Source organism: Taudactylus pleione, unplaced genomic scaffold, assembly GCF_031769625.1.
Source record: "Taudactylus pleione unplaced genomic scaffold, aTauple2 ptg000478l, whole genome shotgun sequence".
NCBI lineage: Eukaryota > Metazoa > Chordata > Amphibia > Anura > Myobatrachidae > Taudactylus > Taudactylus pleione.
The window spans coordinates 1628659-2162592 of record NW_028284880.1 but is presented as its reverse complement, the minus strand read 5'-3'; the positions used below and the strand labels follow the sequence as shown (position 1 = coordinate 2162592).

Below are 533934 nucleotides of genomic sequence, written 5' to 3'. Positions count from 1 at the left end.
AAACTCTCAATATACATTTATGTGACATTTCTCAATTTTTCTGATAGCTGTGATTGGTTGCAGTAACTGTCTGTCAGCCATTTTGTACCCTATTACTGTAGTCAGTGCTACACACTGGCAGCCAATGGCTGTGTATCTGCAATGGGTGTTTGAGGTATTGTCTTTTTAAGGGGGAGATATATCAAACCTTCAAGAGTGATAAAGTGGAGATGTTGCCCATAGCAACCAATAAGCTTCTAATTGTCATTTTATAGACTGCACTGTATAAATGACAGTTACATGCTGATTGGTTGCTATTGGCAACATCTTCACTTTATCTAACTCATACATCTCCCCTTAAGCTTCTGCTGCTGTGAGTTGCAGTCCAAGACTTTTTTTCTTTAATAATATGGGATGGGTTGGACCACAACACCCAGCATGCCCCATTGGTTAGCTTTATTAACTTCATATTTGTCATAATCACAAAGTATAGTAATTATTGTCTCTATAATAAAAGTGCTGTAATATGAATATGTTGAAATGGACCAAGGGCGTGAGTCAGAGGGATTAGGTACAGCACAGCCGCAGGTATATTCATGGCTGTACGTTTGGTCATTTGTGCAGATTTTTCTACCTAAACTGTTGGGATACAAATCTGGGATTCCTGTAATCTGAGTGTCACATCTGATGATTAACAAAATAAAAACTGCTTATACCGATGCACAGCGCAATGCTATTTGTCACAAAATAAATGTACTCTTCTCATTTATGTATAAAGCAGCACAAGGCTTCTGTAGCACCATACAAGGGGGAAATGGGCAACAAGATACATGAGTACAGATTTTTCGGGTAACCCCTGCACCCCCGAAAGAGAAGGCAGATCTCCCACATCCAGCCCATTTCCTAGTGAAGTGGGCAGGATATGGAGATTTTCAAAGTAATTTGCGGGTCCATAGGGAGGGGCTAAATGCAGTGAATTGTGTCAATAGCTCCGCCCCCTCCTCACAGACTGCGAATGGCAGGCTTTTACAGTAAAGGGGGCAGGGCCTACTGACAACTATAGTCTGGCCCCACCCCTCGAAGCTGAGAGCAGCAGCTCCTCTCCGGCTGCTCCCGGAAAGGAGTCCTGAAAGGTTGGTAAGTATGATATACATTCTATAGTTATGTAGAGAAGGGGAGAGGGTCCTAATCAATAGGGGAGCTTATAATCAATAGGGGATATGAGTGACAAATTATTATTACAAGTTATTTATAAAGTGCACACATAATGAGCAGCAGGTTACAGAGAATATTTCAGTCATTCACATCAGTCCCTGCCCAGAGGAGCTTACAATCTATGTTCCCCAGGGTCGTAACTAGGGGCATGTGAGTGGTGCCGCCACACAAAACACTCTGGGTGGCACCGCCGCTCACCCATGGACCCTGCATCTAGCTAGCAGGGTGCTTGGTATGATACCCTGCAGCCAAAAATTGCTGCTGCAGTGCTGCCCAGAGTGTCCTCAGACACTGCAGCTCGTACAGCCCCCCCCCTCCCCCGAGCCATACTGAGGATGCTCCGGTCAGTTATGTATATACTGGTGCTGCCAGCTCCACCCCCTCTGCATGACCTCAGAGCTGTGAGTAGGGGGTGTAGTTGCAGTGCCAGCTGTCAGGATGCCGGTGCTCAGAATGCTAGCATCCCGATGGTAAGTGGTGGGGTTAGGGGGAGGGTTAGAGTTAGGCACTAGGGGAGGAAGGTTAGGGTTAGGCACTAGGGGGAGGGCTAGAGTTAGGCACTAGGGGAGGAAGGTTAGGGTTAGGCACTAGGGGGAGGGCTAGAGTTAGCAACTAGGGGGAAGGTTAGGTTTAGGCACTATGGGGGATGTTAGGTTTAGGGTGAAAGGAGGGAGGGGTAGGGTTAGGATGGAATACATACGAATTACCGCCGGACTGAAGTCCAGCGGTTCAAATCTCAACAGCGGCAGGCCGACACGGCTGAAGATCCCGATTGTCCACAGGTAAGTATGTTATAACCTAACCTAACCCCCCTAACCCTCCTTAGGCTAACCCTAACCTTCCCCCCCAGTGCCTAACCCTAATCCCCCCTCTAAGTGCCTGAACCTAACCCCTCCTTCCCCACCGCCTAAACCTAAGTCCCCCGGGGGGGTGCCTAACCCTAAGTCCCCCACGGGGGTGCCTAACCCTAACCCTCTCTCCCCCTAGCCTAACCCTAACCTCCCGGGGGGGTGTCTAACCCTATGTCCCCCCCGGGAGCCCTAAACCTAACCCTCCCCCCCCGCGGCTGTCCGCAGTGGCGCCTGGCATCACTTCGATCGGGATGCCGGGTGCCGGTCTCCCGGCATCGGTAAAATGACAGGCATCTAGAATTAGATGCCTGTCATTTAACCCTCACCAGGATAAAGCAGTCGGGATGCCGGCTGTCTGGCTTACGTGCGTCGGCTTCCCGATTGCATAGCGGTTAGGATACTGACCAACAGGTGTCAATATCCTAACCTTATTGGGATGTCGGCATCGGGATTCTGAATGCTGAGAACCTCCGCCATCCAGTATCCAACACGTGAGTAGTAATACTAATTACTTTGCCCAATGGGGAGAAGCGGGCAGAGGAGTACAAATACTGGAGACATAATTAATGTTATTGGGGTTCATAATACTCTAGGAACAAAAAAAAGCCCAATTTATGTGATTTTAGCTTTTTTGTCAATTTTTGTAAAAAAATCCAAAGCCAGACGACGAATCAGAACCAAATCCAAATCTAGCAAAAATGGTCTAGTTTTCACCCCACTGCTTTGGTGCTTGCACCCCCGACATCCAGTGCTGCCCAGGATGTAAGGCACCGCACCGGGCTGCGCCTCAAGTACTCCATCCAAACCTTGGCTGCCACTGCTGCAGGGTCTGGTGAGCAGTTGTTCTACCAAGTGGCAGTCTCCTGACACAGGGCTCCCCTTGTAGAGTAAGGCAGACACTGCTCGACTCTCCAGCAGTGGGTCCTCTCACAGGGTGCTGGCTGGCTGGGGCTATCCCTCACTCTTCTGGGTCCTCTCCAGGGGACCTTTTTCTTGGTCCAGCAGCATGTCCTCTGGTCCCTGCAGTGGTCTTCTCCATTTTACACTAGTAGGCTGCAGCGGTGTATGCGGAGTCCTTCGGTCCCAGCAGCAGCTTCCCTTAGCACCGATGGGTCCTCCTGAGATCAGGCACTCCTCTGCCAGGGGTCTTCTTTCCATGCCCCTTAAGCGGCCACTTCTCCCCTCCTCCAGCAGTTCTCTGGTAAGTGGGGTCCCTAAGCAGAATCTACTCCACCCCGGTGGGCAACGGCACTTCCCACAGGCTACTCTTCAACCACGGTCCCGGCAGCAGGTGGTGTTTAGTGGTGATCCTCTCGGTGGTCAGCTCCTCTTCCACTTTGGAGAAACGATCCTCCCCTTCAGGCCAGCAGCGTTCCCCAGGGGTCTGGCTCTTAGACACTCTGCAGCAGTCCCCGTGGCAGCACTCCAGTGATGTGCGGTGAGGTGAGGCAGAGCCTCTCCTGTCATACTTCGGTATACTCCAGAGTTTTGACTATAAAAATGATAAGCTAAATTTAAAGAAAATATTATAAATATTATCTTTGTATAATTTTAGTCATTTTTATAGTCAAAACTCTGGAGTAAGAAGTGTATGGCACTTGAGGCACTGCCTCCCCTGTCTACCTTTTCCGCACATCCCTGATCAAAACTCACCACATTTCCAGCACTATATACTGCTGCACCTTTATATAATGCCCACATGTACCCTCGGGTTCATATATGTATCTGTAAATCTGGCTCTGATACTAGCCTGTGCCTCCCCAGTCATTTACCTCATCGCACGTCACTGCAGCACTTCTCGGTGGCAATTACCCTCTCCAGGCAGTGGTGAGTGAGGATCTCAGATGGGGCATGCAGTCCGGCTCACAGTGCTTCATCCCCCACAGTACCTATGCTGATCCCCGTAAGATAGAGCCCAGCAGCCCCTGTCCTCTTTGGGGAGCTGCTACTTATTCCTTTGCTCTCTCTCAGGACCGCCTCTCAAGGCCCGGATCGCACTAGAGAGTGGACAGGGGCCCCAGTAACAGCCTGCTCCCAGGGGCCAATGAACAGGCAGGTATTTTCCCTGGATTCAGCTGTTGCTGACCAGCCCCGGGGTCCCGCCAGCCAGTGCACATGTACAGTAGAAATGGGGTCATGCAAAGTTCAGCAGTGCCTTCCTTTGTTTTTTTTTAAACAATTTATTTTATTGAGACACTGCACATAAGCACAAACAGATACATCAGGATAACAATCACATTAATTATAAATATACTTAGAGTACTGTAGACATATAGATCATAATTGTTGTGAACATAATATATTAACAGTGTGGCTGCCATGGAAGAAAAGAAAAAACAAACAAATCAAAAACCACACAGACATATATATAGCACATGATAGCAGTACTCCGCCATATAAACACTGCATTTGTCCTAGTTATCAGAACATATTGTATATCAGATAATATTTAAAACTTTCAACATCTGACTAATACATCCGAAAACAAATAAACAATATTATAACACAAAAAAAAAAGCTCTCTCCCAATCTCCCCCCCCCACCCCCAGAGGATCTATAATCATCTGTATCTGATGAAAACACTTCAGGTCGTGGCAGAGTTGATGTCTATTGGTATATTATTACCAACAGTCTGAAGTAAAAACCAAGATGTATCCTTCACACTATAATATATTTGGCGCCGCACGTCAAGGGATAATGTAGATATATATGTTTCCCACATATCAAAAAATTTCTCCACTTTCTTTTCCTTCTCTAAGACTACCTCTACCCAATCCATTCGAAATATGTTATATAACTTTGTCTTGAATAACCCAAAAGATGGGGAGGAGGCCGAAATCCATTCCTGCAGTATTGTTTTACGAGCAGCCGCACTAATTGCCAATAACAGTTTTCTGCTTCCTTTGCTAGCTCTCGTATCTGTAGGAATAATGCCAAAAATAGCCCACTCTGGAATGAAAGGGACATAGTTGAGTAAAGCTGACTCCGCATATCGTTTGATCTGTAACCAAAATCCTCGGACTATAGGGCACGACCAAAAGCAATGATATAAGTCTGCATTATCTTCTCCGCACCTATAACAGGAATGAGAAGCCGAATGTCCCATTAAAAACTTCTATGCGGAGACAAATAAGCTCTATGAAAAATGTTTAGAAACATCTCCACATATATTGTTGATGTTAAAGATTTACAGGAATAATTAAGGGCAGTCAACAACTCTTCCACTGTATACAGAGGAAATTTTTGAATCCACTGCGAAAGTCCCCTAGCATTGGACGCGTGATCCAGAGATATTTTAAAATACTGATAATAATTAGAAATAGCTTTCTTGAGTATTGGAGGTTTGGAAAGAAGGTCATCTACTGGATTATTCCAATCTTCCGCCACAAACACCTGGATTACTGAGTTGATATAATGCTGTGCCTGCAGGAAGGCCATGGGGAACCCCAGCAAAGCATTATACTTTTCTGCAGCTTCGCTAAAAGATAAAACCCGACATGCTTCTTTATCTACCAAACTTCCTATTCTCTGAATGCCACCCACTCGCCATATTGTGAATGGATATGTCGCCTGCCCCGACTGAAAATGTGGATTTCTTACTAGAGGAAGAAATAATGATTTGTGTGAGTTAAGGCCCGCCTCTTGTCTTATCAAGTGCCATACTCGTTTTGTATTCCACAATAATGGATTATTTTTAATTGCGATTGGTAACTCCTGATCACGAGTGTGAAGAAACCTAATCAAATCACCCTGGTCTAAAAACTCTCGTTCAAGCGAGGTATTGGCATAATTCTCTGATCCATGTATCCAATCCGACAAATAACGGATCATAGCTGCTTTATTATATAATCTGATGTCTGGAAAGCTTATTCCACCATTTAATTTAGTTTGTTGCAATTTTAACAAACTAATCTTAGGCCGTTTGCCATTCCACATAAAGGACCTAAATATCTTATTTAAAAGACGCAGATCCTTAACTGTAATGAGCAAAGGTAGGATTTGAAGCGTGTACATTAACCTTGGAAATGAAATCATTTTGATTAAGCTCGCGCGTCCCATATATGACAGAGTGATATTCCTCCAGCCATCCAATTCATCCGAAATTTTTTTTATAATGGGTCTATAATTAAAAGGATATAAATTCGCCAAATTGCTAGGAAGTACAATCCCTAAGTATGCAATCCTGTCCTTGGCCCATTTAAGTGGAACATCACTAGGCAGACGTGGTAATGAATTGCACGAACCCAAATAAAGTGTCTCTGATTTACCTATGTTCACTGCGAACCCTGATATTTCCTCAAAACTTTTCAATAGTCCCAATATATGTGTTAAGCAGTTATGAGGATTTCCAATATAAAGCAGTATGTCGTCTGCAAATGCTGTTAATTTTATTGTTTTAGAACCAATCTTTATCCCCCTAAAAATGTCGTCCTTCTCCAGTATTCTAATCAGCGGGTCTATAGCTAGATCAAATAAGAGGGGTGAAAGAGGACACCCCTGTCTTGTACCTCTGAACATCTCTATAGGTGCACTAGTACAGCCATTTATCATTAGGGACGTCATTGGGGATAGATATAGATATTTGATCAATCCGATAAATGAAGAGTTGAACCCACGCATTTGTAATACTTTAAATAGATGGGGCCATAACACTGTGTCAAAAGCCTTTGTCGTATCTAAACTTAATAGAGTGTTAGTAGAAATTGAAGATGTCCCAGCTGACACTGCCACTGCAGCAATGGCCGCTCTAACTCCTCGAACTGAATGACGCCCTTTTACAAAACCCAGTTGATGAGGAGTTAGTAATTCTGGTAAAATAGTTTGTAAGCGACCTGCCATAATTTTAGCTAGTAACTTCGCGTCCGTATTTAATAAACTGATAGGTCTATATGATTCTAATTTTTGTACATCCTTTTGAGGTTTAGGGATCAATATTGTAGTTGTATTTGTAAAATATGGAAATGGAGAATTGTTGTCTATTATGTCATTAAACAAATCCACTAAAATCGGGGCCACCTGTTGCCTCAATAATTTATAATATTCGTTTGAAAAACCATCTGGGCCCGGTGATTTTCCGAGTTGTAACTGTGAAATAGCCAACAGCACTTCATCCAGTGTTATTTTCCCAGAAAGAGCCTCCTGTTGTTCTATAGTTAATAAAGGCAACAAGTCATCAGGGATCAAAGCTTCATGCCGAGATTGATCAAAAGGAAGATCTCTATACAAATCCTTATAGTACTCTTCAAACTTATTTGTTATCTCATTATTCGTAGTGAGTAGAGCATTAGTATGCGGGTCTTTAATGGCTGTGATATAGGTTCTTCTACGCCAGGGCTTTGACATGTTAGCAAGTAACTTTCCAGCTTTGTTCCCCCATCTATAAAATTTATGCTTATTGAACAGTACATCCTTTTTAGCTTGGGACAATAGGTGCGATTCTAAGAGTTGTTTCGCCTGAACATACGTTTCCCTAGAGACATCAGTAGGGTCTGCTATATAATTTTGTAACGCTAAAGTTAGGGCCTCTGACATTGATTTATACAGAGCAACTTCTGCCTTCCGTTGGGAAGAGACAAAAGCCATGATCTGTCCCCGCATTACAGCCTTCGATGCACCCCAAAAAATTGCTGGTGTATCCCATGCCTCTATATTATCGTCTTGATAATTCATCCACTGTACTAGTAAGTGATCTTTAAATTTAGTGGACTTGTACAAATAAGACGGAAATCTCCAATGTTTCAAGCCCCTTGTTGACTGCGTTAACCTCAAAGAAATTGTTATGGGCGCATGATCAGATATTAGAATTGAATGCAATCTGGAATCCTGTATGCCAGATACCAAGCTATCTGAGACCAGAAACAAATCGATTCGCGACCAAGATTTATGGACTGCTGAGTAAAAGGTGTATGATTTATCTGTAGGGTTCAATAGCCTCCAAACATCTGTAAGTTGATGATTTGCTTTAAAAGATTGGAATTGTCTCCATATTGCCATATTAGATGATTGGGGAGTCGGTTGTCTGTCTAATGAGGGATCCTCCACTGAATTGAAATCACCCGCCACTATCAATGCATAGTTAGTACGTTGTGCCAATATGTCCATCACCTTGCCTATAAATTCTTGAGGTGAAACATTCGGTGCATACAAATTTACCAGAGTATAACAGGTACCCTGAATCTCTACATCAATAATCAAAAATCTTCCATTAGGATCAGCAATGGTATTTATAATAGAATATTGCAGATTCCTTTGAAATATTGTGGCCACCCCCCTGATTTTTCTACTGCAGCTAGCCTTAATACATTCCCCTATCCATGGGGCCCTCAAAGTGGTAATGTCTCCCTCTGCCCAATGCATTTCCTGTAGGAACATTACGTCAGACTTAAATTTTTTTAAATGAGTTACTACTCTTTTGCGTTTAATAGTGGAGTTCAAACCCCCAATGTTCCAGGATAAAAATTTCAACTTATCAACTTGTGACCCAGTGTCACCAGTATTTATATCGTTAGACATGTCTTATCCAATACCTTGCTGTGGGACAAAACAGTCTAAGAACAAAATTAAGTTAAAACGTGGCACTCCGTCCCAGCAAGCGGAGACCAACTTTTTTGAAGAATGCAAGCCCTCAGGCCCCGAAGTCCCCCAGGGGGGGAGAGAGAAAGCGAGAGAGAGCCAACAAAATAGAAAATTTAAATGAAAATAATAAAAATGAAAAACAAACCATAGAAAAATAGATGCATTATACGTTTCTGTGCAATGTCCCTTACAACCTTTTCTTTTATTTTCTCTCCAACATTTCAATGTGGTGTTCATCACTTGCAACCTGTGATTCACACCTGAACTACTCACTATCACTTAGAAAATAACTAACAAATCGTATATCAATATACTAGAAAATCTTCACTGAAGCGAGGAATGCTCCTTCATGTCAATCAGACATTATGGCATTCAATATTAGTTTCTCGTTTAACAAAATATCATCAAATATAAATGCATAATCTACTCTCAGGGATGGTCGTGGTTACTTAGAAATTAGAGTCATACCCTAGTTTAATGTTATAACAGTTATCCAATCATCTGTTTGGTGATTGTTGCGGTGAGCGCTCTCTGTCTATACCCACACCAAAATGACGCTTAGCAATCTTAGGGTCTGAAAAATATAATGTTTGACCTCCATCCTCCACTCTCAGTCGGGCAGGGTACAATAAAGCAAATCTAGTGTTGCGCTCATATAATACTTTGCATACATCTGAAAACTCCCGTCTTTTCTGTGTTACCGCTGCTGAAAAATCCTGGAATATGAGCACCTTAAAACCATCTACCGTTAGTGTGGGTGTCTTCCTATATTCAGCAAGTATCCTTTCCTTCATTCGATAGTCTAGATACTTTGCAATCACCGGTCTGGATCGTGAATTAGGCGCTGGTCTTTCTGGACCTATTCTATGGACCCTCTCTACGTGAGGCAAAATGGAGTCCTCCGACAAATTTAGGGCTACAGGGATTTTGTGGGCTACCAGTTGAACCAGAGCCTGACCAGTTATTTGCTCAGGTACCCCAATAAACCTCAAATTGCTTCTTCGAAGTCGATTTTCCATATCATCAATTTTAACTAAAAGCGATTGAACGCTTTCTGCTTGCGTACCTACAGTTTGTTGCATATCATGGGATCGATCCTCTACATCGCTAACTCGCTGCTCTAAGGTAACGAGTCTGGAAGTATTTGAATCTATTTTGGCAAGTGCAGCGTCAAAAGATGACTGGAGGGAATCCAGTTTTTTATCTATTAGGGGCATTAGTATTTTAGAAATTTCCTGAGCAGTTTCAGCAACCGATGAGGGACCCTGAGAATGGTGACTGAAATTTGCAGCTTCCTCAGGTTCCACATCAGCAGTGTCACTACGTGATGGAGAAGGAGGAACAACTTTAGCTGGAGTCTTAGATACTTTGCCCATTTTGCTTGTCGACCCTTGTGAAGATGTAGCGGGAGTAGATTTACGGACGTATCTGTCCATAACCTGACGAGAGATCCCTTGAAAAGTCTACTCAAAGTAGATCTTTAGCAGTTAATAAGGTCAGATAAATTCCAAATTTCTCAACAGGATACTAAATTAGCAAGAGATAAAGCGAGGTGAGGGAGTAGATGTACACTAACCACCCCTAAGTTGTAGACAAGTTATGAAGATTCAAAAATATGCATCACTCTGCCGAATGCCCATGTCTTATAATCTGAACAATAGTAATTGAGCTACATTCCCTATATAATGAAGTTCTAATAAGGTTCCATGATATACCGTGTTCTTATAAAGTGAAACTAAGTAAATTTGCCTCCGTTACTGCTAGTATGTGGTAGCAATGTTATACAGATAGTTTATGAAATGTCTTTCAGCTTAAAGGCTAGAATTAGATACTACTGTCAGTCACTGCAACCAGTAGATGGCAGCGATGTGCTGATGTTTGATCAGATATAATACAGATAATAGCCAAAATTAGATCTTCACTGTTCACAGTACAATATACTAAAAGCTCACAAAAAGAAAAACAGCAAGTATATATATCTAGCTGTGTTACTTATCAGATTTTCAGTACGGTACAACAAAGTCCAGGATCAGCCGGATTATTAGCCAAGTGCAGCAGACCAAGCACCCCAGCCTCCACCCTCTCCCAGGACAGCAGAGATAGAAAGTCCGGTCATCAGCAGTCCAGGATCAGAATCTGCGAAACCTCTTCAGCATGCAGAGACAGCGGTATGGGGATAAGATTAACACCTTGGCTAGCAATCGGCGCTGGGGGAGAAGCAGAGGTGGTCGGATAGTTATTACGATAATGCCTAATGTGAGTCACCCCCAGCACAGCACCAAAGGGGGGGGCTGTGGGGAGTGTACGGGGATATGGGGGGGAACCCAAAGAGAACAATGTCAGGGGTCACAGACAGATGACAGGACTGATCACCTTTGATAAACCAGGCCAGGTTATTCGGGGATCTTTATCATTGGCTTCAGTCACTAGAATAGTCAGAGCACTAGCCTGCACATGAAATACCTGACCCCTGAGTTCGGTTGTAATCCTCTGATCGGCTCCCAGCAGCCCAGCAGGATGACAGAATAGCAGCGGTTTCACAGCACCTCACAACCCCCTGGACAAAGCGATTGGCCCGGATACCTGACCACCTTTCAGAGAAGAAGCCCCTTCTCCACCTCTGCAGCCAGTACAGCAGGTAAGGATAACCTGGTTAGGTCGTCTTCGGCGTCCGTGATCTCAGTCGGCTGATAGCAGCGTCACTCCCTCCGGGGATCATACACGGAGCAACCCAGCAAGTCCACAGCGGTCGCAGGAAGCGGGCACACCTGGCAGCAGGCAGTCGTCACGGCAGCAGTCAATGTAATCTCTCCGGCAGGTCATGGGCGATCCGTCTCAAGAATCCCGCCGGCGCCATGCAGCAATCGTCTGCGCGGCAGGCCTCGGCAGCTCCAGGAATGCCACGCCAGCCCCGTCCAGTCTCAGCAGCGCCGGTTCCACAGTAGGTCAGCGGGCGTCAGGTAAGAGCCTCCTCAGGCTTTGGAGTTCCGGTAAGTGAACCCCTCTAGTTGTCAGAGCGAATTCGCGCCAAACAGGCTTTTGACGGACTCGCAGAACTTTTGGCTCCCTGGAGATATACGTATCCCTGGATACCTCTGATGATAAGGGACACTTTAGTGAGCACAGTTAGGCTCTATTTTGTGATCCGTGCCCTGATGTTACAGGATTCAGTGTCCTTCTCAGGGATCCAGGATTAAAACGCGGCCATACTTGATGCCCCGCCCACCGGAAGTCAGAGCCTTCCTTTGTAATGATGGTCTGTGTTTTACATACACACCTAGCTATGGGGCCAGTCCTTTGTGTGTATATTTATATATAATATGTATACATATTAGGGAGCCCCCCTTTGTGTACCACACAATATGCGCTGCTGCAGCTATATTGCTGGACAATGGACACACTTTCATAGTAGCACTCTGTACCAGCCTGCGGTCCCCTTTAGCAGTCTGTACAAGCCTGCGGTCCCCTTTAGCACTCTGTACCAGCCTGCGGTCCCCTTTAGCACTCTGTACCAGCCTGTGGTCCCCTTTAGCACTCTGCACCAGCCTGTGGTCTCTGTTTATGCTCTGTACTAGCCTATGGCACCTTTTGCAGTCTGTACCAGTGTGCGGTCCCCTTTAGCACTCTGTACCAGCCTGTGGTCCCCTTTAGCAGTCTGTACCAACCTGCGGTCCCCTTTAGCACTCTGTACCAGCCTGTGGTCCCCTTTAGCACTCTGTACTAGCCTGTGGTCCCTTTTAGAACTCTGTACCAGCTTCTGGTCCCCTTTAACACTCTGTACCAGCTTCTGGTCCCCTTTAGCACTCTGTACCAATCTGTGGTCCCCTTTAGCACTCTGTACCAGCCTGTGGCCCCCTTTAGCACTCTGTACCAGCCTGTGGTCCCCTTTAGCACTCTGTACCAGCCTGTGGCCCCCTTTAGCACTTTGTACCAGCCTGTGGTCCCCTTTAGCACTCTGTACCAGCCTGCGGTCCCCTTTAGCAGTCTGTACCAGCCTGCGGTCCCCTTTAGCACTCTGTACCAGCCTGTGGCCCCCTTTAGCACTCTGTACCAGCCTGTGGTCCCCTTTAGCACTCTGCACCAGCCTGTGGTCTCTATGCTCTGTACTAGCCTATGGCACCTTTTGCAGTCTGTACCAGTGTGCGGTCCCCTTTAGCACTCTGTACCAGCCTGTGGTCCCCTTTAGCAGTCTGTACCAGCCTGCGGTCCCCTTTAGCACTCTGTACCAGCCTGTGGTCCCCTTTAGCACTCTGTACTAGCCTGTGGTCCCTTTTAGAACTCTGTACCAGCTTCTGGTCCCCTTTAGCACTCTGTACCAGCTTCTGGTCCCCTTTAGCACTCTGTACCAATTTGTGGTCCCCTTTAGCACTCTGTACCAGCCTGTGGCCCCCTTTAGCACTCTGTACCAGCCTGTGGTCCCCTTTAGCACTCTGCACCAGCCTGTGGTCCCCTTTAGCACTCTGCACCAGCCTGTGGCCCCCTTTAGCACTCTGTACCAGCCTGCGGTCCCCTTTAGCAGTCTGTACCAGCCTGCGGTCCCCTTTAGCACTCTGTACCAGCCTGTGGCCCCCTTTAGCACTCTGTACCAGCCTGTGGTCCCCTTTAGCAGTCTGTACCAGCCTGTGGTCCCCTTTAGCACTCTGTACCAGCCTGTGGTCCCCTTTAGCACTCTGTACTAGCCTGTGGTCCCCTTTAGCACTCTGTACCAGCCTGTGGTCCCCTTTAGCAGTCTGTACCAGCCTGTGGTCCCCTTTAGCAGTCTGTACCAGCCTGTGGCCCCCTTTAGCACTCTGTACCAGCCTGTGGTCCCCTTTAGCAGTCTGTACCAGCCTGTGATCCCCTTTAGCATTTTGTACCAGCCTGTGGTCCCCTTTAGCACTCTGTACTAGCCTGTGGTCCCCTTTAGCACTCTGTACCAGCCTGTGGCCCCCTTTAGCACTCTGTACCAGCCTGTGGCCCCCTTTAGCACTCTGTACGAGCCTGTGGTCCCCTTTAGCACTCAGTATCAGCCTGTGGTCCCCTTTAGCCCTCTGTACCAGTCTGTGGTCCCCTTTAGCAGTCTGTACCAGCATGTGGCCCCCTTTAGCACTCTGTACCAGTCTGTGGTCCCCTTTAGCACTCTGTACCAGCCTGTGGTCCCCTTTAGCACTCTGCACCAGCCTGTGGTCCCTGTTTATGCTCTGTACTAGCCTATGGCACCTTTTGCAGTCTGTACCAGCCTGTGGTCCCCTTTAGCACTCTGTACCAGCCTGTGGTCCCCTTTAGCACTCTGTACCAGCCTGTGGTCCCCTTTAGCACTCTGTACCAGCCTGTGGTCCCTTTTAGAACTCTGTACCAGCTTCTGGTCCCCTTTAGCACTCTGTACCAATCTGTGGTCCCCTTTAGCACTCTGTACCAGCCTGTGGCCCCCTTTAGCACTCTGTACCAGCCTGTGGTCCCCTTTAGCACTCTGTACCAGCCTGTGGTCCCCTTTAGCACTCTGTACCAGCCTGTGGTCCCCTTTAGCACTCTGCACCAGCCTGTGGCCCCCTTTAGCACTCTGTACCAGCCTGTGGTCCCCTTTAGCACTCTGCACCAGCCTGTGGCCCCCTTTAGCACTCTGTACCAGCCTGTGGCCCCCTTTAGCACTCTGTACCAGCCTGTGGTCCCCTTTAGCACTCTGTACCAGCCTGTGGTCCCCTTTAGCACTCTGTACCAGCCTGTGGTCCCCTTTAGCACTCTGTACCAGCCTGTGGTCCCTTTTAGCAGTCTGTACTAGCCTGTGGTCCCCTTTAGCAGTCTGTACCAGCCTGTGGCCCCCTTTAGCACTCTGTACCAGCCTGTGGTCCCCTTTAGCACTCTGTACTAGCCTGTGGTCCCCTTTAGCACTCTGTACCAGCCTGTGGCCCCCTTTAGCACTCTGTACCAGCCTGTGGTCCCCTTTAGCACTCAGTATCAGCCTGTGATCCCCATTAGCCCTCTGTACCAGTCTGTGGTCCCCTTTAGCAGTCTGTACCAGCATGTGGCCCCCTTTAGCAGTCTGTACCAGCCTGCAGTCCCCTTTAGCACTCTGTACCAGCCTGTGGTCCTCTTTAGCCCTCTGTACTAGCCTTTGGTCCCCTTTAGCAGTCTGTACCAGCATGTGGCCCCCTTTAGCAGTCTGTACCAGCCTGCGGTCCCCTTTAGTACTCTGTACCAGCCTGTGGTCCCCTTTAGCAGTCTGTACCAGCCTGTGGCCCCCTTTAGCACTCTGTACCAGTCTGTAGCCCCCTTTAGCACTTTATACCAATTTGTGGCCCCCTACAGCAACACATACCTGCCTCTCATTGCATGTTACACACATTTTTCATATCGCTGCAGCGTTCAAAGTCACAGCAGCAATGTGAACTGTGTCCATCTAGGCAAATACTGAAAAAAAAACAAATAATTAGCCTAGGCCAATTAGAAAGCAAGAAATTCCTTTGTGGGGCACACTTTTATATAATAGAAATGTTTAATATAAACCAAAATAAAATATAACTTTTATTATTTCTTCCTAATAAAAAAATGGGGTATATTGACTCTTATGGAACAAGAAATGACAGAGTCACCCCTAATACAGTACACCAAACATGTTATATACACATAAAAACAAATATAGAGTAATTGTTACGGTGGTGAAAATATAAACTTTATACAAATGTATCTCTTCAATGAGTACTTAGGCAGTTAGCAATATAGGATTTAAGCAATAATCACACATAAGTATTAATGGATATTCCAATATATAGCCAACCGTGCATATTATCATACTTTATTTGTCAGAAATTAGTTTGACTTATCTAGTATGTCATTATTATTGGTATTGATACTCCCTTATAAGTTTGTTCATACGGTAGGTATATTAATATGTTTCTAATATAGATGGAAAGTTTTATCAAAAGGGAAATAATTCCACAGGCTGCATTGATTGCAGACCCAGTGGAAACTTGTCTGCAATATTATCACAATCTCACTTCAATTGAAGGTTTTTTAGATGTATCTAATTTGTTGCAATAATTCCTACAAAGTCTCTATACACAAGTCAAAAGCAAGGATTGCCTAGTATGGTGGCTTTTTACTGTTCTGACATGTAAGGTAGTGATGATCTGGTTACCCTGGACATATCCACAGAGCCATCATACACAGAAAGAAAACATAAATTCAAGATTGTTTGCAGACAAATTTTGATAATTTCCCAATGCTTAATTATCTCCTCCTGCAAATGCGTATCGGAGTTGTTCAGGAGAATATATTAGAAGCATTAATAATAAGTTAGCCTCAGAGTAGAATTACACATATATAGTGTCCTGTAACAAAACACAATATATAAATTTATGCATAAGTGCAGTCTGAGATTTTTTGCTTACATATATTAGTTCGGACACATTTATATTATAAATAAGATGGATCTCTGGATAGATGGATAGAGAAGAATTTAGCTAAGTACGGTACCAGTGTCTCGAACCCTTCTGCTGTCTCTGGTCTTCATAGAGCGGACCAGAGATGAGAGAGGGTAACTTGAACAGTGCCGATAGAAATAAAAGTAAGTGTGGAGGACTCGGATCCCGTGTGCGGTGTTAGACGATCCCTGTTGCTGATAGCAGTGTGGTCACTGCACACCAGAGGGGAATACCTGACATACCAAGGTAAGAAGTATTTGCTGGCTGATGTAAGAATTTTTACAACTAATATATATCTTTTTTCTATTTGTCTATAACTTATGAGAGTCATAGGATATTTATTTTTACAATAGGATTCATTACCTATATCTACGCATTGGCAGCTTGTTTTGTGGGGGTCCAAACAAACCAATCATTTCATCCACAAGTGGCAGTCCCTGTAGCTGAAGTGATTGGTTTGTTAAACTGTGACTGTCCTGTTTCATATATACAACTTAATGGTGGGTTGGAGGGCCCAAGGACAATTCCATCTTGTACCTCTATTCTTTGCGTTATGTGCTATTTGGGGCATTGCTGCCTGACATTTTAATTTTATGATTTATGAATGTCCAGAAATTGTAATGGCCACAGACAGCATCTCCTGCATGCTCCTTTCATTTTTTTAAAGAAAATTCTGAACCACCAAGTTGATGGGGTGGGCAAATATGAGCAGAAGCACAGAGCATCTTCCTGCCAGAATGTGTGCAATACAGTGCAAATACATTTAATACAAAAATTTGTTGTGTATATTGGTCACATACACTCAGGCCCTGATTCAGAGCCGGACGCTCTGACAGAGCGCTCGCTCTGAATCATGGCCGTCCCTCTGTTTTTTTGAGCGGCCTCCTGGCCGCTCGCATAGCTGTGGGTGACCACCCACAGCTATAGCGAGCGGCCAAAAAGATGGTCGCGATGGTCAAGACCATCGCGACCATCGGGCTTGCGATGAGACCCTTGTGGTAGGGTCTTGTTGCCGCAAGCCCTGGAGTGCTTTCGGCTCTATCAGAGCCGAGAGCACTCCCACTGACATCCCATGGGAACGCCTCCGTCTGGGCAGCCATGCCCCCGGCACACCAACCAAAGGGGGCGTGCTGTCACTCACCATCGACAGCACGCCCCCTTTGTAGCGAGACCTGGAGCGACTGCTTGGCCGTCGCTATCCGGGTCTTGCGCATGACGGAGCAGGCTCCCTCGTGCGCATGCGCACTGGGTCAACATCGACCCGCTTGCGAGCGCTCAGCGCTCGTGAGCGGGTCTGAATCAGGCCCTCTGTGCCATGTTGGAAGCTGTACTGCCACATGTTAGTGCCGCCCACTGCTGTCGCTTAGCTTAGTCAGCCAGCTAGCTGGATGCAACCTTTTGGCCCTAAACTAGATTCATTTTTTTTTTTTTTATATTGTGAGCTGTGAGGTGGTCAAAACTGACTGGAAATGACTGGAAATAAATGTTATTGAGGTTAATAATACTGTAGGAACAAAAACAAGCCCAAATTATGTGATTTTAGCTGTTTTTATGATTTTCTTTTTAGAAAAAAATACAGATCCAAAACCAAAACACGCAAGGGATGATTTTGGCAAAACCAGATCCAGATCCAAAACACAAGGAGATACAGAGCCAAAACCAAAACATGGGGTTCGGTGCACATCTCTACTCTAAAATCAGGGGGCCCCCACATCGTTTTTCTCCCATGATTTTGGGGTAACTGTCTGAAGGCGCTAGCGCTAGATAGAAATTTCGGGGTATTCCTCTACTTTTATTTATTTGTTTAACACAGGAGGTGGCACTTGCTACTGATACACAGCGCAGTGTGTCGCAGTCGGTGGGCAATTATTTTTGTAGGAAAAAATATATTCTATTTTTTTCTTATAAATAAATTCAGGCTATGATACTGTGTCTGTCTGTGAGAGATAGCAGTCAGTAGGTCAAGGGCCACCATGCAGTGTGTGGCAGTCAGTGGGCACTTTTTTTTTGTAAATAAATATATTTGTTTTGTTTGTGAGAAATTCAGGATGTAATTACTATGTCTCTCTGTAATATATAATATTCAGTAATGGTCAGTAGGTCAAGGGCCAGCATGTAGCGTGTTGCAGTCAGTGGGCACATTTTTTTTGTAAAATAAAAAAATATATTTGGTTTGTTTTATGATAAATTCAAGCCATGATACTGTATCTGTCTGTAACAGTCAGTAGGTCAAGGGTCACCGCGCAGTGTGTCGCAGTCAGCGAGCACTTTTGTTTTGTAAAAAAATACATTTGTTTTGTTTTATGATAAATTCAGACCATGATACTGTGTCTGTCTGTAATATATAACAGTCAGTAATGGTCAGTAGGTCAAGGGCCAGCGTGTTGTGTGACGCAGTCTGTGGTGACTTTTTTTTGTAAAACAAAAATTGTTTGTTTTGTTGTGATAAATTCAGGCCATGATACTGTGTCTGTCTGTGATATATAGCAGTCTGTAGCTGTCAGTAGGTCAAGGGCCAGCACGTAGTGTGTCGCATTTGGTAGGCACATATTTTGTTGTAAAAAATATAAATACATTTTGTGAAAAAATAATTCAGGCATCGATCAATCAACAGAACAGCAGCAACCAAGCACTAGCACTGCAGCTGCTGCCAGCACCAGTCATCATGACGATACTGCTTCAAATTCATCTACTAAAGCCGATGCTCAAGGGTATAGAGGCTTTCAGTCAGAGCATTTGAAATAAAAAATCAATGTTTTACACTGGTAAAGAAAAATAACTTCTGATAAAGAGAAAGTTTAGTTCAGAAAAACATTAAATTACCAACATGCCATTTACCACATGCAGTGGCAAGGAAAGGTTCAGGCCTTGGCCTTTATTTATGAGTGGTGGTTCTGCAACTGCTGTCAGTGAGGCATCTTCTTCTGCTTCTCATGATGATGCAAGCCCTTCTGACTAGGGTAAATTACTAAAGTGTGAGTTTTTAGAAGTGGAGATGTTACCTATAGCAACCAATACGATTCTAGCTATTATCTTCTAGAAGGTGCTAGTTAAATGTTAAATAGAATCTGATTGGTTGCTATGGGCAACATCTTCACTTCTGAAAACTCTTGCTTTAGTAAAGTTACCCCCCAGAGTGTAGAAAAGGTGTCAAAAAAATGGAAAATCAGTGCTGAAAAAAAACACCAAATCAGTAGAAGAAGCTGTGTGTTGTTCAGAAAAGTAACAAATTCTTGAGGAGAGTCTAAGGACTTCATTCAGAGTCGATCACTTGCTGCAAGCAATCGCCCTGAATGAGGGCGGCCGCTTACTTTTTAAAGTGCCGCCTCCTGGTCGATCACTAGGCTGTGGGCTACCACCCACTGCTCTTGCAATCGACCAGGGTGATGGTCGTGATGGTCAAGACCATTGCGACCATCGGGGCTTACGGCGAGACCCTAAAGTTGGGTGTCATCACCCGCAAGCCCCAGGGAGCTTCCTGCTCTGATCGAGCAGGAAGCTCCCCACTGACATCATTGCTGATGTCAGTGGGGCTGCCCCCACATGGCAAGCGTTCTGTCGGGAATGCCTCCGTTTGGCCAGCCACACCCCCTGCCCGCCTCCCAAACGGGGCAAGCTGTCACTCACCATTGACAGCTCGTCCCGTTTGGTGCGAGGCCCGTAGCGACGGAGCGCTCGTCGCTAGCCGGGTCTCACGCATGCGCACGTTGGAGCCGGCTCCGACATGCGCATGCCCAGTGGGGAAACATCAACCCGGTTGCGAGTGCTCAGCGCTTGCGACCGGGTCTGAATGACCCCCTAAGTGTGTCCACAAGTGCTGCCGTGTTACCCCGATAATAAGACCTACCCCGAAAATAAGCCCTACCCTTACTTTTGTAACCCGGTCCTAAATAAGCCCTACCCCAAAAATAAGACCTACCAAAATATAATTTTGAGCTGGGAACGCTTCAGAGGCCAGTGCTCCCAGTCATGCAGTACGAGGGTGACGTCATGATGTCACCCGCGCATTGAGGATCCTGTGTGGCCGCGCCTGCTGGATCATGTTAGATCCAGTCAGCGTGCAAGTGAGAGTGACATCCCGGATGGCGGCGAGTCAGGTAAGTACCGTACTGTACTGGTGGGTGGGGGATCAATTACCGGGGGGCTTGCACTGCAATAAGGGAGGCTGCATAGGGGACACTGCTACAGGGGGGGGCCTGCATAAGAGGCACTTCTACAAGGGGGCCTGCATAAGGGACACTGCTACAGGGGGGGCCTGCATAAGGGGCACTTCTACAAGGGGGCCTGCATAAGGGGCACTGCTACAGGGGGGGCCTGCATAAGGGGCACTGCTGTCAATGTTAATTAAAATAAGACCTACCCCGAAAATAAGCCCTATGGTGTTTTTTTGAACAAAAAAAAAAAAGACAGTGTCTTATTATCGGGGAAACACGGTATGTGTGAGCCTGACCTTTGTTTACTCATAGAAAAGCCTCCTTCCTCCATTTCTGCACTTTCTGTCAATGTAGGCATTAACAGCATGGGTCAAGAAGTTGCTGACCTAGACATTGCGGATGCTAAGGTGGAAGTGCAACAGGATCAGGGGGTTATTTGTGTAGCTGACACAGGTGCTAATGAGGATGTTAATGATTGGGATGTTGATGATAAGGATCTTGTTTGTGTAAATGAGGCACCAGTGGAAGCAGTTCTTGCTCAAGATAAGAAGAAGGCCATTGTCATGCCTGGGCATAAGACAAAAAAATATAAATTTTTTTACACAAATTTGTACAATTCCTTGCCATCTGTAACATTTGTAAAGCCACAGTAAGTAGACATACAGTAGGGACTTTAACCATCTAGGAACCTCCTCCCTGTTATGTCATTTGCAGCATGTGCATGAAAAGTTTTTGGCAAAATCAGAAACTTTTGCTAAAAAATTAACAACAAGCAGTCCAACGCCAGCTAACTCCCTTCTCTCTGCTAGATCCAAGCACCGGCAATCTCCATCACTAACTTTGTCATCAATATCCTCAATCATGATTAGAAGTAGTCCTATATCCAATCTGATAAGGCTAAAGGCAGGATGTACTAAAGAGGAAAATGCAGTAAGACATCCAAAAATGCAGTTTTCGAGGGGTTTTACCACATTTTCTATTTGTACAAAGCAGCTTTGTCCTGGTGGGTAATGCCATCTTCAGGTGATGTTACCCAATAGACTATGGGCTTCTTTTCAGGATGCCTCTTCCGAGAGGGATCCAATTGGGTCCCTCCCATCTCCCCCCTGCACATGCGCAGAAGGCTGCCAGAGGGACTTGTGGGTGTTAAACCTGGAAGTCGCTCTATCCGGGGGAATCGCAAAGGACAGCTCTTATTGGGAGAGCTGTCCTTTCCGATATTCTAGATACATACCGTGACATGTACCCGAAAAGTGGCAGGATGTAACGTCGTATGTACGCGATGAGAGGCAGGATATACTGCATCGCGGATGCGATGCTTAGTACATCCCACCCTAAGTGAGTCCTTTTCTATCCAGGATTCCTCAGAAGAATCCTTGAGCGCTACGCCTACTGCTGCTGCTGGGAGTGGATCTTTATCCCAGGAGGGGACCAAGAAGACTACTACTAGTAGTAATTTAAAAATGAAGTTGGCTGTAAAACAATCCTTTGATAGAGAAAGCAAGTATGACAGCTGTCACCCAGGTGCACAGTGGATCACTGACACCATGACGGTTATGCTGGTACTAGATGTGCGTCCATTATCCGCCATTAATGCAGTGGGTTTTAGTCAGGTAACTGAGGTCCTCTGTCCTCGCTACCAAATCCCATCTAGATTCCACTTCGCTAGAAAAGCACTTCCATGCCTGTACATGGACATTAAATAACTTAATTAGTGCTCTCCAAAATGCCGTTGTATGCACTGTCCACTTAACTACAGATATGTGGACAAGTGGAACTAAAACTAAAGATTACATGACTGTGACAGCCCACTGGGTGAGTGCATTGCCTTTAGCAGCTGTAGTATCTTACATATATAGATAGTTTATGTGCATTGTCACATAATAGTAAGATGAGGTAGTGTATCTTTAAGAATCTTGCAGCACAGGATGACATGTGATCAGGAAGTGAAGATGGGGTAGAAATGGACATCGGAAGCCCACCATCTTCCACCATTGAATCTTTTGATGCAGTGGTAACTAACCATCGCATCAAAAGAATTCAATGGTAAAAACTATTCATATGAATAGTAAAGGGGTGGGGTTGGGGAGGGGCTCAGTTACAAAGCAACAAAAAAAAAAACAGCTGAGCCAGGCAGGCAGGCAGGCAGGCAGAGCAGGACAAGGAGGAGAATGAGAAACACTGTCACTGCCATGCTGCTGCTGGGGGAACTTAAAGCAACAAAAAACTGAAGTCTAAAACCATGTATTAAATATATTTAAAACCCAAAGAAAATGAACCTCTTACAGCACCAGCAGAGATTTCACTCTCCCATCTCTGCTGGTGTAAACATTGCTGTCACTCTGTGTTTGTCTGTGAGTGACTGTGCTGCTGCTGGGCCACGGCTGCACACTGATTGGCTTTCACTATCTCAGAGAGCCAATCAGAGCTAGCAGAGAGGGGAGGGGGGGAGGGACTGAGGGCTAGACCTGAGGCAGTGAGAGATGGCCTCCAATGATCCCAGCAGCATGAACCAGGAAGATTATTACAGGCAGAGACACAGCACACAGCAGCCAGGGGAGGCATAGCTTTTAGGAATTAAAGAAAAGAAGCCACCATCGGAACACCATCAAATGATTACCATTCGATGGCAACAAACATCGGAATGCTGCCATCGAATGAAAAAATATAAAAAATACAACTAACATCGGAAGAAAAACATTGATGAATGGCAAACATCGACTATCGATGTCCATCCCTAAGATGGGGGAAGGAAGGAGAAGAAGAACAGCAATGAGTAGATGATGTCTTTATTTACTATACTTACAATAATGCAAGTAAATAAACTACATAAACAGTATACTTGATGATTCATTGCTATAAATAAAGGTATATCAGGATATAACAGCAGCACCAACAGCAGCAGCAGCAGCAGCAGTATCTTACAAACAACGCCGACTCATTAAGAAGCAAGCTACTTTGTGTATCATCAAATTTACTAAGAGGCATACCGTGTCAACCTCTTAGAAAAACTTAGGGAAGACATTGCAAAATGGCTTACCACGCTTGGACTGTCCTCGGGATTTGTGATTTCTAAGAATGCCACAAATATTGTGAGAGCATTACAGCTGGGTGTTTTCATGTTTTGTTCACACAATCAATTTGGTGATGCAGATTTTTTTTTAAATGGCAGGGCTATCTGTGGCCTAAAAAATGTCATGACATTTCCCTGCATTAAGCACCTGCATGTAGAAAATTGCAGTACCTGCAAGAACAGTTTAATTTGCCCTGCCACCAGATGAAGCAAGAGGTAATAACAAAGTGGAATTCAACCCTTTATATGCTTCAGTGGATGGAAAAACAGCAAAAAGCCATCCAAAGCTACACAATAGGCCACGATATGGGGAAAATGTACCTTACTCCAGCGCAGTGGAGAATACTTTCTGTGTTGTGCAAGGTGCTCAAACCCTGCAAAATTGTTACCTTGAATCAGGTAATTCCCATTATTAAACTTTTGGAAAAGCAGCTCAAGAAACTGAAGGAGGAGCTGAAATTAAGCGATTTCGCTAAGTATGTTGGATTTGTAAATCAAGTCCTTTATTCGCTTCCCCAGGATCCAGGGGTTGTCAGCATGTTAAAATCGGAACAATACTTTTTGTCGACTGTGCTCAATCCTAGGTTTAAAACACAACATCTTTCTTTCCAATGGACACAGATCTGAAGAGCAAAGAGCTGTTGAAGAGCAAATTGTCAAATTGTCAGCTCAAGCAGCACATGACACGGCGATTTCTCCTTCAGTTTCTCTGACAACAGTTTCACATCTGGTCGGGTCTAAAAGAATTGCCTACAATTAGGGACAGCTCTACTGCACCTCTATTTGATATGGTTATCATTCAATGGTTGATGATTATTTTAATGATAGCATCCAAATAGTCATGCCAGACAATCCATTTGACTACTAGCAGAAAAAAAGGCAATTTGGAGGCCCTTGCACAAACTGGCTTTGTTTTACTTTACTTAAGCTGCCCACCCTTCAGTGTGTACTCAGAAAGAGCTTTCAGCACAACCGGGAACCTTGTTAAGAAATGGCATAGGAGGCTACTTCAAAATGTGGAAAAGATGATGTTCATCAGAATGAATTACAAGGTTCACGAGGAAGACCTTTACCATCAATTATATCAAAGTCCAGAGGCACCTGTAATGGTTGATTCCAGCCAGGACTAATTAATATTATTGAAAGATGATGTACACCAGTGGTACCAAACTCTGGCCCTTCAGCTTTTGTGGGACTGCATATCCCAGCATGTCCTGCCACAGTTTTAGCATGACCTAATAGAAAAACTGTGGCACTGCATGCTGGGATGTGTAGTTTCACTACAGCTGGAGGGCCCGAGTTTGACACCACTAATGTACACACTGATGAGGGTGAGGATTATAATGGCATTAACATCTGTTTGTCTCTATATAGCCAGTTTGTACATAGAGATCATTGCCAGCAATGTCAGCTGCCCATTAATAGCTTGTTCTGTGGGGGGGTCAAACAAACCAATCGCTTCAGTAATGACCATCCCTGTTGCTCTAATGATTGGTTTGTTAAACTGTGCATGTCCTGTTTAATATATACATATAACATAATGGTGGGTAGGAGGACCCAATGACAATTCCACCATGCACCTCTTTTATTTGCATTAAGCGCTGTTTTGGGCATTACTGGCTGTCTTTTTACTTAGACAACAAACATTTTTATAGTTTATTAAACTGCCATTCTATCTGCCACTGTAGTGCCACTATGTTTCCTAGATGTGCCATGTTGGAAGTTGAACTGCCACGGCCGCTGAAATCTTCAGCATGCATTGCTGAAAGACAAAAATGTCCAGAAATATTTATGGCAACAGACAGCGTCTCCTGCATGCCCTTTAATTTTTAAAAAAATCGGAACCAGGGATGTAGTTATGTGACCGGCGGTCACAATCCCGATGCCAGAATGCCGGCTAGGTCGGGATTTGAGCCGGAGGCTACACGGTCACCGGCATTTCAATCCCATTCCATTCACTCAGTTGTAATTATTAATTAATTTCTGCCCTGGCAGTCTAGTGTGTGCTCTCCTTCTGGCAGTCTTGTGTGAAATGGTGCCCGGATCACCGCAAGAGGGACTTATATAGAATCCTATACCTGTGAAATCCAACACTGAGGTCATGACGTTTTGCCTCGATTTTGAATCCAAGCCTGGCAGGAAAACCCCACAGGGACTCAGGTCGCGTCAGATCCCCCTCCTCCCTCGTACATTTTCTCCAGAATCAAAAAATTAAATAAAATTTACCAATGAATCAATCCTTCCTTTCCCTGCCTTACACTACATACATACTCTACCTCCCTTGGGCCACTGATCTAGTTCTTGATTAATATAAAGTTAAACATTGTTAGTGGTCAATCCTATTAGGTGCAAAGGGTGCAATATGCCATTGCAATGGCGTTAAAATGCTGGCAATGGCACCGCATCTCGCAACCTACGCTACCTGACCCGAGCCAGGATTCGCATAATTTTGCTCGGAGCCCTAAGGGGCTGCGAGCAATATTAGGTGAATCCGAGCTGCCGTAAAGTGCGGCCACTGCCGTGATGACTCGCACCGGCGAGATCATCGCGTGCAATAGGATTGACCCCTTGATTTCTAATATGGGGTTTTATAGTTTATGAAACTGCCATCTTGTCTGCCACTGCAGTGTTTCCTAGATGTGCCATGTTGGAAGTTGAACTGCCATGTATTTGTGCCGCCCACTGCTGCCACTTAGCTTAGTCAGCCAGCTAGCTCGGTGAAACGGTTTGGCCTCAACTGGATGAAAACAATATTGTGAGCTGTGATGTGGTCTAAATTGATTGGAAATGACTGGAAATTAATATTATTGAGGTTAATAATACTATAGGAATAGAAAACAGGCCCAAATTATTTGATTTTAGCTGTTTTAATCATTTTTTGAAAAAGATGAGGGTCGGCGCACATCCCTAATTCTGTGGGGCTTTACAGAGATTATTTCAGTCATTCACATCAGTCCCTAACACTGTGGAGCTTACAATCTATGGGCCTGATTGAGCAGCATACGCCAGTGGTTCCCAAACGTTGCCCTAGAGTACCAGCGTTGTTTTCACGGCATCCCTAAGCCAAAATTTTCTTATTGACAAATTCAGAAAAACATTTGGTAAAGTAGTAAAGTGAAGTAAATTGTGCTTACAGGTCATCCTTAGGGTCAATTATGTGGTGGACAGGCTGGTGCATCTGTTTGTCTACATATTTACATTACATTGACTATAAATAAATTGATGTGGTGCTGGACCACCAACCTGAGGCACCCCTGCAAGTGTCCCGAGGCACCCCAGGGTGCTGCAGCACACAGTTTGGGAACCACTGGCATACGCAATAGCGATTATAGATCATCACACTTTGTATTCCGTTTAGCTGTATTGGGCTCAACATTTAAATGTATTCTATATAACTTTAAGAACTGGCTGGTGTCTATGGCAAGTAACTGCATATGAATTAACCAGACCAACCAGACTCCCTGTTTCCTATCCAGTATAATTGGCCTTTAGTAAATGTCCTCATGATGAATTGCAATGACTAGCTTAGGGGCGGGACCCTTTGATCACAAAGTTGCATTCTGTCCAATGGCGTCAGATGACACGCCCACTTGAACATCTATGAGAGGGAATAAGTCAAGCTTAAAAGCACCACCAGTACGAGACGCAGCAATGGAGTAGTGTACAAGCCACAGACTAGGCAAAATGGGCGTCCACCGACGGAGGTCTGGTCAGTGTACGGACTGGACTCCAACACTGTGACCCTGATACATATGTGTACTAGCCCGGGCTGCCAAAAGCCACGCCGGGCCTGGGCGACAGGGGGGCATGTCCTAATTGTGGGAGGCATGGCCACGCCCCCTTAGAATTAAAAAAAAAAAAAAATTTTTAGCAGCGCCGCGCGCTAGGAGGGTAGTGCTGTGAGCCCCTCAGCCCCGCGCACAGCAATGGGGGGTGCAATGAGCAGGATCGCTCCCCCCATAGGCATAGGAGACAGTCTCCCACTGCAGCCCAGCACACAGCAGCGATGATTTCTGTAAGTGGATATATCGCTAGGAGGGTTTAATGCCCCATGTTCTATATTTACTATACGGAACTCTGGTCTATTAGAGATTATGGGCCTCATTTACTAACGAGTTTTATCCCCAAAACGAGTGATAATTGTCACTGTGTAGGATAATGGTGCTCCAGCCAATCAGCTCCCAACTGTCATTTTTCTAACAGTTGACAGTTGGGAGCTGATTGGCTGGAGCACCATTATCCTACACAGTGACAATTATCACTCGTTTTGGTGATAAAACTCGTTAGTAAATGGGGGCCTATATTCGGTGATATACTGATACGCATTATTAATATCATGCTGTGACCCATGCATATGTGTTTCCTGTGTGACCCCTGTGTTCATGTTGTAGGTCACACTAATGTGATTATTCCCAGGATAACTGTTATAAGGTTTCCATTAGCAATACTGGAACTTAAGTTACTTTTGAAACAGATTGAGATGTAAATATTACTATCACATTTGCCCTTATTACTACCTCACAGCGGACGCAACTGTTCTGAGATCATTGGCTGTACTAGGTGGGAACTTCACGAGGACTACTGATGTAATTATGATCATGCTTATTGCACTGTGGGCTGTGATATACCAGACTCAAACGAGGGCTATGTAAAGTTTATTCTCTGTATATAGTAATAATAATTATTGTCCTAACAATCGCTGACCCCCCCGGTCCTTGCAGGTCAAAGCACACAGGGGAAACACAACTATACAGCATACAGGTGGGTGGTGGTATTTGTTTTTTTATTGTGATATCCACATAACACAGCAACAGTGTGATACAGACAGACATACTGTACATTAGCGGATTTATTATCATTGATACCCTGAGGTATTTTTGCAGCATCATACAGAGTTTGTAACATGTCTTGTAAATATGAACTGCACAAATGTCAGATTGTACGTATGTGATATCTTGACCAAATTATGACTTACCTGTGATACAATTAAAGTACGCTCATGCAATACTTTCATTGAACTCTGTATTATTCATGTAAATAGAGCGGACTCCTCTTTTGAGATAGTCCTACAAACACTATTGCTGTGTGTACCCCAGGGCATCCAGACTCTCTCGAATAAATAATATACCTACAGCCCTAACCAACGAACAGCATCTACCAAGATAACCCATATAATACAAAGCTAATACTTTGGGCCTGATTCAGACCCGGTCGCTAGCAGCGGTCCTCTCGCTATTGCTGATGTTTGCTAATCTACGCATGCATCGCAGCGTGCGTGCACGAACTACTCATAGCGATCGGGATGCGCTCGCTCGCTCGCCTGGCAAAGCCAGCCCAGTATTATGAGTGACAGGAGAGGCTGTTTGTGGGTGTTAACAGGGGCAGTCCAGTAAAAACGGGGGAGTGGAGGTGCGAACGCAGGCGTGCCTGAGTGTTTCAACACCGTCTTTAAGGCGTGCATAATTAACAGGCAGCGTCATAGTCCACGTCACTTGGCTGTTTTTTTACACTGAAGTCCTCGCAGTGATTGCGGTAGGATAAGGCTACCGCAAGTGCTGTGTTAGCTTCCGATGGTGCTCAATGTACCAATGTTTTAATACACTTCCAGGAGATGACATGCGCTAGTGGGTGGCTCTGTATGCTATGATGGGCGGCTGCATAACACAGAGCGATCGCCCGTACAGCCAAAGTGGGTGTGCTTTTGTCTTGGCAAACGTTCGCATCCTATGACGTCAATTTTTAAAATTTGCATATGCAGGATGCGAGCGGCCGCAACATGCGAGCGGGTCTGAATCAGGCCCTTAATCTTAAGACATTTTAAAAAAAAAATTTAATTCTATTATTTATTTATTTTTAGCCACATTGTTATGAACTTGAAAGTGATGTATTATTTAAATAAACAAGCATTAATGTATATTAATGACTCAACAGACATGGATGTAATGTTATGTTAACAAAACAGTCACTATATATTTTTTTAAATAAAATAGAAAACAATTTATTAGATGTTACAAATGCAATTCAACTGATTATAATAAAACTTTTTGCAATTGTATTAAATCACTAAACATAATGTAATAAATATATGGCTTTTGGTAATTTTGGAGAAGCATTTTTGTTTCAATAGATTTTTTTTAATTAACTTGGTCCAAAGAATGGTGAGAGCTAACCAGGGTCAGAATATCCATCCGTAGAAGGGTCGATACAAGCCGAAGTCAGTGCCAGAATATCTGCCCATAGAATGGTCAATACTAGCCAAGGTCAAGATCTGAAGCAAACATGGGCCAGAGCGACACAGAAGCTGGTAACACTGGCACTCGAATGATAGTCCAAAGCCTGGATAAAGGGTCATTGTCCAATCAAAAGGCTGCAATAAACTGACTGGACGATCATCTGTGTCACTTTTAGGGTGTTTAGATCTGAGTCATGACCCATGCAATGGGCTGGTGGGTTGTAGCAGAATAGTGGTGGTAGGATCAAAGGTCTACACATGGTTGAGACCCATCTGGTAAATGCCTGGTGCCTTCGGAGAGGTCAGCGATACCTGCAAGGCTTCCAGTCTGCCCCATGGAACCAATTTAGTGGAACTCAACCCCTTACACTGAATGTAGGGAAAAGGAGCCGGAACCAGTGTTTGAGAAATGAGGGGATTCAGTATTCCCTGAGTATTTCCTCAGCAGCTCTCATTGGTTGTCCCCGCGTTGTGCTGTCATGCGCTGCAATAGCAACAGGACCAGGGCCGTAACTAGGGTAGTGCTACCTGTGCCATGGCACAGGGCACCGCAGGGCAGGGGGCACTGTTTGGGCCTGTCAAATTTTCCTGTTTATTATCATTCTAACTTGTAGCTTCCCCTTCTTTTATCCCCAGCATCTCCTGGCTTTCTTTATCTCTTCCCTGGTATTTCCCCCATGAAGCCATGGCCCTTTTTCAGGTGCACTATCTTATGTCCCTATTTAAAAAATGAGGGGGGGCACCAATGCTCTCTCTGGCACAGGGCACCAAAAGATCTAGTTACGGCTCTGAAAAGGACAGACAGATGTGGAGGTACCCTGACAGCAAATGCTGCTTCTATCTATTTCTGAGAGCCATTGTGCTTGCTCTCTCATTCTCTGTTCACTACTTTGTATAACAGGGAACAGCAGAGGCAGTGACTTGTAAGTGCTTAACTCTTTTATCTATAACACTACTTTGACACAAGGCTTCAGATGTTATCTGCTAAGCAATATTACACTATTAAATGTAATAAGTGTTACTATTAAATGTGATAAGTGTTCTATGTTTGATAGCAAATGTATGCATACTGATTAAGCATCACTGTATAAAAAATAAATCCAGATTATAAGATACTCTCCTGGTAGGCCAAAACCTAAGAAATACTGAAAACATGCATTATCTGCTACAGACAATCTTTTGTGAGCTAAACAGCATGCTCATACCTGGAATATACTCAGAGCTGGCCCTAGGCATTGGCAAACTAAGCAAATCCCGTCTAGAGCTGGTAGCCGACAGAGGTTTGGGGGCAGGCACTGAGGATCAGAGCACCTGCTGCCAGCTGGGGCAGCTGTTACTGCCGTTGCACAGCATCCACTGTTTGCTGCTGCTGGGCCCAATCTGAGCTGTCAGCTGAGCTCTGATCGGGCCCGGCAGCAGCTAACAGTGAGCAGGCAAGGTAGCAGTGGAACAGCCGGTGGCAGAACCAAGGCACCTGGACGGTGGGGCTCTGCTAGTGGTTAGGCGGCTGAGATGGGAGCTCTCAAATCTGAACGGGCAGCAGGCAGCTCACAGCCAGCAACAGTAGGCTGCCACTCCTGGACCTAGCAGGTCCAGGGAGGCTGGTGCAGAGTACCAGACTCTCACAGTGAGGGCAGTGGGCATCAACAAAAATGGCCACTGGTCTCTGGAGGAGGTCTGCTGTGCATGCCCAGCCACAGCTGCTCCTCCTCCCATGGGCCTTTGCAGAGTCTGCACTGACTCACTGCAGCTTGCCAGCGCCACTCTCACAAAGCGCAGTGAAGAGGATGCGCCGTGTGCTGTAACAAAGGAGGATGCCTGGATAGTTATATATTTTGTGCGTTTAGCAAGTGTTTATTAACAATAAAAAATAAGCCATAAACCAATGTGTTATTTTTGGTGACTGTGTATAAACACTAAGCTTGGTGGTTGGATTATCTGATAGGGGGCACCAACAAAATTCTTGCTTAGGGCATCAAATTGCTTAGTACCGGCTCTGAATATACTGAATATATGTTTGTGGTTTACCTGTGACTCACAATTGAAATATGGTATGCACAAACCAGTGATATACTGAACACATGCTTCATTTGCATACATTTGGTCCTATGTGTTTTAGAAGTACCTAATAAGAACTCTATTTAGATACAGACCCTAATCTTTGGTATGCTTAAACCTGGGATATACTGAATATATACTCTACCTACAACATATGGTTTTCTGTGATTCTTTTATAATTCACATGATATAATATGGTCCTGTATGCTTAGATCTAGGATATTCAGAATACATGCCTCATGATTTTCCTATGATTCACAGGACTAAATATGATATTCTCAAACCTGGGATATAGTGATTACATGCTCTATTTGGAACATATGGTTCTATGTGATTTACCTGTAAATGTATTGATGACCCCACACTGCTAATTAACGTTCTTATGTATATTAATTGAACAACCTAAACCTTATAGACTCTAAGGCAATGTGTAACGCAGATATTTTGTTTTTGTTTGTGCTCATTTGATACCTACATAGTTTCATTAATGTGTAAATGTATGGCACAATCATTGACCCTGAGAGACCGATTACTTGCTAATTTTGATATATATTGGTCAATTTGTGAGTAGGTGTCTTTTCTTTTAATCTGAGAGTTCTTTGACTTTCTATATATTCTTATTTCCGTCACATATATTTTCGCTGTCTCTCACATATCTCATATTGTCAGACTGCTCCGGCATTTAGAGAATCCTTCTGCTTTTACCAACAGGACAAGTAGCCCAGGGTTATGCTGAGATTACTGCCAATATATGGATTAATTGATGTTACTGAGTGACGTGTGGTGAGGTCAATGGCCAGGGAGACACACATGGAGTGCTGGGAGCCTCACTCTTCCCTCACTACACTAATGCTACCCACACACATAGCGATATTTTACCAGATTTGGCCGATTTCGACGAATCGTGAAGACAAATCGTGTAAAATATGGCCAAATCGTGAGTATCCACTCACGATCACGATGACAACGCGCGTCCCCGCTCGTCGTACATCACATCTTCAGATCTGCCATGCTGTAGGGCAGATTAGCCAATCTGGGACACAATGCATTGGCTGCAAGATAGATCTTAAGTCAGATTGGACATTTTTTACTCCAAATCGTGACCACGACTGCCGGGGAGCTGCCTGGGGAGAGTTCAGGGGAAATCGCACACATCGTGGGATCGTGTGCAGATCGCTGTGTGTGTGTGGGCACCTTTAGCTTCAGTATCCATTGATTCTCCTATATGCATCACTGTGCCTTCTCATGCTGCTGCTGACAGCTCTGATCTCTAAACACTGCAGTGCACTTCCTGGCCACATGACACATCCAAGGTGTCCAACAGTGCTCAAGGCACCCCCCCATACTCAGAGGCATGCCTCTATTAGCTCTCTTTCTGTGCAGTTTATTGCCCCTGGTGTGGCCCAGCCCCCAACTCTGCAAGTAGTGTCTGACTATACAGAAGCGAGGTTGAGCTGTTCCTGCAGTCCCAGGGAGCTCCACAAAGTTGATGAGTGTTAACTAGAAAAATGATTACAATAAACAAAGAAGATGTTTATAAGCTGTAAATATCTTCTTTGTATTATTCTAATCATTTTCTCTACCTCCTCTGCCTACCCTGATTGCACATCCCTGATAACCCACCAGAATGTTGGTCTTTCTTCTCTATGTTTGTCAGTTATAAGTGTACTGTAGGTCAAAACAATTATTGTAATGTATTGTATTGTAATGTTATATGCCCTGTAATATGCTGTGATGTCAGTGCCCTGCTTTAGAAGCACCGGCCACACCTCTGTATTTTTCTGTGTATGTATCTGTTTACTCTCTGGAATACCCAACACTCTAGGAGAGGACCAACAGAGGGACAACCACCATCAATAGATGGTATAGCGAGTAGTAAGCACCAAAGTAGGTCAGGAGATGCAGTTCTGATTATAATTGATGTAATGAATTACAGAAGTAAACTGAAGTACAGTGAGGATAAAGTCCAGTTGAACCTGCAATGAGCAGGAGAGATGTACTCAGGGGACTTGCTAGTAGATGAGGTCACTGTGGCAGAAGACTTGGCACTGGAAGCACTAGGAATGTCTTTGTAATGTCCAGGAGACTTCAGATTACCACAGGCTGGAATCACAGAATAACTCACAGACTTGGATGATGGATGAACTGGGTAACAACCGGAGGCTGCAGATGTTGAACCTGAATGGAGAAAATATATAGCGTGCCCAATTCAGAGAGAGCAGCAGCCTGGGTGGAGCCGCAGGCTTGAACCGGAGTGGGACCGGTCAGAATAACAGTAGTTGAGCCGGACTGGGACCGGTGCTTGAACACAGGCTGGTAGGTGCAGGGTGGCACCAGCATACAGCGCAGTACTGCAGAGCAGATGAAGTAGACTCAGAGGCAGCAGCTTGCAGGACTCCAGTAGCGCAGGTTCAGGCAGTGGATCAGAGGTAGCACTTACTAGTGAGTGAGATCACTGGAAGGTAAAGAAGCACATTGTCAGGGATAGGATGATATGGTCATGTGAGCGCAGGAGACAGATAGAGACTGGACACTGGTGCTCACCTGATCAGAGACAACATGGCTGTGCTCATGAACCTCAGGGAACGGATTGATAGCACACTGGGTGGTAAAGCACCGCCGGACAGGGTAAGAGTGACCACAACCACCAGAGGTGAGTGACCAGGACGTCTCTGGCTGATGGTAACACCCTTGTTCTTCATGGGCCCCTGCCACCAGCTGTTACACATCTGGCTTGGGCTGCCTATGGTCTTCCTTTGTCTCAGCATAGCAGAGCCCAGTATACAGAGCAGCTGCTACCTGGACTGTGGCGAAGATGATATATATGTAGGGTCCCAGCGAGCCCTGCGGGAAGAATAGTAATAATGAGAGTGGGGCTATGCTCTACACTACACGCATCACTTACTTACACTTGGGAATATACATGTATCTATAGAGAATAGGTTATATTATAGAGGTTCCATCTTTAGCAAGACACAACTGGCAGCTCTACAGGGAAATACTCAATTATAATACGTGACCAATGGCAGCAAAATTAGTCATATAGAAAGTTTTTATGCATAACATGTAATATGAAAGTTACAGATAAGGTAACCAGAATTAGATGCACAGTATTACAAATAAATCACGTAGGCATCAGACGGACTGTAGCCCCAGCGCGGCTTGGAAACAGCGTATATCTGGGCCTGCAGGTACGGAACAATGTAATTTCCGCTGGTTCTGCTCTTCCACCAGAAAGGAATATAATACAGAGCTTTACATGTAGAATCGGGGAGCTAATTGGTTTTACCCATATGTACATTTGTTATTACATATTTATACATTAAAGCTATTTTATAACTAATATCACTTCTCCCATTTTATTACTTATGTATTACTCTGGACGGCAGATCCGCACAGCTGTAGCCACGGTAACAGGTGACTATATAGCATGGAAAAGCCGGCATGTAATGGTCTATATGTAGCCACAGTAACAGGTGACTATACAGCATGGAAAAGCCGGTATGTAATGGTCTATCTGTAGCCACAGTAACAGGTGACTATACAGGATGGAAAAGCCGGTATGTAATGGTCTATCAGTAGGAGGACTCACTGCCGGAGACCTGAGAGTCTGACTCTCCATAGAACAAACATCTGTGACACAGGCTCACTTATACCCCTTTTCCACCAAACAAATAACCTGAGCTACTGCTGAGACAACCTGGGTTTATGTTTGGTGTAAAAGGGTCTAAGAAAAATAATCTGGGTCGAGTTACCTGGCAATCTGACCCTGGTAGCTACCAGGGAAGGAACCGGGGTAATGGCGCGGTGTGAATGGCATGGCGGATTGGCTGGCTTCAGCAGCACTTGGAGATTACATCAGCTCCAAGTGTCCACTGTAATGCCAGAAGACCTGGGTCTGGTATGAATGGCTGGACCCAGGAATAACCCGATCCAGCTGGTGTGAAAGGGGTAAAACCCGGCTCCGACCAGTGCTCAGTGTCCCAGGTTGGAGCTGGGTTTCTGGTGGAAAAGGGGTACTACTTACCATGAGGCTTTGGAAGCTGATGACTATAATGAACTTCATGAGCCAAGTCCAACTGCTGGTCACCGCCATAGCCATAGGGCGTACGGCTGGGATGAATAGTTCTGCTGCTATGTATGATGATATGGGCCCTGGTCCTATTTGATAGGCGAATACCATAAGGTACAATGCCACTAGCAGCAGGTATTTCATCCATCTTAGACTTGGCTGTGAGAGAAACAAAATCATTAAAATAAGTTATAACAACTACTCACTGTGTATCTTCATCTATTAATGATTTATTGTTTCTACAACATTTGAATTTAATCATATTCTACTGCTGAGGAACCCAGCTCCTTCCAGTATATAACTCTCAGTCTGTGGCTTCCTGTTGCCTCCATTCCCCTCCTCACATCATGTCACTGCCCCTGTCACATGCAGCCCTGACACTAACACATCAATCATCTCCTGATATACTCTGTGCTTCAGGGAGACCCTGTTCCTTCCACTATGTAACTTTCATGTGTCTTTTGCTCTCAGTCTGTGAAAGAGGGTGATTTAGTGGTAATTTGAGGCCAGTTTACATTTTGTTAAATAAATGTAAAAAATTATTTAAAAAAAGCTATTTATTTTTTATTTAAGAAAACACTTGAATAAAACTTTGGGTGCCTAAACTAATGAAAAAAGTTGATTTTGGGGTAATTTGAGGCAATTTTTGGTTTAACACCAAAAAATTACGTAGTTAATGGGCCAAATAAGCTAATCAAAAACTTCCAAATGCTTAAATATTTATTGGGGGGAAGGGGGAGGGGGGGTTTGTCCAAGGGGTTTTACACTGTTTCCCTGACTTTGTACCTTAAAATAAAGATTTTCCCTACCATTTTACACCCTCATGGTGGTGCACACAGAAAACAGAATTTCCTCTGGTACAGCAATTCGAGTTTGGAATTAAATTGCACTAGCAATTTGCAGTGCGAGTTTGCCAAGAAAACTGCACCTAATTGTACTGACCCCATAGTCTCTACCATGTAACCTCCTCCTGCAGTAATGTGACTCTTATAGCCCCTATTGTACTTTACTGTCCTCGGTCAGCAATATGTGATGTATTCTCCTCTATGACTCACCAATGTGGCTCCTGATACCACCAGCAGGATATTACAGGCAGCCAGGGTAACCTGCCCGATCATGAGCAGGGTCTTCCTTCCCGCCTTCTTCACCAGAAGAGCCTAAATAAAGACAACAGATATGTTTTGCATGTTCTGAGGAAATGTCCTTCTTGATGATGAAATACTGGTCACCCTAAGGTTATCCCTGTACCACAATCTGGCCCTGATCTGATTTATGTCATTCTGGTTTCCCCATGAATACAGCAAAAACAGAATCATGCCAACAGCTAGAGAGACAGAAGGACATGCATGTTCTACTGCAGGAAACATGGTTCCCTGTACCTGTGGCCCCCTTTAGCACTCTGTACCAGCCCATGGCCCCCTTCAGTACTCTGTACCAGCCGATGGCCCCTTTAGCACTCGTGTCAGCCTAAAATCCCTTTAGCACTCTTTTCCAGCCCATGGCCCCCTTTAGCACTCCCTACCAGCCTGTGGCCCCCTTTAGCAATCTGTACTAGCCTATGGTCCCCTTTAGCACTCTGTACGAGCCTGTGGTCCCCTTTAGCACTTTGTACCAGCCTGTGGTCCCCTTTAGCACTCTGTACTAGCCTGTGGCCCCCTGTAGCACTCTGTACTAGCCTGTGGCCCCCTTTAGCACTTTGTACCAGCCTGTGGTCCCTTTTAGCACTTTGTACCAGCATGTGGCCCCCTTTAGCACTCTGTACTAGCCTGTGGCCCCCTTTAGCACTTTGTACCAGCCTTTGGTCCCCTTTAGCACTTTGTACCAGCCTGTGGTCCCCTTTAGCACTCTGTACCAGCCTGTGGTCCCCTTTAGCACTTTGTACCAGCCTGTGGTCCCCCTTTAACACTCTCTACCAGCCTGTGGCTCCCTATAGCACTCTGTATGAGCCCATGGCCTCTTTAGCACTCTGTACCAGCCAAATTCAGTTAGGGTGTGTACAAGTGTTTGAGGCTAAATCAGAGGTGGACACAGCTGCAGGTATCAGAGTTGTCCAGGAATAGTAACAATCTGGTAATAAAATCAGATGTTCCCACAGTACAGGGTCTATCCCATATATGAGACATACAATGCGGCCAGGCACTTCCTCAGGACATGACCCCTGTGTGCCTATATAGAGGGATCAGGAGAACTGGTGCCCCAGCACTTACACATAAGATGATAGCAATAATGTTGATGAGACCCAATGACAGTGCGATCTCCTGGGCATGAGGGAGGCCAGCGCTGTGCAGCATCTTAGTGGAGTAGTAATTAATCTGAAAGAACAAGATGACAAGTAAAAGGATTAGGAGTACACAGACCTCCCAACATGAAGAACGGCCGAATGTGCAAGAACTGAGATGCCTACTCCTAGCGCCCGTGCACGCTGTAATACCGATTGGTGCATCCTTAGTCACCACCATCGCTCACACCATGGAAACTTGCAGCAGGCCTATGGCAGGTGCAGTGTCTCTGCCTATGGCCCCCTATGCCTGCGGATGTGCGTTTGGTATCGCAGCCGCTTGCACTGACACACCGGTGACACTCCCATAACGCACCCACTGACCGGACCATTGCTGTGCCCATTATTAGCCACCTCCCAGTCACCGCTCAGGGACGCCCGTCACTTTTGCGCCACATTTCTGATATTGTCTTTCCCAACCGTAACTGCGCATTTCTGTGTAACGCCTGCGCCATTGGGGTTTTCAAATCTTTTAGTACATGTGCAGCTGCAAAATATCGCTTGGCTATGTGAACATCGGCGCTGCGTGCAGACTGCGTGCTCATCTGAATCAGGGTCATAGGGAGCTTCCCGCTCATTTCTATTCTACATCTTCCTGTTATCAGTATGACAACAGCCAACTGATAGGTTCAACCAAGTACAGGTTACTACTGAAAGCTGCAATGTGATTGGCTGCTCTGGTTCACAAACTATTTCTGCTATAAGAAGTATAATGAAGCTTTATAGTGATTATTTATGATGCGATGGCTGCTCCAACAATGTCTCCCCAATGCTGTGCTCTGTGACTCCAAATAACAACTATCAATCAATTTCTCCAATCAAAATGGGCATTGGGTGACTATATCCTGCCAGTACCGTATCTAGGGGTCACAGCCCCTCCTGGCAAAGGGGAGACTAAGGGGCGTATGTAATAGCCTGGAGATTATAGGCATCGGCAAGTCCTGTATAAGACTATCCAATGTATAAAAGTAGCAGCCATTTACAAGGCAATATCAACCTGGTTTTGCCTTTTAAATGACGTCACTTTATAAAACATTGAGCAGTCTTACACAGGACTCAGCAATGCCGGCAGGCCACAGGCTATTACATATACGACTAAAACTCTACTCAGCTGCACTTCTGGGCCAACACATCATGGAGGTTCTGTGATGGAGCCTAGAGCCAGGTGCTTGGGGTGAAAAAAAAGAGACTGGGGTAATTTCTAGAAAGCCTTCCCCAGCATCAGGGGGCTGTTGGTGCTCAGTGGCTAAAATCTGTGGGTGACTGAGCAGTGTGGTTGCCCCATCTCAACAGTGCCCCAGCCTTACTGTGCCCCAACGAGTGCCATCCTGACCAGCCGTTACAGCCCAGCTTCCTGTTACCCCCATAATGACATATCCCATTTCTTTATCTATTCCTCATCCCCACTATAGCAATTCTTCTAGGGAAGCACTTACTCCACTACAGCCAGATAACTGTGTGCAGGCAGTGATGATGAAGGCCCTGGACACTGGCTTCTTGTACTGGGTGAACAGCTGGCACAAGGTCACTTCTTGTTTCCTCATTATCTGGGTCACCTCATTCCACAGATCTTCCACCTCCTCCCAGACGTCTGATGTCCCCCGGAGTCTCTGCAGCCCTGAGAGACAAGAACAGCTTCTGGTCACTGTGTCACAATGTTCCGGTACATAGGTTATCACACTAATAGCTGTATTACACCAACTGGCATGATGTACCACTACATAGCAATGTTCCACACACAATGTTCCACACACATATGTGTCATTGTACTATTATTATACACATTACATACAGTAGCTCTCTGACCCCCTGCATAATTATCTCCCATGCTGCATAGCTGGAGGCTGTGGTTACTACAGTATATATAGATGCAGACCGTCCCACATAGCGGGGTGCAGGTATGTATTATGGAGGACCCTTTGTCACTATCACACCACACAGCTATATGTCCCCGTATTACCCTACATGGACATATTTACTGACTAGTAGCTTCTGTATTACCCATTACTGCTTCTTCTTCTCTCTTGCAGTTGATGAATAGATAACGGGGACTCTCAGGACACAGGGGCAGGGTCACAATCTGCACAAGGCCAGGAACTGCTGACATGCTGAGCATTAAAGGCCACCACTTATCTGTGCCCAAAACGCTCTCCAGGCTTGTCACCTGCACGAGAAAGGAGAGTTCTCAGCCAATCAGACAACAAGGAACATAACACAAGATATGTGATGATCAGGAGATAATTATACATTGTATACAAAGATCAGTACAGAATGACAAACGTTCTTAGATGAGGTTCCACCGGCGTCACAGTATGTATATGATGTCAGTGCTTCCATTATATCACACCAGACGTGTACACAGACTACACAGTGTGACATAAAGTATCTTCCTCAGTTATTATAGAAGGTGCATTACCTGCCCAATGCAGATGCCAATGGTGAAGGCCAATGGATGGATGGTAGAGAAGGCCGCTCGGAGGTTAGTGGGTGACAACTCCTGAATGTATAGAGGTGTCAGGGTCATTGTTAGGCCACAGAAGAGGCCCATGAAGAAGCGACCCAGAATGAGCATCTCAATGGAGTTTGCTGCTTTGCAGGATCCCATCAGCAGCGCAGATGTCAGCGAGAACGCGTTGGTGACCACAATGGACGTCCGTCTAAATGCAGCCATAAAAGAAAGAATATAAGGAGAAATGAGAAGAGGCCGCTGCACCAGAAACAGGTTATTCCCTCACATTTACATATATACTACACGATTTACATATGTACTATATCACACAGACAGCACTGAGTAACATCACACTGACAGCACTGAGTAACATCACACAAACAGCACTGAGTAAGACCACATAGACAGCACTGAGTACCATCACACAAACAGCACTGAGTAACATCACATAGATAGCACTGAGTAACATCACATAGACAGCACTGAGTAACATCACACAGACAGCACTGAGTAACATCACACAGATAGCACTGAGTAACCTCACACAGACAGCACTGAGTAACCTCACACTGACAGCACTGAGTAACATCACACAGAGAGCACTGAGTAACATCACACAGATAGCACTGAGTAACCTCACACAGACAGCACTGAGTAACATCACACAGACAGCACTGAATAACATCACACAGACAGCACTGAATAACATCACACAGATAGCACTGAGTAAGATCCTGATAATGTAAAATATTAATGACTTAAAAGAGAGTAGAACTTACCTCCCATATTTATTTGCCATCCGAGAAGCAAAGTGAGCTGATATAAAGGCCCCAAAGTATAAAATGCTGACCGTCATGGACCACAGTATAGTCAGGGTTTGCGGTGAAATATGTTTCCCATAACGCGTCCAGCATGAGCCAATAAAGAATTGCTCAAATAGCTGGGGAGAAAGAGTCTATTATTCTGAGGAACTAAACAGCAATACATGCACATATCCCATTTATTACAGCTTGGTATCAATTCTATGTGGCTCCTCCCAACTACCTAGTAACAGATACCACCCAATGGCCCTGATTCAGAGCCGGACGCTCTGACCAGAGCGCTCGCTCTGAATCAGGGCCCACCTCCATTAATATGGAGCGTCCTCCTGGACGCTCGTATAGCTGTGGGTCACCACCCACAGCATATACGAGCGTGCTGGATGATGGTCGCGATGGTCATGACCATCGCGACCATCGAAACTGCGAGCAAAAGCCTGCAGTTGGGTTTTTCAACCGCAAGGCCAGGAGTGATTTTGGCTCTATCAGAGCCAAAATCACTCCCACTGACATCACTAGTGATGTCAGTGGGGCCGGCTTCAGACGGTAGGCGTTCCCTTGGGAATGCCTACGTCTGGCAGGCACGCCCCCGGCACGCCCACCAAAGGAGGCGTGCTGTCAGTCACCATCGACAGCACGCCCCCTTTGATGAGACACTCCGAGCGAAGGAAAGTCCTTCGCTCGTCGGGTCTCGTGCATGCGCACGACGGAGCTCCCTCCGTCGTGCGCATGTGCAGTGGGGACCATCGACCCACTTGCGAGTGGACAGCCGTTCGCGAGTGGGTCTGAATGAGGGCCAATGTGCCCTGCAGACAGAGGGAACATGTCTGTCTATGGCAAAGGTTCTCCTGTGTGAGATTAGAGACTAGAGACCCAGGAAGGATCCAATAGCAACAGTTACAATTAAACGTTATTTACATTAATTGTTCCAATCGGGGTTTTTCCTCTTTTTCTACTTTACAGAAGAATCATTTTTGGATTTTGTAAAGTCATGCCGGCTTTTACCTGTGTAACTGCAGTAACATCTATACTGTTCCCAGGAGCTGGCATCCCCTACTCATCTATACTAGTATCTTAGTAATTAGTATTTTAGGTTCTCAACAAGTTTTGTAATGTACTAACCATTCACATCTGGTACCCAGGGTCGTAGATGGGTATAATCCACCCTGTGCAGAGAAACCATCAATGGTTTTACCCACCGATGGTCATCCCTGCTTTATTACTCGTGGGCAGTGGCCAATCAGAGGTGGGGCCGGGGATTTGTGAGTTGTGTCAGGGGTGGAGCTAGGTTCCATGTCCTGTCGCCAAGCAGAAAGAAAAAACCCATTGGGGGCTCTGAGCCATCAATGGTGAAGAAACGTTGGTTCTCCACCATCAATGGCAAAACCATCTACCATCGGTGGTTAATCCTCAATGATTGATGGCCATCCCTATCCTAAGATCCTATACTGATCGCACACCCTTAGTTATGGCCTCGCTGATACCTACCCACAATCGTAACCCATATACAGTAATAATAATTTGTACACATGAACCCCATATGATTTGCTACATACTAAATCTTCCATATCCTGGCTCCAATTACATTTAGCATAATTCCTGCTGAAAATTACACAAGAAAGGCAGAAAGAACCAGTGATTGTGCTGTTTTCTCACCGAATGTGGGGAGTTGAGGTTTCCTGAGTGGTATCCAACCTGCAACGATCCCAATACTGCACAGACCACGGAACTGACCAGCATCCACGTGACTCTATGCTGAGGAGGAAAAGGACAATCGTCACAGCAGCCATGACAGGAGATATTACACAGGGAGAAAATCTGGTGCAACTATTCTACATTCATTGTATTTAGCAGCAATAATGCAATAAGATAAAATTGGTGTCCTGATGCTGCCATTATGGAATGCTACACTGGGAATTTCCATGAAATAATAATAAATTGGATTATGAAGATAAGATGAACTACAACCATTAATCTAACCCTATATATATATATTGTGACTCATGCAGAGAAAACAGCTAAGGAAGGAAACCTCAAATACAACTATTACACTGATATTGGTGGAAATCTGCATGGTGCCCCCTCCCACATGGGCTCCGGGAGGAAGGGGGAGTGGGTACTAATTACCAGTGTGCTGTCTATTATTTCCTGATGGGGAGTGTGACCACACCTCCTGGATTTGGCCACTCCCCTTTCTGTACCCAGGCCCTGTGGCTGTCTCAGTGGCCCTGCCCCTACATTCATATATATGGGCCCTGGCTAGTAATACTGTTACACGTCCTATTGGGTCTCCATAAGTCCTACTTCTATCTGGCTGCTGAGAGTGAGAGGTGACTAACACATTGCAGAACACAGGTACCTGTAAGCCTGGAGATTTCTCCTCCATCTCTCCGGGTAATTAGTGTCTCCTCCGCTCTTCTCCCTGTTACACAATGGAAATTTGTAGTCACATAAAGTCATCAGTTGTTACACTCAGAGCAAAGCTGCTTTACTGACATTTCCTACAGTGATCAGATGTCTGGCTAGCATGAGAGAAACGCTATGAGGGACATCACAGTAGGAGACACAATGACTAGGAAATCTACCAGTATAAAAAGAAGAATGGAAGGTGGACTGTGCCGTCCTTAGTGATATTTGGAATCATATTTATTTATTTATTTATTATCAGTTTCTTATATAGCGCAGCAAATTCCATCGCACTTTACAATTTGAATCAACATTAACATTTGGGTTGTAAAAGACATACATACATACATACATAAAAGACATACATAAGGGTAAAAGGGCCCTGCTTGCAAGCTTACAATCTAAGTATGGCTGCTGCCGCTGCTGACTGGGGAACAGAGAGGAAATAATATTACCCTCATTTATTCCTTCTCACTCACTCGTACAGATAAATCTGCATATAATATACTGTAAGGAGAACCAGTCTGCTACACAGAATGGAGGGGACTAATATTCATGCGTTACTGGTATAAAGGTCTCAGGGAACGTTTGCCGATGAGCAGCTGCATCTAAGTGCGTCACGCGCAATTCTGTCTCTAAGGAGCCTGGTGCACTACAATCGCCATCATGACAACGTCACTGACTATAGCATGCTCTAGGCCTTGTATACTGCTCTTCAATATTCACTTACTAATCCTAGTGAATAATACATGGTAAGGATCACATACAACAAGCAGATAAATGGGATTATATTGCGCTATTGGTCATTACTGAGAAGTAGGAGAATTTCCAGGGACAAAATGTTCTGTGACAATCCCTTAAATGTCGGGACTGTCCCTGGAAATTAGGGACAGTTAGAAACAATACAGACACCAAGTGCATTGCTCGGCCACAATCTGATGGATGCTGGCACTGCCCATATTCCATGCTGTATATGTAACAAGTGCCCCTAATGACACCGATGTATTTGTCTGTATCGGTGATAGATGATCATTAAATAACCAAATTCTTCCAAGGTTACCACATACAGAGAGATTTATATAAAAGCTGGTGAAAGATGAAATAATGATGGATTGGTTATATCAGGAAACGTAATATGACAATGTCTCAGGCTATAACCAAGACCCGTCCTCCCCTCCCCCCCTCAGCTACCACTCACCTTACTGAGCGCAGCAGCGATGCTGGATGTTGAGCTGATGCTGCCTGGATCAGTTTCTGCACCGGAGGAAATAAAATGTCGCCTTTTCCTTCTATATAATAATAGAGGACAAAGCTAAACGCCAATAGTAACGAATCTGGTGAGAGACAAATTAATGCCTCTAAACAGTCTGAGCAACTAGATCACCAGTGACTCTGGGTAATGTCAGACAATGTCTATGTTACAGACAGAGCCACTGTGATGTCATGCACATGACATCACAGGCCCTCACCTAAGCAGGGCTCCTGTCTCCTGTATAGAGAAGGGAAATATACAGAGCTTATAGGACCGGCGTGGTTTGGGTTTATATCTGTATATGATTTATATAATACATGTAGGAATAATTATACTCTGCAGAGAACCTCATGTCCTATATCTGTGCTTATTGCTGGGGGGACGCCCATCACAGCGACTGTTACATTTTAGAAGAATCATTTCATAGACACATCCATTATTATGTAGCAATAATATTTTAATCAAGTAAGTTTACTGATTTTTCACATTTCACAATAAAAAACAAAAAGAAAGTAAAATAAAACCACATAAACAAGAAACAACAAAAGAAAAAAATAGCATATAAGGGAGCACATGTGCACATAAACACCATAGAATGGCATGTGAGCAGTATATACATAATATAGACACTGATATCAGACAGAAAGAAATGACAGCATCAAACAATATCACTAAAAGTATATATAATATAATATAGCAATAATATTTAATTAATATATTAAGGGGATAAATTAATGAGTAATTAGATTAATAAGCCAATATTATGTATTAATTATATTAAGTTGCCCATATGAAATGATTGCTATTAGAGCCAGTAAGAATGTAGTTATGATGGGGGAGACAATTAATAATTTATGGGCCTGGTTCTGAGTCACACGTAATGCGGTCGCCATTCCAGCCGCACCCAATGATCTGACATCTATGAGAACATGTGACTGTATGCTGAATCAGCACCACGGTATCTATCATGGTGGCCTATCACACTGTCCATCCAGCCTGGAATACCCCTCACCTAGCAGTCCCTGTGTGCACTGTGAGGAAGCCTATTAGAGATTGTCTAGCTTGAATGTGATCAGCCCGGGACACGTGTGAAGAGAATAAGTAATTGTACTGCTGGGGCCCTTTTATATATCATTTGTAGCGAGAACAATCCACTCAATATTGGATTTATCTGACCAAATCTGCCGACCACACGATAGGATAAACCGCTCACTCAGATGCAATTCAGCATACACTTTGCTATGCTAGTGGGTCTTTTTGGATGGTGTCTCTCACTTGTTTCTGCACAAGCGCTGGCTGTCCGGCGCAAGGCAGGATGGGAGTTGTAGTGCCATTAGTGATTGTTCTCTTATTAGTTTCTCAAATATTACCATCTGCATTCTCTCTGTCTATATGTTATGACTGATGTATATGGGTTTATTTTGTTTTTGCAGTAACCCGTTTCTTGTATTGGGTGAAGCAAAAACGAGACCTTTTGCCATTTGAAAAATAGGCCTATATATACCTTTACCTTATACTCTTTTTTGTTGTTGACACTTTTGTTGATTGGGTATGACGGTACATTCCACTTATTTAAAAAAAAGTTTAAATATAGGCACAATTTATTGAAAAACTGCATTACTTGTCCCCCCCATGCCAGGAGAGTTATGTCACCAATGATAGCAGTGCAGTCATACTTACCTACCCACCCATAATGTCCGGGAAACTCCTGAATCTCGGTTAGTACTCCCAGACCCCAGGAAGGCTAGTGACACGATTTGCGCTGTATTTAGTTATTGTGGCCTCTCCCCCCTGCTCTTAAATCATGACTGTATAGCAGGGAAGGGGCTACAATACTGCACTGGTATCACTATGTTCCCGAGCCTCCCACCTGGTTGCCACCTCCTGGAAGGATCAGCCGAAATGTCAGCAGGTATGAGTGTAGTCACTGGCAGTAACTCTTTCATGTACATGGTGAAATAGAAATCAATCCCTTCCCTGGTAGGGCCAGATCTGTAGTCCGGATGCAGAGTTTGGAAGCTTACCCACAGCCTGCAAGAGGAATTTGGGCTTTGAATTCACAATACTATTCACACCTGGGACTCGTGCAATGCACCATTATTACATCTGGCAGACAAGAAGCATAATAATTCAGGCTTGCCTACCCTCCCGATTTGGTCGGGAGCCTCCCGAATATTGGGTGCCGCTCCCGACTCCCCGGAAAGGCAGGCAAGCCTCCCGGCTGCAGCCTGCCCCCCCGCACAACTACTAGAAACCCCCGCAGCGGGGATGCCCGATGACGTGATTCACGCTGAATCGCGTCATCATGGCTCCGCCCCCCGCTTTACAATGCCTTTATTATTGGCATTGTGAAGAGGGGGCGGGGCCACGATGACGCGTTCGTGCGGTCCCGCCCCCCGCCCCACCCCCAAAACGCCGTCATAGCCGGAAGGAGGGAGCTGAATGTCGGCAAGCATGTAATAATTATAACTGGGACTAAGCACAGTGTGGAAGAGTAACAGGACATACGGCTATAGCTAGAACACAGTATGTTGTGTCCAGGAAGCTCTTCCATGTTTGTGTTTAGCGAGAGATTACAGCGCCAACCGGGTATAGAGTGGACCCTCCTAGACTGTGTTACAGTTACGTGTTATTTACCTTACACACATATATACTTCAACCCGACCAAGATTTATAAATGGTTATCATGCACTACCCCAACAATATGGGTGTCAGCTCAACCTGTAAAAAACAATGTACCAGTGGTAATCTGCTACATATATAAAAATGGAGCTATTAGAACTGGAATAGAGCGCCTTAAGTGCTATGGTACTTTTATATATACACAATCGGTATTAAATTAATTAGTGAACTGTGTAAAAATGCTACAGTGCAAATTATAATATATTAAGGGATACCTCCCAAACAACGAGGTAACCAAAATAAATAGCAATCAAATACATAAAATTGTGCAACCGTGCCTCAGTTATAAAAGTGTTTAAAATATAAAGTGCAATTCAGACAATTTAAAAAAGTAAAAAAAATATTTTAATCAAAAACCAACAATAATATCCTTCCACATGAAGGATAAAATACATAAAAAAAACAATAGCACATCTGTATATATATATAAAATTACCATAAAAAATCAGATTTAATAGGGATTTAAAAAATATATATAAATATAGCTTATCTGATAAAAAGTGGCAAGTTCATGAATGGGTAGAGAACAGGAGCATCCAACGCGTTTCATCCGTATCCTGGACTTCTTCAAGGGAAGTTTGTATTTGTAAAATAACCATATTGTGTATAACAACACTGGCATTTTTTAGTACATTTTTAAAAAATATATCTCAGTTTTAAATAGAGATGGGCGATTCGGTTTTACTCAGATATGTTCGGATCTCAAAAACAGCAATTTATTGACTATCCGGTTATCACGGATAATGAGCTAATTTGACGAAAAGAACCAAATAAAACCGAACCCGCAAATCTCTAGTTTTAGTTATTGTTGTTGTTTTTATCTTTAAACCCCTCTGAGCCTCTGTAACACTATCCGGCCACAAATCATTCCCTGCTGTCTATTTTATTTCAAAAGGAACAATTGTATCTCTGCAGCCTCACATCAATATAATAAACTGACAGATACAATTTGTGTTCTGATCTTTTTACATCCGCTCGTCGCACCTGCCCGAATCTGAAGTTGGGAGATGAGGTCACTGAGGGGGTGGCAGCGACAAAGGTGGCAGTGGCATGGCCACATCATGTGGGCATTAAATCATCCCCTTAGGGAGAGTTTTTAACATTTTGAAATATAAAGAAACCCCCTGACATCCTCAAACAAAAAATAAGACACACACACAGATATATATATATATCAATAAAAATTATAACGGAGGGGCGCCGTTTTTATACAGAGGTATTTTTTTTGTTTCTTGATACCACATGGTTTGTATATTAAAACATCCACCAACAACCCCCATCTGCTCCTAAAAACATCCACCACCGGGAGCAATGTGCCGCCGTTGCCTGCTGGATACAGACCGTGCCGGATCACCACCACCGGATCACAGATGCAAAGTCTGTAATTTAGGTGAAAAAAGAGCAAAAGATTTCTGTGATGTGAGTTAAAAAAAAACAAACATATTGGATCAACACTTTGATAAACTGTAATTCCACATATGTAATATATATGCTCATATGTCCATGTGGACTAAAGTACATAGGTAAGACCAAAATAATGCTAAAACTCTGAGTTCTGGAACATATGCGGAATATAAATAATAAACTAACAAATCGCAGTGTACCACGCCACTTTTTTTATTTTCAGTGTCATAATAGCAACCCAGCTGGTCTTAGATGTAAAGGAATAGAACTAGTAAGTGCTGACAAAAGAGGTGGTGATAGGGATAAGTCCCTCCTAAAACGGGAAACCTATTGGATTGTAACCTCGGGAACGTTGGTGCCTAATGGGCTAAATGAAGGGGTGGAAATCTCGCCCTTTTTATCAATCACTCAGAAAGAGAACGATGAAGGAGGAGGTCACATGACATAGAAAATGTCCCCCCCAAGTCCTAGTGTGTAATTCTATTTCTAATTCTATGTCATGTGCAGGTCTGATTGCAGGTTATAACTATTAGCCCAATGCCCCGCGTTCATTTGAGGTAGAATGATGAGTAATATTAGGGGATATAACATAAGGATGTTATTTGTTGTCATATAAAAGATATCTGCACGTGATCCCATATAAGGTAGATATAAACATCCAAAACCAATAGGTAGAAGTACTAGAATTAGAATGACACAAATAATAGATGGGTCACTAGATATACTGGTAACATTACATCTGGGTTGGTGCATTAGAAACTGTCTGGTTTCAGCGGCTCATGATGGCCAAAAGGTTGAAGAATCCCCGAGCTAAGGAAGAGGTATAATAAATCCATATGGAAGAAAGAAATATGATTAATATTGTATAATATTGTGTATATGCACTCTATTGTGCTGATGCATCTGGTTGGTTCATCTGAGCTTAAACCTCAGGTGTGAATGTAGGTTTCAGAGAATAATTAACTAATAGATTTTGTAACATCTAATTTTTAAAGAGATTGTATCAGCAGTCTTTATACATATTATATATTTTTTATATTTCTTTATATTGTTTACATTGTTTATAAAGTGTTTTAACATTGTCTCTAAAGTGTCTGCAACATATAACTATCATATTTACAGTTGAAGTAATAAAAGATGTAACCGGTGCCCATATATATTGGGATTAAGATAAATTGAATGGCTGGTACATCTAAATACTAATATATGAGTCGTTTAGATAATAAATATGGGAGGATGGGTTCACCGATGGCCCTATAATGAGTATTCAACAGTAAACAGGCAGAGAGAAAAAAATCACTGTGAAAAACTGACTCCCGATGTATGGGATAAGGAATAATTGAACATATCGCCATACGGTATGTATGTAATTGTAGCTGATGAGCTATGGATACAAAATAGTTAAAAGGGTCCATTGACGTCACAGAGCCCATCCCTCTGACGAAGTCCTTGCTGAAACGCGTTAGAGCAGAGCCGTAACTAGACTTTTTGGTGGCCTGTGCCAGAGAGAGCATTGGCGCCCCCCCACAATTTTTAAAAAGGGCCAGAGAAGAGATAGGGGATAAAAGAAGAGGAAGCTACAAGTGAGAATGATAATAAACAGGAAAATAGACAGGCCCAAACAGTGCCCCCTGTCCTGCGGTGCCCTGTGCCATGGCACTGGTCGCACTACCCTAGTTACAGCCCTGCATTAGGGAGGGACTCTGTGACGTGCTGTACACCGACAGACCATCGCTTCCTGGTCCAGAGACGAATGGTGGTGATCCGGCATGGTCTGTATCCAGCAGGCAATGGCGGCACATTTCACCCGGTGGTGGATGCGGTAGGGGCAGATGGGGGTTGTCAGTGGACGTTTTAATATACAAACCATCTGGTATCAAGACCACACATTTGTGTTTTAGGTACGGGCAGAGCTGTGACGTGTGCACCATTGATTTTGTAAATAAATACTGTAAGCACTATGAGGCGCCCTCTCTTATCATTTTTATTGACAGATTATTGACTCGAGGAATATCCAGAGGTGAAGGGAGAAGCTGCGGTCTCAGAAGTTATTTTGGAGACCGAGGGGGGAGATGTACTCAGCTCTGAAAAGTGATAGTGATAAACGACCAGGCGCTCAGCTCCCAACCAGGGCCGTAACTAGGGTAGTGCGACCAGTGCCATGGTACAGGGCACCGCAGGGCAGGGGGCGCTGTTTGGGCCTGTCACTTTTCCTGTTTATCATTATTCTCACTTGTAGCTTCCTCTTCTTTTATTCCCAGCATCTCCTGGCCTCCCCTATCTCTTCCCTGGCCCTTCCCCATGAGGTCGTGGCCCTTTTTCAGGTGCACTATCTTAAGTCTATTTAAAATAAATAGGGGTGGGGGGGGCGCCATTGCTCTCTATGGCACAGGGCACCAAAAAGTCTAGCTACAGCTCTGGTCCCAACTGTCATGTTACAGGCTGTGTTTCAAAAATGACAGTCGGCAGCTGATTGGCTGCTGGTTTATCACTTTTCAGAGCTTAGTCAGTGCCGGTATTTGATCCGCCATTGGGGCGTGCAGGCAGGGAGTTGTAATTTCAGTGGGGGGTATTGAGCGGCCGTGGCAGCCGTGCTGTAATAGGAAAATATTTTTTTATTGTCTCCAGCAGCCCAGCAGATCCTGTGGGCCTATTCCAATAGAGGGCCTGGAGCTGCAGCTCCATCCGCCCCATTGTCAATCCGGCCCTGAGCTTAGTACATCCGGCCCCTAGTGCGTGCTGATTATTTCTTTTTGAGCCAAGTTTGGACACTTGTGACTATTTAACATGTGGCTACAAAAGTGATTTTACACCGGATATATATATATATATATATATATTCCCATTCCAACCAATAGCAGGTGATAGGGACATCATCCAACAGTCCCAGCAAATGGAACAGAGGCCCAGAGTGTCGGGACGATGGGGCAGTCCTGTGGAATTGGAAGATGGGCGGTAGAACTGCGCTCTCGTTGACCAGGGGATGGTGTGTTGTGGTTTCGGGGTGCTGCACCTTTGTGTGGGAGTACCTTTCCCGCACTGAATACGTATGGGGGTAGGGGTGGTAAGGTGCGCTCTTCCTGCTAGTAGTGGTGATGGTGATGACTTGTGTGTGTTTGTGAGTGGTGTTAATTAGAATGTTTCTTCTGGTGGTGGTGGTGTTTTGGGAGTGAGAAGGAGGGTGTGATTGGTGTTTTGGGAGTGAGAAGGAGGGTGTGATTGGGTATGGAGTGTAGTTTGGAGTAATGTGAAAAGGGGAATGAAATAGGATCAAAGTGAGGCCAGCGAGACACAGTAATTTGGGGCAAAATCTTTTATTTAGTCACAATGCTGCTCTGTTGAGATCCTGGGCAGGTGGGTGGGGTTCAGTGATGAGTGGTGATGAGACTTGGGAGGTAGGTGGACCCTTTCAGGGGGCTCCTTCCCGTGCGGTTCAGTGACCTTGCACGTCACCCCTGCTGGACCTATGGTCGACAGTCTAGGAAGTCTCGGGGGTGGGGGGATGTGCAAAGTGGGTTGGAACACCTGTGCGGCGTCCCGCGTGTTGGTGTGAGTCTTGGCAGTACTTACCTACCGGTAGGTTTTCATTGTGGCGATGTAGGTCGACGTTGCGGCCGTTGCAGATAGGTTGGAAGCTGCGGGTTTGTTGGAGAGCTGGATCAGTGTGTTGCTGCTGTGCTGCAAGTGCACGGCTGTTCTGATTGGTCTGCGGAGGTCAGCGACCGGAGTGTGCAGCTGAGGTTGGCTCTTGGTTGTGCCGCTGGTGGTGCGGAGCCAGAGGTGTGGATGGGTGAGCCGCTGGGAGGCTGGGTTACATTAATAGTTGTGGGTACACCTGCAAACATTCTTCAATAAATAGGCCGCTGAGTGAGCTCAGTGCCAATGATTAGGTCATATCACGTTTGTGTAAATCTGTCCTGCTGTCCATATTTATAGTATTGCACTTTACAGTGACAGTCTGCTGTCTGGTTCCATTGCTAACACTTCACACAATGTATACTATGGGCTCTATTTATTAACATTATTTTTACTAAAATAAAGTGAAAAAGGGTGTTTTCACACCCTTTTCACATTATTTTAGTATCACCTATAGTTATTACAGGGTAATTGGAGTAGAATTAATAAAATTCTACTCCAACCCCTAGTATCACTTATTTTTAGTAAAGCAGATTGCATTTCCCATAACTGTAATGGGAAATGTGATTCGACCAGAGTTACTAAAAATAAATTGTAAAAAAATATGGGGGAAGCCCTGTGATAATAACGCCACCTGGAGGTGGCGTTATCCAGGGTCTCCCCCGGTTACCAGGCTCCCACTCTGCTCTAACGGGGAGAGCAGAGGCGGGAGCCGGTACCAGTAATCAGCTGTGTGGTCTAAACAGACCGCAAGCTGATTGCTGTAAAAAAAAGAAAAAAAAAATGTAAACATTTTTTTTTTTACTTACCTGAATCCAGGGACCGGTGATCGGGCCTCCGGTGATGGCTCCTCTCCGGTCAGCTGGTCTCCCACAGTGCACTGCTGCCCGGTCATCAGGTGATCGGGTCCCAGTGCAGTATGGGAGATCACCTGATCGGGAAGCCCGGAGAAGATCATCGGAGGCCAGGAGGATGCAGGTAAGTGTAATGAAGGGAGTGGGGGTCGCAGGTAGGGGGGGTCGCGGGGGTCTGTGATCGCGGGGGGCGGGGCTTAGCGTCGGTGGGGGGTAGCAGCGACGGTGGATCGGCACATGCGCGGGCTCTTAGTCGCTGTATTTTTTCAGAAAATACCGCGACTAGAGTGCGGATGGGATCCGCAGGGACAGAGCTTTATCGCAAGCTCTGTCCCTGCAAGGGATTTATAGTAAATCCCTGTGATATTGCCTGAATTCGCAATGCGAATTCACTCGGTAATATCACACTACAATCCGCATTCAATATGCGGATTGTAGTAAATAGAGCCCTATGTGAGGAGACATAGGCAATCTGATCAGAGCTGCCTCAGAGGATTTCAGCAATGCCGTCTTACAGAGCTATGAAGTGTCACACAAGGGAGAATTGTATTCTACACCACTATTTTGTTTGCTGTAATTTAATGAGCAGTTGTGGACGCTCATACGGAGGGGTTTTATCTTTTATGGCATATAAGAAGAATGTGGCATGTGTGTGTGTGTGTATATACAGTCAGGTCCATAAATATTGGGACATTGACAGAATATTCATATTTTGTCCTCTATTCACCACCACAATGGCTTTGAAATGAAACAAACAAGATGTGCTTTAACTGCAGACTTTCAGATTTAATTTGAGGGTAATTACATCCAAATCGGGTGAACGGTGTAGGAATTACAACGGTTTCTATATGTGCCTCCCACTTTTTAAGGGGCCAAAAGTAATGGGACAAACTAAACAATCCTAAATCTAACTTCACTTTTTAATACTTTGTTGCAAATCCTTTGCAGACAATTACAGCCTGAAGTGTGGAACGCATAGACATCACCAGACGCTGGGTTTCATCCCTGGTGATGCTCTGCCAGGCCTCTGCTGCAAATGTCTTCAGTTCCTGTTTGTTCTTGGGGCATTTTCCCTTCAGTTTTGTCCTCATCAAGTGAAATGCATGCTCAATCGGATTCAGGTCAGGGGATTGACTTGGCCATTGCATAACATTCCACTTTTTAGCCTTACAAAACTCTTTGGTTGCTTTTGCAGTATGCTTCGGGTCATTGTCCATCTGCACCGTGAAGCGCTGTCCAATGAGTTCTGAAGCATTTGACTGAACATGAGCATATAATATTGCCCAAAACACTTCAGAATTCATTCTGCTGCTTTTGTCAGCAGTCACATCATCAATAAATACAAGGGAACCAGTTCCATTGGCAGCCATACATGCCCACGCCATGACACTACCACCACCATGCTTCACTGATGAGGTGGTATGTTTTGGATCATGAGCAGTTCCTTTCCTTCTCTTCTCTTCCCATCACTCTGGTACAAGTTGATCTTTGTCTCATCTGTCAATAGGATGTTGTTCCAGAACTGTAATGGCTTTTTTAGATGTTGTTTGGCAAACTCTAATCTGGTCTTCCTGTTTTTGTGGCTCACCAATGGTTTGCATCTTGTGGTGAACCCTCTATATTCACTCTTGTGAAGTCTTCTCTTGATTGTTGACTTTGACACATATACATCTACCTCCTGAAGAGTGTTCTTGATTTGGCCAACTGTTGTGAAGGGGTTTTTTTCTTCACCAGGGAAATAATTCTTTTGTCATCCACCACAGTTGTTTTCCGTGGTCTTCCGGGTCTTTTGGTGTTGCTGAGCTCTCCGGTGCGTTCTTTCTTTTTAAGAATGTTCCAAACAGTTGATTTGGCCACACCTAATGTTTTTGCTATCTCTCTGATGGGTTTGTTTTGATTTTTCAGCCTAATGATGGCTTGCTTCACTGATAGTGACAGCTCTTTGGATCTCATATTGAGAGTTGACAGCAACTGATTCCAAATGCAAATGTCACACCTAGAATCAACTCCAGACCTTTTACCTGCTTAATTGATAATGAAATAATGAGGGAATAGCCCACAACTGTCCATGAAATAGCTTTTGAGTTGATAGACCCATTACTTTTGGCCCCTTAAAAAGTGGGAGGCACATATTGAAACTGTTGTAATTCCTACACCGTTCACCCGATTTAAATGTAATTACCCTCAAATTAAATCTGAAAGTCTGCAGTTAAAGGACATCTTGTTTGTTTCATTTCAAAACCATTGTGGTGGTGAATAGAGGCCAAAATCTGAAAATTCTGTCAATGTTCCAATTTGTATGGACCTGACTGTATATATTATATATATGTATATAATATATATATATATAATCTATATAGGGCCGCAAACAAGGGGTGTGTGAGTGGTGCGACGCCCACACTCAAGCTCCTGCATCTGGCTAGCAGGGTGCCTGAAATGGCACCGAGCTGCCAGGATCTCTCTAGCAGTGCCGCATGGATTGTCCTTAGCACGCTCCAGATGGTCAAAATGCTGGACTCACAGCAATGCCCGAAGCATTGCTATGGCACTGTATGTATATATATACCACACCCCCGATGCAGACCACACCCCCCCACAGCACTGGTCATGCCGCCCCACATCACTAGTCACACTCCATTCGACAGTACACGATAGGTCCTTTGTAAATTTCAGCTGCAGGCCCTTGTGGACCTTAATCTGACCAACAATGTATGTGTTACAGTAATCCCCCCCCTGCCAGTTCCCCCCTGCCAAAGTGCACAGGCATATTACGGTGTGAAATGTATTTTATAGGAAACAAAGCTCACACATCATTTTTTTTCAGTTACATTTTTATTTATAAGATGCTGGAAAACTTGGAGCATCTAAAACATTTGCAAAGTTTATGTCACTTTTTATTTTATGTTAAGCAGAGAGGAAAAAAAAATGGCAAAATAGAACTCCTTTAGTGAAACTGTCAGTGAGTCATTGACAGAGGAATCTACTTCTGCAAATCTTCCTACAGACCATTAATTAGGCTGCTCATTTGCGTAGCATGTCACCGCATGGAGCGACTCTCACAGCAGCAGCTGCGCTGTCATTAAGAGGCTGAAATTCTGACTAAATCTCATGTCTGCTCCTTCTCATTACGGAGCAGGAGAAGCTGCTGGGGCGATAGCCCACCCATGGCAGCATATTCTGCAATCTGGGGAATTAGCTTTTAATAAATCCCACCAAGGTCAGAACTATAGGAGACAATGTAGGCGCCTGCCACCACCCGCCGGGCTCCAGCTAAGAAGGGGCACCTCCTCCATTGTCAACATATTCACCCCACTTACGGCTGTAACTATGTACCTGCATACCTCCCAACTGTCCCGCTTCCAGCGGGGCAGTCCCGTTTTATTTCTGGGACTGTCCCGCCCGCGGGCCGCAGTGTCCCGCGGTGGGGGGGAAGTTGGGGAGAGCACAAACCGCTGCCCTGCATAGCAGAGCAGCGGGTGTGCAGGAGGAGAACAGATGCCATGCGCATGGCATCTGTTCACTCGTGTAAGGAGAGCCTGGGGGCTGCCCAGCGTCTTGGCGAGTGCTGGGCATGCCCCCAAAGTGATGAACACGGGAAAGGCCACAAGGCTCCGCTCCGTTTTCAGTTGACTCTGCCCCTTTTCCCAGAAACCAGCCCCATACTCGGACGTGCACGCCCTGTCCCTCTTTTCATTCTTCAAATGTTGGGAGGTATGTACCTGGAGTGTACCATCACGGCCCCCAATACATGGCACCCCTAAGAAGCCACCAGACACTAGTGGAGAGCTCCATATCAGACCATCAGCTGCTGTCTTCGTCTATTTATAGCCTGTCTGCATGCGATTGCGAATTGCTACATTAGAGTCAGCGGCTGTGACGGGGGGGAGGGGGGGGGGCGGCACCAAATTATAACTTGCATCCGGGTGTCTGGGATGAACTTACTCTACTGAATCCTACAGCAAATGTGAGAAATTCCAGTGTGCCCCCATGTAGCTCTATGAATATGGAGGATCCTGGGAACATTACAGTCTGCTGATGGCCTGTATGCACAATCCTGCCAATGCAGCTCATTCAGTTGGTGCATGGAGGTGGCTGCTTGTTGCAGAGATGGTGACCCAAGTTGTTTGGACCGATACATAAGGAGACTTTTGCCTGCAATGCAGCTATAATGTACATTGAAGTGTGCCAAAAGTCATGGGATGTAAGTGTAATGGTAGATGACGCCACTGTACATTCACATCTTGAAAATGCCCAGACCTGCATCAATTGTAATCTAACATCTCGTAATGTAATCTAACATCTCTAACCCTATCCCTCCGGCCCGCAGCCTTACCCTGACCTCCTCCTAGTGTCTAATCCTATCCCTCCCACTCGCAGCCTTACCCTGACCTCCTCATAGTGCCTAACCCTATCCCTCCTACCCGCAGCCTATCCCTGACCTCCTCCTAGTGCCTAACCCTATTGCTCCTGCCCGCAGCCTCACCCTCACCTCCTCCTAGTGCCTAACTATAAGCCTCCTGCTCGCAGCCTTACCATGACCTCCTCCTAGTACCTAACCTAACCCTCCCACCTGCAGCCTAAACCTGACCTCCTTCTAGTGCCTAACCCAATCCTTCCAACCCACAGCCTAACCATGACCACCAACTAGTGCCTAACCCTATCCCTCCTACCCGCAGCCTCACCCTGACCTCCTCTTAGTGCATAACCCTATCACTCCCACTCGCAGTCTTACCCTGACCTCCTCCTAGTGCCTAACCCTATACCTCCCGCAGCCTTACCCTGACCTCCTAATAGTGCCTAACTTTATGCCTCCTGCCCACAGTCTCACCCTGACCTACTCCTAGTGCCTAACCCTATCCCTTCCACCTGCAGCCTAATCCTGACCTCCTCCTAGTGCCTAACCCTATCCATCCCACCTGCAGCCTAATCCTGACCTCCTCCTAGTGCCTAACCCTATCCCTCCCACCTGCAGCCTAATCCTGACCTCCTCCTAGTGCCTAATCCTATGCCTCCCACCTGCAGCCTAATCCTGACCTCCTCCTAGTGCCTAACCCTATCCCTCCCAGCGGCAGCCTAATCCTGACCTCCTCGTAGTGCCTAACCCTATCCCTCCCACCCGCAGCCTAATCCTGACCTCCGCCTAGTGCCTAACCCTATCCGTCCTGCCCGCAGCCTCACCATGACCTCCTCGTAGTGCCTAACCCTATCCCTCCTGCCCGAAGCCTCACCCTGACCTCCTCATAGTGCCTAACCCTATCTCTCCTGCCCGCAGCCTCACCCTGACCACCTCCTAGTGCCTAACCCTATCCATCCCACCTGCAGCCTAACCCTGACCTCCTCCTAGTGCCTAATCCTATCCCTCCCACCTGTAGCCTAATCCTGACCTCCTCCTAGTGCCTAACCCTATCCCTCCCACCAGCAGCCTAATCCTGACCTCCTCCTAGTGCCTAACCCTATCCGTCCCACCTGCAGTCTAATCCTGACCTCCTCGTAGTGCCTAACCCTATCCCTCCCACCTGCAGCCTAATCCTGACCTCCTCCTAGTGTCTAACCCTATCACTCCCACCTGCAGCCTAATCCTGACCTCCTCATAGTGCCTAACCCTATCCCTCCTGCCCGCAGCCTCACCCTGACTTCATCATAGTGCCTAACCCTATCCCTCCTGTATGCAGCCTTACCCTGACCTCCTTCTAGTGCCTAACCCTATCCCTCCAACCCGCAGCCTCACCCTGACCTCATCCTAGTGCCTAACCCTATCCCTCCCACCCGCAGCCTCACCCTGACCTCCTCCTAGTGCCTAACCCTATCCCTCCTGCCCACAGCCTCACCCTGACGTCCTCATAGTGCCTAACCCTATCCCTCTCACCCACTGCCTAACCCTGACCTCCTAGTGCCTAACCCTATCCCTCCCACCTGCAGCCTAACCCTGACCTCCTCCTAGTGCCTAACCCTATCCCTCCTGCCCGCAACCTTACCCTGACCTCCTCCTAGTGCCTATCCCTATCTCTCCCACCCGCAACCTTACCCTGACCTCCTCCTAGTGCCTAACCCTATCCCTCCTGTATGCAGCCTTACCCTAACCTCCTCCTAGTGCCTAACCCTATCCCTCCTGTATGCAGCCTTACCCTGACCTCCTCCTAGTGTTTAACCCTATCCCCCCTGCCCGCAGCCTTACCCTGACTTCCTCCGAGTGCCTAACCCTATCCCTCTGCAGCCTAACCCGGACTCCCTCCTAGTGCCTAACCCTATCCCTCTCACCCACAGCCTAACCCTGACCTCCTCCTAGTGTATCACCCTATCCCTCCCACCCGCACCCTGACCTCCTAGGGCATAACCCTATCCCTCCCAGCTGCAGCATAACTCTGACCTCTTCTTAGTTCTTAACCTTATCCCTCCCACCTGCAGCCTCACCCTAATCTCCTCCTAGTGCCTAACCCTATAGCTCCCACCCGCATCCTAAACCTGACCTCCTCCTAGTGCCTAACCCTATCCCTCCCACCCGCAGCCTAACTCTATCCCTCCCACCTGCAGCCTAACCCTGAGTTCCTCATAGTGTCTAACCCTATCCCTCCTACCCGCAGCCTAACCCTGACCTCCTCCTAGTGCCTAACCCTATCCCTCCTATCCACAGCCTCACCCTCACCTCCTCCTAGTGCCTAACCCTATCCCTCCCACCTGCAGCCTAATCCTGACCTCCTCCTAGTGCCTAACCCTATCCCTCCCACCTGCAGCCTAATCCTGACCTCCTCCTAGTGCCTAACCCTATCCCTCCCACCTGCAGCCTAATCCTGACCTCCTCGTAGTGCCTAACCCTATCCCTCCCACCTGCAGCATAATCCTGACCTCCTCCTAGTGCCTAACCCTATCCCTCCTGACCGCAGCCTCACCCTGACTTCCTCATAGTGCCTAACCCTATCCCTCTCACCCACAGCCTAACCCTGACCTACTAGTGCCTAACCCTATCTCTCCCACCTGCAGCCTTACCCTGACCTCCCCTACTGCCTATCCCTATCCCTCCTGCCCGCAACCTTACCCTGACCTCCTCCTAGTGCCTAACCCTATCTCTCCCACCCGCAACCTTACCCTGACCTCCTCCTAGTGCCTAACCCTATCCCTCCTGTATGCAGCCTTACCCTGACCTCCTCCTAGTGCCTAACCCTATCCCTCCTGTATGCAGCCTTACCCTGACCTCCTCCTAGTGTTTAACCCTATCCCTCCCACCCGCAGCCTAACTCTATCCCTCCCACCTGCAGCCTAACCCTGACTTCCTCATAGTGCCTAACCCTATCCCACCTACCCGCAGCCTAACCCTGACCTCCTCCTAGTGCCTAACCCTATCCCTCCTATCCACAGCCTCACCCTGACCTCCTCCTAGTGCCTAACCCTATCCCTCCCACCTGCAGCCTAATCCTGACCTCCTCCTAGTGCCTAACCCTATCCCTCCCACCTGCAGCCTAATCCTGACCTCCTCCTAGTGCCTAACCCTATCCCTCCCACCTGCAGCCTAATCCTGACCTCCTCGTAGTGCCTAACCCTATCCCTCCCACCTGCAGCCTAATCCTGACCTCCTCCTAGTGCCTAACCCTATCCCTCCTGACCGCAGCCTCACCCTGACTTCCTCATAGTGCCTAACCCTATCCCTCTCACCCACAGCCTAACCCTGACATCCTAGTGCCTAACCCTATCTCTCCCACCTGCAGCCTTACCCTGACCTCCCCTACTGCCTATCCCTATCCCTCCTGCCCGCAACCTTACCCTGACCTCCTCCTAGTGCCTAACCCTATCTCTCCCACCCGCAACCTTACCCTGACCTCCTCCTAGTGCCTAACCCTATCCCTCCTGTATGCAGCCTTACCCTGACCTCCTCCTAGTGTTTAACCCTATCCCTCCCACCCGCAGCCTAACCCTGTCCTCCTCCTAGTGCCTAACCCTATCCCTCCTGCCCGCAGCCTTACCCTGACCTCCTCCGAGTGCCTAACCCTATCCCTCTGCAGCCTAACCCGGACCCCCTCCTAGTGCCTAACCCTATCCCTCTCACCCACAGCCTAACCCTGACCTCCTCCTAGTGTATAACCCTATGCCTCCCACCCGCACCCTGACCTCCTAGGGCATAATCCTATCCCTCCCAGCCGCAGCCTAACTCTGACCTCTTCTTAGTTCTTAACCTTATCTCTCCCACCTGCAGCCTCACCCTAATCTCCTCCTAGTGCCTAACCCTATAGCTCCCACCCGCATCCTAACCCTGACCTGAATCCCTCCTGCCTGCAGCCTAACTCTGACTTCCTCTTAGTGCCTAACCCTATCCCTCCTGCCCGCAGCCTCACCCTGACCTCCTCGTAGTGCCTAACCCTATCCCTCCTGCCCGCAGCCTCACTCTGACCTCCTCGTAGTGCCTAACCCTATCCCTCCTGCCCGCAGCCTAACCCTGACCTCCTCCTAGTGCCTAACCCTATCCCTCCTGCCCGCAGCCTAACCCTGACCTCCTCCTAGTGCCTAACCCTATCCCTCCCACTCGCAGCCTCACCCTGACCTAGTTACTAAATCCCTATTTGGTATTTAGTGCTGGATTACATACGGTATATACATTTTAGGAAGTAGCTATTTTCATACATGTGGTTTAAATTTTTTTTTACCTGCATAGTAATAATAATTTATGTTTATAGCGCATTTTAAAGGTGCTTTACAGATACCATGACCATAATAGAGTAGGGGTGTGCACCGGCCACTTTTCGTGTTTTGTGTTTTGGTTTTGGATCTGGATCTTTCTTCGTGTTTTGGATCTGGATTGGTTTTGCCAAAACCACCCTTGCGTGTTTTGGGTTCTGGGTTTTGTGTTTTGGATCTGTATTTTTTTGAAAAAAAGCATAAAAACAGCTAAAATCACAGAATTTGTAGGTTTTTCTGCTCCTATGCTATTATTAACCTCAATAACCTTAATTTCCACTCATTTCCAGTCTATTCTGAATACCTCACACCTCACAATAGTGTTTTTATGTCCAAAAGGTTGCACCGAGGTAGCTGGATGACTATGCTAAGCGACACAAGTGGGCGGCACAAACACGTGACCCATCTAGGCGTGAAACTGCAGTGGCAGACAGGATGGCATTGAAAAACTAGGCCCCAAACTGTACATAATGCAAAGAAAAAAAAGAGGTGCAAGATGGAATTGTCCTTGGGCCCTCCCACCCACCCTTATGTTGTATAAACAGGACATGCACACTTTAACAAACCAATCATTTCAGCGCCAGGGTCTGCCACACAACTGTGGCTGAAATGATTGGTTCGTTTGGGCCCCCACAAAACAAGCTGGCAATTTATCTGTCCCTGCACAAACTGGCTCTACGGAGGCAAGATGTCATCCTCATCCTCCTCATCCACCGATTCCTCACCCTCTTCAGTGTGTACATCCTCATCCTCACAGAGTATTAATTCGTCCCTGCTGGAACCACAGGTCCCTCTGTACGTTCTGGAGGCTGGTCTCCCTGGAAGAGTTGATAATTCATTTTATGAACATCATCTTCTCCACATTTTGTGGAAGCAACCTCCTACGCCTTTCGCTGACAAGGTTCCCGGCTGCACTAAACACTCTTTCGGAGTACACACTGGAGGGGGGGCAACTCAGGTAAAATAGAGCCAGTTTGTACAGGGACCTCCAAATTGCTTCTTTTTCCTGCCAGTACAGGTACGGACTGTCTGACATGCCTACTTGGATGCTGTCACCGATGTAATCCTTTAACAGACAGACGCACGCTTGTCGCTGCTGCTTTGAGGATTCAAGTGCGGCTACAGCCCACACAATTCACAAAGACAGAAAAAAAAAAGAATATTTTTATTGTTTGTGGAGCACACTTTGAGGGTTACACCACCCTTTAACAGACAGACGCACGCTTGTCGCTGCTGCTTTGAGGATGCAAGTGCGGCTACAGCCCACACAATTCACAAAGACAGAAAAAAGAAGAAGAATATTTTAATTGTTTGTGTAGAACACTTTGAGGTGTCACCACCCTTTAACAGACAGACGCACGCTTGTCGCTGCTGCTTTAAGGATGCAGGTGCGGCTACAGCCCACACATTTCACAAAGACCAAAAAAAAAAGAACAATATTTTAATTGTTTGTGTAGAACACTTTGAGGTGTCACCACCCTTTAACAGACAGACGCACGCTTGTCGCTGCTGCTTTAAGGATGCAGGTGCGGCTACAGCCCACACATTTCACAAAGACCAAAAAAAAAAGAACAATATTTTAATTGTTTGTGTAGAACACTTTGAGGTGTCACCACCCTTTAACTGACAGACGCACGCTTGTCGCTGCTGCTTTAAGGATGCAGGTGCGGCTACAGCCCACACAATTCACATAGACAGAAAAAAAAAGAACAATATTTTAATTGTTTGTGTAGCACACTTTGAGGGTGTCACCACCCTTTAACAGACAGACGCACGCTTGTCGCTGCTGCTTTGAGGATGCAAGTGTGGCTACATCGCACACAAGTCACAAACACATTAAAAAATAGTTTTTTATTTTTTGGAACATTTTGAGAGTTACACCACGTTTAACAGACAGACGCACGCTTGTCGCTGCTGCTTTAAGGATGCAGGTGCGGCTACAGCCCACACATTTCACAAAGACCGAAAAAAAAAGAACAATATTTTAATTGTTTGTGTAGAACACTTTGAGGGTGTCACCACCCTTTAACAGACAGACGCACGCTTGTCGCTGCTGCTTTAAGGATGCAGGTGCGGCTACAGCCCACACAATTCACATAGACAGAAAAAAGAAGAATATTTTTATTGTTTGTGTAGCACACTTTGAGGGTGTCACCACCCTTTAACAGACAGACGCACGCTTGTCGCTGCTGCTTTAAGGATGCAGGTGCGGCTACATCGCACACAAGTCACAAACACATTAAAAAAATAGTTTTTTATTTTTTGGAGCACTTTGAGAGTTACACCACCCTTTAACAGACAGACGCACGCTTGTCGCTGCTGCTTTAAGGATGCAGGTGCGGCTACAGCCCACACATTTCACAAAGACCAAAAAAAAAAGAACAATATTTTAATTGTTAGTGTAGCACACTTTGAGGGTGTCACCACCCTTTAACAGACAGACGCACGCTTGTCGCTGCTGCTTTAAGGATGCAGGTGCGGCTACAGCCCACACAATTCACAAAGACAGAAAAAAAAAGAACAATATTTTAATTGTTTGTGTAGCACACTTTGAGGGTGTCACCACCCTTTAACAGACAGACGCACGCTTGTCGCTGCTGCTTTAAGGATGCAGGTGCGGCTACAGCCCACACATTTCACAAAGACCAAAAAAAAAAGAACAATATTTTAATTGTTTGTGTAGCACACTTTGAGGGTGTCACCACCCTTTAACAGACAGACGCACGCTTGTCGCTGCTGCTTTAAGGATGCAGGTGCGGCTACAGCCCACACAATTCACAAAGACAGAAAAAAAAAGAACAATATTTTAATTGTTTGTGTAGCACACTTTGAGGGTGTCACCACCCTTTAACAGACAGACGCACGCTTGTCGCTGCTGCTTTAAGGATGCAGGTGCGGCTACAGCCCACACAATTCACAAAGACAGAAAAAAAAAGAACAATATTTTAATTGTTTGTGTAGCACACTTTGAGGGTGTCACCACCCTTTAACAGACAGACGCACGCTTGTCGCTGCTGCTTTGAGGATGCAGGTGGAATCTAGACGGGATTTGGAACCGAGGACACACTACCTCCATCAATTGTCTAAATCCCACTGCACTAATGTCGGATACCGGACGCACGTCTAACACCAACATAGCAGTCAAGGCCTCAGTTATACGTTTTGCTTCAGGATGACTGCTGTCGTACTTCATCCTCATCGCTAGGGACTGTTGGAGGGTCAATTGTTTAGTAAAAGTAGTGATGTTCCTACTTCCTCTCTGGGATGATGAACAACTCCCAGCAGCAGCAACAGCACTAGGAGGAAGTGGTTCTTGATCTTTCCCTATTTTATTTTTATCGGAGAAAGTTTGGTCCTCCATTTATGTTATATTGATATATATACGTGCGGCTAAAGCGCACACAAACACAGAAAATATTATTTTATTTTTGCTGGAGAGTAGTGCACTTTGTGGGTTACACCACCCTTTAAGAAATGAGCCAGCCGGCTCTTTACTTATGGGACACAGGCGCACGCTTGGCGCTGCTCCTTTGTTGATGCACGTGCAGCCACAGTGCACACAATTCACAAACACAGAAAATAATTTTTTTTTTGGTTTGGACTGGAGTGTACTTTCGGGGGTTACAGCACCCTTAACGGTCAAGCCAGCCGGCCCTTTACTTATGACACAGGCGCACGCTTGGCACTACTTTGTTGATGCACGTGCGGCTACTGCGCACACAATTCACAAACACAGAAAATAATTTTTTTTTTGGTTTGGACTGGAGTGTACTTTCGGGGGTTACAGCACCCTTAACGGTCAAGCCAGCCGGCCCTTTACTTATGACACAGGCGCACGCTTGGCACTACTTTGTTGATGCACGTGCGGCTACTGCGCACACAATTCACAAACACAGAAAATAATTTTTTTTTTGGTTTGGACTGGAGTGTACTTTCGGGGGTTACAGCACCCTTAACGGTCAAGCCAGCCGGCCCTTTACTTATGACACAGGCGCACGCTTGGCACTACTTTGTTGATGCACGTGCGGCTACTGCGCACACAATTCACAAACACAGAAAATAATTTTTTTTTTGGTTTGGACTGGAGTGTACTTTCGGGGGTTACAGCACCCTTAACGGTCAAGCCAGCCGGCCCTTTACTTATGACACAGGCGCACGCTTGGCACTACTTTGTTGATGCACGTGCGGCTACTGCGCACACAATTCACAAACACAGAAAATAATTTTTTTTTTGGTTTGGACTGGAGTGTACTTTCGGGGGTTACAGCACCCTTAACGGTCAAGCCAGCCGGCCCTTTACTTATGACACAGGTGCACGCTTGGCACTACTTTGTTGATGCACGTGCGGCTACTGCGCACACAATTCACAAACACAGAAAATAATTTTTTTTTTGGTTTGGACTGGAGTGTACTTTCGGGGGTTACAGCACCCTTAACGGTCAAGCCAGCCGGCCCTTTACTTATGACACAGGCGCACGCTTGGCACTACTTTGTTGATGCACGTGCGGCTACTGCGCACACAATTCACAAACACAGAAAATAATTTTTTTTTTGGTTTGGACTGGAGTGTACTTTCGGGGGTTACAGCACCCTTAACGGTCAAGCCAGCCGGCCCTTTACTTATGACACAGGCGCACGCTTGGCACTACTTTGTTGATGCACGTGCGGCTACTGCGCACACAATTCACAAACACAGAAAATAATTTTTTTTTTGGTTTGGACTGGAGTGTACTTTCGGGGGTTACAGCACCCTTAACGGTCAAGCCAGCCGGCCCTTTACTTATGACACAGGCGCACGCTTGGCACTACTTTGTTGATGCACGTGCGGCTACTGCGCACACAATTCACAAACACAGAAAATAATTTTTTTTTTGGTTTGGACTGGAGTGTACTTTCGGGGGTTACAGCACCCTTAACGGTCAAGCCAGCCGGCCCTTTACTTATGACACAGGCGCACGCTTGGCACTACTTTGTTGATGCACGTGCGGCTACTGCGCACACAATTCACAAACACAGAAAATAATTTTTTTTTTGGTTTGGACTGGAGTGTACTTTCGGGGGTTACAGCACCCTTAACGGTCAAGCCAGCCGGCCCTTTACTTATGACACAGGCGCACGCTTGGCACTACTTTGTTGATGCACGTGCGGCTACTGCGCACACAATTCACAAACACAGAAAATAATTTTTTTTTTGGTTTGGACTGGAGTGTACTTTCGGGGGTTACAGCACCCTTAACGGTCAAGCCAGCCGGCCCTTTACTTATGACACAGGCGCACGCTTGGCACTACTTTGTTGATGCACGTGCGGCTACTGCGCACACAATTCACAAACACAGAAAATATATTATTTTTTTAGCACTTGGGGGGAGCACCCCTGATGGACAGAGCACCCCCTGGACAACACTACAGCACCTCTTTAGGACTGGGACACTGCACAGGACTTTGGAGTGGACACAGCCCCTATGGAGAACTGACTGCACAACACAGTCCAGCCAGCCCCTATGGACTTTGAAGTAGTGGACACAGCCCCTATTAACAACAGCAGCACAGCACAACACAGCCAGCCCCTATGGACTTTGAAGTAGTGGACAACAGCAGCACTACACTACACTACACTACACAGCCCTAACTCCCACCCTCCCTCTTCACTGTCCACAGCCGAGTGAGAAAATGGCGCCGACGTGGGTACCTTATATAGGATCCAAAACCCGCGAGACTCGGAAGGCGGGATGATGACGTTTTGCCTCGATTTCAGATCCGAGTCAGGCGGGAAAAGTCGAGCCTGATTCGGATCGGACTCGGATCGGGGGGGCTCGGGGGGGTTCGGATTTCAGAAATCCGAACCCGCTCACCCCTATAATAGAGAGATTAGCTTTGCATAAAATACAGAAACCGTGAATATAACACAAAGGGCCACCAATTCCAAATCATCCTACTCATGAAGGATCCAGGTTTGGCGGCCATTTTAGGTGCACTACATAAGATAACACTGGGCAGAATAGGCAATGCCTGGAAGAGTTCACACGAATGGAGGAAATAAATAATACTAAGGGCTCTATTTACTACAATCCGCATTGGGAATGCAGATTGTAGTTTGATATTACCGACTGAATTCGCACTGCGAATTCAGGCAATATCACAGGGATTTACTAAATATCCCTTGCAGGGACAGAACTTGCGATAAAGCTCTGTCCCTGCGAATCCCCTCCGCAGCCTTATCACGGTACTTTCGCAAAAAACACCGTGACAAGTGCCCGCACATGCGCCGACTGGCCGCCGCTGCTACCGCTCAGCGCTAAGCCCCGCACCCTGGCTGCTAAGCCCCATCCCCATGATCATGGACCCCCCTTAATTGCACTTACCTGCATGATCCGGGCTCCGGTGATGTCCTCCATGACTCTTGTCAGCTGACATCCCATACTGCACTGGGACCCAGTCACCTGATGACCGGGCCGCAGTGCAGTATGGGAGACCAGCTGACCAGAGGGAGGACATCACCCGGATCCCCGAACTCCAGTCCCTGGACTCAGGTAAGTTAATTTTTTTTTTACTGTTTTTTTTTGCAGTGTATCAGCTGATCACTGGGGCCGGCTCCGGGCTCTGCTCTGCCCGTTATAGCGGAGCAGGAGACCAGTAACCGGGGGAGACCCTGGATAACGCCACCTCCAGGTGGCGTTATTATCACAGGGTTTTCCCAGGTATTTTTTTCACAATTTATTTTTAGTATCTTGCACACAGATCGCATTTCCCATTACAATTATGGGAAATGCGATATGACTACTAAAAATAAGTGATACTTAGGGGTTGGAGTAGAATTTTACGAATTCTACTCCAATTGCCCTGTAGTAACTTTAGGTGAAACTAAAATAATGTGAAAAGGGTGTGAAAACAAAACACCCCTTTTCACCTTATTTTAGTAAAAATAATGATAATAAATAGAGCCCTAGGTGAGATCCTTGCAAAACTGTCAGAACCATGCATTGTTCATTGTCCATTGCTCATTCAAGAGAGATATAGGTTAGGCAGCCATGTTAGATGTGTGCGATAAGGAATACATGGAAAAAAACCATACAAGTATAAAATATCACTCACCTGTGGCATTCACCCTCTTCCTCTGCATCAAGGAATTCGCTGAACAAACTGAGCCTCAAGCGATGTACAGAACTGTCCCCCAATAATGATAATTATCAAGGAAATGTTATGCTAAAGTAACTACTAGTATACTAGTTTCCTTTCTTGTCATTATAGAACACAATAGGGCCCCTAATATATCACAGCGCAAAAAAATTTACTTGAATATCATAAAAATATAAAAGCTCATTGCTCTATTTGTTATCGAGTAAGATCCGTAACTGAGCTGTACACTAATGTGTTGAGTGTCTTCAATTCAATTTAAGTTTTCATTTAATTTTTATCTTTACTGATATCTTTTATATGTGATGAAGCTGCATATTAAATGGGGACAAAATAATTATCATTACTGAAACATAGGAATAGGAGCATACACTGAGACAGAAGCTAAGAGGGGCCTCCTCACTGCAGTGTACAGTCCAATGTGTCAGTATAATGTATTCCTACCTGATATAACAGGTGACCACTCTTTGCCTACATAATGCCTACCTCTGCATGGACAGAGCAGTAAAGCAGCCAGGGGTGTAACTAACAATAGGTAGCCCCTGTATACATGAAGCATATGATTTCTCACATCCCTTGGCTTACTGATGCTCCCTCTACTAATCTGTCCGTGAATGTCATATACAGTAGCCAGGAGAAAGCTCCCACCCCATGCTGGGTGCAAAGATCCGTCAGAAGCAGACGTCCCCATGTGAGTCTGCGCGCTACGATTGAGCATGGAAGTGGGCTTACACGCCTGCGGCACTCCCACAAGTTGGAACAGTTCTCTGCGCCTCCATGGCCAGCGCCCAGAAATGGCCATTTCACAGAAAGAGCGACCTGACGACGCTATCCCTATTCATGTGACCATGCCTGATCCGGCGCCTGAACAGACAACATTTTCTTTCCTTGCGCAATGTGCTGAAATCAGCTAGATCCATCTGCATTTCCACCTGATTTCGACTGAGAATGAGGCCCACGGGCTCTACGGCATCACAGACACGTTACTGCTCTGCGCCAAGCATTATGCTACATACATGCATAAACAATGACGCCACAAATAAATAATACACAGCAGCACACGACTGCGGCCAGTGAGCTTTGGTCACTCTCATTTGGGATGCCGGCTGTCGAAATCTCAGCATCGGAATCCCAACCTGTGGCCAGAATACCGCCGCTGGAATCCCGGTGAAGGGGACATGATACACTTACACAAACGTAATGTGAACATGAGACTTTGATAGATCCCTGTTCCTTTAAAAAGACAAGTTGTCCACTCACACCTGATTGTCATCCCATAGATTGAAAATACCTGACTTTAATTTCACCATCAAAATATCTGCTAAACCAGGGCCGCAACTGGGGGGGCTGGAGGTGCACGGGTACCGGGTGCACCGCTGCACTCGCCGTAAGTGACCTCCAGCCCGGCGCCACAGAGAGGCTCCAAGTCGGACGCCTGCTGAGATTTTATTACCAGCGAGCGACCGTCTCCATCCCTGCAGCGCTGCGGTAGCCGGGGGCTGGAGTTCTCTCCTGAACTCCAGCTTACGGCTCTCCCCAAGGCCCGGGCACTATGGGAGAGACGTCATGACGTCTTTCCCATATTCCCGAGAAGCAGCCACGTGGACCGGACACAGGAGCAGGATATAAGGTAAGTATTGTTTTGGGATTTTTTGTAAGCGGCACTACAGGGGCATTATTAAATGGGCACTACAAGGGCATTATCATATGGGCACTACAGGGGCATTACTATATGGGCACTACAGGGGCATTTCCATATGGGCACTATTACAGGGGTACTGCTGCAGGAGGCATTACTATGGGGGAATTACCAGGGGGGGCGCCAAATTACTGTCTTGCCCCGGGTGACAAAAATCCTAGTTTCGGCCCTGGCTAAACCGAAAGGTTCACATACTTTTGCCACTCACAGATATGTGATATTGGATCATTTTCCACAGTAAAAAATTTGCACCTCTAATTTTTTTTCTCTAATTTCATTCTCTTTCTCTACTTTTAGGACTTGTGTGAAAATTCTGAAGGGTTCATAAACTTAAAGCACCGCTGTAATTAGTATTTGCTTTGGTTAACTGCCAGGTACATCTGGATACATTTGAAATATTCTATACAGTATGCTAAGGGGGCGATTTGTTTATATGTTCCGGCTGTTTCGGAACGGCACATCGCACTCAGCAATATCGCTAATTTATCTTCGTATACCTATAGAGGTGTGCATGAAAACTAGCGATGTTGATGGTACCACATAAGGCGGATTTGTGCGCAGCTGAACCTCGCGCTGACGTTCGGCTGCACATCCCGCTGACTTGAATCTCTTCCTAAATGTCTTCCTGGCAATTCATTACATGTATGTTTCCTTCTTGCTCTTCTTAATATGTACACATGTAGCATGCACCTGCACCATTTGCATTTTGTATATCGTAGGTGCACATACATCAGGGGGAAAAAATATGGTAATAGATCTATTTGAAATAAAAAGTGAATTGGAAGATTCATAACCGTGAAGATGATGGCAAATGACCAGGAACATCCTCTGTAATGATTGATCTGGTTCCTCAGACCAGGTTCCTTCACTGAAATTATAGGAGGAGAACTGGGGATTGGGAAATATAACATATGAGCAATATGTCTAATAACAACCAGGAGTGAATGTGACAGGAATATGTTTCGTGCTATTACATTTCTGTTGCCGGGCTCTGTGTATTTTATAACTGGATATAAATGATCAAATCTAAATTTAGCTGTGTGCTATTTTTACAGGTGAGATTCCCTGCAAAACCCTACTGGAAATCAACGGAGCGTATCTATAGCACAGCTAATGTTGGACAAGGAATCAAGGAAGAAAAATAAAATTTGTGTATATACAGTATAGTAAGTCTATTAAATTATTGTATTTTATTTTTACTTTACTGTTTAAAAGTCCAAGTCAGTTTTATTTTTCTTCCTTGATTAAGTTTTCTTATTTGATCCCTATATTTAATTAATTTCCATAAATTAGACGAGTGGGGTTATATTATTGAACCAGAATTCTAATATGTGGAATGTGGACAAAATGCTATCTTCCAGCTGTACCTGGCGTGTCATCTCGCGCAAGTCCTCCTTTTCATTCTCCGAAATCCACTCTGTCTCTTCTACTAAAACCACCTCCGTGTCTCAGTCATCAACGTCCCCCCAGGCCCCACTTCCCAATTTCTTGATAATTTTGCAGCCTGGCTTCCTCCCTCTCTCTCCTCAGGCCTCCCCTCCATCATCCTAGGTGCCTTTACCATCCCCATTGACAACCCCACTAACCCAGCGTCCATCAAATTTTTTGTCCTTTCTTCCTCCTTTGGTCTTTCCCAATGGACCTCTTCCCCAACCCACTGTCTCGGTCACTCACTCAACCTTGTCTTCTTCCATCTATGTGCTTCTCCTCCACTCCCTTCCTACTCTCTTTCTACATCTCCTGGTCCCCTCCTCATGTCCAAATCTACCTTCAAACTCTCTACTCTCTTTTATCCATCATGGCCTGCCCAAACCAGGAGGCCTCCTTCTATAACCACAGCCTCACCACCGCTCTTGACTCTGCCGCCCCCATGAAAAGCAATTGGTCCATTGTTCTGGAGGCAAACTGCACACAACCCGTACTGTGAGGCATCAGCTGAGATCACCACTTGTAAGTGTACATTGAAGTATTGCAGAATAGGAGGGCTGGTGAGTATACATTTAAGTTTTGACACCGCGGCCTGGTGCTGTTCCAACCAACACCACTCCATATCTTGGTGCAGAAGTTTCCGCAAGGTTGTATTGATCACACTTTAAGTGGGGATGAATTTTAACAGGTAGTTAGTCATCCCTAAGAAGCGTTGGAGGCTAAGTTTGTCCACAGGCAAAGGCATGTGCTGGATGGCTGCCGTTTGTGAGGGTCGGGTTTAACACCATGGTTAGTGAGGAGGTGACCTACGTATGGGACTTCAGCCACTCGGAATCTGCACTTATCTGGGTTGAGCTTTAATTTGATAGCTCGTTTTCTGTCCAATACCTGGTGTAGGTGCTCGTCATGCTCTTGCATAGTACGGCCCCAGATGAGGATGTCGTCGACTATAATCTCACAGGGGTATCCAGCAAACAGTTGTTTCATACACCGTTGAAACACTTCACTGCCAGTAGTCAATCCGTATGGCGTGCGTAGAAAGACATATCTCCCAGCTGGTGTCATAAAAGCAGTGAGGAGTGACGATTCTTTGTCTAATGGGATTTGCCAAAACCCACATTTGGCATCTAATGTGCTGAAGATCTTGGCTTCTGACATGTCAGCAATGACTTGTTCTACTGTTCTCAACGGGTGGCGGGGTCGTAGCAGCGCTTTATTGAGGTGTACAGGGTCTATGCAAATTCTGACAGTCCCATCTTTTTTTTATAGCAGCAACCATTGCAGATACCCACTGGGTCGCTTCTTCAATAGGGGCTATGACACCAAGCGCAGTCATGCGCTCTTACTCAGCTAGGACCTTATCTTTCATGGCGATTGGAACCCTCTGGGGTGTACACACTGTAGGGATGACAGATTCATCTAAACGCATGTGGTATATGACGTGTAGTTTGCCGCTGGTGTCACTTGTGAATAAATCCTTGAAGTCGCGGAACTCTGGGGTGTCTTGTTGTATCATGTGTACTTCAGGCCCCAAATGTATCAATGCAAGGCGCACGCTGTCAGGCAGTCCAAGCAATGGCCTAACGTCACTATCTACTATGTGGAATAGCAACGGTGCACACGTATATTCGATGGCGGTGGTGCCCAGTCTTGATAATATGACCCCCATATGCAAGTAAGTTTACAGCGTCTGTGTGATCTATTGTTGCTTGCGGGCTGGTTTTGTGTAGCAGAGTTTTGGACATCACGTTGCATTTGGCACCAGTGTCAATTTTAATCTTCAATGTATTGCCACTCTTTTTATCACATAAGTTAGTGAAAATCTCTCCTTGGTTTGCAATTAGATCGACACTTTCACAATATACTGTCTCATCGGTATGCGCTGTTGACTCCGTGCCCACGTGGTTGACTTTATGCACCTGTCTGTCTACCTGTGTTACTTGTGGTTCACTGTGTGTCACGGTTTGTCTGGATCTGTAACACTTTGAAAAGTGGTTAAAGCTTATTGCAGCGTTTGTTAAAGGCAGGACACATCTCCCGCGCAAGTGCGTGGTGTCCCCCACAGTTGTAGCATGGCCTGTATTGCCTTTGTGTGTGCTGTACACTGCATATATCAGCCTCCCTCCGTAATTCTTTTGTGCCCTGTTCTGATTGCTCATGCAGATGTGAATGGAGGAGTTTAAAGTTAGATCCTTTTCTCGTAGTAAGTGTGCACGTACTGCGTCACTACGGGTACCACATATGATACGGTCTCTGATCAGCTCATCAGTTGTTGCTCCAATGTTACATTTGTTTGCCAGTAGTTTCAGGGTGGACACGTATGACTGTATATTTTCCCCAGTGTTCTGGTTTGTGGAGCTGAATGTGTGTCTGTCCATTATGACATTTTTTACAGGCATACAAATCTCATCAAACTTTGCAATTAATACATCTGGGTCTTCTTTGTTTCCCCCCTCTGCATATGTGAATGTGTCTGCTTTAGTGACTGCCTCTGCACCAGCCAGATTAAGCAATGTGTATGCTTGTACCTGCTTTGGTTTTTCGGACAGTCCAGCCATGCGGTACCCAGCCCATTCTCTCCTGAACTGCACCCATCTGTCAGCGATAGGTTCATCAAACACGAGGGGGTGGATGCGGCGGAGTCCTTGAGCCATGGTAGTCCCGCTTCTGTCACCATGTAGTTGTGTTGTATATCAGATAAGACTCATGAACTCAGGAGTGCAGCATAACACGTTTACTTAGAATAACATCAGTAACTGAACTGAGCACAACCAGGAACTCCCTCCCAGCATTCATAGCCCCATGGAAAGTCTCATCCTGCTGGGTCCTAGCAGGATACATATTTATTTATTATTTAATTATTACCAGTTATTTATATATCGCACACATACACCATTCACATCAGTCCCTGCCCCAGTGGAGCTTACACTCTATGGCCCTCATTCAGAGCCGCACGTTAACAACAGTACGCTCGTTGCGTTCCGATGTTGACTAACCGCGCATGCGTCGGTGTTACACTGCGCATGTGCGTACGGAAGATTGCGAGCTTTTTTTCTCTCGTTCCTAAAATAGCGTACAGGAAGTGACATGTCAAATGTGATTGACAGAACAGGGCGTTTTTGGGTGTTGACGGGGGTGGAGATGAAAAAACGCAGGCGTGGCGAGGCGTTTTTGGGGCGTACATACATTAGCAGATGCGAACGTCAAATGTGTTCGGACCGTCTCATACGTCACTGAAACATCCGCTTTCCCTTCAAAATGCTCGCACAGCTTAGGGTCAGGATTACTCGACCACATTGGCGATGGCCTTCTCCTCCGTCCCGGGACTCCACGATGGTGCAGCGATTAATCGCGGCTGGTCAGTAAAGTAATTAGTGTTGTATTGAAATCCGGCTTGGTATGTGTTTGGAAAGCAGTTTATTGGGATAGCACAAAAGCGTACGCAGGTGGAAATCATACCTGCTAATGTCAGGATTACACAATCAATTAGCGTACATTTTTGGGGTTTTATTTTGGCCACAATTTGTTGGTTATGGCCTATTGTAACAATAATGTCATCATCTTTTAATTAGCTCCCCTTTTTTTTGGTTTACTGTGGAATTTGCATCGCTATGTGATTTTTGAAACGTTCCTTAAAGAGGCCTTTTTTTTTTTTTAAGAGGGTCAGTTTTTGCCTTTAGGGCCAGGATTAAATGTAACCCATTTGTACAATAATGTCACAATACAATGTCAGTTTTTTGATTTTAATTTATTGTTTAAACACAAACAAATTGGCCTAATATTTGGTTGCCTTTTTTTGTGGCCAAGATATTTGATCCAAAAAAAAAAAAAACATAACTGCTAACATAAGCGTAAATACAAAATTTAAAAACATTTCACAAGAAAGGAGAGGGAAGTTTTGACCAGAAAGGAATATGAGCCAAGCACAGAAGGAGTGTGGGAAAAGTCGCCATTGCTGTCACCGTTTTCTCGCCCGTTTGGCTGGGTGAGGGTGGGCGCCAGACCGGGTCCGGGATGCCATCGGGCTGGCCTGTCCAGAGGCAGATGTTGTGGCCTCTGGACTAGGCACAGGGCTAGGCACATTTGGAGGATTGGCTGATGTAGTGCCAGAGGTGGAGGATCCGGATGTTCCGGCAGGAAGGGAGGTCGGCTCCACCATGTGCTGGCGAACGAGCTGCTCCAGGGCATCGGCGATGCGGATGTTGGCCCTAGTATTTTCCGCCAGGGCCTGAGCAATGGTCATGTTGGCCGCAGCATTTTGCTCCAGGGCCTCAGCCACCCGTATCAGACTGGCGTCCATCCTCTGCAGAATCTCCGTATGGCAATCCGATTTAAAATTGAGTTCTGTGAGGAGGCCCACTGCCTGCGAGGGGGCACGCCCTGGACTGGCTTCTGCAGGGTCCTCAGCCGGATGTACTGGTTCCTCCCCTGCAGAGCCAGCAGAAATTCTGCGGCCAAGGCTCCCCTCTGGAGCAGACTCATCCGCCTCTGTCTCTGTTAGGAAATTGTAGAAAAGACTCACATTAGAATCTACATATTGGCACAATAGCATTTCAGAGTTGGTGACATCACAAGACTTACCTTGGCCAACATGAGGAGCCGCAAAGTCTGGCATGTCCGTATCCATGTTGGACACGCCAAACACCTCCACAGCCTGCACACACCCCTGTGCCAGCTCTTCTAAGTCTGTCAACTCCAATGACACAGGGGTGGGACCCCCACCTGTCCCCCTTGCATGCCTAGCCCTGTCGGCAAGTTTTTGTTTGAGACGATATTTGAAGTCTGCCCATCTGTGGAATGAATTTGGAACCATTATCCTTTTTTTTACAATGGGGTTTGTTTATAGGATGGCAAAGTGTTTACTTACCGCCTTTTGACATCCCGGGCTAGACGGACATAATCACCCACCCTATTGACAGCAACGGCGACCTCCTCCCACATTCTCCACTTCTGGCTTTGGCTCATATTCCTGGCTGCCTGGGGCAGGATGTCAACGCACTTCTGGATCAAAACCTCCATCTCCTTGCTTGTGAAATGTGGCTGCCTTTTTTTTTTGGCAGCTTTGGCGGGTTGACTGGGGCCAGCAGTCTCTTCCATGTCATCCTCCTCACCTATTTGGGTAAATATTCAGATTTAGCCACTTCACAACTTGACCAATATATTTGTTTGAAAATAATCATGGAGACAAAATGCATGAAGGCCTTACCGGCGGATTTTTGGCCATTGTTTCCCTGGTCTGAAGCCATGTTTCTGCTTCCAGAATGAAAAAAAACAGAAATTCAATGTGATTTCGTGACGTATTTATACATGCGTCCTTTGTTTGCGGCCGCATCATTGATTGTGCGTCCCTATGATTCATCCTTAATTTGTGCGGGAAAATAAACACTATTTATGGCTTGGTGTGTGTGGAGTCGAGGTGGGGTTGTTGGAGTGTTGTCGGTTAAGTTGTTTGGATTTGGTTGTGTGCGGTTGGAGGATTTGGCAGAGTTGGTTTTTTGTTTGTTTTTGCTACAGTTCTTTTGTTTTTCCGTTCGCATTTTTTTCCTTTTTTCCACATCCTTTCCTGATTTGGTAAGTTTTGTGCAGTCAAATTTGTGGCCAATTGGTGTCTTCTTCTGTTTTGTGGTTAGTTATTTTTTTTAACACTCATTTCATCTTTTTTAGTTTTTTTTTGTTTTCGGACCCAAAGAAGTTTTTTTGGGAAATCTTATATATTCGAGTTGGGTAAGTCCATTTTTTGTCTTGCATTTGCGAATTAATTACCGCATTTTTGACTGTTGGTGTAGTGACTTGCATTTGCGAATTAATTACCGCATTTTTGACTGTTGGTGTAGTGACTTGCATTTGCGATTTAATTACGCATTTTTGACTGTTGGTGTAGTGACTTGCATTTGCGAATTAATTACCGCATTTTTGACTGTTGGTGTAGTGACTTGCATTTGCGAATTAATTACCGCATTTTTGACTGTTGGTGTAGTGACTTGCATTTGCGATTTAATTACGCATTTTTGACTGTTGGTGTAGTGACTTGCATTTGCGAATTAATTACCGCATTTTTGACTGTTGGTGTAGTGACTTGCATTTGCGATTTAATTACGCATTTTTGGCGGCTTATTCATCATGTAATCCAGTTTTGCTTTTCCCTTTTCCATTTTTTGGGTCCATTTGAACCCTATTTGACGTACGGTGTGCAATGTCGTTTTCATCGATGGCCAAATGTGTATTTCCGCTATTTTCTGTGTTGGCTTGCAACAATTTGAATTAAAAAAAAACACCCTCTAAATTTTTGAAGTCTCATTGTTGGCTTTTTTACAGTTTATACGTATCATGACAATACCCCGGCATGTAAGCAGCTATGGATGGTATCAGAAAGCTAAGTTGTTTTTTCTTACTTTTGGGGTGGGTCAAAAGCCTTACATAGTAAACTTTGAATTTCAGGTAGATCTGGGGCGAATTGTTCTGGCCCTGCTCCCGGAAGACGACCAACCTCAAACTCGTCCCAGGCGCAGGCATCGTAGGCATGCAAGGCCCCAGATATTTCGAACACGTGTCACCCTTTTTGGAATGCCCGATGATGAGGTTTTAAGATGCTACCGTCTACCTCCCAAAATCATCATAGACACTCTCTCATTAATAGAAAGTGATCTTGAGCGGCAAATTGACAGTCCAACAGCAATACCACCACTGACGCAATTTATGGCGGTGTTACATTTCTGTGCCTCAGGATCGTTTCAAACAACGGTGGGAATAGTGGCGGGCATCTCCCAATCCTCCTTTTCCCGGATCCTGAGGGCAGTGATGGAGGCACTTTTCAAGCACCTCCATCATTTTATTAAAATGTCTTTGGATATGGGTTCCCTTAGTGTGGCCAAGGCCAATTTTTACCAAATAGCTGGCTTCCCACACATCATAGGGGTTGTGGATGGTACTCACATACCACTTCAGCCTCCAGCACGGCTGGAGGCAATATTTAGAAACAGGAAACACTATCACTCCCTGAATGTAATGGTGGTATGTGATGCCTCCCTCCAGATCCTGTCCCTGAATGCTAAATTACCCGGAAGTGCTCATGACTCCTTCGTCATCCGGCAATCAGGGATATGGCAGAAATTAAACAACCTACAAGCTGGTGATGCGTGGCTTCTGGGTAAGTGGAGACCTTTAGTACATAACAATGTTAAGCTTGATACACAGTGTTCCTGATGTGGTCTATTTTTGTTCACAGGAGACAGTGGATACCCTTGCATGTCCTGGCTGCTCACTCCTTATTTGGCTCCCACACCAGGGCCACAAAGTGCGTATAATTCCGCACTTACAGCCACCAGGCAAGTGGTGGAGCGCTGTATCGGCCTTTTAAAAGGCCGATTCAGATGCCTCCACCGCTCTGGTGGCGAGCTCATGTATGTGCCGGATATGGTGTCGAAAATTGTGGTCCTGTGTGGGATATTTCACAACATTGCCATAAGGAGTGGTGTCCCAATGCAGCCAGAGGATGCCTTACCTGAGGATGGCCCCCCCGAGGTTGGTCGAAGGTCAGTATGTGGGGGGGCCATACGCGATGATGTGGTGGCCAGATTTTTTAGGTAAGTTTGAACAAAACTCCAGTGTTTATACCTAATGTGTTTGTGTTTTTTGGCGAACATCTAATTTATTTTTATTTTTCTCACCATCTTCTGTTTGTTCACATAATCTTTGGCACTCCAACGCTCACTACTTCCTGCTACCCTTACCAAACCTGGATCTGGTCCTTTTGGGCATATATTCTGGAACCCATATCGCAACGCCATGTTTGTGGAATCATGTTGGCATGGTCCTTCGTCAACCAGTTCTTGATTTTGTGTTTTTCTTTAATTATTTCTTCGTATGTGTTGTATTTGAATTTATCACTGTGTATTTTTTTTGGGAGTGACCACTTTGTTTTCTCTGTTATGTTGTGAATAAATGTTTGAAGAGTGAAATGGTCTGCCTTTTTTGGAACGTTAACAGCAAGTGTAACCAGGTTAACCCAAGTTACATTTGACTAAGGGGTAAACCAGTACTGACGCCAGTTGAGCTAAACTGAAATATGTTTTCAGCTTCCCAATCCACACCAAAAGGAAGCCTGGCCCAACCTTGGGATTTGTAAGATTGGCCTAAGCAGCTTGCGCACCAAGTAGGAACCTGGAAAATGTAGAAATATGTAATTGACACTACACCCAAAAAGGGAAATGACATTGTTACTGTTATGTGTTTCTTGTGTCTGTTTGACATACAAAGACAAAACACAATCTAACTTTTAAAAAAGGGAAATCCTTGCAGGAACAGTCTACTTATGTCAGGCTAAACTATCTTGGTTTTGGTTTTTAAAAATGAGCCACAACGTATATTTGTCTTAATAAATTTAATTGGAAAATAGAACAAAAATAAAAAAACTAATGCCGAAGGAGGCCAGACAGCCGGTCGAGGGCCACCAGAATGCCAATAACATGTTGGCGCATCTGCCCCACAACATCCGCCACCTCTTGCCGACGCCTCTGTTCCTCTGTGGGTGAGAAAAGTGTGTGGGTTAATACAACAATAGGGAATCCACAGAAAAAAAAAAAAAACCAACCAAATCACTCCTAAACCCAAAAACAAAAATAAAAAGGGTTGGCTGGCAAAAATACAAGGCCTAGGTACAAATTCCCACAGGTATGATATGTGTATGTTTAAACCACCAGGAAGAGGTAAAGGCAAACCTTCACAATCAACAAAAGTAAAGCCACAAAAACACGAAGAAAGGCACGACACATGATTACATACAAACAGTTTGTGCTTTAAAAAAAAAAAAAAAAAAACATACCGGGAGACACAACGGGAGCTCCGGGCAAACCTCCATGATCCTCCTCGGAGGATCCGTCATTACCCAAAGAATGGGGCGGAGTTATGATGGACTCCGGGGAGGGGGTAATTGGAAGAGGGGTGGGTGGAGGAGAGGGGGAAGTGGGACGGAGGGGAAGGAGGCCCGACATTTCCGGGGGAGAGGGTCTGGGAAGGATGGGGAGGAGTGGGGAATAGGGGAAAGATTTGGGGTGGAGTGTTGGCTGGGGGTTGGGGATAGTGGGCGGGAACGCCGTCTGGACGGACGGTGACGGCGGAGTCTTGGCTGTCCCCCTAAAATATGTCAAAGAAATTGCGTTTAGTTTATGGACAAATACGGGCAACCAAACTAAAAAAAAAAAAAAAAAAAAAAAATAGCAGTAGAATTAATAAATCTGAAATAGAGGGGAAACATGCACACGCAGATATGAGTACAAATAATAAATAGAACAGACAGGAAAACATGCCCACGCAGATATGAGTACAAATAATAAATAGAACAGACAGGAAAACATGCCCACGCAGATATGAGTACAAATAATAAATAGAACAGACAGGAAAACATGCCCACGCAGATATGAGTACAAATAATAAATAGAACAGACAGGAAAACATGCCCATGCAGATATGAGTACAAATAATAAATAGAACAGACAGGAAAACATGCACACGCAGATATGAGTACAAATAATAAATAGAACAGACAGGAAAACATGCACACGCAGATATGAGTACAAATAATAAATAGAACAGACAGGAAAACATGCACACGCAGTTTGCCCCACAAACACAAACATTAAAACCACAATACATAACACTTACTTGCCAGGATCTGCATGCGAAAGCATGCCAGCAAGCGGGGCGTTCGCCGTTGCAGGTCGGACCACCTGCGCTCCAGCTGCCCGATGTTGCGGCGTGAGCCGAAGGACCGCAGGCGGGACCGTACCTCCGCATACGCGGAGCGCTTCTGCCGGTTGGTCATGGGTTGAGGCTGGCTGGTGATCCGGCGATCCATGACCTCCGTAAGCACCAGCAGCTCGCGCCTGGTGAATGCGGAGGCTCTCATGATGGCAATGGTGTTTTTCTTAAAAATCATTTTTGATAAAGTGTGTAAAAATTTTCTGATTGGCTAATGTATTTTGGAAATTAACAGGAGCAATTTTATTGGTTAGTGTATGAGTCATGTGTTCGACAGGGCCAGAAATCTCTGGAGAGTTATGATAGACTTGATGCAGTGACATGCGTAAGCAAATTTAAATAAAGAAATGAACCCAGGGAAATATGCGGGGATCCACAGCAATAGTACAATTGTTTAATTGTGGGTCACATGTTTTTTGAACAATAAAAGCGAATGTTTCATCCGTACGTATTCTGCGGGTAAACACAAACACGGACAAGAGTAAAGTTTCTTGCATTGTGTTGAAAAAAACAAACAATTAAGCTAATTGATACATTGATTGGCATGATACGATTGATGGAGGTAGGCAGAATAAAGGAGCAGGTAATCGACATCTGACAAGGCCACTTCCTGTTTATACTTGTGCGTGCGTTCCTTTCAAGCCATTCCGGGGATGTACGCTCGCTATTTTGTACGCTCGTTAGTTAGAGGAGGGGTCGTCAGAGTTTTGGGAGGAATTTTAGATGCGAACGAAAATACGAGCGAGCCATTGAATTTAAATATTTTTGTACGTACGCCTAACGTACGTGCGCCCGCTTGCGAGTGGGTCTGAATCAGGGCCAATATTCCCTATCACATGCTCACACACTAGGGTTAATTTGTGTTGGGAGCCAATTAACCTCCCTCCTCTCTCTAGGTAGTCGGTTCTCTTCTCCCCCCTCAACTTGCCCCCTGGATCCCATCCCTTCTTGCCTCATTCGCTCCCTCTCCCCCACTGCCTGCATTTTCCCATTGTGGCACCACATAAATAAATTGTACTTTTGTCCTGGGAAAATGTATATTCATTCTGTGGTGTCAGTGAGTCAAGTAGAATAGAAATGATGCTAATGATTTATTCACATATGGGGTCTAATTCCCGAGTCGGGCTCATCCGTCGCCATTCTTCCGTTCATCCAGGGCAGCCTCCTTACCGAAAATCTGCATGATTTGACGTGGAAACCCATCCCGTCCGCAGTTATAGCCGTCATCATTATTATCAGCACTTGCTCCCACCCCATGCTGGGTGCAAAGATCCGTCACAAGCAGGCATCCCCATGTGAGTCTGCGCACTACGACTGAGCACGGAAGTGGGCTTACACGCCTGCGACACTCCCACAAGATGGAACAGTTCCGTGCGCCTCCATGGCCAGCGCCCAGAAATGAACATGTCACAGAAAGAGTGACCTGACGACGCTATCCCTATCCGTGTGCCCGTGCCTGATCCGGCGCCTGCACAGACGACATTTTCTCTCCTTGCGCAATGTGCAGAAATCAGCGAGATCCATCTGCATTTCCACCGGCATCACAGACACGTTACAGCTCTGCGCCAAGCAATATGCTACCTACATGAATAAACAATGACGCCACAAATAAATAATACACAACAGCACACGACTGCGGGCAGTGAGCTTAGGTCACTCTGCCAGTGCTCAGTCACACTATAAATAGATTCCCAGGTAATAGCCATGACCTATATGTACAGTATTACATAGTATGAGCGTTGAATGCCCCCCCAATATAGACCTTATATGTACAGTAATAATGTAATATTTAATCTAGCCATCAAAACCAATAACATTACATATATATATATATATATATATATATATATAGTACGAAGGGGGAGATTTATCAAAGCTTAGAGAAAGATAAGGAGGACAGAGATGGTGTTCCAACCTATCAGCTCCTAACTGTCATTTGTCAAAAACAGCCTGTAAAGTGACAGGAGCTGATTGATTGGTATTTTATCACTCTCCAAGCTTTGATCAATGAGCACATAGGGGCCTGATTCATCACGGATCGCAACTGCAACAGCGTACGCAGATCGGCCAATGGTGCGTACTGCACGTGTGTATGCACCGCAGTGCGTGTGCGTGAGTTGGCATTGCATTCGCACTGTGATCACGCAGACACAAAGCCATCGCAGATTGAGGGAAGGAACATCAGCATTTGTGGGTGGTGATGGGCGAGTGGTCGGAGAAACGCAAAAGTGCCTGTCCGGTTGAACGCCGTTGCATGGGCGTGCATTAATTAGCCACTGCAACGACATACGCAGCTTGTGTACTCACTGTGGGCTCTATTTATTAACATTATTTTTACTAAAATAAAGTGGAAAAGGGTGTTTTCACACCCTTTTCACATTATTTTAGTTTCACCAGTAGTTATTACAGGACAATTGGAGTAGAATTAGTGGTCTCCCATAGTGCACTGCGGCCCGGTCATAAGGTGATCGGGCCCCAGTGCAGTATGGGAGATCACCTGATCGGGAAGCCCGGAGAAGATCACCGGAGGCCAGGAGGATGCAGGTAAGTGTAATGAAGGGAGGGGGGGGGGGGTCGCGGGGGTCCGCGACCGCGAGGGGCGGGGCTTAACATCGTGGGGGGTACCAGTGACGGTGGGTCGGCACATGCGCGGGCTCTTAGTACGGTATTTTTTCCGAAAATACCACGACTAGAGTGCGGAAGGGATCCGCAGGGACAGAGCTTTATCACAAGCTCTGTCCCTGCAAGGGATTTATAGTAAATCCCTGTGATATTGCCTGAATTCGCAATGCGAATTCACTCGGTAATATCACACTACAATCCGCATTCAATATGCGGATTGTAGTAAATAGAGCCCTGTGTGTGACGAGGTTAGCAATTTCTGAGTCAGGTCAGACCTGCTTTAATTGTGCGTGAGGGACATATGTTACTCGCTGTTCCCGGTGTATAAGCAGGATTGCAAGGTATTACGGATGTGCGATAGCGGTAGTGGGCGTCTCTATGCTGGCTTTGTGATTGCAGTCATTAGCACTTTTTTGCAGCAGACCTGCGTGCATAATCGCAGCCGCAATAGCGATTCGTGATGAATCAGACTCATAGTTAGTGGGAGATGAAGCGAAGGCCATGAAGTGTTTCTGATTACAGAAGACAGGCCTGACAACCGTGTGTTACACTGCCGCTGTCTTGCAGTTATTGGATCTGTTTACACATATTCTTCCTGACTTTCTTTATATAACACCAGTGATTTTACTCTGTTTCATAGTATTCCCTGGCATTAAACCTGACAACAGAAAATTGTCGTGAACAATGGGTGGGTTACAAAACAACCCCTGTGCGCTGTATCCTTGTCACCATACTGTATATGTACTTTTTATTCTTTCTCTTATTTGCTTTTTTGCAGAAAGCAAATAGTTCTCCACCATCGATAGATGAGTGCAAGCTGATTATCAATTTTTTTTTTTTGGCGGGACGGAACTTAGCCTTGCCCTGGCGGCCGCTAAGCTCCCCCTGTGATTTTGATTGGCTCGCCGTGCCCCCAACAGCGGTGGCCATCAATGGTAATCACCGATGGACCCATCGATGGACAACCCACCGATGGCCTTCCCTAGGACATACTGTATATAGCAGTGACCTGGCTGCCCGTGATAGTATCAATACCTATTGATTTTGACATATTGGGGGAAAAAAATAATTTTGTTATTTTGAAGAAAGTTAATGCGGAGTGTACTAGGGACAGCCATCAACCATCGATGGTATATAACCATCAATGATGTGTGCCTGATGGCAAGCACTGATGCCACCACGTCAATGGTAGCACCAGATGTTAACAAAACTTTGGTGGTGCAGGCCCGATGGTCACACTCTGCCCATGTGCAAAACCCAACCATCGACAACTGCATCATCAATGGTTTTCTAATGATGTGTATAGGAAAGATTCCTGGACTGCAATAAAATTTTGCAATCAATAGAAGTTTTTAGCATAATCATGACCAAGGTTATGGGCCTACCCACCATATCCAGGTAACCTCTTTAGGGTAGGTCCCTAACATACTAGGGTTCAAATCCAGAGTGCAGGACACCCCTAAAATACAAATATAATCCCCTGGATTGCTTTGGTTGGTCTGCTTCAGGGCATCGCATTATAACACATTCTTTCTTTTTTGCACAATTTTAACACTTTACTGTTTGTTTTTATTATATTTACTCTTACCTTTCTTACTTTACACTTCACCTTTCTCATTAGAGTGATGCCCTGGGGTGGCTTGGCTGAGCTGGTTTGGGGGGGTCCTGCGCTCTGAATTTGAACCCTAGTATGTTAGGGACCTACCCTAAAGAGGTTACCTGGATATGGTGGGTAGGCCCATAACGTTGGCCAGGATTATGCTAAAAACCTCTATTTACTGCAAAATTTTATTGCATAATGTATTTATATATAATCAGTAATTTGGAGTTGTATAACTGTGATTTGTCGATTTTCTAATGATGGTTCAAAACCATCGGTCATTGATGGTAAATGCTTTGATGATTATCACTACAGTATACCATACAAAATTGCAATTTTTATGGCATACTGCCTTTAAAAAAAAATGAATACAATCGTGTTGGATAAGTTTTAAATAAATGTTTTTGACTCATTTCAAGCATAAAAAACCCAACAATTTTGGAGCGGTTTAAAAAAAAATAAAAAAATCAGCTAAGTGGTTAGCACATTAAAATGATACTAAAATATTATGAGAAGGGTGTAAAATCACACGTTTTCACATTATTTTAGTAAAAAAGAAATGATAATTATGGACCCTATGGATGTTCAATGCAAATGTAACACAATCAGACGTTGATAAATCACAATATATGATAGAAGTATCTTTTGCGGCTGGTGTAACAATACACAAAGGATGATGATGACATCAGTGGCAGTAGCGAGTTTGCTGCAGAAGACGCACAGTCAGTTTGCAATCCAAAGATACCCTTTTCTGGGCTGAGACTTGTAGTTCAGTGATGATTTTATACAGCGCCCTTGAAAACCAACTGCTCATCTCTGTGTGAGTGCCACACATCACTGGACACAGTGCCACAGTGACCGTCACTTAGTGATGTGTACTGATTAATGTCATGTTCAACATGCTCATAGCGGCACAGCAGCGCTGACATTGCTGCAAGTGTGCTGCAGAAAATGCACAGTCAGTTTGTAATCCAAATACACCTCTTTCTAGGCTGAGACTTGTTCTTCACTAATGGTTTCATACACCACTGTTCAAACCCCACTACTCATTTCTAAGGCATGTCATCACTGTGTGAGTGCTGCACACCACTGTCTTTAGTGCCGCAGTGACCGGCACTTAGTGATGTTTACTGATTAGTGACCTGTCCGACAAGCTCCTAGCAGTACAGTAGCGATGAAATTGCCACAGGTTTTCTGCAGAAGATGCACAGTTAGCGCGTAATTCAGAGACACCTCTTTCTTGGTTGAGACTTGTAGTTGAGTGATGGTTTTAAACAGTGCCCTTGAAACCCAACTGTTCATTTCTAAGGCATGTCATCACTGAGTGCCGCACATTACTGCAGAAAGTCACACGAACTGGCACTGACTTTTCTAGGTATAATCGTGAAGATACGTGTACTGTAATTATGATGGCAGAAAACAATTATAAATAGTTTTTCAAAAGTATGCCCAGTGTAAAGCTTGGTACACACCATACAATATATCATCTGATATATCCTCCCGACGCAGATCGAAATGATGTATCGTACACATCGTATAGTGTGTACGCCCGATCTGTCGTTCTCTGAATCCTCCCATTGTATGTGCTACACGTCCAGAGGGATGATTCAATGAACAATGTGGTGTTGTTACATGCAGCATGTAACAATGCATCGCACCATTGTATGGCGGATTGTGCAGTGTGTACAGTGCCTGCGATGAATCGTTGTATCACTCTCCGCATCGCTGGGTCGCACCATCGTAAGGTGTGTACCCAACTTAAGATTCAAATAGGATGCTGGTTTGAATCTGGCACCAATGTGATGTCCCATTAAAATCCAGAGAAAGCTGCGCGCCCGTCCTTACGGGAGGTGCCGCAACGGATGAATCAGACTTTGCCGCCAGAGAGGAGGTAGCCGTAAGCAGTCTGCCAGGCAGGGGTGCGGACCCAAGAGCTGAGCCGCCGGACCCGGTAAGACGGCACTTGGGCCCTGATTCAGAGCCGGACGTTCTGACCAGAGCGCTCGCTCTGAATCAGGGCCCACCTCCATAAATATGGAGCGTCCTCCTGGACGCTCGTATAGCTGTGGGTCACCACCCACAGCCTATACGAGGGTGCAGGATGATGGTCACGATGGTCTTGACCATCGTGACCATCGCCAGTGCGAGCAGAAGCCTGCGGTTGAGTTTCTCAACCGCAAGGCCAGGAGTCATTTTGGCTCTATCAGAGCCAAAATCACTCCCACTGACATCACTAGTGATGTCAGTGGGGCCGGCTTCTGACGGTAGGCGTTCCCTTGGGAACGCCTCCGTCTGGCAGGCACGCCCCCGGCACGCCCACCAAAGGGGGCGTGCTGTCAATCAACATCGACAGCACGCCCCCTTTGATCAGACACAACGAGCGAAGGAAAGTCCTTCGCTCGTCACGTCTCGCGCATGCGCACGACGGAGCTCCCTCCGTCGTACGCATGCGCAGTGCACACCATCGACCCACTTGCGAGCGGACAGCCGCTCGCGAGTGGGTCTGAATCAGGCCCTTGGTGTGAATCTATAACACATATGTTATGCTTGGCGCAGGTGATACTGTTCAGGACACACATTGAGATGCATCCAACTCAATATATGGCCATAACATATGTTTTGTTTACTTACATATTTTATTTTCCGACATACGTGCCAAGTGCAAATGCACCCACCTCTAAATGAGCCCCAGTGTACACCTGCAGAACCTGCACTGCTCTTGAGCACGCCCAATCATTTTAAAGAGTTGTCTCCTATGAAACGGGGCTCAGCCGGACATTGATTAACTCTTGCTGGCTTTTATACTTTGACAGTAAGCTTGGTAGGGCCCTCTGCGGACAGCACTCCTGACCGCCGCCGATGGAATCCATTGGAGCTAGCTATGACCCAAGCCTGAGGATTGCATCATAAACATACACTGCAGTGTCTCAGGCCGGTCAGACATCTGATGAATCTCTCTCTTTGCTCCTGATCTACTTTTCTTGTACCTGCCCATTATGGTTGCTGATTAGATCATCCCCACGCGAGTCAATGCTGTATGACGAGAAGACATTTAAAGCCATGTTTCCCTGGACTCTAAGAATGATGAATGCCAGCTGATGACTTGCATTAAGGTAAATGTGCTTTATGTAGCTTGAAATGTCAGACATTAAACTACAGAGCCTGAAATTCATAAATGCAGTTTTATCGAGCAGTCCCGCGCCTACGCTATGTATCACAGCTCACGGCTCTCTCTCGCTTCTCAGTGTAAATGTTCTAGCCTCATTATTCCCTATGAATTATTAAAATATTCACCCCTTTTAGGATAGTAGCGTGCCTGTCGTCGTGTTCTCCCGGGCGCGATTGCCTTTGTTTCCTAAGCAAAGGTCAAAGCTGGAACTGGGAAATATTTCAAAGTATCAAAGTATTATGTGACATTATATTTATCAAAGGAAACACAGGACAACAGCAAATGTGTATCTAAGCCAGTGTCTAACATACAGGGCATAAATATTCATCAACGCCATCGGGGAAGTGACTTATGTTGTCTCGTTTCTTCATTTCTTAGGACAAGTGTGTCGGACTCGGGTGCGGAGGATCCACAAGATCTTTCTCAAAAGGATCCAGAGATACAGTATGTCTAAGGTGCATTCTGCAGTAAAGGTTATTTAATAACGTGATGTACCTAGCACTCATAGGACCTTGACTAACGCACTCAGGAAGGTGACTTAGCAGGTGCACATAGATAACACCGGTCAACATGAATTTTGAGTCTGGGTTCTGCATTACTGATTTTTATTTCTTCCACATTACTAATTAAAGAAAAAATTGTTTTACCTGAAAAAGTTTGCTTTTGTAGCTATCAGAATGAAATGATGGATTTTAAGAAAATTTCCCTATTTTTATACCTTTATTGTGTGTAAAAATCAAACAAACTTTTGTTATAAATTTTAATTACTTTTATTTACAATTTAAAAAAAATAAAAATAAAATTACTGTAACAGAATATATAAAAACAAAAGTTTAGAAGTGAATATTTTTCGCATTTCTTCTGTGATTGTATGGACTTTCTCGTATTAGCCCCCAAATATAATCCCCCCATCGTACTTTCATTTTATTGCCCCTGGTAACGACGTTCACATCTTGATGAAAACGTTCACCTTGCTCTTACGAATAGGCACCTATGTTATTTTTAAATGGGTCCAAGTGAGCATGTAACATATGCACTTTAAGGGACATTCTGCAACCCATGAGTTTAAAGTTATCAAGCATATTTGAAATCAGCTCTTTGCAATTCTCAGCTCTGTTGTTTCCGAGAAAGCCATGAACCGCTGCTTTAAGGCTGTCCCAGGCTTGTCTTTCGTGAGTGTTGAGTAGCGGTGGAAATTCGTCACTGGCCATTATTTTCTTTATTTGTGGTCCGACAAAAATATCCGCTTTAACTTTGGCTTCGGATAACTTAGGAAAAATATTCTATAAATATTGAAAAGCTTCAGAATCTTGACGAAGAGCCTTTACAAATTGCTTCATAGGGCCTAATTTTATATGCAATGGAGGCATCAATGCATGTTTAGGCTCCACAATTGGTTCCCATTTGACATTGTTTTCCTATCTGGAACTCGGTCCGCTAAAGCTGGCCACACATCTAAAGATTATCTGTCCAACCAGCCAACTAGTTGATTGGTTGGAATGAAAATCTGGCAAGGAATGAAAGCAAATGACAATCAGCAATTTGCTCCCAAATGCCGGAAAATGGACAAAAACTATTGTTTGAACAAATTGTTTAGATCAAACATTTAACAAACTTGTCTGACCGACCATTTTCAACTGTTTTCTGGCATTTAGGAGCAAATTGCTGATCATCAGTTACTCCCATTCCTTACCAGATTTTCATTCCAACCAATCAACAAGTTGGCTGGTTGGATGTAAGTTGGTCTAGTGTGTGGCCAGCTTTAGGCCATGAGTGCTGTTGGTAATGCGCTGTGTCTGCTCTACTGTCCCATAAGCAAAGGTAGCAAGGATATTTAGTATAGCCGCCTTGCATTCCCATCAGAAAGCCAACCATCTTAAAAACCCCTATCACTGGCCAGGTGTACTCTTTATACTTTAAACTCTCAAGCGCCATTTTCACACTCTCATAATTTTCTTTGAGCATTACAGAATGAGCCAAAGGAAGAGATGGAAATGTATTTCCATTGTGAAGGACAGCTTTTAAGCTTTTTGTAGAACTGTCTATGAAAAGACCCCAGTCACAAGGAATGCATGGGATTCCGATTTCTTCAAACAAGCCCTTCACATCATTTCAATAGCAAAGTCCGTCTCTAGTGAAAAAGCAAGAAAATGCCATGACGCTTTCTTTGAGCACTTATTTTAACATTTATTTCAAGCAAATTTCACTGTTTCAACCGAGAAGCTAGGATTTCTGCTTTACTTTTGGGCAGGTTCAGATCTCTAACTAAGTCGTTTAGCTCTTTTGAGTTAATGAGGTGTGGTTCACAACTTACTGATTTGATCACGAAGTCTTCGCTGTCATAGCTACTACTAGAAGTTTGTGATGCAGGCACTTGGGAATCCTTCCGCTCTGGACGAGAAGGTACAGGAAAATGTTCACTATGGGGGCACTGGAGCAGACGTTGAAGGTAGATCTGGATAAAAAATCTTTTTGGCATTTTTGCCAACCCGACGCTTACTTGGGTTAACTATGCATAAATTGCAATCTTGAACATGATCAGTGGGTTCCCTCCATATTCTTGGCACTGCAAACCTCATTCATTTTTTTCTCCCCTATACCAGGCTAAAAATAAAAAAAAAGTAAGCAATGAAAAAATATTAAAAATATAGTTTAAATTGGCTTAAAAGATGTATTGTGTCTACTTACCTTCTAAATTGTGTTTGCAGTTATGAGGTGCCCAGTTTTTATCTCGACTTCGAATGGGTGGTTGAAAGTAAGCTTCATAGGCTTCACAAAGCTTTAAATTCGTAGTCAAAACACATTTTTTATCTCTTGTTTTAATAAATTTGGCACAAATATAGCAAAATGAGTCTACATCATGTTTACAACTTCTTGAGGCCATTTTTGGACCTAGCATCACACAAATTTCATATTATCTTGTCAGTGATCTCACGTGACAAGTAAATGTTCTGCACTCTGCTAGTTAAGTCTACTCTGTTCTGTGCAGATCTGCATTTGTTTGTCTATGCTTAGCTGCCTTTTGCCATGTGACAGGTCAAAGGGTTAGCTCCTCCTTTTTTGTTTCTACTCAGTTATCTGTGCATGAGTTGCTGACAGGCTGTGTTAAGTCTCCTCTACCCCAGAGACTTATATCTTCTTACTGTGCACTGTTTATTCTCTTATTTGTTACATGTACAGTGATCTGTTCTGCAGAACTACAGCTTTATTATATAGACAATGATTCCAGTCTGTATTAACAAAAGGTTTACAGTTCCAGAAATCTTATCGTCTGTGCATTGAGTGATGGACATGGTTTAGCTATCTGAATAGTTACACACTGCTTACGTGTAATAAGGGTCAGAATACCACTTGCTTTCCCCCCACTCGTCCCCTCCCTTACCTACTAAAACACGCTTCTCCTTATATGGTCATTCAAAAACTTTAATATTTATTGATCATTGTAAAAGGGACAAAAGCAAAGTTTTTCAAAAATAAACTAAGGTTTTGGATATTTTTGGATATAGAGAATCAGAAAATAGTAATTAAAATAAAGACTCAAAAAAAAAAAAATATTTTTTTTTGTTGACCGGTGTAATCCATCCTATGGGTGTGTTATGGGAATCTGGCATGTACTGCTGAACCAGACCCCTAGAGCATACTTGCCGGAGCCACTTGAAAGTCGGGTGCCACTCCCGGCCCCCCCGCAAGAGTAGCAAGTCTCCCAGAATGGCCGCCCCCCCACCACTTAGCAAGTGAAAGTGGGCGGTACGGTGGCGATGGTGCGATTCGCACTGCAATGCCAGTAATATTGCCATTGTAAAGTAGGTGGCTGGGTTGCGATGATGCAATCGCTTTGGCACACCCCCACACCTGCCCACATAAGCCACCCTTACTCCCCCTGCTGCACTGACCTGGCTGCCCCCTACCGATGGTAATTATGCCCTAGAGCGAATGAGACAACAAAAATTATCTTGCTGATGGCAAATACCATGAATGTGGCATATACAGTATATACATATATTATATTATATATATATATATATATATATATACAGTCAGGTCCATAAATATTGGGACATTGACAGAATTTTCAGATTTTGGCCTCTATTCACCACCACAATGGTTTTGAAATGAAACAAACAAGATGTGCTTTAACTGCAGACTTTCAGATTTCATTTGAGGGTAATTACATCCAAATTGGGTGAACGGTGTAGGAATTACAACAGTTTCAATATGTGCCTCCCACTTTTTAAGGGACCAAAAGTAATGGGACTATCAACTCAAAAGCTATTTCATGGACAGGTGTGAGCTATTCCCTCATTATTTAATTATCAATTAAGCAGGTAAAAGGTCTGGAGTTGATTCTAGGTGTGACATTTGCATTTGGAATCAGTTGCTGTCGACTCTCAATATGAGATCCAAAGAGCTGTCACTATCAGTGAAGCAAACCATCATTAGGCTGAAAAATCAAAACAAACCCATCAGAGAGATAGCAAAAACATTAGGTGTGGCCAAATCAACTGTTTGGAACATTCTTAAAAAGAAAGAATGCATCGGAGAGCTCAGCAACACCAAAAGACCCAGAAGACCACGGAAATCAACTGTGGTGGATGACAAAAGAATTATTTCCCTGGTGAAGAAAAACCTCTTCACAACAGTTGGCCAAATCAAGAACACTCTCCAGGAGGTAGATGTATATGTGTCAAGTCAACAATCAAGAGAAGACTTCACAAGAGTGAATATAGAGGGTTCACCACAAGATGCAAACCATTGGTGAGCCACAAAAACAGGAAGACCAGATTAGAGTTTGCCAAACAACATCTAAAAAGGCCATTACAGTTCTGGAACAACATCCTATGGACAGATGAGACAAAGATCAACTTGTACCAGAGTGATGGGAAGAGAAGAGAAAGAACTGCTCATGATCCAAAACATACCACCTCATCAGTGAAGCATGGTGGTGGTAGTGTCATGGCGTGGGCAGGTATGGCTGCCAATGGAACTGGTTCCCTTGTATTTATTGATGATGTGACTGCTGACAAAAGCAGCAGAATGAATTCTGAAGTGTTTCGGGCAATATTATATGCTCATATTCAGTCAAATACTTCAGAACTCATTGGACGGCGCTTCACAGTGCAGATGGACAATGACCCGAAGCATACTGCAAAAGCAAACAAAGAGTTTTTTAAGGCTAAAAAGTGGAATGTTATGCAATGGCCAAGTCAATCCCCTGACCTGAATCCGATTGAGCATGCATTTCACTTGATGAAGACAAAACTGAAGGGAAAATGCCCCAAGAACAAGCAGGAACTGAAGACATTTGCAGTAGAGGCCTGGCAGAGCATCACCAGGGATGAAACCCAGCGTCTGGTGATGTCTATGCATTCCAGACTTCAGGCTGTAATTGCCTGCAAAGGATTTGCAACAAAGTATTAAAAAGTGAAAGTTAGATTTAGGATTGTTTAGTTTGTCCCATTACGTTTGGCCCCTTAAAAAGTGGGAGGCATATATAGAAACCATTGTAATTTCTACACCGTTCACCTGATTTGGATGTAATTACCCTCAAATGAAATCTGAAAGTCTGCAGTTAAATCACATCTTGTTTGTTTCATTTTAAAGCCATTGTGGTGGTGAATAGAGGCCCAATATTTATGGACCTGACTGTATATATATATATATATATATAGTGGTGAGAGGGTAGTCACTGGGTAATTATTGTAAATATTTAAATGCACTTTGACATCAAAACATTGGATTGCTTACATTGTCTAATACCAGGGCAATCCTATGCTGGACATGGACATATGTTATCTCTCTGCGTAGATGACAGCATACAGTAGCTTACAATCACATCCAGGCACACAAGCATGTCACACGAGATACTGTCCCGGTGGATATTGTAGGACAATATCATCATCATGTCAAAAGGCCCCCATACATCTGCAATATACAGTATTGGGTCAATTCACCCATCCCGAAATGCCGAGGTCGGAGCATCGGGGATTTTCAACATTTTCAACAAGAATTTCTCAATTCCCCTGAAGGATTGGTGATTATCGACATTGGTGGTTCCGGTCCGATCGGAGAACGGCCGGCAGATGTATGAGGTCCAATATTTACTTATCTCGATATTAATTCAAACTTTTTTTTTTTTTTGGAGAATTCCTCCATAAGTATAACTAATAAGCCCTGATCTGAGTCGGACGCGGCGGCGGCCATGTGCGTGTCTTTTATCCCATTATGCCTATAGAATAAATCTTGATGGGAATAATGGCATCGGCCATGCAGAAAAAGATTTGTTGTACTCTGCAGTTGGACACTAATAAGAAACAACCGGACATTTCCAATGACAAGTGTTCCAGACCTGGAACGTCCCCTGGAAGTACTGTAACAGAAAGTCGCCCACTACGGGCCTAATGCAGGCTTAGGTGGAAATGATCATCCTCATCATCAGAGAGCGCTTCCACCAACCTATACCTGCAAACAGGTGTATTTTCTCTCGTCTCTCATCCGCAGAGCCCGCGGTTGCGTCAACACGTCCTTGCTGAAATGGCCGATGTTTTCAGACTGCGCAGGCGTCAGTCGCACTGCCATGCATCCCAATGGCTAACGATGGCTACCGCTGAGGGACGCAGCCCAAATTCAGTCGCAGAGAGAGGCAATTTCAGTGGGCGTTCCTGGGAAGTACCAGGGAGGTGGCTAGCCAGACGCGTCTTTATCCGCAGTTGTGCTGATTTTGGCACCCATGCTCAGAAGGTCATTCTGCGCCTCCACAGGGCTGGTACAATGTTCGATGCTGCGACCGATGTGCGCCCCATGGTGCAGGTGCTGTGACTTTTTACGGCAAGCGGCGGATTACCGCTGCAGCCGGTGGGTGTCTCTGCTTGAATTCCATCGGCTGCAGCATTTGCATAAAGTCGCAGTAGCGCTGGGTAGAAAGTCGCCATCATGTCGACATTAGCGTCCTCCCTTGAACCAGGCCCTATAGCTGGATACCGTCTCTCTGGGCCAATATTACCAGGAGATGTAGGTTTGTTTGTTTAAAATGAGTCTTTCCCCCAGGAAATCTCAAAAGTGGCGTCTGAGCCACAGCATGTACCTATATATGTGATAAATAATGCCCACAAGTACACCCGATACCTTCATGTACAAGCTCGTAGGGCATTGGGAGGAGAGAATGCCCGGAACTGGGATCTATGTCTTTGGTGCTACTATAGATTCAATGTTGATGGCACTGTAGAGGTTAAATGAGTAGGAACAGATATGTCAGCTATATCGGTTTAGTCGCTTAGAAAGACTCAATTAACAATTGTTCAACAACATTTCTCATTAATTGGTGAGAAAAGAAAGAGCCATAAAGTATCCGGGCACGTCCGTGGGCTGCCTTTGTCCTGCACATAGCGTTCACCCGCTGGTTTCTTACATAGATATAGGAAACGTGAATCTTTTATCTGCATAATGTGTGTGCTAGTAATATGCACTGAGCTGTTGCTGGGGGAACATTATATCTATGGATGAAGTGTTTCTAAATTAGATATCCTATGCAGTGTTGCCAACTCTGAAATGGAAAACAAGCAACCCGTAAGTAAAAAACAAGCCCAAACCAATCCTAAAAAGCCCAATGAAAAAGCCCAATTTATGGGGGTGTCTCTTTGTCCTCACTCTGTACCTGTCTAACTTCCTTTATTCCCCCTCTTCTCTAACCTAAATATGTTAGTGTATACACAGCCTTATCTGCCTATATAGCTTTTCTCCCTCTACACCAGCCTCCGTATTGTTACCTCCTCCCTCTTTTCATACCTCATTCCCTTGCCAGTCTTCAGCTGGGTACACACTTGCCGATGTGTGTACCCAGCGATGTGACGACCGACCACGCAATATATATCGGGCGGTGGATACATACTGCACGATGTGGAGACCAAACGTCCGATATGTCGGGCACCGGCTCCATCCACTGTGCCAGCATTGGCATCGGGGTCGTTCCATCGGCCCTACATGCAGGCCGACGGAACGACCCCGATGGACGACCAGCAGAAGTGCGCAGAGTCACGCATAGTGGGTACACACTGGCCGATTTGGACGATATGTCAGCCCAATCAGCAGGATCAGGCGACATATCATCTAGTGTGTGCCCACCTTTCCTGTACCTGACTCCCCATTTCTCTCACCCCTCTTCCTTACCTCCTTCATTCCTGTCACCTGTCTAATTCCATTATCCCCTCACTATAACAGCCTCAGTCATTTTATCTCACCCCATGTACCTGCCTCATTTCCATCATCTAGTTTACCTCTCCTTCTTGTCTGCCCCCTACAACTTCACCCTGTACTCCAGCTACTGCCCTCTATTCCCCAGACACAACCTTCCCCCCAGGGCCGGACTGGGACTAAAAATAGGCCCTGGCATTTAAAGCACACAGGCCCACCTCGCGTCAGCATCTGGCTACTGGCATAGACTTCTCCCCAGGAATCGGTACGTAATGCCGGCGGTTGTTTAGCCGCCAGATCAAATACCGACAGCGGCAGCACGGCGGGTCGAAATCTCGACAGCTGAAGGCAAGTACCCTAACCCCCCCCCCAGTGCCTAACCCTAACCTCCTCCCGTTAGTGCCCTAACCCCTAACCCCCCTTCCCCTACCTCCTGGGGGGTGCCTAACCCTAAGTCCCCCTGGGGATCCCTATACTTAACTCTCCCCCACCCCCGCGGCTACACGCTAAAACACCCAGCATACCTTGGTTCGGTATGCCGGGTGTCGGGATTCCGTAGTGAGGCTAATGATAGGCGCCGTGATTTCGACGCCTGTCTTTAGTCCCATGTCAGGATGTAAGTGTTGGAATTTTGGCGGGCGGCATAGTGCCCGCCAGTATCTGGACTGCATCCCTTCTCCCCTTACTATTCTTGACTTCCACTTTTAGTTTATGCTCTTACAAATATAACTAATATTAGAACAACATACAAGTGTATATCATTCTCTGCATTAAAATATACAGAACAGAGGGCCTGATTCAGAGCCGCTCGTAAGCGGCCGCTCATTCGCTCTGAGCGATGTTCGCACAGCTGCGCATGCATATGGGTAGTCATTGCGGTCGGAAATAGTGCGCTCGTAAAACAGCGAGGGGCTGCTAATTTTATTGACAGAATGTACCGTTTGTGGGTGGTAATAGGGGAAGGTGCTTTAAATCGGGGGAGTGGAGAGCCGAACGCAGGCGTACCTAACGGTCAAAAGGGCGTTTAATGGCAGTGCATAATTAGTAAAGGAGTGTCATCGACCACGTCACTTGGTTGTCTTTTTAGCCTGAACTGCTCGCAGTGATAGCGGTAAGAAAATTCTACCACAAGCACTGAGAGCAGTTCAGATGCCTTTCGATGTTCCCGATTAATCTAATAAATACCGGAGATGACGTGTGATGCGAACGGCAAAGGGGCGTCTTTACAAAATAGCGAGCGCATTTTTCGGACGCTCGCTCAGACATAGAGGCGTCAACACCGCAAAGAGCGAGTGCTCAATTCAAATATCCGGCCCCTTTTTTAGAACGAGCGTCCGCAAATAGCGTCCAGCTCTGAATCAGGCCCAGAGCTCATCCTGTAGGGAATATGTGCCATAGTCAAACATTGTGTATTTAGTTCTGTTACGTAAAGCTGGCCCTACAATGGTTTAGGTCACACACAAAGAAAACAGATGGCATTTTCCCAACCTAACCAAGCCCTAGCTTAGCAGTTGTAAAGGATTAGATAGCGTTCACCATAGAAATTTTTTAGGGCAGGGATTCTGAACACAGACTGTGCACACCAAAGCAGAGCCGACACAACAGTATTTGGTGCCCTGTGTACATAAAAAGCATTGGAACTGCCATCCACAATTGAAGTAGAGAAAGCGTGCACACACCAAAGGCATGCGCTACAAGAAACAAGTGTGGTCTCTCTGGGACGGGACGTGAACACACAGTTATACCTCCAATTTAAATTATGCCACACAGTAGTGTCCCTTAGTCATGTTACACCACACAGAGGCCCTCATTCAGAGGTGGTCGCAAGAAGCGACCGCTCGCTCTAAATGAGGGCGGCCGCTTGCTTTTTCTAGCGCGGCCTCCTGGTCGCTAGCTAAGCTGTGGGTTACCACCCACAGCTTAGTAACCGACCAGGTTGATGGTCGTGATGGTCAAGACCATCGTGGCTTGCGACGAGACCCTAAGGTTGGGCCTCGGCAACCGCAAGCCCCAGGTAGCTTTCTGCTCTGATCGATCAGGAAGCTCCCCACTGACATCACTGCTGATGTCAGTGCGGCCGCCCACAAAACGGTAGGCGTTCCTTAAAACAACAAAACAGGCCGACACTGGTCCCCGGGGGCAGCCCGCACCTCCGAGACCCCCCAAAGAGACTAAACCCGGGGTTTGGATGTGTGGCCCCGCTCCCAATCATGAGGTCCCACCCCCTTATCACGAGGCCACTGCCCTTTTCCCCTACACACAGCACACTGCTAAGCTGCCCACCCCTACCTTCACCAGGTGCATCAACAGTGCCACTGCCTCTCCTGTATTTACTGCATGTACAGTATATATGTATATGGGTTTCTATGGGGGCTGTGAAGCTACAGAATGAGAAGGATCTGGAGGTGGCGTTCGGCGCTGTTGCCTATGGGGTTCAGATCGCAGAAATCACAAGGGAGGCTTCCTCCTGAGCCCTGCCCGACAATGGCCGCTGCACACGCCTGGTCAGCAGACTGCCGATGTGCAGCACCCAGAAGGAGAAGTGACATGATGGCTTTTGCGATCATTTCCCCTCTTACACATGGCGGGGACGCTCTCATTTCGGTGCCGCTGTCCCTATATGCGATGAATAGTACGTTATATAATGTGTTATTGCCACATATATGGTGATAAGTATTATAATTATGGGACCGGAAGCCCCTTTTACTCTCATTATATACAATCAGATTTCTGTTGAATTTCTTAAAACAAAAAACTGTTCTTCATTTTTATAGTTTCCTCTTTATTATAAACAATATTTGAATATGACAAAGGGGCAAGTTTATCAGCTATCGGATTTTAGACCCAATAACTGTATTTTCTTATTGCCCGTTTTTCCTTGCAAAAAGAAATGAAGATTCACCCCGAATGTAACCATACACCCCCGACCCAGCCATGTGTAATAAGTGAGGTGATTGCATTATTGATCATTTCACTTCGTTTAGAGAACCACGGTCTGCTGAACGCGCATGTGTGGCGGCCATTGCCGGGCAGGGCTCGTACGGAACCCTCTCCCGGCATTATCTGCGGAGTGTAGCCCATAGACACTAGTTGCTAAAGCCATCTGAAAATGGCGTTAGCTGCGGGGACCAAGCTCCGGGGTTCAAAGACTGCTCAATCTGACAGATTAGCAGCAACCATAAAAACCTATAGGGGGTTGTGGCTGCTGTCGGATATGCAGGGAGATATCTTCTGCAGTCCCTCCAAGGTACATCCAGGGGATGCTTAATTATGCGGATATCCCGCAAATATTGTTTAATAAATCTGCCCCTAAGGCTTTCTTACGGCACAGAAATACAATACACGGTTACTGATTCAATTGGAAATTCCCAGGAGTCATTCCTGCTGAATAGAAGTGAGTTATACTTGCAAACACGGTAAAGCTACATAAGACACCTGTCACTCATCCACTGTACGGTGATAGAACATGGATTACATTAGGGCCTAGCAAATAGTGTCTGGAAGGAAACCACATTCTCCTCATTAGAGACTGAGGGGTCTATTTACTAAGCAGTGTTAGGAGACAGAGTGAAAAGTGATAAGGTGTCAGCCAATCAGCTCCCAACTGTCATTTTTCAAACACAGCCTGTGAGATGACAGTTGGGAGCTGATTGGCTGGCACCTTATCACTTTTCACTCTGTCTCCTAACACTGCTTAGTAAATAGACTCCTTACACAGTGACATCACACAGCCCGTAACATCTGACCTTTGTAACGTGGACCCTAGCCACTGAGACAGGGGCCTGGATAGTCCAAATATACCCACAGCAACAGCGGCGGCCATCAGGTTTGTTTGATAAAGAGATAAAACTAATGTTCTGTTCCACAGCGTCCCAGCCATAAACATTCAGAAATCACATTAACATTGACAGTGCATTCTCTAACTGTTTTGTAATTGAATGTAATCCAGACATGTGAGACAGAATGTAATGAATATTGTAGCTGTGCTTTGTATATGAATCGTACAATAGCGCACAGGCTGCTGAATTACTGTGTTCTGTTGTCATTTCTCAGAAGAACTGACGTATAATGAAGTATTCTGTATTTGCTGATGCTGAATATATTTAGTTTTAGGGGCCTATTTATTATACTTTAGTGGCCCGTTACACATATGAAATCGGAAATGCTGGATTCCGCACGTTTTTAGTAAGGGGCCCATTCGATATTAGGCGCCTAGTATTCAGCAAATTCCGGAAACTAGGTTCGCTTGCAGGAAACAATGGCATCTTCCGTTGGAGTTGGTTCCTGAAGCCCTGCACCTTCCTATGGGAAGGGGATCCGGGGTTACAAAGAGGACCAGACACTAACTGCCCTGCATTGATAAAAATATATATATATATATATATATATATATATATATAAATGTAGGTAAAACAGTGGCATGGTTTTTTAAATAAATAAACTTCAATTCAATAAAAGATCTTCATTGTAATTCTTTATTAATAAATGCAGCCTTCTTGTTGTAGTCCAATGCAAATGCTTTGATCAGGATAATCCAGAGGGAATAAAGGCCTCCTTACCATAAATCATTATTGAGTTGCTTAGTGCATGCTGCCATATATTTGTGACAGTCCAAAATGACTGTCACAAATATAAGAAGAAAAGAAAACCTACAAAGCACCGCTGCCTCCCCCTAACAAGTATTTTATTCCAGGATGTAATTAGCAGACCGGTGGAAGGGATGACGCCAGTCTAAATCCCGATGGTGCAAGCTCGGATCGCCCCAGATCCCCGAAAATATCTGAGATCCGAACCCGCTCATCTCTAATTATTACTAATGAAATGTACAAGAAAAGTATAAAAATCACACATAAACATTAATCACATAATACATACACATCGTTTCTACAGCCGAACAATTCACGCTAATCACTAAAGCCGAGTACACACTAGATGACATTTTAAACAAATTTTCTGATAACAACCATTCATTACAACAAATTCTGTAAGTCGTCCAGGCTGTACGCACTCCCGGGCGCCGTCAGTGACTTCGTCCGTCGGGGCTGCTGCCGGCTCCAGAGCTGCGAGCTGCACGCGGGGATCTCGCGATACTTGTGAGATCCCGCGCATGCTCAGTGGAGCCGGTGGGACAGAGACACAGGGCTGCTGTCTCTAGCAGGTAGCGCCGGAGGGGGGAGTTAACGCTCCCCCTCTCCGGCCGATGAGATATTCTTACATCTCATCGGTAGTGCGTCCTGCTTCGCCTCGGTAAAGAGTCTCTGCAGTGTGACCCCTGTAGCACAGTCCCTATAGCGTGGTCTCTGTAGTGTAACCCCTGTAGCTCTGTCCCTATAGCGTGGTCTCTGTAGTGTAACCCCTGTAGCACAGTCCCTATAGCGTGGTCTCTGCAGTGTGACCCCTGTAGCACAGTCCCTATAGCGTGGTGTCTGCAGTGTAACCCCTGTAGCACAGTCCCTATAGCGTGGTCTCTGCAGTGTGACCCCTGTAGCACAGTCCCTATAGCGTGGTCTCTGTAGAGTGACCCCTGTAGCACAGTCCCTATAGCGTGGTCTCTGCAGTGTGACCCCTGTAGCACAGTCCATATAGCGTGGTCTCTGTAGTGTGACCCCTGTAGCACAGTCCCTATAGCGTGGTCTCTGTAGTGTGACCCCTGTAGTACAGTCCCTATAGCGTGGTCTCTGCAGTGTGACCCCTGTAGCACAGTCCCTATAGCGTGGTCTCTGCAGTGTGACCCCTGTAGCACAGTCCCTATAGCGTGGTCTCTGCAGTGTAACCCCTGTAGCACAGTCCCTATAGCGTGGTCTCTGTAGTGTGACCCCTGTAGTACAGTCCCTATAGCGTGGTCTCTGTAGTGTGACCCCTGTAGCACAGTTCCTATAGCGTGGTCTCTGTAGCACAGTCCCTATAGCGTGGTCTCTGTAGAGTGACCCCTGTAGCACAGTCCCTATAGCGTGGTCTCTGTAGTGTGACCCCTGTAGTACAGTCCCTATAGCGTGGTCTCTGCAGTGTGACCCCTGTAGCACAGTCCCTATAGCTTGGTCTCTGCAGTGTGACCCCTGTAGCACAGTCCCTATAGTGTGGTCTCTGTAGTGTGACCCCTGTAGCACAGTCCCTATAGCTTGGTCTCTGCAGTGTGACCCCTGTAGCACAGTCCCTACAGCGTGGTCTCTGTAGCACAGTCCCTATAGCGTGGTCTCTGCAGTGTGACCCCTGTAGCACAGTCCCTATAGCTTGGTCTCTGCAGTGTGACCCCTGTAGCACAGTCCCTATAGTGTGGTCTCTGTAGTGTGACCCCTGTAGCACAGTCCCTACAGCGTGGTCTCTGTAGTGTGACCCCTGTAGCAGTCCCTATAGCGTGGTCTCTGCAGTGTGACTCCTGTAGCACAGTCCCTATAGCTTGGTCTCTGCAGTGTGACCCCTGTAGCACAGTCCATATAGCGTGGTCTCTGTAGTGTGACCCCTGTAGCACAGTCCATATAGCGTGGTCTCTGTAGTGTGACCCCTGTAGCACAGTCCCTATAGTGTGGTCTCTGTAGTGTGACCCCTGTAGCACAGTCCCTATAGCGTGGTGTCTGCAGTGTGACCCCTGTAGCAGTCCCTATAGTGTGGTCTCTGTAGTGTGACCCCTGTAGCACAGTCCCTATAGCGTGGTCTCTGCAGTGTAACCCCTGTAGCACAGTCCCTATAGCGTGGTCTCTGTTGTGACCCCTGTAGCACGGTCCCTATAGCGTGGTGTCTGCAGTGTAACCCCTGTAGCACAGTCCCTATAGCGTGGTCTCTGCAGTGTGACCCCCTGTAGCACAGTCCCTATAGCATGGTCGCTGTAGTGTGACCCCTGTAGCACAGTCCCTATAGCATGGTCTCTGCAGTGTGACCCCTGTAGCACAGTCCCTATAGCGTGGTCTCTGCAGTGTAACCCCTGTAGCACAGTCCCTATAGCGTGGTCTCTGCAGTGTGACCCCTGTAGCACAGTCCCTATAGCGTGGTCTCTGCAGTGTGACCCCTGTAGCACAGTCCCTATAGCATGGTCTCTGTAGTGTGACCCCTGTAGCACAGTCCCTATAGCGTGGTCTCTGCAGTGTGACCCCTGTAGCACAGTCCCTATAGCGTGGTCTCTGTAGTGTGACCCCTGTAGCACAGTCCCTATAGCGTGGTCTCTGTAGTGTGACCCCTGTAGCAGTCCCTATAGCGTGGTCTCTGCAGTGTGACCCCTGTAGCACAGTCCCTATAGCGTGGTCTCTGCAGTGTGACCCCTGTAGCACAGTCCCTATAGCGTGGTCTCTGCAGTGTAACCCCTGTAGCACAGTCCCTATAGCGTGGTCTCTGTAGTGTGACCCCTGTAGCACAGTCCCTATAGCGTGGTCTCTGTAGTGTGACCCCTGTAGCACAGTCCCTATAGCGTGGTCTCTGTTGCACAGTCCCTATAGCGTGGTCTCTGCAGTGTGACCCCTGTAGCACAGTCCCTATAGTGTGGTCTCTGTAGTGTGACCCCTGTAGCACAGTCCATATAGTGTGGTCTCTGTAGTGTGACCCCTGTAGCACAGTCCCTATAGCGTGGTGTCTGCAGTGTGACCCCTGTAGCAGTCCCTATAGCGTGGTCTCTGCAGTGTGACTCCTGTAGCACAGTCCCTATAGCTTGGTCTCTGCAGTGTGACCCCTGTAGCACAGTCCCTATAGTGTGGTCTCTGTAGTGTGACCCCTGTAGCACAGTCCCTATAGCGTGGTCTCTGCAGTGTGACCCCTGTAGCAGTCCCTATAGTGTGGTCTCTGTAGTGTGACCCCTGTAGCACTGTCCCTATAGCGTGGTGTCTGCAGTGTGACCCCTGTAACACAGTCCCTATAGCGTGGTCTCTGCAGTGTGACCCCTGTAGCACAGTCCCTATAGCATGGTCTCTGTAGTGTGACCCCTGTAGCACAGTCCCTATAGCGTGGTCTCTGCAGTGTGACCCCTGTAGCACTGTCCCTATAGCGTGGTCTCTGCAGTGTAACCCCTGTAGCACAGTCCCTATAGCGTGGTGTCTGCAGTGTGACCCCTGTAGCACAGTCCCTATAGCGTGGTGTCTGCAGTGTGACCCCTGTAGCAGTCCCTATAGCGTGGTGTCTGCATTGTAACCCCTGTAGCACAGTCCCTATAGCATGGTCTCTGCAGTGTGATCCCTGTAGCACAGTCCCTATAGCGTGGTCTCTGTAGTGTAACCCCTGTAGCACTGTCCCTATAGCGTGGTCTCTGCAGTGTAGCCCCTGTAGCACAGTCCCTATAGCGTGGTCTCTGCAGTGTAACCCCTGTAGCACAGTCCCTATAGCGTGGTGTCTGCAGTGTACATCTACATTGATCCCCAATGTTAGTGCATATTTTTCAGGGGGTCAGGCTGCTTTCCCGAATTCTGTCAGCACTTTCCAACTGTTCTGAATTCGCCGCTTGCCGTTTTTGCGTGTTTTGCAATTGAATACGGCGAATAGCGGGGATGCGCACGATCAGTTTCCACCTCCATAAGATGCAATGTTGGCAAAAAGTCCGGCATGCTAAACTTTTCTGCGGGTGTGAAACTAATTGAATACGGCCCTTTGTCAGTTGCAGCTTTCAGTATTTGTTTTTGTTCAATGCAGTTTATTAAAACTGTAGTGTCGTGCTAGCTGTAGTGTCGTGCTTTATGCACCATATGCATTGTGTTCCACATACTTGTGTACACCTGCCAACAATACAGTACAATTATTTTAGTCTGTAAATGACTTGCAGCAGAATGATTTATCAGTGTACATAGATCTCCACCTAGTGGATAAATGTGGATCTGCAGCATTTTGTAAAAATACCCCAAAACAAACAGGGATATGCGATTTGTTACCTCCTCCAAATGCTGGCAACCTGTCACTAGATTTGTGAAAGGGTTCTCTGTGTGTGAACGTAATCACATTGCTATTGTGCATGCGGGATTGCAAACAATAGTTTATTCTGCGAAAATATCGGCATTGCGCCAGTCTCTGAATCAGCCCCTCTATGCGTAGACGTAGGGATGGATATCGAGCATCTACAGTATGTCTGGCAATTATCGATGGTCAGGGGTCAAGGTGGTTTTTTTTTTTGCCATTGAGAGCAATGCTGTCCCAAAACGAGAGAGAAGGGCCGTGAGGGGAAGTGTAGCAAGTGACAGAGGTCTGGGGAAAGGAAGGAGGGAAAGAGCTGAGATGAGAGGAGCCATATAGAATCCTGTAAGAAAGAGATTATAGAGCGGATTCAGACTCGCCTTCTGCTGCGATTGCTTTAGTGTCTCCTGCCGCAGTTACTTCTGTAACGTTACGCTGATAAAAGCCCCTCCCGTGGCGTGCAGCCGTGCATCTGAATGCGCGAGGACTGGGGCACACACTTTGTGCATCTGCAGTCGCAGCCATCGGAAGCACCATCGGGACTTGCGCCAGCCCCCAGGCTAGGCGCAGAATCGCAGTCTGAGTATGGCCTCCTGTGTAAGCGACTAAGCGCCTGATTCAGCAGCAGACGCCATGCTGATATTTACGCAGATCAAGCGATTGTTTGCCGTCGCGCAGGATTATAAGCCGCCCTGCGCACGCACAGAGATTGCATTGCCATTGCGGACTCTCAGGGGAATCCATCGCAAAGTGACAGGTAACTATATGTTCAGTGGCATCTTTGCCGCATGTGCAGCAAGGATTGCACGGTGTGAACGCAGCGCGCAGCACGGCACATGCCGCCGCAGCAAATCGCATGGCGCGATGCGTGCGCACGTTTGCAGCGCAAGCTCCAAGGAAGCAATAGAACACATCTGTAGTCGGCGTTTGGGGGTGATAAAAGGGGGTTGATCAGATAGAACGCAGGCGTGTCTGACCGTTAGAACGCCGTTTCATGGGCGTGCATAAATTAGCCACTGCGATTGCATGAGCTGCATGAGAGCCCTCTGCGTGCGAGTGTCTGCGGCTGGTCAGACCTGCTGCGTGACAACCCGATGTGCATCGATAGTACCGATGTTTACGCAGGAGTGCGACATTGGACGGTTATGAGAAGGCAGCAGGGGGCGTATTTATGCCGGCAGAGCTTTGGCAGAATTGGCATATCTTCGCAGCTGCACCCAATACATTCCTTTTGGGACAGTGCATAATTGCCGGCTTATGCCGACATGCAGTGACTATAACATGTGTGCAATAACTTACAGGCCAATAAAATAGGTGCTCTCACCTATACTACTACTGTATCTGAATGGTTGCTAGGGGTACTGGCCTGTCACTCAGCAAGTACAGTATATATCAGTAAACAGGCAATACACACATACTGTACTACAACAGCATTTACATTTCATACTGTACATTGACGCTAGCTGTGTGTACATAAAATGGAACTAACTGGGGGGTGATGAAATGAAGCGGACCCTGGGCCAGATTCAAAGGTGAACACAATTTAGAGTTTTCACAAATGGACGATGTTTCATCTATTGCGCATACATCTGAGTCCCACTCCCGCGTTGGTCTTGCGACGGCGGTCAGTGTGGATGTAGAGTGATTGACAGACAGTGACCGGTTGGGGGGAGGTAACGGAGTGGAGACTAAAACACAGGTGTGTTGTGAACGTTTTTGGGATGTGTCGCCGCCTGCAACTTCGTACGTAAAACCTCCTCGATCTTAGCCTTGCTGTGCGCCCATAGTGCGGTTGTTGGTGCGACCTGCGTCCTATGTAAGAACGATGCCACCTCTTAGTGCACTAGTATCTGAGATGCCACTAGTGGGCGTCTCAGCACAAATCCCGGCAGCCGGCACATTTTCATAAAAGCGCTGCCAGCGGCATTTGCGTGCACCTCTGAATCAGGGGCCACTGCTCTTTAATCGATGAGTATAAATGTAATAATTATACTAACATTTACTTTTTGTAGGTTGATTTCTAAAGGTTATCTATCTTCTGATATGTCTGTGTTACGCTGGGTACACATCTAACAGATGGGATGTAGTTAGAATGCCAATGCCACTACCCCGATTATCATCAGGATACTGGCGTCGGCATTCCGGACACCGGTAAGTACGGCGCTGTCCGCGGGGATGGGGGAGTTAGGATTAGTCACCCCTAGAGCAAAAATAGGGTTTCTCATCCCCCAGGGGAGGGTTAGGCTACGGAGAGGAGGGTTAGGCACCCCCCGGGGGAGGGTTAGGCTATGGAGAGGGGTGGTGAGGCACCCCCGGAGGAGGGTTAAGTTGCATACACACAAGATGATACACACAAGCGATATGAACGATAACAATATAGTTCAACGATATCTCGTTCATATTGTTCCATGTGTATGCAATGAACGACCAACGATGTGCGCTACTGCTGGACAATACCGATATCTTTGGGCGTCCGTACATGCAGGCCAATTTAGACGATATTGTCAAGAATTGCCCGTTCAGAGATGTGTCAAGATGACTTCATTGAAAGATATCCATCACTGTGTAGACCCAATATCGCTTGTCCTGCACTACAGGTAAATCGTCCAGCGATATCGTTGGTTGTGCAGATTGTCCCATGTGTCCCCAGCATAAGGTTACGGGGAGAGGGGGGGGGGTTAGGCACTAGGAGGGGAGGTTAGGCATTAGGAGGGGAGGATAGGGTTAGGCACTAGGAGAGGAGGTTAGGGTTAGGCACTAGGAGGGGAGGTTAGGGTTAGGCACTAGGAGGGGAGGTTAGGGTTAGGCACTAGGAGGGGAGGTTAGGGTTAGGCACTAGGAGGGGAGGTTAGGGTTAGGCACTAGGAGGGGTGGTTAGGCACTAGGAGGGGAGGTTAGGGTTAGGCACTAGGAGGGGAGGTTAGGCACTAGGAGGGGAGGTTAGGCACTAGGAGGGGAGGATAGGGTTAAGCACCACTAAGAGAGGGTTAGGATCTGTAGTGATCGGAGCTCCAGCGCCGGTATTTCATACCACTCCCCTAACAGATATATCTGCAGATGATGGTTGTTCATACACACTGAACCATCATCTGGCCACGGGTCCCGCTGGCCGGGGGGTGCGTCGCCCCTCCTACTGCAGGTGTGATGCCCCCCAATTTAAATTTAAAGGAACCCAGCATATAACAGGCTACCTCAGTCTGCATCCCCACCCTGTCCCGCCACTCACTCTGCCGATCTGTCCATACTGGGACTTGCAGTTCACCAATCACAAAATATTTATTTTCTTACAAATTTTTCACTATTCCCATACTCGCTGGGTGCTGTAATAAGACGTTCCCTCCCAGAATTCCTGAAGTTGAGCACTTACGCAGCGCACGGCATTCAAGTTAGAGTCTGCGTCTTTAAACATGGCTAAGGCAGGAAACCGATGAGCCAATTTTCTACAGCGGAAGATGTTGTATTATACGTAGTATAGAATTACATGTATGTAGTGATGCCATTAATGCGCTATAAAACAAAAAAACACTATCTACCGAGTTTACAATACACTAGCTAAAAATTAGGTACTACCTAAGAAAATATATGGCACTCTAGACCTGGGCCCTCATTCATAGACGCTCACTCTGAATGAGGGCGGCTGCTTTTGTTTTGAAAGTCGGCCTCCTGGCTGCTCACTAAGCTTTAGCGAGTGACCAGGTGATGGCCGCGATGGTCGAGACCATCGCGGCTTGCGACGAGACCCTTGCGGTAGGTCTCGTCTACTGCAAGCTCCAGGTAGCTTCCTGCTCTAACAGAGCAGGAAGCTCCCTACTGACATCACTGGTGATGTCAGTAGGGCCGCCTACAAATGGCAGGCGTTCCTTCAGGAACGCCTCCGTTTGTCCAGCCACCCCACCTACAAAACGGGGCAAACTTTCGATCAACATCGACAGCCGCCCCGTTTGTAGCGAGCCCCGGAGCGAGTGAATTTGTCACTCGCTCCGGGGCTTGCGCACTCGCACTGCGAGCGTAGCACGTGCGCAGGCCCTCACCATCGACCCGGATGCTAAAAAGCGTTCGCCCGTAGCTGGGCAATGTTCACATTGTGCGCTTGCGTATGCATCGCAGTGCGTAAACCGCTGCGAAAGATCGGGAAGCGTACGCTCGCCCAGCATAGACAGCCCACCAGAGTGAGTGAGAGGAGAAGCCGTTTGTGGGTGGTGACAGGGGTTGGCCACTAGAAACGGGGGGGTGTAGATGTGAACGCAGGCGTGCCTGACCGAAATAACGCTGTTTCAGGGGCGTGCATAATTTACAGGCAGCGTCATAGTACACGTCACCTGGATGCATTTCACACAGAAGTGATCGCAGATCGCAGTGAGGAAGGGGATAGTCTACCCGAAGTACAGATGGCGTCTGCATACACAAAGCGATCGCACGGCCAGACATAGTGGGCGTGCTTATGGCTTGCTGTGCATTCGCCTGCCCTGCCGTCACTTAGCCGAATTTGCATACGTTGCGAAAGTGCGTTCGCATCTAGGGACCGGGTCTGAATCAGGCAGTAGCAGGACATTCCAAGCATCTAAAGAGTGGTGAGAATATTCTTTAAGTCAAAAGAAAGAAATTTCTTAGACGTACTCTTTGACCACGTGTTACAACAGTGGCATGCAGACCTTCTCTGGACACAGCACGTGGATGGGCTACAGCAGCAGAAGACCACTGATGGTTCCTCTCCTGTCAGCTAAGGATGGGAATCAGGCTACAGCGGGCACAGGCTACCCTAAATTGGACAGCTGAAGACAGCAAACACATTACCTAGTATAACGAATCTCGATTCACCTGTGAAATGCAGATGACAAGGTCAGAAGTTGCCCACCCTGCCTTGTGTCACCCTGGTGGCGGTGTCATGGTGTGGGGGGAATGTTCTCTAGGCACATAATAGGTCTCTTAATACCAAATGAAGAGCATTTAAATGTCACAGACAAGCTGAGCATTGCTGCTGGCCACGTACATCCCTTTATGGCCACAGTCAACCCATCTTCTAATGGCTACTTCTAGCAGGATAACAGAGCATGTGACAAAGCTCACGTCCTCTCCAGCTGGTTCCAGGAAACAGGGCCGTAACTAGGGGTGTGTAAGCGGCACCATTGCTTCCCCATGGCACCCGCATGTGGCTTGCATGGTGCCTGGAATGTGCCTGCAGGATCCCGGGGCATTCGGGACAGGGGCTGGCTGGCAACTTTTAGCCTGGGGGGCAAATGCATGCAGGCGGCCCTGGCAGAGGAGTAGCGTGTAGCCAGGGTGTCCGAAGAATATGCGTGCTACGCCCCCCCCCCCCTCAAGTGTTCCAGGGAGGAGGCAGGTCCATATGGGATTAATGTAAGGTAAAAATAAAGATTAGGGCAGCCCCGTCGTAGTGCCCATATGCAGTGCCCCCGTGTGCCACAGGAGAGAACACCCTTATGCAGGCCTCCAGTAGTGCCCCCAGTAGTAGTCCCCCCCTTGTAGTGCCCCCAGTAGTAGTAGCCCCCCCCTTTGTAGTGCCCCCAGTAGTAGTAGTCCCCCCCTTTGCAGTGCCCCCAGTAGTAGTAGTCCCCCCCTTTGTAGTGCCCCCATTAGTAGTAGTCCCCCCCCTTGGCAGTGCCCCCAGTAGTAGTCCCCCCCTTGTAGTGCCCCCAGTAGTAGTAGTCCCCCCCCTGTAGTGCCCCCAGTAGTAGTAGTCCCCCCCTTGTAGTGTCCCCAGTAGTATTAGTCCCCCCCCTTGTAGTGTCCCCGGTAGTAGTAGTCCCCGGTAGTAGTAGTCCCCTCCCCCTTGTAGTGCCCCCAGTAGTAGTAGTCCCCCACCCCCCTTGTAGTGCCCCCAGTAGTAGTAGTCCCCTTATAGTGCTCCCAGTAGTAGTAGTCCCCTTATAGTGCTCCCAGTAGTAGTAGTCCCCAGTAGTAGTAGTCCCCTCCCCCTTGTAGTGCCCCCAGTAGTAGTAGTCCCCCACCCCCCTTGTAGTGCCCCCAGTAGTAGTAGTCCCCCACCCCCCTTGTAGTGCCCCCAGTAGTAGTAGTCCCCCCCTTTGTAGTGCCCCCAGTAGTGTCAGAACCCCCCCCAGTAGACACACATAATATAAAAAACAAAATAAAAAAAACACTTACCTGAATCCCCGCTCCCGCCGCCATCTGCTCCTCCGTCTGTCCTCCCGGGCCGGGGCGCTCTGCATTATGGGAGAGACGTCATATGACATCATGACGTCTCTCCCATTGCCCACTGCGGGAGCCGGAAGATGGAGCGGCTCCCGCAGTGGGCGCAGCAGCAGCAGCTAATGAGAGTCTGACAGACTCTCATTGGCGGCTGCTTACAACAAACACACAGCTGCCGGAGCCGGCGGCTGTGTGTTTGTCAGTGTAGCGCTGACCGAACTCTGGCCCTGATTCAGAGCCGGTCGCTATTTGCGGTCGTTCGTTCCAAAACAAGGGGTGGCTATTCAAATGAACCGTTCGCTCATTGCGGTCTGTTCACACCTCTAAGTCTGAACGAGCGAGCAAAACTTGCGGTTGTAATTTTGAAAAAGACGCCCCCTGGCCGCTCGCATCCTACGTCATGTCCGCTATTTATTAGATTATTCAAGTACATCGAACAGCGTATGAACTGCTCGCTATTCTTGTGGCTGGTTTTTGCTACCACTATATTGCGAGCAGTTCTGACTATAAAATAACCCAGTGACGTGGGCAATGACGCTGCTGTTTTAATTATGCACACCCTTAAAACGCCCGTTTTGACCTTTAAGCACGCCTGCGTTCTGATCTCCACTCCCCGTTTTCAAGACCCTTCCCCTGTTACCACCCACATACGCCTCATCCTGTCACTCAAAGTAGCAGGCATTCGCTATATAGCGAACAAACGATTTTCGTCCGCACTGACTGGTTCGCGCATGCGTATTACAATCCGTACGCATGCGCAGATGAGCAAGCATCGGTCAGAACGAACAAGCGGCCGCTTACAAGCGGCTCTGAATCAGGCCCTCTGTCCGGTCAGCGCTACACACGCGGTGCAGTCTGTGTCACAGTGACACAGACTGCACCGTCCCGCGGCCTGCATGACGCTGCGGCCCGGGGGGCACATGGCACCCTACCCCCCGTCCAGCCCGCCACTGATTCGGGAAGTACTCTACTTCCTACAGCTGGTGGCCCTTCCTCCGAGATATGGCGATGAAGCTGGCATAGAGCCCTGTTCCAGGCCTGCCAGGGACATGACAACGAGCTCAGTGTACCCCAGTGGCCTCCACAGGCACCAGATCTTAATCCAACACAGCAACTTTGGGATGAGCTTTCTAGCATGAAGGTGCAGCATCTGTGTGATGCCATCAGATCACCATGGGGCAGAATCTCTAGAGAATGTTTCCAGCACAAAGACTGGGTCAGTGCCACAAATAATTCAGGCTGTTCATGGAGCAGAGGGGGTCCATCCCGGTACTAGAAAGGGGCCCCTAGAAAGTGGCTACTAAACGAATTACGCATAGATTAAAACGCTTTGGAATCCTTGTGAATTTAGGGCCTGACTCAGAGTCGTACGCTAATGCAAACACATTTGCGTATTTTGCCGCTTAGCAATTGCTAATATATGCTAACGCATCAGATGGTGGAATTTGCATTGAGACGCCCACCAGAGCCCTCGCAGCTGCCCGTATCTGTGTACAGAAACGCAACATTGGGCGCAGATCTTGAAAACATCGACTCCTGAAGTGAGTCTGTGGTCACTCAGAATGGGCGCAGTACCCGAGACGCTGGAGCTTTGTGCTCTGCGGGCACGATCGCAGGTGCTTGCTAGTACACGCCCAGGAGACTGCCCCAATATGCCCGCGTTTTGGCCGGCACTCCCAGTCACCACCCACATCACAGTCTCTTCCTGTCAATCAACTGCAAGTTAATCGTCACCGTGAGCTCAATAGCAATTAATTTGTTGCGTGTGCGCTATACGGCTGTGACACATGCACAGACCACCGATAATCGCTCAGTTGCGTGAAAATCGGCATAGCGATAAACTCGAAATCAGGCCCATTGATAGAGTCAGAGACTCCAGCTTGTCTCCAGATTTTGGAAAGTACTCTGTCATAGTTGTATACGACTTTGTTACATCATACTGAAAATACTCATCTTCTGTCATCTAGTATTTCTACCCTCTAGTATTAGCTGATGGAGGTCTAAAGTATGAAATTCAAGAGCTGGTGGACACCTGGTTACTGTGGAGCACCTTACAACACCTAACAGCCCAGAAGGGGTGCAGGATTAGTGACCAGGTGCTCACATGTAAGCCAGCACGGGCAAAGGCTGCACACGTACATAATCATAGTGTAGTATCGGGGGGGATTTATCAAACCTAGTACAGAGGACAAGTAGAGGTGTTACCCATGGTAACCAATGAGACACGGGCTATCATGTATCTAGTACATTCCATATAATGGTAGGTAGAATCTGATTGGTCACTACAAGGTTTGATAAATCTCCCTCATAGCATGTCCTGGTGCCCGTACCAAGGCTTGGCATTAGCAGACTGCCCTAGGGGGTACTGCTAATTTGTGACTTGGGTGTGAGTGTAGACTGACGTTCCCGTGTACCGATTCTGACCTTGACATGACTGGTGCACTTGTTCTATATGACTACAAGATATGTACTCCCCTATAAGTGCTCAAGAGGGTAAATCTCCCTGCTTTAAGGGAAAGGAGACGGTTATAGATGAAGGCAAGGCTGACCAATCCTAGCACGCACGTATATATTTTATTACCCTGATGCCGTAAAGTATATAAATGACCACAAAAAAAATCTACAGTATAATTTATTTTTTTCATGAAAGTTTTGAACTTTTTAATGTGTATCCGTATCTGTCTTAACACCGAGCAGCTAAATAATGGCCCATCTATGTGTCGGACGTGGACTACCAGGACTGAGACTTATGTATGCGAGTGTCTAGTGGGATTGCATACGGATAGTCTCCACCATTGCCTTTTACCCCAAGGGACAGTCACCTCCACCTTCCTAAGAATGTGCTCATTCTGAGCTAATTACTATGTTTTATCTGAGTTAATTATTGTATTTTGAGGTGATTTTGTAACTGCTTGCTCACCTGTGCATAGCACTGTTATATATCATTATCACTCCCAAGGGAGCAATTTTAGCTGTTATACTGAATAAATTAGTTATACTTTGGATCCGTTGAATTCTATATGGACATATCCCCAGCGCCCAGGTTTACCATGTATATGTTTATTTCTTCAGCCTAAATTGATTTGGGGTAAGGATACCCCTCAGTGGCTAACCCAGGCAGCCAAGGGATAGATGTATGAGGCTCTGGGAAGTGATATAGTGGAGAGTGATAAACGACCAACCACGCAGCTCCCAACTGTCATTTTTTAAACACAACTTGTAACATGGCAGTTGGGAGCTGATTGGCTGGTCGTTTATCACTCTGCACTTTATCACTTTCCAGAGCCTCATACATCTGCCCCATCATGTGCTTACTGGACTACATACTGTACCTAGATTTTGTACTAAGTAATGGGATGTAATTAGTTTTATTTTCAAACGCATATTAAAACATATAAAAGACCACAAACAGGTATCAAATGTATTTGTACTCGGATCATTTATTGACATTTTATACACATTTTTTATTCTTTCTTTTTTAGCAAGAATCTTTTTTTTCCTGCTGATTCTAGACCAAATTATTTTGGCCAAAGTATTGTAAGTTTATTATTAGTAAAAGTAATTGCAATCCACCAGATCATTTACCAAATGCAACATGTCTGTCATCAACCACAGTATGTTAGAGAAACAATAAGACCAACAATGAGATCGTACCAGGTATATAACTATGTATAAATATATAGTTATAAAAAACAAAACAAAAAGGAAAAAAAAAAACAGCCATAGAATTTCCCTGCAAAACAAATGTTGGTGTCATTTCCGTTTCCAAAACAAGAACAGTAAGAAGTGGCGTCGCTAACACAACTCCTGGGCCCTGGTGAACACGTCTGAAACGGGCAGTATCGCGTTTCGCCACCCTGAACAGCCGCTACCACAAAGAGGTTTTATTAGCACTGTCTATTATGAGGGGCCTGTGGGTTTCTCGCTGTCACAAGAAGTAGGAAAGGAATATACAATTCTGAGGCTCCTCCTACGGTTGCTTCTCCTATTGGTTCGCCACTCACAGTACGAGACACGTCATAATACAATGTAAACTAATATGTATCTAGATAGCAAACAGTGAAATTGGTGACCATGACATAAAAACATGTTCTGGCTACAAATGGAAATGATTAAACGCCGACAGTAATTATTATAAATCCAAAACTTTTTTTAAACAAATTAAGGTAAGGTCTTATATTTTTGTGACACAGATAAAATTCACCGAAACATATATATTAATTCTTCTGGTACATAAGTTATTCAACTAATCATTTTTATATTAATGAAATAATAATATGTCACAGCGATATCTAAAAAGAATTTCTCTTCTATACACGTTGGACCTCATTAGTCCCTGGACGCTGAGATACGGATACTAGATCAGATTAATGTAATGAACACATGGCGAACGGTTATAGGAACCCAGGGCCTCATTCATAGCTGTACACTATTTCTGCCGGGAGTTGTACCGAGGTGCCCACCGAAGCCATCGCAGCTATGTGCATCTGTTTACACAGCATCAGACTCAGGCCAGGCAAACATCGACTCCCTGGGGGCGATTCAATTCACCGCGCTGTTTGGTCCGACAGTTGGCAGTTAAGTCGGAGAATGCCGGTTCTCGTGACTTAACATGGGTGTTAAGTTGCGAGAACCGGCATTCTCCGTCTAAAATGCCAGCTGTGCGGCTGCTGTCGCTGCACTTAGCAGTAAAACAGCCGCACGGCCGGCACTTTTGTCGGGGGTGCGAGAAGACATCGTTTAGTCGGACCAAACAGCGCAGTGAATTGAAAAGCTCTGGTAACCCTCCCCGGGGCTATTCGGCATCACGCTGAATTGAATCCCCCCCCCCCCCCCGAGTGAGTCTATGGTTATTCAGAACGCCCGCCGTAACTAAGACACCACCGCCATGTCACCTGGGCACAGGATGGCAGACACAGCCGGAAACATGCCCTGAAAACGTCCAGAACACGCCTACGTGTCAGCCGTTTCTCGCACAAAACAGTCGCTCCCTGTCAGTCACTTGCAAATGAATCCTCACCGCAAACGTAATCGCAATTAAATCGCCGCGCATGTGCATTGTGGCTGTGATGCTTGAGAAACCACTGATGATCGCTCAATTGCGTGAACATTGGAATAGCGTACAACTCTGAATCAGGCCCAGTATGGAGGTTATTCAATTACATGAGAGGTGCCACCAGAGCGATTTTGTGGCACGTGTCTCTCCCGCTTATTTCTGCCCGCTGCCCCATAGAGGGGTGAGCAGAAATGAGCATAGACATCTTAATTGTATTTGCTGTTCTGTCGCAAATGTTCTTGCGTGAAATGAAATGGGCCCCTAAACATAAGAAACAAGGCTCAGTGCGCCTTTAACAAAACATCTCTAAAACTTTCCCAACCATGACGAAACATGAGAAGTTGGTGTCATCAGTCCAAGCTGTAGCCCCCTCTTGTAGCGTCCAACAGCAATGGTGGAGTGGCTGCAGTAAACTGGGCTGTGACAGCAGTGAACATGAGGTGTACTGGGAGGACTGGCCATGGCCAGTGCAGATAGGGCATGAACAATGCCGGCCCAATACAGTGATGAGAGCGCTATCAGCTATGGCAGATCTTCCAGCTATGAGGTTTGGTCATGGAGAGGATGAATGAGTATTACAGCAGGTGCTCATATCTCCCATTTCCAAGACATTAATAGATGGATAAATTATATCACAAATGCGTCTTCTACTTAGACTGCAAATACTCCCAATAACAATCCGAGCGCAGAACTTCTCTGATCATCCCTAAGGAGACACGAAAGGGTTGGGTTTTTCCTCCAGTAGAAAATCATAGGATCAAGCTGGTCTACAGCTCAGACTGTCATATAGTTTATTTGTACATTCAAAGTGGGCCCTGGAAATATCTTTTTTGCTTGGATTTACTGGAACACTGAAAATGAACCCAAACCCTCAAAAATAAGTTTAAGACAAAGGGGAATGACAATAATATAGTATTTAAAGGGTAAAGGTGCATATCCACTACACGATTAAAATGAACGATTACGACATAGTTATTGATAATTAATCGTGCAGTAATTATGCCGGCAACCACCAGCGATGCGCGCTCCTGCTGGTCGGCATTTGTCATCCCGTGAACATGCAGGCCAAAATTACGATATCGTCAGGTTGTGTATGTTCGGGGATGAGGGTGCCTGCACTGAATGACATATCGTACAGTGTGGGCACATTGGGTCTCATTCAGACCCGGTCGCAAGCGCCGATGCGCTCGCAACCGAGTCAATGGTTAGCCCTGCGCATCAACAGCCACCCCTACAAAAGGGGCGGCTGTTGATGTTGATCGGCAGCTCGCCCCGTTTTGTAGGCAGGCCGGGGGGGGGGGTGTGGTTTCAAAAACGGAGGCGTTCCTTACCTACCGTTTTGTGGGCGGCGGCAATTACATCATCAGTGATGTCAGTGTTGAGCTTCCTGCTCGATCAGAGCAGGAAGCTCCCTGGGGCTTGCGGTTGCCGAGACCCAACCTTAGGGTCTCGACGCAAGCCCTGATGGTCGCGATGGTGTTCACCATCGCGACCATCAACCTGGTCGGTCGCTAAGCTGTGGGTGGTAACCCACAGCTTAGCTAGCGACCAGGAGGCCGCACTAAAAAAAAAGAAAGCAGCTGCCCTCATTCAGAGAGAGCGATCGCTTCTTGCAACCGCCTCTGAATGAGGGCCATTGTCCACTGCACAGGATGATGAACGATTGAATGATTCAGATGTTGTCATCGTACAGTCGTTCTACACTCGGGTAATTTGTTCGGCAGAAATAACTGAATGTCGCATTTTTATGACCGATTTATTTAATGATTTTTATTTGTATATATTTACACATAGTATACTGTAATATGCAAAGTGAGATGGTGGTGGGGGGAGGAGTGAGGCGCAGGTTTAAGGTCAAATGGATGTCTTCAAGCAAGTCATTGCAAACATCTGCAGGTGGTAACAATTCTTCTGCTGCCTCCATACCCCTCCTCACATCATGTCACTGCCCCCGTCACATGCAGCCCAGTCCTCACTAACACATCAATCATCTCCTGATATACTCTGTGCTGCTAGGGACCCTGCTCCTTCCACTATATATCTCTGTCTGTGGCTTCCTGCTGCCTCCATTCCCGTCCTCACATCATGTCACTGTCCTGTCACATGCAGCCCTGTCCTCACTAACACATCAATCATCTCCTGATATACTCTGTGCTGCTAGGGACCCTGCTCCTTCCACTATATATCTCTGTCAGTGGCTTCCTGCTGCCTCCATTCCCCTCCTCACATCATGTCACTGCACGGTTACATGCAGTCTCGGCCCTAGGCATAGGGAAATGCCTAGGGCATCTGGAATCTCAATTCCCAAGCCTAGGGGCCAGTGGCATATCGACACGGTGCTGGCTACCGGCTACTGCAATAGGCGCTCAGCTCCATTTGGGCAGCGGTGCTGTGCTGGATGAGGGGTGCTGACTGTGCTGGAGTGCAATAATTAAAGAGGCCAGGGGTGCTGTGCTAGATGAGGGCTGCTGTGCTAGATGAGGGGTGCTGTGCTAGATGAGGGGTGTTGTGCTAGATGAGGGGTGCTGTGCTAGATGAGGGGTGTTGTGCTAGATGAGGGGTGCTGTGCTAGATGAGGGGTGTTGTGCTAGATGAGGGGTGCTGTGCTAGATGAGGGGTGCTGTGCTAGATGAGGGGTGCTGTGCTAGATGAGGGGTGTTATGCTAGACGAGGGGTGCTGTGCTAGATGAGGGGTGCTGTGCTATGGGAGAAGCCAGACGGAGCTCTTAGAACGTCATTGGAATGATAAAGCAGACTGTTGTGCAGTAACTCTTAAAGTTGCCAGCAACGGGAAGGGAAACGATTTCCGGGATTTATATTCTACAGACACCATCACAAATCCATAGAAGAAAGGTGATCTCTCAGTGATGCAGGATGATTGCCTAGTATTTAGACTGGCATGGGAGAAGGTTCCATCTGCAACCAGTACAGCAGTAGAGACCAAGTACAGAGTGTGCAATGGATCAGTCTACGACTATATTATGAAACGTAGGCACGGGGGATGGTTGGGGCTATCTGGCTCCTTTTAACAAAAGCCTGGAAGCCCAGACACAGCCCACTGGTACTCCCACACACTGCAGTCCTTCTGGCAAATGCCATATGCCAGCCCAAGCCTGCTGGGACTTTGACAGCATACAAGCAAGTTCCCCGTGATGTTTTCTGGCATTTGCAGAGAATATAATCATATTATAAAAATAATATAAAGGGTTTTGTTTTTTTTATTATAACTGACCGTTCTTCACTTAAAAAAAGAAAAGAAAAATCACTCACACACGGAAGCAACTTTGAGGCGTTAGATTCACTGACAGGGTTACCATGAAAACAGAAAATAAAGTTGGGAACATGCATTGTATTCCGAACGTTAACAGAAACTCAAAAAGTCATTACAGCTGACAATGGAATAGTGCATTCAGGCAAAGCTCCCGGAGACGAAACACAACACGTTGTACTGTGCAGTCACCTCCTCCAGTAGTGTTTAACAATATATGAACTGGAACCTCGAGTGCCAAGTGTTCTGGGAGCCACAAAACAGAACCTATAGTACACCGGACAAAATGACCCCAAAAATAAGTTTTGAGCTGACGTAGTCGATGTCAACAGAAGACAACTGCACTGAACATTTACACCAACGCGTTTCACATTTAATATTGCAAACTGCTTCTGAACAGTTATACCATCTTCATGGTACATATACATATTAATGTTCCTTCTTTGCGTCTCACAGAGAGCAGCCCAAGGTTGTTGACGTTCGACGCTGGCATCGGCCACAACGGTAGGAGCACAGCTCCGGCTCCTCTACGGGCTATTTCAGGGATGGTAGATGAAGTTCCCACCTTGCCCCCTGTCCTGTGCCTTCTCAGTATCTGACAGTAGCAACTGAAGGAGTAAGCAGTCCCCGATCTTCTCCGGTCACCACTATGTGAGGAACATAATGACAGCCCGAAGGATGAGAGATTGCATTGAGAAGGCAGCAAGAAGGGAGCATGGCTGAAACATAGAACAGCAATAACCCGTGGCTCCGCCTACCCAAAATGTATAACAGGTTTAGGTATGTATGCACGGGGCCACTTAGGTCCTAGGTGCTACCGTTTAAGTATCACATTTTATCCTGGGCCTGCCTAGTGATATTTATTTTCTACTAGGATTTTCTCTTTTAGCTCGCTAACATCTTTCTGCTCTAGTGAATTAATAACATGCACTGAACTGTGAGCTCATCTTCATAAAAGCAAAAAATAATGACAATGTCGTCACTAGCGATATGTACTTGCTTATTAATAATGCATTTTACATGTGCATGTACACGGTTGCGAAAATAAAAATCATAGTTCCATGGGCGTTGATGGCTCCTTGCCCTCGCTTTGCATTTAATTTGTGTTGGGCGCCTTCTTTTTACTGCTACTTGATCCATTTCTGTTGCCCATTGGATAACCACAAATTGCTCTCTGAAACGTCTGTTAGACTACATGGCGAACACCAGTGAGTGAGTTACAGAAAGGTATTATCAAAAAATAAAAAAATAACTAAAAAGAAACGGCCCTTTAATGTGTTTTTCAAATCTTTGTCATAGAAACTAAACCCAAATATGTCAAAACATGGAGTCCCAACGTAAAACACACTCAACATCAGCATTAAATGTCTGCATTGGTCCACAATACGGGGGCAGGCAGCCAATCGGGCACAAGATCCCTGCGCCTCACCGAGGGGTTTGCAAAACATCTCGGGGAATTTAAGACATTTAAATTGGTGTTAGTTTGTTTTAAATACAATCAATGATATGAGCTAGATATAATAATTTGTAGGCAATTATAAATGACCATTTGCAGCTGTTTGTCGGACTAAGAAAGGGACGATAGCAATAGGTCTGCGTCTCGGTTTTAAATCTATTTAGGGATCACCCATGAATCTATCGAACAGTTCACGTTCAACAAGAATTAACTTGTATTGATCAGCTAGAATTAGTTAATACTGAATAGCGGTTTACAAGCTCCCGCACACAGACCCTTCCTGGGACTGGTTCCAATTTGGGACGCTTGGATTTCACATTTTGTCATGGGAAGAGGAGAGAGGAGCTCAGGAGAACTGTATCGGTAAATCCGGCTTCACCGTTATGTATCTTGGATCCAGTTTGGGGATAAAGTTGTTGAAATTCTTGGAGGCTTCAGAACCAAAGACGTCCAGGACTTTCCGGTTCATCAACGCGAACCTGACAGCAGAGAGAACAGATCAGTAATGTCAGGATGTTTTTTTTTTTAGAAAGATTTTGTTTGTGACCTTTTCTCTGAATCTTTTATCAGTAATATGGGTAATATTGACCAGTAAATGTATTGCTCTTATTACTAGGACCTTATATATATACACTATTTGTAGCAACTTCTGTAAATCCCAGTAAAAGTTTTTTTTTGGCAATAAAAATGTTCAAAACACCTAATGGCATGGAGGTAGGGCGGCCTACCGTTACACCCCAGCGCTGTGTGCAATCTTTGTGTTAGAGCACTACATTTACCATCATGCACTGAAGGTCTCTCGCCAATATTACCCAGGTAACCAGGAACTGCCATACCATGTACACGTAAAGTTTAAGGTGCCATGTTTATTTGCAAATATTTATGTTTTTCCATTTAATAAAAAACCTCAGTATTTTAAAGTAGCAATGTTTTTGTTTTTCTCAACTAAAATAAAAAAATGTGTGGTTTGTCACTTGTCAATGCTGCCTACTGTACTTAGAGTAACACCAGTCACTTGATGGGTACACACAGTATTGTGGGCTGAATCCAATTAGGGCTCACTTCAAAATGCCTTCCTTCACTCTTTCATAGACCAATAAATTTTAAGAAATGATCTACTCGGGATTCTCCTATTTAGTTTCAGGTTGTGCTGGAAGGAAGCCCTTAGCCACAAGTTTTGTAATTCTACAGGGCCCTATATTGTTAGATGAATGAAACATGCAGGTAGCTCTTCCAAGCAAAATCATGTTGGTCCCCATTTAGAACCAGAGCAAAGCCAACTTAAAGGGTGCAAAATCTCACGGGGCAAACCAATGTCACCATGCAATGGGTATGGGTGCAAATGCAAGTGTTTTAGCTTGTTTACTGCCTGCTTCTGCTGCTTGTGTTAACACCACAATTTAAAGCTGAATCCCCCCTCCCCCAACTCTAAAACTGTCCTCACATTTTAAATGTGCCCCCCTGCTTAGCAATACGGTTTTGGAAAGGGTCTCCTAGTTGGGTCACTTTGATCTCCCAGGACCTCATTCTGAGTTGGATGCAGATATGACTATCCGCTTTTCTATGCCGTTCGGCCGCTAATATGACTATCCACTAGTCTATGCAGATTAACTCCGCGTCTTCATGTCAAAGGCTGGGGCCAGCCCCACTGTTTCCCCTTCTGCAGCTGCCATCATTAGTGTGGGGACTTAACCCCATGCTGGGTGCAACAGATCTGCCAGAAACAGGTATAACATCTCCACGCATACCACAAATTAGCACGCGACACTCACATGACATTCCAGTGAGAAGGTTCTGTTCCGAGTGCTTGCATGGTTACCGAGTGCTTGCATGGTTACCGAGTGCTTGCATGGTTACCGAGTGCTTGCATGGTTACCGAGTGCTTGCATGGTTACTGCCCAGAAATGCGTAGTGATGAGTTACTAGACGGACTTTCAAATTCCACTGGTGCGCGTTTGCGCGGTTCGGTACCTGGGCTGTCTGTGATTGCTTTCTGCGGCACATGTGCACTTTGCAGAGGTCCATACGCTTTTGGACTTGCCTACGATTCAGAATCAGGCCCCCAATGAGGACCTCTCTCTCTCTTGGAAAGGTCATACTTACAAACCATACTAACATATTTGGAAACTAATACATTTGCAATAGGATGATGAATTCTTCCATAAAATATCATTCTTACCGGCCCTTTGTTAGTCTCAAAAGAAATTTCCAGTAAGAGGGTCTTAAATTATGGACTTCCAAAACAGCCTAAGATACAAAACAAAATGAATACAGTATATGTTATCCCATGCCAATAAAAGTTGTATTTCAGCCAAAACCAACCCCCCCTCTCCCGACTAGGACGACTGTGAGGGCCCCATGCAGCTCCACAGTTCATCATCCCGCCGACAACGCCAACTATTCCGGTTCCCAGGTTAACAACTGAACAGTTTAACTTCAAAGTGCGTTATGTAAGTTTCCAACAAAGATGACAATTGGACGGAGTTGTGACTTTATACTTTCCGCGTGTCTGTGTTAGGAACAGTCATGGTATTGGAGTTATCTGCTGTAGTCTCCCGTTTTTGCTCGCAAAAGCAGTCGCTATAACTTTTTTGACAAATTTACCAAGCTCCGGACTGTATGGGGATTCCGAAATTTGGCTCCAGGAGCTAACAACAAGTACCGGAAAGGGATAACTACCCCACCTCCTACCCAAATATATATACTGGTCTCACCACTTACATAATAGTGACGCACTATAAGGTAACACAGCAAGGGGCATAGATTTATCAAGCCCGATAAGCAAAATTTCTTAGTGTGTCATATTGCAGCAATAATAAACTATTTATCAGGGCAAATGTACCCGTAGCATCCCCGAGTCAGGAAACGCATCATGGACAGATACTCCTGGTACACTGAGCTATAGTAAGTGGAGCTTTGCCTGTGGTAACCAATCAAATGTCTGCCTCCAGGTTATTAGCAGAACCAGGAAATGAGCTGGGATCTGATTGGTTGCTATGAGACCAACCAGCTTTCCCTTCACACCAGCTCTCATAAGTGTCCCCCACAGAGTCTGCGGTGAAATCGCATGACGGTACTTACTGCGTGGAAACAGACCGCGGTAGACACTGCATAGATGATGCTATCGGCGTGGGGGAAGTACGGGCACCGGCCTGCTTCTATGCCTTTGAAGTACATTGTCTGTAAGAACAGAGATAGATTGAGATCGCTAAGAACTATTCAGGTATCAGAATAGATTACAGTACAGGGCAGGATACAAAGGGCGGAACGGCTAAAGGATATAGAACAGGTCTCTGGGTGCCTGTGCTCTTACAGTGTACACAATAAAGAGGGCTATATATCAGTATTATGCACTGTAAAATAACCCATAAGAAGAATATAGAGATACAAGCCGTATAGCTGCCTTACTAAGTCACAATGTATACTATAATAATGTTATTATTAATGACATGAATGTATTTCAGAATTACACAATTACTGATAACACAGGGGACTATGGCCCTGATTCAGAGCCGTACGCTCTGAGCAGAGCGCACGCTCTGCATGAGGGCCGGGCTCCATTTTCATGGAGCGTCCTCCTGGACGCTCGTATAGCTGTGGGTCACCACCCACAGGCTATACGAGCGTGCATTTTGATGGCCGCGATGGTCGTGACCATCGCGACCATCGAAATTGCGAGCCGGAGCCTGCGGTTGAGGTTTTCAACCGCAAGCTCCGGAGTGATTTTGGCTCTATCAGAGCCAAAATCACTCCCACTGACATCACTAGTGATGTCAGTGGGCCGGCTTCTGACGGGAGGCGTTCCCGTGGGAACGCCCCCGTCAGGGAGGCACGCCCACCAAAGGGGGCGTGCTGTCAATCAACATTGACAGCACGCCCCCTTTGATCGGACACAACGAGCGAAGGAAAGTCCTTCGCTCGTCGTGTCTGGCGCATGCGCACGACGGAGCTCCCTCCGTCGTGCGCATGCTCAGTGCAGACCATCGACCCACTTGCGAGCGGACAGCCGCTCGCGAGTGGGTCTGAATCAGGCCCTATATCACTACTTAGTGCCTTTATAACAAATTAAATTATTGCTACTCAATCTATTATATTATCCTCAATGTTGTTCCGTTTCCATTATGCGCAGACGATTCCACAATGTATGGACCCTCCTGCCAATGGCTCCTACTGCTACGGCGGGACAACCTGAAGCCAAGGCTGCCCGCTGTCACGAGAGTTTGTGGCCTTGCTACTTACTACTGTATCACTTATCATATAACTACTCAATGCCTGCATCAGTTATCATATAACTACTCAATGCCTGCATCAGTTATCTTATAACTACTCAATGCCTGCATCAGTAATCATATAACTACTCAATGCCTGCATCAGTAGTCATATGATAACTGATGCAGGTATTGAGTAGTTATATGATAACTGATGCAGGCATTGAGTAGTTATATGATAACTGATGCAGGTATTGAGTAGTTATATAACTACTCAATGCCTGCATCAGTTATCATATAACTACTCAATGCCTGCATCAGTTATCATATGACTACTCAATGCCTGCATCAGTTATCATATAACTACTCAATGCCTGCATCAGTTATCATATAACTACTCAATGCCTGCATCAGTTATCATATAACTACTCAATGCCTGCATCAGTTATCATATCACTACTCAATGCCTGCATCAGTAATCATATAACTACTCAATACCTGCATCAGTTATCATATGACTACTCAATGCCTGCATCAGTTATCATATGACTACTCAATGCCTGCATCAGTTATCATATCACTACTCAATGCCTGCATCAGTTATCATATAACTACTCAATGCCTGCATCAGTTATCATATAACTACTCAATGCCTGCATCAGTTATCATATGACTACTCAATGCCTGCATCAGTTATCATATCACTACTCAATGCCTGCATCAGTTATCATATAACTACTCAATGCCTGCATCAGTTATCATATAACTACTCAATGCCTGCATCAGTTATCATATAACTACTCAATGCCTGCATCAGTTATCATATGACTACTCAATGCCTGCATCAGTTATCATATAACTACTCAATGCCTGCATCAGTTATCATATAACTACTCAATGCCTGCATCAGTTATCATATAACTACTCAATGCCTGTATCAGTTATCATATAACTACTCAATGCCTGCATCAGTTATCATATGACTACTCAATGCCTGCATCAGTTATCATATAACTACTCAATGCCTGCATCAGTTATCATATAACTACTCAATGCCTGCATCAGTTATCATATAACTACTCAATGCCTGCATCAGTTATCATATGACTACTCAATGCCTGCATCAGTTATCATATCACTACTCAATGCCTGCATCAGTTATCATATAACTACTCAATGCCTGCATCAGTTATCATATGACTACTCAATGCCTGTGGTCATTCACACCGATCCCCTTGCCACATACACACATACTGCACAGGTGTAAGAGACAAGAACTGGTATGCTACTGTTATGGCAACCAAGTGACTGGTAGCCAGTATGTAAATAATATGGGGTTAACATCCGGCAACCAAAACCCAGATTCTAGTGCATGCTTATATGATTCCAGGCATCAATCAAAAGATGAAAGCGGCTCTCTGGATGAACTACATCTTATGAAGAAAAGTGACCGGTGTTGTCTGAATACATAGACAAAAGTTGAGTATATACTCTGTTGTTTTGTTTGTTAATTATAATAAAGTGTAAGTTGATTTGCACTCACTCCATTGGTCACATGTATAACTGTCACTTCGATACTGAACAGAAAGCCCCACCTTATACCCCATTTCATGCATCTCAGGAATGTATTGGCTTATGCGGCATCTGCCTGACGCTGGGTGCTACTACTCAGATTATAGACTATTAGTATAGCCGAGCCTGTTCTATCTAATATCTCCCCCATTCTATACAATATCACTTGGTACAGGAAGATGAATTATTACCAAGGCCTGATTTAATTACCCTACATTTCTCTACAAGCGAATCTCGTCATAAACACATTGCACTCCCCGGGGTATGGAGCAGCACGTAACGCTGAGTAACAGGGTTACTCCCAGCTGCAGCAATGTTACACTCACCTCTACCAATTTGGACGCCAGGTACATGGAGATTGTGGTGCTTTTGTAAAACATCATGGAGATGCCGGCCAGAAAACCTAAACACAGACAAAGATGCAAAAAAAATAAAGTAATATTAAAAAAAGGTGTGGAGCGTTTAGTACTGTGCACAATGATATTAATAATTTCCTTAAGTACGTTAGTTACTAACAGTTCTCTTAAACAGGTATATTGTAAACATATATGTAATAAAGTCATTCAATGGAAATACAAAAAAAGCAGATTTTGACATTATGGACGGGGGGGGGGGATTCAATTATCGTTATACATCTAGTCGTTTATCTTTTGTTATCCTTATAACTTTGATACATAAGGATATAAACAAAGTTAAAAGGATGACAAAAAAAAATGTGAGCACCAAGGTAAGAAGAGAGAAGCAAATGTGCTCCCACTTCCATTTTCAGTATCTCTGCATCTCCCCAGATTCTAGTAATATTGTATTACATTAGTATTAGACTATTGTACTCTTTTCCATGATGATCACCTTTTCCTAGCCCAGCTCCATGGATTCCTCCTGTGCTGCTCCTATTCCCTGGAATGCCCTGCCAAGCTCCAGCAGACTCTCTCCCGAATTCCCAGCCTTCGATTGTGACCTCAAAACGCTCCTCTACTTCCCAGCCTACCACCCCTCCTCCTACCACGGCCATACCCAACTCTGCTTCCTAACCCCTTCCACTATGCATGGCGCCCTGGAACCCAAGGGGTGCCATACAAATAATAGATAACAACAACAACTGTAAGGCCCTCTAGATAAATCAAATTCCTCATTTGCACAGTACAGATTGCTGTAATTAATATCACTAGGTGGATGGGATGGAAAGATGAGTGATTGCTATATTCATACCCATGGACCACCCGCCATGGCTTACTGCAGCTGCAATATACTACGGTCATGCTCTTCTTTGATTGGCTGTTGGGTGAATCATATGATAAAGTGCAGTTATAATAAATTTAGCAGAAATAGGACAGAGACATGGAGCGGTAGGGGAAGGTGGTACGGGTAACCATACTAACATAACACAAAAATAACAAGGCGCCAGAATGCAGCACGGCTTACCCGCCACAAGAGCGTGCAGCTCGTCGTCCAGGTTGCGCACCCATCGTAAGAAGCAGCTGGTACCCTGAAATGATAAGTGTGAACATAAGTGGTTACTAACAAGGCAGCATCATTTATAACAGAAATAATGGGATGGAGCGCTGCTAATTATATATTTCACAAACAGTCTCATTGTTATTCTCCACTTTCGAACTTCCATGAAACGCTGCGGTCCTAAATACCACGCTGTAACTTAATGAGTGGAGGGATGGACTAGATTGGGCACACGCAGCTACTTATATGACCGATGACAAGGTCCTAGAAGTACTTAAGGAAGTTAATACTGTATATATAAAGGCTACAATTATTTATAACTTGTATAAAACGGATTATGAAGAATGCAAATAAGTAAAATGTATGAGTATCGGAAAGGGTAAATGAAAAGTGGAAAATCACTAAATAAGGATACCTATAATGAGGGATGCTCGTAAAACTTGCCGTAAGGCTTTTACAGCCTGATTCAGAGCTGTACACAAACCCGAAGTTGCCGATCGGTGCATGCGCGGGATCTGTACTGCACGTGTGTAGATTGGATGTCTGCAACGATGGTCACGGTGCCCCCTAAGCTGCAGAATGATTGACATGCTGCGGCCATTTGGGGAAGGGGCGGCGATGGGGGGCGTTTTCGTGGCATGTCACAAAGACACCTCCTGCGGCATTAGCCCGTTACTACACAGCCACCGCGTAGAAAGTCGCCATAGAGTACAACTCTAAATCAGGACCGTAGCGTGGTTAAATGTTTGCTTCATCTAGTGTTCAAACACACAGATACGCTATTGTACATATCCTAGCAAAAACTCAAATAATAATAAAAATATATATATATATATATATATATACATATTTAACAGTTTAAATTCTATTTTAAACATTTACTGCAGGCAATTCTGTCCACTTCCTGTCATTTGAAGTTCCATGAGAACATTCGCTGAGATTCAATGTCGTATCTATGCAACCGCACTGCCCTCAGCCTTCTGCTTGCTGGTCATTAGTATCTGCACATGCCCACTGCAGATTTATTCTATGTCCTAATGCCCTATTACCATCCCATGGGTACTCAGTAATGCCCATACAGCGAGAAGCGGCTGAGATACGCAACTTAAAGTACTTTATCGCGTGTGAATGTGCTAAATATTGCTTGGCGCGTTCACTTTGGGAATGGTGTGCACGACGTGTGCTGCCAGACCCTCACCTTATAAATACTGACAAACGAGCCCAGGAAAGCCCCCAGCTGGAAGTTCTCCTTGTTGTAAAACAGAGACAGTAATCGGGAAGGTTTTGTAAACAGATGTCTGAATGTAGACGGGATGCGGAGGCAGCACTGGATCAGGTACCCAACGCTGAACATTCGGATGAATCCCTGAAAAACAAACACATACAATAGTAAAGGTTTTGCAGTGTCTTTCATGTAACGTGTAAGCAACAGGCTAATGGAAGAAAGAACTATTTATTGACAAAGAGATGGATCAAGGCCAAGAGCCACAACTGAAACCGGTCAGTGCCCTTTTGGCAGTCAGTAATTCAGATACACGAAAAACTTCTTGTTTGGGGGGTATAAATCTACTTGTGGGACATAGATTTACACTGGCATGCATGTATGTGAGTTTGAGAAAATATTAGCTTGCACTTCCACTTGCTTTCAATGACACTAGATGGCAGTAGAGTGACACACACACACACACGCACGCACGCACGCACGCACGCACACACACACACACACACACACAATAATGTAGCCCATGCACTGTAAATACAGTCTGTTATTTACTTATTAACAGTTCATTATATAGTGCACATATATTCTTTAGAGCTTTAGACTAAAAATACTTGGCCATTCGCATCACTCCCTGCCCCGGTGGAGCTTACAATCTATATCTCCTGTCCACATGTACACACACACATACACACTAGGATTCATTTTTGTCAGACTATTAAAGCATGTTATTTGTTTGACCCGACCTTACACCATATAAGTCCTCATTGCTGATTAGAAATTCTGGACAGAATGGTCACAAAATAAGACCAGGCTTGTTTTTAAGCAGCCCACACCCATTTGACTGCTCAAAAAGCCCACTGAAGACACCACAGGCTGCTCTACAGTATCAAAGATTAAATGGTCCATCTGACAGATTTAGCACCAGTAATTATGGGAATAGGGGGACTTTATTTTTAGCTGGAAGCCCCTAACCTGTTGCCAAGTCGCTGAGCCTACAGTCGGGTTCCCTGGTGGGCTCTTCATGCTACTGCAATCTCTCTACCCCTTAATGTGGGATCAGCTTTACACTTCACCCACTTTGCTAATCATACAAACGCAAATCTTTGTCCATTCACGTTTTTCAATTGCTTTTTTAAGTAGAACTTCGTAAGTCAACAAATATAGTTTACAACTCATCCCCCTCCCCCCCCCAGCTAGATCAACCATGGGTCTAGGCCAGCAGCCACGGCAGTGTCACACTCCTCCTGGACAAGCCAATTAGACATCATATAAAGTGTGAGAACGCCCGCAGAGCCCTCTTACCTGTAAGGTGCTGCGGAGCATGCTGGCTTCATATAAGAAAGGTTACTCCTAATAATCCTACATCTGCAGAAGTACAGCACGCTTTGCAACTCCAGCCTGTCAGCCTTGAATGTCAGTCTTACCAGCTGCAAGTTTGAGGATTATGAACTCTCAGGAGCCACCAGGGGTGATCACCTCTCCCCATCCATGGTGCTATTTATGCCATGGTGATCGCCTTTAAAAAGTTTGCTATCTCTCACTAGATTTGTGCTTTCAAATTGAAACGCGTCGACACTGATTTTGAACACGGCTGAACATTTCCCAGTACGGCCCATAATTCCCATACCCGGCCATACGAGACCCGTGTACGTACTACAACTACTATAATTACGACATCTTTCTTTCAACGGAAATTTTATTTTCCGGCATTGTAAGATAACAATCATAGAGGTTGAAGCCCAGCCTGTTCCTCAGACTCCAGGAATTAGAATATCTGAATGTGGAATTGCAGAAAGCAGCGAGCGAGTTCACCAGTCTAGGTCGCGTCATTAACATTATGATTAAACATCTAATCCCAATTAGCAGTGATAATATTCATGTTGCTGGAACAGGTTTCTGGCCCAGGATTTGGGGACAACATGAAAGGCTGGCTCGCTTACTCCTAAGTGTATTTTTTCAATAAGGGTCTTCAAAGAAGCAGGCCTGCCATCCCTGGCCGCGTGCCCGCACATCAGGCTACAATTACTCGCTGCTTTCCAATCCCCGGATGTTTGGACATCGTCAGCTCACCTTAATGCAGTAAGAGATACAGTTATCTCCGTAGTGTTTGCAACATCTGTGCCTTGGCCCGTGTTTGCATCTATAGAGAGAGGCATAAATCAGGAACAAATATGCAAAGCGTAAATACAAATGTATGTGTGTATCAGACAAATAAACAGAAACCGTTTGACCAGGGCCACGAGAAATGCTGCTCTAGTTACAGAGGAGACACAAGATATATCGCTAGTATAAAAGCCGGAACAGGGGTTTGTGTGTGATCCACGTCCAGTTGTGTTATAAAGAGCCTGTCAATCGGCGCATACTGAGGCCGGCGGTACTTTGTCTTCTGCAGAGCAGACCGGGACATTGTGTATCAAGAAAGCAAAAAAAAAAACTTTGTACAACTGTCATTACTGCATTAACCCGGTACAGCACCATTAATCCCACCGCACTTATTACTAGCCCGCAAGCTGTCACTTTTTGCATAAACTGCACATTCTGTAGAGCTTAGATCATCTTCATATGTCCTGTAACCCATCCTTTTTCTTACATGTATATGAAAACAGTAGGGTTAAACCCAATTTTCCAAATTTCCCAGACTCGGGGCCTAATTTAGAGATGTAAGCATTTCGATGGTGTTTACGTGCATATCCGATGTTTATTGAATCGCGCATTTGCAGATCGGATCCTGCGTTGTCAGATGCAGGGCAATGTCCGGTACATCAGCTGCTGTGGAACTACACTTCCCAGGATGCCCTGCCGCAGTTTTAGTGTGTCCTAATAGCAAAACTGTGGCAGGCTATGCTGGGATGTGTAGTTCCACAGCAGCTGGAGTGCCGCACGTTGCCGATCTCTGTCCCAAGTTCAGATAATAAAGGAAAGGTAATACTGGGCAGGCCAACATGAGCTTACACTCTGGGTGGAGTGGGGGACAATACAGGCATACGGTAGCAGTAGAACAATGGTAGCTGCTGGTGGAGAAAGTGTGCCTGGCTATTGTATGGCAGATATATCATCATCGGTCACCGGGGAGAGGCGTTGCTGTGCCGCTATCAGAGCTGTCCTGCAGCTGGAATAAGGAGAGAATGCAGACGGTGGAGATAGGAATGATGAACCAGTCACTGTAGAAATATCTGGACAGTCAGCTGCTTTACCATTTATCTCCTCTGTCCCTCCCTTTATTTTCTGGCTATGGAGAAGCTTTCGCTTGTTTAGAACACTGGGCCTGATTCAGAGCCGCTCGTAAGCGGCCGCTTGTTCGCTCTGAGCGATGTTCGCACAACTGCGCATGCGTATGGGTCGTATTGCGCATGCGCAAACCAGTCATTGCGGTCGGAAATCGTGCGCTCGCAAAACAGCGAGGGGCTGCTAATGTGATTGACAGAATGTACCATTTGTGGGTGGTAACAGGGGAAGGTGCTTGAAAACGGGAGAGCGGAGATCCGAACACAGGCGTGCCAAATGGTCATAAGGTCTATAGATTGTAAGCTTGCAAGCAGGGCCCTCTTACCTCTATGTCTGTCAGTTATTACCCTGTTTTGTTCTATCAATGTTTCCAATTGTAAAGCGCAACGGAATATGCTGCGCTATATAAGAAACTGTTAATAAATAAATAAATAAGGGCGTTTAATGGCAGTGCATAATTAACAAAGCAGCGTCATCGACCACGTCACTTGGTTGTCTTTTAGCCTGAACTGCTCGCAGTGATAGCGGTAAGACAAACCTACCACAAGCACTGCGAGCAGTTCAGATGCCTTTCGATGTACCTGATTAATCTAATAAATACCGGAGATGACGTGTGATGCGAACGGCCAGGGGGCGTCTTTACAAAATAGCAAGCGCATTTTTCGTTCGCTCAGACATAGAGGCGTCAACAAACCGCAAAGAGAGAGCGCTCAATTTAAATAGCAGGCCCCTTTTTTGGAACGACCGTCCGCAAACAGCGTCTGGCTCTGAATCAGGCCCACTGTCCCGATGGTGTATGATAAAGGTCAAAAAGCTGAAACTCCGTAGCTCTGACATTACTGCCACGTGACTTTGTATGATCCTACCAATGTACGCTGTGCATTTGTAACTCCGCCTACAGTAGCTGTTAATCACTGTCTGATTCTTTAGGTAGAGAAGCACCACCATCCTAACATGGCAACCAGCTGAAGAGGATTGATAAGACACCATGGAGATATTTAGTTACATGTAAGGACTCTTGTCATTATCCAGCACAGAAATGCACAGCTATTAAATGGTAAATAGTGGCTTTAATTTATGACATTTATTTTGCGGTACTAAAAGAATTATAATTTTAGTGATAAACTTAATTGACTCATGAGTAAGAGATGAGCGGTTCGGTTCCTTGGACACAGATACTGTGCGAAAATATGTAAAAGCAGCACCAGATCATCTGCGTGAACATCGCTCATCAGAGTAACGCTCGGGTTTCTCAGTATGGCTGGGTATATTATGCTTCCGGGGCCAGTGAAGCTGTGCCCAAGGATGCCGCCACTGTCCTCCGCACGCCTCTGTTTTCTGTAATGCTGGCAGTCGCCGCCCCTTTCCCACCCCCAGACGGGCGCAGCATATCAATCATGATGCTGATTAGGGGGCACGGTGTCCATCGTCACAGTCAGTCATTTGCACACGCACAGTAAAGATCCTGCGTGGACGCGGAACCCCCAACATCGGAGCTGTACCTAAATCATTGGGTTTACCAACAACTCAATCAGGCTGTAAGACAGAAAGTTGAAATAAAAATACGGTATGCTTTTCGTCTCGGAACATCCCAGCTGTGCCGGGCGCCTCCCGCCTTATGGCGTAGAGACGGGATATGTTCGGTATCCTGGCGGTCCGGATGCCAACGCTTACATTACCGGTGCTGGAATCCCGATGGCCAGGATACCAAAGGTAAGTAGCGGGGTTGGGGGAGAGTTAGGTTTAGGGACTAGGGGGGAGGCTTAGGCACCAAGGTAGGAGGGTTAGGTTTAGGATGCGGGGAGGGGGAGGTTAGGGTTAGGCACCAGGGAGGGAGGGTTAGGTAGGGAGAGAAGGAGGGTTAGCATACTGACCAACAAGCGTCAGTATGTTAACCCTGACGGGATGTCGGTACCAGGATTCTGACCGAGCACCAGCATTCGGTACCCAACTTGTAGAGACACCCAGTGTGTAAGGACAAGTCTGTATACACTGGGATTTTCTCATGGTATTCTTTTTCTGTTGCCAAAATGGGAAAATACATACAAACAGCTCTTTGTGCCTTATTGCAGGTTACCTACAGAAGACATCATTGCTGTTATACAATAAGATTGTTAAACTCTGCAGCAAAACTACGATGAACAAAATTAAAAACATATTTAAGAGCATATGAAAGACATTTGCATATTGTATATTAGTTTATGAACATGTTGTGCGCTAGGAAAGATGACCTTGGAGAGAGAGTGTGGATTCCTGATACATTTACATGATTTATGGACATGACTTTGGCGGCTGTTTGGTATTTCCATTCCTACAATTGTTTTCTCATGATAAAAGGTAAATGGAAGAAAAGTGCCGCCGGTACTTACACTGAGTCCATAAGTTTCCTTATTAAGGAAAATATATTAAACCGCCGCGGTGTGTCCGTCCGCTCCTTGCTCTTCTTCCCGGTTCTGGCATAGACGGCCTCAGGCAATGAGGAGTGTGCTGGGATTTCCTCTTTACCCACAATGAATCTGGTCAGAGGAGGGAAAAGTATCAGCAAGATGTAAATATTCAGATTTCTTTTTTCAACATATTCATTTTTATAGTTAAATGGATATTCTATTATTCTATTAGCCATTCCAGTGCATTAGTAACTGCAGAACGTTTCCACCAAATTATACCCAATATACCCTACAATTCCATTTTAAAAATAGACAGTTTGTAACTTGTTTAGTAAGTCAGATGCAATTTGTAGCAGAGTATATCTAACAGAAGCTTAAGGAGAAGAATATGGTCACTTCAACGTGGCTTATGCAGTCCCCTGTATCTTCTCTCTTCAGGGGAGGGACTTATGCAGTCCCCTGCATCTTCTCTCTTCAGGGGAGGGACTTATGCAGTCCTCTGCATCTTCTCTCTTCAGGGGAGGGGCTTATGCAGTCCTCTGCATCTTCTCTCTTCAGGGGATGGGTTATGCAGTCCTAGGCACCTTATCTAAGTCTCTGGAGGAGGGGTTTATGCAGTCCTCTGCATCTTCGTTCTTCAGGGGAGGGGTGTATGTAGTGCATTGTCTCTCTCTGGGGGCGGGTACATGTTATCCTCTGCATTGTCTCCCTCGGTGGGAGGGGTGTATGTAGTCCTCTGCATTCTCTCTCTTTAGGGGAGGGGTGTATGTAGTCCTCTGCATTCTCTCTCTCTTTAGGGGAGGGGTGTATGTAGTCCTCTGCATTCTCTCTCTCTTTAGGGGAGGGGTGTATGTAGTCCTCTGCATTCTCTCTCTTTAGGGGAGGGGTGTATGTAGTCCTCTGCATTCTCTCTCTCTTTAGGGGAGGGGTGTATGTAGTCCTCTGCATTCTCTCTCTCTTTAGGGGAGGGGTGTATGTAGTCCTCTGCATTCTCTCTCTTTAGGGGAGGGTGTATGTAGTCCTCTGTATTGTCTCTCTTTAGGGGAGGAGTGTATGTAGTCCTCTGCATTGTCTCTCTCTCTTTAGGGGAGGGGGTGTATATAGTCCTCTACATTCTCTCTCTTTAGGGGAGGGTGTATGTAGTCCTCTGCATTCTCTCTCTTTAGGGGAGGGTGTATGTAGTCCTCTGCATTCTCTCTCTTTAGGGGAGGGTGTATGTAGTCCTCTGCATTCTCTCTCTTTAGGGGAGGGTGTATGTAGTCCTCTGTATTGTCTCTCTTTAGGAGAGGGTGTATGTAGTCCTCTGCATTCTCTCTCTTTAGGGGAGGGGTGTATGTAGTCCTCTGCATTGTCTCTCTTTAGGGGAGGGGTGTATGTAGTCCTCTGCATTGTCTCTCTTTAGGAGAGGGGTGTATGTAGTCCTCTGCATTGTCTCCCTCGGTGGGAGGAGTGTATGTAGTCCTCTGCATTGTCTCTCTTTAGCGGAGGGGTGTAATGCAGTCCTCTGTGCCATCTCATTGCTAGTCATGGTTCTTGAATAGCTGCAAGTCCTCCGAAAAGAATGTTACCTTATTTGAATGGATTGCATTTACTTATTTATCATATTCCATTGTGCTCTACACTTCGGATCAGTGTAGCAGTTGTACAAATAAGCAACCACCATTCCTTCTCCTAATAGAATAGCACATTGCAGTATATTGTCTAATAACCAACCACCAGACAATCACGTGACAACAGGGGCGATCTGTGACAGATTACCAGCTTAGAAGTTTCAAAATAGTTGATTTTATTCATTATGTTAAACCTTTTCTCTACTTGTATTCATACAGAAACAAATAGCATACAGATCATACAAAGCTTGGGTTACATGCCTGCATATGACCATGATAATGCGGGTCGAAGTCAACCAGTGATGACAAGGATAAGGTGTGTGTGTGTGTGTGTGTAGGGGGGGGGTTACAGGTAACAATTGGTGTTAAAGTAAGTTAAAGGAATAGTGGGAGATTTATCAAAGCTTCTAAAGCGAACAAGTTTTAGGTGTTGCCCATAGTAGCAACCAAACAGCCTCCGTCACTTATCCATATCTCCCAACTCTTGCTAACTGCAGATCGGCACTTTTGTGCGCATTGTCATGTGGAAAGGGGAGTGTCAAGGGGAAGCTGTGCCCGCAAGTCACGTCCCCACGTTTTCGTCCCCCTGGGGGCATGCCCAGCGCTCCTGGGAGTGGACATCTATACGCAGATATCGGTATTTGCGCCTCCTACACTGTCCTGCTATGGAATGTGCCACTTTGGTGGGGTGAGGTTCAGGGTGATTACCCCACTCTTTCATGTACGTCACATAGGTCGCACATGGCAGAAACAATGCTGTGATGCCCGCAACTTGCTAATTTCTAATTAAACTGCGCAGATATTGGTAGCGCGCTTGCCGAAAATATCCTGCACAGTGCGTGTCAATGTGACGCAGAATTTCACACTACGGAACTCGCGGCTAATTGAATCTGCCCCATAATGTGAGACTGGGTCCCTGTATCAGGGGATTCTCTGTATGGGTCCCATTTCTGAGATCACTTTTTTAAGTGCTTCTCCAAATCAGGCAGAGATACCCCTCCTATCAATATATAGGGGATACAAGAGATCAATTCAATTTAATTTTTTAAATAATATGAGATATGGTAAGAACTTACCCTTGTTATCTCTATTTCTACGAAGTCCATAGGGTTCCACAGGATACCTTGGGGTATAGGTGTGACGTCAGTCGCTGGGCACCATAGAGTTAAGCTTTTCAGCCTCCCAGGATGCACTAGGGTCCCCCTCCTATACCCCGCCCCCGAGCCAAGGCACCTCAGTTAGTTATCAAGCCATAGGCCGGAGGAGGAGAAGGAAGAGAGAGAAAAAAGATCTGGACACATAGAAGAATCACATTCTCACCAGAGGGAGACGGAAAACCGGTGACCAGAGCAAAGCACATCTGCAGCACAGGTGCGACAGGGCGGGAGTCCTGTGGAACCCTATGGACTTCGTAGAAATAGAGATAACAAGGGTAAGTTCTTACCATATCTCATATTTTCTACTTCAGGGTCCATAGGGTATCCACAGGATACCTTGGGGATGTCCCAAAGCAGTATCCTTTAAGGGTGGGGACGCTCCTGTGCAGAAAGGAGAATCCGCCGCCCGAAGGAAGTATCCTGAGAGGCGAAGGTGTCAAACCTGTAATACCTCACGAAGGTATGGACAGAGGACCACGTAGCAGCCTTGCAGATCTGAACTGCCGAGGCACCACGTCGAGCTGCCCACGAAGGACCCACAGACCTAGTGGAATGAGCCTTCAGAGAAGGTGGGACCGGTAGGCCTTCATGAAGATAAGCTTCAGAAATAGCCATACGGATCCAGGCTGCCAAAGTTTGCTTTGAAGCAGGCCAACCCTTTTTACGGAAGCCATAGAGGACAAACAAAGCGTCCGACTTCCTAAACGAAGAAGTGCGGTCAACATAAGTCCTTAAGGCCCGCACGACATCCAAAGAGGCCTCACCCACGGAAAGACCCGGTGAGTTAAAGGCCGGAACAACTATTTCCTCGTTAACATGAAACTGGGAAACAACTTTGGGAAGAAACTCGGGCCGAGTGCGGAGCACTGCCCTGTTCCCATGAAAAACCAAGAAAGGGGGTCTACAACAAAGAGCCCCTAACTCAGAAACACGTTTGGCCGAAGCAATGGCCAGAAGGAAAACAGTCTTAGCTGTTAGCCATTTAAGATCCACTGAGCCCAGTGGTTCAAACGGCGGTCCTTGGAGAGCCCTCAGGACCACAGCCAAATCCCAAGGCGCCACAGGTGGAACAAAGGGCGGCTGAATGCGGAGAACACCCTGCATAAAGGTGCGCACATCCGGGATTGTAGCAATCCTACGGTGAAACCAGACAGATAGGGCCGAAACCTGTACCTTCAAAGAAACAAGGCGAAGCCCATGATCTAGTCCCGCTTGCAGGAAGGCGAGAATCCGAGACAGACGAAACTCCCACGGTGCATAACCTCTCGGTCGACACCACTGGAAGAACGTATGCCACACGCGATGGTATATCCTCGCGGAAGACTGTTTCCGAGCTCGTAACATGGTACACACCACAGAGCTGGAAAACCCCCGGGACCTCAGCATGGCCGTCTCAACAGCCACGCCGTCAAAGACAGCCGAGTCAGGTCCGGGTGAAGGCAAGGACCCTGAGACAGAAGGTCCGGTCGTAGCGGCAACCGCAGAGGACTGCCAACGGACAGACCCTGAAGGTCTGAGAACCAGTGCCGTCTGGGCCACGCGGGAGCTATCAACAGGAGCGTCCCTTCTTCCTGTTTGAATTTCCGGATTACCCGTGGAAGAAGGGAGACCGGAGGGAACAGGTATGCGAACCGGAACGTCCACCGGACGGACAGAGCATCCACCAGAGACGCCCCTTCGTCTCTTGTGCGAGACCCGTACACCGGCAACTTGTTGTTGTGCCGGGACGCCATGAGGTCGATTTCTGGAAGACCCCACCTGTCCACCAGTAGTTGAAAAACGTCCGGGTGCAGGGACCATTCCCCCGGATGAACGTCTTGGCGACTTAGAAAGTCCGCCTCCCAATTTAGCACTCCCGGGATGAAGACCGCTGATATGGCCGGAAGATTGCGCTCCGCCCAAACCAGGATCCGAGAGACCTCTACGAGAGCCGCCCGACTGCGAGTTCCTCCTTGCCTGTTTATGTAGGCCACGGTGGTAGCGTTGTCCGACTGGACCTGCACCGGGCGACCCTGGAGAAACCGCTGTGCCTGCTGGAGAGCATTGAAGACCGCACGGAGTTCCAAGATATTTATTGGAAGCTCCGCTTCTGTCGGCGTCCACCTGCCCTGGAACAAGTGTGGACCCGAAACTGCTCCCCAGCCCCGAAGACTGGCGTCCGTTGTCAACAGGACCCAATTTGGAACCCAGAACGGACGTCCCTTGTTGAGGTGGGTCGTCTGTAACCACCACGCAAGGGACAGGCGAACCTCCGGGGTGAGCACAATCGTCTGGGACTTCAGAGACTGAGGCCGCCCGTTCCACTTGGACAGGATCAGGTGCTGCAGAGGTCTGGAGTGAAACTGGGCGTATTCCACCATGTCGAATACCGACACCATGGAGCCCAGTAACCTCATCGCCGAGTGTAAGGACACCCGGCGGCTGTGCAGGCAACTGCGCACCCTTGACTGTAAAGCAGAGATCTTGTCCTCCGTCACGAAGATCCTTTGCTGTCCCGAGTCCAATAAGGCTCCAAGATGCAGAATCCTCCGAGACGGGATTAGAGTGGACTTCTGCCAGTTGATAAGCCAGCCGTGCCGTTGCAGCAGTGCAATGGTCAGGTCCAAGTGGCGTAACAGGAGCTCTGGAGATCCTGCCACCAATAACAGGTCGTCCAAATACGGCAACATGCGGACTCCCTGCAGCCGCAGAGAAGCCGCCATGACCGCCATCACCTTGGTGAAAACAAGTGGTGCTGTTGCCAGGCCAAAAGGTAACACCCGAAACTGGAAGTGGTCGCTGCGGATTGCAAACCTGAGGAACTGTTGATGGCGCAAAAGAATAGGGACATGCAGGTAAGCGTCCTGTATGTCCAATGACACCATGTAGTCCCCAGGTTCCAGCGCCAGAATGATGGACCGTAGGGTCTCCATCCGAAACTTCGGGACCCGCAAAGACTTGTTGAGTGCTTTGAGGTTGAGAATCGGACGATATGACCCATTGGGTTTCTGTACCAAAAATAGATTTGAATAGAAACCCTGGCCCCTCTGGGAGAATGGAACAGGCACTATAACTCCAGCCTGGAGCATAGTGTGCAATACCTTCCGCAGCTCCGTAGCCTTGTTCCGGTCTGATGGTAGACCCGTGGTGAAGAAGCGAGCCGGGGGTCTGTGCCGGAAGGAGAGGGCGTATCCGTGGGAAACCACCTCCAGAACCCAAGTGTCTGTCGTAGTGGTCGACCAACACTGGGCGAACTGTAGCAGGCGGCCTCCCACCCTGGGATCCCCCAAAGGGAGGCCCGGACCGTCAGGCCGCAGGCTTGTCATCTGGCTTGGGGGCCGGACGTCTGGTACTCCATGCCTGCTTCCGGGGCTTGACCGATTTCTTAGGGCAAGCCTGTCGAGGAAACGACTGTGGTTTGGGCCTGCCCTGGGCCCTAGATGACCGAAAGGACGATGGTCCAGAACCAGAAGGAGCAGCGGCCGACGGGAGACAAGCAGATTTGGCTTCCGCCAGCGTGGCCACAATCTTATCCAGATCCGGACAGAAGAGAACTTCTCTGGTAAACGGCAACGCTTCCAGACCTTTCTTGGAATCTGCGTCCGCCTTCCAGGATCGCAGCCACAAGGTGCGACGACCAGCTACCGCTGCTGAAGAAATTCTAGACACCAGAGTACTAATGTCTAGAGCCGCCTCGTTGATGTAGGTGGCCGAATCACGGAGATTGCCAATCAACTCCGCCTGTTCGGCCGGACAGTCGGATTCAAAAGAAGCCTCTAATGAATCCGCCCAGCGCTCCATCGCTCTGGCAACCCAGCAAATGGCCATAGCCGGCCGTGCTGCCCCCCCTGCAAGGGAATAAGCGGACTTCAGGCAGATTTCTACCTTGCGGTCCGTAGCATCCTTAAGGGAGGACATGGATGGCATCGGCAATGTGGCACTACGGACAAGACGGGTCACGTGAGAATCCACCTGTGGAGGGGATTCCCACTTAGCAAAATAATTATCCGCGAACGGATAAGCCACCGCCAGGCGTCTCTGCGGCTGGTATCGCTTGCCAGGCTGTTTCCACGCCTCCTCTAAATGGTCCACCAACTGACCCGAAAGAGGAAAGACTGTGGCATCGCCCTTCACATCTTTGAAAAAGGCATACTTAGATTTAGCCGCTGGGGGAACTTCGTCCTCAATCACCAAGGCTGTGCGGACCGCCCGAATAAGTCCAGGAATACATACTTTGGACTTAGCATCAGCGTCCTTAGTATGGAGAGGTTCCTGATCGTAAGGATCCAGAATCTCCCCATCATCAGACGTCCCTTCGTCATCCTCATAAGGAGCGGACAGAGACGCCACCGGCCTTTTATGAGGCCGCATCACAGACTCCCCTTGCAACACATCCGACAAGTGCTGTACAGAACTCGTCAGGGAGTTAACCCACGCTGGCTCCTGAGAACCCGGGAGCGGGGAAATAGGGAGACTGTGGGGTACCACCAATTGTCGTGGGAACCCCTGCATGGGTGACGACACCACAGACTGCTGGGACAAACCCATCGGAGTAAACGCGGGCTGCGGAGCTAACTGGCCTACTAAAGCTGTTAACGCCTGAGCGAAACAAGCCCAGGGCGGCTCCTGTACCGGTGCTGTAACCGTAATAGGCCGCGCCATGGACAAACACTGCCGGCAAAGGCCCTCCGCGCTACCCTCCCCCTCCGCTAACGGTACTTTGCACGTGGTACACTGTAGCCGGAGGGGAAAATCACTTTCAGACATGATGGCACCACGTATGTGACCTCTCTCACCAATTAAGTATTAAATAGGCGAGAGACCACCCTGCAGCACCACACCGCAAGGGCTTTAGCAGAAAGAACAGGGACAGTAATAAAGCTGACAGTTTAGAGAAGAAAAGTTACAGGCAGCGCTAGCACAGTCACATACAATGCAGAGAAATAACAATTCCTGCACTAACAGCGCTGATCACTCAACTACACAGACACAGGGCCTGGTAGGACACAGCGCTGCATACACAGACCTGAGCCACAGCGGAGGAGAGGTATGCGGGGGGACCCAGACCACGATGCTTCCGTCCAGCGCTTCCAGCAGCGTTCACCATGCGTTCTGGAGAAGATGGCCGCCGAGGAGCAGAGAGGAGGCTGGCCTGGGGGAGGAGCGCTGCCACAGGACCAGTCGGCAGCATGCAGAGAGGGCTGTGTGCAGCGGGGGAGGCGCCGGCTGTGAGACAGGGAAGGCGCGCTCCCCTGGCATGCATTTAACCCCTGGGACGCCGCAGCGCTACCGCTCTGCTGCGATCCGCTGTCCCAGGGGGTAGTGGAAAGCGCAGGTTGGTCGCCTGGCTCCACGCTGCAGCCAGTCCCCAGGGAGCCCCCTGCCTGGGGACTTAGGACCATGTGACCTGCGGGGACCCACCGCGGGACCCCGCTGCTTACCTTTGTCCCCCTTGGATCCGGCCATGGTCCGGAACATCTGAGGTCACCGCTAGCTGTGACCCCAGATGCTCACCAGCATCCCCGGATCGGTACCGGCGTTCTGGTACCGGCGGGGGTGTAGGGAAGACAGCATGGACGTCAGGACTGACTGTCCATGCTGTACATCCAGATGTGCAGCCACAGCTGCACTGAAGAAAGCTTCAGGGGCTCTTCTAGCCCCCACTCCGACAGGTGCACCCGACGCCGGCCGGGCACCAAACTAAACTGAGGTGCCTTGGCTCGGGGGCGGGGTATAGGAGGGGGACCCTAGTGCATCCTGGGAGGCTGAAAAGCTTAACTCTATGGTGCCCAGCGACTGACGTCACACCTATACCCCAAGGTATCCTGTGGATACCCTATGGACCCTGAAGTAGAAATATATTTTTTAATAAAAACATAAAATCTAACTAGCCCAGACCCCGTGACTCAGTCCCCCTTACATACTGTGTACATATTTAATGTAAACTTCCAGACCTTGGGCAGGTCGGCACAGAGGGGACGTGGTGCACTGGCGGACGGAAAGGTGGGCTGTGCAGGGGGCGTGGCGGCATGACCTCATCATCGTGGCCCCACCCTCCTTATACAGTGGAGAGAAAGCAGGCATTGCATAGAGGCGTGGGGCTATGATGATGTGATTTAGCACATATCACATCATTCTTCCTCACCCACCCCCCCTCGGACCGCCCACTTGTGCTCTGTGAGTGGGCGGCCGCGAGGAGGGGTGCGGGTGGCTGGAGGAGGGTGTGGGACTGTAATGCCAATATGTACATCTCTTCACAGTACTTCCCTATCATATATCAACCCTAAACGTCTGTAAACTTATACAAGGTGATAATATGATTAACCTTTATTTGCATAGCACAAACATATTACACCATATGGGAATCGCTAGTGAGTGACGTGTTTACAGAACGCTGCATTAAACCTTAAGGACAGATAACTTATTTGGCAGTGCCACGGAAAACACCCACCAATCATATCTCTAAGAGCAGCACCTTCCTCTCCAACGCCAGAAACACGATGACTACTTGGGAAGTTGTTGAGTTTAAGGTCAAATTGCTTTTAAATCTTGGAAACTTCCTCAAAAGTAAGTACACAAACTCTGTCTATAGCTTAAACTTTAAAGCAATGGATGTTACGGTTTCTAAACGTTATTGTTGGTATTCATTTAAATATATCATACAGTATGGATGCATTCACTAAAGGGCTCTAATACCATTTAGCTTATCTATTTTTACACTGGGTGAATGCAGCCTGAAGACCGTGCTCTGAATAAACCGACGCGTTTCACCTGTTGGCCGTGAATAACGGGGTGTGTAAATTTTGTCCAATCAGCAAAGCTCATTGTGTAACCACGGTGATTTTTGCGATCTGACCTTGTTTGTTTTAAACACAGGAACATTAAACCGAAGGGGACTCATATTCAGCCGTGTACTGTACACCGACCTGTAGGTTAGTTTTGATCCCATATAATATCAACTTATCTTTTACGATTATTGTGACCAATACAAAACACCATTATTTGTTTTTCATTTAGTATTTTTCACTCAAAAAGGGATTTACTGTACATAGTTTTCATTCTAGCACCCTGCACCTGTCACAACCCGTGCAGTTCCTCTTTTCTGCCTGGGGTGTCGCTCTCTGCTCTGGTGCTTCTAGCACACTCTGGTCTGTATATCAGCAGTTTGTTGCATTAACTGAGTGTGCTAGAAGCACCAGAACAGATAGCGATACCCCAGGCAGTAAGGAGGAACTGCACGGCTTGTGACAGGTCCCTAATTTATTACAGTGTATCACTTATTATCAATTTTTTTTTTACATTTTACTATTTAAAATGCAAGACAATACTGTGTATAAGCTCAATGGATGCTCAGGCTCCCAGGAAAACGCTAACGTGCTGGCGATTCATGTCTGTGACATCATGGAACGTATCAGAGCCGTACTTACTTCAGGGCTGAAAAGGCGAATCCCTGGAGCCCGTCCTTGCACCTGCAACAACAGATAGGCGATTTATTTGGATCGCTGCTCTTGAACGGTTTTAGAATCGTCAGTAAAGTCACATGCCTTAAATTCTAAAACCAAAATACACATTGCCTAACATAAAAAGCTCTAACTGTAAATTGACCTAATTAAATCTAAAACTTAGCAGAACTGTAAATAATTCAGATTTCAGCATCTGAAATGGTTGATAACAGAGACCAGTAGCTTACACCCGGCGGCGTCAAGCGTGAAGACAGCATAAAACTCATAAATTATATCTGCATGTATTTTCAAGTGCTTTGTACATTTAGTGACGCTTTAACGTGTGCGTCCGCAGTACTATCTTCATCATGTAAAATAAAGATTTCTCTAATTTACCATGGGTTAAACCGAGACATAGATATCTTTTATGGCTGTGTCACACCAGCAGCGTTTTATAGGTCAGTATAAAGCTGCAGATGTCTGCTGCTAATTCAGAAGAGTGAAGGGATCCTCCCCGACACACTAGCGGTCTGCACAGCGCTAATGCTCACACAATCTACACGAAGAAGATACAAAACATAACCCAGCAGAAACACAGCCACATCGAGGTGAAGGTATGATGCTCTAGCCAGTCCGGAAATATGCCCTCATCCGTCCCCTCTACAAACATAATGAGACGCATGTAGCGAATCTGCATATAGATGTACGGAATCGGTATGATTTACCACCGGACGCATGTCCGGCGGTTGGAATCCCGACACCAGAATCCCGGCAGCAGTGGAAATCACAATCGTCCTCAGGTAAGTATTAGCTAACCTAATTCGACCCCCTAACCCTGACCCTCCCTTAGGGGTGCCTAATCCTAACCTCCCCCCCCAGTACCTAACCCTAATCCCCCATCTAAGTGCCTAAACCTAACCCCCCCTTCCCCGCTGCCTAAACCTAAGTTCCCCAGGGGGGTGCCTAACCCTAACCCCCTCTTCCCCTAGCATAAACCTAACCTCCCGGGGTGGTGCCTAACGCTAAGTCCCCCCGGGAACCCTACAACTAACCCCCCCTCGGCAGCTATCCGTGCCCGGCCTCCCTTTGATCGGGATACCGGGCGTCGGGCTCCCGGCGTATGTCTAATGATAGGCGTCGGCATATCGATGCCTGTCTTTAGACCGTAGCAGGGATATGACAGTCGGGAAGCCGGCTGTCAGGATTAGGTCCACCAGCTTCCCGACTGCATACCAGATGTACACTTTGAAAACACAAAAGTTGCCTCTACTACACATCTATATCCAGTCTAACCCTGCGCGATTCAGGGCCTGTAAGAGATTACCCGGGCAGGCGATTAGACGGGCAGGTGATTACACGGGCAGGTGCTAGAGGTAAATATGATCACAGCAGGAGAATGAATGGACGGTCTCACAGTACCTCTGTCAGGTACATTACACCAGTGCGTAAACAGTGTTGTGTATGTTACAGTCACCTCACTCAGCTCCCCAAATCCTACAGACACACAGTATGAGCGTTGGCCTCCTCTAGCCTACTGTGATCTCCTGTGGATTTGGCAGGCAACGCAAGGATTATAATACAAAGGCGCGGGTGCGTGTACAAATGCACACACACAATATACATATAAGCCCTGTTTGCAGATATCTAAACTTCTTAAACATTATTGCTGGAGGGTTAGGTAAGAGCAAGAGAGAGAGAGAGTGTGTCATAAAGACAAGTATTATATGACCAAGATAACCACTAAGCAAGCAGGTGGCTCCGAGCAGGGCCAAGACTACCCCCTGCTCCTTCCAAGGTTATCTAATTACTACTAGATACAGAGGGGTGTAATTATTATCAAACCTGGTTCCTTAGCTCCACATTTGGTCGCAACATATTGTAAACAGAATTTGGCCTGAAGCGTTCCTAGTCTATCGGGGACCGCCAATGTCCCTGACTCAAACGGGCTTGCTGTATGGACCTCTCCCCCCCAAGAGAACCCGGGGGTAGGGAGGGGGTACTCTGGGTACTACGGTGTCCTCCCACAATTCAAAAACATTCTGGTAGGCTACCTGCATTCTGAAAATAAACACTACAGATGTGTCCACATACTGTACATCTATCGTCCATGCGCTACAAGTTGCGTTACACATAAAGTGTGAGTGTTGTGCGTCTCGGTAGCGCAGAACATCTTTTCATGCAACTTTTTTCCTTAAAATATGTCTTATTCGCAAAGTGATGTGAATAGGAGGCACAAGCAGCTTCTGCTGATTAAAACGCTATGCAGCATGCCTGTATTCTGTGTGCGACTGCGACTCTATCTGCATGTGAAATGCTACGTTACAATGTCAGTGGCTGTGACACTGTAACATAGCATTTTGCATGCAGATATAACCCCAAACACACAATACAGGCATGCCGCATATCAATTTAAACAGCAGAAGCTGCCTGTGCGTCCTATTTGCTTTGCAAATAAGATGCATTTTAAGGGATAGCGTCACATGAAAAGATGCTCTGCACTACCGAGTCACTCCACGGCATGGTGCAACTAGAAGAGCTAATTAACGTGCAAGGAGGCTAGGTGTATGTGGACACATCTGCAATTTATGTGTGCATACGTGTTATAAGGAATACAGATTGTAAATTCCACTGGGGCAGGGACTGATGTGAATAAATAAATGCTCTCTGTAAAGCCCTGTTAAATCTGTGTGTGCTATATAAAAAACTGATAATAAATTTTTGGGTGCTGCAATAAATCCACCTGCCACTAGATGTCACCATACACCAGGCACACAGCGACCGTGACTCTACTTCTCATCCTGACTGTACATGTTCTGTCTCTAGCTGAGCGGTCATTTTACAGGAAACTAGAGCTAAGGAGTAGTAACATGCGATCACCTTTTTATACTTTGCTTGTGCCTGTCTGCAGCGGAGTCACACTGGGTCTGCACACAGTCACACAGGGCTCATGTTTCTCACCTGCCCACAAGTGTTGTTAACACTAGTCCTGGACTATTTTTTACAATATCTGGTTTCTGAAAAGCTGAAAGTGTCTGACACTGGAAATATGTGTAGACAGACTTCTCGTCTCACTGCGACTTCCCTGCTCTGTGTACAGTTCCGCTACATGACCTCATGTGTTCATCTGATATAAGTGATTCTGGGAACACCGATTATTAAGAAATACTGAGCCTGGGACCTTAGAGCGGCAGGGAAGACAGAAGAGTATTACGCGACTTTCTTGACTCTTACTAACCATTTCTAAGAACATTTACAAATATCTTTCCAGAACATCTCACATAACCAACCTCATCGTGCAGGTCACACATAACAAACCTGAGATTCCCCTGATGAAAGTTTCTTACTTCTACTGTACGTGTTAAAATAACCATCATCATAATAAGCGTTACTTGCACCGACCCTATCTTTGGTGCAAACGATGCATCGGAAATCAGTTATGCCCGTCCTCGGAATAGTCTGTAGAAGCATTACGCAGGGCTCTGAGGCACGCCCAGGGCTGAAAATCACAAGATCAGCCCGCGAAACGTACTTGCGCTCAATTTTGGATCGGCCTGTTTTGTCATATACAGTAGCACAACCCATAGAAGCTGTAATTTATACACACATTAGCACCGGTCACATAAGGTAGCATGTGGATGGCACACCGTGCGCTCACATAATAAGCGTAGCTAGGTGCATACCGCAGGCAAGTGCAGAGGGGATTTCAAATGCCACCTTCTAGATGGTAAAATATAAAGAGAAGCTGCTGCACCACCATTGGACAAGCACTGACGGTGACGCCTTTTCTACGGTAAGTGTGATCCTTAAGCTGGGTACACACTGTAACGACGGATGGATCAGCAAACCGATCTGCTGTCCGAGCGGCTGATTGGTAAATGCGTATAGCTTACCAATCGGCCACGCAATATGTCTGGCCAGGCAATACAATTGGGCGCCCAGTTGAGATGTCCGTGTCGGCGGCTCCTGCAGCCAGTGTACCGCCGGTCGGTGGGTCACCCGTCCACACATGCACCGGCATGCTGCCAACTTGATACGTCTGTGAACTACGTTGCTCATAGACATATCGGGTGTACAAACCTGCCGATGCGCTACCGAAATATCGTTTGTCAACCGTACGAACAATATATGAACAAGTGTGTACCCACCATTAGGCTTCTCCAGAGTGGGAAATATGGCATTTGGTTTATGACGCCCACGAAGGTGATACAGTAACGGTTGACGGTGGTGGGTTCCCATAGTTCAGCATTGGAGTGAGTGTGTAGGAACAGGAGTCTGGTTCAGGGAGCGGAAGGAGCGAGACATGTTCCGAGCTCTGTGAGATTAAGCCATGCTGAGATCGGAAGCATTCGTGCCCGAGCTTGGAGTGAGAGATTGAGGGGGAAAGTGTATCGAGCCTACTAAAGATTGAAGAAGTTGCCCATAGTAACCAATCAGCTCCTACCTAATTATTTATCAAGTACATTCTATAAAATTATAGCTAGAAGCGGATTGGCTGCTGTGCGCGATTTCTCCACTCTTTGGAAGGTTAGATTTATTTCCCCTTGAGAGGGACTAGAGACAGTGGATCTCCCAATACCTAGACCCCGGGCAGAGAGATGAAACCAAGGGGCTGATTCAGAGCCGCTCGCAAGCGGCTCGATGTTTATGAGCTGTGCATGCGCTGCGTCCAGCGTGCGCTCGCCCCGCCAAACGACTGACGTTCAGTCGCTACAGGGCTCGCTACAAGACGGGGCGGCTGTCGATGGTGAGTGACAGCTCGCCCCGTTTTGTGGGTGGGTAGGGGGGGGGTTGCTGGACAAACGTAGGCGTTCCCTTAGGAATGCCTGCCGTTTGTTGGGAGGTCTAACTGACATCACTAGTGATGTCAGTAGTGCACTTCCTGCTCTCTTAGAGCAGGAAGTCCACTCGGCCTTGCAGAAGCCTAGACCCTACCACAGGGTCTTGTCACAAGGCCGATGGTCGTGGTAATCGCGATGGTCTCCTGGCCGCTCGCACAAGCTGTGGGTGGGCTCCCACAGCTTTGCGAGCGGTGGAAAAAAAAATCCCCACATTCACAGCGAGCGGTCAGCCCTTGCGACCAGGTCTGAATCAGGCCCTAAGTGAGCAAGCAGAGCAGGGGCCAACCATGAGAGGAGGATCGCCCGTAATGACGCTACACTGATTGGTATAGAGGTCGGAGGCGGAGAGATAACGTGATGTCAGCGAGTGCGGAATCCATGCTGCCATAATATGCAGATCAGCCAGGTATAGTGCTAGTGAGGGCAGAGATCAGTTACCTTAAAGCTACAGGATAGTAGTAGAGCGGCCGTCCCACAAGGACCAAGTCATGCATTCTGCAAATAAACTCATTCATTCTACAAAGATAAAGGTATTGAACAAGTGATTTGTATTGAAATATGTTTCAAAAACAATGACAAAGGACGGTACATGCCAAGTCCTAAGGATGCTCCAAGCGGTGGCTTTCTAGGCTGCAGGGTGCCGTTCCTGCCACGGTGCGACCCCCTAACCCTGTGAGGTGGCACCACTCGTCCGTCACCAGTCACGACCTTGCATTTATAGATATAGTTTTATATATATATATATATATATATATATATATATATATGTTGAAATCCCCCTAGCAAAACACTTTGCTTGCCCCAGAGGTCTTCTACCATAAAAAGTGAAATCAAATGAGAGCTCCAGTCAGAAACTAATATTGCATGCAAAACCAAAGAGGCAGTAGAGTCATTGGGGGTCCCAGGATGTGGATATCTGATGTCCTGGAGACCCTCCTCCCTACCTGTGCACGGACGACTCTGAGCAACAACTGCGCAGTGCGGATTGGGTGTTCGCACTCTGCACCTACAGCAAACCATTTACAAACACCATGCAGCACAGCGGAACCACAAGATGTAATATTATGCACACAGAACGCTGTGAGATGGGAACACAAACACCATGCAGCACAGCGGAACCACAAGATGTAATATTATGCACACAGAACGCTGTGAGATGGGAACACAAACACCATGCAGCACAGCGGAACCACAAGATGTAATAATATGCACACAGCACACTGAGAATGGGGTCACAAACACCATGCAGCACAGCGGAACCACAAGATGTAATATTATGCACACAGCACACTGAGAGATGGGGTCACAAACACCATGCAGCACAGCGGAACCACAAGATGTAATATTATGCACACAGCACACTGAGAGATGGGGTCACAAACACCATGCAGCATAGCGGAACCACAAGATGTAATATTATGCACACAGCACACTGAGAGATGGGGTCACAAACACCATGCAGCACAGCGGAACCACAAGATGTAATATTATGCACACAGCACACTGAGAGATGGGGTCACAAACACCATGCAGCATAGCGGAACCACAAGATGTAATATTATGCACACAGCACACTGAGAGATGGGGTCACAAACACCATGCAGCACAGCGGAACCACAAGATGTAATACTATGCACACAGAACACTGAGAGATGGGAACACAAACACTATGCAGCACAGTGGAACCACAATATGTAATATTATGCACACAGCACACTGAGAGACGGGGTCACAAACACCATGCAGCACAGCGGAACCACAAGATGTAATACTATGCACACAGAACACTGAGAGATGGGAACACAAACACTATGCAGCACAGTGGAACCACAAGATGTAATAATAATATGCACACAGCACACTGAGAGATGGGGTCACAAACACCATGCAGCATAGCGGAACCACAAGATGTAATATTATGCACACAGCACACTGAGAGATGGGGTCACAAACACTATGCAGCACAGCGGAACCACAAGATGTAATATTATGCACACAGCACACTGAGAGATGGGGTCACAAACACCATGCAGCATAGCGGAACCACAAGATGTAATATTATGCACACAGCACACTGAGAGATGGGGTCACAAACACCATGCAGCACAGCGGAACCACAAGATGTAATATTATGCACACAGAACACTGAGAGATGGGAACACAAACACCATGCAGCACAGTGGAACCACAATATGTAATAATATGCACACAGCACACTGTGAGATGGGGTCACAAACACCATGCAGCATAGCGGAACCACAAGATGTAATAATATGCACACAGCACACTGTGAGATGGGGTCACAAACACAATAAAAACAAGTGCAAAGTATATGCAGCGCCATAATGTCATTATAAATGTGTGTACAAGTGTCATGTCGCGCGAACAGCAATAGAGATACTGTAGATGTACAAGGGAACGATTCTGGAGACAGCTGAGTGGGATGCAGCATAGGAAAGTGAGGACACCACATAAGAATCATCTACTGGTCAATAAACTGACAATAGCAACAAAAATACAAATTAGCGTGCACTGTACAGGAACGGAGAAATACTCATTTACATCAACAAAAACATTATCTGGGAGCAGCTTCAACATCTTATTTGCCTGAGAAACATTTGTGATGCAGGTGACCTACACATATATACATCCAGTACTGAGTAATGAATTCTCCCTCCCATACCGAGGCCTCCAACACGGCCATGCTGATATTACCGGCTGAATTATGGGGTCACATTTTAATTACTGGATAAAATGGTTATTCTTTATCTATACTGCATAGTGCCAGCACTTTACACAGCGCTTTAGAAAGTGTCTCACAGAGATTGTACAATGCTAATCACTGTGTCATCATACCACCCAGAAACAAGGGGCCTGATTCAGACCCACTCGCGAGCGGCTGTCCGCTCGCAAGTGGGTCGATGTTCTGCACTGAGCATGCGCACAACGGAGGGAGCTCCGTCGTGCGCATGCGCCAGACGCGACGAGCGAAGGACTTTCCTTCGCTCGTTGTGTCTGATCAAAGGGGGCGTGCTGTCGATGTTGATTGACAGCACGCCCCCTTTGGTGGGCGTGCCGGGGGCGTGCCTCCCTGACGGGGGCGTTCCTAAGGGAACGCCTACCGTCAGAAGCAGGCCCACTGACATCACTAGTGATGTCAGTGGGAGTGATTTTGGCTCTGATAAGAGCCAAAATCACTCCGGGCCTTGCGGTTGAAAACCTCAACCGCAGGCTCCGGCTCGCAGTTTCGATGGTCGCGATGGTCAAGACCATCGCGGCCATCAAACTGCACGCTCGTATAGGCTGTGGGTGGTGACCCACAGCTATACAAGCGTCAAGGAGGACGCTCCATAGTTATGGAGGACGGCCCTCATTCAGAGCGTGCGCTCTGCTCAGAGCGTACGGCTCTGAATGAGGGCCAAGGTTAGCTATGAAGGAGATATGGTGAGATGACTTTATTCCAGCAAATATCATTAGCACAGTAAGCCACAATACATAAATCAAGTAGCATTGGTGCAAGCAATAACGACCGTACGGAAAGTGCTGCTGAATCCCCAGGAACAGCCGCGGGTGAGAATATTATGTTGTGGCCGGCCGGGTCTGCAAATATCTACAGTGCAGACCTATCGCAGCACTATTGGGAGATACCATACTGCATTGCTTATACTATGGTGAGTTTTTATTATTTGTTTACTTTAAAAGGCGCAACAAGGAGTCTCCACTATCTGGACAAATGATATAGTGTTACCAATGGATTATTATGCATTTTTTTACCAGTTATTTATATAGCGCACACATATTACGCAGCACTTTACAGAGAATATTTGGCCATTCACATCAGTCCCTGCCCCAGCACAGCTTACACTCTATGTTACCTATCACATGTACACACACACACACTTACACACTAGGGTTTATTTTTGTCATTAGCCAATTAACCTACCAGAGTACCTGGAGGAAACCCAGGCAAACACGGGGAGTATATACAAACACCACACAGTTATGGTGGGAATCGAACCCAAGACCACAGTGAAGTGAGGCAGTGATATAAACCATTACACCATCCGTGCTGCCCCACAATTACATGGTTAATCATTATTGATCATGGCATCGCTAATGCCAATAGTCAGTCTTAGGCTAAAACAGCATGTACTACATATTAAACCTGCTTTCTTTCCCATATAACTCTTGTTTTGGCCAAAGTCTTTAAAAAATAAAATCACAGCAATAGCAACAGCTCCCCCTGAGGAGGGGATTTCAACTGCTCCCCAGACGAAGTAGAGTCTCAAAATATGAGACTACAGTGCTAAGTCGCTTTCACTACAAAGTAAAAATGTCCCCTGATGTTTAAAACCTAATAAAGCCACTGAAGCTGCTGGGCAGGGCAACAGCGGGTAAAGGGATTAGCTAAGCCAACAAACTAAAAGCTGGGGAGCAAGACCGTTTTTCTCTGTTTTACAGCAGAATCCAGTTGGGAAGGGTCTGCAGTGACAACAGAGGATGGTTAGGTCTAGAACGAGGTGCTTTAAAGAACCTCTGACGTCACAACCACGTGACTGGCGGCAAAAGAGGGAGGAGCAAGGTTCAGAACGGGGGCCAAAAGTGTCCGCTCGCCACAGGTTTATATTCCCCCTCTATGCCCACGTGGACAGTAACACTGGTAGCAGTCCGGCCCTGCTGCAGCGGTCACGTGGTTGTGACGTCAGAGGTCCATTGTCCAACTCGGATCTAGCAACAACCAACAGGGGACGGATACTGTAATCAGTGTCACGGTGTGCTTGTTACCTTCAATTGAACATTTTTTACTTTTTTATGGGAAGAGCCCCAGCCCTGCGACCTTTTTTAAAAGGCTATACCCCCAGTACGTTTATGGTGCTCTGTATTGAGATATACTACCTCTGCCTCTGTAAGACCAAGGTAGTTAGAGATATATTAGGAGTTCTCACTTACGGCGTGACACAAAGCTGCCATGATTTGTTATCGGGCTGACAGTACAGCACTTGGGCAGTGAAAGTGGAGTCCGGGAACAAATTCATGACGGCGGGAGGCAAAGGAAATGTGACACTTTCATCCAGGAGATTTACATGTTCAGTAAAGTAGTCGCTTCTTATAACAATCATAGGACCTGGAGCGGGACGGCTTCCAAAACTGTTTTAAACACGTTAAGGATTGTGTATTTTTTTGGAGGCATTAACCAATTCCATAAGTTCAATAAATTCCTGTGCCGTGTGTGTTTACCATGTAATGGCTTCAAGCTGCGAGTTGCTGAAAGTATGTATATGCACACTTATTACACAATGGCCTGGTTTGTTTTATTGCCGAAATACCGCTAATCTACAACGTATGAGCTCATGTGTTTGTTTTTATTTTGTCCCCTCAAATCAGGTGCCATAAACCGCTTAACCGTGATTTACAGACGGGGCTTTAGCGGTCATCTTCTGCGCCATGTGTTGCCCCCAGAAGACGTGTTGTCACGCAGAGGGGTACGAGTCGGGGAGCAGCCAGGCGTATGGGCGGCTAGGTGCGACCTAAGGACTCACCCACGAGCGCATCTCCAGGATGCAGGAGCCACTGGGGCAGCAATGGCGCCACCCCTTAAGCTTTGCGCTCTGGTCTGCGGCAACAATCACACGCCAATCCTTACTGATGGCACAGCAATAAACAATTGACTTTTGCAGCGAAACAGGAAATTTTTTAAGTGCGTTGTTTGCCATTGCACAGTGTGGCGCGATTGCACAGTTTGTCGCAAAAAGGGTTTAAATTCTTCAAAAAAAACAAAAAAACTGCATGCAAAAGAAGTCTATGTTTGTGCATATGCAGAACTCGAGACGCTTTCAGCAACAGTGGTCTATACATCTGCTTTATGTCAGGCACACGTCACAGACACTCGGGTCACACTTACACTGTAAATCATTTATTTTATGTGCAACAAACACATTCATTATTAGGTATCAGTGAATAAATTCTCTCTAAGGGGTATTTACTAAAGTGCGGGTTTTTAGAAGTGGAGATGTTGCCCATAGCAACCAATCAGGTTCTAGCTATTATCTTCTAGAAGGTGCTGGATAAATAAGTAGAATCTGATTGGTTGCTATGGGGAACATCTCCACTTCTAAAAACCCGCATTTTATTAAATATACCCCTAAAACAGCAGAAACAAGTCCCCGCGTCGTGTACGAACGAAAAAGAATTGCTTAAATGCCCTTGAAAAATAATATATAATCCCAAAGCGCTGGTAAACGCACTGGTCAGCGTCAGCAGAGATTTCGCAAACAGCCAATCACAAGTGATTCATTAGTGACGGTCACAGTCATAATTATCTGTTATTTTCACCTGTCCATGACTACCTGCAAAAAACATGGCTTTCCCAGGTGTATATGCATTCTTTTGGGTCAGCAACAGTCAATTCATCTGCTACGTTATATGGCTGGCAGGGAGAAGGGGGGGGGGGCAGGGGACTGGGAACACTTAAGGCCAAATTCTGCTGGTGAAACGTGCAAATTATTGCGTCTACATGTGGGACAAGGCAAATGCTTTGTGGGACCGGCCAGGATTAGTGAATGTCCACAGGTTGCCACTTTATTTATCTGACATGTGCCAGCCAACATGCCATGGTACAATACCATCCAGTAGCAAAGGGATTGTCCGCCCTGTGCTGCCTCTCTCTCTCCAACAAGTGATGTCATGGCGTCACGTAGAGGGGGCAGGGCCCGAAACATCCTAAGGACGTTCCACAAATACTACTGTTCTGTAGTAATGGGTATGTAATGCCGGCTGTCTGAATGCCTCCTGTCAGAATACCGACAGCGGCATCCCAATGGTTGGTATCCCGACAGGGGTCGGGCAAGTATACTTACCCTCCTCCTTCCACCCCTAACTCTCCCTTTTTGTAGCCTAACCCTAACCCTCCCTGCTAGTGCCGAAACCTAATCCTCCCCCCTTAGTGCCTAACCATCCCTCCTAGGGCTGCCTAACTCTAACCCCCCCCCAAAACCTTACCCTGCTACGCTCCCTAAACCTAACCCTCCCCCCCCCGCCGGCTAACGCTAAGGACGCCCCGGACTTGCCTTGTTCGGCTGGCGTCCTTCGGCATAGTGGTGTCGCGATTAAGAGAGGTGTCGGTATTTCGACGTCTATCTTAGGTCCCTTGTCGGGATTCCGATGTCGGTATTGAGACCGTCATAACTACATCCCGTTCTGTAGCCCACAGGCACTGCCTAGGTACTGTAACAGTGCCAGCATTGCCCAGTATAATGCCATGAAAGGTCTGTTGGGTTTTATGAGTTATATCTGTCGATTGCTTCATGTTAAAGGACTTAAGAAATTGTTCCTACTGTACATCCTTCACGACCATGCCAGAACGTCCCCTTAAAGACTATAATAAGGCGTTTTATTAAGGCCATAAATGACCCCTATAAATACAGCACATGTTGGAAATAATGACCTATGTATGGTCACAGCACTTGCTGATAAGCACAGCTATGCCCTCATACGGCACAAGACGTCTGATGTGGCTGAGACGCTCCGAGAGAAGTAGCGTACCTTACTTTTCTTTACATTTAGCATCTTATACACATCGCAGACGCAGCGAAACATCCACCACGGTGTACTACACAGAAAAAGTTGCAGATTAAGCATAACAGAACTTGGCGTGAGAAAAAGTCGCACCCGCTGTACTTCTTGCACAGTCAGAATCATTCGCACACAGATGTCCAAAAGTCGCACATACAAATTGATCATTGTACGCTAGAAATGTAGTTGTCGCTCCCAGTTATTTTCTTTATGTGATTAAGATGCACGTTTAAAGCGAGAAAGATGATCGGCGCGGCCGAGTCGACCAGGACCTGCTGCGCCGAGAGGAGTTTTTGTTTGGCGCGACTGAAGCCATAAGAAATAAGAGGAAAGTCTGATAATAGTCTATTAGTTATTTACTGATTATACGGAATGTTGAGAAATTCATTTGGGAGATGCTCATTGGGATCCTGTGAGTTTTGTCATCTACCAACCAAAAACCAGGCTCCATCGCTATTTGCCCACGTGTCAAACATCATTACCTAAACCAACTTCGCCACCCACCCAAGCAGGAACCGGCCTGCGTCTTACCACCATAACGCTCAGCATTACAGACCATGTTACTCCTGCCTACAAATACTATTAACGTTCTCTTCTAAGAACGAAGAAATTGTAGCCTTGCAAAAGTTCCACCCTGAAGGGCTGCATTCTGCTGTTCAGTGCAACCCTTTATAACGTATTTTTCATTACAAGGTCAGATTTTAACAGTATAATGCCCGGATTGATCAGCTAAAAGGCGAACAGTAAATATCACTGGATTTTATAACACCGAATATATTCTTGATATTGCAATGATAAAATGGAGTGCCGATAATACAAAACACTGGAGAACGTACTCAATGTGGAAGAGATCATTCTTCATTATACCATATGCCAAAGTGCTAAACCATGACGAGCTTTATAATTCAGCCAGAATTAAGATGTTAAACCATCTGTACAAAGGAGGGCTGTGTGTTTGTATCAAACTAAACAATGATTTTCTGACTGTACGGCAGTAACATAAATCATCGCCCAGGTCCTGGCAACTTGACACTCTTAAAGGCTTAATTAGTATCTAGAATTAGATGGGGTAACACTGCCAGATGAGAATCAAAGTGTGTTTTCAATAATGAGGTCATTCAGCAGACAGGAAAAACTCTGCACCAATAAACCTGGTTAATAGCGGCTGTTATATAATAATAAACTATTTAACAGGCGGATTGGCCGGTGTACTGCGTACCTGAAATGCGCAGAAAATACCTGCAGGGTCTATTCACACCTTTGTGGTTTTCATCCATTCCTTAGGAGTCTGACGCATGAGTGAATTAGAAAAGAGAGTCATGGCTGGTGACAGTGTCGCATTAACAGTCGGGGCTTTTCAACTGCACACGTCAATGCTGCATGAGCTTAGATGAGCACGAGACGTGCTTGCCACTTTTCATACCTCCTCTCCGAGGGAAGTCGGGGAAGGGTATGAAGAGATGACTGGATCACATCATTCAGTAGGTGGAAAAAATGTGATGGGGATAAAAAAAAAAAAAGACAGCAGGCCCATGTTCTCTCAGTGCCCATGGAAGCGGGCATGGCTTGATGAATTTGCAGGATCCCACTCACTATGCACCTCCTCCACCATCTGAGCATCGATACTCCTTCCCCTAGGTCTCTCATTGTTTAACGGTCTGCAACGCCCCCAGTGTGTATTTCCCCCCCTTTGTATGTGTGCAGATGTGCCTCTTAATTGGAGTTTTGTAATGTGCCTTTTTTTTTTTCTCACCCTCGTTGTGTGTCTGTCTTTAATTTTGTATGTGCCCCCTCTGTTTCTGGTTGTCCTCTGCTTTGTATGTGCCCCCTCTGTTTCTGGTTGTCCTCTGCTTTGTATGTGCACATCTCTGTCTCTGCATTGTAGGGTTTGTCCTATCTGCCTTCCTTTTTTGGCCTTCCTCTATCCCCCCTCTTTCTTCTACCATCTGACCCCACAATCTATTTTTTTTCTTGTCCTACTTCATCGCCTGCCTCCCCCTGCTTCTTCCACTTCTGCCATCTTCACCCTTTACCTTCGTCGGCCTCTTCTGATAAGGCTGCCGATCAGAAGTGATGTGGATGAACCCCAGGATGGCAGCTAAACTCTTTTCAATAATAGTTTTGACCTATAACTCTGCAGGTGTGGTATGTTAGACCGACAGTTCTCATGTTGACTTGCATCTGGATGACATGATAGAATGTTGACATAATGTCCCTGGTAGCCCAGCGTAGGACCTTCCAGGTCCAAGCGACCATGTGACCCGTGTTCCTTCAAAGACGTCTGACAGAGCAGGTGAGTATTTCAGCCCTATCCCTAATCCAGTAGAGCCTAAACATGCCGCCCCCCCCCCCCGCACCATAGTTTAACCCTAACTTTTCCACGCAGCCTATCTCTAACAGTCAGCATTCAGATATCGACATTGCAAACATGTCAACAGTCTGATGGTGTAGACATGCCAAACCATGTTGACATTCTAATGTCGTCTTTGTGGTGTCGACACTATGCATGTCGTCATGGTAATTGTCGATCTTGTGACCGGATTCCAACTCTGCTATCACTGGCTATAACAATGGTAAGATTCCCCATGTAAACTGCACAAGCATTATGGCGATACTTCTACCACACCAATACCTATTATATTGAGGTAAAACTGAATAAGAAATGATTTATTCCTCCAATAAATATTTTGTTTCTCTACAAAGGTCATTAATATATTTTTTATTTGTTTAAATACATTTTATTACTTTAATCATTTTTTTTTTAATATGCACTTCAGTAGAAATTAAAGCTCAAATCTAGCAAGCCGTCTGAAAGACTGGCCCGCTTTGACGCCAAAGTGGTACACCCTTAAACTCTAAAGGAAGAGAAGAGTGGGGCCTTAAAGCTAACAGCCCTCTGAACTTGTCCAAAATATCCACTTTTGGTTACGGGATGCGGTCAATATCCCGACCACTGGGACTCCTGACCGGCAGAATCCTGAAGGTAAGTAGGGGGGGTTGGGGGGAGGGTAGCATTAGGTTTAGGCACTAGGGGGAAGGTTATGGTTAAGCACTAAGGGGGGAGGGTTTGGTTTAGGGTGCGGAGCGGGGGAAGTTAGGTTTAGGCACTAGGGGTGGAGGGTTAGGGGTAGGAAGAGAGGGAGTGTTAGAATACTGACCAACAAGTGTCAGTATTTTAACCCTGTTGGGATGCTGGCGTCGTGGTTCTGACCACCAGGATCCTGTGCGCCAGCATTCCGTACCCATCCCTTGGCTAGTTAAAGGTACCATTTATGTATTAACATTATTCCTTTGCGCTTCCTATTGCATTCTGACGAGTTTGAATCTCTGAAAAGTGGGACTCCAGTCCTAAGGCTGGGTACACACCTAAACGACCGGCAATTGTGCCGATGTCCAGGGCGATTTGCCTTCACCCTGGACATGGCATGATTGCCGGTACACACTGCACAATTTAATGAACGACGGAACGATTACTTGTTCCTTCCTTCATTAATATGTATTGCGCCGCATGCGATATCGTGTGATTGACTGTGCAGCACAGCCAATCCCATGATAACGCATGCGACCAGCGGGAGCGCGCAATTGTGCATACACACAAGCGATATACACGATTTGTTGTGCCGATATGCCAAATCGTGCCGATAGTGTCCTGGGGTGTATGCACCCTAAGCCTTAGTGAAAGGGAGGAGTATGGACCCTTAATGGTCCAAAGCTTTGGATAAAAGGTCATTTTCCTTCTAGGAGTTGTCTGAAGATCGCACTCCGTAATGTAACAAAGCGCATACACTTCATGATTTAAAACACTTTATCCGTGCAAGGTAAGTTCCCGTCAGCCAAGTGTAAAAATAACCCCTGTCTATGTCTCTCTGCATGTACCACCGATGTGTGAAGATAGAGCTGGTGTGGTAATTGTCAATATTGGAGTGTTTTGACACACGTGATAGTACATGGCTAATGGCTAATGTCTCACTCACATTCTATAAATCATCTGCTTCCACCTCAGTGACAGACACACTTCTCTGCAGATTGCAAGGCTTTTTTTGGGAAGTAAAGTACTTGAAAACTTTAGAGTGTAAGCAGACAGTTCAAGTACTATGGAATGGAAGGAGAGAGTTTACATATAGACTAAATATACAGGGAACGCAGCTTTTACTATTATGTATCATAGTTACATAGTTTCATCACATTAGAAGGTAATGAAATGTATTGCAACAGCCTGGACATGTAACATGCCCACTGCGAGGTTATCCAGACACAGTATCCAGACACCAGAGAGTCTATTGACATTGATAACACTTTTAAAGCCAGGAATATTAACACTGGCAGTGAAAGCTTTGCAGGAGATAGCAGGATAGAGAGTGCTGCTACTTCTGTCCTGTAAAAACAAGTTAGCGGATTCTACTAAATCTCAGCTACTTAAAACAAAGGGCAGCTGGAGTTTAATATACAATTGCTCAAAGCAATGGTCCGTATCAGGAGCATGAATCCATCGCGGCCACCAGCCATAATCCCCACAGCGGAATGCCGGCTAGGGAGTTAAGATCGGCGTCGAATACCGACACCTATCATAATCCCGACACCGGAACGCCGAGGACAGCATTCCGAATGAAGGCAAGTCCGGGGTGCCCTTAGCATTAGCCGCGGGGGGGGGGGAGGTTTAGGATTAACGAGGCTAGCGGGGTTAGGCACCCCTAGAGGGGAAGGTAAGGGTTAGGCACCCCCCCGGCAGGGTTAGGTTTAGGAAGCGGTGAGGGCAAGTTAGGGTTAGGCACCACTAAGGGAGGGTTAGGGGGGGGGGGGGGGACAGACAGGGGAGGTTAGGGTACTTACCTGCCTCTGTCGGGATCTTGATCGTGTCTGGCAGCCGTTGTAAGGATTTGAATCGGAGGCTAAACAGCCGCCGGCATTTTAATCCATATATAGGGGTCATTTGTGAACCAGAAGATATCCAGTCCATATTTGTGCGCTAATGCACCTATTTTAATGCTTTCTGCATATATACTACAGAGATACACGTCCACTTGCCTCTGTGCACACATTTTGGGTGACCGTTTGTGGGATTGCGATCCCAGACTGGGCTGCTCATTGCCAAACGTGAAAACGTCACTTCGAAATCCTGTTCTGTCTTTAGTATAACAAAATTATGAAGGTCGCAGTACTGCAGGAGGAATTTAGCATTTGGGACATCTCTTCCCTAATATTTGGACATCCTCAAGTGCGTTGGGTATGATCCTGTACAGCGGAATGGAGAAGGGCATATGGGCAGCCCTAGCTACATAATTTTGAGCGTCAAGCCACGAAAACCTGTTGCACATTAATGTCAGTGGCGGACTCATGCAGCAAGGGTGGCCTGTTAAAGCAAAACGCATCATGAAGACTCCACGCGTTTCACAAGTCGGAGAAGTGGAATCTGCGAGTGTGGCCCTATTCTACCGGAAGGCTCCTCGAAATGTAGGAGTCTCCTGGATATTTCAGGTTATTACACAAGTGTGATGTGGCTCCTTCTTTAAAATAACCTACATGGGGAAAAAACCAAAAACACTATTCCAAATTAACCATTTGAAATATTTACAGATTTGAACATGTCAAATGGATTTTATTTGAATTTTTTTTATTTTATTTAATCGCAGGCAATACAATTTTATGTAACGGTCAGTACATAACCATAAAATAACATTATTTAGCTATTTCTGAAATGCCTGACCTTTGACTTAATTCTACAATTCACATGATGGCAAAAGGTAAAGTCCACAGAATTACAGCAACACGATCTTTTCTTATCGCTGTAAAGAGCAGACTAAAACGTAGTTATGAACATCTGTCTTATCCCTAGAATTTAAGAACAAGGCAATGATTCATATCGGGCAGGCAGAGGGTGATAAATCACAATTCAGCAGATGAATGGCCGTCTATTTCCCTGCGCGCATTCAGCTCCCATCTTTGGCAGCAAATGGTGTTCAGGAAGTGGGACATTCTTCTGGTGACAGATGTCATAGCGACCGGGAGGAACAATTGAATTAAATGCACTAATTGTTAATGTGTGTAATTACTCAGACAATATGTAACCGCAGAAGTCATTCTGTATGCCAAAATAATATTCAATACATCAAACCTTTACACTGTTTTGGACCAAATTAAAGGTGTAAGATGCAAAAGCCCAATTAACATCATGATCATTATCATTAAAAAGAAGATATATACATACATACGATAGCTGTTGCCAGCGGCTTTGCCCACAATAAATTAGCTTCTGCCAACATTTCTAGTTCTAGTTGTGTTGCTTTGCATAGGGGACCTGTGGCGGGAGTGGTCCACGTGACCAGCAGTGCTATACACAGACTGGTGGCAGCAGCGCCTTCACCCACCACTCCCACCAATGTCACTGTGTGCCCTGTGCACAGACTGCTATGTAACCTGTCCTATTCCCCCACCACTCACACCAATGTCACTGTGTTCCCTGTGCACAGACTGCTATGTAACCTATCCTATTCACCCACCACTCCCACCAATGTCACTGTGTGCCCTGTGCACAGACTGCTATGTAACCTATCCTATTCACCCACCACTCACACCAATGTCACTGTGTTCCCTGTGCACAGACTGCTATGTAACCTATCCTATTCACCCACCACTCCCACCAATGTCACTGTGTGCCCTGTGCACAGACTGCTATGTAACCTATCCTATTCACCCACCACTCACACCAATGTCACTGTGTGGCCTGTGCACAGACTGCTATGTAACCTCTCCTATTCACCCACCACTCACACCAATGTCACTGTGTTCCCTGTGCACAGACTGCTATGTAACCTATTCTATTCACCCACCACTCACACCAATGTCACTGTGTGCCCTGTGCACAGACAGCTATGTAACCTATCCTATTCACCCACCACTCACACCAATGTCACTGTGTTCCCTGTGCACAGACTGCTATGTAACCTATCCTATTCACCCACCACTCACACCAATGTCACTGTGTGCCCTGTGCACAGACTGCTATGTAACCTATTCTATTCACCCACCACTCACACCAATGTCACTGTGTGCCCTGTGCACAGACTGCTATGTAACCTGTCCTATTCACCCACCACTCACACCAATGTCACTGTGTGCCCTTTGCACAGATTGCTATGTAACCTATTCTATTCACCCACCACTCACACCAATGTCACTGTGTGCCCTGTACACAGACTGCTATGTAGCCTATCCTATTCACCCACAACTCACACCAATGTCACTGTGTTCCCTGTCCACAGACTGCTATGTAACCTATCCTATTCACCCACCACTCACACCAATGTCACTGTGTGCCCTGTGCACAGACTGCTATGTAACCTATTCTATTCACCCACCACTCACACCAATGTCACTGTGTGCCCTGTGCACAGACTGCTATGTAACCTCTCCTATTCATCCACCACTCACACCAATGTCACTGTGTGCCCTGTGCACAGACTGCTATGTAACCTATCCTATTCACCCACCACTCAAACCAATGTCACTGTGTGGCCTGTGCACAGACTGCTATGTAACCTGTCCTATTCACCCACCACTCACACCAATGTCACTGTGTGCCCTGTGCACAGACTGCTATGTAGCCTATCCTATTCCCCCACCACTCACACCAATGTCACTGTGTGCCCTGTGCACAGACTGCTATGTAACCTCTCCTATTCACCCACCACTCACACCAATGTCACTGTGTGCCCTGTACACAGACTGCTATGTAACCTCTCCTATTCACCCACCACTCACACCAATGTCACTGTGTGCCCTGTGCACAGACTGCTATGTAACCTATCCTATTCACCCACCACTCACACCAATGTCACTGTGTGCCCTGTGCATAGACTGCTATGTAGCCTATCCTATTCACACACACCAATATCACTGTGTGCCCTGTGCACAGACTGCTATGTAGCCTATCCTATTCACCCACCACTCACACCAATGTCACTGTGTGCCCTGTGCAGAGACTGATATGTAACCTATCCTATTCACACACACACCAATGTCACTGTGTGCCCTGTGCATAGACTGCTATGTAGCCTATCCTATTCACACACACCAATATCACTGTGTGCCCTGTGCATAGACTGCTATGTAGCCTATCCTATTCACCCACCACTCACACCAGTGTCACTGTGTGCCCTGTGCACACTGCTAGTAGCCTATCCTATTCACCCACCACTCACACCAATGTCACTGTGTGCCCTGTGCACAGACTGCTATGTAACCTCACCTATTTACCCACCACTCACACCAATGTCACTGTGTGCCCTGTGCACAGACTGCTATGTAACCTATCCTATTCACCCACCACTCACACCAATGTCACTGTGTGCCCTGTGCACAGACTGCTATGTAGCCTATCCTATTCAAGTAACTGCCAGCACAAAGCATCTCAAACCCTCCCCCCACCCCTTACCACCCGCGCAGTGTGCCACACCTATGTCCTGCATTGATTATGTCAATACATTTTGTGTTTATTATTGCTCAGCTTTAATTTGACAGATTGAGATGAAAGTTAAGTTGTAAAATGGCAGTTCTCGCGACTCAACCCGGGTGTTGAGTCGCGAGAAACGTCATTCTCTGACTAATGTGCCGGCCTCGCAGCTGTCATCGCCACGCAAAGCAGTAAAATAGCCGCGTGGCCAGCACTTTCGTCGGATTTCTCCTCGCATTCCCAGGTTGTGCAAGAAGAGAACCTTAAGTCCAACCAAAAAGAGCGGTAAATTAAATAGCCATGGGAGCTCTCTCCTGGGGCTATTCAGCACCGCGCTGATTTGAATCGCCCCCAATGATGCAGTTTTCATGAAAATCGGTTCCGTAGTTGTTGCACCTACTTGGAACAAACAGACAGACACAACATTCTTAATTATATCTACATATATATATATTTTATATACAGTCAGGTGCATAAATATTGGGACATTGACAGAATTTTCATATTTTGGCCTCTATTCACCACCACAATGTATTTGAAATGAAACAAACAAGATGTGCTTTAACTGCAGACTTTCAGATTTAATTTGAGGGTAATTACATCCAAATCAGGTGAACGGTGTAGGAATTACAACGGTTTCTATATGTGCCTCCCACTTTTTAAGGGGCCAAAAGTAATGGGACTATCAACTCAAAAGCTATTTCATGGACAGGTGTGGGCTATTCCCTCGCTATTTCATTATCAATTAATCAGGTAAAAGGTCTGGAATTGATTCTAGGTGTGACATTTGCATTTGGAATCAGTTGCTGTCGACTCTCAATATGAGATCCAAAGAGCTGTCACTATCAGTGAAGCAAGCCATCATTAGGCTGAAAAATCAAAACAAACCAATCAGAGAGATAGCAAAAACATTAGGTGTGGCCAAATCAACTGTTTGGAACATTCTTAAACAGAAATAACGCACCGGAGAGCTCAGCAATACCAAAAGACCCAGAAGACCACGGAAAACAAAAGTGGTGGATGACAGAAGAATTATTTCCCTGGTGAAGAAAAACCCCTTCACAACAGTTGGCCAAATCAAGAACACTCTCCAGGAGGTAGGTGTATATGTGTCAAAGTCAACAATCAAGAGAAGACTTCACAAGGGTGAATATAAAGGGTTCACCACAAGATGTAAAACATTGGTGAGCCACAAAAACAGGAAGACCAGATTAGTTTGCCAAACATCATCTAAAAAAGCCATTACAGTTCTGGAACAACATCCTATGGACAGATGAGACAAAGATCAACTTGTACCAGAGTGATGGGAAGAGAAGAGAAGGAAAGGAACTGCTCATGATCCAAAACATACCACCTCATCAGTGAAGCATGGTGGTGGTAGTGTCATGGCGTGGGCATGTATGGCTGCCAATGGAACTGGTTCCCTTGTATTTATTGATGATGTGACTGCTGACAAAAGCAGCAGAATTAAGTGTTTCGGGCAATATTATATACTCATATTCAGTCAAATACATCAGAACTCATTGGACAGCGCTTCACAGTGCAGATTGACAATGACCCGAAGCATACTGCAAAAGCAACCAAAGAGTTTTTAAGGCTAAAAAGTGGAATGTAATGCAATGGCCAAGTCAATCCCCTGACCTGAAGCATGCATTTCACTTGATGAAGACAAAACTGAAGGGAAAATGCACCAAGAACAAGCAGGACCTGAAGACATTTGCAGTAGAGGCCTGGCAGAGCATCACCAGGGATGAAACCCAGCGTCTGGTGATGTCTATGCGTTCCAGACTTCAGGCTGTAATTGCCTGCAAAGGATTTGCAACAAAGAATTAAAAAGTGAAAGTTAGATTTAGGATTGTTTAGTTTGTCCCATTACTTTTGGCCCCTTAAAAAGTGGGGGGCACATATAGAAACCGTTGTAATTCCTACACCGTTCACCTGATTTGGATGTAATTACCCTCAAATTAAATCTTAAAGTCTGCAGTTAAAGCACATCTTGTTTGTTTCATTTCAAAGCCATTGTGGTGGTGAATAGAGGCCACAATATTTATGCACCTGACTGTGTGTGTGTGTGTGTGTATATATATATATATATATATATATATATATATATATACATACATACATATACATTAGTGTGCAAAAGTTTTAGGCAGGTGCCGAAAAATACTGCAAAGTAAGAATGCTTTCAAAAATAGAAGTGTTATTAGTTTATTGTTATCAATTAACAAAATGCAAAGTGAATGAACAGAAGAGAAATCTAATTCAAATCAATATTTGGTGTGACCACCCTTTGCCTTCAAAACAGCATCAATTCTTCTAGGTACACTTGCACACAGTTTTTGAAGGAACTCGGCAGGGAGGTTGTTCCAAACATCTTGGGAGAACGAACCACAGATCTGTCGATGTAGACTTGCTCATATCCTTCTGTCTCTTCATGTAATTCCAGACAGAGACTATGATGCTGAGATCAATAACGAGTGTCTGCAGGCAACAGTGAAGCATGGTGAAGGGTCCTTGCTAGTTTGGGGCTGCATTTCAGCAAAGTGAGTTGGGGATTAGGTCAGGATTAATGTGTCCTCAATGCAGAGAAATACAGGCAGGTACTTATCCATCATGTAATAACATCACGGAGCCTTCTGATTGCCTCCAAATTTATTCTGCAGCAGGACAACGACCCCAAACATACAGCCAATGTCATTAAGAACTATCTTCAGCGTAAAGAAGAACTAGGAGTCTTGGAGGTGATGATATGAAGAATTGATGCTGTTTTGAAGGCAAAGGGTGGTCACACCAAATATTGGTCTGATTTAAATTTCTCTTCTGTTCATTTCTTTTAGGGTTATCAATTAACACCTCTATTATTGAAAGCATTCCTACTTTGCAGAATTTTCTCCACACCTGCCTAAAACTTTTGCACAGTAATGTGTGTGTGTGTGTATATATATATATATATATATATATATATATATACACACACACGAAGCACAGGGGTGCTGCACTCAAGGCATAATGGTGCATACACACGATCAGATTTTTTCTTCAGATATGGACGATAACGATTTAAAAATCGTTCAGTCGTTCATATCTGATGGAAAATCGTTCATATCTGACATGCCTGAACGATGGACGATCAACGATGCGCGTTCCCGTTTGTCAGATAACGATATCTGACATCTGATGGGTTTGCAGTCAGACTTGGACGATTCCATTCATTTTAATGCAGTCAAAAATCGTTCAATCGTTCAAATCGTTCAAAACTTTGGTCAAATCGTCCAAATCGTTCAAATCGTTTAATCGTTCAGTCGTTCATCTGACAAATCTGACAAGTCTGACAAATCTGACCGTGTGTACGCTCCATAAGACTTAAACGCTACTTGTCATTGTTTTTATTGAATTTATGCCTTGAGTGCAGCACCTCTGTGCTGCGTATCCTGAATTTCTGTGAGGGCACCGGCAGCAGCTACCTACAGTGTGTTATTAAGAGTGCCAGGCCCATTGTGATATATATATATATATATATATATTACAAGGTTTGGAGCGGTCGCTTTATTCTTAAAATCCTAGGATAGATATTAAACTGAAAAATGGTTATAGATTTTAACCAATTACTTGCTCACTTGTCTGGATCAAAAGCCCATACTCTTATTAAAAGTATATTATTATAGACACCCTTAAAGAATTAAAAAACTTTTTATGACCACAATTTATTAGAAAAGTACTTTTGGCAATTTGTCATACAATCTTTCACTTTTGCATAAGTGAAATTCACCCTCTTAGAGACATGATTTCTCCAATTGTTTGCACCAAAATGGATCTTAAAAAAACATAACTCTACATACACACTATTTACAAAATAAATAAAATGGCTGAGTCGGCTGTGCAGTCAGACCCGCACGTAGCCTGCCGATGTTTGCAATCTGCGCATGCATCGCAGAGCGCGTACGCGAACTAGTCCATGCGATCGGGAAGCGCTCGCTGCGCATAGACAGCTCGCCAGAATGAGTGACAGGACGAGCCGTTTATGGGAGGTGACAGGGGTTGGTCGTTGAAAACGGAGGTGTGGTGGTGCGAACGCAGGCGTGTCTGAGCGTATTAACGCCGTTTCAGAGGCGTGCAGAATTATTACAGAGCGTCACAGTACACGTCACTTGGTTGTATTTCACACTGAAGCACTCGCAGTGCTTGCGGTAGGGTATGGTCAGCCACAAGTGCTGCGATCGCATCCGATGGTACTCGATATTACATACACTTCCTGGAGATTACGTGGGAAAGTGGGCGTCTTAAGATAGGTCGGTGGGCGTCTAAATAGACACCAAAATCACACGCCAAGACATAGTGGGCGTGCTAATGCCTTGCCGTGCGATTGCGGATTTGCACTGCGTGCGAACGCATCTAGCGAGTGGGTCTGAATTGAGCCCTGAAAGCCAAGATTTTAGCTAAAAAAAGATTTACAAAAAAAGGTTTTAGATAAATGTAACAGACGATGTAATACATACAAATGTGTCCTCAAAGTCTTGGCGCCATATGAAGCAAGATTCTTGCCGTGACTCAGACGCCGCACTACATCTATAGCATGATTCATACTGACATTTTAGCATCTTTTCCGCAACGCAGTTGTTGGGTGGGTTTAAGCCCCAGTTAATTTTATTAGTCTGCACTTAAGAAAAAAAAATAATAATTATCTAATAAATATTTATATTTCCGTTCTGTCGTTACGAACACGATAATGTTTGTCGCAAAAATATTTATCGAGGCAAAAAGAAAAGATGTTTTCGCCTCCACACATCAATAACTGAAAGTCAGAGTTTCCCCCCCCTCTCAGTGAGGGCAGCCATTTTTGTTATTAGTATATATTATATTATGCTAGTGAATGGTACATAGTGGATGGCCATTTGCCATTTTCAGGCTCAGCCTAGAAAATAGTTGGCACCACTGTGTGTAGGTGACATGTGCACTAAATATACTCCTCACCTGAAGCTTATTATAATTTATATGCAACGTTAGAACTTTGCATAGATAAGGCAGAGTGACAGAACTGTGGCCCTCGGGGCAGTATTGCTTTGTGTGTGTCTGTGGCTTATTATAATTATTATTTATGTAACTAGCTTTGCATTTCCTCACTCTGATCCTTCCTCTCAGAGGCGTGAATGGATTCCAGCCATAGAGCATGTAATCCAGCAGTGCTGCTGAGGGAACAGGAGTGCGCCCACTGGTGGCGACCAGTCAGAAGCCACCACCAGCTGTTACGCAGGCTGTAGAATGTTTCTCTAGGTGCCAATACCGGATAGTGACCCAATATTGAGTCCTTATAAACGTCTATTTAACATCATCATGAGCAGCTTTCCAATGAACTCTATTGGGTCCCCATGAAGCCTGAGTTGAGGCTTAGGGTCTTCAGCCTCTTGCTATCTACCATTCTATGTGGATACCCTACATTGATAATGGGCATTTGGCTATGAATGTGTTATTATTCTAAGCGTTTCCACTTATACGTGTATGTATTATTTTTTAAGTCCCCAAAAGAGAAAATGTCTACTTTTTCAATTTATTGGCCTTAAAAACTATTAATATTTATTAATGACCTATTTGTAGTGTTTTGCTTGTACTTCATTAGGGTGATTTTTTATTGTACGGACTTCCTTGGGTTTCTTTTTTGTCGTTGCTATTACACAGTACTACGTTCTGCATAACTGTTGTTGCACATATAGTACAGATGAAGGAGACTATATTGTACATTCAGAGGCTCATTTAATAACAGTTACAAAATCATTTTCATTGCCCTTAGAAAACCAATAGAAAGGAACATCTTTCAAATACAGCCATGGTCAAAAGTTTTGAGAATGACAAAAGTATTAGTTTTCACAAAGTTTGCTGCTTCAGTGTTTTTAGACCTTGTTGTCAGCTGTTACTATGGTATACTGAAGTAACATTACAAGCATTTCATAAGCGTCAAAGGTTTTTATCGACAATTACATTAAGTTTATGCCAAGAGTCAATATTTGCAGTGTTGACCCTTCTTTTTCAAGACCTCTGCAATTCGCCCTGGCAATGCTGTCAATCAACTTCTGGGCCACATACTGACTGATGGCCGCCCATTCTTGCCTAATCAATGCTTGGAGTTTGTCAGAATTTTTACCTGGAGAGAAGTTGCTTCTTTGCTGCCCTTCTTGACACCAGGCCATCCTCCAAAAGTCTGTGCGTGAAGATGCACTCACACCTGCCTGCTACCATTCCTGAGCAAGCTCTTCACTGGTGGTGCCCTGATCCCGCAGCTGAATCAACTTTAGGAGAAGGTACTGGCGCTTGCTGGACATTCTTGGGCACCCTGAAGCTTTCTTCACAACTACTGAACCTCTCTCCTTGAAGTTCTTGATGATCCGATAAATGGTTGATTTAGGTGCAATCTTACTGGCAGCAATATCCTTGCCTGTGAAGCCCTTTTTGTGCAAAGCAATGATGACTGCACATGTTTCCTTGCAGATAACCATGGTTAACAGATGAAGAACAGTGATTTCAAGCTCCATCCTAGTTTTAAAGTTTCCAGTCTGTTATTCTAACTCAATCAGCATGACAGAGTGATCTCCAGCCTTGTCCTCATCAACACTCTCACCTGTGTGAACGAGAGAATGACTGACATGATGTCAGCTGGTCCTTTTGTGGCAGGGCTGAAAAGTAGTGGAAAAGTTGTTTTTGGAATGAAGTTCACTGTCATGGCAAAGAGGGACAATACAATTGCAATTCATCTGATCACTCTTCATGACATTCTGGAGTATATGCAAATTGCTATCATAAAAACAGAAGCAGCAGACTTTGTGAAAACCAATACTTGTATCAGTCTCAAAACTTTTGGCCATGGCTGTATACAAAGTATTGCCTAAAAGACATAATGGAAATTCTAACTTTACTGTTCTCAGCCATAATTCACGTATCGTTTATTTATTTTATCATCACTAGGTCGCACAAAGAGCGCCAATCTATGTAAATGTTGACTGTCTAAAGGTAAAGGTGTTGAAAGTTACCTTGTAACATAAACTGCTGATAAAACAGTAATCTATTGATCATAATCAGTGACTTCGGGGCGTGGGACAGAGTTTCATAGAAACATGGCATTGTGCCATGAGCAACATCTGAATGATTGTCTTAGGAAACATAACTGTCCTGTCATAATGGGAACTTCCTTGTATGTTGACTTTTCCATGTTCTATTGCTCACTTATTGCTTCAATAAAAATATTTCCAAAAATTTTTTCAAATTATAGCTAGAATCTGATTGGTTGATCTGGGAAACACACCCACTTATCCTCTTTAGAAGGTTTGATAATATACTGAAGAGCTGAGCACACACAAAACAACGGCACAACATATCGTTACACTGTCTTTACACGCTGGGTACCACGCATGAGATAACTTCACTATGTAGGCCGTAGACGTCGTGCCCGACCGCCAGATATGCCGGTCAGCCGCATCGCCCGATTGGACTGCATGTACAATAGGTCAGGTGATGCGGCTGACGACCCCACGGCAGTGCGCACTACACGATGTAGTACATACACACTGGACGATTTTAACGATTTGTCGTTCTGATGCGTCGGAATCGGCCAAATCGTTAATAAAATCGTCTAGTGAGTAGGGGCCTTAAAGGAGGTGCTACCACGCATGAGATAACTTCACTATGTAGGCCGTAGACGTCATGCCCAAAACATAAGTCTGTAAATAAGATCTTTACATTTTAACAGGACGGGTTGCACATTTCGCAGGGCCTTGCAACGCAATGTGCGCGCAGTGTTGTTATTCCACTTTATTCCCCTGTCCGCGCATAGAGCTTTTGCAGATGAGGTATGTAGTGAAGTCTTGTCGGGGCAGGCAGCATAAAAATCACACGCTAGCTGGATTAAGCTTGTGTCAACACAGCAAAGCACACAAACCAAAACACTTCACCAAGCACCGGGCTGTTTTCACAAAGAATGACAATTATTGTCAACGGGACCCGCTGCGATTTGGAAAAAATACGTCCTATTCACATTCCGAGCAAACACAATAAACCTGTCTATACCATAGAAACATCCTGAGCCGCGGCCTGATGCTGTGTATGCGCTGCTGGAATGCATGGGAGGTGTAAGGGATTCTGGGCCTGATACAGAGATAGTCACAATGTCAGGTGCAGTGGAGAGGGGGGGGGGAATTTGCCACTGGGTATGCGTCACAGCTGCACTGCGCATGTGTGGCGGTTGATTAGCGATGGCAGATGCAGTGAGAATTTATCCCAAGAAGCGACAGGTAGAAGGTAACGGGGGACGGCTGCAAAAACGTAGTCGTGTCGCCACCATTTTCTGGGTGTGTCCTAGTCAGCCATTGTGAATTCGCTCTCAGTTGGACTGGCTCCGGGATCGTAGCTGCCACGGACATTCTGAGACAAATAGGGTTGCTCAGAAGTTCAATGGGGCGACCGATGTTTCGTCTTTTGTACGAAAGCGGCGGATCTGAGATGCCGGAGGTGGGCTACTCTGCATACAAACAGCGGCTGAGTCATTAGCATATTTTTGCAAGTCCGCTGCGTCCAAAATCATGGTTCAGAGTCCACCTCTGAATAACAGGCGTGCCAGTGCGTATCAACGCCGTTACAGGAACGTGCATAAATTAGACGCAGCGTCGGCATACGCAGCCTGAGCTCTAGCTGCGTACAGGAAGTTTAGCAATTTCTGGGTAAGGTCTGACCTGCCTTAATTGTGTGTGAGGCTCCGATGGTACTCGATGATACCGATGTTTTCGCAGACTTGCAAGGTATTATGGATGTGAGTAAAGGGAAGTGGGCGTCTTTATGTTGTGCTGTGGCGGCATTGCGATCGCAGTTGATTGCATAATTTCGCAGCAGAACTGCGTATAGCACTTGCAGCCACGATCGAATCAGCGATCTTTGCTGAATCAGGCCCTAAGTACTTAGGATTAGTGTTTTGGCGCGGCTAAGTCGTAAAGTCTGTGGCGCGGTAAACGGCCATTTGGCGCAATTTGGGGATAGGTTTATATGGACACATCTGTACATTTTTCTATTTTTTTACAAAACCAAAGCCACATCTGTCAGAAAAATACAATACAGAATGGTATTTTGGTGGCCTAACAAATTTTTTTTAAAAAGTTATCCCAAAAAAGTGAAATTCGGTACAGTCGCACAATTCCTCCAGTCATGTAGCAGTTAAAGGATTTAGTATCAGGACTGTGCAGACTGTAACCAGTTTTCCATTAAAGAGCAGACCCTGCCAATGTTTATGCTTCTTGCTGGGAGCTGGTCTCCACCAGCTGTACCCGCAGCTATAACATTATTACACTCCATAATTCTATCTGCACAGAATGTCTGCTTCTTCTTACTTGGGGATCAAAAACATACAAGAGATTAAAAGTGGAATGAAATCACGGTGCTGATCTCCCCTAAGATTGCTTTTGGAAAACAATAAAAATCTTGGAGTGTTTTAAAATATCTCTTTTATGTTCTTCTATTTCATAATAGCAGATATTTTAATCCTATGCATGGAAAGGTCTATATTTTATGCCAATGGAAATTTACGACGAAATAACCCGCTGCTTTCCCCAATATCCTTTTCACTAGCTGCGTAATATGAAGAATGTTGGAGATATATTTGAGAAAGTGAGATAAACAAAGGGAAGCTTAATGAAATAAAAAAAATATATGGACTGGGATTGCATCGCGTCCCCCACTGTGGGGAGTACAGTACTTGCAGAAAAACATTTTGCAAGACACGAAAAACCCCCACCGGCCATTCCAACAAAGGGAAGTCTAACCAGGTCAGGTCATGTCCATCTCAATGACTGATTTTGTTGATTAGACCTGTGCCTGGGATCTGGCCAATAAGAGAACAGCCTGCTTATGCAGAGATCCAATAAAGAGGAATCTCTGCCATTTCATCCAATGAAATTGCGGGATTTCAGTCAAATAAAAATCCCAGGTTGGATTCAACCAATAACACACATTTCTTTCTGTGGCTCATGTTACTGTTTAAGTAGTACAGATAATCTCCAACCAAGTACATAGGACGTCTAACATTCTATGAGACACTCAGCCTGTGATGAATCACTTTGGATATGGACCCCTTGGATAATCGTCACTAGAGCGGATTCGTTAATTTCTTAATGCTTCTGCTGTTTTTGGAACATTTATACGTATTATGGGTGTACTTTGGCATGAATGTATAAATGAGTGAGTGAAAATTTGTCCCAAGTGGATTAGTATGATTTGTCCTAAGATGGCATAGAAGTGTCCAGGCAATGATGTATCTTCAATTTAATGAAAGCAACTGGAAAAAGTAGGTTTCTAGAGTACCAGTGGTTACCTCTATCCAGGCTTCAGTCTTGGGGTGGTGACAGGTCCCCTTTAGGAATACTGAAAATAACTGTGCTTGGACCAATTTTAACCATCTACAATAAATCATTTTCATAAAACATCCAATTTGGTTGCTCTCCAGGAAACTCAGATGGACTCCCTAACCTCTCCCTAATGGTGCCTAACCCCAACCTCTCCGTAGTGGTGCCTAACCCTTACCTCTCCCTAGTGGTGCCTAACCCTAACCTCTCCCTAGTGGTGCCTAACCCTAACCTCTCCCTAGTGGTGGCTAACCCTTACCTCTCCCTAGTGGTGCCTAACCCTAACCTCTCCCTAGTGATGCCTAACCCTAACCTCTCCCTAGTGGTGCCCGACCCTAGCCTCTTCCTAGTAGTGCCCGACCCTAACTCTCCCTTTCCCCAGCATAACCCTCCGGGGGGGTTTGTAAACCTACAACCACCCCCAGGCCACCAGACCCCCCCAACCCCTGGTGCTCCAACCTAAGACGCTCGGCTCACCGTGGTTCGGCATGCCGGGCATCGGGATTTCATTGTTGAGCTAATGATAGGCATCAGGATTTCAACACCTATCTTTAGTCCCATGTTGGGCTTTCAGTGTCAGTATCCTGACTACATCCCTGTACCATGTATATCTCGTTAAGCATTTGAGATGAGGTTTCGGGACATGGTAACATTGCATTCACAAACAATTTATCTGTGTTATTAAAATGTGTTGGAAAAGAGCACAAAAAAGGCTTTAAAAATGCTTCATCAATCTGCGTCTAAAGCACAAGGTTGTTTTCCTGCGTTTTACTTACTTGATGTATTTGTGAATGAGCCCTAATGTCTAGATACAATACATTCATGGATCCAGCATTAGTACAGATAAAAGAGGTTTCTGCCGGCTCCCTGTGTACACAAGTCTTGATTTTGTCATAAGAAATATGTAAACAGATTTGCAGACAGATGCCTGACTGACACACTGTTTGCACTAGCCACAGATATGTTTATCCAAGATTTTAAGGTGATTGGTAAATGGCAGTGAAAGAATAGTTTGAAATGTATCACTCCCGCCTGTCAGCTCCCACCTGGTGTATAAGTGTATGCTGTAACAGTATAACAGAAACATGTGCTACAGTATCGCCCTGGAGCTTAGCAATCCCCAATCTAACATTCCACGCCAGGGTCCTTCCAGATCTATATGGTAACTTTCTATATTACCACACATACAGCTGCGATCGCTCATAGTGGTGTTTCACTAAAAACAATGTATCAAAGGGACAGTACCACCCCCACATTAAGTCTAATTATTTTATTAGAGATTTCAAATTTTAATAATAATTTTAAAAACTTGCGGAATTCATTTATTTCATGCTGGCCAAACTTCAGGTAGCTATCCCGAGAGCAGACAGCATCACATCCGCTTCTATTGCGAATCTCGTCATGCCGCTGCAAAATGCAATGCTCCCAGGAGTTGTTCCCGAGTTCTCTCCCGCCAGGAACTGGAGGGGAGTCACAAAGTCAGCAGGGAATCAGTATGTAATACCGACAGACGGGAACACGCCTGGATCCCACTTGGTTGTCGGTATGCTAACCCTCCCCCTCTCCCTACCCTAACCCTCCCTGGTGCCTGAACCTAACCTCCCCCCTAGTGCCTAATCCTAACCTCCCAGCACCCTAACCCGCCCCCCCAGTGCCTAAACCTAACCCTCTCCATCTAGTGCCTAAACCTAACCCTCCCCCCTAGTGCCTAATCCTATCCTCCCTGCACCCTAACTCGCCCCCCCCAGTGCTTAAACCTAACCCTCCCCATCTAGTGCCTAAACCTAACCCTCCCCCTAGTGCCTAATCCTAACCTCCCTGCACCCTAACCCGCCCCCCCAGTGCCTAAACCTAACCTCCCCACACCCTAAACCTAACCCTCCCCCCCTAGTGCCTAAACCTAACCCTCCCCCCTAGTGCCTAATCCTAACCTCCCTGCACCTTAACCGGCCCCCACAGTGCCTAAACCTAACCTCCCCGCACCCTAAACCTAACCCTCCCCCTAGTGCCTATCCCTAACCCTCCCCCTAATGCCTAACCTCTAAACTTAACTCTCCCCCCCACCCCACTACTTACATTCGGATTCTGACCGGCGTCGCTATTGTGGAGCCGGTAAACTTAAGCGTCGGCATCCAGACTGCCGAGATGCTGAATGCATACCGTCAGCAGCTATGGTTTATTTTCAACATTTAGGCGCTGATGCAGAGTTAAGCGGTACCCGGATGGTTGGTCTACACTAAAAAGGTAGACAGTCAATAGGTAGATACCAGAAGGTCGACAGGGTAAAAGGTCAAAATTCAAATAGTCGACACAAAAAAGGGCAGAAGCATGTTGTTTTATTTTATGATTTTTAGGGTTAGCGTAAATTTTGTGATCAGGTTTAGGCTAACGTAAAAAAAAAAAAATCATGCGTCAACCTTTTTTATGTCAACCACTTGAATGTCGAACTTTCAACCCTGTCGACTGAAGCCACTGCCGACCAATTACCTGTCGACCTTTTGTCTATAGCATCTTAATGTGTAGACCATCAATCCACACCCGAGTTGAACGCACGCCTCTTTGTGCAGTGTATCGTATGTAAGCACATGTTAAGAAAATGAGCGCACACGCATAGGAAAATGTAATCACGCGCACTCTCATCCCATCTACAGTTAAGAGTAAAGAGGCGTGAAGTAGCCTCATCACATAGCTCAGTAAGGGCGTGTTCCCGAAAGTGCATCTTATTCAATCCAGCAGGTAAGCATATATAGGGCCTGATTCAGACCCGGACGCTATGCTGCGCTCGCTCGCATTGAGCGAGTTTTCGCAATCTGCGCATGCGTATGCGTCGCAATGTGCGTGCGCGAACCAGTCATTGCGATGGGAAAGTGCTCGCCCGTAGCCTGCAGTTGGGCTGCTATTTTGAGTGACAGAATGAGTCGTTTGTGGGTGGTAACAGGGGAAGGTGCTTGTAAACGGGAGTGTGGGTGTGCGAACGCAGGCTTCAGAACGCAGTTTAATGGGTGTGCATAATTAGCAAAGTAGCGTCATTACACACGTGACTGGGTTGTATTTTAGCCAGAACTGCTCGCAATGTTGTGGTGGGAAAAGGCTACCACAAGCGCTGCGAGCAGCTCCGATGGCTCTCGATGTTTCCGATTAATCCTACAACTGCCGGAGATGACGTGTGTTGCGAGTGGCAAAGGGGCGTCTTTATACTGGTGCGGGCGCTCACTATTGCTTAGTGGGCGGCTTTAGGTGACGCAGTGCGAGCACATGATTTAAATAGCCGGACCCTTTTAGCCAGCAAGCGGACGCAAGTAGCGTCCAGGTCTGAATCAGGCCCATAGACTGTTAGGAGCTGTGTCTTCGGCACCTAGTATAGAGCAGGTGCAAGTATATGGTGATGGCGCATATGATATCCACGCCGAGGTAGGTGCGTCGCAGCATACGTACAACTACATATGTGCAAATATGCTCAATTTCTTTAGAACAAAGGACCTGTTTCAGATGTGGACGTTAATGCATTAGCAGCTGCAATTTTCTACGCAGCAGCTGTGCGAATATACCCTAATGCTGTAGCTCCTGTCTGTGTACGGGATTGCAGATGTAAGCCTGAAAACGGTCACAATAGGCCCCTGTTTTTTTGCCGCCACTCCCCACAAAACGGCCTCTGTCAATCACTTTTGAATTCAATTGCCGCAGGTGCACATAGCTGCCAAGACACGCGCGCAGTCGGTCAATAATCGCTATACTGCGTAAACATCGTCATTTGAATCAGGACCAAAGTACGCCCCAACTCTACATTGGGAGTATATAGAGTACAGGACGCTGTGAAGTCTGCAGGAGTGGGGCTGGGTGGTCCGAAAACACATCTGGACCTGATCACAATGATTAAGTCACATGACATATTTATGACTAATTCTATTCTGCTCTATTACATAGGGCGGAATTTCATTGCTGGCGTTGTGCTCCTGAGAATTGTCGCAATGCCTGGCTGCGCACATATCGGCCAGGGAATACATACGAATTACCGATAGCGGCAGGCCGACACGGCTGGAAATCCCGATCGTCCTCAGGTAAGTATGAACTAACCTCCCTAACCCTCCTTACGGGTACCTAACCCTAACCTTCCCCCCAGTACCTAACCCTAATCCCCCTCTAAGTGCCTAAACCTAACCCCCCCTTCCCAGCCGCCTAAACCTAAGTCCCCCGGGGGGGTGCCTAACCCCAAGTCCCCCCCGGGAGCCCTAAACCTAACCCTCTCCCCCTGCGGCTGTCCGCAGCGGTGCCCGGCATCACTTTGATCGGGATGCTGGGTGCCGGTCTCCCGGCGTCGGTAAAATGACAGGCGTCTAGAATTAGACGCCTGTCATTTAACCCTCGCCGGGATAAAGCAGTCGGGAAGCCGGCTGTCGGGCTTATGTCTGCCGGCTTCCCGATAGCATACCATCGGCCAGTTATGGTACCGCCAGGCTATGTGGCTGTATGCGATGTACCGTTACAAAATGGCATATCGTGTCCATCACATGGAATTGAATCCCCCCCCCCTAAGGGGCCCATTTATCAAAGGGAATTTGAGGTAAAACACTTGTTTTCGGGGGTTTACCTCAAATACTAAGTATCCCCCAGATGTATGAAGGAGGGACCGCAGCAGGTATCTCTGACTTTTCGGTGTGTAAAGGAGGACAGCTCCTGATGTCTATGTGAGTGAGCATGGGGCATGTCAGGCCAACAGATTTCAGGCTTTTGTGAGAAAAATGTCAAATATGTGAAGCGTAATTTCATATGTAACATAAGGAAAATGACTCTTGATTTACTGCTCCGGCACAGCCGTCACAATCCGTCACTGTCAGGAGAATAGCGGCTGACATTACGGATCAGGTTCCGGGGCGCGCTGAACAAACCTGAGAGCTATGTATTCTTCTCCATACTTCCTGCCATGCAATGTTATGAATGTGCACACAGCGTCGATTTGACAGAAACATCCGTCTTACTCTAGTTCAGCTTTCCCCGAGACAAACATGCTGTACGGAAACTCTTCTCATATTCATTTACAGTGTACCTGTGTCCTGAGGGCAGTGGCGGCCATTTTGTGGAATTAATTAATATTCTTGGGAAAGCAGATTATACATTCACTAAGAACTAGAGGCATCGCTCAGCAGTATCTCTAGTTACTAGTGTATTGAGAAGTTAATTCGCTGGGCCTCCACTTTATATCAGGAAACTAAACAGTAGATATTTTACATTCAGAGATGTGTCCTCCTACACCTAGTCTTAATACGCCATGAGGAGAGTGTGCAGCGTATAGCATAACGGAACTATAGAGGGAAAAAAGCTGCGGCCACTGCAGGGTAACACTTTGTATACAGAGTCAGACTCAATAGCACACAGATGTTAGTGTTCCTGCTATGCTGGTTTGGTGGGGATACTATATCCCCAGACCCTCCGTGCCTTGCCCAATCCGCTGGATAGCGGGAACACCAGATGTACCAATGTCGCATATCAAATTATTCAGCACAGTCTCGTGAAGCGGTATGGTTGCATCGCGACTGAGAGGCACTTTTTGGGTGAAAGAGATGCTCGGCACTAGCCGAGTTGCATGGGACCTGGCGCTCCAAGAAGTGCTGTTGGGCACGACTGCAGTAATAGTGTATGAGGACACATCTGTAAAGTGTTTCCCCTTAAGAAGGCTTCAAGTTATTGGCTTACACGTCCATAGACTACATATACTCATGTGCCAGGAAAACAGAGACACATGTGTAATTAGGCATAGGACCGCCTTTCGATCGGATTACAGTAGCAACACGACAGGGTATGGACTCCACAGTACTGTGTCTATAGTGTACACCCCATGCCTCCTGAATAATGGTCCACAATTCCCTAATATATGGGGGAACCCTGGCATTGATGGCACATTGAACTGCATCCCTCATGTGTTCTATTGGGCTCAAATCCAACTCTTGATGCCAAACTCAGGGGAATGCTCCTGTAGCCATAATCTGGTGGCTATGGACCAGTGCGGTGCGCATTCTTGTGCTGAAAGAGCTCACTACCATCTGAGTGAATGCATGTCATGATCAAATCATCCACAAGGATGGTTAATTAGCGTCCACTGGTCAGTGATGTCTGCAGGCGTATCACCAAACAACATAACTGAGCTAACACCACCCTGGACTATCCTTTGTTGGCATGAGGGGATCTATTGTCTCAAGGGGTTTTCTCCACATGTGTTATCATCCAAAACAGTTGGAACCTTGACTCGTTGGACCAGGCTACACATTTCCGGTCATCTTGCATCCAAAGGTGGTTTTCAAAAATTCAGGCAATGTGCAGAGCCTTGTGCACTGAGGTCAGCCAGGGCCATCTTAATGTATCAGCACACTGGGCAGCTGCTCAAAGCCCCACAAATCTAGGGGCCTTCAAGCAGGGGCGGGCTGGCCGTGGAGTGTGCGGCCACTCGCTCCGTGCATAGGGCAGCCGGCTGAGGGTGAAAGGCGCTCACCGGCCTCTCTGATTGTGAATTACACATAATCAGAGCGGCCAAACAGCATTCTCTACCAGTCTCCCAGCCTGAAGTCACAGAGCTGGATTTAAGGGGTGGGGGCACAGGGAACGCGATCCCCCAGGGTCTCCTCTCTCAGGGAGCCTCCATACATTAATCACAGCTGCAGCGAAGAGCAGGAACTGCACTGCAAGCTGGAGAAGAGGGATGCGGAATCTGTAATCCTCACTTTACATCATGTTTTTCATGTTTAAACATTGATTTTTTTTTGAAAGTAGCAATAAATCTAAAGTTTAAATTTTATTGACTGTTTACATTTGCATTTGCATGAATGGGTGGGTAGGGGCCCCAGTGTATTACTTTGCCCTTGGCTTACAATGCTGATAAGACAGCCCAGGGGTCCACAAAGGGACCCGAGTGGGCAGTCGGCTTCTGCACCACTAAGAAGAAAGGGAATGCTGCACTGTTTGAAAGCGGATGTTACTTGTGTGGCCCAGTATTAAATTTGTCTGTTATCTGCGGCAATGTCGCATGCAAGTCGGATGCTTCAATGCGTGCCAGACAATGCTGTCCACAATCGTTCACAGCGGTGACGCACGCTGGAAGTCTCCCCGATGTTGTGTAGCCACGCTACACCCTTGAAGCTGTTGCACGTGAAAATACAAACTTTGTGTTGATCTTGGAGATGGAGTGGCCCATATTTCTAGCATCTACTATGAATCCTTGTTCGCTTAAATCATGATACGCTGTCATCTTTATTGTGAATTATACGGATTGCAGAAATAGCTGCCTAAACATAGTGCTTGCAGGAACATACTAATTAATGCGGGGGTGGCATATACTGGGAATGGGTTCTGCTGTATCAGCTACACAAGTGTTGCACAGCAAATGAATCAGTGCATCCACAAAGCGGTTTGTTGCATTCGATTGCGACTAAGACGCATTTTCAGGTGAAAAGGACGCAAAAAAAAAAAAACAGCTTGGCACAAGCCAAATCGCATGGACCTGGCAGATTACTTGCGTCAGACGTCTCATTGAGGCCTGCTGCATGAGGAAATATCTGTATACTGTATATTGCTGTGGGATACAGTTACAGATACGTCCACATACATCTTACTTCCTTGCGCGTTACTTCTAGCCGCGCCATGCCGTGGTGTGACTCAGTAGTGCTGAGCGTGTTTTAGTGCTACTTTTTTTCCTTCAAATGCATCTTATTCACAATGGGAATAGGACGCACAAGCAGCTTCTGCTGATTAAAATGATATGCGGCATGCCTATACTCTGTGTGCAACTGCGGGGGTATCTGCATGCGGAATGTTGCGTTTCAGTGTCACAGCAGCTGTATCTGCATGCGGAATGCTACGTTACAGTGTCACAGCGGCTGACGTAGCATTTCGCCTGAAGATACAGCCGCAGTTGCACACAGAATATAGGCATGCCGCATATCATTTTAATCAGCAGAAGCGACTTGTGCATCCTATTCATGTTGCGAATAAGACGTAATTTGAAGGTAAAAAGACACACAAAAATACGCTCAACGCTACTGAGTTGCACGGCACCCACGTGCTATGTTTAACGCGACACGGAAGTTAGATGTATGTGGACACATCTGTATATGCTTTTCACCTGTGCTGACTACTAGCAGGAAGTATGGGGTTATATTATTTATCATCTCTGCCTCTCCCATCATATTTTCTAACGTTTGAGAACCTGCCCCTGCCCTGAAAAATACCATACAGTTCCCTTACCACCAGATCACTAGATATTGTATGGTGGGAAGATTACTCAATAAGATAAACAGGAGGGTACTGAGAGGAAATGAAAGATTTCAGGAAATACAAAAATAAACAATCCCTTCTGAATGGTGGATGCTACAAGCATGCTCGCTAATAACTACGCAAAAGCTGGGTACAACAATATTTTTATATATTAAAACATATAGAGGGGTATGCAATATGAAACGTAAACTTCGCTGTCGAAGTTTACGTTTCATATCGGAGCTTTTACCTGGGATAAAGTATCGGGCGCGCGCCCGCTTATCCCCGTATTCAATATGAAACCTACGAAAACGGGAGCCTGCGAAGTGGGATTTGCATTAAATTACGAAATTTTCCTTAAAAAAAATTGAAGGACCCCCCTAAAGCTGTAAAAACATGGGGGATCACTATGGGTACCCCCCCGTTTTAGCCTGCAAATGAAAATCGGGGATTTAAATAGCCGCAGCAGGTGTTTTTTTCCCGACATTGAAGAAGTGATGCAGAAGAGCACTTAGGTTATTTTTTTTGTTTTTTTAAGTGGTCCCATCAAATTTGGGGTACATGAAAATGGGTACTAGCATATTTTTAAGTCCCTAAAGTAAGTTTTTAAAAATTCTGCAACTATGCACCTGTCGCTAATAGCCTATGCTAGAATACACCTGCCGCATACTTACAGAATAGCCCTGAACCTATTTCCCTATTTTTAAACACTTTTTTCCCATTTTTTTTTCTCACCCCAATTTTTAAATTAATTTTTTGGGGTGTCCCTATTTTTATTTTACATTTTTTTTGACACACTTCTTTTTAAAATGTCATTCCCAGGGGTGCAGGATATTTTTTTTAAGCCTGCACCCCTAAACCCCAATTTTGCACTTTTTTAACCACCTATTCAGTGGTCTTTGAAATTGAATACAGTGTAAAACTAAAACCTGCGATAATGACGTCATGACGTGCGATATTAACGCAAAAACTGAGTTTTCGCTCCATATTGAATTCCCCTAAAAGTAGCTTTATAAAGCAAAATATTACCCAGAGCTGTACACTGATGATAAACGATAATCGTTCCAGTGCTGAAACTGACATAAAAATCGCGATCGTATGATTTGAATTATTGAACATATTTGATCATCCCGACCGTCCTTCAGCCGATTCCATGCAGTAAGAATCATTCAGCGTATTGTAGGCACAGCTATCAGGCCATCGCATAAGTCCCTCTACCATTTTGGATTCTCTATACTGTTGTAAATCTATGGCTGGCTTTAGTGTAATATATCAAAGGATCACATCTAGAATTAGCGTGCATAATCCCAGGTTACCCCGGCCACATTCAGCCTGGGAACTCATTCTATCCCTCCAGAGGGATAGGCTATAAAAAAAATGAACAGAAATTTGTTGGGATTGTCAACATAATCAAAAAGGTTTGACCTTGGTACAGTCAGACGATGGTGGTGCGCGGGTAGGCCGTGATACGCGCCCACAGCACGCCACGGTTGTTAAGTGATCAAGGATCCTCGCGATTTATTTATGTTGTAACATTGGAGGATTTATGTCTAATAAAAGACTTGAGAGACGGGTGGCAGGTATTTCAGGAGAAATAGAGTCTTTTGTTTTTAATTCTTATAGATTAAAAGTGACTTAATTTGCAAATAGACCATGGACATTACATGACGGCAGACACAATGAGATGCTGGAGAAATTAGATTTTCCCAGGTACTGAAAAAAGCTGCTCATACACGGTGTGATAGGCACCTTGCGCTGCGACGGACGATCCGACGGGCGACATATCGGGTGGTCCCCACACACGGAGCGATTCTCTGCCCGACATGCCGTCACCCCCTCCTCTCCCCCCCCGCATAGCGCTGCATGGCATCGTACATCGCATCCCCAGATCAACTGAACATGCAGAAAGATCTGGAAGTGCAATGTACGATCCCACGGGAGCGCGCACTGGCCGATATCACGCCCATACACGGTACGATATAGCAGAGATATCGTACCAATCCGTCGGATCGGCTGCTTTTTTTAAAGTTAACAGCCTAATGGGGCATGTTTAAGATTAGCTGTTCTTGTTATTTCTCATATATTGGAGAAAAAGTTAGGTGTGGGGGGGAGGGTTGTTCTGCTAAAGTCAAACCGGCCCTCAGGTGTTAAACTGTTGTACATCCGGATTTAGGGCCTGATTCAGAGGCGCTCGCAAAAAGCAAGCGCTCGTTCTGAATCAGGGCTGTTTTTTTTAGTTGCGGCCTCCTGGCCGCTCGCATAGCTGTGGGTGACCACTCACAGCTATTGCGAGCAGCCCGGATGATGGCAACGACGAGACCCTTGTGGTAGGGTCTCTAATAGAGCCGGAAGCTCTCTCACTGACATCACTGTTGATGTCAGTGGGGCCGCCCACAAACGGCAGGCGTTCGCTTGGGAACGCCTCCGTTTGTGAAGCCACCTCCGGCCACGCCTACAAAACGGGGCGAGCTGTCGATCAACATCGACAGCCGCCCCTTTTGTAGTGAGCCACGGAGCGAGTGCTTTTTGGGCTCGCGCGTCCGCACTGGGCCACCATCAACCCGCTTGCGAGCGGGTCTGAATCAGGCCCTTAGAACAATAGAGGCATTAACCAGTTCAGTTTGGGCAGGGTGTATATCTCCCAATGCTGTAGTTAGCCATCAATAGTACTGTATGTATACCTGCCGTGTCCTACTGTACTACAAACGCTTTACAGAACAATAAACCAAAATGATGCATAGTTCTGGGAAAAAAATACTACATTTGTTTGAAATTAAAAAAAAATAAATCGTATATGTAGCTTCACAGTAAAACACAAGACATCTATGACTGGATCTATTAACGCAGTATGAAACAGACAGTAGGCGGCCGTCACCTGTAACATGTCACCAGACACCGTTTGGTGCACCGAAGGCTCCAGATGGAAACATACAAATCCTATAGATTAGTGAGGGTGCGCTCAGGAGTCTGTTTAAAATCCGAAATCATAACCTGAGCACAAAGAAGCAACTGTGGAAACCCAGAGGATACGACCATACAGCCCAGCACCCATGTCTCACACAGTGGCTGTGTTCTGCACCTCTCGTCCACCTTTCCTCACACTACGTAATAATATTAGGCTTTTAAAAATGTGTTTTAGCTGCTAACATCACATATAATCCAATGGCGGAGTGCTAGAGAATGCGCCTGGCTTTTGAAAATGATGACAAAGGATTGAGCGCAAAATGAAATAATATCACTTAAATTTGCAGAACACACAGATATTAACAGTACAGCATATCCAGCCTAGGTCATGCGCACACAGTGACGGAAGCCATTTTGTGGCTTGAACCAATGTCCACCTTAGTATTACCACTGAGGCATGAGGCACTAAGCACACTTGCCTCCTCTCCCAGAATGTCATTGTGTTCCCCAGGGGGAGTAACTTACCCTCGAGGTAAATGGGCGAGGATATGAGTAAAAATGTTTTTCACGCTGCATTGCGTCTTTAGGCCCCCGCCTCTCTGCATGATGGTACGGGAATATCAGCATTTTGCAGGAGGAGCCATGATGACGCAAATTGTGTCACTGCGCCTCCTGGACCTCCCACTCCGAGAACGGAAATAGCAAAAAGTAGGTAAAGGTGCACTAAGGGGTCTATGGGCCTGATTCAGAGCCGGACGCTATTTGCGCTCGCTCGTCCAGAAAAAGGGGCTGGCTATTTAAATTAACCGTTCGCTCTTTGCGGTCTGTTCACGCCTCTATGTCTGAACGAGCGAACGAAACAAGCGAACGTAATTTTGAAAAAAACGCCCCCTGGCCGCTCGCATCATACGTCATGTCCGCTATTTATTAGATTAATCGAGTACATTGGACGGCGTATGAACTGCTCGCTATTCTTGTGGTTGGTTTTTCCTACCACAATCATGCGAGCAGTTCTAACTATAAAACAACCAAGTGACGTGGTCAATGACGCTGCTTTGTTAATTATGCACACCCTTAAAATGCCCGTTTTGACCTTTTGGCACGCCTGCGTTCGGATCTCCACTCCCCGTTTTCAAGCACCTTCCCCTGTTACCACCCACAAATGCCTCATTCTGTCACTCAAAATAGCAGGCATTGGCTATTTAGCGAGCACACGATTTTCGGCCGCACTGACTGGTTCGCGCAAGCGTATTAAAATCCGTACGCATGCGCAGTTGTGCGAACATCGGTCGGAACGAATGAGCGGCCGCTTACGTGCGGCTCTGAATCAGAGTTATTTGCGCCATATGGCGCAACTTAGATGCTCCACCACAGGTAGAGATTCCTTGGCTTTCAGACCTTTTCCTAAATTTAGAATCTTACTCGCATTGCAGTCACATCCAAACCCCCTTATAGTGTGCTAGGCAGTTAGGATCAGTGATTTTCTGTCGCAGAGGAATTGGTATAGTGTCGCAGATTAATTTCAATGGAGCGGCTCAATAGTATCAGACCTCCGTCCTTTGCCTTCTTGCTGCATGAATCGCCAGTGTCCAGGGTACCCGTGCATTGTAATTTTGTTTGATTAGCGATGTCACTAAGTGTCATAATCTCTGATAAAAATCTGTGATCAGATGCATGGCGCGGTTTAAGTTGGGTACACACTAGAGCGATGAGTACCAGGGACAATATGGTGGCCAACATGCCGAATATGCATTACATCAGAACGATGTATCGAAGGCCAGAACGATCCCTCGTTTCGTCCTTCGTTTCCTTGCCCCGACGCCGCTTTTAATATCGTCCGGTTGGCCGTGCAGCACATCTGTCTGGAAGATATCACTAACGACCGCGGGAGCGCGCAGATTTGCTGTACGCTCCAGTGTGTACCCAGCTTTAGTCACAAGGTCCATCGGGCTTGATTCAGACCCGCTCGCTAGATGCGTTCGCAGGCAGCCAGCATATGCAAATTCAGCAAACCCACTGCAAGGCAGGCAATCACACGCCAAGGCATTAGCACGCCCACTATGTCTTGGCGTGTGCGATCGCGGTGTGTATTTAGACGCCCACCAGCCTGTCTTAAGACGCCCACATATGCACATCATCTCCAGGAAGTATGTAACCATCGGTAACATCGAGTACCATCGGAAGCGAACGCAGCACTCCTGGTTGACCATATCCTACTGCAAGCACTGCGAGTGCTTCAGTGTGAAATTCTGCCATGTGAGGTGTACTATGACGCTCCGTCTTAATTATGCACGCCTCTGAAACGGCGCTGAGACGCTCAGGCACGCCTGCGATTGCACCATCACTCCCCCGTTTTCATCGACCAACCCGTCACTACTCACAAACGGCACTTGTCCTGTCACTCATTCTGCCGGGCTGTCTATGCGCTGAGAGCGAACACTTCCCGATTGCCTGGACTAGTTCTCGAAGGCGCACTACGATGCGTGCGCATGCGCACAATGCAAACATCGGCAGTCTGCGTGCCAATGCTTCCTAGCGAGTGGGTCTGAATCGGGCCCATAGTGCGCTAAAAAGGGCTATTTGGCGCAATTTAAGTATAGGTGTATGTGGACACAGCTGTATCTTAGATGTAAGCAGGTACTTTAGGGCTTGGCTACATTCTATCAATGAACCGGAAAAGTTCCTAGTGAAGCGATAGGTTACATTCTAAACGATGTTGGATCAGCCCTTAAAATAGCTGCATCCACTGACTGAGATCAGGTGACATGTGCCCGTGAGTAACGTCACCTGTACAAACTCTGCGTAATGTATGAATGAATCCTCCCTACAAATTTATAGGGGAAAAAGTGTATTATATAACAGTAAAGTTTTTGGACGTGGCACGGTTCAAGAAAAACTCTGCGCTGACATCTCCAGCCTTTGTTTGGAGATCAATAGCAGAAACCAAATCAGTGAGGCTCAGTAGCTTTCCCTGCATCTGACCTGTAATATCAGCCGTATTATGTCAGAGTACAGAGTGGGTGCATGTAATACTCTGCATTGTTACGGACGGAGAGAGGGCGCGGAGCGCTTCCCAGGGCAGCTGGGAGACACAGCCCCCCTCACAATGCCACCAGCTACGTATTCTCTCAGGCCTGAGAACGAGAAGCTGCTTCCCGGCTATTATTCGGCTTTCCAGGATGACAGGGGTGTGATAAATGGCCAGGCACATCAATACCGTGTTGGGACAAAGAGGCTTTGTGATTGACAGGAGGAAACGACACAAAGGGAGGAGATTCGCTTTTCCTTCCTATGGGGATGGCTTCTGAGAGAGGCACCTGAAATTTTAGACTTTAAAAGCATCTCTCAAACTCACCTTCCAGGTAAACGCTTTCCTGCTTGGCTGCTTTCTGAGGCACGCATGTGAAACTAAAACCTGCTGGAAGCTGGGAATGGGGGAACGAAATGTCACTTGACCGCCAGCCTTGCAATCCCTGTCCTGTATCAGTGTACGTGCTGCCCTCATCAGCCTGCACGTTCCATCATATCACATCTACCATCATAAGGGTCATGTATAAAGACTTCTCTTCTAACTTTCTCTCTAGAAACAACTTTCCCCTGCACGGAATATGACACTGGCTGTTTGCAGGTAGCAGGCGTCCGATATAATACTCAGATAGTCTACAGGCTGCATAAAATAAAACCTATTCTACATGTGGGCCTTTTTGTTATAGCTTTTTTTTGTAAAAATATTCAGCAACATTTTTTGGACATTTATACAGACGTGTTTGGCATAATTGAGTTTCTCTGTAGGGCTGGGAATGACCTTGTTCTGCCAAAATCTTATGGTAATCCTTCCTAACTGCAGTTATCAAAGTGATTTTGAATTTGGGGAGTTTTTGTGTCTGCTTATACGGCCTCGGGTTACCTCCCCGAAATGTCCCTAATATGGCCGGATGTCAATATTTATGTGCAGGTTAACTAGAATCATTTTATGTCACTCGTAACAAGACGTGTGCATTATCTAAAGGTCCACTTACATTTTATACATCTAGGATTGAAACATTTAAGGGGAAAATTTATGTACAGTCAAATAAAAGTTTTGTAAAAGATTAAGGCCCTCATTCAGAGCCGTACGCTCTGAGCAGAGCGCACGCTCTGAATGAGGGCCGGGCTCCATGAAAATGGAGCGTCCTCCTGGACGCTCGTATAGCTGTGGGTCACCACCCACAGGCTATACGAGCGTGCATTTTGATGGCCGCGATGGTCGTGACCATCGCGACCATCGAAATTGCGAGCCGGAGCCTGCGGTTGAGGTTTTCAACCGCAAGCTCCGAGTGATTTTGGCTCTATCAGAGCCAAAATCACTCCCACTGACATCACTAGTGATGTCAGTGGGCCGGCTTTTGACGGGAGGTGTTCCCGTGGGAACGCCCCCGTCAGGGAGGCACGCCCCCGGCACGCCTACCAAAGGGGGCGTGCTGTCAATCAACATTGACAGCACGCCCCCTTTGGTCGGACACAACGAGCGAAGGACTTTCCTTCGCTCGTCGCGTCTGGCGCATGCGCACAACGGAGCTCCCTCCGTCGTGCGCATGCTCAGTCCATAACATCGACCCACTTGCGAGCGGACAGCCGCTCGCGAGTGGGTCTGAATCAGGCCCTAAATTTTCAGACCAATTTCTCAATACTCTCCTACCAGCAGAGGCTGTCCCGGCAATGGGGCCGATTTTGAGTTGGGAATATAGCAAAGGTAACTTATGCACCTGGACAAACCATGTTGCAAACTTGCAATGCAAGAGGTGCAAATACATACATTTTATTTAGAATGTAAGCTCTCACGAGCAGGGCCCTCGTCCCTCACGTGCTTTGCCTCCCCTACTTATACTATCATGTACTGCTAACTCCCCAATTGGCTCCTAACACTTGGTAGCCGACGCCCTGCTGCTTGTGTTATGCAGCAATGTTTATAAACCATGTCCTTGTCCTGCATTTTGTATTACTATTACTGTTTTTCTAGTGTGCTCATTTAAGTACTGTGTAAGGCGCTGCGGAACCTTTGTGGCACCATATAAATAAAGGCTAATAATAACAATAATAATTGTATTTGCATGCATGGTAAACACTGGCTGTTGTTGCATGTAGTCCTCAAATGCTGGACAGCTCTATATTTACACTGCAATTTAGCATACCTCCCAACATTTGATAATCCTAAGTCAGTACATCCGCACGTGCTCCCGAAAAGGGGTGTGGCCCATACATAAAAGGGGCGTGACCTAGCGGCTCGCCTTGTTTACATCACTAAGGGGTGTGCCCAGCATCTCAGAGATGCTGGGCTGCCCCCCCCTGTACGGTGAATAGATGCTGTGCGTATAGCATCTATTCTTGCTCTGCATACACGCTGCTCTGCTATGGTCCGGCCAATGGTGTGCGCCACTGATAGCGCATCTGTACACACAGTCCCTGTTGCAACGCAGTAGGTGGGCATCTCAGAAGGACGCCCATCGCCCACAACTTTATCATAAAGACATAGTAGCGGCTGGCCACTGATAGACACAATATATTGGGCACTGATAGGTATAATATGCTGCCCACTGATAGATACAATATATTGGGCACTGATAGGTATAATATGCTGGTCACTGATAGATACAATATATTGGGCACTGATAGGTATAATATGCTGGTCACTGATAGATACAATATATTGGGCACTGATGGATACAATATATTGGGCACTGTATGCTGGGCACTGATAGGTATAATATATTGGGTACTGCCTATCAGTGCCCAGCATATTATACCATTCCATGCCCAATATATTATACCTATCAGTGCCCAGCATATTATACCATTCCATGCCCAATATATTATACCTATCAGTGCCCAGCATATTATACCAATACGTACCCAGCATACTATACCCATCAGTGCCCAATATATTGTAACCATCAGTGCCCAATATACTGTATCTATCAGTGACCAGCATATTGTACCTATCACTGATAGGTATAATATGCTGGCCACTGATAGATACAATATATTGGGCACTGATAGGTATAATATCCTGGGCACTGATAGGTATAATATGCTGGCCACTAATAGGCTATCAGTGCCCAGCATATTATACCTATCAGGGCCCAATATATTGTATATATCAGTGCCCAGCATATTTTTCCTATCAGTGCCCAATATATTGTATATATCAGTGCCCAGCATATTATACCTATCAGTGCCCAATATATTGTATATATCAGTGCCCAGCATATTTTTCCTATCAGTGCCCAATATATTGTATATATCAGTGCCCAGCATATTTTTCCTATCAGTGCCCAGCATATTATACCTATAGTACCCAACATATTACAACAATCAGTGCCCAGCATATTATACCAATCAGTTCCCTGTATATCATCCCAGTTAGTGTCCAGCATATATAACCAATCCGTTCCCTGTATATCATACCAATGCGGGTCCAGCAAATTATAGCCCAGAACATATTATACTCACAGAATTTATTTAAAAGAATTGTCCCAGATATTATCAACATTGATAATCACATCACACTAATCACAAATTCCCAGTGCTCTACAGCCTAGGACTATACTTTATTGAGGTGCACTCTCCCCTTAGTAGGAGCCTGTTTGTGCAGCTGCTATGCCGGTACTCATCCGAAAACAGGGGGCCCGGGAAAGTGAGTTGGGGGATCAATCACAAGCCACAGTTAAGACACTGTGATTGGGTCCCTCCCCATAGAAACTCTTTAAAGGTTGTTTCACAAAATGAATTTACCAGCTCACTGTAGAACTGACAAAGCCCCGGTTCTGTCTAGGAGGACAGGGCACCTTAGGAAAATATTTTCCTATGAGGTAGTGCAGCTTAAAGTAATTGCTTATATCCTGCAATCGTAAGTTAACCTTCCCCAGATGTCTCTTGTCCCACAGAAGCTGATATCAGCACATTATAATGTGGCTGTTCTCAGTTACTAATTACAATTCCAGGTCTCTGCCCAACATGTCGTGCCACATGCAGGTATGTAAGCAGGTGGAGTAGAGCTTGTTGTAATGAAAGAATTACAATTAATGATAGGATGATTTGAAAATTTTATTTTTATTAACTTTTGGATAAAAGATCTTCATCAGAAACCAGATGGACTATCCAGAATGTAATACTGGCTATATAGAAAACCAGAAGTACATTTGGAGAAGAAGGTAACTGAGTGATGCTTACAGTAGTTGCCTCTACGATAGTGGGCCAAAACGGTAAAGGTTAACTTACGGCTTTGTTGTGCCAATTTCAGAGTATATGCGCCCATGTGACCTGGCTAAAATGGTTTGCACATGAAAACGGGAACTGAAAGTCCAGATGTAGAGTAATAATAATAATACTGTAACATTAATAATAAATGTAAATAAAATAGTTACATTTTAAAAAAATATATGAAAAATATTTTTGATTATTGCCAAAAGATAAAAATAATCACATAATAATAAAAAAAAATTCTCTCTGAAACTGATCAGCTAACGTAACCCTCTTTATTTGGGACACACGGGCAGAGGTTTAACCTCAGACACTACATGGCAAGGGACGGCATATCTGCACTTTTCAACTGAACTGATCGCCAATCAGCTTGCTCCTTCCGATCCAGCATGCACTGCTCAAATATAAACATACCTCAAATAATATAAATTTAAAATCGTTGATAGGACTGGGCATTTGCATCAATTTATTTTAACGTGAGTTACTTTAGACTCTTGACAGCAGCCGTGGGCCATTCCACTGCATTAGATTAGGGGTTTTTAACTGGAGGCAATGTAGAATACTTGAGTGGCAATGATGTAGAACGCTGACCTTGGCTGTCAGGAAACCAGCAGTAAATGAGAGCAGCAAAACCTCTGTATATGTGGGAGGCTCAGAGGGGGAATCTATGGAAAAAGCTGTTCTTGAATATCGGGTTAGGTTTGAATAGCAGAGGTGGTAGCAGCTTCTGCGTCTCATAAGGAATCTAAAACTACTTGGGGAACACAGATGGATATTCCAAGAATGAGAGAAATGTAGATGGGATAAACAGTACGAGGGGGGAAAACTCAGAAAGGGACAATCGGTATATTCTGTGATTGTACGCTGGCTGATTTGAGGCTTACGGTCATATTAGAAAGGGCCGGTGTAGGGTATTTAAAATAAGACACTCAATACTTTTGGGTGGCCATCACCGCACAGGAAAGATCGGGTCAAATAAACGACTGATGCCGGGTGAGATAGGGAGCTCCTCTGTAGGCATGTGAGATAAAGGTGCAGGTTAATTGGTCCTCTATGTGTAATATTAGTAGCGCTAGGCTGTGGTTCCGACCAACTGGATCCAGCGCTTGGGCCTAATGAAAAATTGGAATTCACTCTCTCATCAGATGTTGCAGACTTCACGGGACCGGCACTGATGACCAGAGGAACAGAAGGAGTCGTCTCTGGTCAGGGACAATGAGGAACTGTGTGTATGAAAGTGACATGGAGGTACTTAATGCGTGTGGCATTACTGTGGGGACAATCGCAATGGTGCGATAATCACAAAGAACAGACCCACAATTCTAAACGCACACAGAGTCGAGAACCCATGTGAGGAATCCCCTCTCTCTGCGCAAGGGACATAACCGTGGAGAACATTTCCTGAAAAATACATTTCTGTCGCAAGAGAGTAAAAGAAAACATTATTTTATTTATTTACATTTAAATGTTTACTTAATGATCAGAGAGTTTCCTCCCTCATGGCAAGACCAAGGGGTCTATGTACTAAGCCTTGGCGAGAGATAAAGTGGACGGAAAAAAAAGAGTACCAACCAAACCAGCTACTAATTGCCACTTTCCAGGCTGTGGGGTCTATTTACTAAGCCTTGGATGGAGATCAAAGACCAACCAACCAGCTCCTGTCATTTTTCAAACACAGCCTGTGACATTGCAATTAGGAGCTGATTGGTTGGTACTTTATCTCTGTTCACTTTACCTCAAACCAAGGCTTAGTAAACAGACCCCTTAGTTTGAAAAATGACAGGAGATGATTGGTTGGTAATTTCTCTCTCTCCAAGGCTTAGTACGTAGACCACTAAAATTTGTAAGTTTTGGAGATGCGTCCGACTTACCGATAATTAACTATTAGAGTTACTTACTAATCACCCATAATGCCAGAACTTTTGTGGAAGACAGAATAAATGTGTGTAAACTTGTAAAGCTGCCTCCTGTTATCACATTAAGAACAGGTTGCCGCGATAACCAGGCTGCCTTTACTGTGTCTTAGGAAACGGGTATACTGTAGTATAAAACAGTACGCACTTATTTACTATACTGCTGTCCCTGCCAATGAATGAAAAAGATGCATGTTCCTCTCCACCTTATTAACATTGTGCATCAACTTTCAATTTCCTGAACAATATTGTACTAATTGAAAACATTGGGCCTGATTCAGAGCCGGACGCTATTTGCGCTCGCTCGTCCAGAAAATAGGGGTGGCTATTCAAAAGAACCGTTCGCTGTTTGCGGTCTGTTCACGCCTCTAGGTCTGAACGAGCGTACAAAACTTGCGGTCGTTTTTTTGGAAACTACGCCCCCTGGCCGCTCGCATCCTACGTCATGTCCGCTATTTAATAAATTAATCGAGTACATCGAACAGGGTATGAGCTGCTCGCTATTCTTGTGGTTGGTTTTTGCTACCACAATTTTGCGAGCAGTTCTGGCTATAAAATAACCCAGTGACGTGGTCAATGACGCTGCTGTTTTAAATATGCACACCCATAAAACGCCCGTTTTGACCTTTAAGCACGCCTGCGATCGGATCTCCACTCCCCGTTTTCAAGCACCTTCCCCTGTTACCACCCACATACGCCTCCTGCTGTCACTCAAATTATCAGGCATTCGCTATTTTGCGAGCACATGAATTTCGGCCGCACTGACTGGTTCGCGCATGCGTATAACGATCCGTACGCATGCGCAGTTGGGCAAATATCGCTCGGAGCGAACGAGCTGCCACTTACGAGCGGCTCTGAATCAGGCCCATTGTTTTCATGATTAAAATGCAATTTGCCTGACATTAACGTGCTGAAAGCAGAGACGGGAATTCTGCAAAGCGAAGCAAAAAGATGAACTGAACCTACCTGAAAAAGAACATGTAGAGAGCAGCGGTGATGCAAAACAAAAGGACCTACAAGAAGCAAATACATCAATAAAAAAAAACACACATAAATAATATACACAGACACACATTTGTTAAAATGATCCTAACATGCTCTATAAAGATGTTAGTATACACGTACATGCATATATAAAACAAGAGACATCTGACACCTGCAGAATATCAGCAAGAAGAGATGCCCAGAACATTTGCAGGACTTTACCACCAGATTAGTGCATGAATAGGCTCCACTGACAAGGACCCACTATGTCAGTGTTGGCTAACCTTGACACTCCAGCTGTTGTGGAACTATATATCCCAGCATGCCCTGCCACAGTTTTAGCATGCCCTAATAGCAAAACTGTAGCAGTGCATGCTGGGTTATGTAGTTCCATAACAGCTGGAGTGTCAAGGTTAGCCAACACTGCACTATGTCTTTGAAGTTCCCTTTACTATACTGAGGACTTCTGGGGAAGGGGGTCTGATTCCTATCTGATTTGATGGCCTCAGGAACCAGTCATGTTAGTCTGGTGCATACGATCCTCCACACCTTTGTCAATACTACAGTGTTATACTCTGTCTATAGAGAGTCATTGCTACTGAGTACTGGAGACAGGCGCACCTCAAAAACATCCCAGGGAAGTAGTGCCGGCTGAAAATTATTACTCCGGGTTAACCCTGAAGGTGGAAAATCCATTGTTGCACACAGTCAAGGCAGCCATTTTGAAAGCCAATCTGCTAACGATCAGCTGCTGCCATTTTCATTCATGTTCTTGGGCCCTTGGTGCACAGGGAAGTTCAGATGGATTCTCAAAATGGCTGCTTCCACAAACTGTGTGCAACACCCTGACTACAGGTGATAAGGCTAACGGGTTACAGACAGATAAAATAATTGCTGGCAAATTACTGGCAGGGTTATGGGACATACACTGAGTTATTAGTACACATTTGATTGCATGATAACCATTCTTAGTTTGCGAGTTATAATTCTTAATACACAAATAATAATATAATTATAATAATAATAAACACTCATCTAAAATAAGGTTATAATCTGTACATAGCACTGAAATAAAGTTCGTAAACAACATAGATCAAAAATGATTACCAAATAGTATTTAAAGAACATAAACATGTATCTGTGTTACCATGGTTTATCAAACTCTCAATATAGGAAAAGAGAAGGGCGTTGCCAATGGCAACAGATCAGATTATAGCCATAATTATCTAGAATGTACTAGATAAATTATAGCTAGTGTCCGATTGGTTGCTATGGGTAACACCCACACCTCTGCTTTCCAGATGGTTTGATAAATCTCCCCCTTAAACTACATTACTCAAGTCCTAGTTTTCCTCTCACACGACTGTAAAGTCTGCTCCGTCTGCCTCTTTCCTGACCTTGCATGGTTGCTGATGCTCCGATTAAAGCCATCGGAGCAAAACTGGCTTGAAAGTGAGAAGCATACTCTCAGCAGACACTTCATTTCTCCAGTATCAATACACAACCTGAACTTTCACATACATGAGAGGCCTAATGACAGTGTACTCAGGGCAGGCATAGCAGCCATTTTTGCGGAGGAATAGGGCCCAGTGCATAGCGGGGATAAGATAACAAGTATGTCTTGAAAGGAATGGGCTAGAGCCATAAAGGTTAGGAGGCTGGAAGGAGCTGAGGTGGCAGAGAGTCTCCTTTTATCTGCAAGGCATGTGAAATATAAGACAATGAGCTCTCTCAGCTCCTGCAAGCGAGAGATAACTATGATTCACGGCTTCAGGAGAGGAAATCCGTGGCAGCTAGGAAAATAGATATCCAGAGGAGACATTTCTACTTTATTATTATTATACATAGCAGCAACATTTTCCATGCCATGGTATCATTTACAATAAGCTATGTACAGTATTGATATCAGAACATGCTGGTGCTAAAGGTATAGGGATCATATATCCTGTACGCTAGGGCAAAGGCTCTAAATCTATGCGTCTACACTCAAACATGTGCCACCTACTGCTGGTGGGATAGATCACCCATACGCCCCTATAAAGTGCCCCCTGTTGCTTAGACTCAATGGGTGCCCTTGTTTTGTTTTGTGAGCAGAACCAATATAGAGGCTACTAATTTGTTAATAACTGGAAATTAAACAGTGAGGCATGAGGCACAATAGGCCTGGGTGACATCACTATTTCCAAACACATTAAGGGGTCTATTTACAAAGCAGTGTTAGGAGACAGAGTGAAAAGTGATAAGAAAGTGATAAGGTGCCAGCCAATCAGCTCCTAACTGTCATCTCACAGGCTGTGTTTGAAAAATGACAGTTGGGAGCTGATTGGCTGGCACCTTATCACTTTCTTATCACTTTTCACTCTGTCTCCTAACATTGCTTAGTAACTAGACCCCTAAGAGGCTGAGTATTGGTGCCTCCCACAAAATGGCTGCATCCATTGTGGAAGACACAGAATTTTTTTTTTTTTTCTTTTAATTAAATTTCAGGGACATTTTTGTTGCAAAGCTCTTCAGGTACCCAATTCACTAAACATTTTATTTTATTAATAACAAATGCACTTGAATGAGAAAGTCTAGGTGATTCGCCCACATACCATACTTGCCCACTCTTCCAGAACATTTAGAAAACAAATACATTTTGAGGAGAGTCTCCCTGCTCTCTGAAAAGTGGGCGGCTCCCTCATATCTCTTAACATCTCGGATGAACAGATGAAGTAGGTGGGGGAGGGCAGAGGGTCGTACGGCCTGATTCGCTATGGATTAGGTCATTACGGCTCCACCCACACAACGTAACACCGGGAATCCCCTAGCAATGCCATTTGGGACAAGACCACTCGGACGAGATCCGCTATGCAACACCCTCACTTCCCAGAGCTCAGCCCTTCATAGTTGGCAAGCATGCGTAGTGTAAGTGAGTAGCAGTCCCTTCCTTTTACATATTTCCCATTGGACACCTCTCAGTTTCTCTTAGCGCCCCCTCCTGGCTGCTTCTAGCACTGCAGCAGTGAATGTAACAGGACAGGGGTGCATTATTTAAAAAAATAAAAATAATGCCTAATGCTGCACTTCCCCTTTAATTTGCTCATAACCATTTATGTCTATCTGCGAAATAGTATTTATATTGTAAAGCTAATTCATTACACCAGCTGCACTTAGTGAAGCCTGGAATATGTATTTTTAAATATTACATTATACAGCTTAGGGTTTGATTCTGACATGGTCGCAATTACGTTATTTACGTAGTCAACAGATTATCGGTAATCGCACTGCAGACGCATCAAGATACATTTACGTCATTGCTTACAGCGACTTGTTACTCACAGTGTCAAGGAGCATCTGGGCGAGTTATGCGATCTGCGTACGCAATAAACCTGGTTCTGGCATCTCATTACATGCGGCCATTCTGCTTGACCAGAATGGGAGCACGTAGACAGCTCTGTACACAGCCACTTGAATATGCAATGTCGCTGGTGGGCGTCAATACAAATCCTGGCGCCTGCGACACTTGCATTTTCGTACAGCAGCTGCGTACAAATCCGCGACTGCGTTAGCATTACCGTACATCTCTCAATCAGGCCCAAAGTCATTTTTAATTAATGAATTGCTGGAGTCAATGAAAACCATACAAACTTAAAGGTGCGGATCATCCACTACCCGACTATGGAAACACAGTACAATTATGACATTGTAATCATACAGTCCTTCCTGATCCCTTGTAGTGCCTACACTGAACGATGTCATTCAGTGCAGGCGCCCTCCCTCATCATGGTCAATCTGTCGTTATCGGCAGATTGGCCGGCATGTTCAGGCGATGATTGATGTCGGAAACGACCATCGGGAGCGCGCATCGCTGGTCATTTCCGACATTATAGTGCACGATTAATGAGCGAGTGAACGATTACGATGTCGTAATTGTTCAATCGCTCATTAAAATCGCCTAATGAATACGCAGCTTAAGACGTTAAAATGAATGAAATTTCATTAGCGGTGTTTGTGTTTTGCCACAGAAATATAAGGAACTGAGGGTCTCATTCAGACCCGCTCGAGAGCGCAGGATGCTCGCAAACGGGTCGATGGTACCCAAATGCGCATGCGCACGACGGAGGGAGCTCCGTCGTGCACATGCGAAAGACCCGACGAGCAACGGGGTAGCCGTCGCTCGGGGTCTCGCACCAAAGGGGGCGTGCTGTCGATGGTGAGTGACAGCACGCCCCCTTTGGTGGGCGTGCTGGGGGCGTGGCTGCCAGACGGAGGCGTTCTCATGGGAACGTCTACCGTCTGGGTCTGGCCCCACTGAGATCACTAGTGATGTCAGTGGGAGTGATTTTGGCTCTGATAGAGCCAAAATCACTCCAGGGCTAGCGGCAGCGAGACCCTACCGCAGGGTCTCGTCGCAAGCCCGATGGTCGTGATGGTCTTGACCATCGCGACCATCATCATGGACGCTCACATAAGCTGTGGGTGGTAACCCACAGCTATGCGAGCGTCCAAGAGGCCGCTCCAAGTTTAGGTAGGAGGGCCCTGATTCAGAGCGAGCGCTCTGGTCAGAGCGTCCGGCTCTGAATCAGGCCCTGAAAAAACAGAGAATATCAAGATTAAATAATAATAATAAAAAAATCATTAACACAGATAAACAAGGTTGTGCAAAGTAACACTTGGCTCTAAGCAGGACTAGAACCTGATCTTTCTTCTGCAATGTCAACACTGATGCCAGGGCACATTTGTTTAGAATACAGGAAAGGACATGGAGACAGGGGAATGTAGCAGCCGAGCGCCCATATCTCACGCTGGGCTGGGCGTCTTCTGCAGAATATAAGACGTTCTAAGCACTTTAATTTGGTCACTATCGTCAACATCTCAACACTGTTGTGTGGCAATGGTAAGTGTGAGGCACATTTCGTAAAGTCATCCTGCTCTCTGATCTACTGGATACTCTTGAAGTTGTAAGAGATACAAGAGGGAGAGATTTACGGGATGCTATTATTATTTTGTACCCTCTTGAGAAATCTTAGACTAGCATGTACCCCCTCGCAAAATTGCCAAAGCTCCCTGTACTCTGTCAGTTACTCACACATTACACAATTATTACTTATATTTTCTAGTATATAAAAACAGTAGGGGAATACAGTATTTTAAATGTTCACAATTTATTATCTTAAATCTGTACCTTTGCAAGTATTCAAATTGCTTTGATGTGTTATAATGGAGCACTGTGTTGTTTAACTTCGCTGTAAACGTCAAAATAGTTCTATTTCATTACAAATTGCTCACTGTACCCTGCCATATTTCTGTAAAAATCTGTACAAATCGCTCAAAGTATAACTATACCCAAACGTTGGTCATAGCCTGAGACAGCGCGGAGGTTTCATGTGAAATGCGTAGGGCATTCGGTGTCTTGCTCAGCTAAACGATAATTCTGAACTAACTATCGTTAGAATTCATACAAATCTATCTACATACAGTAGTTTACCAGTGGTCCTTATCTACACAGCTGGGACAGCTATACCGATTATACAAGAGGACATACATTTTACACTTGTGATTGTATACAGTACTTTATTTCTTTTGGTACAGCACACAGATTGCTTTATTGTTTCCAGACTTGAGAACCGGGAAGCTTCATTCTTTTTCACAATGTTCTCAAAGAAACACTTTACCCTCAAATAGAAATGATAAAAGAGGATTATTTTAAAGTAACGTGGGGCCCATATATAAAGTATATATCCTTTAAGGGGGGTTATCCACTTAGCGATCTAACCAAGCGATTGCACGATAACGACGTCGTTATCGTGCAATCGCTTGCAAATCGTGCATGTTTTGGTCGGAAGCGACCAGCGATGCGCGTGCCCGCTCGTCGCTTCCGACATCGCCCGTACATGCTGGTCAACCTGACGATCTCGTCAAGTTCAGCATGTGCGGGGATGAGGGATGTGCCTGGACTGAACGAGTGAACGTTCAGTCTAGGCACATCACTAGACATACAAACGAGAGCACGACAGCAATGTCGTAATCGTGCTCTCGTTTGTATATCTATAAGTGTATACCCGCCTTTACTTGCACCAAAATGTACAATTTCAAAATATATTGTAGGATCTGGGACTACCAAGCTAGTAAATATACTTCAGTGGCTACTTTATCAATACACCTGCACGTTAATGTAAATAGTCATTTAATATTGTGGCAGCAATTTACTGTATAAAACCATGGAGTAATTTTGAAGAGGATCAGTTCTTGTTCAGACCAAGCACCAGTAGAAATGTGAAATGAAGAAATGTGATCTAAGTGACTTTGGTGGGAGCTCTGTGGGATAAAAATGCCTATTTAATAAGAGAGTTAGGAGGAGGATGGCCAGACTCGGTTTAAGCTGACAAGGCGGCACTGAGGCACAAGGGCATGTGATATGCCCCGGTGCACACGGAACAGCTCGGTCGGAAGCTCCGCCTCCCCGTGCTCCTTTCCATAGGACTTGTGTAGCACGTGCACGATTGTGGCGTCATTACGATATGTCAGGCTGTACGCCGCTGCCACAGCACAGCGGAGTCGGTCGGCTCTGTACAGCCACTAGGAGGACGCTGTCACCGACCAGTAGACGAGACCTAAGCAAAGCAGGTAAGTTTGCTGGAGCTGAAGGAGGAGGTGTGGTGGTGTTAGGTGGGCAGTGAAATGGGTAAATGTGTAGTACTGTGAGGAGTGAAGGGTGCAGTGAAGGGAAGTATGTGTTGTGAAGGAGGCAGTATGTGGTGCTATGAAGTGGTCAGTATATGCTGTGAGGAAGACAATATGTGATGCTGTGAGGTGATCAGTGAAGGGTGCAGTGAAGGAGGCAGTATGTAGTGCTATGAAGTGGTCAGTATGTGCTGTGAGGAAGACAATACAGTCAGGTGCATAAATATTGGGACATTGACAGAATTTTAATATTTTGGCCTCTATTCACCACCACAATGGCTTTGAAATGAAACAAACAAGATGTGCTTTAACTGCAGACTTTCAGATTTCATTTGAGGGTAATTACATCCAAATCGGGTGAACGGTGTAGGAATTACAACGGTTTCTATATGTGCCTCCCACTTTTTAAGGGGCCAAAAGTATTGGGACAAACTAAACAATCCTAAATCTAACTTTCACTTTTTAATACTTTGTTGCAAATCCTTTGCAGGCAATTACAGCCTGAAGTCGGGAACGCATAGACATCACCAGACCCTGGGTTTCATCCCTGGTGATGCTCTGCCAGGCCTCTACTGCAAATGTCTTCAGTTCCTGCTTGTTCTTGGGGCATTTTCGCTTCAGTTTTGTCTTCATCAAGTGAAATGCATGCTCAATCGGATTCAGGTCAGGGGATTGACTTGGCCATTGCATAACATTCCACTTTTTAGCCTTAAAAAACTCTTTGGTTGCTTTTGCAGTATGCTTTGGGTCATTGTCCATCTGCACTGTGAAGCGCTGTCCAATGAGTTCTGAAGCATTTGACTGAGTATGAGCATATAATATTGCCCGAAACACTTCATTCATTCTGCTGCTTTTGTCAGCAGTCACATCATCAATAAATACAAGGGAACCAGTTCCATTGGCAGCCATACATGCCCACGCCATGACACTACCACCACCATGCTTCACTGATGAGGTGGTATGTTTTGGATCATGAGCAGTTCCTTTCCTTCTCCATACTCTTCTCTTCCCATCACTCTGGTACAAGTTGATCTATGTCTCATCTGTCCATAGGATGTTGTTCCAGAAATGTAATGGCTTTTTTAGATGTTGTTTGGCAAACTCTAATCTGGTCTTCCTGTTTTTGTGGCTCACCAATGGTTTACATCTTGTGGTGAACCCTCTATATTCACTCTTGTGAAGTCTTCTCTTGATTGTTGACTTTGACACATATACACCTACCTCCTGGAGAGTGTTCTTGATTTGGCCAACTGTTGTGAAGGGGTTTTTCTTCACCAGGGAAATAATTATTCTGTCATCCACCACAGTTGTTTTCCGTGGTCTTCCGGGGTCTTTTGGTGTTGCTGAGCTCTCCGGTGAGTTCTTTCTTTTTAAGAATGTTTCAAACAGTTGATTTGGCCACACCTAATGTTTTTGCTATCTCTCTGATGGGTTTGTTTTGATTTTTCAGCCTAATGATGACTTGCTTCACTGATAGTGACAGCTCTTTGGATCTCATATTGAGAGTTGACAGCAACTGATTTCAAATGCAAATGTCACACTACAATCAACTCCAGACCTTTTACCTGCTTAATTGATAATGAAATAACGAGGGAATAGCCCACACCTGTCCATGAAATAGCTTTTGAGTTGATAGTCCCATTACTTTTGGCCCCTTAAAAAGTGGGAGGCACATATAGAAACCGTTGTAATTCCTACACCGTTCACCTGATTTGGATGTAATTACCCTCAAATTAAATCTGAAAGTCTGCAGTTAAAGCACATCTTGTTTGTTTCATTTCAAAGCCATTGTGGTGGTGAATAGAGGCCAAAATACGAAAATTCTGTCAATGTCCCAATATTTATGCACCTGACTGTATGTGATGCTGTGAGGTGAACAGTGAAGGGGGAAGTATGCGCTGTGAGGTGGGCATAATGTCTTATGAAGGGACAGTGAAGGGGCAGTATGTGCTGCGAGAGGGGCAGTATGTGGTGGAAATTAATATGTGCTGTAAAGGGGGCAAAATGTGGCGCTATGAAGTGATCAGTATGTGCTGAGAGAGTGGCAGTACTGTATGCGATGGTGTGAGGAGAGCAGTGGGGGAGGGCAGTATGTGCTGTGAAGGGGGCAGTACTGTATGCGATGGTGTGAGGAGGGCAGTGGGGGAGGTCAGTATGTGCTGTGAAGAGGGCAGTACTCTATGTGATGGTGTGAGGAGGGCAGTGGGGGAGTCAGTATGTGCTGTGAAGGGGGCAGTACTCTATGTGATGGTGTGAGGAGGGCAGTATGTGCTGTGAAGGGGCAGTACTCTATGTGATGGTGTGAGGAGGGCAGTATGTGCTGTGAAGGGGGCAGTACTCTATGTGATGGTGTGAGGAGGGCAGTGGGGGAGTCAGTAGGTGCTGTGAAGGGGGCAGTACTCTATGTGATGGTGTGAGGAGGGCAGTATGTGCTGTGAAGGGGCAGTACTCTATGTGATGGTGTGTGGAGGGCAGTATGTGCTGTGAAGGGGGCAGTAACGGGTCAGTGTGTGTGCTGTGAGGAGCTCAGAGTGCTGTGGGGGGGACAAAGAGTAAGCTGGGAAGTGCTCACTGGGTGCTGTGAGAGGATCAGTGAGGGGATCAGTGCAATATGGAAGTAACTGTCAGTGAGCTCTAGAGGAGGCAGCAATGAAACCGCTATGGAGGGGGCAATTAGGGAGATATGCAGGGAGGGCTCAATGAGACAGCTATGGAGGGGGCAATCAAAAAGCTATGCATGTGCAATTAGACAGCTATGGAGGGTGCAAAGAGAGATACTGTATGGAGGGAAGGGGCAATGAGACAGCTGTGGAGGGAGCGGTAAAATAGATATGGGCAGTGAGAGACATATGAAGAGGCAGTGAGAGAAACTGAGGTAGGGGGCAATGAGCGAGATCCATGTATTCTAACGCTGTACATGGGCTGGTAATTTCAGGTATTTATTACCTATCTCTTTCCCAGACAAGCCTGAAACATTCCCAGATGTAGACCAGCACTGTGGTGCTTAGGACACCAGCTGGCAGCTGCAGCACGTGGTCACGGCTGCAAGTGCAGGTCAGGCATAACTGGTCTTGGCCTTGGTTGTAGTGTGTATTTTTGTTGTTGCATGTTTATTCTGGTGTTATATATTTTAATGTTGGGGGCTGATGGGGAAAGAATATGACTTTCATCCAGCAACGTGAAAAGCCACCAAGGACCCTTACTCCTTCGCGGTGGCCTATACTCACAGCGGGGACATGGCCAAACCCTATTTTCTATTCTCTAAAGTGCCAAGTACCATGTCACAGAGCACAGGTTATCACATACTGGTCCCACAAGCCTGATCATTATTTTAGTGTACTTCAATGGTCTCCACAGTCACCACACACCTCAATCCAATAGGGGACCATTGGTATGTGGTGGAACGAGAGATTCTCTAAGGCTACTACATCCTTTACTCTCCCTGCAGCTCATCCTTCTGTACATATTGCTGCCTCATTAATGTTCTCTCCTCTTACAAACACACATGAGCTATTATCTTATCTATACACATTGACAATGACATCCACAACCTGTCGCCATAAACATCTATCATACAAATCCCACCAATATATTTATATTTCTCTCCTTCTGCTTCTATTAGCTGGTGACATATCACCAAATCCAGGCCCAGCACACATGCCACACCCACAACGAGCTATAAATCCAGCTAACCTCAAACATTGCATGCCTCCCCTCACCCTCCAAGCCACTAAAATGTGCCTTATGGAATGCACGCTCTGTCTGCAACAAACTAACATCCATCCATGACCTCTTTATTTTAACTAACCTCAACCTTCTGGCAATAACAGAAACATGGCTCACACAATCAGACACTGTCTCCCCTGCTGCACTTTCATATGGTAACCTACACTTCTCACACACCTCCAGGCCTGGTAATTGTAATGGAGGTGGAGTAGGAATATTACTCTTCCAATCTTTTACATACACAGTTCTCCCACAGGTACCTTCACTCACATTTACATAATTTGAAGTACATTCTATCAGGACTTTCACCCCTTTCTCTCTGCGAGTTGCTGTTATCTATCGCCCACCTGGGCCACCTCAACAATTTCTGGAACATGTTTCTGCCTGGCACCCTCACTTCCTATCCTCTGACATCTCCACCATCATTATGGGTGATTTCAATATCCCCATTGACAGTCCACAATCTCCTCATGCCTCCAAACTACTCTCTCTAACCTCCTCTCTTGGCCTCTCCCAATGGACTGACTCCGCTACTCATAAGGAGGGCCACTGCCTTGATCTTGCATTCACCCGACTATGCTCAGTCTCTGATTTCACTAATGCTCCTCTCCCTCTCTCAGATCACAACCTTATCACCTGCACACGCTCCTCCATTACATCAACCTCAACGTCAGTGAAATCAACCAAACCACCTAAAACCCGCAGAAATATTAATGCTATTAACTTTCATCAACTATCTACCTCTCTACAACAACAACTCTCACCAATTTCTACATTCACTTCTCCTGAGACTGCTGCATCACACTTAAACCAGATTCTAGAAAAAGCCCTTTATGAAGTAGCTCCAGCTACCCATCACACACCACGTAGACTTAGACGTCAACCGTGGCATTCTAACTTTACAAGGCATCTACAAAAACTCTCACGTAAAGTAGAACGTCAGTGGCGAAAGTCTCATACTCCAAGTGACTTCCTCACATATAAGACTATCTACAACTCTTATCGTACTGCTCTGGACACTGCCAAACAAACATATTTCCAATCTCTTATCTCTGCTCAAGCCTCTAACCCCAAGCGACTTTTTAATATATTTAAACTGCTTCTTACCCCCTCCCTCACTCAAACCACCTGCTACTATCTGTGCACAAGATTTTGCTTCCTATTTTAGGGACAAGATTGATGAAATCTGAAATGAAATGGAATGCTTTTCCTCAGCTAGTGACCTGCTCAATTTGCTACCTGTGTCCTCTGGCACATTCTCTTCATTTGATCTCACAAACAAAGATAAAGTATCTTCCCTCTTCTCATCCTCCTACTCTATTACCTCTCCTCTAGATCCTATACCCTCACAAATCAGTAAAGCTCTGTCTCCTGTGCTTATCCCAACCCGAACTAAAATCTGTAATCTCTCTCTCTCTACTGGCAACTTTCCATCACTGTTCAAGCATGCAGTGATTACTCCTATTCTGAAAAAACAAAACTCTGACCCCAACACTCTCTCAAATTACCGTCCTATCTCCCAGCTCCCACGCCCCTCCAAGCTACTTGAGAGACTTGTCTACACCCACCTCACACACTTTCTTAACTCGCACAACTTATTGGACCCACTTCAGTCCGGCTACCGTTCCCAACACTCCACAGAGACAGCACTGACTAAGGTAGTAAATGATCTGGTCACTGCTAAGGCTAAAGGCCATTACTCCTAATTCTTCTAGATCACTCTGCTGCTTTTGACACTGTTGACCACTCTCTTCTCATACAAACACTACAATCCCTAGGTTTTAAGGACACTGCTCTTTCTTGGTTCTCTTCCTACCTATCTGATCACTCTTTCACTGTTCGTTTTTCTGATTCTGCCTGCTCTTCGCTACCTCTATCAGTTGGAGTACCGCAAGGCTCTGTCTTAGGTCCTCTGCTATTCTCAATCTATACCTCCTCTCTTGGCAAACTAATCAGCTCTTTTGGATTTCAGTACCATCTGTATGTGGATGATACTCAAATCTACCCATCTTCCCCAGATTTATCACCAACTGTACTGGTCCGTGTCACTGAATGTCTTTCTGCAATTTCATCTTGGATGTCATCTCGCCACCTGAAACTTAATATTTCTAAACCAGAATTAATTATATTTCCACCAGCCAATAACAGTTACCAACCTGATCTCTCTATCACTGTTGATAAGTTGACAATCCACCCTGCCCCACAAGCTCGCTGCCTTGGTGTCATCCTTGACTCTGAACTGTCCTTTGTTCCCCACATTCAATCTGTCTCAAAATCATGTTACATACATCTAAAAAACATATCCAAAATTCGACCATATCTCACACAAGACACTGCAAAAACTCTAATCCATGCACTTATTATTTCCCGCATTGACTATTGCAATAGTCTCCTTACTGGTCTTCCCAAAAACAGGCTATCGCCATTACAATCAATTATGAATGCAGCTGCAAGGCTCATCTTCCTTGCCAAACGTTCATCGTCTGCTGCCCCGTTCTGTCAGTCCCTCCATTGGTTGCCGGTTTTCTACCGTATTCAATACAAAATACTCTTACTTACACATAAGGCTATTAACCAAACCACACCAACATACACCTCTTCACTCATTTCAAAATATCTCCCTACCCGACATCTCCGCTCAGCACAATATCTGCGTCTCTCATCCCCATGCATTACTTGCTCCCACTCACGGTTACAGGACTTTCTTCGGGCTGCACCCACTCTATGGAATGCCTTACCACGCACAATACGACTTTCCTCTAGTCTCCAATCCTTCAAGTGATCCCTGAAAACTCACCTCTTCAGGCAAGCTTATCAGATCCCAGAACCGCCCACATAACCTTCATAGCTTCCATATCTAATTACATCCCCTTTCACAGTCCACACACAACCTCACACATCGTCTTTCTCTTTCTCTCACATCCTCATGACATTTGGCCGACTTTCCGGTGTGAATGGATCATGCAGCCCACCAAGAAACTGTGCATTCTGGCTGGACCAAAATGCAATATATAGCACCTATCCTCATGTATTACCGCCTATTTCCCTATAGATTGTAAGTTTGTGAGCAGGGACTTCCTACCTATATATCTGTCTGTTGTTACCCAGTTTTGTTCTATTAATGTTGACAATTGTAAAGCGCAACAGAATATGCTGAGCTATATAAGAAACTGTCAATAAATAAAATAATGTGTCTCTAGCGCCTTCCATTCCATGAAAAATTTAGGCCGTTATTGGGGTAAAGGCTCCCTGCCTAGCACTAGACTCGACAAATCCTGGGCACCTGGCGACCCAATTTGCAGAGACCCCTGCCCATCAGTGAGGACAGCGAGGCTTGTTTAGGTGTCTCAGATCCCAGCCCAGGCAGAAGATGCAGGGACAGCAGCCTTGCCTCCCTGTACACTTTCATATAAATTTTACACATTTCGTATGCACTATTGTGTGGCATACTATGTATTGGGGGCACTGTGGTATGACATACCATATATTGGGGGCACTGTGGTGTGGCATACTATGTATTGGGGGCACTGTGGTGTTGCATACTATGTATTGGGGGAATTGTGGTGCAACATACTATGTATTGGGGACACTGTGGTGTGATACTATGTATTGGGTGCATTGTGGTGTGATATACCATGTATTGGGTACATTGTGGTGTGATATACCATGTATTGGGGGCAGTGTGGTGTAATATACTATGTATTGGGGCACTGTGGTGGGGCATACTATGTTTTGGGGCAGTGTGGTGAGGCATACTATGCATTGGGAGCACTGTGGTGGGGTATACCATGTATTGGGTGCACTTTGGTGTGACATACCATGTATTAGTTGCACTGTGATGTGACATACCAAGTATTGGGAGCACTGTGGTGTAGTATACTATGTATTAGTGGCACTGTAGTGTGGTATACTAAGTATTGGGTGTACTGTGGTGTGACATACCATGTATTGGGGGCACTGTGCTGTGGTATACTATATATTGGGGGCACTACGTGGTGACATACTATGCATTGGGGGCACTATGGTGTGGCATACCATGTATTGGGAGCATTATGGTGTGGCATACTATGTATTGGGGGCACTGTGATGTAGCAAGTGGGAAGCCTAGAGGGCATTGATATTCTATAGAAGTTTTCGTATATTTTGGTTGCAAACGATCCTCTGGCTCTTTAACTTTTAGCCTGGCTCCTAGATTTAAAAAAAAAGAAAAAAAAATTGTCAAGCCCTGTACTAAAGACAGGTGTACTTAATAATCAGAATATATTTTTTTTCCTTCTACACATAGAACCCTTTAGTTTATTTGCCTTCCAGTCACAAGGCTACAAGCCAGGGAATACATTCCCTACTGTCACTATAAATAAACACACCAAAGACTCATCTATAGATACTCCCCCGCATTTTACTTTGACATGTTTTAGGAAAGGAAAAAAACTAAAAAAAAAACAAAAAAACCCTATTTGTCAGGTACTAGGCGGCACCACACCTTTGCCTAAGCAGCTGTAGGCAGCTCCAGCTGCCCTGCCAAGATAATAAAAGCTTAAGCAATCTGTAGGCAGGTGGGATAAAAAGGAAGATTAGCGTGTGATATTAAACAAGAGATTATCGGGATCCTTGCTCAGTTAGTGCTGTTTTGTCCTAAGGAAATGACTGGAAGTGGCATGTGCTGTACGCAATCACGCTTAGACATATCACACCTGTCAGCAAAAGACAAGGGGGTAATTCTGAGACTGACACTTTCCACATTTAGAAACCCTAAAGAGATCTCCGTGGGATGCGCCTGCCGTTCTCAGAACCAATTAATTACATTATTATCGTCATCCAGTCTCAGTGCATCCACTAACTGATGGGCAAAATTAAGTCTTGCAGGTGCAAATGAGAGGAATTAAGGGCTTATGCCAAGAATGTCTTTCTGCACATTCATTATATATATTTATATATATATATATATATATATATATATATATATACTGTATATAAGCAATGGAAAAACACTTCTGTTCTTCTTAATACGATGCGTTAAAGCGAAAATCAGGTTGTGTGAGCTCAATAACAATCCGTTGCCTAATAATAATAATAAAAAAAAGATAAAAATAAAACTTATATAGCTGTGAGCCTGTGATGCTAGAACCGACAACAAAAGAATTTAGGGGTCCTGAGTCTAACCAAGTCCGAGTTCTGAATCACTTTGTGTTACCGAGTCCCGGGTTAGGATCTTCCCGCCGTTCGGAACTCGGGTTTTGGATTGCATGCGAACAAATCAAAATTACTTTATTTTAGCTGGGTTTTTTTAAAATGTATTTTGTTTTTAAAAAATACAGACTCAAAACCAAAACATACGAGGGATGTTTTACAAAACCAAAACATGAAGATGAATCCCGGATCCAAAACCAAAAACACGAGGGTCGGCGCACATCTCTAATTAGAAGAGTGACAGCTTTTGTCCTTCTATAGGACTCTCTATAATATTAAATGTAGTCAGAGAAAATTAAAGAACAGCTGTCTAAGGCCCTGATTCAGAGCCAGATGCTCTGACCAGAGCGCTCGCTCTGAATCAGGGCCCACCTCCATAATTATGGAGCGTCCTCCTGGACGGTCGTATAGCTGTGGGTCACCACCCACAGCATATACGAGCGTGCAGGTTGATGGTCGCGATGGTCTTGACCATCGCCACTGCGAACCGAAGCCTGCTGTTGAGTTTCTCAACCGCAAGGCCCGGAGTGATTTTGGCTCTATCAGAGCCAAAATCACTCCCACTGACATCACTAGTGATGTCAGTGGGGCCGGCTTCTGACGGTAGGCGTTCCCTTGGGAACGCCCCCGTCTGGGAGGCACGCCCCTGGCACGCCCACCAAAGGGGGCGTGCTGTCAATCAACATCGACAGCACGCCCCCTTTGATCAGACACAACGAGCGAAGGAAAGTCCTTTGCTCGTCGCGTCTCGCGCATGCACACGACGGAGCTCCCTCCGTCGTGCGCATGCGCAGTGCACACCATCGACCCACTTGCGAGCGGACAGCCGCTCGCGAGTGGGTCTGAATCAGGCCCTAAGTTTGAAAATAGCACTTTTATTTGCTTACTGAGAAAAATTAGCATATTCCTACATAAGTAATGAAATTAATCAGAATATATCGCCGAACTGCTTCCTACACACGGCAGATTTGTGGGCTGCACTAACACTCACTCTAAGCGAGTTGTCCAAAATCGCCAATATGCACCTAGACCGCCCCCTAAGAAAATGCGTGAAACCAGGTGTAACAAACTCTGCACATTACATGGGAAAGCAGTGTAACAGCACAGTTATGCCACTCTTAGTTGGAAACGTAGATACGACTGAACTGTGTACAACTCTGCATCAAACTACATCAGAGATCCCAAAGGAGCGATTCAAGTACGCAGTGAGGTAGGCGCGGTGAAGCAATTTGCGTCATTATGGCCCCATTCCCACCCGTGGGTGTAAAGCTGCAATGTAGCATCACGTCATATGGTTTGGGGCTATGACCAAGCTATTCACAGCTAATTGCACCATAAAGTCCATTTTTTTTACCCACGCGTTTCACTAGGGAAAAAGGGTGGGATCCAGAAGGGATCTCTTCTCTCCCAGGAGTCAGGGAGAGTCTCCTGGACATTCTGGGAGAGTAGGAAGTGTGCTACAAAATGTGACTGTTGCGAAGTATGCAAGTGCCTGAATGTTTTCACAGGTTCCCAGTGTACCAATAACCGCATTTTCAAATATATTATAATGAATGCTGGTTGACTAATACAATTAAATAATTATTGCCACTCTTTGCAGGCGCTTGGTACAATTTAACGGCAACAAAAGGTTCTACTTGTTTTATTATTTCCTATGTATTTATTAATTTTATAGCACATTGGCATAGGAAGCAGTAGAGAGCTTATACTCATAAATAAATGCAGATACGAGAACCGCCTATAATGTTCTATTGACCACATACAGAAAGAAAATGAAATAAAATACCAGTTATAACAGGGTATGTTTTCAGTTAAGCAAAGCCTTGCTTGGAATCCTACCCTGGTGATTTTATAGATGTATGTATTTACTTACGTGACATAGTGAGGAGTGGAACATGCATTTTATAACCATCTCAGCGGCTACATCTATGTCATAATACATGTGAAGATCATGACCTTTAGACCTCAGATTACGGCTGTTTTCAACCTCGCTTTTCTAATGCTGAAAGTTCATTGCCAAGGAGGCCAGTGCTTCCTGGGGCATTTCCAAAACACTTCTAAATCAAAGTAAAGGTCATTCTGGTCACGTTTAAATACCAGTGTAGCCCCGTAGCCCCCACCCACTGTGGAGAACAAGAAGGCTCCCAGCAGGGTTAGCCAGCATGGTCACGTTGCACAGATGATTACTAGTGGAGCCCCACTGTCACATGTAATCCCTTACAATGGCCTGGCACTCGCAGAGGAGATACTTGCCCTTTCCTTATATATAAGATGTAATTAGTCATGGCCTCGCCGAAAACTGGCCTAATTGTCCTGGGACTCCTAAAAGGAATCTACGGCGTTAACCCAAAGCTGACAACTCATTTCCACAGACCCACAATTGGTATGTAAATGAAGAATACGGGTACACAAACGTGGTGAGATTGATGGTCAGTAGTTATGCTCTATGTATGTTATTTCTCTCATGGTATGGAGAAAAGATGTGCAGCCTACCCTACCCTATATACAGATGTGTCCACCTTACCTCCATGCGCTACAAGTCATAAAAAACAATGAGCGCAGAGTGTTTTTTCGTGCGACTTTTTACCTTCAAATGCGTCTTATTCGCAAAGTGGATGTGACACTGTAACATAGCATTTGGCATGCAGATACAGCCAGGATGGGTATGTAATGCCGACAGTCGGGACCCCCAGCGGTCAGAATCCCATCGCCGAGATTCTGACAGGGTTAACATACCGACACTTGTTGGTCGGTATGCTAACCCTCTCCCTAACCTAACCCTCCCTCTTTGCCTAATCCTAACCTCCCCCCCCCTAGTTCCTGAACCTAACCTCCCCCTCACTGGTGCTTAACTCTCACCCTAGTGCCTGACCCTAAACCCCCCCAACCCCCGATACTTTTTTTTCGGCATGCCGGCAGTAGGTATTCAGGAGCCGGGATCCCAACTACTGTCGGGATTCCGGCTCCGGGATAGAGTCCGTCACGGCATGCCGACTACATTCCGATACAGCCGCACACAGAATATAGGCATGCCGACTACACTCCGATACAGCCGCACACAGAATATAGGCATGCCGACTACACCCCGATACAGCCGCACACAGAATATAGGCATGCCGACTACACCCCGATACAGCCGCAGCCGCACACAGAATATAGGCATGCCGACTACACCCCGATACAGCCGCAGCCGCACACAGAATATAGGCATGCCGACTACACCCGGATACAGCCGCACACAGAATATAGGCATGCCGACTACACCCCGATACAGCCGCAGCCGCACACAGAATATAGGCATGCCGACTACACCCCGATACAGCCGCACACAGAATATAGGCATGCCGACTACACCCCGATACAGCCGCAGCCGCACACAGAATATAGGCATGCCACATGTCACTTTAATCCGCAGAAGCTGCTCGTGTGCCTTGTTCGCATCACTTTTGCAGGGAGCTGGGCAGACAGAACAGAACGGCTTGCAGCAAGGACTCTGTCGCAGTGTTGTCCACCAAGGAAAAAGGTCAGAGATTAATAGTAGTAAGTACAAAATGCACATTGTAAAGATTATTTACTGACACTTCCACAAAACATTACTGAACAGCTATTTTTTGCTGACATTACTATGTGATATATATATATATATATATATATATATATATACACACACACACAGATATAGCAGTTTTTATAACATATATAGCCTCAGAGGTTGTAAGTGAGGAGCCCGCAATACCCAGTGCTTGGTTTGATGTTGTGTATGCATTTTTGCTGTATTGGCAAAATATAACAATTTGAATTACACTTTGCAGCTTTTTTTGGCGTATTTAATGTGCTTTTTCTTATAATGACTATGAGGCTGGGGCAGGTCATAAATAAAATGCATAGTTTAAGTCAGAACCCCTCCCAGAATTGCGGATGGGACTTCTCTTACTTTACAGAACAGGTGAAGGGTTTACTTGGAACTGAATAGAGAGATGCTGGAACCAGTCGCACGTCAAATCTCACACTGGCACAAAATGGCAAAACCATTACATGAAATATTATTGCCGTTTTAAATCCCCCCGGACAAAACTGCTGAAAATTGTTGGTTATAAAAAAAGGATATTTAAGACAAGGGGATTTTATGTAATTTGGGGGACCAAACCTAAAAATATACAAAAAAAATTTTTTTAAATCCCTGATTTACCAAAAATTGCCCTCAGCATTCCCCATAGTCACCTACAGAGGTTGCGGGAGGCTCCCGAATTTTCAGGTAGCCCCCCCCACACCCCCAGAAGAGTGTCCAGATCTCCCAAATCCCACAGATCCCCTAGTGAAGTGGGCAGGATGGGGACATAAATGCCGAAAATCGCGTATCCATATGGAGGGGGCGGGGCTAAATGATATAGGAGCCCGGCCCCGCCCCCGAGGTGGCCAGCTACACCTCTTCTCTAGGCTTCTCCCGGTGAGGATATTTAAAAAGTTGGCAAGTACGACATTCCCAATCATGTTTAGCAGTGCTCCCTACAGTAAATGTAAGAGAAAACACTTTGGCGATCACGCGTCTGGATCTGAGTCGGGCGGATCTCTGTGCACGGACGCAAATGGCGAGTTTCGGCATACAGCACAGATGCGAATTTCTACATTTTTGCGCATGTCCGTTCTATTCTGGGTTGAATGGAACTTGGCCGGATATTTTTTCTCTGTGACATAGGACATTTTTGGGGTGGTAACTACTGACAAAGCGATTGCACGCAATCACACTGACTTGTTGGGAGTGTCGTGGGCATGTATCAAACACTCTGTGCCGCGCGTACGGGGAAGGGCAGCCTGACGGATCTCTTGCACCTAGTATGGGGCTGGTGCATGTGCCGATCCTATTAATGACCAGTGCTGAGGTTGGTGTAACATCAGTAGGTGGCGCGGCTTCCCGCTTGCAGACGTACGGACAGTAAAGCTGGTTTTCGCTGTTGCCCGCATTTATAGCCACTTTGCCTGTGACACAATATCAGCCCCCATGTGTGTTACAAAGGCTTAAATCAACAGCAATAACTTAAACATTGTTTCTTTCTAGTTTGTGAAACTTACAGTACCTGGGCTTCCTGGCTGCAGCTCCCACACTTATTGTACACTGTGGATTGTGCATTTGGCACTAGGGGAAAACTTTGCCCTTTCTAGCGAGCCCAGTACTAGGAAAGGAACATAAGATTCTGCGCCTTCCTGAGGAATTATCAGCATTGGATGTTCTGGATTCCATACTCTGCATCACACAGGCAGGCTTATATAACATGAAGGGCAAGTCTGATGCTTAACTATTTATACTCAACAGCTTTAATTATCAAAGGGTGCAAAATGCTAATTGCAAAAAAATATTCCATTCAGCGTAATTGCAGAATTAAGGACGAGCACTTTACACCTAACTGCAAATATGTCCCAGCTGTTGTTTTGCACTAGATAAGTTGTAAGGACGCCCTGATGCCGGGGTGTTGTGCCAACATGAGGTGTAAAATATGATAACACTTTTGGCTAGTAACTCAGGATAGTTTAATATCATAATAAATAATCAGGAATTTATCAATAACTATTATAATAATGTAAGTTAAGCTGGCCACACACATAGCGATATTTTACCCGATCTGGCCGATCCCGACGCATTGGAACGACAGATAGTGTAAAATATGGCCAAATCCTGAGTAAATCGTGAGTCCCCACTCATGATCACGATGCGATGCGCGTCCCCGCTGGTCGCACATCGCATCTTCAGATCTGCCGTGCAGTAGGGCAGATCTGACAATCTAGGACGCGATGCACTGTGATAGTCTGACTGCAGGAGAGATCGTTTGAAGATTGGACACCAAATCGTGTGCAGATCGTGTGCTGAGCTGCCGGGGAGAGTTTCAAGGGAAATCGAACACAAATCGTACACATCGGCTGATCGTGTGCAGATCACCATGTGTGTGTCCAGCATAACACATGATATTAACTGACATATTAAACTCTGTAGTTTGATGTTCGCTTTCTGTTTAATACAACTGTGCAACAGAATGAAAATGCCCTACGGACCTTACTATGGTACATATTTAGCGGAGTTGGCGATTTATTATTATTAATATAGGAGAAGGAAGGTTATACTATTACAGGAAGTTGTTAATATACTTCAAACAGTGACGTTACAAGCGGGGTGAGGGCCGCACCCAGGTGTCACCCGCCGAGTGGTGACACCAAGGTTTCAGACACCCCCACAGTGACATGACCCAGGTGCTCCACTGTAGCCCCCCCCCAGTAATAAGCACGGAACCACGGGGGTCCGCGTGGACATGCCCCTTCCCATATGGCCACGCCCCCCACACAGAGGCCACACCTGCTTTTCACCACTGACTTCAAACATAATTGAGAATTAAGTTTCTCACTATTAAAATAAATGTAACCCCCTCACCCCCACCGTGCCCACGCAATGTTAGAGGAACATAGAGCTTAGGTCTCAATTCAGACCCGCTCGCAAGATGCGTTCGCACGCAGCCAAAGTATGCAAATCCCGCGGTCGCACGGCAAGGCATTAACCCACCCACTATGTCTTGGCATGCAATCACGGTGTGTATTTAGACGCCCACTTTTCCTTAGTGATACACGTCATCTCCAGTAAGTGCATGCAACAATCGGTAACATCGGAGCCATACGCAGCACTTGTGGCTGACCATACCCTACCGCAGGCACTGCGAGTGCTGCTGTGTGTAATTCAGCCATGTGACAGGTATTATGACGCTGCGTCTTAATTGCACTCCTGTGAAACGGCATTAAGACGCACAGACACGCCTGTTTCCATCGACCAAACTATGTCATCACCCACAAACGGCTTGACCTGTCACTCATTCGAGGCGTCTATGTGCAGGATGCGAACGCTTCCCAGTCGCATGGACTAGTTCGCGCACTGTCTTCTACGCATGCGCACATTGCAAACATCGGCAGACTACGTGCGAACGCAGGCTAGCGAGCGGGTCTGAATCGGGCCCTTAGATTGCTGATAATAAATAAGTGTATGCTGAAATTTTTTTTACATATGGGGTATTGTGTGTAGAGGACAAAAATGAATTTATTCCATTTTGGAATAAGGCTGTAACATAACATGTGGAAAGTGTGAAGCGTTGTGAATACTTTCCGGATGCACTGTATTTGCCCCTATGCATCATTGGGACCACACTGGGTTTGCTTACTTGAACATAGTCTATAGTAGGTGCAAAAGATGCGCCATTAAAAAGGCATTTTTTAGCTTATGTCTAGCTCTACTATACAGTAAAATAAGGTTGTGCTTACACGCCCTTACTGACCATTGCTTACGCTAGAAAGTCCTTCCCATACCAGTTTCCTTGTTTCAGTCTTAAAACATGGAAGTCGGCCTACATGCACATGACACTTCCACGAGACGGATGAGTTCTGTGCACTCGCACGATTGACGCCCCGGTAATGCGTATTCATGCAAACAGTCATCCATCTGACCTCACTTTTAAACTCCATTCACGTGCTTATGCCTGCGCAGTCTGCAATTTCTTTCTACAGCACACGGGTAGTTTGCCAATATCTGTCCACATGTATTAGCGTCTGATGTATATAAAGATTACTGAAACCACTTTTTCATATTTAACATATTGCGGCAATATCAGGTTAAGGGTGCCGTCTCCTGGGATAAACGGTTGCACTTGTCATGCAGCAGCCAAGCAGTAGTACACGAGTCCAGGACCTTGATAAAAGTACCTGCAGCAGGTTTTATTAGCAGCACAAAAACATACAAAGCATAAAAGTAAATCCTGGCCTGTCCGACTCTAAAATGATTCCCTCTGTCAGAGCAAAAGGACCCAACGTCCCTCTCACAAAACCGAAGTCTTTAGTACATAACTCACATTCAGTAATCACAGTACCTCTCAACAGGCCTGTGACCTGCTCCCCAGGCAGTAAGAGACTGACTATACCCTTTATCAGCCTCTCACAGGTGGTCTCGTAATCAAGGCTGCTACTCCTAATTAGCTTCAAACAAGCTGGCGTGTATATTTTAGTGAAGGGCAAGTGTAAAAACTTGGAGTAGGAACGATCAGTTGAGGTTAATTCGATTTGTGAGAAGACAAGAAAAAGGGGAAGAGAAATAGAAGTGAGCGAAGAGAAATAAGTGAGAATGAAAAAATTAAAAGAAAAGAAAAGAAAGAAAGAAAGCTTTAAGTTTCTGTATTATACCAAAAGCTTGCTAATGTGAGGACATTTAATGACTACTTTTACCAAGACATAGTTTGGTAAATACACACTTTGTAAAGAAACCAATGTCAGATTCAGTAACATTCAACACTCTAAAAAAGAAAAAAAAAAAAATAGATGGTCTATTGCTATACTTCATTATTACGCAATATTTAAGCTGCAGGAAAAAGTCCCTGTATTACAATGGTGCACGTTGCATCCATCATGGGAAGAAATAATAGAGCAATCAATAGTATTGTATATAATTCACCATGGCCAAGAGTGAAGGAAAAATGGGGGATTTTTCCTTCACTCTTGGCCATGGTGAATTATATACAATACTATTGATTGCTCCATTATTGACAGAGGGGGGCTCTGTCAATGCCTGCTGTCCTATAATGTTCCATGTTCACAGTCTAGATGATGATAACCACCATCTGCATCAGTAATATGAATATGAGGGTGTGTGCACAGGCTTCGGATGAGACTGGCTGCCTCATAGAGAAACGCGTCAAGAAAATAACTGCTCAATATTTACATCTGTGAATTATATGAGGATTTGTAGCCTATTTTCATATACACAGACACTTTGAAGTCCTATAATTTGGAGGACATTGTACTACTGCAAAAGGAGTATAAACCATTGGCAGTGAGAGGACTGATTCAGTGCAGGCAAAGCACAAAAAGGTGATCCAAAGCCTCTCTGCTCACTACATTATGTGTCATGGCAGTCAAAAGACAAAACAAAAAAAAAGGTAGAACTATCCTTCTTATACCTTTGCCACAGTGATTTATGTTAAAAACACAGTATTAATATTTATTCCATGGGATTACTGGTTAGAGTTCCTGCCATGTAACTTTAGGGAAAAGCTCCATGGATTACCTTCTCTCTCCCTGACTAACTCCAGGAACAGTACGTTCAGTAAATTTACCTTTCTTTTACCACCGCGCTCGAAATGTAGACGCTACATAAAAGTTTTGTTGGCAGACATTAAATAGCTAAAAGGTTTCATTATCAATTGTTTAAAGATTCATTCTTGGCTCAGAACCAAATGGAAATGTTAATAGGACCTTTCAGTGGCAAGTCACAGGACTGATAGCGAACGTGGTATAACATCTATGTTGGGCTAATTTATAGGCTTTGTTCCTGCGGCCAGTAATAGATTTGCAAAGAATGGCTTAACTGTTTCACTGCCAGGCCGTTGAACAAAACCTCGGTCCGTGTCCTTTGAAGATCACCTTACCTCTGTGTTAACTTAATGGCGATTTGCTGGGGGCTCTAAAGGTGCTTTTGATAGATCTGTGAAATGAAAAGCCTCTGTCTTTAAAGGTTCTTAACACTTCAAAAATATAATTACAGTGCACTCTCGTAATACCACCAGGTAAATTCTCTGCACAAAAGTGCACTATAATACATTGATTTCATGCTACCCTTTCCCTGGTAACGCAGCCCTTACCATAACGTCAGCAATGACCTGTGTTTTAAGAGGACGTTATAGAGAGGGAGAACTCTCCTACATGAATGTCTTTGACAGGAGTCGTACAGCTAAGAAGAAAAAGTTGATTCAACAAATGTTCAAACATGGCTTTTCCAGCAACTACCGATATAACCGGATCAGATTTCATTTGATGTGTTTACTGAAAAGAAGAGATAACTGTGACATTTAATTTCTGGTGAAACTACCTGTCGCCTGCACAGATTTTTGGCAGGTATTTCGTTGACTGAACCAAAATGTATCGGTATCGGTTCACTAAGGACCGGTGTCTACATTAAGACACTTTTGGACGGAATATTCAAGAAGCACAGGTTCCTATTGAGCGGAATGCTGCCGAATACTGGTTGGGATCCTCACTTTTGTCAAGGCAAAAGGCACACTAGAAGCAGAACCCAGGGATTTTGATGGCTTCTTGGATCATGTTGCTCATAACTAGAAAAGAAAAAAATCTCCAGCATTATTTAATGGGACATAATATATTGAGTTGTGTGTTAAGCTGGGTACATGTGACGGACGACCACACCGACGATGGCACGATGTATCGGGCGGCCAGTACACATTACGTGATCCAGTTGCCGACCGCATGATATGCCGGCACCAGCCGCATCCCGCTGATTGGGGTCGTCAGTCGGATTGTCAGATTGAGCTGCATGGAGGGGTAACCTGATGATGTGACTGAAGAACCAAACGGGAGCGTGCTTGGCCTAAAGTAGTGTGTAAACACTGGCCGATGTTGATGATGTTGACACACTGCATGATGTTGATGATGTGTCGGGCAGATCAGCCGGACTGGACGACTTATTGTCTAGATATCGGCTAATGTGTATCCAGCATTAAAGTGAGGAGACTTTTTGATATTTATATGATGATTTTGCTGAAGTAACTGAAAAGTCAGGTGTGTTTATGGCTGCTAACAGTGGGGTGGTGGGGTATGTGGTGGGGGGGTGGGGGGATTGACAAACAGAAAAGATACTCTTTTGTCCTTTGTGTAACCAGAGACAAATGTGTCAAAATAGATACCACCAACCACCCACCCCTCCAAAACCGATGTATTATACCTGTTTTAGAACAACTGCCATTGCAAGCTATAGGTGGTGGAAATAAAACCATCAAGGATAGAACACCAGCCACATTTAGCTTTAAATCCCAGCAAACACAGCTGAATATAGCTTAAGTGAATGCGACAATTGCTGCCGATTTAATACCCAGTTACCAAATCGTCTCTTCCGACAAAAATATTTCAGCATCTGATAGAAAATGTACATAATGCCAAAGTACCATCATAGTATTTGTTAATAAAAAAGGCTAAGGGGGAGGCAAGAAGGAAGGGGGAAGACCCTCAATCCTGAAAATAGTATACGCAATAAGCTCTAAAGAGCTTAGCACCTATCAGAAAGGAGCATTATGCCTAGGTCTGCCAAGGGCCACAGAGGGCTGACTCCAGATGGTATTGTTGGATTTGGAGTATATTAGCCATGGGAGTCAAACTTTCTCCACTGTCTGATTATTAAAATAACTTGTAATGCGTTCAAGCTTATAAATATGCCACACTTTATTCATACCAGCTGCATGTGCAGAGAGGGGTCATGGGATCTCCAAACAACTGGGAGAAATCTCCCTCTACTGTTCCCATTTAGTTTGGGAAGAGCTATCATCCATGTATACACTGTGGAGATGAGATCCTAAGCTGTGCTGTAAAGTAAGCATCAAGGGCTGCTAAGTAGTGGAAAGACCGTGAGGGTATTTACAGCTGTTGAAATAACAGATCTATAGATATTGGCAAAATGCTTATTGGTCGAGGGGTTAATCTAGATTGCAAATCTGAATATTCAGTTACAGTATATAGAAGTGCTTCTTCATTGGAATCTAAATATACATTGCAGCCATAGCAGCAAAGCAGACTGGCACTTCCCAGGTGGAAATTGTGGAGTTCAACTTTGAGAGAATGTACTGGCCAGACATAGCTCGGGATCGGTATGATTGACCGCCAGTTCAAATCCCGACAGTAGAAGACCGGCAGGCATCCAAATCCCGATCGGTAAGTAGACTATCTAACCCTAATCTCCCCCCCCCCTAACCCTCCCTTAGGGGTGCCTAACCCTAAACTCCCCCCCCCATTGCTTAACCCCAACCCCCCCGTTCCTGCAGCCTAAACCTAACTCTTCCGCTGGGGGGGGGTTGCCAGCCCTAACCCTCCCCCCATGGGTGGCTAACCCTAACCCCCCCTTTCCCTAGCCTAACCCTCTCAGGGGGGTGCCTCACCCCAAGTACCCCCCAGGGTGCCCTAAGACTATCCCTCCCCCCTGCGGCTGTCCGCGCCCGCCGCCCGGCTTACCTTCGTTCGGTATGCCGGGCATCGGCCTCCCGGCGTAGGTAAAATGACAGGTGTCGGGATTTCGACGCCTGTCATTAGACCCCTTCCGGGATTAAACAGTCGGGATGATGGCGATCGGCATTTTCGACCGTCGGCATTCTGACTGCATCCCCATAGCTCAATCCCACAGTTCACAGGATAAGAGCATAGTAGGGAGATCTTAAAGTATGGCCATCCTAAGAGCTTGGGGGAAGTCATAGACAGGTCGCACATGCAACCATATGGAGCAGATCCGATTCTATGACTACCTATTAGTTTACTCTAAGAGCAGGTCTGCCTTTGAATGCATTGAGAGAGTTGTGCAACCAAATAATACTATATTAGGTCATGAACACCAAAGCTGGCATGAATAATATGGAAATATAGGATCCTCATCCGCAGTCGCTTCCAAGCCCATATGATCTGGAGATTAATGTGTGCAAGACCATATAAAACTTTGACCGCTAAAGTAAGGAATAAGTAAAAGAGCTGAGAAACACAATTAAATTTGATGGTGGTGTCGAAACTAGATTATTGGCTGAGACAAGATCAGTTTAAAATTGAATCGCAGCGACATCATCTTGCGACTGGCCGCAAGACAAAATGGCCGCCTAAGCGCCGGTTTAGATAAACTCACACTTTAGTACATGTGGCGATAATACTATTAGCATCATGCGAATGCATCTGTGACCATCGCCATAAGTTACGGCGATTCACCAGAAGTCCATTTCATTACTTTACGTATTATAAAGGATATATATTTCAGAAATGGCATTACAGTATGCCAAAATTGCATTAGTTGAATAGAGCAAGTGGCCAAGTGACAACTAGCTTGTGTAGGTAAGCTTCCTGGACAGTGTCTGCTCTCACTACAGGTGGTCCGGCTAGAATACACACCTTACGTTAGCAGGCTTCCTGCAATGACATGATTTCAAAGACTAGAGTGTCATCTTAGGCCTGTCTCTTGTAGCTGGGCTAATTGCATTTCACACAAGAGACTGGGAGAATAAAGAGTTTTTCTTTTGAAGCCTGGGACAGGTGGGGGGGACTGCTGACAGAGTGGGCATGTGGAACTATCTGGCTCAGCATGTCACACTGCTAAGATGTTCACTTAGTGAGAGTTAAGTGCACCCTTCCTCATACACACATTAATACGTCTTTATATCAAACCCCGAATACTCACACATTACATATTCACACATAAGGTTTAATAAGCTTTAAAGTATATGATTTAAGTTGGTTCAGTTAGTTTAAATGCTGAGAAATAAAGATATTTGATATCTAAGTTTCTATACATGTTAAGACAGCCGTGTTTGGTTTCGAACTAATGCGTACTCTTTCAACAGAATTCCGGTACTATCGGTGTGGAGATCGCATCATGCATTCCCAACTTATGGACCGCAGAGACTACAAGCAACAAAATTTATATTTTAGGAATCACTGTTAGGATGCAGCATGGGGAGGCGGGAGGGAAAAGACCCTCAGTTGTTAGAGGCTGGGCGAGTCTATTTGAACCAGCCTGTTAAATGCACTGTAACATATGCTTCTCCCCTGGGAACCAAAGGCTTAAGCAAGAAACTTCTCTATTGTCCTGTCTATTCTGGGGGGGGGGGGTATAGACATGTGTGCTCAAACACTGGGTCTTTAGTCTTCTTGCTGAATGCTGATTGACGGAGGTTTTCTTTCTGAAGGCCGGGATCTGGTCCAGAGGCGCTGCGTATGTATACTGTACTTGGGTCTGTATAATTCATTTGTGCTAAATTGTACACAGATCATAGCGTGTAACTGACTGTACTTTTACTTGAATAATACTTTGTGCTTCGGAACCACATGTTCTGAGTCTGGAGTCTCTATTTATTGCATGACTGCGTACGCAAATTAGCGTCATCCTTAGAGGTTTATAGGAAGGATTTTAGAAGGTACAGGCAGGGGTATTTACAGGTTCATTTTAATATCGTCAGAGGTCACACTACACAGCCAAGAGATGAACAGAAGGTGCCATCTGGCCAAATCTCTATGTCATTAGTAGTAGTGGCAGGAAATAAACACAATACAAAAGATAATAATGTTTTTTTTTTAGCTGAATGCCAAGTTGTCTGATTTGGGCAGAGAGCCATTTAAATAAAATTTATTTTCTAGGAGCTTCTTAATGAATAAGATGGTGGGAGGGGCTGGCAATGATTAGATTGTAAACTTCTGATTTGGTGTTGAGTTTTATCTGTAGCCGGCAACAAATGGGCTGGTGACACTGATATTTTTGCTGCACGAGGTTCCAATGGCAGATTTAGTCCTGCCCCCTCCAGCACTCTATGATCCTCACCAGCTGGCCACATACTGCAAAGCTGTATTTTAGAAACACAACTAGAGCGGACGGGGCAAGACCCTCTGTTTGACTCTCGGCCTCCATGTGGTCTGCAGTCAAAAGCTGCCCGTGCTTGACCAGGGGGCCCAAGTGTCCTACAGGTTCCGCCGCTGAGAGGATCTACGCCAGCCATTACCCACAAAGGCACCGCCGCTCCTCTGGCTGTCAGTGCAGGTTGCTAAGTGACTGGTTAAGCATTGTTACTCCCTGCTCTTCTCAGGATTTGCTGCACGTTACAATCTCGCTCCTGGTAAGCATTTTGTTGTGCTTTCTATTGGTACTCCTGGCTTTATAAAGGTTTTGCTCCTAGCTTACTTGTGCTGGTGCTCATTTAGTCTGGCTCAGTGTGCTGTGACTACATCTTTGTTGTGATCCAGGTTCACCGGATTTTGCTTCTGGCTCCTGCCCGTACTTTAGTCTGTTACTAACCCTTTCTTTTGACCACCTGTCTCTGACATCAGCCTGTTTTCTCTTGTCTGATACCTGCCCTGACCATGGCCGGTTAACTGGACTTTGATCTCGTAAATTGTCTGCTATTGATCTCAGCCAGCTTCCGGACATCACTCAGTACCACTGCCATGTCATGTACCTTGTCCATCTGAATACAGCACCTTGCACATTCTCACAGATACCAAGTGAGCTACCTTACTCTATGGTCTACCTCCATCAGTGTTCTGTCCTCCTCGTTCGCACTGAAAACCCAGAGATAATAAGTCCCTACAAACTACAGCATTAAGACCTTGTGGCATCCAAGTACCTGTGAGCATATAGCGCTCTACAGGATAGGTAGAATGATATAGATGAAGACCTTGTTAAATGCTTCTAGGGATCTAATTATCTCAGTAGCTATTGCCCTAACATGAGTACCAGGAAGGGACAAAAACTTCTTCACTTAAAAAAATGTTATCATGCAAAATGAGTGCTTCCTGTAGCATGTGGAGGTATACATAAGCGTATTAATCCTACTAATAATCCATGTACATCAAGGAAGGTTCATCCATCAGAAAACACAATGAATGGTAAAACCACAGCTCCACCATGTCTTTACCCACAAATCGATACACTTCCCCGTAAAAACAGATGCATCTGCGTAAAAAGAAGCCTGACAACATACGATACTGTTTTAGTAAAGGTGTCCATTAATATCTTTCTGTAAACCATTCATTAAATGTTTGTATGCGTTTCTAATTGAAACTGTATTCGGTCAATTAATCAAGAAAAATAGACCAGTATAGGACAAAGAAGTAACGAAGGCTGGGCCTTCAATGCCCAGCACACCTGGTTTTTACAAAAGAGGGTATGGAATTACCATCCCAACACTCAATTAATGAAAACAGTTTTGTGGTTTGTTGTCTAGTTCACTGAGGAGGTTACCAGGTGGATCTGGAGGGACTCAACACCTGCCTTAAATTTAGCAATACTCACTAATACCATATATATATATATATATATATATATATATAAAAATAGAAAAATAATAATAATAAGCAACACATGCTCCCGCTAGCTAAGAACTATACATTACTCTGTGTAAGAAGGTCTGGCTTTCCCTATATTTCCTTTTAACAGCACGATTAATTGATTTGCATGACATGGCTTTCCTTTTGCCTTCAGATTAGCCCAGTGAGACTTTTCCTGTTGACTATATGGGATATCCTCTGACTGCCTGATGTCAAACCATTGTATCCTCCATGCCAGGTGCTCTATGGAAGTAGTTGGCCAAAAAGCAGGACGTGTCTTACACAAGGTATAAGATGGGCAACGAAGCCTTTTTTCTGATTTTTTTTCCCCCCAAAAGAAAACATAGAATGTAAGAAGGAATTGCATAGTGTATATTAGAAAAATAGATTAAAGTCTGCAGCAGGGTTACCCAATAGTTTAGGTCCATGGGCCACATTGAGATAATTAATTTAAAACTTCAAAATAAACAAACAAGAAAACAATAACAACTTTGCAGTAGTACAGGGACAGTTTGGCAGCGAATCAGAGTAAAGCTCGTTTCCTCTGATTCGCTGCCAGGCTGACCTCGCTTTGCAGTAGTAAACTATATATAATTTATACTGAACATTTTAGTACAAACTAAAACATAAAAACAGTATTTATAAGGTGTAAATGTAATATATAACAAAAAGTATAGTGTACAGGAATTCTGTCCAGTTTATTCTACTTTGCATAATTAATATACTGTACTGTTTGAACTTCAAACCCATGATGCTCACCTCCTGCATTGGCCTCTTCCAATAGACACCATGTCCCACCCATTGCGAAGGATTCTCCCTGGAGCTCGTGCTCTCCCATTTTGCGACATGCCCATCTTCTGCAAATCAGTCTTCCCTATGACCACAATCTCCTTCCCTACTACCTCCCCTTACATCATGCTAATACACCTGCACACAACGACACCTTAACGGCCTTGACCGCATCCTCTTCTCGGCTTCCAGGGAACTATTCCTCTCTATTTATTCCCAGTCCAGCTCTTAACAATGCTTTCTCTCTCTCCAAAATACCACACTCGCCAAAGACTCTGATGATGGCATGAAAAAACTGGGGGTCAATCCTATTAGGTGCGAATTGCAAGTTGCTATTTTCACTTCGAATTCGCATAGCGAATTCATTTTGCAATCCAATTAGCAACTCGCACTGAATCAGTCAGACTGAATTTGCAACTTTCCACTCGCACCTCCCGGAGGGTGAGAGATGAAAAGGAAAATCTTTATTTTAAGGTTAAAGTGTCGGGATGCTGGGCTGAACCCCTTGGACACCCCCCCCCCCAATGACTAATCAGGCATTGGAAGTTTCCAATTAGCTTAATTAGTCCAATAATTAATGTAATTTTGGGGGTTAAAATTACCCCAAAATCAACTTTTTCATTACTGTAGGCACCCCAAATTTAATTATAATAATTTTTTAGTTGAAAAATAATTGGTTTTAGAATTTTTTTTAAATTTTTCAAGGTGCCCTCAAAGTACCCGAAAATCACCCTTTTTCCTACTATTTTTTTCATTTTTCATTTAATTAGTTTGAGATTGAAAAAAAAAAGTTAGTTTTACTATCATTTTCTTGCATTTAAAAAAAAACACAAATCAGCTATTTGACACCATTTAAAAAACGACAGTACCTACCTAATGCCCACAAACAGCCTTCTATATGGTCCTCCAAACGCAATTATCCATTTTGGGGGGCTCCAGGATGGTCTCCCCACATTTTCATGCATTTCTCACAAATCTCATTGACAGACAATTCGCACCCCTCTGCTGTGAGCAGTGCAAATAGGCATTTATAATTGGATTGGAGAATTCTCGGGAACGCGCTTCGCTGCGAAGTGTGTGAGTTTCAAGAAACAAACTCGCTACTCGTCATTCGCACATAATTGGATTGAGCCCTACTTGTCTTACTTTTGCTTTTTAAAACAAAGTACGCATACCTCTTAACTGAGACTGCTGGGAGTGCGGGAGGGTGTTGGTAGGCACAGCAGAGAGGTGGTGAACAGGTGCCAGAACAATGAAGAGCTGACCGCCCCTATGCACAGCACGATGCCCCAATATATCTGCAGATATATTGGGGCATCAGCTGTGCAGCACAGCCGACGCAATAGGTCTGTGAGCGACGTCTTTCACATACATATTGCTGGTACACACTGGCCAATTGCACGGCCAATATGTCGGCCAGTGTGTACCCAGCTTTAATCCCGATAACTTGTTGCTATAGGTTAGTGGTTCACTGAAACAGGATTATAGTAAGAGGCAACAATTCTCTACCGGAACCTTATATTGATCTTGAACCTACAGAAATGCCAAATAAAAGTACATACACTGCACAGCTGCAAACATAGGGCCTGATTCAGAGTCGCTCATAAGCGGCCGCTCGTTCGTTCCGAGCGATGTTTGCACAACTGCGCATGCGTACGGATCGTAATAGGCATGCGCGAACCAGTCAGTGCGGCCGAAAATCGTTTGTTCGCTAAATAGCGAATGCCTGCTATTTTGAGTGACATGAGGAGGCGTATGTGGGTGGTAACAGGGGAAGGTGCTTGAAAACGGGGAGTGGAGATCCAAACGCAGGCGTGCTTTAAGGTCAAAACGGGCGTTTTAAGGGTGTGCATAATTAATACAGCAGCGTCATTGACCACGTCACTGAGTTATTTTATAGTCAGAACTGCTCGCATGATTGCGGTAGGAAAAACCAACCACAAGAATAGCGAGCAGTTCATACGCTGGTCGATGTACTCGATTAATCTAATAAATAGCGGACATGACGTCGGATGCGAGCGGCCAGGGGGCGTAGTTTCCCAAAAAAACGACCGCAAGTTTTGTTCGCTCGTGAACAGACCGCAAAGTGCGAACGGTTCATTTGAATAGCCACCCCTTTTTTCTGAACGAGCGAGCGCAAATAGCGTCCGGCTCTGAATCAGGCCCATAATTCCTAAATACTGCAAGATCTTCAGCCAAAACTTACCATTTATTTCAGTTCTTGCAGAGGTTAACTCAATGCCTATAACAGCATGGAGCTGACCTCTATGTTCTATAGGACAAACAGGCTGTGGTGTTGTCATACCCATTACAGGGGAAGCACACCAAGCACAACACTGCATGCTGGGAGCGGGGAAAACCTTTAACACCACAGATGAGGTGCTGGATTGGAAAATAGCAACACTGCTGGGAATACTATTTCTGAGGAACAAGCTGGCTTCAGGTGTTAGGCGGAGAGCTCCTTTAGTGACACTTGAAGTTAAAGAAACTAGTTGAACATAACATCTGCTAAAGTAGCCACTAGAACCCAATATGGTTTCAGAAGTCAGTGTTCTGCTGCGAATAAACCAGAGTAAGATCCACATATTATTATATATCTCATCAACCAACTGAAGTACTCCATATTCCTGTAAGAGTCCATTTGTGCTGGGCTTGAGTAAACTCATTAGGAGTCGATGTGTCAAGATTAAGGGATTCTGCACAATTGCTAGACCACATCTGATGCAGCAATATCGCAGTGGCTTTTGCTTTGAAATATCCATTATTATAAAGCCATGGTATAAAGTTCAGTAAAGCCTTCAGACCAAGCCTCCTGTATATATACAGTACCTGGGCTGCTAAATTGCCAAATGGGCCATGTCACCCTATGTATCACAGCCAAATGGTCCATGTCACCCCATGTATCACAGCCAAATGGTCCTTGTCACCCCATGTATCACAGCCAAATGGGCCATGTCACCCCATGTATCACAGCCAAATGGTCCTTGTCACCCCATGTATCACAGCCAAATGGGCCATGTCACCCCATGTATCACAGCCAAATGGGCCATGTCACCCCATGTATCACAGCCAAATGGTCCATGTCACCCAATGTATCACAGCCAAATGGGCCATGTCACCCCATGTATCACAGCCAAATGGTCCATGTCACCCAATGTATCACAGCCAAATGGGCCATGTCACCCCATGTATCACAGCCAAATGGGCCATGTCACCCTATGTATCACAGCCAAATGGGCCATGTCACCCTATGTATCACAGCCAAATGGGCCATGTCACCCTATGTATCACAGCCAAATGGGCCATGTCACCCTATGTATCACAGCCAAATGGGCCATGTCACCCTATGTATCACAGCCAAATGGGCCATGTCACCCTATGTATCACAGCCAAATGGGCCATGTCACCCTATGTATCACAGCCAAATGGGCCATGTCACCCTATGTATCACAGCCAAATGGGCCATGTCACCCTATGTATCACAGCCAAATGGGCCATGTCACCCTATGTATCACAGCCAAATGGGCCATGTCACCCTATGTATCACAGCCAAATGGGCCATGTCACCCTATGTATCACAGCCAAATGGTCCTTGTCACCCCATGTATCACAGCCAAATGGTACTTGTCACCCTATGTATCACAGCCAAATGGTCCTTGTCACCCCATGTATCACAGCCAAATGGTCCTTGTCACCCTATGTATCACAGCCAAATGGTCCTTGTCACCCCATGTATCACAGCCAAATGGTACTTGTCACCCCATGTATCACAGCCAAATGGGCCATGTCACCCTATGTATCACAGCCAAATGGTCCATGTCACCCTATGTATCACAGCCAAATGGTCCTTGTCACCCCATGTATCACAGCCAAATGGGCCATGTAACCCCATGAATCAGGGACAAATGGGCCATGTCACCCTATGTATCATAGCCAAATGGGTCATGTCACCCTATAATATTGGGCAGAGCCATCTGTTACATATTGATATTTCCTTGTCCTCTACACGAGCTTATCATATTTAATTGTGTACACAATTGCACAACTTTATAATAGAGGTTATATATGTGTTTTATCACTACCTAATAATTTTCACATTTATGGTAGGGGAATTCTTTTATTGACACTTTATAAACCTTGTGAATGCATTAAACTGTGTACTCTATATATAAGATGTGATATAGCAATACAATAGGCTATTTTAGGAATAGGGTATTGTTATCAATATGTGACTGATGATGTTGTACATTTTCATTGTTCTTTTGTGCACTGAATTTTGAAGAGAATTGGTGGAGGAGGCACCAAGGTTTAAATTACCTAATCAGGGTTTAATTATAAGGCTACATGGGGTAATTAAAATAGATGTGATATTATGCAGCAAAATAACCTTTCCCGAATGTATTTATGAGATTGAGACAGAAAGTAATATTATATCTTGTCTTGACTACAGGAGAATTATGAGTCCAATAATTAGGGTAATGGTTATTCAAATTCACTTTTTTTTTTGTTCTAAATAAACCTTGAATGAATACAATACAATCTAGATATATGGAAGTATTTTACTTAAACTGATAGGTTTATATATAATACAGAGTTTTTATTGAATATAGAGGATAACATTATTAGTTTGTCCCTATTCAGATTAATACCGCAACAACATGCTTATAAGCTGGTTGCGCGAGTATTTTTATGTTTAAGGAATTTTGTATGTCCTTCTTTCTTTTTTTGTGTGTATTATGGAGTCCATCTATTGTTCATTTACTTATTTAATTATTAAAAGTTAAGTTTTAGACAAATTTCTGACAGTCAATGAGTGCACCTAAAAGGGAAATCTTCTGCTTTATAATCATTTTTTGATTCTACACACAATATAACTATATATTGACCTTTTTCCCGTGGTGCACCACCAGCCACAAGGTAATTTAATACAAGGTCTATGATAGGACAATAAATATATTGATAATAGGCTGGGTATATTAACAAATTCATTTTCTATTTATTCCTGTGCGGATTCAAAAAAACTTTACCCCTTGTTTTGTGATATACCCTATGTATCAGAGCTGATTGCAAAGGTCCATGTATCAGAGCTGATTGGAATGGTCCATGTGACCCTATGTATCAGAGCTAATTAGAATGGTCCATATCACCCTACATTTTAGGGTGGAAAAGAATGGTCCATGTTACAATATGCATTTGATGCATAGTAGAGTTTATAACATTCGATCCAGATGACTGAGACAATCTCTTTATCCAGACGCTGATACAGGACAGGTTTTATATTCTAGACAGTCAACGCAAAAGAAAACAGAACAAATCATTTTAGAAAATGCAAATAAACATATTACAGCAAACCCTATTTATATCATTGTGCGATAAGAAACAATGGGGCAGGGAAGAGATAAAGCTCAGTATTATCACACTTTGTAGCTTTTAGGGGGAAGGGGCGTAACAGCCCAGGATTTTGTAAAAATATCTGTTTTCCAGCATATTTCCAGAAAGTTGCAAATCGCTTTATGTATTGGGTAATTACCAAAATATCACCAGACAACAGCTGTTTTCAAACTTGAGTCACTGTCCTGATTTTGATGTTCTGACAGCATAATAAGCACCTATCTCACAGCTAACCGCCAAACACGCCGGAAGGAAAATCACAAAGCAACACAACAGAGTGCCTGGCCAACAAGGTAGCTGCAATCTATTTGGCTTGTGATACTGAAGGGGAAAACAACGTTATGTATCCCCCTCCCCTCCTACCTTTCTACAATGAGCCCGTCCTATTCACCATAAGGTTTTGTTCTTCCGAACAAATGTGCACCACCACCCCCTTAGTGATAATTGTCCCAATACCATTGGGCCCTTCCTGGTACCCTTGGACTAATGATTATGCAAATTTTTCCTCCTTTTTACATTAGAAATATATATATACAGTATAATATCCTCTGGTGCCATTCTAAGGATTCTAATAATAATTTATCGATCCTATCTAGACAATAAAAGTACTGAAAGATTGTTGAGGTGCAGGGACGTGCAGTCATGGTAGGCAGGGGAGGCTGAGCCTCCCCTGTCATACTCCCTCCCCTATCATACTCCCTGTCATGCTCCAGAGTTTTGATATAAAAACTGTGTTTTTATACATGTGTGCCTCCCCAGCCGTTTCTCTCACCGCACGTCACCGCTGAGGTGACTTTTTAAATGCGCCATGTCAGGCCAATCACATACACACTACACTTGCAGCACGTTTTTGGCTGAACCAGACCGACAAATGTTGTGCAGCTCTCCTGATATCAAGAGCAGATCTGACAGGTTTTGGAACGGCCATCGGCCCCGGATGCCCTGAGCACTTCCTGCAATAATCTGACCGGAGGGCCGGGCTTATTGGCCCAAATATTGCACATTGCAAACCCAGCTTTAGCGACATTGCATGCCCATATTAAGTTGTGGGGGTGGTCATGTCATACTGGGGAATTACCAAGTGCAGTGGTTCCCAAACTCGGTCCTCAGGACCCCACACAGTTCGCATTTTCCAGGTCACCCAGCAGGGGCAGAGGTGTATTTATTACTCACTGACACATTTTGAAAGATCCACAGGTGAAGCTAATTATTTCACTTGTGATTCGCGAGGAGACCTGGAAAACATGTACTGTCTGGGCTACTGAGGACCGAGTTTGAGAACCTGTGTTCTAGTGATACTGAAGGAGCTATGCCACCCCATACCACCCTCCCCTTCTATAATTACACCCTCTGCACTCGCACCAGTGGCAGAAATGCACGGCGCACATACTTCCCAGCATTCCCGGCAGTTTGGACAACAGTCGAGATGGTGGGACATTCCATTAAAATCGTAAATGTGAGTCCAAAACTCGAGTGTATATATTATTCTGCATTCAGTGCTTAAAGCGGGCTACTGCATTTTAGTATGACTGACCATTTTACCGGTCATCACTGAGACAGCCAATCCGGGAACTGAAGCAAAACTCCAAGCTCAGTGATCTCCATTGGCTCCTAGTCAAGTGAGTTTCCTGTGTGGAGCAGACATGATGCCCTTAAGCCTAGTTTTTGTATTTTTCAATAATATTATTTTTGTGTCTTGTCATAGAGGGAGAAAATACCACGGCCAATGACGCCATTACACAACCGAGACCCAGGGAACAGGTCTGCGAGGCGCTCACAGCAGAGCTGTCACCATGAAATATCTCAGCAGCGTAATTAAAGTTAAACTCTTCATCTCTCATCCGCCAGCAGGAGACCCTTAATAACTGAAGGGGTTGTGCATAATTATATTTCAGATCTGGTTCCTGTGAATTCTTTCAGAGCCTTCCTGTAGGAGAAGAAAAAAAAAAAAACCTACGGTTCCTTTCTACCCGGCCAAGTTTTCAAGCCATGTAGAAATAAACATTTTGGGGCATGTTCATTTTGCAGCAGTCTGTCCTGTCGCAGAGATAATGTCAAAAAGTGAACAAAGAACAGGAAATGTGCTCAGTTCAACGTGGACTCTGCTGCCCTGAATGGATAAGATCAGGCTTTATTTATGCTAGGAGAGAAAAATGGGTTGTTGTTTTTTTTTAACTCTCCGTAAAGTTAAGGAAATAGAACTTTTTTAGGTGACAAAATAAAATTACTGAAGGTAACAACAACAACAATAATAATTGACCAGGTAAGCTATTTTAGATGCAATTGACAACAAAATGTGTATACTGTAGCTGACCTGAAGCCACCTGATGTCGATCAGGTCTCCCAACAAATACCGTAGATTGATGACCACAATCTGACACAATCTGGTCATTCCCAAATAGTATAGTATATTGGTATCCGGACTATAGATAGACAGTTAAAAGGTTGATGATGTCTAGATAGACCCCAGGAGCTAAATGTAACAGAGTGCGAATTTGTAAAAAATGCACGTTTAACGTTAAACTCGCATTTTTTACTCACACACAAATTTAGTATAGTAAAACAAGCATTTTTCAGGCTTTACTATAACTCGCAAAAAAGCATCTCACATACAGATGTTTTCCCATTCTCTAGATAGAACTACAGGTACCAGCAGGCCCGTAATGCCATGCATGTTGGTACATGTGGTTCTCCAAGTACCAGCATTGCGGTGGAGGCTTGCTGGGACCTGTAGTTCTATTGCAAAAGACAATATTTTCACTTCTAATTTTTACACCACATTTACACCATCAACCCCGGCACCCACCGGCCAGGGGTGCAGGGGATATCAGCCCAGGCCTGGGGTGCCCTGGAGAGGGGACCCCTTCATTGGGGGGTCCCCACCTTCCCAGGGATCCCTGGCCTGGGCTGACTAGCGGTCAGGGATAATGCTATGGCCGGGGGACCGGGTGAAAGGGTTCCCCTGGCTGTGGCATTACTCCTCCGCTAAAAAGAATCCAGTGCTGGTTAAGGAAAATAAAGGGGACCCCTACTTGTTTTGTCCCCTGCATTTCCACAACCAGGACCAGCTCAGAAAGCCCTGTGCTGCCACTTAAAATACAGGGGATCCATACGCATTTTGTCCCCTGTATTTTTAGAACCAGCACAGGCTGTACTGAGCCCGGGGCTGGATATGCTTCTGGGGGAGGGGGGCATGTCATTTTTTTAATAAAAATTTTAGAGTCTCTTGAAGGCTATTACATTTGCGAGTCCCAGCACCAACTCGCACCTTCAAACAATGTGAGGTGGTGTGAGTTGGATTTTTAACTAAAACTCGCACCCTATAACATTTGGCCCCAGATGTTAGAAAGGGAATAAGTTGATAGGAACACAAGGTCGACACAGTAAAGTCTGGCATGGAAGAAGGATGGTAGGTATGGATGGTTGACACGTAAATTTTTAACACACAAATAGTTAACCCCTTTTTTTTCTGTTGGTGTTTCTATGGTTAGGTTTAGGCACTTACCAGAGGGTTAGTCACTAGAAGGGACGGTTAGGGTTAAAGTAGCAGGAGGGAGGGTTAGGGTGAAGATTAGGGTTAAAAAAAAAATTGTCAACATTTTGACCCTGTCGTGTTAACCTTTTCCATGTCGACTTTATCTGTTTCGACCTTTTGTACCTGTCGACTTATTACCTGTCTAACATCTGGTGTCTATATAGTCGACCTTTTAACTATCTTTTATAAAAGTCACAATATCAACGTAGCATTTTTTGCACTATTTAAGACCATCCTAACCTGACCCTAAATGAAGCAGTAAAATGCACTGTCGACATGCACAACAACAACATAATGACCATGTCGACATTGTGTATGTCAACATGTCGACATTCACAAGTGGTCGACATTATGACTATAGGTATTATGACTGGATAGCCGTTAGTATATTTCATCTAAAGCTTCCCAAATAAAAGCATGTTAAACACAGGGGGGTAGCTATACCCCCATAAATGTACATTTTCAGCAGCACAGAGAGAAACGTGGCAGTGGGTCTCCCATGTCTCTAGGCAGCCACATAACCACTGACCGTGATGTCTTAATGGATTGTACACGGCCTCTGTCTTCTACCTGCAACAATGTGACAAGTTCTGAACCTGTCAGTCGGAGAGAGAAGGGGGAGGAAGGGGGGAGACTTTGTTACCATACAGTATACAATGTGGACAGGGTGAAATCGGATCTTCTCGCTCTCAGGCATCCTTTTCTAATCTCTGTTAGGTTAAATCTGAGCCCTACAGAGACTGAAGTTTCCAATTCAAGTAGCTGGGAGTAGAAAGAGGACAATTGACAGGAACTGGGGAATTGAAAAAGGATCTCCCTGCGGTGTCAGAGCACAGATTTCCTAGCTATCCCATCTCACTACAGAGAGAGCAGGAGACGATGGCGAACATGATACGGCCGGGAATCCGGTTACACATCAATTAATATTATCCCTTGATGGATGTCACCTGTCTCTACCTGATAACGCTGAACAAAACCAAAGTGTAATCTAGTATTTGGATGGGATGACACGGTAACAACGGTCTGTTATCATTGTGATCGCTCACAGTCTTTTGCTAATAAAGATGCCAGTTTGCAGAGGTTTTCCTGATCCTGTTCTGTTAGTTTATTTAGTTATGTAGCAGTGATGTCAGGCAGACACACACACACTACTACTGTACAGCTTGTGTAAGCAGCACTGGAGCACTTGCTTAGATCCACAAGCACGAGTATACGTATATACACACACAGGAGACAGTAAGATGGTTATAGTCTGTATCTTATATCATTGCCTTATATGCGCCAGTTCATTGCTGAAGGGAGAGTTTTGTAATGTAAACAGAGGCAAACAATCATTTTACAGAAGGTTCTGAATCCTGAGTGTTACTAACATTAGATACACCCTGTACATATTAAAATTAAGCAGAAATAATATTGGGCCTGATAACCAGTTGAAAACAAGTCGGCCGTGCATGCTCGAGCACTGTGTGGATGTATATTTGTAGTTGTACACATCTTTGCAAAATATCCCCCCCCTATTTATATGCTTAACTTTATACTCATCATCAGCACAGACTTGCACCAGCCTATGGACGGGATGTACTAAGCAGTGCTTCACCGATGCGGTACATTCCCCCGTCTTCGGTTCATTACCGCGGTATGACCAAGAATATCGCAAAGGTCAGCTCTCCCGATAAGGGCTGTCCTTTGCGATGGCCCTGGACAGGGGGACTTACGGTTTTAACACCCAGAAGTCACTCTGGTGGACTCGGGGGTTGATGGAAGCTTCCCGATAAGAAGCCCATAACCTCCTATTGGGTAACGCCACCTCAAAGCACCGAAAACTGCTGAAGAAGCCGCTGACTGACTTGAAGGCGGAGAAACGCGTAGAAGGCTGTACGGCGGCAAGCCGCCCGTGTGATCACACCATTTGTGTCGGCTATTGTCCCGGACACCAGTGAAGCAGGGGAGAAAGGTCCGATTTCAAAAATGTGAGTGCACCACGTATTGATAACAGTAACCAACTTTTAATTGGATCGATACTCCAGTCTCCATATCAATCTGGAGGAGCTCCTTTATATATTGGAACTCTGCCTATTTATTGGATCTCAGTGCTAATAGAGCTCCCAACATTGCTAAGCAATTTTTCATCTGACATTTTACAAGACTATCCAGTCTGCTATAACAAAGAGAGCTGGAAAAACGGGTAATATCAAATCACAAATACCCTGGATCCAGAACTATCTTGGAATGAATATATATATATATATATATATATATATATACACACACATACATACTTTTTTATTAATTGAATATATTTTTTCTTTTTTAATGTGTCAGAATGTTTGTATGGTCCATTGTCTTGCGGCAAGGTCCTACTGATACAATTGTATCTTAATGCTACTGGCACAGATATATTGGATACTATTACTCTATGATCTGTCACATTGCCATTGCTCATCTGTATATTCTTTAGATTGATTTGTCTGTTATTTGGTATTTTTAACTGTGGTAATATATATATTTATATACATTTATATATTGATTTATTTTAGATATTGAGACAGCGCTTCATTGTTCTAAAATATTTTATTGTTATAGCTTTATTCTTACACTGCAATTTAGATTAGTTTGGACATGCCCCTCCCGAATCTAAATCTCCCCCCCCTGCAGTGCAGCATGGCTTTACTAAGGTGCACAGTAAACTTGCTCTTATGATATCTTATATGATATCTTATATCAGTGAAGTCATGTCTTTACAGGCAAATCTCGACAAAATTGTCCAAGTTGTCCAGCATGTACGGTCGACCACAGATATCGTTAATGCGGGAACGCGCATCATTGGTCGATCGTTCACTGCATAAAAATAAACGATATGAGCGTTTTATCGTTGAATGTTATCGTTCAGGAAAATCGTCCCGTGTGTATGCAGCATAACCCTATTACCAACTCATAATCAGGTCAGAAAGCCAAGGGAGAGACGTAATACAGATGAGTCCTCATACACCAAACCTCAATTCACTATACGGTGCGAGTGAGCCACAACGAGAGGTGCAGCACAACCACTTTTCCTTTACATTTTAATCTCATTCGCACTGCAGCCGCAGCAAAACGCCACTCAGTGCTGCGACTTTTACCGCACATGAATTAGTTCTAAACATGTACAAGTTCGTAGATGAAGCACAGTGGAACTTGGCATAGCAGCACTTGGTATACAGATTCAGACTCGTTCGTACACAGATGTACAAGTGAAGCAAATCAAACTAATCACTGCAGTCTCGTTAAGTGGTTTGTGATACAGATAGAGAACGCAATGAATTGTGACTAAATGCACATTTTAGCAAAAAAAGAAGCTTGGCGCAAGCCCAGTCGTACAGTGATGGGGTGCTTGGCGTGACAATGGCAATAGTGTAGGAGGACACATCTGCAGGTTTAGGGAAGAGAACTCAGGTGGAGAGGGTCTCGGAGAAGGAGAGTGGGTTCCAGGAGGAGGGTAAAATAAATGTATTATCAATGATGCTCTAGCATTGGTGTTTCCCACCTTCAATCTGTCCCCGTCTCACTAACTGGTCTCATTACTTCTCCATGCTGGATCTGTTTCTTCTCCCTCCAATCCCCATGAGTAGCAGCTCAGCTTAGAAACATAACCCCGCTGCTTTCCATGTAAGTACAGCTGCGCGGTGTGGGAAGTTGCTGTGCTGATCGGCCACGCACGGCACTGATGAGGAATCAGATAGCTGGCTTAGTTTGGTTAAAACAAATACACCTGGGATTCTGGATTTTTTTCAGCTAAAAACAGAGATTCCCAATTATAACCCCTAATTATAACCATAAAGTATCTCCCCAAAATCCTCTCTCCTTTTAAATGACATCTGCCTATTCTCTTTGTTCCCCAAATGACAACACTTTGGGGATTTATTTACTTAGATGGATAAATTCCTCTATTGGCTATTAATTGCTAAGCATTTACGTGGCTCCTCAACCCTATACTGACCAAAATCTGTTCTAATCAGAAATGAATGGGCAGAGAGATCTTTGGACAATCTCCCACCTGGAATGAGACAGTCTTCATCCCCAGTCTGGACGCTGGACCAGACGTGCACAACCAGCTTTGCCCAATTTGGCCCTTTTTGTTTGTGGCCACAGAAATTAGGACAAACTGTGCTTGGACCGACTGGCCAATGTAACCGCCCCAGCTGCCCTATACATACAGGACCCTGCCAGCATTATAGTAATGCCACGGAGGCCCTATAATACCCCTTTAGGCATCACAGACATGACATAAGTAGCCTGCCGTTCAGAGGAGCAGAGGTTAGATCAGCCCTTGTCTGTAGTGTAAGAAATCTTAAAGTTTCTTTCTATCTTAGAATAGAAGTGCAGGGTAAAGGGGTGAGATAGAGAAACGGGATGGGGGTGCAAACATGGGTAAGTGAGGGAAGGGGGAAGAGATTGGTGTACTGGTTTCCGTGTGTGTGTGTGTGTGTGCGTAGGGGGTTGTATGTGTAAAAACTCTCACTTTAGTAAATTTACTCCTCAGTGTTTTAACGTTAGTGTGTAGTAAATGAATAAGCTGTTCGGTATTAGTTTGGGCGCCAATGGTATATATACACTGTGCCAGCATAAGATTTCAGACTGGCAATCAGACATAAAGCCATCTATAGTATATGCCAGCAGGCCTGATTCCCGCAGTAACGATGGCCTGGTACTGTGTGAGGCATGTGACAGAAAACTATTTGCACAAGTGAGAGATTGGAGAGAGAAGTAAAACTTGCAGTGCTACAGGCAACGACCTCTGTGTCAAAAAGATTACATGAAGAACAATGAAAAGAGAAGGAAGTATCGGGTGTTGTGGAGGGAAAACGCAGAGCGCTGCAGGAAATAATGTGTTAGAAGGTCTACAACGTGTGACAGGGCTACAGGGGAGGATGGTAATAGAGAGGTCCTAGAGACATGAAATCTAGATGACGTAAAACAGAAAAAATAAAGAGTAAATTCCAGTGAGAAAATCTATCACAGTAATTTCCCTCAGCTGGTGTTCTTATTATTAAACTTTATTTATGGTTTAATGGTAACTTATTAACACCAAGTAAGTTAGGGGTAGTACACATCATATTACTGCAGAGTGACTCTGGAGAAGTCCCGTTCCGGCGCCAACTTTGTCCACTTCAAATTCACTGTCTTGTTATTATGCTGCCTTCTCTCTTGTCAAACAGTCCTACTTCAGAGCACTTATCTCCTCCCAGTCCAACAACCCAAGCCTTCATTGTTTCACCATCAACTCCCTGTTTTATACCACACCTCATCCCCCAATGCCCAGGACTTCTTACTTCAAGAGGAAAATCTACTGTACTCTATTTGTCACATCATCTCCTCCTTATGGCTCCCCCTCCCCCCACACACACACATTCTGACAAAAATGCCAGACCCTCCCCTTCTACGGATTCCAAGTTGCTCCCATTCAACCCTACTCCTTCCCGCCTTCTCCACTATCTGACACTTGCCATCACCTTGCCCATCTCTTCACCCTGACCTTCTCTGCTGGCATTTTCTCTTGCACCTTCAAACGTGCGATGATCACTGCCACTGTCAAGAAACCATCTCTCTACTCTGCTTCTCACTCTAACTACAGCCCCTGTATCCTTACTGCTATACCTTTGCAAACTTAGTTTACAACCATTTAACACCCTCTCACCATTCACTCTCTCGACTCCTTACAATCAGGTGTTTGGTGACTAATGATCTATTTTTGGCTCAGTTGAAGGGCCACTTCTTCCTTCTCCTTGACATCACAGTCACGTTTGACCAAGTTGCCACCCTCTCCTCCGTGACAGCCTTCAATCTCTTGGGCTTCATGCACCAACTTTGCCCGGTTTATCTTCAAACTCTTTAGTTGCTCCTTCAACATATTTACAGCTGCGGCCTGCTCTCCTCCTCTCCATCTATCTGTCAAAGTCCACCAAGGACCTGTCTTTGGTCAAATATTTCTTCTTTTCCTGGCAATCCTCTTCCATTCTGCCTCTCCACAAAACGCTCTTATTGCCGAATATGAAGCCCAATGCACAAGCTTCACTAAATTAAAGACTGAAAGACATAAAATCTTCAGTGCTAAATATATAAAAAAAAAGAATGAATTGTACTGAAATCCATATAACTGTTCAGAGTTATGGCCCTTAAACAGCCCCGGATTGTGTGTGTTTGTTTAGGTGTTCGGAATTCATACTGTACAGTATAAGTGAATTCCTTTCAAATAAAAGCCAATTGAGACACGGTTAGAAATAGCTCAGTGAGTGCATTGATATAATACAGTAATGTTTTTTTCTGCATCATTATTTTTTTAATTTACTAAATGATGCTATTGTTAAATATGAATAATACACCAAATACAACAAAAACCACACCTACAGTCTCTTAGCTATGCCTATAGAAGAGTGATTGTTGTCAAAACTCTTCCACAACATATTCACCTCATTGTGGATTTAGCCATTGAATTTAGCTCATTTGGCCTTTAATGCTCACAGTCCTACCCCAACCAGACCACCAAGTGGAATAAATGTACCGCTCCTCCCTTGAGCTCTATTTATTGTCTATAAACTCTGCAAAAAATGTTATAAAGACGGAATAGAAAAAGAAAAAGCAGAGCTTAAAAGTTGTATTACCGGAAATTTGCACCTTTGCAAAACGGACCCACCCCAAAACTCAATTGGGTGACACTTACATGAGGTTTCCCCTTCGTTTGAACCAGTGAACAGATAGCCTACCGGCACATAACAGGTGCACTCTGGTTATTTAGGAAGTCGTCAGACGGCTAACTTTCTTGCACATCAAGGAAGGCGGTATTCCTAAAGCAACATCTCCATCTACATCAGAAGCCCAGTAATAAGGAGCTTGGACTACTGTCAGTACACTTTTTAATGGCAGTGAACAGGTATCAACTGAAATACCAGCAAACCCATTTTCCTAGGTGATCTATCCCACAACAGGCACTTGAGCCCGAGGCAGAGTTATATGCAAGACTGTTCCGCAGATGGTTCTGCACGTTGCGTGCTTCAAAGGTGTTTTCAAGCTGTACACATTTCAGACGCATCTCTACTTCGGGCTGAATGGGATAAAATTGGTGTCAACTGGGCGTTCTTCGTGAGGGCATGTAAATGGAACTGCTGGCTGTGCAAAGTTGTTTTCAGAAGCATCTCCTGCACCAAGGACGAGAGTGGTGCGAGTGCTCACTGGTTGACGGCTATGAAACCAAGCAGATTGATAGGGGTGATGCTTACAACTCTGCATGCGCGAATATCCACATCTGCCGATGGATCCTCATACACTCTCACACGCCAGGTCCTGGGCGATGCGGCCGTGCTGAGCATCTTTCTTGTCAAAATAGGCATCTTATTCACATAAATAAAACAACTAGCAGCAAGTAGTGCACACATATTCCGCAGCGCTTTACAGAGAATATTTGGCCATTCACATCAGTCCGTGCCCCCAGCGAAGCTTACACTCTATTATTCCCTACCACATGCACACACACATACAAAATAGGGTTCATTTTTGTTGGGAGCCAAGTAACCTACCAGTATATTTTTGGAGTGTAGGAGGAAACCGGAGAACCCAGGAGGAAACCCACGCAAATACATGGCGAATATACAAACGCCACACAATTAGGGCCGTAGTGGGAATCGAACCCAGGACCTCAGTGCTGCGAGGCAGTAGTGCCAACCATTACACCGTCTGTGCTGCTCATATTACACTGATCACTTGGTATGTGACATTTGTACACCTGTTTGCGACTGGGTCTGAATTTGTGTAAGAAGTGCTATGACGCAGCGGCAGCAAGTTTTGTGCCGTATCGCGTGTAGACGCTAGGTGTACGAGAACACATCTGTACTTCCATGCAGATGGAAGTGTAATTGCAGCTGACCTTGCGTTAAACTCTGAATAAGCCCCTTGACGTATAGATACAACAACCGGGGTATGAACATAAACCACCTATCCCTAAGGACTTATTTTACCAGCAGTGACATTATCTTACTCTTCCAAGCTGCAAAAGAAAGCAAATGCTAGGATCCCGGTGCTACCAGATAAAGTCTACGAGCCGTATGCTGTAACAGAGAAGGACGGAGCAATATTACAACACATCTGCAGGTGGACTGTGCAATAACGTCAAAATGCAATTATTGTCATGCCTCTGGAACATGTCGATGGATAGGAAGCCAACATTAGATTTTGGTTTTATGAGGAACGCAGAAACTTATATTCTTGTTTTAGTGTATGTCCTGGGAGCGGGGCCAGGGAATTCGAGACGGGAGTGGCGGTGAACACTTCCAAGACAATATTTGGAAAATATTTTAGCACAGATAAACTGAAACGGGGAATAAAGAAACAGCGCTGTAATTCCAATAGAAACAAACAGACTGCACAATGAAAGCAGGAACAGATCGTCTTCTGTCCGGGGCATGGCACATGCAGGTGCTTTTATATCCTACGATTAAAAGGGGGACAGTAAGAGAAAAATAAAATACTGCCTCAAAAAAAAAAAGCCTTGGATTTAAAGGGGAAATTAATTATAAAATGTAGAATTTTAGAACATTTATCAATTTCCTAAGCATCTTCCCCATAGGTCCATGTTGTTTCTGTTAAGAGGACCTGACCGTGGTGCTTACCATGGAACTGATGTTAATAAAGACACAGGGGTCTATTTACTAAGCAGTGTTAGGAGACAGAGTGAAAAGTGATAAGAAAGTGATAAGGTGCCAGCCAATCAGCTCCCAACTGCCCTCTCACAGGCTGTGTTTGAAAAATGACAGATGGGAGATGATTGGCTGGCACCTTATCACTTTCTTATCACTTTTCACTCTGTCTCCTAACACTACTTAGTAAATAGACCCCACAGGGAGCTGTCAGCCAGTGGAGGTCATCTGCGGTCTTTAGTTTCCTAGAAATCCTCCAAAGGGCGACAATGGATGATGCAGAAGAAAACGTGATTTGCTATTATCGGTACTTGTAGAAAGTAAAAGATCTTCTCGATGCAGTTTATAGATAAAAGAGGCACACAGGGCTCCCACTCTGTAAATCCCAGGGAGGTTGATTGTACAACCATTTCAGTAATGAATAGAGGGGACGATTATGGATTTGTAGGAGGGTGGGCTTTAACGAGATGTTTCTTCTGCTTACACCATGTCCATTACCCAGAGCATCTACAACCCGCAAAATAAGGTCTTGAATTATTTTATTTGGGACTTTCCAAAAGCCATCATGAGGGTATGTGGCTTGAAATGTTTTTGGTGTATACCTAGGGGCATTTGCACACATAAAGAGTTGCGGGTCCACAGATACTGCGGTTACCCCGTTTCATAGATGCCTCAGGAATTATTAAAGTCTGCCGCTGGTGAAGGCAGATCTTCCTGTGACAGGCTGGTGGTCTCTGGAAAAATAGGCTGATACTGGTTCCCCTAAAATAGGGGTACCTCATGCTATGGATTTCTCTTTTACAGTGTAAACAGTATAACCTGGTGCAAACGCGTGTATATTGCATGTGACTCTCTTCTCAAACAAATTAGCCGGGATTTCACATGAGGTGTATAGGAATGTTTCCTGACACAAGCACAGCGCGCCATTCATTTTTTTTTTATAAATTTAAATAACCAATATCCTGGGAAGGTGTTAACAGATTCATTGTCACTTAAGCAGCTGCAAAAGGTTTTTTTTTTTTTCTTTAAAATAATATAAAAAAATATTCTAAAATATACATTAATTATGGATCATTTGTGAATATTTCAGTCATCATCTAAAGTGCAGAAAGTAGATTTTATTTCATAGTAAATTCACGTAATTGAAAATACTACACAAAGAGATTTGAATAGGACCTGCCCTAAACTTTCACTGGATAAACATAGGCGAGAAAATTGGCAACAATAGTGCAAAAAGTTGAACAACAGAGCGGCTTGAAGCCAAATAAAGAGGAAAATGTACAAAAATGTAACAATCACATGTGAAAACATGGAAATGAAAAGTCCCCTATGAATTAAATGTTCAGCTCAAATAAGGACAATATCAAATATTGTATAAAACTCGAATCTTTCAGGAAGAGGGCACAGAAAATGACACGTGCCAAGAATAACATTATACAATTGGTGGGAACACTTTCCCACACTAAAATGGGAGAAGACAAAAATATAAATGTAATGGGTGAAATACGTCCTGGTCTGCATCTCGTACAAAATAAAACTATGGTGGGTCTAAAATAACTATTATTTAAAAAATAAAATGGCTAAGGTACTACACTGCAGTAGGATGCGGTTAAGATACCGGTCAATTTATCGACTAGTGTGTACGCGGCTTTAGAATTTATTTTGAAAAAGCAAAAAAATCTAGGTGGAGTTTGTAAAATACCCCGTGTTTTTGAGGGTATCCTCAGGTTATTCCAGTTTCCACATAAACCCCAAAAACATACTGGGATGTTAATGGGTTGCAAAAAACTACATTAACACTAGTGTATATGTGTAGCCATATGGTGGGGTAGTTAGATTGTAAGCTCTACTGGGGCAGGGACTGATGTACATGACAAAAATATTCTCTGCAAAGCACTGCGTAATATATGTGTGCGCTATATAAATAACTGCTAATAAACACATAACTAGACACCTGGCTATATACCAAAGGTTCACAAACGTCGCCATTACAGTTAATGTTTTAAGGATATCCATGTTTGAGCACAGTACATTTGATTTAAACCATCTGGACTGAAGGATGGATATCTTTAAATCCTGGACTGTAATGGCAGAATTTAGGATCCTCTGCTACATACTATGCTGGGCCTGGCCAACCTGTGGCGCTCCAGCTGTTGTGAAACTACAAGTCTCAGCATACCCTCTCACCGATCAGTTGGTAAAGCATGCTGGTACATGTAGTTTAACAACAGCTGGAGAGCCACAGGATGGCCATGCCTATACTAATAAGGATACATGTGGCAAAATCGGGTAGAGGTGCTGGATGACATTGAGGCAGTCAGGATCCTCAAAATTATAAATATAAAACGATGGGGTGTCTGCATAAACCCTATTACTTTAAATATAAATTTTACAAGGCACAAATTTGAGTGTTGTACACTTACTGAATACAGTGTAAGCTTCTGGTTAATTATAGTGTGCTACTGCCCTACAGCCTATATACAGTGTAAGTTCTTGGTTATTTATATTGTGCTACTGCCCCATAGCCTATATATAGTGTAAGTTCTTGGTTATTGCCCCATAGCAATATACAGTGTACGTTCTTGATTATTTATAGTGTGGTACTGCCCCATAGCCTATATACAGTGTAAGTTCTTAGTTATTTATATTGTGCTACTGCCCCATAGCCTATATACAGTGTAAGTTCTTGGTTATTTATAGTGTGCTACTGTCTCAGCCTATATACAGTGTAAGTTCCTGGTAAATAGTGTGCTACTGTCCCATAGCCTATATACAGTTCTTGGTTCTTTATAGTGAGCTACTGCCCCATAGCCTATATACAGTGTAAGTTCCTGGTTATTTATAGTGAGCTACTGCCCCATAGCCTATATACAGTGTAAGTTCTTGGTTATGTATAGTGTGCTACTGCCCCATAGCCTATATACAGTGTAAGTTCTTAGTTATTTATATTGTGCTACTGCCCCATAGCCTATATACAGTGTAAGTTCTTGGTTATGTATAGTGTGCTACTGCCCCATAGCCTATATACAGTGTAAGTTCTTGTTTATTTATAGTGTGCTACTGTCCTATAGCCTATATACAGTGTAAGTTCCTGGTTATTTATAGTGTGCTACTGTCTCATAGCCTATATACAGTGTAAGTTCTTAGTTATTTATAGTGTGCTACTGCCCCATAGCCTATATACAGTGTAAGTTCTTGGTTATGTATAGTGTGCTACTGTCTCATAGCCTATATATAGTGTAAGTTCTTGGTTATTTATAGTGTGCTACTTTCCTATAGCATATATACAGTGTAAGTTCTTGGTTATTTATAGTGTGCTACTGTCCCATAGCCTATATACAGTGTAAGTTCCTGGTTATTTATAGTGTGCTACTGTCCCATAGCCTATATACAGTGTAAGTTCCTGGTTATTTATAGTGTGCTACTGTCTCATAGCCTATATATAGTGTAAGTTCCTGGTTATTTATAGTGTGCTACTGCCTCATAGCCTATATATAGTGTAAGTTCTTGGTTATTTATAGTGTGCTACTGTCCCATAGCCTATATACAGTGTAAGTTCCTGGTTATTTATAGTGTGCTACTGTCCCATAGCCTATATACAGTGTAAGTTCCTGGTTATTTATAGTGTGCTACTGTCTCATAGCCTATATATAGTGTAAGTTCCTGGTTATTTATAGTGTGCTACTGCCTCATAGCCTATATATAGTGTACGTTCTTGATTATTTATAGTGTGGTACTGCCCCATAGCCTATATACAGTGTAAGTTCTTAGTTATTTATATTGTGCTACTGCCCCATAGCCTATATACAGTGTAAGTTCTTGGTTATTTATAGTGTGCTACTGTCTCAGCCTATATACAGTGTAAGTTCCTGGTAAATAGTGTGCTACTGTCCCATAGCCTATATACAGTTCTTGGTTCTTTATAGTGAGCTACTGCCCCATAGCCTATATACAGTGTAAGTTCCTGGTTATTTATAGTGAGCTACTGCCCCATAGCCTATATACAGTGTAAGTTCTTGGTTATGTATAGTGTGCTACTGCCCCATAGCCTATATACAGTGTAAGTTCTTAGTTATTTATATTGTGCTACTGCCCCATAGCCTATATACAGTGTAAGTTCTTGGTTATGTATAGTGTGCTACTGCCCCATAGCCTATATACAGTGTAAGTTCTTGTTTATTTATAGTGTGCTACTGTCCTATAGCCTATATACAGTGTAAGTTCCTGGTTATTTATAGTGTGCTACTGCCCCATAGCCTATATACAGTGTAAGTTCTTAGTTATTTATATTGTGCTACTGCCCCATAGCCTATATACAGTGTAAGTTCTTGGTTATGTATAGTGTGCTACTGCCCCATAGCCTATATACAGTGTAAGTTCTTGTTTATTTATAGTGTGCTACTGTCCTATAGCCTATATACAGTGTAAGTTCCTGGTTATTTATAGTGTGCTACTGTCTCATAGCCTATATACAGTGTAAGTTCTTAGTTATTTATAGTGTGCTACTGCCCCATAGCCTATATACAGTGTAAGTTCTTGGTTATGTATAGTGTGCTACTGTCTCATAGCCTATATATAGTGTAAGTTCTTGGTTATTTATAGTGTGCTACTTTCCTATAGCATATATACAGTGTAAGTTCTTGGTTATTTATAGTGTGCTACTGTCCCATAGCCTATATACAGTGTAAGTTCCTGGTTATTTATAGTGTGCTACTGTCCCATAGCCTATATACAGTGTAAGTTCCTGGTTATTTATAGTGTGCTACTGTCTCATAGCCTATATATAGTGTAAGTTCCTGGTTATTTATAGTGTGCTACTGCCTCATAGCCTATATATAGTGTAAGTTCTTGGTTATTTATAGTGTGCTACTGTCCCATAGCCTATATACAGTGTAAGTTCCTGGTTATTTATAGTGTGCTACTGTCCCATAGCCTATATACAGTGTAAGTTCCTGGTTATTTATAGTGTGCTACTGTCTCATAGCCTATATATAGTGTAAGTTCCTGGTTATTTATAGTGTGCTACTGCCTCATAGCCTATATATAGTGTAAGTTCTTGGTTATTTATAGTGTGCTACTGTCCCATAGCCTATATACAGTGTAAGTTCCTGGTTATTTATAGTGTGCTACTGTCCCATAGCCTATATACAGTGTAAGTTCTTGGTTATTTATAGTGTGCTACTGTCCTATAGCCTATATATAGTGTAAGTTCCTGGTTATTTATAGTGTGCTACTGTCTCATAGCCTATATATAGTGTAAGTTCCTGGTTATTTATAGTGTGCTACTGTCTCATAGCCTATATACAGTGTAAGTTCCTGGTTATTTATAGTGTGCTACTGTCCCATAGCCTATATACAGTGTAAGTTCCTGGTTATTTATAGTGTGCTACTGTCCCATAGCCTATATATAGTGTAAGTTCTTGGTTATAGTGTGCTACTGCCTCATAGCCTATATACAGTGTAAGTTCTTGGTTATTTATAGTGTGCTACTGTCCCATAGCCTATATATAGTGTAAGTTCCTGGTTATTTATAGTGTGCTACTGTCCCATAGCCTATATACAGTGTAAGTTCTTGGTTATTTATAGTGTGCTACTGTCCTATAGCCTATATATAGTGTAAGTTCCTGGTTATTTATAGTGTGCTACTGTCTCATAGCCTATATATAGTGTAAGTTCCTGGTTATTTATAGTGTGCTACTGTCTCATAGCCTATATACAGTGTAAGTTCCTGGTTATTTATAGTGTGCTACTGTCCCATAGCCTATATACAGTGTAAGTTCCTGGTTATTTATAGTGTGCTACTGTCCCATAGCCTATATATAGTGTAAGTTCTTGGTTATAGTGTGCTACTGCCTCATAGCCTATATACAGTGTAAGTTCTTGGTTATTTATAGTGTGCTACTGTCCCATAGCCTATATACAGTGTAAGTTCTTGGTTATTTATAGTGTGCTACTGTCTCATCCCTCGGAACATAGGGACTGTAAGGTATAGTTACCTACACTCTTGGAATCATACCTCCAAACTGCCCAACATATGCGAATGGTGTAGTGAAGTGGGTGGGGCTTGCTAATATAGTTGCCCCACCCACACCGCAGCACAACTTGCACAATAATAACAGGCAGCACTTACCTCACGTCACCTACCCTGCAGTAGAAAGGTAGGAAAAATAGACAAGCACGCTATAATGAGTATGTACATTTTATTGAAAGTGCAAAGCAATATGCTGGTGCATTAAAAATAGTTAAATGTTAATAAATATCTTTAGGAGGGACAACAGAAACATATTTCTCATTCTCCTGTATACTATGACATCTCATCTATTGCATTCACCTTGCACAATCAGCATTGTTTGACTTCTCTTCCCCACTGACGCTTAATCTGCTCTCAGAGCTCTCCTGTCCGTTCCGTTCCCAAAGCAATAGCTTGGGGTCATGGTGATGTCTGCGTGTGAAGTAACTGAGAGGCGTTGCCTCACATTATTGGTATCAAGGGCCCGATTCAGACCTGCTCGCTAGGCTGCGCTCGCACGTAGCCTGCCGATGTTTGCAACCTGCGCATGTGTATAAGACGCAGTGCGCGTGTGCGTGAACCAGTCCATGCAATCGCGAAGCGATCGCTACTTGTACATAGACGCCCGCTAGAAAGAGTGACAGGATGAACCATTTGTGGGTGGTGACAGGGGGTGGTCGATGGAAACGGGGTTATGGTGGTGCGAACGCAGGAGTGTCTGTACGCCATTTCAGGGACGTGTATAATTAAGATGCAGCGCCAGCATACATGGCAGTGCTTGCGGTAGGGTCAGCCACAAGTGCTGCGTATGGGTCCGATGTTACCGATTGTTTCATACACTTCCTGGAGATGACATATGTTACTAAGGGAAAGTTGGCGTCTTATAACAGGCTGGTGGGCGTCTAAATACATACCGCGATTGCACGCCAAGACATAGTGGGCGTGCTAATGTCTTGCCATGCTTTGGCAGCTGACGGCTGCGTGCGAAAGCATCTAGCGAGCGGGTCTGAATCGGGTACCAAGACAAAAAAGAACCAAAATACACTATATACATTCCACTCTGACAGGTATAAGCAAAGGCAATTTTTGAGGTTGAAATACTATACTGAAGAAAACAGCTGCTATTAGTGAATACTGGGCAGGAGCAATGGTCTATCTCAGGCCTGGATCTATGGTATGCTCATAGTCTCTGGCCTAGTGAGAGAGAAGTATAGGGGCTACATGCTGCCACATTTTTCATCATCTCCCTACGTTTCTTTACTTATATAATATCTATGCGCTTCTGCGGAGTGTGAAGGAACAGATGTCTGGCTCATAAATAAAAAACCTTTAGCAAATCAATAGTATAAAATCATGATTTATTTTATACAGATGGAATACGGAGGAGGGGTTAGTTAACGAAAGCGAAGGGGCGGAATAGCACATTTTAGCCTAAGTGGCTACAGGGTGAAAAATCATACAGTTAAGCTGGGTACACACTGGAGCGATGTCAGGCCTATTGGCCGTTTCGTAACAACAAATCGCCGACATCGCTCCAGTGTGTACCCAGTTTAAGACTACGGTACTGAGACTCTAAGCAAGCTGGCAAAATACACTTCCATTCCCAAACACCCCTCAATTAAAGCACCGGCATGGAGAAATGTACTAATTGATAACAGGACCGTGTTAAAAAAGCACGGCATCCTAAAGTAATAGCGCCAACAGAAATCTTGCTCTGGCACGAATCTCTCGGGCTATTTCACCGGCTTCTCTCATGTTTTATGTGCCTAATTTCAAGGTCCGCGCTTCGGAGCGACTTTATACTCATTACGTGAGCTAATAAGCATTTCTGAAATAGTTTAACAACTCCCGCACATAAAGGAACACGTTTGGAAATGGAAATCAGTGACTGCAGTGTTTTACACGAAACGCTGAACAGCAGGGGTTTTAATCTCATTTTCCTGTGAAACTAAAGCGCTGTGGTGTCAGTTTGTGAGCTAAACTCTTTTACAGACCTGAAAATCTGTCTATTTACTCAAGCTTAATTCTGGTTTCCTTCCGCATAGTCGTTACCCCAGGGGGGCCTGTAAACCACCACCAAGATGCTATGCTACTCCCGGGGCTTTGTTTTGGGACATATGGGAGACCTATGACACAGTTTTCCCAGGGTGATGCACAGTATTGTAGTTTTCCTGTAATTAAAAAAGCTAGTGAACAGGACAAGTGTAGACTGTTTCCTATAACTGATTTACCTTATTTGGGACCTAAAAGGAAGTATGGAATGGATTTTATTGCATGAGCAAACGTCAGGTCATATGGATGTCCTGGTTTTACATTTCCAGATTATGGGAGCTCTAGTTGTGGGTATTGTTATTACCCTCTATACCAGAATGTGGTATATCCACAACAACCTATATACAAGGTAAAATGTCCACAATATTCTCTACAGAGGAGAAAGGCACACAACAACCTCTATAGAAGAAGGAATGTCCAAAACAACCTCTATAGGAGGAATGTTCTCAAGAACCTCTTTATTAGGAATGTCCTCAAGAACCTCTATAGGAGGAATGTCCTCAAGAACCTCTATAGGAGCAATGTCCTCAAGAAACTTCTATAAGAGGAATGTCCTCAAGAAACTCTATAGGAGGAATGTCCTCAAGAAACTCTATAGGAGGAATGTCCTCAAGAAACTCTATAGGAGGAATGTCCTCAAGAAACTCTATAGGAGAAATGTCCTCAAAAAACTCTATAGGAAGAATGTCCTCAAAAAACTCTATAGGAGGAATGTCCTCAAAAAACTCTATAGGAGGAATGTCCTCAAGAAACTTCTATAAGAGGAATGTCCTCAAGAAACTCTATAGGAGGAATGTCCTCAAGAAACTCTATAGAAGGAATGTCCTCAAGAAACTCTATAGGAGGAATGTCCTCAAAAAACTCTATAGGAGGAATGTCCTCAAGACACTCTATAGGAGGAATGTCCTCAAGACACTCTATAGGAGGAATGTCCTCAAGACACTCTATAGGAGGAATGTCCTCAAGACACTCTATAGGAGGAATGTCCTCAAGACACTCTATAGGAGGAATGTCCTCAAGACACTCTATAGGAGGAATGTCCTCAAGACACTCTATAGGAGGAATGTCCTCAAGACACTCTATAGGAGGAATGTCCTCAAGACACTCTATAGGAGGAATGTCCTCAAGACACTCTATAGGAGAAATGTCCTCAAGACACTCTATAGGAGGAATGTCCTCAAGACACACTATAGGAGGAATGTCATCAAGAAACTCTATAGGAGGAATGTCAAAACGGCATTTAATGGGCGTCCATAATTAGCAAAGGTGCGTCATGGGTGTGTCATATGACGAGGCAGCAGGTCTAATTTTACTTGAAGTACTCGCATTGCTTACGGTAGGGTAGAGCTCCCACAAGTACTGCTAATGCTTCCCATGGCTCTCGATGTTCCCGATGGTTTCAACACTTCCAGGAGATGAAGTTAGCTGCAGGCGGCAAGAAAGTGGCATTACACTACTTTGCGATCGCACAGCCGCCGCTCACTAAGACATTGAGGGTGTCCCTATGCCTTGCCGCACGATATTGCTATTAGAATACCCGGCCCCTTTTTGATGCGAGCGAGTGCAGCTTAACGTCTGGGTCTGAATCAGGTCCAATGTCCACAACAACCTCTATAGAAGGAGCAATGTCCACAACAACCTCTATAGAAGGAGCAATGGACCTCATTCAGAGGCGGTCTTTAGATGCAAGCGGTCGCTCTGAATGAGGGTGGTCGCTTGCATCTTGTAGTGCCGCCTCTTGGTCGATCGCTAAGCTGTGGGTTACCACAGACAGCTCTAGCGACCGACCAGGGTGATGGTCAACCATCGGGGCTTGCAACGAGACCGTAAGGTTGGGTCTCGGCACTGGCAAGCCCTCTGATCGAGCAGGAAGCTCCCCACTGATATCACTGCTGATGTCAGTGGGGCTGCCCCCAAATGGCAAGCGGTCCTTCGGGAATGCCTTATTTTGGCCGGCCACGCCCCCTGCCCGCCTCCCAAATGGAGCAAGCTGTCACTCACCATCGACAGCTCGCCCCCTTTGGTGCGAGACCCCTAGCGATGGAGCGCCCGTCGCTAGCCGGGTCTCGCGCATGCGCACGTCGGAGCCGGCTCCGACATGCGCATGCCCAGTGGGGGAACATCGACCTGGTTGCGAGCGCTCAGACCTGGCTCAGACCCAGAACATCGACCTGGTTGCGACCGGGTCTGAATGACCCCCAATGTCCACAACAACCTCTATAGAAGGAGCAATGGGCCTGATTCAAGTTGGTTTGCAAGGCTGCGTTTGCACGTACCCTGCTCGCTGCGAAATGAATGCAATCGCACGACCATCACTGTATAAAGCCGCCCACTTCCCATGACATGCATCCGCAAGTCAGCGAAAACATCGGTATCATCGAGTAACAACGGACCCATTTGCACAGTTGTGGTTGACCTGACCCTACCGCAGAAACTGCTAAACTTTGTCGCCATCTAGACCTCTGCCAGCGTATGCAATCGCAGAGGCTTAATTATGCACGCGCCTGTAATGGCGTTTAAACGCACAGGCATGCCTGAGTTTCTCTGACCACCCCCCGTCACCACCCTCAAACGGTTACTTCCTGTCAATCACTGTGTGAGGACTGAGCGTGCTCACTGAGATCGCTTCCTGATTGCAGTGGCCAGTTCTCACACGTGCTCTGCGTCTTATACACATGTGCAAAATGCAAACAACGGTTGCGATCCAACCTGAATCTGGCCCAATGTCCTCAACAACCTCAACAGAAGGTGCAATGTCCACAACAACCTCTATAGAAGTAGCAAAGGGCCTGATTCAGACCAGCTCGCGAGCGCATAGCGCTCGCAAGCGGGTTGATGTTCCCCCCCTGTGCATGCGCCGCCTCCGGCGTGCGCATGCGCGAGCCCCAGCGAGCGACGGCAGCTCCGGGCTCACTAAAAGACGGGGAGGCGGTCGATGTTGATTGACAGCTCGCCCTGTTTTGTAGGAGGAGAGGGGGTGGTGACTGCACAAACGCAGGTGTTCCCTTAGGAACTCCTGCCGATTGTGGGCGGCCCTACTGACATCACTTGTGATGTCAGTAGTGGACTTCCTGCTCTATTAGAGCTCTATTAGAGCAGGAAGTCCACTCGGGCTTGCGTGAGCCGAGACCCTACCACAGGGTCTCGCCGCAAGCCCGATGGTCGCGATAATCTCGACCATCGCCAGGCCGCTCGCACAAGCTGTGGGTGGTCATCCACAGCTATGCGAGCGGCCTGGTGGCGGAAAATTGAAAACAAAAAATCTGCCCTGATTCAGAGCCACAAGGGCCTCTGGGCCTGATTCAGAGCCGCTCGGGCCGGGCTTTTTTTTTTTGGAGCGGCCTCTTGGCCACTCCCACAGCTATAGCGAGCGGCCATGATGATGGTCGCCATGGTCAAGACCATCTCGACCATCGGGCTTGCGACGAGACCCTTGTGGTAGGGTCTCGTTCATCGCAAACCCCAGAGAGCTTTTGGCTCTAACATAGCCGGAAGCTCTCTACTGACATCACTTGTGATGTCAGTGGGGCCGTCCCCAAACGGCAGGCGTTCTCATGGGAACGCCTCAGTTTGGGCAGCCATCCCCTCTGGCCCGCTCACCAAACGGAGCGAGCTGTCACTCAACATCGACAGCTCGCCCCCTTTGGTGCGAGACCTGGAGCGACGGCGTGCCCATCGCTAGCCGGGTCTCGAGCATGCGCACAATGGAGCTGGCTCCGTCATGCGCATGCGCTGTGGGCCATCACTGACCCGGTTGCGAGCGCTCAGCGCTTGCGACCGGGCCTGAATCAGGCCCTCTGTCCGATTACTTTAAAGACCCTACATAACAGTTCTATTTCTGTACTCACAAGGTCACGCAACTTATAACTCTTCTCTTTCTAAATACAAACAGAGGAAACATCACTTCACAACATACCCATCTGCCTCACACTAGCGTTTGCTGTCATGGGTGTGATATGTATTACCGCTGGCCGCATCGTCCTAAAGGTAAGTATTTACTAACCTAACCCCCCTAACCGTCCTTAGGGGTGCCTAACCCTAACCTCCATCCCTGTGCCTAACCCTAACCCCCCCTTTAAGTAACTAAACCTAACCCCCCCTTCCTCGCTGCCTAAACCTAAGTCCCCCGGTGGGGGTGCCTAACCCTAACCTCCCCCCGGGGTGCATAACCCTAACCCTCCCTCCCTCCCCCTAGCCTAACCCTAACCTCCCGGGGGGGTGCCTAACCCTTAGTCCCCCCCGGGAGCCCTAAACCTAACCCTCCCCCCTCGCGGCTGTCTGCTGCAACACCCGGCAACCGCTCGATTGAGATGCCGGGCGCCGGTCTCCCGACGTCGGGCAAATTACAGGCGTCTACATTTAGACGCCTGTCATTCGGCCCTAGTCGGGATAAAGCAGTCTGGAAGCTGGCGGTCGGCATTTAGACCGTCGGGTTCCAGACTACATCCCACTGTCACTGATGGACGATGTGTGTTTCTAGCATAAAGATAAAAAAAAAATAATAAAAAAAAAAAATAATCAACAAAGAACTTACAAAAAGTATTCTCTAGGGTAGGAGACTTAAGGCCCCTACACGGTGCGATTCAAAGTTGGTAAGATCAGTTGTACGATTGCCCTTGAAATTCTTCCCTTGAAATTTTTCATAAGATGTGGTCAAATGGTGTAAGATTGATCGTTACGATCATAGGAGAAGATACATAGAAGTGTATCACATTGTACTCAAAATCCTAGATCTCTCTGCAAAACCATCTGATCTGCGATCCAACTAGACGACAGCGGGGACGCGCATCGGGTCGCAGAACACACAAAATACACCTATTTTCACACGATTGGTCTGTCCAACCTGTCGTAACTGGCCATATCGTGTAAAAAATCGTCCCGTGTATGGGCACCTTTAGTAAAAGGCTGCCAACTGCTTAGAGTAACAGGTCTTCTACTGATAACCCCAATACATAAAGGTGCTTACGATACAGTAATCCTGATTTTCCTATAAGAATCGCTCATAACTAGATGTTAAAGGGACAGTGGCTTGTTGAAAAAAAAGGCCATGGGTTCACCTTAAAAAAAAGTGTGGTATAATTGGACTGAGAACCACAGCCTAAATTGTTTCGATTTCAAGATTTTCCTTTTCCATACAACTTACAGAAATAAAACAAAAATAGAGAGGTTTATTCCATTGAACATTCCTATGGAAGTCATGTGACAATACACTGAAAATCGCACCCAATAATGGGCCTGCTTCAGTAAGGATCGCTTTTGCGATCGCCATAGCAATCAAGCACGCAGTCTCACTGCGAATATAGGCTAACGATTGCAATCGCAATGCCATACGCAGCCTAACATAAGGATGCCCACTTTACACACATCCGTAATACTTAGCAAGACTGCGAAACCATCGAGTGCAAGCACAGCCTCACGCACACTTGCACAAGCTCTGACCTTGCTCAGGAATTGCTAACCTCATCGCACGCAATGAAAGCCCAAGCAGTGTATTGCATTGCAATGGCTAATTTATGCACACCCTTGTAATGGCGTTGAAACGCACTGGCACGCCTGCATTTTGCCGGACAACCCCATCACCATCCCAAAATGGTACTTCATGTCACTCTGTGATGGGTCTGCGTGGTCACTGCGATCGCAGTCCCGATCAACAATCGGACGATTGCATGCGTAATCGCAGTTGCAATCGGTAATGAATTAGGCCCGATGTGGCTACATATCAGTAAAATTATAAAATCAAGCTAAATATTTCAACAACATGCACACAACATGCAGACAACAACACGGGTCATCAGGTTTTATCAGCAACAAAATATGCAAGACCTAAGTACAGCCAATCTGTCTCATAGTATATAACCGTCGCACTGCAAACGAACGAAGAGTACACACGTAGAGATTTTCTGTCCAACCATCCAACTAGTTGATTGGTTGAAATGAAAATCTGGTAAGGGATGAAAGCAAATGACAATCGGCAATTTGCTCCCAAATTCCCGGAAAATGGACAAAAACTGTTTGAACAAATTGTTTAGATCAAACATTTAACAAACTTGTCCGACGACCATTTTCATCTGTTTTCTGGCATTTAGGAGCAAATTGCTGATCATCAGTTACTCCCATACCTTACCAGATTTTCATTCCAACCAATCAACTAGATGGATGGTTGGACAGAAAATCTTTAGGTGTGTACCCAGCCTTACAGAGCCAGAAGATGCACGGGGTAAGTGTACTGGAATTCCCCGTCTGCACAGCTGTTAAATGTAAGATTATCTATAATTCATTTTTTCATTCAACCCAACCCATAGGACATAGGAGGTAGTTCTGTGGCTGCTCGAGGGCTCCCAATGCTTATAGCTCCCACTAATCATGTATATGGCATCTCGTTTTATCCTCACGTGGGGGAGTGGGGATGGGGAGGTGTAGTGAGAGCACACAAGACCACTCTCCTATGTAGGCTGTGAAGAGTTTTAATTTCAGTGCAAGTTCTTGGTAGAGACAAAAGTGCTCAGTGAAGGCCGGGAACACATCTAACGAGGGCATGTTTCAAACTACATTGGGAATTTAGGAAGGAATAATACATTGGACGTAGCAGTTCCCCGCCATCTGCCTATACGTGGGAAAGGAGTCTATTTCCAGTAACTATGTAGCTGTGTAAATAAGCGAATGTCTGCGGAAGGTGCAGACAGGGAAAGAGGGGAAAGTTATCACATAAGCCAAAGCAGCTGATTATTACACGCAATGAGCTAAATACTTTTACTTTCTAAAATGCTCCAAAGACACAAGAAATAATCTTGTTGACATTTAAAATGGTCATAACAACAAGGGGGTTTCCAAGCAACGAAAACAAATAATGAAACATTGTCCACGATCCAATATATTACTCCTTGCTCTGGACGGACGCCAATTTCCTATATAAAGCATAGGTTACTCCTTATATCAGGCAGCAAATAGCAACATCTGTGTGTCTAGTAATTACTGTATAGATCAAACAGGCAACATAGGACTCTCCACCTGTAGCAGCATACTCTGAGAGTCAAGAGTGAGATAAGTAATAAGCCCCATTAAATCAGCGACAGATTTCCGCCATGCTGCGATCCCTAGATGCTGGGACCGAGGATCAGTGAAATCCAACATGTTGGAATTCACAGATTTGCCTATCACGATCAAAATTTGTTCGCGATTTGCAAATCTGTTACATTTAACATGTATAATTTCACTGATCCTCTGATGGATCGGAGAACATCGATGGGCGCAGTCATCATTTCTGATGCCATCGCAGGATCGGACAATACGTTGCCTGAGTAGTGTATATGGGTCAGTTGTTTAACTCTTTAGAAAGCTACATGTAATTGCTTGCAATCTTCAGCCGCATATGGGGAGACTCGCATAAATCCCAGCAGCGGATGAGGATCACAAGCTAATACATTTAGCCCCGTACCCCTCCTATTTTGTGTTCTGTAGAAAGTTAGGTTTTAAAACTCTTTCCTCGCAATTTGTAAATGGGAAGATTTTACGGGATGTAGTTAGGAAGCCGGTGGATGAAATGCCGACCGCCTGGTTCCCGACTGTGAAATCCCGGAATGGGACTAATAATTGGCATCTAAATACCGACGCCTATCATCAGCCCCACGCCGAAATCCTGACGCCCAGCATACAAGTCGGCCATCGGGAGCGCTTAGCCGCCGAGGAAGGGGGGGGGGTTAGGGACTCCCGGGGGGATTTAGGGTTAGGCATCCCCCTGGGGAGGGTTAGGTTTAGGCTAGGGGAAGGGGGGGTTAGGGTCAGGCACCACCGGGGGGAGGATAGGTATAGATGCCCCCCCAGGAGGGTTAGGTTTAGGGTTCGGGGAGGGGGAGTTAGGTTTAGGAACCCCTAGGGGGAGGTTAAGGTTAGGCACTAGGGAGGGGGGGATTAGAGTTAGGGGGGGAGGGGGAGGGATAGCCTACTTACCTCCCCTGTTGGGTTCTTCAGCTGCCGGCGTCTGTATTTCATCCGCCGGTCTTCGTTCCGGCGGTGATTCATACCAATTCCGATTTTACAATGGGATTTGTACAAAACACATAGAAGCAGCATGTAAGAGGAACCCAGCAAAACATTTTTAAAGGGTCTGCATTCACAATATTAACAATGGGCCTGATTCATTACGGATCGCTAGTAATGAATTACGCACGCAAGTCTGCTGCGAAAATATGCTAATGACTGCAAAGATATTATAGAGAGGCCCAAAGCCAGCATAGAGACGCCCACTACGGCTTTCACACATCCGTAATACCTTGCCATCCTGGTTCACATCAGTAACATCGAGTAACATTGGCCCATCACGCACAATTACAATGGGTCTGACCTTACTTAGAGATTGCTAATCTCGTCACACGCAGTGAGTACACAAGCAGCTTATGCCGTCGCAGTGGTTAATTTATGCACGCCCAAGTAACGGCGTTCAAACGGACTGGCGCGCCTGCATTTCTCCAACCACTCCCCCGTCATGACCCCCAAACGCTTTGTATCTGCATAGGTGAACGCAGAGTGATCGCAAAGCTAACTTGCGCACGAGCACTGCGATACGCATGCGCAGCACGCAACAATCGCCCATCTGCGTACGCTATCGTAATAGCGATCCATTCTGAATCAAGCCCAATGACATTGTGAAAGATGCCAGATTTTAGGGTTAGATTAGGGTTTGGCTGCAGTTAGGGTCAATATTAGGCCGACATTCAAAGAGGATGCCGACATTCTGAACAATACGTCAACTGTTTATACCACACCTTTTATAAATGCATAATAATAAAAATAATAATACATCACATAAATACACTTTTTCAATAAGATACATTACTAAATCTTTGAAATTGTGTTGCGTATAATATAGAACACATAAACAGCCTGTGTATAGTGTGCCCGTAAACACAGAACAAATCAAAATGCATTGTTTAAACATACTGTACATGGGAACTCTGAAATTGCAAAAAGTCATTTCCCCTTTTTTTTGCATGCTGGGAACGTAAAGCTCTAAATCAGGCCAATAGTGGGAATGAGTCCTGGGGGGGTGAAATGCTTCACAATAAAATGTAATCAGCGCTATCTCCCATATTATCTCATTCTCCAAAACATCTAGAGGGCTATTCAATATGAAACGTTAACTTCACTGCCGAAGTTAACGTTTCATATCGGAGTTTTTTTTCTGCGTTACGTCTGGTGCGCGCTCCCGCTTATCCCCGTATTCAATATCAAATTAACGAAAACGGGAAACTCCGAAGTTGGATTTGCGTAAAGTTACAAATTTTTCCTTAAAATAATTGTAAGACCCCCCTAAAGTTGTAAAAACATGGGGGATCACTATGGGTACCCCCGTTTTAGCCTTTAATTGAAAGTCGGGGATTTAAATAGCCGCAGCAGGTGCTTTTTTCCCGACGTTGAAGAAGTGATGCAGAAGAGCACTTAGGTTATTTTTTTCGTTTTTTTAAGTGGTCCCATCAAATTTGGGGTACATGAAAATGGGTACTAGCATATTTTGGTGTCCCTAAAGTAAGTTTTTAAAAATTCTGCATTTGTGCACCTGCCGCTATAATTCTGTTCTAGAAAACATCTGCCGCATACTTGCAGAATAGCCCTGAACCTATTTCCCTATTGTTAAACAATTTTTTCCCATTTTTTTTTTGCACCCCAATTTTTAAATTAATTTTTTGGGGTGTCCCTATTATTTTTTTAAACATTTTTGACACAGTTCTTTTTTAAATGTCAATCTCAGGGGTGCAGGCTATTTTTTTTAAGCCTGCATCCCTAAACCCCAATTCTGCACTTTTTTTCAACACCTATTCAATGGTGAAAAGTTATCACCGTTTTTTATCAAAGACTTTTCAAAACTGCGATAAGTATTTGATATTGAATACGGTGTAAAACTAAAACCAGTGATTTTAACGCAAAAACGATAAAAAGTGCGATATTAACGCAAAAAACACCCATATTGAATACCCCTGCTAGTGTGTAACATTTGTGGAGAGCTGCCGTAAATGAATCAGCGGCCATTGAGGAGAGTCATCACACCAAAAACAAGGAGGTTTCAAGGATCTATTTCTACTCAGCTGTTGGCAACTATGAGTTCAACGGTCACTGGTATTGCCGCTTCTGCTGGATCTATTGAATCTCATTGGTTGCTATTGGGAACATCTCCACCTGTCCTCTTTGGAAGGTTTGATAAGTCTGTCCTAGCGGAGCAACAAAGGAACATCCACTTTCTCTACTGCTCTGTGCTACCGGGCTCAATTGATGGTCACCACTCTCCTGCAGTACCTACATCATCTAATACACATTCGCCCACAACTCTTATATCACCGCATCAGGGATGTAGTTATTATCCCAGCTGTCAGGATGCAGTCACTCAGAATGTCGGCGCCGGAATCTCGACAGTAAGTATTGGGATTTTGGGGAGAGTTAGGGTTAGGATGTCGGGGGGGGGGTGATTAGGTTTAGGCTGCAGGGGGGAGTGGAGTTAGGGCAGGGGTGGGGAACCTTTTTTCTGCAGAGGGCCATTTTGATATATAACATTATTTGCAGGCCACGCCCCCTCCGTGTGATGTCACACGGGGACGGGGCCACAACCGCCAGTTATTACAGCAATGCCTGGAGCATCCTGAGGATGCTCAGGGGAGCTGCAAGGGTAGCGGTGTGACCGTCTGAAGTGTCCTAAGGACTCTCCAGGCGGCACTGCTGCACAGATTCTGGCCACAGGGTGTCATTATAGGCATCTGAGCGCCGGCATCTTGTATCCAACCCCTGCATCATGCACCTACTCTATCTACCCTCTCGCTTTCTCCTACTAACTTTCATTTCAATTCTCTCACATTTCCCCATTTTCTCGCTCAGCATCCTGCTTTCCTATCCAGTCATTTCCTCTCACAACCTATTTGCTTGCCAAGATGAGATAGATCGGTAGATCGATACAATGTAGCTGGAGTGAACAGCAAGTAAAATATTTTACTGTAACTAAAATAAAAATATAAAGAATGATGCTGAATATACAAGAAGTAACAAGGATGTAAGGTAATCTAATGCACTAATTGGGCCCCTTTCGTTCATGGCTGCAAGGATGTAAGGCAGTGTTGGCTAACCTTGACACTCCAGCTGTTATGGAACTACATAACCCAGCATGCACTGCTACAGTTTTGCTATTAGGGCATGCTAAAACTGTGGCAGGGCATGCTGGGATATATAGTTCCACAACAGCTGGAGTGTCAAGGTTAGCCAACACTGATGTAAGGGGTTATAATGGTAGAGTGATCTGGCTGAAAAGGTTAGAGGCCTTGTCATTCATAATGAATGGGATGCAGTCATGTCGGCAGTGTAAAATCAACATGCTAGGAGTGTCGACATTCAGAATGTCATCATACATGTCAACACTGACATACTTTTGACAATACATAATGTTGACATTGTGAATGTCAACAGCCAGAATTTTGACACAGGAATTAAGGGTTAGGTTTACATTAAAAATCCCATTGTCTACAGCCATGGCCAAAAGTTTTGAGAATGACACAAGTATTGGTTTTCACAAAGTTTGCTGCTTCAGTGTTTTTAGACCTTTTTGTCAGATGTTACCACGGTATACTGAAGTAACATTACAAGCATTTCATAAGTGTCAAAGGCTTTTATTGACAATTACATTAAGTTTATGCAGAGTCAATATTTGCAGTGTTGACCCTTCTTTTTCAAGACCTCTGCAATTCACCCTGGCATGCTGTCAGTCAACTTCTGGGCTACATACTGACTGATGGCCGCCCATTCTTGCCTAATCAATGCTTGGAGTTTGGCTGAATTTGTGGGTTTTTGTTTATCCACCCGCCTCTTGAGGATTGACCACAAGTTCTCAATGGGATTAAGGTCTGGAGAGTTTACTGGCCATGGACCCAAAATTTTGATGTTTTGTTCCCCGAGCCACTTAGGTATCACTTTTGCCTTATGGCAAGGTGCTCCGTCATGCTGGAAAAGGCATTGTTCGTCACCAAACTGTTCTTGGATGGTTGGGAGAAGTTGCTCTTGGAGGATGTTTTGGTACCATTCTTTATTCACGGCTGTGTTCTAAATTATGAGTGAGCCCACTCCCTTATCTGAGAAGCAACCCCACACATGAATGGTCTCAGGATGCTTTACTGTTGGCATGACACAGGATTGATGGTAGCGCTCACCTTTCTTTCTCCGGACAAGTGGTTTTCCAGATGCCCCAAACAATCTGAAAGGGGATTCATCAGCGAAAATAACTTTTACCCCAGTCCTCAGCAGTCCAATCCCTGTACATTTTGCAGAATATCAGTCTGTCCCTGATGTTTTTCCTGGAGAGAAGTGGCTTCTTTGCTGCCCTTCTTGACACCAGGCCATCCTCCAAAAGTCTTTGCATCACTGTGTGTGAAGATGCACTCACACCTGCCTGCTGCCATTCCTGAGCAAGATCTGCACTGGTGGTGCCCCGATCCTGCAACTGAATCAACTTTAGGAGACAGTCCTGACGCTTGCTGGACATTCTTGGGCACCCTGAAGCCTTCTTCACAACTATTGAACCTCTCTCCTTGAAGTTCTTGATGATCCAATAAATGGTTGATTTAGGTGCAATCTTAGGTGCAATCTTACTAGCAACAATATCCTTGCCTGTGAAGCCCTATTTGTGCAAAGCAATGATGACTGCACCTTGCAGGTAACCATGGTTAGCCGAAGAAGAACAATGATTTCAAGCTCCATGCTCCTTTTAAAGCTTCCAGTTTGTTATTCTAGCTCAATCAGCATGACAGTGTGATCTCCAGCCTTGTCCTCATCAACACTCTCACCTGTGTTAACGAGAGAATTACTGACATGATGTCAGCTGGTCCTTTTATGACAGGGCTGGAATGTAATGGAAATTATGTTTTTGGGATTAAGGGGGTCATTCAGACCCAGTAGTTAGCGCAGATGCGCTCGGACCGGGTCGATGGCCCCCCACAGAGCATGCGCACGACGGCGCCGGCGCCGTCATGCGCATGCGTGAGACCCGCTACGACCGACAGCGCCGGTTGTAACGGGTCTCGATCCAAAGGGGGCGAGCTGTCGATGTTGATTGACAGCTCGCCCCGTTTGGAAGGCGGACCGGGGGGGTGGCAGCCCAAACGGAGGCGTTCCCATGGGATGTCAGTTCCCACTAGTGATGTCAGTGGATAGCTTCCGGCTCACAGAGCCAGAAGCTCTCCGAGGCTCGTCGTAAGCCCCGATGGTCGCGATGGTCTCTGACCATCGCGACCATCACCGGAGCGGTCGTTAGAGCTGTGGGTGTTAACCCACAGCCTAACGACCGCAACAGAGGCGGGCGGTCAGGATGCAAGCGGCCGCCCAGTTTCTGAGCGACCGCTTGCATCCGCCGACCGCCTCTGAATGAGGCCCTAAGTTCATAGTCATGGCAAAGAGGGACTTTGCAATTAATTGCAATTCATCTGATCACTCTTCATAACATTCTGGAGTATATGCAAATTGCCATCATAAAAACTGAAGCAGCAGACTTTTTGAAAACCAATACTTGTGTCATTCTCAAACCTTTTGGTCATGGCTGAATATTCTAACTGTCGACATTCTGAACATGTCGACTTAAAATATCACACCTGCCCAGAATGCTTACTGACATATTATTAGTGGTTTTACTCTCTAACCTACTATACAGTGAACTGCAGCTGACCTTGTATTGTAGCAGTACCAGCTGCCATGAGAACAAAATCATATTTATATAAAAGACGGCAATTTAATCTTTGTGATTCTGGGTGGCACTATTCCAACGGTGAACTGGGTGCTGAAGCTTAATAAGCAGAGTTCAATGCCACTATTGGAACATTAAGTGGACCTAGCACTACTGTACTAAACAGAATTACTGTATAAAGAATCTCAGTTGTGAAATTGGAGAAAATGACATTTGGGGTTTCATTAAAAAGAGGCATTGTATAGTCAAATCCCTGTTAAATTTGTTCTGCAATTAACATTATAATGTGAATAATAATCTGCTAAACTGAATGATAGCCAGAACAATTACCCAGCTCACGTTGTAATCCTAGATTTATTAACACCATGGCAGATTTTGCATGACATCATTCTAATTTAAAGGGCTTTGCAAAACGGTTTTGGAGAACAATATAAAAATCGCTAACACCAGTTTTGCATTCTTGAAAGCTTTGTGATACTAAAGTTACTTTGGGAACTAACTCATACGACAAACTGTAAAACAAAACTCAGACGAAGAAATAATATATATCTGCACGCAAGTACCTGTGACCTGTAAGCCTATGCTGATTACTCATAATAAAACGGCATCCTGAACGGATTTAATGTGTGTTTTTCTAGAGCTGGCCAAGGCCAAGTAACCTTTCACTAGAGAGGTTCTCCTTCCACAAATAACATTGTGGTCTTAGGCCTCCATGCTTTACGGAACTTTCTGGTTTTTCTCACAGAAAACATATATACACTGGAAGTCCTAGGGCCAAGCTAAACACAGACATCAGATTCCAACAGGGTAAAAAGGCAGGGATGTCTACACTGTAATACTTGAAGATGCAAATTACCACTTTAGACGCAGACTCTAAGGAGTAAATTTACTAAGCTGAGAGTTTGGGAGAGTTTGCAAACTCTGGAGAGTTTAGTAAATTTGAGAGTGGGAAAAAATGGCCAATGTCAAACTCGGGAGAGAGATCTCCTTTGCTACGGGAAAATACTGGAGAGTTAGCAAACTCTCTTCAATTCACCATCGGCAAAACTCGAGAGCCTTTTCACTGGTGAAGATAGGATTCTGGAATTTACCAAGCAGAGAGTTTCGAAACTCTCATGAGATGGGAAACCTCTCCTGTAAAAACTTGTGAAAAAAATACACCTGCCTGTGATCTGCGAGTTTGGCAGAAACATACACAGATCGCTGTGATCCATGTATGTTTCTGCCTGTAAATCTAGAAAATAAATTTAAATATGAGACAAAAAATGACCAGCCCCAGGCTTGCCAGCCTGTCCTGGTTTCTAAGATTACGGGGAACAAAATGTGTAGGGATCCCCCGTAATTTAGAAACCTAAACCAGGCTGCAGGGCCAGTCCTGATTTTTAAATATAGGGGGGGAAAATATGCGTAGGGTCCCCCCTATATTTAAAACCAGCACCAGACCCACGTGGGAACTGTCAGTAGCCGGAGCCAATCAGCGGCCGTTCTACAGACAGCGCGGCCGCTGATTGGCTGGCTGGACTTGCAAAGCCCGTGCAGTCCCATCACCTGGCATTCGGGAGGTATCAGTATGTGTGGCAACACGCATACTGATACCCGATGCGTGGTGCGGTAAGTTTGTTTTTTTGTTTTACAAAGGCCATGGATTACTGCGGAGACCAGCGCCAGAATATAGGTGAGTATGAAATCTTTTTTGCAGGGCCAGTCAACACGGATTCTACTGGACAAGGGGACAGACACATCTGGTATAGGTAAGTACTGTATGTGTGAATGGGTAGGTGTGTGTAATAAAGTTATACTTTGCACAGTGTGTGTTTTAGGTTTAACTATTTATTTTACAGTGAGGGTACAGGTGCCGCCCGTCTGCTGGCACTTGCAGTTCCACAAGTGCCAAAGGGCAGGCATGTTGGCACCTGTAGTCCCACTGTAAAACACAATAGTTTACTTAAATATCCCCACTTTATTAACCCCGTACCCAATGCTTCAGGGGTGCGGGGAAGAGCCCCAGGCTTCAGACCAGGCCCGGGGTTAAAGGAGAGGGGTACCCCTTTTTTGGGGTGGTCCCCACCTCCCCTGAGATCCCCGGCTTGGCCTGACCGGCTTGGGCTGCTAATGTTTTGGACCCGGAGCCCCGGGTCTCTGGTGCTGGTTTTAAATATAGGGGGGACTCTACGCAATTTTTTCCCACCTATATTTAAAATCAGGACTAGCCCTGCAGCCTGATGTTGGTTTCTAAATACTCTTAGAAACCAGGACAGGCTGGCAAGCCTGGGACTGGTTAAGCTTTAAGGGGGGGGGGCTATGTCATTTTTTTTTTAACCACTTTAACCCATTTTTTTAAAGGTACAACACAAGCAGCTTACACATATCTCACTGATATGTGCAGGCTGCTTGCTCGGAAGAGTTTTGCAGAGAGAAGACACTGCAATCTCGAGTGAGTCATCTCCTGCAAAACCTGCTACTCGGGGTAGAAATCTCCTGCAAAACCTGCTGGTCGGCAGAGAAATCTCATTCAGCTTCACCATCGGCCATCTCACTCTCAGTTAAACACCCTTCTTTGTAAATTTAAGAGTCTCAGGAGCTTCAAATCACCAGAGTTTAGGTGACGCTAATCGAGTTGAAAAAAAGCAAACTCTCCCAGACTCTATTCTTAGTAAATTTACCCCTAAGTTATTAGGCACAGTCCCCACAAAATGTTGCAAATTGCGGCTCCATGGGTAGTGGGCGAGGTCGAAAACCATGCGATTCGTGTATTTTAGCCCCACATCCTCCCTATGGAGCCGCAATTCCCGGGAATTATCTCCCCATTTCACTAGGTAAGATCCACCCACTCTCTCCATTGTGGCAGCGGGTCTTGGAGATGGGTCCTAGCTCCAGGGTACTGCCATCCATAGTTTTAAGTGTCCCTCTTTGACCATTACAAATATTGGCATAAATTATAATATACTAGCGTATGCCTGCAGCTTCGGTTGTGTGGATGTCTGTTATTGCTCAGCGGCACTAATTTTACAAAGACAGTAGTGGCATCTAACATAGTGATGTACATTTTATATTGATCACAAAATGTCTTTGTAAACAATATTTGCAGTTTTTCCTTCAGGGATTAACACAAAAAGATGCTTGGGGCTACTAAGTCGTGAGCAAGCCACTTAACCTACAGTAACAATGAAAGGTTGCAAGTAACATGAGCAGCGACTCCATGATATGTAGTATTTGCCTTGGTGCGCCATCTACTGGATTGACATGTATACTACAACTTCATGAGTCAAGATAAGCTGCCTGATGTAATACACTAGTGACTCTTACATATGTAAGATGCCACCCATGCCATTGTCGCAGAAGTAGATAACGGTTTCCACTATGCTGTTGAGGGGTGCAGTCGATCAATCCCTCTGCTAAGGATTTTAGCCAATTTATACAATTGGAGAAGCCAATATGATCAATTATCCAACCCGTACTGAGGGCCTGATTCAGCTTGGATCGCTATTTCAATTACTTCTGCGATTACGCACGCAGTTCAACTGCGATAGTAAGCTAATTCACTGCGATCACTATGCCGCTGCAGCACTATATAAGGATGCCCACTTTACCATACACACATCTGTAATGTTTAGCAAGACTGCGAAACCATCAGTACAATCAAGTACCATCGCACCCTCCCGCACACTTGCACAAGCTCTGACCTTACTCAAGAATTGCTAACTTCAGGCACGCTATCAGGTCTCAGGCTGCGTAGGGCATCGCAGGGGATAATTTATGCACGTCCATGCAACGGCATTCAAACGCCCTGGCACGCCTGCGTTTCGCCGACCACCACCCCCTTGTCACCACCCACCAACGGCACTTCCTGTCAATCACTCTGGGATGGGTCTGCGTAGCCACTGCAATGGCAGTCCTGATCGCAGTGGCCGGCTTGCGCACGCACACTGACATACATATGTGTGTGCAGAATGCAACAATCAGCCGATTGCATGCTTATTAGTACTGCGATCCAAGCTGAATCAGCCATAATAAAACGCCTACGATATCTAAATGCTCTTCTGCACCGTTCTGACCAGCAGTAATGTGCTCATATACCTATTGGGAGTCGTATCTTATGCACTTGCTACAAGGTAGGAACAATACATGGCGATGATGATGACTTGGGGCAAATTAGGTGTACATGCTGCCGATGAGGTGTATGGATCTCGAAATGTGTACGGCTCGGCGGAAATACGCTAATTTTGCATGCCCTTATTTTTCTTTTAAAAATGTGCCATTTTGCTACCTTGTCTGCACAAGTCCCTTAGGGTAGAGATGTCATGTTAGTCCTTCTAATTCGGTAATTTAACAAAACAGATCAGAGAAAATGTACCTGTTCCTAGATTTAATAGGTATATTCTTCTCAGGAAGAGTAAATCCCCAGAGTCTTTAAAATTCCTGAAATGTCACATGCCGTTATTAAAGACTATCATTTCACCGTCTGATACAATAATTAGGTCTCCAACAGAAAACGCAGCTCAAGTGGCACTGTACTTGTAACACTAAACACTGTCTCTTTCATGTGAATCCTGCAGCGACCATCAAACAATCCCGGCTTCACGATGCTCCGCATAATCCTCTCTTTGTGGTTACAGAGGAAACCATACTAGAGGCTTTGCCAACCTGGCTGATATAATTGATTCTTGGCACAGTCTTTATGTACTCCAATGTCAGAACCTCAGCCACAATAGAGATTACACTATGTGTAAACAGCGAGATAAGATCACATCGCCAGTGGGAAGCAGCTTATTGGTTTCCACTAATATTATGTACACTGAATGTAGTGGGATCAAAGGCAGACTGTCTTAGAAAAAAAAAATAAAAGACAGCAACACTGTAATACAAAGGCACTGACAGGGCTGATTTTACTGTATTAGGAAATTTAGCAGCAAATAAGGGAATACATACGATTTACCGCCGTTCAAAACCCGACAGCGTGAGCCCAGCAGGGCTGAAAATCCCGATCGTCCAAGGTAAGTATTTCCTAACCTAATTTTACCCCCTAACTCTGCCTTAGGGGTGCCCAACCCTAACCTCCCCCCAAGTGCCTAACCCTAACACCCCCTCTAAGTGCCTAAACCTAAACCCCCTTCCCCACCGTCTAAACCTAAGTCCCCCGGGGGGGCCTAACCCCCCCGGAGGTGCCTAACCCTAACCCCCCCTTCCCCTAGCCTAAACCTAAACTCCCGGGGGGGTGCCTAACCCTAAGTCCCCCCCGGGAACCCTAAACCTAACCCTCCCCCCCCACCATGGCTGTCGGCGCCCGGCTTACCTTCGATCAGTAAGCCGGGGGTCGGGCTACCGGCGTAGGTCTAATGACACTTGCCGGGATGCCGACGGTCGGCATTTAGACCATCGGCATCCCGACTGCATTCCCGAATAAGCTGCCTACAATTGTTGTCAGCATTAATAAATGAGCAGGTGTCGAAGTTATTCTTGATGGTTACCTTTCCACAAAAGATCATATAAATTACCTAACATGGTTCCCCAGCATGCATGGCCCCCTTCCCAGCACTGTAGCATGCTTACTAAGTCGCGCTGTAGTGTTTCAGGTGCTCCTGCAATTCTTCTGTTTAAGACAACTGTTCTCAACCATCCTTGACTGACCAAGGTATTTGTACTGAGTATTAGCTGTGAGGACTGACTTGTCTGTTATTACTCTGTTGCTGAACTTTTGCCAACCTGACCCACTCTTGTTTTCTCCAATTCATGACCTTGTGTAGTGACCTCCACCATTCAGCTCTTTCCAAGCCTGACCTTTGTCATTGATATTGACTATTTTGCTCTCTCCAATTATGACCTCTGTTAGTGACCTCAAGTCGCCTACCTTCTCCAGCTCCTGTCCTCGAATTGTGACCTTGACTGTCCTACCTCTCCCAGTTTCTGGTCACTACTAGAGATATTGATTATCCTACCTTCTCCAGTTCCTGGCTTCAATTAGTGACCTTGATTGTTCTACATGTTACAGTTCCTGGTCTCGACTAGTGACTTTAATAATTCTATCTTCTCCAGTTCCTGGCCTCGACTAGTGACCTTGATTATCCTACCTTCTCCAGTTCATGGCCTTAGCTAGTGATCTTGATTGTTCTATCTCTTTCAGTTATGGGCCTCCACTAGTGACCTTGATTATCCTACCACTTCCAGCTCCTGTCCCCAGGGTTGCCATGAGGGTGGTGGAGCGGGTACTAATTATCTGTGACTGGGCTTTTTGAAGGGGCCTGTATCAGCTGTTAAGAGCAGAGCTGCTGAGGGGGACAAATGTCCCCCTGTGCGGCAACAGGTGCCCCCTGTTCAATCGCCAATGCAGCAAACAGTTTTAATATTTTTTTAGGAGTCGTGGCCACACTTCTCAGGCTTTGACCACGCCCCCTCAGTACCTAGGCCCATTACCGCTCTCGGTGGCCCTGCTTACCCCTGGCTAGTCTCTAAGATTGTAAAAATCTATTTCATGGATATCCAGACTCGACACAGTTTCCAAGTACAGTATTTTAGTTCCTGCCTTTGTCTGGCAAAGTCTATACCTCTCTGATGTGAGTAGCATTATATGAACAGTCTAAATAGTCTCTATTTAATTATCCAAGTATATTACAGTTATCATTGAAAATATGAACGTGATACAGTTGTTATATGATTAAAACTACTGATAAGGGTCCATTGCTGAAATGGGTAAGTTTGATCTTGAGTTAGTCTGTTCAATTTAATGAAATATTTGCAAAAGCTAGCCCCAATATTTGTGTTACCTCAGTCAAGAACCATGTCTGTACATGGTATTTTTAATATGGGGCTGGGGTAACACAAGCACATTAAATCATTTTAAAGACCTGGCTGCCATGAGGGCAAGTGTCCTGCAGGCTGGGTAACAAAGACCTTAGTTGGAGTGCAAGTACATTCATTCTACATATATTATAGTCTGACGTGAAATGTTTTATTGGGGTCATGTGACTTATGAGATATACTTTCTATAATAAGCCACCACTTTTGGGTCCTGAGAATATGGTTGCAATGATAATTGGGAAACTAAAACTATGGTTGTAGCTTAATAAACAAAAAGGGCACATAATGTTAAAAACCTCAAAGTCAAAGTTTACATATTTATTTGTGAATTAGAAACCAGTCTTAAATAATACAATAATATGGAAATAATATATAAATAATTTAAATAAAATTTTAAATGCAACATCTTTATAATGCTTACTTCTCCATGTCTAATGGGTTTCAAATAACCTCTGGTCACCCCCATGCGGAATAATGTCTCCGAAGCCTGCAATAAAAAAAATAAACACAATAAGAAATATACCAGGAAAATAAATTCATGAGAAAACCAGGTGACAAAAATATTGATATTGTGAGATTGTATTTGTACGTTTTATAAAACTCGGACTTCCAGCACCGGATAATTTTGTGGTGCCCTACATACAATATAAAGGGTAACGATGATGATTATGATAATATTAAGTCATGTGGCAGAGACTCTGGACTCAAAACACTTAATTTTTCTTAAAATGATTATATTTATCTTCAATATTGCAAAAGGCAGCAAAGCTTAATCAAAAGGGATGTTCTGCGTCCAAAAAAAATAATAATAATAATTCCAGGATTTTGACAACCTGTGGATTGAAATGGTGGCACAATTAAAATAAATTGCCACCAGTAATCAAAAATCAGCCCCTAATGTATTTGTCTAGGTACCTAACGTATTGGTAAAAAAAATGCACTTAAAAGAAGTGGAAAAAAGGAGGAAGATTAAAATAATAACCAGACATTACAAGATTTATCTGACCAGATGATAGACAATCGATGATAACATAAGTCAGCTACATAGCAAAATAGTGCAATATTTCTATATAAATCATAAATAAAACCTTAATGAGGCTTGCAGGGTCTTTTTTATTTCTGATTGTATTTTATTTATTTTTATTGTAATAAGGAACCTGGAAATAGCCTAATGTTGGTTTTATAGAACTGTAACAAAATGTCTCCATCTTACAACTCCTATTTTTTTTTTTTTTAAGATTAATTTTAATGTTTCCTCTCTCTTAAAAATGATTGGCCTGATTCAGAGATGGACGCAAATCTGATGGTTTGCGTACATGTCTGATGGTTACGGTACTGCGCATGTGTCAACCAGTGTCTGCGAGATTGCTCGCAGTGCCCCCAAGCCACAGCTTGATTGACATGCTGCGGCTATTGTAGGTGGCAATGTGGCTCGAGTTAGGTGTGCCAAGACTAGGTAGGGTCTATAGGCGTGTCGAGGCCAGGGTCTGCGTCTTCCCACGCAGATTTCCCGGTCCTGGCAGAGGAGCTCCGGCAGCCAGTCTGAGTAGGCTTGGGCTTAACTCAGAAGGCCTATGGCTATGACCATTGTGATCGATGGTTGCAAGGGTGATCAGATGCTGCGTTTTCGGGCGTAGCACTCTGATCTATGATGCCGGCAAAAGGCGACTTTTGTTTTTAGATGCCTCCTGCAGCATTAGCATATTAGCTTACGGTACTGCACAGCCGATGTGTACGAAGACTCAGCGGCAGTGCAATACTGTACAACTATGAATCAGTTTTCATAACGGCTTCCCTTTTACATAATGTCAGGCAGTTAACCCAAGTACACACTAGATGACATGGCACCGGCCAGTGTGAACCCAATAAGTCACTGATGATGCGCGCTCCTGCGCGTTGTCAGCGACATCACCCGATATCGTCATGCAGGTCTGTCGGGAAATATCGTCAGCAGCATCGGAATGTGCATACACACTGATTATGACTGCCACTGATGACGTGCAGATCCCGCCACTCACGAAACCGTGCTGGGTACACATCGTTTAGTGTGTACCCAGGTTTACTCACAGATTCAATTACGGAAAATAGAGCGTATTGAAAAGTTTATTTTGTAATATTTTCAGTAGATTTTAGAAGGGCAAAATGCGCCATGCCCTTTTAGTGGCAACCCGCTAAAACAGCCTGCCCAGAGCGGATGGGAAAAGTTGCGGTTACCGTTCACCACCGGGTGAAAAGGCACGACATCTAATCACCGTGAGGGGAGAGCTTGGGGCAAGCCCAGCAGTTCTATATTTGCTGGGCACACCCCCAACAGTGACGAATTGGGGGCGTATCACAAGGACACGAACCCCTCCCTGATCAGCCATGCCCCCTTTCCGAGAGCGCAAGCACCGATGCCTTGGCTGCAAGTCTGCGCTGCCTGCATTCTAGTAGGAACATTATGTGTGCACAGAATAGAATAGAATATAGAATAAAGTAATAGGCTGCAATAGAACAGTTCTATTTACCCTTTCATCCCTTTAAGTCATTTCAATCATTTCCCACTATAAAAGGAAAACTCTTTACTATGCAGCTCTGCAAAGCTCAACTGTCGTCCTACTCTGTACATTGAAACAATGGCCCTCATTCAGAGCCGTACGCTCTGAGCAGAGCGCACGCTCTGCATGAGGGCCGGGCTCCATTTTCATGGAGCGTCCTCCTGGACGCTCGTATAGCTGTGGGTCACCACCCACAGGCTATACGAGCGTGCATTTTGATGGCCGCGATGGTCGTGACCATCGCGACCATCGAAATTGCGAGCCGGAGCCTGCGGTTGAGGTTTTCAACCGCAAGCTCCGGAGTGATTTTGGCTCTATCAGAGCCAAAATCACTCCCACTGACATCACTAGTGATGTCAGTGGGCCGGCTTCTGACGGGAGGCGTTCCCGTGGGAACGCCCCCGTCAGGGAGGCACGCCCCCGGCACGCCCACCAAAGGGGGCGTGCTGTCAATCAACATTGACAGCACGCCCCCTTTGATCGGACACAACGAGCGAAGGAAAGTCCTTCGCTCGTCGTGTCTGGCGCATGCGCACGACGGAGCTCCCTCCGTCGTGCGCATGCTCAGTGCAGACCATCGACCCACTTGCGAGCGGACAGCCGCTCGCGAGTGGGTCTGAATCAGGCCCAATGTCTTCTCTTCACCCAAATCCTCGTCTCAGCCTGTGCAATGGTCTGCCCCCATCCCTCTAGGCTCTGCCTTTGGCGCCTTCTCTTCTCTCTTTATACCTCTTCCGTTGCTGAGCTCATCAGCTCCTTTGGTCTCCAATATCATCACTAAGCTAGAGGCTTGCTGAAACAACATTTCTATAACACAGAAGTAATTATGTGTCCACCCTCCCATCTTACGCTCCCCAAGTCTGCTGTCTGGGAATCATCATGGACTCTGCCCACTACTACACACCCCAACCCACCCCCTTCACAGGGGAGCGGTATGAAGCCCTAGCGGCTAATTAGCTGACGGTTTATATCCTGACGCCGGCAGTCCAAAGAGAGAAGATCCCACCAGGGTAGGTAAGTACTCCATCCCTACCCCTTCCCCCCCCTAACCCTCCCTAAGTGGTGTGTAACCCTAATCTCCACCCGGGGTTGCCTAACGCTAACCTACCCCCAAAACCTAACCCTTGTATGGTCCCTAAACCTTCCCCCCCGGCGCTAAAGCTTAGGGCGCCCCTGACTTACCTCGTTCGGTCTGGCGTCCTTCGGCGTTGGGATTAAGATAGGCATTGGTATTTCCCTTGTTGGGATTCAACTTGTCATTTTTAGCTCTGCAATATTTCCAGAATCAGGCCCTCTTTCAGCCTGGCAGCTACTGTATAACAACTCTCATCCCTGCCCTGATCATCACCAGTGTATAAGCTACTCCTATCTGGCCTTCCAAACTACTACCTCAACCCTCTTCAGTCATACCTGAACATTGCTGCCCGACTCATTTCCCTCTCTCGTAGCTCTACCGCAGCTGCCCCCTCTGCCAGTCACTACATCTTATTTTCTATCACACACTCTCCCTGCCTCGCCAACTACTGACTCCTCCACGATTGCTTCCTACTCACCTTAAACATTTCACCCAGGCAGCTCTGACCCACCAGATTTCCCTCGCATGGTCAATTAGACTTTCACCTAGCATTCAAACGTGTCCTTAAACCTCCCTTTTTCATACTAGCTTAGCACCCCTCTACAACCTTTCCATCCTCTCCCCTCTTCTGTCCGTTTATACCAAAGACCGACAGTGAAGATCCCGACGGGTAAGTACTTAAGCTATTACTAACCTAACCCCCCCCCACCCCTAACCCTCCCTTAGGGGTGCCTAACCCTAACCTCCCCCCAAGTGCACAACCCTTACACCCCCTGTAAGTGCCTAAACCTAACCCCCCTTCCCCGTAGCCTAAACCCAAGTCTCCCGGGGGAGTGCCTAACCCTAACTTCCCCCCTTCCCCTAGTCTAACCCTAACCCCTCCCGGGGTGGTGCCTAACCCTAAGTCCCCCAGGGGAGCCCCTAACCTATCCCGTCCGTGCCCGGCTTACCTTCGGTCGGTATGCCGGGCGTCGGGCTCCCGGCATAGGTAAAATGACAGGCGTGGTGATTTCAACGCCTGTCTTTAGACCCCAGTCAGGATTAGACAGTCGGGAAGCAGACGGTCAGAATTTCGACCGTTGTCATCCCGACTGCATACAGTTTACACCCGGGATGGGGAACTTCAGGCCCGAGGGCCGTATAAGGCCCCCGGAATCATTTAGTCTGACCCTCAGAGCTTTTTTTTCTAGCTTTATCTGGCTAGAAGGGTGCCTAGAATGGCACACTGTAGCCAGAATCTATGCGGCAGTGCCGTCTGGAGCTTCCTTAGGACGCTTCAGACAGTCACACCGCTGCCCTTACAGCTCCTCAGAGCATCCTCAGGATGCTCCGGGTATTGCTGTAATCACCGGTGATTGTGGCCCCGCTCCCATGTCACATCACATGGATTTGGCGGGGCCTCCATCAGGCCAGCTAATAATATTATATATCAAAATGGCCCTTGGCAGAAAAAAGGTTCCCCACCCCTGGTTTAGCTCTCCCCATTGCTTTCTCTACATAATTATGCTAACTGTATTTTGTCATCCTGTATACTGCAGTTAGTTGTGAAACGGTCTGTATCAGTTTGTATTTATACTACGTTCTTGCTTACTCTTTCCCCTCTGTACGGCTCTCGTGGCACCATATACATAATAAAATAAAATAATCTTGATCCACAAACCCAGGTACCCTGCCGAAATGATAGATACACTTGAGCAAGCTGCTGGTGCTAGCTATTCGCATCACTGTGTGAGTAAGACGCAGTTGAAGGTAAAAAGTCGCACAGAAAGACGCTCAGCGCTACAGAGTCACGCCACGGCATTGTGTGATTAGAAGGGTTATTTAATGCGCAAGGAGACTAGATGTAGGAGGACACATCTGTAGATGTAAATGCTTAATTTAACTTCTCAGGAATAACCCTATTACACAATAACATTATAACATGACCACAAGGTTGGTTTTGATAATTACAGTAGTAGAGATGGTCTCAATGTCAGTAAAGGCCGCTAGAAACCCCTCTCCGATGCCTTGTCTAAATGGGTCTTGGTAATCAGAACAATTGACCGCAATCTATGCAGCTATTAGTCCAGTCTGGCCAGCAGAGTTGCAATAAGCATTGAGGCGTCTGTCTCTCTGTCAGCCACGAAGGCGTGATTCTATTACATGGCCTCTGAACACAAAAGTGGATCTGGGAGTGCTTCATGCAACCTTTCATGTTTATAACAACTGGTTTCCTTTATCAACACTTCCCACCAACATTTTAAGGATGTTTCACTCCTATAGAGTGCTCCGTCAATACAGCTCGGCTCTCTTTGTGCCTATAGAGACCCACTGGGGTGTACAAAGCTCTTTTCACCTTGACTAGTTAGAGATCGCTTTTAATTCCCTATCCTGCACCAGTGTTACCGCCAGATGTCAAATCCATTCATGATATAAAAGCAAATTGCGAGCACTTGTAAACCTAGCTCCAAAGATTTCTTCATAGGACCTGCACTCTTCATGTGTGGAGTGTCACTAAGAAGATTAAACCTACAGGACTGGCTTTACAATGGCCGGGAGGGAGAACATGGCTAGAGGCAGCCACCTGGAGCTATTCACTAATTGACAATCTTAAGCTTCCAAGTGACCGCTTTGCTGGTATGCAAACAAAAGGAGATGCGGACAAAGCAGCTGGGCTGCCGTGTAACGAGTCGCCGAAAATAAAATAAAGTTCTTTGCTGTCCAACAGAGGCTCCTATAGACAGACATCTTATTGGTTTTACAATACAGAGGCGTAAAATATACATCATTATACCATTATCGGTAATGCTTTCTAACTAGTTAATGAATGCGTGCTATGAGCCAGTAACTTGTGTGCATGTAGGCAGGTGTTCATTTTAGGATCTCCATATAAAGATGGATTTAATAGGAAAGGTAAGCCTGGGTCAGCATCCCGCTCCTTTCTGATATAGATGGTAGATGAATATACATTAGGATGTAAACTCACACATACAGGGCCACCCATCCTGCCTGTACAACCTGTGCATACTTGTGTGGTGCCTCTTGATATCCTGTAAGACACATCTTTGTTATATACCCTTCCCTACCACATCTTATGTACAGTATTATGCATAATTATTTGCTATTATTGCATTTGTGATTCTTATATGGCCTAGATTCTGGTTTTGCATGTTGGTCCTCTATGTCTTTGTACTACAACATTTTTCTCCACTGTATGAAATAATAATAATAATAATAATAATAATAATAAATAATAATAATAATGTGTGTCCAGACTCCAGCATGCATGGGTGTTGAAGAGCTGCTAAAATATGTATCAATACAATCCTTTATTAGAGAAAACCTCTAACAACCAGAAATGAAGCTATTGAGCATAGTAATATAAAATAATGTGTTATTGAGCCTAATAATATAAAATAATGTGTTATTGAGCATAAAGATATAAAATAATGAAGCTATTGAGCATAATAATATAAAAGAATGTGTTATTGGGCATAATATAAAAGAATGTGTTATTGAGCATAATAATATAAAAGAATGTGTTATTGGGCATAATATAAAAGAATGTGTTATTGAGCATAATAATATAAAAGAATGTGTTATTGGGCATAATATAAAATAATGTGTTATTGAGCATAAATATATAAAATAATGAAGCTATTGAGCATAATATTATAAAATAATGTGTTATTGAGCATAAATATATAAAATAATGAAGCTATTGAGCATAATATTATAAAAGAATGTGTTATTGAGCCTAATAATATAAAATAATGTGTTATTGAGCATAATTATATAAAATAATGTGTTATTGGGCATAATATAAAAGAATGTGTTATTGAGCATAATAATATAAAAGAATGTGTTATTGGGCATAATATAAAAGAATGTGTTATTGGGCATAATATAAAAGAATGTGTTATTGGGCATAATATAAAATAATGTGTTATTGAGCATAATAATATAAAAGAATGTGTTATTGGGCATAATATAAAATAATGTGTTATTGAGCATAAATATATAAAATAATGTGTTATTGAGCATAATTATATAAAATAATGTGTTATTGAGCATAATTATATAAAATAATGTGTTATTGAGCATAATTATATAAAATAATGTGTTATTGAGCAGAAATATATAAAATAATGAAGCTATTGAGCATAATATTATAAAAGAATGTGTTATTGAGCATAATTATATAAAATAATGTGTTATTGAGCATAATTATATAAAATAATGTGTTATTGAGCATAATTATATAAAATAATGTGTTATTGAGCATAATTATATAAAATAATGTGTTATTGAGCAGAAATATATAAAATAATGTGTTATTGAGCATAATATTATAAAATAATGTGTTATTGAGCAGAAATATATAAAATAATGTGTTATTGAGCATAATAATATAAAATAATGTGTTATTGAGCATAATTATATAAAATAATGTGTTGCATGTTAACGTTTGGGACATCTCTGACTGTGTTCTGGGTAATCCTAAAGATGGATACACAGCGATATTTTGAACAATTTGCCCAACTCCGAAGGATCGGAATGACAAATCGCTCAAATCGTCAAGTGTGTACCCACTATGCCGGGCGGTGCCGTGCTCCCGTGGGGTCGTCAGCCGCATCGTCATGTCGCCCCTACATGCAGCCCAATCTGACAATGCGGCTGACGACCCCATGAAGTGCGATGCAGCAGTGGCCGATGTATCTGGCGGTCAGGCACCGTATCGTCTATTGTGTACTGGCCACCCAATATGTCAGCCAATCAAGGGGGGGGGGATGCGTCATTCACATTGCTGGGTACATATGTCGTTTAGTGTGTATCCACCTTTACAGCAGTAAATTCCTCGAGGTCAATAAACGAGTGTTCCGAGACTTACCTCATAGCAACCAGCGCTGAAGGCAAGGAGCAGGAACTAAGGAATAACATTTGTGGAGACTGGGAGAGGGTGGGTGAATAAATCTGCATGATGAAAAACACTATTGGCTGGATAGATATGTAAGTGTTATACACATGCAGTTAGAACAATAATTAAAAAGAAATAATATATTTTGGAGAAGGGTATTTAAAGATAGTGTCAAAGCAAGCAGTTTAGAACACCGCAATGTTCTGACCAGGAAGCCGTTCGATTGTAAAGATGATGTAACGCGTGGTGCGCGCATAACATTAAAGCACAGCGTTTCATCAGCGGTACCACATAGGAGTGGCCGGGGATCCGTGTTCGCCATTGAATTCCATTTTCACTAAAGCTTTCACATAATCTCCATTTAGTGTTTTATGCGCCCTTCTGGTGCTGCCCTTATACTGTGTAAACGGGTTACGTTGTAGGGTTAATTAATATATTTCAAATAGTTTTAAGTCTACAAAATACAAATGCAAGCCATGCCTGCTGTTTTATAGTAAGTTAGATGCATCAATCTACTTAATTGATGAAACATTACAAACATGAATAAATAAATGTTAGCGAATACTGTAGAAAAGACATGTATATTGAAAACAGCAGTGTTCTGGAAACATTGAGCTTTATACACAACACAGATGTCCCCACAAGCTACTGGTCACAAGTTTTGAGTAATTAGAGGAAAACATAGTTGGAATTTTATTTTCAATCGCATTGTTCTCGGAGACTCTGAAACTGATTTATGACGTGCTTAGTGGCCCACATAACACCACTCAGTAGCAACAATTAAAAAACAAGGTTCCAGGGAGTGTCATAATAAAATCACAATCAGAACAAGCTGGGCATATGCTACTAATTATGAAGAATTTATTAAAATGTAAACAGTGCACCATTCTCAAAGCTCACGGGAGGTGTGCGCCGCATTCCTGATCTAAACTCATTAGGGACATCGCTGAGTGCCGCTTTAAAGGAAAAGGCTGCGTTAGACAGAATATGAGCTGCAAGTGTGTGACTGGTTTGGGTAAGTGCTTCTGTAAACAAACTAACAAATACTTTCCAATCATAGTCAGTTGTTAGAACTGCACATATTGCCAACGTGAGACTGGAGCCACAGAAATCAGTTATTTCATTAACTTTTCATCACTCTTCTTTCACTTTAAATCATTCCAACAGCCTGTGCAATACGGTTACTGAGATTCCCAATTATTTCCCCTTGCAACAAGATGGGCCCTGAGTGGGATCCGGTCTAAAGATCTACAGTAAAAAGGGAGAAAATGTCTAGATAGACACCAAATGTTAGGTGGCCTATCCACTAGGCGACCTGAAAGACTGAACGACTAGTCTTCAGACCTTCAGGTCGCCGAGGTGCGGTGCCCGCACTGAACGTCATTCAGTGTAGGAGCCCGACCTCCTATCTCTGAACATGCCGAACCTGACGAGCGTCGTCAGGTTGGCGGGCATGTTCAGTAGACAGTCGGGGACGGCAAGGAACCAGCGTGCACGCGCATCACTGGTCCTTGCCGGCTATGCATTTTCTGTACGATGCAACCAAAACCTCCTGGTTTTGGTCGGATCGTGCAAAAAGTCGTGTAATGGATAGGCCCCTTTAGACAGTCAATAGGTCGACAGAGAAAAGATTAGACGCACTAAAGGTCAACATGTAAGAAGGTCGACAGGTACAAATGGTCAACAGAGACAACAGGTCGACATGATAATGGTCGACATGATTTAAAAAAAAATTAGGGTTAGAGTTAGGGTCTTACCGGATGGTTAGGCACTTACCCCAACAGTTAGGCACTTACCCCAAAGGCTAGGGTTAGGCACCAGGAGGGAGGATTAGAGTTAGGCACCAGGAGGGACAGTTAGGGTAAGGCACCTACCCCAACGGTCAGGGTTAGGCACCAAGGGAAGTGTTAGGGTGAAGATTACGGTTAGAAAGAAAAAAAAACATGTGTCGATCATTTTTGTGTCAACCTTTTGACCCTGTCGGCCATTTGTCCCTGCTGACCTTCTTACATGTCGACCTTTAGTGTGTCGACCTTTTGTCCCTGTCGACCTATTTACTGTCTAACATCTGGTGTCTATCTAGACATTGTCTTACTTTTTACTGTAGATCTTTCAATCCACATGCGGTCAAAAATAAATGTTTTCTTTTGGCTGTTATGCGTACTAGGAAGTTGGGTACAAAGTACCCAGGCCAAGGCTACTGCAACTGGAAAATAAGTGGGAAAAGCAGACATCAAGGGGTCTACATTTGTACACCTAAAAACTGAGGCCCAATTCAGATGTGTATGCTAAACCGATGGCGTGGGATCTGTGCATGCGCATCTGAGGGTTACTCAGATGACCGATGTTCCCACAGGAGGCATCTATTTAGGTAAGATGCCTCCTGCGGCATTAGTATATGATCACAAAGACGCAGCGGCTGTATGATTAGTGTACATCTCTCAATCAGGCCCTGAGTTCGGTAGATCTGGTGGAGAAACTGAAAAAAACTAGGGGGTCTATTTACTAAGCCTTGGATGGAGGTAAAGCGAACGGAGACAAAGCAACAGCCAACCAGCTCCTAACTGTCATTTTTCAAACACAGCCTGTGACATGGCAGTTAGGAGCTGATTGGCTGGTACTTTATCTCAGTCTAAGGCTTAGTAAATAGACCCCCTAGAAGTCTTAGCGGTCACAGGATGTAAATTGTGGATATATGTAAACAATGGGATAGGGAAGGTGATTTGAGAGAATGTGAAAGTGATGGCAGTGGTGTTGGTTCTACAGATGTGTCCTCATACATCTAGCCTCAATACGCCACGCAGCGCGACTTGCCCGGCGTGAGGGAGCTGCCGGGTCCAGTAACACTCTGCTAGCGTCGGGCGTCTTTTTATGTTGGAAATGTCGCAATGTTGGGGCCTGTCGGGATGCTGATCACCGTTATCCCGAGTGCCGGCATCCCGTACCCAACCCGTGCCAGACATTTTACAATGAATCAAATGCAAGGAGCTGTTTTAGGAACCAGGTTTTGGCATCGAAAAGTAGGGATACACTGGCTACAAAATTACAGATTGTTTCCACCCTGTCAGCCTATCTAAATATATCTATGTCATTAATGTACTCTGCTGCTACGCAAATGTTTATGTAAACACGAGAAATGCGCCATCCTTGGCTGCCGAAGCGGTTTTATTATGTACGCCAAGCTATGAAACAGTTTGAAAAGTGATGAATGCATTAATACATTGCCTATAGATACAAATTGTAAATCTGTTCACATCAGATGTTTATAATAACATGTAATATACAGTAATGTGTTCTTCAGCTGCAGCCTAGAATGCAAATCTTGGATACATATGTTGCAAACGGACTATGGCCCTCATTCAGAGCCGTACGCTCTGAGCAGAGCGCACGCTCTGAATGAGGGCCGGGCTCCATTTTCATGGAGCGTCCTCCTGGACGCTCGTATAGCTGTGGGTCACCACCCACAGGCTATACGAGCGTGCTTTGTGATGGCCGCGATGGTCGAGACCATCGCGACCATCAAAATTGCGAGCCGGAGCCTGCGGTTGAGGTTTTCAACCGCAAGCTCCGGAGTGATTTTGGCTCTATCAGAGCCAAAATCACTCCCACTGACATCACTAGTGATGTCAGTGGGCCGGCTTCTGACGGGAGGCGTTCCCGTGGGAACGCCCCCGTCAGGGAGGCACGCCCCCGGCACGCCCACCAAAGGGGGCGTGCTGTCAATCAACATTGACAGCACGCCCCCTTTGATCGGACACAACGAGCGAAGGACTTTCCTTCGCTCGTCGCGTCTGGCGCATGCGCACGACGGAGCTCCCTCCATCGTGCGCATGCTCAGTGCATAACATCGACCCACTTGCGAGCGGACAGCCGCTCGCGAGTGGGTCTGAATCAGGCCCTATGTAAGCCGTGTAAGGTTTCCACACAGGGACAAAGCCAAGGTCTCTCTATGGTGTCATCTTGTGTCTTTACCAGCTGATGGGTTTGGATAATGGGTGGTTTGAGGCATTCCATATACTTATTACTAACGACCTATGAGAACATGGGCCTGTCTCAGAGCAGATAAAGAAAATAGATTGTACACGTGATATTTCCATGAGAAAGAGATGAGGTAAACTAGAACACTGTATTAAATGCTTTTTGTCTCTTTTACAATGAATTGCTGTGGAGTTCATCAATGTCTTATTACTGAAGATGCTGAGAATATGCCTGTCTGTAACTTGGTGCAAAACAAGCCCTTGTAATTTAAAATACAGGGGTAGAGAAGTGGAGACAAGTTGTCTTTAGGAACCAATCAGCTGCTTATTATTATTATTTATTTATATGGCACCACAAGTGTTCCGCAGCACCTTACATAGTACATAAACAAATAGGTGACCAATGACTTACAGTACAATACAATACAGGACGAGGACAAGGATAATACACATTGCTACATTAGCGACCATAACACCCACATAAGCAGCAGAGCATAAGCAACCAAGTGTTAGGTGCCCTAATGGGGAGTAAGAAGTAGATGAAAGTAAAGCAAGGAGAAGCACAAGAGGGTACAAGGGCCCTGCTCGTAAGAGCTTACATTCTAAAGGTAGGTACATTCATAAGCTTATAGCTAGCATTCTATAAAATGATAGTTACAGGTATGTCCTCATACACTGAAGAGTAAATTTACTAAAGTGAGAGTTTTTAGAAGTGGAGATGTTGCCCATAGCAACCAATCAGATTCTAGCTATTATCTTCTAAGGGGAATCGGTATGAAATCCTGGCACTCGGGACGCCTGCTGTAAATATACCGACAGCAGCATACCGATGCTCAAGATCCCGACAAGGGTCCTCGTTAGTGCCTAAACCTAACCCTCGTCCCTTGGTGCCTAAACCTAACCCTTACCCCCAGTGGTGCCTAACCCTAACCCACCCCCCAGGGATACCTAACACTAGCCTAATCCTAACCACCATTCCCAACCCTCTGTGACGCCTAAACCTAATAAATTCATGGTATGAGCGTTCCACATCTACATCTACCCTGCTCACTACATCATACCATGGGACTGTGGCTGCCATAGTAACTGCATGATACTTAGCATTCTGATAGTAATGGCAAAGCAAATTACAACCCTAAAGAAAATTAAACTCCTCCATGTGTCATCTCAAAGGCAAACAAGTGATTTAGACTATAAAAAAAAAAAACAACTCACAACCCTATAGTAGTCTGGGCATATGCAGTATGCATAATAATATGAGATATGGTAAGAACTTACCCTTGTTATCTCTATTTCTACGAAGTCCATAGGGTTCCACAGGATACCTTGGGGTATAGGCGATGGCGGCAGACATCCAGGCACCACAGAGTTAAATCTTCAGCCTCCCAGGATGCACTGGGGTCCCTCTCCTACACCCAGCCCCCGAGCCTCAGGCCACTCAGTTTCGTAACAAGCCATAGGCCGGAGCAGGAGCAAAAAAGAGAGAGAAGACAGTCTGGAACACACAAGAATCACATTCTCACCAGAAGGAGACGGAAAAACCGGTGACCAGATCAAAGCCCATCTGCAGTACAGGTGCGACAGGGCGGGAGTCTTGTGGAACCCTATGGACTTCGTAGAAATAGAGATAACAAGGGTAAGTTCTTACCATATCTCATATTTTCTACTTCAGGGTCCATAGGGTATCCACAGGATACCTTGGGGATGTCCCAAAGCAGTATCCTTTAAGGGTAGGGACGCTCCTGTGCTGTAAGGAGAATCTGCCGCCGAAAGGAAGCATCCTGAGAGGCGAAGGTATCAAGAGCATAATACCTTACAAAAATATGGACAGATGACCACGTGGCTGCCAATCACCGCTGAGGCGCCACGTCGAGCTGCCCACGAAATACCCACAGACCTAGTGGAAGAGATTTAATAGAGGATGGAACAGGAAGACCTGTGAATCCATCCTGCCAAAGTTAGCGTAGTGGCAGGCCAACCGTTTTTATGGAAACCAGAAAGGACAAAACCGAGAGTCTGATTTCCTAAATGGACTGGTACGGTCAACTTAAATTCTTAGCGCCCGTACCACAGCCAAATAGGCCTCACCAGCAGACAGGACTGGGGAAGTAAAGGCAAGCACTGCCCTGTTCCTAGGAAAGATGAGAAAAAGGGAGGTCTACATGACAAAGCCTCCCATTCTGAGATCCTACTGGCTAAATTAAGAGCCAGAAGGAATACAGTCCTAGCCGTAAGCCATTTGAAATCCACTGAGCCCAGTGGACCAAATGGCGGTCCTCAGAGAGCCCTAAGGACCACAGCCAAATCCCAAGGAGCCACAGGTGGAACAAAGGGATGCTGAATACAACGTACACCCTGCACAAAGGTGCGGACATCAGGAAGAGTAGCAATCCTACACTGAAACCATACTAACAGGGCAGAAACCTGCACCTTGAGGTAAGCAAGGCGAAGACCGTTATCTAAGCCCACCTGTAGGAAAGCCAACCTCTGGATATCCGGAATACCCGAGGAGCCTAGCCTCTAGGGCGACACCTGAAAGAAAGTATACCATACCTAATGGTAAATTCTTGCAGATAAAAACTTCCGAGCTCTTAGCATGGACAGAGCCCCTGTTAACTATAGAGCTGGAAAAACTCCTAGACCTTAAGAGGGCAGTCTCCACCGCCACACCGTCAAGGACAGACAACCCAGGTCTGGGTATCAGCCAGGATCCTGAGACAACAGGTCCGGGCGTAGAGGCAACAGCTTCGGAGTGTTAACTGAGAGGCTCCGAAGATCTGAGTAATAGTGCCATCTGGCCTACGCTGGAGCTATCAGCAGGAGCGTGCCTCCTTCTTGCTATTACTGGAGGAAGAAGGGATAACGGAGGGATGAGGTACACAACTTGGAAGGTTCACTGGACCTACCTACATCTATCAGAAGAGTCTCATCTCTGAAAGGCTCCACTTGTTCACCAGAAGATTGAACACCTCCTGATAAAGAGGATATTTCCCTGAATGCACGTCTTGACGGCTGAGAAAGCCTGCTTTCCATCTGAGGATTCCTGAATGAACACTGCCGATGACGGCAGGGATATAGCCTTTCACCCAAGCCAGAATTCGGGACAGCGCTGTTAGTGTCGCCTGACTTCGGAAACCTCCTAGGTGGTTTACATAATCCATCATGATGGCGTTGTCAGACTGTACCTGCACGGTATTTCCTTGGAGGACCTGTCCTGCATGCTGGAGAACCCTGAATACTGCTCAGAGTTCTCAGATGTTTATGGGAAGTGCAGAAACTACTGGTGTCCACCTGCCCTGGAACAAGTGTGGACCCGCCACTGCTTCCCAGCCACGGATACTGGCGTCCGTCGTCAGAAGGACCCTGTCCGCAATGCCAAAGGGGGTGCCCCTTGTTTAGGTGAGCTTTCTGCAGCCACCAGGCCAGAGAGACAAACCTCCGGGGAAAGCCTACTGACTTTATCCTATGGGGCAACCCATCCCATCCGGAGAGGATCAAGTTCTTTAGAGTGAAGCTGGGTACTCTCCACCATGTCGAACAGCGACATCCTGGAACCCAGGAACCACATTGCCAAGTGAATAGACACTCGGCAACTCTGCAGGCAACTGCGTACGTTTGCCTGTAATGCAGAGATCTTTTCCTCAATCACAAAGATCCTCAGATGTTGGGATATGGAGCATCCTCTGTGAAGAATCAGAGAGGACCATTTCCAGTTTATCAGTCAGCCCTAACGTAGCAACACAGATATTGTCCGTTGCATATGGCACTGAAGTATCTCTGGAGACCGTGGTAACAACAGGAGGTCACTCGGATAGGGTAACAAGCCGACCCCCTGCATCCGCAGGTGGGCTGCCATAACTACCATGACCCTGGTAAACCGTGAGGCGCGGAGGCCAGACCAAGGGGCAATGCCAGAAACTGGAAATGCTTATCGACCACTGCAAACCTGAGGAAAAACACTGGTGTGCTAAGAAAAGAGGGATATTCAGGTAGTCACCCTGAATATATCCAACGACACCACAAAATTCCCAGGCTCCATTGAATGATGGAATGCAGGGTCCCCCTCCTGAACCGAGGAACCCTTAAGAATTTGTTGAAGGATTCGAGGTTGAGAATGTCCTGGTAAGACCCATTGGGTGTCTGTACCAGAAAGAGGATGGAGTAATACCTCGTTCCCCTTTGGGGCAACGGAATAGGTACTATAACTCCTGCCTGGAGCATAGAGTGTAACACCCTAAAAAATTACAGGGCCTTGTCCTGAATTGACAGAAGACCTGTAACGAAAAACCGACTGGGAGGCTTTTACCGGGAGGAAAGGACATACCTTCAAGAAAATACTTCTCTTACCCCAGTGTCCGTGGTGGTCAGACACCAGCACTGGGCGAACTGGAGAAGCCGGCCTCCAACTCTGGGGGCTCCCGAGAGGAGGCCCGTCCCGTGAGGCTGAAGGCTTATAGTCCAACTTGGGAGTAGGACGTCTTGTACTCCAAGCCTGTTCTTATGGCTGAGCAGATTTCCTGGCTACTGACTGTCTTGGAAAGCTGTATTTTAGACTTACCCTGGCCTCACAGGGCCGAAAAGACAAAGTCCCAGACCCTGATGGGACTGTAGCCGATGGCAGACACGCAGACGTAGCTGCTGCCTGCAGGGCCACAATTGCGTCCAGACGAGGGCCAAACAGGACTTGTCCCGTAAAAGGCAAAGCATTCCAAATGGAATCTGCGTCCGCTTTCCAAGAGCGCAACCACAGGGAGCGGCAAGCCGCTACTGCTGCCGAGGAGATTCTGGAAAGGAGTAGGCTATATGTAAGACCGTCTCATTATGAACGTGGCAAAGTCTCTGAGAATCTGCCACTATCCACCTGCTCTGCTAGAGAGTCAGTGTGCAGAGATCCAGTTACCTACTCAGTGTTCCATGGCTCTGGCCCCCCAGCACACGGCCATAGCCGGCCTGGAAGCCCCTCCAGCAAGGGAATATTGGATTTTAGATATATTTGCACCTTGCAATCTGGAACCTCCTTCAAAGAGGACGTGGAGGGCATGGGCAACGTAGCACTCCTCACTAGGCGTGTAACATGAGAATCTCCCCGTAAAGGTAACTCCCATTCGGAAATTTAATTATCCGCAAAAGGGGTATGCAAAAGGTCAACCGTTTTTGAGGCTGGAACCGCTTACCCGGATTTTCCACGCCTCCTCTAAATGATCCACCTGACCAGATAGAGGAATTACAGTGGCAACACCCTTATCCTTAAAGAAGGCATATTTGGATTTAGCCACGGGGGATATTAATAACCAAAGCCGCATGGACTGCCTGTAGAAGGCCAGGTATATAGACTTTAGACCCAGACTACGCCTCCTTTGCACTAAGGGGCTCGTGTCTGAAAAAGTCAATAATGTCACTGTCATCAGACGTCATGTCTTTACCCGTCTGAGACCCGAAAGACCGTTTAGAAGGCCGAAATGGTGACTCCCCCTGTAGAACGTCCATCAGGTGCTATACCATTTGGACAATAAATTCACCCACACAGGCTCCTGCGAGACCTGGGGGGGCGAAAAACAGGATACACTGGGGTACCATCAACTGTCCAGGGACCCCTGCATGTGATGAGACCACCACAGGCTGCGATAACCCCTATGGGGAAACGCAGGGGGCGTTGCCCACAAAGGCTGTAAGCATCTTAGCCAGCCGAGGGCGGTCCCCTTTTTTGCGCAGGCACAGTGACAGAAATGGGGCGTGATATATAATACAACATGCCCTCCATAAACCTTCAGCGTCTACATATCCCTCCGCTAACTGCACATGATATCAGTACATTATAGCTGGAAGAGGATATCCTCGTTCACTTTCCGACATGAGGAGTGTGAACGGAGCGTATGTGACCTCCCACACAGAAAAACCACGTTTACTGTGAGGTAATAAACACCCTGCGACACCGCACCGCAAGGGCTGTAGCAGAAGAACAGGGATAGGAAAAGGCTGACAGTCAGAAATGAAAGTACAGGCAAACAGCGCTAGCATTTAAGTCACATACAATGCACAGATAACATCCTGCATTACAAGCACTGCGATCAACTACACAGACCAGAGCCTGGTAGGAAACAGTGCTGCATACACTGACCTTAATTGAAGGAGAGGTATGCGGGGGACCCGGACCGCAATGGCATCTGTATCAGCTTCCAGCAGCGTTTGCCATCCCCAGCACATGTAGTGAGAAAATGGCCACCGAGGAGCAGAGAGAAGGCAGGGCCCGAGGGAGGAGCGCTGACACAGCCCGCTCAGACCGCTGTGGAATGGCACTGTGCAGCGGGGGAGACGCCGGCTGTGAGACAGGGAAGGCGTTCTCCCCTGGCGTGCTATCAACCCCTGGGACGCCGCGCTGTACCGCACATGCTGCGGCCCGCTGTCCCTGGTAGTCTAGTGGAAGGCGCAGGATCAGTACCTGGCCCCACGCGCAGCCGGTCCCCAGGGAGCCCCCTGCCTGGGGACCAAACAGGACTGTGTTACCGGCGGGTGCCCAACGCGGGACCCCGCCGCTTACCTTGTTCCCCGTGCATCCGGCCACAGTCCAGGTAGCCGGGGATCACCGCTAGCTGTGACCCCAGCTACCTACCAGCATCCCCGGATCGGTACCGGCGTTCTGGTACCAGCGGGGTGTAGGAGTGACAGCATGGACGTCAATACTGACTGTCCTATGCTGGAGCACTCTAGTTGTGCAGCCACAGCTGCAAAGAAATATTCAGGGGCCTTAAAAAGACCCCCCTCTGTACGGTGCGACTGGTCTGGCCAGGCACCTACGAAAACTGAGTGGCCTGAGGCTCGGGGGCCGGGTATAGGAGAGGGACCCCAGTGCATCCTGGGAGGCTGAAGATTTAACTCTGTGGTGCCTGGATGTCTGCCGCCATCGCCTATACACCAAGGTATCCTGTGGATACCCTATGGACCCTGAAGTAGAAAGAGAAGTGTAAGTATGGCCCATGCATGAGCAACCCTTAATTAGTAATAGGGTATCGCCATTAAAGTCTAATTTTATATACTAGGCACAGTGGTTAGCATTGCTTCCACACAGCGCCAGCACCAAGGAGTTGCGTTTAATTCTAACCAATAAAATAACTGTATAGAAACTGTATGCACCCCTTTGCTCTCATGGGTATCCTCCCGCGGCCCTCCAACATACACACAGCCTAATGTTATGTTACATGGATTCTAAATACAATTGATCCTTGGGTGTGTGTGTACAGTGTGCATATCTGTAACTGGAAAATTACATTGTAAGCTCCAATGGGGCAAAGTGAAGATGATAACATGTCCTAATTATAGGGTGCTGCAAAATATATTAAATATATTAATACACAATATGTGCTCTTATTTCCTCACTAATATAATTAATTGCAGAATGACAGAAAATTAAAGTACAGTAATACATGAAAAAGCAACGCTTTAAAAAAAAAAAAAAAAAAAACAGCAGCAGCAGCAGCAATCCCCAGCATTAATAGGCTGATTTTAAGTTGGGGATAAAGCAAGAAAAAGCAAGTAAGTTGCATCTGGGCAAAACCATACTGCACTGCTGATGGGGCAGATGTAAAATGTGCAGGGCCGGATTAAAGGCAAGGCGACAGGGGCGGTCGTCCAGGGGCCACCACACATAGGGGGCCCCCACACCCTGTCCCCTGCCACTACTGTCCTTCCCCTACTAAGACCGGTGGAGTACAGCATTTAGCTGTCTCCGCTGCGGTCCTCCTCGGCAGTCACCGGTGACTGCAGGCGGGCAGCGCACGCTGGGCACTATAGCTCAGACTCAGAGCACAGCGCTGCCTCAGAAAGCAGACAGGCTGCGCGGTGGGGCTGTACGGCACTGCAGGCGTGACGTCAAAGGTCGCGCTGCGCAGCCCCACGCCAGCCCACTTCCTCGATGGCCGCATCTGAAGACCTCGGAGGTGAATATACAGGAGCTGCAGCTGCTGCCCCGGGTCTGCTGCTGTGTGCTTGCCTTCCCCTGGAGCCTGGAAGGTGAGTGAAATAATGTTTTGTTTTTTTTTTATATGTGTGTGGTGGTGCTACTGGTTGTGGGGTTGGGCGGGCACAATATTAAATTAAATATATAAATATATATATATATATATTATACACACACTGTGCATGTGTAGTGTGTGTATATATATATATATATATATATGTATATATGTATGTATTTGGATCACTGATGGGGGCCCCTGTCAAGTTTGTTGCCCAGGGACCCCCACAGACCTTAATCCGGCCCTGAACATGTGCAGAGAGAGGTAAAGCCAAGAATGCATTATGCCATCTGATCTGATCATCGGCCAGCCGCATCTATCAATGTATGCCTGATATTTCCCCTGTTCCTTTACAGGCGAGGAAAGCCAGTTACAAACACGTGAACAATATATATCGTGCGATCGAGCAACGAACGATATATCGATGGTGCATCAGCAGGTGTGTACACCCAATACATCTGTGAATTACGTGGTTCATATGCATATCTGACCGGCCACTGCAGTACAGCCGATGATGTTACATCTAGCAGATACAGTCAGGTGCATAAATATTGGGACATTGACAGAATTTTAATATTTTGGCCTCTATTCACCACCACAATGGCTTTGAAATGAAACAAACAAGATGTGCTTTAACTGTAGACTTTCAGATTTAATTTGAGGGTAATTACATCCAAATGAGGTGAACGGTGTGGGAATTACAACGGTTTCTATATGTGCCTCCCACTTTTTAAGGGGCCAAAAGTAATGGGACAAACTAAACAATCCTAAATCTAACTTTCACTTTTTAATACTTTGTTGCAAATCCTTTGCAGGCAATTACAGCCTGAAGTCTGGAACGCATAGACATCACCAGACGCTGGGTTTCATCCCTGGTGATGCTCTGCCAGGCCTCTACTGCAAATGTCTTCAGTTCCTGCTTGTTCTTGGGGCATTTTCCCTTCAGTTTTGTCTTCATCAAGTGAAATGCATGCTCAATCGGATTCAGGTCAGGGGATTGACTTGGCCATTATAACATTCCACTTTTTAGCCTTAAAAAACTCTTTGGTTGCTTTTGCATTGTCCATCTGCACTGTGAAGCGCCGTCCAATGAGTTCTGAAGCATTTGACTGAATATGAGCATATAATATTGCCCGAAACACTTCAGAATTTATTCTGCTGCTTTTGTCAGCAGTCACATCATCAATAAATACAAGGGAACCAGTTCCATTGGCAGCCATACATGCCCACACCATGACACTACCACCACCATGCTTCAATGATGAGGTGGTATGTTTTGGATCATGAGCAGTTCCTTTCCTTCTCCATACTATTCTCTTCCCATCACTCTGGTACCAGTTGATCTTTGTCTCATCTGTCCATAGGATGTTGTTCCAGAACTGTAATGGCTTTTTAAGCTGTTGTTTGGCAAACTCTAATCTGGTCTTCCTGTTTTTGAGGCTCACCAATGGTTTACATCTTGTGGTAAACCCTCTATGGCCCTCATTCAGAGCCACTCGCTAGCGGCAGTACGCTCGTTCCGAGCGATGTTCGCACATCTGCGCATGCGTACGGTTTTTAGTACGCATGCGCGAACCAGTCAGTGCGGCCGAAAATCGTTGGTACGCAATATAGCGAGGGCCTTCTATTTTGAGTGACAGAATGAGGCGTATGTGGGTGGTAACAGAGGAAGGTGCTTGAAAACGGGGAGTGGAGATCCGAACGCAGGCGTGCTTAAAGGTCAAAACGGGCGTTTTAAGGGAGTGCATAATTAATACAGCAGCGTCATTGACCACGTCACTTGGTTTTTTTTAACTCAGAACTGCTCGCAAAGTAGCGGTTGAAAACACCAACCACAAGAATAGCGAGCAGTTCATACGCTGTACGATGTACTCGATTAATCTAATAAATAGCGGACATGACGTATGGTGCGTGCGGCCAGGGGGCGTTTTTATCAAATAAACGAGCGTATGTTTTGCTCGCTCGTTCAGACTTAGAGGTGGGAACAGACTGCAATTTGCGAACGGATCATTTGAATAGCCACCCCTTGTTTTTGAACGAACGACCACAAATAGCGAACGGCTCTGAATCAGGCCCTATATTCACTCTTGTGAAGTCTTCTCTTGATTGTTGACTTTGACACATATACACCTACCTCCTGGAGAGTGTTCTTGATTTGACCAACTGTTGTGAAGGGGTTTTTCTTCACCAGGGAAATAATTATTCTGTCATCCACCACAGTTGTTTTCCGTGGTCTTCCGGGTTTTTTGGTGTTGCTGATCTCTCCGGTGCGTTCTTTCTTTTTAAGAATGTTCCAAACAGTTGATTTGGCCACACCTAATGTTTTTGCTATCTCTCTGATGGGTTTGTTTTGATTTTTCAGCCTAATGATGACTTGCTTCACTGATAGTGACAGCTCTTTGGATCTCATATTGAGAGTCGACAGCAACTGATTCCAAATGCAACTGTCACACCTAGAATCAACTCCAGACCTTTTACCTGCTTAATTGATAATGAAATAATGAGGGAATAGCCCACACCTGTCCATGAAATAGCTTTTGAGTTGATAGTCCATTACTTTTGGCCCCTTAAAAAGTGGGAGGCACATATAGAAACCGTTGTAATTCCTACACCGTTCACCTGATTTGGATGTAATTACCCTCAAATTAAATCTGAAAGTCTGCAGTTAAAGCACATCCTGTTTGTTTCATTTCAAAGCCATTGTTGTGGTGAATAGAGGCCAAAATATGAAAATTCTGTCAATGTCCAAATATTTATGCACCTGACTGTATATCGTCTCATCAGGCTGTGTACGGCTGACCGCGTGATATGTCGGCCGAAGCAGCCATTGAATATGATGTCACAAGTGGACGGGCGTATTCAAATGGCTCTGCTGGCCACGCACATCGGGTAGACGACTGGTAAGTGTGTATGCACTTACCAATTGTTAGATAGGTCAGCGGGTGTACCCAGCAGAACGGGAAAATGTCTTCACTCCTGGGCAGGAAAGCAGAAATTGTGTGGTCATACACTGTGATATATACCTCCTAGTGTATGGCCATGATATTTGATGGGTTCAGGCCCGTCAGATAAAATGCTGGTCAGTCTGACAATGTACACCCAAGCATTAGATGTGGGAGGGGCGTGTTCAAACTTAAATCTAAATTGCAGTGTACTGTAAGAATAAAGCTGTCCAGCATTTGTGAGTTAAATGCAAAAGCAGCCAGTATTTACTCTGCATGCCCAAAAAAAAAATGTATTTGCCACCTTTGAATTGCAACATGGTTTGTCCAGGTGCAAAGTTACTTTTCTCTTTGCTTTGCTCCCACCTCAGAATCAGCCCTTTTAAGTGTTCAAAGAAAATAATTTCCTCAAATATTGCCACACTTCTCATAGAGAACAGGTGTATATATAACATACAATGACTTCATCAATAACAGCACAACCCACTGTTTTTTTTTTTATTTTAGAAAAATCAATATTTAAGTTATGACCATTAAAAGTCTTACATCCCCTTATGCAAATAATGGCTGGATCCCTCGCATACAACTCGCATACCAGGGATTACTCATTACCTATAGGCTATACAAAGCAGACATGCCCAAATATTAGCAATTACAGCATATCTGCTACAGGAAGGCGCAGGCAGGAAATGAGGAACGCTTGTCCAAAACCAAACACAACTGGGCAGCCCCATTACTGCTGGCTGACAGTTTCCTCCTCTTGTTTTTGATTACTGACTGATGTTTTTTTTACATCCGTGTTGACTCCTTCCATGTCGCGCACGTATAAGGAATCCGCATTTGGGAGATTACCGGTACATGATCTCTTGCTGAGATTACCTTTATACATAGTGTCGCTTGAGGACTTCAGAGAAGATTATTCTGTCTTTCCCACATGCTACAGGTCCCATGGTGGATTACCCCCCCCCCCCATTCACATGTCTTTTCCCTTATTGTGCATACAGGGTTCCTCCCTGGGAAATGATTGTGTTTCTCTCTGGTACGGTAGAAGTGGCTCTTGCTCAGTAAGACACTACTCCACATCTCACTTGGGCATAATCTGGGTATTGTCTAATACAGAATAGTGGACTTCGGGGAATTGTTCAACCTTTTGATCTACATGAAATGTACAAGAAGGATTAAGAGATATATGCACCAAGGGTTTGTTATTTAAAGATTTAAGAAACCCCGTGAAGGGGACAACTTTACACTTCATCAATGTCCTAATGCAGATCAGAGTAAGGGATTGTACATTTAATTCAGGAGGGTGAAACGTCACAGAGTTGCGGTCTAAGTCACACTAGGCATCGGCTTTTGAAGAACAGATCACTGGGCAAGTCAGTAAGTATTGAAATAAGGAGCAAACTGAGGTTACAGCCACACACAGGGGGATTATGACTGTTGCAGCTACCACACTATAAGCAAATGGGCCCAACCTTGCATGGTGTCTATGACATGGGTCTACTCCAGCCATGTATTTGGCCAGTGAGGAAAAAGCAGTGGACAACAGCTGGTGATAGCTACATTAAACACCTGGGGGACTTTACCCTTGAAGCAGCGATTCTTGGCCTCAAAAATTATTCCATGGTTTGTTCCTTCAGGCTACTATTAATAATCTATAGTCATGTAAAGTTTCCTCAGTGTCATGAGACTACAATGGCAACCACAGTCACAAGATGTAGTGAGCAGAGAGGCTTTTGAACATCCCTATGAGCTCAGTTTGCACTGTAAATTCTTATCCCTACTGGTCACTCTTCTGCCATGACAGGCTGAAAGTATGTGTCAGTCGTTCTGGTCTGCCCTTTAGAGATTTTGAAAAGGAAATAATGATTTGTAGTCGCAGCCCGAACCCCCGTAACAACTGGGGAGCTCCGGTGGAGGGGAGGTCCCGGAGTTGCGGACTGTGCCAGCTCCCTCACTTTGTCAGGAGCCGTGTGCTGTACGTAATGTTACAGTGCAGCACCCGTCTCTTTTCACTGAGGGGGAGTAGGCACTTTGGTGTCACCCCTCGGCAGGTGACACCCAGGTGCGGCCCGCACCCCCCATTGTGACACCACTGTGTATAATCACTGAACCACTATGAGATTACTACAAAATCTGATTTATAAAGGGAGTGGGAAGTCCAACAGCTCCCCCTAACAACCATCAGGATAGAAGACCAAAAGGTGGTAAGAGAAGGCGGTCAGGTAGGAGGACTATGATAGTCCTAGTATTTCCATTAAGAGGGTTTTATTCTTCTTCTTCTATATGTTAGCGTAAATAGTATTGAATAATTAATATCATACAGCAAACACTATGGAGCTTTAAGGAGATACAGAAATGCTTTGCAGGGTCACAGCTGACATGCAGGCTGCAAGTTGGACAGTCCTCAATTGTGGAAGGGCCGAGAGGGGAACAGAGAGATGGGGTGGGGGTTGGGGTGGTTCCTGGAGAAAACAATTAAAGATCTCAAGCATAAGTGACTGTAAAACAAGGAATTATTTTGATCTGTGGAGTTGGAATGAATTTATATTTTACCGAAAGCGAGGAACAGAAAACTGAGCGAGTTGCTGGATTGCAATTGCACTATTATAAATCAATTATATTATAGTGCCAAAAATGAGGAAATAAAAACATAAGTATTAAATAAAATGAAGTCAGCCAGAACACAAAGCAAGATCTGTTTTTCTTTGCCAAGGGTGGACGAAGCAGTCAGCCATACTTACTAGGAACCACAAATCAAGCACAAGACATAAAAGACCATAGTAACTCAAGTGAGAGACCAACCAAAATACTTCTTTAATTGCAAACTATATATAAAAGAAAGCGCTGTAAGGGACTGCTGTTTACACAGTTCACAGAGCGTGTAAACGTCTCTCTCTCTGAAATGTGACAAACAGCATACACGCTGCAGCTACGGTTACCTTGTCTGCAGAAATCCGCTGGGAAAAGGCCAGCTTGGCCTTTGGCTCTCAAGGTGCCAAGTCATTTATATATTGTGTTCCACTTCCTTGCATAGGAAACAAATGAGCCACAAGGCCATTATTCTGCTCAGCGTTCATACTAAAAGTAGTTAGCAGCTTTGTTTGATACAATACCGATAACTAATTTAATTTTACTCATTAACAGAAACGGTAAGAAAAATCCATAAAGTTACACACGAGAATGAAACGTTTATACTTTACTTGCATGTCAATGGGCTGTGTGACAAGATCAGGGTAAGGGTACCATCTCCTGGGGTAAACGGTTGTCATTCAGCAGCCAAGTAGTAGGACACCAGTCCAGGGCCTTGATACAAGTATCCGCAGCTAGTTTTATTAGTAGCACAAACGTAAACAAAACATAAAAGTAAATCTTGGCTGTCCGGCTCTAACTAAACAAAATGATTCCCTCTATCAGAGTGGAGGGATCTAACTTCCCTCTTGCAAAACAGAAGTCTTTAGCACAGTACTTACATTCAGTGTCTCTCAACAGGACTCTGACCTGTTCCTCAGGTAGTGAGAGACTGACTACAGAGACTGACGCACCCTTTCTCATCCTCTCAACAAGTGGTTTGGTAATCAGAGCTGCTAATCAGCTTCTGAGGCATATATATTATATATAGTCAATCCTATAGATTGTAAGCTTGCGAACAGGGCCTTCCTGCCTATATATCGGTCTGTTATTACCCAGTTTTGTTCTATTAATGTTTCCAATTGTAAAGCGCAAAGGAATATGCTGCACTATATAAGAAACTGTAAATAAAATTATATATATATATGTATATATATATATATATATATAGACAACCTATCCAGTGTTTTTGTCACAACTGATTAATTTATTAAATACATAGGATGTAAGAATATACACACTTCCGCACCATAAGTTATTATTATGTCAAGAATGTTGATTCAAGTGGGTGTCACGGGAGGCCAGGTGTGTTGCGGGTGTGTCCGGAAGTTGTCGCGCGGGTGTTGCGATGGGTGCTACAGGTGTCGCAAAGGGTGCTGCGGGTGTCACGAGGGGTCCGGCGAGTGACGCAGAAGGGTCCGGCGAATGCAGCAGGGGGGGTGGTCCGGCATGTGAACCACGCCCACACCGCTAGTCATTGGCCACTGATGCCCCGAAATATTCCGGTTTTTGGAATAACGGATATAAGAGACTCAACCTGTAAAATGATGGCTTCAGCAACACAGCATTCAATAGGATCTGGAATCTGCTGAATGCGACAGGAACACGAGAGGCGGTTTTCATCTTTTCCGTGAAATGAGAACATACATTTTTCTACTTCTAGAGGAGATTGCATTGCGGACACATTTATAATGACATTTACAAAAACAAATCAATATAATTGAATCTGAGTGTGTAAGCTCTTCTAAATAAAGAACTTAATAGTTATACTGCTGCAGACAGTTTTTATTGTACACTGCGGTAAAGTCACGGTGCCAGGTGACTGCAGTCTCCCCCAGTGCAGGTGCAGATCTATCTGAGCAGCACTCAGTGTGAGGGGAGGTGGCGAGTTGTATGCATTTCTGCAACTGCACCAGCCCTACCCGCAAACTTGGTTTCATACAGTAGCTGTCACTATTACCAATATGCACTTGCACCTTATACCTGGTGCAAGAGATCAGTATCTCTGAATAGCCCGCATTTCCGTCACCTCACCCTTGACACATCCACAGTAAAGTTAGCCTATGTGCGAACACCCCATTGTCACCCAGGTACGTCTATTCAGCTGCAAGGCGTGATGGGACTGAACTGCCTACAAAACCGCCAGGTCAACACAGGGGGGGGGGGGTTGTTACACGGCATAGGTGGGTTGTGTGAGGGTCATGCTGGTATGATCGCGTCACCTTGAAATGCCCCCCGTTATAAAATGCTACTTGGGGTAGTGGGCGGTGCAGGACAGACTGTGGGATACTTGTATGCCTTTCCAGGCGGCCGGAAGCAGCACTCGATTTCATGAACCTCCTGGCTTTTTTTTTAATAAACATTTAATACAAATGTTAATACTCAATGTAATTTTCCAATCATAACTAATTTGCTAATTGTTTAGAACCAATAAGATGCTACATTTGTATACAACAAAAGGAAAATGCACAACTAAGTTCTAATCCAAAAGTTGGATACAATTCTTAAGGTGCGTACACACGGTATGATATCTATGAACGATAACTGTATCGTTCACCGATATATCGTTCCTTTTTATGCAGTGAACGACAAACGATGCGCGTTCCCGCATGAACGAGAATGATTTCTATGATCGTCCGTACATGTAGGCCAACTTGCACTATATTGTCAACCAGAGATGTGGCAGGATGACTTCACTGAAAGATATCTTTCAAGTCCTTGGTGGTACAGATCGTACCATGTGCATGTAGCTTTACGCTGCATACACACGTAAAGATTTTCTGTCCAACCATCCAACTAGTTGATTGGTTGGAATGAAAATCTGGTAAGGTATGGGAGTAACTGATGATAAGCAATTTGCTCCTAAATGCCAGAAAACAGATGAAAATGGTCGGTCAGACAAGTTTGTTAAATGTTTGATCTAAACAATTTGTTCAAACAACAGCTTCTGTCCATTTTGCCGCGTTTGGGAGCAAATTGCTGATTGTCATTTACTTTCATACCTTACCAAATTTTCATTCCAACCAATCAACTAGTTGGATGGTTGGACAGAATATCTGCATGTGTGTATGCAGCTTTAGTGTGATCCTGGATCTGGACCAAACAAAAGTTTACATATAACTAGTCTATAGACGGGAAGGAGGGTGGAGAATAATGGAAGATGGACCCTTTCTCCTTCATTGAATAACACGTGACAGTTATACAGATGACGAACAGTCTGTCCCAATGAATCAGAATAACTGACATTAGCTGGGGAGATTCAAGTTAAACAGTTTTTGTTTTTTTTGCCACGGTTCACTACCACTTAATTCAACCCTGCACAACAGAGAGAATGTCACCGCATTGCTGATATATACGCAGACACGTTAGTGTAATCCGCCAGAGTCTATCTGAGCATTTCAGATAATAGATATTTTACGAGAACAAGTCCTCTGACTTGGGAAAGTACGCAAGAGCCAGAAACGATTCCCAAATGGTGTCTAGTGAGCCGTACACTGTAGTATTTACAGTGTAACACATTTGGAACACATAGTGCTGACCTATAGACGACTAAGAATAGGTCTTGTGTATTACAAAAGTTGGGCCCCTAGATAATAATTTCACTCTAAATCCAACACAGATGGGTTACATTTCTTCATCCTAGTTTTCCATCAGCTAAGTCAGAGAATAAATATGTTCTTGTGGGGACGGCCAACGTAAATGGATGTGCTTAGCGCCGAGAGGTCCCACAGCCCTCGTCCTCGGTGACTATTACAGGAATAGGTCTGCTATAGAAACATTAACCTGAACTGCTCAGACAGCGAGGTTTGGTAATCTGCTCGGAAAACAGGGTTTACAAGTTACAAATGCAAGCATTACTCAATTAGCAGACAACAATATAACGTATTCACCTAATGCTCAAGAGCAATGTTACCCTTTGGGTCTTATAGTAGTTTATATCCAAGTAGAAGGTACTGCACACACCTGTACAGGTAAACTTGTGCGCTGACTTCATGATATTATTATCTCGAAATTCTATGTTGATTTAAGAGGCAACTTCAGGTTAAGAAATGTTATCAAAACCTTTCCTCCTTCCAATTAGGACTTTCTTCTCCAATGTCCATTAATTCCCACAACAGATCCCCATTTTGATGTGTCCTCCTGGCACCTGAGCCTGAAGATTGTTCAAAGCGAGTGGGGCTTGTATTCCAGCTGACCAAGGCTTGTCCAATCAGCTACCACCAGATATATAGTTGGGTCTTACATGCTAAGATCTGGTACAGAGAGCCCACCCAGTCCCTTGGACCATAGAGCAGACTCAGAAGACGGCCATCAGGGATGACGATGAGACAGGAAATGATGGGAATACTGACATTCTTACATACGCATAGGAGTTATTCTGTATTCTCCAACTGTATGTTATAACCAGCTAGAACGATGCAGGGAACACTGGCTAAGGGTCACAGCGCTAGATCTAGAAAGAAACATATCACTTTATTCAATCAATTCCAAAAGGGCCACAAAGATGGAGATTAAAGAGCCAATTCTAAAACAGAGGCAGGAGCTGCCGAGGCTTTTGTTGCAGTTGTGCAACAAATATCTTTATGCTAGTGTCACTATGAGCCCTTCCCTGGTGTTCAGCCGTGCGAATGTACAAGGACCGAGACACCCAGTGTCAGCCTCTGTAGATGCCGAAATACCACCTGGTGCATCTTTAGACACCACCATCAGTCGCACCGCTGAAACGTGCACCAGCACTATGGCAGATGCAATTTCTCTGTCCGACTATGGCATCCTATGTGAACGGTTCAGCGTCCGTGTTTGCAACCGCATTCAGCAACGCTGAGGCAACATCTCTAGGTGTCTTTTTATCCCCTCAGCCCCCACGTTAACTCCCAGTCACTAACCAGGAACTCCCCGTACATTTTGGATACCATGTGTCTAAATTTGATCCGTGACTCTGTACAAACAAAATCGGGATGGATGAGAAGTGATATCGAAACAGTGACACAAACGCATGCGCAGAAAAACAAACATCTGCAGTTTGCACAAATATCGGCATAGCGTGCGACTGAATTAGGCCCTAACAGTCCAAACAAACAATTAATCCCAAAAGCTCTATAATATCCTCCAAATGAACATGGGAACAACAGTAAGGACAAGGTAAATATGGAATAGTATAGCAGACCAAGCGAAGGTGCGTATCCACTACACGAGAGTGAAACGACTGTACGATTGCAACATCGTAATCGTTCATCATCCTGTGCAGTGGACAATGTGCCCACACTGTACGATATGTCGTTCAGTGCAGGCATCCTCCCTCATCCCCGAACATGCACAACCTATCGATCTCGTCAGGTGGGCCTGCATGTTCAGACGATGACAAATGCCAGCAACCACCAGCAGGAAAGCGCATCGGCATTTTACTTCACGATTAATGAACGACTGAACAATAACGATATCGTAATCGTTCAATCGCTCATTTTTCTCGTGTAGTGGATACGCGCCTTTAGTTTGCTGTGTGTTTTAAGTTTGTTTATTGCCAAAAAGTGATGGAAAAAAAAAGAAACAAGATTTAAAATAAATAATATACACAGAGTCGCGTTTGTTTTCAGTTTTGTGGCTTGTAAAGGGTTACGTAATCTATAGATCGTAAACCGGCGAGCAGGGCCCTTATCACCTCTCTGTATGTCTGTTAACACACAGCACTACTGTGTTTCGAATTGTAAAGTGCAATCTAATATTCTGGCGCTTTATAAATAAATGTTACTAATAATAATAACAATGTACAGACTGAGGCTAGTTTAACAACAGTTACATCTAGAGAGAACTGATCTGGCTAAAGACAATAGGAATATTCATAGCTGATTCAGCTAAGCAGTTACTACAAACCACATAACAAGCTGCTCACGTGCCCTGAACGATACATGCATTACTAACATGATGCCCCCGGGTGATTTAGCACCTTGAAGCCAGCTCAGGGAAGTTCCAGAATACAGGAGATAACATCTTACTGCACACAAGGAAGCCAGGGGAGAGCAGATGAAGACAGACAAGTAGCACAAAGGAATCTATTACACAAACCTGAAGTGTAATGTTCCTAAAGATCGGATAGATAAATATAAGGAAATCAGGCTACACCGCAATAAGCAGACCTCAGTCTGTAATGAGCCATTTACTGTAGGTCAGGTTTATGGGCGTAGCTAATGGGTCATTCCCACTTCCCTATGAGGATTTCAACCCACCCATTAGCTCCAGACCACCATGTCAGCCAATATGTGGAGGTTCTCCTCTATATATAATGTACATGTAACATATGGCTTAGAGAACCATCAACAGAAGCAGCTGTCTGCAGAGACAGCTGACAAGTAGAGTTTCGGGACCAGAGACCCAATGTTACTGGGACACACAGCTCAGACTGACCATCAGATATAGCTTTGCATATTACACGGAGCACCAGGTATGGCTCTGCCTGTAAGACTTGGCGCCAGACATGGCTCTGCACACAAAACATGGCACCAGATATGGCTCTGCAGACAAGACTTGGCGCCAGATATGGCTCTAACTATAAGACTTGGCACCAGTTATGGCTCTGAATATAAAGGTATGGCATCAGAAATGGTTCTGCCTACAAGATTTGGTGCCAGATATGGCTCTGCATACAAGACGTAGCTAGATATGGCTCTGCATATAAGACTTGAAACCAGAGATGGCTCTGCATATAACAGCTGGCGCTGGATATGGCTCTGCCTAAAAGGCTTGTTGCCAGATATGACTCTGCATACAAGTTGACGCCATATATGGCTCTGCATACAAGACTTGCAGCTAGATATGGCTCTGCATATAAGACTTGGCACCAGATATGGCTCTGCATATTACACTATGTACCAGTCATGGCTCTGCATATAAGACTTGGCGCCAGATATGGCTCTGCATATTACACTATGGACCAGTCATGGCTCTGCATATAAGACTTGGCGCCAGATATGGTTCTGAATATTGCACTATGGACCAGTCATGGCTCTGCATGTAAGACTTGGCGTCAGATATGGTTCTGCATATTACACTATGGACCAGTCATGGCTCTGCATGTAAGACTTGGCGTCAGATATGGCTTGTTTCAGAAGTGCTGACAGATATCATGCAGATAATTGATACCGTGTCACATGCATCGACAAGTTGCACAACCAATGGAATGAGCCAGCCTCACTGCTAATGAACTAGACATCTAATAAGACCCAATTTCTATTAGCGAACAGAATCAAACAAGTGTCGGGGATAGTCCCGGGCTATCAGCCCAGGCCTGGGGTGCCATGGAGAGGGACCCCCGGCTTGGGCTGACTAGTGGTAAGTGGTAATGCTTTGGCCGGGGGACCCAATGAAAGGGTTCCCCTGGCTGTGGCATTACTCCCCCTCTAAAAAGAGCTCGGTGCTGGTTATGGAAAATACTCATTTTGTCCCCTGTATTTCCACAACCTGGATTGGCTCTGCAAAGCCCTGTGCCGAGGACAGGCTGTACAGAGGCCCTGATTCAGAGCCGGACGCTCTGACAGAGCGCTCGCTCTGAATCGGGGCCATCGTCCTCTTTTTTTTTTAGAGCGGCCAGGAAGATGGCCGCGGTGGTCAAGACCATCGCGATCATCGGACTTGCGACAAGACCCTTGTGGTAGGGTTTCATTGCCGCAAGCCCTGGAGTGCTTTTGGCTCTATCAGAGCCGAAAGCACTCCCACTGACATCACTTGAGAAATTCACTCGCTCCGGGGCTCGCTACAAGCGGGGCGGCTGTCGATGTTGATCGACAGCTCGTCCCGTTTTGTAGGCGGGGAGGGGGGTGGCTGGCCAAACGGAGGCGTTCCAGGTCTCAGGTAGGTACCTACTCTACCTTAGATCTCTAGGAGTATACAAAACAGCAAAAACAGTAGCCTGATATATATGACCCATAGGAAATAACAAAAAAGGAGAGAGGCCGAGGTCCCACCTGCTCTATTATTAAATGGCTCAGGCTGGGGCATTACTCAGCTAAACAGTCCGGAGCCCCTAATGATTTTCTGAGTGAGCACAATGCCCAACATTGTACTCACATAATAAACCCGGCATTTTAACAACGCCAGGCCCATGTGCAGAATGTCCCGTATTGTAGGTCGCATTATTGAGCATAAAATAAGAACCAGCTTCCTCTAGTTAAAGCAACAAAGGCAGAGGTTGAGGTGACTCCACCAATTGAGAAGTTAGTGGATTTATTAGCTTTAGACTGGTTATTAAAGCCGTGCTAATTAACTGTGTTCCTAATACTAATGAGTGCACTGCTATTCTTCCAGCATCCTATAGAACGTACATTTCAATAAACTAAAGACGTCTTTTGTTTAATTAGCGGTTTTCATGGTATGACATGGTTTTACTGCATGCATTTTAGAATACAATGATTTCATTAAAGAATAATAATTTAAAAAAAAATCAGAATTAGGTGAGACATTGGGAGTGATGGGCTAAACAGGACCATAGAAAGAGTTCCTTAATCCATTCACCACAAATGTGGAGTGAAACTCCAGGAATTGAATATGGGTTTTTCCAGACTTCCAAGGAACAGGCAATGTCATGCAGAAGAGATACTCAGAATTTAGGACATCATCAACTTCTAAATATTAACCGGGGTCGCGCAGAGCACTGACGACATGGGGGGTGTATCTCATAGGCGGCACTGACACCTACACTAAAGGTTGCCTTCTTACCAGAATCCTCTTTTGCACTCCACATTGTTGAACCACCCAATGGGATATTCGACACTGGATACCCCGGAGCTACATTTTGTGTCATCGCTCTCTTTGATCAAGGAGATGTGGCAACACATAAGAGAGAGAGGCTCTTGGCAGGGGAACCACCTCTGCTTCAATCTTCTCGGCATTGCCAACCATGAGTTACAAATCAAATGTCCTTGGCAACATGCTGTTGTTATTATTAATAATAATAATATTTCTAAAGCTGGGTACACACTAGGTCTCCGACCTGTCATCCTATCTGACGATTGGTAAGTGCAAACACACATACCAATCATGTTCCAATGTGCCGGGCTTGACGTCACAACTGGGTGGGCTTTTAAATTTGCCCGCCCAGTTGAGCTGTCACTCATCGGCGGGTCCCTGCAGCTTGTGTACGGGCGATCGGTGGGCCGCCTGTACACATCAGCAGATGACCGATATATCTTTCAAATATAATCGCCCATACGCTGTGCTGCAGGGCCGATCCGATATGTCTGTGACCTAAGTCATTCCCAGCACATATCCACTATACACAGCCACCGATGTACTATAGTTATCAGTGTGTACACAGCTTAACTGTCATTTATCTAGTACAGTCTATGAAATGAAAAGCGGATTGCTTGATTTGGGCAACTTCTCCACTTTCTCTCTCTCCCCAAGGCTTGAACATCTTCCCTTTAGTGAGATGTATAATAAGGATTGCCTATGAGCCCGATTCGGAGAAGAATGCTATTTTTGCTGCTGCGATTTTGAACGCAGAGGATCTGTCGCAGACGTAGAGATTTGTATTCAGACGCCCCCAGGAGCCAGCCCAAATCCTAGCAACTCCATACTAATACGTAGATTCTTCGATAACCTGCCTCCAGGGAAACCCAATGGTTGCGACTCGGGCAGAATAGCCACCTGAACTCAGACACCATATTTTGACCGAAAATGATCGCGACATGACTGTGCTTTTGGTCAGCACACCCCCCCCCCCATTAGCTCCCCCAAGTGGCCCTTAACCGTCAAACACTCTGCGTACAAAAAGTCGCTACTTGTGATTATAATGAAATGACGCCGTGCGACTCAAAGTCATGCGCATTTAGCCGATAATCGCTCAACTGTAAAAATATGGGAATAGCGTACTTCTTGTACATATGTCGTGTCATTGCATGAAATTCATAACATTATTATTTAATCACTAACTCTGATCAACTCTAGGAGAGTGCGGTGTCTTTGCTAGATGGACATCACGTAACTTATTAATGTCATTTCATAATTTTGGCTGACGTTCAACATATTTAGGCTGTATCAGGGTTCTAGTTACTAAGCAGTGTTAGGAGACAGAGTGAAAAGTGATAAGGTGACAGCCAATCAGCTCCTAACTGCCATCTCACAGGCTGTGTTTGAAAAATGACAGTTAGGAGCTGATTGGCTGGTACCTTATCACTTTTCACTCTGTCTCCTAACACTGCTTAGTAAATAGAGCCCTCAGTGTTGTCTCAGGGCTCTTTCATAGGGTTAGGAACAATTTTATACTATGTAATTGGGGACAAACACATCTAGAAGCGCATCGATTCATACACGTACATCTTTGTATCCCTGCATCACTTCTCCAGTAGACGTTAAAGGATCCTATGTATTACGAATCAATTAATGGAGTTACTTGAGACATTGCTCGTCTTCCTAGGTTGAAATACATAAGTCTAAGCACATCTGTGGTAAATTCCAGAGATAGCGAGTAATAAACAGCCCATTCATTGATTCCGTCTGAGAATTGCTCCATTAGTAATGACTTACAGAGACCTCTAAGCTTTTTTTTTTTTGGTTTAAACCTATGTGACCTTAAACAGCAGAATGCGTGCACAGGAAATACAATACAAATTACCGGCTGCACTCTATACAGAGAACTTGGGGCGAGGAGTTTGCTCCAATGACTAGCTGGCTTTGTGATACGGAGGAATGGGTTGGATCTGGAAATAGAAGGATAATCTCTTCTTCAGTCAGCTGGCCATTTATGGTCCCCGTGGCTAAAGGGTGTCTGCATATTAAACCGCACTTTAATGTCATATATCACTGAAATACCTGTGTCCGCTCACTCCAGAACTGAGCCACGTCTAGGAGAAGGGAGTCGAGTGACTGAGTGGACCCTGGTGCTGTACCGAGCACTTGCCGCATCAAGAGAGTGAATGCTGATTGAGTTGTATGACACTGGAATGCACTGTATACTATTCCTATTGGTGGATGCAGTGTTAGACTTGGCATAATGGAAGCTGTATAACATAACCGTGATAGATGGAGGGTAGTACGTTATACTGTTGGGTTGATAGGAGCTATACTATTTACTATCGGCATGATAGAAGCTGTACAGTACTGTGGGCCTGATACAGAAGCGGATGCATTGCTGATGTTTAAGCAGTTTGAGCAATTGTTTACCTTTGTGCACAAGTCGCACTACGCACGCCCCGCTGCCAACAACGTAACGTAGCGTTCCGCATGCAGATAGACCCGTCGTTGCACACAGAATATAGGCATGCGCGCATGTCATATTAATCAGCAGAAGCGGGCGAGTCACAGAGCACTCACGTTATGTGTAACGTGACTTGTAGCGCAGGGAGGATAGATGGTATGTGGACACATCTGTATGCAGCACGAGAACCTCTCTGCGTGTCGGGAAAACCGCTGCTTTTCAGACAGGTCAGACATGCCGCAACGGCAAGATGGCCGCTCGATGCGCGCTGAAGGGACCAATGTTTACACTGGTCTGCGACACTGGACGGATAGGAGAAGGCAGTAGTGGGCGTCTTTATACTGGCTGTGCTTTGGCAGGTGTAAGCATATTTTAGCAACTGCAATATGTTAGCATCCGCTGCTGAATCAGGTCCTGTATACTGTTGGCATAACGGGGTTCATACTGTGCATTGCTGTCATGATGGGGGAACTCAGAGGTGTAACTAACAGGGGGTCCGTAGAGGAGCTATTTTGCTCCAAACGCTTTTACTCTTCCATAGTAAATACTTATGATTTGCCGCAAAGTTTTGTATTATAGGACGAGCACTGCGGCACAATAGTCTGGACATTGCAGAGCATTACGTGTTAAAGGTTTGTATGCTACGCGATGATTGGAAATGTGTGTAGAGGAGCAGCTACAAATACCAGTCTGCTATTTATAACAACATGCCCACTTTTAAAGTGTACTATAGCTTTATGTGTATATGGCAGCTATTATTATTGTTATCACCACATATTCCGCAGCGCTTTACAGAGAATAGTTGGCCATTCACATCAGTCCCTGCCCCAGTGGAGCTTACAATCTATTGGCCTGAGTCAGACCCGCTCACGAGCGCTGAGCGCTCACAAGCGGGTCGATGTTGCCCTAGTGCGCATGCGCACGACGGAGGCTGCTCCGTCATGCGCAAGACCCGAATAACGACGGCCAAGCCGTCGTTATGGGTCTCGCACCAAAGGGAGCGTGCTGTCGATGGTGATTGACAGGACGCCCCCTTTGGTGGGCTTGCAGGGGGCGTGCCTGCCAGACGGAGGCGTTCCCATGGGAACGCCTACCGTCTCAAGCCGGCCCCACTGACATCACTAGTGATGTCAGTGGGAGTGATTTTTGCTCTGATAGAGCCAAAATCACTCCAGGGCTTGCGGCAGCGAGACCCTACCGCAGGGTCTCCGTCGCAAGCCCGATGGTCAAGACTATGGGAACGCCTACCGTCTGGGGCCGGCCCCACTGACATCACTAGTGATGTCAGTGGGAGTGTTTTTGGCTTTGATAGAGCCAAAAACACTCCAGGGCTTGCGGCAGCGAGACCCTACCGCAGGGTCTCGTCGCAAGCCCGATGGTCGCGATGGTCTTGACCATCGCGAGCATCATTTTGGCCGCTCGCTATAGCTGTGGGTGGTCACCCACAGCTATGCGAGCGGCCAGGAGGCCGCTCCAAAATGAAGGAGGGACGGCCCTGATTCAGAGCAAGCGCTCTGTCAGAGCGTCCGGCTCTGAATCAGGGCCTATGTTCCCTATCACATGCTCACACACTAGGGTTAACTATGTTTTTGGAGCCAACCTACCAGTATATTTTTTTGGAGTGTGGGAGGTACCCGGAGGAAACCCACGCAAGCACAGGGAGAATATACAAACTCCACACAGTTAGGGCCGTGGTGGGAATCGAACCCACAACCTCAGTGCTGTGAGGCAGTAACGCTAACCATTACACCGTCTGTGCTGCCCCTTGTTATTTACATTCCATTATTATAATTCAAAAGTGAACATGGAACCTCGCCCATGACCCCATTAAGACCCAAACTGGGTGAAGCCAGGCAGGAAGGGGGTGGGCAGGGGACAAGCAACGTAGCTTAAAGTCACTATTCTCAAATGATTAATCTCACAATGTGAAATCGGATCAACTTGCGTTACTGGGGTCAGGTCCAACTCTGAATGGACGCTTCGAGGCAAAATGACACCACGTAGTCAGGACAAGGAACCTTCTTAGGCACGGGGCTCTTTTCAGAAAGACCACCCAGATACAAACACGGAATCATTTGCGTCTGTCTTGTTTGTGATAATTTCTCATTGCTACTTCAGTTTCAGATGTCAGACTAATCACTTCCATATTCCGATTAAAATATGAATTGGAAACACATGGGGAAGAGCCGTAGGAATCAATAACAATTTCTCTCTCGTAAATTGCTTATAGTCTCAATTTACCAAGTACGTGGTTTTTTTTTTAGCACAGACTCTGATCCCTTTTCCCTTCATTCAATACTTTGGGTTCTTTTCAAAATAAACACAGAAGAAATGAAGTCGCCTTTGGTAATAATAGTTCTGCCATTCAATATCATTGTCTTAAGAGCCCCAATCAACGTAATGTAATTAGCATGAACTCAAACTGTTCTTTGCTAGGAAAGCCTCTGGGTAGGATGAGAGGAAGAGCTAATTCCCAGTGAAGCAGGCATGTCGAAAGCTTCAGGTATTCTCATTTGTAATCGTACCTTTCGGATTTTAAAGAAAGCTCCTGGAAAGGTCCATATTTCATTTTAATTGACATAAATACACCTTAAATCAACAAACTATGAGAACTGATGTCTCCTAGATGAGGCCGTGAACTATCCCGGTAATAAATGATCCTGGCACCTATAGCATGAATCACGCAGAACTGCTCTATTAAATGAAGCCAAACACGAATGTTAAGTGTAAAATATGAATTTTCTTAATCCCTGGAGTGCCCGTACATTGTTGCTGTAGAACATTTAGACAGCTGCCTAGTGTTTTCAGTGCTGGGGGAAGTGAATTTTTTAGTTAAGAGATGTTGTAACAGTATTCAGAAATTCCCAAAAACTTATCAGGCTTTAGCAGAAGACAAATGAGCTGCATCAAAGCTTCATCCGAATGAACATAGAGGACACAGACGCATTGTAAGTACCGAGTAGGCTGCTGATCCTTTGTATACGTAGGGCCGTATTCAATTAGAAACGAAAAGTCCGTTTCGGCGATACTTTTTCGCCGATGTCATTTTCGCCGGTTTCAACTTATCCGGTATTCAATTTCAGCGTCTTTTCGGCGGCGCGATAACGCAATGCAATGTAAAAGGCGATAAAGTTTTGCCTATGAACACCCGGCGGGAAAAAAGTGCAGAATTGGGGTTTTGGGGTGCAATGTTTCGGGAACCACCCTGCTCCCTTTGGACACCCCCCTTGACGCAAACAGCGTCAAAAAATGCAAAAAAAACCCCACAAAGGACACCGACAAAAAAGCACTTTGAAAAAGTGGGCGGGAAAAAAATCAAAGTGGGGGTACAAATTCAAAAACTAGCGAAATAGCCTTTGGGGGGGCTCTGTAAGTATGGGGGAGGAGTATTTTTGATTGCAGGTGATCGCTGAAGGTGCGTTTTTGGCACTTTTTAATGCTTGACTTTAGACATTTTAAAATATGCTTGCTCCCATATTCATGTACCCCAAATTTGATGGGACTACTTATTTTCCCCCCAAAAAGTAGTAAAATGCTATTCTTCACCACTTGCTGAAAGACACTAAATAGCACGTATTGAGACCATTTAAAAACCCAAAATACCTTTAGCAGGGCTATTTGGGGGTAACCATAGTGAACCCCCATATCAGAGCATCTTTAGGGGGGTGTCAGCCTAATTTCCCCAAAACTGACTAAACTTTTCGCCGATTCCAGTTTCGCCGGGTCCCGTTCTCGCACATTTGCAATTGAATACGGGGATACGCAGGGACACGCACGGTAACTTTTTGCCGGCAAAACCTCCGATGATGCTCCTAATTGAATACAGCCCATAGTCAGGTTTGGTGTAAGGAGGGAGAGACAGAAAAGCACAGGAAAACTTTTAAATGGGAGCTGTGTGTGCCCTAGATTCCTGGCTTGGGCCAGAAGCTAATTGGCAATGATGATTGTGAGAGCACCTGCGAGAAGCTGATATAAGGTGTTTCAGTTGCTAGTCTCAGTCTCTCACTACTTGGGTAACAGGCAGCAGGCCTGTTGAGAGACACTAGGGTTAATGAATATAAGTACTGTGCTAATACTAATGTTATGCGAGCGTGACATTCGGTCCCTCCACACAGAGAGGGAATCATTTGTTTAGTAAGAGCCGGGCAGGCTAGGTTTTTCTTTTGTTTTATTTTTATGCTGCAAAATAGAACTAGTTGTGATACTTGTACCAAGGATCTAGGCTGGCGTGCTACCAACTGGCTGCTGTGTGAACGTGCACACCCCGACCCCAGGAGACGACTTGTTACCCTGATTTTGCCACATATAATGGATAATGCGAACACATGAACTTACATTGCAGCCATAAAAATCCTAGTGAAAAATATAAAAGGACAGACGCTCGATTATTTTTGCTATTGGAAAAGACTGTTCTATTGTGAAATCCATGGTGATGCTTGGGAAAGCCAGATTCTGCTTCACTCCTGCACCCAGAGCTAATGTGGAGGGTATAGTTAAGGCCTTGCAACAGGCTACATCAGTGCAGCAGGACGCCAGCAGGGCTCTGCAGAAAGCCACCAGGGTGCAGCAATTTGCCATTGAGGAGGCTTGGAAACAACAACAAATGGATATTGAGGAGATCCGGAGGCAACAGCAGCACCCGGCCTGTGAGGTTTTAAAAAAAGGTGGTACAGTGTCTAGCAGCACTGTCTGGAAATGCTTCCACAGATGTCCCAACTGGCTGTAGCTCTATAAGGTCCAGTCATTTTCTGAAAAAGATGACAAAAAGTGATGATGTTGAAGCCTATTTAACAAATTTCAAAGGAAATGCTGCGAAGGACAGTTGGCCTAAGAGTTAGTGGGCAGGCCTCTTAGCACCCCCTTCCTGTCAATGATAAACTAAAAATCTAACTCGTTTGGGTGTCACAATGTCTGTTCGAGCATAATGAGTTCATCGCTGGGTATGCCAAGTGGATAAACCTCTCTTCCGCTCTCAAATGCATGACCTTATCCATCTCACCAAGAAATAGCTACAGCTCGACGGTCGCAGATCATGGAAAGGGTTGTTATGGATCGATATCTACGGTCCCTGCTTGCAGTTGTGTGCAAGTGGGTGAACCATGGGGACCCTAAAAACAGCAGACCAACTGGTGAAAATGGCAGAGAGGTATGTGGCGGCTGAGGAACTGTTGAGTGTACCCCAACAGCCTCTAGTCCCGCAACCGCGATCTCCAGTGACAATTGGTAAGACTGTTAAAGGGGAAAAAGGGGGCTGGGGGTGGAGTGAACATAAACATCCTGAGACTGCAGGCTTGGGACCTGTTAGACTGGCCAGATGTGTCGGGAAGGTTCCCGCCTTGTATAAGACTTGATAAAAATGTGATCGATGTTTAGAATGTGGTGGATTAGGCCACGCTGCTGCTAACTGACCACTTACTTCTGAACCTATCCACTATGTTACAGCTTATATAAGTCGCAGAGTATCTTTCTTTTCTCAACTAGCCTGCACTGCAGGTCGTCTGGCTGAGCCAGATAAATAAATGTGTATAATCACTGTAGAAGGCTCTGTTAAATTCTGGTAGCCAGGTCACTTTTGTAAAAGCCTAGAGGGTGAACACCTAAGAACGTCAGGGGAAAACGGCTGGTGTAACCTGCATCCATGGGGATATTTTGTATTATGATACCGCTGAAGTGATTATATAAACACAGTGTTCTGCAGTCACTGTGGGATTGGATCCTTATTTGATGCTATATTGGGGAGAGATGTTTCCCACTTCTGGAAGCGTTGTAAACCCAACTTATTACAGAAGTAAATAACCCAGACCCGTTTGATAATGTTATTGATACAGTGGCAATGGGTGTGCTCCCTGAGTCTGAAGTGTTCCCTTTTGCAAGCATGGTCTAGGAGTCAGAGAGGGGCGAGAGCAGCAATGGGGCACATAATGATGTACCTCCTGCTAAAGTAGAAATGATTATTGAACCAGTTAACGGGATGCCTGATCTTCAAGTAAGAAAATAGATCTTTTGCCCCAGAGCAGTTAAACAACCCTACTCTGGTAAAGGCTAGAGAAAGTGTAGAAGTGGCTGACGGAAGCCCAGGAGAACCTAGTAGTAGGTTGTCATTACGGTACCCTCACATGGCAGGGCCTCAAGATTTGTTGTACCAAGTGTCCAAGAAAGGAGAAGATACTGTAGAACAATTAGTAGTTCCAAAAGCTAGACCTAGGCTCACGGTCATATAACTGTATGAATGACATCTTGGGGTAGAAAATAACTTCTGAAAGAATTTTGCAATGGTTTTTTCTCTGGCTAGAGGTTGCCCAGTTTTAAATCTCTAAGTTAAGTTATCAATGAGTTGGATGTAATGGCCAATATTTTAAAAATAATTAACAGCAGAGCAGCTCTGCCAACACACCCATGAGTAAAGTTCTGCCTGGCGCACTCTGCCGTGAGGTCCGACCAGGACCCCAAGCACTCCATTAGGCAACCCAGACCAATTGCCACCCCTAAGTGAAGTTTTCATCAAAATCCATCCAGTGAAAGGCCCACTTCAAAGTTCTGCCCAGCGTAAACCAACGGGAGGTCCAACCGGGACCTCGACCCCATAGTATGTCTTCTGGGATCCAATGTTACCACTCTGTGAAGTTGTCATCCAAACCCATCCAGTAGAGGGCTCAGAACAGGCTCCCTGGGTCAAACTTCTGTCCAGCGTACACCAACGGGAGGTCCGACCAGGACCCTAACCACCCTACAACCTGGCCAGGATCCAACTAGACCACCTTGCATTGGTTTCATCCTAATCGGTGCAGGGGTGTCTGAATGCAACACCAGGAATATAAACAAAGTTTGGAATAAGTTTTATATAGGAGATAGAAACAGAACATCAGTGAGAAGTTGACGTTTCGGTCACGAACAGTGACCTTCCTCAGGACATGATCCATACCAAAGAGAAGAACAGAGACACATATACACATACAGGTTTGGATTAGGGTGCAACTACTGAAGTACAGTATTAGATGGGTAGCAGAAACAGTTTGTATAACAGTTCATAGTAAACACCACTCGAAACAGAAATATAATGCATAAACCCATTGTTTTATTTGAGATATATATTTGCAAGATCAGGTTAAGGTGTGCAGTTTCCTTGGGTAAACGGTAGCATTTCGCATGCAGCAGCCAATTAGTAGCACGGTCACTTAGTAGACGGGTGTCTGTCACTTTAAACTTTCCACAAAACTTTTTATGACTGCAATTTAAGTACAATGCTGGCATTCTCCACCATGTGTGACAAGATCAGGGTAAGGGTACAGTCTCCTGGAGTAAATGTCTGCACTTGTCACGCAGCAGCCTAGTAGTCTACCAGTCCAAGACCTTGGTACAAGCAGCCACAGCTGGTTTTATTTGTTAGCACAAAATAACTTAAAATAAATCCTAGCCTGTCCAGCTCTAACATAGAATTCCCTCTCTCGGGGTGGAAGGACCTAATGTCCACCTCACAAACAGAACAGCATTTGCACAGACCTTACAATCACTAGCAATGGTTTCTCTCTCTCTCTGCAGGCCTCAACCTGCTTTCCCCAGGTAGTGAGTGAGAGCCTGGAATAACTGCCACACCTTTAGTCTCCTCTCACAGGAGATCAGATAATCAAGGCTGCTCGTTACCTGGATGATTACCACCCAGAAGTTGAGAATCAGGTACATACACACCTCTCATCAGCAACTTCCTCAGTTTTTCCGTCATTTGCAACCAATCTTCTGCCTGTATTTTCGACTGTGTATAAAAATCTTTCCCTTTTGCAATCGATTGTGGCAATTCTGCAATCTGCAATCGATTGTGGCAATTCTGCAATCGATTGTGGCAATTCTGCAATCGATTGAAAAAGGGAAAGATTTTTATACACAATCGATTGCTGCAATCAATTGCTGATGTATGGGGGCCTTTACAGACTAATTGGTTGCTATGGGTAACTTTTCCACTTGTCCTCTGGTGAAGGTTTGATATATCTCCCCCATGGTCTGTTACACATTACTGAATCACACCTAAAACTTGGAAGTAAAACTCAGGGCCTGATTCAGACCCGCTCGCAAGCAGGTCGATAGTGGCCCAGTGTGCATGTGCACGACGGAGCCGGCTCCGTCGTGCGCATGAGCGAGACCCGGATAGCGACGTACCAAAGGGGCCGTGCTGTCGATGTTGAGTGACAGCACGCCCCCTTTGGTGGGCAGGCCGGGAGAGTGGCTGCCCAAACGGAGGCGTTCCCATGTGAACGCCTCCATTTGGGGGCGGCCCCACTGACATCACAAGTGATGTCAGTGGGAGAGATCTCGGCTCTGTGAGAGCTGAAATCTCTCTGGGGCTTGCAGCAACGAGACCCTACCACAAGGGTCTCGTCGCAAGCCCGATGGTCGCGATGGTCTTGACCATCGCGACCATCTTCCTGGCCGCTCGCTATAGCTGTTGGTGGTCACCCACAGCTATGCGAGCGGCCAGGAGGCCGCTCTAAAAAACAAGAAAGTCGGCCCTGATTCAGAGCGAGCGCTCCGTCAGAGCGTCCGGCTCTGAATCAGGGCCTCAGTTACGTATATTCTCACTGTATAATGAAGTTTAAGTTATTTCGAGAAAAAAAAATCCAGCTTATATAAAAACAGTCACCGTAGAGTCAAGGATCTGAAGTCACAAATACGAATTGAACATAAAGATTTTAACCACTTGAGAAGACAAATATTATAAGCAGGATTTATGTGCTGTATATGGATATAAATCATTACATTAAACATTTATTTTTATAGTTTAATTTTAAAGTGCGGACATATGACTTATTTGTCCATTTGGCGTTGCTTCAATATTATCCTCGATTGCTTTAAAGCAGGCCCGGCCAACCTGTGGCTCTCCAGCTGTTGAGAAACTACAAGTCCCAGCATGCCTTGCAACAGTTTTGCTGTTAGGAAATGCTAAAACAGCAGCAGGGAATGATGGGACTTGTAGTTTTCACAACAGCTGGAGAGCCACAGGTTGGCCAGGCCTGCTTTAAAGGATTTATGAAATAACAGGAAGGTGACTCGTGCCCTGAAGAGCTTGCAATCTATGCAAAATAATAGCTTGAAATATAAATAGTGTCTTCAAGGCAGGAGGAAGGAAAGACTAACCGCCCTCAAAATGTGCTTTAGCATTCAACATATTTATATGTTTGTAAGTGGCTGTTATGGTTTCATCTTCCTTACAGAAGATACTCATAACCTACATACGATTTTAGGCAAGACTACAGCAATAATAAAAGGCACGCTGCCCAGAATGGAAACGACAAGTTGCAAAATAATGTTTCCAAATGGAGCCATAAAATTGTAAGCTACATTAAGGATGACCTAAGTGACAGTGTGCCGTGTGATGGCACTGTGCGGAGAGCAACATGTGCTTTCCGAGCACAGCCAAAGACTCTCCGTGTCCCGAGGTGTTGACACAGTCAATGATGTCATTGGGAATGGACTCCACAGGGAGACGGGTGATTTATGGCTGCAGAAAACGGAGGAAAGCTCCCAGAAAATGAGGAGAGTGATTCACACTTTTAAACAATAACATTTGTCTGACCTCATCTTAAAGGACCACAGGATATAAAACGCAATATGATTTATAAAAAATAAAAAAAAAACTATTAAAAGAATCCAGAGATCTTTATTTAATTGTTTAGTACTTATCAGAACAAATAATTATAGAGGCAGAACTTTGATGATCGGGGGGGAGTAGAGTAGGAGAAATAAGGGGGGGGGTGAGAGATTTAGGGTTCTAGTTACTAAGCAGTGTTAGGAGACAGAGTGAAAAGTGATAAGGTGCCAGCCAATCAGCTCCCAAATGAAAAATGACAGTTGGGAGCTGATTGGCTGGCACCTTATCACTTTCTTATGACTCTGGGCCTGATTCAGAGCCGCTCGTAAGCGGCCGCTCGTTCGCTCCGAGCGATGTTCGCACAACTGCGCATGCGTATGGGTCGTAATGCGTATGCACCAACCAGTCACTGCGGTCGGAAATCGAGCGCTCGCAAAATAGAGTACCTGCTAATTTGAGTGACAGGATGAGGCGTTTGTGGGTGGTAACAGGGGAAGGTGCTTGAAAACGGGGAGTGGAGATCCGAACGCAGGCGTGCCAAACGGTCAAAACGGGCGTTTTAAGGGTGTGCATAATTAACAAAGCAGCGTCATCGGCCACGTCACTTGGTTGTTTCTTAGCCTGAACTGTTCGCATGATTGCGGTAGGATAAACCAACCACAAGCACTACGAGCAGTTCAGACGCCTTTCGATGTACTCGATTAATCAAATAAATAGCGGAGATGACGTAGGATGCGAGCGGCCAGGAGGCGTCTTTACAAAATAGCGGGCGCATGTTTCGTTCGCTCGCTCAGACATAGCGGCGTCAACAGACCGAAAAAAGCGAGCGCTCAATTTAAATAGCCGGCCCCTTTTTCTGACCGACCGTTCGCAAATAGTGTCCGGCTCTGAATCAGGCCCTCTGTCTCCTAACACTGCTTAGTAAATAGACTCCTGAGTCTTTCTGTCCTTGTGCGCATTTCATGGAAGTCATACAATATGAGGGTAATTACTGCCGGACAACTAAATACAAATGCATTGTGCTTTCATTTCATCTGATGACTAGGTGATGGTGCAACATACAAAAGTGCTAAATAATGAGCACAGACCAAAAGGTCTTAAGACAACAAACGGCAACAATTGCGCTAGGCAACCAGAGTGCCGCTTCAGGTCCTCACACACACCAATCACTATGTACAGAGGCAAGTCGTATTCTGAGTCAGACGCAAGTGGAAATGCAAAGGATCCCATGGACATCTGCAAACAGCGAGTGTCCCGTTGAAAAGAAATCGCCAACTGCGCATGCTCTGCACCATGCACACGGACGAAGTATGTGAGGATGTATTGACCAGCCCAATGAAGGACAACTCCTTTCTAAACGGGCGGTGACCATACGATCGCACAGAACTAATCCGGGACGTTGGAGGGTCACGGACGTGTAAGCCGACTCCTGAGCTCGCTCGTAGTGTCCGCAGACGGAGATAGGACGTTTTCTTCCTGGCAGATCTCTTGCACCCAGCATAGAATGGGTGCTTGTATTGATACCAACGATGAAGGTTGCGGAAGGAAAACCGGTGGGCGGCCCGGCCTCCCGCATGCAGGGGCACGGACACTCGTTATACGCGGACGGAAACTTGAATTCGCAAAAGGCTGCCGTAAGCGCATCCGAATCGGAGTCAGGCCCTTCTAGTCTAAATATTTTAAGCACGTAACATTGACCTATTTTCTGAAGATATTCACATATAAGCCTCAGAGGTAACTTACAGATTACACCCAGGGCTCGATATTCGCGCAAATAGTTTATGTCTTTCAACTACGCATGGATATAAGTCTCTAAAAAGTTGCGCAGTTTGTGTGCACAGAGGTGCAATAGCGATTGAGACACACTGAGGTGGCGATTCAGATGCGCAGGAATGCATCTTATGGGCGTGTTATAGACGTGTTATAGGACCGTCACGGGTGTGTTGCATAATTGGTTGCAAACTCTGAGATTGATGCAATGATGGACAACATTGCAGAACCGCAGACATGCTGTGGCTTGTGGGTGTCTGTGAGTGTAAATCGCAGGATCCGTTCTGTACATGCGCAGAACGGTTCCTGCGCAGGCCCCAAACCTTCGGAGATGTGCGTTAATCATCGGATGAACATACATCTCTGAATCAGGCCCTCAAATGCTTACTCGCTTGCAATGGAGGCCATTGTCTGATGGAGAATTTGGACCTAGTATGGCGCAGGTGTAAGGTTTGATGGTGCGACCCACGGCAGCGTTTAAAGATGCGCCAAGCACGATTATTGCGTCTAAAGATGCACAAAGTGGGCATCTCAGTCCCCGTACACTGTGTTAATGCTTATACCAAACGCGACTACTAAAACGTCAGAATCAGTGAACTTGTCTCTGCTGGGACGGAAGGTCTACCTAGTCCTTTTTGAGAATGGAATTAGCCGTTCACCGCTCTGCACAGTTAGAACCACCCATTAAAATGTGTCATCTCCACCCTTCTATCTAATTTCAGCAATCCCCTTCTATTTCTTGTTTGCTCTTCAAAACTGATGCACCAAATCAGCATTTGGCAAGGGAGATCCTCACTCTTTCCATTGGCCAAATTTTGTTCACCACCATCTTGTTCCATAAACGTATGATTTTGGTGAAAATATAGGTACACAACACTCCCAAAGAGGACGTTTTGTGCTTCGTAAATCACCTATACTGGTTCACTAAGTAACTTTTTTGTAGCTTTCAGGTTGATAAATGGACTCAACTTTACAGTTCAATTTCCGGCTATCATGGAGTGTATAGGTTTGTGTGTATACATATATGTGTGCGTGTTTATTACTTTCCTGATCTATATCCTGTTTGCGCACAAAAATAATATTTACAAAACAAAATTTCAGAGAAATTGGTTTCAAAACATCCGTGAAAGGTTCGTGAGAGATCATGTTTGTCCACCAAGGGGATATTGCAAGTTACAAACACTATGTCAATCAATGCTTGAACTTCAAAGCTTCTAATACTGACACCAATCCAAACAGAAGAAGAGGAAAATGGATTATATTCCGTCCCCACTGGAAGAATGTCCATGAAAATCATCAGATGAATGCAATTAAGGCGTGCAGTGCTCCAGGCCCCGAGTTGCATTGTACGCGATGGGGAACAACAGGGGAAAATAAAAATATTAAGTTCAAAGTCTCACTGTAAGGATCCTGGGCATTGTTTTTCACCATCAGGACGCACAATAACAAACTGTTGTGGTCTTCAAGATGCCACAGAAAGTGTGGTCTGCATGAATTGAAGCAATTATCTGCATGGGGGCAGTTTTATCATATCATGTCTCTGGCTGATAAGCAATAAGCATATATACCTGTGATGGCTATTTGTACCTAATTCAAAGAATGTCTTTGCATTGAGACTTATGCCAGGTACACACTAGACGATATGTCGTCCCATCTGGCAGATTTGATGTCATATCGGCCAGTATGCAGGTCCTACGGGCGATATAGTCAGCGGGGGCCATGTTGCCGAATGCAGCATGGCCCCCATGCCGTCGCTCCCGGCATCGGCAACTGTGTATGCCAGGTCCCGTCACTAACGATGACGGGACACACTAGACATCGTCTAGTGTGTACTGGCCTTAAGAGGTCCTCTCAGTAAGAACCTGAGCACAATATAGCGTAGCCGGCATGATCTGATTAAGTCACTACTTTCTAGGGGTCACTTAAGTGATTGGCATTGCATGTGAGATCTAGCCTGTGCGGGAATGCCTTTGGCTTCTGACTATAAACTTGATTAAACCACTTTAGGCACAGCACTCAGAAGCCATAGCACTAGACACAAGTTACTTTATAAATGCCCACTCTCCCGAAATATCTGGGGAGCTTTCCCGGGATAGACCTGGATACTGGCCGCCTCCACAGTTAAGTGGGTGGGCGGGGGGGGGGGGCTGTGATGACGCAATTTTCTGCAATCTGCAGAATTCGGTCATTCATGACAACATGTTTTGCATCGCCCGCCATTCCGCAGTTGCCCCATGGACCCCCCTCCTCATCCGGGATCTCCTGGAGAAATATCCAAAATCGTCAGCTGCTTGCTTGCATAATGTGTACACAGTATATGGTGTAATTCCAATAAACGCTGCAGGACATCATTCGAACAAATGGCTGCAATATCCCAGTGGAACACAAGCACACTCGCCTAAACTCCTGATACTGTCCTAATTTTTTAAAAAATAATTCTGTGCCTGCAAACAATGATTTAAAACATATCCAGCCACAAGACCAAAAGTTACTGTAATGTTAGAGGATTATCACACAGGGGATAGAAATATTCCCTAAATTTACTAGTGTCAATTTAGGAACCATTAAAGTGTTTAGCATGGTACACGATCACTAAAAAACATACATACATAACGTATTGGGGCACAGCACTGTGCAGCAAAAAGCGGAATACTTCAAGGCTGATGCAACTGTTGAACGGATGTTGGACAAATTTGCACTCGCTTTGTATCCATGGAACTACATATGTTCTCATACATCTAGCCTTAATACGCAGCGCAACTTGCCTGGTGTGAGTGAGCCGCCAGGTCCCGTGCAACTCTGCTAGCATTGAAAGGCAGCAGATCATGCTGATTACAGTAATTTGATATACAACACGTATATCTGTATAGTTGAATACATGAGGCTCTGACTCCTCGGATCAATGTCAGAGCAATCCAAGGAGACGTCAGACAGCCCTACAACCACGCGCTCAGAGATAAGATGGGTGCACTTCCTGTTTCAGCAGCACAGGGGCGCTCAGAGGAGCATCACCGGAAGCCTGTTATACAGCAAAAAGATAGAGGACAATGAGGGGGCGATGAGAGGGAAGGGGGAGTGAAAGCTATGGAGGGAGCAATGAGAGAGCTATGGAGGGAGGTGGCAGTGAGAGAGGGGGTAGTGAGAGAGATATGGAGGGAGGGGGCAATAAGAGAGCTATGGAAGGAGGAGAAGAGATATGGAGGGGGCAATGAGAGAGATGTGAGGGGGGTAGAGAGATATAGAGGGGATATGGAGGGAGCAATGAGAGCTAAGGAGGGGGCAATGAGATATACAGAGGAGGCAATTAAAGAGATATTATGGGAGGGGGCAATGAGAGAGAAAAGGAGAGAATTGGTCAGTGAGAGAGATATGGAAGGGAAGGCGCAATGAGGGTAGCAATGAGAGAGATGTGAGGGGACACAGTAGGAGCAATGAGGTATGGAGAGAGCAATGAGAGATATATTTAGGCAAAGAGAGAGATATGCAGGGAGGGGGTAATGAGAGAGAAATGGAGAGAGTGTGGCAGAGAGAGATATATACGGGAAATGGCACTGAGAGAGATGTGAGGGGGCAGTTAGAGACATATGGAGGAGACATGGAGGGAGCAATGAGAGATATACGGAGGGAGCAATGAGAGGTATATACGGAGGGGGCAATGAGAGGTATATACGGAGGGGGCAATGAGAGATGCTTGTACATACTAAATTCTATTCCCCACAAATGGACAATATGGCCAATTTTAATCAGTAGACAAATAACCTTTCTGTACATAGTGGAAAGAGTTGAGACACTCATTGACAAAACCTGCACAATGCTAACCACTGTGGCATAGTACTGATATAATCGATATAGTCTAGTATGAGTCTTGAAAAATAGGATTGTACTACCTAAGGATTACAAATTGCAGCCTGAACACTGACAAACAGTAGTAAACACTAGACCATTATAAATATATATGCTAGCACAATATAAATTACTGTTAATAAATACATAAAATAATAATATGTGCACTATGCATTTGGTCTGCATATGAACGATTATGTAAAAATACAGTTTTTCTACCACCTTTCCAGTGGTGGATCTGCCTTTCATCAAGCTGGCGTTTACAAGCTGTGCACCAGGCTGTCTTCCCTCAGTTTATAACCATATTAGACACACAGGAGCCAAGTCACAAGCTTCGTTCCAAGAGTTCCCACTAAATACCGATAGGATGATCTGCAGTCGTTGGTTTCTTTGGTTTTAGTTTTTTGCTCCATCACTTACAAGTGCAAAGTGAGAGTGTGGGAGGAAAGGACTGTAAAGCTTTCAGAGCCCGATAAGAAGTCACTGCTATCTACAGAATGGCAAACTTAATCACTTGAGCTGGCCACACATGGTGAGGTTCCTTGGGCCAGTTAAATAACTTCCAACCCAACTGGACAGAAAGTATACTGTATGTGGCTTCCTAAAGCCATCCATACCCCGAACGATAATCGTTCCAATCCGGCCAATGCACAACAGTTCTGAGCGATAGTCGTTCAGTCTATGTACATGAACGATAACCCCTCAACGCTGGAGGAAGAAGAAAACGCTGCCATCGTTTGATTTGATGTCACTCACTGATATTAATATCGTGCCCATACATCATTTAATGGGTCTGATTCAGAGGTGGATGCAAATGGCGCCGCCTCTGCGTCTTTGTAAACAGCGGCTGTGCTAAAATAAGCAAAAACAGTCTTGTGTAGTAAGACGCCCATTACCGACTTCTGTTTTCGCTGGCTGCATCTAAAGACGCAGCATAGGATACACAGCATGAGCATCAGACAGCCATCGGACATCTGCATAACCCTCTGCCGGGGCCAGTGACACTGCATCCAAGGACGCAGCCACTGGCTGATTCATTAAGGATCACTATTGCGATTGCAACTCCGTAATCGCAGGTAGGACTGCTGCAAACACATGCTAATGAATGCTATCGCAATTCCATCACTCTGCTAGCATAGAGACGCCCACTGCCTCCCACTACCGCTCTCTCACATCCTAATACCTTGCACACCTCCATAAACATCGGTAACATCGAGTACCATCGGCCCCTCACACAGAATTACAGCAGCCTTGACCTTACTTAGAAATTGCTAACCTCATTGTCACGCAGTAAGTACACAAGCTGCGTATGCCATCGCAATGGCTAATTTATGCACACCCATGCAACGCGTTCAAACGGACAGTCACGCCTGCATTTCTCCAATCACCGCCCCCAAATCCTTAATGAATTAGGCCCTGAGTCCCACTTCATAGTCGTATCGGAGGGTTATTAGCTGCAAGTGGTAAAAGATACCAGGACGGGTTCTGTAAGCTATGGTGGATTTGGGAACGCATAGGGGTAGAAAGTGTATCTATATAACTTTCCCACATAAGGAAGAATTTTCCCGTTTTAAGATCCTTGTCCAAGGTGACCTCAACCCAATGCATTCTGAACAAATAATGTAGCTTAGCTTTAAAAAGTGAAAGTAAGGGTGGGAAGGGGTGTATCCAGGTTTTCAGGAAAGCCTTGCAAGCCTCAGAATTTATTGCCTATGCTGATTAATTTGTATGCAACTGAATCTGAATCTGCATACAAAGTGCTACAATGTAGCGACCGCAGCTTTTTGCATTCCATGTTCCATCGTGCTTCATATACAGACTCAGGTGCACACAGATATACAATTGTCACATATCAAATAAATCAGCACAGTCTGCTGGTGCGTCCTAGTCGCATCGCTTTTTGCCCAACGCTAGTAGCACGAGACCTGGTGGCTCACTCGCGCCAAGCAAGTCGCGCTGCGTATCGAGGCTAGATGTATGAGGACACATCTGTAGGAGTGCTATATTCAATTGGGTGAAGTCAGTTTTGATAAACACATATAACAAGCAATAATTAATGTTAACATAAACAATATATCCAATGCCAGCAGTCACTGAATTTAATTAATAGTGTAGAATGATCTAAAATACACGCAGAGAGACCAGAGATCAGATTGCATATATGTAAATAATGAACGCCAAGATAATACAGCTCAAGTACATCTCCCGGAATTTACTTTGGAACTTAGGGCCTGATTCAGAGCCGCTCGTAAGCGGCCGCTCGTTCGCTCCGAGCGATGTTTTCCCAACTGCGCATGCGTACGGATCGTAATACGCATGCGCGAACCAGTCAGTGCGGCCGAAAATCGTGTGCTCGCAAAATAGCGAATGCCTGCTATTTTGAGTGACAGAATGAGGCGTATGTGGGTGGTAACAGGGGAAGGTGCTTGAAAACGGGGTGTGGAGATCCGAAACGCAGGCGTGCTTAAAGTCCAAACGGGTGTTTTAAGGGTGTGCATTGACCACGTCACTGGGTTATTTTATAGCCAGAACTGCTTGCAAAATTGTGGTAGCAAAAACCAACCACAAGAATAGCGAGCAGTTCATACCCTGGTCGATGTACTCGATTAATCTAATAAATAGCGGACATGACGTAGGATGCGAGCGGCCAGGGGGCGTATTTTTTCAAAAAACGACCGCAAGTTTTGTTCGCTCGTTCAGACATAGAGGCGTGAACAGACCGCAAAGAGCGAACGGTTCATTTGAATAGCCACCCCTATTTTCTGAACGAGCGAGCGCAAATAGCGTCCGGCTCTGAATCAGGCACTTAAGCTGTCTAATTATGGACAAACACACACTAGGGTTCATTCTTTTTCTGTCAGAAGCCAATTAACCTTCCAGTATGTTTTAGGATTGTTAAGAGAAAACCATCAGAAACAAGGGGAAAATGTACAAACTCCACACAGATGGGTCCCTGGTGGTAATTGAAACCGAATGATCTCAGGTCAGACAGCAAAGCTAATCACTACTCGCCCCCCCCCCCCCCCCATACTGCCCACTTTAGTAGAAAGTAATTTATCAGTTTCCCCTAACCATGGCAAGAAGATCTTCGATCCAGTTTAGAAATCCAGGACAATTTTAAGTTAAAACGTCCTCTAAGTGTAAGCAGAGCAACAGCTGGTTGGCAGGACCACGGGCGGACCCCATGCACTCCCCTCTAACATCTGCAATTACAAATTAAGAAGCCATCACTGTGAAAACATTAGATGTAATCCAAACGTAGCCAGATATCCTATTTGATTAGCATTTCGGGCTAATTGAGTAATGAGCGTGAGTGCAGATTTATTGCTTCTTTAAATAGGAGCATTGTAATTCATTCTTGGCTGTGAAATTGCTAACAGACACAAACATAATCTAAGCCAGCAAAGGATTCAGCAGAGGGTCAAGAAGGCAAGAGAGAGAACATAGAGAGAATCCATGGACTGTGTATATAAATAAGGTAAAAATGACAAACTGTATATATAATACGTTACGCAATATAAAGCATTATATTACTTACATTTCATGAGTAACGGAGATGCTTGCAGACTCTAACGGAATGTCTACGAGACTTCCAAAATAATGAGTTAACCCCCCGAGAACCCTTGGCAATGTCCCTGAAGTGGGGCAAGACTGTGACACAGTGGGCAGAACCCAGATTGATGCCTTGATTTGGGTCATTGCCCTGCGGTGGGCACGGCCTTATGCTAACCACGTCATTAAGTAAAACCTGCCCCCAGATTTTGTAGAACAAATGAATATTGAAAAGTCCTCGACTATGAGTATTAATTACAAATGGGAAAAACTCCCACCTATAACTTCTGAAACCTATACTGCTTTTATACCGAAATTCCGGGTCTGACCCAAAGGTTGGAACAGGGTTCCAATCCGGATCAGACCCGGAATTTCCCCAGCATTGACCAAGGATGTTCCTAAGTTGGCACTGTTCACACCGCAGCAAGATCTTCAGAGACCCGGCTTTTCCGGCGTTGAAGTGGATGCTTGGTGATAACGTCTTCTCCAAGCACCACTGAAGCCGGCCAATGGGTAGGCATGTGGCATGATCCAGGTCACTGTGACCCGGATCGCGCCGTCTACACTGCAGGGTTTCACGGGTTATACCCTGCAAGTTACCTGGGCTGGATTGCCGGGTCACTCAACCTGGCAATCCAACCCTTTTCCCTTTCACACCAAGGAGCTACCCGGGTTAACCCTGTAATAACCCGGGTTTTAGCTCTGGTGTAAAAGGGGTATAATAAATGCACATGCAAAGAAATGGGGGGGGGGGGATTAAATTTTTAGAATGTTCTAATTTCAAAAGGGTCTGTCTGGTTAGGTGCGTGTCCTGGTTATTCTGTTGCCTGGGGTAGTAACTCACAGGGTACATCCCCCACACACACCTTATACAATGCCGTGCAAGCCTTTGTGCAACATGCAACGGAAACTACAAATATCGCCACTTTAAACATTGCTACATTTCCACAAAATGCAAATTAGGGACAAATTTATTAAACTGCCCCTGGTCGCAGCAAAAAGGCTGATCATTTTTTTTTTATTCAGTGAAAAAAAAAGAATAAAATGACATCAATGCATATTCTAAACTAATAAAAAAATAAAAACACCCTAAAGCAGCAGCTGAGTAATACTGTGATGTTATCTTACCACTTTGACAGACCAGCCTCTAGAATTATGTTCCATTATTAACAGTTATTTACATAGTGGAGTGCCTACAATGTGTACTGTGTTATATAAAGAATACTTTTTCATTCACATAAGACCCTGACCCAATGGAACTTGCAATCTATATTACCAAGTACAAGGATACACAAGGTTCTCATGCGCGAGCTGGCGATGCTGTAGACGGAAGTAAGCCCAATAGCGTACTGGGGCTAAGCTGGCACTAGGGATTTTCATCCTGTCATCAATGTGCTTCATAGAGACCATCAGTAAGATAAACAGCCCCTATACTTTGCTGCCCCAGTTTACATAGACACTCGTCCGGCACATGTCTTGCTATAATAAAGTGTGGCATGTTATTTTGGACCTCCTTTATTGCTAAATTATTGGCATGTACACTACGTACCCTTTTTTTTTTTTACGGATATGTGTTTGCAATACAATAGATGTGTGTGTGTGTGTGTGTGTGTGTGTAGTATTATTATGGATAATTGTTTATATAAAGAATCCTTAATGTTGGTGCCTCATCTTGGGATATTTTCCTCCTTTTGGAATCAATTTTATTTCTCCTAAAATTACACCCATGCACCAAAAAAAGGCTAACAAACCACTCACTGTGTAGGTAAATTGATGTTTAATAATGATAAAACAATGGATTGAGCACGAGCTCCTGGTAGATGCTGGGAATTCTCTTCACACAATAGCTAACAATCGCAGACAAGATCAATCCCGCACCAGTATTTGGGTATTTCAATATTTATCCTTTGGGCTCGTACTCTTATTATTCCGTACTGTATGACCGTCCGGAATTTTTCCAGAGTGAGAGTCAGTTTTTTAGTAAGAGGTGCTACCACTGAGATTGAGAATGAACATTCCAAATTTGCACAAGAGAGGAAACATAGAATTTGGCGGGAGATAAGAACCACTTGGCCCATCTAGTTTGTCCTTTTTTACATTTTGGTAACCTCGACCCTATGTGATCCTCAGTTCTTTGAAGAAGGAAGAGCAGTTTCTGGAGTGCGCCTTGACGGCCGTTCCACCACTAGCTTTTTTAAGGCATCAACCCGATGTCTCACTTCCGCTTGTCTTTAGAGGGTACTCTCCACCCTGATTGGTCACAATATTCAAATCCTTATGACGTCACTCCTACTAGAGCCGTTGGACTTATGTTATTTATTATAGTAGACTTAATTTATGTCCTGCATCATCCACTAGAATACATTTTTGTTAACCAAAAATGACTATCCGTTTCTTTCCTGACCTTATTTTAAACCAATCTCGGGTATATTTATTTTTTACCACCATTTTTAACAGAAGTGTTCAACATGTAGATTACTAAACTATCTTAATATGTACCTTATTCACATTAATTCTTCCCATATGGTCTGCCTTATTTACCATCATCTTAATCTCCAATTAACCTTTCACCCCAGAAACTGCTCTTCTTTCTCTTTTGTGCAAATTTGGAATCTCCGCACAATGTCCAGTGACTCAATCAGCACCCAACACGTTTTGCTTGTGACCGAAGGGATTTCAGATGTCAACACCAGAATGAAGACATGGCCTGAATGTCGACAGTGAAATTTCAGCAGTCACAGTGTCGCGACAGTACATGTCAGTGTTAGGTTTAGGGTTAGAGTTAGGGCTCAGTATCTGATCTGGAAAAGACACTGTGAACAGCCCATGGGGCATACGAGTCTCCATCAACAGCAGGGGGTGGCTGAGATTAATCTGTTAAAAAAATATTTAAATAAATACAGTACTTTTTTATATTAACTGAACCTCGGTGTGTCTACAGAGCGGTTATTTTGCCCTGAACAAATGATTTATTAGCACAATTAATGAAAGCACCTAGCTATTGTTGTAAGATAACCCTAGATAAGGTAAACCACCAAACAAAGCAAACGTCTTTGTGAGGACACAGTGAAAATGAGCCGTAAACAAAAAAAAAAAAAAATCTCATTTATCATCACTGCCTGACAAATGGTGTTTTGCCTGCTTCTCATTAAGCTGAAAGGTAGAGAGGTTTTAGTACTTAATCATCTGGAAACCATCCTTCAACCCGGAGCATAAGGATACATTGCTCCAGTGAAATGAAGCAAAAAGTGCATCTACTGGGAAAGAAACGTCTTTCAGGGCCAGAATTTTGCAATATTTCTTCGTCAGGTTATAGTACCGATAGGCCATATGGGGGCAATCGATGTCATGGAATACAAGATCTATTAGTTCATGTCATTTCACCAAGGGTGAATCTGTAGAAACAACATGGAGCAACAGCATTCATGGCCTAGGTCTTTAATAGAAAGAAACATATGATTATTTTTTTAACAATTATTTATTAAGCTAATTATATAGCGCACACATATTCCGCAGCTCTTTACAGGGAATATTTCTGTTATTCACAACAATCCCTGCCGCAGAGGAGCAGGGCTCACTGCTATATTCTACTGGCCCCATCCCCCAAATCCCTGTCGGAGCTGGGGGGGGGCAGGCTCCATTGTGCAAGGGGAAATTATATATAAAACTTGCTGCTGGGGGGATTTATTGACTATTTGAAGCAGTGTCATAAAAAAACATGTTTACGTAACAAATCCAGGCATTTTGTGTTTTCTGTCATCATTAATTGCTATATTTGCTTTGAATATCGCTAGACAGTTTTTTTTAAAACAGGTTTTCTCAAGATATTCTGTAATGGTCACCAATACAGTAGGCGTATAAACTTCCACATAACGTAGCGTTAAATACTTAAATTAAATTAAGCAGCGGGCGCAGTGCTGCAAGACAGAAACACCTTTGTCACGTGAGATGAATAGTGTTGAATGAGCCATTTACGATGAGGCCGCATCTTCCAAGAGCTTGACCCTCGGTGCGATTAGTTTGTATTGGGTAAACAGTCATATATAAAGGAAAATGTAAGGGTTATAACACTAACATTAGCATCCGCCTGACTGGAGCTATTATTTATCGGCAATCAGCCATGTCAAACTGAGTGGTCTCTCAACAATTCTTGAAAACAAGTAGTGGCTGGGTTATTATGATTTACACTGTATTTTTTTATTGATTTATTTTAATATTTATACCTCCTTTTTTTTTTTTACATCATAACATTGTGCTGTAGTCTTCCCAAAATTTCAGTGAATATCAAGCAAAAGTATGAAGTTCTGATTCTTGTACTGTCCACTTTACATTAATTTGTAATACCCAGTGTTAATCTGAGTATTTATTAAAAAAAACTAGCTGGATAAAAAGCTACAGGACACCCAAACTGATTTTTGTATTTAGCTGTATATGAATCATATAAATAATATGAATTAATTATTCAGGCCCTAAATATACATCACACCTTTATCAAAACACCTAATTAAGAATATCCATCCCCATTACTAACAGGCACGTCCACAAATCTTATCCAGTGTACAGAGGGGACCTGATATAAGGTGTCAAAGAACTCAAACCATAAAGCACAGCATGTCAATTATGGTTTCTGTGACATCACTAACCCTGGTCCTGTAGAACACCAGCCATAAAGGGATCTGTCACTACACAGGGAGGAGGCTTTCATTTTATTGTCACAAATTGTTACTATCTTTTAATTTGCTAGAAACCAGTGAAATCAGAAGCATATTAATTGACATGACTTTTACTAATAAGCAGGGAGTGCTGATTTAAATCAACTTGATTTAAATCACATGAAATATTTTTTTTTTAATCGTTGATTAAAAATCACATTTATTTATTTTTTAATCAAAAATTAAGGTGTTTGATATATTGTTAAAATTGGTAGAAAATGCACATTGGTTCAGAAGCTGTAGCTGGTAATGAAAATATCATGATAGCAGTAGAGCGATTGTTAACAGCTACAGCATCATCAGCTTCAGTAGAAAGAATACTTTCAACCTTTGGTTTGGTGCAGTCAAATCTGGGAAACCACTCGGGTACTGACAAAGCTACAAAACTTGTATTTCTTTTAAAGGCGTTCAATAAACTTAAATGTGTAGGCTTATTCAGATTTACAAATCAGGCAAGGCACTTGCCAACTATTGTAACTTTAACATCATTGCTGTTTCTTTCCTTTTGCAGTTTGTGTGTAGTGTGCTGTGCCATGCCATGATTCATGGTGACACTGTCAAGTAATTTAAATGAAATGCATTAAAGTTACAAAGTTACAAAGAACTTTGCATTATTGTTTTTACTTGGTTTATGTTTACTTGATAATTTTTCTAAAAATCAAATTTAAATTAAAAAAAAATTTAAAATGTAAAAATATCAGATTTAAATAAATTTAAAAAAAAAGTTGTTTTTTTTTCTAATTTATTTTTTAAAAATGATGAATTTTTCACACCCTGCGAATAAAATACTGAATCAGCATGCTCATAAATATTAGTCAAGGCCAAGTACTTGCTGCCTACATTGTGTCTAGGTGACAGGTCCAGTATGGTTATAATTGGGAAATAAAGATAATAACAAACTGCAACTTTACACTGGCCCAATGATGTCGGGTAGAGAAGCACCCTTGCCGAAGCCATGACTGTAACAAATGAACAGAACATATTAACGTAGTTTGCTGTTGACTTGCAGAAATTATAATAACCGAATCGTGCACGCTGATTTTGTACAGCTTAACAAGAACAAGACATAGATGGCAATCAATAAAAATGTTTAATTGCTGAAAGGACCTCAACGAAAATCATTTAATGTGATTTGAAAACTTGTGGGTGTCGAGAACACGGGACTCTCTCCAACAATGACAAAGGTTTGGATCAAATGTCCAAACATGGGAAGGCAGTTTACACTGGCCAATTAATCTTTACATATTGTCGGTATCATAATCTGATATTAGTCCAATGTAGACTATAGAAAGGACCCTTACTATCCACAATAAACAGGTAGGTAGGTTTTATAGTTTACTCATGTACCTTAAACAATCAAAGAGCTGAAGCGAACTGGTGAATCAACAGTGAGATCTCTATACACGTCGGCAATGTTCAACAATCTAATGGATATTAAATGAATTGGGCAATTGTAATACCTGATGTCCCCGGGGCAGACCACCCACCCAATCAATCAGAGAGCTAAATTCTCAGAAGTGGTCAGTGTAGAAATAAAGGAAGGTTTGTTGCAATCCCATGCAGGATCAATTGAAAAGGCTCATAACATCCCCATTCTACTCCGTATACAATAGTGGCTTTGTGTACATATGGAATCCCAATGATCCGCATTGAGGGCCAGGGCACACTAAACGTATAGGGGTGCAGCTATCCTTTGTGGCTATGTCATACAAACAGCAGCTAAGGAACGGGACAAGTGTCTGGCAATAACTCATGGATTCTGAATCGCTGCTCTGTGCGAGCGGGTCTTTCCCTCAAAATATTAATGTTAATGGAGGATTATTTAGGAGCAATCTAATATTAATGTGTATTTTGGGACTGTAAAAACAAGATGTCTGGGAGGACAGGCAGGAGGAGACAGAGGGTGAGGTCTACCCCCCTGGGGGCAGCTGCTTGTCACAATAGACAAAGCCGGGCTTACTAGCAAATGCTTATTCTAAAATAAGGGAAAAAAGAGCCAAGCGAAAATGAAGGGTCCAACTTCTTGCAGAATATCTGTAACTAAGCGAATATTTGGGCCAAAAATAAGTATTGTAAACCCCTCCAGAAATACCTCATAAGGGATCTTCAGCGAATTACTTTTGGAGTGTTTAATTACTTCTATTCTTCACATATATGTTTAAAAAGTATCAACCTTACAACCACAGTGTCTAGCACATCTCTTTTATCTGTACAAATGAAGCTAACGACCTCTCTGTGTACGGAACAGTCAATCATATAGCCACTGCAATTAAATGATAATAATAAGTATTATTTATAGAGTGATTTTCTTACAGTAGAATCAAAGGGATGGATTCAATCCTATGTGATGTCACAACACGCACATCACCTCTACATACAGTATGGTGAACCAACATCACATTTTCCTGCAGACTCTGAAGAGGAAGTGAGCGAAACGCGTGATGTTGGGGCGATGTTGTGCCGTCCTTATAGGTGTTCGTTCACATGTCGTTCCGAAAGCACATCACGTGCAGCACCATCATGTGGAATTGGATCTCCCACTAAGGGCCCGATTCGTAGTTGGACGCAATGTTTATGTCAGACGCAGATGAGAGATTGTTTTCTTCTGCGCAAGCATGCAAGTCGCACGCTTCGCAGTCAGAGCTGCAAAAGCTAAAAGTGATCATTAATACATTATTTTAAAACATTCTCTATAAGGGAATTTTCTATAAAGGGAATACAGTTGAAGTTTCTCATTTAATTACAAAGAACGTGTCATTTTCTTGTATCTCATACTTACCTGCCTCCGGTCTCTTGCGATTGGGATGCCGGCTGTAGGGATTCCGATGCCGGTATCCTGATTCGTGCAGAGATAGCGGCATCAGTATTTTGCCCAGCAGCGGGATGCCGGCGTCGGTATATTGACGGCCGGCGCTATGTGAATCAATGCTACAAAAGTCATAACCGTATTATATCGCAAATCAGCTCATTGATAGAACAAGAAGATCTTAGCTGGACCGACCAATATTGAGTTATGGTAATCATATCTCCATCTCGCAGATTTTAACTTTAATTTTTGAACCACTTGCCTGGCGTGGTCGCATCTGGCTTTCCCTGACATGGTCGCATATGATGCGACCAGTCAGGAAACGCCCAGTAGTCAGCTGCTGGAAAATTATCTTCTGTTTGCCCCTCTGCACCCGCGGCTCTGCCCCCACTTTGTGCCGATCAATGCAGTGATTGGGCAGCTGGGGGTAACAAGTACGGCTGCAGAGAGGAGCAGGAAATGTCACTTCCAGCTCTGCCTGCTATTGTATACCCTGTGAATGCAGAAAGGACCAGCCGCCGGGGAAACGTAACCTCCATCTCTGCCTCCACTGATCTAACATTTCCTCTGGCGTCTCCTCCTCACTGCAGCAGCCGGGGACATGTAAGGTCAGCGCTGTCCCTCAGTTGCAAAGAGGAGTAGCCGCCAGGGACATATAAAAGAACCTCGGCCCCCCCAGTGTGCCCTGATATGAGGTGTATATCGATATTCCAATATATCAATGTAAATTGATGTTTTTGGACATCGATAATGACAGTGACTATAAAAATTGCTATTTTTTTTATGGTATACTTTGTTTAATTTTTATTTTATTTTTTACAAAAAAAAAATAATTTTAATAAAATCATGTTCGAGACGTTTTAAACAGATGCTCAGGATATAGGGCCTGATTCAGACCCGCTCGAGAGCGCATAGCGCTCGCAAGCGGGTCGATGTTTGGCCCCTGCGCATATGCTGCCTCCGGCGTAAGCATGCACGAGCCCCAGCGAGCGACGGCAGCTCTGTTGCTCACTACAAGACGGGGCGGCTGTCGATGTTGATTGGCAGCTTGCCCCATTTTGTAGGCGGGGAGGGGGGGGGTGGCTGCCCTAACGCAGGTGTTCCCTTAGGAACGCCTGCCGTTTGTGGGCAGCCTTACTGACATCACTCGTGATGTCAGTAGTGGACTTCCTGCTCTATTGGAGCAGGAAGTCTACTCGGGCTTGCGGGAGCCGAGACTCTCAAGCAGGGTCTCGCCGCAAGCCCGATGGTCGCGATAATCGTGACCATCAGCAGGCCGCTCGCACAAGCTGTGGGTGGAGGCCGCAAAAAAAAGAAACGCCCTGATTCAGAGCGAGCGCACGCAAATAGCGTGCTCCTCTGAATCAGGCCCATAGTTCAAAAAAAAAAAAAAAAAGGACAATTTCTCAGTGGCTTTTGGAAATATTAGACAATTAAGTGGTTAAAGGAGCATCTACCTTGTAGAAGAACAGTAATGGCAAGGCATGCCTGATAAGGACATAAGGAGATAAGAAAAGAAAAGCAATACATTTAGTGGAAGGTGCAGGAAGGAAGTACAAGACAACAAATTAAAGTTATCTAAGGGTGGACAGGAATTTTAGCGAAGCAGTCAGATTTTGTGGTGTAGATCAGAGAGAGCCAGGAAGAGGCCTAAGTTACAGCCTGAGATGCCCGGGTACTGCCAACAGCGCTGAGTGGGTCACGTAAACCTAGAGGGGACTTATTACCTCTCAGAGGGCTTAATGGCAAAGCAGTATAGTATAACAGACAGAAACAAAGTACTGAATGTTTCCCTTGATTTCTGCCAAACTTCCTGTTCTAAAGTGATGGATGAGGTTTACTGGGGCGAGAATGCCAAAACCAATTAGCCATGTCAGGCCGCAAAATGTGGCCGCCAGGATCCCCCCCCCCCCCTCTTCATTGTTATATTAGTTACAAGGAAGGACTTTAGCAACAGTCCCCACTATAACATGATCTCCAACTGGAAAATCTGCCATTTCAGCCATTTATTATTGCATTGGTAATGACCATGGCCTAAAGACTTGCACTCTCTTGTGCATATATACGGCTTGCTCTCTGAGCGGTGCAGAACTTATAGGTTGAATAAAAATAAAATAATATTTTAAAAGAACAACTATGTATATGGATAAGGTTAGATAAGAAGATCTGCTGGACACTGGTCTCTTCGTAAAACAAAAAGTTCATGTGAAATCATCTCTCTGCGTTGAAAGCATCATGTACCATAAATATTCTATATATTTGACAGTCCTGGCATTTTGTTAATTACCTTCGGAATAATACACTTTATGCACTTGGTTTATTTTCTTACATTTATCCCGACTGATGTAGTGTGTACAGCTCTGCATGCAGTCTGCAATCAGATTATAGGGTCACCCACCTGCCTGTCTCCCATCCTTATGTGTTGTCAGGCAGTCTTAATTAAGAGTTCACCCATGATTTCTTATTTTTTAAAAGATGTACAAAAGTGACCCAGAGTGTCTACTTGGCCAATATCACCCTAATGATGCATACACACAGTACAACCTGCACAACCAACGATATATCGCTGATAGATTTCCCTTCAACTTTCTGTAGTGCGGGGCAAATGATTTTGGCTGTACACACTATTAGCTATCTATGATAGACATTGGCAGTGGCGGACTGAAGGGCCCACGGGGGAATGCAGTGGTAGGGGCCCATGCTTAAAGGTTGTGGTGATCCACCAGAGGGGGTGTGGTGAGCCATCATAGATGCTTGGCTAACCAATGGGCAAATCTTGGTGTACTTTCTATAGAAGGGAACCAAGCCCCCATGCTGATCAATGTTCCTGGTAACTGACCATCTAATGAGTAAAAATCTGTAATTTGAGGTCTGGAACCTGACACCTAGAGAAGGGAGGTAGGCCCACAGGCATTGGGGCCCACCGGTCCCATTATGCAGTGGTTCCCAAACAGGTGCCGCAGGACAATTGCAGGGGTGTCATGGGTTGGTCGTCCGGGAACAAATCAAATTATATTATGCTCAACGTGAGAGGCAAAACCAGTGCTAGTAGCCGCCATTTATAACATATGTGGACAAACAGAAGCGCAACCCTGTCTATCACCACAACTGAACCCAAGGATGACAGATAATCATTTTTGCTGAATTTCTCAATAATAAACTTTTGTCCTAGGGGGTGCCGTGAAAGAATTGCTGATAATCTAGAGTGTCTGGACTCAAGAAAGTTTGGTAACCACCAGGGATGTAACTGGGCTTTTCTGCTCCGGCGCATGACATCATGCGGAAAGGGGTGGGCAGCGCCGGGGATTAAAGCACTGACCGGAAGATCCTCAGGATGCTTCGGGTGGCACTGCAGCAGTGATTCTGGCTGGAGGGTGCCGTTGAAGGCACCCTGCCAGTCAGATATAGGGGCCCTGGGTGAGCAGCGGTAGACACCCCTAGTTACGGCCCTGGGAACCACTACCCTAATGTATTGTACCATCTGCTTCTTCCATCTTGGTGTGATGGAGAATAGATGCTGTCATCTTTCAGTCAGCCCCCACCACTGAGTCACAAACCCAGCATCATTGAGGTTCAATAAAGGGTAAGAGTAGTTCAAGTTACTCAGATGAATCTGGTAATGTTGACGCAATGACGCGGTGGGGGCAGATGGACAGAAGATGGAAGCTGTAGTGGTACAAACTGCTAAAGAATTTTGCGGATGTAACAGTCATACAAAACCCAAAAAAAAAAAATCACAAAAATCTACTTTAACTTTATGAGGCCGATTTAATTAGCCATGATCAGACTGCGGCAAACTCTCTGCGATCCAGGTTCAGAAGAATAGGTTCAATTAAATTAGAAATGTCAAATTGCAGCTGTCCAGCAGGTATTAGGCGTGTTACCTCTATAGTAAGCGATCTATGTGAAGTGCATGAAAGACTGGGGAAATCATCCTGAACCCCAAAAATCTGTCAAAATAAGAAAGTAAGTGGCTATAAGGAAAGAGCAGGAGACTGTTAGTGGCCATAAGGAAAGTGCAGGAGGCTTTTATTGGCCATAAGGAAAGTGCAGGAGGCTGTTATTGGCCATAAGGAAAGTGCAGGAGGCTGTTATTGGCCATAAGGAAAGTGCAGGAGACTGTTATTGGCCATAAGGAAAGTGAAGGAGGCTGTTAGTGGCCATAAGGAAAGTGAAGGAGGCTGTTAGTGGCCATAAGGAAAGTGCAGGAGGCTATTGGTCATCAGGAACCATAAGGAAAGTGCTGGAGACTGTTATTGGCCAAAAAGAAGGTGCAGGAAGCTGTAATTGGCCAAAAGAAAAGTGCAGGAAGTGGTTTTCGGCCATAAGGAAAGTGCATGAGACCTAGTGGCCATAAGGAAAGTGCAGGAGGCTGTTATTGGCCATAAGGAAAGTGCAAGAGGCTGTTATTGGCCATAAGGAAAGTGCAAGAGGCTGTTATTGGCCATAAGGAAAGTGCAAGAGGCTGTTATTGGCCATAAGGAAAGTGCAAGAGGCTGTTATTGGCCATCAGGAAAGTGCAAGAGGCTGTTAGTGGGCCTTAAGGAATTTCCGTGTTTTGTTCCCCGAGCCACTTAGTTATCACTTTTGCCTCATGGCAAGGTGCTCCATCATGCTGGAAAAGACATTGTTCGTCACCAAACTGTTCTTGGATGGTTGGGAAAAGTTGCTCTTGGAGGATGTTTTGGTACCATTCTTTATTCATGGCTGTGTTCTTAGGTAAAATTGTGAGAGAGCTCACTCTCTGAGAAGCAACCCCACACATGCATGGTCTCAGGATGCTTTACTTCTGGCATGACACAGGACTGATGGTAGCGCTCACCTTTCCTTCTCTGGACAAGCGTTTTTCCAGATGCCCAAAACAATCAGAAAGGGGATTCAGAGAAAATAACTTTACCCCAGTCCTCAGCAGTCCAATCCCTGTACCTTTTGAAGAAAATCAGTCTCCCTGATGTTTTTCCTGGAGAGAATTGGCTTCTTTGCTGCCCTTTTTGACACCAGGCCATCCTCCAAAAGTCTTTGTCCTGTGTCATGCTAACAGGTAAGCATTCTAAGACCATTCATGTGTGGGGTTGCTTCTCAGCCAAGGGCAAACTCCAAGCATTGATTAGGCAAGAATGGGCGGCCATCAGTCAGTATGTGGCCCAGAAGTTGATTGACAGCATGCCAGGGCGAATTGCAGAGGTCTTGAAAAAGAAGGGTCAACACTGCAAATATTGACTCTCTGCATAAACTTAATACAATTGTCAATAAAAGCCTTTGACACTTATGAAATGCTTGTAATATTACTTCAGTATACCATAGTAACATCTGACAAAAAGGTCTAAAAACACTGAAGCAGCAAACATTGTGAAAACCAATACTTGTGTCATTGTCAAAACTGTTGGCCATGGCTGTACATGTCCCACATCATTACACCTCAACATGCATGTCACATTATTACACCTCAACATACATGTCCCACATCATTACACCTCAACATACATGTCCCACATCATTACACCTCAACATACATGTCCCACATCATTACACCTCAACATACATGTCCCACATCATTACACCTCAACATACATATCCCACATCATTACACCTCAACATACATGTCCCACATCATTACACCTTAATATACATGTCACATTATTACACCTCAACATATATGTCCCACATCATTACACCTCAACATACATGTCACACATCATTACACCTTAATATACATGTCACATTATTACATCTCAACATACATGTCACATCATTACACCTCAATATACAGTACGTCACATCATTACATCTCAACATACATGTCACATCATTACACCTCAATATACATGTCAAATCATTACACCTCAACATACATGGCAACACATCATTACGCCTCAACATACATTTCTCATCATTACACCTCAATATACAGTACGTCACATCATTACATCTCAACATACATGTCACATCATTACATCTCAACATACATGTCACATCATTACATCTCAACATACATGTCACATCATTACATCTCAACATACATGTCACATCATTACACCTCAATATACATGTGACGTTATTACACCTCGTTATACATGTCCACAATTATTACATCTCAACATACATGTCCACAATTATTACATCTCAACATACATGTCCACAATTATTACACCCAACTCTGCTTATCAGAGAAAGTGGTACAAAAATTGTCTTTATTGGACATATTGTAAAATGCAAACACCTTTAGCACATTATTCATTAGGGGGGTGCACTAGAGGTACCACACTGTGTTCTTACATTAAAGTAAGAACTTTTCAAAAGTTATCAGCAACTTTGGATTAGCAAACTAAAAGCAGTGATTTCTCCCTTTCCAAGCTGTGATATTCTAACATGTTTTTCTAATTGAATAGCAGAAAGTCGCAGCCGCAGGAACTAATTGAACGGCCCCTATGCCTAAGCAAATATAATAAGTGCCTGCTAAAGGCATGGAAAAAAACTTTGAAATATGCATGAGGTAATATTAATGCTGTTCCCTGTAGGAACTGGGTGTACTTTTATTTCCTTTCATTTGCTTTGTTTTTTGTCACTCAGTGTTCTGCCATATACTAAACGATTGGTTTACAGTTATGGGACCTTTTATCCGGAGACCTATTGTCTGGAACCTTAGACCCATTGTCTGGAATGTTACGTAAACTACAGAAGAACATTATGTTGTGCAGACACAGGTAATCACTAACTGCCTCATATCACAGTCACCATGACTAGCTCTGCTATATAAGATAATAAAGAGCACAATGCCAGCTGCAGTGTGGGGACTCAGAGCAATGACACACCAACATTCAGGGGCACTGAGCAAGGACAAACCAACACTCAGGGGCACAGAGCAATGGCATACCAACATTCAAGGGCACAGAGCAACGACACACCAACACTCAGGGGTACAGAGCAATGGCACACCAACACTCAGGGGCACAGAGCAATGGCACACCAACACTCAGGGGCACAGAGCAAGGACACACCAACACTCAGGGGTACAGAGCAATGGCACGCCAAAACTCAGGGGCACAGAGTAAGGACAAACCAACACTCAGGGGTACAGAGCAATGGCACACCAACACTCACGGGCACAGAGCAATGACACACCAACACTCAGGGGTACAGAGCAAGGACACACCAACACTCAGGGGCACAGAGCAATGACATACCGATACTCAGGGGCACAGAGCAATGGCACACCAACACTCAGGGGCACAGAGTAAGGACAATCGAACACTCAGGGGCACAGAGCAGTGGCACACCAATATTCAGGGGCACAGAGCAACCACACACCAACACTCAGGGGCACAGAGTAATGGCACACCAACACTCAGGGGCACAGAGCAATGGAACACCAATACTCAGGGGCACAGAGCAACCACACACCAACACTCAGGGGCACAGAGTAATGGCACACCAACACTCAGGGGCACAGAGTAATGGCACACCAACACTAAGGGGCACAGAGCAATGGCACACCAATACTCAGGGGCACAGAGCAAGGACAAACCAACACTCAGGGGCACAGAGCAATGGCACACCAACATTCAAGGGCACAGAGCAATGGCACACCAACACTCACGGGCACAGAGCAATGGCACACCAACACTCAGGGGCACAGAGCAAGGACAAACCAACACTCAGGGACTCAGAGCAATGGCACACCAACACTCTGGGGCACAGAGCAACGGCACACCAACACTCAGGGGCATAGAGTAAGGACAATCGAACACTCAGGGGCACAGAGCAATGGCACACCAATACTCAGGGGCACAGAGTAACCACACACCAACACTCAGGGGCACAGAGTAATGGCACCCCAATACTCAGGGGCACAGAGCAACCACACACCAACACTCAGGGGCACAGAGTAATGGCACACCAACACTCAGGGGCACAGAGTAATGGCACACCAACACTCAGGGGCACAGAGTAATGGCACACCAACACTAAGGGGCACAGAGCAATGACACACCAATACTCAGAGGCACAGAGCAAGGACAAACCAACACTCAGGGGCACAGAGCAATGGCACACCAATATTAAGGGGTACAGAGCAATGGCTCACCAATATTAAGGGGCACAGAGCAATGGCACACCAACACTCAGGGGCACAGAGCAATGGCACACCAACACTCAGGGGCACAGAGCAATGGCACACCAACACTGAGGGGACTCAGAGCAACGGCACACCAACACTCAGGGGCACAAAGTAATGGCCCCCTGACAGACGGGGGTCACAGAGCAATGAGCACCACTGATAGAGTACAGCAGGTTTGTCCCGGGAAAATTATGCAGACAGGTTTTGAAGAATCTAGTAACCACCTGGAAACCCTTTAGGGCCGCACTGTGTTGGCTGCAATTTCCCCTCTACATACTTTTCTGTGAACACTCACAGGTAGGATCTTGATACAGGAACGTGAATGACATAATACAGAAAAGTTATATGAATAACACACAGGAAGAGACTCACCGTTGCCTAGGGAAGAAACAGGAAACAGAGGCAAGTGGAGGAGTGAAAGGAAACTTGATTTAATTTGGACTCAATTGTTATATAAAGGAGAAAACATAAATTGTATAATGTCGTCATGACCCATGGCCATTTGTTAAGACATTTTAAGAACATTTTCATAGCTGTCTTTCACTGCTTGTGAATTAACCTCTTGAGTGAGACTCATCCTCAGCATATTAATCAAAAGTAAAATTGAGTAGTCCCACCTGGCCTCAGCATTGCAGTAGTTCTAACTGGGAATCCTCATATTATGTGTCTCCCATTGGTAATTACTGCTGGTGAGGGATGGAGGAGGAGGAGGAGGAGCAGACGAGGCAATGATGAAATCATCACACGAAAACGCAATAATGTCACCGAGTGCCGACGCTTATCCATACCTATAGACAAAACCCTCAAGAGCCAAGTGATGGGGGAAGAGAAGTTAAAGTGCCCAATCCGTCCCATCCTGGCACTCTGAGACTTGCGTGGAACCCTTAGAAGTTACCGTTTGGTAATAACTGCGAAAGTATAGGGATGATCTTGGTTTTCCACAAATGTTTAACTTTTTTATACAGTTAACAAGCTTCAACTCCTGCATAAATAATGGATACGGCCTCCCTAAATGGGTCTTCTCCACCCCTGCCCATTTATCTTAAACCAATCAAAATGTCAAGGAAGGACCTGAAGCAAGCAGTTCATGGGAGCAAACCCACCAACAGAACAGAGTTGAAGAGGTTTTGTACGGCGGAATGGGGTAAAATCCTCCAAGCCGATGCTCAGGACTAATCAACAATTACCAAAACTGTTTAGAAGCAGTTACTCCTGCACAAGGGGGTCAAACCAGATACTGAAAGCAAAGGTTCACATACTTTTGCCACTCACAGATATGTGATACAATATTGGATTATTTTCCTCAAAAAAACAAACAAAAAGAGCATGTCTAATTTTTTTGGTTCTCTTTATCTACTTTTAGGACTTGTGTAAAACACCCGCTTTAGGGGGATATCCGCAAATACAAATGCTCCTCACTTAACGACCAAGTTCCTTACCTACGAATCTGTCGCTAAGGGGGGAATTCAATTCAACACGAATTTAATAGCGCCAGGAGCGAGCTCCCGGAGCTATTCAATTCAGTGCGCTGTGTGGTCGGAGAATGCCGGTTCTCACACCTTAATAAGGGTGTTAAGGTGTGGTAACCGCCATTCTCTGACCAAAGTGCCGGGTGCGCGGCTGTTAGCGCCGTGCTATGCAGAAAAACAGCTGCGCTCCCAGCACTTTAGTCGGATTTCTCCACGCATCCCCTGGGGGGTGCAAGAAAAAATCCTTAGCGTGCCCAAACAGCGCGGTGTATTGAATAGCTCCGGGAGCTCCCTACCGCCGCTATTCAACATCGCACTGAATTGAATTCCCCGCCAAGAGAGGACGTATAGAGTGGCCGGGAAGCAGCAAAACCCGGGAAGAGGGTGACGCGCGCCTGTGTGTGCCTCACCTTCTCCCAGAGCGCGGCGATCCCCGTCCGTCCTTTCCAGACCAAAGGCATGCCTCCTCCCTCAGGGCAGGCAGGGTCTTCTGTGTGTCCCGCACTACAGCCATGACCCCTTTCGCGGCAGGGTCTGTCATCTTAGGTTTTTTGTATCCTGCAACTATTCTGGAACTGCAGTGAAAGCCACAGTTATCTGGTCTGAGTTCAGGTCGTGAGTCCAAGCAGTCGCTAAACAGGTAGGTCGTTACGTGAGGAGTATCTGTATTTTGTATCCCCCCCCAGATTAATTATGGAGGGACAGCAGCAGATCTCTCTGATATTTGCTGCCGTCCCTCCATTTCCGACAGAAGCCGCAACCCCCATAGGTTTCAATGCGGTCACATTTGGGAGCTTGGCACCCCCATAGCCAACGTAGTGCTGCTGTAACATATGGGCTACACATCGCAAAACTAACCGGAAGTGGTTTACGGAGGAGCCTGTCCCGGTGGGCAGGTCGCATTCAGTATGTAATCCAGGGATGGGGAACCTACTGCCCAGGGGCCGTATAAGGCCCCGGAATCATTTGGTGTGGCCCTCAGAGCTTTTTCCTGCTAGCCTCATCTGGCTAGCAGGGTGCCTAGAATGGCAATTTGCAGCCAGAATCCATGCAGCAGTGCTGCTCGGAGCGTCCTTAGGACGCTTCAGACGGTCACACCGCTGCCCTTACAGCTCTCCGAAGCATCCTCAGAATGTTCCGGGCATTGCTGTAATCATCAGCGATTGTGGGCCCGCCCATGTGTGACATCACACGGAGGGGTGTGGCCTGCACCAGGCCCGCGAATAATGTTATATATATCAAAATGGCCCTCGGCAGAAAAAAGGTTCCCCACCCCTGATGTAATCAATGATGAATGGGCCCCTATATGAGAACTATCCAAATACAATGAGAACGCCCGGCATGCATTAAGTTATTGAAGCGGCAAAGAAACAGATGTGACTAATGATCACTGTACTTTGTCAAACGAAGGCCCGTATTCAATTAGTTTCGCATACACGATAAAGTTTTGCCTGCCGTATTTTTCGCCTACATCGCAGATTTTAGCCGGGGAAACTTATCGTGTGCGCGTATCCGCGATTCGCCCTATTCAATTCCAAAAGACGCGAAAACGTAGACAAGCTAAGTCAGAACAGGCGGAAAGTGGTGTCAGAATCGGGGAAATCAGCCTGAAGCCCCCAAAAAGATGCAGAAACATTGGGGATCAAGGCAGTAGTGCCGGTTAGTCCTAATGAAACAGTTTGGGGTACTTAAGTTGGTACAATTGCCTCTAATTAGCGTCTTTGCACAAGTGGTGAAGAATGGCATTTAGCAGTTTTTTTGGCTGAAAATAAGTAGTCCTGGCAAATTTGGGGTACTTGAAAATGGGTGCAAACATATTTAAAAGTCGCTAAAGTGAAGTTTTAAAAAACACACCTTAAGCAAGCTCCTGCAATCAAAAAAACACCTCCCCCATACTTGCAGACCCCCCAAAAGTCTATTTCGCTGGTTTTAAGTTTGTACCCCCACTTTGCACATCCGTCCCATTTTCCAAGGTTTTATCGGGGTGTTCCTCACTTTTTTTTAGGGTTTTTTTTTATGCGGTTATCCATTTGGGGGGCTGTCCCAAGGGTGTCAAGTGGTTTCCCCACCTTTGCACCCCAAAATAGCGATTTTGCACTTTTTTTCTCCACCTATTCAGAGGCGAATCTTTTTCGCCTATTACATTGCATTATGTTTCCGCGTAGGCGAAAAGTGTTTGCAATTGAATACAAAGATGAGTTTCCGCCTGGCGAGAAATGGCAAACGGCGATACATTTTCGCGGATTCCGACTTTGCGTAGCTGATTGAACACGGGCCTAAATTGTCTGAGTGTCTCATGATGAATGTAGGTTTACTTTCCATTTATTATTTAAATGCAACGTAAACCATACGTTTGTATTAATACAAAATGGAGAAAAGCGATTATAATCAAACTATTTGCCATCCCTGTGACGTTTAACTTTTACATTGATCGGTCAATAAACCAGAGACCTGGCCGGTCGCATCGGAGATTTCAGAAGTAACATAACAATAGCAGACTGTTTCCCAGGGCAACCCGGGTAAGCCATAGGAAAGACACAAGTGTGGTTACAGCTAGCAAAAGTAAGGTGCAGCTCTGGAAATAAAAGTATATACATAAGATTTATTTAGCTTGCAAAGTGGACAATAATTTCAGAAAGATGTAAATCTCCTTTAATTCACATCTACAGAGAATCATACATGGGAAACAGGTTTTGTTTTACAATGTGTACAGTACATGTTATTTTAATAAGATGAGTGATGAGTATGACTCCCTGAACACTGGGGGTAAGAAGCACACACAACATTGCAATTTTGTTTCTCGGGTTATGATTGCTTATTCCTATAATTACAATTACGCTGCTGCAGGCATCACTGAAAAAACAGTTTTTACACATGTAATGTCTGTGTATCTGACAGAGGGATTCAAATCCCGGCAGCGCCAGCCCGACATGGAAGGAAATCCCGATCGTCTAGAAGGTAAGTATAAACTAACCTAACTCTACCCCCTAACCCTAACCCTCCTTTAGGGTGCCTATCCCTAACCTCCCCCCTGTGCCTAACCCTAATCCCCCCTCTAAGTGCCTAAACCTAACCCCCCCTTTCCCCGCCGCCTAAACCTAAGTCCCCCGGGGCGGTGCGTAACCCTAACCTTCCCCCGGGAACCCTAAATCTACTGACCCCCGCGGCTGTCCGCGCTCGGCATCCCTTCGATCGGGATACCAGGCGCCGGTCTCCCGGCGTAGGTTAGTTAACCCTGTAGTCTAGATGCCGGGGGTCGGCAATGTGACCGCCGGCATCATAAACGTATACCCGACAGAGACATTCACACTCACATCTACCTGCACCTCAGAACCTTAAACCTGGTTTGTTACTCTCATTACCCATTTCCATTATACTAAGGGCAAGACTTAAGCTGGGTACACCCTGGCAGATATATTGGGCGATCAATTGATCGGCCAATATATCTGGTGCCCGTCGGCCGGTGTGTACCAGCGATATGTCTGTGAACGACGTCATTCACAGACATATCACGTTGGTTGTGCTGCTACACAGCCGGTGGCAGATAAATCTCTCCATCGTCAGGTGTGTAGCAGCAGCCACGGGGACGGGGGGGCAGACCCGCCCGCCCCCCCCCCCACCTGTTCAGTTAACGGGGCTAATTGAATCCCGCCCTATATATCGAATTTATGATTGGATACTATATAAATGACCGGTGTATTCATTCCGCTGGGATTGCATTATCGTTTTAGAATTGCACTAAAAACATATGTCGAAATGCAATTACATATGACGACATGCATTTGTTACGAGCGTCTGGAGCTCACCGCCGGCATGGTCATTGTGCGTTCTGAGAACAGAACGTGACCGCCATGTCGGCAACCACTACCAACAGCGACAGTGCAGTCGGTGACATTAATGTCAGATGCTGATACATTAATTTTATGAGCACTTAAAACGCTGGTAAAATGCATGTAACAAACACCCACATGTTTGTAACATTCACAGACATTTACATGCATTGGACCCAAATCCTTGTCCTGCTGTTTGCCAGTCCACACACTTAAATTCCCCCCCATAACTGTATCCATCATGCGGAACAGCCCAGTGCATCAGCAATTGGTGCCAGGATTTATCCCAGTGCAATACAATGAACTGCAATAGTCTATCCACAAATTAATCCTAATGCCTGACTGAGAAAAAGATGAAGGAGATCATTTTTTTTTATATTTTTTTCCCCAGTTTAACCAGGTCGGTGTCCTGACGTTAACTGTAAATGACTTATCCCTTTTATAGCTGATTTTCCCCATTCCTCCGGTCAGCAACACCTTCAGTATGAGATCTGTTACATGTGAGACGCGGTCACTTCTATACTTATTCCAAGCAGGTCTTTTCTCGCCTGTAGAGTGTCATAACTAGAGTACACCCTGCCGCCCATTCAGTGCCCAGGAGGCAGCAACATTTCCAGCCAGTTCTCCCAGTACATTGCAAGTGATATAAGACAACTTTAATCCTTGGTACTATTTGATTTTGTCTATAGAACTTGTACTGCACGTGGGTGAAAGAAAGAAAAAACATGTGGAATTATAGATATCGTTTAAATATTGTCGTTTGAGTTTCCTCCCATCCGCTTTAGCATAATTATGTGTTTCAATGTCTTATGGGCGCTGCTCGGCGTTGGGAGCGGAAGGCAGAGCAGCCCTGTACCTTTAAAGCTCACAGGCGGAGGCCGGTTAACAGCATCACAGGACCAACTCTTATGGGGTGTTTATTTATTTATTTTTTTATTTATGTTTTTTTTTTCCAAACCCGCACATTGCAATATATACACGGAATGCCAAAAATAACAATTTATAGTTCTTTCTTACCTGATTAGCCATGTAAATTGTCAGTAGCCCCCTCCTAAAAGACAATAGCAGAAATTAAAACCTTTAGACAAGACACAGAAGACAATGGCTGCAGCACACATTGGGAAGATACAGAGAGACCACTGCGTTAGATGAAAACCAAGTTTATTCAGTAAAAGTAGCACAAATAAATTGTACATACATGTTCCAGGCCAGGATCCAAGTCAGAAAGTGATGGATCTGTGCCAGTTATACTTCCGATCTCCTGTGTTGTGCTAATAATGCTGAGATTAATACTCAGTACAGTATAACGAGCTTCTATGATAGCAGCCATTGTGCAGGTGTCGGACTCTGCACATGTGACTTACGCCGAACGCACTCGAGACGATATGTCGTCCGATACGGTGGATCGGACGACATATAGTCCACATCGGGCCGTGTGTACCCGCTATGTCGCTGACGATGCGCGTCATCGGCGATATCACCAGCGGGGTCCATGCTGCCGAACACAGCATTGCCCCCCTCTGTCGTGCCGTTGGCACCCCGCTGCATCCAGTCGTTATCGAGGTCGGTACACACTAGAACAGTAATGTGCCATTCTCAGTCAGATCTCCACATTATTATTACTATTATCATCGTTTATTTATATGGCTCCACAAGTGTTACGCAGCGCCTTACAAAGTACATAACCAACAAAAGTGACTTACAGTACAATACAATACAATGCAGGACAAGGACAAGGATAATATACATTGATACATTGGTGGCCATAACACCCAATTAAGCAACAGAGGATAAGCAGCCAAGTGTTAGGTGTCCTAGTGGGGAGCAAGAAGTAGATGAAAACAAAGTGAGGAGAAGCACAAGTAGTTATCACTGTGTGGCTACGGGGCATTAGCAGGTAGGATAAGTGACACGAGGGCATGTCACGGGCAAGCTGACGGAATTGCGAGCTACGCAGAGTAGAGCGTAAGCAGCGGCCCGGTCGCTTTCAGTCGGAGCTCCTGCACCAAGAATAGGGTTGGAGCACATGCATTTGAATGATAATGGTGATTGATTCCACCAGCCAAGGAATGGGGGCAGGGCGGTCACATAGAAAAGGCCGACTCGAAAATTGCTTTTTGTCTCATTTGAAGATCCAGATTTGACAGGAAGAAAATGAGTCTAATCTGAAGGTCTCATCTGTTCAACAAATGAGCTTGTGAGTACTCTTATTCATCAAAGGGAATGCAAATGCATTCAACGAGGCATGTAATAACACTTCTATCCATATCACTTCTAACATCAATTCATTTTTTTTACTATTCATAATTAGAACTTATAATCAATATGTTGTAGACTAAAGGCCCCCATACACGGGGCGATAAAGCAGGCCATCCGACTGATTGGTGCGATTTGCCTGCTATATCGCAACGTGTATGGCCCTGATGTCGGGCCGAGTGCGCTCCCGTGGGGTCATACATCGTACGATCTTTCGGAAGGACCAATCGATCCGGGGATGCGATGCTGCGATCCCATGGATTGTTATGCGGGAGAGGAGAGCCATCATATCAGGCGGTCGGCCACCCGATCGCACCGTGTGTGCGGACCGCCCGATATGTGGGACGACGGATCCCCTGTCGCCTTGCACGGTGCCATCGCACCATGTATGGGGGCCTTAAGAGAAATGTGGTATTTATTAGTTAATTCTATAGTGCCAGCATATTCCATTGTACTTGGTATTAAGAATCCCCTACTGTAAATTATAAAGGGATTAATAAGACACTGAGGAGTTCCATAGCCATATAAAGGCATGAGGCTGCAGACGGTGCTTTTATACGGGATGCAGTCAGGAAGCAGACGGTTGAAATACCGACCGCTGGCTTCCCGACTGTCTAATCCCGGCAGGGGTCTAATGATAGGCAGCAAAATCCCGACCCCTATCATTATCCCTACGTCGGGAGACCGACACCCGGCATACCGAACAAAGGTAAGCCGGGTGGCGAGCGCGGACAGCCGCGGGGGGGAGGGTTAGGTTGGGGGGCTCCGGGGGGGACTTAGGGTTAGGCACCCCCCCGGGAGCGTTAGGGTTAGGCTAGGGGAAGGGGGGGGGTTAGGGATAGGCATCCCCGGGGGGAGGCTAGGGTTAGACACCCCCCAGGAAAGGCACTTAGGGGGGGTTAGGGTTAGGCACCCCTACTTACCTGAATCCCCTGTCGGCCGGTGGTAATACATACTGATTCCCTTTTATACAGGTCATGGATCTATGGGGAGTCTTCTAATATCAGTCATTTGTAATAAATGTACAGTAGGGAGGTGCGTAATTCCTTATAATAAACTGAAATGATGACAGCTGAACACACTGATGATAAAAACTGCTGACATCAGTGCTCACTGCTTATACAGTTCTAGCTTAGCCTTTCACAGCTTGTCTCTGATAGCTAATACAATCTGGAGATGGCGCTAGCAGCTATTTGCCATGTAAAGAGCCATCAGATAGCGTAGAGGGACCCCTTCAGGATGCTCCCTTTCATCCCAGCCACCACCGGAGCCTGTGCTAACTCATGGTCACATGTGCTCCGAGTATAGAGCCAGGACAGGACACGGAGGTGGAAAGAGTAGCTCTTACTATTCAGAACAGGACGGGTAACGTGATACATGGCTCCATTACTTCTTCCCCTGTTTCTGCAAATAGCGGCGGTAAGGGCCAAAATTCCAAAGGTTCTGAAAAAGTACTTTTTGGGCAAAATTTACTAAGCGGCGGGTTCTAAACCACGACGGTTTGACGGTGGTTTTGCTATCCGCAGATTTACTAAGGTCAAAACCGCCACAAAACAAATTTTACAATATAATAGAACAGGGCTGTCATTTAGAAACCGCCGCCAAACCCCCAGGGTTTAGAACCCGCCATCAAACCGCCATTAAACCCCCAGGGTTTAGAAGCCGCCGCTTGGTAAATTTTGCCCTTTGTCTCTAAAAAGCAAATGATCCAGCCCTGCCCGCCCCCAGGTATCAAAACAACTGGGGTCCCAAGCATCCATTCCCTTGACACAAGAGATCCTCTGACGCCAGGGTTCTGGCGATCTGATCCTTAGGAGTAAATTTACTACAGTGAGAATTTTAGAAGAGATGTTGCCCATAGCAACCAATCAGATTCTACTTAACATTTAACTAGCACCATCTAGACAATAATAGCTAGAATCTGATTGGTAGCTATAATTTTACAGAATGTATTAGATACATGATAGCTAGAATTTGATTGGTTGCTATGGGTAATGTCTCCACTTATTCTCTTTATTAGGTTAAAATCTCCTCCTTAGCCAACTACTGCTAAAAATTTAATAAATAGAGAACTTGTACAAATTAATATTAAACACGTGATTATTGATAAGTTTATTTGCGAATAGAACACAAATGGAGGATCATGGGGAACCGACCATAGATGCTGCGATGACCCATATTTTAGGCCTGACCCATAGATTGAGAGTTCAAAAATACTTGTGGTTTATATAATCATTTTCGCTCATACTTTGCTTATGTTATTAGAGGAACCATAGCATAGTGTCTGTTTATTGCTAAAATGCAGTGACAGTCTGTGATTTTCAAACATATGTTCCAGAGAGCGTCCACATTTTTCAACAAATGCATAACAGTAAAAACAAGATGCAAAAACAAAAATAATTTAGGACCATCTGCTTAGGGATATGCCCTACGTATGAAGAATTATTTAAATTATTAGACGTTATTCTGATTTTGGTATTTTCCTATATAATGCTATTTGTTTGATCACTATATTAACGAATTTCAATTTTTTTCTTGTTTTGACAACGATATAATGTAATGTTTATTTTTGTGTACTGTGGTGCCTTCCCTCTCTCTCCCCTCCGTTTTTTGTTGTATATTTTTCCCCTTGTTTTATTTTAATTTATGTTATTTTATTGCGATTATTACAATTATTAGTACAGGTTGAGTCTCCCATATCCAAATATTCCAAAATATGGAATATTCTTAAATATGGATTTTTTGTGGCTTGACTGAGATAATGAAACCTTTGATTTTTGATGGTTCAATGTACACAAACTTTGTCTAAGGCACAAATTATTAAAAATATTGTATAAAATTACCTTCAGGCTTTGTGTATAGGGTGCATATGATAAATAACTGAATTTTATGTATTTACACAAATGCTGTTTGAAACACACAAAATTATTGAAAATATTGTATAAAAATTACCTGCAGCCTGTGTGTATAAGGTGTCTATAACACAAACATGCATTTCTGTGTGTATATTTTGGTCCCATTCCCAAGATACTTCATTATGATATGCAAATATTCCAAAATACGGAATATTACGTTGTCCAAAATACCCCTGGTCCCAAGCATTTTGGATATCGGAGACTCAACCTGTATTGTGATTTTCTATATTTTGTTACTGTATTTGTGTTTTTCTTTTTAAAAATTCAATAAACATTTATTGGAAAATAATAATTTAGGACCAAATTCAGTAAACATAGCACAGGTGGGTATTGTACGTGCCCCAACATCCGCTGAGAACGCCCATAGCTTTAGGCTCCCCTACCTGGTAGCACAGTGTCCTCAGTAATCATTTTCAACTATAGGCAAGCACAACGTAAGGCACGTACAAAAAAAGATTCTTAAATCATTGCAGAACAAATTTGCAGATTACCCAGACTGCAGTGTTCATTTCATCTCCTGCGATCCCACCGTTCCGTCCACAGGCCCCGATCTCCAGCATTTAAGTAAATTCTTGGTTACACCGACCTCCCCCACACCATGTAATGCAAGGTTTGTAGAAATACATTCAATAGGTCAAAAGTAAACAGAGCTGTATGTTCTAGCATGAAAATTAAGCCAGGTTTCCGGAGCCCGAAGGGTAACAATTGCCAGGCCAGTCAAGGTAAACACGGCCTCAGACTTTATCAATGAGCATTGTTCGGTGTGACTGAGAAGGGTTAAGAAAAATGTGTGTTTCAAGCGCTTTTTACTGTTTGTTTCCCCGCAGATATTTCGGCAGAAAGTTGGCCGTCCGGGAGGATACAGCTGCAAGTCAGAGGCCAGCACAAAGGAAAAAGGTAGATGTGAAAAATTGTTCCCTTTATTTTTACCTTGTGACACGGCGGACAGGGAGGACACGCACTGCGCACACAATAGATGTTTTATGAATGCCGAGAAACAAAAGGCGGCAGTAATGAACGTCCGGTTCCATCAATCGCACATTAGCGGGGTAATAAGTGTGGAAGGAATTGAGGAATTAATCATATTTGTTTGGATAAGCGCTGATCAGCTTAAGAGATCCATCAAAAACCAAATTACTAAGTGATTCAATATGACAAAAAATATATAGAAATTCTGCAACATCCACAAATGCAGAGAAAGCATTCGGCTGGGGATGTAGTCTGGAAGCCGGCGGTCTAAATGCCGACCGCCGGCTTCCAGACTACTTAATCCCGGCGAGGGTTGAATGACAGACGTCTAAATCTAGACGCCTGTCATTTTACCGACTCCGGGGACCAGCGCCTGGCATCCCGATGGAAGTGATGCCCGGCGCCGCAGTGGACAGCCGCGGGGGGGGTAGGGTTAGGTTTAGGGCTCCCGGGGGAGACTTAGGGTTAGGCACCCCCCCCGGGAGGTTAGGGTTAGGCTAGGGGGAAGGAGGGTTAAGGTTAGGCACCCCCCGGGGGAGGTTAGGGTTAGGCACTCCCCCCGGGGGACTTAGGTTTAGGCAGAGGGGAAGGGGGGCTTAGGTTTAGGCCCTTAGAGGGGGGGGTTAGGGTTAGGCACAGGGGGGAGGTTAGGGTTAGGCACCCTAAAAGAGGGTTAGGGGGTAGAATTAGATTAGTGTACACTTACCTTTAGGACGATCAGGATTTCCTTCTTTGTCGGGCAACCGATGTCGGGATTTGAACCGCCGGCCATGCGGCCGCTGGTAATACATATCACACCCTTTGGCTGGTTTTATAGCAGATTTTTAGACATGGGGTCTACATGCACCTTACTGGGCCAAAACGGAACACGTCCTGTACAACATACATTGTACAGCCCCACACTGTGGTGAGGTAATTTAATTGTATGCTCAAGCACCTGCATTACATTCTCAATCTGCACTGATCTTGGCGCTATTTACTGCAAGTAAAGGAATTCGACCATCAATATCTATTTCCTACGTAGCTCCACTTTATTACCTCTTTAGCTTCTAAATCCGTATTTCCATCCAATCACCAGCCCAGGATTGGTCTCCACTGACCTCACCACTTTCAAAGGAATTCCTTACAAGCAAAGACGACCTGCCTATTGCCCGTTATACAGTATGTATTAAAGGACGATTTATTACAGGGTGAAAGCTGAACTGCCGGTGAAAATAGGGATTTTTAGCTGGCGATTGGTCTTTTTCTCACTTCGCCAAACACATCAAAGGTAACCGCCAATGATATCACTGCTAATGTACTACCGGTGGTAAGGCTCCGCATGAGGAAGGGTGTATTATGGAACCATGACAGGTAACCACGATTGGATGAGCTAAGTGACAACCACAAGATGCCCATGCCGCAGATAAGCAAAAGTTTCCTCCAGAACTGGAAGGGGACGGCCAGGTCAGAAGCAGCAGGGGGCATGGCGCGACACAGGACGGCGGTGCGTAAGGTGCGGTGGAGGGATTGCGTCATCTAGACCTTGCCCCGCTATAGAATGCCAAGAATACCAGTGTGGGATGTATGTGGGCAGGCCGGGATACTTGAATACTGTTCTGGGCAGTCGGGAGCACCACCCAAGATGCAGGAGCCTCCCAGGCCATTCCAGGAGAGTAGATAAGTATGAGATGAAGGCGGTTCAGGTTAATGTAAGTGGTGAAGGACAGTTATACGATGGCTGCAACTGATGATCTTTATGTTCATCTTTCATGTCTACATTTCCCAAGGTCGCTCTACACCTCCAGCAGTACCACACCATGGGCGGTCAACTAATGGTTGCTATATTTTTGGTGGCTGCTATTGCTTCTGCCTTACGATATTCTGCTGCGTTTCACAACTGGAAACAAGACAGTAAGAAAACGATATTGGGAAATAACGGACACAGAGGTATGAGGGCCCTGCTCACAAGCTTACACTTCTAAGGCTGTAAGCTCATTTGGTCAGGGCCATCTGTAACTTCTGTTTTATGTTGCTGTCTGTTAATTATTTTTTTTTATCATGGTCCCCTCATTGTACGGCTCTACAAAATACCATGACGTTTTATAAATAAAGAATACCAGTAACAACTGTATTTGGTGGTGGTGTGGTCTGTAATGTCGCATGAGTATCTGCATTGTGGAAAACGGAGTGCCTGTGTTCCCAAGCACCAGCAGGGCCGCAATAAGGGCCACATAGGGCCTGGAGCTGAAACTGATCAGGGGCCTATTGTGAGAAGCGGAAAAGTTGTGACCAGTGCTGTGTGGGTGTGGCCAGTGCTGTGTGGGTGTGGCCAGAGCCAGATGGACGTGTTTGCCCCCTAAGTTATCAGACCCAATGTCTTCCTGTATATGGAGAAGTAAAAAAATGGCACCATTTTCTGAAGACAATAGAAAGAGCCATAACTAGACTTTTTGGTGCCCTGTGCCAGAGAAAGCATTGGCAGATCTTTTTTAAATAGGAACATAAGATAGTGCACCTGAAAAAGGGCCATGGCCTCATGGGGAAGGGCCAGGGAAGAGATAGGGGAGGCCAGGAGATGCTGGGGATAAAAGAAGAGGAAGCTACTACAAGTGAGTGATAAATATATATATATATATATATATATATATACATATACATACACACACACACACACACACACACACACACACATATATATATATACATACACACGCACATATATACAAAAATACATACACACAAATATATTATACATACACACATCACGCATAATTACACACACGCACATATATACAAAAATACATACACACATCACGCATACATTACACACACACACGTATATGTCACACATATAACACTATAACACACACACTCTCTCACCTTACAGCAGCTGCAGAACAGGTAGCAGATGGGAAACGGACCGGACACCATGTAATTAGGCCCCTCCCCCTAGCAGCAAAATGCCATGATTCGCAGGTCAATCGCAAGGTGGTGGGGTCAAAATGACGCAAATCTAACGGAATCGTGTAATATTGACTCTGCCTTCTCCCCATCAACCCGCAAATCTGAGTGGAAGGAGCTTAATAAATATGATGTCCGCTCTCTTGTCTGTTGGGGAGGGGTCTCTGAGTTCTCAGAAACCCCCCCTGCGTGCACTACTGGTTCATGTGGCCAGCTGGGTGACTAATCGTCGTCACACTGTAGTGATGATAGGCCTATTTTTATGTGAAGATCTGGAGCTGTAGTCCAATCCATCCCCACTGCAGAGTGTGGGTATTAGCATTATGTGGAGTGACCAGACAGTGTTGGCGATAATACAGGGTGTCATATGCAAAAGGCAAAGATTTGTACAGGTTCTCCTACATCCCCCCCATGGGTATTTGGAACAAGACAATGGCGTTTCAGTGGAGCAGAGGCCTGTCCCATCTGCTGGGGGGTAGGGGGTGATCATATTTCTGTGTCTAAAAAATAGACATAAACCTGGCAGTATCTAAGCAGGAGAGCTGCGTATAGTGTATGAGTCGTACTGGAGTGGTAGGAGCTTGGGCAGAGAGTAAGCCCTGCAATGCACATTGCCGCTGAATGAGAGGGAGAAGCATTAGAAGAGGGGAACTAGGGGCAGGTAGCAGAAAAAACATGGGGCACCAGACTCAAAACCGGCACAAAATAGCACAAAGCTGAACACAGAGCTTGCTATTACATGTCACACCCCATTCACAGGAGGTCAAGGTGAGAAGGACACAACCGACCACAGAGTGAGGACACACAGATGTATTACAGCGACACCAAATACACATGGGAGGGCGGGCCGCACATGGAGCTAGAAGGTCACCACTGCCAACCAATGCCCCCAGGAACTCCCGATCACAAGGCTCATGACCATGAAAAGAGCTCATTCAGCCTGTTAGGGGATTTTGTGCACAATAATAGAACGAGACTGGGTAAAGACAGGCGGACAAAGAGTTACTTTCCCTTCCCTCTCTCCACTCGTCAGGTCTACACTCATCTAATCACTCCACTCACATATTATTATAGCAGCCACTACAGTATCACACGGAGAGGGCGCAGCACTGAGATTGTCAGCTTCAAAATACCTGCCTATAGGTATCTTAATGAATTAGTGTAACAATCAGGATGGATGGGTTTAACCAGACAGGATAAAATCTGCCTGGATCTGAGAGGTTGACAAATTTGTATGCTCTCAGATCCACACAGACGTTCCTGCTGGCTAAGTGTGGCGAGGGTCATTTCCATTAGATGATTATCCTGTCTTGTTACACCCATCCTGATCGTTACACCTATTTGTGTCTAATTAAAAATGCACCCACTCGAAGGCCTTATTGGATTTGTCTCTAGCAGAAAAGCAGATGTGACATGTTGTGTTACACACAATTGATCTTTTTTTTTGCTATTCTTGAGATAACCCCTGATGAAGTCCCGTAAGGAGACGAAACGCGTACGGTAAAGCTTTGGGATCCACTTAAAAGGGCACGCACTTGAAATCTGTACCCCTAAAATAGGGGTTGTTTGTTTTGTTTTTTCAACCTTGAGAGTGGAAAACCTTACAGGAAATTGTGTAAACTGTATTCTTAGAGATTGTATCTAAAAATGTATGTATGTAAATTAATTTGTTTCTATTTGATATTAATATGGTGGCCTAAGGCCTTCTTGTTGGCATTGAAGTGTAGTATTTAGGTATTTACCTAACACTTCTTACATCTTTGGCATCAATATATTATTGTGATTAGAGAATAATTTCACACTATAACCTTGCACCTTCCAGGTATTTTTTTTTTTTCTTTTTCTTTAAAGTCTTTTTATTGAATGTTTTTCGTGTCAGCGGAAAAACATATAGAACATTACAGTACAGATTAAGAATAGATTAAGAATCGTAAATGGAAATTATCAGACAAAAAGTGACAGTCAAGTGAATCTCAAAATATCATTACACATGTATATAATAAACAATTAAAAATATGATAAATTAGATAAATAAGGAAGAGCTCCAAACATTGGTTGGCTCAATGCCACGTCACTGTGCTGCTGTCTTGAAAAATAAAGGATACCCAACGAAATACTAATAGGACAGTAACATCATAAGTACACTGGGATTTTCACCCTAAGTGTTGTTTTCACTGCATAATTTCCCTTGTAATGCAAATATTTTACCTCTGTTTTTGTGTTGAATTCAGCATTAAATTTTCTTTCATTTGATATATGAATCATTGCACTGCATGAAGTGTAACAGTTTTTATAAGCATTACACACACACACATAATACATATATGCGCACACGTGTTTTTAGGGGACCATGGAAGTGAAATTGTTGTCCTAAATAATGTATGTAGATAGGTGGCAGAAAATTCTGCACCGACATAGTGCATTTGTGTGAATTTACTAGCTTACACAATTCGTCATGTCATCTAGATAAGGCATTTCCCTTTATATAATTTAAAGTTTACATACTGCTTCCTCTGTTTACATTACATCTCGTTTTATCAATTACTCCTTGTGTACAGTAGGATTAATGTGGACTCTGCTACATGCCTCTGCAAATTACCATGTATTCCAATACTCTCTAGAAAAAGAAAAGGAAATTGTAAACAGGTGTCATTAAGCACATAGAAGTGGGGCCTATTCAGCAGACCATGAGCCTTCAGATTACTGCAGAACAAAAAAAAAATGCCTGGAATCGGGTGAAGGTTGTTTTGTCTTGGACCAGTTGAAACCGAAGAGCTTGTGAAAACATTGTCACTGTGTAAATCCCATGATGTCTCGTGTGACACTGCATGACAAAACAAACTCTTCCTGCCCGGGTCTTTTGTTCTACAGCATGTAACAGCAGGTTTAAAATCACCAGTCACACCAAGCGCCTCTCTTCTGCCAGGTAATTGTTGTTTAAAAATATGATTACATGGGTATTTGCTCTTATAAAAAATAGTTTCAGATCCACAGTAAAAAAAAAATTAAAAAAAATGGAAATTTGTGTAGCAGAATCAGTCAACAAAAGTAAAAAAAATAAAAATAAATATAAATAAAGTAAGCGAGTCACCCACACTTGAGGCAGCCATTTTGCGGAGTTTAACCAATAACCAGGGGAGCTCATCGACTCCATACGAACCAGTGACGTTTGTGGGATATGAGTCACTTTGTGGTACATTAACCTGAACGCATTAGGGCTGACACACAGTTGGACAGAGGTCAATTTTGCCGATTGACTTACGCGTTTCGCACTGAGCATGCCCTGTAGCCGAGCGTACGGATATACTGGTGAGTTGCAGATTCCCGCTCAATTCGGACACATTTCCGGTTGCGCCTTCAAGTTTGTAACTGGGAGATAATAAGGTGATTACATGTAGGCTGAGTTTAGGGAGGGATGGGTCTGGGGCATCTCGGCGAAAATGTGGGCCAAGCGTACAAGACTTCAGATTAATGTGTTGCACCCAGGATTTGGCTGGTGCGGGGACGCATGGATGATGATGATGATGGGTATGGAACCAATCATACAAATTGAGGTGGAGCATAAAATATATACAACTCTACATACAGGCGAATATTCACATTTAATGCCGATTCTGAGTCAGATGTGAGTGGGGAAAGTGGACCGATCCCACAGATTTTAGTATAAGTCGCAGAGAGATATACAAGTGTTGCATCAAATTAATCAGCAATGTCTGCTGGTGCATCCTAGTCCTGCATTGCTGCAAAAAAAAAAAGCCTAGCGCTAGCAGAGTCTCACAGGACCTGGCGCACAGAGAGGACAGTATGCCATCATTTATGTAACTATGAGTTTTGATGTGTGCCAGCAGACTCTGCAGAGAAACGTCAGGATGTCTATACATGGACAGAATTGAAACTTAAGGTCGGACTCGAGGCAAGTCAACATCTGTATACAAAAAGTTTTCCTGCTATGACAAACAATTTGATCGTAGCAGGAAAAATTTGCATTTTGGTAAGATCGAGTCAAAGTCCAGACCCTAATCCAATAGAACTGGCAAGGCCTTAATTGAAGTGTACATGCAATGAAGCCCACCAGGATCTGTGGCGCGCACACACACCTAACGGTTCTTACCACAGTAAATGAGACATATTAGATCACCAAGAGATGACAGGAAGACGGGTAAATAAGGGAAGTGGCAGGGCTGAGGTGACAAGTCCATATTACTAGTGTTTTATATGCAGAAAACGTTTATCTCCCATTTTGCATAAGGTACGGTGCTCCGTTACTGGAAACTTGGCCCCTGGATCACTAACATCTTGAAGAAGCAGCTAGGGTTGCATAAAATTGGATTTAAAAAAAAAAATCAAAAATGGATTTATTTGCTTTAAATAGGATTTTTTATTAAATTTTTTTTTAAATAAACATTTAAAAATTTAGAACGTTTAGTTAAAAAAAAATTTTTATAAAAAATTCAATTTAAATCCCAAAAATCTGATTTAAATCAAATAAATCCGTTTTTGATTTTTGTATTTTTTTTTAAATACAATTTTATGCAAGCCTGATTGGCAGCCGATTCAGTTATGCCTGTTGTGCTAATCAGATGCCATTCATAGGTGATCAGTGCGGAAAAAAAAAGTGAGTTTTGTTTGCTGTGGTTTACATCTGAAATACTGTAGCCCCCATCGTGTTTTCATGTGTTGCATAAAAAACACATCTGCAGAATGTACTTTTCTATATTTAAATCAACAATTTACTATTTAAATCAAGTTAATGAGAACCCAAATTGTACTCGTTGGTGAGCAGGGCCCTCTTACATTTTTGTCTGCCTGTTATTACCCAGTCTCGCCTTATTACTGTTTTGTTCCCAACTGTAAAGCTCAATGGAATTCGCTGAAGCAAAGCAAGTGACCCCAGGTACATTCACCAACTTGATATAAGCGGTTGGATGATGATTGCGGGCATTCCGGAGACTGGTGGTGTATGTTAAAGCCTAGATCTAAGAGAACTCTTGTAATATATATTTGCCCCCCGGCCACTCGCTATCCACAATAGTTACAATTGCTTTTCAAGCTCCGAGGACAAATAAAAAAAAAAAAAGGGACCTTTAATGGAATTCTCTGTGGTAAAACTTCCCTTGTCCCCCTGTTTGCACAGTGCCGCTGTTGTTTTTAGCAATGTCCACACCCCAGGAAATCCTTATCAGAGGAGACTCTCCTTAGAGTATTCAATTTATGTCAGGCAACCAAACATAACCTTATGCTTTTTCCAGGAAAGGTTTCCCTATTTCAATGCAGAATTTTCAAAGGCTCTTTTTTTTTTTTCCCCCCCCCCCCAACCTCTTCATTTAACTCCTTCAGGAGCGTGCGGAGGAGGATAAATGACAATGACCGACTCTGGTGCTGCCGCTACATGATCAAGTATACATGAAAGGAGAGTGTGGAGCCCGGTTTTGTTCTGCTGCACTGAGAAACATGGCGGTGGCTTTTACTGAAGGAGAATTGCACATTGAAATCCTCCTTTTTTTGAATTATTCTCTTATTTATTTGATATATTAACATTTAGTGCCAGTATATCTTGTTGCGCTTCACACTTATGAAGGGGGTGGGGGGGTTAAGTGATAGCAGAGCTTGGGTAAGACCCTACAGGCAATATACTAATTTGGGACTCCCTTTCCAGTTGTCAAAAAAAAAAAAAAATGAAGGGTGATCTGTAACCGTCAGTGCAAGAGCCTGGGGGGCTGATGCTGGGTCCCATGCAACATGGCTGTATCTGCAGGCAGCCGCGGAAGCCTATGCTAATGCAAGAATCCCTGGGCATTTGTGTGCCCATTGATTTTTACACCAGTCACCGCAACCATCATTTAGTGTTCACTCTAAGTCTGGAGTGGGACAGGGCGGTGAAAAGGGGGCGTGGCCACTCGAAAAGGTGGCATGTTCCTAAGTCGCGCCCCCTTTTCATCACTGTAGATCCATTCATGCCATCTATTCACAAGATGGTGATTCTTTCACCGCAACGCCCCACCCCCCCGGTGGAATGCTGCTGCCAGCAGGAGGGGACAGCACCAGGCTGTCTGTTTCAGCGGGGCGCCACCATGAGGGCAGGGCGCAATTTTAGTGTTTTAAATCTAAAACAGCCTGATGGGAACACTACGTCATTTGTATCGGCACATGCACCAGCCCCATGCTACTGTACGTGCAAAAGATCCGTCAGAAACAGGCTTCCCTTCCCTGTGTGCCTGACCCAGGATCACTATAGATATACGTCCACGACGATACTCACCTAAAACAGGGTGGTTCCATGCGATCGCCCAGTTCCTGCCTCCAAACTCCTAAGTTCACGAAAAAACAGTTCAGGTCAAGTTCCGATCAACTCACAGAACGCAAAAATGCGTACGCATCTGCGCCATAAGCAAAAACCATTTGCACCCGTGCACAAAGATCCAGTTATGGGTTACGAGCTATGAACGGGAGAAAATGAATCAAAGTTATCGCTTAAAAAAGAAAAATATATATGTGCGTGTACAAGCAGCTGTAACGTAGGGGCGTTGCAGTAACTATGTGCAACTATCAGACTTGCATGCACCACGCTGATCAAAGCCAAACATCCGACTGGTTGCTACAGGTGTCAAACAAACTATTTACCCACTGTACAACCTCACAGTCAGTGTTAGCAAACGTTAATCTATCAATCCCCAATAGTAACAATCTTGTCTGTCTCAAAATGTCAGTGGAAGCTCAAGCAAGACAGCCATTAATGGTTCTTAACCATTCTGCGCTCTATTTGGCAGGACTGTCTGCCTCCAGTTTGATAAGGTAACATCTGACGGTCGCTGCCACTTTCCTTTGCTATAGGAACAGAAGAGATCTCTTTTATTTTTAAATGGATTTCGTTGTGCAGTAAATAAAATTTAAAAAAAAGATGTTTGTTGTTGAACCTACAAAACTACACTGAAGCCCAAACAAGAGTAATGAAAAAGCACAGTAATTATAGAGCTATAATGACATATCCTGCTGTACAAAGTTTAAATAAACAGGACACAGGAATGGGATAAATCACAAGGTCATTATTCCTCAAAGATATATAGGTATTTGGCACGCAATCTAGATAGTTAACCTGAAAAAAGAAACCTTTAGAATTACCTTAAAGGGAAAGATGTATAAAAAAAATAGCCAGTGTGACTTGCTCACTGCATAACGTGACATTTCCATGTAATTACGCTTGCATTTACAATGCTTTTTTTTGTATTCTGACAATGCATTATGCACGCTCAGGACAACTCCATCTGCATGTACAACCATGGCCAAATGTTTTGAGAATGACACAAGTATTGGTTTTCACAAAGTTTAATTGCTTCAGTGTTATTAGACCTTTTTGTTATATGTTACTATGGTATACTGAAGTAACATTACAAGCATTTCTTAAGTGTCAAAGGCTTTTATTGACAATTACATTAAGTTTATGCAGAGAGTCAATATTTACAGTATTGTCCCTTCTTTTTCAAGACCTCTGCAATTTGCCCTAGCCTGCTGTCAATCAACTTGTGGGCTACATACTGACTGATGGCCGCCCATTCTTGCCTAATCAATGCTTGGAGTTTGTCTGAATTTGTGGGTTTTTGTTTGTCCATCCACCTTTTGAGGATTGACCACAAGTTCTCAATGGGATTAAGATCTGGGGAGTTTCCAGGCCATGGACCCAAATTTTGATGTGTTCCCCGAGCCACTTAGTTATCACTTTTGCCTTATGACAAGGTACTCCATCATGCTGGAAAAGGCATTGTTCCTCACCAAACTGTTCTTGGATGGTTGGGAGAAGTTGCTTTTGGAGGATGTTTTGGTACCAATCTTCATTCATGGCTGTGTTCTTAGGTAAAATTGTGAGTGAGCCCACTCCCTTGGCTGAGAAGCAACCCCACACATGAATGGTCTCAGGATGCTTTATTTTTGGCATAACACAGGACTGATGGAAGCGCTCACCTTTCTTTCTCCGGACAAGTGGTTTTCCAGATGCCCCAAACAATCTGAAATGGGATTCATCAAAGAAAATAACTTACCCCAGTCCTCTGCAGTCCAATCCATGTACCTTTTGCAGAATATCAGTCTGTCCCTGATGTTTTTCCTGGAGAGAAGTGTCTTCTTTGCTGCCCTTCTTGACACCAGGCCATCCTCCAAAAGTCTTCGCCTGACTGTGCGTGAAGATGCACTCGCACCTGCCTGCTGCCATTCCTGAGCAAACTCTGCACTGGTGGTGCCCTGATCCCGCAGCTGAATCAACTTTAGGAGACGGTCCTGGCGAATGCTGGACGTTCTTGGCCACCCTGAAGCCTTTTTCACAACTATTGAACCTCTCCCCTTGAAGTTCTTGATGATCTGATAAATGGTTGATTTAGGTGCAATCTTACTAGCAGCAATATCCTTGCCTGTGAAGCCCTTTTTGTGCAAAGCAATGATGACTACACGTGTTTCCTTGCAGGTAACCATGGTAACAGAGGAAGAACAATGATTTCAAGCTCCACCCTACTTTTAAAGCTTCCAGTCTGTTATTCTAACTCAGTCAGCATGACAGAGTGATCTCCACCTTGTCCTCGTCAACACTCTCACCTGTGTTAATGAGAGAATCACTGGCTTGATGTCAGCTGGTCCTTTTGTGGCAGGGCTGAAATACAGTGGAAATGTTGTTTTTGGGATTAAGTTCAATGTCATGGCAGAGAGGGACTTTACAATTAATTGCAATTCATCTGATCACTCTTCATGACATTCTGGAGTATATGCAAATTGCCGTCATAAACACTGAAACAGCAGACTTTGTGAAAACCAATACTTGTGTCATTTTCAAAACGTTTGGCCATGGCTGTAGTGCATTTGGAAGTCCAGGCATGGTCATCATGATACACCGGTGGGGTACCGGGCTTTAATTGTTTCACTGATTTCCACATGGAGTATTTGCCTGTTATAAGAATTGCTTACATTTGAACACTTTCCTGGTGTGGCCGCATCAGACTACGTCAGGCTGGGTTTTCCCTGACAGTCACATCTGAGGCGACCAGTCAGAAATGCCCACTGTGCGCGTTGCCGGAAATGGATCTTCCAGCAGCCGTTAATCTCAGAGGGACCTCCCGGCCCCTCCGCACACATGGATCCTCCCCCAGTGTGTGCTGATTACTGATGGTCACAGTGATTGGGCAGTCCAGGTGCAGAGAGGGTGCAGTCCCCGGGGGCAACAAATACAGTGGTTCTGCTTCCCTTTCGGAGTGCCACACGGGCGCACAAAGCCCCAGAGTCCAGCAGAAGGGTTCAGACAGGAGCAGAGGGATCTGAAAGGATTCCTCTTCTCAACCCAGGACTGCGGAAGCAAACACTATCTGAAGATGGCCAATGCTCCTGCAGACAAGCTCCAAAAGTATTGTCATTTCGGATTTTGATGAATTTAGGTCCCAATCTAGTGTATGGGGACAGCGGGCCACATCGGGAGAGAGAGCCAAGCAGGTAATATCTGTGATATCTCCTGTGTTACCTTTATGATGAATGGCCCGGATACTTCATTTCTCCAAAAGTAGCGCCATGCGTAACAGTTATTACATACCAAGCAACTCTGCTCAAAAACAGGTGGCCTCTGTAGTGCCAGAGAATTTTGCTAAGCAGAGAAGGGGAGAGGATACTCGCCATATGGTAATGATTAATCTCATTACCATACATGTGTGCCCGAGCTCCACTTAGAATATATCTAAGGGCACTGCAAACTGGTCAAGATGAGGCACGTATGAGAAAAAGTGCAAATAAGACATATTCTTCCATATTTGAATAAAGCAGTAAAATCACATGAAATGTTTTTTTTTGTTTTGTTTTTTAGGTAAATAGCAAGTTAAGTACAGTATGAGTATGCTTGGATAGTATTTTCTCCCATAAATCATTATCTCTTTTTCAAAATTATGCTGGAGAGAACAGTATTATGGCTGCTAAACACAAGATGACAGCTATCAGCACATTTTGTGATGGAAAAGGGAGGCTAAAAGGGGGGGGGGGCAAGAGGTATCGCAATAAAACAGAGCTCAGAGGAGCATTCCCAAGCCTCTCTGCTCACTACATTTTGTGCCATGTGACTGTGGTTGCCATGATTGCTGCATGACAATGTGGAAGATTTAATGAATGATCAAATCATCAACAGCAGTCTGAAGAAATAAACCACATTTTTTCATATTTCAGCTTTAATACATAGACCCCTATGTATTATATCAGGCACACCAGAAGATTTCTAGTGCAAAATCACAAGAAAAAAAAAAAAAATGCACAGCAAGAATCATTTCAGTCATTTGCCCTTATATGCAGAAATACACACAGAAAGCCTAAGTACTGTAAGGTTTTTGAGCTGTACTGTAATAGCACCAAGCTGGCTACACTGATTAATGCATACCAAATGTCCCTCTTTTACAAGTAGTCCCTATGGCATTTACGGTTTAAAAAGAGAAACTGCGCTAAGTGCTGATGACTTCATTACTGGCGAGTTTTATGTGGCTACAGAATATTTATTGCAAAACTCGCCATTCAAAACATTAAACCAGCAAAGAAAAACAGAAGCCTCCTTCTACTGTAATGGACAACAGCGAGCAGCTAAACTAACACAAGCACAGTGTGCTGTGGTCAGTGCACGTACAATAATAAGCAACTGATTCGTCTTCATACAGTAAAAAATAAGGTGCAGAGATGGGAGATAGGAATCTGTAGTTGTGACTGTGAAATAACAAAGCCCCAACACTGATGTTTAAATCTTAGTTAATCTTTCCCACCCAGCAATTTCCTCCTGACAGTTGGTTTCCAGCTGGGAGACACTGGTGCAAAAGTTCACCTCATAGCAGTTAGGGCAGATTAGCTTTCATAGTGAGACGTGGGATAATCAGGCCGCAATTCACCGCTGGGTTTGTTTGTAGTTCAGTGTTATGTCTCACAACACGTATACTGCGCTCAGCTGGGCGTCCTTGTAGACAGCGGGGATGGGTTAAACTCTGACAAGTAACATTGAGCTCTATTATTATAGTGAACGTGCATTGGGTATACACTACGGTCTGTCTAATCACAACGTTGAGCTGGCCTACTACACCTATCATCAATTCCATACATGCACTGGGCTCAGCATGGTTGGAGCAGTAGTTGTAAAGTTTCCTACACTTGTTACGTTCAGTATCCCGTCAAAAAGGGATGCCGGCGGTCAGAATGCGCCGACGCTGGATTCCCAACACTTGTCAGAATCTCGGCATCGGCATCCCGAAGGTAAGTAGTGGGGTTAGTTGGAGGGTTAGGGTGCGGAGAGGGGAGGTTAGGTTTAGGCACTAGGGAGAGGGTGTCTGTATCCTAACCCTGTCGGGATGCCAGCGTCGGGATTTTGACCACCAGGATCCAGTACCCATCCCCAAAGAATTATTATGTGTTTGTCAGAGTAAAAAATAAAAAGTAGATGGTAAGAGAAATACTACTTCCACAAGGCACGTACATTGTTAAACAAGCAATAGACCTGAATACGCACATATTAGCTACACACCATGGAGGCAGCCATTTTGTATTCCAAACCAATACAGAGAAAGCAGACTATGGGGGAGGTTTAAATAGGCGCAGGGTTTACCCAGCAGCGAATTGCATGTGCTAAGCCGCAAGGGGCGGATCTTACCTCGCAGTCTCAGGGAGCTGCAAGGAAAAAATCTGTCTTATAATGCAGATTCGATTCCAGCACTTTGCGCTGAATTTATGAGAAAACTCGCGTTAACCCATGCTTTACCACACAGGGAAAAGGCTAAATAATTAATTAGCTCAGAATGTGAAAGCCGGAGCTATTTCCAGCACGCTAAACCCTGCGCCTAATCAAATTCCCCCCTGTATATTTAACTAGAACCAGTGGCCCGTGCTTATAGAAATATCCATGATAATGAATAATCATAATACTATATAAATTCAGTAGGAAATGGTGATATCACTGATCCTTACTCATCTGCCAGATTACATTTTCTTTAATTTTGCTATAAAATGAATATAGTGCCACAAAATGGATGCCTCAGCCCACATCCCCACATCATACTAAAAATGGCTACTAAGACAGCATGAGCATTAACCTCTTCAGTATGTAATACATTCAGAAACGCCTCATTATAGCTCCATGACAATCCTCAGGAGAACATGGCTGCCGGATAATCAGGAGCCCGTCCTCTAAAGTCCACTATTAATCATGTGCGGTAGTGCGGTTTTACCGTGAGCTAGGTACTAGTGTCTGCTTCTGTGGAGGAACTTGACAGCCTTCACTTAAATATATTGCAACCCTTGGAACTGTGAGGGAGAGTTATCAAAGCTTGGAGAGAGAGCAACTACCCACCAATCAACTCCTGTCATTTTTTCAAACACAGCCTTTAAAAATGACCATTAGAAGTTGATTGGTTAGTGCTTGATCTCTCTCTTAGCTTTGATCAATCTCCCCCTATAACTTTAATGAACTATGTGATGTTTGAAAATGCCTTTTGCCTCTGCGCTAAGAGACCTCTTGCATCACCACTTATCGCAGCGATGCCGGATGTCCTAATCCAGTCATGTATTAAAAATGAGGAGAGCTGTCCAGAGATCTGGGTCTCGCTGTCGAATTCAGCACCGTGCTGATGCGATACGGAAGGTTCCTCAGCTCTCCCATTGCGTATGCGTCAGACCTGGGTGAAAAAATTGCGAGATCTGATTGCGAGCAAACTGCGCATGCTCGAGGATCTCCGGAGGTGGCGATGGGAACTGTAAGCAGAGGACCCTTAGTGTTATTATATAAGGCACAAAAACCTCAGCTTTGTCGCTATGTAATTGGCCATTGTTGCATTATGAAAAGACACCGGAGACGCTGCTGGGAAAACTCCTTTTTATACATTTAATAGAAGCTGTAATAACCCTTTTTTTTTTCCCCTCGAAAATGCTCAAAGAAAAGGTTATCACAGCTTGACACACTTTCCCCCAAGTCTCTATTGAGGCACTAGATTACAAGTATATAATATGACATGTACATACATACAGAAGCATTTTGCCCAACAGGTACTAGGAGCGGACACCCCCCGCCCACCCACCACCCCACAGAGGAATTATCGCAGCGCTGCCAGACAGAAGAGAGACAATGGAAGTAAGAGCTATTGCCCAATTACAAGTCGTTATCCCTGTGATCTAGTGAAAGGCGCTTCCTGTGCTGCAGGCGTCGTGATATTAGCTTTTTTGACAAGTATTAATATGAGCTTCAAGACATACTTAATCTAGCTGCCAAACAATCCTTGTGCTTACGCTAAAAGATCCAAACTCCCCCCCCATGGGCTTACAAATGAGCTGTTTGTTACTGAGCATATAAATAATAGAACTAATTAATACCATTGTAATAATGCAGATGTCAGACTTGCTACATGGGAGAAATGAATGCACCTTATCCCTGGCTCCCTCGGGTACGGCTCTGACATTTCAGCCTTTAGCTTAGCATTACGTTTGCGTTTTGGGAACATTCCGGCTATTACTACGCTGTACTTTAGAGATTGTTTAGAAGTCTCTCCCTTCTGGTAACGGAGCCTGGAAGCTGGTGCTCTGCATGAAATAAGAGTCCACGTCTGCAATTCATATCAAAGGTTCTGGTCACAAAACTCCAAAACCGTATTTATTCTATGTTAAAGCCACATGATGTGAAAGGAGAAGACGCAGACACACCTGGTGCAAGTTTTGCGCGTCCCTCGTGCTTCCTACAGGACCCCGACTCTTACAATTATGTGATCCCTTAAGAAGCCAAATTATTACTACACTACTTTGTTTGCACCCTACTACTCTTTTTAATAAAGCCTTAGGGATGTACTAAAAGGGGAAAATGTAGTAAAACCCCAGAAAAAGTCATTTTGGGGGGTTTCACCACATACCTTATATGTACAAATCACAGGCTTCATCCGGTGGGTAACGCCATGTACAGGTGGCGTTACCTAATAGAAGCCTATGGGCTTCTTTCCAGGGTGCGCCTACTGAGAGGGTTACAATCGGATCCCTCCCATCACCCCCGTGGCCCTCGGAAGTCCCTCTGTCTGGGGGCATCGCAAAGGACAGCTCTCATCTGGATAGCTGTTCTCTGTGATGTGCACCACATTTCTAGGTACATACCGCGGTATGTAACCGAAGAGAAGCGGGATGTACAGCTTAGTACATCCCGTCCTTGCCATTATGGCAAAGTGTTGCATATTTGGAGCAGATCCTTAAAGTTATTGGTTTTAGCAAAATGATTTTCATGAGCATCCAAAGATTTTAGTAGCAGAACGCTTCAGACACTCAATAGAAAACTTAACCATTTGGGGTTTGTACAATAAACCTGCATAAAACTTAATAATAATAATAATAATAATAATAATAATAATAATAAATGTCATTTTCGCTTGGAGACTGCCCGGTAGACAGCAACCGCCAGGTACTGTAGGTAATCACTACACCTCCAAGTTATGTGATATTCAAAGTGTTTGTATTCAGTAGAGGATACCAAGGAAATCTGGCAAGAGATCCTTTAAAGCAGGATTTCCCAAACTCTGAATTTACAGTCCAGGGTTTAAGGATATCCATGCTTGAGTCCAGATCATTATTATTATTATATTTTATTTATAGGGCGCCACAAGTGTTCAGCAGCGCCGTACAGAGAGCAAAACAATGAGACAATACAGGGTACAACAGTACAGTATAACTAGCACTACAAATCTCCACACAGCCACTGAGGCAATGTGAGCAAGTTAAAAGTACAGCGTCAGCTGAAACCCGTAGCTGTCAGCGTGGGGCGCAAACGACAGGTCTAGGTCATGCAAAAAAACCAAACACAGATGATTGGGGTCAGGGGCAGAGAGCCCAAGGAGGATGTGTAGCAGGTGTGCAAGAGAAGTAGGTGATGACACCGGGAGGGTGAAGGGCCCTGCTCAGATGGTTAAATCAAATCGACTGAGGTACTATTAAGGTCACCTGTGCTCAAGCATGAATATCTTAAAATCCTGGATTGTATTGGCGGAGTTCGAGAACCTCTGCTTTAAAGGCTGGAATCAGTGAGATGATTTTTTTACTTGGAGCATTACAAGGCGTCGGCATATTGCCCAGTACAGATTGTCAGGGGTCCAATTTTATGCAGGGCTCTGTGGGCGGCTCCATTGTCACCCCGCGGCCCCTGCGTCTAGCTGCAGGATGCCTGGAATGGCACCCCGCAGCCAGCATCGCTACAGGCAGGCACCCTGCCATAATTAAAGCTGCCCGAAGCATCTTAAAGATGCTCCGGGCACTGCTACAGCTTCAGGTGCCGCCTACCCCACACCCTTATGTGCAACGTCATGATGTCACACACAAAGGGGGCGGGGCTGGCACAGGGCGCTCAGAGCCCTAGTTACGGCTCTCGATGCACGTAGGTACTAGTGAAGCAGAGTCGCACACACTTTAGTAATATCTACACCTATGACTGAAGAGGAGAAACTGGGATACAACGGGCCAATCTCACACAGGACACTAAGAGTATAAGTTCCTCTGGCACTACTGCTGTCACTGCCGATTTCTGAGTCTCTATGCTTCTTATCGGTGCCCTGTGCACCTCATTCAAAGTTGGACACAAACTTCATCGAAAAATGTGTCTGAAAAAATATGTTGTCTTTTCGTTCCCTATTCCAAATTCAGCAGCACAATGTCAGTGACTCAGGTGCCTCCGGGCAGACACGGTTACGTTTTTTTTCATCTTTCACATCACATCACACTTACTGCACTTAGGCCGCATTCAAGCACCCCCACCAGCCTACATCTTGGCCTTATTGTCGCAATAAGCTGCAAGTCCAACTTGTGTGTGTGAAAAATAGACCCCTTGCGATGGAAACGGTGAGGTTTATATAAGGCTATAACTCCTTATTGCTGCCCTATGTGCTGTATGTTTACACACATTTATCCACAAGTCCCCTGCACCAGGCTCCTCAGGGACAGGGGGAATTAGGGCATGCCTATACCTATTCCACCTAACTCTTTGCCAATAGCAGTCCTTTCCCCAGGAGGGCATCAGGAAAAGCATTGGGTAAATGGGCGTCCCTGAATGCGCGCATGGGAGAAGTGTATAGGAGGGACAGAGGCAAATGAACCTTGGGCCAGTTGCACTATATTCAGGGTAGGGTGCCTTTAATTTCTCCAGCACCAGTCTGACACCAACAGAAGTTAGAGTTCTCCTAGATCAGAGCACAGACTGGGCTCACGGCCGCTCTCTCCCTGATCCAGACCCAAGTGACTGGTTCCAAGATACCCCTTATGTGCTCCGTCCCCATTTACATTCATGAGGGTCCTTTAGAGGTTGTCCATGCAATAGTAGTAAACTACAGAATGTCAAAAAGACCCTTCAACTCAGACCAGGCAGATGGGGTCAGATTCTGCAAAATCACCACAGCTGCATAAAAGTGTCTAAGCCAAAGGTTTTGGGAGAACCAGTTGCTAAACAAGTGGAAACATTGTTAAAGTTCCTGGAATGGAATCGGTATGATTTACCACCGGACCCATGCCCAGCGGTTGGAATCCCGACAGCGGCATCCCGGCAGAGGAGGAAATCCTGATCGTGCAAGGTAAGTATTGTCTAACCCAATTCTATCCCCTAACCCTCCCTTAGGGGTGCCTAACCCTAACCTTCCCCCCCAGTGCCTAAACCTAACCCCCCCTTCCCTGCCGTCTAAACCCAAGTCCCCCGGGGGGGTGCCTAACCCTAAGTCCCCCACGGGGGTGCCTAACGCTAACCCTCCCTTCCCCTAGCCTAAACCTAACCTCCTGGGGGAGCCTAACCCTAAGCCCCCCCCCCGGGGTACTTAGGTTTAGGCAACGGGGAAGGGGGGGGGGTTAGGTTTAAGCACTTAGATGGGGGATTAGGGCTAGGCACCCCTAAAGGAGGGTTGGGTTGGGAGGGGGGATTAGGTTAGTTATACTTAACTTAAGGACGATCGGGATTTCCTCCTCTGTCGGGCTGCAGCTGTCGGGATTATACTAGTTCCTATATTAGCTATATTGTTGCAGTGTTTATACATGTGGCTTCATAACCATGATCTAATTCAGATTTGTTCGATATGCTTAAGGTACCCACACACTTGGCGATTGACTCACGATGTACGATTTCACTTGAACTCTCCCCAGGCAGCTCCCCAGCAGTCCTACACACGATTGGAGTAAAAAATGTCCAATCTGATTTAAGATCTATCGTGCATCGTGTCCCAGATTGGCAAATCTGCCCTACAGCACAGCACATCTGAAGATGCGATGTGCGACCAGCGGGGACGCGCATCGCATTGTGAATGGATACTCACGATTTGGGCATTTTTTACACAATCTGTCGTTCCAATGCGTCGGAATCGGCCAGATCATGTAAGAAAATCGCCAAGTGTGTAGGCACCATTACTTACACTTTAGATGAGGGTTATACAGCTTACAGTTTCAAAAGCCACTAATTAAATTCCAAATACCCCACGCTATATATACACAAGTGCTCATCTGCTATATTAACTTTCACTAATCTGTTACAATGCAAGACGTGAACACGGAGGAAGGCGACGTGAATTCCATCGGAATGCCTGTCCAGTTTGCAGTCGGTTCCACCAACTCTCCCAGAGGATCTTTTAACAAATTTGGTAGCTCTACTTTTGACCCCCTTCTCCATATCACTTACAACCCAATGAAGTTCCACACTAATCCCGATATTGCTTCAATGACAGCTGCGGTCTTGTAGGACATTCTCAAGATGAAGCAAGATACTCCACTGTCACTTGTGACCTGCATTAGCGAGTGCATTTGTTAGCACATCACCCTACTATCGACTTGAATATTTACTATAAACCTTGCCATGGTGATTTACCAACCTTGCTGTAAACTGGATGTGTGTCTTTCTGGATATATATCTATCCTCTCTCATGCTTCAGAGCTGCCTGTCTACACTAGTGATCATTAGGGATTCAGAGTAAGGCCAGAATTAAAGCATTTATAACTGATGGAGGAAATGCACATTTTGGGGGATTTCGCAGCAGGATTTAAAGAAGCAATTTTGTTAAAGACAAAACCAAATTCGTCTCAGGTTTTAAAAATTGCCACTTTTAATCCCGCTATACAATCGGCACTTTTGCAAACTCAGAAACTAACACTTCTCTGCCCTTATATTTATAAACCTTTAACAATTATTAAAAAAATGGTTTTATTATATATCAAGCATACTTGAATGAATAATAAACAGTGGGATTATCACTGAAGCACATGGGTATCCTGTTGCTTAGAGTCCTTGTGTCCTATACTATACAGAACAAGTAATTACACCGTTTGCAAGAATGTTTGGCTCAACAACTTGGAGCTCATATCGGAGTGGTCTCTACGCACCTATTTGCATCTAATACTATAAATGGGAGCTGCCAAATTAATCTGGTACTGCAATGCAGTTCCTGAGATCGAGCCCAATTAATTCCCTAAGGGGCAGGTTGATGATGCCTGGGGCACATTTCAAGTTAATGCACCCTGTTAATCGATGACCGCACACATAGGCCAATGCAGTGTTGGTTCGGCAGGAAAGTCTTTCCTAAAGGGATCAAATTCATTTAGATCAGAATTCAATCATGCAGAACAATAATTTTGGGGCCCACAAGATTGGCAGAAAATTGGGTCTGCTAATCTTTTGGGGAAAAAAAGCCAAGTTAGCCCACATCAAGGCAGTTTAAACGTGTTGGATGACATTAAACAATAGTGTATTGTGACAGGACACGAGTAACCGTGAGTAACAACCTCTGGATCATTTTCTAGCACACTAGACCAGATCTGACATTAATGGGGGCATTTCATTTGTGATGGTGGTAACAAGGTGAAGACATGTTGATAGCTTTTCCGGCACCTCTCGACCATTGCAGATTTTTAGCTTGCACCACAGAGTTGCAGAGAAAAATCTGCGAATTTGGGCTACAATATTAAGCGGTGATGTGCGCTTAATATCACTACTAGTTGAATATGTAGCAAAGGCTGCTTGCACGCTGGCATTGTATTAGATGGCATTGTATTAGTTTTAACAGGCGATGGTGACAAGTGCTTGCAACACTTGGGGCCTGGACTGGTGCAGACAATTACTGAAGGAAACTCCAATGAATGCAAACCATTCGCTTGATGGTAGGGTTCGGGTGTAGTGCAGTCCCCATGATGCCATGGACCCCAGTTAATGCACCGTGCAGGCTGGTGGTGGTTCCATAATGGTGTGGGTTGTGTGCACATGGCATGTGTTAGGTCCGCTGGTCTGCCTGAACACGTCATTGACCGGTAACCACTATGTTGCATTGATTGATGACCATTTGCAGGCCTTTATGGTCTTCATGTACCCCCACAACGATGGAATATTCCAGCAGGATAATGCACCATGTCATCTGTAACAAGTTGCCCAGAATTGGTTCGAGGATCATTCTGGAGGATTCCGACGAATGGTGTGGCCACATGCGCCTGACAATTGAGAATTTATGGGACGTGGTGAAGCACACAAAATCCTGCACCTACAAATATCAGGGAGCTGTGGGAAGCTGTCCAGACAACATGGGTCAACATCTCTCCAGAGGCCTTCCGTCCGCTTGTGTAACTGATGCCATGTCAAGTTGCTGCACTCCTCCCCCCGAGCTAAAGGAGGTCCTACACGATACTAGACATCTATCCCATGACTTTTGGCACCTCAGTGTAGTTTAACCTTTTCTACAACAAATAAAAGGATGTTCACTCATTTAATATGAGTAAAAGGTAAAATGTTATGCATTGTAATAATTCCACAACCTAATAAAAAAAAAAAAGAAAGAAACAGCCATTGATGGATCACTGCTGACCCTTGAATAGCACATTTATTGATCAAACAAAAAATTATACTACTACTAATTAGGTGATTGATTGCTAATGTAATATGTAAATCCAAAAAGGCTCTTACTGGCACAACTTGCCAACTCCAAGTCTGTCTTGTTATTAAATATCAGCCTACTGTAAGAAAACTAAGATAAACAGGATACACATTAGGATACAAAATGAGTTCCAGGTTAAAGCACGAGAACTTGTTCTTATCACATTTTGTAGAAACACAGGGGGTCATTCAGACCCGCTCGCGAGCGGCAGGACGCTCGCAAGCGGGTCGATGTTCCCCACTGCGCATTCGCACGACGGAGGGAGCTCCGTCGTGCGCATGCGCGAGACCCGACGAGCGACGGGCTCACCAACGCTCCGGGTCTCGCACCAAAGGGGGCGTGCTGTCGATGTTGATTGACAGCACGCCCCCTTTGGTGGGCATGCCGGGGGCGTGCCTGCCAGACGGAGGCGTTCCCATGGGAACGCCTACCGTCTCAAGCCGGCCCCCACTGACATCACTAGTGATGTCAGTGGGAGTGATTTTGGCTCTGATAGAGCCAAAATCACTCCAGGGCTTGCGGCAGCGAGACCCTACCGCAGGGTCTCAGTCGCAAGCCCGATGGTCAAGACCATCGCGACCATCATCATGGACGCTCGCTATAGCTGTGGGTGGTAACCCACAGCTATGCGAGCGTCCATGAGGACGCTCCAAAAAAAGGTAGGAGGGCCCTGATTCAGAGCGAGCGCTCTGGTCAGAGCGTTCAGCTCTGAATCAGGCCCTCAGTCAGCTCCCGACGCCTCCTGCCAAAATTGAGTTTCTTGGAAAAGTAAAACAAAGTGCATGAAATTTATTTCTTTTTTATGATTATTCTTCATTTCAGTGCTTGCATTAAAAAAAAAAACTCAACATGATAACATTTTGATGTCCTTTGTCAAAAGCATGAACCATCATCATCCGTACTGGTCTGATGGCTTATGCTCTTGCTTCGCAGCGTTCCGACCTTGTGTTTGGTTCCAGCCAACGGGTTCAACGACCCGGGTCAGGGACTGATGTCATGGAATAAAACTCTGATTCTGCAAGTTGCATCGTGTAGCTAAAGCTAGAAAGAGCCACCAATATATCTGTACAACTTTCAGGAGCTTATCACAACGGATTTAATTCCTTTTCCTATGTAATAAACTTTCTGTCCTTCAGTAGACTTAAAGGCAGAGAGAGGCTGTCTGCTTGTCTGAAATGAACGACATCAGAGAACAATAGCTTGCATTCGGACACGTAGCACATACTATATAAATAAAATAAAGAAAAAATTTTTAAATTGGCGCTTGGTGCTCAGAATTTGCATACTGCAAATGTCATGCAGCTCGGAGAAAGAGAGAGCCTACATCTATAAGGTTACATTTATAGGCTTGTAGTTGCGATTTCGACAGTCATAATGTGAAGAATGAGATGGGAACGGGAACACTGTTAGGTTGGACACGGCCAACATTCTAACAATACTATTTAAAGCATTTTAACAGTGTCTACTTTAAAACAAACATGACTGTATATATTTATATGTAATTATTAACAGCTGCCTATATAGGGATGTAGCGAGTATGCCAGGGGACGGGATGCTGGCCGTCGAAATCCTGAGCCGGGACTAAAGATAGGCATCGAAATCCCGGCGCCTATCTAAATCTTGACAGCCGCCATCCTGATCAAAGGTACACCGGGGCGTCTTAGCCGTTAGCCACGGGGAAGGGGTTAGGGGGTGGAGGGAAGAGTTAGGTTAGAGCACCACAGCGGGATTAGGGTCAGGCTGTGGGGGGGCATTAGGGTTATGGCGCCACTGGGGGGGGTAGGGATGGAGGGGGGACGGTTAGAGTGCCAAAAAGCAGGGTTAGTAATGTATACATACCCGGCCCCTGTTGGGATTCTGAGCATCGCGATGCCACCGTCTGCATTTTAACAGTAGGCATCCCAACTGCTGGTAAAAGAATTACTGTGCTGGATGTGAAGTGATAATACAGATATAAATATATAGGTGAATAAATAAGTAACTGCTCTCTACTATGTATACAAAAGGCTTGTTTGATAATCACAAATAGATATTTAATCATAAAACATCACAACACATAAAACATTTATACATACACAAAATTACAATAGTAAATTCTATTAGCCTAATGCAATTTACTTGTAGTGTGAACAATGCACAGAGACCTTTGAATAAATGAGTATAAATAAGAACTATTCATATAGTTCTTAAATGTTTGTTTCACACAGTATTTGATACTAAGTATCACTTGGTTCAGAATAGGTATCTGTTTTTTGAATTGTATCAGTTTATTTCCACTTTGATAGCCTCACAGTTAAGTCAACAAGTCTGTTTTACAGTTAGGAAGGAACATACAAACGTCGGCCATACAAGGGTTCATCCTGGTATTGAGAACATTTTGCAAAGTTGCAGATCTAGACACGTTTTCGAATCATCCAGATCCATCAGATTCCACACAGAACTTTCTAACCAACGAAGCCGAGGTGATGATGATGGCGCTGTGGCCTAATTCCTTTTCCTGATGTGGTTGTAGCAACAATAGAAAAAAACGGCAAATCCTGCTGGCACTCCACACAAAAATGATGCAGTGAAGTGTGTAACAAGGGAAACAGTTTCCTCAATTGTTTAGAAATTTCCACTCCTATCACCAGGCGACAGGATAGCTCTCCAGAATCCCAATGGTAAAGCGCTGAGTATATTGGCGCTATATAAATGCTACTAAAATAAAATATCCTATTGTGCAACAGACCTCCAGACCACACGTGGTCCCGATAGCGCAGTCAGAAGATGACCATGCGCATAGTCCAACCTTGGTCATCATCCATCCTTATTTGCGAACATGGCAGATAAATGTATCACTGAACGCCATTGTATTATCTCTGTGTGGTTTTCCATTTTTTGCAACACCAAGGCCCTCTACCCTCTTGTGCTTCTCCCTACTTTACTTTCATCTACTTCTTACTCCCCATTAGGGCACCTAACACTTGGTTTCTTATGATCTGCTGCTTATTTGGGTGTTGTGGTCGCTAATGTATATTATCCATGTCCTTGTCCTGCATTCTATTGTATTGTAAGTCTTTAATCAGGTAATTGTTTATATATTTTGTAAGGCGCTGCGGAACACTTGTGGCGCCATATAAATAAATGATAATAATAATAATTATCCAAGGGGATTTCACTTGTTAAGTGCCCACAAATGCAGAACCACATGGCTGCATGCGTGACCAGCTTCATGTGTAAGACAAACTTATTAAAGACAATAATATTCTGTGCCACCACTATCAATTACCCATAATGCTGCTGCCTGGGGGATGACCGTGCTCCGTTACTGATCCGCACAATTAACCCACAAAGTATGAAAACAAAACTGTCCGCGATCTATATGCATCGGGGGTTAACACGGGATTCTTATCGGGCATTAGCGGAAAAGTGCCCGTGTATTTAAGCGCTTACCGTGGATATCTGGCAATCTTGCTAGCATACACATTACTAAACTGTCATATGTGACAGGTTTGCTATTAATTCATGTAAATGTCTGTAATAAAAGCACTATATCACTGTAATTTAATTAGTACAAGACTATGTTACTTTTATCTGAGCCATTCCACTTACCTAAGTGGTTAGGTAAATATAACAGAGCCTGAAATGTAAATACTCTTATAACAAAGTCCATGATAAAAAGAACACAATCACAGCTCTGATAACAATGCACGCCTCCTACTCGCCTCCTACTCACTTTGGTAGGAGTTATCTTGGTTAAATAACATGATTTAATAAACAACTGTATATGGAGCTTATCTAATGATGGGTCACGTTGTCTGCTTGTAAAGCAAACCCAGGCTGGATCTATCATCTCACTATATCTTGGCTATAGAGTCCGACCATGACCTTGTCCTTTTGTTTTCACGTGGAGTGTAACAACTGTACACACTTTTATAATCCTGTTCACACAGGCTGGTCTAGGATATCATTTAAGGTCCTATTTCGTTGACTTTGCAAAAACAGGGCAAGTCTACTGATCCCTTCTGTTATTAAGGAGACTGACAGACATTTACCTCCATGGTAAAGAGTATGCAGGCGCTTTATAAATACAAACCTATCTATATATAAAATAAAGTCCCCGGTTCAGGGGTCTGCCTGTTCGTTCGGGCTAATATCTTAAACCACTGGACAGACTGTGATATGGTTTTCACTATTCTATACAGCATTGGTCATGGAAGCTTTGGGTGACCAATAATTTGTGATAAAACTGAATTACTGCGGCAATTTTCTCGCAGTCCCAAAGCAGATCTAAATCCTTATTAAAAGCTTAAAATGTCGGGTACACCCTACCCCAGGGCCGGACTGGCCATCTGGCACTTCTGGCAAATGCCAGAAGGGCTGATGGCCTGATGGGCTAGTCCGGATTGAAACCCTGGCCAACCAGCTCTGCCTGCTGGCGCACTGCTTGGCCGGGATACTGAAATGTGGCAAAGCCAGGTCCCATGCAGTCAAACCACACCCTTGCCCATTGAGGCCACACCCATATCCACGAGGCCATGCTCCTTTTTAGCGAATGTGCGCGTCTAGGGCACGCGCTTCACGGATTCATGCCAGGGCTGTTTTGCAGCACCAGTCCGTCCCTGCCCTACCCTACCTAATAACTAATTAGGAAATTGGAAGTTTTCATTTAGCCTAATTGGTCTAATACCATACCATTATTAGCTGTTAAAACAAATAGCGACTTCAAATTACCCTAAAGTCAACTTTTTGGTTAATTTATGCACCCTCAATTTAATCAAAGCAATTATTTCAATGAAAAATATTTGTTTTATAATATATATATATATATATATATATTCCATATATAATTTTATTTTGTTTTATTTTTTTATTTATTGGCCTAAAATCATTTTCTAAATTTTTTTGCATTTTTTAGTTTTATTTGTTGTAAGAAAAAAAAAAAAATGCAGAAACCACCCATTTGCTGCATTTTTAAAGAACAGTGTATTTTTCTTTGGGACAGTAATAACCATTATTACTATTACTCAATGTATTATGTTTTCTTTGTGGGGGGCTACAGACTGGTCCCCTTTTTTTTTTTAAAAGACATTTTCTGCAGTTTTTTGGCAGAAAAAACTTTGTGACCAATTTTTTTTTTATTGGACACCACTGGTATTGGGAGTGTGCATACCTGCGGTAATAGAAAATTGTTTGTCATGACCGTGTAAATGTTTACAGGGAAGACCTTGTGGCCAATTGGATATGCCCCTTTATCTGTACAGGAAGGTTTTAGTTACATATAAGGCTATTAACCAAACCATACATCTCTTCACTCATTTCAAAATATCTCCCAACCCAACCTCTCCGCTCAGCACAAGATCTACGTCTCTCATCACCACGCATTACTTGCTCCCATTCACGGTTGCAGGACTTTCTTTGTGCTGCACCCACTCTATGGAATGCCTTACCACGCACAATAAGACTTTCCTCTAGTCTCCAATCCTTCAAGCGTTCCCTGAAAACTCACCTCTCCAGGCAAGCTTATCAGATTCCAGAACCCCCCACATAACCTTCATAGCTTCCATATCTAATTACATCCCCTTTCACAGTCCACACATAACCTCATACATTATTTTTCTTTCACATCCTCCTGATACTTGGCCGACATTCCTGTGTGACTGGATCATGCAGCCCACCAAGCAACTGCATTCTGACTGGATCAAAATGCAATATAGCGCACCTATCCTTGTGTATCAATGCCTATTTCCCTATAGATTGTAAGCTGACGAGGAGGGCCTTCCTACCTGCAGTATATATCGGTCTGTTATTTCCCAGTTTTGTTCTATTTAGGTTTCCAATTGTAAAGCACAATGGAATGTGCTGCGCTATATAAGAAACTGTTAATAAATAAATTAAATAAATAAACATCAGTTTTTACGGTTTCTCTGGAATGTAGTACTTTCAATAGGAGAAAGCGAAAATTTGCAGTCATCAGCGGCTTATTTGCTACCTGTACTCTCCTTTCCTAAATACTCCTCTCAATAATTGCCTGATGAGAGAATAGTGACCTAAACCTGCGGTATGAAAGGGAATAAGTGCAAGTTGCAATAGACCATTACATACAGATGTGTCCTTACTCGTCTTTGCTGCAGTCGCACCAAACAGCACCTCTTGGCAGGCTTGGCCCCGTCAGACTTTGATAGCGCCGGGCATCTTTTTTGCCGAAAAAGTGCTGAAATCGCAATGTGATGTGACTAGGGCACACCAGGAGACTGTGCTGATTGATTTCATATGTGACACTTGTATATCTGTGTGTGAAAAGTCCGTTTCGGCGATACTTTTTCGCCGATGACATCTTTTTCGCCGGTTTCAACTTATGGTGGGTACACACTGGGCGATATTACTGAGCGACTGAACGATTACGACATCGTAATCGTGCACTTTTATGTCGGAAATGACCAGCGATGCGCACTCCCGCTGGTCGTTTCCGACATTGTCCATCGCCTGAACATGCAGCACAATCTGACGACCTAGTCAGGTTGCTGCATGTTGGGGAATGGGGGAGAGAGCCCGGCGCTGAACGATACCGGTAATGATATCGTTCAGCGGCTGTGCTCAATGTCATGAACGACATTGAGCACAGCCTGCCGGGACACACTACACGATATCGCTCAGGGAGCATATCGTGTAGTGTGTACGCACCTTTATCCCCATATTCAATTGTAGTGTATTTTCGCCGGCGCGATAATACAATGTAATAGGCGAAAAAGTTTTGCCTATAAATACCCGGCGTAAAAAAAGTGCACAATTGGGATGCGATATTGCAGGAACCACACTGCACTCTTTGGACAACCACCCTGACGCTAACTACATCAAAAAACGCAAAAAAAAACACAAAAGGACACCCCGAAAAAGCACTTTGAAAAAATGGGCGAAAAAAATCAAAGTGGGGGTACAAATTCAAAAACTAGCGAAATAGCCTTGGGAGGGTCTGCAAGTATGGGGGAGGTGTATTTTTGATTGCAGGTGATCGCTGAAGGTGCGTTTTTGGCACTTGTTAATGCTTGACTTTAGCAACTTTAAAATATGCTTGCTCCCGTTTTCATGTACCCCAAATTTGATGGGAATACTTATTTTCCCCCAAAAAGTAGCAAAATGCTCTTCTTCACCACTTGCTGAAAGACGCTAAATAGCGCCTATTGAGACCATTTAAAAACCCCAAATACCTTTAGCAGGGCTATTCGGGGGTACCCATAGTGAACCCCCATGTCAGTGCATCTTTTGGGGGGTGTCAGGCTGTTATCCCCAAAACTTCTCCCGATTTCAGTTTGGCGGGCCCCTTTTTCGCCGATTTGGAATTGAATACGGGGATAAGCGGGGACGAGCGCGATACTTTTTCGCACCCAAAACCAGCGATGACGGTGAAAAGTCCGCCAACTGAGTTTTCGCTTCTAATTTAATCCGGCCCGCAGTCACAGACACATACATACAAGTGTCACATATCAAATTAATGAGCAGAGCATTGCGACTTAGGGTCGTATTCAATTAGAGGCGAAATGCTGCAATCGGCGAAAAAAAATCGCCGATGTGATATTTTGGCCACAGTCCACACAATTCCCTATTCAATTTCAGATGTTTTCGCATTTGCAAAAGCTCCATAGGCAAAAATAGGCAGAAAAGTTTCTCCACCCAAAGATGAAAATATGAGCAAAATCCATATTTTTGCCTTAAAACGTGGGGACTTGGGGCCTGATTCAGAGCCGTTCGCTATTTGCGGTCGTTCGTTCAAAAACAAGGGGTGGCTATTCAAATGATCCGTTCGCAAATTGCAGTCTGTTCACACCTCTAAGTCTGAACGAGCGAGCAAAACATACGCTCGTTTATTTGTTAAAAACGCCCCCTGGCCGCACGCACCATACGTCATGTCCGCTATTTATTAGATTAATCGAGTACATCGAACAGCGTATGAACTGCTCGCTATTCATGTGGTTGGTTTTTTCAACCGCTATTTTGCGAGCAGTTCTGAGTTTAAAAAAACCCAGTGACGTGGTCAATGACGCTGCTGTATTAATTATGCACTCCCTTAAAACGCCCGTTTTGACCTTTAAGCACGCCTGCGTTCGAATTCCACTCCCCCGTTTACAAGCACCTTCCCCTGTTACCACCCACATACGCCTCATTCTGTCACTCAAAATAGCAGGCACTCGCTATATAGCGTACAAACGATTTTCGGCCGCACTGACTGGTTCGCGCATGCGTACTAAAAACCGTACGCATGCGCAGATGTGCGAACATTGCTCGGAACGAGCGTACGCCCGCTAGCGAGCGGCTCTGAATGAGGGCCTTGGTTCAGAACCCTTTGAACACCCCCCTAATGTCTAATTAGGCAAAAAAAAATATAAAAAATTATCTGAATTCACCCTAAAAATTTTTGGGCGAAAATGCAAAAAAAAAGTGTTTGAAAATGGGTATAAAGTACTGGGTGCTGCATGGATGGGACAGGTGGTTTTAGGATTGCAGGAGGCTTCAGCAGGTGTTTTTTTTACACTTTTTTATAATGCACTTTATAGACACAAAATATACTAATACCCATTTAAATGAAACCAAAATTTAACTACTACAACAATTATTTTTCCCAAAAGAAATTACATTATATCATTTTTCCACACTTATGCAAATATGCATGGAACAGCCCTTTGACTCAATTTAAGAAGCTAAAATACTTATTAGGTCTATTAATACATTTCTATATTGATTTCCAGGGTAAGTCAGGATTTTTATGGGGTACAGACGGATTTTCCGAAAATAAACTGTCCTTTTCGCTAGTTTCGCCATTTGCACCACTGCATTTTCGCCTGTTTCGGAATTGAATAGGGCGAAAAGCGGGAACGTGCATTGTGAAAGTACGCAGTAACTTCACATACGAATAAGGCAAAAATATTGCAGCCACACTTTTCGCCTCCAATTGAATCCGGGCCCTTAGACGCATTTTCGGCAAAAGGACGCACGACGCTAGCAGAGTGGCACGGGACCTGGCGGCTCACTCACACCAGACATATCGCGCTGAGTATGGGAAATTGTGTCTGCACTTAGCTATATAAATGTAAGTCTAACGCACAAGTATGATGAAAGTAATATTTATTTGTTTTACTATACAGGTAAGCTGTTATGGTAGTGCTCCTATGGGAAAAAAGGAACTCACTTTTATATAATAGGTGGGTCGCCGGGGACATGCTCTGCTGCGGCCAATCCCTGGCTCCCTGATTACCTTGCCAGGCTGCAGTCTATAAAAAGCGGGGGTGGAGTCAGGGCAGCAGACTTCATCATTGGCGCCCTGCCTTACCTGGACCATGTAGCGGCACTGCACTACAGTGACATGCGGCTCCGTGACGACTTTCCCTGCTCCTGTAAGTATAAATGGGTAGCGGGCAGGGGTTTGGTGCAGATCGGGGTGACCGGTGATTCAGGGCAGGTCCAGCTGCACAAGGGTGCCATAGCATAGTGGGCGCAGTGTGGCCGTCGCCGCCAGGACCCGGAGCCAGTACATATATAAGGGTCTCGGACTGTTTGGGAGGCATGCTCATGTCTGCATCAGTGGAGGGGGAGGTGCCCGGCGGCTGCCATTACTTGCCGCCCCGGCAGCATTGAGTGGGGTGCAACAGGCAGCCTAGCAGAAAGTCAGATTGGCTGCCTGTCATTACAGTGCGGCTGCTGTGCGGAGCTCAGTGTGGTGAGCAGGTATCACACCGATGTACAAAGTGCTGCAGAGCAGACTGAGCTCCCGCAGCCGGCCTACTATAATGACAGGCAGACAACTGCCCGATGCAGCCGACAGTTTACTGGGAAATATCGCATCGGACGGGCATGCTGGACAATCCCGACCGAGCAATATTTAACCCTCGGTCGCCCCCCCCCCCACACACGCTACAATTATCGGGGCAATCCGCCGATATCAGGCGGATCGCCCCGATAATTGTAGCGTGTATGGCCAGCATTAGTAGTAGTTCTCAAAAAAACTTTTTACACGCTATCATTATGGGGTATTGTGTGTAGAATTTTGAGGACAAAAATGAATTTATTCCATTTTGGAATAAGACTAACATAACAAAATACTTTCCAGTTGCACTGTATATATGTATATAAAATATATTTACTTGTGTGTGTGTCTCCCCCCCTTCCACATGTGTGCCTCTGCCCCAACCCCTATATGTATCTCCAGAGCTGTAACTAGACATTTTGGTGCCCTGTGCCAGAAAGAGCATTGGCACCCCCTCATTTTTCAAAGGGACATAATGCACCCAAAAAAGGGCCATGGCTTCATGGGGAAGGGCCAGGGAAGAGATAGGAGAGGCCAGGAGATGCTGGGGATAATTTCTGTGGGGGCCAATGTGTTTCTATTTTTTCTGTGGGGGCCAATGTGTTTCCATTTTTTCTGTGGGGGCCAATGTGTTTCCATTTTTTCTGTGGGGGCCAATGTGTTTCCATTTTTTCTGTGGGGGGCCAATGTGTTTCCATTTTTTCTGTGGGGGGCCAATGTGTTTCTATTTTTTCTGTGGGGGCCCAATGTGTTTCTATTTTTTCTGTGGGGGCCAATGTGTTTCTATTTTTTCTGTGGGGGGCCAATGTGTTTCCATTTTTTCTGTGGGGGGCCAATGTGTTTCTATTTTTTCTGTGGGGGCCAATGTGTTTCTATTTTTTCTGTGGGGGGCCAATGTGTTTCTATTTTTTCTGTGGGGGCCAATGTGTTTCTATTTTTTCTGTGGGGGGCCAATGTGTTTCTATTTTTTCTGTGGGGGCCCAATGTGTTTCTATTTTTTCTGTGGGGGCCAATGTGTTTCCATTTTTTCTGTGGGGGGCCAATGTGTTTCCATTTTTTCTGTGGGGGGCCAATGTGTTTCTATTTTTTCTGTGGGGGCCCAATGTGTTTCAATTTTTTCTGTGGGGGGCCAATGTGTTTCTATTTTTTCTGTGGGGGCCCAATGTGTTTCTATTTTTTCTGTGGGGGCCAATGTGTTTGTTTTTATCCTATCGGGGGGCCAACGTGTATGTTTTTCTTCATGTGGGGGTTAATGTATTTTGGCTTTTTACTACCAGGGTCAATGTGTGTGGTTTTCTTTATGCGGGGGCCAATTTGTTTATTTTTCCTACTGGGGCCAATATCATCTGCTACATGCTTCAAGGTCTGTAGCTTGCTAAATTGTTAAGATTCACAGAAAACCTTCATTTAGATGGGAACCAGAAAAGGTCAAGTAGGACCCCAATTATTTAAAGTGAGGGGTCCCTGTGACCCACATTTTTTTTTTTGGTCCAGCGTGATCACTGTATATTATTATGTGTACCCTCTGGATTCAGTTAGTAAATGATTCCTTTATATTTACTGTCCCATCTATCATCATCCAAGCAAGCCAAAAACAAACACATATACTAAAAATTAGATCATCTGCACAGAAACCTTTTCAGAAAAATCCATTTACTGAACATATTTAAAAGATGTCTGAAACCCCCCTCTGTACTATGAATTGCCAATGAACCTGTGAATCTTATGTATTAAAATGGTATCAATATATTTAAAGTGATTTGGAATGCATGATATACTGTATCTTTGATAAGTCACGCAGAACGGAATCATTTTGGATATTTATTGTGCTGAAATGTTTTGCTTGGAGAGCTGGGAAAAGTAGCACAGTCCCTGCCAGTCACATTTCCAGAAGACTTGATCTCTGTTGCCATCTACGAGGCTGAGACTCACATTTCCCAGTTCCGAGGTCATATCTGGCACAGCCAGAGGTGCAGGACTATAAATTGCTGCCTCAAGGTCAATGGTTGTGTGTTCCAGGACGATTTTCAGTCAGTAAAAAGTAAAACCCACAAGACCTATTCTAAATCCTGCTTTCCAAAGTCCAGCCAGCTGCTCCAACCACAAGGGGATAGTGAGAGGAGAAAAGGGGGAGGGAGCGACAATCTGGGGGAGAGCGAAGTCATAGGAAATAGAGCAGGTAGAATGAGAGAGAAGATGTGAATAGATGAGAGAGAGGACATGATGGAGATTGAGAGCAGAGACAGGTGGGAAGGAAAGGACACAGAACTTTGGAAGACGACAGTAAGCTCAGCAGACAACAGGTGGGAACATGGAAAGAGAAGACAGAGGAGCAAATATACAGTACATAATGGGGGAGATAGAAGCAACAATAGGATAAATGAGTGTAAACAGAGCCGAAAGACGTATAAGGCAAGAGAAGACGTCACTCCAAGGGGAGATATAAGAGACTCTGGGGAGATAGAGGGAAAGGGGGACAAGGGAAAGTTTAAGAAACAACAAATCCAGAAAGGAGGTAACAGAGGTGGTAATAAGAAGAGGAAAAGTCAATCAATATAGAGGTGGTTGGCGAGATACACAGGGGAGACAGCACAGGATGAAGGATAAAGTAGAAAATAGACACTGAGGGGTACATTTACTAAAGTGAGAGTTTTTAGAAGTGGGTTTTAAAAGTGATGTTGCCCACAGCAACCAATCAGATTCTAGCTATTATCTTCTAGAAGGTGCCAGCAGAACCTGATTGGTTGCTATGGGCAACATCACTTTTAAAACTCACTTCTAAAAACTCTCACTTTAGTAAATTTACCCCTGAAGGTCAAATACAATATTCGAGTTTGACAGCAACGGAGGGGCCTATGCAGAGTTGAACACAAGATGGACTCAACCGTTCTCGCATTGAGTGTGCAGACTGTATTATTGTCCGTATACAGAGTTGTAGATACCTCTGCGGCCAGACCCCTCCTATCTGTACACTTTGTATAAGTAAGTTCATAATGACATTGATAGAAACAAAGTGTACACATCGCTGTGCCGGGTAACCATAGAAAACAGTGCTGGAGGCCACAGCAGAGGGTGTGATAAAATGTAATAATATCTTATGACAAGACGGCAGGGGCTAATCTGATCTAGCGGCAGCTAAAGTCGTGTACCCACTACCCGATTAAACAGAACGATTGAACGATAATGACATCGTTATGGTTCAATCGCTTGTTAATCGGGCACAAATCGGGCAGTTTAATGTAAAAAACGACCAGCGATGCGCACTCCCGCTGGTCGTTTTTGACATCTACCATCGCCCGAACATGCTGGTCAATCTGCCGATAACAATAGATTGGCCATGTTCGGGGATGAGGGAGGGGGCCTGCACTGAATGACTGATCGCTCAGTGTAGGCACTGCACAGACTGTGAAACGACTGCACCATTACAATGTCCGAATCATTGAACCGTTTCACAGTCTGCAAGTGGATACATTGCAACTGTGACATTGCCGCACTACGATCATCATTTATTAATACTGCACCAGACAGTCAGTATAACAAGAAAAACGTTAGAAAAAAAAAAAAAACATACATATATATAGGACAATGACATGAAAGGGTGGTGGAGAAGGAGCACACGTGACGTAGGAGGGTAGCGAGGGCTCTGGGTATGAGAGCTTACAATCTAGAGGGACAGCGTGATACTAAGGAAATGGAGAGATGAGAGAGCGGAGAGCGCTCAGGTGGGGGAAGAATAGGCTATAGACAACAGGTGGGTTTTACAGGCTGGATGGGTCTGCCCTTCAATTATAGTAGCTGCAGTGGGTCAAGTTCAGCATCATCTGTTTCCCATTATTAAAATAAATGGATGTATCGGACTTTGGGCCTGATTCAGAGATGGATGTAGAATGTAATGGACTTTGAGCCCGATTCAGAGATGGATGTACAATGTAACGGACTTTGGGCCTGATTCAGAGATGGATGTACAATGTAACGGACTTTGGGCCTGATTCAGAGATGGATGTACAATGTAACGGACTTTGGGCCTGATTCAGAGATGGATGTACAATGTAACGGACTTTGGGCCTGATTCAGAGATGGATGTACAATGTAACATACTTTGGGCCTGATTCAGAGATGGATGTACAATGTAACGGACTTTGGGCCTGATTCAGAGATGGATGTACAATGTAACGGACTTTGGGCCTGATTCAGAGATGGATGTACAATGTAACATACTTTGGGCCTGATTCAGAGATGGATGTACAATGTAACGGACTTTGGGCCTGATTCAGAGATGGATGTACAATGTAACGGACTTTGGGCCTGATTCAGAGATGGATGTACAATGTAACGGACTTTGGGCCTGATTCAGAGATGGATGTACAATGTAACGGACTTTGGGCCCGATTCAGAGATGGATGTACAATGTAACGGACTTTGGGCCTGATTCACAGATGGATGGAATCGCAGAGACGCACACAAGCGGCTGCGCAACTCCGTCCATCTCAAATGCAGCAGGAGGTGTGTGTAGGAAACAGACATCTCCTTACTGCATCTGCGATCCCAGCGCTGCGACCTAGGTCTCAGCCTGGCATCACCATCGCACTCCTTTTGCCAAGCTGCAGAAGCTGAAGCATACCGCAGCCTAGCTGTGTCCTGCCAGCTAATCTGCATCATCCACCGACACAGACCCCGGCCTTGCCCCCCCCCGGAAAAAGGCGGTGACTACCCAGCTTCTGGGAACTGTGGCCAGCCATGCCCCTGCTCCGCCCCGAAATCATGCTACGACTTGGAGGGGTCTGCAAGCGAGATAGCAGGACCCGTTCTGCGCATGGGCAGTCCCTAAACCATCAGAGATGTACGTTAATACCATCGGGTCAGCGTACAATCAGGTCTGAGACCATACGTATTTGCATTTTGAAGTTCAGTAGGTTTGTATTGCGCTGAGGTGCACTGTACTGTATAACGTAATGTGGTTTTAATGCATTTCTACACGTGTATTATAATCAAGCATTTACTGCAAAAACAACCAAACAGTGCATCACAAACACCTTACACGAGTGTATGCGGCCAATTAAAATATGATCTTTAGAGGCAAAACACATCAGCTAACACCCAAAATGACATAACAGTGGCTTAGCTAAACTAAGCAATAGCATTTGTACAAATCATCTGCAAAACACAGGAATGCCCTTGTTTAATCAAATAAGGGACCGTATTCAATGAGAAGCGAAAAGCCAAGATCCACAAAAAAGTATCGCCAATTGCGACTTTTCGCCTGTCTGAAACTTATCTCCGTATTCAATTCCATCCACTATTCGCATACGCGAAAACTCAGTTCAATGTAATAGGCGAAAAAGATTCGCCTCTGAATAGCAGGAGAGAAGAAGTGCTACATTTTAGTTTGGGGGTGCAAAGGTGGGGAAACCACTCAGAACCCTGGGACAGCCCCCCCCCCAAAGGATATCTGCGTAAAAAGAATCCTGAAAAAAAACTTTACAACACCTCAAAAAAGTAGTTTAATTTTGGGGGCGAAAAAGCACAAAGTGGGGGGACAACTTCGCAAACTAGAGAAATACGGTTCTGGGGGGGCTCTAAGAAGGGGTCAAGTGTATTTGGGGATTGCAGGTGCTTTTATTAGGGAGGAATTTTACTTTTATTAAAACTTCACTTTAGAGACATTAAAATATGCTAGCACCCATTTTCAGGTACCCCACATGTGCCAGGACTACTTATTTTCTCCAAAAAATACGACTTTGTGCCATTCTTCACCACTTGTGCAAAGGCGCTAATTAGAGGCAATTGTACCAACCTTAGTACCCGAAACTGTTGGATTACGGATAATCGGGCACTACTAGATTGATCCCCAAACTTAGTGCATCTTTTTGGGGGGTTCAGGCTGATTTCCCCGATTCTGACACCACTTTCCGCCTGTTCTGACTTCGCGTGTCGCCGTTTTCGCGTCTTTTGGGATTGAATAGGGTGAATAGCGGGGACGCGCACGATAAGGTTCCGTGGCTAAAATACGCGATGTAGGCGAAAAGTACGGCAGGCGAAACTTTATCGTGGGTGCGAAACTAATGGAGTACGGCCCAAGATGTGCTCTACAAATATTATTATATATGCCATATTTCAGTATGCAGAGCCCCTCAGTGATGGACAGTTGTGCGGTGGTATCAATGTCCTATACAGTGTTCAGCGAGGACCCTGCAGCAGTTACACCACAGATAATGACTATTATGAGGGCAAATTAACTGAGCCATGTGCAATAAATAGCTGACTATCGGTTACAGCTGGTGCGCGGGCAGCAGATGCTCCCAGGCCGTGGTAACGGGGGACAGATGTCTCTCTCAAGTGTCCACACTGATCCCAATTCCCCATGAAAGAGAAGACACCCCGCGCACTGGGGAGAGCTGTGAGACGCTGAGTGAGCTGGTCTTGGCTATTTGAGACTCCGCTCCCACATTACAAGGGGCACCTGTTAGGTCGACACATTCTATCACAGCCCCAGTGAAGGATATTGGAGCGAGGCCGACTATCTCTCACTGCCTAGATAACCATCAATGTATTCTACAAGTCCTGCCGTGACCGCAGGCACAATGAGGGGAATGTCAGTTTTATTTATTATTTTACTTTACAAATTGTATTAAATTACATTTTTAAAGATTTCACAAAATTCCACCTACATGTATACATTACAGATCTGTAAAAAGCAATACATCCTCATTTAAATTATATTTAATATTATATTATGATTAATATTATGGACCCCTCATTCGCCAATCACTCAAGTCACTAGTTGTTATGTATGGAATAAATGTCCCCCCCCATATCTCTGTCCCCCTCTTCCCCACTGTCTTGTACCATTTCTCTGTGTCTGTCTACCTCCTCTTTCCCACCAACTACTAATCTCTCTCTTCCCTCTTCCACATCTCTCTCTCTTCTCATTGGTCTGTCTCACTTTTTCTCTCTCATCCCCCCTTTTCTGTTTTCTCTCCCCCCACCTCCTTTCTTTTCACTCTCTCTTTCTTTAGTTCACCATCTCTGGCAGTGTGGGGGGCGTATATTGGGTGAGCTTGTAGTAAGTCTCTGCTGTTGATTGATCTAACCCTGGACTATGATATACACCTGTCTGGAGTGGGTGCTGCGATTTTATGTGTGCCGGAACACCTGCCTACTGCTGTCCCTTCATTTGACGTGTTCTCCTCTCCTCCTCCATACTGCGAGCTGGCGGATCGTGCGGCCCCAACGTTCCTGGCCTTGCGGTCACCACCTTGCTGTGCGGGAACGGCTCCCTGAGGCACACGGGGAGAACGCATGAGCATCATGGGTGGCACTGGGAGGAAGGGACCGTGGGGGGGGCACAGGCACCTCTGACTGCGCACGTCAGGGTCAGACAATATTTTTATTTTTGTTTTGTACATTTAAATTGAAACTTCTTTTTAGACAGGTTACATTTATCTATCCTCTGCTGAAAATTGAAACGTCTCAGTACTAAAGAGCGCAGAGATGTTAAATAATGGCATTTTCATTCGTTTGGAAGCTCGGATGAAGGTTACCTGCTTTTCCGTTCGATCAATATAGCAACGTAGGAAGCCGGCAAAGCAGCACCAAATCCCGGCGTCCAGAAGTAGAATCTTCCCAGGATTTTCCTGCAATGGAGAAACCACATTAATACATATAATGATTCAGCCACAGCTATAATTATATTGCCCGATTTGACATGTGATACCGCCGTATGCAGTCGGGAAGCTGGCGGGCCTAATCCCGACAGCTGGCTTCTCGACTGTCATATCCCGGCAAGGGTCCAAAGACAGGCGCCGATGTGCCGACGCCTGTCATTAGACATACGTCGGGAGCCCGACGCCCGGCATCCCGATCGAGGGGGGGGGGAGGGGGGGGGGAGGGTTAGGTTTAGGGTTCCCAGGGGGGACTTAGGGTTAGGCAGCCCCCCGGGAGGTTAGGTTTAGGTTAGGGGAAGGGGGGTTAGGGTTAGGCACACTTAGGTTTGGGCAGCAGGGAAGGGGGGGGGATAGATTCAGGCACTTAGAGGGGGATTAGGGTTAGGCACCCCTAAGGGAGGGTTAGGGGGTAGAATTAGGTTAGCTAATACTTACCTGAGGACGATCAGGATTTCCACTGCTGCCGGGATGTTGGTGTCGGGATTCCAACCGCCGGACATGCGGTAAATCATACCGATCACGATACCGCTACCATTGCCCTACTCTAAAGACCTCTAAGCAGTCTCTGCAGCCAATAGGATGAAAAACATCCACAGATGGCATAAACTCTGCAGTGAATGGGTTAAAAGCCATATGCTGGTTGAGTTTTGGTCGAGTAGGGGATTCAGGTCATTTCTCCTGAAACAATGGTTCTTTGTATGAACAGACCTATGTAAACATGTTTCTGTACCGCTTGGACCCAAGACAATTACTGTACATTTCAAGTGCTACATCCTTTGGCCTGTATCGGAATATTCCAGCACAAAGGAAACGGCGGAAGTTTATAAACGAACGTGTCGGCTTTCTTTGATTACGCAGAGTAAATAACGAGAGAGATAAAAGCAAAAAAAAACACAGTGTACACTCCTGCATAGTCTAAGAGACTATAACTATACTGATAAAGGTACAGCTAATTCTGGCAAATAGCTTCCATTATTATACATAGCAACATAATAACACAAGTAGTGTTATTTGTAAAGCGTTGCTAAGTATGCTGGCGCTTTATCAGCAGATTTAAAAAATATATCATTAATAAGCAATTGGTAAAGTGGAATAATCATCAGGATATTAATTAATATTATCAAGCTATCTATGTTATTTTACTAGAATAAAAGCACCTGCAAACTGATAACCAGACCGACACACACAATACAACGTGAGTTCATGCTCAACTAAATGTTCCAGTACGTGGTCAGTTCCCTTTGCAGCTCAGAAGGGTGAAGCTTCTCTATCTTGCAGCAGCAACATGGCACAGTCTACAGACCAGCAATTATTTATACAGTAATGGATGTATATGCAGGGGCATGGTCTGTGACATCACACTAATACCCCTTTTATACCAAAGTCCCAGGTCTCACTGCAGGGTGACACGGGAATGACCCGTGGCCATCCTTGAAAGCTACCCGAGATGGATCCCCTGGTCCCTGGACCCGGGTGAATCCATTTAGTGCACTGACAAAAATCCTGGGTTGATGCGCGTTCACGTCCATCAACCGGGGATTTTCAGGTCGGTGTAAAAGGGGCATATCTTTAGTAGTGTAGAAAATGACTAGTCTTACAGATGTGTCCTCATACACCTAACCGCAACGCGCCATGCGCTGTGCGAGACGCCTGGCATGAGTAAGCTGCAGGTCCCATGAGACTATTGCAAGTGTCTTTTTAGCCGAAAAATCTGATGCGACTAAGACGGACCAGCAGACACCTGTACATCTGTGTGCGACGGAGTCTGTATCTGTATATGAAGCGCTGTGATGCAGCAGCCGCAGTTTTTTTTTCCACACCAAGTTCCGTTGTGCTTCCTATACAGATTCAGTCGCACGGAGATATGCCAGTGTCACATACAGTATCAGATTGGCCACTGCAGTCTCGGGTGAGTCTTAGTAGAACCACATGGCGACTAAGATGCATTTTCTGGCCAAAAAAAAAAAAGACGTTCAGCACAAGCAGTCACGCGGGATGTGGCGGCTCGTGCCATACGTCCTGCGCCCATGGCATATTGAGGACACCGGCAGAAAAGTGGGAACATTGGAAACATCGGTCGCACATGGAACTTCTGAGTAAGCCTATGCTCTCTCACACAGAGCGGCTCTCCTAAGACGCCGAGGCCTCTCCAGCTGCCAACAAATTTGCAGAGCACGCCCAGAAAATGGTCCCGACACGCCTGCATTTTTCTAACCAATCGTCCCCCTACCCGTTATCCCCCCCTAAACGCTGACGACCTGTCACTCAATTGTCGAATAAATCCTCTCAGCAACCGCCATTGCTAATCCATCACCGCACACGCAGTGCGGCTGTGACTCATGCGCAGCGACAAAAGAAATTGCTCCATTGCGTCCAACATCGTCAGTGTGAGCAGCAAATCGCATCCACCATGCACTGTGCCACCCGTGAAACACAAGATGACGTAGGGACCATCAATCTAACACTCCTCACCCAGGTACATGGGAAGCCACATCTGACATGCTGCTTAGCACTCCCAGCATGCACAATATTGGGAAGGAGTGATGTGTAAATATAGGAAGCACTGATCCCTATGTCACCGTCTGCCTGCATTTTACAAGTGGAAGAGACCGAATCGACGCTTCCTGACTGGAACCGCTTGTGGAGCAGATGCAGTGAAGGAATCCTAATGCTTCGTGCAAGGAGTCGTACAAAAAAACAAAAAAGTTTTCAAAAAGGACACGCGCATTTCTAAAAGGCTTTTACCGAGTTTTTTCAAATCGAGCCCCTACTCTCACCTGCATTTCCTGTAAAGGAAGAGAACTCTGGTACTCGAATGCTGGATATCGTGTTGGATATAATTGATAGATATCCCCGGGAAGTGACGCTTTCGGAAAGCCTAACATTTCAAGCAGTGGAGATAAATCCTGTAGCCTCTCTCTGTGTGTGAGTAGAGGTAGAATCACGCTATAGGTCTCCGCACACAGACACCTTAATCCAGCCCAGCTGCCCCTCATTACACAAAGAGCTGCAAGACTTTACTAGGAATTTTACAGCCACTTTCCAAGCCTAGACCTGGTTCTCCTGTTCCCAGGCTGTCCTTATATTGATTATTTGTAGGATCGCAGAAATGCCAGTCAGCGGATGCCATTCTTCCAGAGTGAATGACCACGAATGACGAGGCCGGTGAAAGCATGTATTTTGACTTAAATGTTTAACAAATGTGTGAATAGGGAAACGCATGCGACTGGTTTTGCTGTATAGCTCGAATGATTCCATCTACAACAGAGCAAGACAGAGGAGGTATGCATTTATTATTACTGAAATCGTAGCGGCTGCATGCCTAATACATATTAAAGGACTGCGAAGGCCAAACCTTTCTACTTGCATATATGAATCTTGAAGACTACATACAGTGCCTTGCAAAAGTGTTCACCCCCCTTTGCATTTTTCATGTTTTGTTGCCTTACAACCTGGAATTAGCATGGATTGTGTGAAGGTGTGCATCATTTCATTCACAGAACATGCCTACAACTGTGAAGTTGTGTTTTTTTTTTATATTGTGAATCAAACAACATTTAGGACAACATAACAGAAAACTTCAGCGTGCATACCTATTCACCCCCCTAAAGTCAGTCCTTTGTTGAGCCACCTTTTGCGGCAAGTTGCAAGTTGCTTTGGATAAGTCTCTATGAGCTTGCCACATCTTGCCCCTGGGATTTTTGCCCATTCCTCAATGCAAAACTGCTCCAGCTCCTTCATGTTGGGTGGTTTCCACTTGTTAACAGCAATCTTCAAGTCTGACCACAGATTCTCAATTAGATTGAGATCTGGGCTTTGACTAGGCCATTCCAACACATTTAAATGTTTCCCTTTATAAACCACTCGAGTGTTGCTTTAGCAGTATGCTTCGGGTCATTGTCCTGCTGGAAGGTAAACCTCCGTCTGAAATCACAGGCAGACATGGAACAGGTTTTGCTCAGTAGTATCCCTGTATTCAGCACCATCCATCTTTCCCTCGGCTCGAATCAGTTTCCCAGTCACTGCTGCTGAAAAACATCCCCACAGCATGATGCTGCCGCCACCATGTTTCACTGTGGGGATGGTGTTCTTGGGGTGATGGGATGTGTTGGGTTTGCGCCAGACATAGCGTTTTCCTTGGTGGCTGAAAAGTCAAATTTTAGTCTCATCCAACCAGAGCACCTTCCTCCATACATTTGGGGAGTCGCCCACATGCCTTTTGGCAAACTCAAATCGTGTCTTCTAATTTTTATCACTAAGTAATGGCTTTTTTCTGGCCACTCTTCCATAAAGCCCAGCTCTGTGGAGTGTATGGCTTATTGTGGTCACATGCACAGATACACCGGTCTCTGTAGAACTCTGCAGCTCCTTCAGGGTTACCTTTGGTCTCTGTGCTGCCTCTCTGATTAATGCCGTCCTTGCCCGGTCTGTGAGTTTTGATGGGCGGCCCTCTCTTGGCATGTTTGTTGTGGTACCATGTTCTTTCCATTGATGATAATGGATTTGATGGTGCCCTGGGTGATCATCAAAGATTTGGATTTTTTTTTTATAACCCAACCCAGAATTGTACTTCTCAACAACTTTGTCCCTGACTTGATTGGAGAGCTCCTTAAGCTGGCCACACACTAGACCAACTTGCATCCAACTAGTTGATTGGTTGGAATGAAAATCTGGTAATGTATGGGAGTAAATGGTGATCAGCAATTTGCTCCTAAATGCCAGAAAACAGATAAAAATGGTCGGTCAGACAAGTTTTTGAAATGTTTGATCTAGACAATTTGTTCAAACAACAGTTTTGGTCCATTTTCCAGTGTTTGGGAGCAAATTGCTGATTGTCATTTGCTTTCATACCTTACCAGATTTTCATTCCAACCAATCAACTAGTTGGATGGTTGGATGTAAGTTGGTCTAGTGTGTGGCCAGCTTTAGTCTTCATGGTGTGATGCCTCTTGCTTAGTGGTGTTGCAGCCTCTGGGGCCTTTCAGTGTTTATACGGACTGCTCATGTGACACTTAGATGTCACACAGGTGGACTTTACTTCACTAATTATGTGACTTCTGAAGGTAATTGGTTGCACCATTACATACAGTATGCACATGTCAATTTTCAGAATTTTACTTATAAAGATTCCTTTTTATATATATTTTTCTACTTTCACTTCACCAAATTATTTTGTGCAGATCCATCACATGAAATTCAGATAAAAAAAATATATAAATTACAGGTTGTAATGTAACAAAGGTAAAAAGCCAAGGGGGGGGGGTGAATACTTTAGCGAGACACTGAACATGAAAGGCATCCTGACTAGGGGTCTGATTCTGCTTTGGGGAATAGAGTAAGATAAAGCAAATAACTGTGCATCTGGACAAACCATGTTGCAATGCAAGGGGGGGCAAATACATAAAAAAAAAATTGCAACTAACCCTAACCCCCCCCGCCCCCAGTGCCTAACCCTACCGCTCCTCCCCAACCCCGCTACTTACCTTCGGGGTTCCGGCAGTCGGGATGCCGACACCGGTATTCCGATAAATGGCGGTATTCCGGCGTCGCCATCCTCACTGCTGGTATACCCGCTGTCGGGATCTTCAACGTATCCCAGCCAAAACATCCCGCAGAAACCCATTGTGCAAGACGCCTATGGGACCTTAATAGAAGATGCCCCATTTAGTGTTAATGGGGCATTCCACAATGGATTTTTTAAAAAAGTATAGTTTAATGTTGTATTACCCCCCACACCCACACTCTATGTCAGAGAGCGAAAACCACCAACCACATCCTTCGGTCCTAATGGGGTCGGAAATAGGGCAAAAAGCTGAAAAGCCAGTAGTTAATATGCTGTAACATCACTGGCTCTGTCCCAATGCAATCTATGAATACTCCAATCTGCACAGAGTGCCAGGCCTGTCACTCACACTCTGCCTACTCAGCGAGAGAACCAAAACCCTACTAACATGACAATCAGCTGAAAAAGGGACTAGAGAGCAAGACACACATTTAAGTAAAGCATAAACATGTCAGATGTCTGAAATAAACATTACTCAGCACAATAATATACAGTGCAATCCAATACAGACTTGATTTTTGAAGAGAAGTACAGCCCATTTATAATTCATATTTGCTTTTAACCAGCAGTAAAACCATTTTGTATTTTTAATATGGGGTATGAGGTTCAGCAAAGCCGTCCGTGATCCATTTACCAGCTAAGTGCAAAGATAATTGAGCACCTCCCTCCTGTCAAGTCAAATTTCCATGCACCAACACTTCATTGAGCTAGTGTTATTACATTAAGGCAGATGTGCAACATAGCCTAGGGTGCCCAACACGGAGCCGTGCCAGCTGTTCAGTTGGCAAAAACTATTTGTAAAATGATGCCAACAGTTCTATTTTTCTGTTTTCATTTTTAGCTTTGATTCAAAACACTCAAAATAGCCCAAATCCCAAAATTTCTAAACCACCTGATTTTTCATCTCTACCTACCTAAATGTTAAAAGTTCTAGAAATTTGAATTTTTGTGGTTAAAACAGGTGCAGTATCCGGACCCTTGGGTTATACTTTGTATGACATAGCGTTGAATGTGATGGGCACAGGGCTGCATATAAGATTAATAATTATGGCCGGCGTGTATTTGAAACCTGCCAATCTGGCATCCAATGCAGCCGCTAAGGGCGCAGATCCACTACACGATAAAAATGAACGATTGAATGATTACAACATCGTTAAAGTTCAATCATCCATTAATTGTGCAGTGAATATGCCGGTAATGACCAGCGATGTGCGCTCCCAGCATCTGTAATCGCCTGAACATACAGGTAACCTTCCGATATAGTCAGGTTGTGCATGTTCGGGGATGAGGGAGGGACATATCGTACAGTGTGGGCACATTATCCAACTGCACAGGATGATGAACGATTACGATGTTATAATCGTACAGTCGTTCTACACTCATGTAGTGGATATGCACCTTAAGTCTTTCTTTCTTTCTGAGGACCAGACGCAGATAAAAAAACATTCTAGGGAGCTATTAGAGTCAAATTTATTAAAACGGGAACAAATGGGTGTGGGATGTTTCATTGAGGTAATCTGGTTCCCAGGACCATACTGGCACCTCTGAAGTACAAGCAATGGCCCATGTGCCAAGCTCCTTTATCAATTGTGCAGGATGGAGCTAGTAAATGCAATTAGGCAGAGGAGTGATAGCAGGGCTGTTCCGTGGGTCGTACTTAAGATTACAGAGGTATAAAACATATACAGTAGATAGTATAGGGAGGATGTGGTTAAAATCCTGACAGTCGAGATTTTAGGGACTAAGCAGGGGGGAGAGGGGGAGGTTAGGTTTAGGCACTAGCAGGGGAGGTCAGGGCCAGGCACCGGGGAGGGAGGGTTAGGGTAGGGAGTGTACCGACAAGTGTCGCTATTCTAACCCCGTCGGTATGCCAGCATTGGGATTCTGACTGCTGGGATCCTGAGTGCTGGAATCCCGTACCCATTCCATAGTATAAGTGACGGGTGCAATAGTTTGATAGTAGGAGTAGAGGAAGCACAGGCTGCATGTAACAGCACGGCATCGTTCATTGTGATGAACGACCGTTGTTAACAATGGACGGGGCGTACGCAATATACTATGTGTATGATATTTCGCTCAGATCCGTGATTGGAACGATATGTCATATGACACATTGTATAGCGTGTACCCAGTTGTGCACTCTCTTCACTGTATAATTCCACCCGCAATTATTTCTCGTGGAACCGTTGGGGAGTGCAGGAAACGGTGGGGGCTGACAAAGGCAACTATGAATGACCACACCTCATCTGCCAAGCATTTGGAAAAGATTCCGAGTGTATTGACGCTGCGTTAACCAGCTATGAAAGCAAGTACAAAAAGTTACATAGAGGTGGACTATGTCTGTGCCCCCTCACTGTAGTTTTGAATGCAGTCATCCTTTAAGAACAAACGTTTTGCTTTGGATGAAAGATGAAGAGTTGGTATAAAGCCCAAGAACGCACTTAACTGCTGAACCAGCACGGGTCCCCAATGGGTCTTCCGCCGGCATTCAGCAATCCACAATTCCCCTTTTGCCTAGCTTGTTTGAAATAGGCTGAGCTGTTGTCGATGCCCCTCCCCTAAAAACATTCTGATCACCTCAGTGTGGAGGGAATGGTGGAGGTGCCTCCCTGTTTCAAACAGGCAGAGCGGGAAGTGCATAATGGAGGGCAGCATGGAACCCATTGGGGTCCCCCCAGTAAGTATGCTTTTGTGTCTATATTATTATTATTATGACATATTTGTAGCATTGCATTTCCTCTTTGTAATTCAGAGGTGCATGCTAACTGCGATATGCCTGCAGTTGGCCGATGTTATAAAGTTCTTCAACTGTAGTAACATGTTGGAGTTTCTTTATGTACTCTGTCATCTTCTATACTTAATAACGTTGTACTGGTTATGTCTGTACATAGAAATATTTTGGAGAAATGTACTCATTGGGACTTTGAATGAACTATGGAGACAATTTTTTTTTTTTCGGAAATTTTGTTTGTCTGTCTGTTCCGGCATCACGCAAAAACTACGGGATGAATTTGTAGGAGTTTTCAATATTGTATAGCTTATGGTGCCCATACACGGTGCAATAAAGCAGACGATCAGACGGATTGGTACGATATCGCTGCTATATCGTACCGTGTGTGGGCAAGATATCGGACAGAGCGCGCTCCCGTGGGGTTATACATCGCACCTCCAGACTTACTGCAGGTTCATTTGATCTGGGGATGCGATGTACGATCCCATGCAACGCTATGTGGGTAGGGGATGCCGGCATATCGGGCGGTCGGCCATCCGATCGCACAGTGTATGGGACCGCCCAATATGTCGGCCGTCGGATCCCCCATTGCGTCGCAAGGTGCATATCGCACAGTGTATGGGCGGCTTTAGTCACCTCGAAAGAAACTGAGGTAAGTATTATCTCTATGTGACATCAGGGAGAGGAGCAATAATGGAAAATCAGATGCCTGAAAAAATTACTGGATGCATATAGATAGAATTTTGTGGGACAAATATACCTTTAGGGTCTGTTTATGAACTATAGAGACAAAAAAATGTTTTATCAGAATTTGCACAGGCACCTCAAGTCCAAAATTACTATCTTATATATACATACACACATACAATATATACATATATTGCACACCCTAAACGCAAATAGATATATATGTATACATATAGCAATACACAGATATATATCTCAAGATATATTTTGCAGGAAAATCCAACTATATATTAAGCACTAATCAGGCAGCTTATCATGACTCACAGAATTGCAGTATACATGTCGATCCAGTAGATGGTGAACCAAGACAAACACTACCTATCAAAGGAGTCGCTGCTCATGCTACTTGCAACCTTATAGTGTTACTGTAGGTTAAGTAGCAACGGATCTGGGATCTAAAAGATAAGATTTGTTTGACTAAAGTAATTTAGACTGGACTGTAAGATTAATTGCCCCTTGAAATGGATTGTGTTTTTTACATAAAATAATTGAAAACTGGATTCTTATTGTTTACATTTTGTGATCAATGTCTACAATATAAAATATACATCACAACATTTGTAAAATTAGTTGTGCTGAGCAAAACGAGACATCCACGCGAGCGAAGCTGCGGGCAAATGCTAGTTTGTAATAAAATCTAAGAACATTGGGCCTGATTCAGAGTTGAACGCTATGGTAGGGGGCAGGCAAATAAGCAGCCCTCCAGCTGTTGTAGAACTACAAATCCCAGCATGCCTTTCAACAGTGTTATCATGGCTAAATAGCAAAACTGTGGCAGGGCATGCTGGTATGTGTAGTTGCCCACATCTACCATAGAGTAACCAAAGACTTACACGACACACCACAATAGCCGAGCACCCGCAGGTGCAGTGAGCACCGCAGTTACCAATGGCTACTCCTTCATATCGGTTGTTTTAATCTCACTTTATGTTTACTGGCGGAGGTCTGTTATCTACAGGTTCAGTGAATACCTTCTCTCTCTGAGCATAATTAAGGTCCACTGCCTGCCTGTGTGTGTTATTCTCTGCAAAGAAGATATTTTTTTTTTTACATTGTCCAAAGGCTCATAGGGCTTTTTTTTTAAACCAGCGGTGCCAATGCTGTACAAGTGACCGAGAACATATTATTCCTGTTATATTTTGCTCAAACAATCTTCTGGAGAGACATTTGCTGATCCTAAAAGCAAACTATAGAGTTTGTCCAAACTTAGTACAATATTTTGGTATGCGGTCAGGAAGCCGGCGGTCGAAATGCCGACCACCGGCTTCCCAACAGCGTGATCCAGGTAAGAGAGTTAACAAAGGGATCAAATTACCGGCGCCTATTTTAATCCCGACGCCGGAACACCATCCCCCGCCATCCAGATCGTCCGTGACGGGTAAGTAGAACACTTGGGATGGGGGTTTAGGTATAGGGACCCCCAGGGGTACTTAGGGTTAGGCACCCCCCTGGGGAAGGTTAGGGTAGGGAAAGGGGGGATTAGGCACTAGAGAGGGAGGGGAGGGTTAGGCACCCCCCTGGAGGGTTAGGTTTAGGGTGCGGGAAGGGGGGTTTAGGTTTAGCACCCCTGGGGGAGCTTAGGGTTAGGCACTCTTAAAGGAGGGTTTAGGAATTGTGAAAATACTCACCCTGTCGGGATCTTCACTCTTCTGTGTTCCAGCGTCGGTATTACATCCGCCGGGGCTTAGGTATTACCGATAAGGTATTAAAATTCCCAATATTTTAATACCTTATCGGTAATAGTTGTGTATTGCCAATATTGCTATACTGTTGCAACAAGTATATTCTGAATAGATACTCTGTTTCCAATACTTGTTACTGTGTCTCATTAGCAGCTGCTGTAACAGTGTGTTCAGATATTCCTACAGACTTTTTCGGTTATTGCCTTGGAATCGGTATGAAATGCGGCCGGCGGTTCGATTCCTGGCATCGTCTGGCCGACAAAAGAAGAGTTCCCGACAGCGCTGGAAATCCCGATCGTTGCTAAGGTAAGTATAAACTAACCTAACCTAACCCCCTAACCCTCCTTAGGGGTGCCTAACCCTAACCTCCCCCCCAAGTGAATAACCCTAAACCCCCCTTCCCCGCTGCCTAACCCTAAGTCCCCCCCGGGAGTGCCTAACCCTCCCTCCCCCTAGCCTAGCCCTAACCCTCCCGGGGGGGTGCCTAGCCCTAAGTCCCCCCCGGGTGCCCTAAACGTAACCCTCCCCCCCCGCGCGGCTGTCCGCTCATGCGCCCGGCATCCCTTCGTTCGGGATGCCGTGCGCCGGTCTCCCGGCGTCGGGGAAATGACTAGATATAGACGCCGGTCATTTATCCCACGCCGGGATAAAGCAGTCGGGAAGCCGGCTGTCGGCTTCCGGATTGTATACTATTGCCTTGTATGTCCTTTGCATCTCAATGCAGATTCCGCCGGCTGATGCATTAGCATATTTTAGCAATCCGCTAAGCGGCACAATTCGTAAATGCGTTTGCCTACAACTCTGAATCGAGCCCATATATAATTCAGTAACACGCGTGTGCGTTTGTATGTGATCCTTCTCATGATGTGGTCCCTTCTGTGTGTACTGTAACCTCACATCTGCTAATTGCTTGTTATGACTCAGTGGAGCCTGCTTAGTGTAATACTCACATCTGTTTGTTTGTAGCTGTGTAGAAAAACACCCCAGTGAGTGTTGAAATCCTGATCCACATACGCGGTCCTCCTTATTGTGCCTATTACTGCTAGATTAGACAAGGATGGTTACAATTACGTATATATTTATGGTTAAAGTACTTCGCTGTTAGGTAAACTTCCTAGCTAATAGTTACCGGCGGTGCCCCAGCTAGTCACATTTCACTTGCTGTAAATCAGGCTTTAGGAAACCTGCAGCTGCCAGGGCAGGCTCAGACTTGTAGTTCTACAACAGATGTCTGCGAAGTAGCTGTAAACCGTATGGCCGGAAGTTATTCTGCCGGACTTCATACTGCGATTGGAAGCTTCCATGTCGGCTACTCCGGCAATGCAAAATCATATGTCAGCGAAACAGCACCTCAAGTGGACAACTTCTGAAGCAAGATCTTCTAAATACTTCATGACCAGGCCAAGTTTGCACATGATGATGATGATGGATGATGGTGATGATGACTTTACTTTGAGTAACTACTGTATTTTATATTTCTCTGCAGATGGGCACGATGTACCCGAAGTAAAATCCTTAGCAATAGAAATGGCTATTACACAGAGGATAGGATGACATATCAAAGGTGTAGACACTATTTAGGAAGCTTAAGGCTTCCGTCATTGTGTGTCACTCAGTGTTCCACTAGTACAGATGTGTCCTCAATAAGCTATCCTCAATCGCACAATATAGCCACTGTTTGGCGTGCCACTAAAAATGGGACCCTGCGCCTGTTCCGTGCTGCTAATGCGATAAAAGCACAAGGCATCTCGCAGATATATATCGGCACATCAGGCAGTGTTTACGGACGACCCTACGACCGCCTGTACACTTGCTGCAGGGACCGCAGACACTTACATCACAAATGGGCAGGCAAATTTAAATGCCAGCCCAGACAGACGGAGCGGCCCATTGGCAATTGTGTATACAGACGCTTATGAGTCTGCAGTCCGATCCGTTGACCCAGGGTGTACCCAGCATAAGGGATGTATTGGGTTGAAGATGAAGACGTTACTTGGTGGGCAGTGGATAAACAACTTTCTGACATGGCATTAATCCAGATGTACAGTATATATACCATTCACTTTTCCCTTTTTTGGGCATTTAGTCATTATTTAAAAAAGGTTTATTTACTGTATTATTCCTGACTAAACTGCTATTCATACAGTATATAAAGATATCATCTGCATGCTAAAATAGCTCAGTTTAAATCTAAATTACAGTCGGTTCTTTGAATAATTGATTCCAGGTGCAATTTTTAAATAAATCTACTTTAACAGGGGGATTTTAAGACAGCGATGGGAAATGGCCTAATACCTTTAAGTTTAAATTGCACAATTTTATAGGAATTTCTCCGTTATTAATTGGAACAAACTTGCACTGCGCTATAATCCATAGCAGCCAATCAGGCACTTGCTTTTATTAGTCTACATTAGACTGGATCCCAGATACTCAACCTGTGGTCATGTAACCCCAGGTATCAAGTTTATTCAGAAAGCCTTTGTAAGTTATACTATACAAAAATGTATGATATTAAAGACATAAGGGACACTTGGTGAGAAAGGCCAGAGAGATGAAAGCCAGCGGTTTATTGGTTGCTATAGATTACGGCACTGTGCAACCCCCCCAAGGCTCTTCTGCCCATTCCTAGTTTAGGTCTTACACATGAGTGGGCTATTAATCTCCAATATAGAACAAAGCTGCCTACACGCAGCATTACCACAGGTCAGATCGGGCAATAGACACTAAAAACAGGTCTGGCCCCAAAATGAGTGAGGTGCCCAATAATGATCCAAATAGCATATACTGGGCCGAAAAGACAGATTACTCGAGTGTGCGGTCAGCTCATCTGGTCACTGCAACAATAGAGGACATGTGTAACAGAAGGGAGGGGGGATTTGTTACTACTAAGGGGGTTCGTGTTACAGAGGAGAGGGAGGGATGCGTTACTATTTATGATGCATGTGTTACAGAGTGGTGGGAGGGATGTGTTACTATTGATGGTATATGTGTTACTGAGGGGAGGGGGGGGTGTTACTACTGATGGTGTATGTGTTACTGAGGGGAGGGGGGGATGTGTTACTACTGATGGTATATGTGTTACTGAGGGGAGGGGGGGGATGTGTTACTACTGATGGTGTATGTGTTACAGTGGGGGAGGGGGGATGTGTTACTACTGATGGTATATGTGTTACTGAGGGGAGGGGGGATGTGTTACTACTGATGGTATATGTGTTACAGGGGGGGAGGGGGGATTTGTTACTACTGATGGTATATGTGTTACTGAGGGGGGGGGGATGTGTTACTACTGATGGTATATGTGTTACTGAGGGGAGGGGGGGGATGTGTTACTACTGATGGTATATGTGTTACTGAGGGGAGGGGGGGATTTGTTACTACTGATGGTATATGTGTTACTGAGGGGAGGGGGGGGATGTGTTACTACTGATGGTGTATGTGTTACTGAGGGGAGGGGGGGATGTGTTACTACTGATGCTATATGTGTTACTGAGGGGAGGGGGGGGATGTGTTACTACTGATGGTGTATGTGTTACAGTGGGGGAGGGGGGATGTGTTACTACTGATGGTGTATGTGTTACAGTGGGGGAGGGGGGATTTGTTACTACTGATGGTATATGTGTTACTGAGGGGAGGGGGGATGTGTTACTACTGATGGTATATGTGTTACAGTGGGGTAGGGGGGATTTGTTACTACTGATGCTATATGTGTTACTGAGGGGAGGGGGGGATGTGTTACTACTGATGGTGTATGTGTTACTGAGGGGAGGGGGGGGATGTGTTACTACTGATGGTGTATGTGTTACAGTGGGGGAGGGGGGATTTGTTACTACTGATGGTATATGTGTTACTGAGGGGAGGGGGGGGATGTGTTACTACTGATGGTATATGTGTTACTGAGGGGAGGGGGGATTTGTTACTACTGATGGTATATGTGTTACTGAGGGGAGGGGGGGATGTGTTACTACTGATGGTGTATGTGTTACAGCAGGAAGGGATATTTTACTACAGAGGGTGCAAGTGTTACAGAGGGGAGGGAGGGATATGTTGCTATTGACAGGGTATGTGTTACTACTGAGGGGGCATGTGTTACTGAGGGAAGGGGGGGTGTGTTACTACTAATGGTGTATGTGTTACTGAGGGGAGGGGGGGGGATGTGTTACTACTGATGGTATATGTGTTACTGAGAGGAGGGGGGGATGTGTTACTACTGATGGTGTATGTGTTACAGTGGGGGAGGGGGGTGAAGTGGCACTACTGAGGGCATCTTCATTACAGAGGGGAGGGGGGAGACGTGTTACTACAGACAGGGTTTGTGTTACAGAGGGGAGGAGGGACGTGTTACTACTGAGGGGGTATGTGTTACAGAGGGAAAGGGGGAGGGGGGGGATGCGTTACTACTGATGGTGCATGTGTCACAGGGGGGGGGGTGTATTACTAATGAAGGTACATGTATTACAGAGGAGAAGGGGGATGTGTTACTACTGAGAGCGTAAGTGTTACGGAGGAAAAGGGGGAGGGGGGGATGTGTTACTACTGATGGTGCATGTTTTACTGAGGGGAGGGGGGGGGATGTATTACTACTGAGGGTATATATGTTACAGAGGGGAGGGGGGGATTGTTACTGAGGGTATATGTGTTACAGAGGGGAGGGGGGGATTGTTACTGAGGGGAAATGGGTTACAGAGGGGAGGGGTGTATGTGTTACTACAGAGAAGCTTTGTGTCACAGAGCGAGGGGGGGCATGTGATGATCTATTACTATACAGGGGGTATGAGTTCTGAAAAGGAGTATGTCCCTGAATGTGACGTTACTATGACCACTACAAGTGATGACCACAAGGCATCTAGCGCACAGTGGCACACACTACTTATACCCAAGCATGTGAAGGGTTATTGCAGACCCTACAAATGAGTACAATCTCCCATAGCAGGCCTTGGACTGAGAAAGGTTATACGGCCTTTCAACAGGGCAACATTACTTAGCACATCTATAATTCATCACAACGGGACCTCAGCAAACAGAGCCCATCGGTATACCACACAGCAGGAATAATACATACTGACCTCAGTATACAGAAGAAGGCAATATACAGACTTCCATTTGCAGTTAGGAAGGAGGTGGAGCGCAGCAGTTCCGGTAGTAATCTATGAATATAGTAATCTAGTTTTCTCCTGCGAAGGATTGCGGCTACCTGCAAAATATAAAGAATAGGTGAGTTTAACATGGCGGGCAATGGTTACTATTATTACATTCTAGATTAATGATCATCGTAGTAAGGAGAATTTCAGCAATGACAGAGACGCTGCTTTTAATCCCAACGTGACCTTGTACAAATCCGGTTGTGTCGCTGAATTACAGGTATTAAAAACTAGATTGAAAATTCTACTGAGCAGGGAGACTGCCCGACCAGCTGTGTGCACAGCGCTGTATGAAAGCTGTATGTGCGATATTAAGGTAAAACAACATAACAATCCGGATATGCAAACAAACATGTAAAAGAGCTCCATAGAAATCACACAGACATCTTGCTGTATAAAAGGATAACCCACTATATACCCAATATACAGCCGGCATTACATACCAATTCCGTACAATGAAACTGTATGGTTTCATACTGAATACTGCACTAGAAGCATTTGATCATGGCTTTGTACATACTCATATAGGCAGTATTACAATGCATCTACCACTTAGAAAAGAGCCTAATATTCAAATATTTAAATCCACCATGCTGGGTACAGCTGAGATGTCCCATTAAAGAGATTGTATTTTATTTCCGTTAGACCACTGTGCTTGTCCTATTGGGTGAAACAGACAACTTGCACCTAATACCTCTTTACACCAAAAAGACGGGACCGATCTGGGTTGGAACCATGTCTAAAAACCCAGGTCAGACACCGTTTACACAGCACTATCGATATGTGTTATTCTCAGGTCACCCCCATTCACACTGAACCTGGGTCTGCTCTGCTAAACTGAGGTCATAACAAGTGGGAGGTGACTGCTCCACAACCACCAATCAGCTCATTTTAGGTGTGACCCAGGTCGGATAACTCGGGTTGCGCTGTTTACACTGCACCATCCTGGGTCTGGACCCTGGTAGCTATCTGGGTTGGATTGCCGGGTCACTTGACCCGGGTTATTTTTCAGGGACTCTTTTACATTGAGCTGCGACCCGGGTAGACCCAGCAATAACCTGGGTTTTAGCTCTGGTGTAAAATGTGTATCAGACAACACCTCCCAAATTTGTCCCAATTTTGGTGGGACAGTCCCTATCATGGACCTCAAAAGTACGTTGAATCGCTAATAAGTGGGTGCTGTAGGGGTTGTACAGGTGTAGGGCTCATTTTGCATGTAAAATGCTGTGTGGTACACAATTCAATATAATAGAGTATAGGGGTCTGTATTAAGGGAATTTCAACTATGCTACCAAACTGTGCCAATGTCCGTTCTGGTGTTAAGCTGGGTACACACTGAATGGGTGATATATTTATAGTGCATCGCCGGGTGTGTACAACAGATATGTCTGTGAACTACGTTGTTCACAGACCTAACTGTTCTGCTGTGCAGCACAGTAGGTGGCCGATATAGCTGAGAAATACACCGGCCATCTGCTGGTGTGTACAAGCAACCCACCGATTGCCCGTACACATGCTGCAGGGACCCGGCGGTGATCAACAGCTCAACTGGGAGGGTAATTTAAATGCCCGCCCATTTGAGCTATCAAGCCCGATACATCGGGCAAACAAATTGGTAAGTGTTTATAATCTTACCAATCGTCAGATGGTTTCGACCTAGAGTGTACCCAGCATTAGAGACAGTGAAAGCCATGTTTAGGTTACTAGTAATAACTTCAACAATTAAGTGAAAAGAGATTTGTTTATTTACTGAGGTTTAATTCGAAAAATCAATCCAGGTGTCAGCGATATAATCACTTGTGACCTACTTGAATAGGGTACAACCCGTCTTATCAGACAATGTAGCCTGGAGCTAATCACTGACTTATCTACTACGCTCATTACAGAGCTGAACCCGGGAGACAAAGTCAGGGAAGTTCATGAAGAGGGCAGAAAGAATTAGGTTGTCAAGTAAAACCCATTAACTTTGTAATTGTTTAGGACAGTGATACTTGTGCTGCTGATCTGCCATTCTCTACAATTATAACCCATATTGATAGGGGCGCCGGCTGGCCATTGTGAATGCATTTGCAACTTGTATCATATTATGCGCCACACGCAAGTAGAAATGCGGCTGCGTTTAGTGAATTTTCTGTTATCAAACTGTGCATGTGTCGTGGTGTTGCATACGCATTACAGGTTGAGTCTCCCATATTATTGTTATTATTACCATCAGTTATTTATATAGCGCACAGACATTCCACAGCGCTTTACAGAGAATATTTGCCAATTCACATCAGTCCCCTGCCCCAGCGGAGCTTACACTCTATGGGCCTGATTCAGACCCACTCGCAAGCGCTATGCGCATGCGCACGCTGGACCTGCTCCGACGTGCGCATGCGCGAGACCCGTCGCTCCGGGTCTCGCACCAAATGGGGACGGCTGTCGATTGTGATAGACAGCTCGCACCGTTTTGCAGGTGTGGCGGTGGCTTCACAAACTGAGGCGTTCCCATGCGAACACCTGCCGTTTGTGGGCGGCCCCACTGACATCACCACTGATGTCAGCAGGAGAGCTACCGGCTCTATTAGAGCCAGAAGCTCTCTGGGGCATGCGGCCACGAGACCCTGCCACAAGGGTCTCGTCGCAAGCCCGATGGTCGCTATGGTCTTGACCATCGCGACCATCATCCTGGCCGTTCGCAATAGCTGAGGGTGGTCACCCACAGCTATGCGAGCGGCCAGGAGGCCGCTCCAAGAAAAACAAAAAAACACGCCCTGATTCAGAGCGAGATCTTTCAGAGCGTCTGGCTCTGAATCAGGGCCTATGTTCCCTATTACCTGCTCACACACATACACACTAGGGTTCATTTTTGTCAGGAGCCAATTAACCTAGCAGTATATTTCTGGAGTGTGGGAGGAAAATCGGAGCACCCAGAGGAAACCCACGCAAGCACAGGGAGAATATACAAACTCCACACAGTTAGGGCCATTGTGGGAAGTGAACCCACGACCTCAGTGCTGTGAGGCAGGAATGCTAACCATTACACCATCTGTGCTGCCCATATCCCAAAATGCTTGGGACCAGGCGTATTTTGGATATCAGAATATTCCGTATTTTGGAATATTTGCATACTATAATGAAATCTCTTGGGAATTGGACCCAAATCTAAACACAGAATGCATTTATGTTTCATATAGACCATATACACACAGCCTACAGGTCATTTTATACTTTATTCTTTATAATTGTGTGCCTTAAACAAAGTTTGTGTACATTGAAACATCACAAAGCAAAAAGGTGTCGCAGTCATTCTAAATAAATTCCGCATTTCGGAATATTCAGTTTTTATATTTGGATATGGGGGACTCAACCTGTATTAAGAATTTACAAGCGATGCTGACTCCTATGACGCCAGATGCTTGGTGCGACTTAGATGCTGCATCATAGACAGCGATTCATACATTTTCCAAGGAATTAGTATGACCTCACAGATTGAGCATAATGATACGTGGCGCGAGGCATGGAGTGAGTCACTTGTACCCCAGATTAGCAATTTAGCTGCTAATCTGTGGTACAAAGAAGCTGCATGAAACGCCGGAGCCATTATTCAGGGTACCCCTGCATTCTACTTCTGATCGTATTAGTGACGCTATTAAGACGCATATTTCGAGAAAGTAGCCGTGCCAAGCGTCCTGCAGGAGAAGATACAAAGTACATGGCATGCAAAATAGGGCAACTGTATTCAAAGCTATTTGTGCATGGACACACCTGTACGCACGTAATACACATGTTGGCCGCGCTGTGGGCATCAAGACACAGTTGCCACCTATTCCAAGTTATGCCGATGCACAAATTCAGACGCATACTCCGCACCTAGCATGGGGTAGGTGCAAGTGTCGCTGTTAGTGATGACGGATGCTCTGGCGGCCCGAGGGCTGGGGCGGTGTGATCGCATAGATATGTACCACAACGGGTGTATAGTCGTATATGTAGGCATCCAGATTGGCAACTGTGTTACGTGTGTTTGTGAAAAAGGGAGTTCACTATAGGGATCAATAGGGACCTCCCACCACTATTATCAAAGTGGTCTACACGTATAATGTACAGAGTTACAGCATGGTGACTATAAACGAGACAGAATCCATTCAATACAGATAAAAACAGATAAAACCTTCTAGAAATGGCATGATAAATTTACTTTACTATTACTATCGGGGTGCAGTCATCATTCCGGCGTGCGGGATGCCGATGGTCGCAATACCGGCGCCGAACTACTGACAGTGTCGGGATTCTGGCTGCAGTATCTTACCATCATCTGCCAGTGAGCGACGTGGTCATTGAGGATCAGCCACCTCTCATTCTATTACTCAGACATCGGAATGCAAAGTATGGCTCCTACTATTCCTGCACTAACAATAACCCAAGTCATGTGACAATGGGAGCCCAGCATCGATTTATAGTCTGATCACATCTGATGCAACCTGTATAATGATCACTTTGGGCACCACATCAATATCCCTATATTATTTGCTACTAGATGGATTGGCAAATCTATCTTCACGTTTATTTTTAGATGCTGCAAGACAGAGGGGCACCCCCGCCATATGGGTTGAAATCACTGGTCAACGACTACTGAAAAAGGATGACAGAATCATGGGATGTGTATATTGCAGGTATCTCTGAGTGCTCCCCGGGTTTGTAGGATGTGGCTAAAAATTTAAGGGGTTTTACACTTTAAGTAACCCCTGTACTAAATCCCCACCCTCCGCAACAATAGTCTCATCTTGGACCCCTACTCCAGTCACATATGGACGTTACCTCTGCCAATACCCTTCGGTGCTCTTCGGGTCCAGTGGTAGAGATATCTGAAACAGCAGCTCTAAGTATTAGGAGAGATTTAGGGGTCTATGTACTAATCCTTGAGTGGAGATAAAGTGAACAGAGATAAAGTACCAGGCAATCAGCTCCTAACTGCCATGTCACAGGCTGTGTTTGAAAAATGAGTTAGGAGCTTGTTGGTTGGTTCTTTATTTCTAGCCAAAGCTAAAGCTGGCCACACACTAGACCAACTTACATCCAACCAGCCAACTTGTTGATTGGTTGGAATGAAAATCTGGTAAGGTATGGGAGTAAATAGTGATCAGCAATTTGCTCCTAAATGCCAGAAAACAGATGAAAATGGTCAAACAAGTTTGTTAAATGTTTGATCTAAACTATTTGTTCCAACAACAGTTTTGGTCCATTTTTCAGTGTTAGGGAGCAAATTGCTGATTGTATTCCTTACCAGATTTTCATTCCAACCAATCAACTAGTTGGCTGGTTGGACAGATAATCTTTAGATGTGTGGCCAGCTTTAGTAAACAGAACTTTTAATTACTTAATAGGCTTCACCTGTTACTAATCAGTGGCCAATCAGTGGAAGCCCTGGTCTATTTAAGCCCAGGTGTTTCCAGTTTCCTTCGCCCGATTATTGTGATTTGTACCTGTAATCTGGCCCTGCTACTGCTGCTATTGTTACCTGTTGACTACGTCTCTGTCTGATCTGATCACCTGTGTTCTGAACCATTTCTGTCTGCCATGACCTTGGCTTGTCCCCAATTCCTTCCACCAGGCAACAGGATTCCTCTGATATTGGATTTGTCACAGGAAGGAACTTAAAACCGGTTGTACCCCTTTAATAATAAAATATTTATGATTTATGATGGGTGAACGGGCATTGCTGGAGTATGAATGACAGCGGATGTAATGTTAGCTAAGGAAACAGCTAGCTACATAGCATAGATTGTATATAAACATTTCCTACATTGATTACATAACTTTAAAACATCTTGGACTACTAAGTATACACTTCATACCAAATGGCAATTGTGTTTTTAAGGAAAACTATCAAGATAAATGATTGTGGTATGTTGTGTAAGATAAAATTGGATTGTACTTTGCAATGTACTGAAGTAGGATAAAGGCAGAATTATATTTCTTTATTATTTCTTTCATTCTCTTTAACACTTTGATGAAAGAGGTTTTACAGCTCTTATCTGGGTGTGGTAGGTAGTTTGGGGGAGGATGGGGGTTATGCCACCTGTTTATCTCACCCTAAGTCACAGAAGGAACCCCAGTATTTAATCAGTACACTTGTTACAATGAATGGCACCCCTGCAAGGTTTTACAAGGGCAGCAGGAGAGAGGCTTCCCCAACACAGGCTGAAATGACAGAAGCACAAGTGCCGCAACCATACTGCCAGGGAAGGCCATGGCATTTCTACCCATGTGCCAAACACCACAGAAATACAGCAGGGGACTCTAGCCACAGTAATCAGCTGCAAAAGTATCACTGGGAGGGATTAAAATGCAACCAGCCAATCGTCATCACCATCAGGGTGACGGTCAGCGGTGTGAATACCTCTGCGTATGGCGTGTGTGTCTGTCTTGTTGGCTGCTTCTCGGCCAACTGTACATCTGCCCTTACGGTTTGACATTAGCCCATGAATATTTCGACGTCCGACAGTGAGTTCACTAGCTCCTTAAGAGAACTTTATTACTGCCATCGTAAATGATGGTGCTACATCTTATCTACTTCAACCTTTGGCCCTGCAGCTGCTGTGGAACTACAGATCCCAGGATGCCCTGCCACAGTTTTAGCATGCTGTTATATCAAAACGGTGGCAGGGCATGCTGGGATGTGTAGTTCCACAGCAGCTGGAGGGCCAAAAGGTTGAAGACCCCTGTAAAGAAGTGTACTCCGAGATATTGAGCCAGCATTTAATAGAAGAGATATGCACAGCTGTGCAGTGGGTTAGCGATATTGTACAATGTCTCAAATAAAGCAACGTACAGTACAACAGCATTTAATGCTGAAGACGTATAGAGACAAAAGAAACTATCTACACCTATACAGATCGGTCGGAATGAAGATCCCTTGTTCTGCTTTGTGCAGGGTTACATCACTGAGAATAAGCAGATATTACAGGAGACAAGACAAAGAATGACTGCTGCACCTGATGCACTAAGAGGCGACGGACTTCAATTTCCTATCCATGAACGGGGCTTAGAGTAACCCTCCAAATTCCAGCTGTATTACATATTTACAGTAACATAGCAACAGATGATTGCAATATATATATATATATTTTTTTTTTTATGGAATATTACATAGGTGCCTTAGAGACAGTATTTTTCCGATTCAAAACTATAAAGAGACCGGCAAGTTCAGGGATAATCATAACCACTCTGCTGCCTAATTCCGTGCACCCACCAGTGTTGTGTTTCTGCTTTTTAATCCTATTACAAATAGTGACACGCATTTGTAACTTGTGCATGGAGATTACCATAGGCTTACCCATCGGGGACCCTACTTCCGTTGACAACACAACAATGAACCATACCCTGAAGCTCGCAGTCTTATGTGCCATCATGGACTGTCCTTTGTTCTCTGCGTTCAATCTCCATCCAAATCCTGTTCCATACATTCTAAGAAAAATTCCCAGAACACACACATCTCATCTAGGACACTGCAATAACCGTCATTCATGCACTCACTATCTCCCGCACTGACTATTGCAATGTCCTCCAGACTTTCACCCCTAGAAACTATTTTGAATGCAGCGGGCTAAACGGATTTCCCTTGCAGATGTTTTATTGCTGCTCCGCTCTGCGTCAATCCCTAAATTGGCTGCTTATATTTTACCAAATCCAATATAGGGCGGACTGGGGTAATTTTCAGACAGGGGACTCGCAGGTCATTAACAGACAGCCACACTACTCCCACACGAATCTGTATTTTGTCAAACTTTTGTCATAATTATCTAATAAATACCCCACTTTCTTATCATGCCAAGGTACAATGATGTCTGTCAGTTACCCCAGTTGGTGCTCAAATCAGCCCTTTAAATGGCCATAAACAGCTGTCTGAAAGTGACCCCATAAATGTCTGTAATTTGCCCCATGGGTTATTTTCCAGACACAATTATAATTTTTGTCTTGTATCTACTGTGGGATAACAGTCTGAGCATTCCTCAGAATAATGAATAGGAATGTGAGGATTTCCTACAAAAAAAAAAAAAAAAAAGGATCAAAAAATTGTAGAAAGTATCAGTCACAAAAAAAGAATCATTTTTGTCTGAAAATTACCCCAGTTAACCCTAAAATACTCCTATTAACCATCAATAAAACACGTAGACGTACATCTTTTCATTAGTCTCAAAAAGATCTCCCAACTCGACCCCTCCTCTGTGCAAGGTCTGTGTCTTTCATCCACACTCATTACCTGCTCCCAGTCCAAATTACAGGACTTTTTCCGTAATTCCCTCCCTCGGTTAAGAACTTCCTCTGGCCTCCAAATATACCCTAAAAATGTGTCCATTTAGTCATGTTTATAAAAATCATGAACTACTGCCGTAACCTTTATCCGATTACCTCTATACCGGGCACCTAAATCTTTCATTTTATTTAACATGTATAAGTGACACTCCCAATGGATCTCAAACCTTGTAGGGTTGGTGATCCAGGATCAAATCAATTTATTTATGGTCAATGAGATTGGCAGCCAACAGCACTGGTTTTGCCATCATGAAACATGTGACAACTTGATGCGTAACCCTACCCACCAACACCACCACATAAATGAACCTAAGGATGACAAGTGAGCACAGTAAACTTAATTTATTACTTTTTGCAGAATTTCTCATTAAGAAACTTTTGGCCTAGGGGTGCCATATAAAGAAAATGCTCATACTCTAGGGTACGATGATTCAAGACTGGGAACCATTGCTATAAACAATATTTGTACTGTTAGACCCATTGACAAAAATGTCAGCCTTGCTAGAAAATGTGGCAGTAACTAGTCTAGCACCCTGCACCTGTCGCAACCCGTGCAGTTCCTCTTTCCTACCTGGGGTGTCGCTCTCTGCTCTGGTAATTCTAGCACACTCTGGTATGTAATGTATCTCAGTGTTTTGTCGCATCAGCTGACTGTGCTAGAAGCACCAGAGCAGAGTGTGAGACACCCCAAGCAGCAAAGAGGAACTGCACAGGGTTGCCACAGGTGCAGGGTGCTAAAATGAACACTCAGTAACTACCAGGGTATAAACCTTGAAACAGCAAATGAAACGGCTGCCTAATTACCATGCACTAAGCATTTAAGCACTAACATAGGAAATCTATCACACCTCACCTGCACTTTTACAGCCCCAAATGACCTGGCGACATGTATTGTACCATCTTCAGGCAGCTGGAGAGAGTTGCAGTATGACGGTTCCCTAGGCTGGTAGGAAAACCGTGCAACATGTGTTGACTTTGCCATAATGGGCCGATTGCTGGCCAAAATGACTAGTGTAGGCCAGGCCTAAACATCTTTCTTGCCTATAGTAGATTAAGGGGTCTATTTACTAAGCAGTGTTAGGAGAAGTGAAAAGTGAAGAGTGAAAAGTGATAGCCAATCAGCTCCTAACCGCCATCTCACAGGTTGTGTTTGAAAAATGACAGTTGGGAGCTGATTGCCTGGTACCTTATCACTTTTCACTTCTCCTAACCCTGCTTAGTAAACAGACCCCTAAGTCTTGCTAATAAATGATCACGCTTTGGAAACCAGTATATTTGATCATTTTAATAATCTCAATTCACAAAATATCATCTAATTTCTGAATTGCTCCAGAAACCTGTGCCCCCAATACCTACTCAGCAAGGAACAACGTATCCTACTGGCACACCCGTCTGTTCCAATAAGCATTTATAACACTCTATTACCCCGCTCTGATTTAGCAAGAGAAAGGCCAAATATATAGCTTTCCAAACAAGTAATGTTCCCTTTAGCATGAAGCATTGTTTTTCCTAGCTGTCTGAGTCATTCATTCGTTAGCAGACTCATTAGTCAAGATATGGCTGGTTTTAGTCACAAGAGAAATGGCACATAATTTCATGTTGGTGAACGGACTGACCCTCGCATACACTCCAATAGGAAAGTTCCACTGACTCCCAAGTGTATCTCAGGAATTGAGCTTTTATAAATCCAACATAAACTACATAAATAAAGTCTGCAGAGCCTGAATGTGTGACACAAGACGTGTTATGTTACTGTAACGAATAGTCCTGGGGATCTGCAATGTTCAGTCTCCTGATACATTCTGCTTATTGGTCTCCAAACAGCACAGAGCAGTGATCGAGAGGTAATGCAGGAGGGTCTGCTGCTAAACTCACCCCTAGGAGTACATTTACTAAGATGGGAGTTCCATTTAAAAAGTGATGTTGCCCATAGCAACCAATCAGATTCTACTTCTCATTTATCTAGCACCTTCCAGAAGATAATACCTGGAAACTGATTGGCTTCTATGGGCAACATCACTTCTTAATAGAACTCCCATCTTAGTAAATTTACCCCCTAGTGCAGGGGTCTTCAACCTTGGCCGTCCAGCTGCTGTGGAACTACACATCCCAGCATGCACTGCCAACTTTTTGATAGAACAGCATGCTAAAACTATGGCAGTGCATGCTGGGATGTGTAGTTCCACAGCAGCTGGAGGGCCAAGGTTGAAGACCACTGCCCTAGGGTCTGGTATGTAATGGTCAACAGTGATGTGGTCGAAAGTGAAAATGTTGACATGGTAGTAATGTTATTTGAAGCAAGTTAACTTTAAACATGATAGTAAAACATCAAATAAACAACATTACTGCAGTCGACATTCTCCCATCAACATTTTGACTGTCAATAGTATCACTGACAACTATTTAACCATCTCTAAAATTATTCAGCATTAATATATCAAACTTGTTTTATTATATTGGTATTTTCCACAAAGAAAGTCAAGAAATTATTTTGCGGGAAAACTATGCGTTTGCTTTATTACGGGACAGGAACATGCGATAATAATCTCCCAAAGGTTTCAAACACATATATGGATTGTTTCGTTGTTCAAGTGGCTCGCCACCCAGGCACAAGACCACATTGAGGGAGATGCACCAAGCCTTGGAGAGAGATAAAGTACCAACCAACCAGTTCCCAACTGCCATTTTTCAAGCCGATCCTGTAACATGACAGTTATGAGTTGATTGGTTGGTACTTTATCACTGTCCAAGGCTTAGTACATCTCCCCCACCGAGCTTTAGATACACGCCCACAACACAGGGCCGCACAGCGCACTTGCATTATTGCCGCCCATATGCTACTCAGAAACGCCTGATTTGACGGAGAGACAGATCCGCCCGAGTTAGGTACAAGTCAGAATAGGACTGAGATACGTAGAAATGCGTAAATTCGCATCTGCGCATGGGCTGTATGCAACAATTCGCCAATTGCGTCCGTGCACAGATGTCCGACTTAGAACTAATAATAGCACAGGTGGCCGCCAGCAGTGACATTAAGGAGCACAGGGCCAGAATCTGAGTGTGCAGGGCCGTAGGCGGCATTGAGCGCAGATCATGTGTATATGTTCCTTCATTGCCTGCAAGGAGATAAATGCATATATTCTCCCATATGCAGAGTAGTACGCATCACGACGTGACACCCGTACCCTCACCACACGCGTGCCATCATCAGTCCGCAATCGCACCCGCCTATGCATGGGCAGATATGATGTCTGGAAATAGGCGTCCAACTATGCATAGGTCCAATTCACCATAGCCCGCAGTGGCTCCGAGCCACCCACACTGAACATTTAAGTGGAGACACGACTGGAATGGGCATGACTCGGCATCACCTGTTCCTGGGATCGGTATGAAATACAGCGGCCGGTCCAAATCCCTAACCCCCCCCACCGCCCCCCCTATAACCCGGCTGCACTCCCTAAACCTAACCCTCTCCCCTAACGGCTAACTCTAAGAACGCCCCCCGACTTACCTCGTTCGGTTGGCGTCGTTCGGCGTTCTGGCGTCGGGATTAAGATAGGGGTTGGTATTTCGAAGCCTATCTTAAGTCCCCCGTTGGGCTTCTCCTGACGGTATAAAGAACGGTGGCGTTTAGTCCGCCGGTCTATAAACTGCATCCCCCCTTCTCCTGGCTGTGGAGCATGTGCAGTAAGAAAAAACACAGAACACGCAAACAAGACGTACGTTCAACCATTCCCCGGACCCTTTGTGCGCAGTTTCCTCCTGGTGCGGTCCAAAATACAGAAATCAGCGTCTGACCAGCCGGCCATGGTGTGCGCGCACCTGCAGTAAAGAAATGAGACCGCAAGCTCAACTGGGGGCTAAGTAATGTACTTCAGAATTACAAAAGAAAAGGACAATAATATTCTAAGTCTTGTCCACTTAAGGCAACGCTTTAATAATACTGCACATATAGGAAATAGGGGATGCGGTTAACTTACCGCTGGCCGGAATGCCAGGCGTCAAAATCCTGACGCTGGAAGTCCGACCTGATACTAAAGATAGGCATCTAAATCCCGACAGCCAGCATGTCCGCCAGGAACTAGGGGTGAGCGGGTTCGGATTTCTGATCTGAATCCGAACCGCCCCGAGCCCCCCCGATCTGAGGCCGATCCGAGTCAGGCTCAACTTCTCCCGCCTGACTCGGATCTGAAATCGAGGCAAAACGTCATCATTCCGCCTTCCGGGTCTTGCGGGTTTTGGATTCTATATAAGGTACCCGCGTCGGCGCCATTTTCTCACTCGGCTGTGGACAGTGAAGAGGGATGGTGTGAGTTAGGGCTGGCTGGGCTGTGTAGTGTAGTGTAGTGTTGTAGTGTAGTGTAGTGTTGCGCTGTGTTGTGCTGCTGTTGTCCATATGGGCTGTGTCCACTCCTCCAAAGTCCATAGGGGCTGGCTGGACTGTGTTGTGCAGTCAGTTGTCCATAGGGGATGTGTCCATTCCAAAGTCCTGTGCAGTGTCCCAGTCCTAAAGGGGTGCTGTAGTGTTGTCCAGGGGGTGCTCTGTCCATCAGGGGTGCTCCCCCCAAGTGCAAAAAAAATAATATTTTTTCTGTGTTTGTGAATTGTGTGCGCAGTAGCCGCACGTGCATCAACAAAGTAGCGCCAAACGTGCACCTCTGTCATAAGTAAAGGGTCGGCTGGCTTGACCGTTAATGGGTGCTGTAACCCCCAAAGTGCACTCCAAACCAAATAAAAAAATATTTTGTGTTTGTGAATTGTGTGCACTGTGGCTGCACGTGCATCAACAAAGGAGCAGCGCCAAGATTGCGCCTGTGTCCCATAAGTAAAGGGCCGGCTGGCTCATTTCTTAAAGGGTGCTGTAACCCACAAAGTGCACTAGTCTAAAAAAATATTTTCTGTGTTTGTGTGCGCTTTAGCCGCACGTATATATCAATATAACATAAATGGAGGACCAAACTTTCTCTGATGAAAATAAAATAGGGAAAAATCAAGAACCACTTCCTCCTAGTGCTATTGCTGCTGCTGGGAGTTGTTCATCATCCCAGAGAGGAAGTAGGAACATCACTACTTTTACTAAACAATTGACCCTCCAACAGTCCTTAGCGAGGGGGGTGAAGTACGACAGCAGTCATCCTGAAGCAAAACGTATAACTGAGGCCTTGACTGCTATGTTGGTGTTAGACGTGCGTCCGGTATCCGCCATTAGCGCAGTGGGATTTAGACAATTGATGGAGGTAGTGTGTCCCCGGTTCCAAATCCCATCTAGATTCCACTTCACTAGGCAGGCGATACCGAGACTGTACAGAAACGTCAGAAAAAGTGTCCTCAGTGTCATGAAAAATGCCGTTGTACCCAATGTCCACTTAACCACGTACATGTGGACAAGTGGAACAGGGCAGACTAAGGACTATATGACTGTGACAGCCAACTGGGTAAATGTATCACCTTACGCAGCAACAACAGCAGCGTCACCAGTAGCAGCATCTCAGAAACGCCAGCTCGTTCCAAGGCAGGCTACGCTGTGTATCACCGGTTTCAGTAAGAGGCACACCGCCGACAACCTCTTAGAGAAACTGAGGGAAATCATCGCCCAGTGGCTTACCCCACTTAGACTCTCCTGGGGATTTCTGATATCTGACAACGCCACCAATATTGTGCGGGCATTATATCTGGGCAAATTCCAGCAAGTCCCATGTTTTGCTCACACAATAAACTTGGTGGTTCAGAATTTTCTGAAAGGCGACAGGGGCGTGCAGGAGACGCTTTGGGTGGTCCGAAAAATTTCTGCCCACTTTTGCCATTCAGCAACTGCGTGCGCCTGTGTCACAAGTAAAGGGCCGGCTGGCTTGTCCGTTAAAGGGTGCTGTAACCCCCAAAGTTAACTCCAAACAAAATAAAAAATTCTTTTTTTTTCTGTGTTTGTAAATTGTGTGGGCTGTAGCCGCACCTGCATCCTCAAAGCAGCAGCGACAAGCGTGCATCTGTCTGTTAAAGGGTGGTGTAACCCTCAAAGTGCGCTTCACAAACAATAAAAAATGCTTTTTTTCCTGTGTTTGTGACTTGTGTGCGATGTAGCCGCACGTGCATCAACACAGTAGCAGCGCCAAGCGTGCGCCTGTGTCATAAGTCAAGGGCCGGTTTGGACATCTGGTCCGGACTGAAGGACGTGCCAACAATTTCTGACAAGTCTACTGTCACTGCATATGATACGGTCCTCAAAGCAGCAGCGACAAGCGTGCGTCTGTCTGATAAAGGGTGGTGTAACCCTCAAAGTGCGCTCCACAAAAAATTTAAAATTCTTCTTTTTTTTTCTGTCTTTGTGAATTTTGTGGGCTGTAGCCGCACCTGCATCCTCAAAGCAGCAGCGACAAGCAGGCGTCTGTCTGTTAAAGGATTACATCAGTGATAGCATCCAAGTAGGCATGTCAGACCTGTACTGGCAGGAAAAAGAGGCAATTTGGAGGCCCCTGTACAAACTGGCTCTATTTTACCTGAGTTGCCCCCCCTCCAGTGTGTACTTCGAAAGAGTGTTTAGTGCAGCCGGGAACCTTGTCAGCGAAAGGCGTAGGAGGTTGCTTCCACAAAATGTGGAGAAGATGATGTTCATAAAAATGAATTATCAACTCTTCCAGGGAGACCAGCCTCCAGAACGTACAGAGGGACCTGTGGTTGTGGATTCCAGCGGGGACGAATTAATACTCTGGGAGGATGAGGATGTACACAACACTGAAGAAGGTGAGGAATCGGTGGATGAGGAGGATGAGGACGACATCTTGCCTCCGTAGAGCCAGTTTGTGCAGGGACAGATTAATTGCCAGCTTGTTTTGAGGGGGCCCAAACGAACCAATCATTTCAGCTACAGTCGTGTGGCAGACCCTGGCACTGAAATGGTTTGTTAAAGTGTGCATGTCCTGTTTATACAACATAAGGGTGGGTGGGAGGACCCAAGGACAATTCCATCTTGCACCTCTTTTTTTTCTTTGCATTATGTACTGTTTGGGGCCTAGTTTTTCAAAACTGCCATCCTGTCTGCCACTGCAGTGTCACTCCTAGATGGGCCACGTGTTTGTGCCGCCCACTTGTGTCGATTAGCATAGTCATCCAGCTACCTCGGTGCAAATTTTTGGACATAAAAACAATATTGTGAGGTGTGAGGTGTTCAGAATAGACTGGAAATGAGTGGAAATTAAGGTTATTGAGGTTAATAATAGCATAGGAGCAGAAAAACCCACAAATTCTGTGATTTTAGCTGTTTTTATGCTTTTTTTAAAAAAAATACAGATCCAAAACACAAAACCCAGAACCCAAAACACGGAAGGGTGGTTTTGGCTAAACCAATCCAGATCCAAAACACGAAGAAAGATCCAGATCCAAAACCAAAACACGAAAAGTGGCCAGTGCACACCCCTACCAGGAACACATCCTGCAGAATTACATACAGATTCCGGAAATAGGGTGCGTGTCCCATTAACAGTATCTGAGAGTCAGTTCATTACTTTTCGTCTTGCTCCCTGCGGAAACAAACACCCTACAGACCTTTCATAGCATTTTCATAGAGCTTTAAACCAAAAATGCAGACTCTCCAATTCAGGTAACAAGGGAGTTCCTGGGGAGAGGGACCCCCTATTTTTAGCATCCGCCGTATAAAACCACTTGGCCTACAGATCAAAGCCTTTATGGGGACCTCGACCTTCTCAGTGACTCAAATATATTTTAAAATGCACTATAGAGTGTACATTACCCCCAACATGATATAGGGTTTTTCTCCTCTAACACAGAAGGATACTAGAAGTCCCAATGGTCTCTGTGGCTTATAAATGCACAGAAATAGGTATAAAGATTGAGAATTTCTCCTCTAGCACTTATACCAGGCTATGCATGAATGTATAATTAGCCTAATCACTCTGAATGACTTGCTCAATAATTAACAAAATAACGGACATGTATGTTGGGATACTTCACTAAATGGATGAGACCCTCTTCCATACAAAGATCACCTTCAACAAACTTGGAACCTTTGCTAAAACCAAGCCTTGCTGTGTACAGTGAATAACTTTTCGAGCTTTGTACAAAACATCCAAATGGTTTTGGACAGTCTCTCGTTGGCTGCGTATTCTCTTTTCAATAAAAGCTGCCAAACCCAAATGAAAAAGGTTTTTAATGCAAGATGATTGTGGAATGTTCTACCAGTTATCAAGCTGCTAGTGGTGTTTATCATATTTTTTCTTTTCTTTTTTGTAACTTTTTTTTTTTTTTTCATGGAATGGTTTGCAATATTTTATACGGTGCCAGATGAATCCATTAAAGACCATGGCAGTTATACTTTTAAAAATCGGTCTTGGCATCACACTGGATATGTTATACCATGCAGTTTGAGAGATCTGAAACCCCTTAGAGTTTTTAACTTGATTACTACCAGATCAACCTTTTCAAACTCACAGGGTGACCTGATACTGCAGACTGTGTCTGCCACCCTGAGAGTGGGATTTACAAGGATAATGGGACCTCAGACTACAAGGCAGATTGAGTTGCAGTTGCTGTCATTGCTCTATAGATTTTCTCTAAGCTCAAAATTAAAATGACACTTTATAAGACGTATTTTAAAAACGAATGACACCACCCTGAGGGCACATTTCCAGTGCACCGATGTGTAAATCAAAAGGGAGATGATCCGAATAGCAGAGACTGCCCCAGAAAAGCATATGGTCAGGTACACCTGGCACCGCCCCCGTGACGTTCAAAATTCATTTTTGTTGTATCCTATCCTCTTATTTATGGCGCTATGGAAACCTTCTGGTGCTATATAAATAAAAGAGGACAATGAAATCGCCAAAAGGTCCCGTTAAATGTCAATGCCGACACACTGCTAAGTACAGCAAAGAGCAGGGGCCCCAGGAGAGGAAAAACAACAAAAGTTCTCTTAAGGTGCATCCACACTAGATGATTAAAATGAGCGATTGAATGATCGTAATCGTTCGATCGTTCGTTCAACAATCATTCAGTAATCGTGCAGTATAATGTCGAAAAACAACCAGCATTGTGCTGGTAGTTTTCTAAAACAATCATCGCCTGAACATGCAGGCCAACCTGCCGATAACGACAGGTTGTGCATGTTCGGGGATGAGGGAGAGTACCTGCACTGAACGACATATCGTTCAGTGTGGGCACATTGGGGGTCATTCAGACCTGGTCGTTAGCGCCGATGTGCTCGGACCGGGTCGATGGCCCCCCACAGAGCATGCGCATGACGGCAAAGGGGGCGAGCTGTCGATGTTGATTGACAGCTCGCCCCGTTTGGAGTGCGGGCCGGGGGGTGGGGGCACAAACGGAGGAGATCCCATGGGAACGCCTACCGTTTGGGGGAGGCCCCACTGACATCACTAGTGATGTCAGTGGAGAGCTTCCGGCTCAGACAGAGCCAGAAGCTCTCCGGGGCTTACGACAAGGGAGACCCTACCCTAGGGTCTCGTCGTAAGCCCCGATGGTCGCGATGGTCTCTGACCATCGCGACCATCACCGGAGCAGTCGTTAGAGCTGTGGGTGTTAACCCATAGCCTAACGACCGCAACAGAGGCGGGCATTCAGGATGCAAGCGGCCGCCCAGTTTCTGAGCGACCGCTTGCATCCTCCGACCGCCTCTGAATGAGGCCCATTATCCACTGCATGGGAAGATGAACGATTGCATGATTACAATGTCCTAATCGTACAGTCGTTCCTCAATCGTCTAGTGTGTACGCACCATTACAGGGAAGAGATGGTTAACATCAAATGTTATAGTGAAAATCCCTATGGGGATAATGCCGGGTACACACTAAGCAGATATACATGCAGAGATGATGGTTGTTCATACACACCGAACAACCAGCATCTGTGTTCTGCCTGGGGGCGTACATATATCGCTGGTACACACTGGCCGACGGGCCCCCGATATATTGGCCGATCAATTGATCAGCCAATATATCTGCCAGTGTGTACCCAGCTTAAGATTACAAAAATACATTGACAAAGATGTCAGGGGCCCCTGTAAGTATCAGTTTGCACTCGGTCAGAGCCTATGACTGTATCACCTTGACTGGTACTATACTGGCGTCAGGACAGCGATCGTGCAGATCTCCATATCCTGATGTAGTGAAGGCACATGGATATGTGCATGTTTCTGTGTTAATCTGACCTGCTCAGGATGTACTCGCTAGCCTGAAGCAGGTCTATTATTTGGGGACTTTTGGTAAACCTTTTTTTGCGAGTCTGAAACAGAAACTCTATTACATTGGGCGAGTTGATTGTTTTCAATGTGAAAACATCTGGATGCGAGTTTGAGAATGGAGAGTTTTAGTAACTCTGAAAAATGCGAGTTTTAGTGAACAGACACCCTATTACATTGGAGAGTTGTGAAAAATTGCGAGTTTAGCACCAAACTCGCAATTTACCAAAACAGACTACCTATTACATTTGGCCCCATATCACAATTGTGCCGGCTCTGCAACCAAACTATCATGCAGTTAGTTGGTCTCCCGCTTAGTGATCTAATAGCTTCCTCAAAGGCCGGGTTCAGAATCTCATATGAAATAGACTAATAAAAGAAATCTTTATTTACATAAGAAAGTTCATTGCTTAGTTACTTATACTGTACATCATTTCTCCTGTATAATAGCTACTTGAAATAGAGCATGTTCACAATAATCTCTATTATTTAGGCTATAATATATGAGTGTAAACTAGATGATTCTGTGGGCCTGATTCAGCATGGATCGCAATGGCAACTGCATACGCAAATCGGCCGATGCTGCGTACTATGCATGCACCGCAGTACACGTGCGCAGTTTAGCATTGCGATTGCACTGCGATCACGCATGCAAATAGAAAGCCATCACAGAGTGAGTGACAGGGGAGTGGTCGGAGAAACGCAGGTGTGCCTTTTCGTTTGAACACCATTATATGGGCGTGCATAAATTAGCTACTGTGATGGCATGCGCAGCTTGAATACTCACTGCGTGCGATGAGTCTTGCAATTTCTGAGAACATGTCACATCTGCTGTAATTCTACGTGAGGGTCCGATGTTACCGATATGTATACGCAGGACTGTGAGGTCTTATGGATGTGAGAAAGCAGCAGTGGGCAACTCTATGCTGGCTAGGCGGTGGCAGACATCAGCATATTTTCGCAGCTTCACTGCATGTGTAATAGCGTTCCGTGCTGAATCAGGCCCTGTGATATGTAATTGGTTAGGTAACTCAGGTCTCCCAAACCATACATCCTAGTGGCTTCCAAATCACATCAGACTCAAGTACAGACTTCAGGTATATTCCTATGATTTTGGAAACTTCCAGCTATTATAGAAAAATAAATTTTAGTCAAACACAGATAAAATATGGCAAGGCTTTGATCTTTGCTTATAGTCTGAATAGCTTTTTATGCAAACATAGACAAAAGGCTATGTTTATCTTCTCCTGTCAGGCAACTGCATTTTCCTGCACACAGGATGCCATAAGAAATGTACATTTTAATTGAAACTACACAGGACCACCTAAGGGCTTCCTAAATGATTAACATGCTAATGATAACCTAGCATCACAAGAGTATAACTAAAAGACAGATTACCTGCCCTCAATGACCTTACATTTGCAAAAATCAGCTCCAATATACAGTTTCATTTGAGCAATAGTTGAATTATTATTAATGGCAGATATTTTCCTCACTACAATGCCCTGACCGTCACAAATGTGTTGACAAACATGCACATCCGGCAACGGCAGATATTTATAGTAGTTGATTTAAAAATGTACCCAGACTATTCTATACATTATAAAGAATAAGATACATGTGGGGGTAATAGAAAGATAGGGAAACCTGTGGACATCAGAGTGACTGGTCAGGCATTTGCAAACATATGAAAGAATACAATTGTGAGCGGTGTACTGCCAGGTATCGCCGCCGTTCCCAGCTTAGTGTTCCCGCTAGCTTGTTTTAGCAGGTGTCACGCCATGCCAGATTTTAAAAGGGCAAAACGCGCCCTGCCTTTTTAGAGGAGCCCTGCTAAAAAAAGCATGCCCTCAGCCTTCCCCACCCGCAGGCTGCTGTGCCCTGCAGGTGGGAAAAATTGGCGTGACTGATCACCGTCGGGTGAATAGAGGACGTGCTCACACGCACGGCATCTATTCAAGGTGAGGAGAGTGCTTGGGGGAAGCTCAGCAACTACGTAAGTTCTGGGGGTACTTGAAAGACTGGAGGTTAGGGGAGAGTAATAAGGCAGAACAGGGAGTTCCATAGTTGGAGAGCAGCATGGGCTTAGACGAGGTGCGAGGTGGTTATAGGATAGAAAAACTGGCCAGGGTCATTGGCAGAGCAGAGTGTGCGAGTTGGTAAGTATTGTTTGCCAAGGTCGGATATGTATGAGATAGGAACAATTTGGATTGTATTCTGGATGGATGGGGAGCCAGAAGGCAGCTTTGTGAAGAGGCCCATCAGAATAGGAATGGCTGGAGAAGATTAGATGTAATGCTGCATTCAGACTAAAGGGGGGGACATAGCAAAGACCGGAAGGCCAGAAAAGAAGATTTTCTTGTAATTAAAGTGAGAGAGGATAAGAGTGTGGACGAGGAAATTGGTGACATTCCACCTTGGCAACGTTGGGGTGAGAACTTCTGGTTGGAGTCACTGATTGACTCTAGGCAGCATGTATGGAGAACAGGGTAGAGGGTCACTTTATCAGCTGTGAGAAGCAGGAGGAAGGGTGGTAATATTAGGCAGAGGAAAGACGATAAGCTCAATTTTGGTTATATTGAGCATGACGTAGCGCTCAGTCATCTAAATGAAGATGGCAAAGAGACAGTCTGACGGGAGAGGAGTGAAGGAGAGGGGTTGAGGAGAAAAGATAGATGCTATCTATCAGCATAGAGGTACAATGGATACAATTTAAAAATAACTAATTTAACACAAAGGGTGGGTAGCATTTATAAAGTGCAGACAAGCCAAGCTCAAAATGCCGAACACAAAATTGGCTTTTCAAAACATGTCCAAAGTAAATATGATGGCGGCCAGGATCAAGAACAGGCCCAGCAGCCAGATGTCTGCAGCAACATATGATGTGTTATGCTGCATACACACGGAACAACTTGAACAACCATAGATATCGTTGATAGATTTCCCTCCAACTTTCTGTAGTGCAGGTCAAACGATTTTGGTTGTACACAGTGATAGATATCTATGATAGATATATATGATAGATATTTCAGTGAATCTATCTTTTTACAGGCTAATCTTTACAAAACCATCCAAGTTGGCCTGCATGAATGAAAGACCATAGATATCGTTATAGTTCATGCGGGAACGCGTATCGTTGGTCGTTGTCAGGTTGGTCATATTTGTGACTGCAAAAAAGTGAACGATAACGATATGAACGATATCGTTCAAATCGCTCATAAAAGGCGTACCGTGTGTACACACCATTAGGACGGGTAGACATATACTGTATATAAACGACCGGCAATCATGCTGATGGATGGGGAAATCACCCTTCTCGCCGGACCAGCGGAGATTGCCGGTACACACTGGGCCTGATTCAGACCCGCTTGCGAGCGCTGATGTCGCCCAAGTGCGCATGCGCACGACGGAGGGGGCTCCGTCGTGCACATGCCCGAGACCCGAATAACGAGGGCCAAGCCGTCGTTATGGGTCTCCCACCAAAGGGGGAGTGCTGTCGATGGTGATTGACAGCACGCCCCCTTTGGTGGGCGTGGCTGCCCAGACGGAGATGTTCCCATGGGAACGCCTACCGTCTGGGGCCGGCCCCACTGACATCACTAGTGATATCAGTGATGTCACTAGTGATACTAGTGATGACATCACTACTGACATCACTAGTGATGTCAGTGGGAGTGCTTTTGGCTCTGATAGAGCCAAAAGCACTCCAGGGCTTGCGGCAGACGAGACCCTACCACAAGGGTCTCGTCGCAAGCCCGATGGTCGCGATGGTCATTTTGGCCACTCGCTATAGCTGTGGGTGGTCACCCACAGCTATGTGAGCGGCCAGGAGGCCGCTCCAAAAAGTAAGAGGGACGGCCCTGATTCAGAGCAAGCGCTCTGGTAGAGCGCCCGGCTCTGAATCAGGGCCACTGAGCGATGAAATGAACGATACCTTGTTCTGTCCTTCATTACATTGTACAGCACCGCATACAATATAGCCCGATTATCCATGCAGCGTGGCCAACCAAGAAATAACGCATGTGACCCACGGGAGTATGCAATCAAGCTGTTGTGCAACTACACATCCACAGCTTTAGCGAGCGGCCAGGTTGATGGTCGCGATGGTCTTGGGCTTGCGACGAGACCCTTGTGGTAGGGTCTCGTCTGCCACAAGCCCCAATGAGCTTTCGGCTCTATTAGAGCCGGAAGATCACCACTACCATCACGAGTGATGTCAGTGGGGCTGCCCCCAAACGGCAGGCATTTGGCAAGGTACCCCCCCGCCTCGCCTACAAAACAGTGCGAGCTGTCAATCACCATCGACAGCCGCCCCTTTTGTAGTAAGCCCTGGAGCGAGAGAATTTCTCTCTCGCTTCAGGGCTTGCGCACGTGCAGTGCGGCCGCTGCGCGTCGCAGGGCCTCTACATCGACCCGCTTGCAAGCGGGTCTGAATGAGACCCCTAGGGTTTACACTTGTAATATGTTACACATGCAACACGGATTCTTAAAGCCTACAAAATATGCACATTGATGCTGATAGTTCAAGAACTAGAGTAACATGCCTCTCAACTTTTATACTTCAAGAAGAGGGACACTTTGCTCCCCTCGAAGGCGTACACGCCCGAAAAGGGAGTGGGGCTTCATGGTAAGGGGCGGAGCCTCTTGAAAACGGGGTGGAGCCACGCGTCAACTCCATTTACGTCACTAAAGGGGGCATGCCCAGCATTCTCCGAGATGCTGGCCAGCCCCCAGGCTCTCCCTACACTGGTGAACAGATGCCGTGCCCATGCGCACGGCATCTGTTCACCTTCTGCACACCCGCTGCTATGCAGAGCAGTGGTATGTACTCTTCCTGACTCCCCCCCGTCACGGGACACTGTGGCGCGCGGGTGGGATAGCAGGACAGTCCCAGAAAAATGGGACTGTCCCGCTGAATGAGGGACAGTTGGGAGGTATGCAGTAAGCAATTATACTCCCACGGATTTATGTGTTTGTTTAGTGTCAATTTCAACTTTGCCTGCAGCGACCATATGTCTTAATACTCGGAGCGCTATGTTAGTGCTTATAGGGGCATAATTATTAATCAATTCTGGTCTGAAAATATGCGAAAAACTGCAGTTTCCGTATGTTTAAGGGCAGAATTAAGTATCCAGAATCTATGCAGCAGTGCCGTCTGGAGCATCCTTAGGACGCTTCAGACGGTCACACCCTTACAGCTCCCCGAAGCATCCTCAGGATGCTCCAGGAATTGCTGTAATCACCAGCGATTGTGGCCCCGCATGACATCACACGGAGGGTGCGTGGCCTGCAAATGTTAATGGCCCTTGGCAGAAAAAGGTTCCCCACCCCTGCTTTAAATGTACCAATACAGATGCAAGAGAGATCTCCTGCTTTCCGCCCGGTGGTCCGAGCAGCAGCTGTCCCCATAGTTCTCTATGGGGACAGTATTTAACAAAATTAAAAAAAAGTTAAACTTTGCGAATCTCTCCTGCGTGGGCTATTGCCATCTTCAGATGGAGATGGGCAATGGGTAAACAGAACTTGTGACTTGGCGATAAAAACTGGTACAACTCGGCGAAAAAAGTATCCTTATTGATGCAATATGTGGTGATAAGGATTATTAATATTCAGGGCTGGATGCACATTTGAATACATATGCCCCATAATGTACATAGGGCGTGATTCAAGAGTTGTATGCCAATTCTGCCACAGCTGTGGATGTGCGAAGATATGCTAATGCCGGGATTTGTACTGAAACGCCCACCGAAGCCATCGCAGCGGTCTGCAACAGCGTACACATACACAGCATCGGATGCGATCATGCAAATATCGACTTCCTGCGTGAGTCTATGGTCACACAGAATGGTTGCCTTAACAGATCATATGATCTGTGCAGGATTCGTCAGTTTCAAAAGTTAAGAAAGGGTTATAAATATAAAAAAATAAAAACCTGTGTCCTCCCCCAAATCAGTAACCAGGCCTGGACTGGTATTGGAAAATAGGGGGGGAGGCACGTGATACCCCCTATTTTCCAATAACCAGCACCAGGCTCTGAACCATCCGGGGGGGGCTAATTCTACAGCAGGGAGATACACCGCGTGGGGTCCCCCTGCCATCACATTAACCAGAGCAAAGCGGGAATTCCTCAAAAAGAAGAAACCCCATGTTATGGGGTCTCCCCTCGCAAAGAAGAAATTCCCTGCGCCCGTTGGCAGCGGATTTTGAATAAAAATGGGATTTTGGTACCGACCGGTAATCCTTTTCTCTGATTCCACAGGGTACACTGGAGGCTTACGCTGGGGTATAGAGGCGTGGATAACTGGAGCCGGCAATATAAATAATTAGAAGTGTGAAGCTCCTCCCCCTCTATGCCCCATCAGCCCTCAGTTTAGAAAATGAAGACCGAGAGGAGATGGAGAACAAGCGGAGTAAAAAAGGGAGAGAACACACAATAATCAAAACATACAACATATGGAACAAACCGAACAGGCAGGCTAAGAGCGCAGAGGTGGGTGTCCAGTGTCCCCTGTGGAATCAGAGAAAAGGATTTACCGGTAGGTACCAAAATCCCATTTTGTCTTTCATCCACTAGGGGACACTGGAGGTGCTTACGCTGGGGACGTCACAAAGTTTTCCCCACGGGCGGGAGAGCTCTGCAGGGCCTGCAGAACAAGACGGCTAAAACGGGATGCCAAAACCACGAACGTATCAAATTTGTAAAACTTGACAAACGTGTGCACAGAAGACCAAGTGGCCGCACGGCACAATTGTGACGTGGAGGCTCCCCTACCGGCCGCCCAGGACGCACCCACAGAACGTGTGGAATGAGCCAAAATGGACGAAGGAGGCCGGCGTTCAGCACCAACATAAGCCTGATGAATAGTCAGTCGGATCCAACGTGCCAAAGTCTGCTTAGACGGTGGCCAACCCCTCCGAACCGCATCATAAAGGACAAAAAGTGACTCAGACTTACGGAGGGAAGCAGTCCTGTCAACATAGATGCGGAGAGCTCTAACCACATCCAAGGTAGAAGAACCACCAGAGTCCTCCATCAAAGACGGTACCACAATAGGCTGATTAATATGAAAAGCCGACACTACCTTGGGAAGGAAGGCGGCTACCGTCCGGAGTTCCGCCCTATCAGCATGAAACACAAGGTAAGGTGGCTTATAGGACAGAGCACCTAATTCCGAAACTCTACGAGCCGAAGCTAGAGCCAAGAGGAGGACCGTCTTCCAAGACAAGTACTTAATATCAACCTCTTCCAAAGGTTCAAACATGGACGACTGAAGAAACAAAAGCACTAAGTTCAAGTCCCAGGGAGCAATCAGAGGTACAAAAGGAGGCTGCACCCGCAAGACCCCCTGAAGAAACGTCTGCACTTCAGGAATGAGGGCCAATTTCCGTTGAAAGAAAATGGAAAGGGCAGAAACCTGCACCTTTAAAGTTCCAAGACGAAGGCCAGAATCCAGACCCGTCTGAAGAAAAAGCAGAAACCGGGACAACCGAAAAGTCCTAGATGGAAGATCCCGACTGTAACACCACGAGATATAAGAACGCCAGATGCGGTGATAATGCGCAGCAGAAACTGGTTTCCTGGTGCGTAGCATGGTAGGAATGACAGAGTCTGGGATTCCTCTGCGTCTTAGGATATCTGTTTCAAAAGCCACCTCGTTAAACGCAGTTGCGCTAGGTTGGGGTGTACTAAAGGACCTTGCTGTAGCAGATCCGGGCACAGAGGAAGGGGCCACGGATCGTCTGACAATAGGGACCGAAGGTCCGCGAACCAACTCCTCCGAGGCCAGTTCGGAGCCACGAGAATGACAGAGGCCGACTCGTGTTTTATCCTTTTTAGCAGTCGAGGAAGAACTGGAATCAGAGGAAAGAGGTAAACCAAGTCGTAGTTCCACGGAACTGTCAGAGCGTCTACTGTCACTGCCTGCGGATCTCGAGTTCTTGACACGTATACCGGGAGCTGACGATTCAATCGTGACGCCATGAGGTCCACCTGAGGACATCCCCATCGACGTATCAGCGCGTTGAACACGTCTGGATGAAGCTTCCATTCCCCGGGGTGGATATCCTGTCGGTTTAGGTAATCTGCTTCCCAGTTGTCCACACCCGGGATGAATACTGCCGACAGGATTACTGACTGGCTCTCGGCCCACCTGAGAATCTGAGTTACTTCTCGCATGGCCATGCGACTCAGAGTCCCTCCTTGGCGGTTGATGTACGCGACAGCCGTCGCGTTGTCGGACTGAACTCTTACTGTTGCTTCTATCAGAACATTGTAGATCGCTCTGAGTTCCAACACATTTATGGGCCACTTTTGTTCTAGAGGGGACCATCTACCCTGTAAATGATAATCGAGGACTACAGCTCCCCATCCTCGAAGGCTGGCATCCGTTGTTACGATGATCCAGTCCCACACTCCGAATCTCCGGCCCGCTAGAAGATTGTTGGATTGTGTCCACCAGAGAAGGGCCACTCAGGCACTCTGGTAGCTGGGCTCAGACGGATCTGTCGATGAGCAGATGAGACCCTGACCCCTGTGTTAGTAGGTCCAGCTGAAACACCCTGGAGTGGAAGCGCCCGAACTGTATTGCCTCGAAGGCCGCTACCATCTTCCCCAGGAGACGCAGACAAAGAAGGAGGGACACCCTCTTTGGTCTGAGGACCAGCTGAACTAACAACCGGATATCCCGGGCCTTGTCTACTGGAAGAAAGATCCTCTGTGATGCCGTATCTAAGATCATGCCCAGAAACAGGAGCTTCTGGGACGGATTGAGATTTGATTTCTTGAAGTCTATTATCCAACCGTGTTGGATTAGAGTCTGATATGTCAGTAAGGCATGACTTGTAAGAAGACATACCGACTGCGCGTTGAGTAACAGGTCATCCAAATAAGGGATTATGTTCACTCCCGATGACCGAAGGAGAGCAATCATGACTGACATGAGTTTGGTGAAGATGCGGGGAGCCAAGTATAACCCGAACGGCAATGCCCGAAACTGATAATGATCCTTCAATATGGCGAAACGCAGAAAGGCTTGGTGTGGTTCCCAAATGGGAACGTGGAGATAAGCATCCTTGATATCCATGGATAATAGGAACTCTCCTGGTTCCAAGCTCGCAATAACGGACTGCAGAGACTCCATTTTGAACCGATACATCTTCAGATACATGTTCAATGACTTGAGGTTCAAGATGGGCCTGACCGATCCATCCGGTTTGGGTACTACAAACAGGTTTGAGTAAAACCCCATACCTCGTTGATGTTCTGGAACGGGGACTAGCACAGATACTACTATAGCGTTCCCGCTAGACTTTTTTAGCGGGGCGCGGCGCCCTGCCCTCCTTCTGGAGGGCAAAAAGCGCCCTGCCCTAACAGCCTGCAGGAGCCGTTCTCACCCGCGGGACGCAGTGCCCCGCGGGTGGAGAAACATGCGGTGACCCGGTCACCGCCGGAGAATAGACGCCTGGCGCATGCAGATATTGGCAGACTTGTAGTGAAGAACCGAGGTGGAGGGGGGACCTCGAACTCTATTCGGTACCCCAGGGAAATTAGTCTGCGGATCCACGGCTCTGGAGATGTCTGGTTCCAAACTTGTTGAAATCTTTGCAGGCAGCCTCCCACTGTAGGTGGTCCCAGGTGGGACGGAAGACCGTCATGCCACCTGTTTCTCAGCTGGCTTAGGCTCCTGTCTACGTGCAACAGAGTGTGGGCGACCTCTACCTCTGCCGCCTCTTGCTTGGGAGGGAGCACCTCTGGTTCTACCACGAAAGGAATGTGGCGCACGAAAGGAATGAAAGGAAGGTCCAGTGTAAGATCTTCTGGGAGCCGGTGCAGTTGAAAGGAGCAAGGAAGACTTACCCCCCGTGGCCTGGGATATCCATTTGTCTAATTCCGGGCCAAACAGCATGTCGCCAGTGAATGGTAAACCGTCCACCGCACGCTTGGATTCTGCGTCCGCATGCCAGGCGCGCAACCAGTGGGCTCTGCGGCCCGAAATAGCAGAAGCAGATATGCGAGCACTAATCTGACTGATATCTTTTGACGCTTCTCCCAGGAAAACTGCAGACTCGCGGATGTCTTCTGCTAGTAAGCATAACTCTGCTCTAGCATTACCCGAGTCCAAACCTGTAATAAACTGGTCAGCTCAGCAAACCACCGCCTTGTTAACCCAAGCAGTAACAAGGGTGGGCCTAAGTTGAGCACCCGCTGCGGTATAAATAGATCTTAGCGTTGTCTCCAATTTACTATCCGAAGGATCTTTTAGTACTGTAGCTCCCGATGCTGGGAGTGCTGTTTTTTTTAGAAAGACGGGAGACGGACGCATCTACTGGAGGGGGTGTTTCCCACTTCTCCATCATGGATGATGGAAAAGGGTAGCTAGAAGGAAGCCGGCGCGGAATTTGGAACCGTTTATCCGGTTGCTTGCAGGCCACTGAAAGCTGCTGTTGAAGATGCAGTGAGAACGGAAAAACCGCCGAACTCTTTGGTTGTTCATGAAATAATTCACACTCCTGGGATGCAGGAATAATATCCTCAGGTAAGTTTAAGGATTTTTCTGACCGCCAAAATTAAAGATTCCACCCCAGGAGAGGTGGACTCTAACTCTAGAAGGGTATCGTCCTGTAATGCTTCCTCCAATTCCCCTTCTTCAGTATCCTCCGTAGCGAGGAATTCCTCATCAGACTCTTCTGACTGGAGAATAGCCGATAAAGGACGCTTTTGTGTCGGTCCCTGTAAGGAAGTGGAGGGAGTGGCCACAGCTGTACCCATTACCTGTACCAGGGTGTCAAGAGACTTGGTTAGCCTCCCACCCAGGGAGGCTGAGACTTCCGTGCCTCAGCTAACTCAGACGTTAAATCCGTCATTACTCCTACCATGTCAGCGGCCCATGTAGGCGCAGGTGAGGCAATAATAGCCATAGGTGGATCAATTGCTATACAATCATCACATAACGTGGACCCAGCAGCATGCGGCTTGGATAGTTTGTTGTTACACCTAGAACAAACAAACATCCTTTGAGATGCTTTTGTTCTGTTTGAGATGGATACACACAGTCACCACACACAGAGGGACAGAGTATATACAGAAGTAAAGAACCAACAGAAGGCTGGCTTGGGACACAGAGGAGGAGATACACCCCACTCCCTTCCCACAGATCAGATTCCCTGCACCCCCAGTGTATTATGCACAGCCTCTGTACCAGAGCCTTCTTTGCTCAACTTGTAGCTGCTGTAGCCAGTAATGGGGAGCCAAAGATCCAGCCTTCAGTTCTGCTGCACTCTTCCTGTATAAGGGAGAGATGCAGGCATTTAACAGTTAATAAACGGCAGCCACGCTGTTTTTTACAGCCGCTTCCAGCATATAGAAGAAAGAGCCCGCGCTAATTAGGCCCCGCCCCCTTCTTCATGCCCTAAGGGCTCCATTATGGCTGCTATGTCCATCCCCCCCCTCCCCTCCGCGCTACCCGCGTGTATCAGCGGGGAGAGGGAAGAAGCAGGGAGCCGCGTGTAGCGCTGTGTATTCCCTAACACAGCGCAGGGCAGCGCTGACAGTGGGACATTGCTAGCGCTGTCTAACAGCGCTATGCACACCTAACACAGCGCAGCATGCTGTGTCAGCGCCGGGCAGCGGGGGCAGGAACCGGGGGATGCGCAGCTTGTTACTCACTGCGTGTCCCTGTAGAAGCTTCTCTCGGCAGTCAGCAGTCTTCTTTTCAGACCTGCTGTGGCGATAAGGAGCTGTCAGCAGCTCTTGTAATGAGCCCTGTGCACTCCTTCCTGGTGTTTGCTAAAACACCAGGGCGCCAGGTACCCGGACCCCACCTTTTAGATGGGTGGCGAAGACTACCTATAGGAATGTAAAAGATGCTTTAAAATAAAATTAAATAAAATAAATGTATTGCTGGAGCACAGCATAATGTGACCAGCTCCTAGAGCACATTTTCTAAACTGAGGGCTGATGGGGCATAGAGGGGGAGGAGCTTCACACTTCTAAATTATTTAAAGTGCCGGCTCCAGTTATCCACGCCTCTATACCCCAGCGTAAGCACCTCCAGTGTCCCCTAGTGGATGAAAGACAAATAGTTAATAATATTGGGCATTGGAAAATAGGGCGACCCCACTGTTTCCTTGATTTTCCAGCAAAGACCGAGAGGTTCAGGGCTGGTACTAATTGGGGTGGGTTGGGGAGGGGGGGGGGGCATTCGCAGTTTTTTTTTTTTTCTGCAGTTTAACACTTTCTTAACTTTGTAACCTAACGAAGTCTGCACAGATCATTAGGTGATATGATCTGTGCAGACTTCTGTTTGGCAGGGTTTGCCATAGTTTTTTTAAACTGAAAAAAAAGACTAACATTGACGCTGGGTTTCAATTGAATCTGAAACCCAACGTTGATGTCCGTCAACTTGGGTTTAGAACCAAAACCGACGGTTAGTAAATTTATCCAAGAGTCTCACAACTCATGCGTACAAGCCCTTAAGTCATGTGAAATAGTTACAAAGTACATGACTGGAGTGTAAGGATCATATTCATCTACTTTATGACCACATATGTAAGGAGAACTAATCCTGCACAGCGAAGAATAACACTGCTGCAACTTTCTCAGCTACTTGAAATTCGGACCCAGTCTCCAGAGAGATAAATATGGCAACGGGAAGAAGCGCATCGGAGCCCCAGCAATCTGCTGTCATGAACACAATCCTTGAAAGTAGAACTTTTAAAGCCCGCTGGAATTTAAAGTCTCTTTATAAGTACAATGCATTAGTTGTTTTTTGTCTCCTATGACAGCTTTAGACGTTTGAGTTCAGCATGGAATTTAGCTCAAAATCCCGGCGTTCAGTGGATTACGCGTCTGAGGGGAAGGAAGGGGGGGAACGGAATCACAGATGGAACTAAAACTTGGCAACTTTCAGCCAAGTCCCATCTATATTCATTTTTAAGAAACTTGCAGAAACTTTCTACAGTAGATTCACAGATAATGGATCAGGCCTGTTACTTTGCAGGGTTATGGCGCCAATTTGTCACTTGTAACCGCCGCGAATTACATTACGAGTTCATGACCGTTATTTAATGGAAGCAATGTAGCCTCATTACGACCAATCAGAATGAAGGTGACTCATAATAAAAGACTGTTCCACGTTTGCCAAAAATTCTATTCAATATGTCATATTCTTCTGGATGCTAGAGATTACAGCAAATGGCATAGAAGACAATAGCCATAGCAAATCAATGACATACTTTTATTTCATATGAACCTAAAAAAAAAATCTATTTTTGGTCCCAATTTTCTCAAAGTAACAGAAGCTGTTGGTGTTCTTTCACCACGACTAACCATTCTTGGTTAAATATATATATATATATATATATATATATATATATATATATATATATATATATATATATTTTATTATTGTCTTTAAACAGATTTGAAAACCTTTACTGCAGGACAAACACCATGGGCGGAATTCAATTGATTTCGCAGCCCGCATCTCCCGTCTAAAGTGACAGGAGATTGCGGGCCGCTATTCAAATTGTGCCAGAATTTCACGCTAATCGCGCCCATAGAGGTCAAGTTTAGCCGCGTAAAGCAGCTAAACCCGACCAAAGTGCTGGGCGCGATCGCGAAAAGTGATGTTTGGGCGCCCAAACATGTCACTTTTCGCACATTTCAGCTCTCATCCCCCAGGGGCTGCGAGCTGAAGTGTAGCGCTTGGCAGCTGATCGCGCCCGACAGGAGCAAGAATAGAATAGCTCCGTCGGGCGCGATAGGGGTTGGAGAGAATTGAATTCCGCCCCATGACGGAAATGTACGTGCCATACGACAAGACCTTAATGGGCAGATTTATCAGCACAAATTTGCAAACTTCGATTTTTCGCTATTTGAAAATATTAAGCATCCCTTGTATATACGTATAACAGGACACTTCGATATCTGCTGTAGCCCCTCGCAAAGCAGGTTTCTATGGAGGCAGCAAAACTGTGAAATAGAGAAACATCTCTTTGATAAAGCCCCCATATTGGAGCGAAACCGGTCAGAGATTTAACTGCCAGTTATTATATATTACAGTAGCTTTGCTGCTACTCTACTGAAACTGGGATCTTGTGATTCAGACCCGGATGCTAAGACGCGGACGCACGCTATGGGCGATTGTCGCCCGTCTGCGGCAAAATACGCATGCGCAAACCAGTCACTGCGTCTGGGAATCGTGCGCTCGTAGTACACAGACTGGACGCTACTTTGAGTGACAGATAGCGCCGTTTGTGTGTGGTAACAGGGGAAGATGCTTGTGAACTGGGAGGGTTGTGCTGCGAACGCAGGCGTATCTGGGCGTCAAAACGGAGTTTTATGTGTGTGCATAATTAGCATGGAAGAGTCATTGTACACGTCACTTGGTTGTATTTCAGCCTGCAGTGATCGCAGTGCTTGCGGTGGGGTAGGCTCGAACTCAAGGGCTGCGTGCAGCCCAGATGGCTCTCGATGGTTCAGAGTAATCATACACTTCATGACGTGTGTTAAGAAAGAAAAGTGGGCATCTTTATACCGGTGAGCGCTCACTCTGCCGTCGCTGTCTAAGACATAGAGGGCGTCCTTACACCAGACAGTGCGATCTTGGAATTTGCATACCCGGCTCCTTTTGGCAGCGAGAGAGCGCAGCTTAGCGTCCGGGTCTGAATCGACCCCTGAGTCTCAAGCAGGGAGCTGGAAGCTCCATCAGCACAAACAGCTGTGACTCAGAACAGCTCACTTTGCTTGGGATTGTGCATTGGAAACTCCCTTGGTTATCAGCTACACACGTGAAACACCAACCATACCCCCATTACTTACCTGAAGTGCCCACTGTGAGCGTGCTTCATAGGAGGTATGTCCTTCCAAACTCAACGGATTAATCACGGGACCCTGCAACTAGGTATCGATGTGGTGAGAGACTGGTATAACAGTGGGCCTGATTCATGCCTGCTCGCAAGCGCACAGCGCTCGCAAGCGGGTCGATGGTCCCCCACTGCGCATGCTCGAGACCCAGCCAGCGACTGGCGATCCGTTGCTACGGCTCTCGCACCAAAGCGGGGCAACTGTCAATTGTGATTGACAGCTTGCCCCATTTTGGAGGCAGGCAGGTGGGATGGATGGCCAAACGGAGGCATTCCCGAAGGAACGCCTGCCATTTGGGGGCGGCCCCACTGACATCACGAGTGATGTCAGTGGGTGAGCTTACGGCTCTATTAGAGCCGAAAGCTCACTGGGGCTTGCGAGAACGAGACCCTACCACAAGGGTCTCGTCGCAAGCCCCGATGGTCGTGACAATCACGGCCAACACCTGGCCGCTTGCTAAAGCTGTGGGTGGTCACCCACAGCTTAGCGAGCGGCCAGGAGGCAGTCTTTAAAAAAAAACAGGGTCGCCCCTGATTCAGAGCGAGCGCTCTCAAAGAGCGTCCGCCCTTATATGATACAGAAAGAGCTTTATATAATTATTATTGGATTTTCCACGTCATTAATTTGTCGAGACACTGCTCCAGGCATCAAAGATCCAGTGACTCATTTCTATTAGAGGCAGTATATTTTATATAGTTCGATTCTCAGGAGTGCATTTAAGTCTTTCAATATTGGTTAAATGTGATTATTAATATTATATAGGTGGTGGTCTTGAGAATTGTTTCTGCCTTTTCGGGAACTACATAGTATATTATTGGTTTATTAGTCTTGTTGTGGTAAAACGGACATATACTAACTGAAGCATTCCTGAGCTGGGCCCCCGGTAGCAAATGCTATCTTTTTGAGCCAAAGCATCCCTCCCTGGCACCATCCGCCAGCACATGCGTGGTCTGAGCACGCATGCGCAGTATCTGTAACGGGGTCTGACACCGGAAGCAAAGTGACCACTTTACTTATTACACATCGCAGGGACAGGTTCCAACCAATGCCCCTGTTCCCTGCATTTGATTTTTGGTAAATGCAGGAGATACACGATATGAGGCAAAAATAAATTATAATTAGAATGACCAAGTTCCGATTATTGGTAAATACGCTCTTGAGAATTGTTTGTGGCTCATATTTGTCACCTAAGAGCAACCACCTGTTTATACCCTTTTCACACTGCCAGCAAGTAACCGGGTGATGGCACGAGAACGCGCTGCAAACCGGGTTACTGTGCAGTGTGAAAGAGCCCAGATTAAATAACTCGGGCATTTCAACTCGGGTAACGAGCAGGGTTGAACACAAGTTTCACCAGGCTCGCGGTGCAGTGTGGACGGGTAACCCGGGTCCCATTCACTGCATAGGAAGGCGCTTGGAGATTATGGACAAGTGTACAAATCCTGGGTGCGACCCGGCATTGCGATGTAAAAGGGGTATTAGTGACCACTCCCTTGATTTTGCACTCCAAGGGGCGTCCAGGTCTGTAATTACACTACGCAAACTGGCTTCATTCTCACTCCGCAGCCGAAACCCGTGTTCATTGTATGTAAATCTCCGGCTAACCTATAATGGATCGAGTAAGAGAAAAAAAAAAACTGGAATTTGCATTCGGAAAAAAAGTGTACTTTAAATAACACGTAACAAATAGATTCCCTATAAATACTGACAACAGAATATTAGATCAGTAAGGAAATGTGTCACAAGATGATTGGCAACTATCCCTAATTTCCAGGCCCAGAGTTCCAGGTTTCTAACATCTATCACTAGAAATGTTCATTGCTTTCAGTATTGGCCAACGGTATAATAACATTCCTTTCGCTCTGCATGTTAGATGCAATTCTAACCATCTGTTCTTGCTCTTACTAGGCTTCAGATGTTAATAGCCATTGAAAATGAATATTAAAAATCCAAAAGAATACACCACGGTCAGCTGACGAAGTGGTTTCTTTTCTAACTAGAGCCCTATCTGTGTGAAGTTTGTATGTTCTCACATTGTCTGCGTGGATTTCATCCGTGTGCTCCAGTTTCCTCACTGGACCAAAAACATGCTGGCACTGTGTTTAGGTTTGTATGGTCGAGGATTGAATGGCATATTACTAATGGAGCTCTCCCCCAAAAAATTTTAATTCCGTATGGCGGCATATCAAGGTATTAAGGAATCTTTCTCCGGTGGCAGGTATTAAGGAAGAGTCGTCAGAACACGGGCACCGATATCACGCGCATGTGCAAGTCAAAAATTACCGGAGAGGGGTCTGAAGGATCACACTCGAGAAAATGTTGCTGCAAAAGCGAACGCTATGTGAAGATAGTAGTGTTCCCCCCTGCCACCCCGTCTCCCAAGGCGCATGCGGAGAAGAGATGAGCCACCCTGAACCCGCCAAGAGAGGCACCACATTAGGACTACAATGAGGAAGTAGACATCTTGGAGGTGGTCAGCCGAAAGTACCTGAAGGCAACATTAACATAGCAGATATTATAATTTACAGGTAAAACAGCCTGTTCTGCTAAAAGAAGATGTCTATGTCATGTACTGAACTTTAGTGTTGCTAAATATGTGAATGTGAATTAGGAACACTACTGTATGGTATATTGTGAATTGGGAGGACTACTGTATGGCATAATGTGAATTGGGGGAGAACTATTGTGTGGAATGTGAATCTAGGATATGTACCGCTTTATGTGAACTGGGGGACACTATGTGGCATAATATGAATTGACGGCACTACTGTGTGGCACATGAAGTTTGGGCAACATGTATGGCATAATGTGAATTAATGGCACTACTGTGAGGCATGTGATTTGTGGCCACCACTGGGTGGCATGTGAATCATGGGCATTATAGTACAGTACATATAATGTAAGAATGATTATATTAATGTATAATGACAAGTGAATACATCAGCTTTATCGATGAAAATTGTGCCCTTTAAAACTAAAATGTGCCCTCCTCACAGGGGCGTATTAAGAGAGGAGGGGGCCTGTGTGCACTCCCTACCCGGGGTCCCCTCTGCTCTCCCTGGTGGCCAGCGGACGACTGATGCAGCAGTAGACTAGATAGTGTTAGCTATCGGAGACAAGCATTTTGGTACATTTCATATTTTATAGGTACTGTGTCAAAAATTGAGAAACCGCAGCAGATATCTGATATCTTCTGCCGTGCCCCCTTCTTACAGGGATACTTCATTTTTGTACGTATCCTCAGAAAATGTCTGTCTTCAGTGGATTTACAGTAAATTAGTGTAAATAAATGTCAACATGGAGTGTCAACAACATAATTTCGACATGTTCTGAATGTCGACATGGGCAGGAGCATATCGAGCATGCAGCTTTCCGTTACGGAGGTGAGCATGCTTGACCTTAACCCGAAACCTACACGCAACTGGACCGTAACCCTATAATCACCTGTCTGCATTCACAATGTCAGTAATCTGTCATTGTGGAACTGTGAATGTTGAAATAAAGACCATGTCAACATACTCACACCGACTTTCTAAATGCCGACAAAATGCCTGTTAGACCATAATCCATGCCCCTTAGACTATAATCTGAACTGGGGCAGGGACTGGTGCAAATGATTAAACAGAATTTGCAGAGCGTTGTGTTATATGTGGCGCGATATACATTAAACCCATTCTGAGTGATCTATCAACATGGCAAAAAGATTCCGTTCTGAAATGATCCAATAGAGCCATCTCAGATAATTTCATACAGCTTAGAGAGGGCGAGCTAAAAAATTTTATCTATTATGGAGCGTACACACGGTCAGATTTGTCAGACTTGTCAGATTTGTCAGATGAACGATTGAACGATTAAACGATCTGAACGATTTGAACGATTTGACCAAAGTTTTGAACGATTTGAACGATTGAACGATTTTTGACTGCATTAAAATGAATGGAATCGTCCAAGTCTGACTGCAAACCCATCAGATGTCAGATATCGTTATCTGACAAACGGGAACGCGCATCGTTGATCGTCCATCGTTCAGGCATGTCAGATATGAACGATTTTCCTTCAGATATGAACGACTGAACGATTTTTAAATCGTTATCGTTCATATCTGAAGGAAAAATCTGATCGTGTGTATGCACCATTAGATTATATGTATGCAAATACTGAGTTTCCAATAACCCCTATTTTAGAATATATTAAGACTATTACTCTGTTGAGACTGCCGATACTGGCGTACTATCCTGGCTATAAGCATCCAACCTCCAATGGAAAGACAAGTGTGCGACCGCTAAACGTAGCGCCAGGTTACACACCCACCCAGCAGACAGACTCTGCACTCCCATTAAATCCACATAAAACACAGACGTCCTGGAAAGTCGGTAAAACAGGGGCCCAAATCCAATAAATAAAGCTAGAGCCCTTGGACAATAATGGTGCTCTTGGTAAAGGGAGGGGGGGGGGGGGGGAGGTTTACAATATTAAAACACTGGAAAAGGAAATAAGACATCCAAAAGAGGGATCTTCCAAACCAAATAACCACAAGGATTAAACAACTACTTTAAAGGGACAATAAGTCAGGCTCATATACATGTCCTGTACTTCCTTACCAAAGTATCACTTACATATTGGTTTCCTGCAAGCTGTAAACATAATAGCTATTTGCGTTAATGAGTAGGTTGCCATGTGCAATTATTTAACTACATTTAAAACCATAACGGAAAAAATAAAAACAGAAAGAAATGGCCAAAGTAGAAACAATTTGTGCATTAAAAAAGGATTTATATGAGGAATTTCAAAAAGGAAATAAGACCCGGAAATTATTGGTGGTGTCATAACATCATGTGGCCCCCGCTAGTCTGTCTAATTCTCCAATTTGCCTAGTAATTTTCCTGGCATGTCAAAGACAGCTACGGGTCTAGGTAGGTAAGAAGCATTCTTCCCTAGGGCGACAATGTCAGCTGTTTTTCTATACCCAAACTCTTTAAATCAAACCAGTCACACAGTGGAGTCTGCCATTTTCTGCGCTCAACCAATGATAGGTACTGCCACATTATGGGCCTGATTCAGAGCCGGACGCTCTGACCAGAGCGCTCGCTCTGAATCAGGGCCCTCCTCCATGAAAATGGAGCGGCCTCCTGGCCGCTCGCATAGCTGTGGGTGACCACCCCCAGCATATGCGAGCGGCCAAAAAGATGGTCGCGATGGTCTTGACCATCGCGACCATCGGACTTGCAACGGAGACCCTGCGGTAGGGTCTCCCTGCCAGAAGCCCTAGAGTGATTTTGGCTCTATCAGAGCCAAAATCACTCCCACTGACATCACTAGTGATGTCAGTGGGGACGGCTTCAGACGGTAGGCGTTCCCATGGGAACGCCTCCGTCTGGCCACCACGCCCTCGGCACGCCCACCAAAGGGGGCGTGCTGTCAATCAACATCGACAGCACGCCCCCTTTGGTGCGAGACCCGGAGCGATGGAAAGCCCGTCGCTCCCCGGGTCACGCGCATGCGCATGACGGCATGCGCAGTGGGGAACATTGACCCACTTGCGAGCGTACTGCCGCTCGCGAGTGGGTCTGAATGACCCCCTATGTCAGCCCCAAAGGTCTGCGATTGTTTCCAATGCTTATTTTCCCATAATCCAGGGTCATAATGTAACAAAATTACCAGATCATTTGTGACCTCAGGAGAAGTTGCGGGTGGATTTTATGGTCTTACCAACCTTTAGGTCACGTAGGTGCCCTGGTCTTTATGCCTCAAACTTATGAATCGCTATGTACTAGGTCGACCTAGCGTGTACCCAGCTTAATGGTGTAAGATTACCCAACGCCTGATTTCATCTTAACATTGGTGAGCATAATACACTACTTTGGAATAAAAAAAAATTTTTTTACCACATAGAGCTTGATTCAATTAGGAGCTAAGGGGGCGAGTTGCTGTTGTTATGGCATACAATTTGACCCACTCGTGGCCCGATCTCACCCTCGCCCCTATGAGGCTGTAAACAAAAATGTGCAAATTCGCAGGTATAGCTGCTCTTACTCGCACTGCAATAGACTCGCACCTAATTGGATCGAGCCCATAGTGTACACTGGCCTGATTCAGACCCGCTCGTGAGCACATAGCGTTCGCAAGCGGGTCGATGGCCAGGCAGTGCGCATGCGCGAGCCCCGTAGCGAGTGAATTTTCACTCGCTGTGGGACTCACTACAAGACGGGGCGGCTGCCGATTGTGATTGACAGCTCGCCCCGTTTTGTAGGCGTGCAGTGTGGGGGGCGGCTGGACAAAAGGAGGCATTCCTGCCGTTTGTGGGCGGCCCTACTGGCATCACCAGTGATGTCAGTAGTGAACTTCCCGCTCTATTAGAGCAGGTAGTTCACTGGGGCTTGCGGTGGATGAGACCCTACCACAAGGGTTTCGTCGCAAGCCCGATGGTAGCGACGATCACCAGGCCGCCCTCTAAAGCTGTGGGTGGTCACCCACAGCTTAGCGAGCGGCCTGGAGGCCGGTGAAAAAAAAAAAAGCGGCCCGCCCTGATTCAGAACGAGCGCTCGCAAAAAGTGAGCGCCTCTGAATCAGGGCCACTGTATTTCAATTTCTTTTATCCGGAGTTAAACTTCTCATCCTAGCAAGTTTTAGAAGCGCTGGATCCAACCCATTTTCACTAATAGTATCGCCCGCTTCAAAATGCCCTCAAAACACACCATATTATTATAGCCCCCCTCCTAGATCTCCAATTACCACTCCACCCATAAACTGCTCTTCTTCCAAGCGCATCCTCTAACTATTCACCCCAGGCCTTATCATGTAAGCTCTCCCGAGCAGGACCCTCTCTCCACTTGTTCTCTCCTTACTCCTATCCATGACACCCGTGCTCCATGTCTTTTGTCTGCCAGGTCCCTTCAGCTACTCTGACAGTAGCCCTTATGTTGGGTACAGGCTCGAGTGCCAAATAACCTACTAGACAGTGAGTTCACCTACCCTCATCCTCCCTAGTCATTTTATTGCTGTGTGCTGTTCTTAGATATATCAACCTACATTGTACCCTACTTCTAGAAAGTCAAGTTGCACTGTTACTATGGCCTAGAGTCAATTTATGCAAATCGATTAGCACCGGGAAGGAGCTCCAGGAGCTATTCAATTCAGTGCGCTGTTAAACCCGACTAAGGATTTCTTCTCGCACCCCTCCTGGGGGTATGAGCAGAAATCCAACAAAACTCTTGGCGCGATGCTGTTTTCTGCCCTTAGCGCTGCGGAAACAGAACAGCGCCGGGCAGTTAAGTCGGAGAATGACGGTTATCGCGACTAAATGCCATGTTTAAGGCGCGGGAACGGGCGTTCTCCGACATAATAGCGTACTGAATTGAATAGCTCCGGGAGCTCCTTCCGGGCGCTATTCAATTTGCGTTAAATTAAATCGTGTCCTATGTATTTCCCGTGTACAGCGCTGCAGACATTTTGTGGCGCCGTAAGAATAAAGGAAAATCAGAATACTAATCGGGTGCATGTCTCCTGGCCTGGCAGATTCTGCGGTTTCTCAGGTATGTCTTTAGGATGACGCATGGAGAGTTATCTGTATTCTCCTTAACAGAGGGAGGAGAGAAAAAGAAAAAAAAACAACTCTAAAATGAGTTACAGATTTAATGGTTCCTGCAGCCAAAAAATAGTTGGCAGCAATGTACAAACCAAACCTAAAAAGGACATTTACAGCTTAGGCAGGAATGAAAATTTGGCTGAATTGGAAAACAAAATCATTTCCAATCTTAAACAGAAAATTCTGAGGAATGTAGATGTAGACAGTTAAGTCCCAGGCTTAGATTGTCCATTGGAGGAATAAGCTGAGGTTTGTCAGTATCTCAAGTAACATAACCCAGAGTACTGAAGTGGGTCTCACCGGCATTAGAGAAATCTGAAACAACAAATTTGCTCAAACTATTAAAAAAAAAATGGTATAATGTACCCCCTACTGTGAATTATATGGATATAAAAAGTCACCAGGACGTTCGGTATAAAGGCACAATGCTGTAGATTGAGCACGGCTTATTGACATCTAATATCCAGATATTTACAACAGGACTTGCATTGCTCCTTACAATACACACGTTTTTCTAATGAACGTTGTTGAACTGATGACATCAGACCTCAGTTTCTGATGACATCAGAGCTCACTTTTATGCCAGTCTTTCTGGGTTATGATACATATATTGCAGTCAACTGAGTCAATGCCCCAACCACTAAGGGCCATTTTCAGGTCGGACTTTTCGCCATCATCGCCGTTTTTTCAGGGATAAAGTATCGGGTACGTGCCCGCTTATCCCCGTATTCAGTTAGGATCCGGCGAAAACGGGAACCCGGCGGAAAGGTAAGTATCGAGTAGTTCTGGCAATTTTCGGGAAATCATCCTGGCACCCCCCTAAAGATGGTTTGACATGGGGGATCACTATGGGTACCCCCGAATTGGCCTGCTGAAGGTAGTCTGGGTTTGTAAATAGCCACGGCAGGTGCATAAATGCGCCTGTGAAGAAGGGGTGAAGAATAGCGTTTAACTATTTTATTTTTTTTGGGGGGGGGGGATAACTATACCCATCAAATTTGTGGTACATGAAAATGGGTGCAAGCATATTTTAAGTCCCTAAAATGATTTTAAAAAAAATCTTCAAAAATGCACCTGCCGCTACCAGCCACATTCTAGAAAACACCTGCCGCATACTTGCAAACCCCCTGGATCGATTTCGCTAGTTTAGAAGTTTGCCCCCAATTTTTTATTTTCCCCCAAAATTAATGTACTTTTTTGGGGTGTCCTAAGAAACTATTTTTTATACATTTTGACACAGAATACTTTAAAGGGGACATTACAAAGGCTGCAGGATATTTTTTTTTTCTGCACCCCAAAACCCCAATTCTGCACTTTTTTTGCTGCCTAAACAGTGGTGAAAACTTATCCCCTTTTTTTTTTACAAAGACTTTTCGCACCTGCAAAAACTCTTTGTAATTGAATATGGGGGATAAGTGAAACTGTCAAAAATGACGTCATCGGTGACAAATTATCGCCGATAACGAGTTTTCGTAGCCTAATTGATTACGGCCCTAAGTGTTTAGACTAGGTGCGGGCTTGTGCTGAACATCCGCCTGCAGGCAACCTGTTTCACCCTATTGGCATCATCAGTGCAGAACAGGTTATTCTGGACTAGGCAACCATACAAAATATGCAGATAGGACACAGATGGTTCGCTAGGCAGCTCTATTAGGCAACTTGCCCCTTCTCTGAGTTTTTAAAGCATAATACTGAGCCTCAAAGGAGTCAGCAGGCTCTGGCTACCAATGAAGCAGTAAGTGCTGGATACATTATGCTATAATACAGTAGAACATTTAAACATAGGACAGAGTATCCTTCAGAACTATTTTGAACACTTTATCCTTACAAGAATTCCACCGAAGCGGACTTATCCTTTAAGGACTTAAGGGGCCCATACACGGTGCGATATAGCAGCCGATCCGGCGGATTGGTACGATATCGCTGCTATATTAGTTCCGTGACGTCAGGCAGCCCCAAATTAAGTGATTGCACTTAATAGGTCTTTGAATTTTACGACATAGTGTTAAAAAGTCACTAAAATGATGGTTCTGTATCCCCCACCTCTCCCATATGAAACAGAAATACCCACCGCATACGGTACATACACATCAGACATACATATAACAGTAAATGAGAGCAACATCCAGAATGCATACATCTGCCTCTCACATGCCTGTGTGCTGAGACAGATGATGAGACTTTGTTGAAATTAACTCCTGGTTTGTCCATTCTGCTGAAGGGAAGTATCTAAATAAAGCTGTGTGAGAGCGTGCCTCCATTACAGTGTTATGCAAGCGACAGCCATTTTTCTGGAGACTAAAATGCATTGGGGCCTATGTAAATAGCTCACTCACTATGGCTTCTGCACTGGAGACAAACTGGATTGTGACAAACGACTGCACAAAGTGGTGAGTCAAGCTGCATACACACGTACTGATTTTGTTAGTGAACGATTTTCGTTCAGTTTTTCCTTCGTAAAAGTGAACTTTTTTTGAACTGTAATGAATGATTTTTTTAATTATTTTTTTCAACGATGACCAAAAATGTACCTTCCCTTAATGAAAATCGTTAAGTTGGTCAGTCAGAAATGGACGATGAACTACAAACTGGAACGCGCATGAACGATTATCGTTCATCGTTATAACTCAGAAACTGAACGATTTTTTGAACGATTGACGTCGTTATAGTTAAATCGTTCAAAAAATCATTAACTGTGTATGCACCTTTAGACTGAGAGAAGGGAGTGTCTGTATATCATGCCGTTGTACATCGCTGCTCAATTTCATCACTGTATTTATGTATTGAAAGATGGTGCTTCATAGTGCAATTAAGAAACTTTATTACAACATTACCATACAAGATGTTGTCAAGAACAGAATATATAGCAATGGTAAGCATCATATTAGGTTGCCACCAGTGAGACAGGACAGCAGGAATATTCACCTGTTCTCTTGTAATGGTCCACTGTGAAGATCGTGAACATGAGGCCTCCTCGCCCCTTATGGTATCATATACCTTTATACACCATACGCCACAGAGGCTAGACCCCACGCCACAGAGGCTAGACCCCACGCCACAGAGGCTAGACCCCACGCCACAGAGGCTAGACTCCCTGGGAAAGCAGCAGCTCTTCTACCCACCTGTTTGTGAAATTAACATGGGGTGCCCAATTCTTGGGTAAGCTTATTAAGCTTCCTCTTGGTTTGCCAGTACCCTACGTTACTCAGATAGTATGTTGGCAGCACAGACGGTGTAATGGTTAGCATTACCACCTCACAGCACTGAAGTCTTGGGTTCAGTTCCCACTATGGCGCTGTGTGGAGTTTGTATATTCTCCCTGTGCTTGCATGGGTTTCATCCCACACTCCAAAAACATACTGGTAGGTTAATTGGCTCCCAACAAAAAAATTAACCCTAGTTTGTGGTAGGGAATATAGATTGTAAGCTCCACTGGGGCAGGGACTGAAAATGTGAATGGCCAAATATTCTCTGTAAAGAGCTGCGGAATATGTGTGCGCTATATAAATAGCTGGTAATAAATAAATATGTAAACAAGCTTTTGCCTCACAATCTGAGGGCGGGGATCCTGGACTTGTGAATAGCGAGCATCCGACGCATGGACTAGAGTGATCTGTGGACTAAGACCCATGCCCTACAAACAACTGCAGCCAACTCACAGCTGTAATTCAAAAGGGATCAATGTATCAAGTTGAGAGTCACAGTATTCAGAGACCAATAACAAAGGTCTGCACTGACTTACCCAGAGCATGCACAATATTCACACTTAGGATTCACCCCGCACCCGTGCAAACTGGACACGCATGATATACACATTCCCATGCTACAACTAATGATCCACATACATGGTACAAAATTAGAATGGACAGCACCAATGACAGCCCTGCAGTCTGTGTATTACATACGTGTCCCGAGCCACACGCCCTGTCTAGTCGCCACTATGTTGCCGTTACTCCATTTAAACCCAGTGCTCTGCATGCATGACAAAAACTCCGCCATTACAGTCCAGGTTTTAAAGCTATCCATGCTTGAGCCCAGGTGGTCACCTCAAATTGACGTAGATGCTAATTATGTCATCTGTACTCATGGATATCCTTAAAACCTGGACTGCAATGGCGGAGTTTGGGAATACATCCAAGTATCTATATAAGTTATTGCATGTCCTTCGATCAACATTCGCGCAGAGGGAGCTCCCACCATGTTGGACAGATTGAAGGGACTCGGGACAGCCGGCAAGTGAGGACGAGGTAAGTATAGGGGCGGATGAGGGGAGAGAATAGACCCCCCCCCCCCCCCAGCATTTGACCAATATACCAGTAGTACTGTATACAGAATGATAACACACGGACATACACAATTGCCTAGTGTCCCCCTGGCCCTGTCTGCCAGGATAGAGCATCTTTGGAAAGTCACACAGGACAGTGTCAGGCGTGGCGCTGCCATGGTGGTTGTGGAACTACAAGTCCCAGCATGTATGCACATGATTATATATATATATATATTATACAGTGTGTAGAGTAAAAGCAGGAAGGCAGCAGCAGGCACCTCCTCCTCCCCCGGGCCCCCTCCCCCCAGACAACCAGCCGGGCTCTCAGTCTCACCAGGTAGAGGGGCGCATAGATCTTCAGGGACTCCTCCATGGCGCTCTGCGTGATCTGCAGGTAGGAGGTGAAGCAGGACGGGCTCCAGGTGTGCCCGATCTCATAGCAGCTGTGCGGGACGGACTTGCTGAGGGCCGCCATGATGCGGTACAGGGACGCTGCTGCTGCTGCCGGAGAGGGAGGGGGAAAGGAGGGTAAAGGTCTCCCCCGCTGATGGGAACGCGGCTCGGGGTTACTCCCGTACAAAGCCCCGGGCGGCCTGGGGAGGCCGGGAGCGCGCACGGCACAGGGGGACGCGCGGCGCGCACACACACGAGGTGGCTCATCATCATTGCACGGGATCGGGGACGCGGAGAGGAGCCCGGATGAGAGCTCGGCAGTAACCACACACACATACATATGTCTCCCTGACACTGACAGTCAGCAGCCTAAGCACTGACGTCAGGGTCCTCTCCGTGAAGGGGATTTAGACATTACCCCTAAAGCGCCTATCCCTGTGTGATCCACTGGTTCTCTCATACGTTTATATGATATAATGGGGTTGGGGTACTCTGTTCATATCTCTGATAAATGCCATGCGCAGACATGGGTAGTGCCAGCACAGAGATTGGTGGTGTTCAGTGTTCCCCCACATCTATATATAACTAATAAATGCCATGCACAGATATGGGTAGTGCCAGCACAGATATTGGGGATGCTCAGTTCCCTCCCCTATATATAACTGATAAATGCCATGCACAGACTTGGGTAGTGCCAGCACAGATATTGGGGTGTTCAGCCCCCTCCCCATATATATAACTGATAAATGTCATGCACAGACTTGGGTAGTGCCAGCACAGAGATTGGGGTGTTCAGTGTTCCCCCACATCTATATATAACTAATAAATGCCATGCACAGATATGGGTAGTGCCAGCACAGATATTGGGGATGCTCAGTTCCCTCCCCTATATATAACTGATAAATGCCATGCACAGACTTGGGTAGTGCCAGCACAGATATTGGGGTGTTCAGCCCCCTCCCCATATATATAACTGATAAATGTCATGCACAGACTTGGGTAGTGCCAGCACAGAGATTGGGGTGTTCAGCCCCCTCCCCAGTGGCAAACGCAGGATTTCTAGAGGGGGGTTTCCAAATGCTTGATTTTAGAGCAAGTTTGGCTGGTCCATGAAGAGGGCAGAATTAGCACTTATGCAGCTTTAATATGTTACATACAAAGTATATTGCGTTGCATAATTCCAACATATACAGGACCAGCGATCACAGTATGGTATTAGATATGGCAATAGGTCCATCCTGTCTGAGCAGAATGTTTTTTTCAGATGTGGGCACCATTCCTGAGCACTGGAGCAAGTCCGGGAGTCTGGGGTAACAGCAGAAGAACTTAGCACTGCCCTGGACATATATGTACATATCAGTCTCCTTATGTACTGGATAGTGTATTATTATACAGTATTATTAATTAGTCCTATAGATGGTCTATAGCAGTGCACCCCTAACAGTGCATGTTTTCCACATCTCCTAGTTGGTGCACAGGTATATTTATTACTGGCTGACGCATTTTAAAAGTTCCACAGTTGGTGCTAATCATTTCATTTGTGATACTGAGAAGAACATGCAGCACTAGTAACATTCTATTATATTACTATTGTGGTCATGGTGTGTGCTGGGGGGGGGGGTTTCCAGGCAGACGGAAACCCCCCCTGCGTTTGCCTATGCTCCCCCCTCTATATAACTGATAAATGCCATGCACAGACATGGGTAGTGCCAGCAGGGATACTGGAGTGTTTAGCCCCACTCTATAACTGATAAATGCCATGCACAGACATGGGTAGTTACAAATAGAGCACCAATCCTGCACCAGCCATCTATTTTGTAATTAATAGTTTACAGTTTCGTTTGTCCTCCTTCCACTTAGCTGTTAATCAATTCATCTGTATCGACAGGATAAATATAAAGCTTGGGTAGTGTCTGCACAGATATTGGGGATGGTCAGCCCCCCTCTATATATAACTTATAACTGCCAAGTGCCAACAACAAGCATGGGTGATTCCAGTCCAACTAATATTGAATATTCCAATTATTACAGGTACTTTATAGAGGATTTTACTGGCCTGTAATGCTGCCCATCCACTAGGCGATTAAACCTAGCGATGGAGCGATAACGACGGTCGTTATCGCTCCATCGCTTGGTAATCGCCCACAAATCGGGCAGCAAAAGGATAAAAACAACCGCTGGTCGTTTTTAACATCAATCATCGCCCGAACTTGACTGTCAACCTGACGACCGCCGTCAGGTTGCCATGTTCGGGGATGATTGATCTGCATACACTGAACGTTCAGTGTATGCAGTTCACACCACGGGAGACGACGGCGTCGTAATCGTGCCGTCGTCTCCCGCATCGTTAAGTGGATGGGCAGCTTAAGAGTCACAGGCCTTCATTCAGAGGCCGCCTACGACCGCACGGCCGCCTCGATGTTTGTCAAGTGCGCATGCGCACGAGGGAGCCGGCTCCTTCGTGCGCATGCGTGAGACCCGCTACGACCAACAGCGCCGGTCGTAGCGGGTGTCTTTCCAAAGGGGGTGAGCTGTCGATGTTGATTGACAGCTCGCCCCGTTTGGAAGGCGGGCCGGGGGGTGGCAGCCCAAACGGAGGCGTTCCCATGGGAACGCCTACCATTTGGGGGAGGCCCTAGTGATGTCAGTGGAGAGCTTCCGGCTCTGACAGAGCCAGAAGCTCTCCGGGGCTTACGTCAAGTGAGACCCTACCCTAGGGTCTCGTCGTAAGCCCCGATGGTCTCTGACCATCGCGACCATCACCCTAGCGGTCGTTAGAGCTGTGGGTGTAAACCCACAGCCTAACGACCGAAACAGAGGCGGGCGGTCAGGATGTAAGCGTCCGCCCAGTTTCTGAGCGACCGCTTGCATCCTCCAACCACCTCTGAATGAGGCCCACAATCTTTTGCTAAGATCAATTCCCAGATGGGCGCCTAATGAACAAGGTTTATATTGGGTAGAGACATAAAGGACATAGGGCCTGATTCAGACCCGCTCGCGAGCGCTATGCGCTCGCAAGCGGGTGGATGGTGGCCCACTGCACGACGGAGCCGGCACAGTCGTGCGCATGTTCGAGACCCGGATAGCGACGGGCAATCCGTCACTCCGGGTCTCGTACAAAAGGGGGCGCGTTGTCGATGTTGGATGACAGCACGCCCCCTTTGGTGGGCGGGCCAGGGGCGTGGCTGTCAGATGGAGGCGTTCCCATGGGAACGCCCACTGTCTGGGGCCGGCCCCACTGACTTCACAAGTGATGTCAGTGGGAGAGCTTTCGGCTCTGTTAGAGCCGAAAGCTCTCTGGGGCTTGCGGCAACGAGACCCTGTCACAAGGGTCTCGTCGCAAGCCCGATGGTCTTGACCATCGCAACCATCATCATGGCTGCTTGCATTAGCTGTGGGTGGTCACCCACAGCTATGCGAGCGGCCAGGAGGCCGTTCGAAAAAAACAGAAGGCTGGCCCTGATTCAGAGCGAGCGCTCTGTCAGAGCGTCCAGCTCTGAATCAGGCCCATAGTACTTGCTCTGGGATGATACTTGTTCAGATCTTCAGAGATCATGTAAATATTGTGCTGAGCCCTGTTTAATATTATTAACTTGTATAGCATCTCTATACTATGTCGTACTGCACAGAGATTATATACTCATTCACATAATTTAATACCCCACTGAAGTCTACAGACTAATTCCATTTCGCATTATCTCCAACATTTAACAATTGCACCCCCAATCTGGCCATAAACGCCCACTATTTACAGAAGCTTAACTCTTTAGCAGCCCTTTAATTGGGACTGTCCTACATAAATCGGGACCGTAGGGAGATATGTTGCCACCCACAGTGCAGGGGTCCAATTAGTCGGCAGCCAATTAACCTACCAGTGTGTTTTCAGAGATTAGAAAAAAAAAACAGAGTACCTGGAGGAAACCTCTGCAAACAAGGAGAACATACAAACTCCACACAAATAGTGTCATCATTGGATTCAATCCCATCACAGCTTGAGCATGCCTCTCAACTTTCCTGATTTCAGTGAGACAGACACCAAAATTTGTCCCTTCTTGGGATATAGGGTTGCACTGCTGCATGCTGTGTAGAGGCAGGTTTTCTCCAAAATCACATTTTTGTAAACAAAAAAAAAATTGAATCGTGGCCATTCCTACCAGGGTCGGGGGGTTGTCCACGGCTCCAGTGTTTCACGGTCTTAAAATGCCTACACACAGGGCCGGATTAAGGCTTGTGGGAGCCCCATAAACAGAAATGGCCACTTCCAGGGCAAAACGCAGGATTTAGAGTCGGAGGATATATATAGATTTATAGATAACTCCAAAAGGATGGGCACTCACCATAATGAAGTAAAAGAATACACAATTTATTTAACTCACGCCCATCAATACAGTCGACAATGCGGTCAAAATAGACCTTTTCAAAACAGCAAAGTCACCAAATAAGATGGATAGATAGATAAAGATAGAGATATAGATAGATATACAGTTTAGACAGAGAGAGGGGGGGAGGGGCAGGGAGTGGGAGAGAGGGAGGAAGGAGAGAGACACTCTTCAGGTACGATGGCTCTCTTCGCTCGCCATAGGCTTATATTGCCCCTCTATGTCCACGTGGATAGTAGGGAATGACATTGGACAGTAAAGGTGCGTACACACTGGGCGATTAAAGTGGACGACTAAACGATATCGTTATCGTTCAGTCGTCCACTTTATCGTCCATTTTTAACATCAAAACGATGAGCGATAACGACGATGCGCGTTCCCGCGGGTCGTTCGTCATTATCGTTCATCGAGTAAACATGCAGGCCAACCTGGCGATGTCGTCAGGTTTCTGCATGTTGGGGAATAGGGGAGAGAGCCCGGCGCTGAACGATATCGTTAATGATAATTTAACCCGCTGATATCGCTCAGCGGGTGTGCTCAATGTCATGAACGACATTGAGCACACCCTGCCAGGGACACACTAGACGATATCGCTCAGGGAGCATATCGTCTAGTGTGTACGCTCCTTAACTGATGAAGTCAGGGTACAAAAACTGAAGGGGATCCACTACCAGGGAGGAGGAGAGAGGGAGAAAAGAGGGATAGAGAAGGGGAGAATGAGAGGGAGGAAGGAGGCGCACACACAAACCTGTGAGTCACGCTGAGCTTTAGACACACGCCCACAACACACCATTGACACTCCCAACAAGACAGGACGGTTCTGCGCACTCGCGTTGTCGATGCCACCGCAACTTCTAATTTTACAGAAAGACCGATCTGATTGAGTTCCGCACGACTCAGAATAAGACAGACATACGCAAAAATATCCAAATTATGGGCCTGATTCAGACATGGTCGCAGCTGCCATTTCGAACAGAACGCAGCTGCAAAAATATGCTAACGGTTCAAAAGATCACCCTAAAGATAGTGGAAGGAGATAAAGCACCAACCAGTCAGCTCCTAACTCATTTTACAGACTGTGTTTTGAAAAATAGCATTAGAGGCTTATTGATTGGTATTTTATCCCTCTCCTAGGATTGATACACCCCCCCCCTTCCCACCAAGAGAGATAATGTGGAGAAGTTGCCTATAGCAACCAATCAGCATTTAACTGTCATTTCAAAGACTGTGCTAGATAAATGATAGAAGCTGATTGGCTGCTTTTGGGCAACTCTTCCACTGTATTCCTCTCCAAGGTTTGATACATGTCCCCCACCGTCCCTAGTCTTTTATCAATTTTGTGATCTCCCAGTGTAAGTGTGTAACATTGAGGTCTGTGGGTGGCAGCCTGTGTTGTGTAAACTGTCAGCTGGGAACAGAATCACGAGATGGCTCTGTAATCTTGTGATCAGCTGCTCAGACAGTGAGATTATTAGTTTGTGTGTGAGCTGGAGTAATATCATTAGGATGACCTGATATCGAAGCAGTGGAGACCAGCACTGCCAAAAATAATAATAATGAATAAAAAAAAAACATATCAATTCTACCTGCACAAACATTGACAACCAGCTGCCAGGCTGATGCTCTTATTAGAGGAGGAAATCAAAATTATATAATGTGGCAGCTTGAAAATACCACGTCCAGCATGTGTGGTAACAGCAGTCATTTTTTTTATTCACCCCAACTCAGCGGCTACTGCACATCAAATGTCAGGTCTTCCACAACAGCAGGCTACCATTTTTTTTATTATGGTAAGGCAATCACAGCAGTGGGTTTCCACCTTCGGTCACAGCGGTATGCAGTCGGGAAACCAGCTGCCTTAATACCGACAGCCGGCTTCCCGGCTGCTTTATCCCGGCGTGGGATAAATGACGCCTGTCATTTACCTGACGCCGGGCTCCGCGAGCGGACAGCCGCGGGGGGTGTGGGGGGGGGAGGGTTATGTTTAGGTCACCCGGGGGGGACTTAGGGTTAGGCACCCCCCCCGGGAGGGTTAGGCTAGGAGAAGGGGGGGGTTAGGCACCACCCCCCCCCCGGGGGACTTAGGTTTAGGCAGCGGGGAAGGGGGGGGGTTAGGGTTAGGCACTTAGAGGGGGGATTAGGGTTAGGCACTTAGGGGTGCCTCACCCTAACCCCCCCCCCCCAGGGAGGGTTAGGTCAGTTTATACCTGCCTTAGGGACGATCAGGATTTCCAGCGCTGTCAGGATTCCGCTACCGGGCTCTGCTGATCTGTCGGGCTGCCGCTGCCGGGAATCGAACTGCCGGCCATGCGGCAGCCGGGATTCCATGCCGATTCCGTCACAGCTGATGTGCACAAGATCAGTAGACCCTCCTGGTCCCGGCACCCTGATTCTAACCATACTCCCACCTAGCCTACCGGCTGGCCGATGTACAGCATCAGGAGCCCTGAACCTTGTTCTCAGGAGAACTTCAAGTCAAGCTCTCAGGTGCTGACTATTACCTGGCTGTTGATCACAGCAAGCTGCAAGTAACCAATCGGTGAGTATGTCGCAATGCACTCTGCACCTGAAAACTGTCCTGGGCCAACTTACTCAGCTGTGGCTCTGTGACCCTCCAGCACTATATATATATATATATATATATATCCTTAAACGGCAGCACTCCACGGATTTTCAAACAGAGAAAAGAGTCACTCCGGACTCACACTGGGGTAAAGCAACGTTTCAGATTTATTGCAAATCTTTCGTCAAGCTTTACCCCAGTGTGAGTCCGGAGTGACTCTTTTCTCTGTTTGAAAATCCGTGGAGTGCTACTGTTTAAGGATCTACATTTATTCAGCCAGCCTCTGCCTGCTGTCATCTGACCTGAGCACCCCGGTCGTTGATATTAGTAACAGTGAGTGCCGGTCTCCATTACTCTTCATATATATATATATATATATATATATATATATATATATACACACACACATATACAGGTTGAGTCTCCCATATCCAAATATTCCGAAATACGGAATAATTTTGGCATGACTGAGATAATAAAACCATTGATTTTTGATGGTTCAATGTACACAAACTTTGTCTAAGGAACAAATTATTAAAAATATTGTATAAAATTACCTTCAGGCTGTGTGTATAAGGTGTATATGAAACATAAATGAATTTCATGTACGTACACAAACTTTGCTTAAGCCACAAAATTATTGAAAATACTGTATAAAATGACCTGCAGGCTGTGTGTATAAGGTGTATATAACACATAAATGCATTCTGTGTGTATATTGGGGTCCCATTCCCAAGATATTTCATTATGATATGCAATTTTTCCAAAATACGGAATATTCTGTTATCCAAAATACCCCTGGTCCCAAGCATTTTGGATATGGGAGACTCAACCTGTATATATATATATTATATTATACTGTGCATATATATCAGGGGCATCTTAAGAGAGAAAGGGGACCGTGTGCACTCCCCGTTCGGGGGCCCCCTCCTCTCTCGGCAGCCAACTGACACGGCTGGCCAGCCACTGAAGCATTAGTAGACTCCGGCACTAGAGTGTGTCTGGAGTCTACTGCTGGAAAAATGGTGTCACGCGTTGGGTGTTAGCGTTGCTCAGAGAAATTACCGTGGCAGCCATTTTCCAGTGTTCTGTGCATGCGCAGTAGACTCTGAGCACTAGAGTGTGCCCAGAGTCTACTGCGCATGCACGGAACACCGGAAAAATGGCTGCCGCAGCCATGTTCCGGTGTTCTGAGCAGCGCTGACACCCGACGCGGGACCACGGACAGGTAAGTTTAGACTAATGTGGGTGCAGGGAGAGCGGTGCGGGGCCTCCTGGACCTGGGGGCCCATGTGCCCCGCACACACTACACCCACTATAGATACGCCACTGATTATTTATTTATATATACAGTCAGGTCCTCCATAAATATTGACAGAATTTTCATATTTTGGCCTCTATTCACCACCACAATGGCTTTGAAATGAAACAAACAAGATGTGCTTTAACTGCAGACTTTCAGATTTAATTTGAGGGTCATTACATCCAAATCAGGTGAACGGTGTAGGAATTACAACGGTTTCTATATGTGCCTCCCACTTTTTAAGGGGCCAAAAGTAATGGGACACACTAAACAATCCTAAATCTAACTTTCACTTTTTAATACTTTGTTGCAAATCCTTTGCAGGCAATTACAGCCTGAAGTCTGGAACGCATAGACATCACCAGACGCTGGGTTTCATCCCTGGTGATGCTCTGCCAGGCCTCTACTGCAAATGTCTTCAGTTCCTGCTTGTTCTTGGGACATTTTCCCTTCAGTTTTGTCTTCATCAAGTGAAATGCATGCTCAATTGGATTCAGGTCAGGGGATTGACTTGGCCATTGCATAACATTCCACTTTTTAGCCTTAAAAAACCTTTTGGTTGCTTTTGCAGTATGCTTCGGGTCATTGTCCATCTGCACTGTGAAGCGCCGTCCAATGAGTTCTGAAGCATTTGACTGAATATGAGCATATAATATTGCCCGAAACACTTCAGAATTCATTCTGCTGCTTTTGTCAGCAGTCACATCATCAATAAATACAAGGGAACCAGTTCCATTGGCAGCCATACATGCCCATGCCATGACACTACCACCACCATGCTTCACTGATGAGGTGGTATGTTTTGGATCATGAGCAGTTCCTTTCCTTCTCTTCTCTTCCCATCACTCTGGTACAAGTTGATCTTTGTCTCATCTGTCCATAGGATGTTGTTCCAGAACTGTAATGTTTTTTTTACATGTTGTTTGGCAAACTCTAATCTGGTCTTCCTGTTTTTGTGGCTCACCAATGGTTTGCATCTTGTGGTGAACCCTCTATATTCACTCTTGTGAAGTCTTCTCTTGATTGTTGACTTTGACACATATACATCTACCTCCTGGAGAGTGTTCTTGATTTGGCCAACTGTTGTGAAGGGGTTTTTCTTCACCAGGGAAATAATTCTTTTGTCATCCACCACAGTTGTTTTCTGTGGTCTTCCAGGTCTTTTGGTGTTGCTGAGCTCTCCGGTGCATTCTTTCTTTTTAAGAATGTTCCAAACAGTTGATTTGACCACACCTAATGTTTTTGCTATCTCTCTGATGGGTTTGTTTTGATTTTTCAGCCTAATGATGGCTTGCTTCACTGATAGTGACAGCTCTTTGGATCTCATATTGAGAGTTGACAGCAACTGATTCCAAATGCAAATGTCACACCTAGAATCAACTCCAGACCTTTTACCTGCTTAATTGATAATTAAATAACGAGGGAATAGCCCACACCTGTCCATGAAATAGCTTTTGCGTTGATAGTCCCATTACTTTTGACCCCTTAAAATTGGGAGGCACATATTGAAACTGTTGTAATTCCTACAACATTCACCTGATTTGGATGTAATTACCCTCAAATTAAATCTGAAAGTTTGCAGTTAAAGAACATCTTGTTTGTTTCATTTCAAAACCATTGTGGTGGTGAATAGAGGCCATAATCTGAAAATTCTGTCAATGTCCCAATATTTATGTAACTGACTGTATATGTAGTTGCACACCTTGCATTGCAACATGGTTTGTCCAGGTGTCCCAATATTTATGGACGTGTGTGTGTGTGTGTGTGTGTGTGTGTGTGTGTGTGTGTGTGTATATATATATATATATATATATATATATATATATATATATTTATATATATATTTTCATCATAAATTAGGTGGCACTCATAGCAATAATATCACAGGACACCAGGTATAATAATATATATTTAGACTCTGAACGAACGCAATCCTTTGCACGGACGCAATCGGGACGCGTGTTCCACTACATCCAACATCGGCAGTGCGTCCACCTCTGAAGCAGGCCCTAGGTGTGATAATGGGGTGGGGGGGTGAATATATTTTTTAATTCACTAAACTTAATGATTATATTGAAGATGAGCATGTAACCCTGTTTGCTACAGATGCAAATAAGTGTACGTATTTATTATTTTCCTAAACTCCACAAATAAATACTTTGTGGTTCTCTCTTTAGCATCAGTCCATCTTTCCCAAACCTCAAAACAAGACTGATTCTGCACAAAGGTTTTCATAATAAAACCTGTACTAGAAATGGTAATGCATTTCTTTCTTTTGTTTTATTTGCTAATTTGCTCCGTCTAATGGTGAGTACACACGGTACAATTTTCATGAACGATAACGATATCGTTCATGTTTAAGCAGCCAACGACCTTCCCGGATGGACAATAACGATATCGTCCATGCATGCAGGCCAACCTGGACAATATCGTTTATTCTCCATATGGGAGTACGATCGTTGGTCATTCAGGATATCTTTGGTGTGTGGATGAACAATATCGTTCATTGAGCACACCGGGAACTTCAAGGGAGATCGTTCAGCGATATCGTTCGCAGAACAGATCGTCCCGTGTGTATGCAGCTTTAAACTAAAAGCATACAAAGTGTAGGAACAAAATGGTAGCAGCAAAGCATAGCATTTTAAAAATTAGAAAATGTACCCGATTAAGGGGCTTATTCTGATTCTGATGCATCGCTGATGTTCACGCAAAATGTCAATTTTTTTATTTTTTTTTGCAACCGCGCATGTGTCCCTAAAAAGTTGAAAGCTGCATGACTGCCACAGTGTCTGCGCACACAGAATCGCAGGACCGATTGAGCCGCATTGCTCTCTGGAATGTATTGGGCGTTCCTGGCTGGTTGCTATGCAGACGCACATCTTATTCCATTTTATGGGCGTGGTTTGAAAGTGTCAAGTCACGCTCTTCGCGTACATTAGAGGCCATACGCTGATGGAGATTCTACACTTAGCATGGGGCTGGCACAAGTACCAATGATGCTTCCGATGGTTGCGACTGCAGATGCACAAAGTGGGCATTACAACCCAGAGGAAGGACTGATTCTAGCATTAGCATAAAGTCGCAGATGTGACTGGCAGAAATTTATAATGCGATTGCAGCAATGTTCAACTCAGTATAAGCCCCGTGGCAAGATCAGGGTATGGGTGCTGTCTCCTGTGGTAAATGGTTGCACTTGTCACTGCATTATATACAGGGGCCTAACTACCGTGGGTGAAGGGGGTGCAGTTGCTATGGGTCCCGCTGCATCTCCGGGGCCCGCCTCGCCCTGCGGTATGCAGTCGGGAAGCCGGCGGACCTAATCCCGACAGTCGGCTTCCCGACTGTCATATCCCGGCAAGGGTCTAAAGACAGGCGTCGATATGCCGACGCCTGTCATTAGACATACGCCGGGAGCCCGACGCCCGGCATCCCGATCGAAGGGACGCCGAGCGTGGAAAGCCGTGGGGGTGGAGGGTTAGGTTTAGGGTTCACAGGGGGGGACTTAGGGTTAGGCCCCGGGAGGTTAGATTTAGGCTAGGGGAAGGAGGGGTTAGGCACCCCCCCCGTGTGACTTAGGTTTAGGCAGTGGGGAAGGATGGGTTAGGTTTAGGCACTTAGAGGGTGATTAGGGTTAGCTACTGGGGGGGGAGGTTAGGGTTAGGCACCCCTAAGGGACGGTTAGGGGAGGGAATTAGGTTAGCTAATACTTACCTGAGGACGATCGGGATTTTCGCCGCTGCCGGGATGCTGCTGTCGGGATACCAACCGCCGGACATGCGTCCGGCAGTAAATCATACCGGTTCCCACCCTGCCCATACTTCTCTCACTTACAGATGCTGGGAGGAGGTGTGGCTGTGCTGAGCCTACCAGGACATCACCGGATCACGGCCACGCCTCCACCCAGCTTCAGAGCAGAGACAGAGCAGCGCGCCAAGCAATGGATGACATCGCACGCATAATATGACGTCACGCAAGAGGGGCAGGGCCGGCAGCACCGGAAAGCGCAGCGTTGGCCGGGCGTCCTGAGGACGCTTGGTTGGTTGCTCAGGACACTACAGACAGCGCTGCACAAGCTGTCCTGGCTGCGGGATGCTGTTCCAGGCACCCTGCTAGCCAGTATCAAGCGAACTTGGGCGCCAGCGGTGCCGCCCACAGAGCCCTTGCACTCTGTACGGTGTCACCGGTCGCACACCCCTAGTTATGGCCCTGTCCTGCATCGCTGCTATAAGCGGTAATGCAGGATGTCTCTTAGGGCAGAGAGAAGTGAGATATTAGTACATCTACAATAAAAACTTTAGTGAACATTGTAATGATGTCTATGGTAGCGCATAAATGACCATTGAGTCTGCACAGTGCTCGATACGCTCAGATGCACCTGCTCAGCAGAGAAACGTCCTCGGGTTTTATTCTAGAAAAGTCTTCATTTACACTGACAAACCAAATTAGCATATATGTAAATGAACCCCTCGTGCTTTCAAGCTGCAGCATTTTGTCATGCCCAAACCACACTGTTGTATATTTGCTCATAGCAGCGTCTTGCCAAGAGTAAGTCCACGTTGCCTAGTTACCAGGAAAAGAAAATGACTGGAAATTATCATTTTATGTTTTATTGGGAGAAGAGTCACAAAGAAGCATCTTATTACCCTTCGCTGCCAGACAATCTGGACCACATGGTTATTCAAATTGCAGCCCGGTTGAACCTTCTGACAGTGATGGGGTCAGTGCTGCTGTACAGAATAGAAACCAACATGCATTGCTTTACAGTTGCTTAGCAAGACGTTCTGGCAAGGAATAATTGCTGCTGCTAATCTGTTGCTCCTTGCTCTTTTCTGTGCTCGTGATTCACAGTATTTCCCATGCTGGGCTGTTGAAGATCTCTCCCTGCCACTGTCATCTGGCCTGGCAAAGTTACACTGGCAGGAGACTGTACTGCAGATTACTGTCACACTTGAATATTGAAAACTCATGAATTTTCTGCTGTATGCACCTTTTATTCATTATGTAAATGTGCTACTAGGTATTTATTGTCTATTCTCATTACATATTATTAGCCTTTGTTATGTGCTTCACTTTGTGACTCCTTGACATCTTTAAACCTTTTTAATATTATTCATACTTGCCCACTCTCTCAGAACGGCTGGAAGGCTCCCAAAAATCGTGTGGCGTTCCCGGCTGCCCGCAAGAGAGGGTAAGTCTCCCGGACTTGCTCCAGTCTGTGCAATCCCACCACCCAGCCACTCACACTCGGCAACTTACCAAGTGAAAGTGGGTGGTCGGGGAGGGGCTGATGACGAGATTCGCTATGAATCCCATCATCGTGGCTCCGCCCCCTGCTTTGCGATGCCGGCATTGTATAGCGGGGGGTGGGGACACATTTGCGCTGCCATGTCCCCGCACCACCCTCCATTGCCTCCTCCACGCCCCCTGCTGCGCCGACCAGGCTTCCCCCTTCCCAGAAGGGGCTGCCAGAAAATCGGCAAGTATGATGTATTTGGCTCTTTGAACCCCATGTCCAGAATCGCCAGACGCAGCAGCGGATCACAGAAGCGTCTTTTGCATGTTGCAGCAGAGCCGCTGCGTACAAAGACGCTGTAGCTACTGCATAAGACTCTGAATCACACCCAACGTGCGCATGGGTAGTCTCTGAATCATAGGAGGAGTCTTTCAAAAATGTGCGAGACCTTTCCGGCGTGCCCGGGATGTAAAATGAAAAAGTCTTGCACGATTCGGACAGAAAACAATTGCGACGCTTCCGCAATGTTTAATACATAGGCCACCTAGGACCTGATTCAGAGAGGGGGGAAATTCACATAGATGCTGCATCCAAACATGCATCAGCGATGCTAACATGTGCTAATGCAACAGGAGGCGTCTGAGGAGTGAAGACGCCTCCTGATAGCAACGCAGATCCAAGTGCTGCGTCCTACATGCATCGGATCTTCTGCAAGACCATCACCCATCTGAGTAACCCTGCTGCGGCTCAGGGAGCACGTGTGCAGAATGGGTTATGCGCAGGCGATCTACGCAATCCATTTAGGCTTTGCGTACATCTCTGAATAAGGCCCATAGTCCTGTAATGCATTTTGGATTTGCACATGTTTATCATCATATTTATACTATAATCAATTCTGTTCACAGTGAATAAGAAAAATGTGCATCTACGTCATACATGCCTACTCTCCCGGGAATCGCGGGAGGCTCCCGATTATCGGGTCCGTCGGGAAGGGGCGGGGCTAAATTAGGCAAATCGCGTCATTTAGCCCCGCCCCCTCCTCACGGACCCGCGAATCACGGGGGGTTTCTGTAAAGGGGCGGGGCCTAATGCCGTCTATCGTCTGGCCCCGCCCCCCGAAGAGGAGAGCAGCAGGTCCCCTCCTGCTGCTCCCGGAAAGCTTCCCAGCAAAGTAGGTAAGTATGATCTACGTATATTAACAATGCTAAAGCTAATCCCCTGCACAGACCACACCCACACAGCACTGATTATACACACACATCAGTAATGACAATCTCACTGTGCTAGTCACACCCCCTGCACAGACCACACCCACACAGCCCTGATTACACATACACAGATCAGTAATGACAACCTCACTGTGCTAGTCACACCCCCTGCACAGACCACACCCACACAGCACTGATTACACATACTTCAGTAATGACAACCCCATTGTGCATGCCACACCCCCTGCACAGACCACACCCACACAGCACTGATTACACATACACACACATCAGTAATGACAACCTCACTGTGCTAGTCACACCCCCTGCACACACCACATCCACATCAGTCTGAGGAAGGTAAGTAGGAGATATCTGTGATATTAGTGTATGGGGACAGTGGGTCATTCCGGGAGAGAAAGGTAAGTAGGAGATATCTGTGATACTAGTGTATGGGGACAGCGGGCCATTCCGGGAGAGGAAGGTAAGCAGGATATATCTGTGATTCTAGTGTATGGGAACAGCGGGCCGTTCCGGGAGAGGAAGGTAAATAGGAGATATCTGTGATACTAGTGTATGGGGACAGCGGGCCATTCCGCCAGAAGAAGGTAAGCAGGAGATATCTGTATTACTAGTGTATGAGGACAGCGGGCCATTCCAGGAGAGGAAGGTAAGTAGGAGATATCTGTGATACTAGTGTATGGGGACAGTGGGTCATTCCGGGAGAGAAAGGTAAGTAGGAGATATCTGTGATACTAGTGTATGGGGACAGCGGGCCATTCCGGGAGAGGAAGGTAAGCAGGATATATCTGTGATTCTAGTGTATGGGAACAGCGGGCCGTTCCGGGAGAGGAAGGTAAATAGGAGATATCTGTGATACTAGTGTATGGGGACAGCGGGCCATTCCGCCAGAAGAAGGTAAGCAGGAGATATCTGTATTACTAGTGTATGAGGACAGCGGGCCATTCCAGGAGAGGAAGGTAAGTAGGAGATATCTGTGATACTAGTGTATGGGGACAGCGCGCCATTCCGGGAGAGGAAGGTAAGTATATCTGTGATACTAGTGTATGGGGACAGCGGGCCATTCCAGGAGAGGAAGGTAAGCAGGAGATATCTGTGATGTAGTGTATGGGGACAGATGGCCATTCCGGGAGAGAAAGGTAAGCAGGAGATATCTGTGATACTAGTGTATGGAGACAGCGGGCCATTCCTGGAGAGAAAGGTAAGCAGGAGATATCTGTGATACTAGTGTATGGGGACAGCGGGCCATTCCGGGAGAGGAAGGTAAGCAGGATATATCTGTGATTCTAGTGTATGGGAACAGCGGGCCGTTCCGGGAGAGGAAGGTAAATAGGAGATATCTGTGATACTAGTGTATGGGGACAGCGGGCCATTCCGCCAGAAGAAGGTAAGCAGGAGATATCTGTATTACTAGTGTATGAGGACAGCGGGCCATTCCAGGAGAGGAAGGTAAGTAGGAGATATCTGTGATACTAGTGTATGGGGACAGCGCGCCATTCCGGGAGAGGAAGGTAAGTATATCTGTGATACTAGTGTATGGGGACAGCGGGCCATTCCAGGAGAGGAAGGTAAGCAGGAGATATCTGTGATGTAGTGTATGGGGACAGCTGGCCATTCCGGGAGAGAAAGGTAAGCAGGAGATATCTGTGATACTAGTGTATGGAGACAGCGGGCCATTCCGGGAGAGAAAGGTAAGCAGGAGATATCTGTGATACTAGTGTATGGGGACAGCGGGCCATTCCGGGAGAGGAAGGTATTGATACCCCTCAATCTCTTTACCCAAATGTCGCTGGTTAGCGCTACAAGTCGCTTAAGAAATAATTGCTTTCCAATCCAATTGTGGTTCCAAAGCACAAAAAGTTATATTGTTCAATGAAAAGTATAACGCGCTGTGATCTAAACAAAAAGCAAGTAAATACAAAGGTACAAGCCAATACATACGCGTGCGCACTGGTCCCAGTATAAAGTCATCAGTCCAGAAGCCTGTGGTAATCCAACGTTGCTTTGTGCGGTTTTCCTGGTTTAAACTAGTCAAAGCCACTACATACAGATATACATTCTATCCACTAATTTCCTATAATCCACAACTTGCGGACGCATGATGCGATCTCCTTGTCGATAGAACCGGAGATCTGCAAATAAACAGTGATTTAGAATGGTACCGAACATGACATGTCTACTAGTTTCAGTACCTTAAATATCATATACATTACATTTCACAACATAAGTATTAGCTATTAAAACCTCTAATATTAACCTTAATGCTTGGGAACCTTGTTATAAGTGATTGCATGTGTGAGTGTGAGAATATTGTGTAAAGACGCTAGTATGCGTGGTGCGTCTGTGTTTTGTGCTTTGATAAACAGCGCAACTGTGCGTTGTGCGTCTTGTATATTTTATATGTATTATCTAATGTGCATATAAGTTTTGATAGGATTTTAAACAATATGCAGTAGCAAAGTGGACCCACGACACTAATAACTAATTATAGCATCGTCCCCGATGGTATTGTGCTGACGATGCAAGATGGCGTCATCTGGGGTGAAGCAAGATGGCGTCGCCAGATATTAATTTACACAATTTGGTCTCAGCCAATCATCCGGCTTCGACAGTCCACCCTTTGATAGCAACCAAAGCGCTATCACACTCTAGTCTTAATCTATTCAGTCATACACTATAAAACATTAATGTTATATTATGGGATGGCACAATTCGGTCATTAAACCATCAATAATGCGCCCTGGGGAGGAACATAAAACTACCCTTATATGCACACTGCGGATCTCTGAAGATCATGGGAAAGATGTGGGGATGCACCTAACCTATAAAGGAAGTCTTGAAGGGGATAAGGACTTCATTATTTAAGATGTCTAAAATAACATTTAATAATACATTTCATGCATGGCTAAATCTATCCACATTTCATCATCTGATAGTACATTCTAGCTCAGGATTGTAATGCAGTTCTTCATTTACCTTGGTATCCATACTATTACTACTAACCACCATCATAATTTCATTCTCCCGGTTTGCCTTAGCATTGCATTTTCCACACTTCAACACATTAGGAATACATCTGACACATAAGCCAATTACTAAGATGACAACCAATATGAGGATCAGGAGCTTACCTATACTAGCAATCATTTCCTGGACCCACTTTCCTAGAACATTTTACAGGGTTCAACCACTCTTCTACCTTTTCCTCCACCTCGGTCAATGAGGCATTATGGTTCTTTTGAAATTCCCATTTCAGCTGCAGAATCTCGTCCATCTTCTGGTCTATTTCCTCTTTGGGATCACTAGTATTATTTGTGATGTAAGTGCAACACCTGACACCAAATTGGGTGGCCAGAGTTACACAGTATCCTCCAGTAACAGCTGTTAAATAATTTAACACTAGTCTGTGTTGCACAAGTTCTTTCTTATAGGCCTGTAGCTCCTTACCAGTGTACCTGAACGTGTCATCATACATCTCGGTGATATTATCTATTAATTTAGCAAGGTCTTGGATGTATCTAAAATTTAAAGTACCCGGAGCGATCCTGGTGGGATCTAATGCTACCAAAATTTGGAAGCCAGTTGTTTCGCTAATCAACTTTGTGGCTGTATGTACTTCACCAGGTATCATGTTTCTTTTGTCTCTGTGTTCATACTGTGTATGAAGATGTGATGAAGGTGTGTTTTTATGAATACTAAGCATTTCGCCATGTGTAAGAGTCATGACCTCTGGGAGTACCCTTCCCAGATAACATAAACCTTCAGAACTCGGAGTGAGCCACTTGTACGCTTTCCTTCCACATATAAAATACACATCATCTGGGAGTGCATAAGGGATAGAATGCATCATTACCATTAAACACATTTCTCTGACAAAGGTTCTCCCATTTGGCTGATACATGTCTCTGGTTGTATAACGTCTGCACAGTACCCTACTGGTACCCTGCCAACCAATTGGTTGATGGGACTATTATTGAAATTGGTGAAGTTTAAACATAAGAGAGTTCTATCTACTTGGTACGGGTGAAGCTTAAAATTTGGAGGTTTGGACATACTGAATTTCCCGTCCAGGATTTTTCCCTTATGTAATCCATGAATCTCAGGAACATTTAACGGGAATGGTACTAAACCTACATTATGTTGTCCCTGAAGCACATGAGTGCAAACCCAACACTCAGTCTGGTTTAAGACCTTACCCACTATGGAATGGTAATCCTCTAAAGGATGCTCGCCAAATACAGATTACTCTTGGACTGGCATCGTTGGATGCACTTTTCATCAATTTGGGATCCACATGTCGCACACATACAGTATTCCTCAGACAATAGACCTTCACACTGACTCTGAGTTTCTAGGATGACAGATCTCTTAACAATTACTGTACTGAGTTTTGCCATGTACCGCCCTGACCCCACTCCATCGATATCACCATCAACCTCCCTCTCAGTCATCTGTCCTCCGTCACAGAAACAGAAAATCCTGAAACAAATGAGTATGATGAGAACCCTGGAAGGAAATACAAACACAACCCCAGCCCGCCACTCCATTGCTGGAATAGTGGTCTGCAAATTTCCCCAGCTCAGGTGTTCCACTGCAATCTCTAATTCTCCCAGAACAGGCTCGCAGTTGACAGGGCCACGTTATCTGTCTCGACTCCGCCTTGTATCTCCTCCGGGTGATTGACTTTTCTGTAGTGAGTGGAATGGACCCAGGTATCTCTCTCTGCTACTTTCAACGATGTCGTTCTTGTCAGTAACACTTGATACGGACCTTCCCACCGATCTGTCAAACAACCTGAACGTAAGAAATTTCGGATCATAACATATTCTCCAGGTTCAACATTATGACAGTTTGTTTCAGGCATGTCAGGTAACAACATTTTCAATTTCTGTTGCTGCTGTTTCAACTGTTTACTCATTGTTATATTATATTTCACAGTAATCTCATTATTGCTCTTCAGATCATCCTGTGGACTTATAATCAAATGAGGTTGTCTCCCAAACAGTATCTCAAAGGGGGACAGATTAAGAGGATGTCTAGGAGTAGTCCTGATGCTATGGAGGACGAGCTTTAAGGCTTCTGGCTATCCTAATCCAGTTTTAGCCATGCCTTTACTTAGTTGTTCTTAATAGTACCGTTCACCCTCTCCACCTTCGCGCTGGTTTGCGGTCGGTAGGGGGTGTGAAGTCTACTATCAATACCCATTAACTTATGCATGTTCTGGAAAACATCTCCAGTGAAATGAGTACCCCTATCACCTTCTATTCTAGGGATACCGTATCTGCATACTTATTCCTGAACAATCTTTTTAGCAGTGAAAACAGCAGTATTAGTGGCAGCTGGATATGCCTCTACCCAACTAGAAAACACATCGGTACAAACTAACACATACTTGAGATTCCTGCAGGGTGGTAATTGAATGAAATCAATTTGTATTACCTGGAAAGGTCCGTCTGTCGGAGGGATATGGGATGGTTCGGTAGGGATTGTCTTCCCGACATTTTTCCTCAAGCAAGTCAAACAGGACATAGCCCTCTTTTCAGCTTGAGAAAAAAATCCAGGTGCACACCAGTATGCTTTGACTAACTTGCACATACCTCCTTTTCCTAGGTGAGTCAAACCATGCGCTGCCTCGGTTGGGTAATATGCCTTGGGAGCAACCGCCTACCTTGTCCATCTCTCCAGAGTACTCTTGACCACATCCCTTCGATTTCCAGACTGCCTTTTCCTGTAGGGAACACAAATTTTGCATCTCAATTAATTTCTTGGTGTCAATAATTTGAAAAACCATCATTTTATCAATTTGCATGTTTACTTTTAACCCTGCTGCCCATTTGGCAGCTTTGTCCGCTCTGTTATTGCCCCGTGACACCGGGTCGTCTTCGCATGTATGGGCTTTACATTTGATGACAGCTACTGCCTTTGGTAGTTCGATTGCTGTCAAGATGTGGTGTGAGTGTGCAACTGGTGTGCCTGCTGCTGTCATAAAATTTCGAAGATGCCAAAGAGCCCCAAAATTGTGTACTACCCCGAAGGCATACCTAGAGTCAGTGTAAGATATTAGCTGACTTACCTTCTGCCAGCTCACATGCTCTCTTTAATGCCACCAGTTCAGCTACCTGTGCTGAATGAGGTGGACCAAATGGTTCGGCTTCTACAACATCCTTGTCAACTACAACAGCATAACCTGTGCATAATTTTCCTGTGTCAGTTTGTCTATAACAACTCCCATCCGTGTAAAATGTCACATCTACATGTTCTAATGGTGTATCACGTATGTCAGGTCTTGCTGTAAAGGTCTGATTCAAATATTCCATACAATCATGTGTATCAGTATACCTGCAAAACTCACCTTCAACTAGTGACTCACCTCTCTCCACCCTTTGTGCATCCCGAGGCACATACGGTAAATACATTGCTGGGTTTAACGTACTGCACCATTTAATGGTAATATTTGAAGGTGCCATTAGAGCTAGTTCCCATTTCGTGAACCTAGCTGAGGAAACATGTCTGGTTTGGGCAGAATTCAGCAAAGCAGATACAGCATGTAGTGTATAAACAATCATATCATGGCCTAATACTACATCCTCACTCTTACTGACCAAAAGAGCAGTTGCTGCTGCACTTAAACACGTTGGGAGTGATCTTGCCACAGTGTCCAATTGTGCACTGTAGTATGCTACATGTCTACTAGCATCACCATGTTTTTGTGTGAGGACACCTGCTGCGCAGCCATCAGCCTCCGTACACCTATAAATCAAAAGGTTTTTTTGTACTCTGGTATTCCCAATGCAGGTGCTCTTGTCAGACTATCCTTGAGGTTAAGGAAAGCCTGCTCTGTTTGCTCAGTGTGTGTGACATGGTCGGGTTTTGAGGATGACACCAATTCCTGCAAAGGTAAGGACAAAATAGAGAAACCTGGGATCCACATCCTGCAGTATCCACACCTGCCCAAGAAGGTACGGATTTGCTGTTGGTTCTGCGGCAGTGTCATGGTCTGTATGGCCTGTATTCTATCGGTTGTCAAATGCCGTAGGCCCTGGGTTAGACAGTGTCCCAAGTATTTAACCTTAGTCTGGCATGGCTGTAATTGTCCTTAGCAACCTTGTGTCCTGTCTGTGAGAGATGAAGCAACAGTAGTTTAGTATCATTTAAACATGACATAAACAAATCAGAGCACAACAATAAATAGTCTACATATTGGATTAGAACAGATCCACTGCCTGGTTGAAAGAATTGTAAACAGTCGTGTAAGGCCTGCAAGAAAATACTGGGGCTGTCTATGAAGCCCTGGGGCAATCGTGTCCATGTGTATTGTACCCCTCTGTAGGTGAATGCAAATAGGTACTGACAGGGTGAAGAGAGACAGAAAAGAATGCAGAACATAGGTCAATGACAGTAAAATGGGTTGCAGATGGTGGAATTTGCATAAGGATGACAGCTGGATTGGGCACTATGGGGAATTGACTGTCAACTACTTTGTTTACACCCCTAAGGTCCTGTACTAACCTATAATACCTCCCCCCAGTCTTCTTCACTCGAAAGATGGGGCTGTTGGCTACACTTGCTGTATGGACTAAAATCCCCTGTTGTAACAACCTTTCAGTTATTGGATAAACCCTTAATTCTACCTCTTGCTTTAAAGGGTATTGAGGAATTTTCGGGGCCTATCTTCCACTTTTTAAGTTAACTATTATAGGAGCTACATTTGCTATCAATCCAGTGTCCTGTCCATCTTTGGTCCAGAGGGAAGCCGGTAATGACATCTCTTTTACCTGAGATGGACTTTGCTCTAAAATGATAGAGTGAAGCATTAACCTTTGTGGAGTGTCCAATATATCCCTTACCTCGTGCACAACTCTCTCTGGGATATCTAGGAATATACCATCAGGGGTACAATAAATGACACATCCCATTTTACATAACAAATCCCTTCCCAGCAGGTTAGTAGGATTCGCAGCTGCCAGGAGAAAAGAATGCTTGGTATGCAATGGCCCAATAGTAACTTCTGAAGATTTGGTTAAAGGATAATGCTGCACTTTACCTGTTACACCCATTGCTGGTACTGTCTTGTTAGTCACCTGTAAATTAGTTGGAGAATTTAACACGGATCTGGTCGCCCCTGTGTCTACAAGAAAAGTATGTTTAGTACAAGCTATATTAACTGTCATTGTAGGTTCTTCCCTAGTACTCTCAGTTAACCTGACTGGCTGTAGACTACAGGTATGACCTACCCCCTAGCGCTGACTGTCACTCTCTAACAGAGCATTCACTGCCACTATGTGAGCAGATGATTGCTGGAAGTTTCCTGAATTATGGGGGTGTCCTCTTGGTGGATATCTAGGTGTTCCCTGATTAGGCGGTACCCACTTCTTTATTTTACAGGACCTACTTATGTGTCCTATTTGACCACATTTAAAACACCTTCTTGATTCGGATGGGCTAAAAGGTTGTTGCTGTGTGGATTGGGGTGCATGAAGAGTTTGTGGCTGTGTATGGTATGGATTTTGTGGCAAGGTATGTAGATATGTGTCTTGTTGCTAAGTGTGATATGGGTGTTGTGGCTGGGTGTACATTCCCTCTAAAGATTGAATGCTCACTGCCATTAGCTTTTCATTTTGTCTCTCCTAATGGACCTCCTCACCCTCCCATGTGAGTGGGCACTCTCTTGACCAGGTCTTCACTCACCATTGTGATATTTCTGATTACTCCAATTCCACATTACCCCTCTCTGACCATCAACTTCTCTCTTTTAACCTATCCCTCTCTTCTTCCCTTCCTCTACCTCCTAAGGCCACCATCACTAAGCGTAACATTGACGCTATTGACACCATTTCTTTTTCTTCCCAGCTTGACTTACTTCTCTCCCCTATCCTGTCTCTCTCCTGCCCTGAACAAGCCATTTCCCAATGCAATACCTCCCTTACTTCAGCTCTTGACTCTGTTGCTCCGACGATCACTATTCACCCTAGCAGATTTACACCTCAACCCTGGCATTCCAAAAGCACCAGATACCTGCAAAAGTGTTCACGAACTGCCGAGCGACAGTAGAGAAGATCACGCTCTAAGGCTTATTTTCTCCATTTCAAATTTATGCTCTCATCATACAGTACTGCCCTCTCCCTCTCTAAACAGTCATATTTCAAGAGCCTCATTTCCTTTCAGTCCTCAAATCCCCAACGTCTCTTCACCACCTTCAACCTTCAACTGTCCCTCCCCTTTAGAATGTAAGCTCCTATGAGCAGGGCCCTCTACCCTCTTGTGCTGCTCCTTACTCTACCTTCATCTACTTCCTACTCTCTACCAGGGCACCTAACACTTGTTTGCTTTGCATTGTTGCTTATCTGGGTGTTATGGTCGCGAATGTAGCAATGTATATTATCAATGTCCTGTATTGTACTGTACTGTACAGTATTGTGTGAATGTTAATCAACCTATTTGTTTATGTACTTTGTAAGGCACTGCAGAACACTTGTGACGCCATATATATAAACCATGATAATAATAATTTTGTGTTTCTCTCTTCCGGAGGATGTTTTTATCGTGTTCTATAGCTGATTCCCTAAGAGCGTCTACAGTAATTCCTCTCCAGTTAGGCTGAGAGGTTTGAACCCTGGTCTTCAGGATGTCCTTGAGACCATCCATAAGTACCGAGATAGCTACTTCCCTGTGGTGTTTGTTATCTTTTATATTCTCTATCCCAGTGTACTGAGTAATTGTCTGTAGTGCTCGGGTGAAATATTCTGCTGTAGACTCACTATCCTTCTGTCTAATAGTGAAAATTTTACTCCAGTTCACTACCACTGGAAAATATACAGCTAATTGTGTGACTATACGTGTAATGTTCTGCTGATTATCCTCGTCAGTTAAAGGTACATCTCCATCCAATACACAACGCTGTTTTGTGTCGCGTACGCACTCCCTTGCATATCGTGCGCAATGCTGTTTTGCGTCGCGTTCGCACCACTCAGCCACATGTTTCCCTCGTGCTGCAACAGTCATTGTACTTTACACGTGTCTTCAGGGATTTGACTACACATATTCTATCTCTTAAATTATTTAGCACCTCAAAATCGAAACTGCCAATTTTAGGGAAAGGCTTCACACATACCTCAGTCATCTTAACCCATACATCACAGTACGCAGTTGCATACGCACCATACTTTGTATACATTATATGCCTTGCCGATCCTGTCGGTCCGTTCATGAGCAGCCTATCATCGACCATGACTAGCGATTGCTTAGCACCCATCTGGGAAAACACTTGGCAACTTCGCTAAGAGAATGTCAACCGGTACACGATTTCACGAGCTACGTGTACGCACTCCTTCCCGTTATGCCTGCCGACCCGCTAGTCATTTCGGTCAGCTTGCACAACGAAGAGCAAAATACCTGCCTATTGCAATCTACCCTACTCACGGCGAATTTATCCAAGCTTCGACCGCTTGCTTGTACGCGATTTCACTGAGCTACTTGTATGCACTCCTCCCCTTTTTGAGTTACTCTCTCCTGGTAGCATGTAATTGTTCCAATAACACTTACCCTTTGCAGTGATTTTACTCCACTACCCCCTGTCACAATCACGGTTTACCCAACCATGCGGTCCAATCGCAATGCCCAGAAAACCTAACTGATCAATGGACGTTGCGATTACTCTGAGGGGCCGATCAACAGCTAACCTCCGTATTCCCAATGCACGGAATTCTTACGGTTAGCTCCTGAATACCACAATGTATCTGCTCTATACACTGGCCCAGTAGTTTTCCTGCCTCATCAGACACCTACCAAGTTACACCAGGTTCTGCCAGCGACCTATTCATCACGAGCATGCACCTTTTGTATTCTGCGCAGAAAAACTTTTACTTAAATTTGGCAGTTGCAATTTAAGGGGGCTAACCAGTTAACCACGCTATGCATATAACAAGACTATTTATCAAAAATGACTGTTTAAACCCACAGCAGTATTACCGGATACACGAGTACGCTATTGTGCGACCAGTCGCATACACAATAATGCGACTGATGCACAAAAGCGCAAAATAAAAATTATGCTATTGTGTGACTAGTCGCATACACAATAATGCGACTAACACACAAGCACGAACAGACAATAAAAGAAACAAACCTTTCTCTCTTGTCCCCACGTTCCTAATCAGCACCCCTTAAAATCACACAATAAAGGACATCGATTCCACAACACTGAATGGTAGCAGGGTTTTGAACACAGTGCGTTCTTACCTGCATATGGCGCCTTTCCACCCTTTGTTGCGGAATCTAGATCCGTACACTATCATGCGACTTCCGGTGATGTGATATCCATTAGCTGCGAGCCCCCATCTATTGATACCCCTAAATCTATATACCCAAAATGTCGCTGTTTAGCACTACAAGTCACATAAGAAATAATTGCTTTCCAGACTTATATTGTGGTTCCAAATCTCAAAAGTTCTTATTGCAATAACAGAAAGTTACACGCTTTGATCTAACACAATTAGCGCAAAAGACAATTAAATACAAAAGGTACAAGCCGATACATATGCATGTGCGCACTGGTACCAGTAAACAATCGTCTCTCCAGAAGCCTGTGGTCATCCAAGAAGAATGGCCATATACCTTAACCAGTGAGCAGGCTATATACCTTACAGAACAAAGAAACTAGTTAACAGGTTTCCATTGGGTCTTGCTCCTGGACTTCTGGTACAATGCAGATCATTGGACAGTTCATACAGCATCACTGGGGGTATGTCCCAGTTCCTCAGATGTTGCTTTGTGTGGTTTTTTCCGCCGAAGAACTGGTTTAAACTAGTCAAAAGACACTACATACAGCTTTATATTCTAACCACTACTTTCATATTGTTCATAACTTGCAGACGTATGATGCGATCTCCTTGTCGATAGAACCGGATATCTGCAAATAAACAGGGATTTAGAATGGTACCAAACATGATATGTCTACTAGCTTATGTACCTTAAATATCGTATACATTACATTTCACAACATAAGTATTTGCTAATAAAGCCTCTAATATTAAGCTTAATGCTTGGGAACCTTTTTATAAGTGATTACATGTGTGGGAGTGGAAATATTGTGTAAAGACGCTAGTATGCGTGGTGCGTCTATGTGTTTTGTGCTTTGATAAATAGCGCAACTGTGCGTTGTGCGTCTTGCATATTTTATATGTATTATTTAATGTGCGAATAGGTTTTGATAGGACTTTCAACAATATGCGGTAGCAAAGCAGATGTACGACGCTAATAATCAAATATAGCATCGTACACAATGGTTTCGTGCTGACGACGCAAGATGGCATCATCAGAGGCGACACAAAATGGCGTGGCCAGATATTAATTTAAGATTTGGTCTCAGCCAATCATCCGGCTTCGACACCCTAATCTTTCCCCCCCTAACCCTCCCTTAGGGGTGCCTAATCTCCCCCCCAAGTGCCTAACCCTAGTCCCCCCTCTAAGTGTCTAACCCCCCCTTCCCCGTTGCCTAAACCTAAGTCTCCCGGGGGGTGCCTAACCCTAACCTTCCCCCGAGGGTGCCTAACCCCCCTTCTCCTAGCCTAAACCTAACCCTCCCGGGGGGGTGCCTAATCCTAAGTACCCCCCGGGAGCCCCTAACCCTCCACCCCCGCGGCTGTCCGCGCCCGGCTTACCTTCGATCGGGATGCCGGGCATGGCGCTCCCGGCGTAAGTAAAATGACAGGTGTCGGGATTTTGACGCCTGTCATTTGTACCTTGGCTGGATTAGACAGTCGAGAAGCCGGCGGTCGGGATTCCGTCCGTCACTTCCCGGCTGCTTCCCCTTCCAAATATGGTTAATTTAATCTCAATAATTATCCAGTTCTAGCATTTTCTGTTAATCATTTACACCTGAATAAGTATGATTATTAATGCACTTATAAATTACTAATTCTTTCCATCTTGAGACAAACCTTTCAAAAGTATGTTAAGTTAATTATTGTTAGTTTTATCTGCAGATATTTCTAGAACTCAACAACAGTTAATGGGGGTGTAACATTGAATTGAATAATATTGCCTTTTTTTATCAGCACATCTAGATACATGCAATTAAAATGCCTTGTGTTTAGTGTAGCCAGCAACAAACACCGGAGGTCATTTTTTGCTCTGAACCAGCACCATGCATACTGTATTGCACATTATGGAAGCAATTCTCATTTTCTAGCTTGTTTTTCTGTTGCTTCAAGGGAAATCCCAACTTCTTCTAGTGCAATGATGATATAGTTACACACATGGAATGGGGCAGACAAAGGAAATATTAGGCTGTTAGGAAAAGGGAGGACTGTAAAAATACACTTCAGCAGGAAGGAATGCCAGGAATCCGCTAGGCTCCACATCTGATTGTACATGAAGCTTAATAACGATAAAGTTTTATTTTATTTTTTTTAATGTTTCAACAACAAATTTAGGTATGCGGCAGATAACGTATAGGGCCTTAAAGGCTTCAGGTAGACAAAACAGCCAGATGAGAAACTGCTGACAAAAAATTAAAAAATATATATTTTTTTGTGTATGCTCTACGAGTGGAAATGTTAAAATAGGTGTCATTTGTGAAGCTAGAAAATTGGTTGGCACATTTTTCCCGCACATTAGGGACAATTTTAACACAAGCAAATAAATTTTGTCTTCCGGTGCACACTAGACAACACTTTAAATGATTTTGCCGATAACAACACATCGTTACGACAAATTCACATTACCGTCCAGTGTGTACGCACAAGTTGGCTCGCGATGAACGCTCCCGTTGGTCTCTAACGACATCCCCAGTCGTCTGTACTTGCAGCTCAATCTAGGGATGTCGATAGCGGTGCCATGCTGCCGAATGTAACATGGCCCCGTTCCCCCCCCCCCCGACGTTATTCACACAACAAAGACACTTGCCAATGCCGGCAACGACTGGTTCATTGCTGACAAGGTCGCTGGGTACACACATCGTTTGTGTGTACCCAGCATAAAAGAACAGTGTTATTGTCTAAATTGCTTAGGCACATTGCAGTTCACTTTGCAGCCTAGCTTATTGAGAAATCCTGTTACATGCAACTTTTTATTTTTTCTCCTTAAATGTTTGAACCTCCTGTAAAAAGAAAAGAAAAGCACTTAAAGTGTACGGGAGTAACTCCAACTACTATTTGCTCTGACGTTAGGGGGTGTTTGTGTTGTAGCGCAGTTTCTTAGAAGCTGCAGCGCTTATGAAGTGTGGGGGTGGGATGCTCTTGGAGTTTCTTTAGTGATGCACCGCTAAAACCAGGTTCAGGTGTGATTGTTACAGTGCATCCGGAAAGTATTCACAACCACTTCACTTTTTCCACATTTTGTTATGTTACAGCCTTATTCCAAAATGGAATAAATTCCTTTTTATCCTCAAAATTCTACACACAATACCCCATAATGACAACGTTTAAAAATTTTTTTTGCAAATTTCATAAAAAAAAACACTAAGCAATCACATGTACATAAGTATTCACGCCCTTTACCATGAAGATCAAAATTGAGCTCAACTGCATCCTGTTTCCACTGATCATCCTTGAGATTGTTCCTACAGCTTAATTGGAGTCTACCTGTGGTAAATTCAGTTGATTGGACATGATTTTGAAAGGCACACACCTGTCTATATAAGGTCCCACACTTGACAGTGCATGTCAGAGCACAAACCAAGCATGAAGTCCAAGGAATTGTCTGTAGACCTCCTAGACAGGATTGTCTCAAGGCACAAATCTGGGAAGGGTACAGAAAAATATCTGCTGCTTTGAAGGTCCCAATGAGCCCAGTGGCCTCCACCAATGAAAGAAGTTCGGAACCACCAGAACTCTTCCTAGAGTTGGCCGTCCATCTAAATTGAGCAATCGGGGGAGAAGGGCTCTAGTCAGGGAGGTGACCATGAACCCGATGGTCACTCTGTCAGAGCTACAGCATTCCTCTGTGGAGAGAGGAGAACCTTCCAGAAGGACAACCATCTCTGCAGCAATCCACCAATCAGGCCTGTATGGTAGAGTGGCCAGACGGAACCACTCCTTAGTAAAAAGCACATGGCAGCCCATCTGGAGTTTGCCAAAATGCACCTGAAGGACTCTCCGACCATGAGAAACAAAATTCTCTGGTCTGATGAGACAAACATTGAACCCTTTGGTGTGAATGCCAGGCGTTATGTTTGGAGGAAACCAGGCACCGCTAATCACCAGGCCAATAACATCCCTAAAGTGAAGCATGGCGGTGGCAGCATCATGCTGTGGGGATGTTTTTCAGCATCAGGAACTGGGAGACTAGTCAGGATAGAGGGAAAGATGAATGCAGCAATGTACAGAGACATCCTGGATGAAAACCTGCTCTTGACCTCAGACTGGGGCAACGGTTCATCTTTTAGCAGGACAACGACCCTAAGCACGCAGCCAAGATATCAAAGGAGTGGCTTCAGGACAACTCTGTGAATGTCCTTGAGTGGCCCAGCCAGAGCCCAGACTTGAATCCAATTGAATATCTCTGGAGAGATCTGAAAATGGCTGTGCACCGACGCTTCCCATCCAACCTGATGGAGCTTGAGAGGTGCTGCAAAGAGGAATGGGCAAAACTGGCCAAAGATAGGTGTGCCAAGCTTGTGGCATCATATTCAAAAAGGCTTGAGGCTGTAAGTGCTGCCAAAGGTGCATCAACAAAGTATTGAGCAAAGGTTGTGAATACTTATGTACGTGTGATTTCTTAGTTTTTTTATTATTAAATTTGCAAAAATCTCAAAAAAACTTTTTACACGTTGTCATTATGGGTATTGTGTGTAGAATTTTGAGGACAAAAATTAGTGAAGCTGTAACATAACAAAATGTGGAAAAATTGAAACGTTGTGAATACTTTCCGGATGCACTGTATGCTTTCATGTGGTTGACGTCCCCGTCGTTGAGTTAGGACACACCATGACAGAGAGGCAAGCCTAAGGTTCCCCTATTTACAGACACACAACCGAGTCCGATGTTCTTCGAAAACAAATTCCTTTTTTATTGTTGCAGGATGTAACAATGAGCAGACAGTTTAAATTGTCTCTGAATGAGATATGCTGAGGAACTTCTCCAAAAAAATAAAAAAAGGAAACATTACAAAGAATACAATTCGGATGACAGTGTCACAAAGTAACTAATCCGAGTATAATGCAATCTATACAACTTTAAATTACTACAAGTTACAATGTAACAAATTGCAAAACTTGGCATTCACTAAGTGAGGGGAATGAGTCCTGGGCAGCGATACCAGTACCCCTGAGATCTACCGCTGACCTCAGCTGGCAAGAGAGTAAAGGTGGGTACACACCTGACAGATGTATCTGCAGATGATGGTCGTTCATACACACTGAACGGCCATCATCTGCTTGTGCTTTCAGGTCCCGGCGGCGGTGGGCGGTTCGGGGGTGTGTCCCGCCCCCTCCTGCCGACCGCCCATACACACCTGCCGATGGACAGATATGTCTGCAGCACAGCCAATCCGATATGTCAGCGAACGACGACGTTCACCGACATACCGTGGGTACACACTGGCCGACATGCAGCAGATATGTTGGCCGATCAGTTGATCAGCCAATGTATCTGTCAGTGTGTACCCAGCATTAGAAATAAGAGAACAAGGATAAAATATGACTAGCCACACACTGGGGTATATTTACTAAGGTGCGGGTTTTAGAAGTGATTTTGTTGCCCATAGCAACCAATCAGATTCTAGCTATTACCTTCTAGAAGGTGCTAGATAAATGTTAAGTAGAATCTGATTGGTTGCTATGGGCAACAAAACCACTTCTAAAAACCCGCACCTTAGTAAATATACGCCACTGTCTGTTTAGCACTTTGAAGACATATGATACAAAGCACCATTGCAGAAACAGAATAATTACTTGCAGCATATACTGTAATGACAGGTATTTATGCAGTGCATATTAATCTGGAATGGAAAATACAACACATACAGACTATAAGGTACTTGTAGTGCACCGGCTATAACAGCAGAAAACAGTGTATGCAGAGTTAAATGGCTCCAAGCAAGGAAACAAGGAATAAATAAATGCACATTTCACTATCAAGAGGGTTTTGCCAGCTGAGGTCACACAGGGTTAAGAGACAACCAGCTAACAAAGGAATACAGTGATTATACAGATACAGTCTAATGGTGCGTACACACTGGGCGATTAAAGTGGACGACTGAACGATAACGATATCGTTATCGTTCAGTCGTCCACTTTATCGTCCATGTTTAACACAAAAAAGATGAACGATGACGACGACGCGCGTTCCCGCGGGTCGTTCGTCATCCTCGTTCATCGGGCTGACATGCAGGCCAACCTGACGACCTCGTCAGGTTGCTGCATGTCAGGGAATGGGTGAGAGAGCCCGGCGCTGAACGATATCGCTAATGATATCGTTCAGCGGCTGTGCTCAATGTCATGAACGACATTGAGCACAGCCTGCCGGGGACACACTAGACGATATCGCTCAGGGAGCATATCGTCTAGTGTGTATGCACCTTTAGAGCAACACCAGCGAATCAAATTGTACTCAACAGAGGTACATAGGAAATCTCCCAGCAAAATTACAATTTCAATATACACCAATAAATGAATTTACATTAGATTAAACTAAACCAGAAGGTTAAGGGTTACTAATTGCTAGTACATATGAAGCACTTTGGCATAAAACACCAGCAAAACAGTAATGCATAAGGATGAAAAACAGTATTTAGATGAATGAACACAATGCATTAAAGAATAATATCAGCATAAATGAAAATACATTACATTCAATAAAAAACAGCATTTACAGTGATCACAATTGCATTAGACATGAGCTGATGCAATAACCAAATCTCACATCCCCTGCCAGCATGAGCTGAAGGTTCACAAGAAAAGTAATACACCAAACAAGCAACAAATTTAAGACAGAGGGAGGGGCCGTCCTATCCCTTACTTCCCCCCTTATCTCCACATATACCCCACACCTAATCTAAACCCCTTTTGGACAGTAAGCAGGATTATATGGCTAGTGGGAAGGAGGCCCCCCAATACCCTGGAATGCTGGGCCCTGACTAGCAGCAGGAGGGCAAAAGGAGGTAGGCAGAGGTGGGAGTGCTAAGGTAGGTCAATAGAGGTATTTGTCTCACCCAAAGCTGTGGCTTGTTCAGCCTCCTCCGACATCCAGGGAAACTTCGGGATGCTAAGCACCGCACCAGAGCTCCGCATCTCCAGGCAGATAAGCTGGTAGGTGCATCACAGGCTAAATCCTTCCTATGAGGCTCCATCAGGCAGGGGAAATGCTGCAGCTGAGGGGTCCTCTGGGTAGCCGTTATTTAACACTTCTCAGGCCCTCCTCCCCGGCAGGGGAGCCCCGATGTAAACCCTTCCTTTGGACTCTCTGCCCTACAACCTGTGGGGCCAATCAATGGGGCCTTTTTTTCCGGGTTCTCTGTGTTGCTGGCTGGGTTACAAATCTGCTCCTTGGCTAGGCAGGCTCAGTAGTCTCAGGGAGATAAAGGGTCACACATAGTTCTGCCTGCAATTACAGTTAATTGGGCTGTGTAATACATTATAAATATATATAAAAAAAATTGGAGGACCCCTATTTGGACACAAATATGGGGGTACCACAGGGGTAAGAATCCTTTTCTGTTTAAAATTTGCATTACAATTTTGTGCATTCACACACAAATATTCTTATGCCTGCACCTACAGTATGTATATACCGTATATACTCGAGTATAAGTCGACCCGAATATAAGCCGATGTACCTAATTTTACCACAAAAAACTGGGAAAACTTATTGACTTGAGTATAAGCCTAGGGTGGGAAATGCAGCAGCTGGTAGTGCCCCCAGAAGTAATTCCCCCTGGTAGTGCCCCCAGAAGTAATTCCCCCTGGTAGTGCCCCCAGAAGTAATTCCCCCTGGTAGTGCCCCCAGTAGTAATTCCCCCTGGTAGTGCCCCCAGAAGTAATCCCCCCCTGGTAGTGCCCCCAGAAGTAATCCCCCCTGGTAGTGCCCCCAGTAGTCCTAATAAAAATAAAAAATAAACACTTACCTGAAACCCCGCTCCTGGTCCCGCCGCTGTTATCAGCTCCTCCGGCCGCTTTGCATTATGGGAGAGACGTCCTCATGCAGCTCAAAACAAAGAAACACACGTGCCTGTCAGGGTGCTCTGCCCTTACTGCAAAAGATGCACTGGTAGGGATGATGATTTTAATCAGCAGTCATTTCTGATTGGCTAACTGTGTCTTGGTCCCTCCCACTATTAGTAACCTTGCGGTTCTCACCATTGAAGTCAATAGTGGGAACTGTTCATTGGCTGAGAGAGGTGGCGGCTCACCTCTCTTAGCCAATGAACGTTCAGCCCGGCATTTTTATTCGGGGAGTACCGTCCTTACAGGACAGTACAGTTTGTGGTTCGGGCTCCTCATTTTTTTGTTTTAAGAAGACGGTGGATGCCTACATGGTGAGGGAGACCGGTCCATCAATTGTAGGTGAATATGTGTGAGTGTGTATATTTGCAATAAACGTATACTGTCATGGTGTGTGTGTCTTGTCTTTATTTTAACATTTCTTTACAAGTGAACTTCAGGTACAAGCGGGGCCTTAATGCCCAGAATGCTGGTACTTGTGGTTCTCCAAGTACCAGCATGCGGGGGAGGCTTGCTGGGACCTGTAGTTCTACTGTTAAAGATAATGTTATCACGTCTATTTTTATACACACTTTACACTATCAACCCGGCACTTTATTGGGGGGGGGGGGTCCCCACCTCCCCAGGGATCCCTGGCCTGGGCTGACTAGTGGTCAGGCGTAATGCTTTGGCTCAGGGACCCGGTGAAAGGGTTTCCCTGGCTGTGGCATTACAACCCCGCTAGAAAGAGTCCGCTGCTGGTTATGGTAAATACAGGGCACCTCTACTTATTTTGTCCCCTGTATTTCCAAAACCAGGACCGGCTCGCTTAGCCCTGTGCTGGTTTTGCTAAATACAGGGGACCCCTACTCATTTTGTCCCCTGTATTTACACAACCAGGACTGGCTCTGAAAAGTCCGGGGCTGGTTGTGCTTTTAGGGGGGTACCCCACGTCATTTATTCATTAATTTAACTCTTTACAAGCATTTTACACACAGATGCATGCACAGATCTCACTGATCTGTGCATGCATCTGTGTCAATCAGACTTGCTCATGTTAAAATTTAAAGCATGAAGCAGGTCTATTCATTTGGGGATTTGAAGTTCGATTTTGAGTGGGATTTGGTGTTTGATTTGCACATGTGCATGCAAAATCGAACGTCAAATCACTGTTTAAAATTGAACCATATCAAATTAAATTTAGAAAAGGCTTCTAAAATAGTATTTTTAGTAAATGTGGGATTTGATGAGGGATTTGTACATTCGATTTGAGGTGAGCTAAATTGAACATCAAATCGAATGTAAAATCAAACTATGATAGATGTTCTGTTAATGACATTTCACAACATATTGATCTTTTTTATGCTAGGCTTTGTAAAGTGTAATCACATAAATCCCAATAGTCTCTGAATGGGGTGGCCACATGTGAAATTGACTGTGGCTGGGTGGATTAAGGTGGGTTTGGAATAGGTGGTGGGTTTGCCCTTCTGTTCCACGGGAGGTTTCTGTCCTCCCAGAGCTCGTCTTAGGACACCTGCGTTACAGTTTGACAGGTGTACCGCCCCAGTCAAACTCCCCACCTGCCACTGTCCCCGGAGCGGGTTATGTTTCAATGTAGTTGTTCTAAATTTTGTGTAGAAAATGGCATACTCTACCACCTAGAAAAATATATTCCTAAAGTGGTGGAACCCCATCACCAGGGGCTGCTGCACCTTTATACCTGGACTCTGCCGGTTCTATAACACACACGGGGCCTGATTCAGAGCCGGACGCTCTTTAAGAGTGCTCGCTCTGAATCAGGGCGTTTTTGTTTTGTTTTTTGTTGCGGCCCCCTGGCCGCTCACTAAGCTGTGTGTGACCACCCGCAGCTTTTGCGAGCGGCCAGGTGATGGTCGCGATGGTGATCGGGGCTTGCGACGAGACCCTTGTGGTAGGATCTCGTCCATCGCAAGCCCCAGAGAGCTTCCTACTCTAACAGACCAGGAAGCTCTCCACTGACATCACTGGTGATGTAAGTGGTGCATCCCACAAAAGGCAGGCGTTCCTTCGGGAACGGCTCCGTTTGTGTAGCCACCCCCCTCCCCGCCTACAAAACGGGGGAAGCTGTCGATCAACATCGACAGCCTCCCCTTTTGTAGTGAGTCCCGGAGCGAGAGAATTTCTCTCTCGCTCCGGGGCTTGCACATGTGCGCGGCACGCGGCGCGCGTGCGCAGTACCCCACCATCGACCCACTTGCGAGCGCTATGCACTCGCGAGCAGGTCTGAATCAGGCCCACAGAATGCTGCTTCATCCCAGCTGTGGTGACCTCTTGCACTTCAGGCTTTTCATGGATGCACATGTCTCCTTCTGCTCCAATACTACTACGGTGACTGTCTGTGTCACTCACTTGTCCCCATGTGCAAGCACATCTCGGCAAAGAGCAAACACGCCCTACCCAAGATCTTGTTCCCTCATTACAATCAACTCTCCTTCCAAACTCAATCTTCCCTTCCACAAACAAACTTCCAGCAAACAACCCTCTACGTAAATCAAATCTTCAGCCATTCATCCCTCCTTTTACCTGCTCAGTATCAGGGGTGTATCTAGGGATCCAAGCGCCCCTGGCAAAGTAATGTACTGGCGCCCCCCTACCCCTCTTATGCAGTGCCCCTCAGTAGTAATCCCCCACTAGTAATCCCCCCTATGCTGCATTACCCCCAGTAGTAGCCCCCCTATACAGGGCCTGCAGTAATAATCCCCCCTATGCTGCATTGCCTCCAGTAGTAGCCCCCCCTATACAGTGCCCCCAGTAGTAATCCCCCTTTGCTGCATTGCCCCCAGTAGTAGTCCCCCTTAATCATTGCGAACAGTAGCAGACCCCAGTAGTAGTCCCCTATACAGTGCCCCCAGTAATTGTACCCAGTAGTAGTCCCCCCTATACAGTGCCCCCAGTAATAGTACCCAGTAGTAGTCCCCCCTATACAGTGCCCCCAGTAATAGTACCCAGTAGTAGTCCCCCCTATACAATGCCCCCAGTAATAGTACCCAGTTGTAGTCCCCCCTATACATTGCCCCCAGTAGTAGTCCCCTATACAGTGCATCCAGTTGTAGAACCCCTATACAGTGCCCCCAGTAGTGGCCACCCCTATACAGTGCCCCCAGTAGTGACCACCCCCCATAAATTGCCCCAAGTAGTGGCCACCCCAATACAGCAGCAGGCACCCCCCCATAAAGTGCCCGAGTAGCAGACACCCCCTATTTCAGTGCCCCCCCCCCTGTAGTGCCAGGCTTACAGACACACACACAAAAAGAACAAAAAAAAATTAAACTTACCTGGTCCCCGCTCCTGACGCGACCGCCGCTGTCCGAGTCCGGCCACTCTTCTCCTGCATGGGAGAGACGTCATGACGTATGACGTCTTTCCCATCACATGCTGCGGGGGGAGCCGGAACATGGAGCTCATGAGTGAGCTCCAGTCGGCTCCCTCCGCAGACGATGCAGCAGCTAATGAGAGTCTGTCTGACTCTCATTGGCTGGCTGCTATAGGAGACACACAGCCGCCACTGGCGGCTGTCTGTTTGTAAACTGTGTAGGGCAGACCTCTCTCACTGCGGTCTACCCTACACTTGTGGGGCCGAGGGACTTGTCCATCCCTTGGCTACTGGTGGCACTGCCAGGCAGCGCTCCCCCTTTGGTCGGCGCCCCTGGCAAGTGCCATCCTGGCCAATGGGTAGATACGCCCCTGCTCAGTATGCCCCACGACTATCACCCTCCTGCTACTTCAATTAACCCTCTAGCATCAAGGAAACACCCTTCCTTCTTCCTTGACTCCCTCAGAACTGCACCGCTGTGGACCTTGCACTGAGCACCTTAGTACTCCACTACTATGCATCCCTACTTTGCTGATTGCTTTCTGTTTCTCTCCACACTGCGCAATCACATGGCTCTTACCCTAAAGTAAACAGTCCCATTTAATCCTACTTTGTCTCTTTACCGTACTCCAGGGGTTTCCAACCACGGTCCTCAAGGTACGCTAACAGTCCAGGTTTTAAGGATAGCCATACTTGAGCACAGGTGACTTAATTAGTACCTCAGTTATTTTGTTTTAACCATCTATGCTTTAGCGTGGATATCACTAACACCAGGACTGGTATGCTGCATACACACAGGACGATTTTCCTCAACGATAACGATATTGTTGAATGATATATCATTCATATCATTCACATTAAGGCAGTGAACTATCGACCAATGATCAAATCAACGATGCGTGTTCCCGCATGGATGATAAAGATAACTTTCATCGTTCATGCATGCAGGCCAACTTGGACGATATTGTAAATTTTCCTTGTTCAGAGATGTGGCAGGATGACTCAATGAAAGATATCTTTGAAAGATCTTTGAATGATCTATGAATGATATCTTTCAAGTCGTTGGTGGTAAGGATCGTACCGTGTGTACGCACCATTAGTGTGCCTTGAGGACCGTGGTTGGGAATCACTGCCCTACTCACTCGACCAGGGTCCTCCCTATCCTATGTCTGTGCTCTGTCTATCTTGTATGTCCCTTTTCTTGTCTGATGCTGAATATGTTCTGTATGCCATGCGATTTCTTCCATTAATTACATCCATGCATCTATTGTCTGCTTGATTCTGCCCTCCTGTCTGTTGTTATGGTTACTGTGACCAGGGACTAGGAACACCAGGGCTTGGTACTTGCAAAACCAGTCTACACCCCTGCCATAATTTCAAATAAGCGCTTGAAATACTGGACCAATCTTAGTGGATGTATGAACAGGGTGGCCAGCCTTGGAAAGGGGACTCAATATTTAACTGTGAAAGTGAGACATGAAGAGATTGATGATGTGACGAATTAAAACCACCCAAAACTCAAATTCCATTCTCAGCGAATTAGAGGCATATTCAATTGGGCGCGAGGTTTAGCGAGGTAAAAAAACTTTGCACTCAATTTTGGATTACCGCGGATATGCGCGTTCCAGATACTCGCGGTAAAAAAAAAAAAAGTGGTCTCTGGGTTGTCAACTGTAGAAACCCCGCACTGCGTAAAAGAAAAAAAAAATTACACTTACCTGCCCGGGGGTCTCCGGTAGTCTCCGAGTCTCCCTGTGGCCTCCCCTCCATCTTGTCACCAGGGAGGGGGCTGCTGGGAGTCCCGGGGGCTGGTGGGAGGAGCAAGGGCTGGTGGGAGATTATGATGTAGTTCTCCCAGCGCCCGTTACTGGGGGCATGCGCTAACACACGGGGGGGGGGGAGAGCACACACAATCACTCATACACACTTACAAACACTAACACACCCTACTCACCGCTGCTGCAGACCTGATGCTGGATTCAGAAGACAGCGATTCGGAAGGTGAGTAATTAAGGACTAATTAAGTTATTTGGGAATTTCCAATTGTTTAATTAGTCGTCAGGGGGGGTGCCGCCAGGGTCCCAGTGTATGTCCCGCTGACTTGCTCTGGAGGTACGAAGAAAAAACCTCCCGGTGCTCAAAACCCGAAAAACCCCACACCTAATTGAATAGTATAAATCCCACGCCTGCAGGAAAAACCTCGCAGGTGCTGGATTTTTGTTATTCTCGCCCCCAATTGAATAAGCCCCTATGTGTAAAAATGTTAAAGATTCAGCTGATACTCCAGCAGTGACATAAATGTTATGAGAACATATCTCTTCTATGCTCCTCACCACTAATGGCACAAGGCAAGAAAATAGGCCCATCATCACAGCAGCATGATAATAACCAGCTTCCTAGCCGGCAATAAAACATACTGAAAGTATTAAAATCGTATTTCTATTTTTATCACAAAATGAATTAAGTTTGCAATTTTTATGTATTTAGGTAGGCATTGGGGCTGATAATGTAGGGCAGACGCAGTGGCGTAACTAGGGGGGGTCGAGCAGGGCACGTACCCTTTGCACCGTGGCAGGCCCAGCAGAGGGGAGCGCCGCCCGCCAGGGCATCGTTCCCGCACCCCCGCCGCCAATGCGCCTGAACCGAAGACTTGTCTAATCATGTAATGAGCAGGCAACTGTGCCTGCTGGTGCTGACTGTAGGGGGAGCTGTAGCAGAAGCGCGCAGTCATTCCCATCCTGAGAACTGCCGGGTGAAAGAGTCATTCTTCCTTCCCCGGCACTCTCTCAGCTCCGGAGCATCCAGGTGTGTCTTATTTATTTTTTTGCCCTTCCTTAGGACAATATCAACGTGTGTGTATATACAGTATATATATATATTTATATATGTGTATATATTCAGTATATATATACACACACACTATTAGGGGCGTATTAAGAGAGGAGGGGGCCCGTGTGCTGTCTCTGTCCTGGACTCCCTCCTCTCTGTCTGGTGGCCGGCAGCGCTGAGCGCATTGAGCGTGCAGCACCGCAGCAGTAGACTCTGGGCACTAGACTGTGCCCAGAGTCTACTGCGCATGCGCAGGTCACCAGGAAAATGGCGCGGGGGCCATTTTCCAGGCAATTACAGTGCTGATACCACCGATGTGGGACTCCCAAGTGGTAATTATTAAAATGATATGGGTTCAGCGGCCTGTGTACACCACACACCCTGCACCCATTATAGATACGCCCCTGATAAAATTAAATTTTTTGACACTGCAGCTATTAGTGTCAAGGAGGGGGGTTTTGAGCTGAAGACACGGCAGGAGAATGGTGAGGCTGAGAGACGGGCTGGGGAAGGTAATGAGAGGCTGGGGATGGCGATGAGGGGCCGGGGGCTGGGAAAGGTGATGTGGGGCTGAGGATTTTGGTGAAGGGCTGGGGGCTGAGGAAGGTGATGTGGGGCTGATGATGGTGGTGAAGAGCTGGGGGCTGAGGAAAGTGATGAGGGGCTGAGGAAGGTGATGAGGGGCTGAGGATGGTGGTGAAGGGCGGGGGGCTGAGGAAGGTGATGAGGGGCTGAGGATGGTGGTAAGGGGCAGAGGATGGGATGGAGGTGAAGAGGGCAGAGGATGGTGATAAGGTGCTGGGGGCTCGGGTGAGTGAGGGAGCAGGACTAAGGGCCTGATTCAGACCTGCTCACAGGCCTGATGGGCGTGTTTTTTTTTTTTTTCACCAGGCAGCTCGCAAAGTTGTGGGTGACCACCAACAGCTTGTGCGAGTGGCCTGGTGATAGTCGCAATTATCGTGACCATCGGGCTTGCAACGAGACCCTGCTCCCGCAATCCCGAGTGGACTTCCTGCTCTAATAGAGCAGGAGACTTCCTGCTCTAATAGAGCAGGAAGTCCACTGCTGACATCACGAGTGATGTCAGTAGGGCCACCCACAAACAGCAGGCGTTCCTAAGGGAACGCCTGCGTTTGTGCAGCCACCCCCCCTCCCCGCCTACAAAATGGGGCGAGCTGTCAATCAACTTCGACAGCCGCCCCATCTTGTAGCGAGACCCGTTGTGACGGAGCTGCCGTCGCAGGACGGGTCTCACGCATGCGCACGCCGGAAGCGGCGCATGCGCAGTCGGGGACCATCGACCTACTTGCGAGCGCTGTGCGCTTGCGAGCGGGTCTGAATCAGCCCCTAAGTTCCAATCCACTGGTCTGGTCTTTCTGGAGCGGCTGGAGGCTCGTCTCCTGCAGATATAGGTGACAGCCCAGCATGTGAGGTCACTCAGGCTTCTGTAGGGGACTGGGGGGCAATCAATGTTTGTTTCATTTTTTCCTGCGTTGGCAATCATTGAATCAATGAGTTTTCTTTTTTCCTGTGTAGTCCAATCATGTGTGTGCTTTTTCCTTGTGGCAGCTGCTGTGTGTTTTTTTCTCTTGGGGACCAATATTTTTTTCCTGTCGGTGGTCAATGTGTATTATTTTTTTTCCTGTTGGGGCCAATGTGTTTGTTTTTTTCTGTGGGGGCAAAAGTTTTTTAATTCTTGTGTTATGTTTTTCTTCTGAGCATAAGACTGAGGGCCTGATTCAGAGCCGGACGCTCTTTCAGAGCGCTCGCTTTGAATCAGGCCCTCCCTCTGAATTTTAGAGCGCCCTCCTGGCCGCTCGCATAACTGTGGGTGACCACCCACAGCTATAGCGAGCGGCCAAAAAGATGGTCACGATGGTCAAGACCATCGCGACCATCGGGCTTGCGACGAGACCCTTGTGGTAGGGTCTAGTCTGCCGCAAGCCCTGGAGTGCTTTTGGCTCTATCAGAGCCAAAAGCACTCTCACTAACATCACTTGTGATATCAGTGGGGCCGGCCCCAGACGGTAGGCGTTCCCATGGAAACGCCTCTGTCTAGCCAGCCACGCCTCCGGCATGCCCACCAAAGGGGGCGTGCTGTCACTCACCATCTACTCACCATCTACCATCTCTAGGTTTGTAGCGAGACCCATAGCGACGGCTTGCCCGTCGCTATCCGGGTCTCGCATAAGCGCACAACGGAGCCAGGTCCGTCGTGCGCATGTGCACTCGCCCAACATCGACCCGCTTGCGAGCGCTCAGCGCTCACAAGCGGGTCTAAATCAGGCCCTGAGTTGCATCGTGCATGCGTACCGATGGTGTTTGTACAGAGTTGCAGTACAGATTCAGATGCACGCACCAAGTAGTGTAGTGTATTAGAAATGTGTTGGGCCTTCGTAGGTGATTACAGGAGGTTGGCTAATTAGATGCAGATGTAAATTAGTATGGGCGTGTTATTGGAGTGACATGGGCATGTTGTGTAGAGAGAGTGAAATGCTCACACTGAAGGCCGTACTCAGGGCCTGATTCAGAGCCGGACGCTCTTTCACAGCTATAGCGAGCGGCCAAAAAGATGGTCGCGATGGTCAAGACCATCGCGACCATCGGGCTTGCGACGAGACCCTTGTGGTAGAGTCTCGTCTGCCGCAAGCCCTAGAGTGCTTTTGGGTCTATCAGAGACAAAAGCACTCCCACTGACATCAGGCGCACTTGGCCAACATCGACCCGCTTGAGAGCGCTCAGCGCTCGCGAGTGGGTCTGAATCAGGCCCTCAGATGGATGATCTGCACCTAGCATACGGCTGGTGAACATTCAATGGTGGACCGATAGTGGCATCTAAAGACGCACAAAGCAAGATTGCAGCATCTGTAGGCACTGCTAGTGGGCATCTCAGTCCTTGCACTTTCTGATACATGGCTGTACACCAGGGAAGGGCACTGTAGCAGCATTAGCCTAAAGTCGCAGACGCAACTGCAGCACATGAAGCAAAGAAGGCCGCAACTGCGTTCAATTCAGAATCAGGCCCTATGAGGAGTGCTCTCGCCCCTCTTCACAGTGCCCGCCCCCATTAAGGCTGCTACCATAAATTTTCTGGGCTGGTTTTTCATCCCAATCCGCCCCTACCACTGCCCACCAGTCCGCTCCCCGCTACCACTCCTGTTGCTGGGAAGGGGGGGCTGTGCGGACAGACTGGCACCGGCAGTAATTTGGTCCAGTCCCTCATCTCTACCCAGTATGCAGGGCATCACGTCATCACAGTGCCGCCCGGCATTCTGGGAGGAGAACTGCAGTGCTGAGTACTGGACTGCTAGGGAGGGAGAGCAGTGCACCTTATTCCTGATTTTTTTTTTTGGAGGGGGGGTTGTCACCATGAGTTACTGAGCCGGGTGACACCGACCCTAGTGACGCCTCTGCTAACAGACAATTTTATTTTTTTTTAAATATTAGTAACTGTGTAATGTGTGATATAGCCCCTGAAACACAACAACGATGTTGATCGATTTTATTTGATTTAAAATCGACCTTTAGTCAATATACCCCATGCTCTGTATGTTTCGATCATTGCGCAATCTGGCCAGACCATTTGATGCTGTGCTGTGTGAAGCATTGCATGACTTCTGCCTTTCTCCCTATAGTAATGATACTAGTATTCTTTTCTTTGGCTCACAGAACTAATTCCACAGAAGAATTATTTTCCTAAAGTATTAACAGAATGTTCTTGTTATCTGTTTTTTTAAACTTTGAACTCGAGAAGCCATGATTTGTATTTCCAAAAGAATGTGCTTTATTATATTGTTACTACTCTGGAAATATCTGTCAATCTACTTTGCCCCAGAGATGGGTGGATGGATAATATATATTTTTTAAAGGCACTCACCAGTCTTTTTATTCCAAAAAGCACCATATTTATTAATTACGTTGACGTTTCGGTCCACACCGAACTTTTTCCAAGACCCTACTCACTGATCAGCAGCAATAAAAAAAATATAATAATTTTGTAAATATTTAATCTTTTTTTAAAAGTTGCTGGGTTAAATGTACCAGGCTGCGATCTTCCGATGCTGCAGGGATTTATGCCAGTCTCCTCATATTTTTAAAGTGACAATCATTTTAAAGACGAGACCTCCCTGCTGCATCCGCAATCCCAGTGATGCGTCCGAGGTCTCAGCCTGGGATCACCATCGTAACCAGGCTACGGTAGCTGAAGCTTACCACAGCTTGACCGGGTCCTGGCAGCTTGCTAGGTCAGGAAATCAGCATCCACGGACGCAGACCCTGGCCTCGTTCCTTTCGGAAAATGGTGGCGACACCGCACATGTGAAGACCATTCACCATCGGAGATTTCGCTAACCATCTCTGAATCAGGCGCTTGGTATTAATGTCGACATTTGTCATGTTGATGCTAATAAAATGTCAACATGATTAGAATCAACAAAACGGTCCTGGTAATCCAGTGGTGACTTACCTGGTAATGTGGTTCCAGCCTAACTCTAACCTCCCCTCCCACAGCCTAACCTACCCCCCTAGTGCCTTACCCTAAGCCTCAGCCGCTGCAGCTTAACCCTAACCTACACCCTAGTGCAGGCTTGCCGATAATGTGGCTGCCTCTTCCGGGAGGAGGCAGCCAGCTCAGCACAGTACAGCGGTGGAGCGGGAGGGGGGGGGGGGGGCGTGACACAATTTTGAGGGTGGGATGGGGGGCGGGGCCGTGTGATTGCATTATCGTGTCCCCGCCCCCTGCTACACAATGCGAAGATTACCACCAGCATTGTGTAGCCGGGGACATGGCCAAGATGACGCTATTCAGCGCAAATCGCGTCATCAGCTCCCCTGAACCAGCCACGCTGGCGGGGGTATGCAGGTGGGTGGCGCCGGCTGGGAGACTTGCCCGCTCTTCCGGGGGGTTGGGAGCGATACACAATTTTCATGAGGCTCCCGACCATATTGGGAGGGTAGGCAGGTATGCCCTAGTGCCTTACCCTAGCCCTCCCCTCTGTAGCCTAACCCTAACACTTCGCTGCTGCAGCTTAACCCTAATCTACCACCTAGTGTGTTACCCTAACCCTCCACTCTGTAGCCTAACACTCCGCTGCTGCAGCTTAACCCTAATCTACCACCTAGTGTCTTACCCTAACCCTCCACTCTGCTGCAGCTTAACCCAAACCTACACCCCTAGTGTCTTACACTAACCCTCGGCTGCTGCAGTTTAACCCTCACCTACACCCTAGTGCCTTGCTCTAACCCTCCCCTCTGTTGCCTAACCCTAATCCTCAATTGCTGCATCTTAACCCTAACCTACCACCTAGTGCATTACCCTAACCCTCCTTCTGTAGCCTAACCCTAATCCTCCATTGCTGCAGTTTAACCCTAATCTACCACCTAGTACCATACCCTAACCCTCCACTCTGTAGCCTAACCCTCCATTGCTGCATCTTAACCCTAACCTACCACCTAGTGCCATACCCTAACCCTCCACCCTGTAGCCTAATCCTAACCAGGGCCGTTTCTAGGGGCGGGCGACCCGTGCAAGGGTCGGAGGGGTCCGGAGGTGTCTAGTGAGGGAGGGGTCCGGAGGTGTCTGGTGAGGGAGGGGTCCGGAGGTGTCTGGTGAGGGAGGGGTCCGGAGGTGTCCGGTGAGGGAGGGGTCCGGAGGTGTCCGGTGAGAGAGGGGTCCGGAGGGGTCCGGAGGTGTCCGGTGAAGGAGGGGTCTTAGATAATGTGTTGGGGTGTATGGAAGTCGGCTAAAGGAAGGGGATGAGCACAATCAGATAATGGCACAAAGCCTCTGAACCACCGCCTGTAGGTCACTGCGGAGTCCAGTACACGATGCAGAGTACGGAATTGTACCTCCGCCACCTGCCAGTGTGTGCTTGGCCTGTGCTTTTAGTACAACTAAAGGATTTATGCTCGCACCCTCCTAATCATGTGAGCAAAAATCCAACTAAACTGCTGGATGCGATACTGTTTTTCAGTTTAGCGCGGCGCTGACAGTATCGCAGCACTTCAGTTGGAAAATGCACGTCTGAACATCTGGCTCAAGGCGCGCTAACTGGCATTTCCCAACTAAGTGTCGGGCGCAGGAGAAACAATTGAATAGCTGTGAGACCTTCTTTATTGTGTGGCCACGCCCATCATGCCATGTGACCATGCCCATTTTTTGGAGTGCGCCTGCGGCGCGTGCGCACATTAATTCTCTAAGCCCCCACTTCAAAATATCCACTTCGACCATATATATATATATACATACACACATTATTTTTAATCAATTTTCACAAAATCAAATCACACAACAGAAATTTTTGTGAAAATATTATAATGGGGGGGGGGAGCATTTTGAATGCTCGCACTGGGAGCCACATTGTCTAGAAACTGCCCTGATCCTAACCCTCCGTTGCTGCTCCGTTACTAACCTCCGAGTCTCTGCAGAATGTCAACATTTTACTTGCCGACATTGTGAACATGTCAACATTCTGCAGATGTTGACATGTTCCATGTCGACATAATAACTGTCAACATGGTTGTGTCAACATATTTGTCGTCATAATGCCTGCATCCCGCTTTACTCATATTGGTGCCCATGTACAAGTGGAAGCAAATGTCATTTTCCTCTTTTCTTCCTGGAAATGTCATACCTTTTCAGCATGGGAAGGGTGGGTCTGTGAAGGGGATCAATCACTTGCGCCTGTAATATGTAAACTGATGGCAGCCAATTTTGTTTGGCTGAATACGTCTAAATACCTCCCACTTATACTAATACTATTGTGGTTGCTGCAATCTATTCACATTATATATTACAGTGATCTTTGTAATCATTCCGCAGCTGTTGCAGCAGGAAATCATCTTCCCACTGGATCTTTTAAAGGGGCAGGGGACAGGGGAGTAGCGAAGGTGAGCTCCAGGCGCCAAAATGGACAGAGGGCGCCATCCAGGGTTTCCTAATTCCTGGGGCGCCGCACAGTATATCAGAGAGAAGAGAAAAAGGACTCCGTATGTGGGGCACCCTCCTATAGAATTACCAAGCTATAAAAAATACCTTTTATTGAAATTCATTAAAAAAGGAAAAGAGAAAAAAATGGCCAAAAATACCTATCAGGTTGGACAATACAAACAAACAATTCTCCAATCGTAGGAGATACACTGTAATATTACTGCAGTTTATGTTTTATATTTTGGTCAATACCTATGGAAAAAATATATCATGTTTATATGTTTCAAAAACCACAAGGCAGGACTTTTAGGTATTAAGATATACAATTTGGATGTAATCGGCAATCACAATTGTTTTTTGTATATATTGAAATATATACAACAGTCGATAATCACAGTTGTTTCTTATATATACATATACATATAGCAATGTAGGTATTCAGGATTGCCTCTAAGCAGATTCCTGCTATGCAATCATCTCAATTTGTGTTGTGTATTTAGGGCCTGATTCAGAGCCGCTCGTAAGCGGCCGCTCGTTCGTTCTCACCGATGTTCGCACATCTGCGCATGCGTACGGATTGTAATACGCATGCGCGAACCAGTCACTGCGGCCGAAAATCGTTTGTTCGCTATATAGCGAATGACTGCTATTTTGAGTGACAGAAGGAGGCGTATGTGGGTGGTAACAGGGGAAGGTGCTTGAAAACGGGGGTGTGGAATTAGATCGCAGGCGTGCTTAAAGGTCAAAACGGGCGTTTTAAGGGAGTGCATAATTAATACAGCAGCGTCATTGACCACGTCACTTGTTTTTTTTTTTACCCCGAACTGATCGCAAAATAGCAGTTGAAAAAACCAGCCACAAGAATAGCGAGCAGTTCATACGCTGTTCGATGTGCTCGATTAATCTAATAAATAGCGGACATGACGTAGGATGCGAGCGGCCAGGGGGCGTATTTTTCAAAATTACAACCGCAAGTTTTGCTCGCTCGTTCAGACTTAGAGGCGTGAACAGACCGCAATTAGCGAACGGTTCATTTGAATAGCCACCCCTTGGTTTAGAACGAACGACCGCAAATAGCGAGCGGCTCTGAATCAGGCCCCTAGTCAGAAACTATGGAGTAAGTATATGTATCTTATGTTAAAAAGGGAAACTATTGTGATTACCGATTGCATTTAAAATTGTATATCTCAATACTAAATGTCCTGTCCTGGGGGTTTTGAAAGATATTAACATAAGATACATATACAGGTTGAGTCTCCCATATCCAAAATGCTTGGGACCAGGGGTATTTTGGATAACGGAATATTCCGTATTTTGGAATAATTGCATATCATAATGAAATATCTTGGGAATGGGACCCCAATATACACACAGAATGCATTTATGTGTTATATGCACCTTATACACATAGCCTGCAGCTCATTTTATACAATATTTTCAATAATTTTGTGGCTCAAGCAAAGTTTGTGTACACACATGAAATAAATGTATGTTTCATTTACACCTTATACACACAGCCTGAAGGTAATTTTATACCATATTGTTAATAATTTGTGCCTTAGACAAAGTTTGTGTACATTGAACCATCAAAAATCAAAGGTTTTATTATCTCAGTCATGCCAAAATTATTCCGTAATTCGGAATATTCCGTATTTCGGAATATTTGGATATGGGAGACTCAACCTGTACTTCATAGTTTCTGACTAAATACACAACACAAATTGAGATGATTGCATAGCAGGAATCTGCTTAGAGGCAATCCTGAATACCTACATTGCTATATGTATATGTATATATAAGAAACAACTGTGATTATCGACTGTTGTATATATTTCAATACATACAAAAAACAATTGTGATTGCCGATTACATCCAAATTGTATATCTTAATACCTAAAAGTCCTGCCTTGTGGTTTTTGAAAGATATAAAAATTATATATTTTTTCCATAGGTATTGACCAAAATATACAACATAAACTGCAGTAATTTTACAGTGTATCTCCTACGATTGGAGAATTGTTTGTTTGTATTGTCCAACCTGATAGGTATTTTTGACCATTGTTTTCTCTTTTCCTTTTTAATGAATTTCAATAAAAGGTATTTTTTTATAGTTTGGTAATTCTATAGGAGAGTGCCCCACATACGGAGTCCTTTTTCTCTTTTCTCTGATATACTCAATTTACTCCGAGGGTGCACCTTCTACCTTTATTACTTTAAAACGATCTTTTTTTCCCACCAATATTCCTGTGCAATCAATCCTTCCCTACCTCCCCCTTCCCTTATCTATATATGAGCTGCACAGTATGACGGCCGCCTGTTATTTTATCTCGTTTTTTTTTTCTCTATATCCTAAATTATTTTCAGATCTGAGATCCATTTCTACTTTTCATGCTCCCTCAAGCTGCCCAGATGCCTCCCTTCTGGCCCTCCCTCCTCTGTGATCATCTTCTGTCACCTCCCCTCTGGCCCTCCCTCCTCTGTGATCATCTTCTGTCACCTCCTCTCCGGCCCTCCCTCCTCTGTGATCATCTCCTGTCACCTCCCCTCCGGCCCTCCCTCCTCTGTGATCATCTTCTGTCGCCTCCCCTCCGGCCCTCCCTCCCCTGTGATCATCTTCTGTCACTTCCCCTCTGGCCCTCCCTCCTCTGTGATCATCTCCTGTCACCTCCCCTCCGACCCTCCCTCCTCTGTGATCATCTTCTGTCACCTCCCCTCCAGCCCTCCCTCCTCTGTGTTCATCTTCTGTCACCTCCCCTCCGGCCCTCCCTCCTCTGTGATTATCTTCTGTCACCTCCCCTCCGGCCCTCCCTCCTCTGTGATCATCTTCTGTCACCTCCCCTCCGGCCCTCCCTCCTCTGTGATCATCTTCTGTCACCTCCCTCCTCTGTGATCATCTTCTGTCACCTCCCCTCCGGCCCTCCCTCCTCTGTGATCATCTTCTGTCACCTCCCCTCCGGCCCTCCCTCCTCTGTGATCATCTTCTGTCACCTCCCCTCCGGCCCTCCCTCCTCTGTGATCATCTTCTGTCACCTCCCCTCCGGCCCTACCTCCTCTGTGATCATCTTCTGTCACCTCCCCTCCGGCCTTCCCTCCTCTGTGATCATCTTCTGTCACCTCCCCTCCGGCCCTCCCTCCTCTGTGATCATCTTCTGTCACCTCCCCTTTCCTGTCAGATTGATTACATTCACTTCTCACCTCTTTAATTACTTCCCCATTCTACCATGGGATCAGCTCATTTCCCCTCCCCTCTCTACCCTGTAATCAGCTATTTGCCCCTGTTCACTCCTTTCTTATTGGCCTTTGTCATGACCCCTCTCCTCTCCTTTTCTTATTGGCTTCTGTCACTGGCCCTCTCTGATTGACTTAGCCCCTCTCCTCTCCTTTTCTTATTTGCTTCTGTCACCACCCCTCTCTGATTGGCTCTTTGCACCTCCCTTCTCCTTTCTTATTGGCCTCTGTCACCTCTCCTCTCTGATTGGCACTTTCCTCTCCCCTCTCCTCTTTGATCCCCTCCCTCCTACTCTCCTCATTCATTCATTGTGCTCCAATGGACTTAATAGTTACACATCTGAGGTAAAATCCTAAACTTTAATTACATACCTCCCAACATTTGTTGGGAGCGTGTTGGGACCTGCGTGTGCCTACGGTGCACGCGCCGGAAAAGGGGGGGTGTCCTAATCGTTAAGGGGGCGGGGTCTGATGACACGTCCCCGTTTACATCACTAATTGGGTGTGCCCAGCATCTCCGTGATGCTGGGCAGCCCCCGGGCTTCCCCCCGTACTCTGAATAGATGCTGTGCACATGCGCACAGCGTTTATTCTAGCTCTGCATACACGCTGCTCTGCATAGCAGAGGAGCATGTATACTTCCCCCAACTTCCCCCCCACCGCGGGACAATGCGGACCACAGGCAGGACAGCGGTACAGTCCCAGAATAACGGGACTGTCCCGCTAAATACGGGACAGTTGGCAGGTATGCAATTATTAGGTATGAGTTTCAAAAAAGTCACTGCTTTGCTATATAAAGTAATGAAGGTGTTCCCAGGCATGACCACACAGTGTTATTTGAAGGTCTACTTGAAAGGAAAATATTAGGAGACTTGATAATAATAATGGTCATAGACAGAACATGGTTACTAGTACTCACATATATACACTGTAGGTGCAATGTATATATGTGAAGTAGGAGCATAGCTATGAAGGGAGCTTCCCATAGGTGTTCCCACTCCAGTGAGAGCTGCTTGGGGCAGTAATTGTAGTAATAAGCTGTGCACCCTGTGGGATCTCACTCTAGCACATGTATTCTGTCAATTTAAGTAAAATTATCAGAATATATAATGCAATATCCTGTATTGACTAATAACAAGGATTCAAAGGAGATAAAAGTCAGATCCTAGGAGCTATATATAAATAAAGCCGTGCCAAAGGAGCTACCCCTTAATGTCAGATAGTGCATCACTGAAGCATTCTATTCCCCCAATGGGACCTCAATGCCCAGCGTGATACTGCCACTGTTTGCCTCTTCACTTCAGTATTCCCCCATAGGCTGGCCATACCCCACTGGCATAGGTCAGTACTGGGGGGGGAGGGGGGCTATGACATGCACTTTCTCCAGGTGCCATAGTTCCATGCTACTCCTCTGGCAGGGGATGGATTGGTGTATTGATAATCAGCTTTAATTGTACATTAATTTTCATGTTATTATTATCGTTTATTTATATGGCGCCACAAGTGTTCCGCAGCACCTTACAAAGTACATAAACAAATAGATTGATTTACAGTGATGTACAGAACAGTACAATATAATACATTAGAGGGCATGGATAATATACATTGCTACATTCGCGACCATAACACCCAGATAAGCAACAATGCAAAGCAACCAAGTGTTAGGTGCCCTGGTAGAGAGTAAGAAGTAGATGAAGGTAGAGTAAGGAGAAGCACAAGAGGGTAGAGGGCCCTGCTCATAGGAGCTTACATTCTAAGTGGGAGGGACAGACAAACAGGGGTGACACAGATGGGGTAGGCAGGGAGGAAGGAGTATGTAGCAGCAAGTTAAGATGAGAGCTGGAAGGCTTTGATGAAATAGTGGGTCGTGAGAGCCCGTTTGAAGGATTGAAGAGAGGTGGAGAGTCTGATGGTAAGCGGGAGAGAGTTCCAAAGGTGGGGAGCAGCGCAGGCAAAATCTTGGAGGTGGGAGTGGGAGGAAGTAATCAATTGGCATGAGAGGCGGCATGCATTTGTTGAATGAAGAGGGTGGACAGGAGAGTGGAGGGAGATGAGATCAGAGATGTAAATGGGAGAGGAATGGCCGAGGGCTTTGTAAGTGAGCTTGAGAACCTTAAATTGGGTTCTAAAAGGGAAGGGGAGCCAGTGGAGAGCTTGTAGGAGAAGGGAGGCAGCTGCAGAGCATTTTCAGAGGAAGATGAGCTGAGCAGCAGCATTGAGGACAGACTGGAGAGGGGAGAGAAGTGATTTGGGAAGGCTAGCTAGGAGGAGGTTACAGTAGTCCAATCTGGAGATGACCAATGAGTGTATGAGGGTTTTAGTGGCATCCTGGGTGAGAAAGGGTCTAATCTTGGAAATATATTTAAGATGAAAACGACAGGACTGTGAGAGATTCTGGATATGTGGTTTGAAGGAGAGGGAGGAGTCCAGGATAACTCCAAGACAGCACACTTTGGGGTTAGAGGAGATAGCTGTGCCATCAATTGATAAAGAAATGGTGGGAAGTGTGGTTATGTAGGGGGGAGGGAAGATGATTAGCTCAGTCTTAGACATATTAAGTTTAAGAAATCGCTGGGACATCCAGGAAGAAATGGCAGAGAGACAGTTGGAGACATGAGTGAGGAGAGAGGGAGAGAGGTCAGGGGAGGAAAGGTAGATCTGAGTATCATCAGCCTAGAGATGATATTGGAGGTCAAAAGAGCTGATGAGTTCACCTAGTGAGGATGTAAAGAGAGAGAAAAGGAGAGGTCCAAGAACAGAACCTTGGGGAACACCTACTGCAAGAGGCTGTGGGGGAGAGGAGGAGTCATGAGAGGAGACAGAGAAGGATCGGTCAGAGAGGTAGGAGGATAGCCAGGAGAGGGCAGTGTCATGTAGACCAAGGGAGTGAAGGATTTCCAGAAGGAGAGGGTGGTCCACAGTGTCAAAATCAGCAGAAAGGTCAAGGAGAATGAGCAGAGAGTAGTGGCCCTTGGATTTAGCAGCAAGGATGTCGTTTCTGACTTTTGTGAGGGACTTTCAGTGGAGTGGAGAGAATGGAAGCCAGACTGAAAAGGGTCAGGAAGGAGTGAGAGGAAAGAAAGGTGGTAAGGCACTTGTAAACAACATGCTCAAGGAGCTTGAAGGCAACAGGGAGGAGAGAGATGAGACTGTAGTTGGATAGAGTGTTAGAATCAAGGGTAGGTTTTTTTAGTATGGGGGAGGCAAGGGCATGTTTGAATGCAGACGGGACAGTGCCTGATAAGAGGGAGAGATTAAGGAGGTGGGAAAGATGGGAGCAGGCAGGAGAAAGGTAGCAGAGGAGACGTGAAGGGATAGGGTCAAGGGGGGAAGTGGAAGGGGGGTGGACTGGATGAGGGACATGACTTCCTCTCCAGATACAGGGGAGAAGAAAGTTAGAGTCGGTAAAATGGAAGGAGAGGGGTGATCTGGGAAGAGAGGAGGTGGATAGCAGGGGAACTGGTGGGATATGATGTTCTGACGTATGGAGTCAATTTTAGATGTAAAGTAAGTAGTGATGTCACGGGCAGAGAGCGAGGAGGGGAGGCGAGGAGGGGGTGGGCGGAGGAGGAAATTGAAGGTGGTGAAGAGACGTTTGGGATTTGAGGACTGAAAGGAAATGAGGTTCTTGAAATATGACTGTTTAGAGAGGGAAAGGGCAGCACTGTATGATGAGAGCATACATTTGAAATGGAGAAAATCAGCCTTAGAGCGTGATCTTCTCCACTGTCGCTTGGCAGTTTGCGAACACTTTTGCAGGTGTCTGGTGCATTTGGGATGCCAGGGTTGAGGTGTAAATCTGCGAGGGTGAATAGTGATCGCTGGAGCAACAGAGTTCAGAGCAGAAGTAAGGGAGGTATTGTATAGGGAAATGGCTTGTTCAGGGTAGGAGAGAGACAGGATAGGGGAGAGAAGTGAGTCAAACTGGGAAGAAAAATAAATGGTGTCAATAGCGTCAATGTTACGCTTAGTGATGGTGGCCTTAGGAGGTAGAGGAAGGGAAGGAGAGAGGGATTGGTTAAAAGAGAGAAGGTGATGGTCAGAGAGGGGGAATGGAGAATTGGAGTAATCAGAATTATCACAACGTTGAGTGAAGACCAGGTCAAGCGAATGCCCACTCGCATGGGAGGGTGATGAGGTCCATTGGGAGAGACCAAATGAAGACGTGAGGGTAAGGAGTTTGGAGGCAGAGGCTTCTGTGGGGATATCAATAGGAATATTGAAGTCACATAGGATAATAGAGGGAAGGTCAGAGGAGAGAAAGTGAGGAAGCCAGGTAGCGAAGTTGTCAATGAATTTGGATGGAGGGCCAGGGGGACGGTAAATGACAGCTACTCTAAGGTGAACTGGTTGGAAGAGGGGTATAGCATGAATCTCAAATGTAGAGAAAGTAAGAAATGGGTCAGAGGGTAGGAGTTGGTAGGAGTAATTGGGGGATAGAAGGACCCCTATCCCACCACCATGGTGACCCCCAGGCCGAGGGGTATGAGAGAAGATGAGACCCCCAGAGGAGAGAGCAGCAGGGGAAGTGGTGTCAGAGGGTGAAATCCAGGTTTCAGTAATGGCTAGGAGATGCAAGTTTTTTTTAGATGAAAAGGTCATGGGTGGGTACGAGTTTGTTACATATTGATCTGGCATTCCAGAGGGCACAGGATAGAAGGACAGTGTTTGTGAGAGAGATGTGAATTAGATTATTTGGGTTGCTGTAGCGAGAAGGTGAGTTTAATATGGGTGGCCGAGATGAATGCAGTGGAGAGATTGTTTAGGGACCAGTGCTGGGAAGGGAACCTGTAGGTGGTTGGCAGGGAGGGAGTTTAATATGATGGGGGTGGGGTGGGGTGACATGGAGAGGAGGTTTGGAGGAGGGAATATCAGTGGGGTAGTAGGACATAGGAAGGGTAGAAGAGAATGAAAGTGTATTAGTGGGAGAGGAGAGGGAGGACGGCAGACAAAGGAGGGGAGATAAAGGAAGGAGGAGGTGGAGGAGACAAGGGGGAAATGATATAGGTGGAAAAAGGGGGTAGAGCAGAGTATTAGGTAGACAGTGAGTGGAGGGGGAGGTACACATGAGAATGGTGTGGAAGAGTTGGGTAGGGGGAGGAAAACTAGATGTAGGAATAAAGTATGAGTGCAGAGAAGCAAGTAACAAGGAAAATGTGCCTGCAAAATTTCCAAACTATTATTGAGCAGAGGAAAAGAGGAGAAATGGAATATTAAAGTAAACTAAATTAGAAGACAGATGACAGGCTAGGGAAAGAAAAGAGGTGGGAAGACATTATTTCTAAGAAATAAACTGAAATTGGCACTGAATACAGTAAGCTATGAGTTGTTTGTGAAACGAGCGAGTCAGTACAAATATTAGCAGGTGTAAGTTCTTATAGTGAGCAAACAGAGGCCAGTGAAGAATGTCCAGGTGATGCAGACAGCAGTTGCTTGTAGTGTAGATATTGTGAACTTACATTTCTTGATTATACTTTGTCCATATGTTCTTGTTGAAGAATAGTTTAAAGTTAGAGTGGTCTCCTTCACTTAACTTCTGTTTAATGCCTGTATAATGCCGAATTTGGTAAGAAATGCACTTTTACAAATTATGCACTTATAATAATTATGCCCTATACAGCCCAAGGGCCAAGACCGTAACTAGACTTTTTGGTGCCCTGTGCCCTGTGGAAGCGGGACAGTTGGGAGGTATGAATATGGCTAGCAATAAATGTCCTAACATAAACAAACAGGGAATGCCACAAAGCTAAGAAGAACTAGGTCTAGTAATCTATTCACTTTGCGAAAAATTCAAAATGAGATGATCTGCAACAATTATGAGGTTACCTAGTATGCAGTACACTTTGCAAATAATTCAAAATTAGATGATCTGCAACAATGATGAGGTTACCTGCCAATGTTACCTTCATCTGTCCTTTATAGGATGTGTGCCTTTATGTATGAATTATGTACTGAATATTCTGCATTTACAGTACTTCCATCTCTATCAAGCCACATGTCCTGGTGTAACACAGACCACCACAGACCTAGATTTATATATAGAAAGGCACGTAACATCAGGGACAATCTGGTGAGATTGGTTCCGACCATACCTAATAATAACAAATCTAAAGGCTTTTATAGGTGTGGCACATGCAGTATGTGCAAAGCTTGCAAAAGCCCAGTAACTAAAATTACCCAATATAGGTCTACTCAAACTAATAAGAAGATTTTATAACATACCACACTAAGTACTGTATTTATTTATTGGAATGTTCATGTGGTAATCAATATGTGGGTAAAATCAAAAGAATGTTAAAGGAATGGTTATCTGAACATGTGAGAAACATTACAAAAGGCTTATCTTCCCATAATGTATCATTACATTTTAAAATGCAACATCAGTGTGATGTGAAGCATCTTGTTTTCTTTTGTAGCATACAAATAGCGAAGACCAATTGGAGGATTGACAATAAAGACAACATTCTTGCTAGGATGGAGATGAAGACAATTTATTTATTGAAATATCTAGCTCCAAAGGGTCTTAACATTGATTTTGAGATGAAGTGGTTTTTATAACTTTTATTAATAGCATGGTTATTTATAACTCCTATATTTTTTATTTGTTAGTGTCTAGTTTTTAATATTTGTTTTTATCATTTTACATGTGTACCCCAACTGCTGTGAGGACCCTCTTTTGCTATTTCCACCAATGGAAGTTCTCAAGCCTTTACTGTTCCACTACTATACAAACAGATGTGATCAGCCCGTTTATTTGCGCTTCAATGACTGAGGAAAAGTCTGCTGGTTTTGGATAGGAACGTTCTTTTCATCATGAGGAACCTATCTATCAGCGTTTCCTGTTCCCCGCGGACTCCGTAGAGATGGACACCCATGTTAGCGATCGCTCCGTGTTGGCCGCGTGTCTACTTCCGGTCTTTGCGGTTCATAGACAGGAGGCCGGAAGTGGTGCGCCGCTGTTTGCGTTCCACGCACGGAGGACAGGAAACGATCCTCCCACTCTCCCCACAATGGTTTGTGCAGTTGGCGCAAAGATCCCTCCAGACCTATGGTCTTTACAAAAACATGAACTGGATGCATTTAATATGTTTGTGATTTTCTTCGATCTGGTGATTTTATACTATATATTTGCAGATGTATTATTATATGTTTTTATACTTTTTCTGTATCAATGTTTTTAAAGGGCTGTTTTGTCTTATTATATATAGATGGTAGATGGATCTCTCCGGGTTTTTCTGTTTAATTATCATTCTATACATGTCATGTGACCACTATAGGGGTATATATACCCCTATAAACACTGAGTCTCAGTACTCCCTGAGGAAGGACGTTATGTCAGGAACGCGTTGGTGTTTGCCTATACTGAGACTTTGGTATTCTTTTCTATATTTTTAATTTTTGCTACTTTGTCTACCACTCATTTTTAGTGGAAACAGTGTTTTGTGTATGCACTTTTGGATTTTATACCTTTGTTTATGCCTTTGTTTACATTTTATGTTCTCTGGGAATTATTTTTTAACAGATAAATCTATATCCTTTTGATCTATATTGGATAAGAATATTTTTTGTTGCCAAGGACTATCTGCTATTCTAAACAAAGATACCTTTATGTGGACGTCGATGCCTGTTCCCAGGTGAGTTCGTATACCTAAGGGTTCTTGATGGGAATGCATGAATATACCAAAACATCTGTAATGAGGGAACTCTGAATACAAAGATACCTTGACAGGAACGCATTGTTTATTAAGGAGGTGAGTCGTGGAAGAAAGACTCAACAGAAACTTTCCTAATACAAGTTTAGTATAATTTGCTGTGTATTTTCTTCTTTTTTTACATCTTGAGTGACAGTCCCAGTTCGGAAGACAGCGCTTGTTGAACCAACTATTTTGTTTTTATTTCGTGATTTGGAGTTGTGGTGCACTCGGGGTGTGGACTGAGCTGCAGTCTGGAGGGCGCAGGTTGCCTCTACAATTTTGTATACAGGCACATATACTGCTGTTCTCTCATGGAGTATAGCAGGCACATAATGCACCCATCCTGCGATACGGCTAGTTATGCAAGCTTGTGATTTAGCTACAAATTCCGTCCACCTCAGCGTGAGCCCTTGTACGTTGCATTATTTGTTGTTTTGCTTACTTAGTTTTGAGCTCCTTATTGGAGATAAGTGAGACACTTGGGGGCCTATTCATCAACATGAAAATAAAGTTTTTAAGGACATTTTCCTTAATTAACGTTATTTTAGTATTCATGAAGAGACTTAACACAGGAGATATCACTGATATCCCCCTGCATTAATTTCCACACTCCCCATACATTAGTACAATAGTATGGGGATATGGAAATTATGGTATTCATCAAATTCCGAAAATTATGGATTTTCGGAATTTGATGGAGTTACTATTGCCCACTGTGAGGTGGCGAATAGTAGGTAACATTTACCTGTGTCAGCGTGTGCAGGTCCCCCGGCGTCTTCCTCCAGCACTCTGGTCCGTCCTCTGGCTCTGGTGGCTGGTCTGACAAGTGTTCTCCCAGCAGAACACAATAAAGTTTAGAAAGAAAAAAAAAACGTTTTATTTTTTTTTCTAAACTGTACTGTGGTCTGCTGGGAGAACACATGTCAGAGCAGCCACCTGGGTCCAGAGGCGCTGCAGCAGGCAGGTAGGGCTGCAAGGGCTGCATCCAGGTACCGCACCAGAGAGGGACTGCACCCGAAAGACCAAGGTAACTGCACACCTAGCTTAAGGATACAAGGCACAGACATTCTGATCACACCTAACCGGAGCCTTACTCAACATTTCCACGGCACTGACCATACCATTACACGCACGGTATAGAAATATCTGATGCAGTGTAGAGGATGTACATAGAGTGACATCGGTCACATCTATCCCAATCCGTTCAGGACTTCTATAGACCTTTATTACTAACTTTCTAACGGAGTGAATAAAACGCTTTCCAGCGTATCGCTCTCTATACCACACACATTGTGGTTTTACTGGATTGTATGTCATGTTTAATGTAGAGATGAGCGGGTTCAGATTCCAGAGATTTAGCATAACCGAGTCGGATCCAAGCAGGCTCGGAGTTTCCCGCCTTATGCAGATCTCTCAAATCGAGGCAAAACCATAGAGACGAAATCTCACGGTTCGCGAGCTTACGTCTCTATGATGAATGTAGTATATAAGGGACCAAGCGGTGGACGCCATTTCACTCCGGCTGTGGAGACTGAACAGGGAGGGTGGGTAGTGTAGGGCTGGGAGAGGTGCTGGTGCTATCTGCTGTGTCCTGGGCAGGTGATTGCTGATCCATTCGATCCATTCTGGTCTCTGGTCACAATGCTGTCACTGTGCTGTCTGCTGATCCATTCTGGTCTCTGGTCACGGTGCTGTCACTGTCACTGTGCTGTCTGCTGATCCATTCTGATCTCTGGTCACGGTGCTGTTACTGTCACTGTGCTGTCTGCTGATCCATTCTGGTCTCTGGTCACAATGCTGTCACTGTGCTGTCTGCTGATCCATTCTGGTCTCTGGTCACGGTGCTGTCACTGTGCTGTCTGCTGATCCATTCTGGTCTCTGGTCATGGTGCTGTCACTGTCACTGTGCTGTCTGCTGATCCATCTGGGCTGTCTGCTGTGTCCTGGGTTTGTGCTGTGTCCATCTCTGGGCCCACGTTCTGGACTCCAAAAAAAAAAAAAATAGTAAAAAAAAAAAATCGCAGTAGCACACAGGATCCAGCCCAACTCCAGTCGTGCTAAAAACAAAAAAAATCAATCAATCAAAGTGTCTTTTATATTTTTCTGTGTGTGTGTGTGCGTATTAGGCTTAACCGCAGTACCACACAAGATCCAGCCAGCAACGCAAGTTGCAACCTAGTGCTGCCCGACTCCAGACATCCTAAAAAAAAAAAAATTAATCAAAGTGTCTTTTATATTTTTCTGTGTGTGTGTGTGTGTCCGTGTGTGTGTGTTAGGCTTGACCACTGTACAGCACAAGATCCAGCCAGCAACGCAAGTTGCAACCTAGTGCTGCCTGACTTCAGTCGTGATCAATTTGTGCTCTCGGTCCAAGTTCTGGAGCATAAAAAAAATAAAAATCAATTGTCTTTTTTTCTAATAATTGTCTGTGTGTCTGTGCGTGTTAGGCTTAGCCGCACAAGATCTAGCAAGTCGGCAACGGATCCTAGTGCTGCCCGACTCCAGTCATCATCAATCTGTGCTCTGGGCCCAAGTTCTGGACCCGAAAGCCCCCCCCAAAAAATATAGTGTCTTTTGTCTATTTATTTTCTGTGTGTGTGTGCGTGTTAGGCTTAGCCACACAAGATATAGCAACTCAACCTAGTGCTGCCCAACTCCAGTCATCACCAATCTGTGCTCTGGGCCCAAGTTCTGGGCCAGAAAAAGAAAAAAAAAATTGTGTCTTTTGTATATTTTTTTTCTGTGTGCGCACGACTGCACATGTGTGAATTTTGTAACCGCACCTTGGCTACACTATTGGTGCTTGTGACACTGCTTCAAGACCGCAGAAAATATGGAGGGCTGTCACATGACAGGAGAGCAAGGCCAAGAACCACATGTTGTAGCTGCTACCGCCTGCAGTCATCATGATAATGCAAGGCCGTCAACTTCCTTGTCCTCTATGAAGGCCCATGCCTTCAATCCTCAATGGTAACCCAACCATCATCTTTGCACAGTCCTCAACTCTATTAATAATTATATCAATCAGTTTTGAGCCAGCAAGCTGTAAGCAACCTTTTGGCCCTTTAGATGAAAAAAATCATTATTGTGAGCTGTGAGGTAACCAAAATTGACTGAAAACGAGTGGAAATAAATGTTATTGAGGTTATTAATATCATAGGAACAAAAAAAGGCACATTTTATGTGATTTTAGCTGTTTTTTTTATTTTTTAAGAAAAAAATCCAGATCCAAAACCAAAACACGAAAACAAAACACCAAGGAAAAAAATCCAAAACCAGATTCAGATCCAAAACCAGGGGAGATCCAGATACAAAACCAAAACACGAGGGTTGGCGAACATCTTTAGTTTAATGTTGTCCTAACGTTGTATACCGGTATTAGTCTCCCCTAGTAACACATGCACATTGGTACTATTGTATTGATCTTATATCATTGCTTTTATTATACAATAAATTTTATGATTATTTATTAGAGTCTTATCACTCTCAGTGTATTTATTTATTTGATGCACATTGTGTATGCCTATGTAATACGCACTGCACCATGCAGATTGTAGTGTGATATTATTGACTGAATTCGCATCGCGAATTCAGGCAATATCATAGGGATTTACTACAAATCCCTTGCAGGGACCGTCGCTGCTAAAAGGCGCTAAGCCCCGTCCCATCGTTAAGTCCCACCCCCGCAACCGCAGACCCCCTGCGACCCCCCCTCCTTTAATAGCACTTACCTGCAGTCATTGGTGCTCCGGTGATGTCTTCCATGCCTCCAGTCAGCTGATATCCCATACTGTACTGGGACCCGATCACCTGATGACCGGGCCCCAGTGCACCATGGGAGACCAGCTGACCGGAGGGGAGTCATCACCGGAGCCCCGATCACCGCTACCTGGAGTCAGGTAAGTGAATTTTTTTTTTTACTTTTTTTTTTTTTTAGCAGAGATCAGCTTGCGGTCTGTTAGACCACACAGCTGATCACTGGGACCGGCTCCGGGCTCTGCTCTGCCTTTTAGAGCAGAGTAGGAGGCCGGTAACTGGGGGAGACCCTGGATAACGCCACCTCCAGGTGGCGTTATTATCACAGGGCTTTCCCCTATATCTTTTTACAATTTATTTTTAGTAACTTTGGCCAGATCACATTTCCCATTACAATTATGGGAAATGCGATCTGCTTTACTAAAAATAAGTGATACTTAGGGGTTGGAGTAGAATTTCACGAATTCTACTATAATTGCCCTGTAATAACTATAGGTGATACTAAAATAATGTGAAAAGGGTGTGAAAACAAACACCCCTTTTCACTTTATTTTAGTAAAAATAATGTTAATAAACAGAGCCCTAAGCCTTCACTGTATTGTATTGACCTTATTGATACATTTATCCAACTAGGTATATACTCTATACTATTCCATTGTTTTAATATATATATATATTTACGGCTACCTATATAGATCCTAACCAGTTCATTATCTTTGAAGGCCTTATATGCGCTAGGTGTCCCCCCCTCCGTTTTCACCTTCATGTACACATCTAGTGAGGATTTGTAGTGCCCTCACCAACGCCCAGCAGCTATAACCAAAACGAGTGTGCCGCGGATTAGCGCATCCCTTCCCTACACATTACAGTGCTGCGCATGCGCTGGTTTTACAAATGTAACGGTGCATGCAAAGCACTGATTACAGCTGCGGTAAGGTAGAGCAGAGAGGGAAAAGTATCTATTTCCTGAAAAGCTGTAATCGCAAAAATGACAGCTTTTCGGAATAGTTATGGAGAGGAGGAATGATGAATTCCTCCGGTAATTAGGTAGAGCTCCATTCCAGTTCTAAACCTAATTATCTCCATGGATTTTTTTAGGTATGATGAATAGGCCCCTTGGTAGCATTTCAGATTTGTTAAACAATTTCACAGGTAGAAAAAAAAAACAAAGCATAGCAGTAGATGGTATTAATTTCATAGTAAAACAGTGCTCAAAGTGGTAATTTAGAGGTGGGGGTATGGAGATTGAATCTCCCCCCCCATGGGCCCCTGCTTCCATATCACTCCACACACACACACACTTCTCCCTGCCTGCTCCCCTCTCTCACACCCTGCCCTTACTGATTCCCTCTCTCTTTCACCCCCTACAATAGCTAGCCTGCCTCTGTCTGCCCCTCTCTCTATTCCCTCTCTCAAACCCTCCCCTCTCTCTAATTCTCTCTTACCTGCGCTGCTGGAGTGGAGCCACCGGGATCCTCGGGTCTTCCCTCCAGTTTATCTGGCTCCGTTGTGAGCCAATGAGAAGCTGCCATTTGGCAGCTTCTCATTGGCGACGCTGCGAGCCAATGAGAAGCTGCTATTTGGCAGCTTCTCATTGGCTGGCGGCTGCAAGCCCTGCAATTGGCTGGCGGCCGCGAGTCCCGCGATTGGCTGGCGGCTGCGAGCCTCGTGATTGGCTGGCAGCCGTCCAGTACGTGGTGCTTACAGTGCAGCCGGGACCAGATACTTTGTCCCGGCTACATGTCAGCACCTCCACTGCCCCGATTGAGATGTGTCCCCTGCGGGACACATCTTAACACATTGCCGCCGCTGTTCCAGCGCTGGGATCCCATACTGGATCCCAGCGCTGGTGCATTCTTTTCTACATCTAAAATGAAGTGGGGCCGGGAAGTGGCAGTATGTCATACCGCCGTATACCGCCCCACTTCGACCACTGTAGTAAAATGTAACATATAGGAATCATCAATTGGTTGGATCACATCTGTTTTATTGTCAGATTCTGGTCATCATTAACACAGACATGTAGTTCCACCAAAAGAAATCATCAATTCCTTTGCAGCCATAGCAGTGTCAAAACTATGGATGTGCTGGCAGGGCATGTGGCTTGGGTTTAGTACGATGGGTGGAGGTGGGGCACCACAGGGGGCTAGCACTGACCCATACAAAGATTATTTTAATCCAGGTACAAATAAGATAACAAGGGGGAGAATCTTATTATAGCCTAAAGCAGTGGTTCCCAAACTGGGTGCCATGGCACCCTGGGGTGCCTCAGGACACTTGCAGGGGTGCCTCAGGACACTTGCAGGGGTGCCTCAGGACACTTGCAGGGGTGCCTCAGGACACTTGCAGGGGTGCCTCGGGTTGGTGGTTCAGTACCAAATAAAATTATTTTTAGTCAGTCTGATAGGCAAAACTAGTGCTCATGGCCGCCAATCAAAAAATATGTGGACAAAAAAAAGAGCAGCCCTGTCCACCACCACATAACTGACCCAAAGAGTGACTTATAAGCACAATTTACTTCATTTAATTTCTGCTGAATTCTTAATAAGAAACTTTTGGCCCAGGGGTGCCATGGGAAAAATACTGATACTCTAGGGCGCCGTGATATGAAAAAGTTTGGGAACCAGTGGCCTAAAGCATTGGTGAAAGAACCATAGAAAAGCAGCACTAGGGAGAGGGGGAGATTCCACAGATCTTCTCTACTATAACTGCTCATAATTATATTCAAATATAATTATAAGCAGTGTCATAATGATATTTGAATACTATTATATTCTTTAGAGGAGGAATAGTACCCAGTTGCGACGTCGACCACAATGCATCGGGCCGACAGTGGTCGATCTGTCGTCTGTCGTGTGCTGGGCTGCTGTGATGTCAGACGGGGGGGAGCGGTGCCAGACTCGGGCCCATGCCGGGCCCTTCCAGCAAGCCCCTCCCCTCTGGAGAGTGCTTAGAATGTTCCTGGCCCTCATTTCTTTCAAGGGCCCAGTGGCCTTGCCCCTTTAACGTGTTATCGTGATGTAACATGTTTGGGGGCAGAGCCGCCACAGGGCAGGATCAGGCTCTGCTACAGGCCTGCCTTGTGTTTCTGACCAGGAGCACTGTATAGAATGACTGACCGTGCAAACCCTTTTATGAAGCTATTTCTCGGCACAAGAATTGGCTCTGGTTTTATACATTGCATTAGTGCTTTGGGGGGTGTTTCCACTGATACCATTAATGGTAATTCTTTCTCGGTGAGTACAAATCATTTGGTGCCAGCACCTCCTCCATAAACGCCACCATTTTGCCCCACTTTCCTATAAGGTTTAGTGGAAATCTAGAGGCACTTGATTAAATCACGGCACATGGCAGCTGCAATTTGGCCATTTTGCTTTTCGTGAATGAAGCTCATTGGGTTAAATTGACTAAGCGTCGGTTTTGTGAAATCGACAGTGTTTGGTGGTTTTGCTGATGACGGTGTAAACCCCATGTTTCCTGAGGGCAAAAACAACCGCAAAACCACCAGTTTAGAAGACGGCAATAACCATGTCGCATTTTTGATTTTACAAACCACCTTAAATTCGCCTCCAAAACTGCCCCCTAAAAAATTAGGTGGTTGTTACAAGACAGTTTGCTGATAAGGGCAGAAGGAGAGGAACCATGATACACTTGTCGGGCAATGCTGATGTACCCGTAGTTCGGTAGTTATTAGCAATTGTGCATGCGTTAAAATTCCAGAAAACCCCTACAGCGCAGTCGCTACATGGAGTCCTGATCGGGTCAGACAGTATCAGAGAGGTGGTGGAAAAGTGATGGGTGCTCCTGGGCGGTGACTGGTAGTGCACGCAAACATGGGCCGGTTAGTGGGTGTGTTATGGGGTGTAGCGGAGCGTTTCAGTACTAGCGGCTGTGTTTCCAGACACACAGACGCAAGCATAGGAGGCCATGGTCAGACTGAGACACTGCACCTGCCATAGGGCTGGTGTAAGTTTTGATGGTACAACCGATGGTGATGAATAAGGACGCACCAATCGGTATTACAGTGTGCACAGGTGCTAAAAGTGGTGATAAATAAGGATATGCCAATCAGTATTACAGTGTGCACAGGTGTTAAAAGTGGTGATGAATAAGGACGTGCCAATCGGTATTACAGTGTGCGCAGGTGCTAAAAGTGGTGATGAATAAGGATGCTCCAATCGGTATTACAGTGTGCGCAGGTGCTAAAAGTGGTGATGAATAAGGACGCGCCAATTGGTATTACAGTGTGTGGAGGTGCTAAAAGTGGTGATGAATAAGGACGCGGCAATCGGTATTACAGTGTGCACAGATGCTAAAAGTGGTGAGGAATAAGGACGCGCCAATCGGTATTACAGTGTGCACAGGTGCTAAATGTGGTGATGAATAAGGACGCGCCAATCGGTATTACAGTGTGCACAGGTGCTAAAAGTGGGCCTAGCAAATTCTACCGCATGGGTGTACAAAAGAAAAGTTTGATGGCAGACAGACGACCGCCAAGAGACGTTGCTGCGCACACTTCTGCGTGCAAATCAGAATTAGGCCCATAATGAAGGCAATCATGAGGAAGCAAATAACATTAATAATTATCTTACGGGGGCAATTTTATTACAATAATATACTAGGGGCAAAATGAATGTTTACCTTTACTGAGAGCAATATTAACTATTATAGATGCAGCAATACATGAAAAATTTAAAAAATGTGGGATCTGAAGGTGAAACAAGTCTCTGGAGGTGAAACCTTTCCACTTGTGCAGCGGTTATGGAACAATAGCAATGAGGCAGCGCTTCCTCTTTACAGATGGGTTTTCATCTCCATTGTGTAAAATTCCAGCCAATGTAACTGTTTCCAGCCACTCCTGCACCAAAACCCTTTACCTGCTGCTTGTTTGTTTCCCACTGACCTAATTACACTGATGAGCGATTTTGTTTCCTCTGCGCATGCGTCAAAGTCGCACTGCGCGAGCGTCCAGAGTCCTTGCCCACAGAGTCGCAGTTGTGATTGAGATGCAGGGATATATTTACTAAAGGTTGACTTTGATCGATTTTGAGTGATTTAAAATTGCTGAAAATCGATCATGAACGATCAACATCGATGTTGTGTTTCTGGGGCTAAATCACACATTTACTAGAAGACTTTTATTTTTTTTTAAGTATTAGTAAATGTGTGATTTAGCCCCAGAGACACAACATCGATGTTGAACGTTGATGATCGATTTTCAGCAATTTTAAATCACTTAAAATCGATTCAAATTGACTTAAGTAAATGAACACCGCAATGTCTCAGAAATGTCTTGAAAACGTATTGAGCGTTCGTTCCTGGATGGTGGCAGAGAGGTGGCTATTTGGATGGACGAATGGCCCATCTTATTGGTGTGTTATGGTAATATCGCAGCCGTATCGCTGAGAGTGGTAGCGAACTTTGGGTACACAGATCAAATGTCGTCTGATCCGGTGTCGAATGCAGCATGGCCCCCGCTGTCACGCCATCATTCCCAGCATCGGCAAGTGTGTATGCACTTGCGGACGCCGGCACCACCGCCGGGTCCCACCGCACGCGACATCGGGCTCGGAACACATCGCTAAGTGTGTACCTAGCATGAGACGCATAATCCCTCACATTGGAAGTTGGCCATAGCAACCAATCAGATTCTACAATAGCTCGCTCTTATCTTCTAAAAGCTTCTAGATCAATGTTAAGTCGAATCTGATTGGTTGCTATGGGCAACATCTCCACTTCTAAAAACCTGCACTTTAGTAAATATACCCCTTACTCTGATAGAGAATCTGTAACTAGCTTGGGGCTGGTTCAGGTTTCGGTGGTGAGACCGATGGTTGCGTCTAAAGAGGCGCCAAGATGTATTTGAGCATCTAAAGATGCCCAACGTGTGTGTCTCAGTCCTTGTACATTCAGACACCCGGCTGTACACCAGGGAAGGGCTTAGTAGCAGCATTTGCATATAGTCGCAGAAACAATACCGGCACAGGACGCAGACATGGGCGCAGTAGCATCCAACGCAAAATCAGGGTTTTCAGTTGCTTGGTTTTGTTTTTTTGTGTGTGTTTTATATTACACCCTGTACTTTATCCTTGTCATTTTGTAATCAACTAAGGGCCTGATTCAGAGATGGGAGCCAATGCCACCGCAGCTGGGAATTTGTAGACAGTGGCGCAGCCTGCTGGGATTTCGAACGAGGTGCCCACCGGCGGCTTCTAATCAGCCCCCTGAGTAACCCTTTGCATGCGCAGAATGGGAGCAGGAACTGAGATGCTGGAGATGTTTTTAACTGAATACGGGATCGCAGTCGCAAGCAGAGGCACGCCAAAAAAACGGACACGTCACGCCTGCGTTTGAGTCACCAACCCCCCCCGTTGCTGCCCACAAAACAACTTTACCAATAAATCCTCACTGCAAGCAACAACAGTAATGAAACGTGACGCATGCGCAGTGCAACACAGACACATGCGCAGATCACCGATAATCGCTCAACTCCGTAAACATCGGCAATGCGCTAATCTCTGAATCAGGCCCAGTGTACCCAGTAGTGCCATATAATTTATATATATATATATATATATATATATATATAATATATATAACTAATACATACAAAGTACAAAGGTAAAATGTTCAGTATAGTGAATGGTGCAGGGTTTACTACAGTATATAATACACATACAGCGCTTAGTATAATATCAGATACAATTAGCTGCATTGTTGAATTACTTTCGCATGTCTTAATTGTACAACTATTTCAGGAAACGTCCCTGAGTCTCCTCCACCCTTCAGCTCCGTCTGGTACAGACGTGGAATGTTTCTTGTTTACTAAAGCGGATACTATTCGTGCGCTGGGCATTTCTATATGTGATGATCCACTAGTGCCCTGAGCTCTATATTCATGTTTACAATGATCAACAGCAGCAATGATTGGGGGTTTGGGATGGGGGAGTTATTTTTACCTCAGAGAACTCTGGTCTTTATGTTCAAAATTGTTGTCAGAGAGTATATATAGTCTGTCATATACAAACATAAAGGCGCATTCATTCCTTAGCCTATGATAAGCTCACAGAGTACACAGGGCCTGATTCAGTACGGATCGCAACTGCGATGATATGATAATACACTGCGATCGCTATGCCGTCACAGCACTACATAAGGACGCCCACCTTACCTTACACACATCCGTAATACTTAGCAAGACTGTGAAACCATCGGTAACATGGAGTACCATGGCAGCCTCACGCACACTTGCACAAGCCCTGACCTTACTCAGGACTTGCTAACTTCATCATATGCAGTGAGTACACTGCATATGATGCGTAGGGAATCGCAGTGGATAATTTATGCACGCCCCTGCAACGGTGTTCAAACGCACTGGCACGCCTGCGTTTCGTCCCCCAAACGGTACTACCTATCAATCACTCTGCGATGGGTCTGCGTAGTCTCTGCGATCGCAGTCCCAATCGCAGTGGCTGGTTCACGCAATGCATTCGCAGAACACGACAATCTGCCAATTGTGTGCATAATCGCAGTTGCGATCCTTGCTGAATCAGGCCCACAGAATGTAAACTTATCATTAGCAGATTTGGACAAACTCTAAATAAGACGTTTTTATTTAGTATCAGCTATAATAAACTGATTAATAATAACATTGCAGCAATATCTAGAACATGCCATGGGTAGGGATATTTACATTTTCCCAATGCACAACCTCACAACTCGCCCCCTTCGCAGCCAGATCATACCCCAGACTTGTGGATTTTTGTATGCAGCCCTATGGGGCTACGAACAAAAATATGAAAGTCCGTGGTACTGTAAGTTTGGCATAATATTATTATCTTTTATTTATATCGTGCCACAAAGGTTGTGCAGCACCTTACACAGTACAAAAACAAATGGGCACACAAGAAAAACAGTTATTAACAATACAAAACAATGCAGGACAAGGGCATGATTTATAAACATTGCTGCATAACACTGAAATAAGCAGCAGGGCGTCAGCGACTGGTGCCGTTTGGGGAGTTAGGAGTAAATGATAGTATAAGTAAGGGAAGGAGAAGGAGAAGCACATGAGGGAAGGGGGCACGGGATATGTGTCTTTTAAAATGACCTGATGTTATGTCGAAATTAAGTTCATCATTAATCTACCTCTATAACAAATATTGCTTTTTATTTATGTGTTATTTATAGAGATGTGCGCCAGACCATTTTTGCTAGTTTTGGTTTTGGTTCTAATTCAACGGCCGGTTTTGTTTTTGCCAAACCGCCGTGACTGGTATTGGTTTTGGATTTTTTTCCAAAAATTGTCAAAAAAAGCTAAAATCATATAATTTGAGCCTTTTTTTGTTCCTACAGTATTATTAACCTCAATAACATTAATTTCCACTCATTTCTAGTCAATTTTGACCAGCTCACAATATTGTTTTAATCCAGTTTAGGCCAAAAGGTTGCACCGAGCTAGCTGGCTGACTAAGCTAAGCAACAGCAGTGGGCAGCACAAACATGTGGCAGTTCATCTTCCAATATGGCACATCAGGAAACAAATGTTTTTATTAATCAAGAGGCCTGTGGGAAATGGAGTATGTATGTAGTTGAAGGTAGGGAAATGAAGGAAGGATTGATTAATTTGTAAATTTAATTACATTTTTTGATTCCAAAGAAAATTTATGAGGGAGGAGGGGGATCTGACAGGGTTTCCCCGCCAGACTCTGTTTCAAACTTGAGGTAAAATGTCATCATCCCAGCATTGGAATTCACGGGTTTTGATTTCGATATAAGTCCCTCTCGTAGTGATTCGGGCGTCATTTCACACAGGAATGCTGGAAGGAGAGCTCATACTTGACTGCCAGTGCAGAAATTAATTAATAATTACAACTGGGTGAACATATCCCATGTTTTGCCCACCCAATAAACTTGGTGGTTTAGAATTTTTTTTTTTAACGAAAGGGGAATGCAGGAGATGCTGTCTGTGGCCATAAAAAATTCTGAAAATTTTTGGAATTCATCAACCACATGTAGAAGATTTTACTGGCTGTGGCAGTTGAACGTGCAACATGGCACAAATAGGAAAGATAATGGCACTGCAGTGGCAGGCATAATGGCAGTTTAATAAACTATAAAAATGTTTGTTGTCTACACAAAAAGACAGTCAGCAATGCCCCCATCAGCGCATAATGCAAAGAAAAGAAGTGCAAGATGGAATTGTCTTTGGGCCCTCCCACCGACCCTTCTATTGTATATATTAACCATGACATGTACAGTTTAACAAACTAATCACTTCAGTGACAGGGACTGCCACTTGTGGCTGAAGTGATAGGTTTGTTTGTACCCACAAAAAAAAGCTACCAATGGGCATATGTCAGCTAACAGTATTGTTAATCCTCTCTACAGTTAGAAGAGGTCATTCTTCTCATCTGATTCTTCACCCTCATCAGTGTGTACATCATCCTCACCTATTGGATGGAGTCACGGTAGAGGTGTCACTAATGTTCGCCAATTCTTTTAGACCCGACCAGATGTCACAATGTCCTCTGCATCCTCACTGGGGACCTCATTCAGAATCAGTCGTTGCGGCCGCACGGTCGTAAGGTAAAAGGGGCCGGATATGCAAATGAAGCGCTCGCAAGTTGCGTCGTTAGCTGGACGAGCGAGGGGAGGATGCGGCCGTAAGACTAAATATACGGCCCCTTCTCGTTCCCATTACACGTCATCTCCGGGCATATAAGGATTAATCGAGACCATCGGGAACCATCGGAGCTGGTTGTAGAGCTTAAGGTTGACCATACCCTCTGTTAAGCACTACGATCAAGTCAGTGTAAAAACCTCCCATGTCACATGTGCCATGA

At 45.3% G+C, this 533934-nt stretch overlaps 1 protein-coding gene across 1 annotated transcript; it reads right to left on the bottom strand.

Moving 5' to 3' along the window:
- Positions 1 to 121985: 121985 nt before the first annotated feature.
- TMEM135 (transmembrane protein 135) lies at positions 121986 to 462719 on the bottom strand. The gene is made up of 15 exons (XM_088449045.1): positions 462399 to 462719; positions 416770 to 416897; positions 400861 to 400953; positions 355584 to 355617; positions 278051 to 278116; positions 199214 to 199260; positions 146701 to 146742; positions 136510 to 136656; positions 132986 to 133055; positions 130892 to 131059; positions 129661 to 129724; positions 128565 to 128641; positions 125540 to 125638; positions 124638 to 124705; positions 121986 to 122937 (listed from the first exon to the last, which is right to left on the bottom strand). The coding sequence occupies exons 1-15, from the start codon at positions 462537 to 462539 to the stop codon at positions 122805 to 122807; spliced, it is 1377 nt and encodes a 458-aa protein (XP_088305171.1). The 5' UTR covers positions 462540 to 462719; the 3' UTR covers positions 121986 to 122804.
- Positions 462720 to 533934: the final 71215 nt, after the last annotated feature.

Bases quoted from the DNA above. Each gene is read 5' to 3' on its own strand.
- TMEM135 (XM_088449045.1), bottom strand. From the start codon at position 462,539: ATGGCGGCCCTCAGCAAGTCCGTCCCGCACAGCTGCTATGAGATCGGG. The intron at 355,618-400,860 runs GTAACCTTCATC...ATTGTCTTTTAG, and splicing joins TTGATCGAACGGAAAAGCAG to GAGGGGGCTACTGACAATTT. The intron at 133,056-136,509 runs GTAAGTACCGGC...CTCTCTCTATAG, and splicing joins AGGAAACTTATGGACTCAGT to ATGCAAACACGGGCCAAGGC.